We start from the raw sequence: 576,716 nt of genomic DNA, 5'->3' as shown, positions 1-576,716 counted from the left end.
ACAGAAAGCCGAGGACCAACACGACGGTGGCGGTTGGCAAAAAGCTGAGTCTTCTCCTGGGACAACCTCAAATTGTCCACCACCTGCCCCCAGATCTGATGCAATCTCTCCACCACAGCATCCACTCCAGGACAATCCGAAGATTCCACCTGACCAGAGGAAAATCGAGGATGAAACCCCGAATTACAGAAAAACGGGGACACCAAAGTGGCAGAGCTGGCCCGATTATTGAGAGCGAACTCCGCCAATGGCAAAAAAGCAACCCAATCATCCTGGTCAGCAGACACAAAACACCTCAGATATGTCTCCAGGGTCTGATTAATCCGCTCGGTCTGGCCATTCGTCTGAGGATGGAAAGCGGACGAAAAAGATAAATCTATGCCCATCCTAGCACAGAATGCCCGCCAAAATCTAGACACGAATTGGGTCCCTCTGTCAGAAACGATATTCTCAGGAATACCATGCAAACGAACAACATTTTGAAAAAACAGAGGAACCAACTCGGAAGAAGAAGGTAACTTGGGCAGAGGAACCAAATGGACCATCTTAGAAAAACGGTCACACACCACCCAGATGACAGACATCTTCTGAGAAACAGGCAGATCTGAAATAAAATCCATCGAGATGTGCGTCCAAGGCCTCTTAGGAATAGGCAAGGGCAACAATAATCCACTAGCCCGAGAACAACAAGGCTTGGCCCGAGCACAAACGTCACAAGACTGCACAAAACCTCGCACATCTCGTGACAGGGAAGGCCACCAGAAGGACCTTGCCACCAAATCCCTGGTACCAAAAATGCCAGGATGACCTGCCAACGCAGAAGAATGAACCTCAGAGATGACTCTATTGGTCCAATCATCAGGAACAAACAGTTTATCAGGTGGGCAACGATCAGGTCTCTCCGCCTGAAACTCCTGCAAGGCCCGCCGCAGGTCTGGAGAAACGGCTGACAATACCACTCCATCCTTAAGGATACCTGTGGGCTCAGAGTTACCAGGCGAGTCAGGCTCAAAACTCCTAGAAAGGGCATCCGCCTTAACATTCTTAGAACCAGGTAGGTATGACACCACAAAATTAAACCGAGAGAAAAATAATGACCAGCGCGCCTGTCTAGGATTCAGGCGCCTGGCGGTCTCAAGATAAATCAAATTTTTGTGGTCAGTCAATACCACCACCTGATGTCTGGCCCCCTCAAGCCAATGGCGCCACTCCTCAAAAGCCCACTTCATGGCCAAAAGCTCCCGATTCCCAACATCATAATTCCGCTCAGCGGGCGAAAATTTGCGGGAAAAGAAGGCACAAGGCCTCATCACGGAGCAGTCAGAACTTTTCTGCGACAACACTGCCCCAGCTCCGATCTCAGAAGCGTCGACCTCAACCTGAAAAGGTAGAGCAACATCAGGCTGACGCAACACAGGGGCAGAGGAAAAACGGCGCTTAAGCTCCCGAAAGGCCTCCACAGCATCAGGGGACCAATCAGCAACATCAGCACCCTTCTTAGTCAAATCGGTCAATGGCTTAGCAATATCCGAAAAACCAGCAATAAATCGACGATAAAAGTTAGCAAAGCCCAAAAATTTCTGAAGACTCTTAAGAGAAGAGGGCTGCGTCCAATCACAAATAGCTTGAACCTTGACAGGATCCATTTCAATGGAAGAGGGGGAAAAAATATATCCCAAAAAGGAAATCCTCTGTACCCCAAAAACACACTTCGAACCCTTCACACACAAAGAATTAGACCGCAAAACCTGAAAAACCCTCCTGACTTGCTGGACATGAGAGTCCCAGTCATCCGAAAAAATCAGAATATCATCCAGATACACAATCATAAATTTATCCAAATAATCGCGAAAAATATCATGCATAAAGGACTGGAAAACTGACGGAGCATTAGAAAGACCAAAAGGCATCACTAAATACTCAAAGTGGCCCTCGGGCGTATTAAATGCGGTTTTCCACTCATCCCCCTGCCTGATTCGCACCAAATTATACGCCCCACGAAGGTCAATCTTAGAGAACCACTTGGCCCCCTTTATGCGAGCAAACAAATCAGTCAGCAACGGCAATGGGTATTGATATTTAACAGTGATTTTATTCAAAAGCCGATAATCAATACATGGTCTCAAAGAGCCGTCTTTTTTTGACACAAAGAAAAAACCGGCTCCTAAGGGAGATGACGATGGACGAATATGTCCCTTTTCCAAGGACTCCTTTATATATTCTCGCATAGCAGCATGTTCAGGCACAGACAGATTAAATAAACGACCCTTTGGGTATTTACTACCCGGGATTAAATCTATGGCACAATCGCACTCTCGGTGCGGAGGTAACGAACCAAGCTTGGATTCTTCAAAGACGTCACGATAGTCAGACAGGAACTCAGGAATTTCAGAGGGAATGGATGATGAAATGGAAACCACAGGTACATCCCCATGAGCCCCCTTACATCCCCAGCTCAACACAGACATAGCTCTCCAGTCGAGGACTGGGTTGTGAGATTGCAGCCAAGGCAATCCTAGCACCAAATCATCATGTAGATTATACAGCACCAGAAAGCGAATAATCTCCTGGTGATCCGGATTAATACGCATAGTTACTTGTGTCCAGCATTGTGGTTTATTATTAGCCAATGGGGTGGAGTCAATCCCCTTCAGAGGAATAGGAGTCTCCAAAGGCTCTAAATCATACCCACAGCGTTTGGCAAAGGACCAATCCATAAGACTCAAAGCGGCGCCAGAGTCGACATAGGCGTCCGTGGTAATAGATGACAAAGAGCAAATCAGGGTCACAGATAGAATAAATTTAGACGGTAAGGTGCAAATGGAAACAGATTTACCAAGCTTTTTAGTGCGCTTAGAGCATGCTGATATAACATGAGTAGAATCACCACAATAGAAACACAACCCATTTTTCCGTCTAAAATTCTGCCGCTCGATTCGGGACAGAATTCTATCACACTGCATACTCTCTGGCGACTTCTCAGTGGACACCACCAGATGGTGCACTGGTTTGCGCTCCCGCAAACGCCTATCGATCTGAATAGCCATTGTCATGGACTCATTCAGACCCGTAGGCACAGGGAACCCCACCATAACATCCTTAATGGCATCAGAGAGACCCTCTCTGAAAGTCGCCGCCAGGGCGCACTCATTCCACTGAGTAAGCACAGACCATTTACGGAATCTTTGGCAGTAAATTTCCGCTTCATCTTGCCCCTGAGATAGGGACATCAAGGTTTTTTCTGCCTGAAGCTCCAAATGAGGTTCGTCATAAAGCAACCCCAAGGCCAGAAAAAACGCATCCACATTGAGCAACGCAGGATCCCCTGGTGTCAATGAAAAAGCCCAGTCTTGAGGGTCGCCCTGGAGCAAGGAAATCACAATCCTGACCTGCTGTGCAGGGTCTCCGGCAGAGCGAGATTTCAGAGACAAAAATAATTTGCAATTATTTCGAAAATTCTGAAACCCGGATCTATTCCCCGAGAAAAATTCCGGCAAAGGAATTCTCGGCTCAGATACAGGTGCATGACAAACAAAATCTTGCAAATTTTGTACCTTCGTGGCGAGATTATTCAAACCTGCAGTTACACTCTGAAGATCCATTACAAACAGGTGGACACAGAGCCATTCAAGGGTTAAGAGGAGGTAAGAAGCAGCTAGACAGCAATTAAGGGCTAGGCAGCAAAACTCTGAGGGGAAAAAAAAAAAATTTCCCTTCAACACTTCTTTTTCTCCTGCTTCAGCCCAAACAATTAACACTTTGCGGGCCGGTCAAACTGTCATGATCTCAATGGCAAGAGAACATAGCATAAGCATATATAGGAACTAGCTCTTGGAAGATGGGAACTGAGCTGACCATGAACTAAACCTAACGCACAACTAGCAGTGGCCGGGTAGCATGCCTACGTTGATTCTAGATGCCCATCCCAGCCGGAGGACTAAATAAAGCTAGCAGAGGAAAATATTAGTCCTAGCTCACCTCTAGAGAAATACCCCGAAAGGAGACAGAGGCCCCCCACATGTATTGGCGGTGAGTTGAGATGAAATAACAAACGTAGTATGAAAATAGGTTTAGCAAATTTGAGGTCCACTTACTACATAGCAGAAGACAGAAAGGACACTTTCATGGTCAGCTGAAAACCCTATCAAAAACACCATCCAGAAATTACTTTAAAACTCTGGCATTAACTCATAACACCAGAGTGGCAATTCCCGTTCACAAGAGCTTTCCAGACACAGTAACGAAACTACAGCTGTGAACTGGAACAAAATGCAAAAACAAACATGGACAAGAGTCCAACTTATCTAGTAGTTGTCTAGGAGCAGGAACAAGCACAGAGAGGCTTCTGATAACATTGTTGACCGGCAAGCAACTAACAGAGCAGCAAGGTTATATAGCGACTCCCACATCTTGATGGGAACAGGTGAACAGAGAAGATGAAGACACCAGTTCAATTCCACCAGTAGCCACCGGGGGAGCCCAGAATCCAAATTCACAACAGGAGCGGCACACACCGTTAGTAGGCCCCAACCACCAATTTTTACCAACAAATACTTAATGAGAGCCAGAAGGTTGAAGCTCAGCTTTATACAGTGGAGGACAACACCAGGGAGCGGCACACACCGTTAGTAGGGCCCAACCAAAGTTGAAGGCCAAATGCAGTTTAATATCTGCTACTATAGGCCGAAAGCCAAAAGGTTGAAGCTCAGCTTTATACAGTGGAGGACAACACCAGGGAGCGGCAGACACCGTTAGTAGGCCCCAACCACCAATTTTTACCAACAAATACTTAATGAGAGCCAGAAGGTTGAAGCTCAGCTTTATACAGTGGAGGACAACAGCAGGGAGCGGCACACACCGTTAGTAGGGCCCCAACCACCAATTTTTAAAAACAACTACTTAATGAGAGCCTGAAGGTTGAAGCTCAGATTTATACAGTGGAGGACAACACCAGGGAGCGGCACACACCGTTAGTAGGCCCCAACCACCAATTTTTACCAACAAATACTTAATGAGAGCCAGAAGGTTGAAGCTCAGCTTTATACAGTGGAGGACAACACCAGGGAGCGGCACACACTGTTAGTAGGGCCCAACCAAAGTTGAAGGCCAAATGCAGTTTAATATCTGCTACTATAGGCCGAAAGCCAAAAGGTTGAAGCTCAGCTTGATACAGTGGAGGACAACACCAGGGAGCGGCAGACACCGTTAGTAGGCCCCAACCACCAATTTTTACCAACAAATACTTAATGAGAGCCAGAAGGTTGCAGCTCAGACAAGGCAACCTGGAGGAGAACACCAAGGAGGAGGAGAACACCCAGGAGGAGGAGAACACCCAGGAGCGGCAGACACCGTTAGTAGGCCCCAACCACCAATTTTTACCAACAAATACTTAATGAGAGCCAGAAGGTTGAAGCTCAGCTTTATACAGTGGAGGACAACACCAGGGAGCGGCACACACCGTTAATAGGGCTCCAACCACCAATTTTTAAAAACAACTACTTAATGAGAGCCTGAAGGTTGAAGCTCAGATTTATACAGTGGAGGACAACACCAGGGAGCGGCACACACCGTTAGTAGGCCCCAACCACCAATTTTTACCAACAAATACTTAATGAGAGCCAGAAGGTTGAAGCTCAGCTTTATACAGTGGAGGACAACACCAGGGAGCGGCACACACCGTTAGTAGGGCCCAACCAAAGTTGAAGGCCAAATGCAGTTTAATATCTGCTACTATAGGCCGAAAGCCAAAAGGTTGAAGCTCAGCTTTATACAGTGGAGGACAACACCAGGGAGCGGCGGACACCGTTAGTAGGCCCCAACCACCAATTTTTACCAACAAATACTTAATGAGAGCCAGAAGGTTGAAGCTCAGACAAGGCAACCTGGAGGAGAACACCAAGGAGGAGGAGAACACCGTTACTAGGCCCCAACCCAAGTAGTATGGCAACTGTAGTGTTACATTTAAAATTACTTAATGAGAGCCTGAAGGTTGAAGCTCAGACAAGGAAACCTGGAGGAGAACACCAAGGAGGAGGAGAACACCAAGGAGGAGGAGAACACCGTTACTAGGCCCCAACCCAAGTAGTATGGCAACTGTAGTGTTACATTTAAAAATACTTAATGAGAGCCAGAAGGTTGAAGCTCAGACAAGGCAACCTGAAGGAGAACACCAAGGAGGAGGAGAACACCGTTACTAGGCCCCAACCCAAGTAGTATGGCAACTGTAGTGTTACATTTAAAAATACTTAATGAGAGCCTGAAGGTTGAAGCTCAGACAAGGAAACCTGGAGGAGAACACCAAGGAGGAGGAGAACACCAAGGAGGAGGAGAACACCGTTACTAGGCCCCAACCCAAGTAGTATGGCAACTGTAGTGTTACATTTAAAAATACTTAATGAGAGCCTAAAGGTTGAAGCTCAGACAAGGAAACCTGGAGGAGAACACCAAGGAGGAGGAGAACACCGTTACTAGGCCCCAACCCAAGTAGTATGGCAACTGTAGTGTTACATTTAAAAATACTTAATGAGAGCCTGAAGGTTGAAGCTCAGACAAGGAAACCTGGAGGAGAACACCAAGGAGGAGGAGAACACCAAGGAGGAGGAGAACACCGTTACTAGGCCCCAACCCAAGTAGTATGGCAACTGTAGTGTTACATTTAAAAATACTTAATGAGAGCCTGAAGGTTGAAGCTCAGACAAGGAAACCTGGAGGAGAACACCAAGGAGGAGGAGAACACCAAGGAGGAGGAGAACACAGTTACTAGGCCCCAACCCAAGTAGTATGGCAACTGTAGTGTTACATTTAAAAATACTTAATGAGAGCCAGAAGGTTGAAGCTCAGACAAGGCAACCTGGAGGAGAACACCAAGGAGGAGGAGAACACCGTTACTAGGCCCCAACCCAAGTAGTATGGCAACTGTAGTGTTACATTTAAAAATACTTAATGAGAGCCTGAAGGTTGAAGCTCAGACAAGGAAACCTGGAGGAGAACACCAAGGAGGAGGAGAACACCAAGGAGGAGGAAAACACCGTTACTAGGCCCCAACCCAAGTAGTATGGCAACTGTAGTGTTACATTTAAAAATACTTAATGAGAGCCTGAAGGTTGAAGCTCAGACAAGGAAACCTGGAGGAGAACACCAAGGAGGAGGAGAACACCGTTACTAGGCCCCAACCCAAGTAGTATGGCAACTGTAGTGTTACATTTAAAAATACTTAATGAGAGCCTAAAGGTTGAAGCTCAGACAAGGAAACCTGGAGGAGAACACCAAGGAGGAGGAGAACACCGTTACTAGGCCCCAACCCAAGTAGTATGGCAACTGTAGTGTTACATTTAAAAATACTTAATGAGAGCCTGAAGGTTGAAGCTCAGACAAGGAAACCTGGAGGAGAACACCAAGGAGGAGGAGAACACCGTTACTAGGCCCCAACCCAAGTAGTATGGCAACTGTAGTGTTACATTTAAAAATACTTAATGAGAGCCTGAAGGTTGAAGCTCAGACAAGGCAACCTGGAGGAGAACACCAAGGAGGAGGAGAACACCGTTACTAGGCCCCAACCCAAGTAGTATGGCAACTGTAGTGTTACATTTAAAAATACTTAATGAGAGCCTGAAGGTTGAATCTCAGACAAGGAAACCTGGAGGAGAACACCAAGGAGGAGGAGAACACCAAGGAGGAGGAGAACACCGTTACTAGGCCCCAACCCAAGTAGTATGGCAACTGTAGTGTTACATTTAAAAATACTTAATGAGAGCCTGAAGGTTGGAGATCAGACAAGGAAACCTGGAGGAGAACACCAAGGAGGAGGAGAACACCGTTACTAGGCCCCAACCCAAGTAGTATGGCAACTGTAGTGTTACATTTAAAAATACTTAATGAGAGCCTGAAGGTTGAAGCTCAGACAAGGAAACCTGGAGGAGAACACCAAGGAGGAGGAGAACACCGTTACTAGGCCCCAACCCAAGTAGTATGGCAACTGTAGTGTTACATTTAAAAATACTTAATGAGAGCCTGAAGGTTGAAGCTCAGACAAGGAAACCTGGAGGAGAACACCAAGGAGGAGGAGAACACCGTTACTAGGCTCCAACCTAAGTAGTATGGCAACTGTAGTGTTACATTTAAAAATACTTAATGTGAGCCTGAAGGTTGAAGCTCAGACAAGGAAACCTGGAGGAGAACTGTTGTGAATTTGGATTCTGGGCTCCCCCGGTGGCCGCTTGTGGAATTGGACTTGTCATCCTTTTTCCTGTTTCACCTGGTTCCATCAGTAGTGGGTGTCGCTATTTAAGCTCATTTCTCTGGTGGTTTCTTGCCGGTCAACAATGTTATCTGATGCCTCTCAGTGCTTGTTCCTGCTTCTGACAACTACTAGATAAGTTGGACTTTTGTCCATGTTTTGTTTTGCCTATTTGTTCCAGTTCACAGCTGAAGTTTTGTTACTGTGTCTGGAAAGCTCTCGTTGATCAGGGATTGCTACTCTGGCGTTATGAGTTAATGCCAGAGTTTAAGGTAATCTCTGGATGGTGTTTTGTTAGTGTTTTTCTGCTGACCATGAAAGTATACTATCTGTCTTCTGCTATCTAGTAAGCGGACCTCAAATTTGCTAAGACTATTTTCCTGCTGCGTTTGTAGTTTCATCTGAACTCACCGTCATTATATGTGGGGGGCTACTGTCTTCTTTGGAATATTTCTCTAGAGGTGAGCCAGGTCTTATATTTCCCTCTGCTAGCTATTTAGGTCTTAGGCCAGAGCTGGGCATCTAGCGATAAATAGGAAATGCTACCTGGCTATTTCTAGTTGCGCGGCAGGCTTAGTTCATGGTCAGTATAGTTCCATCTTCCGAGAGCTTGTCCCTCTATAGGCTTGCTATGATCTCTGCCTGCAGAGGAAGCGGCACACGTAAACGCGAAACGCGCGTTGGGGTACGGGACCGGGACCCAGCTCAGGACACCTTACCAGAAATGGGTAATTGATACACCTATCTATGTTTACACAATTAGTATGGACATTATTATGTGGCACATGATGGCGGTATATACTGTGGCATTTTGGCCGTGCAAGGACGTTTAATTCTGCCATGTGCTGCTGATTTTGGGCCTTTACTTTTGTTTGCATGAATTGGACTTGCTTGTGTATTAATTTTTAACCTCCCTAATACCTATGTCCTGTCATGTGTCCCGGTTTATGGGTTGCACCTTAATAATCACCGTTTAGCTACCTAGTGAATTTATTCATATTTATGTACCGTATTATATATCTGTTTTAAATGGAATTGATACTAGTCTTATAATAAAGGATATTTTGATTATATCCAGGCTTAATGTGACTCGTTTTTCTCCTGTTTTAATAAAGAGATCATGACAGTTTGACCGGCCAATAAAGTGTTAAAGACCCAGGTTGAGAAAGGAGAGTTATAAGAAGTCTGCTGGAATTTTTTTTTTTTTTTTTTTTCTCCAGTCTGCCTTGCTGCAGTCTTTTTTCTCTCTCTCCTCCTAATCTCTGTATGCTCTGTGTGCACCTGACAATAATGGATCTCCAGAGTGTAACTGCGGGTTTGAATAATCTCATCACGAAAGTACAAAATTTACAAGATTTTGTGGTACATGCTCCGGTATCTGAGCCGAGAATTCCTTTGCCGGAGTTCTTCACAGGGAATAGAGCTAGCTTCCAGAATTTCCGAAATAATTGTAAGCTTTATTTGTCCCTGAAGTCTCGTTCAGCTGGAGACCCTGCTCAGCAGGTTAGGATTGTGATTTCCTTGCTCAGGGGTGACCCTCAAGATTGGGCCTTCTCATTGCCAGCAGGGGATCCTGCGCTACGCGATGTGGATGCGTTTTTTCTGGCCTTGGGCTTGCTTTATGAGGAACCTCATTTGGAACTTCAGGCAGAAAAAACTTTGATGGCACTATCTCAGGGGCAAGACGAAGCTGAAGTTTTCTGCCAAAAATTCCGTAAATGGTCTGTGCTTACTCAGTGGAATGAGTGCGCTTTGGCGGCAACTTTCAGAGAAGGTCTCTCTGATGCCGTTAAGGATGTTATGGTGGGGTTCCCTTTGCCTGCAGGTCTGAATGAGTCCATGACAATGGCTATTCAGATTGATAGGCGTCTGCGGGAGCGCAAACCGGTGCACCATCTGGCGGTGTCTATGGAAAAGACGCCAGAAAGTATGCAGTGTGATAGAATTCTGTCCAGGAGCGAGCGACAGAATTTTAGACGGAAGAATGGATTGTGTTTCTATTGTGGGGATTCTACTCATGTTATATCAGCATGCTCTAGGCGTACAAAGAAGCTTGATAAGTCTGTTTCCATTGGCACCATTCAGTCTAAGTTTATTTTGTCTGTAACCCTGATTTGCTCTTTGTCATCCATTGCCACGGACGCCTATGTTGACTCTGGCGCCGCTCTGAGTCTTATGGATTGGTCCTTTGCCAATCGTTGTGGTTTTAATTTAGAGCCTTTGGAGACTCTTATTCCTCTGAAGGGGATTGACTCCACCCCATTGGCTAATAATAAACCACAATACTGGACACAAGTAACCATGCGTATCAATCCGGATCACCAGGAGATTATTCGTTTCCTGGTGCTGTATAATTTACATGACGATTTGGTACTGGGATTGCCATGGTTGCAGTCTCACAACCCAGTCTTGGACTGGAGAGCAATGTCTGTGTTGAGCTGGGGATGTAAGGGTATTCATGGGGACGTACCTTTGGTTTCTATTTCGTCGTCCATTCCCTCTGAAGTCCCTGAGTTCCTCTCTGATTATCAAGACGTCTTTGACGAACCCAAGCTTGGGTCGTTACCTCCGCACCGTGAGTGCGATTGTGCCATAGATTTGATACCGGGTTGTAAATATCCAAAGGGTCGTTTGTTTAATTTGTCTGTGCCGGAACATGCTGCTATGCGGGAATATATAAAGGAGTCTTTGGAAAAGGGACATATTCGTCCATCTTCTTCTCCCTTGGGAGCTGGGTTTTTCTTTGTCTCAAAAAAAGACGGCTCTTTGAGACCATGTATTGATTATCGGCTTCTGAATAAGATCACTGTTAAGTATCAATACCCATTGCCATTGCTTACTGATTTGTTTGCTCGTATAGAGGGTGCTAAGTGGTTCTCTAAAATTGATCTTCGTGGGGCGTATAATTTGGTGCGGATCAGGCAGGGGGATGAGTGGAAGACCGCATTTAATACGCCCGAGGGCCACTTTGAGTATTTGGTCATGCCTTTTGGTCTTTCTAATGCCCCTTCAGTTTTCCAGTCTTTTATGCATGATATTTTCCGCGATTTTCTGGATAAATTTATGATAATATATCTGGATGATATTCTGATTTTTTCTGATGACTGGGACTCTCATGTCCAGCAGGTCAGGAGAGTTTTTCAGGTTTTGCGGTCTAATTCTTTATGTGTGAAGGGGTCTAAGTGCGTTTTTGGGGTCCAGAAAATTTCCTTTTTGGGGTATATTTTTTCTCCCTCTTCCATTGAGATGGATCCCGTCAAGGTGCAAGCTATTTGTGACTGGACTCAGCCCTCCTCTCTTAAGGGTCTTCAGAGATTTTTGGGCTTTGCCAACTTTTACCGCCGATTTATTGCTGGTTTTTCGGATGTCGTTAAACCACTGACTGATTTGACCAGACAAGGCGCTGATGTTGCTAATTGGTCCCCTCATGCTGTAGAGGCCTTTCAGGAGCTTAAGCGCCGTTTTGCCTCTGCCCCTGTGTTGCGTCAGCCTGATGTGAATCTGCCTTTTCAGGTTGAGGTTGACGCTTCGGAGATCGGAGCTGGGGCAGTGTTGTCGCAGAAAGGTTCCGACTGCTCCGTCATTAGGCCTTGTGCCTTCTTTTCTCGCAAATTTTCGCCCGCAGAGCGGAATTATGATGTTGGGAATCGGGAGCTTTTGGCCATGAAGTGGGCGTTTGAGGAGTGGCGCCATTGGCTCGAGGGGGCTAGGCATCAGGTGGTGGTATTGACTGACCACAAAAATTTGATTTATCTTGAGACTGCCAGACGCCTGAATCCTAGACAGGCGCGCTGGTCTTTATTTTTTTCTCGCTTTAATTTTGTGGTGTCATACCTACCGGGTTCTAAGAATGTTAAGGCAGATGCCCTTTCTAGGAGTTTTGACCCGGACTCTCCTGGTAATTCTGAACCCACAGGTATCCTTAGGGAGGGAGTAATTTTGTCGGCCGTTTCTCCTGATCTGCGGCGGTCCTTGCAAGAGTTTCAGGCGGATAGACCGGATCGTTGTCCGCCTGATAGACTGTTTGTTCCGGATGATTGGACCAGCAGAGTCATCTCTGAGGTACATTCTTCTGCATTGGCAGGTCATCCCGGAATTTTTGGTACCAGGGATTTGGTGGCAAGATCCTTCTGGTGGCCTTCCCTGTCACGAGATGTGCGAGTCTTTGTGCAGTCATGTGACGTTTGTGCTCGGGCCAAGTCTTGTAGTTCTCGGGCTAGCGGACTGCTGTTGCCCTTGCCTATTCCTAAGAGGCCTTGGACACACATCTCGATGGATTTTATTTCAGATCTGCCTGTTTCCCAGAAGATGTCTGTCATCTGGGTGGTCTGTGACCGTTTCTCTAAAATGGTCCATTTGGTTCCTCTGCCCAAGTTGCCTTCTTCTTCTGAGTTGGTTCCTCTGTTTTTTCAGAATGTTGTCCGATTGCACGGTATTCCTGAGAATATTGTTTCTGACAGAGGTACCCAATTTGTGTCTAGATTTTGGCGGGCATTCTGTGCTAGGATGGGCATAGATTTGTCTTTTTCATCTGCTTTTCACCCTCAGACTAATGGCCAGACCGAGCGGACTAATCAGACCCTTGAGACATATCTGAGGTGTTTTGTCTCTGCTGACCAGGATGATTGGGTTGCTTTTTTGCCATTGGCAGAGTTCGCCCTCAATAATCGGGCCAGTTCTTCCACCTTGGTGTCCCCGTTTTTCTGTAATTCGGGGTTTCACCCTCGATTTTCCTCCGGTCAGGTGGAATCCTCGGATTGTCCTGGAGTGGATGCGGTGGTGGAGAGATTGCATCACATCTGGGGGCAGGTTATGGACAATTTGAAGTTGTCCCAGGAGAAGACTCAGCGTTTTGCCAACCGTCATCGTCGTGTTGGTTCTCGGCTTTGTGTTGGAGATTTGGTGTGGTTGTCTTCTCGTTTTGTCCCTATGAGGGTCTCTTCTCCTAAGTTTAAACCTCGGTTCATCGGCCCTTATAGAATATTGGAGATTCTTAATCCTGTTTCTTTCCGTTTGGACCTCCCTGCGTCCTTTTCCATTCATAACGTTTTTCATCGGTCGTTATTGCGCAGGTATGAGGTACCTGTTGTACCTTCAGTTGAGCCTCCTGCTCCGGTGTTGGTTGAGGGTGAGTTGGAGTACGTTGTGGAGAAAATTTTGGACTCTCGTGTTTCCAGACGGAAACTCCAGTATCTGGTCAACTGGAAGGGTTACGGCCAGGAGGATAATTCTTGGGTCAATGCATCTGATGTTCATGCTTCTGATCTTGTTCGTGCCTTCCATAGGGCTCATCCTGGTCGCCCTGGTGGATCTGGTGAGGGTTCGGTGCCCCCTCCTTGAGGGGGGGGTACTGTTGTGAATTTGGATTCTGGGCTCCCCCGGTGGCCGCTTGTGGAATTGGACTTGTCATCCTTTTTCCTGTTTCACCTGGTTCCATCAGTAGTGGGTGTCGCTATTTAAGCTCATTTCTCTGGTGGTTTCTTGCCGGTCAACAATGTTATCTGATGCCTCTCAGTGCTTGTTCCTGCTTCTGACAACTACTAGATAAGTTGGACTTTTGTCCATGTTTTGTTTTGCCTATTTGTTCCAGTTCACAGCTGAAGTTTTGTTACTGTGTCTGGAAAGCTCTCGTTGATCAGGGATTGCTACTCTGGCGTTATGAGTTAATGCCAGAGTTTAAGGTAATCTCTGGATGGTGTTTTGTTAGTGTTTTTCTGCTGACCATGAAAGTATACTATCTGTCTTCTGCTATCTAGTAAGCGGACCTCAAATTTGCTAAGACTATTTTCCTGCTGCGTTTGTAGTTTCATCTGAACTCACCGTCATTATATGTGGGGGGCTACTGTCTTCTTTGGAATATTTCTCTAGAGGTGAGCCAGGTCTTATATTTCCCTCTGCTAGCTATTTAGGTCTTAGGCCAGAGCTGGGCATCTAGCGATAAATAGGAAATGCTACCTGGCTATTTCTAGTTGCGCGGCAGGCTTAGTTCATGGTCAGTATAGTTCCATCTTCCGAGAGCTTGTCCCTCTATAGGCTTGCTATGATCTCTGCCTGCAGAGATCATGACAGAGAACACCAAGGAGGAGGAGAACACCGTTACTAGGCCCCAACCCAAGTATTATGGCAACTGTAGTGTTACATTTAAAAATACTTAATGAGAGCCTGAAGGTTGAAGCTCAGACAAGGAAACCTGGAGGAGAACACCAAGGAGGAGGAGAACACCCAGGAGGAGGAGAACACCCAGGAGCGGCAGACATCACTAGTAGGCCCCAACCAAACTAGTAGCCCAAATGCAGTTTCCTATTTTTTTAAAAAGCCAGAAAACCTGAATTGAGGACAATTTTAATTAGGGACTGCAGACAGACTTAGTAGGCTGTCCCCTGTGGACCATGCATCCACCACATTAACCCATTGCGCCGTAATGGACACGTAACCTTCCGTGGCCATGCCTACAGGTCCATGCGTCTGTTGTCAGGTGCACCTTTGTACTCACAGATTGCCAGAGTGCATGGACAATGCGGTCTTTTACATGCTGGTGGAGGGTTGGGATGGCTTTTCTCGCAAAAGAAGTGTCGACTGGTTAGCTTGTAGCGTGGTACATCGTAGTCCATCATGGCTTTATTAATATTAAATAAAATATATAAATAGGCTCTATGAACTTTTAAAGTTCCAGGGGTACACGGGCAGCATTGGTGTGGTCAGCGGAGGACGATTGCAAGGAGGGACCGCAGACAGGCTTACTGGGCCTAAAATAAATAAAAATAGGCTCTATGCACTTTAAAATAGGTTACATGGGTACACAGGCAGCATTGGTGTGGTCAGCAGAGGACGATTGCGAGGAGGGACCGCAGACAGGCTTACTGGGCCTAAAATAAATAAAAATAGGCTCTATGCAGTTTTAAATAGGTTACATGGGTACACAGGCAGCATTGGTGTGGTCAGCGGAGGACGATTGCAAGGAGTGTCTGACACAGTTAGTACTCCCAAAAAATAAATAGATGTTAATGTCTCGCAAAACAACAAAACAAAAAAACAAAAGTGTGGCATACTTAGGTACAGGGATGGGCTCCTCTGCTGAGTTTCAGACATAGTAATTTGGCACTAAGTATTTACTGGTGTCAATATAGGACACTGACCCAGACTATTTTAACTAGTATCATAGATGTCAACAAATTGGTATTGTCAGTGCCAGGCATTGAATGATGTCAGCGCATAGACTAAACATTGGTGGAGCTGTGAGAGATCATTTTGCACGTGGTAGAGCACAGTTTGAGCTGGGGGGGGGGTGAACTCTCTTGTGGCCGGCGGCACCGTCCCAGGGCCCCTCATGTTACAACGGTGTGTCTGACGTTGGGTGTGCGCCACCACCGCCAGAGACACTTTATTGTACTATGAGGGACCCAGTGGCAGTGCCGTCGACCAAAAGCGGGCACACCCACCTCTTCAGACAAACGGCACTCTAACAGGTGCTTGCGCCAAGTGGCGAGACCACGGCCCCGTGGGGGGAGTTTTCCCATTGAGGGAGGTGTAAACATGTCGTATGCTGGACAAACAGCTGCTGCAAATTAAGAGATTGGAACACTCAGTAAGACCAGTCCACAAGCAAGACCTTTTTATAGGAAAGCTAGGTGTCAGCCGGGAAAGGTGGGGCAAAATAATTTGAAATCCAGGAGTGGTTCATTTTAATGAAGGTTAGATCATCCACATTTTGGGTAGCCAGACGAGTCCTTTTTTCAGTTAATATTGAACCAGCAGCACTGAATACTCTTTCTGATAGCACACTAGCTGCTGGGCAAGCAAGCTCCTGCAATGCATATTCGGCCAATTCAGGCCAGGTGTCTAATTTGGATGCCCAGTAATCAAATGGGAATGATGGTTGAGGGAGAACATCGATAAGGGATGAAAAATAGTTAGTAACCATACTGGACAAATGTTGTCTCCTGTCACTTTGAATAGATGCTGCAGTACCTGTCCTGTCTGCGGTCATTGCGAAATCACTCCACAACCTGGTCAGAAAACCCCTCTGTCCAACGCCACTTCTGATTTGTGCACCTCTAACACCTCTGCCCTGTAGCCCCCTGCAGCTCATGTGAGAACCATCACCGGCGCTGTGTGCTGGGAATGCCTGAATCAAATGGTCTACAAGAGTTGCTTGTTTGGTTGCTAATATTTGTTCGAGGTTCTCATGTGGCATAATATTTTGCAATTTGCCTTTATAGCGAGGGTCAAGGATGCAGGCCAACCAGTAATCGTCATCGGTCATCATTTTAATAATGCGTGGGTCCCTTTTGAGGATACGTAAGGCATAATCCGCCATGTGGGCCGAAGTTCCAGTTGTCAAATCTGCGGTTGTGCTGGTTTGAGGGGCAGTTACAGGCAAATCTACGTCACTTGTCTCCCTTAAAAAACCAGAACCCTGCCTTGCAACGCCACTAATTTCTGTTGGCCCAGGAAAGCTTCCTCATTAAAAAAGTACTCATCCCCATCATCCTCCTCGTCCTCCTCCTCCTCTTCGCCCGCTACCGCGTCCTCTACACGGCCCTGACCAGACAATGGCTGACTGTCATCAAGGCTTTCCTCTGCCTCGGCTGCAGACGCCTGCTCCTTTATGTGCGTCAAACTTTGCATCAGCAGACGCATTAGGGGGATGCTCATGCTTATTATGGCGTTGTCTGCACTAACCAGCCGTGTGCAAGTGCAGCGCCCCAGAGTCCTGGTCGTTGCAGTACTGTGGCTCCGCCACTATGGGGAGCCATGGTGCGTTCGATGGCACTGAAGGAGTTCATCTGATCAGGTATCACAGACACCAATACATTTCACCGCAGGGCCTCCGGGGGGAGCTAAGGGTGCTATTCATTAGGCCACTCCCCACCATAGTGGGTAAACCGGGGGTCAGGCAGGAAGTTAGATGAGAAAGCTGACTGGATTGAACGAAGCAACACCTTGTGGCAGAGGGTGTTGTGGAGGAAGAGACAGTAGGGTCTCTGCCAGGGGTGGGATCCTGGCAGAGGCTTGGCATTGGAAAGAACGTAACGGGACCGTGCCTGCTCAGAATAGCGGCGGTGCCCTAAGAAAGGACTAGAAGCGAGATAGATTGTGCTGAGTGAGAAACGAGATCAAGCAATAGGAGAATTCCAGTAGGGGTCGTGCTGTAAGACCGAAGCAACACCCTACTGAGGCGCACTACCGGTGGCCGGAACGCCGAGGGAGTAGAATAACATTCAGCTTCAAGCAATACTCCAAACAGCGGCAGGACAGTCAGTTTAAGGCGGGCTGTCTAACACATATCACCTATGAAGTCTTGGGAGGCAATTGCGGGAGAGGGGCGTCTCTAGGGTCCCGGAAGAACTCCAGGCCTACCCGACAAACGGGTGCCGTTCTAACCGTAACATCAGGGAGGGACGGACGATTAGAAGAACATCATTTAATCGAGTTGTGAGGGAACTTAAGAAACAGACACAACAGTTGTGGGGTACTTTCCGTAAGCACAGCAGGGGAGGACTACAACACATAGCGCTAAGAAGGAAGGCACCGATTTCCACCTGTGAAGAGAACTCTGGAAGTGCCATTGGACCGGCCGGACTTGCGCAGCCTGGTGAACCGTATTCTGGACTGAGGACTCAGAGATCTCCAGTAAAGAGGTAAAGAGACTGCAACCTGGTGTCCTCGTTATTTACCGCGACCTGCACCCCACAACTGCACCGACATCCACACCGATCATTCACTGTGCGCCCCACGGCAGGGTCACGGACCGGGGCTTAGCCGCCGTGACAACCCCAGAAGCAGAGACTCAGAGGCCCGGTACCGGGTACCCCTCGGCCCTGCGGCAGTGGGGGCGCTACAAACTTGGCGTCACGAACAGGATCTACTTAAGCCTGAAGAACCAGGTCATGTGTGCCTAGAGACTGTGATTTGTTGTGCTTGGACTGTACTTTATTGAGAGGACTGTGTGTTGTGCCATTTGCCGCCAAACTCCGCCGCCATTGTAGCGCTGAGGAGAGCGCAGGAAGAGAAGAGGGGCGTGAAGGGGGCGTAGGCAAGCTGGAGAGCGCGAACAGCAATGGCCGCCCAGTCTAAGTATTTCTGTGTCCTGAGGACGTGCCCGTCAACAGCCGAGGTCCGCCTCCTGATCCTGGTCGGAGGGTGGAGACCATGGGGACGGGGCCGCCCACGAAAGAGACCGCGGGAAGAAGACACCGCAGAAGGAGCAAAGATGGCGACACCAAGAATCCCGCGGGGGACTGATCCGATTCAGCCTGAGGCTGCACCGTCTGACACAGCCTCAGATGCACCAGCGTTGTGGGGACTGACCCTCACGGAGCTACCAATGGGCCGACCCCCCTTGCCACCATCGGAGGAGTGTGTAGCCGCAGCCGAGGCCCGCCAGATAGCGCGCCGCATGGAGGTCGATGCCCGCGTGCTTGCTCGGCTGGGTCGGCCCACGGAAGTCCACCTATCTCCGGTGTCCCCTGCTCCTTCCCACCCGGCCGCGGCTGAAGGTACGCTGCAGGCACCGGGCATGAAGATCCTGCCAGAGGCTGAGCACCTGCGGCGCTTGATGGCTGCATGGCGGAACCGACCACAACCGGCAGCCCAGATCGATTTAACCGCCGTTGCGGAGCCCCCCTTGTCTCATTGGGGTGTGGTGGTCTCTTTCAACCCTCAACATGGACGCGGGGTCATCCAGGAGATTGGGGAGCCGCTGCAAATCCATGTGGAACGGGAAGAAGTGGAGCCCTGCAGCGGAAGATTTCCCCGCGACCTGGAGCCAGGTGATGCGGTGACGTACACCCGATGGAGGAGGGCTACGGGAGAAGCTGGCTGGGTGGCGCGAGGTGTTCAGCGGTGCATCGCCCTTCAGGCTGCTGCTGAAGCACCGGAAGAAGGTGATCCCAAGGGAAAAGCAGCGGAGCCCGGCCCCGCGGAACCACAAGAAACCCGACCCCGCCGTGCCCCGGAGGAACGTGTGCGCCTGCCAGTAAGAAGGGCCTCCCGGCGAGGGATTTTATCACTGCTGGGACCGGAACGGCGTCCTGGCTCACCAGTGCGATCTGTTGGCCTGGTGAGGCCGGATAGGAGACCACCTTCCGCTTCACCACAGTAAGGTTTTACTGTTTCTTTTGAAAATGTAAATAGTTCTCCTTTTAACTGTTTGTTTACTGTTTGCTGCTAAACCCGTCCAGGGTTAACTTTTTATGGATCCCTTAGTTGACCCGGGATCCTTATTGTTTGTTTTTCTACAAGTTTTACAAACTGAGAAATCATGAACAGTGCATGATCCAAACTTTCTTGTAAATAGTTTGCACCTTATTAAAGGCGCTTCCTACTGGTTTTATTTAAAGACTCTTTGCGAAGATACCGTTCTGGAACCTTTGCTGAACAAAGACTGGTAGGCTGAGAAGACGAGCTACCTCAGAAAGACTTGATCCTCTTTTAAAGGGGATGTCCAACAGCGTACTTACGAGAGATACTGTTTTAAGAACAGTAATGCCATGGTAATGTTGGAATGAGAAAAGTTGTATGTGTTTTAACTAGTTAAATGTGAAGAAATGCTGATGATGATGCTCTGGAAGAAATGTAACTGCTTTGCATATAGGAAAGTTATGTGTGTTCAATTTGTTTAAGATGTGAAACCTAGATAATGTTCTTTAAAAGGAAAGATGCAGAAAGCCCGTAGGGGTAGATTTAGAGTTCTGCTTAAGTGAAAGTAAGAAAGTAATAATGAAGGTGAGGATAGAAGGTAAACCCTGAGTCCCCATAGAAAGTTAGAAATGTGTTACTAAGGACAGAAAGTGGACCCGTAGGGGTTAGTGAGTGAGTCCTAATAGGAGCCAAGTAGAGCCGGCTCCATGTTCTCTAATTGAAAGGAATGTTATGTCTATACCATGTATAGTAGAGAAAGGCAGTAGGCCCTGGCTGAACGGGGCGGTCCTGTAAAAGAAAGGAGAGGCAGTAGGTCTGGTGCCATAGGGACAGGCGGCCCTGCAGATTCAAAGTAGGAGAATGTAAAAGTTAAAATACCTTATAATGTGATTATAGGAAGGTCTTTAGCGGATTAAGAGTGTATATCCTTAAAGGCAAAGTTAAATTATTGGTCAATAATGTTTGCACTTAGTAGAATACCCGGTTGGGTAAGAAAAGCTAATTATAGCATGTTGCTATGATATTTAATTATGTTTGTAACGTTAAAGTGTCCTCACCTCCCATAAAGGGAAGCCTGTTCAAGTATACTTATTGTTTTACACTCAACAAAATTGTATGTCTTTTTGCTAACTTGTATTGTTGTTTTCTTCCCAGTCCCGGAGTACTGTGTTTAACCAGGGGGGAGTGCAGCGCCCCAGAGTCCTGGTCGTTGCAGTACTGTGGCTCCGCCACTATGGGGAGCCATGGTGCGTTCGATGGCACTGAAGGAGTTCATCTGATCAGGTATCACAGACACCAATACATTTCACCGCAGGGCCTCCGGGGGGAGCTAAGGGTGCTATTCATTAGGCCACTCCCCACCATAGTGGGTAAACCGGGGGTCAGGCAGGAAGTTAGATGAGAAAGCTGACTGGATTGAACGAAGCAACACCTTGTGGCAGAGGGTGTTGTGGAGGAAGAGACAGTAGGGTCTCTGCCAGGGGTGGGATCCTGGCAGAGGCTTGGCATTGGAAAGAACGTAACGGGACCGTGCCTGCTCAGAATAGCGGCGGTGCCCTAAGAAAGGACTAGAAGCGAGATAGATTGTGCTGAATGAGAAACGAGATCAAGCAATAGGAGAATTCCAGTAGGGGTCGTGCTGTAAGACCGAAGCAACACCCTACTGAGGCGCACTACCGGTGGCCGGAACGCCGAGGGAGTAGAATAACATTCAGCTTCAAGCAATACTCCAAACAGCGGCAGGACAGTCAGTTTAAGGCGGGCTGTCTAACACATATCACCTATGAAGTCTTGGGAGGCAATTGCGGGAGAGGGGCGTCTCTAGGGTCCCGGAAGAACTCCAGGCCTACCCGACAAACGGGTGCCGTTCTAACCGTAACATCAGGGAGGGACGGACGATTAGAAGAACATCATTTAATCGAGTTGTGAGGGAACTTAAGAAACAGACACAACAGTTGTGGGGTACTTTCCGTAAGCACAGCAGGGGAGGACTACAACACATAGCGCTAAGAAGGAAGGCACCGATTTCCACCTGTGAAGAGAACTCTGGAAGTGCCATTGGACCGGCCGGACTTGCGCAGCCTGGTGAACCGTATTCTGGACTGAGGACTCAGAGATCTCCAGTAAAGAGGTAAAGAGACTGCAACCTGGTGTCCTCGTTATTTACCGTGACCTGCACCCCACAACTGCACCGACATCCACACCGATCATTCACTGTGCGCCCCACGGCAGGGTCACGGACCGGGGCTTAGCCGCCGTGACAACCCCAGAAGCAGAGACTCAGAGGCCCGGTACCGGGTACCCCTCGGCCCTGCGGCAGTGGGGGCGCTACACATTCCTCAAAACACTGAAGGACTTGACACAGGTCTTGTAGCTTCGACCACTGCACACCTGACAACTCCATGTCTGCCATCCAACTGCCTGCCCGTGTATCCTCCAACAAATACATAACAGCACGCCTCTGTTCGCACAGTATCTGAAGCATGTGCAGTGTGGAGTTCCACCTTGTTGCAACGTCGATGATTAGGCGATGCTGGGGAAGGTTCAAAGACCGCTGATAGTTCTGCATACGGCTGGAGTGTACGGGCAAACGGCGGATATGCCAGCAAAGTCTGCGCACTTTGAGGAGCAGGTCGGGTAACCCCGGATAACTTTTCAGGAAGAACTGCACCACCAGGTTTAAGGTGTGATCCAGGCAAGGAATGTGTTTCAGTTGGGAAAGGGCTATGGCAGCCATGAAATTCCTTCCGTTATCACTCACTACCTTGCCTGCCTCAAGATGTACAGTGCCCAGCCATGACTGAGTTTCTTTCTGCAAGAACTCGGACAGAACTTCCGCGGTGTGTCTGTTGTCGCCCAAACACTTCATTGCCAATACAGCCTGCTGACGCTTGCCACTAGCTGTCTCATAATGGAACACCTGGTGTGCAACAGTGGCAGCTGCGGATGGAGTGGTTGTGCGACTTCGGTCTGTGGACGAGCTCTCGCTTCTGCAGGAGGATGAGGAAGAGGAGGAGGGGGGGCGAACGCCTACAGCCAACAGTTTCCTTGACCGTGGGCTAGGCAGAACTGTCCCAATATTGCTGTCCCCTGTGGACCCTGCATCCACCACATTCACCCAGTGTGCCGTGATGGACACGTAACGTCCCTAGCCATGCCTACTGGTCCATGCATCTGTTGTCAGGTGCACCTTTGTAGTCACAGACTGCCTGAGTGCATGGACGATGCGGTCTTTAACATGCTGTTGGAGGGCTGGGATGGCTTTTCTAGAAAAGAAGTGTCGACTGGGTAGCTCGTAGCGTGGTACAGCGTAGTCCATCAGCGCTTTGAAAGCTTTGCTTTCAACTAACCGGTAGGGAATCATCTCTAATGAGATTAGTCTAGCAATGTGGGCGTTCAAACCCTGTGTACGCGGATGCGAGGATGAGTACTTCCTTTTCCTAACAAGAGTCTCATGTAGGGTGAGCTGGACTGGAGAGCTGGAGATCGTGGAACTAGCGGTGGTGCCGGTGGACATGGCAGACTGAGAGAGGGTTGGAGATGGTATTCTTGTCGGTGCCCTACATGCAGTGTTTCCTACTACGAACCTGGTGATTCCCTGACTGCTTTGGCCTGGAGACGAAAGCTGCACAGATACTGCAGGTGGTGCGGGAAATGGTGGGCTTACAGTGAGGGAAGGGATGTAGCGTTGCTGACTAGCTTCATTGGCTGAGGGTGCTGCAACCTTTAGGGACGTTTGGTAGTTAGTCCAGGCTTGCAAATGCATGGTGGTTAAATGTCTATGCATGCAACTTGTATTTAGACTTTTAAGATTCTGACCTCTGCTTAAGGTAGTTGAACATTTTTGACAGATGACTTTGCGCTGATCATTTGGATGTTGTTTAAAAAAATGCCAGACTGCACTCTTTCTACTATCGGATACCTTTTCAGGCATTGCAGACTGAGCTTCTTTAACCGGATGGCCACGCTGTCCTCCAACTGGTTTTGGTTTTGCCACGCGATTTTGGCCAGATACGGGCCCGGCAGATGGAACCTGTTGTGATGTTGATGCCTGCTGCGGCTCCTCCTCCTCCTCCTCCACTTCAGAACTACTGCCGCCTGCACCCTGTTCCCCCAATGGCTGCCAATCGGGGTCAACAACTGGGTCATCTATGACCTCCTCTTCTATCTCGTGTGCAACTTCGTCTGTGTCACCGTGTAAGCCGGTGGTATAGCGTTCGTGACGGGGCACCATAGTCTCAGCTGGGTTTGATTCTGGCTCAGTACACTGCGAGGGCAATGTTCTGGTCTGAGTCAAAGGAACAGCATAGTAATCTGGCTGTGGCTGTGCATCAGTGCACTCCATGTCCGATTCAACTTCTAATGGGCATGGCCTGTTAACTGTTTCACTGTCTAACCCAGGAACGGTATGTGTAAAGAGCTCCATGGAGTAACCCGTTGTGTCTCCTGACGCATCCTTCTCTCTTGTTCTGGGTGAAGAAGACAAGGAAGCGACTTGTCCCTGACCGTGAACATCCACTAACGACGCGCTGCTTTTACATTTAGCACTTTCAGAAGAGGAGGCAAAAGAGCTAGAGGCTGAGTCAGCAAGGAAAGCCAAAACTTGTCCTTGCTGCTCCGGCTTTAAAAGCGGTTTTCCTACTCCCAGAAAAGGGAGCGTTCGAGGCCTTGTGTAGCCAGACGACGAACCTGGCTCAACAACTCGAGACTTAGGTGCTGTATTGCTTTTACCACGACCACCTGATGCTCCACCACCACTACCATCATTACCAGCTGACAATGACCGCCCATGGCCACGACCTCTTCCACCAGACTTCCTCATTGTTTGCAAAACGTAACCAAATTAACGGTATCTGTTACTGTAAAACAACTTAAAGGTGAACTCAAACTTCTGTAGGATTTATATATACCTTTATAGGTGGCTGACAATGAAAGGAAAATCAGGCCTAATGTTACACACTAGGTTTTATGTGCCCCAATAATTTGAGACAGATGGCACACACAAGACCGGCACTCAAGCACAAATGCCAATCTTAATCTCCCACTATGTTTTTTTTTTCAGGGAGAATTAAAAAAAAAAAAAAAAATTCCCAGTATGACACACTAGGTTTTATGTGCCCCAATAATTTGAGACAGATGGCACACACAAGACCGGCACTCAAGCACAAATGCCAATCTTAATCTCCCACTATGTTTTTTTTTCAGGGAGAATTAAAAAAATTCCCAGTATGACACACTAGGTTTTATGTGCCCCAATAATTTGAGACAGATGGCACACACAAGACCGGCACTCAAGCACAAATGCCAATCTTAATCTCCCACTATGTTTTTTTTTTCAGGGAGAATTACAAAAATTCCCAGTATGACACACTAGGTTTTATGTGCCCCAATAATTTGAGACAGATGGCACACACAGGACCGGCACTCAAGCACAAATGCCAATCTTAATCTCCCACTATGTTTTTTTTGTCAGGGAGAATTAAAAAAATTCCCAGTATGACACACTAGGTTTTATGTGCCCCAATAATTTGAGACAGATGGCATACACAAGACCGGCACTCAAGCACAAATGCCAATCTTAATCTCCCACTATGTTTTTTTTGTCAGGGAGAATTAAAAAAATTCCCAGTATGACACACTAGGTTTTATGTGCCCCAATAATTTGAGACAGATGGCACACACAAGACCGGCACTCAAGCACAAATGCAAATCTTAATCTCCCACTATGTTTTTTTTTCAGGGAGAATTAAAAAAATTCCCAGTATGACACACTAGGTGGTTTTATGTGCCCCAATAATTTGAGACAGATGGCACACACAGGACCGGCACTCAAGTACAAATGCCAATCTTAATCTCCCACTATGTTTTTTTTGTCAGGGAGAATTTAAACAAAAATAAAAAAATTCCCAGTATGACACACTAGGTTTTATGTGCCCCAATAATTTGAGACAGATGGCACACACAGGACCGGCACTCAAGCACAAATGCAAATCTTAATCTCCCACTATGTTTTTTTTTCAGGGAGAATTAAAAAAATTCCCAGTATGACACACTAGGTGGTTTTATGTGCCCCAATAATTTGAGACAGATGGCACACACAGGACCGGCACTCAAGCACAAATGCCAATCTTAATCTCCCACTATGTTTTTTTTGTCAGGGAGAATTTAAACAAAAACAAAAATTCCCAGTATGACACACTAGGTTTTATGTGCCCCAATAATTTGAGACAGATGGCACACACAAGACCGGCACTCAAGCACAAATGCCAATCTTAATCTCCCACTATGTTTTTTTTTTCAGGGAGAATTAAAAAAATTCCCAGTATGACACACTAGGTTTTATGTGCCCCAATAATTTGAGACAGATGGCACACACAAGACCGGCACTCAAGCACAAATGCCAATCTTAATCTCCCACTATGTTTTTTTTTTTTCAGGGAGAATTTAAAAAAAAAAAAATTCCCAGTATGACACACTAGGTTTTATGTGCCCCAATAATTTGAGACAGATGGCACACACAGGACCGGCACTCAAGCACAAATGCCAATCTTAATCTCCCACTATGTTTTTTTTGTCAGGGAGAATTAAAAAAAAAAAAAAAAGGGACTGTCCTACAATTACTATCTCCCTGCAGTAATCTCAGCAAGGTATGGCAGGCAGCAATAACAAGGAGTGGACAGCTGCACAAAAAAAACAAAAGTGTGGACAAACAAACAAGATAGCTGTGCAGAAAGGGAGGAACAGCAGGATTGGTGCTTTGAAAAAAGCAGTTGGTTTGCACAGCGGCGTACACACACAGCAACGCAGCTATCAGGGTCAGGGAGCCTTCTAGGGCAGCCCAATGAGCTACAGCGCTGAGGAAAAAAAATGTAGCTTCCACTGTCCCTGCAAACAAAAGGTGGTGTTGGACAGTGGAAATCGCTACAGCACAAGCGGTTTTGGGCTTTATGTACCCTGCCTAACACTATCCCTGCTTCTCAAGAAGCGGCAGCAACCTCTCCCTACGCTCAGATCAGCAGCAGTAAGATGGCAGTCGGCAGGAACGCCCCTTTATAGCCCCTGTGACGCCGCAGAAAGCAAGCCAATCACTGCAATGCCCTTCTATAAGATGGTGGGGACTGAGATCTATGTCATCACGCTGCCCACACTCTGCGTCCACCTTCATTGGCTGAGAAATGGCGCTTTTAGCGTCATTGAAACGCGACTTTGGCGCGAAAGTCGCTGTTGTGAATTCCGTTCTTGAACTCCCTCCTGTGGTCATGAATGATACTTCAGCGGGTTCTGTCCGTGGACTCCCTCTGGTGGCTGTGAGTGGAACTGCTGGTTCTGAGGTTGCTTCCTCAGCTGCCCTCGTTTGCGGCTGGGTTGGCTTCTCTATTTATCTCCATTCAGATCGTTACTCCATGCCAGCTGTCAAAGTATTAGCACTGGTTCAGATCTCTCTCGGATCTTTCTGATGACCTGTCTACTCCAGCAGAAGCTAAGTCCCTGCTAGTTCATTTGTTGTTCATTGTGTACGGAATAGATTTCTTAGTACTTGCTAAGTTCTAGTCCAGCTTGCTAACATGATATTGCCTTGCTAGCTGGAAGCTCTGGGTTGCAGAGTGGCACCTCCGCACCGTGAGTTGGTGCGGGGGTCTTTTTGCACACTCTGCGTAGCTTTTTGTAGTTTTTGTGCTGACCACATAGATCTCTTTCCTATCCTCAGTCTATCTAGTAAGTCTGGCCTCCTTTGCTGAAACCTGTTTCATCCCTGTGTTTGTGACTTTCCTCTTAACTCACAGTTAATATATGTGGAGGGCTGCCTTTACCTTTGGGGAATTTTCTCTGATGCAAGGTAAGGCTTATTTTCCTATCTTTAGGGGTAGTTAGCTCTTAGGCTGTGAAGAGGCGCCTAGGGAGAGTTAGGTACGCTCCACAGCTATTTCTAGTGTGTGTGTGTTATAGGATTAGGATTTGCGGTCAGCAGAGTTCCCACTTCCCAGAGCTCGTCCTGTCTTCTAGTTTAACCATCAGGTCATTCCAGGTGCACCTAACCACCAGGTCCATAACAGTACAGCTGGCAAACAAAGTGTTAATGCATCTCAATAGAGGGATAAGAGAAGTTCTGAGACCATTTTTTTTTTCTCTGCAGTGTGTTTTGTCTTTCTTTTCCCCTTAACCTCTGGGTGGTTCAGGACTCAGGTGTAGATATGGACATTCAAGGTCTGTCCTCTTGTGTTGATCACCTCACTGCGAGGGTACAAAGCATTCAAGATTATGTAGTTCAGAATCCTATGTTAGAGCCTAGAATTCCAATTCCTGATTTGTTTTTTGGAGATAGATCAAAATTTCTGAATTTCAAAAATAATTGTAAACTGTTTCTTGCTTTGAAACCCCGCTCCTCTGGTGACCCCATTTAGCAAGTAAAAATTATTATTTCTTTGTTACGTGGCGACCCACAAGACTGGGCATTCTCCCTTGCATTCTCCTGCATTGCTTAATGTAGATGCGTTTTTTCTGGCGCTTGGATTGCTTTATGACGAACCTAACTCTGTGGATCAGGCAGAGAAAATCTTGCTAGCTTTGTGTCAAGGTCAGGATGAAGCGGAGGTATATTGCCAGAAGTTTAGAAAGTGGTCTGTGCTTACTCAATGGAATGAGTGTGCCCTTGCAGCAATTTTCAGAAAAGGTCTTTCTGAAGCCCTTAAGGATGTTATGGTGGGGTTTCCCACGCCTGCTGGTCTGAATGAATCAATGTCCTTGGCCATTCAGATCGATCGGCGCTTGCGTGAACGCAAGATTGTGCGCCATTTGGCGGTGTCCTCTGAGCAGAGGACTGAGCCTATGCAATGTGATAGGACTTTGACCAGAGCTGAACGGCAAGAACACAGACGTCAGAATGGGCTGTGTTTTTACTGTGGTGACCCCACTCATGCTATCTCTGATTGTCCTAAGCGCACTAAGCGGTTCGCTAGGTCCGTCACCATTGGTATTGTACAGCCTAAATTTCTTTTGTCCGTTACTCTGATTTGCTCTTTGTCGTCCTACTCTGTTATGGCATTTGTGGACTCAGGCGCTGCCCTGAATTTGATGGACTTAGAGTTTGCCAGGCGCTGTGGTTTTTTCTTGGAGCCCTTGCAGTATCCTATTCCATTAAGGGGAATTGATGCTACGCCTTTGGCCAAGAATAAGCCTCAGTACTGGACTCAATTGACCATGTGCATGGCTCCTGCACATCAGGAAGATGTTCGCTTTTTGGTGTTGCATAATTTGCATGATGTGGTCGTGTTGGGTTTGCCATGGCTACAGGTCCATAATCCAGTATTGGATTGGAAATCAATGTCTGTGTCCAGTTGGGGTTGTCAAGGGGTACATGGGGATGTCCCATTGTTGTCTATTTGGTCCTCCCATCCTTCTGAAGTCCCTGAGTTCTTGTCAGATTACCGGGATGTATTTGATGAGCCCAAATCCAGTGCCCTACCTCCTCATAGGGATTGTGATTGTGCTATTAATTTGATTCCTGGTAGTAAATTTCCTAAGGGACGACTTTTCAATTTATCTGTGCCGGAACACGCCGCTATGCGGAGTTATATAAAGGAGTCCTTGGAGAAAGGGCATATTCGCCCGTCGTCATCACCGTTGGGAGCAGGGTTCTTTTTTGTGGCCAAGAAGGATGGTTCTCTGAGACCTTGTATAGATTACCGCCTTCTCAATAAAATCACGGTCAAATTTCAGTACCCTTTGCCTCTACTGTCTGATTTGTTTGCTCGGATTAAGGGGGCTAGTTGGTTCACCAAGATAGATCTTCGAGCGGCGTATAATCTGGTGCGTATTAAACAGGGCGATGAATGGAAAACAGCATTTAATACGCCCGAGGGCCATTTTGAGTACCTGGTGATGCCATTCGGGCTTTCTAATGCTCCATCTGTGTTTCAGTCCTTTATGCATGACATCTTCCAAAAGTATTTGGATAGATTCATTATTGTATATTTGGATGATATTTTGGTCTTTTCGGATGATTGGGAGTCTCATGTGAAGCAGGTCAGAATGGTGTTCCAGGTTCTTCGTGCTAATTCTTTGTTTGTGAAGGGGTCTAAATGTATCTTCGGAGTTCAGAAGGTTTCCTTTTTGGGTTTCATTTTTTCCCCTTCTAGTATCGAGATGGATCCTGTTAAAGTTCAGGCCATTTATGATTGGACTCAGCCTACATCTGTGAAGAGCCTTCAGAAATTCTTGGGCTTTGCTAATTTTTACCGTCGCTTCATCGCTAATTTTTCTAGTGTTGTTAAACCGTTGACTGATTTGACCAAGAAAGGTGCTGATGTGGTGAATTGGTCCTCTGCGGCCGTTGAGGCTTTTCGGGAGTTGAAACGTCGTTTCTCTTCGGCCCCTGTGTTGTGTCAGCCAGATGTTTCGCTCCCTTTTCAGGTCGAGGTTGATGCTTCTGAGATTGGAGCAGGGGCTATTTTGTCTCAAAGATCTTCTGATGGCTCTGTGATGAAGCCATGTGCTTTGTTTTCTAGAAAGTTTTCGCCTGCTGAGCGTAATTATGATGTTGGCAATCGGGAGTTGTTGGCCATGAAGTGGGCGTTCGAGGAGTGGCGACATTGGCTTGAGGGAGCCAAGCATCACGTAGTGGTCTTAACGGATCACAAAAATCTGACTTCTCTCGAGTCTGCTAAGCGGTTGAATCCTAGACAGGCTCGATGGTCGCTGTTTTTCTCCCGTTTCAATTTTGTGGTTTCATACCTTCCGGGTTCTAAGAATGTGAAGGCCGATGCCCTTTCAAGGAGTTTTGTGCCTGATTCCCCGGGAGTTCCTGAGCTGGCTGGTATTCTCCAAGAGGGGGTAATTCTGTCTGCCATCTCACCTGATTTGCGGCGGGCGCTGCAGGAGTTTCAGGCTGATAGACCTGACCGTTGTCCAGCAGAAAAACTGTTTGTCCCTGATAGATGGACTAGTAGAGTTATCTCTGAGGTTCATTGTTCGGTGTTTGCTGGTCATCCTGGGATTTTTGGTACCAGAGATTTGGTGGCTAGGTCCTTTTGGTGGCCTTCCTTGTCACGGGATGTGCGTTCTTTTGTGCAGTCTTGTGGGAATTGTGCTCGGGCCAAGCCCTGCTGTTCTCGTGCCAGTGGGTTACTTTTGCCCTTGCCAGTCCAGAAAAGGCCTTGGACGCATGTTTCCATGGATTTTATTTCAGATCTCCCTGTCTCTCAAAGGATGTCGGTCATCTGGGTGGTTTGTGATCGCTTCTCTAAGATGGTCCATTTGGTACCCTTGCCTAAATTACCTTCCTCCTCTGATTTGTTTCCACTATTTTTCCAGCATGTGGTTCGTTTGCATGGCATTCCGGAGAACATCGTGTCGGACAGAGGTTCCCAGTTTGTTTCAAGGTTTTGGCGGTCCTTTTGTGCTAAGATGGGCATTGATTTGTCTTTCTCTTCGGCTTTCCATCCTCAGACAAATGGCCAAACCGAACGAACTAATCAGACTTTGGAGACCTATCTGAGATGCTTTGTTTCTGCTGATCAGGATGATTGGGTGTCCTTCTTGCCATTGGCTGAGTTCGCCCTTAATAATCGGGCCAGTTCGGCTACCTTGGTTTCGCCTTTTTTTTGTAATTCTGGTTTTCATCCTCGTTTTTCTTCAGGGCAGGTTGAGCCTTCGGACTGTCCTGGTGTGGATTCTGTGGTGGACAGGTTGCAGCAAATTTGGACTCATGTAGTGGACAATTTGACATTGTCCCAGGAGAAGACTCAACGTTTCGCCAACCGCCGTCGCTGTGTTGGTCCCCGACTTCGTGTTGGGGATTTGGTTTGGTTGTCGTCTCGTCATGTCCCTATGAAGGTTTCTTCTCCTAAGTTTAAGCCTCGTTTCATTGGTCCTTATAAGATTTCTGAAATTCTCAATCCTGTGTCGTTTCGTTTGGCCCTTCCAGCTTCTTTTGCCATCCATAATGTGTTCCATAGGTCGTTGTTGCGGAGATATGTGGCGCCTATGGTTCCCTCCGTTGACCCTCCTGCTCCGGTGTTGGTCGAGGGGGAGTTGGAGTATGTGGTGGAGAAGATTTTGGATTCTCGTATTTCGAGACGGAAACTTCAGTACCTGGTCAAATGGAAGGGCTATGGTCAGGAGGATAATTCCTGGGTTTTTGCCTCCGATGTCCATGCGGCCGAGTTGGTTCGCGCCTTTCATTTGGCTCGTCCTGATCGGCCTGGGGGCTCTGGTGAGGGTTCGGTGACCCCTCCTCAAGGGGGGGGGGTACTGTTGTGAATTCCATTCTTGAACTCCCTCCTGTGGTCATGAATGATACTTTGGCGGGTTCTGTCCGTGGACTCCCTCTGGTGGCTGTGAGTGGAACTGCTGGTTCTGAGGTTGCTTCCTCAGCTGCCCTCGTTTGCGGCTGGGTTGGCTTCTCTATTTAACTCCACTCAGATCGTTACTCCATGCCAGCTGTCAATGTATTAGCACTGGTTCAGATCTCTCTCGGATCTTTCTGATGACCTGTCTACTCCAGCAGAAGCTAAGTCCCTGCTAGTTCATTTGTTGTTCATTGTGTACGGAATATATTTCTTAGTACTTGCTAAGTTCTAGTCCAGCTTGCTAACATGATATTGCCTTGCTAGCTGGAAGCTCTGGGTTGCAGAGTGGCACCTCCGCACCGTGAGTCGGTGCGGGGGTCTTTTTGCACACTCTGCGTGGCTTTTTGTAGTTTTTTGTGCTGACCACATAGATCTCTTTCCTATCCTCAGTCTATCTAGTAAGTCTGGCCTCCTTTGCTGAAACCTGTTTCATCCCTGTGTTTGTGACTTTCCTCTTAACTCACAGTTAATATATGTGGGGGGCTGCCTTTACCTTTGGGGAATTTTCTCTGAGGCAAGGTAAGGCTTATTTTCAACAAAATGCAAAAAGTCACAAAACGAACAGCACCAGGTAATATTAATCAACTCACATATCTTTGAAGACAGAATTCCTTGCAGGACATGTGTAGTACGTCTGTAACCAGCAATGTGAGAGTGGTGCTCCACTTGATAAAAGTATAGCCAATTGTCCAACAAAATAAAGAGAAAAGAAGTGGCACTCACCCGGGATTTGCTGAACGATACTTGTCCTTTATTGAAAAATCACAACATCACGGACTTTACACGGAGAGGCGGCAGGTAGAGGAAGGGTTGTGGGGAGTGAGGAGAGGACTACGGCCGTTTCGCGCTCGTGCGCTTCCACGGGTCCAGGTGCACAATTAACAACGTCATATCCTTTATAAGGGGGCAGACTTAGTTACGTGAATAAAGTGAAAAAGTGTTACTTTAAAAACGTGCATATATTGACAGCATAACTCTGGAAGTAGCAATAATTATATCACATATTTCTGGATAATTTCATTCTTTAACAATTTAAAGAAATATCGCCATGTCCAATTTGTCATTGAGACCTATGGGTCCCTGCGCACTGGTCTCAATGATCCACCGCGCTTCACGCTGAAGCAGTATTTTATTGCGGTCACCGCCTTGAGGTGGATAATTAACCACCTCAAGACCTGCAAAACGTAGCAGATTTGGATTTGCGTTGTGCTTTTCACGCATATGTTTAATTAAGCGGGGACAGCCTTTCCCAGTGGAAATTGAATTATGATGTTCTCTAAATCTGTTGACAAGCGGGCGGATGGTTTTACCGATGTAAAAAAATAAACACGGACAGAAAACAATATAGACCACAAATTTAGTTTTACACGCGATAAACTGTCGGACTGTGTAATTAATTGCACCAATGCGTATAGGGTTGTTCAAAAATCTGAGATGACAAAAACTGCAGTTTCCACATTTGTGGTTCCCCTGCGGTTGTAATTTTTGTAGCCAATTATTCCTAGCGGGTAAGAGACGATTTTGTACCAAAAGATCTCCCAGGTTTTTAATACGTTTGTACTCAAAACTCGGGTGATTTGTAGTGATTTCTGCCAGATCTTTATCACTTTGAAGCACATGCCAGTTTTTATTAATGGCAGAGTAAATTTCCTTATCTATAGGACTATGTGTGAATGCAAAGACAAATTTTTGGTAACCAATTTCTTGGGAGGGGGGTTGTTTATCTTTTTTACGATTTCTCAACAGATCTTTTTGTTTGAGTTTCTCTACCCTATTCTCCGCTGCTAACAAAATATCTGAAGGATAATTTCTATTTAAAAAATTAGTTTTTAATTCGGCTATTTGTTCTTGAAATATTGCATCATTATTATTAATTTTCCGATAACGCACCATCTGACTATATGGTATACCCTTTTTTGTATGAGCTGGATGTGCACTATTAAAATGCAATAAATTGTTCGTTGCAGTCAATTTTTTATGTACCCGTGTATTCACCTTGCCATCCACAATATCAATTTTTACATCAAGGAAATCCAGCGAATTACCTCCAAAACAGGCAGTAAATTGCATATTTTCATCATTAACATTATTGAGATGAACAACAAATGCATCAAAGTCCTTTTCGGACCCGTCCCAGACAATAAAAATGTCGTCAGCAAATCTTAAAAATATGCGTATATGACTCAAGAAGGGATTCGTTACAGACGTTATATATTTCTCCTCGAAGGCAGCAAGGAAAAGGTTAGCAAAGACACATGCAACGGGCGTACCCATTGCAGTGCCTGTGCATTGCAAAAACCATTTATCCATAAATTTAAATGCATTGTGCGAAAGAACAAATTCCAAACTTTCAGTAATGAATGTAACGAAATCGTGATCTTTATCAGTATTAGACAGGATTGTTCGGATTGCATCAATGCCTTTAGCCTGAGGTATCCTCGTATATAAGCTCACGACATCTATAGATGCCAAAGCAAAAGTTGGTTGCCAATCAAAAAATTGTAATGCAGACAGAAAATCCCCCGAGTCTTTCACAAAGGAAGGAATTTTTTGCAACAGTGGTTTCAGTAGCCAATCGAGGAATTGGGACAAGGGTTCCGTGAGTGATCCAATTCCAGATATAATAGGGCGCCCAGGGGGCTTAGTGGCATTTTTGTGGATCTTGGGTAAACTATACCAATGCGGTGTGGTGGGGAAGTCTGGAAGCAGTTTTTCCGCTTTACTTTTCATTAAAGTGCCTTTAGTCACATATTTATTAAGTAGAGTTCTTAATTTCTCTTTAAACCTATTGGTGGGATTATAGTCAAGAGGAATGTAGGTGGTTCTGTCGTTTAATTGTGACAAAGCTTCATTGATGTAATAGCTTTTTTCCAATATAACTAAATTTCCCCCCTTGTCCGCCTTTCTTATGACTACGTCATTCCACTGTTGCATTTCATGTATTGCTTTCTCTTCCCCAAAAGAAAGATTCTTCTTAGGCTTTCTATATAGAATGGCTTCCACGTCCTTTACAACCAAATCTTGAAAGAGATCAATACAGTTGCCTGGAGAAATGGGGGGCATAAACGTAGACTTTATGCCACCTTTGAAGGGTTCTGGAATACTACTTTCAACCACTTTGATCTCGGTGTCGTCCCTATCAGACGCTTGGTTGCAAATGTTGGCTAATAGCCAGGCGTCCTCAATATCATGTGGATCCGACGGTGGAACAGCCATGAAACCCAGATTTCCTATGGTTGCAGGAATTTCTGAAGAAGCATTACCTGATGTTGGATTATTGACATTCTTTTTGATGTTAGAAAAAAACTTTTTTAAATGCAGTTTTCTCGTGGCTTTAAATAAATCGAACTTAAAATCGGTCAAATTAAATTCAGCTGGAATACAAAAATTTAGACCCATAGAAAGTACTTTAGTTTGCTCATCGGACAAGACTTTATTAGATAAATTAATAATTTGGAGTTGATTTACGTTGTTATCTATCGCCTCCAAGACACTTGCTTGCGCTTCTTTTGCATGTTTGTTTTTACGGCCCCCCCGTCGGGTCCTTTTCCTAAAGGGATATTAGAAGCAGTGGAAGTGGGTGTAGAGGATTCATTACCTGCCACATCATCTATCCCGCTGGAATCTGAGTCTGTCACCCATCCGTCTCTTGAGAATCTGCGTTTGTTTGATTTTTTGAAAAAATAATTTCTTTGGTAGTTTTTTCTTTTATTTTTATTCCAGGAGAAAATTTGTCCTGTGGCAAAATCGTTCTTATCCCTCAGAAACTTTTCTTTTTTCTTTTGATTCGTATCCAATTGGATTATGACAAGTTTTTTCTCCAATTTTTTAAGGAACAACCTATTATACTCATCAGTGACACGTGAAGCTAACTCAATTTTAGCTTTGTCCAGCTGCTCACTTAATACAATATATTCCTTCTCGTTTTGTGCTATGACTAAAGCTAATAAATTTCGTGAGCAGTGCAAATGTATCTCCTCCCATGCTTTCTGAAAAGCAGGGTCATCCATAAATTGGGAAATTTCTTTATATACACGTAGTCCTCTCGGGACACGCTCACAGTCCACATATGATTTTAAGGATTTGATGGTCCAATACAGTCGGATTTCTTTTTCTGCTAATGATTGAATTTTCATTTCCAGAGTTTTTGTACTGATCAAAGTCAATTCCTTTTTATGGTTACAATCCATAAAGAATTCCTCCGCACCCTCTCTACCAGCCATTAAACCAGACTCCATTGACGTACTTTGGTCCGAATCCATGCCGTCTTCCTGAACAATATCCATTACAAGGAAACAGTTCTTTAATATAATACGTTATCTTCACCTGTGCTCAGTTCACAAGTAGTCTCAACAAAATGCAAAAAGTCACAAAACGAACGGCACCAGGTAATATTAATCAACTCACATATCTTTGAAGACAGGATTCCTTGCAGGACATGTGTAGTACGTCTGTAACCAGCAATGTGAGAGTGGTGCTCCACTTGATAAAAGTATAGCCAATTGTCCAACAAAATAAAGAGAAAAGAAGTGGCACTCACCCGGGATTTGCTGAACGATACTTGTCCTTTATTGAAAAATCACAACATCACGGACTTTACACGGAGAGGCGGCAGGTAGAGGAAGGGTTGTGGGGAGTGAGGAGAGGACTACGGCCGTTACGCGCTCGTGCGCTTCCACGGGTCCAGGTGCACAATTAACAACGTCATATCCTTTATAAGGGGGCAGACTTAGTTACGTGAATAAAGTGAAAAAGTGTTACTTTAAAAACGTGCATATATTGACTTTAAACAGCATAACAGGATTTTTGAACAACCCTATACGCATGGGTGCAATTAATTACACAGTCCGACAGTTTATCACGTGTAAAACTAAATTTGTGGTCTATATTGTTTTCTGTCCGTGTTTATTTTTTTACATCGGTAAAACCATCCGCCCGCTTGTCAACAGATTTAGAGAACATCATAATTCAATTTCCACTGGGAAAGGCTGTCCCCGCTTAATTAAACATATGCGTGAAAAGCACAACGCAAATCCAAATCTGCTACGTTTTGCAGGTCTTGAGGTGGTTAATTATCCACCTCAAGGAGGTGACCGCAATAAAATACTGCTTCAGCGTGAAGCGCGGAGGATCATTGAGACCAGTGCGCAGGGACCCATAGGTCTCAATGACAAATTGGACATGGCGATATTTCTTTAAATTGTTAAAAAATGAAATTATCCAGAAATATGTGATATAATTATTGCTACTTCCAGAGTTATGCTGTTTAAAGTCAATATATGCACGTTTTTAAAGTAACACTTTTTCACTTTATTCACGTAACTAAGTCTGCCCCCTTATAAAGGATATGACGTTGTTAATTGTGCACCTGGACCCGTGGAAGCGCACGAGCGCGAAACGGCCGTAGTCCTCTCCTCACTCCCCGCAACCCTTCCTCTACCTGCCGCCTCTCCGTGTATAGTCCGTGATGTTGTGATTTTTCAATAAAGGACAAGTATCGTTCAGCAAATCCCGGGTGAGTGCCACTTCTTAAGGCTTATTTTCCTATCTTTAGGGGTAGTTAGCTCTTAGGCTGTGAAGAGGCGTCTAGGGAGAGTTAGGTACGCTCCACAGCTATTTCTAGTGTGTGTGTTATAGGATTAGGATTTGCGGTCAGCAGAGTTCCCACTTCCCAGAGCTTGTCCTGTCTTCTAGTTTAACCATCAGGTCATTCCAGGTGCACCTAACCACCAGGTCCATAACAAGTCGCGTACCGCATGGCCGACCCCACACAGGGATCGGGTCGGGTTTCATGAGACGCCGACTTTGCCAAAAGTCGACGACTTATGAAAATGACCGATCCGTTTCGCTCAACCCTAGTCTGAACCCCCGGGAGCTCTAGAAAGGGTATCTGTATCTGAGTCTATTCAAAGAGCACAGAGGTAGTTTTCCTTGTAACAATGCAGAACAGAATGGACATGTTTTGGATGGGAATCTACTGTACATAAGGACAAAACACTAAAATGTTGCCAATGTACACTACTACACAAACATAAAGGAGTTTTCGGAAAATACCATTGACAAATTCCTGAAAGATAGCTAGGGCATAACTGAGACCAAATGGTATCACTAGATAATGAAAATGTTCATCACAAGTGTTGAAAGCAGTCTTAGGCTGGTTTCACACTTGCGTTTTGATCTGCAGCGTTTTAAAAAAAACCGCATGTGGTGAAAAAAACGCATGTAAACGCGGCAAAACGCCGCGTTTTTTAGACGCATGCGTTTTTGCATGAAAAAAATGCGGCGTTTTGCCGCGTTTACATGCGTTTTTTCCTGCGTTTGCGTTTTTTAAACGCATGCTGAGAAGTGTGTGACAGCGGTCAATCATCAAAATCAACTAGAAAACCCACTATAAACAGAAATAGCTAGGGTTAGGGTTAGGGTTAGGATCCCTAGTAACCCTAGGGATCCTAACCCTAACCCTAACCCTAGGGATCCTAACCCTAACCCTAACCCTAGGGATCCTAACCCTAACCCTAAGGGTTAGGATCCTAACCCTAACCCTAAGGGTTAGGGTTAGGATCCCTAGGGTTAGGGTTAGGGTTAGGATCCCTAGGGTTACAAGGGATCCTAACCTTAGGGTTAGGGTTAGGATCCCTAGTAACCCTAGGGTTAGGGTTAGGGTTTTCTTGTGTTTAGGGTTAGGGTTAGGGTTAGGGTTTACTTGTTTTTTCTTGTGTTTAGGGTTAGGGTTAGGGTTTTCTTGTTTTTTCTTGTGTTTTCTTGTGTTTTTCTATAAAAACGCATGCGTTTTTAACGCAGGCAAACGCATGTGCTTAAAAACGCATGCGTTTACATAGACAGCAATGCATTTTTTTGCCGCGAATAAACGCATGCGTTTTTTTGCGACAACAAAATGCCGCTAGAAATTACTACAGGTTGCATTTCTGCAACTAAACGCACGCGTCAAAAAACGCATGCGTTGCCGAAAACGCGTCAAAACGCATGCTAAAAAAACGCATGTGTTTTTAATGTTAAGTATAGAAAAAAAACGCATGCGTTTTTTAGCGCTAAAACGCTGCAGATCAAAACGCAAGTGTGAAACCAGCCTAACACTATACTCCCTCACAGATTTGAATCACATTTTATTCTCCTCTATGATTTTGTGAAAACCTTTAACCCCTCTAGTCCTAGCAAATAGTTCATAAATTACAGGAAGCTGGTACTTATTCCTGACAGTGATTCAATTCAGTTGACTTTGTTCAAAGCATTATGAAATCTGAAGATTACCAAAGGATTTTGAGTCACGATTCAACCATTTTTTTTTCTTGGCAAAAAAATGCAACTCCTTCAGAGAAACAGTGTTGAAGATGAATCCACTCTTTAGCTTTAACTAATACAGAAAGATATTGCCTATGCCTTGGAAGGTAATAGGGGGGTTACCCTGTCTTGAAAATCAATAGCACCAGGCAGTAGATCAATGGGCAATCATATGGTTCACGTGGTGGCAAATTTTAAAACATATTTGCTGTATACATCAGCAAAGCTTGGAATATGGTTCAGGCAATTCAGACTAATCTTGTACCTGGGATTGACGAATAAATTAATAAATGCTTAATTAAATTAAATTAAACATGCATGAAACGAGCCTGGCATTGCTTACTGGCCAGAGTTCCAGTCTTTGACTGGTGCATGTTTTTTTTCAATCAGATCCATTTATATTTAAAGATTTTCTGATATTTTTCAGTAACATAGACACAAAATAAAACAACCAAAAGACCACAAAGTAAAATATTAAAGTGTCCCACCCACCAAGTCCATCTAGAGTGAATGTCAAGAGAGAGAGTCCAGTCTTTAGAGATCCAAAAGGAAGATTATATAGAGTAATCCCCAATCAATAGATACAAAGAAGCATTGCAACCTTTGAAAGACTGCTCAAAGAAATTGCCAATATACACCACATAGACTCTGTGATTGAGGTCCTGACATCTAGCCAGGGAAGGAGCACCGTTTGACTTTTTCAATGCAAAATTGGCTGCAATTGAGATAGGACGCTATGTCACTTTTGGAGAGCCCCTGATGTGCTTAACAGTAGAAACCCCCCCACATGTGACACCATTTTGGAAACTAGACCCCCCCAAGGAACTTATCTAGATGTGTGGTGAGCACTTTGAACTCCCAAGTGCTTCACAGAAGTTTATAACGTAGAGCCGTGAAAATAAAAAATCATATTTATGGATTACAGTGTGGGGCAGAACGACCGATAGGTATGGTATATTGTTGTTTTTTTTATTTTTGGTTTATTACAGGAGAACGAGGGCTTCGGTGCAATTAAGCGTTAGGTGAGTATTACTGTGCTTATTATTTTTAAATAAAAAAGTAAAACTTTAGCTTTTCTCTAATAAAAGACTTTATTCCGGCTGTGCCTTTATTTATGGTGTTCACTAAAGGGGTTAACTAGTGGGACAATTTTAGAGGCCGAGTCGTTGCGGACACGGTGATACCAAATATGTGTACTTTTATTGGTTATATTTTTTTCCATTCAAAAATATATTTAGAGATAGAATATATTTTTATTTTTTTTATTATTTATATATACACTATGTTCCAAATTAACATAGTAACATAGTAACATAGTTATTATTATGAAAATGACATTTTTCTCTGATTTTCCTAAATGGTTGGTGCAAATGACAGTCAGTCTAATAAAAGTCATCACCCGTTAGAGTATACATCGAATTTTATTGAATAAACCTCCCAATGATAACAGTATAATCTCCAAAATGAATAAAAACGTAAAATGCACTGTTCCAAATTATTAGGCACAGTAGAATTTCTAAACATTTCATATGTTTTAAAGAACTGAAAATGCTCATTTGTGGAATTTGCAGCATTAGGAGGTCACATTCACTGAACAAAAAGCTATTAACTCCAAAACCTCCTAACAGGCCAAGTTACATGTTAACATAGGACCCTTCATTGATATCACCTTCACAATTCCTGCATCCATTGAGTTTCTGCTTGTATGTCTTTGCATGAAGTCAGAATAGCCTCCCAGAGCTGCTGTTTTGATGTGAACTGCCTCCGACCCTCATAGATCTTTTGCTTGATGAGCCTCCAAAGGTTCTCTACAGGGTTGAGGTCAGAGGAAGATGGTGGCCACACCATGAGTTTATCTCCTTTTATGCCCATAGCAGCCAATGACTCAGAGGGATTCTTTGCAGCATGAGATGGGGCATTGTCAGCATGAAGATTAGTGTTGAGCGATACCTTCCGATACTTGAAAGTATCGGTATCGGATAGTATCGGCCGATACCCGAAAAATATCGGATATCGCCGATACCGATACCCGATACCAATACAAGTCAATGGGACACAAGTATCGGAAGCTATCCTGGATGGTTCCCAGGGTCTGAAGGAGAGGAAACTCTGTCAGCCCTCTGTCGGCTTCCGGAATGATGTGATCATGTTCTATCACAGCATTTCGGGGGTTAAAGTGCCGGGAGTGGTCTGTAACCGCTCATGGCACCTAGTATCAGGTGTCAGCTGTCAGAATCAGTTGACACCCAGTGGCGATCGCCCGCGCACACCCCGTAATATTCCGTCCATGGTCAAATAGGCCCAGGTCACATGGACGGAATATTACCTACGAATGGGAATGCTTTTTTGTGGTTTGTAGTATCTTGATAGTAGGGGTTAGGTTTGAATTTGGGGTCTTGCTTTTCTTCAGAGGCGTAGCTAGGGCTTGGGTTTAGGGGGGGTTGAAACTTCTCAGTGGGCCCGTAACCAGGTAACCTTGATTGCAACTGGGTTATGCACCCTAATAGTGGAGAAGGACCTCAGCAAATGACCGCGCTGTTGCTGAAAATAATCTCTATAAAGACCAATATTGATATTACCGCCATATGGTCAGTGGTAGAAAGTGATACCAGTCCTACAGAACATACAAGAGATCACAGCCCAGTTACATATAATGACTTACCGCTGACGTTCTTTCTGATGGAGTCGTTCACTTTTCATGTCTTTTCCATCTGGCCCAGACAAACATGACAACTTCTTCCAGCCGTGATTCGGCTGCAGAGAATACAACAAAGACACATTTCACTTCTAACATTTGTAGCACTGTCCTCAATGGGACTATTCCAAATGCAAACTTGCATATAAAATTTCCCAGAGAAGCATTGCACGGAGAAAAGCCTCCTTACCTTAAGAAGCCAGAGCAGGTATGTTACTCTCACCAAGGAGAAACTTTACTCCTTAGACTCCAGTCCTGAGCCTCACACCTAGCCAAATTAGATCTCTTACTTTGCACTGACGAGGGCCAATAGCCCGAAACACCATGTCTGCAAATTGATATTCTGGTTTGGCTTTTATCCTAAAGGTACCTTCACACTAAGCGACGCTGCAGCGATACAGACAACGATGCCGATCGCTGCAGCGTCGCTGTTTAGTCGTTGTGTGGTCGCTGGAGAGCTGTCACACAGACAGCTCTCCAGCGACCAACGATGCCGAAGTCCCCTGGTAACCAGGGTAAACATCAGGTTACTAAGCGCAGGGCCGCGCTTAGTAACCCGATGTTTACCCTGGTTACCATTGTAAAAGTAAAAAAAACCCACATACTCACATTCCGGTGCCCGGCATCCGCTTCCCTGCACTCCTCCTGCATCCTGTGTCAGCGCCGAACATCTCCGGCATCTCCCACAGAGCAGAGCGTTGACGTCACCGCTCTGCTTTACGGCCGGCACTTACACAGGATGCAGGAGGAGTGCAGGGAAGCGGACGCCGGGCACCGGAATGTGAGTATGTGTTTTTTTTTTAACTTTTACAATGGTAACCAGGGTAAACATCGGGTTACTAAGCGTGGCCCTGCGCTTAGTAACCCGATGTTTACCCTGGTTACCAGTGAAGACATCGCTGGATCGGTGTCACATACACCGATTCAGCGATGTCAGCGGGAGATCCAGCGACGAAATAAAGTTCTGGACTTTCAGCAACGACCAGCGATCTCACAGCGGGATCCTGATCGCTGCTGCGTGTCAAACACAACGATATCGCTAGCCAGGACGCTGCAACGTCACGGATCGCTATCGTTATCGTTGTAAAGTCGCTTAGTGTGAAGGTACCTTTAGTCTCATTAAATGCAAGACTCGTTAAAGGGTTGATTGTGACTTGTAGGATCGCTATTAACACATTCAGTAATTAGGCAGCGCTTTGGATGCAGCACATGTCCGCTATGTCCAAAGCGCTGCCGGCTTTTGAACGCAGGTGACTCTGCATGTGATCACTGAACCAAGCGGAATCATCCACAAGATAAATTGACATGCTGCGGTCTGGAAACATGCACCGCAAGTCCGTTTACACAGGGTTGCCGGAGGACCAACCCGCAGCGTTTACTGACCGTGGAAACATACCCTTAGACCTCAGCCTCTCACCTAGCCAAATCATATCTCATACTTTGCACTGACGAGTGCCAATAACCTGAAACACCGTGTCTCCAAACAGAGATTCTGATTTTATCTTAAGTCATATTGCAAGACTTGTTAAAGTGTTGATTGTGACTTGAAGGATCGCTACTTCCAACAGGTGGCACTATAGAGTTTAAGTCCTCTTTCTCTCTGAAGAGGCAATTTGTATATATGTCTCACGCTGTGATGGTCTTGAGTAAGGGAGAAGGGCCTCAAACTATGCCTGGAACTGGGACTCTATCCCTGCCCCGGGGGTATTCTTGAAGGTAGAGAGACCAGGGTCTCTGACCTCACTAGGGGTGGGCTGGGCCGGGTGGCAGATAGGTCAATGCCCCCCAGGCCGCTCCCCCAGCAGCTGTACAGGGCTGGATGCACAGCAAATTGTGCGCATCCGTGTCCACTGTACAGTCTGTGACGCGGCCGGCAGCAGGCACAGCTGCCCGCATCACAGTCCTAACATGCTGGGGCCGGGAGCTGTGACTGGCTGTCTAATATTAATGGCTGTGCAGCTCCCACTCCCTCCATGTACAGAGAGTCCTTCCGGGTCAAGTGTCGGGAGTGCACAATGACATCATCGCACACATGCCGACATGTACCGGACGCTTGAAGCAAAGAGGCGCTGCTGGGGAGCGACTGTGAGGTAAGTATGGAAAACTTTTTTTTTAATAAAATGAATTCAGTGGATGAGGGTAACTGCAAGTTATGAAGTGGGGGGTGTATGGGGGGCTGCACATGATCGAGTTTGGTTTGGGGGATAAAGGAGACTGCACATGATGGGGTGGGGGGTAAATGGGGCTGCACATGATGAAGTGCGGAGAGTGGGGCTACGCATGATGAAATGGGGGAGTGTGGAGCTGTACATGATGGAGTGGGGGGAGTGGGGCTGCACATGATGGAGTTGGGATGCACATGATGGAGTGGGGGAGTGGGGCTGCACATGATGGAGTGAGGGAGTGGGGCTGCACATGATGGAGTGGGGCTGCCTGCACATGATGGAGTGGGGCTGCACATGATGGAGTGGGGTTGTACATGATGAAGAGGAGGGAGTTGGGTTGGTCATGATGAAGGGGGAGTGGAGCTGCACATGAAGTTGGGGGTAAAGGGGACTGCACATGATGAAGGGGGAGTGGGCTGCACACGAAGTGGGGGGTAAGGGGGACTGGACATGATGAAGTGGGGGGAGTAAGGGGGATTGCACATGATAAAGTGGGGGAAGTGGGGCTGCACATGATCGAGTGGGGCTGCCTGCAAATGATGGAGTGGGGCTGCACAAGATGGAGGGGGCGGAGTGGGGCTGCACATGATGGAGTGGGGCTGCACATGATGGAGTGGGGCTGCACATGATGGCTTGGGGAGAGTGGGGCTGCACATTATGAAGTGGAGGGAGTAGGGAGTTGCATTGTACATGATAAAAGGGGAGTGGGGCTGTACTTGATGAAGGGGAAGTGGGGCTGCACACGAAGTGGGGGATACGTGGGACTGTACATGATGAAGTGAGGGGAGTAAGGGGGATTGCACATGATAAAGTGGGGGGAGCGGGGCTGCACATGATGAAATGGGTGTAAGGGAGACTGCACATGAAGTGGGGGGTCAGGGAGACTGCACATGAAGAGGGGGTAAGGAGGACTGCACATGAAGTGTGGGTAAGGAGGACTGCACATGATGTGGGGGTAAGGGGCAGTGCACATGATGTGGGGGTAAGAGGCACTGCACATGATAACGGGGGGCAAGGGGGATGGCACATGATGAAGGGGAGTGGGGCACAAGAAAGTGGGAGGTAAGGGGGACTGTGCATGATCAAGTGGGGGGTAAGAGGAACTGCACATGATAAAGTGGGTTAGTAAGGGGGACTGCACATGACAAAATGGGGGAAAGGGACTGCACATGATGAAGTGTCTGAGGGGGTTCTGCACATGATGAAATGGAAGGGGGATAGGGGGCTGCAAATGATGAAGGGGCACTGCAGATGAAGTGAGGGGGTGATTCTGGACTGCAATGGATGAATTCAGTGTGAGTGATGGGGCACAGCAATTTAATTGAAGGTGGGGGTCACGCTGCAGCAATGCAGATATGTGCAGACTCCACGAGGGGGAGTGGGTGAGCATAAAAGAGGTCGCACTTGCCGCACCGCAGCACAATTCAAGCTACACTGCGCCACCAGGTGGCAACAGAGAGTGGTCAAAATGAGCCAAGTCAGTAACGGTTGGTAAGCGTATAGTTTAATGGAGAAAACAGAACTCGTAGTTAAAATACAAGCCGAGGGTCAGAACCAGCCAGGAGCAAAGGTACTGGAGACGTGAGACAGAGAATGGAGTCAGAGTAAGCCAGTAGGTCAAAAGCCACACAGACGTGTGGTAACAAAGACGGGAGACAGGAGACAAAGTCAGAGTTCAAGCCGAGTCAAAAAACGAAGGGGATACACACCAGAGTCACACTAGGTCAAGTATAGGAGACAGGTCAGGCACCGGTAAGGGAGGTCAGAGGCAAAAGGAACACTGGGGCCTAACAGGATCGCCGCCACAGCAAGCCCAATACTATCACTGACACAAGCTGCTAGCAAGAGCACCAAGAAATAGCCACTCCCAAATCAAAGAGAGGCAGAAATAGTTAACCCCATCATGACCAGGCCGGAGTAGGATAAACAGGATAAACAGAAAGCAAACTCCGACCCGGATCATGACAGATAAATTGAAGGTAGGGCTGGGGAGAGCAAATGATCTAGGGGGAGAACAAATAATGAATTTTGAGAGTGGGGGAGTAAGTGATGTATTGAATATGGGGTAGAGCAGTTGATAATGTATAGAGGGTGGGAGAGAAAGACATGACAATGAATTGGGGCGGGAGGGGCATGTAAATATAATGAATCGGTGTTAGGGTTAGAGTGGGAGGTACATAGTGTGGGATGTTGAGGATGAAGTTACTGGTAATGACTTGCGGGAAAGAGTGCTGAATGAAAAAGGAAAGCAAAGATGAAGGACTTCAGCTAGAGACGTCACTGGTGAGTCAGTGTGTTACCTGTACACTGACACTATACACTGTATACTATATACAGAGATCCTGTGTATAATGTCACTGGCAGTGGTGATCACTGTATTACCTGTACACTGACACTATATACAGAGCTCCTGTGTACATTATCATCGGTGATCACTGTATTTCCTGTACACTGACACTTTATACAGAGTTCCTGTGCATAATGCACTGGTGATCACTGTATTACCTGTACACTGACACTACATACAGAGCTCCTGTGTATAATGTCACTGGTTATCACTGTATTACCTGTACACTGACATTATATACAGAGCTCCTATGTATAATGTCACCAGTGATCACTGTATTAAATGTACACTGACAGTAAATACAGAGTTCCTGTACACAATGGCACTTAGTATTGTGTTTTTTGTTATTTTTAATTAATGATCAGTATTGTAGTATTCAGTCACTATGTGGTGGTAATATGTTGTCTGGTCATAGTGTGGCGCTATTTGTTCCTTGTATGTGGTATTAATCAGTCAATATGTGGTGGTAATATGTGGTCTGGCCATAGTGTGGCGGTATTTGTTCCTTGTATGTGGTATTATTTGGTCACTATGTGGTGGTAATATGTGGTCTGGCCAAGGTGTGGTGGTATTTGTTCCTAGTAAGTGGTATTATTTGGTCACTATGTGGTGGTAATATGTGATTTGATCATGGTGTGGCGGTACTTGTTCCTTGTATGTGGTATTATTCAGTCACTATGTGGTGGTAATATGTGGTCTGGTCATGGTGTGACAATATTTGTCCCTTGTATGTGGTATTAATGGTTGTTTAAAAAAATGTAAATGTATGTGATTCATTCCCTTAAAGAAAAATACATAAATATGTTTATTTTTAATAGTTTACAGTAAAGTAGAGCCCGGCCAAAAGAGTCTACTATGTCGTGGTATCAGCTTAAAAGTAATTTTGTCCAGAAGAAAAGCTACTGGTTATGAATGTGATCTGGTGTTTGATGGGAGCTGTTAATTTCTGATCGTTGAGGATGTGGTGGTGAAGTTGAGTTTTTCCCAGAGTGGGTGGTGGGACGGTGGAGGCGAAGCTGGTGTGGAACCTGGGCGGAGTCTCAAAGGAACTCGAAAATTTTGCCAGTATGGGGTCCCGAAATTCCTAGTGGAAGCCCTGATCTGTCTCATAAGCTGCAAACCGCATCTTCCTGAGACTTCAGTGTGCTCACGCAGGTGGCGTGATGACATTATTGTTTCATGCCGCTCTGCGGACCGGAAGAGAAAATGGAGGCTGCAATGCCAGGAATCAGGATGAGGTGAGTATAAACTTAATTATTTTTAATATGGAGAACTGGGGCCATCCTACTATATATATGGGAGAACCGGGGCTATTACACCGGGGCTATATATCTGGATAACTGGGGCCATCATAATATATATATATATCATAATAGATATGTGGAGAGTACTTGGGCCATCATACTATATATATGGTCAGCTGGGGCCATCGCACTATATTTATGGTGGGAACTGGGGCCATCGCACAATATATACTGTATATATATATCCCTTATCGCTATAGTAAGCTCGGTTCTGCTCCCATATCTCTGTGGTAAGCTCTGTTCTGCTCCTATATTTCTGGTCTAAGCTCAGTTCTGCCCCCTTATCTGTAGTAAGCTCGGTTCTACTCCCTTTTCTCTGTAGTAAGCTCGGTTCTGCTCCCTTATCTTTGTACCAAGCTGGTTCTGCTCCCATATCTCTGTAGTAAGTTCGGTTCTGTGTCCATATCTCTGTAGTAAGTTCCGTTCTGCTTCCATATCTTTGGACTATTCTCCATTCTGATCCATATCTCTGGTAAGCTCGGTTCTGCTCCCATATCTTTGAAGTAAGCTTGGTTCTTCTCCCATATCTCAGTAGTAAGCTTGATTCTCCTTCCTTATTTCTGTAGTAAGCTTGGTCCTGCTCCCTTTTCTCTGTAGTAAGCTCGGTTCTGGTCCCATATCTCTGTAGTACCCTCGGTTCTGCTCTCAAATCTCTGGAGTAAACTCCGTTCTGCTCCCAAATCTTTGGAGTAAGCTCTGTTCTGTTCCCATTTCTCTGGAGTAAGCTCTGTTCTGCTGCCATATTTCTGCAGTTAGCTCTGTTCTGCTCCCATATCTCTGGAGTGAGCTCTGTTCTGCTCCCAAGTCTTTGGAGTAAGCTCTGTTCTGGTCCGATATCTGTGTAGTAAGCTCGGCTCTGCTCCCATATCTCTGTAGTAAGCTCTGTTCTGCTACCATATCTCTGGAGTAAGCTCTGTTCTGCTCCCATATTTCTGTGGTAAGCTCTGTTCTGCTCCCATATCTCTGGAGTAAGCTTCGTTCTGCTCCCCCATATCTCTGGCGTAAGCTCAGTTCTGCTCCCATATCTTTGGAGTAAGCTCCGTTCTGCTCCCATATCTCTGGAGTAAGCTCCGTTCTGCTCCCATATCTCTGTAGTAAGCTCCATTCTGCTCCCATTTCTCTGGAGTAAGCCCTGTTCTGCTCTCATATCTCTATAGTAAGCTTGGTTCTGCTCCCATATCTCTGTAGTAAGCTCTGTTCTGCTCCCATATCTCTGGAGTGAGCTCTGTTCTGCTCCCATATCTCTGTAGTAAGCTCGGTTCTGCTCCCATATCTCTGTAGTGAGCTCTGTTCTGTTCCCATATCTCTGGAGGTGAGCTCTGTTCTGCTCCAATATTTCTGTGGTAAGCTCTGTTCTGCTCCCATATCTCTGGAGTAAGCTCAGTTCTGCTCCCATATTCCTAGAGTAAGCTCGGTTCTGCTCCCATGTCTCTGGAGTAAGCTTGATTCTGCTCCCATATCTCTGGAGTAAGCTCTGTTCTGCTCCCATATCTCTGGAGTAAGCTCCATTCTGCTCCCATATCTCTGGAGTAAGCTTGATTCTGCTCCCATATCTCTGGTGTAAGCTCAGTTCTGCTCCCATATCTCTGGAGTAAGCTCCGTTCTGCTCCCATATCTCTGTAGTAAGCTTGGTTCTGCGCCCATATCTCTGGTGTAAGCTCTGTTCTGCTCCCATATCTCTGGAGTAAGCTCCGTTCTGCTCCCATATCTCTGGAGTAAGCTCCGTTCTGCTCCCATATCTCTGGAGTAAGCTTGATTCTGCTCCCATATCTCTGGTGTAAGCTCCGTTCTGCTCCCATATCTCTGGAGTAAGCTCCGTTCTGCTCCCATATCTCTGTAGTAAGCTCTGTTCTGCTCCCATATCTCTGGTGTAAGCTCCGTTCTGCTCCCATATCTCTGGAGTAAGCTTGATTCTGCTCCCATATCTCTGGAGTAAGCTTGGTTCTACTCCCATATCTATGCAGCAAGCTCCTTACTGTTCCCATATCTACGTACCAGCCTGTTATCTCTGCTGCATTAATGCAATGGTCAGAGATAAGCAGGGAAAAGGAGGGCCACCGCAACTTGAGGGCCACCGCCTTGTGATTGCTGAAAAGTGTCAGCCAGCCCCTGGACCTCACTATGCACCTGTAAATCCCTAATGTGTCCCCTCCCCCACTCCATGAGGCATGGATCAGAAATGTAAGGTAAACAAGACACAAAGACAAAACAGGGATAACAGAAAACCAGTATCATGCAAAAGCACTCTCCAAAAATAGGTAGGAGGATAGGTACATGGAGGAATAAACTAAATAGGAACAGGGACCAGGAAATGAACACTCACATACTACAGCAAACAACAGATGACTACAACTACAACTCCAACTCCTACTCCAACTACTCAGCTTAACACAGGAAGAAGAATCATTCACCGGCAAGGAAGAAACACCCAGAGCCAGTATATGTAGAGGGAGTAAATGATAAACAATTGCAGCTGAGAACAACCAGGCTGTATGGTCTCAGCCAGCATGGAAAGAGTCCTTAACCCTTTCAGCACTGAAGGAAAGAAAATCCATTTAAAATAGGACATAAATCACACTGTCCCTAAAGAAGACTGCGATTCATTACCTGAATTGATCTTCTAACTCCAGGTCTTTCAGGTCTATTACCATTACTATTCTGTGCATATGGGAAATGCAATTGGTCTTCTAAACAGACTACTAAACGACCACCAATTGGAAGACGTGTAGCATAGAGAGGGTTCCTTAAAGCTTGAATCGATCAACTGAGTGCAGTCAAACTAGAGTCATACAGACTACATAGCCAGAGTATACTCAGAACAGTCAAGCTTCATTTGGAGAGTGAATCTGAACAAATCTCCAGGAAGACACATGACCCTATCAGCGTTGGAAGATATTTGGATTGGTGAGATTCAACTAAGCAAAAAGGTAAACATTGTTCCCATACTCATCATCATCTTCATTCGATGTATGCTGCTCTCAGGAACAATATGCTAAAAGTAACTAAAGAAGAAAGCAATATGCAAATTGCCTCTTCTGAGAAAAAGAGGACTTAAACTCTATAGCGCCACCTGTTGGAAGTAGCAATCCTACAAGTCACAATCAACCCTTTAACGAGTCGTGCAATATGACTTAGGATAAAAGCCAAATCAGTATCTCAATTCGCAGACACGGTGTTTCGGGCTGTTGGCCCTCGTCAGTGCGAAGCATGAGAACTGATTTGGCTAAGTGAGAGGCTCTGGACTGGGGTCTAAGGGGTAACGTTTCTCCTTATGGAGAGTGACATACCATCAAAGAAGAAAGAAGAAAGATAATTCAGAGCTCAACGTGGACCAGCAAAAACATGCAGCTTTTCTTTTCTGAACATCAACAATTTTATAAAACCTTCATTTCCTTATCAGTTTAAAAAAAAAAGTTTCTTATCATAAGATATCCAAAGTTCCCCATTACTCATGAAGGTGTGTTTACACTGGCCAATAACTGTCAAAACAAACGTTCATATAAACTATTATCTCCACTCATTTCCTGTATAAACAGAGCATTGATCAGCAAACCGGCAAATGCTAGTTTGTCATAATGACTGCTGCATTTAAAACAAGCACTTGACTTCCAACACTATGTACCCACACTTGTTTGGGAAGTTTATCTGTCCCTGAAAAAATACCCCTAGGCATGTTTTGACATACCATTTTTTTACTGTATGTACATTTTTATGCTGTATAAACTTGTAAAACTGAATGCTGTTCAACACAGAGATATTCAAAAAATATTTACACTACTTTGTATGTTTATTATAGTGTTAAAATATGGGCACTATATGCTTCTGTATGCCTCTACTGTTGTTGATGAGAGGTAAACTGAGCAACTACATATTAACTGCATCTCCACAAGAATTTCCAGAAAGACCCTACACAACTACAGGTTCAGTGTGTAAGACTATGGACATGATGCCAATGTTTCTCTATTGAATAAGCAAGTTTCAATGTGACGTGATATGTTATGTGATGCATAATGTAAATTGTGATGTGCATTAGATATGTGTAGTTTGACCATTGGAACAGTTAGAGTTAATGTTTGAGACTAGCCCAGAGTGGGTGGGTTGAGTTACAGCGAAAGTGACAATTTCCTATCACAGAATTAGATAGGGCCTGGAGTGCATAATGAGTGGACCTTATAGCCCAACATGAGCAGTGACGGATTCTGGGGTGACTTTAAATGAAAGAAGACCAAAGAAAAAGGATAGCAAGATCCTGAGAAGAAGTGACTAAGAAACAGAGCGTTTTTAAAATATAGAGTGTGTGTTTATAACATACAGCTCTACATTTCTAGCATGAAGTGTATTTTCAAACATACAATGTGTGTGTAGCAGCCTGTGTGTAACATACAGTTTGTGAGCATGTAATATACATTGTATCTATAGCATTCAGCATTTTGTGTGTAATATGCAGTGTTTGTGTAGTATGGAGTGAGGGTAATATGCAGTAAGTGTGTATCATGAAGTGTGTCTGTTTATGCATCAAACCAACCAAGATTCATCAAAATGTTTTCACCAGAATTTTGAGATAAAACGCTTTGAATAGTAGCAAAATTTTGTGACTTTTGAAGTTTTTCTGCAAATTACGGCCAGATCTGCCAAAGTGGACATGGACAATTTCTATAAAAGTTATACTGCTTTAGTGGTGTAAGTAATGCCAGAAATGTACTCCAGTCCCTGACAAGAGCAACATTTCTGGCAGTGATACGATGCGCCTAATTCATTAAGTGGTGAGCGAATCTTTATTACTCCTGCACACCCTTCATTCCGACTGGCTTACGAAATGCCAGTCTTAATTAATTGGGCCCACAGTGCATGTAAAGGTACCTTCACACTGAACAACTTTCCAACGAGAACGACAACTATCCGTGACGTTGCAGCGTCCTGGATAGCGATATCGTTGTGTTTGACACGCAGCAGCGATCTGGATCCCGCTGTGATATCGTTGGTCGGAGCTATAAGGCCAGCACCTTATTTCGTCATTAGGTCGGTGTGTATCGTTGTGTTTGACAGCAAAAGCAACGATGCCTGCAATGTTTTACAATGGTAACCAGGGTAAATATCGGGTTACTAAGCGCAGGGCCGCGCTTAGTAACCCGATATTTACCCTGTTTACCATTGTAAAAGTAAAAAAAAACACTACATACTCACCTTCTGATGTCTGTCACGTCCCCCGCCGGTGGCTTCCCTGCACTGAATGTGTCAGCGCCGGCCGGCCGTAAAGCAGAGCACAGCGGTGACGTCACCGCTGTTATTTGGTCCTGTCATTCTTTGATAGCCTGTGTAAACAGGCAGATAAACAAGCACCGAACAATTTGAATATAGTTGATCAATGTTTGTTTATCAGCATGAAAACAGATGGGTGTAATTGCACGCTAAATGTTTCTGTGTGATGGTGCAATATGTTAGCATCTGGAGACCCACTTTTAATTGTTCCCAGAGCCACACATTGTCTAAAACCCGCTCTGCTCAGAGGTCTATATTAAAGGACTTTACACAATATATAGTCATGGCCAAAAGCATTGACACCCTTGCAGACGCGTAGCTATTCTGGCACCAATACACGTATGTGAAATGAGTCTGAGGGATGTGAGCACGGATCTCTGTACAGGTAATCACAGATAATGTTACTTGCTACCTTCTCTCATATGCTTGACCAACTGCACATAGTAAATCCGGAAGGACGATGCAGTGATGAATTTTAACAGGTTTTATTCACAGTACCTTGATGAGATGAGGTAAGATGTCAGGGAAGGAGAAAAGATGAAGATGAGGTAGAACATGGAGGGTTGAGGGTAGAAATGACAGGAGAATCCTCTATTCAGTCCTGATACAAATGCTACCAAGATGGCACTGACCAATACAAAGGATTTGAAGAAGATAGGAGATAGAGATATAATATATAATAACAATAGCCAGTAGATGGCAGCAAACTACAGCAAACACTGTAAATAACATTAGGCATATGTCCCTGTAATGGCTGAAAGCCTTTGCAGATGATTAGCTGAACTGCACACTCCCCTTCTGAAATCCTTGGATTTCACTATATCAACTGTCTTGAAGTGGAGGTATTTTCCTGTGTTCACTGAAGGATACCTCAACCTGAAAGACAAAAACATTTCATGCAATACAACAACAACATTAATGTATGAATGAGACAAAGATCAATAACAAGTTCCTGGAATAATCCAACGGATAGTGTTGTGAATTCTGCTCTTGGGCTCCCTCCGGTGGTTGTTAGTGGTAGTGCAGTGGTCTCTGGATTATAGGCCAGGGCAGGTGTTTCTGCTTAATGCAGCTCTATTAGGTATTTAGGTTTGTAGGATCCATCAATCCCTGCCAGTTGTCCATTGTATCTTGGAGGGATTGCATCTCTGTCTGGCTCCACTGCCCTGCTGTCATTTCAGCTAAGATAAGTGCCTTGTTTTGGTTCTCTGTAGCACGCATGCAGTGTGCTTTTATGTGCAGTGCAATCTATTGTGTTTTTGTCCACCTTGACTTGTTTGGATTTTTCTGTCATGCTGGTTTCTCTGGAGATGCAGATATACATCCTATGTCTTTAGTTAGATGTAGTATATAGTATTTTCTGCTGTGGAATTTTCTAGTGTTTTAATACTGACCGCTTAGAACTCTGTCCTATCCTTTCTATCTAGCTAGAAGGGCCTCTTTTGCTAAACTCTGTTTTTTCTGCCTGTGTACGTAATTCCTCTTAAACTCACAGTCAATATTTGTGGGGGGCTGCCTATCCTTTGGGGCTCTGCTCTGAGGCAAGATAGGATTCCCCATTTCCATCTTTAGGGGTATTTAGTCCTCCGGCTGTGTCGAGGTGTCTAGGCCTGGTTAGGTACATCCCACGGCTACTTCTAGTTGCGGTGTCAGTATTAGGATTGCGGTCAGTACAGGTACCACCTACTCCAGAGATGTTCTCATGCGGCTCCAGGGTCACCGGATCATAACAGTACAACTGGCCAACAATGAGTTAAATGCATCTCAAGAAGGGAAGAAAAGTCCTGAGCTATTTTTTTTTCTGCAGACTGTTTTGTCTTTCCTTCCCTCTTTTCCTCTGGGTGGGGAGGAGCTGTGTGCTAGCATGGATGTTCAGGGATTAGCTTCTCGTGTAGACCAACTAGCTGCTAGGGTACAGGGTATTTCCGATTATATTGTTCAGACTCCGGTTTTAGAGCTTAAGATTCCTACTCCTGAGTTATTTTTTGGGGACAGGTCTAAATTTTTGAGTTTTAAAAATAACTGTAAACTGTTTTTTGCTCTGAAACCTCGTTCTTCTGGTGATTCCATTCAGCAGGTTAAAATAGTCATCTCCCTGCTGCGTGGCGATCCTCAGGATTGGGCATTTTCCCTGGAATCTGGGAATCCTGCCTTGCTTAATGTAGAAGCCTTCTTTCAGGCTCTAGGGTTATTATATGATGAACCAAATTCTGTGGATCATGCTGAGAAGACCTTGTTGACCCTGTTTCAGGGTCAAGAAGCGGCAGAATTGTATTGTCAGAAATTTAGAAAATGGTCTGTGCTGACTAAATGGAATGAGGATGCTTTGGCGGCAATTTTCAGAAAGGGTCTTTCTGAATCTGTTAAAGATGTTATGGTGGGGTTTCCCACGCCTATTGGTCTGAGCGATTCTATGTCTCTGGCCATTCAGATTGATCGGCCCCTGCGTGAGCACAGAGTTGTGCGCGCTGTGGCTTTGTCCTCAGAGCAGATACCTGAGCCTATGCAGTGCGATAGGATTCTGTCTGGAGCTGAACGACGGAGATTCAGACGTCAGAATGGGTTGTGTTTTTACTGTGGCGATACTTCTCATGTCATTTCGGTCTGCCCTAAGCGTATTAAGAGAATCGCTAGTTCAGTTACCATTGGTACCGTACAACCTAAATTTCTGTTATCTGTGACATTGATCTGCTCATTGTCGTCATTTTCTGTCATGGCGTTTGTAGATTCTGGCGCCGCTTTGAATTTAATGGACTTTGAATTCGCTAGACGTTGTGGTTTCCCCTTGCAGTCTTTGGAGAACCCTATTCCTTTAAGGGGCATTGATGCTACACCTTTGGCTAAAAATAAACCCCAGTTTTGGACACAGGTGACCATGTGCATGGCGCCAGCCCATCGGGAGGATTGTCGCTTTTTGGTGTTGCATAATTTGCATGATGCTATTGTGCTGGGTTTTCCATGGTTGCAGGTACATAATCCGGTGTTGGATTGGAAATCTATGTCTGTGACTAGTTGGGGTTGTCAGGGAGTTCATGGTGACGTTCCTTTGATGTCAATCTCCTCTTCCCCCCTTCTGAAACTCCAGAGGTCTTGTCTGATTTTCAGGATGTGTTCAATGAGCCCAAGTCCAGTTCCCTTCCACCGCATAGGGACTGTGATTGTGCTATTGACTTGATTCCAGGTTGTAAGTTTCCGAAGGGCCGACTTTTCAACCTGTCGGTGCCTGAACATACCGCTATGCGGAGTTATATTAAGGAGTCTTTGGAGAAAGGGCATATTCGGCCATCTTCTTCACCATTGGGAGCGGGATTTTTTTTTGTTGCCAAGAAGGATGGCTCCTTGAGACCTTGTATTGATTATCGCCTCTTGAATAAGATCACGGTCAAATTTCAATACCCTTTGCCTTTGCTTTCTGATTTGTTTGCTAGGATTAAGGGGGCTAGTTGGTTTACTAAGATTGACCTTCGAGGGGCATATAATCTTATTCGTATTAAGCAGGGTGACGAATGGAAAACTGCGTTTAATACGCCCGAGGGCCATTTTGAATACCTTGTGATGCCCTTCGGGCTCTCTAATGCTCCATCTGTTTTTCAGTCCTTCATGCATGATATCTTCCGGAATTATCTTGATAAATTCATGATTGTATATTTGGATGACATTTTGATTTTTTCCGATGATTGGGAGTCTCATGTGAAACAGGTCAGGATGGTTTTTCAGATCCTTCGTGACAATGCTTTGTTTGTGAAGGGGTCTAAGTGTCTTTTTGGAGTGCAGAAGGTTTTTTGGGGGGGCTTTATTTTTTCTCCCTCATCTATAGAGATGGATCCGGTTAAGGTTCAGGCCATTCATGATTGGATTCAGCCCACGTCCGTGAAGAGTCTCAGAAATTTTTGGGCTTTGCTAATTTTTATCGCCGTTTCATTGCTAACTTCTCCAGTGTGGTTAAACCCCTGACCGATTTGACGAAAAAGGGTGCTGATGTGACGAATTGGTCCTTTGCGGCTGTCTCTGCCTTTCAGGAGCTTAAACGCCGATTTACTTCTGCTCCGGTGTTGCATCAGCCAGATGTTTCTCTTCCATTTCAGGTTGAGGTTGACGCTTCTGAGATTGGGGCAGGGACCGTTTTGTCTCAGAGGAACTCTGATGGTTCCTTGATGAAACCATGTGCCTTCTTTTCCCGAAAGTTTTCGCCTGCTGAACGTAATTATGATGTCGGCAATCGGGAATTGTTGGCTATGAAGTGGGCGTTCGAGGAATGGCGACATTGGCTTGAGGGAGCCAAGCATCGCATTGTGGTTTTGACTGATCATAAAAATCTGATTTACCTCGAGTCTGCCAAGTGGCTGAATCCTAGACAGGCTCGATGGTCTTTGTTTTTCTCCCGTTTTGATTTCGTGGTGTCGTATCTTCCGGGTTCTAAGAATATTAAAGCTGATGCCCTCTCTAGGAGCTTTTTTCCTGATTCTCCTGAGGTCCTTGAACCGGTCGGCATTCTAAAGGAAGGGGTGGTTCTTTCTGCCATCTCCCCTGATCTACGACGGGTCCTTCAGGAATTTCAGGCTGACAAACCTGACCGCTGTCCAGTGGGGAAACTGTTCGTTCCTGATAAATGGACTAGTAGGGTGATTTCGGAGGTTCATTGTTCTGTGTTGGCTGGTCATCCTGGTATTTTTGGTACCAGAGATTTGGTTGGTAGGTCTTTTTGGTGGCCTTCTTTGTCGCGGGATGTGCGTTCTCTTGTGCAGTCCTGTGGGACTTGTGCGCGGGCTAAGCCTTGTTGTTCCCGCTAGCGGGTTGCTTTTGCCTTTGCCGGTCCCTGAGAGGCCTTGGACGCATATTTCTATGGATTTTATTTCAGACCTTCCGGTTTCCCAGAGGATGTCAGTTATCTGGGTGGTTTGTGACCGGTTTTCTAAGATGGTTCATTTGGTGCCTTTGCCTAAGTTGCCTTCCTCTTCTGATTTGGTTCCATTGTTTTTTCAGCATGTGGTTCGTTTGCATGGTATTCCGGAGAATATTGTGTCCGACAGAGGTTCCCAGTTTGTTTCTAGGTTTTGGCGAGCCTTTTGTGCTAGGCTGGGCATTGATTTGTCTTTTTCTTCCGCATTTCATCCTCAGACAAATGGCCAAACCGAGCGAACCAACCAGACTTTGGAAACTTATTTGAGATGCTTCGTGTCTGCTGATCAGGATGAATGGGTGGCTTTCTTGCCATTGGCCCAGTTTGCCCTTAATAATCGGGCTAGTTCGGCTACCTTGGTTTCGCCTTTTTTTTGTAATTTTGGTTTTCATCCTCATTTTTCTTCAGGGCAGGTTGAGCCTTCTGATTGTCCTGGTGTGGATTCTGTGGTGGACAGGTTGCAGCAAATTTGGGCTCATGTGGTGGACAATTTGGTGTTGTCTCAGGAGGAGGCGCAACATTTTGCTAATCGTCGTCGGTGTGTTGGTTCCCGGCTTCGGGTTGGGGATTTGGTCTGGTTGTCTTCCCGTCATGTTCCTATGAAGGTTTCTTCCCCTAAGTTTAAGCCTCGGTTTATTGGTCCTTATAGGATTTCTGAGATTATCAATCCGGTGTCTTTTCGTTTGGCCCTTCCGGCATCTTTTGCTATCCATAATGTTTTCCATAGATCTTTATTGCGGAAATATGTGGTGCCCGTTCTTCCCTCTGTTGATCCTCCGGCTCCTGTGTTGGTTGATGGGGAGTTGGAGTATGTGGTTGAGAAGATTTTGGATTCTCGTTTTTCGAGACGGAAGCTTCAGTACCTTGTCAAATGGAAAGGTTACGGCCAGGAGGATAATTCTTGGGTTTTTGCCTCTGATGTTCATGCTGCTGATTTGGTTCGGGCCTTTCATCTGGCTCGTCCTGATCGGCCTGGGGGCTCTGGTGAGGGTTCGGTGACCCCTCTTCAAGGGGGGGTACTGTTGTGAATTCTGCTCTTGGACTCCCTCCGGTGGTTGTTAGTGGTAGTGCAGTGGTCTCTGGATTATAGGCCAGGGCAGGTGTTTCTGCTTATTGCAGCTCTATTAGGTATTTAGGTTTGTAGGATCCATCAATCCCTGCCAGTTGTCCATTGTATCTTGGAGGGATTGTGTTGTGAATTCTGTTCTCGAGCTCCCTCCTGTGGTTATGAATGGTACTTCGGCGAGTTCTGTTCATGGACTCCCTCTGGTGGCTGTGAGTGGAGCTGCTGGTTCTGAGATTCCTTCTCCAGCTGATCTCATTCAGGTCTTGGCTGGCTGCTCTATTTAACTCCACTCAGATCGTTACTTGATGCCAGGTGTCAATGTCCTAGTACTGGTTCAGTTCTCTTGGATCTTTCAGATGACCTGTCTACTTCAGCAAAAGCTAAGTCCCTGCTAGCTTATTTGTTACCACTGTGTTTTTGTCCAGCTTGCTATTATTATTTTATCTTGTTAGCTGGAAGCTCTGGGATGCAGAGTGGCACCACCGCGCCGTGAGTTGGTGCGGTGGTTTCTTTTGCACACTCTGCATGTTTTTTTTGTTAGTTTTTTATGCTGACCGCAAAGATACCTTTTCTATTCTCAGTCTGTTTAGTTAAGTCTGGCCTCCTATGCTGAAACCTATTTCATTCCTGTGTTTGTGACTTCCATCTTAACTCACAGTCAATATATGTGGGGGCTGCCTATTTCTTTGGGGAATTTCTCTGAGGCAAGGTAGGCTGTATTTTCTATCTTTAGTGGTAGTTAGCTCTTAGGCTGTGAAGAGGCGTCTAGGCAGAGTCAGGAATGCTCCACGGCTATTTCTAGTTGTTGTGATAGGATTAGGGGTTGCGGTCAGCAGAGCTCCCACTTCCCAGAGCTCGTCCTGTATTGCTAGTTTGCTCATCTGGTCATTTCTAGTGCTCCTAACCACCAGCCCAACATAACAGGATTGCATCTCTGTCTGGTTCCACTGCCCTGCTGTCATTTCAGCTAAGATAAGTGCCTTGTTTTGGTTCTCTGTAGCACGCATGCAGTGTGCTTTTATGTGCAGTGCAATCTATTGTGTTTTTGTCCAGCTTGACTTGTTTGGATTTTTCTGTCATGCTGGTTTCCCTGGAGATGCAGATATACATCCTATGTCTTTAGTTAGATGTAGTATATAGTATTTTCTGCTGTGGAATTTTCTAGTGTTTTAATACTGACCGCTTAGAACTCTGTCCTATCCTTTCTATCTAGCTAGAAGGGTGTTGTGAAATTGGATTTTGGGCTCCCCCGGTGGCCACTGGTGGAATTGAACTGGTGTGCATCATCCTCTCTGTTCACCTGTTTCCATCAGGATGTGGGAGTCGCTATTTAGCCTTGCTCCTCTGTCACTTCCATGCCGGTCAACATTGTAATCAGAAGCCTTTCTGTGCATGTTCCTGCTGCTAGACAACTCCCAGCTAAGTTGGACTTAGTCCTTGTTTGTTTTTGCATTTTGCTCCAGTTCACAGCTGTAGTTTCGTTTCTGTGTCTGGAAAGCTCTTGTGATCTGAAATTGCCACTCTGATGTTATGAGTTAATACTAGAGTCTTAAAGTAATTTCAGGATGGTATTTTGATAGGGTTTTCAGCTGACCATGAAAGTGCCCTTTCTGTCTTCCTGCTATCTAGTAAGCGGACCTCAATTTTGCTAAACCTATTTTCATACTACGTTTGTCATTTCATCTAAAATCACCGCCAATATTTGTGGGGGCCTCTGTCTGCCTTTCGGGGAAATTTCTCTAGAGGTGAGCCAGGACTATATTTTCCTCTGCCAGGATTAGTTAGTCCTCCGGCCGGCGCTGGGCGTCTAGGGATAAAACGCAGGCTACGCTACCCGGCTACTGTTAGTTGTGTGGCAGGTTTAGTTCATGGTCAGTTTAGTTTCCATCCTTCCAAGAGCTAGTTTGTATGTTTGCTGGGCTATGTTCTCTTGCCATTGAGAACCATAACAGTTTGACCGGCCTAAAAGGGTTAAATTAATTGACAGAGAAAGGAGAGAAAAGAGAAGTCTGCTGAAGATTTTTTTTTTTTTTTTCTCAGTTCTGAGTGTGCTTGTAATTGTATCTCTTGCAAGTCTGCCTATATTGCAGCCTTTCTCTCTCTCTCTCCTTCTAATCCTGGAATGGCTCTGTGTTCACCTGTTTAAAATGGATATTCAGAGTTTAGCTGCAGGTTTGAATAATCTCACCACGAAAGTTCAAAACTTACAAGATTTTGTTGTTCATGTTCCTATATCTGAACCTAGAATTCCTTTGCCTGAATTTTTCTCGGGGAATAGATCTTGCTTTCAAAATTTCAAAAATAATTGCAAGTTGTTTTTGTCCCTGAAATCTCGCTCTGCTGGAGATCCTGCTCAGCAGGTCAGGATTGTGATTTCTTTGCTCCGGGGCGACCCTCAGGATTGGGCTTTTGCATTGGCTCCAGGGGATCCTGCGTTGCTCAATGTGGATGCGTTTTTTCTGGCCTTGGGGTTGCTTTATGAGGAACCTCAGTTAGAACTTCAGGCGGAAAAGGCCTTGATGTCCCTATCTCAGGGGCAAGACGAAGCTGAAATATACTGCCAGAAATTCCGTAAATGGGCTGTGCTTACTCAGTGGAATGAGTGCGCCCTGGCGGCGAATTTCAGAGAGGGTCTCTCTGATGCCATTAAGGATGTTATGGTGGGGTTCCCTGTGCCTGCGGGTCTGAATGAGTCCATGACAATGGCTATCCAGATCGATAGGCGTCTGCGGGAGCGCAAACCTGTGCACCATTTGGCGGTGTCTACTGAGAAGACGCCAGAGAATATGCAATGTGATAGAATTCTGTCCAGAAGTGAACGGCAGAATTTTAGACGAAAAAATGGGTTGTGCTTCTATTGCGGTGATTCAACTCATGTTATATCAGCATGCTCTAAGCGTACTAAGAAGCTTGATAAGTCTGTTTCAATTGGCACTTTACAGTCTAAGTTTATTCTATCTGTGACCCTGATTTGTTCTTTATCATCTATTACCGCGGATGCCTATGTCGACTCTGGCGCCGCTTTGAGTCTTATGGATTGGTCCTTTGCCAAACGCTGTGGGTATGATTTGGAGCCTCTTGAAACTCCTATACCCCTGAAGGGGATTGACTCCACCCCATTGGCTAGCAATAAACCACAATACTGGACACAAGTAACTATGCGGATTAATCCGGATCACCAGGAGATTATTCACTTTCTTGTGCTGTATAACCTACATGATGTGTTGGTGCTTGGATTGCCATGGCTGCAATCTCATAACCCAGTCCTTGACTGGAAAGCTATGTCTGTGTTAAGCTGGGGATGTAAGGGGACGCATGGGGACGTACCTGTGGTTTCCATTTCATCATCTATTCCCTCTGAGATTCCTGAATTCTTGACTGAATATCGTGACGTTTTTGAAGAACCTAAGCTTGGTTCATTACCTCCGCACCGGGAGTGCGATTGTGCCATAGATTTGATTCCGGGTAGTAAATACCCTAAGGGTCGTTTATTTAATCTGTCTGTGCCTGAACATGCTGCTATGCGAGAATATATAAAGGAGTCCTTGGAAAAGGGACATATTCGTCCTTCGTCATCTCCCTTAGGAGCCGGTTTTTTCTTTGTGGCTAAGAAAGATGGCTCTTTGAGGCCGTGCATTGATTATCGGCTTTTGAATAAAATCACGGTTAAATATCAATATCCGTTGCCACTGCTGACTGATTTGTTTGCTCGCATAAAGGGGGCCAAGTGGTTCTCTAAGATAGATCTTCGTGGGGCGTATAATTTGGTGCGAATTAAGCAGGGGGATGAGTGGAAAACCGCATTTAATACGCCCGAGGGCCACTTTGAGTATTTGGTGATGCCTTTTGGTCTTTCAAATGCCCCTTCAGTCTTTCAGTCCTTTATGCATGACATTTTCCGTGATTATTTGGATAAATTTATGATTGTGTATCTGGATGATATTTTGATTTTTTCGGATGACTGGGACTCTCATGTCCAGCAGGTCAGGAGGGTTTTTCAGGTTTTGCGGTCTAATTCCTTGTGTGTGAAGGGTTCTAAGTGCGTTTTTGGGGTTCAAAAGATTTCCTTTTTGGGATATATTTTTTCCCCCTCTTCCATCGAGATGGATCCTGTCAAGGTTCAGGCTATTTGTGATTGGACGCAACCCTCTTCTCTTAAGAGTCTTCAGAAATTTTTGGGCTTTGCTAACTTTTATCGTCGATTTATTGCTGGTTTTTCTGATGTTGTTAAACCATTGACTGATTTGACTAAGAAGGGTGCTGATGTTGCTGATTGGTCCCCTGCTGCTGTGGAGGCCTTTCGGGAGCTTAAGCGCCGCTTTTCTTCCGCCCCTGTGTTGCGTCAGCCTGATGTTGCTCTTCCTTTTCAGGTTGAGGTCGACGCTTCTGAAATCGGAGCTGGGGCGGTTTTGTCGCAGAGAAGTTCCGATTGCTCCGTGATGAGACCTTGTGCTTTTTTCTCGCGTAAATTTTCGCCCGCCGAGCGGAATTATGATGTTGGGAATCGGGAGCTTTTGGCCATGAAGTGGGCTTTTGAGGAGTGGCGTCATTGGCTTGAGGGGGCTAGACATCAGGTGGTGGTATTGACTGACCACAAAAATCTAATTTATCTTGAGTCCGCCAGACGCCTGAATCCTAGACAGGCGCGCTGGTCGTTGTTTTTCTCTCGGTTTAATTTTGTGGTGTCCTACCTGCCGGGTTCTAAGAATGTTAAGGCGGATGCCCTTTCTAGGAGTTTTGAGCCTGACTCCCCTGGTAATTCTGAACCTACAGGTATCCTTAAGGATGGAGTGATATTGTCTGCCGTTTCTCCAGACCTGCGGCGGGCCTTGCAGGAGTTTCAGGCGGATAGACCTGATCGTTGCCCACCTGGTAGACTGTTTGTTCCTGATGATTGGACCAGTAAAGTCATTTCTGAGGTTCATTCTTCTGCGTTGGCAGGTCATCCTGGAATCTTTGGTACCAGGGATTTGGTGGCAAGGTCCTTCTGGTGGCCTTCCCTGTCTCGAGATGTGCGAGGCTTCGTGCAGTCTTGTGACGTTTGTGCTCGGGCCAAGCCTTGTTGTTCTCGGGCTAGTGGATTGTTGTTGCCCTTGCCTATCCCGAAGAGGCCCTGGACGCACATCTCGATGGATTTTATTTCGGATCTTCCTGTTTCTCAGAAGATGTCTGTCATCTGGGTGGTGTGTGATCGTTTCTCTAAGATGGTCCATTTGGTTCCCCTGCCTAAGTTGCCTTCTTCTTCCGAGTTGGTTCCTCTGTTTTTTCAAAATGTGGTCCGTTTGCATGGTATTCCGGAGAATATCGTTTCTGACAGAGGTACCCAATTCGTGTCTAGATTTTGGCGAGCATTCTGTGCTAGGATGGGCATAGATTTGTCTTTCTCGTCTGCTTTCCATCCTCAGACTAATGGCCAGACCGAGCGGACGAATCAGACCTTGGAGACATATTTGAGGTGTTTTGTGTCTGCAGATCAGGATGATTGGGTTGCTTTTTTGCCTTTAGCGGAGTTTGCCCTCAATAATCGGGCCAGTTCTGCCACCTTGGTGTCTCCCTTTTTCTGTAATTCGGGGTTTCATCCTCGATTTTCTTCTGGTCAGGTGGAATCTTCGGATTGTCCTGGAGTGGATGCTGTGGTGGAGAGGTTGCATCAGATTTGGGGGCAGGTAGTGGACAATTTGAAGTTGTCCCAGGGGAAGACTCAGCTTTTTGCCAACCGCCGGCGTCGGGTTGGTCCTCGGCTTTGTGTTGGGGACTTGGTGTGGTTGTCTTCTCGTTTTGTCCCTATGAGGGTTTCTTCTCCCAAGTTTAAGCCTCGGTTCATCGGCCCATACAAGATATTGGAGATTCTTAACCCTGTGTCCTTCCGTTTGGACCTCCCTGCATCTTTTTCTATTCATAATGTTTTTCATCGGTCATTATTGCGCAGGTATGAGGTACCGGTTGTGCCTTCCGTTGAGCCTCCTGCTCCGGTGTTGGTTGAGGGCGAGTTGGAGTACGTTGTGGAAAAAATCTTGGACTCCCGTGTTTCCAGACGGAAACTCCAGTATCTGGTCAAATGGAAGGGATACGGTCAGGAGGATAATTCTTGGGTGACTGCCTCTGATGTTCATGCCTCCGATTTGGTCCGTGCCTTTCATAGGGCTCATCCTGATCGCCCTGGTGGTTCTGGTGAGGGTTCGGTGCCCCCTCCTTGAGGGGGGGTACTGTTGTGAAATTGGATTTTGGGCTCCCCCGGTGGCCACTGGTGGAATTGAACTGGTGTGCATCATCCTCTCTGTTCACCTGTTTCCATCAGGATGTGGGAGTCGCTATTTAGCCTTGCTCCTCTGTCACTTCCATGCCGGTCAACATTGTAATCAGAAGCCTTTCTGTGCATGTTCCTGCTGCTAGACAACTCCCAGCTAAGTTGGACTTAGTCCTTGTTTGTTTTTGCATTTTGCTCCAGTTCACAGCTGTAGTTTCGTTTCTGTGTCTGGAAAGCTCTTGTGATCTGAAATTGCCACTCTGATGTTATGAGTTAATACTAGAGTCTTAAAGTAATTTCAGGATGGTATTTTGATAGGGTTTTCAGCTGACCATGAAAGTGCCCTTTCTGTCTTCCTGCTATCTAGTAAGCGGACCTCAATTTTGCTAAACCTATTTTCATACTACGTTTGTCATTTCATCTAAAATCACCGCCAATATTTGTGGGGGCCTCTGTCTGCCTTTCGGGGAAATTTCTCTAGAGGTGAGCCAGGACTATATTTTCCTCTGCCAGGATTAGTTAGTCCTCCGGCCGGCGCTGGGCGTCTAGGGATAAAACGCAGGCTACGCTACCCGGCTACTGTTAGTTGTGCAGCAGGTTTAGTTCATGGTCAGTTTAGTTTCCATCCTTCCAAGAGCTAGTTCGTATGTTTGCTGGGCTATGTTCTCTTGCCATTGAGAACCATAACAGAAGGGCCTCTTCTGCTAAACTCTGTTTTTTCTGCCTGTGTACGTAATTCCTCTTAAACTCACAGTCAATATTTGTGGGGGGCTGCCTATCCTTTGGGGCTCTGCTCTGAGGCAAGATAGGATTTCCCATTTCCATCTTTAGGGGTATTTCGTACTCCGGCTGTGTCGAGGTGTCTAGGCCTGTTTAGGTACATCCCACGGCTACTTCTAGTTGCGGTGTCAGTATTAGGATTGCGGTCAGTACAGGTACCACCAACTCCAGAGATGTTCTCATGCGGCTCCAGGGTCACCGGATCATATCAGGATAGCCCATCTTCGAATTGGAGAAGCCGCACTAGACCAAACTGTCTCCAACCCAATTGTAATCCAAAGGTTCAAGTTCCTGGTTGCAATCAGATGAGCATCTTAAATGGTCCAAATGTCCCTTGAAAGTTCCTTCTGGTTGGATGGATAATTCTCAACCGGTATGAGAATAATAACCTTTGAGGTCACCCTGCTTCATGATTGTCACTTCCACTTTGCGTACCTTACCATCTTCACTTGGAAAGGTTTTTAATACAAGACCCATAGGCCATGCATTTCTTTTCACCTTCTGGTCTTTCTTTAGGACGAGATCTCCTACTTGTAAGCTCGGTTTAAGTTGTTGCCATTTCCTTCATCCTTGGAGGAGAGTAAGGTACTTCCACTTCCATCTACTCCAGAAACAGTTAGCCAGATGTTGTACATGTTTCTACCGTCTCTGATATTTGTTACCAGACACAGATACAGAGTCTTCAGGTGGACTAGAAACAATTCCAAATTTCTGAGTAACGAGAGTTGCTGGAGTAAGAAAAGTAGGAGATTCTAGATTCATAGATATGGGAACAAGAGGTCTTGAGTTTACAATAGGAAACACTAAACTGTATATCAGCTAAGAAAGTGGTTAAAGGGCCACTGTCACCCCCCTCCAGCCGTTATAAACTAAAAGAGCCACCTTGTGCAGCAGTAATGCTGCATTCTAACAAGGTGGCTCTTTTAGTTTTAGGTTCAAGTATACCCAAAATAAAGCGTTTTGATACTTAGCCACAATACCGGTCTTTAGCCAGGGAGGCGGGTCCTCACTCCCCAGCTTGAACCGCTACTCTGCCGTCACTCCAATCTTCATGGGCTTTCGGCGCCGCCCCCTCAGCGCTGTTTATGTTTCAAAACCGGCGCCTGCGCTGTGTACTACTGTCCTGCTCAGTAAGCTCTGGCCGTCTGACGTCCCAGCCAGGCTTGCAGACTGCGCCTGTGCGGGCAGTGCGGCCACCCACCTTTGGAATCCCAGCCCCGCACTGTGCATAATGCATAACACAGTGCGGGGCTGGGATTCCAAAGGTGGGTGGCCGCACTGCCCGCACAGGCGCAGTCTGCAAGCCTGGCTGGGACGTCAGACGGCCAGAGCTTACTGCGCCTGCGCAGCACAGTAGTACACAGCGCAGGTGCCGGTTTTGAAATGTAAACAGCGCTGAGGGGGCGGCGCCAAAAGCCCATGAAGATTGGAGTGATGGCAGAGTAGCGGTTCAAGCTGGGGAGTGATTACCCGCCTCCCTGGCTAAAGACCGGTATTGTGGCTAAGTATCAAAACGCTTTATTTTGGGTATACTTGAACCTAAAACTAAAAGCCACCTTGTTAGAATGCAGCATTACTGCTGCACAAGGTGGCTCTTTTAGTTTATAACGGCTGGAGGGGGTGACAGTGGCCCTTTAAGGGCTTGTGAGTGAGTCTTGAAAGGTTGAGTGAATCAACATAGACTCCAGTATCCTTTGAGTGATGCCAATCATTCTTTCCCATGATCCCCCCACATGGGAAGCGTGAGGAGGGTTGAAGACCCACGAACAACCATTTTTTTTTACCAAGAAGTCCTAGACTTGTATTGAATTTAATTGTAGTTCTAGACAGGCACCTACAAAATTTGTTTCACAGTCAGATTTCAATTGCTTTATTGGTCCTCTGATGGCAAGGAATCGTCTAAGGCATTGATGAAACTGGAGGAATCCAAAGATTCCTTTACTTCTATGTGTATCGCTCGTACACTCATTCATGTGAACAAAACTGCCTATTGCTTACTGTTTGCATATACGCAGGTTTTACATGCAGTGACTGCTCATGAGCTAAAGACTTCCAAACCAACATAGGTAAATGGTGGCTCTGTGATGGTTCTATGAGCAGAAAGATCAGACATTTGTTGTTGCAGTTTTCCTCTTGTCTTGCGACACTGATAAATTTGATGGGAAACCTGTTTCTTTGCTTCCACAATCCAAAGGCCTGCAATTCTTCAGTGAAATGTCTGCCTTAATGTTGGATTTTTTCATGGAAATGTCGTATCAGTAGAGTGGTGATATGGTGACGGCCAGGAATAATTAGAGGATTCTTTTCTGCATCCTCCAACTTGGCTTTGTTTAAACGACTACCGACTCTCAGTAAACCCTTATCAATTACTGGATTTAAATCAATTGGACTTATTTTAGGAACATCTTGCTTTATGCGTATACAGTACATTCCATTTCCTTGTGAAAAACATTCCGCTGCACATTACGTATCACAAACAGTTCACTCAAAACAATGTCTTCTGCAGAGAGAGGCTTATGACAGATGTACCAACTGCGACAATCAGCGTTACTGTCCTTATTGCGATAGCATTGTGCAATGTGGACTAACCTTGCAATAACGCAAACAAGCCTTGTCCATCTGGAGAAGTGATTAAATCATCGACAGTTTTAAGCCAAACTTCTCTTCAAATTTGGTGATGAGTATGCTGACATCAGGCTGGATCTCTGGGTGACTGTCCAGCCTATCTTCAATGGCAGTCTCTTCAAACTGGTCACGAAGGAACTACGGTCCTGTTAACCAAGAAGAGTTTGCGAAAACACCAATAGACACTGGCCTAGTAGCAAGGACAGCAGGGTTAAGGTGGAATGGAACATACTGCCATTGCTCAGGTTTAGAAGATTTCCTGATCCTTTCAATGAGGTTACTCACATAGAAGACATAGAAGCATTTTATCTGGTTGTATATATAACCCAGAACAACCTTGCTGTCTGTGTAGAATCTTGTGTCGTCCACATGAATAGCTAGTTCGCTCTGTTTGAAATCTGCAATCTCTACGGCTAGTACAGCCCCACAGAGTTCAAGTATGGGTATGGTGTGCTCAGGTTTAGAAGCTAATTTAGCTTTCCCAAATAGAAATCCAACATGAGCTTCATTATTAGAGTCTATAACCTTCAAATAGGCAACAGCTGCAATAGCTTTAGTAAAGGTGTCAGAGAATATATGGATCTCTTTCCTTTGACTTATAGCAAGGAATGCTGGAGTGTAACATGTAGTATGTGGATCCTATTTAAAGAAAACCTGTCAGCAGGACTTTGCTTAGCAAACTACAGACATTGTCATGTTGCAGCTGTTATACTGATTAAAATGATACCTGGGGTGAAGAAATCCAACTTGCAGTTGTTGTGTAAATAGTGTTAGACGTTTCCGCAAATGATATGACCATGGGACTGTAGTCTTAAGGTACCGTCACATTAAGCGACGCTGCAGCGATATCGACAACGATGCCGATCGCTGCAGCGTCGCTGTGTGGTCGCTGGAGAGCTGTCACACAGACAGCTCTCCAGCGACCAACTATGCGAAGTCCCCTGGTAACCAGGGTAAACATCGGGTTACTAAGCGCAGGGCCGCGCTTAGTAACCCGATGTTTACCCTGGTTACCAGCGTAAACATAAAAAAAACAAACACTACTACATACTTACATTCCGGTGTCTGTCCCCCGGTGCTGTGCTTCTCTGCACTGTGTAAGCGCCAGCCGGAAAGCACAGCGGTGACGTCACCGCTGTAATCTGCTTTCCGGCCAGCCGGCGCTTACACAGTGCAGGGAAGCGGACGCCGGGGGACAGACACCGGAATGTAAGTATGTAGTGTTTGTTTTTTTTACGTTTACGCTGGTAACCAGGGTAAACTTCGGGTTACTAAGCGCGGCCCTGCGCTTAGTAACCCGATGTTTACCCTGGTTTCCAGTGAAGACATCGCTGGAGCGGTCTCACACACGCCGATTCAGCGATGTCTACGGGAGATGCAGCGACGAAATAAAGTTCTGGCCTTTCTGCTCCGACCAACGATGGCACAGCAGGATCCTGATCGCTGCTGCCTGTCAAACTCAACGATATCGCTAGCCAGGACGCTGCAACGTCACAGATCGCTAGCGATATCGTTTAGTGTGAAGGTACCTTTATCTTCCTGCTCTATGCCAGAGAAACCAAGGAAAGACCTGCCCACAAGTCCACCCTGAAGCACAAACAGTCAGGGTGGGCCTGTGGGCAGGTCTTTCCTTGCATGGGCATCTTCTAACTGAAAACTTCTAAGGCCGGCGTCACACTGGCGAGTTTTACGGACGTATGAGCGCAGAAAATACATCCGTAAAATACGCATAACACACGGCACAATGATTCCCTATGTCCCAGCTCCTATCAGCCGTATTTTACTGATCCGTATTATACGGTCCTCTACGGCCGTACAAAATCGCAGCATGCTGCGTTTGTCAGCGTATTGCGCAAATAAATCGCCAATGAAAGTCTATGGGGGCGAGAAAAATACGGATTCCACACGGACCAGCAGTGTGACTTGCGAGAAATACGCAGCGGTGTTAGTGAAAAGTCGGTAATTCAATTGCCGGCTTTTCATTTCTCCTGCCTAAACCCGACATGATATGAGACATAGTTTACATACAGTAAACCATCTCATATCCCCTTTTTTTTGCATATTCCACACTACTAATGTTAGTAGTGTGTATGTGCAAAATTTGGGCACTGTAGCTGCGAAAATAAAGGGTTAAATTGCTGAAAAAATTGGCGTGGGCTCCCGCGCAATTTTCTCCGCCAGAGTGGTAAAGCCAGTGACTGAGGGCAGATATTAATAGCCTAGAGAGGGTCCATGGTTATTGGCCCCCCCTGGCTACAAACATCTGCCCCCAGCCACCCCAGAAAAGGCACATCTGGAAGATGCGCCTATTCTGGCACTTGGCCACTCTCTTCCCACTCCCTGTAGTGGTGGGATATGGGGTAATGAAGGGTTAATGCCACCTTGCTATTGTAAGGTGACATTAAGCCAGATTAATAATGGAGAGGCGTCAATTATGTCACCTATCCATTATTAATCCAATTGTCTGAAAGGGTTAAAAAAACACACACACACATTATTAAAAAGTATTTTAATGAAATAAACACACAGGTTGTTTTAGTATTTTATTGCTCTCTCAATCCAGCTGAATACCCTCGCTTGGCAAAATAATAAACCCACAAGATACATACCCTCAGATGACCTGTCACGTCCCACGAGGTAATCCATCTGAAGGGGTTAACTCAATTTACAGGCAGGAGCTGCGCTAAAGCACTCGCTCGTGCCTGTAACCCCCGGGGAATGAATGAAAGCTGAGTGATCTGTACTTACATTGAGTTGCGGTGAGGCGCCCTCTGGTGGATGAACTCATGAACTGGAGCCTTGGAAAAGTTCCCACGCTCGAGTTCATATGAGTTCATCCACCAGAGGGCGCCTCACCGCAACTCAATGTAAGTACAGATCACTCAGCTTTCATTCATTCCCCGGGGGTTACAGGCACGAGCGAGTGCTTTAGCGCAGCTCCTTCCTGTAAATTGAGTTAACCCCTTCAGATGGATTACCTCGTGGGACGTGACAGGTCATCTGAGGGTATGTATCTTGTGGGTTTATTATTTTGCCAAGCGAGGGTGTTCAGCTGGATTGAGAGAGCAATAAAATACTAAAACAACCTGTGTGTTTATTTCATTAAAATACTTTTTAATAATGTGTGTGTGTGTTATTTAACCCTTTCAGACAATTGGATTAATAATGGATAGGTGACATAATTGATGCCTCTCCATTATTAATCTGGCTTAATGTCACCTTACAATAGCAAGGTGGCATTAACCCTTCATTACCCCATATCCCACCGCTACAGGGAGTGGGAAGAGAGTGGCCAAGTTCCAGAATAGTCGCATCTTCCAGATGTGCCTTTTCTGGGGTGGCTGGGGGCAGATGTTTTTAGCCACAGGGGGGCCAATAAGCGTGGACCCTCTCCTGGCTATTAATATCTGCCCTCAGTCACTGGCTTTACCATTCTGGCGGAGAAAATTGCGCGGGAGCCTGTTGTGAATTTGCTTTTTGCTCCCTCTAGTGGTTACTAGTTTTTTGACTCTGGTTTTTCTGTCATTCCTTTTATCCGCACCTGGGTCGTTAGTTAGGGGTGTTGCTATATAAGCTCCCTGGACCTTCAGTTCTATGCCTGGCAACGTAGTTATCAGAGCTAGTCTGCTGTGCTCTTGTCTACTGATCCTGGTTCCAGTTATATCAGCTAAGTCTGCCTTTTGCTTTTTGCTATTTGTTTTGTTTTTGTATTTTTGTCCAGCTTGTTCCAAATCTATATCCTGACCTTTGCTGGAAGCTCTAGGGGGCTGGTGTTCTCCCCCCGGACCGTTAGACGGTTCGGGGGTTCTTGAATTTCCAGTGTGGATTTTGATAGGGTTTTTGTTGACCATATAAGTTACCTTTCTTTATTCTGCTATCAGTAAGCGGGCCTCTCTGTGCTAAACCTGGTTCATTTCTGTGTTTGTCATTTCCTCTTACCTAACCGTCATTATTTGTGGGGGGCTTCTATCCAGCTTTGGGGTCCCCTTCTCTGGAGGCAAGAAAGGTCTTTGTTTTCCTCTACTAGGGGTAGCTAGATTCTCCGGCTGGCGCGTGTCATCTAGAATCAACGTAGGAATGATCCCCGGCTACTTCTAGTGTTGGCGTTAGGAGTAGATAGATGGTCAACCCAGTTACCACTGCCCTATGAGCTGGATTTTTGTATTCTGCAGACTTCCACGTTCCTCTGAGACCCTCGCCATTGGGGTCATAACAGTTTGCCAGGCCAGTATTAAATGTTTAATGCATTGCAGAACAGGGATTATAAGAAAGAAGATTCTGAGTTTTTTTTTTTTTTTTTTTCTCTTCTTCCCCTTTACCTCAGAGTGGCTATGCTTGCTGCAGACATGAATGTCCAGACCTTGATTACAAGTGTGGACCAGCTGGCTACTCGTGTGCAGGGCATACAAGACTATGTTATCAGAAATCCTAGGTCAGAACCTAAAATACCGATTCCTGAACTGTTTTCCGGAGACAGGTTTAAGTTTAGGAATTTCGTGAATAATTGTAAATTGTTTTTGTCCCTGAGACTCTGTTCATCTGGAGATTCTGCTCAGCAAGTAAAGATTGTTATTTCGTTCTTACGGGGCGACCCTCAGGATTGGGCTTTTTCGCTGGCGCCAGGAGATCCGGCATTGGCTGATCTTGATGCGTTTTTTCTGGCGCTCGGTTTACTTTATGAGGAACCCAATCTTGAGATTCAGGCAGAAAAGGCCTTGCTGGCTATGTCTCAGGGGCAGGACGAGGCTGAAGTGTATTGCCAAAAATTTCGGAAATGGTCCGTGCTGACACATTGGAACGAGTGTGCACTGGCCGCTAATTTTAGAAATGGCCTTTCTGAAGCCATTAAGAATGTTATGGTGGGTTTTCCCATTCCCACAGGTCTGAATGATACTATGGCACTGGCTATTCAAATTGACCGGCGGTTGCGGGAGCGCAAAACCGCAAATTCCCTCATGGTGTTGTCTGAACAGACACCTAATTCGGTGCAATGTGATAGAAAAACCGCAAATTCCCTCATGGTGTTGTCTGAACAGACACCTGATTTAATGCAATGTGATAGAATCCTGACTAGAAATGAGCGGAAAATTCATAGACGCCGGAATGGCTTGTGCTACTACTGTGGTGATTCTACACATGTTATCTCAGCATGCTCTAAACGTATAGCTAAGGTTGTTAGTCCTGTCACCGTTGGTAATTTGCAACCTAAATTTATTCTGTCTGTAACTTTGATTTGCTCACTGTCATCTTATCCTGTCATGGCGTTTGTAGATTCAGGTGCTGCCCTGAGTCTCATGGATCTCTCATTTGCTAAGCGCTGTGGTTTTACTCTTGAACCATTAGAAAATCCTATTCCTCTTAGGGGTATTGATGCTACACCATTGGCAGCAAATAAACCGCAGTATTGGACACAGGTTACCATGTGCATGACTCCTGAACACCGCGAGGTGATACGTTTCCTGGTTTTACATAAAATGCATGATTTGGTTGTTTTAGGACTGCCATGGTTACAGACCCATAATCCAGTCCTGGACTGGAAGGCTATGTCAGTCTCAAGTTGGGGCTGTCGTGGTATTCATGGGGATTCCCTGCCTGTGTCTATTGCTTCTTCTACGCCTTCGGAAGTTCCGGAGTATTTGTCTGATTATCAGGATGTCTTCAGTGAGTCTGAGTCCAGTGCACTGCCTCCTCATAGGGACTGTGACTGTGCTATAGATTTGATCCCAGGCAGTAAATTTCCTAAGGGAAGACTGTTTAATCTGTCGGTACCTGAACATACCGCTATGCGTTCATATATCAAGGAGTCTCTGGAGAAAGGACATATTCGTCCGTCTTCTTCCCCTCTTGGTGCGGGATTCTTTTTTGTGGCAAAAAAGGACGGATCTTTGAGACCTTGTATTGATTATCGGCTTTTAAATAAGATCACTGTCAAATTTCAGTATCCTTTACCGCTGTTGTCTGACTTGTTTGCCCGGATTAAGGGTGCCAAGTGGTTCACCAAGATAGACCTTCGTGGTGCGTACAACCTTGTGCGCATTAAGCAAGGTGATGAATGGAAAACCGCATTCAATACGCCCGAAGGTCATTTTGAGTACTTGGTGATGCCTTTTGGGCTCTCCAATGCGCCTTCAGTTTTTCAGTCCTTTATGCATGACATTTTCCGGAAGTATCTGGATAAATTTTTGATTGTTTATCTGGATGATATTTTGGTTTTTTCTGATAATTGGGATTCGCATGTGGAGCAGGTCAGGTTGGTCTTTAAAATTTTGCGTGAAAATTCTTTGTTTGTCAAGGGCTCAAAGTGTCTCTTTGGTGTACAGAAGGTTCCCTTTTTGGGGTTCATTTTTTCCCCTTCTGCTGTGGAGATGGACCCAGTCAAGGTCCGAGCTATTCTTGATTGGACTCAGCCCTCGTCAGTTAAGAGTCTTCAGAAGTTCTTGGGCTTCGCTAACTTCTACCGTCGTTTTATCGCTAATTTTTCTAGCATTGTGAAACCTTTGACGGATATGACCAAGAAGGGCTCCGATGTAGCTAACTGGGCTCCTGCTGCCGTGGAGGCTTTCCAGGAGTTGAAACGCCGGTTTACTTCGGCGCCGGTTTTGTGCCAGCCTGACGTCTCACTTCCCTTTCAGGTTGAGGTGGATGCTTCGGAGATTGGGGCAGGGGCCGTTTTGTCGCAGAGAGGCCCTGGTTGCTCTGTTATGAAACCTTGTGCCTTTTTCTCTAGGAAGTTTTCGCCTGCCGAGCGAAATTATGATGTGGGCAATCGGGAGTTGTTGGCCATGAAATGGGCATTTGAGGAGTGGCGTCATTGGCTCGAGGGTGCTAAGCATCGTGTGGTGGTCTTGACTGATCACAAAAATCTGATGTATCTCGAGTCTGCTAAACGCCTTAATCCGAGACAGGCCCGCTGGTCATTGTTTTTCTCCCGCTTTGATTTTGTTGTCTCGTATTTACCAGGTTCAAAGAATGTGAAGGCCGATGCTCTTTCTAGGAGCTTTGTGCCTGATGCTCCTGGAGTCGCTGATCCTGTTGGTATTCTTAAAGATGGAGTTATCTTGTCAGCTATTTCTCCGGATCTGCGACGTGTGTTGCAGAGATTTCAGGCTGATAGGCCTGAGTCTTGTCCACCTGACAGACTGTTTGTCCCGGATAAGTGGACCAGCAGAGTCATTTCCGAGGTTCATTCCTCGGTGTTGGCAGGTCACCCGGGAATTTTTGGCACCAGAGATCTGGTGGCCAGGTCCTTTTGGTGGCCTTCCTTGTCAAGGGATGTGCGGTCATTTGTGCAGTCCTGTGGGACTTGTGCTCGAGCTAAGCCTTGCTGTTCTCGTGCCAGCGGTTTGCTCTTGCCCTTGCCTGTCCCGAAGAGACCTTGGACACATATCTCCATGGATTTCATTTCTGATCTTCCGCTATCTCAGGGCATGTCCGTTATCTGGGTGATATGTGATCGCTTCTCCAAGATGGTCCATTTGGTTCCTTTGCCTAAGCTGCCTTCCTCTTCCGATCTGGTTCCTGTGTTTTTCCAGAACGTGGTTCGTTTGCACGGCATCCCTGAGAATATTGTGTCAGACAGAGGATCCCAGTTCGTTTCCAGGTTCTGGCGATCCTTTTGTAGTAGGATGGGCATTGATTTGTCGTTTTCGTCTGCTTTCCATCCTCAGACTAATGGACAGACGGAGCGAACCAATCAGACTTTGGAGGCTTATTTGAGGTGTTTTGTCTCTGCTGATCAGGACGATTGGGTGACATTCTTGCCGTTGGCTGAGTTTGCCCTTAATAATCGGGCTAGTTCCGCCACCTTGGTTTCGCCTTTTTTCTGCAACTCTGGTTTCCATCCTCGCTTTTCTTCGGGTCATGTGGAGCCTTCTGACTGTCCTGGGGTGGATTCTGTGGTGGATAGGTTGCAGCAGATCTGGAATCATGTGGTGGACAACTTGAAGTTGTCACAGGAGAAGGCTCAGCGCTTTGCCAACCGCCGCCGCGGTGTGGGTCCCCGACTACGCGTTGGGGATTTGGTATGGCTTTCTTCCCGCTTTGTTCCTATGAAGGTCTCCTCTCCCAAATTTAAACCTCGTTTTATTGGGCCTTACAAGATATTGGAAATCCTTAATCCTGTATCTTTTCGTCTGGATCTTCCTGTGTCGTTTGCTATTCACAATGTATTTCATAGGTCCTTGTTGCGGCGGTACATTGTGCCTGTAGTTCCTTCTGCTGAGCCTCCTGCTCTGGTGTTGGTTGAGGGCGAGTTGGAGTACGTGGTGGAGAAGATCTTGGATTCTCGCCTCTCCAGGCGGAGGCTTCAGTACCTGGTCAAGTGGAAGGGCTATGGTCAGGAGGATAATTCCTGGGTGGTCGCCTCTGATGTTCATGCGGCCGATTTAGTTCGTGCCTTTCATGCCGCTCATCCTGATCGCCCTGGTGGTCGTGGTGAGGGTTCGGTGACCCCTCACTAAGGGGGGGGTACTGTTGTGAATTTGCTTTTTGCTCCCTCTAGTGGTTACTAGTTTTTTGACTCTGGTTTTTCTGTCATTCCTTTTATCCGCACCTGGGTCGTTAGTTAGGGGTGTTGCTATATAAGCTCCCTGGACCTTCAGTTCTATGCCTGGCAACGTAGTTATCAGAGCTAGTCTGCTGTGCTCTTGTCTACTGATCCTGGTTCCAGTTATATCAGCTAAGTCTGCCTTTTGCTTTTTGCTATTTGTTTTGTTTTTGTATTTTTGTCCAGCTTGTTCCAAATCTATATCCTGACCTTTGCTGGAAGCTCTAGGGGGCTGGTGTTCTCCCCCCGGACCGTTAGACGGTTCGGGGGTTCTTGAATTTCCAGTGTGGATTTTGATAGGGTTTTTGTTGACCATATAAGTTACCTTTCTTTATTCTGCTATCAGTAAGCGGGCCTCTCTGTGCTAAACCTGGTTCATTTCTGTGTTTGTCATTTCCTCTTACCTAACCGTCATTATTTGTGGGGGGCTTCTATCCAGCTTTGGGGTCCCCTTCTCTGGAGGCAAGAAAGGTCTTTGTTTTCCTCTACTAGGGGTAGCTAGATTCTCCGGCTGGCGCATGTCATCTAGAATCAACGTAGGAATGATCCCCGGCTACTTCTAGTGTTGGCGTTAGGAGTAGATAGATGGTCAACCCAGTTACCACTGCCCTATGAGCTGGATTTTTGTATTCTGCAGACTTCCACGTTCCTCTGAGACCCTCGCCATTGGGGTCATAACAGGAGCCCACGCCAATTTTTTCCGCCATTTAACCCTTTATTTTAGCAGCTACAGCGCCCAAATTTTGCACATACACACTACTAACATTAGTAGTGTGGAATATGCAAAAAAATTAGGATATGAGATGGTTTACTGTATGTAAACCATGTCTCATATCCTGTCGGGTTTGTGGGTTTGTGAAGGAGAAATGAAAAGCCGGCAATTGAATTACCGGCTTTTAACATATATCGCGCTGAATTAAATATAAATACAGAATATATATATATGTGTCTCAATGACATATATATATATATATATATATATATATATATATATATATACTGTATATATGTTTTCCCGAACATTTGAGCACATAAATCCATTAGATGTCGGTTTTGCAAGCCTGCGAGAAAATATCGCAGTACGGATGCCATACGGATTACATACGGAGGATGCCATGCGCAAAATACGCTGACACACCCTGCCTACGGATCACTATTTTGGGAACATCTCTCCGTATTATGGCCGTATTACGGCCGTAAAAAACGGACCGTATTGTCTTACGCTGAGTGTGACGCCGGCCTAACACTGATTACACAAGAATTACAAGACGAATTTCTTCACCTCAGATACTTAGCAAAATCCTTCTGACAGGTTCGCTTTAAGGCATAAAGAAATTTCAGATTGGGACCAGTAAGTAAAACGTCGATCAGAGATACACCATGATGCTTAGCGCTTAGTGAATCGAACACCACTTTGATTTGTTTATGCTTTCTTGGATGACAGACTCCAAAGGAAGGTAGATACCAGCATTCTTCTTTCTCTTGTACCGGTGGAGCTGGCTCTGCATGGTCATTGCGAAATATCTTATCCATAAAGGCTACTAAATGGTCCTTCATTTTAGGCTTGTTTCTTATTGTTCTCTGCAGTGAGATGAACCTGGATAAAGCTTGTTCTAAGTTGTTAGGAAACTTGACTGTTTCAGCCTTGAAAGGTAAGGGAGCAACCTAGCAGTCAGATTAGTTCTTGAAGAATCCACTGTCCATTATTTTAATAAACTCTGTATGCATAAATCCATCTTGTTGTCATTTTGCATTGTGCGAAATACTGTTCTCCCTAAATCGTCACCATCAGGAGTAGGAATGGTGTTAGGCTCTTGGATAAAGTTGGAAAACCTTTATTTCACTTCATAGTGATGAGAGCATTGCATAAATTGAGCTGTGCCACCATTTTGGAGAACATAAGTTTTAGCCCATTAACCCCCAAAGCTTTTTTCGGTTTTGCGTTTTCGTTTTTCGCTCCCCTCCTTCCGAGAGCCATAATGTTTTTATTTTTCTGTCAATATGGCCATGTGAGGGCTTATTTTTTGCGGGACGAGTTGTACTTTTGAACGACACCATTGGTTTTACCATGTCATGGACTAGAAAACAGGAAAAAAATTCCAAGTGTGGTGAAACTGCAAAAAAAGTGCAATCCAACACTGTTTTTTTGTTTGGCTTTTTTGCTAGATTCACTAAATGCTAAAACTGACCTGCTATTATGATTTTCCGGGTCATTATGAGTTCATAGACATCAAACAAGTCTAGGTTATTTTTTTATCTAAGTGGTGAAAGAAAATTCTAAACTGCTAAAAAATAAATAAATAAAAAAATTGCGCAATTTTCCGAGACCCGTAGCGTCTCCAATTTTTGTGATCTCGGGTTGGGTGAGGGCTTATTTTTTGCGTGCCGAGCTGACATTTTTAATGATATCTTTGTGCAGATACCTTCTTTTGATCGCCCTTTATTGCATTTTAATGCAATGTCGTGGCGACCAAAAAAAGTTATTCTAGTGTTTTGAATTTTTTTTCTCACTATGCCATTTAGCAATCAGGTTAATTTTTTTTTTTTTATTGATAGATCGGGCGATTCTGAATGCGGCGATACCAAATATGTGTAGGTTTGATTTTTTTTATTGTTTTATTTTGAATGGGGCGAAAGGGGGGTGATTTAAACTTTTATATATTTTTTTCATATTTTTAAAAACTTTTTTTAACTTTTGCCATGCTTCAATAGCCTCCATGGGAGACTAGAAGCTGGCATAGCCTGATTGGCTCTGCTACGTAGGAGTGATGCTCAGATCGCTCCTATGTAGCAGAATTGCAGCATTGCTATGAGCGCCGACTACAGGGTGGCGCTCACAGCAATCTGGCATCAACAACCATAGGGCTCATTTCCACTGGCGAGGAAAACGGACGAGTGCAATCCGATAAAAAATCGGATTGCACTCGGACCAATGTTATTCAATAGGTGTCTTTTCATTTGCGATTTTTTTCTCAGCCGAAATCGGACTGGGAAAAAAATCGCAGCATGCTGCGATTTGCTGCGAGTCTCGGACGAGACTCGCCAATGCAAGTCAATGGGTGCGAGAAAAAAATCGCACAGCACTCGCACCATTCGAGTTCTGTCCGATTTTTACGCACCGGTGTCCTTTGAAAAGCAGGTAATTCAGCGCGGTGTACAGTAAAATCACACTGACAGGTTAGAATAGAGTAGATATATACACATAGAATAGGTATATATACATATATATACGTCAGTGACACACCTATATATGTATATTTATATTTAATGCAGCGCAAGATACCATTAAAGCCGCTAATTCAATTACCGGCTTTTCAAATCTCCTTCCCATACCCGACAGGATATGAGACATGGTTTACATACAGTAAACCATCTCATATCCCCCTTTTTTTTGCATATTCCATACTACTAATGTTAGTAGTGTGTATGTGCAAATTTTCGGCGCTGTAGCTATTAAATTTAAGGGTTAAATCGCGGAAAAAATTGGCGTGGGCTCCCGCGCAATTTTCTCCGCCAGAGTAGTAAAGCCAGTGACCGAGGGCAGATATTAATAGCCAGGAGAGGGTCCATGGTTATTGGCCCCCCCGTGGCTAAAAACATCTGCCCCCAGCCACCCCAGAAAAGGCACATCTGGAAGATGCGCCTATTCTGGCACTTGGCCACTCTCTTCCCACTCCCGTGTAGCGGTGGGATATGGGGTAATGAAGGGTTAATGCCACCTTGCTATTGTAAGGTGACATTAAGCCAGATTAATAATGGAGAGGCGTCAATTATGACACCTATCCATTATTAATCCAATTGTCTGAAAGGGTTAAAAAACACACACACACACGATTTAAAAGTATTTTAATGAAATAAAGACACAGGTTGTTGTAATATTTTATTGCTCTCTCAATCCATGTGATGACCCTCGCTTGGAAAAATAATAAACCAACAATATACATACCTTCAGATGACCTGTCACGTCCCACGAGGTATTCCATCTGAAGGAGTTAAAATATTTTACAAGCAGGAGCCCTGCTATAATGCAGCTGTGCTCGTGCTTGTAAGCCCCGGGGAATGAAGGAAATGTAGGTCAATGACCTATAGTTACCTTCAGTCGCGGTGATGTGCCCCCTGGAGGATGTCCTCATGAACTGCAGTCTGGGAACTTTTTCCCACGCTCGAGGTCATATGAGGACAACCAGCAGGGGGCGCATCACCGCGACTGAAGGTAACTATAGGTCATTGACCTACATTTCCTTCATTCCCCGGGGCTTACAAGCACGAGCACAGCTGCATTATAGCAGGGCTCCTGCTTGTAAAATATTTTAACCCCTTCAGATGGAATACCTCGTGGGACGTGACAGGTCATCTGAAGGTATGTATATTGTTGGTTTATTATTTTTCCAAGCGAGGGTCATCACATGGATTGAGAGAGCAATAAAATATTAAAACAACCTGTGTGTTTATTTCATTAAAATACTTTTTAATCATGTGTGTGTGTTTTTTTAACCCTTTCATACAATTGGATTAATAATGGATAGGTGTCATAATTGACGCCTGTCCATTATTAATCTGGCTTAATGTCACCTTACAATAGCAAGGTGGCATTAACCCTTCATTACCCCATATCCCACTGCTACACGGGAGTGGGAAGAGAGTGGCCAAGTGCCAGAATAGGCGCATCTTCCAGATGTGCCTTTTCTGGGGTGGCTGGGGGCAGATGTTTTTAGCCACGGGGGGCCAATAACCATGGACCCTCTCCTGGCTATTAATATCTGCCCTCAGTCACTGGCTTTACTACTCTGGCGGAGAAAATTGTGCGGGAGCCCACGCCAATTTTTTCCGCAATTTAACCCTTAAATTTAATAGCTACAGCGCCAAAATTTTGCACATACACACTACTAACATTAGTAGTATGGAATATGCAAAAAAAAGGGGGATATGAGATGGTTTACTGTATGTAAACCATGTCTCATATCCTGTCGGGTATGGGAAGGAGAAATGAAAAGCCGGCACTTGAATTAACGGCTTTAATGCTATCTTGCGCTGCATTAAATATAAATATACATATATAGGTGTGTCACTGACATATATATATGTATATATACCTATTCTATGTGTATATATCTACTCTATTCTAACCTGTCAGTGTGATTTTACTGTACACAGCACTGATTTGCCGGCTTTTCAAAGGACACCGGTGCGTACAAATCGGACAGTAATACGGATGTCTTACAGATGATGCGATTAAAAATCGTTACGTTACATCCGTTTTTTCGGTCCAGATTACGGACCGATTTGTCTCTCGCCAGTGGAAATGAGCCCATAGAGGTATTGTTGCATTCTGTGCAAGCCGGGGTGTGGCCTCCCTGTTTCTGAGCTAGATACTATATATAAGGCTTCCCCAGTCTGGTGTTTCACTGGTTGGGCCCAGTCCTTTCTGTCTGCCCTTATTCACACTGAGGTCAACATTGACACATGGTAAGGTTTTAATATTAGACAGTGTAGGACTGTCCCTATCAGAGTTACCTTGACGCGGTGGGATGGCTTTTGTGCTTTTTTTTTTTTTTTAATAAAAAAACAGTATTACAAAAAACTCTGTGTTATTTAAATGCACTTTTGCTTTTTTACTTAGTTACATCAGGGTTTTTGCTTACTTTTTTCTCTTGTAGGTTTTAACCATAGAGGTCTGTAGGAGACCTCTGGTTGTTATGCCAATGCACCGATGACCCCCGATCATGTGACGAGGGTCACCGATGCACGCATATCCGGCCGGATGTCTGGGAGCACTTGTTAAATGCAGCTGTCAGAGTTTGACAGCAGCATTTAACTAGTTAATAGGTGCGGGCAGATCGTGACACCAACATGTCTCGGCTTTGATGCGGGGTCACCGCCGGAGCCCACAACAAAGCGGGGGTTCAGCCATCAGACGCACTATTCCTTCCGATGGCAGAAGGGGTTTAACCCCATTCTGACCTCGGACGGGATAGTACGTCCGAGGTCAGAAGCCCCGCTTTGATGCAGGGCTCCAGCGGTGAGCCCGCATCAAAGCCGGGACATGTCAGCTGTTTTGAACAGCTGACATGTGCCTGTAATAGGCGCGGGCAGAATCGCGATCCGCCCGCGCCTATTAGCTAGTTAAATGCCGCTGTCAAACGCAGACAGCGGCATTTAACCGGCGCATCGCCGACCCCGTCACATGATCGGAGGTCGGTGATGCTTCTACATTGTAACCATAGAGGTCCTTGAGGCCTCTATGGTTACTGATGCACGGTAGCTGTGAGCGCCACCCTGTGGTCGGCGCTCACAGCACACCTGCATTTCTGTTACATAGCAGGGAACATCAGATCGCTGCTATGTAGCAGAGCCAATCGCGTTGTGCCAGCTTCTAGCCTCCCATGGAGGCTATTGAAGCATGGCAAAAGTAAAAAAAAAAAAGTAAAAAAAAATGTGAAAAAAATTAAAAATATATAAAAGTTTGAATCACCCCCCTTTCGCCCCAATCAAAATAAATCAATAAAAAAAAAAAAATCAAACCTACACATATTTGGTATCGCCGCATTCAGAATCGCCCGATCTATCAATAAAAAAAGCATTAACCTGATCGCTAAATGGCGTAGTGAGAAAAAAATTTGAAACGCCAGAATTACGTTTTTTTGGTCGCCGCGACATTGCATTAAAATGCAATAACGGGCGATCAAAAGAACGTATCTGCACCGAAATGGTATCATTAAAAACGCCAGCTCGGCACGCAAAAAATAAGCCCTCAACCGACCCCAGATCATGAAAAAAGGAGACGCTACGAGTATCGGAAAATGGCACAATTTTTTATTTTTTTTTTAGCAAAGTTTGGAATTTTTTTTCACCACTTAGATAAAAAATAACCTAGTCATGTTTGATGTCTATGAACTTATAGTGACCTGAAGAATCATAATGGTAGGTCAGTTTTAGCATTTAGTGAACCTAGCAAAAAAGCCAAACAAAAACAAGTGTGGGACTGCACTTTTTTTGCAATTTCACCGCACTTGGAATTTTTTTCCCATTTTCTAGTACATGACATGGTAAAACCAATGATGTCGTGCAAAAGTACAACTCGTCCCGCAAAAAATAAGCCCTCACATGGCCAAATTGACAGAAAAATAAAAAAGTTATGGCTCTGGGAAAAATGGAAAATCCCAAGGTCGGGAAGGGGTTAAAGGAGTCAACTTCAGGTGCCTTTGGCTCTTATCCAAAACATACATCACATACATCATGGAATTTTTTTTCACCACTTAGATAAAAAATAACCTAGTCATGTTTGATGTCTATGAACTTATAGTGACCTGAAGAATCATAATGGTAGGTCAGTTTTAGCATTTAGTGAACCTAGCAAAAAAGCCAAACAAAAACAAGTGTGGGACTGCACTTTTTTTGCAATTTCACCGCACTTGGATTTTTTTTCCCATTTTCTAGTACATGACATGGTAAAACCAATGATGTCGTGCAAAAGTACAACTCGTCCCGCAAAAAATAAGCCCTCACATGGCCAAATTGACAGAAAAATAAAAAAGTTATGACTCTGGGAAAAATTGAAAATCCCAAGGTCGGGAAGGGGTTAAAGGAGTCAACTTCAGGTGCCTTTGGCTCTTATCCAAAACATACATCACATACATCATGGAATTTTTTTTCACCACTTAGATAAAAAATAACCTAGTCATGTTTGATGTCTATGAACTTATAGTGACCTGAAGAATCATAATGGTAGGTCAGTTTTAGCATTTAGTGAACCTAGCAAAAAAGCCAAACAAAAACAAGTGTGGGACTGCACTTTTTTTGCAATTTCACCGCACTTGGAATTTTTTTCCCATTTTCTAGTACATGACATGGTAAAACCAATGATGTCGTGCAAAAGTACAACTCGTCCCGCAAAAAATAAGCCCTCACATGGCCAAATTGACAGAAAAATAAAAAAGTTATGGCTCTGGGAAAAATGGAAAATCCCAAGGTCGGGAAGGGGTTAAAGGAGTCAACTTCAGGTGCCTTTGGCTCTTATCCAAAACATACATCACCCCCCCCCCCCCCCCCCGATTACCCAGGCCATTGCACTGTTTACACACCTTGTGGACCTTCAGAATGTCCCTCCCGAGTAGGATCAGAATATCAGTATTCATGTTCAGAGGAAGAATTTCTTTAGTTAGGTGCCTCAAGTGGGGATGATGACGCGCGGCTTCTGGAAGGGGAATTTCTTCCCTGTTATCAGGTACACGGTCACATTCATTTAAGGTTGGCAAGGGTATGTGCATATTCCCCTTGATTGAAGAGATGAAGTCCCCAGAGGCTCTCCTGCCAGGAGTCTCAATATGACCATATATTGAAGATATTGAAGCTTTCAAAGAGTTTGGGTTTTGCTAGAGGCTTGTTGCTTTTGCTCATCTATTATGTCATACATTCTGTAGGTCTTGTCGGGTTGTCCTTCTGGATAGACCTTGACCTGACATACATTGGAACAACATTCAGGACCAATCCCTTCTCCACATACTTCAATACATGAGGAAGAAACAGCTGTTGTAGTTGGATCAAGAGCTTGTCACTCCTCACCATGCTTTTGAGCAGGGTTGTATGCTACAGAATTGTGTAGAACTGGTGTGGGATGCATAGACGTAATGTGTTTGTCACTACTGCATTTGATGCACTTAATGAAAGCCTTGCAGTTAAGTGGGTGAGGCATTTTGTGGATAGGGCACATATGGTTTTGGTCCATAACTCTAGAAGCAACAGCACTTGGTTTAGTGAAGGGGGTGAGTAAATGAAATGTCAGTCTTTCCCATGGATTCTGTGCCCCTTAACTCTTTACGTTTGGTGGTAATGTTATCATACCTTGTAGATGATGATGAAGCTGGTGGAGTAGGTTCAGTGAAGTCGAAGCCAGGATCATTCTTCTTCCGAGCTTGATCGCTGACGAACCTGGAAAAATGTGAAAAGAGAGGAAAGGACCAGGGCCGTATTTAGAGTTTCTGCTGCCCTAGGCACTTTTAGTGCTGCCTCCCCCTTTCGTAAGTATGACACTATCGGCAGTGACTTTGGCAAAAATCGCTGATGTGAAAGTAGCCTTTTGCAGCAGATTGGGCAGTTTTTCCCGCATCTGCTGCATAACGGATCACTTATGGCAACACTGCGTTCGGCCTCATTCATTTCCTATGTGATTTGTGGCACTTGCCGCGATCCGGCAAATGCGGTATCATACCTCCCAACTTTTGAAGGGAAAGAGAGATAAAGTTTGCGGTGCTCTACGGCAAATTTTAGGCCACACCTCTGACCACACCAATTTCACAACTAGTCACACCCATATCCATGCCCCAACCACACCCATTTAGTACTGCTGATCACACTGTTTCATAAACAATAATTATAAACAAACAAAAAAATATGGCCACACAGTGCTCCATACTGCATAACGACCCCACATGATACTCAATACTGTATAATGGCAACACATGATGCTCCATACTGTATAATGACCCCAAATAATGCTCCATACTGTATAATGGCCACACATGATGCTCCATACTGTATAATGGCCACACAGTGCTCTATACTGTATAATGGCCATACATGGTGCTTCATACTGTATAATTGCCACACAGTGCTCCATACTGCATAATGGCCCCACATGATGCTCAGTACTGTATAATGGCCACACATGATGCTCCATACTCTATAATGACCCCACATGATGCTCAATACTGTATAATGGCCACAGTGCTCCATACTGTATAATGACCCCACATGATGCTCCATACTGAATAATGGCCACACATAATGCTCAATACTGTATAATGGCCACACATGATGCTCCATACTGTATAATGGCCACATATGATGCTCCATACTGTATAATGGCCACACATGATGCTCCATACTGCATAATGGCCCCCTCCCTTCCATCTTGTATGCATGGCTCATCTCTCCCCCCTCCCATCTTGTATGCATGGCTCATCTCCCCCCTCCCATCTTGTATGCATGGCTCATCTCCCCCCTCCCATCCTGTATGCATGGCTCGGCTCCCCCCTTCCCATCCTGTATGCATGGCTCATCTCCCCCCTCCCATCCTGTATGCATGGCTCATCTCCCCCCTCCCATCCTGTATGCATGGCTCATCTCCCCCCTCCCATCTTGTATGCATGGCTCATCTCCCCCTCCCATCTTGTATGCATGGCTCATCTCCCCCTCCCTTCCTGTATGCATGGCTCATCTTCCCCCTCCCATCCTGTATGCATGGCTCATCTCCCCCCCTCCCATCCTGTATGCATGGTTCATCTCCCCCTCCCATCCTGTATGCATGGCTCATCTCACCCCCCCTCCCATCTTGTATGCATGGCTCATCTCCCCCCTCCCATCTTGTATGCATGGCTCATCTCCCCCTCCCATCTTGTATGCATGGCTCATCTCCCCCTCCCTTCCTGTATGCATGGCTCATCTTCCCCCTCCCATCCTGTATGCATGGCTCATCTCCCCCCTCCCATCCTGTATGCATGGTTCATCTCCCCCTCTCATCCTGTATGCATGGCTCATCTCACCCCCCTCCCATCCTGTATGCATGGTTCATCTCACCCCCCTCCTCCCATCCTGTATGCATGGCTCATCTCCCCCTCCCATCCTGTATGCATGGCTCATCTCCCCCTCCCATCCTGTATGCATGGCTCATCTCCCCCTCCCATCCTGTATGCATGGCTCATCTCCCCCTCCCATCCTGTATGCATGGCTCATCTCCCCCTCCCATCCTGTATGCATGGCTCATCTCCCCCTCCCATCCTGTATGCATGGCTCATCTCCCCCTCCCATCCTGTATGCATGGCTCATCTCACCCCCCCATCCTGTATGCATGGCTCATCTCCCCCTCCCATCCTGTATGCATGGCTCATCTCCCCCTCCCATCCTGTATGCATGGCTCATCTCCCCCTCCCATCCTGTATGTGTGGCTCATCTCCCCCTCCCATCCTGTATGCGTGGCTCATCTCCCCCCCTCCCATCCTGTATGCATGGCTCGGCTCCCCGCTCCCATCTTGCATGGCTTAGCTCCCCGCTCTCCTTCATCCTCCCTCCCATCTTCCCTGGCTGTCATACTCACCTTTCCCACACCGCACCGAACATCCCTCCATCTCTGTCCCGGCACACGGGTGCAGCACCTTCTTCCTTTGTGAGCGGTCATGTGGTACCGTTCATTAAGGTCATGAATATGCATCCATATTCATCACCTTAATGAGCAATACCACGTGACTGCTCACACAGGACGAGCTGCCAGCGCTGAGACCAGGCATCGCCTGGAGTAGGATGAGTATTGGATCGCCCCCAGGGGCAGGGCAGTGGGGTACTCGGTACCGGGTCCTTCTGTCTCGGTTCTGGGGATGTCACGGTGGCCCGACCCGGTCCGTGGCCCTGCTAAGGGGCGCCCAATTAAAAGACGGTGTATTTTGTCAAGTGTTCGTGATGCCACCTGTGGTGTTCGGTCAGGGTGACCGACGCTGCTTAGGTGTCTGCTGGGGTGGTGTTATGGCAGCTAGATGGAATAACTTCCCACAGGTGAAGTATGTCCCCTGGGCTTCCCAGTAAGGTAGATGGTGATGGTGTAGGTCGCAGTAAATAATGAGGACACAGGGTTGCAGTCTCTTTACCTTTTACTGTAGACTTCAGCATCCACAATCCAGAGCACCGCTAACAGGGCTAGCTGAATCCGGCCGGTCCGAAGGCACATCCAGAGTTCCCTTTTCAGGTGGAAATCAGTAGCCTTCCTACTAGCGCCTGTGTGTTGTAGTACTTCCCTGCTGAGCACCACGGGATAGTCCTCACAACTGTTGTGTATGTTTCTGATATTCTCTCTCCGTCCCCCAGATGATATGGATAGGACGACCCGTATGACGGGGTAGGCCTGGAGCTATTTTATAGGGACCCTAGAGACGCCCCTCTCCCACAATTTGCCTCCGTTGTCTTCATTAGGTTAAAGGTTGGGCAGCCAACTTAGAATTAACTGTCCTGCCGTAGTTTGAAGTAATGCGTAGAGCTTATTACTCCCTCGGTGTTCCGGCCACCGGCTACGCGCCTCAGAAGGATGTTGCCGGGCAAGACTCCTCCCGGTTGTCAGGACTCTGAACATTTTTTCCCTTTTGTGCATTAATGCCCTTTTCCAACATGGCGTCTTTGGTCTCATGTGCACTTGTCTTCCTGCTATAAAACTCAACCCCAGCCTTCAGTCTGTGCTAGATTATTCTGCTTTGCATCCAGCTCCTGAGTACTCCCTGGCCTTACACCTGCTCCTGTGAACCTGTGTTGGAGATCCTGCCACTCTGCTCTGAGTTCCTGCTGCATACACCAGTGTTCAGTAATCCTCCTTCATCTGCTGCTCGTGTAACTTCCATCTGCATTTGTTGGACATGTAAGCTGTTTGCTGCTCTGCAAAACCTGAGACTATTAACCAGGCCTCCCTGGTTGAGCTAAGATATGATTTGAACTGCCTTTTAGCATATCTATCTGTGTCTGGACTAAGTCAAGGATCTATTCGTGTCAAGTTTCCTCAAGAATAACTGTGCTTCGTAGACTTTCTGTTTGTTTGCATCTACCTCTGAAGTTTCCTATTGACTGCTAAGCAGCGTTTATTATTTGCACCAAGTGTTGTGGACTTGAGTTTCTCTCTGCACCTGTTTGAATCACCGTGTGATCATATAAACTTTACCACTTATAAAACTGTGTCCTGTTGTCTTGTTCCACGCAAAGAGTCTCCTGAATTATCCCCTATAATTATTACAGGATAACGACCTCCATAAAAAAAAAAGGACACTGCTGGAACAATGACTGCAGAAAGCAGATTAGAGCAGGTGTTTTCCATAATTAGATCACTGCAGAAAGATGTGGAAGGTCTGCAAAAGAAGTTTGGAAGCTTTGAACACAATCAACAAGTGTTTGGACAAACTTTGCAGGACTTAAGCAATCGCATGGCAGCCCAGGAAAACAAACTTGCTGGCATAGAGTCCCAGTATGGACGGGCTTTTCAGGACATAAGCACGCAAATAGCTGCACAAGTGACTTTACCCTCTGGGCAACCGCCACCAGCTAGCCCACCTAAGTTGCCCCCATTCAGATTTACTGGTGATCGCGACAAATTTCGTGGCTTTGTGAATCAATGTATGCTATATTTTGATGTGTATGCTGACCGTTTTCCTACTGATAGATCCAAAGTATTGTGTGTAATAATGCTACTGACCTCACGAGCGCTCGCCTGGGCGAATCCGATGATTGAGTCTCGTGACCCATGGTTAAATGACTTGGATGATTTCTTGGCCGTTATGGCATTAATGTTTGATGACCCTAATCGCCGTGCAACCGCTGAATCTGCTTTGTTGTCTTTACGCCAGGCTAAACGTTCTGTTATTGAGTATGCCACTGAATTCAGGAGATTGGCGGTAGATACCAATTCGGACAGTTATGCACAATTGCCTATTTTTAAAAGGGGTCTGTCTAGTATTATAAAAGATGAACTAGCTCGCTCGGAGTCACCACAAGAACTAGAGACATTTATACAGCATTGTGTGCGCATAGACATTCGCCTTACTGAGCGTAGGCAGGAGAAATTTGCTGCATATAACCGTATTTCTAACTTTTCCCTTCCTTCCAAAGAGCCTGCAGGTAAAACATCTCGAGAAGTGGAGGAGGTGCCCATGCAAATTGATTCCGTTCAGAAACGCGAGATCAATGAGCGCCGGGAGCATCGCCTTCGTGAAAGTCTATGTTTCTACTGCGGCCAGTCTGACCACTTCTTGATCAATTGTCCTAAGTGTCCTAGACGGCCTAACAAGGTGCTAGCAGCAATAGGGGAGTATGACAACTGTGATGATGAATCTGACATCTCTGAATGTAGCCTGCCTTTAAACGCTGTATTCCATTTACTTTCTATGACTTCACCCCCCAAGGAGCTGAAGGAAAAGAACTCTCACTGTTCTCTCCCTATTAAGATCCTGTGTTCAGGACAGTGGATTTCCAGTCCAGCTATGATTGACTCTGGTGCAGGTGGCAATTTCATGGATATTGCATTTGCCAAGGAACATGGTATTAAAATTCAGCAAAGAGCCTCTCCAATTACCATGGAAACAGTGGATGGGTCACCTTTAATCTCTGGGCCTGTGGATCAGGAGACCGCACCCCTTGAAATTTTGTTGGAGCCTAATCATCAGGAGCAACTTTCTTTCTTGCTAATTTCTTCTCCTCATTTTCCTGTGATTTTAGGCATTCCTTGGCTGCGTTCTCAGAACCAAATTATCAACTGGGAGACCAAGGAGATTATCTTTCCAACAAGGAGCAACTCAGCGTTAACAGAAGCTGTCCCTGAGTCCACGGCTACGGAACCACATGTACAGGTATTTTCTTTACCTCCAACATATAAAGAGTTCTCTGACCTCTGTGACAAGAAAAATGCAGATCAGCTTCCTCCACACAGGCATTATGACTGTTCCATTGAGTTGCTTCCTGGGGCAGATATTCCTTTTGGTCACGTATACCCTTTGGCGACACCTGAGCTTCAAGCCTTAAAGGAGTATATTGATGAAAATCTGGCCAAAGGCTTCATACGTCCTTCTTCCTCACCAGCAGGGGCACCCATTTTTTTTGTAAAGAGAAGGATGGGACCCTGAGACCCTGTGTTGACTATCGGGAACTCAATAAGGTAACCGTACGAAATCGTTACCCTTTGCCTCTGATTCCCGAATTACTGGAAAGAGTCCGCCATGCTAAGGTGTTCTCTAAGCTGGATCTTCGTGGGGCTTATAATTTGGTGCGTATTCGTCCAGGGGATGAGTGGAAGACAGCATTCAGATGCCGGTATGGACACTTTGAATCTCTTGTGATGCCCTTCGGGCTTTGTAACGCCCCTGCAGCATTTCAACACCTTGTTAATGACATCTTCAGAGATTTGTTGGACCAGTTTGTGGTGATCTATTTGGACGATATACTAATCTTTTGTGACTCTCTACAGGAACATGAAGAACATGTCAAAACTGTTTTAAGACGTCTGAAAGAGAACCAACTGTATATCAAGTCGGAGAAATGCGAATTCCATCGTTCTGAGATACAGTTCTTGGGTTATATCATCTCTCCCCAGGGGCTGAACATGGAATCTGGTAAGATTCAGGCTATCCTTGACTGTCCGGCACCCAAGAACGTTAAGGAGGTCCAACGTTTTATTGGTTTTGCAAATTTCTACAGACGCTTCATTCGAAATTTTTCTGATATTGTCCGTCCCATTACTTCCTTGACAAAGAAGGAAAAGCCCTTTAAGTGGTCATCACAGGCTCAAGAAGCTTTTGATCGGCTGAAGATCTGTTTCACATCAGCACCGCTGTTGATACACCCAGATCCAACACATCCTTTCATTGTGGAGGTGGACGCTCCTGATAATGCTTTGGGGGCTATTCTCTCCCAAAGAACTGGAGAGAAGGGTCTGCTACATCCTTGTGCTTTCTTTTCCCGTAGACTAACCTCAGCAGAGAAGAATTACGACGTGGGAGACAAGGAATTGCTGGCTATTATTGCGGCTTTCAAAGAATGGAGGCATCATCTGCAAGGAGCTGCACAACAGATCATAGTGCTAACTGACCATCGCAATCTAGAGTTCCTTAGATCCGCTAGATGTCTTTCTCCTCGTCAGGCTCGTTGGAACTTATTCTTAAATCAATTTAACTTTGTTATCTCGTACCGTCCAGGTTCTCGTAATGGGAAGGCTGATGCTTTATCCCGAATCCATGCTGTGGATTCTGTACCTGGAGCCCGGTCCAAGACCATTCTATCTGATGCCAATTTCATCGGAGTTATCCACGATCAGGACTTGTGGAAGGAGTGCAGGAGGCCTATGAAGGTGATGTATTTCTGGCCAACCCACCTGTGGATATTAATCTTGTCTTTAAGGGTGGCATGTGGTTCAGAGATCGACGTATCTACGTCCCCGAGGTTGTCCGTCTGCAGATCCTCAAGTTGGTACATGACTCTAAGTTGGCTGGTCACAGGGGGGTACAGAAGACACAAGAGTTCCTGAGCCGATTCTTCTGGTGGCCAACTTGCCTGAAGGATACCAAGGACTATGTTCTCTCTTGCGAGGTATGTGCCCATTACAAGACTCCTCATGTGGCACCTATGGGTCTTCTACAACCATTACCTGTTCCATCTCGCCCTTGGGGGTCTATATCAATGGACTTTATTGTGGAGCTGCCTACATCGGGGGGCATGAATACAATCATGGTGGTAGTTGATCGCCTGACTAAAGCTGCTCATTTTGTTCCGGGCACCGGCCTCCCCTCAGTTAAAGATACAGTGAACTTGGTTATACAAAATGTCTTTCGGTTGTGTGGGGTGCCGGATGAGATCATCTCTGACCGTGGAGTACAGTTCACTTCAAGATTCTGGAAGGGGTTTTGCTCTGCACTCAATATTAATCTCTCTCTATCTTCTGCTTACCATCCCCAGACAAATAGTCAGACTGAGCGTACCAACCAGACGCTGGAACAATATCTAAGATGCTATGTCAGCCATCTCCAGGGTGATTGGTTGGAGTTGTTGCCATTAGCCGAATTTTCATATAATAATTCTCAGAGCGCCTCCACTAAATTTACACCTTTTTTTGCCAATCTGGGTTATCATCCGTGTATTTTACCTAGGTCTCCAATTAATTCTCCGGTTCCGGCAGTGGAGGAAAGGCTGACTGCGATGAGACAAAATCTGGAGGTTCTGAAGGAATCCCTGACCACAGCTCAAGAACGTTATAAGAGATCGGCTGATAGATTCCGTAAACCTGCACCCATGTTCAAAGTAGGAGATTCCGTGTGGTTAGCAACTAAGAATCTGAAGTTAAACGTTCCTTCACAAAAACTTGGACAGAAATTAATTGGCCCTTTCAAGATCAACGGTATTGTGAGCTCTGTGGCCTGCCGGCTGAAGCTACCTAGGACAATGAAGGTACACCCAGTTTTTCATGTATCTTTACTAAAGCCTGTATCTCCTAATACCTTCCAGGGACGTGTTGTGCCACCTCCGCAGCCTGTGTTGATTGATGGGCAAGAACAATTTGTGGTGGAGGAAATTATTGATTCCAGGATTCGCAGGAATCGGCTCCAATATCTGATAAGATGGCAGGGATATCCCCCTGAGGAAGACTCTTGGGAACCTGTGGAAAACATCAATGCCCAACAGAAGATTTCTCGTTTTCATCAGAGATTCCCTGAGAAACCAGGTCCAGGATCGTCCTGAGGCCACTTCTAAGGAGGGAGTAATGTCAGGACTCTGAACATTTTTTACCTTTTGTGCATTACTGCCCTTTTCCAATATGGCGTCTTTGGTCTCATGTGCACTTGTCTTCCTGCTATAAAACTCCACCCCAGCCTTCAGTCTGTGCTAGATTATTCTGCTTTGCATCCAGCTCCTGATTACTCCCTGGCCTTACACCTGCACCTGCTCCTGTGAACCTGTGTTGGAGATCCTGCCACTCTGCTCTGAGTTCCTGCTGCATACACCAGTGTTCAGTAATCCTCCTTCATCTGCTGCTCGTGTTACTTCCATCTGCATTTGTTGGACATGTAAGCTGTTTGCTGCTCTGCAAAACCTGAGACTATTAACCAGGCCTCCCTGGTTGAGCTAAGATATGATTTGAACTGCCTTTTAGCATATCTATCTGTGTCTGGTCAAAGATCTATTCGTGTCAAGTTTCCTCAAGAATAACTGTGCTTCATAGACTTTCTCTTTGTTTGCATCTACCTCTGAAGTTTCCTATGGACTGCTAAGCTGCATTTATTATTTGCACCAAGTGTTGTGGACTTGAGTTTCTCTCTGCACCTGTTTGAATCACCGTGTGATAATATAAACTTTACCACTTATAAAACTGTGTCCTGTTGTCTTGTTCCACGCAAAGAGTCTCCTGAATTATCCCCTATAATTATTACACCGGTATTATCTCCTTGTGCTGTGATCTCGTTTCTCACTTCTCCACAATATACTCCGCTTCTTGCCCTTTCTTAGGATGCTGCCGCAATCAGGAGCAGGCGCAGCTCCTTAACGTTCTACCTCTTGCTAAGTCTTTGCCAGGATCCCACCCCTGACAGGGACCTCTGTCTGCAGCTCAGATGTTCCTCCTTCTCTCCCTGTCTGCCTGACAGGTCTTTCCTGGGTTGCACCCAGACAGCTTTCTCCCTAACTTCCTATCCACCCCCCAGTTTTACCAGAGTGTGAGGAGTGGCCTAATACATAGGACCTTTTGCTCCCCCTGGCGGACGGAGTGTGAAGTGTAGTGTGTGACACTGATACCTGGTCAGGTGAACTCCTTTAGTGCCATCAGACGTACCATCACTCCCCCTGGTGGAAGAGCGACAATACTGCAACGACCAGGACTCTGGGGGGCTGCACTCCCCCCCCCCATTAAGTCCAGTACTCCCGGACTGGGAAAAGAAGAACAACAATACATGTTAGCAAAAGACATACAAAATTTTTGGAATGCTGTAAACAATTAAATATAACAGTGCTTCCCTTTATGGGAGGTGAGGACACTTGAACGTTACAAACAAGAACATATTTACATTGTGCTTAAGATTTTAAATAACACTTATTAATTAACTAACTATAAATAACTGTTATAACCCATACGGTTATGCTATCTACTATCTACTAAGTGCAAACTTTTCCTTTAAGGGCGTATACCCACTAAAGGCATGCTATAAAATTCTACAGTATTAATCAACATTTTCTTTATTTTTCTCTTTTACTTTCACGTATGCAGGACTATCTGTCTACCCCTCCGGGCCTACTGCACTCTCCCTTTAGTCTAATTCTATGTAACCTAGCAATTACTTTAACTTCAATTTTATTTAAAGAACATTATCAACACTTCTATTCCTTATCACTATCTTTACTAACTACATACTATCACTATATAAAACATTATTACTATCTAGCTATTTAAGGCAACATTATCATGTCTTAGGCTAAGTACAACAAATGTACATTCCCTTTAAGGGGGAACCAAGTCTCTTCTGAGGTAGTGCAAACCATCAATTTGCAAGTCAGTTCAAAGTAAGAACTTTCACGCTGCAATCAGGAACAGTCTCTTCAAAAAGCTCTTCTTTTTGTAAAACCAGTAGGGAGCACCTTTAAGAAGGTGCAAACTATATACAGCAACAGTTTCTGATCATGCGCAGTTCATGATTCTGCAGTTCTTTTAAAATAAACTTTGGCAAACTGGAAACAGTAGGGATCCCGGGTCAACAAAAGGATCCCTTTAAGAAGAATAACCCTAGACGGGTTTTAAAGCAGCAAAAACAGGAAAACAAACAGTTAACTATTTACAAGCCGTGGTTTTGAGGTTTATTGCAGCTCTGGAGGTAGCACTGGTGGAGGTAGCCCGGTTGGATACTGGCGGCTACCAGGTGCTACATAGGGTGCTCCCTCACTCCAGACAAGGGTCTGAGTACCCACAGTGTTCCGTTCAGGGGTAACCTGGGCACCGGTTACCATTGGAGTTGGCTCTGTGGCCACGACAGTTTCAGTATTTGTGACAGTGCACACAGTTGTCTTAGTTAAGGTACAAGTAGGCGTAATAGTCGTAGTGGTAGTAGTGTTGGGACTCGCTAGTTCAGAGACTAGGGGGTTAATGTCGTTAGTCTTAGTTGTGGCAGCAGGTAGCGCTGCTGCAAGATCAGTCACTGGAACGGAGTCAGTAGCGGTGGCACGAGCAGTTGCTGGAGTGGTGTCAGTCATCAGGGCAGGGTCGTTCTTCATACCTGCTTCAGATGCGGTCCCTCCGGTGCCGGTCTGCTCTGTCTCCGCTGGGGTCTGGAACGCTGGTTGCAGGGCCTTGTGCTGCGGCGTTGTCATCTCTGTTGGCAGCATCTCGCTTTCCGGCAGGGCCTTGCTTTCTGGCTTCGGAGCACTGGAACTTCTTTCTTGCTCCGGACCAGACGAGGCTGCCGACAGGTGTCTGGGGAGGCTCCCGACGAAGGTCTTCTTCCACCCGGCCTCAGTGCTCAGCTGCGTCCGCCGGAGTTGGTCGCTGAGCTCGTCCACTCCGGCCTGCAGGAATTCAGCATCAGCGGTGGAGGCCTGGTTACGGTGCCCCTCCGGGTAGCTGGGGGAGTCCTCTGCTCCGACCCCACGGTCCTGCTCCGGGTGGCTGGCCATGGCGTCCTCCACGTGGCTGACTTCTTCTTTGTCCTTTTCCCGCTCTCTCCTTTGTGGGCGGTTTCGTTTTTGTTGTCTCCGCCCACCATTGAGGATCAGGAGGCGGATCTCGGCTGCTGATGGACACGTTCTCAAGGTACACAGATATTTAAATTGGGCGGCCATTATTTTTCGCGCTTCTCAGTTCGTTCACGCCCACAACTCCACGCCTTTCTTCTTCTTCTGCGCTCCTCGTGGCGCTGTAATGGCAGCGGTTTTGGTGGGAATTTTTGGCGGCAAATGGCAATACACAGTCTTTAAGCAAATCACAGTTCAAGCACAATTCTGGCACAGTTCTAAGGCACACATGACCCGATTCTCAGGCTTAAGTAGATCCTGTTCGTGACGCCAAGATTTGGATCGCCCCCAGGCGCAGGGCAGTGGGGTACTCGGTACCAGGTCCTTCTGTCTCAGTTCTGGGGATGTCACGGTGGCCCGACCCGGTCCGTGGCCCTGCTAAGGGGCGCCCAATTAAAAGGCGGTGTAGTTTGTCAAGTGTTCGTGATGCCACCTGTGGTGTTCGGTCAGGGTGACCGACGCGGCTTAGGGGTCCGCTGGGGTGATGTTATGGCAGCTAGATGGAATACCTTCCCACAGGTGAAGTATGTCCCCAGGGCTTCCCAGTAAGGTAGATGGTGATGGTGTAGGTCGCAGTAAATAACGAGGACACGGGGTTGCAGTCTCTTTACCTTTTACTGTAGACTTCAGCGTCCACAATTCAGAGCGCCGTTAACAGGGCTAGCTGAATCCGGCCGGTCCGAAGGCACATCCAGAGTTCCCTTTGCAGGTGGAAATCAGTAGCCTTCCTACTAGCGCCTGTGTGTTGTAGTACTTCCCTGCTGAGCACCATGGGATAGTCCTCACAACTGTTGTGTATGTTTCTGATATTCTCTCTCCGTCCCCCAGATGATATGGATAGGACGACCCGTATGACAGGGTAGGCCTGGAGCTATTTTATAGGGACCCTAGAGACGCCCCTCTTCCACAATTTGCCTCCGTTGTCTTCATTAGGTTAAAGGTTGGACAGCCAACTTGGAATTAACTGTCCTGCCGTAGTTTGAAGTAATGCAAAGAGCCTATTACTCCCTCGATGTTCGGGCCACCGGCTACGCGCCTCAGAAGGATGTTGCCGGTCTTAGGGCAAGACTCCTCCCGGTATTATCTCCTTGTGCTGTGATCTCGTTTCTCACTTCTCCACGATATACTCCGCTTCTTGTCCTTTCTTAGGATGCTGCCACAATCAGGTGCAGGCGCAGCTCCGTAACGTTCTACCTCTTGCTAAGTCTCTGCCAGGATCCCACCCCTGACAGGGACCTCTGTCTGCAGCTCAGATGTTCCTCCTTCTCTCTCTGTCTGCCTGACAGGTCTTTCCTGGGTCGCACCCAGACAGCTTTCTCCCTAACTTCCTATCCAATCCCCAGTTTTACCAGAGTGTGAGGAGTGGCCTAATAGATAGGACCTTTAGCTCCCCCTGGTGGCCGGAGTGTGAAGTGTAGTGTGTGCTGTGATACCTGGTCAGGCGAACTCCTTTAGTGCCATCAGACGTACCATCACTCTCCCTGGTGGAAGAGCGACAATACTGCAACGACCAGGACTCTGGGGCGCTGCACTTATGACGTCATCAAGGAGGCAGGCAGGCGGGGGGGGGGGGCGATCGGTCGGGAGGTGATCCCGGACTTTAATTAAAAAAAAAAACTTGCTCGGGTGCCGCCCCCCGCATCGTCCCGCCCTAGGCACGTGCCTTCAAGTGCCTAGTGGCAAATACGGCCCTGGAAAGGACACTATCTCTTTTTTGTACCTTGAGCTGTGGTCTGCCCAGTTTTCCTGCATATTGTATGGCATCTTGGATACTACTGGATTTAAACCATGAGCAGTGTTAATGTAACTCAATCCTGAAAGACGTGGGTCTAATTTTACCAATTCTATTTCCTTTACAGGTAGCTTAGATCTTGAAGTTTTTGGTTGTCCTTGTTAGTTATCTTTTGGAAGGTTTGCTGTTGTGAATTCTGCTCTTGGGCTCCCTCCGGTGGTTGTAAGTGGTAGCGCTGCTGTCTCTGAATCTCAGCATTTATCAGGTGTGTTCACTTTTTGCAATTCTGACTGGGCTATTTAGTCTTGCCTGACCCTTTAGTCAGTGCCAGTTGTCCATTGTTCCTGGAGGATTCACATCCCTGCCTAGTCTCTCCTGCTTTGCTGTTCATTTCAACAAAGATAAGTTCTGGCCTTGATTTTTGCTGTCCACATGCTGTGACCTTATTGTTCAGTTCTTTTCCATGTTTTTGTCTTGTCCAGCTTGGTCAGTATAAGGATTTGTTTAGCCAAGCTGGTATCTCTGGAGATGCAGATATACCCTCCATATCTTTAGTTAGCTGTGGAGATTTTGTATTTTCTGTGGTGGATATTTTCTAGTGTTTTAATACTGACCGCATAGTACTCTGTCCTATCCTTTCTATTTAGCTAGAAGTGGCCTCCTTTGCTAAATTCTGATTTCAGTCTGTGTATGTTTTTTTCCTCTCCTCTCACAGTCAATATTTGTAGGGGGCTGTCTATCCTTTGGGGATTTTCTCTGAGGCAAGATAGTTTTCCCTTTTCTATCTCTAAGGGTAATTAGTCCTCCGGCTGTGTCGAGATGTCTAGGGAGTGATAGGTACATTCCACGGCAACTTCTAGTTGCGGTGTTAAGTTCAGGGTCTGCGGTCAGTACAGGTTCCACCTTCTCCAGAGTACGTCTCATGCTGCTCTTAGGCCACCAGATCATAACAGTTTGCTGTCCCTTAATTAAGGCACATTCTATGGCTTCTGATTCTGGGCCTAACCAGTTAATAAGCAAATCCAGCTGTTCCTTGGCAATGAGGATAAGGATTACTACTTGAAAGGTCGACTTCCTGGCTCTATAGTTCTCAACACGATCATCAAACTTTGAGAGACTGATGTTTATTAACTCCCTGTGAATCATGTATCTGGCAAAGTCAGACATGTAGAGTGTCTTTTCCTAAAGTGAGATGATCTGGAAGATTGAGATGTGATTTTGGTTGACGTTGTACGATGTGACCTAACCTCTTGGAGGTTTGTGATGAGTTCTGCCTTATTCTGAGCATCTTGTACTAGGACAGTCTTTTCCTTGGGTAGACTCACCCTTTCAGCTAGCTCTGCTGTGGCATCATCCATGTCAGTGCTACTTAGGAATGTGATGTATTTTACAGTCTCTTGTAGTGATTATTGGTGGCAGATAAATGAGCAAGTGATGCTAAATAGTTATTGACTCTACCCCGTAAATCATGTAGGTTGTCACGGAAGTCATCTCAACGTTATCTCTGACCTTTGGTGTTGACTTGGTTACACGTTTGGAACATATGCAATGTTCTGCAGTAAGCGTGGACTCTGCTCTCGGTGTATCTGTGGTGTCAGGAACTTGATGTGCTTCCCTCACAGAGGGATCCAAAGAGCTTTTTGCAGACATGCTTTTGCTAAAATGATGGATGATTATAGACTTGCTAGCAGACAATTCATATGCACACAGACACTGTAGACTTAGGAGTCCTGTTACTATTCTGCCACCGATGCACTTATTTGAGATGTGTCTGAGGGATGTGAGCATGGATCTCTGTACAAGCAATGACAGATAATGTTACTCGTTACCCTTTTCCTCCTATGCTTGACCAGCTGCACGTGGTAAATTCGAGAAGGGCAATGCAGTGAGGACCTTTTACCAGTTTTATTCCCAGTACCTTGATGAGATGAGGTAAGATGTCAGGGAAGATGAAAGGATGAAGGTGAGGTAGAACATGCCGGGTTAAAGGTAGGGGTAATAGGAGAATCCTCTCTTCAGTCTTGATGCATGTGCTGCCAAGAGGGCACTAACCAGCAGAAAGGATGTGAGGAAGTAGATAGGAGAAGATACAGAGAGAGAGAGAGAGGCATTGTGGGAATTACAGCTTCTGAACAATAAAACATATAATAACAATAGCGAGTAGATGGCGGCAAAGTACAACAAACACTGTATATAACATTAGGCATATGTCTCTGTAATAAATCCACATACCACTGATGCATATCAGATATCAGGAGGGAAACACCCTGTAAGGGACATAGAATATAACAGGGCAAGACTCCACTAATGTATATATCCTACAGAGAACTACGGAGTATAGACACCCATCGATTTGTAAAAACAGTAGCAATTTTATTGAAAAACCATATAAACAAATAATAACCAACAATATAAAAGGACAAGGTACACGTTCAAGCACATGTATGGCGGGACAACCACACTGAAAAGTAGCACCTAGGGCTTAGAAGTGACGCGTGCAGATATCACATAGGAGCAAATTGTTCACTCAGTAGCTAGTAACGGTAACTATAAAGTGCATAGTGCTCTATATGAGTGGCAATTATGCCCCAAGGTGAACTGCATCTTGAGTCATAAGTCACACAGCATAATAGAAAAGTCCAGCTCTTCCTGTCATTCTTACCCAAATATCCTGAGGTGCCAGTGTGTGCCCGATGGCCCCGACGCGCGTTTCGCATGAGCTTCCTTGGGGGGACATGAGCTAGAGATTTTATGAAAAGGATGCAAAGCTAATCTGTTCATTTAACCCGTGTGGGGACATAGTACCCAAAATGTTGATCCATCGGCATTCCAATTGTGCGAGTTTTTTCTTTAAATCCCCGCCTCTTATTCCCCCCCTAACATGATCAATTCCAAAGACACTCAGTTCCTTCGGATTACATCTATGATACTGTCTGAAGTGTCTCGGTATTGACTTGAGAACTACATCATCATTTGCCTCTTTAGCAGCCATTATGTCTCTGACATGCTCCCGTGTTCTGACCCTCAGTTCACGTGAGGTCAGACCGACATAGGATAGGTTACATGTACACTTTGCCATGTAGACCACGTAAGTGGTACTACATGAAATGTAATCTGTAATTTTGAACTGTTTCCCGTCCACAGAGGCAAATGATAGTGTTCTTACATGATTGCGACACGCCAGGCAGTCCCCGCATGGGAAAAAGCCCCATTTTCTTTTACCAGCGCCAAAGATAGGAGGAATCTTAGTTACATAATGGCTTTTGACCAGAACATCTCTTAGATTTTTCGCCCTCCTTGCAGTCATGAGGGGTTCTTCCGAGAGATATTCCGCCAAAACCGGCTCTGTTCTTAATATAGGCCAGTGTCTCCTCAGGATATTCCTCATTCTTCCCCACTGGTGGTTAAATGTGGATATGTCCCCACACGGGTTAAATTAACAGATTAGCTTTGCATCCTTTTTATAAAATCTCTAGCTTCGGGTCCGTTATGATTCCCTACTTCTGGATTTTAATTTTGTGTGTCCTTGTTTATTTGTAGTACCTCTGCACGTATTCTTTTCCCTCGTTGGTGTTTGTCTGGGCGTGTTCGTGACATCTGGATGTCTTGTTGGCCGTATCCTCGGACATTTGAAGAATCTGGAAGAACATTGAAATCAGTGACAGAATATGTTATATATGAACGATTTAATGACTAAGATACTGTATGACAGCAACAAAAGGGTGATGTTACATATTGGAGGAATTGCCCCTTTGCATATGCTATAATAATTCATGTTGTATTATTTTCTTTTTTTCTGTTTTTGTCATATATTTTTGTATTTTATTCAGTTTTTTCTCGGATTATCCTTCTTCTGTTTGGAGGATCTTTTGTGTAAGGGGCATAGGCCTTGAGAGGGAGCAGGACTGTGTCAGGGTGAAAATACTGGGGCAATGGACATATCTTCTATTTTCTTACGGGGGTGGAAGGAGTGCCCGAGCTCAGTACTGGGCACCTTTTCGATCATTTGGTGATCATATTTAGATCTTTCACAGTATTTGTTTACATTTGCACTTCTTGCACTTTATTCTACTCACTGTATATATTGGGATGCTTTTTCTCACTTCTTGTTAGATGGATGAGGTGGTTTTGGACATGACTGCCACTGTTTTGTGACAGTTGTACCACCTCATTTCTATTTACAGTATCGATGGCCGAGTATTCGGTAGAATGTCTATTAGGTGACATCATACACAAGCGTCATTGCACTAGCTGCACTTTTTCACTTATATGGGGTATAATGCATTCTGCTGCACATTCTATTTAGTGTTAAGTGGGGGATTTTATATAAATTTATGGGGATAAGAGTGTTCGCCCCATCTGTTCATACCATAGATAGCACTGTCGCTGCTGCCCATAGTTGCTCCCTTGAGGAAAATGGCCGTGAACGTACGCGCGCATGCGCGCCACAGCGGTGCCTGCACATCGCCCTCTTCGGCATACCTTAGCGGTGGAGCAGGAAGTGACATCTTGAGGGCTTTTTCCCTCTGCCTGCTCGCAGCACCGTAGATGCCGGGGATGTGATGTGTGACGCTCCGTAGACGGCGGTGCGCATGCGCCAATTTAAGTGCGCGATGGCCTTTCCAGCTGACAATACACCCATAAATACAGCCCAGCGTGACACACAAACATGTCCCCCCAAGGAAGCTCACGCGAAACGCGCGTCGGGGCCATCGGGCACACACTGGCACCTCAGGATATTTGGGTAAGAATGACAGGAAGAGCTGGACTTTTCTATTATGCTGTTTGACTTATGACTCAAGATGCAGTTCACCTTGGGGCATAATTGCCACTCATATAGAGCACTATGCACTTTATAGTTACCGTTACTAGCTACTGAGTGAACAATTTGCTCCTATGTGATATCTGCACGCGTCACTTCTAAGCCCTAGGTGCTACTTTTCAGTGTGGTTGTCCCGCCATACATGTGCTTGAATGTGTACCTTGTCCTTTTATATTGTTGGTTATTATTTGTTTATATGGTTTTTCAATAAAATTGCTACTGTTTTTACAAATCGATGGGTGTCTATACTCCGTAGTTCTCTGTAGGATATATATGTCTCTGTAATGACTGAAAGCCTTTGCAGATGATTAGTTGAGTGAGGGGGAGCAAAACATCTGAGCGTCGCTAACCAGGTAACCCTGATTACAACTATGGTGGCATACTCTAATCCTGTTGTATAAGGGAACCTCAGCATATGACCGTGCCTTACCTGAAAAAAAAAATCTCCACAAAGCCCACACTGATATTAGTTTTATTTGTGTGACGTTATCAGCATAGCTCAGGCAAAGAGCTGTGCTGCGATTGATCAAACGCCTGCCCCAGCATGTACTGATTTTCAGACAGAGGAGCAGAGTGAGATTGAGTGCTCCCTGCTTCCTTATTCACTGGCTGGAGAATGTGAGTAAACCATGTGCTTGACAAGTTCTCTAGCTAGCACTAACATTAAGTGCCCTCAGGGAGTTAGGGGAGGGCTCATGCAAGTATAGATAGGAGGATATGACTTTCGGAGGGGTGGACCTTTAACTACCAAAGCTTTGCTTTTATAGCGGTGTAGAATTTAACCCCTTTCCGACGTTGGGCGTAATAGTACGCCCACATCAGTCTCCCATTTGAAGCATACAAAAAGTAAAAAAAAATGTTTTTATAAATATTAAAATAATTAAAAAAAAACATTCAAATCAGCCACCTTTTGCCCCATTCAAAATAAAACAATAACAAAAATCAAACATACACATATTTGATATCGCCAAGCTCAGAATTGACAGATCTATCAATATAAATAAAGAATTAACCTGATCGATAAACGGCGTAAGGAGAAAAAAACTAAAAACGCCAGAATTACGTTTTTTTGGTCGCTGTTACATTGTACACCAAAATGGTATTAATAAAACATCAGCTCGGTGCGCACAAAATAAGCTCTCACCCAGCCCCAAATCATGAAAAATAGAGACGCTACAGATCTCAGAAAATGGCACCTTTTTTTAATTTTTTTTAACCAAAGTTTGGATTTTTTTTCACCACTTAAATAAAAAAGAACCTAGGCATGTTTGGTGTCTATGAACTCATAATGACCTGGAGAATCATAATGGTCAGTTTTAGCATCTACTGTGTTGGTAGATATGCAACAGATACAGACTTATTTGTGTGCAGGAGAAGTTTACACTTTTCTGACAGTAGATGGCGATGTTGTTACTGTTATATGCTTAGGTGAATGTAATGCATATACTTGTTGTACTTTGGTTTCATTTTCTCTCTGGTAAAAGGTCTTTCAGACTTCCTGTTATGCTGTATTGAGAAAGCTGATGCATGTACCTCATGTTCTGTGAAGATAAAAGTTGAATTACCCCATATAATCTACTCTCACAAGTTTCTTCTGCAACCAAACTATGCAACATAGTGAACATGGTAAAGACAAACCCCAAAACAAGTGTAGAATTTCACTTTTTTTGCAATTTCACGGCACTTGGAATTTTTTCCAGTTTTTCAGTAAATTATATGTTAAAACCAATCATGTTGTTCAAAAGTACAACTTGTTCTGCAAAAATAAGCTCTCACATGGCCATTTTGGCAGAAAATTTAAAAAGTTATGGCTCTGAGAAGAAGAGGAGCAAAAAAGGAAAACACAAAAACGAAAATACCTCCGGTAGTTGAGGGTTTAAACTCCAAAATAAAATATGGAACAGCATCCAGTCCAGGTGAAAGATTTGAAAAAACTTTATTCCGCCATCATGCAACGTTTTGACCAAATGGTCTTTATGAAAATTGTACATTCACACTGAAGGCATCAAAACTATGAATTAACACGAGGAATTATATACTTCATCATCCTCATCACCACCTGTATCATCTAATCGAGTTGTTTTGTCTACCCACAGGTATGCTGCTCATTCACTCAGCTTTTCCTGCTATGTTTTTCTATATGAAGTGCATATAATTCCCACCTGGTATGCTGCTCATCCACTCAGCTTTTCCTGCTATGTCTTTCTATACGAAGTGCATATAATTCCCACCTGGTATGCTTTGCTTACCCATTATTTTCTATCCATATGTACTTCACTCCTCTTGCTTCTTCCTTGCATACCTGAGTGGCCAATCTACCCCACCCCCTCTTTATGACCTGGCTTAACTGTGAACATGTGCTCTGGACACACATGCACACATCCTCTCTCAGCTGTGAGCCCTTAGGTGCACATAAATTCAAAGCCATGAGTCTGTCCAGACGTGTCTGACCATCTTTGAATTTCCATCTTTTAAATTGCAGATTTTTAATTGCTATGAATTAGACTAGAATTGGACTGGAATTGACTGGAAGGTAAAGGAATAGAAAACCACTATAATGTTTCGGTTTCTTTGAACATTCACCCCCATACTACTTTATTTCTTCCTATCTCCTGTAATCCCTCCACCCAGTAAGGAACTAGTTATTTCTTCCTCCATCCTCCCCAGCCACCTCACCTCCTCCACAGAACTATTCCTCCACATACAATCCTTTCTCTTCAGGCACATACGGCCACATCATGACCTATGCAGCTCACACCTTCTAACGCTCAGTCTGCTGCTCCTCATTGCTGGTGACATATCCCCAAATCCTGGCCCTCCTCATCACACCCCCACACTCATTTCTAATCCCCTGCCACAGTCCTCTACACGTCTTCGCAACCACAGTAACCTCATACCCATTCATCCAGCCCCCACTCCCCCAATTTCCCTATCTGGAGCACTATGGTATGGAACACACGCTCTGTCTGCAATAAACTGTCATTTATCAACAACCTCTTTATCAATAACAAACTCTCCTTCCTCGGCATCACTGAAACCTGGCTCACCCCCTCTGACTCAGCCTCTCCAGCCATGCTTTCCTATAGTGGATTCCACCTCTCTCACACCCCTCGCCCCAGCAGCAAGCATGGCGGAGGAGTTGGTTTAATCCTGTCAGATAACTGCTCCTTCACCCCAATCCCACTTCCACCCTCTGTTACCCTCCCTTCCTTTGAGGTGCACTCTGTGCGCATCTACTCCCCCTCTAACCTCCAACTGGCTGTCATCTACCGTCCCCCAGGGCCAGCCATCACCTTCTTTGACCACTTCACCACCTGGCTACTCCATTTCCTCGCCGCCACTATCATCATGGGCGACTTTAACATCCCCATTGACACTTCCCTCTCAGCTGCCACTAAACTTCTATCTCTCACTTCCTCCTTTGACCTTGCCCAATGGTCTTCTACAGCCACTCACAAAGATGGTCACACACTGGACCTCATCTTCACCCGCCTCTGCTCCCTATCTAACCTCTCTAACTCACCTCTTCCTCTTTCTGAGCACAACCTACTCACATTTTCTTCCCTCTCCACTTCTTGTCTTGTCTACAATCCCCACCCCACAAACTTTCACACCCTCGCAGAAATCTTAAACACCTTGATCTACACTCACTCTCTGAATCCCTCCTCCCTCTCACAGACATAAGCTCCCTACACAATGCGGATGACACTGCTGCTCTATATAACACCACAATAGCTGCAGCTTTGTAATCTCTTGCCCCTCTCACACATACCAAAGCTCGCAAAATCAGCAGACAGCCCTGGCACACCCGCCTGACCAAAGAACTGAGGCGAGCTTCCAGGGCTGCTGAGCGCAGATGGAAAAGATCCCACTCCAACGAGCACTTCATCGCATTCAAACAGTCCCTCACTACTTTCAAGACCACACTCGCCACAGCAAAACAAACCTACTTCTCATCTCTCATATCCTCCCTGTCTCACAACCCCAAACAGTTATTCAACACCTTCAATTCTCTCCTCCGCCCCCCAGCACCTCCTCCCTCCCCACTCATCTCAGCTGAAGACTTTGCCTCATACTTCAAGCAGAAGATTGAGAACATCAGAGACAGTTTTAGTAAACAACCCTTCCTCCCAACTACCCAGCCCTCCACCTCCAAAACCAACTTCTCCACCATTACAGAAGACAGACTCTCCACTCTACTCTCAAGATCATATCTCACCACCTATGCACTTGACCCGATCCCATCCCACTTCATCCCAAACCTCGCCACTGTCCTCATCCCAACCCTAACCCATCTCTTCAACCTATCACTAACAACTGGTGTTTTCCCCTCAAGCTTTAAACATGCCTCAATCACACCTATCATCAAAAAGCCCTCTCTTGACCCATCCTCTGTATCTAGCTATCGCCCTATATCACTTCTCCCCTATACCTCAAAACTACTGGAACAACATGTCCATCTTGAACTGTCCTCCCATCTCTCTTCCTGCTCCCTCTTCGACCGCTTTCAATCAGGCTTCCGGTCACACCACTCCACTGAAACTGCCCTAAGGTCACCAATGACCTATTAACCGCCAAGAGCAAGCGGCACTACTCTATCCTCCTCCTCATGGACCTGTCCTCTGCCTTTGACACAGTGGACCATTCCCTGTTGCTGCGGACCCTCTCATCCCTTGGCATCACAGACTTGGCCCTATCCTGGATCTTGTCATACCTAACTGACCGGACATTCAGCGTCTCCCACTCACACACCACCTCCTCACCTCACCCCCTATCTGTTGGAGTCCCGCAAGGTTCAGTTCTAGGGCCCCTGCTCTTCTCCATTTACCCCTTTGGCCTGGGACAGCTCATAGAATCTCACGGCTTTCAGTATCATCTCTATGCTGACGACACACAGATCTACATCTCTGGACCAGATATCACCACCCTACTAACCAGAATCCCTCAATGTCTATCTGCTATTTCATCCTTCTTCTCCACTAGATTTCTAAAACTTAACATGGACAAAACAGAATTCATCGTCTTTCCCCATCTCACACGACCTCACCAACGAACCCATCCATTACAGTAAACGGCTGCCCACTCTCCCCAGTCCCACAAGCCCGCTGTCTTGGGGTAATCCTTGACACTGATCTCTCCTTCAAACCACATATCCAAACCCTTTCCACTTCCTGCCGCCTCCAACTCAAAAATATTTAACGGATCCGTACATTCTTAAACCAAGAATCTGCAAAAACCCTAGTCCATGCCCTCATCATCTCCCGCCTCGACTACTGTAACCTCCTGCTCTGTGGCCTCCCCTCTAACACTCTCGCACCCCTCCAATCTATTCTAAACTCTGCTGCCCGACTAATCCATCTGTCCTCCCGCTATTCCCCAGCCTCTCCCCTCTGTCAATCCCTGCACTGGCTCCCCATTACCCAGAGACTCCAGTACAAAAGCCTAACCATGACATACAAAGCCATCCACAACCTGTCTCCTCCATACATCTGTGACCTCGTCTCCCAGTACTTTCCTGCACGCAACCTCCAATCCTCACAAGATCTCCTTCTCTACTCACCTGTTATCTCCTTTTCCCACAATCGCATACAAGATTTCTCTCGTGCATCCCCCCTACTCTGGAACTCTCTACCACAACACATCAGACTCTCGCCTACCATCGAAACCTTCAAAAAGAACCTGAAGACCCACCTCTTCCAACAAGCCTACAACCTGCAGTAATCACCGATTGACCAAACCACTGCACGACCAGCTCTACCCTCACCTACTGTATCCTCACCCATCCCTTGTAGATTGTGAGCCCTCGCGGGCAGGGTCCTCTCTCCTCCCATACCAGTTGTGACTTGTATTGTTCAAGATTATTGTACTTGTTTTTATTATACCCCTCCTCACATGTAAAGCACCATGGAATAAATGGCGCTATAATAATAAATAATAATAATAATAATAATAATAATATACTTGACAAAAAATGTGAAACAACTGTAATTATGTCTTATATTCTAGGTTCTTCAAAGTAGCCACCTTTTGCTTTGATAACTGCTTTGCACACTCTTGGCATTCTCTTGATGAGCTTCAAGAGGTAGTCACCGGGAATGGTTTTCACTTCACAGATGTGCCCTGTCAGGTTTAATAAGTGGGATTTCTTGCCTTATAAATGGGGTTGGAACCATCAGTTGTGTTGTGCAGAAGTCTGGTGGATACACAGCTGATAGTCCTACTGAATAGACTGTTAGAATTTGTATTATGGCAAGAAAAAAGCAGCTACGTAAAGAAAAACGAGAGGCCATCATTACTTTAACCCCTTACTGACATCGGACGTACTATACCGTCCGATGTCAGCTCCCCTGCTTTGATGCAGGGCTCCGCGGTGAGCCCGCATCAAAGCCGGGACATGTCAGCTGTTTTGAACAGCTGACATGTGCCCGCAATAGCGGCGGGTGAAATCGCGATTCACCCGCCGCTATTAACTAGTTAAATGCCGCTGTCAAACGCAGACAGCGGCATTTAACTACCGCATCCGGCCGGGCGGCCGGAAATGATGGCATCGCCGACCCCCGTCACATGATCGGAGGTCGGCGATGCTTCTCCATTGTAACCATAGAGGTCCTTGAGACCTCTATGGTTACTGATCGCCGGTAGCTGTGAGCGCCACCCTGTGGTCGGCGCTCACAGCACACCTGCATTTCTGCTGCATAGCAGCGATCTTATGATCGCTGCTATGTAGCAGAGGCGATCGAGTTGTGCCAGCTTCTAGCCTCCCATGGAGGCTATTGAAGGATGGCAAAAGTTAAAAATAAGTTAAAAAAAAATGCGAAAAAAATAAAAAAAATATAAAAGTTTAAATCACCCCCCTTTCGCCCCAATCAAAATAAATCAATAAAAAAAAATTGAATCTACACATATTTGGTATCGCCACGTTCAGAATCGCCCGATCTATCAATAAAAAAAGCATTAACCTGATCGCTAAACGGCGTAACGAAAAAAAAAATCGAAACGCCAGAATTATGTTTTTTTGGTCGCCGCGACATTGCATTAAAATGCAATAACGGGCGATCAAAAGAACGTATCTGCACCGAATTGGAATCATTAAAAACGCCAGCTCAGCACGCAAAAAATAATCCCTCAACCGACCCTAGATCATGAAAAATAGAGACGCTATGAGTATCGGAAAATGGCGCAATTTTTTTTTTTTTTTTTAAGCAAAGTTTGGAATTTTTTTTAACCACTTAGGTAAAAAATAACCTAGTCATGTTAGGTGTCTATGAACTCGTAATGACCAGGAGAATCATGATGGCAGGTCAGTTTTAGCATTTAGTGAACCTAGCAAAAAAGCCAAGCAAAAAACAAGTGTGGGATTGCACTTTTTTTGCAATTTCACCGCACTTGGAATTTTTTTCCCGTTTTCTAGTACACGACATGGTAAATCCAATGATGTTGTTCAAAAGTACAACTCGGCCCGCAAAAAATAAGCCCTCACATGGCCAAATTGACGGAAAAATAAAAAAGTTATGGCTCTGGGAAGGAGGGGAGTGAAAAACGAACACGGAAAAACAAAAAATCCCACGGTCATGAAGGGGTTAAGAAATGATGGTCAGTCAGTCTGAAAAATTGGGAAAACTTTGAAAGTGTCCCCAAGTGCAGTGGCAAAAACCATCAAGCGCTACAAAGAAACTGGCTCACATGAGGACTGCCCCAGGAAAGGAAGACCAAGAGTCACCTCTGCTTCTGAGGATAAGTTTATCCGAATCACCAGCCTCAGAAATCACAGGTTAACAGCAGCTCAGATTAGAGACCAGGTCAATGCCACACAGAGTTCTAGCAGCAGACACATCTCTACAACAACTGTTAAGAGGAGACTTTGTGCAGCAGGCCTTCATGGTAAAATAGCTGCTAGAAAACCACTGCTAAGGACAGGCAACAAGCAGAAGAGACTTGTTTGGGCTAAAGAACACAAGGCATGGACATTAGACCAGTGGAAATCTGTGCTTTGGTCTGATGAGTCCAAATTTGAGATCTTTGGTTCCAACCACCATGTCTTTGTGCGACGCAGAAAAGGTGAACGGATGGACTCTACACGCCTGGCTCCCACCGTGAAGCATGGAGGAGGAGGTGTGATGGTGTGGGGGTGCTTTGCTGGTGACACTGTTGGGGATTTATTCAAAATTGAAGGCATACTGAACCAGCATGGCTACCACAGCATCTTGCAGGGGTATGCTATTCCATCCGGTTTGCGTTTAGCTGGACCATCATTTATTTTTTAACAGGACAATGACCACAAACACACCTCCAGGTTGTGTGAGGGCTATTTGACCAAGATGCAGAGTGATGGGGCGTGTTTTGCTACGGCTCAAAGAATTGTGATGAATAAAATGCTCACACGACAATTGAATAAACTAATATGAGTTTACTTAAGAAAAGATAATAAATATAAACAGTCACTTAAAAATAGCACATAATCAATAAAGTCATAAGTCATACATTACATTAGCATGTTACTCAACACTCGGTCTGACCTAACCAGACAACTGAAACAAAGCGATCCAGAAAAAATAATTTAATTAAAGCTTTATTGAGTACAGTTCATATCACATGCCCAAATGCCCAAAGCACCCTCATAAGGTGGGAGGCTAGATAATGCATATCAAACTCAGTAGTCCGTAATGCAGGAAAATACATGAGGTGGGACGCTGTATCGCAGGTAGATATCACCGTTCTTTTGTCTATATCTGCATTATGTGTATGCTGAGGCAGCGGAAAGTGTATAGGACAGGTTTAAGGGGTATATATGTATTTTCCTGCATTACGGACTACTGAGTTTGATATGCATTATCTAGCCTCCCACCTTATGAGGGTGCTTTGGGAATTTGGGCATGTGATATGAACTGTACACAATAAAGCTTTAATTAAATTATTTTTTCTGGATCGCTTTGTTTCGGTTGTCTGGTTAGGTCAAACCGAGTGTTGAGTAATATGTATTGAGAAGTGCCAGTCACTATAGTTGGACATTTAGTGATTAGATTACATTAGCATGGTAGGAGTTCATCACTGATCATCCAGGAAGCAAGAGCAGCCAAGCACAAAGTGTCCTCTCTCTTCCCTCTGTGTCTCTGTGTCCTGTCTCAGGCATACCTGCCATTTATATGTTAAAAAACTGTCCATTCAATCTTATCTGAAAGCTTTTGATCTATGTCATGGTATGTGTACTGAAGCCTTCAGGCCAAATAGATAAGAACACCACCTAGCATCCCTGGGGGCTTAACAAGTATCTGTCTAATTAACATTTACATGATACCATCTCATGGGAACAAATCCATTCCATTGGTTGTCATCTTTGAAGATAAATGTAAAATGTACCCTAAATGTAAATTCCTTTGTTTAGACTGACCATTTGGACAATTAACATGTGGCTGGACAAGTTTTCAATTAGCTTTCTGTGGACTCCATTGAAAAATGTATATATATATATATATATATATATATATATATATATATATATATATATATATACTAATAACAAAACCAATCAATATCTCTATCATTCATATCAATTAATTGGAGTGTTGAAATCATATTACAAAATATATAACATACTACACATTCCACCCGATTTCAATCACCTTAATTAATTATCCTACCACTAAACTATTCGAATTCTTCATAAACCATTATACATTATTGTTCCCTAATATGTTTATTTGTTTGCTACCAATAGAAAACCACTTTGGTACAAGAAACAATGGACATAAAAATCAAAAACAAAACAATGGACCAAAAAGTACCCGAATAATGAAATGTCTTTGCAGAAATCTTATTTTCTTCTTTAGACCACAAATCTAGATTGGTCTACGCTGCAGGGAAAGCTCGGGGATTATTGTGCCCTCATGCTCTTGCCTAAAGGCCAAGATGACTTCACTGCTTTTCCCTGGTTGGCCAAAGGACAGACTCATAAACATAATCTGTCCATGTCTCTTCAAAGCAACGGGTGAGGGGGGTGCAGGTGTCCATGGCTGAGTCCCTATCTTTTATTGCTGCAGCTGGTCAGGGTCTCACTTTATACACCATTTACATTCAGGCTTCTAGGGTAAGTTCTCCCCTCACCGAAGACCAATGTCTGTCCATATTCACCCAGGCATACAGACATTGGCCTTCGGTAAGTGTTCACATTTGGACAGGGAGGTCAGGGACCCATCAGTTTAATGAGACCACCTTGACGATGGTTGATGGGCTCACACTATTTGATTAAATCAAATTCTGTGCAAAGCATCTCTTAAATATTTTCCTAATGTTCAAAAGTCATTTTGCTATTCAGATTTCATGTATTTCATATTAGACATGCTTTGGCACGATAGAGTGCAACCTTTTTTGTATATTTGTGTATGGAGGTAGCTGCTCCTGGTATGCACCTATTCACACTAGTTTGGATGTGCCAGTCTTTTTTCTGTCATTTCTATGTTAGCTGACTAACTGAGCACTCCTCCCGTCACCATCTGGTTTTTAATTGCATCTCATCACACCTGTTTCCGGCCAACCCATATGTAGGCTTTGCTGACAAAGGTGTCCACATTCACCCAGGCATACAGACTTTGGCCTTCGGTAAGTGTTCACATTTGGACAGGGAGGTCAGGGACCCATCAGTTTAATGAGACCACCTTGACGATGGTTGATGGGCTCACACTATTTGATTAAATCAAATTCTGTGCAAAGCGTCTCTTAAATATTTTCCTAATGTTCAAAAGCCATTTTGCTATTCATATTTCATGTATTTCATATTAGACATGCTTTGGCATGATAGAGTGCAACCTTTTTTGTGTACAATTTTCATAGTCATGAAAATACAGAAAAATCTTTAAATGATTTAAATGAGAAGGTGTGCCCAAACTTTTGGTCTGTACTGTGCATATGTTTATATATTGTCTTTCTTATCTAGGTGTTATGCCTGTAATCTGTTAAATGTATATATTTGCTATTTGGTTTACCTGTTAAATATGGAAAGCGTAGTACTGAAGTTTACCCACTAGATGGAAGACCTTAGAATAGTGTACACAGTACTAGAGTTCCACATAGTTAGTTACTAGTTAATGTAGGAGGGGTCAGTTGCAGCTAAGAGAGGGAGAACTTCCTGATTTGAGTCAGAAGGGCCCGGGCACCCAGGACGATAGCAGTGACCATGCAACGTTCACTAAGGGAGAAGCACAGCCATCCACAGCATCGGGCCTGACCAGCGGTAGTCTAGTACAGCAGCAAGGAGACTAAAGACAGAAATAGTGACAGAATGTGGACTCAGGTAGCTCCAGTATGTGGCAGCTTATAGCATGGGCAGATGCCCTCAGTACTGGGGCAAAGCAGTTGCTGGGGGAGCTCCCAGATGCAGTGAGCTTGGAAAAGGAGGACGCTGGGTCACCACAAAGTACAGTACTTAAGGGCAGGTCGCTCGCCAAGTGGCAACTAGCTTCGGAGTTGGAAATTCTCTTGTCTGGTGCGATACAGACTAAGGAAGGTCTAATCATAGCAGAGCTGAATTGGGAGGACACTGAGGAACCGTGTTGCACAGTCCAACCCTGGTGTGTGCTGTGTGACAGGAAGGAGCAGGGAAAGAAGAGGAGATGTGTAGTTGTAAATGCTGTGAAGAATCTGGATGTGCTACATAAAGATAACAGTAAAGCTGTTTATTTGAAAGTTGAAAAGGACTGTCTCAATCTTTATTACACTGACTGATGGGAATCTACAGTGAAACAGAGGTGACCCTGACGGTGCAGAAAGTGGAGCCACAGGTACGCAAAGTGATGGACAATATTTTCATGTATTGGGAGGCCAGGGCACAGATACATCGGAGTGTTCGGCCATGCCTAGGCCCCAGTCTTGCCCTTTACACATTCAAACCATGACAGAGCAGCATTGCTGGTCATACATTTACCATAGCTCCCAACCGTCCCTCATTGTGTGGGACTGTCCCGGTTTTGAGCCTTTGCCCCGCTGTCCAGCACGGGACGCTCTGCTTCCCGCAGACAGCAGGACCGACACCCCTTGTGTTAAGCCATGCCCCTTACCCTTCCGTATGGCTGCCTGCTTTCTGCGCACAGGACCTGTGATGAGGTCACAGGAGGGGAGGAGTCAGGGGTCACATGATCGGGACCTCCGTGGATTGCAGGACTGAGGACTCGGCTGTGCTGGTTGCCAACTTGCCACATGGTGCTGCAGGATGAGGTAAGTAATGCTTTGTGTGGGGTCAGGAGGTGTACAGTGTGGATGTAGCAGAGCCATGTGTGTACGAGGTGTATGGAGCGCAGCCATGTGTGTATGAGGGTATGGAGCGGAGCCGTGTGTGTATGAGGTGTATGGAGCGGAGCCGTGTGTGTATGAGGTGTATGGAGCGGAGCCGTGTGTACGAGGTGTATGGAGAGGAGCCATGTGTGTATGAGGTGTATGGAGCGGATCCATGTGTGTACGAGGTGTACGGAGCGGAGCTGTGTGTGTACGAGGTGTACGGAGCGTAGCCGTGTGTGTGCGAGGTGTATGGAGCGGAGCCGTGTGTGTATGAGGTGTATGGAGAGGAGCCGTGTGTGTATGAGGTGTATGGAGCGGAGCCGTGTGTGTAGGAGTAGCTATGTGTGGCCATTATATGGTACGAAGTATCATGTGCGGCCAATATACAGTATGGAGCATCATGTGTGGCCAATATACAGTATAGAGCATCATGTGCGGCCAATATACAGTATGGAGCATCATGTGCGGCCATTATACAGTATGGAGCATCATGTGTGGCCGTTATACAGTATGGAGCATCATGTGCGGCCAGTATACAGTATGGAGCATCATGTGCGGCCAGTATACAGTATGGAGCATCATGTGCGCCCATTATACAGTATGGAGCATCATGTGGGGCAATTATACAGTATGGAGAATCATGTGGGGTCATTATACAGTATGGAGCATCATGTGTGGTCATTATACAGTATGGAGCATCATGTGGGGTCATTATACAGTATGGAGCATCATGTGGGGTCATTATACAGTAAGCAGCATCATGTGCGGTCATTATACAGTATAGAGCATCATGTGCGGTCATTATACAGTATGAAGCATCATGTGCAGCCATTATACAGTATGGAGCATCATGTGTGGTCATTATACAGTATGGAGCACTGTGTGGCCATATTTGTTTGTTTATAATTATTTTATATGAAACAGTGTGATCAGCAGTGCTAAATGGGTGTGGCTGGGATGTGGATATGGGTGTGACTAATTATGAATGTGTGTGGTCAGAGGCGTGGCCTAAAGTTTGCCGCGGCGCACAAACTTTGTCCCTCTTTCCCATCTTCAAAAGTTGGGAGGTATGCATTTACAGACAGACAATGTTCATAGTGACAAAATCTTGAGAACTGTTTACTCCCATTGTCTGAAGGTTTTTACCTCACAAATAGTCCTATGCTTGTTGTTTGTTTTTACAAAATATGGAGATGTATTTAACCTCTGTCTGCTGTTGATTTATGCTATCCTTGGGAGCTTTTGAATTGTGTGGGTTTATTGCCTCATTGTCTGATGTTTACCTTGTATCTCCAATTCATTTTATTCTAAAGGCTGGTCATTGGAGGGCAAGGGCGAACCAGACTTACCACATAGTGCAAATCACTATATAAGGCCAGAGAAACATGACTAAGATAGAAGCAGAAGTTGTGTACCTGTACATATACAGTGTTGTAATACCTGCATAAGTTGGGAAGCCCATGCAGTGTTGTGAAATTTCCAGGAGTTCTCTGTCTTGGTGGTTGCTTCGCCGATATTCCAGATGGATGATATTTAAAAAGCTCCTTGGTGATGATGAGTTCTCTGTCTTGGTGGTTGCTTCTCTGATGTTCCAGACAGATGATGTTTAAATACATCCTTGATGATATGAGTATATGTACTTAATCTTTATATGCACTTAACCTCTGTATGTTTAAAATATATAAAAGTGTACGCAATTATACTACTCCTTTCATTTTGTACTTTGAAATAAAATTGTGTTATATTTCAAGTGGTAGTCACATGCCTCTTTAAGAAAAAGGTGTCTGTGAATGAGTCTATTGAGATTCCAGGTTGAGAACAAGCTCTGTATCTTATTTTGGCAACCAAGCAAGTGGTCGCACAGTGTTGGTTTGGGTAAAGCATGGGACAAATTATTAAAGGATGCTGAACCTGTTGATGTGGTTGCATGCTTATGGAAAGTGAAAGTGGAGAAACGTAAAGAGTTGGGTGCTGTTGGTAAGCATTGATGGATCATTTTGCCTGCATATAGAAAACAGCATGAGGAAAGAATACGTATGTTAACAAAAGTACAGGAATTGAAAAAACAGTTGTGTGAGGCCCAGAATGCATTGGTTATACCACAATGTCAGAATAAGTTATTAATGGACAAATGTGATGGATATCAGCATGTTGCAAAAAAGGCTGTCATATTTGTAGCGGAGTATGAATACAGAAAGAGGCAAGGAAAGGTAAAGAAAAAGAAAGTAGCTTTGGCCATAGCCAAAGCAGGAACAGAGTAGAACCCTGATCAGTGATGTTTGGAATTCAAATGACTCCGAAAAGATCACCGATCCCGAGTCTGAGGATGAACATTTCCATGGGAACAGGGAAATTGATCCTCCCCTTAACCCAGTGAAAGTTCATCCTATATCGGAGGATTGTAGAGACAGCTCCAGGTAAACAGGACCAAGAATGCTGAAGAGGATTACAGTCAGCAGGAGCTTAATGACCTTCATGATCATTTTTCTCAAAAGCCAAATGAACCCTGGTAGCTTGGGCAGATTATGGGAGATGAGAGCTCATGGAGTACAGTTGGATGCTGTGGATGGCCCCAAATTTGTCCAACTCAGTCATGAACCTATAGTATGGTATGTACTATGCTTGATGTTGTGGCTATGGCATTGCAGCATACCCATGTGAGGCGAACTGGCCGCCCAGTGAAAAACCAAAGTTTACTTTGAAAGATTGTGCTTAGAGGTTGAAGGAGGAGGTAATGAAAAATGCTATTTCAACAAGCACCTATGATATATGCAAGTTGTTGGAAGTGTATCTGTTAGGAACCATATCATTAGAAATGCCCCTCCAGCTTATAAACATATCATGATGATTCTAATGGGAAATCAGACTGAGAAAACAATCGCCAGTACATTGGAGGCAATTCGACAGGGGATCTGGGAGATTGGGGTCCCAAACAAAAGGGTAATTTTCCCTCTGAAGAACAGTACGATGATGTCAAAAGTAATTAGAAATCTAGATCCTTTAATACCCGGAAAGATATATTTATGGCCTTTAATAAAGGATGGCATCCACAGAGATAAAATAGATGGGATTGGTACTGATGAGATGTGTAAATTCTATCAAAAGAGAGGACGTACTAAAAAGCCAGATGTTTCACATAACAAATAGGTTACAGTAAAATTCTGAATCTCCACAGCGGGTGCGAGACAGGACACGGGGAGAGACAGGGCCCACTCCCTCTTCATCTCCATCAAAGCTCACAGAACCGGGGTTTGAGGATCTTTATACTGAAGTCATATTCTTAGTACAGTAATTCAAAGCCCAACATCATTTTCTCCTACCAAGAAGTCTTCATCGGAAATGGAGGATCGATGGGGAAAAAAGATAAGAGAGATTGACTTGCTGGCCACGCCCCAGAAATGGATAGACGCCCCCACGTAGATTTGGTGATTAACTGGAAAAATAAAAACAAGCAATAAGTTAAAGCTTTGGTAGATATGGGGGCGGAGGCCAGTATGATTTATGGAAATCCAAAACAATTCAGTGGGCGCAAGGTTATAATTACAGGATTAGGTGGCAAGCAAATTGAGGCAGTTCAGACAAAAATATCATTAAAGGTTGGAAATCTTCCTACTACAATGTACCCTGTAATGATTGTTCCCAGTATATATAGCAAAGCATGGGGAAAAGAGTTGTGTGAAGATATCTGGGCAATCGTACAAAGAATTAAAGTGACTGTGTTTCATGTTAATGCTCATTGTGCTTCAGATACACTGGAAAGACTCTTCAACTCAGCAGATGAACATTCCAAAATATCAGTCGCTGAATCCAGTAAAAAGACTGACACCACTGAGGGACTGCTCGGATTGACGCAGTGGGCACACCAGAAATCTGGACACCTGGGAGAAAAAGCTACTTACCAATTGGCACAGACCAGAGGGGTGCCCATGAGGTTAGATTTGATAAAGGAAACCATCATTAAGTGTCCAGTGTACCAACATTCACAACAGAGACCAATTCCTCATGTGGCGAGAGGCCAGATAGCTCGAGGAAAACGTCCTGGGCAAATATGGCAAATGGACTACATTGGCCCTCTTCCAAAGAATGGAGGATGTGTATATGTGTGCATGGCTGTGAATACATATTCTGGGTATACAGTACAGACCAAAAGTTTGGACACACCTCAATTAAAGATTTTTCTGTATTTTCATGACTATGTATATTCACACTGAAGGCATCAAAACTATGTATTAACACATGTGGAATTATATACTTAACAAAAAAGTGTGAAACAACTGAAAGTATGTCTTATATTCTAGGTTCTTCAAAGTAGCCACCTTTTGCTTTGATGACTGCTTTGCACACTCTTGGCATTCTCTTGATGAGCTTCAAGAGGTAGTCACCGGGAATGGTTTTCACTTCACAGGTGTGCCCTGTCAGGTTTAATAAGTGGGATTTCTTGCCTTATAAATGGGGTTGGGACCATCAGTTGTGTTGTGCAGAAGTCTGGTGGATACACAGCTGATAGTCCTACTGAATAGACTGTTAAAATTTGTATTATGGCAAGAAAAAAGCAGCTAAGTAAAGAAAAACGAGTGGCCATCATTACTTTAAGAAATGAAGGCCAGTCTGTCCGAAAAATTGGGAAAACTTTGAAAGTGTCCCCAAGTGCAGTGGCAAAAACCATCCAGCGCTACAAAGAAACTGGCTCACATGAGGACCGCCCCAGGAAAGGAAGACCAAGAGTCACCTCTGCTCCTGAGGATAAGTTTATCCGAGTCACCAGCCTCAGAAATTGCAGGTTAACAGCAGCTCAGATTAGAGACCAGGTCAATGCCACACAGAGTTCTAGCAGCAGACACATCTCTACAACAACTGTTAAGAAGAGACTTTGTGCAGCAGGCCTTCAGATTAGAGACCAGGTCAATGCCACACAGAGTTCTAGCAGCAGACACATCTCTACAACAACTGTTAAGAGACTTTGTGCAGCAGGCCTTCATGGTAAAATAGCTGCTAGAAAACCACTGCTAAGGACAGGCAACAAGCAGAAGAGACTTGTTTGGGCTAAAGAACACAAGGAATGGACATTAGACCAGTGGAAATCTGTGCTTTGGTCTGATGAGTCCAAATTTGAGATCTTTGGTTCCAACCAACGTGTCTTTGTGCGACGCAGAAAAGGTGAACGGATGGACTCTACATGCCTGGTTCCCACCGTGAAGCATGGAGGAGAAGGTGTGATGGTGTGGGGGTGCTTTGCTGGGATTTATTCAAAATTGAAGGCATTCTGAACAAGCATGGCTACCACAGCATCTTGCAGCGGCATGCTATTCCATCCGGTTTGCGTTTAGTTGGACCATCATTTATTTTTCAACAAGACAATGACCCCAAACACACCTCCAGGCTGTGTAAGGGCTATTTGACCAAGAAAGATAGTGATGGGGTGCTACGCTAGATCACCTGGCCTCCACAGTCACCAGACCTGAACCCAATCGAGATGGTTTGGGGTGAGCTGGACCGCAGAGTGAAGGCAAAAGGGCCAACAAGTGCTAAGCATCTCTGGGAACTCCTTCAAGATTGTTGGAAGACCATTCCCGGTGACTACCTCTTGAAGCTCATCAAGAGAATGCCAAAAGTGTGCAAAGCAGTCATCAAAGCAAAAGGTGTCTACTTTGAAGAACCTAGACTATAAGACATATTTTCAGTTGTTCACACTTTTTTGTTAAGTACAGTATATAATTCCACATGTGTTAATTCATAGTTCTGATGCCTTCAGTGTGAATGTACAATTTTCATAGTCATAAAAATACAGAAAAATCTTTAAATGAGGTGTGTCCAAACTTTTGGTCTGGACTGTATGTTGGTTTGTCCCTGGAAAATGTCCAACGCTAACAGTACTATTAAGACTTTGGAAACAATGGTATTGTACTACAGTATCGCAATACTGATTCAAAGTGACAATGGAAGTCACTTCAAAAATAGGAAAGTTGCAGGATTTTCCTGAGAGAATAATATACATTATTCCTATAGATCAAAATCTGGAAATGGTGCATCGTTGCAGCTACCGTGTGCATGGTTCTTTCAACTTTCGTCACTACCCGAGATCTTCAGACCAAAAACCGAGAGACCAACCATGGAAAATGGGGCTTTAAGGAAAAACCAACAGAATCTATGGATTTACTTGGCTCAGTTGGGGAAAACTAGCCATTTTTATATGACAAAGACTACTACTGCTACCAATATATAAGAAACTTGTCTGTTGGCCATACCATCCCATTTACAGTTATGGACAAAGCTGATAGGGGTATGTACTCAAGATGAAGATATATAAGATGTGACCCAAAACTTCACATACAATAGTAAATTTTGCTATAATTTGTGCATGCATTGTTTTGTATTGTTATATACAGTGTACACTTCCATTATTATCGTTATGTCAGTCATCCGCTAAAATCATCTCCTTAGGGTATGGTACGTTGTATAAATAATGCATGGTTCAGAATAGCCATGGGTGGATTGTAGTGTGAATATAAAAATGGATATTTTGAGTCCATATTGAAATTTACAGAATGCATTCAAACCATGACAGAACAGCATTGCTGATGCATGTAGAAAAGTCGCGGAGACAACATCACGTGTTTCTCAACGCAAGCAATGAATAACCAGGTCTTTCACCGGGAAGGAACAACCACGGGAAGGGCAGCTTCCAATAAAGGAAAACCACCTATGCCAAAACATGGTATCCATCCACAGACAGCTGTTTCAGGGTATTTGCCCCTCATCAGTGTGGAGTAGGAAACTGGCTACTATGAGCAGTGCCTAGTGAAAAGGCTATGAACATAAGGATGAATGACCTCGGGGAGATCAAAACATCCAACACCGTGGAGACACCATCACGTGTTTCTCAACGCAGTGATCCAGAACACTGCCCCCATCCCTTATGGGAAATATGCAAATGCATGTAGAAAAGCCGCGGAGACACCATCACGTGTTTCTCAACGCAAGCAATGAATAGCCAGGTCTTTCACCGGGAAGGAACAACCACGGGAAGGGCAGCATCCAATAATGGATGTTTTGATCTCCCCGAGGTCATTCATCCTTATGTTCATAGCCTTTTCACTAGGCACTGCTCCTAGTAGCCAGTTTCCTACTCCACACTGATGAAGGGCAAATACCCCGAAACAGCTGTCTGTGGATGGATATGTAGTTTTCCTTTATTGATGGCTATTCATTTCTTGCGTTGAGAAACACGTGATGGTGTCTCCTCGGCTTTTCTACATGCATTTGCATATTTCCCATAAGGGATGGGGGCAGTGTTCTGGATCACTGCGTTGAGAAACACGTGATGGTGTCTCTGCAGTGTTGGATGTTTTGATCTCCCCGAGGTCATTCATCCTTATGTTCATAGCCTTTTCACTAGGCACTGCTCCTAGTAGCCAGTTTCCTACTCCACACTGATGAGGGGCAAATACCCTGAAACAGCTGTCTGTGGATGGATACCATGTTTTGGCATAGGTGGTTTTCCTTTATTGGATGCTGCCCTTCCCGTGGTTGTTCCTTCCCGATGAAAGACCTGGCTATTCATTGCTTGCGTTGAGAAATACGTGATGGTGTCTCCGCGGCTTTTCTACATGCATTTGCATATTTCCCATAAGGGATGGGGGCAGTGTTCTGGATCACTGCGTTGAGAAACACGTGATGGTGTCTCCGCGGTGTTGGATGTTTTGATCTCCCCGAGGTCATTCATCCTTATGTTCAGAACAGCATTGCTGGTCATACATTTACAGACAGACAATGTTCATAGTGACAAAATTTTGAGAACTGTTTACTCCCATTGTCTGAAGGTTTTTACCTCACAAACAGTCCTATATTTGTTGTTTGTTATTGTAAAATATGGAGAATTATTTAACCTCTGTCTTCTGTTGATTTATGTTATCCTTGGGAGCTTTTGAATTGTTTGGGTTTATTGCCCCGTTGTCTGATGTTTGCCTTGTATCTCTGATTCATCTTATTCCAAAGGCTGGCCAATGGAGGGCAAGGGTGAACCAAACTTATCACATAGTGCAAATCACTATAGGAGGCCAGACATGACTAAGATAGAAGCAGAAGTTGTGTGCCTGTACGTATACATGTACAGTATTGTAATACCTGCATAAGTGGTGACACCCATGCAGTGTTGTGAAATTTCCAGTTCTCTGTCTTGGTGGTTGCTTCTCTGATATTCCAGGTGGATGATGTTTAAATAGCTAATAAAGAAAAAGGTTGCACTAAAGCAAGGTCAATGTGAAATACATGAAGTATGAATAGCATAAGGGCTTTTGAAATTTATGAAAAAACACATAAGATGCTTAGCACAAAATTTGGTCAAAAAATGTGAGCCCATCCAGCAACGTCAAGGTAATCTCATGGATCGGATGCGTCCCTGACCTAACTGCCTAGTGTGAACACTTACTTCTGGCTAATATCTTAGTAAAGCCTATTAGATATTGCCAGAGGTAAGTGTTCACACTAGGCATCCGATCCATGAGATTACCTTGAAGTTGCTGGATGGGCTCACATTTTTTGGCCAAATTTTGTGCTAAGCATCTTATGTGCTTATTCATGAATTTCAAAAGCCATTATGCTATTCACACTTCATGTATTTCACATTGACCTTGCTTTAGTGCAATTTAGTGCAACCTTTTTCTTTATTTGCTATGTGAGTTGTTTTTGGTATGCACTAGTTCAGACTAGTTCTTTGTTCAGTCAGTTTTCCATTACTTACGGATGTTTAAATAGCTCCTTGGTGACACTGTGTATATATGTACTTAATCTTTATATGTACTTAACCATTGTATGTTAAAATATGACAAAGTGTACGCAATCATACTATTCCTTTAATTTTGTACTTTTAAATAAAACTGAGTTAAATGGCATGTAGTAGCCTTCTTTAAAGCCGTATCCGAACCTAAGTGTTAAAAACTTGGCAATACAGTCCTCCACCACTGCCAAGCAGAGTCCCATTCCTTACAAATCACACAAACCGAGTACAATCCGTGACGACCATCCAGTTTCAGGAAACGGTCCTGCGTGCCCGCCATGAGGTCACACTACCCTCGCAGCAGATATTCTATATTCACCATTCTTCTTTCCACAGAATTATCATGGTTAGTTCCAAACTCCCAAATTAACCTATGGCCTTGATGGAAGTTATAGTTAGTGACTAAACCTCAGGATGCCAAGTCTCAGTAGCGCTCAGCCAACGGACTCGTCAGCACATCTTTAGTCCAGGTATCCTGCCTTCCCTCCTCCATCAACCAGCTCAAACAGCTTAGGTCATTAGCAAGCCGCCGGACTCTCTCTTCTCCTCTCAGTCCTTGGAAAACTCCAACATGTAGGCCATATCCTACCTTGGGGCCCCATCTGGAGCCAACCTGCTCTGGGTCCCTGCCATCAGTTTCTGCCTCTTCTGCAAGGGAGCCAGCCAGCTCTATGTCCGCAGCACCTTCTTCCACCATCAGGTGCTTATACCATTCCGCCATGATCATGCACGGCTGTTCGCTCGTCGACATACAACCCATGAATGATATTGTCTCCTCTGCCTCCTGGGGCCTGTTAGTCCCACCTTTCAATGGGTGGAGTCTGTCCGGACTCACCATTCCATTTCTTGAAAGTCCCTGCCTGTTTCCCCAGGTCACACCTTACTGGGTGAATCTTTTCCTTCTACCTTACTCCCGCGCTGTTGGTTGGGCATTCCCCACTGTAGGCATACCTGATGAAGTGCTGGATTCCGTTTTGCGCCCTTTTGCCTCTGTTACACTCACAATTTGCAGTTGTCTCGCCATTTCGCGACACTGAACTCCATCTTGCAGTCCTTGCTCAGCACCATCTTAGTCCATTCCACCATCACCATTTTCCCCAATACTCAAGTCTTCTTCACACTGTGTTTGTTTCTTAGGCCTCTTTCACACTTCCGTTTTTACAATCTGCACAGGATCTGTCAAAATGTTGAAAAGACGGATCCTGTGCTGATTGTAAAAAAGGGATGCAGTGGAGCCGTTTTTTTTGACAGTTCCAGTGCATCCTAGAAGGCTGAGTGCACACGTTGTGTATGCGTCTTCGCCGCGGTTTTTTGCTGTGAAAACGCATACACAACACAACCCATGATAAAAATAATAAAAAATAAATAAGAAAAAATCGTGATATTCTTACCTTCCGGTGTCCCGCACAGCCCCTGCAGCCTTCCCGGTGCTCGCGATGCTGCCGACAGCTCCAGTTCCCAGAGATGCATAGCGAGACAATGACCTGTGATGACATAGCGGTCTCACGAGACCGCTACGTCATAAGGTCATTTTGCTATGCATCACTGGGAACCGGAGCTGCCAGCAGCATCGTGAGCATAGGGGGGGCCCGCAGGAAGGCTGCGGGGGCCGCGCAGGATGACGGAAAGTAAGAATATCACGATTTTTTTTATTATTATTATTTTTAACATTATATCTTTTTGCTATTGATGCTGCATAGGCAGCATCAATAGTAAAAAGAGAGAGAGCGAGCGAGAGAGAATTTCCCTGACGGGAAATTCTTCCGCACATGATCAGTTTGAAAACACGGCATCCGTCGCTGGATTCCTGCTTTTCACAGTCGGCGACGGATCCTGCACCCATAGGCTTCCATTATAGCCGACGGACAGCGCAGCATCCGTCGCTGAGCAATTTTCCGACGTGCAGAAAAAACGTTCCTCTGTACGTTTTCTCCGCCCGACGGACAGCAATTTTACGACTGATCCAGTGCACTACGGATGAAAAGTGTGGTCATCCGTCACAATCCGTCGCTAATACAAGTCTATGAGAAAAAAAACGGATCCAGCAGCACCATTTGCTGGATCCGGTTTTTTTTCACAAAACGACGGATTGTGACGGAAAAAGAAAGACGGAAGTGTGAAAGAAGCCTTAAATGCAATATTTGATCCTGCCAACTACGCCAATTGTAGCCAGGGTAGAGGTACTCATCTCCCTTTACCCCCAGGCGTGCTACATGAAAGAGTGGGTCCTGGCTGGATGCTTGTACTCGTATTTTTACAGCTCAACGTTATAAACTTCTGTGAAGCACTTGGGGGTTCAAGGTGTTCACCACACATCTAAATACATTCCTTCAGGGGTCTACTTTCCAAAATGGGGTAACTTGTGGAGGTTTCCACTGTTTAGGTACATCAGGGGCTCTCCAAACGGGACATGGGATCTGATAAGGATTCCAGGAAATTTCACAATCAAAAAGTCAAATGATGTTCCTTCCCTTCCGACCCCTGCCATGCGCCCAAACAATAATTTTCTCCCTCATATGGAGTATCGGCGTATTCAGGAGAAATTGCACAACAAATTGTATGGTGCAATTTCTCCTGTTACCCTTATGAAAATGCAAAAATTGGGGCTAAAACATATTTGTGGGGAAAATGTGATTTTTTTTTTTTTCATGGCTCAACGTTATAAGCTTCTGTGAAGCACCTAAAGGTTTAATGTGCTCACCATACACTGTGTGCAGAATTATTAGGCAAGTTGTATTTTAGAGGATTATTTTTATTATTGATCAACAACTATGTTCTCAATCAACCCCCCCCCCCAAAAAAAAAAAATCATAAATATCAAAGCTTAATATTTTTGGAAGTTGGAGTGGGATTTTTTAGATTTGGCTATCTTAGGAGGATATCTGTTTGTGCAGGTGACTATTACTGTTCAGAATTATTAGGCAACTTAATAAAAACCAAATATATTGCCATCTCACTTGTTTACTTTCACCAGGTAAACCAATATAAATGCACAAAATTTAGAAATAAACATTTCTGACATGCAAAAACAAAACCCCAAAAAATTAGTGACCAATATAGCCACCTTTCTTTATGATGACACTCAGCAGCCTTCCATCCATAGATTCTGTCAGTTGCTTGATCTGTTTATGATCAACATTGTGTGCAGCAGCCACCACAGCCTCCCAGACACTGTTCCGAGAGGTGTACTGTTTTCCCTCCCTGTAGATCTCACATTTTATGAGGGACCACAGGTTCTCTACGGGGTTCAGATCAGGTGAACAAGGGGGCCATGTCATTATTTTTTCTTCTTTGAGAACTTTCTGGCCAGCCACGCTGTGGAGTAGTTGGAGGCATGTGATGGAGCATTGTCCTGCATGAAAATCATGTTTTTCTTGAACGATACTGACTTCTTCCTGTACCAATGCTTGAAGAAGTTGTCTTCCAGAAACTGGCAGTAGGTCTGGGAGTTGAGCTTCACTCCATCCTCATCCCGAAAAGGTCCCACAAGTTCATCTTTGATTATACCAGCCCATATCAGTACCCCACCTCCACTTTGCTGACGTCTGAGTTGGAGTGGAGTTCTCTGCCCTTTACTGATCCAGCCTCTGGCCCATCAAGAGTCACTCTCATTTCTTCAGTCCACAAAACCTTTGGAAAGTCAGCCTTAAGATATTTCTTGGCCCAGTCTTGACGTTTTATCTTATGTTTCTTGTTCAAAGGTGGTCGCTTTTCAGCCTTTCTTACCTTGGCCATGTCCCTGAGTATTGCACACCTTGTGCTTTTTGTTACTCCAGTAACGTTGCAGCTCTGAAATATGGCAAAACTGGTGGCAAATGGCATCTTGGCAGTTCCACGCTTGATTTTCCTCAATTCATGGACAGTTATTTTGTGCCTTTTTTGCCCGACACGCTTTTTATGACCCTGTTGGCTATTTGCCATGAAACGCTTGATTGTTCAGTGATCACGCTTCAAAAGTTTGGCAGTTTCAAGACTGCTGCATCCCTCTGCAAGACATCTCACAATTTTGGACTTTTCAGAGTCCATCAAATCTCTCTTCTGACCCATTTTGCTAAAGGAAAGGAAGTTGCCTAATAATTAAGCACATGTTATATAGGGTTTTGATGTCATTAGACAACACCCCTCCTCATTACAGAGATGCACATCACCTGATTTACTTAATTGGTAGTTGGCTCTCAAGCCTGAACAGCTTGGAGTAGGACAACATGTATAAAAAGTATCATGTGATCAAAATACAACTTGCCTAATAATTCTGCACACAGTGTACATCTAGATCAGTTCCCTGAGGGGTCTAGTTTCCAAAATGATGTCAATTGTGGGGGATTTTCACTGTTTAGGCACATCAGGGGGCTCTCTAAACACGACATGGCAACCGCTAATTGTTCCAGCAAATTTTGCATTTAAAAAGTTAAATGGCACTCCTTCCCTTCCAAGCCCTGCTGTGTGCCCAAACAGTGGTTTCCCCCAGTTTTCCTGTTGGCATTGTGAAAATTTAAAAAATTGGGTCTAAAGTAATTTTTTTTAAAGAAAAAAGTTAATTTTTTTTTTCCACATTCCAAAAATTCCTGTGGAGCACCTGAAGGGTTAATAAACTTCTTGAATGTGGTTTTGAGCACCTTGAAGGGTGCAGTTTTTAGAATGGTGTAACTTTTTAGTATTTTCTATCATATAGACCCTTCAAAGTTTCTATCATATAGACCCCTTAAAGTCACTTCAAAGGTGAGGTGGTCCCTAAAAAAATGGTTTTGTAAATTTTGTTGGAAAGGAGAAATCACTGGTCAAATTTTAACCCTTATAACTTCCTAACAAAAAAAAAAGTATTTAAAAAATTGTGCTGATGTAAAGTAGACATGTGGGAAATGTTATTTATTAACTATTTTGTGTGACACATCTCTCTGATTTAAGGGCATAAGAATTAAAAGTTTGAAAATTACAAAATTTTCAGCAATTTTGCAAAATTTCCTTTTTTTCACAAATAATCGAAAGTTATATTGAAGAAATTTTACCACTATCATGAAGTACAATATGTCACGAAAAAACTATCTCAGAATCAGTGGGATCCATTGAAGAGTTCCAGAGTTATTACTTCGTAAACTGACACTAGTCAGAATTGTAAACATTGGCTTGTTCATTAACGTGCAAACCACCTTCTGGGTAAAGGGGTTAAAATGTTATATCTGTACCTTTGTAATATACTCACTGTCATTTCCTCCCACCATGATATAAAATGGAGTCGCTCACATGGGGTGTTGCACTATGATTAAGAACCTTTTGGTCTGAAACGAGTAAGGTCTCTCCTATCTACACCCTTCTTTTCCTTGAAATAGATTTTAACATGATTTAACAAAGAAAATATTTTTTTCCATGGAAGTGTTGTTAGATATTACGTCTGTTTCTCCTGCTTCCTACTGACACAGCATTCGGTGCACCACCCAAGAATAACAAAGTGAATTGAATCTAGGTAAGCTGTATTTCTTTTTGTACGATTTGTATAGAGAGAGACTATGTGGGGCTCATACTGTATATAGGTTGACTGTGGGGACTCATATTGTATATATACAATCCCTGACAGTGGCATCTAACATGCGTCGGCATGGGGACGCGTCATTTCATGTGCCCTTCGGCGTCACATGATCACACCACGGTTGCTATTACAGAAGGGGATCTGCTGAAGACCCACTGTGCTTGCCTTACAGAACTTCTTTAAAACCCTGCCTGTGGCCGGGCTTCAAATGAGACCATGATCTATGCTATATACAGCGATGCTGTGGCATCGCTGTATAAAGCACAAGTGTTCAGACAATTGTAGCTTCAAGTCCCCTATGGGGACTATTAAGAACAGTGGAAAGTAAAAAAAAAAAAAAGAGTTTTTAAAAAATATGAAAGAAAAACCCCAAAAACATAAAAGTTCAAATCACCCGCTTTTCCCCAATTAAAAATAAAGATAACAAAAACATCAAAAAACATAAATGGTATCGCTGTGCTTAGAAAAGTTAAACAGCCTAAACGAGAAAAATTTACGAATTCAAAAATTCTGGGGGTTTTTTGTCGATGCAATTCTACATATAATGCTGTAACAAGCTATCAAGACTTCACATCTATATCGATATTGTATCAATAAAAATGCTGTCTTGGTCTGCAAAAGATTAGCTATCGCACATTTCCATCAACCGAAAAAAGAAAATGTTACCAGTCTCAGAAAATAGTGACACTACCCAAAAACATTGTTTTGCAAGTTTCTGATTTTTTTTTCACCACTAAAATAATTTAAAAATTTAACATGTTTGGTATCGCCGTAATCAAACTGATGAGTAGAATCATACTGCAGAGTCATTTTTACCATAAAATGTACGCTATTAAAACAATTCTCAAAAATGTGAATTGTATTTTTGTTCACAATTTTTGCACACTTAAATTTTGTTCCTGCTTTCCAGTATACTATGTGGTAAAATCAGAGGCGTAGCTAGGGTTTTAGCTTGGGGGGGGGGGGGGGGGGGGGGCGAAAAATCTGAGTGGGCTCCTAACCAGGTACCCCTGACTACAGCTACGTGGTGCACTGTTATGACCCCAATGGCGAGGGTCTCAGAGGAACAAGTAAGTCTGCGAAGTACAAAAATCCAGCTCATAGGGCAGTGGTAACTGGGTTGACCATATATCTACTCCTAACACCAACACTAGAAGTAGCCGGGGAACATGCCTACGTTGGTCGCTAGATGTCTCGCGCCACCGGAGGACTAACTACCCCTAGAAGAGGAAAACAAAGACCTCTCTTGCCTCCAGAGAATAGACCCCAAAAGTTGGATACAAGCCCCCCACAAATAATAACGGTGAGGTAAGAGGAAATGACAAACACAGAGATGAACTAGGTTTAGCAAAGAGAGGCCCACTTACTAATAGCAGAATGTAGTAAGATAACTTATATGGTCAACAAAAACCCTATCAAAAATCCACACTGGAAATTCAAGAACCCCCGAACCGTCTAACGGCCCGGGGGGAGAACTCCAGCCTCCCTAGAGCTTCCAGCAAGGTAAGGATACAGATTATGTACAAGCTGGACAAAAATGCAAACAAAAACAAATAGCAAAAAGCAAGAAAGCAGACTTAGCTTAATCTAGCAGGAACCAGGATCAGTAGACAAGAGCACAACAGATTAGCTCTGATTACAACGTTGCCAGGCATTGAACTGAAGGTCCAGGGAGCTTATATAGCAACACCCCTGACCTAACGACCCAGGTGAGCATACAAGGGATGGCAGACATTCCCAGAGTCAAATCACTAGTAACCACTAGAGGGAGCCAAAAAGGTAAATTCACAACAGTACCCCCCCCTTAGTGAGGGGTCACCGAACCCTCACCAAGACCACCAGGGCGATCAGGATGAGCGGTGTGAAAGGCACGAACCAAATCGGTCGCATGCACATCAGAGGCGACCACCCAGGAATTATCCTCCTGACCATAGCCCTTCCACTTGACCAGGTACTGAAGCCTCCGCCTGGAGAGACGAGAATCTAAGATCTTCTCCACCACGTACTCCAACTCGCCCTCAACCAACACCGGAGCAGGAGGCTCAGCAGAAGGGACCACAGGCACAACGTACCGCCGCAACAAGGACCTATGAAATACGTTGTGAATGGCAAACGACACCGGAAGATCCAGGCGAAAGGATACAGGATTAAGGATTTCCAATATCTTGTAAGGACCAATGAAGCGAGGCTTAAATTTGGGAGAGGAGACCTTCATAGGAACAAATCGAGAAGACAGCCATACCAAATCCCCAACGCGAAGTCGGGGACCCACACCGCGGCGGCGGTTGGCAAAACGCTGAGCCTTCTCCTGTGACAACTTCAAGTTGTCCACCACATGACTCCAGATCCGCTGCAACCTATCCACCACAGAATCCACCCCAGGACAGTCAGAAGGCTCCACATGTCTTGAGGAAAAACGAGGATGGAAACCAGAGTTGCAGAAAAATGGCGAAACAAAGGTGGCGGAACTAGCCCGATTATTAAGGGCAAATTCAGCCAACGGCAAGAAGGTCACCCAATCATCCTGATCAGAAGAGACAAAACACCTCAAATAAGCCTCCAGAGTCTGATTAGTTCGCTCCGTTTGTCCGTTAGTCTGGGGATGAAAAGCGGACGAAAACGACAAATCAATGCCCATCCTACCACAAAAGGATCGCCAGAACCTGGAAACAAACTGGGATCCTCTGTCCGACACAATATTCTCAGGAATGCCGTGCAAACGAACCACGTTCTGGAAGAACACAGGAACCAGATCAGAAGAGGAGGGCAGCTTAGGCAAAGGAACCAAATGGACCATCTTGGAGAAACGATCACATATCACCCAGATGACAGACATGCCCTGAGACACCGGAAGATCAGAAATGAAATCCATAGAGATGTGTGTCCAAGGTCTCTTCGGGACAGGCAAGGGCAAGAGCAACCCGCTGGCACGAGAACAGCAAGGCTTAGCTCGAGCACAAGTTCCACAGGACTGCACAAATGACCGCACATCCCTTGACAAGGAAGGCCACCAAAAGGACCTGGCCACCAGATCTCTGGTGCCAAAAATTCCCGGGTGCCCTGCCAACACTGAGGAATGAACCTCGGAAATGACTCTGCTGGTCCATTTAGCAGGCACAAACAATCTGTCAGATGGACAAGAGTCAGGCCTACCAGCCTGAAATCTCTGCAACACACGCCGCAGATCAGGAGAAATAGCTGACAAGATAACTCCTTCCTTAAGAATACCCACAGGTTCAGCGACTCCAGGAGCATCAGGCACAAAGCTCCTAGACAGAGCATCGGCCTTCACATTCTTAGAACCTGGTAAATACGAGACCACAAAGTCAAAACGGGAGAAAAACAATGACCAGCGGGCCTGTCTAGGATTCAGGCGTTTAGCAGACTCGAGATACATCAGATTTTTGTGATCAGTCAAGACCACCACACGATGCTTAGCACCCTCGAGCCAATGACGCCACTCCTCAAATGCCCACTTCATGGCCAACAACTCCCGATTGCCCACATCATAATTTCGCTCTGCCGGCGAAAACTTCCTGGAGAAAAAGGCACAAGGTCTCATAGTAGAGCAACCAGGGCCTCTCTGCGACAAAACGGCCCCTGCCCCAATCTCCGAAGCATCCACCTCCACCTGAAAGGGAAGTGAGTTGTCAGGTTGGCACAAAACAGGCGCCGAAGTAAACCGGCGTTTCAACTCCTGGAAAGCCTCCACGGCAGCAGGAGCCCAGTTAGCTACATCAGAGCCTTTCTTGGTCATATCCGTCAATGGTTTAACAACGCTAGAAAAATTTGCGATAAAACGACGGTAGAAGTTAGCAAAACCCAAGAACTTCTGAAGACTCTTAACTGACGAGGGTTGAGTCCAATCATGAATAGCTCGGACCTTGACTGGGTCCATCTCCACAGCAGAAGGGGAAAAAATGAACCCCAAAAAGGGAACCCTCTGTACACCAAAGAGACACTTTGAGCCTTTAACAAACAAAGAATTTTCACGCAAAATCTTAAAAACCATCCTGACCTGCTCCACATGCGAGTCCCAATCATCAGAAAAAACCAGAATATCATCCAGATAAACAATCAAAAATTTATCCAGATACTTCCGGAAAATGTCATGCATGAAGGACTGAAAAACTGAAGGTGCATTAGAGAGCCCAAATGGCATCACCAAGTACTCAAAATGACCTTCGGGCGTATTGAATGCGGTTTTCCATTCATCGCCTTGCTTAATGCGCACAAGGTTGTACGCACCACGAAGGTCTATCTTGGTGAACCACTTGGCACCTTTAATCCGGGCAAACAAGTCTGACAACAGCGGCAAAGGATACTGAAATTTGACAGTGATCTTGTTTAAAAGCCGATAGTCAATACAAGGCCTCAAAGATCCGTCCTTTTTGGCCACAAAAAAGAATCCCGCACCAAGAGGGGAAGAAGAAGGACGGATATGCCCCTTCTCAAGAGACTCCTTGATATATGAACGCATCGCGGTATGTTCAGGTACCGACAAATTAAACAGTCTCCCCTTAGGAAACTTACTGCCAGGAATCAAATCTATTGCACAGTCACATTCCCTATGAGGAGGCAGTGCACTGGACTTAGACTCGCTGAAGACATCCTGATAATCAGACAAATACGCCGGAACTTCCGAGGGCGTAGAAGAAGCAATAGACAAGGGCAGGGAATCTCCATGAATTCCATGGCAGCCCCAACTTGACACCGACATTGCCTTCCAGTCCAAGACTGGATTATGGGTCTGTAACCATGGCAAACCCAAAACAACCAAATCATGCATCTTATGCAGAACAAGAAAACGTATCACCTCCCGATGTTCGGGAGTCATGCACATGGTAACCTGTGTCCAAAACTGCGGTTTATTTTTTGCCAAAGGCGTAGCATCAATACCCCTAAGAGGGATAGGATTTTCTAATGGCTCCAGAACAAAACCGCAGCGCTTGGCAAATGACAGATCCATCAGACTCAGGGCAGCACCTGAGTCTACAAACGCCATGACAGGATACGATGACAGTGAGCAAATCAAAGTTACAGATAGAATAAATTTAGGTTGCAAATTACCAATGGCGACAGGACTAACAACCCTAGTAAGACATTTAGAGCATGCTGGGATAACATGTGTAGAATCACCACAGTAGTAACACAAGCCATTCTGGCGTCTATGAATTTTCCGCTCATTTCTAGTCAGGATTCTATCACATTGCATTAAATCAGGTGCCTGTTCAGACAACACCATGAGGGAATTTGCGGTTTTGCGCTCCCGCAACCGCCGGTCGATTTGAATTGCCAGGGCCATGGAATCATTCAGACCTGTGGGAATGGGAAAACCCACCATCACATTCTTAATGGCTTCAGAAAGGCCATTTCTGAAATTTGCAGCCAATGCACACTCGTTCCACTGGGTCAGCACGGACCATTTCCGAAATTTTTGGCAATACACTTCAGCCTCGTCCTGGCCCTGAGACATAGCCAGCAAGGCTTTTTCTGCCTGAATCTCAAGATTGGGTTCCTCATAAAGCAAACCGAGCGCCAGAAAAAACGCATCAATATCAGCCAATGCCGGATCTCCTGGCGCCAGCGAGAAGGCCCAATCCTGAGGGTCGCCCCGTAAAAAAGAAATAACAATTTTCACTTGCTGAGCGGAGTCTCCAGATGAACAGGGTCTCAGGGACAAAAACAATTTACAATTATTCCTGAAATTTCTAAATTTAAATCGGTCTCCGGAAAACAGTTCAGGAATCGGTATCTTAGGTTCTGACATAGGATTTCTGATAACATAATCTTGTATGCCCTGCACACGAGCAGTAAGCTGGTCCACACCTGTAATCAAGGTCTGGACATTCATGTCTGCAGCAAACACAAGCCACTCAGAGGTAAAGGGGAAAAGAAAAAAAAATGAGAAAGAGAAAAAAAAACTCAGAATTTTCTTTCTTATAATCCCGCTTCTGCAATGCATTTAACATTTAATACTGGCCTGGCAAACTGTTATGACCCCAATGGCGAGGGTCTCAGAGGAACAAGTAAGTCTGCGAAGTACAAAAATCCAGCTCATAGGGCAGTGGTAACTGGGTTGACCATATATCTACTCCTAACGCCAACACTAGAAGTAGCCGGGGAACATGCCTACGTTGGTCGCTAGATGTCTCGCGCCAGCCGGAGGACTAACTACCCCTAGAAGAGGAAAACAAAGACCTCTCTTGCCTCCAGAGAATAGACCCCAAAAGTTGGATACAAGCCCCCCACAAATAATAACGGTGAGGTAAGAGGAAATGACAAACACAGAGATGAACTAGGTTTAGCAAAGAGAGGCCCACTTACTAATAGCAGAATGTAGTAAGATAACTTATATGGTCAACAAAAACCCTATCAAAAATCCACACTGGAAATTCAAGAACCCCCGAACCGTCTAACGGCCCGGGGGGAGAACTCCAGCCTCCCTAGAGCTTCCAGCAAGGTAAGGATACAGATTATGTACAAGCTGGACAAAAATGCAAACAAAAACAAATAGCAAAAAGCAAGAAAGCAGACTTAGCTTAATCTAGCAGGAACCAGGATCAGTAGACAAGAGCACAACAGATTAGCTCTGATTACAACGTTGCCAGGCATTGAACTGAAGGTCCAGGGAGCTTATATAGCAACACCCCTGACCTAACGACCCAGGTGAGCATACAAGGGATGGCAGACATTCCCAGAGTCAAATCACTAGTAACCACTAGAGGGAGCCAAAAAGGTAAATTCACAACAGTACCCCCCCCTTAGTGAGGGGTCACCGAACCCTCACCAAGACCACCAGGGCGATCAGGATGAGCGGTGTGAAAGGCACGAACCAAATCGGCCGCATGCACATCAGAGGCGACCACCCAGGAATTATCCTCCTGACCATAGCCCTTCCACTTGACCAGGTACTGAAGCCTCCGCCTGGAGAGACGAGAATCTAAGATCTTCTCCACCACGTACTCCAACTCGCCCTCAACCAACACCGGAGCAGGAGGCTCAGCAGAAGGGACCACAGGCACAACGTACCGCCGCAACAAGGACCTATGAAATACGTTGTGAATGGCAAACGACACCGGAAGATCCAGGCGAAAGGATACAGGATTAAGGATTTCCAATATCTTGTAAGGACCAATGAAGCGAGGCTTAAATTTGGGAGAGGAGACCTTCATAGGAACAAATCGAGAAGACAGCCATACCAAATCCCCAACGCGAAGTCGGGGACCCACACCGCGGCGGCGGTTGGCAAAACGCTGAGCCTTCTCCTGTGACAACTTCAAGTTGTCCACCACATGACTCCAGATCCGCTGCAACCTATCCACCACAGAATCCACCCCAGGACAGTCAGAAGGCTCCACATGTCCCGAGGAAAAACGAGGATGGAAACCAGAGTTGCAGAAAAATGGCGAAACCAAGGTGGCGGAACTAGCCCGATTATTAAGGGCAAATTCAGCCAACGGCAAGAAGGTCACCCAATCATCCTGATCAGAAGAGACAAAACACCTCAAATAAGCCTCCAGAGTCTGATTAGTTCGCTCCGTTTGTCCGTTAGTCTGGGGATGAAAAGCGGACGAAAACGACAAATCAATGCCCATCCTACCACAAAAGGATCGCCAGAACCTGGAAACAAACTGGGATCCTCTGTCCGACACAATATTCTCAGGAATGCCGTGCAAACGAACCACGTTCTGGAAGAACACAGGAACCAGATCAGAAGAGGAGGGCAGCTTAGGCAAAGGAACCAAATGGACCATCTTGGAGAAACGATCACATATCACCCAGATGACAGACATGCCCTGAGACACCGGAAGATCAGAAATGAAATCCATAGAGATGTGTGTCCAAGGTCTCTTCGGGACAGGCAAGGGCAAGAGCAACCCGCTGGCACGAGAACAGCAAGGCTTAGCTCGAGCACAAGTTCCACAGGACTGCACAAATGACCGCACATCCCTTGACAAGGAAGGCCACCAAAAGGACCTGGCCACCAGATCTCTGGTGCCAAAAATTCCCGGGTGCCCTGCCAACACTGAGGAATGAACCTCGGAAATGACTCTGCTGGTCCATTTAGCAGGCACAAACAATCTGTCAGATGGACAAGAGTCAGGCCTACCAGCCTGAAATCTCTGCAACACACGCCGCAGATCAGGAGAAATAGCTGACAAGATAACTCCTTCCTTAAGAATACCCACAGGTTCAGCGACTCCAGGAGCATCAGGCACAAAGCTCCTAGACAGAGCATCGGCCTTCACATTCTTAGAACCTGGTAAATACGAGACCACAAAGTCAAAACGGGAGAAAAACAATGACCAGCGGGCCTGTCTAGGATTCAGGCGTTTAGCAGACTCGAGATACATCAGATTTTTGTGATCAGTCAAGACCACCACACGATGCTTAGCACCCTCGAGCCAATGACGCCACTCCTCAAATGCCCACTTCATGGCCAACAACTCCCGATTGCCCACATCATAATTTCGCTCTGCCGGCGAAAACTTCCTGGAGAAAAAGGCACAAGGTCTCATAGTAGAGCAACCAGGGCCTCTCTGCGACAAAACGGCCCCTGCCCCAATCTCCGAAGCATCCACCTCCACCTGAAAGGGAAGTGAGGTGTCAGGTTGGCACAAAACAGGCGCCGAAGTAAACCGGCGTTTCAACTCCTGGAAAGCCTCCACGGCGGCAGGAGCCCAGTTAGCTACATCAGAGCCTTTCTTGGTCATATCCGTCAATGGTTTAACAACGCTAGAAAAATTTGCGATAAAACGACGGTAGAAGTTAGCAAAACCCAAGAACTTCTGAAGACTCTTAACTGACGAGGGTTGAGTCCAATCATGAATAGCTCGGACCTTGACTGGGTCCATCTCCACAGCAGAAGGGGAAAAAATTAACCCCAAAAAGGGAACCCTCTGTACACCAAAGAGACACTTTGAGCCTTTAACAAACAAAGAATTTTCACGCAAAATCTTAAAAACCATCCTGACCTGCTCCACATGCGAGTCCCAATCATCAGAAAAAACCAGAATATCATCCAGATAAACAATCAAAAATTTATCCAGATACTTCCGGAAAATGTCATGCATGAAGGACTGAAAAACTGAAGGTGCATTAGAGAGCCCAAATGGCATCACCAAGTACTCAAAATGACCTTCGGGCGTATTGAATGCGGTTTTCCATTCATCGCCTTGCTTAATGCGCACAAGGTTGTACGCACCACGAAGGTCTATCTTGGTGAACCACTTGGCACCTTTAATCCGGGCAAACAAGTCTGACAACAGCGGCAAAGGATACTGAAATTTGACAGTGATCTTGTTTAAAAGCCGATAGTCAATACAAGGCCTCAAAGATCCGTCCTTTTTGGCCACAAAAAAGAATCCCGCACCAAGAGGGGAAGAAGAAGGACGGATATGCCCCTTCTCAAGAGACTCCTTGATATATGAACGCATCGCGGTATGTTCAGGTACCGACAAATTAAACAGTCTCCCCTTAGGAAACTTACTGCCAGGAATCAAATCTATTGCACAGTCACATTCCCTATGAGGAGGCAGTGCACTGGACTTAGACTCGCTGAAGACATCCTGATAATCAGACAAATACGCCGGAACTTCCGAGGGCGTAGAAGAAGCAATAGACAAGGGCAGGGAATCTCCATGAATTCCATGGCAGCCCCAACTTGACACCGACATTGCCTTCCAGTCCAAGACTGGATTATGGGTCTGTAACCATGGCAAACCCAAAACAACCAAATCATGCATCTTATGCAGAACAAGAAAACGTATCACCTCCCGATGTTCGGGAGTCATGCACATGGTAACCTGTGTCCAAAACTGCGGTTTATTTTTTGCCAAAGGCGTAGCATCAATACCCCTAAGAGGGATAGGATTTTCTAATGGCTCCAGAACAAAACCGCAGCGCTTGGCAAATGACAGATCCATCAGACTCAGGGCAGCACCTGAGTCTACAAACGCCATGACAGGATACGATGACAGTGAGCAAATCAAAGTTACAGATAGAATAAATTTAGGTTGCAAATTACCAATGGCGACAGGACTAACAACCCTAGTAAGACATTTAGAGCATGCTGAGATAACATGTGTAGAATCACCACAGTAGTAACACAAGCCATTCTGGCGTCTATGAATTTTCCGCTCATTTCTAGTCAGGATTCTATCACATTGCATTAAATCAGGTGCCTGTTCAGACAACACCATGAGGGAATTTGCGGTTTTGCGCTCCCGCAACCGCCGGTCGATTTGAATTGCCAGGGCCATGGAATCATTCAGACCTGTGGGAATGGGAAAACCCACCATCACATTCTTAATGGCTTCAGAAAGGCCATTTCTGAAATTTGCAGCCAATGCACACTCGTTCCACTGGGTCAGCACGGACCATTTCTGAAATTTTTGGCAATACACTTCAGCCTCGTCCTGGCCCTGAGACATAGCCAGCAAGGCTTTTTCTGCCTGAATCTCAAGATTGGGTTCCTCATAAAGCAAACCGAGCGCCAGAAAAAACGCATCAATATCAGCCAATGCCGGATCTCCTGGCGCCAGCGAGAAGGCCCAATCCTGAGGGTCGCCCCGTAAAAAAGAAATAACAATTTTCACTTGCTGAGCGGAGTCTCCAGATGAACAGGGTCTCAGGGACAAAAACAATTTACAATTATTCCTGAAATTTCTAAATTTAAATCGGTCTCCGGAAAACAGTTCAGGAATCGGTATCTTAGGTTCTGACATAGGATTTCTGATAACATAATCTTGTATGCCCTGCACACGAGCAGTAAGCTGGTCTACACCTGTAATCAAGGTCTGGACATTCATGTCTGCAGCAAACACAAGCCACTCAGAGGTAAAGGGGAAAAGAAAAAAAAATGAGAAAGAGAAAAAAAAACTCAGAATTTTCTTTCTTATAATCCCGCTTCTGCAATGCATTTAACATTTAATACTGGCCTGGCAAACTGTTATGACCCCAATGGCGAGGGTCTCAGAGGAACAAGTAAGTCTGCGAAGTACAAAAATCCAGCTCATAGGGCAGTGGTAACTGGGTTGACCATATATCTACTCCTAACGCCAACACTAGAAGTAGCCGGGGAACATGCCTACGTTGGTCGCTAGATGTCTCGCGCCAGCCGGAGGACTAACTACCCTAGAAGAGGAAAACAAAGACCTCTCTTGCCTCCAGAGAATAGACCCCAAAAGTTGGATACAAGCCCCCCACAAATAATAACGGTGAGGTAAGAGGAAATGACAAACACAGAGATGAACTAGGTTTAGCAAAGAGAGGCCCACTTACTAATAGCAGAATGTAGTAAGATAACTTATATGGTCAACAAAAACCCTATCAAAAATCCACACTGGAAATTCAAGAACCCCCGAACCGTCTAACGGCCCGGGGGGAGAACTCCAGCCTCCCTAGAGCTTCCAGCAAGGTAAGGATACAGATTATGTACAAGCTGGACAAAAATGCAAACAAAAACAAATAGCAAAAAGCAAGAAAGCAGACTTAGCTTAATCTAGCAGGAACCAGGATCAGTAGACAAGAGCACAACAGATTAGCTCTGATTACAACGTTGCCAGGCATTGAACTGAAGGTCCAGGGAGCTTATATAGCAACACCCCTGACCTAACGACCCAGGTGAGCATACAAGGGATGGCAGACATTCCCAGAGTCAAATCACTAGTAACCACTAGAGGGAGCCAAAAAGGTAAATTCACAACAGTGCACCCTAATTGTGAGCATAGGGGAACATCAGCAGATGACCGCACTCTGACTGAAAAACCATCTATAGACAAAAACGAACACTGATATTACTATATGGAGACCTGTCATGATCTCCATGGCCAGAGAACTAGCATAAGCCTCAATAGGAACAAGCTCTTGGAAGATGTAACTGTACTGACCATGAACTAAACCTACCGCATCATCTAGAAGTAGCCAGGTAGCATGTCCTACTTTTTATCCCTATATGCCCAGCGCCGGCCGGAGAACTAAATAATGCTAGCAGAGGGAAATATAAGACCTGACTCACCTCTAGAGAAATGCCCAAAAAGGAGACAGAAGCCCCCCACATATATTGGCGGTGATATGAGATGAAACAACAAACGCAGCAGGAAAATAGTTTTAGCAAATTTGAGGTCCGCTTTCTAGATAGCAGAAGACAGAAAGCATACTTTCATGGTCAGTAGAAAACCCTAACAAAACACATCCAGAAATTACTTTAGGACTCTGGCATTAACTCATAATACCAGAGTGGCAATTCCTGATCAACAAGAGCTTTCCAGACACAGTAACGAAACTGCAGCTGTGAACTGGAACCAAAATACAAAAACAAAACATGGACGAATGTCCAACTTATCTAGTAGATGTCTGGGAGCAGGAACAAGCACAGAGAGGCTTCTGATAACATTGTTGACCGGCAAGCATCTAACAGAGAAGCCAGGTTATATAGCGACACCCAGATCTAATCAGAACAGGTGAACAGGGAAGATGATGTCACAAGTTCAATTCCACCAGTAGCCACCGGGGGAGCCCAGAATCCAAATTCACAACAGTACCCCCCCCTCAAGGAGGGGGCACCGAACCCTCACCAGAACCACCAGGGCGATCAGGATGGGCCCTATGAAAGGCACGAACCAGATCAGAGGCATGAACATCAGATGCAGTGACCCAAGAATTATCCTCCTGGCCGTATCCCTTCCACTTGACCAGATACTGGAGTCTCCGTCTGGAAACACGGGAGTCTAGGATTTTTTCCACAACGTACTCCAACTCACCCTCAACCAACACCGGAGCAGGAGGCTCAACGGAAGGCACAACCGGTGCCTCATACCTGCGCAATAACGACCGATGAAAAACGTTATGAATAGAAAAGGATGCAGGGAGGTCCAAACGGAAGGAAACAGGGTTAAGAATCTCCAATATTTTATACGGACCGATGAACCGAGGCTTAAACTTAGGAGATGAGACCCTCATAGGGACAAAACGAGAAGACAACCACACCAAATCTCCAACACAAAGCCGAGGACCAACACGACGGTGACGGTTGGCAAAAAGCTGAGTCTTCTCCTGGGACAACTTTAAATTGTCCATCACCTGCCCCCAGATATGATGCAATCTCTCCACCACCGCATCCACTCCAGGACAATCCGAGGATTCCATCTGACCGGAGGAAAATCGAGGGTGGAACCCCGAATTACAGAAAAACGGGGACACCAAAGTGGCAGAGCTGGCCCGATTATTGAGGGCGAACTCCGCCAATGGCAAAAAAGCAACCCAATCATCCTGGTCAGCAGACACAAAACACCTCAGATATGTCTCCAGGGTCTGATTAGTCCGCTCGGTCTGGCCATTAGTCTGAGGGTGAAAAGCAGATGAAAAAGACAAATCTATGCCCATCCTAGCACAGAATGCCCGCCAAAATCTAGACACAAATTGGGTTCCTCTGTCAGAAACGATATTCTCAGGAATACCATGCAAACGAACAACATTTTGAAAAAACAGGGGCACCAACTCGGAAGAAGAAGGCAATTTGGGCAGGGGAACCAAATGGACCATCTTAGAAAAACGGTCACACACCACCCAGATGACAGACATCTTCTGAGAAACAGGCAGATCTGAAATAAAATCCATCGAGATGTGTGTCCAAGGCCTCTTAGGAATAGGCAAGGGCAACAATAATCCACTAGCCCGAGAACAACAAGGCTTGGCCCGAGCACAAACGTCACAAGACTGCACAAAGCCTCGCACATCTCGTGACAGGGAAGGCCACCAGAAGGATCTTGCCACCAAATCCCTGGTACCAAAAATTCCAGGATGACCTGCCAATGCAGAAGAATGTACCTCAGAGATGACTCTACTGGTCCAATCATCAGGAACAAACAACCTATCAGGCGGACAACAATCCGGTCTATCCGCCTGAAACTCCTGCAAGGCCCGCCGCAGGTCTGGAGAAACGGCTGACAAGATAACTCCCTCCTTAAGAATACCTGTGGGGTCAGAGTTGCCGGGTGAATCAGGCTCAAAACTCCTAGAAAGGGCATCCGCCTTAACATTCTTAGAACCCGGTAGGTACGATACCACAAAATTAAACCGAGAGAAAAATAATGACCAGCGCGCCTGTCTAGGATTCAGGCGCCTGGCGGTCTCAAGATAGATCAAATTTTTGTGGTCAGTCAATACCACCACCTGATGTCTGGCCCCCTCGAGCCAATGGCGCCACTCCTCAAACGCCCACTTCATGGCCAAAAGCTCCCGATTCCCAACATCATAATTCCGCTCAGCGGGCGAAAATTTACGGGAAAAGAAGGCACAAGGCCTCATCACGGCGCAGTCAGAACTTTTCTGCGACAACACTGCCCCAGCCCCGATCTCAGAAGCGTCGACCTCAACCTGAAAAGGAAGAGTCACATCAGGCTGACGCAACACAGGGGCAGAAGAAAAACGGCGCTTAAGCTCCTGAAAGGCCTCCACAGCATCAGGGGACCAATTAGCAACATCAGCACCCTGTCTAGTCAAATCGGTCAATGGCTTAACGACATCCGAAAAACCAGAAATAAATCGACGATAAAAGTTGGCAAAGCCCAAAAATTTCTGAAGACTTTTAAGAGAAGAGGGCTGCGTCCAATCACAAATAGCTTGAACCTTGACAGGATCCATCTCAATGGAAGAGGGAGAAAAAATATATCCCAAAAAGGAAATTCTCTGAACCCCAAAAACGCACTTAGAACCCTTGACACACAGAGAATTAGACCGCAAAACCTGAAAAACCCTCTTAACTTGCCGGACATGAGAGTCCCAATCATCCGAAAAAATCAGAATATCATCCAGATACACTATCATAAATTTATCCAAAAAATCGCGGAAAATATCATGCATAAAGGACTGGAAGACTGAAGGGGCATTAGAAAGACCAAAAGGCATCACCAAATACTCAAAGTGGCCCTCGGGCGTATTAAATGCGGTTTTCCACTCATCCCCCTGCCTGATCCGCACCAAATTATACGCCCCACGGAGATCAATCTTAGAGAACCACTTGGCCCCCTTTATGCGAGCAAACAAATCAGTCAGCAACGGCAATGGGTATTGATATTTAACCGTGATTTTATTCAAAAGCCGATAATCAATACATGGTCTCAAAGAGCCGTCTTTTTTTGACACAAAGAAAAAACCGGCTCCTAAGGGAGATGACGATGGACGAATATGTCCCTTTTCCAAGGACTCCTTTATATATTCTCGCATAGCAGTATGTTCAGGCACAGACAGATTAAATAAACGACCCTTTGGGTATTTACTACCCGGAATTAAATCTATAGCACAATCGCACTCACGGTGCGGAGGTAGCGAACCCAGCTTGGGTTCTTCAAAGACGTCACGATAATCAGACAGGAACTCAGGGATTTCAGAGGGAATAGATGATGAAATGGACACCAAAGGTACGTCCCCATGAGTCCCCTTACATCCCCAGCTCAACACAGACATAGCTCTCCAGTCAAGGACTGGGTTGTGAGACTGCAGCCATGGCAATCCTAGCACCAAATCATCATGTAGATTATACAGCACCAGAAAACGAATAGTCTCCTGGTGATCCGGATTAATACACATAGTCACTTGTGTCCAGTATTGTGGTTTATTATTAGCCAATGGGGTGGAGTCAATCCCCTTCAGAGGAATAAGAGTCTCCAAAGGCTCTAAATCATACCCACAACGATTGGCAAAGGACCAATCCATAAGACTCAAAGCGGCGCCAGAGTCGATATAGGCGTCCGTAGTAATAGATGACAAAGAGCAAATCAGGGTCACAGACAAAATAAATTTAGACTGTAAAGTGCCAATGGGAACGGATTTATCAAGCTTTTTAGTACGCTTAGAGCATGCTGATATAACATGAGTAGAATCCCCACAATAGAAACACAACCCATTTTTCCGTCTAAAATTCTGCCGCTCGCTTCTGGACAGAATTCTATCACACTGCATGTTTTCTGGCGTCTTCTCAGTGGACACCGCCAGATGGTGCACTGGTTTGCGCTCCCGCAGACGCCTATCGATCTGAATGGCCATTGTCATGGACTCATTCAGACTTGCAGGCACAGGGAACCCCACCATAACATCCCTAATGGCATCAGAAAGACCCTCTCTGAAAGTAGCCGCCAAGGCACACTCATTCCACTGAGTAAGCACAGACCATTTACGGAATCTTTGGCAGTAAATTTCAGCTTCATCTTGCCCCTGCGATAGGGACATCAAAGTTTTTTCTGCCTGAAGTTCCAAATGAGGTTCCTCATAAAGCAAGCCCAAGGCCAGAAAAAACGCATCCACATTGCGCAACGCAGGATCCCCTGGTGCCAATGCAAAAGCCCAATCTTGAGGGTCGCCGCGGAGCAAGGAAATCACAATCCCAACCTGCTGTGCAGGGTCTCCAGCAGAACGAGATTTCAGGGACAAAAATAACTTACAATTATTTCTAAAATTCTGAAAGCTAGATCTATTCCCTGAGAAGAATTCCGGCAAAGGAATTCTCGGCTCTGATACCGGAGCATGAACAACAAAATCTTGCAAACTTTGTACTTTCGTGGCGAGATTATTCAAACCTGCAGTTACACTCTGTAGATCCATTATAGACAGGTGAACATAGAGCCATTCAAAGATTAGAAGGAGAGAGAAAAAAAAGAAAGACTGCAGCATAGACAGACTGGCAAGTGATCCAATTAAGAGCACACTAACTACTAGAGAAAAAAAAAAAAAAAAATTTTTCAGCAGACTTCTTATTTCTCTCCTTTCTCAGCCAAGGATTTTAACCCTTTAGTGGGCCGGTCAAACTGTCATGATCTCCATGGCCAGAGAACTAGCATAAGCCTCAATAGGAACAAGCTCTTGGAAGATGTAACTGTACTGACCATGAACTAAACCTACCGCATCATCTAGAAGTAGCCAGGTAGCATGTCCTACTTTTTATCCCTATATGCCCAGCGCCGGCCGGAGAACTAAATAATGCTAGCAGAGGGAAATATAAGACCTGACTCACCTCTAGAGAAATGCCCAAAAAGGAGACAGAAGCCCCCCACATATATTGGCGGTGATATGAGATGAAACAACAAACGCAGCAGGAAAATAGTTTTAGCAAATTTGAGGTCCGCTTTCTAGATAGCAGAAGACAGAAAGCATACTTTCATGGTCAGTAGAAAACCCTAACAAAACACATCCAGAAATTACTTTAGGACTCTGGCATTAACTCATAATACCAGAGTGGCAATTCCTGATCAACAAGAGCTTTCCAGACACAGTAACGAAACTGCAGCTGTGAACTGGAACCAAAATACAAAAACAAAACATGGACGAATGTCCAACTTATCTAGTAGATGTCTGGGAGCAGGAACAAGCACAGAGAGGCTTCTGATAACATTGTTGACCGGCAAGCATCTAACAGAGAAGCCAGGTTATATAGCGACACCCAGATCTAATCAGAACAGGTGAACAGGGAAGATGATGTCACAAGTTCAATTCCACCAGTAGCCACCGGGGGAGCCCAGAATCCAAATTCACAACAGAGACCATATAGTGGTAGATACCAGTCCTGCAGACCATATAAGAGATCACTGGACAGTTTTAGATGGTGACTTACAGCTGATGGTCTTTCTTATGGAATCGCTCACTTTTCCCATCTTTTCCATCTGGCCCAGAACAACATGAGAACTTCTCCAGCCACGACTTGTCTGCAGAGAATACAACAAAGACACATCATACGTCTCACATTTCCAGCACCGTCTATATCTATTCCCAACCTGCACAAACTCCTGATTCTGCTGATACCCCAATACTGAGCAGCTGCTGCCGTATGTGTCCCTATTACTGCCCCTGATTCCCCAATACTGAGCCGCTGCTGCCGTATGTGTCCCTATTACTGCATCTGCTGTGTGGTACAATAATGGTGCCGCCCCACATAATAACGCCACCACTGAGCCCCTTACATAGTAATAATGACTCCTTTGTGCTCTCTAGATAATAAAATTCACCCCTAGAAAACATTAATGCCCTGTGCTAGTGCCCTTCACATTTTGTCCCTAAAAAGTAATAATACCACTTATGAAATTTTGATGGTATCAGTACTCTGAGTGCCCCTATAGCAATAATGTTTAAGTGCCCACTTAACATTTAATAGTGTTCCCTAAGTAGCCTTCATGTACAGCTTGACTATACACAGTATGGTGGGACCACAGCTTTCCTATACACCAGAGGTGTCAAACTGCATTCCTCGAGGGACGCCAACAGGTCATGTTTTCAGGATTTCCTTAGCATTCCACAAGGTGCTGGAATCATTCTGTGCAGGTGATTAAATTATCACCTGTGCAATACAAGGAAATCCTGAAAACATGACCTGTTGGCGGCCCTCGAGGAATGCAGTTTGACACCTCTGCTATACACAGTATAATGCCCCCACAGCTCCCCTAGATGGATCGCCCCCGCGCAAGGGCAATGGGGTACTCGGTACCGGGTCCTTCAATTCGGGGGAATGTCACGGTGGCCTGACCCGGCCCGTGGCCCTTTGAGGGGCGTCCAGTAATGACAGGACAAGAGTTTATAGAATGGATGTTCGTGACGCCACCTGTGGTATTCGGTCAGGGTGACCGACGCTGCTTAGGGGTCCGCTGGGGTGATGTTATGGCAGCTTGATGGTATACTTTCCCACAGGTGAAGGGTATCCCCAGGGCTTCCCAGAGTGTAGATGGTAATGGTGTGAGGCGCAGTGAATAATGAGGACACAAGGTTGCAGTCTCTTTACCTTTACTGAAGGCTTCAGTGTCCTCAGTCCAGGGCACCGGATCACAGGGTAGGCAGAGTCCGGCCGGTCTGAAGGCAAATCCAGAGTCTCCTTATCCAGGTGGAATGCAATAGCCTTCCTATGCGCACAGTAACACAGTAGGTCCTCACTTGCTTAAGCTCTAATGAAGTCCTCACTGTTATTACTCTTCTCTCTCTGTTCCCCGTGGTCAGATAGAACAAAACCCGTATGACTGATGGCCTGAGGCTTGTTTATAGGGACCCTAGAGACGCCCCGACCCCCACAAGTTGCCACCGTGTCTTCTTAGGTATTAAGGTCGGGCAGCCAACTTGGAATTGACTGTCCTGCCAGTCTCTGAAGCAATGGCGTAGAGCACTTTACTCCCTCAATATTCTGGCTACCGGAAAGCGCACCAGAAGGATGCAGCTCCTCTCGTCTACTATCCTCTCTGGTATCCACTTGTTGCTATGCCTTCGTTTCTCACTCACTACAACACGCTTCCTTTCAATGTCTCTTTCTTTGGATGCTGCCGCACGTGGGGCAGGCGCAGCTCCGTGGACCCTCGTCCTCCTCAGACCGTACTCTGGATCTGGCTGGAACCCACTCCAGCCAGCTTTTGCCAAACTCAGTCGGGATCTGACTGTCTGTACGAAGCCCAGTCAGCTTCTGTCTCACGTCCTAACCAACCCACCAGTTTTACCTAACTGTGAGGTGTGGCCTAGTAGATAGAATCTTTGCTCCCCCTGGTGGACTGTAGTGTGAAGTGTGTGGTGTGTTTGTGATACCTGGACAGAAGATCTCCTTTATTGCCTTCAGACGTAATATCACTCCCCTGGTGGAAGAATGACACTACTGCAACGACAAGGACTCTGGGGCGCTGCACTCCCCCCCCTGTTAAATCCAGCACTCCCCGGCTGGGAAAAGAAAACACCAATACATTAGCAAAAAGACATACAAAATTTTTGAAATGCTATAAAACAAATTAATTTAACAGTGCTTCCCTTTATGGGAGGTGAGAACACTTGAACGTTACAAACAATAACATATTTACATTGTGCGCGCGACTTTAAATAACAATTATTAATTAACTAACTATGAACGACTATCAGCCCTATGGGTATACTATCTACTAAATGCAAGTATAAAACAGTACTTTTCTTTATTCAAGTGCAAATACCCTCTAAGGGCATACTATAAAACTTCAAAGTGCAAATTAACATTTTCCTTATTCTCACTTCTTCTAATATGAAGGACTATCTGTCAACCCCCACGGGCTCACTGCATTTTCTTTTCCTAAAACCTTAATTTTATTTAAAGTACATCACTAGCATTTTATTCTCAACATTATCAAACATTTTATCATTATCTAACCTTTTAGCTACATACTATCGACTATGTAACATTATTGCTATCTAACTTTTTAAGGCAGCATTATCACTCTTTAGTAAGGTACAACAACTAACATTCCCTTTAAGGGTGAACCCAAGTCTCCTCTGAGGTAGTGCAAACAATCAATTTGCAAGTCAGTTATTAACGGTGAAGCAGCAAGAACTTTCACGCTGTCATCAGGAACAGTCTCTTCGCAAAGCTCTTTCTTGTAAAACCAGTAGAGAGCACCTATAAGAAGGTGCAAACTATATACAGGGACAGTTTGTGAACCATTCACCGTCCATGATTCAAATGTTCTTTTGAAAAAGTAGAAAACTTGTGCAAAACTTGAAACAACAGGGATCCCAGGTAAACAAAGGGATCCCTTTAAGAGTTAACCCAGGACGGGGTTTAGCAGCAAAACAAAGAACAGTTAACATTTACATTTTATGGCCGGTTTATTGGTGAAACTGCATCCAGGGCCTTATACTGTCATGTCGGACGCTGTTCAGACCAGGTCGTTCGACAGACAGCGGTAATTCCGCTTTTGACCACTATGTGCTCATTGGCGTCGGCTAGATTTTATCTAGCTGTTCCGGGGTTAATTTACCTGATGCTCGGATTGGAAGCTGGGCCATGCCCATTGCCTTTAAATAGTTCTCCTGAACATTGGGCGTCGCCGATTAAAGTTTCTGTCTTGTGCGTTGTTATCTCGGTCTGGAGTGGTGAGCTAGTAGTTGGAGTATCGTTGCTGGTGGTGTATTTCCCTTTGTCTTATTTACTCCTTCCTATATTTGTATTTATTTTGCCCTGCGCATTTATAGTGTATTCCTGAGTGACTGCGGCGTGGTGTATATTTTCCGTTATCCTTGTCTGTTCTAACTGTGGGTATTGGTGTATGATTTTTTCACTGGGTGGTGGGCGATGGTTTCAGCCTAGGGTTGAAACAGGAGACAGGGCGAGGGTCGAGGCCTAGATATGCACACCATCAGTGTAAACTCTACATAGAGGGTCAGTCAGTATTTCCCTAGTCTTAGGGAAATTGCAGGGGCCCGGGTTATTAGCTCTTGCCCACCTAGTCTCCCCGTGACATTATAATCGGCCTTTAAAAAAAAAAAAAAAAAAGGGGGTTTCCTTTTTTTTTTTTTTTGTCATGGATCCCATGACTTCCATAACTCGCCAGTTGGAGGCGCTGTCCCTACAGGTCACTGAGTTGAGGGAGGCAGTGCAGCAACAGGGACTAGCAGTATCTAATGTGCAAGCTGGAGCGACAGGTAGAGTTGCTGAGCCTAAGTTTCCTTTGCCTGAAAAATTTGCTGGGGAACGCAGTAAATTTGTTTCTTTTCGTGAAGCTTGCAAACTATATTTCCGTATGCGCCCGATCTCCTCAGGTAATGAGGCTCAGCGTGTGGGCCTGGTGTTGTCATTGTTAAGCGGGGATCCCCAAGCATGGGCGTTTTCTTTGCCATCTGATTCTGCTGCATTTAACTCTGTGGAGAGTTTTTTTTCCTTTCTTTCTCTAGGAGAATCTAAGTTATGCACTATTCGCCAGGGGGAGCGAGTTGCAGAGGATTACTGTTCTGAATTTCGTCGCTGGGCGATCGATACACAGTGGAATGATCCAGCGCTGCGGAGTCAGCTTATTCATGGGGTTTCTGGAAGGGTTAAAAAAGCCCTTCTGATGTACGAGACTCCTACTTCTCTAGATTCCGCTATGAGTCTGGTTGTCCGCATTGATCGCCGTTTGCGTCAGGGGGAGCATGAGACACCGCCTATGGGAGAGGGTTTAGGTTCACCTGTGGTTGCTGCAGGTGAGCCCACGGAGCCTATGCAAATCGCAGGGGTGTCACATGTGAAGAGTCGAGCCCCTTAGCTCAGGAAGCAGGGAGCCTGTTTTTACTGCGGTAAGACTGGTCATTTTATTAACATCTGTCCTCTACTGTCTAAGAAAGACGCAACGGCGGAAAACTTCTAAGCTCAGAGGGTGTGGAGGAGACCAATCTGAGCTTATGTATATCCTCCATGGTGGTTTCTCAATGCATGCTCCCTGCTAAGGTTATAATCGCTGGCAGTGAGCTGCCAATTACTGTGTTTGTGGATAGTGGTTCAGCCACAAATCTCATTGATGAGGAGTTTGCGCGCACAGCAGTTTTTAGGATTGAAAAACTGCCTCATCCTATCCGTGTGGTCACCATCAATGCTGCTCCTCTCTCACAGGGGGAAATTACTGAATTTGTGGCTGAGGTGAAACTCCACATTGGGGTTCTACATTCCGAGCAGGTTACATGTAAGGTACTCAGGAATCTTCCTGCTCAGGTGGTTTTGGGTTTTCCATGGTTGTCTATGCACAACCCGGTAATTGACTGGAAAACTCAAGACATAATTCAGAGGAGCGAATTCTGCCAGGAGAATTGCCTGGCCACATGTGTGTCTGCTGTGACTTCAAGCGTTCCGGAGTCACTTCTGGATTTTGTGGATGTGTTCTCTGAGAAGGGTTGTTCAGAGTTGCCGCCACATCGCCCCTATGACTGTACTATTAGCTTTAAACCAGGGGCCAAATTGCCTAAAGCAAGGATGTTTAACATCTCCGGTCCGGAGAGACAAGCATTAAAGGAATACATTGCTGAAAGTTTGAGCAAAGGGCACATCAGGCCTTCATCCTCGCCTGTGGCAGCAGGGTTCTTCTTCGTGAAGAAGAAAGATGGCGGATTACGCACGTGTTTGGATTTCAGGGAATTGAACCAGATTACGATTCGTGATCCATACCCTATGCCACTAATACCAGATTTGTTCAACCAGGTGGCAGGTGCTAAGTGGTTTACCAAGCTTGACCTCAGGGGGGCGTACAACCTCATAAGAGTCCGTCAAGGTGATGAGTGGAAGACGGCTTTTAATACCCCTGAGGGTCATTTTGAAAATTTGGTGATGCCATTTGGGTTGACTAACGCACCTGCAGTGTTCCAACATTTCATTAATGATGTGTTTTCGCATGTCTTGGGGAAATTCGTTATCGTGTACCTAGATGACATTCTCATATATTCTTGCGACCGTGATACTCATTTAGATCATGTCAGGCAGGTGTTACAGCTTCTCAGAGAGAATAAGCTGTATGCTAAACTTGAGAAATGTGTATTTTCTGTTCAAGAGTTGCCTTTCTTGGGTGATATTGTGTCTGCTTCTGGTTTTAAAATGGACGCCGCTAAGGTGCAAGCGGTGCTGCATTGGGAACGGCCTGATAACCTGAAAGCACTTCAGCGGTTCCTTGGGTTTTTTAACTACTATAGGAAATTTATCAAGGATTTTTCCATCATTGCTAAACCGCTAACTGACATGACTAAAAAGGGTACCAATTTCTCAGTTTGGCCTGAGGCTGCTGTGCGCACATTTGAATTTCTTAAGAACAGTTTTGTTTCGGCCCCCATTCTTGTGCAGCCAGACGTGTCGAAGCCTTTTGTTGTGGAGGTCGATGCGTCTGAGGTTGGTGTGGGGGCGGTGCTGTCACAAGGCTCATCTTTGAGTGATTTGCGTCCATGCGCCTATTTCCCCAAGAAACTGTCGTCCGCCGAACGTAACTACGATATCGGCAACAGGGAGTTGTTGGCAATCAAGTTGGCCTTTGAGGAATGGCGACACTTCTTGGAGGGGTCGGTACATCAGGTTACTGTTATTACCGATCATAAGAATCTGCTGTATTTGGAGTCAGCCAAGCGTCTGTCCCCCAGGCAGGCTCGCTGGGCATTGTTTTTCACGCGGTTCAATTTTGTTGTCACTTACAGACCAGGGTCTAAAAAGACTAAGGCGGATGCTCTATCCAGGTGTTTTCCGGGGGGAGAACCTCGGGAGGATCCAGTACCCATCCTCCAAAAGGGTGTTGTGGTTTCGGCTCTCACTACCGAGGTTGAGGCTGAGATTGCCGAGGCTCAGGAGGAGGTACCATCTGAGCTTCCCATCAACAAATCTTTTGTACCGCTTCATCTCCGCCTAAAGGTTTTGGCGGAGCATTATGATGCTGTCCTGGCTGGCCACCCAGGGGTTAGAGGTACCTTGGAGTTCCGTCTGACATCGTGTCTGATAGGGGTACTCAGTTTGTGGCAAAATTTTGGAAAGCATTTTGCTCACGGCTGGGGATCAAGTTGTCTCATTCTTCGGCGTTTCATCCTCAGTCAAATGGTCAGACTGAGCGTATGAACCAAAATTTGGAACAGTACTTACGCTGCTTTGTCTCTGATAACCAGGAGGAGTGGTCTATGATCCTTCCTTTGGCTGAGCTTGCCATCAATAATCACCGCCAGGAGTCGTCTGGGGAGTCTCCGTTTTTTTGTGTTTACGGGCTACATCCTCAATTTTGTACTTTGAGTCAGGGGGGCTCTTCCGGCGTTCCGGAGGAGGACCAGTTAGGAGCACAATTGTCATCAGTCTGGGGGAGAGTTAAACAGCGCCTGTTGAGTGTGGGTGCTAGGTACAAACATGTGGCTGACAGTAGGCGTGTGCCAGGTCCAGACCTGAGTGTGGATGACTGGGTGTGGTTATCCCCAAAAACCATAAGACTCAAAATACCATCCCTTAAATTGGGTCCACGGTTTATTGGTCCATTTAGGGTCACCGCTGTCATTAACCCAGTAGCGTAAGGATTGGAGCTTCCTACGGTGTATAAGATACACAACGTGTTCCACAGGTCTCTTTTAAAGAAGGTGGTGGGTTCTGTGGACTCGGCGCCTATGCCACCTCCAGTCTTGGTGGATGGTAATTTGGAGTTTGAAGTCTCCAAGGTGGTTGACTCTCGTGTAGTGCGCCGCACTTTACAGTACTTGGTACACTGGCGTGGTTATGGGCCAGAGGAGAGGTCCTGGGTACCAGCCTCGGACATTCATGCGGATCGGCTGGTCAGGTTTTTTCACCGTCCCCATCCGGACAAGCCGGGTCCTATAAGCCGTGAGGGCCCTGGGGTCCCTCGTAGAAGGCGGGGTACTGTCATGTCGGACGCTGTTCAGACCAGGTCGTTCGACAGACAGCGGTAATTCCGCTTTTGACCACTATGTGCTCATTGGCGTCGGCTAGATTTTATCTAGCTGTTCCGGGGTTAATTTACCTGATGCTCGGATTGGAAGCTGGGCCATGCCCATTGCCTTTAAATAGTTCTCCTGAACATTGGGCGTCGCCGATTAAAGTTTCTGTCTTGTGCATTGTTATCTCGGTCTGGAGTGGTGAGCTAGTAGTTGGAGTATCGTTGCTGGTGGTGTATTTCCCTTTGTCTTATTTACTCCTTCCTATATTTGTATTTATTTTGCCCTGCGCATTTATAGTGTATTCCTGAGTGACTGCGGCGTGGTGTATATTTTCCGTTATCCTTGTCTGTTCTAACTGTGGGTATTGGTGTATGATCTTTTCACTGGGTGGTGGGCTGTGGTTTCAGCCTAGGGTTGAAACAGGAGACAGGGCGAGGGTCGAGGCCTAGACATGCACACCATCAGTGTAAACTCTAGGTAGAGGGTCAGTCAGGATTTCCCTAGTCTTAGGGAAATTGCAGGGGCCCGGGTTATTAGCTCTTGCCCACCTAGTCTCCCCGTGACATATACGATATCTGTTAACCTTTGGCCTTGGACGATCCGTGTATATGTCCTCGTCTATGTCGACCCCATGGGTCCGTTGTTCATGCATTGTCAGATCATGGGCTGCAATTGCAGTCTGAGTGGCTTGCGTGCGCATATCAGTTACTGCCACATCCTTGATAGCTGCAGGGGCGGCAGGATCCTTCTGCCTGACGTTAGGCAGCACCATTAGCGGGGTAGCCGGCTTTACTTCCCGGGTATGCCAACCGGCGGCTGTCCAGTAGCGGGTGTAGGTGACTATGTCCCCCCTTCCTGGCTCGTACTCAGTACAGTCTGTTTCAGTGGGAAGCGGTACTTGTTCGGTGGCGAGAGCCCCTATTGGTGGCTCTATCTTCTGGATGTAGCCCTTCCTATTCTGGAGGGGAGAGACCACCAGCACCCCCCATCGCACCGGAAGTGCGGGTGTCGAGTCAGAGCCTGGGTGCTGTACGGCCGCTGGGGTCGGCTTGGTCACCGGGGTGACAGCATTCTCCGTACCTGTACCGGGTATGGTTTCCCCGATGCCGTCCCGCTCCGCGGTCCCAAATACTGGGGTTGGTGGCGGCACGGCCGGTATTTGCGCCTGGGCGTCCTCCTGCCGTAGGATCGGCCTCGCTTTCCCCAGTGCCATAATGCCGTTGTGCCACGACAGTCGACGTAGCTGCTCCACCCATAACTGCACAAAGTCGATTTCCTCTAGCGGTGTCATGCCTGGGCACTCTTCCTCCGGTGACTCGAGATTGCTGTGGATCGGGTCGTCCTCTTTCAGGTACCCGCTGGTCGCCATCGCTGCCTCGGGGTCTGCGACCGCACATGCACACTGCTCCATTTTCTGGGGGCGGAGCTCCTTCTCCACCCGGTTCCCGCCGTTGCAAATCAGGGGGCGGTCCTCCTTGGCTCCTGGGCACATCGTCATCCCATAGCAGTAGTCGGAGGGGCGGTCGTCACTTTTGGCGCCGCTTTGGTAGTCTCCTCCCATGGCACACCCTTCTTCTTCTCCTGTGCTCATCGTGGCGCTATAATGGCGGCAATTTTGGTGGGAATGTTTGGCGGCAAATGGCAAAAACACAGTCCTTAAGCAAATCACAGTTCTTGGGCACACATGACCCGATTCTTCAGGCTTAAGTACATCCTGTTCGTGACGCCAAGATGGATCGCCCCTACGCAAGGGCAAAGGGGTACTCGGTACCGGGTCCTTCGGTTTGGGGGAATGTCACGGTGGCCCGACCCGGCCCGTGGCCCTTTGAGGGGCGTCCAGTAATGACAGGACAAGAGTTTATAGAATGGATGTTCGTGACGCCACCTGTGGTATTCGGTCAGGGTGACCAACGCTGCTTAGGGGTCTGCTGGGTTGATGTTATGGCAGCTTGATGGTATACCTTCCCATAGGTGAAGTGTATCCCCAGGGCTTCCCAGAGTGTAGATGGTAATGGTGTGAGGCGCAGTGAATAACGAGGACACAAGGTTGCAGTCTCTTTACCTTTACTAAAGGCTTCAGTGTCCTCAGTCCAGTGCACCGGATCACAGAGGAAGGCAGAGTCCGGCCGGTCTGAAGGCAAATCCAGAGTCTCCTTATCCAGGTGGAATGCAATAGCCTTCCTATGCGCACAGTAACACAGTAGGTCCTCACTTGCTTAAGCTCTAATGAAGTCCTCACTGTTATTACTCTTCTCTCTCTGTTCCCCGTGGTCAGATAGAACAAAACCCGTATGACTGATGGCCTGAGGCTTGTTTATAGGGACCCTAGAGACGCCCCGACCCCCACAAGTTGCCACCGTGTCTTCTTAGGTATTAAGGTCGGGCAGCCAACTTGGAATTGACTGTCCTGCCAGTCTCTGAAGCAATGGGGTAGAGCACTTTACTTCCTCGGTATTCTGGCTACCGGAAAGCGCACCAGAAGGATGCAGCTCCTCTCGTCTACTATCCTCTCTGGTATCCACTTGTTGCTATGCCTTCGTTTCTCACTCACTACAACACGCTTCCTTTCAATGTCTCTTTCTTTGGATGCTGCCGCACGTGGGGCAGGCGCAGCTCCGTGGACCCTCGTCCTCCTCAGACCGTAGTCTGGATCTGGCTGGAACCCACTCCAGCCAGCTTCTGCCAAACTCAGTCGGGATCTGACTGTCTGTACGAAGCCCAGTCAGCTTCTGTCTCACTTCCTAACCAACCCACCAGTTTTACCTAACTGTGAGGAGTGGCCTAGTCGATAGAACCTTTGCTCCCCCTGGTGGACTGGAGTGTGAAGTGTGTGGTGTGTTTGTGATACCTGGACAGAAGATCTCCTTTATTGCCTTCAGACGTAATATCACTCCCCCTGGTGGAAGAATGACACTACTGCAACGACCAGGACTCTGGGGTGCTGCATATACACAATATGATGATCCCAAAGCTCCCCTATACACAGTATGATGTCCCCACTGCTTCCCTATACACAGTATGATGTCACCACTGCTCCAGTATACACAGTATGATGAGCCCACAGCTCTCCTCTACACAGTATGATGAGCCCACAGCTCCTCTATACACAGTATGAGCCCACAGCTCCCCTATACAGTTTTATGCGAACAGAGCTCCACTATAGAAAGTATAATGCCCCCCAGAGCTCCCAAATATACAGTATAATGGGCCAACAGCTCACCTATGCATGGTATAATGCCTTCATAGCTCCCCTATACATAGTATGATGGGCCCACAACTCCCACTGTACAGTATGATGTCCCCCACAATTCCCCTGTACACAGTATAATGGGCCAATCGCTCCCTTATACACAGTATAATGCCCTCATAGCTCCCTTATACACAGTATGATGGGCCCACAGATCCCGTACATACAGTATGATGTCCATTAGAGTCCCCTTATACATAGAATGATGTCCCCCAAAACACAGTATAATAGTTAATAGTGTTCTGACACCGTGCGTCGCCTGCACTGCGAGTCACACTGCCAGGAGGAAATTAACTTTATTCCACACGGTACGGTACGGTTTAAGTCACAGCAGCTGTAACTGCGCCTCTTAGGGTATGTGGACACGTTGCGGATTCCATTGCGGACTTTTCCGAGCGAATTCTGCAAAATCCACAGGTAAAACACCCTGCGTTTTACCTGCGGTTTCCCCGCGGATTTTGTGCAGTATTTGTGCAGATTTCAACTGCGTTTTTACACCTGCGAATTCCTATTAAGGAACAGGTGTAAAACGCTGCGGAATCCGCACAAAGAATTGACATACTGCGGAAAATACAATGCAGCGTTTCCATGCGGTATATTCTGCAGCATGTGCACAGCGGATTTGGTTTTCCATAGGATTATATGGTACTGTACACTGCATGGAAAACTGCTGCAGATCCGCAGCCAATTTTGCAACGTGTGCACGCTATATAGCCTTACTGCGACTGACAGCCGGCTTAGCAGCCTCTGCCACCCAGTAGATGCGCACTGATGCCCCTATAACAATAATGCTTCTTAAGTGCCCACTTGACATTTAATAATGTCCCATGAGTCCCCCATGTACAGTAACAATGGCCCCAGCATCACTGATGTGAGCAGGCGGTCATGTGACGACTCTTTCGGCTTCTCTCAATTCTCTTCTATTGAAAGAAACCAACCATTTCTAGTTGACACAAGCACATAGTAAACATGTGGTCGCATGACAGCCTGATGACGCCAGTGATATTGGGGGCTCATGACAGCAGGCGCTCCATGTCATGATTTTGCAGTCTGCTTATTATTAAATTATTAAAGCACCACTCTAGCAGGGATTTTTTTCCACTGCTGGACTGGTGCCCCGGTCATATACTCATCCTCCGCCGTATTCGCCGCTTTTTGGCACCACTCCAGTCCCGCGGCTCCATCTTGTTAGCACAGCTTCTGATTGGCCAGAAGTTAGAAGCTGCATCCCAAGTGCTCAATGTAAGTCTATGAGGGCCGGAAAGATGCTCTTATAGACTCACATTGATTAGTGACCTCCGCACCACTCCATGAAACACTGGAGCAGCGGACAGGTCCCAAACTGCACGAGATGGATCTAAGTGGTGCGGTGGCAAAAACAGATGAAAATGCCGGAATGTGAGTTGCGGATTTGTGTGTGGATTTATCCGTGCAGATTTTGAAAAATCCGCAGGTAAAACGCACTGTGTTTTACCTGCGGATTACCTGCGGATTTCCAGCATTTTTTGTGCGGATTTAACCTGCAGTTTTACACCTGCCGATTGCTATTAAGGAACAGGTGTAAAATGCTGCGGAATCCGCACAAAGAATTGACATGCTGCGTAAAATACACCACAGCATTTCTGCGCAGTATTTTCCGCAGCATGTGCACTGCGGATTTTGTTTTCCATAGGTTTACATGGTACTGTAAACCTGATGGAAAACTGCTGCGAATCCACAGCGTTAAATCCACTGCGGATCTGCAACGTGTGCACATAGCCTTAAAGCGCCACTCCAGCGGTGAAATAACAAAAAATGCTGGAGTGATGCTTTAAATGTGATGCAGTTCATGGCTTACCCAGCAAGTAAGTATAATAAGCCCCCTACCTCCCCATCCCAGAAAACAACTATTTCATGTGATGAAGTGCATATAAGGCCTCTTTCACACTTCCTTCTTTCTTTTTCCGTCACAATCCGTCGTTTTGTGAAAAAAACAGATCCAGCAAATGGTGCTGCTGGACCCGTTTTTTTTCTCATAGACTTGGATTAGCGACGGATTGTGACTTATGGCCACACGTTTCATCCGTCATGCACTGGATCCGTCGTAAAATTGCTGTCCGTCGGGCGGAGACAACGCACAGAGGAGCATTTTTTGTGTACGTCGGAAAATCGCTCAGCGACGTATCCTGCGCTGCCCGTCGTTGGCTATAATGGAAGCCTATGGATGCAGGATCCGTCGTTGACTGTGAAAAGCAGGATTCCAGTGACGGATGCCATCTTTTCAAGCAGAGCATGCGCGGAAGAATTTCCTGTCAGGGAAATTTTCTCTCGCTCTCTCTCTCTCATTTTTACTATTGATGCTGCCTATGCAGCATCAATAGTAACAAGATATAATGTTAAAAATAATTTAAAAAAATAAAAAATCGTGATATTCTTACCTTCCGGCGTCCCGCGCAGCCTTCCCGATGCTCGTGGCAGCTCTCGTTCCCAGTGATGCATAGCATCGGGAAGGCTGCGCGGGACGCCGGAAGGTGAGAATATCACGATTTTTTATTTTTTTTAGTATTTTTATCATGCGTTATGTTGTGTATACGTTTTCACAGCTAAAAACCGCGGCGCAGATGCATACACAACGTGTGCACATAGCCTTCTAGGATGCACTGGAACCGTCAAAAAAACGGCTCCAGTGCACCTGTTTTTTACAATCAGCACAGGATCCGTCTTTTCAACATTTTGACGGATTGTGACTGAGGGTAAAAAACGGAAGTGTAAAAGAGGCCTAATCTCGTAACAAAACCGTATAATAATCAGCCCCCAGTGCCATCGCTCCTCACCCACCTCAGCCCTCACAATACCCTTATCTTCTCACATTCACCCCCCCCCGTGCCCTGTCCCCGATCTAAGCCCCCACAACACCCCCATCCTCTCACATTTACCCCCCAGTGACTATGACATGCCTATCAATAATCATTATATCCCCATTTACCAATGAAGTTTGCAGCAGGACCAGGAAGTATCTGAATAAAATGCAGGTGGGCACTAGGACCCAGGGTGCCTGCCCTGGGCCAATCACAGCGTGCACACAGAGGGAAGAAACCTGCAGCCTGGGAGAAGCTCCTGAGGTCGGTCAGCACAATACAGTGCAGGAGGGAGATTTGTAACTGGCCACTATCTGACCAGCGTGCAGAATCTCCTTCAGGCAGGAGAGCAGGCATTTTGCTGCTCTCCTCCTGTGCTGTATTGTGCCTCAGCACGGAAGTGGCAGTGCCAGCTCCCAGTGGGCCCCTTCATGTGACAGTGCCCGGGGCGAAGGCCCCCTCCAGTAGCTAAGCTACTGGGTAAAATAAATGGTCTCATTCAAAAGTACAACTTGTCCTGCAAAAAAAAGCCCTCATATGTCTATGTGGAAAGAAAAATAAAAGAGTTATTGCTCTGGGAAGAAGGGGAGGAAAAAAAATGGCACGTCCCTGCCATAGGGTATAGGAATAGTATGCTAAAGAGTTTATTGATAGTACCCAGTGAAACTGCATGTGTTTTACAATTTTTCCTGTGAATTTCATCTGCGGCTCTCTTCTGTAGGGGGTGTTGAGAAATGTTTTAATAAGAAACTTTGCTATTGAACAATGAAAATGGCTGGGGTTAGTTTGGCAAAGGTCCTTTTGCTCCCACTGGAAGTCACTTATAGTCTTGGTGCCCACACACTAAGTATACATCCTTTGGTAATATGGAGGCAGTGTATATACCTTAAAATTCTCTGTCTTAGGGTATGTGTCCACGTTCAGGATTGCATCAGGATTTGGTCAGGATTTTTTATCAGTATTTGTAAGCCAAAACCAGGAGTGGAACAATTAGAGGAAAAGTATAATAGAAACATATGCTCCATTTTTGCATTTATCACCCACTCCTGGTTTTGGCTTACAAATACTGATGGAAAATCCTGACCAAATCCTGATGCAATCCTGAACGTAGACACATACCCTTAGGGCTTGGTACACCAGATTTTATGACTTTGAGGGTGGACCTCGTTCTTGTGGCATGCACTGTGATGACCTATGACAAAAGGAAACTTGAGTGGGTCAAGATCTGGACAAAGCTATATTCCCTTTGTCAAAAATAATTCACTATTCCTTAACATTTCTTGCCTATTATTCTTAAAGCATTAAAATAGAATCTGCACTTTGCCATTTGTCTGGATGTGGCACCCGTAGTCTAAATTTTAGCCCCTTTTACAGGGACCCCACTTGCAAAAAAATGATGTACCACTGTATAGTACAAACTTGTCTTGTATTGAATCCCAGGCATAAAGTGGGTTAAATAACCTGTCAGATTTATTTGCGACTAACAGTTTTCTACCCACACTGTTATTGGGATTGCACAGCAAACAAATAGAAATCTTTTAGAGAATTAAAGCAAGTAGGTAGTGATGAGGCATTAAATACAGAAAATTAAATAAATTCTGTAAAAGGCAAATCGAGGCAGTAAATATTGAAACAGAGAGACTCATTGCCAGAGAGTAAAAATAATCCCAAAATATTCTTTAACTACATAAATAGTAAGAAACTAAAAATTGATAGTGTTGGTCCCCTTTAAGAATAGTCTGGGTGAAATGGTGGATGAGGAAGAGGAAAAAAGCCAATATGCTAAATGACTTTTTTTAACAGTATTTACACAAGAAAATCCCATGGCAGACAATATGATCAGTGATAACAAAAATTCCCCACTAGATGTCACCTGCTTAACCCAGCAGGAAGTACAGCGGAGTCTAAAAATCACTAAAGTTGACAAATCTTCGGGCCCGGATGGGATACACCCCCCGAGTACTGCAGGAATTAAGTACAGTCATTGATAGACCATTATTTTTAATTTTTAAAGACTCTATAATAACAGGGTCTGTACCACAGGACTGGCGTATAGCAAATGTGGTGCCAATATTCAAAAAGGGGTCAAAAACTGAACTCGGTAATTATAGGCCAGTAAGCTTAACCTCTGCTGTGGGTAAAATCCTGGAGGGCATTCTAAGGGATGCTATGCTGGAGTATCTGAAGAGGAATAACCTCATGACCCAATATCAACATGGGTTTACTAGGGACCGTTCATGTCAGACTAATCTGATAAGCTTCTATGAAGAGGTAGGTTCCGGACTGGACCAAGGAAATGCAGTGGACGTAGTGTATATGGACTTTTCAAAAGCTTTTGGTATGGTGCCACACAAAAGGTTGATACATAAAATGAGAACAATGGGGATAGGGGAAAATATGTGTAAGTGGGTTAAGAACTAGCTCAGGGATAGGAAACAAAGGGTGGTTATTAATGGAGCACACTCGGACTGGGTCACAGTTAACAGTGGGTACCACAGGGACACTAAACTCTGCAGGGTAATCAGTACAGAGGAGGACAATTGTATATTACAGGAATATTTTTGTAAACTAGAGGCTTGGGCTGATAAATGGCAAATGAGCTTTAATGGGGTATGGGGATAAATGTAAGGTCATGTACTTGGGCAGAAGAAATAAGATGTATAATTAATTGTAAAACACTGGGCAAAACTGTCACTGAAAAAGACCTGGCGGTATGGGTGGACGACAAACTCACATTTAGTGGCCAGTATAAGGCAGCTGCTGCAAAGGCAACTGTATACCTGTGTTACAGCTGCCGCTTCTATTTACCTCTCCAGGCGTCGCGCTGTCTCCTCGCTTGCAGCCGTTCCCGCCGCGGGTTCTGCTGCGATGTCTGTCGCTTCACTTCCACCTCGCCACTCTCGTCGCCTCGCTGCCGTCCCCTCCATTGCGGCCGCTGCCACCGCTGTTCCCGAGCTTCCTGTGCTGCTGGCTCCTCCTCGCTCCAGACGTCTCCCTGGTCCTCTGTTCCCTTCTTCTGCCACTAGAGGGCTTCAACATGGTGCTCCTCTTCCTGCATTCTCTCGGTCTGTCTCTGCTCCTTTCAGGTGCTTTAGGGTACGGGCGCGGACTCCTTGTTCTAATGAACCCTTTCTGCTTCCTCCCAGCAGTCCCCGCTTTCCAATCAGATTTTGGCATCAGGTATATCAGGCGTCTCCACCCTACCAGCGACGCCTGATTATCGTGTGCATCCATGCGTGCCTATGGCCCCATATCTGACCCGTCCTTGTTTCTCTGTCTCGTCTTTTGGCTGGATATCTTTGTTGTCTGTATTTTCTCGCTTTCTCTTCTGAGCCGTCCCTCTTGGTTCCAGCAGTTGCGGTATCTGTACCTAAACAGTAGAAACCCCCCACAAGTGACCCCATATTGGAAACTAGACCCCCCAAGGAACTTTTCTAGATGTGTTGTGAGAACTTTGAACCCCCAAGTTTTTCACTACAGTTTGTAACGCAGAGCCGTAAAAATAAAAAATCCTTTTTTTTTCCACAAAAATTATTTTTTAGCCCCCAGTTTTGTATTTTCCCAAGGGTAACAGGAGAAATTGGACCAGAAAAGTTGTTGTCCAATGTGTCCTGAGTACGCTGATACCCCATATGTTGGGGTAAACCCCTGTTTGGTCGCACGGGAGAGCTCGGAAGGGAAGGAGCACTGTTTTACTTTTTCAACGTAGAATTGGCTGGAATTGAGATCGGACGCCATGTCGCGTTTGGAGAGCCCCTGATGTGCCTAAACAGTGAAAAACCCCAATTATAACTGAAACCCTAATCCAAACACATCCCTAACCCTAATCCCAAAGGTAACCCTAACCACACCCCTAACCCTGACACACCCCTAACTCTAATCCCAACCCTAATCCCAACCGTAAATGTAATCCAAACCCTAACCCTAACTTTAGCCCCAACCCTAACTGTAGCCTTAACCCTAGCCCTAACCCTAGCACTAACCCTAACCCTAACCCTAGCCCTAACCCTATCCCTATCCCTATCCCTAACCCTAGCCCTAACCCTAATGGGAAAATGGAAATAAATACATTTTTTTAATTTTTTAATTTTTCGCTAACTAAGGGGGTGATGAAGGGGGGTTTGACTTACTTTTATAGCGGGTTTTTTAGCGGATTTTTATGATTGCCAGTCGTCACACACTGAAAGACTCTTTTTATTGCAAAAAATATTTTTTGCATTACCACATTTTGAGAGCTATAATTTTTTCATATTTTGGTCCACAGAGTCATGTGAGGTCTTGTTTTTCGCGGGATGAGTTGATGTTTTTATTTGTAACATTTTCGGGCACGTGACATTTTTTGATCGCATTTTATTCCGATTTTTGTGAGGCAGAATGACCAAAAACCAGCTATTCATGAATTTCTTTTGGGGGAGGCGTTTATACCGTTCCGCGTTTGGTAAAATGGATAAAGCAGTTTTATTCTTCGGGTCAGTACGATTACAGCGATACCTCATTTATATCATTTTTTTATGTTTTGGTGCTTTTATACGATAAAAACTATTTTATAGAAAAAATAATTATTTTTGCATCGCTTTATTCTGAGGACTATAACTTTTTTCTTTTTTCTTTGATGACGCTGTATGGCGGCTCATTTTTTGCGGGACAAGATGACGTTTTTAGTGGTATCATGGTTATTTATATCCGTCTTTTTGATCGCGTGTTATTCCACTTTTTATTTGGCAGTATGATAATAAAGCGTTGTTTTTTGCAACGTTTTTTTTTTTTTTTTTTTTTACGGTGTTCACTGAAGGGGTTAACTAGTGGGACAGTTTTATAGGGTGGGTCGCTACGGACGCGGCGATACTACACTGTGTTCCAAATTATTATGCAAATTGGATTTAAGTGTCATAAAGATTTAATTGTTTTTTTTTTTTAAATAAACTTGTGGATGGTATTGTGTCTCAGGGCTCAATGAATCACTGAAATCAATCTTAAACACATGTGATAATTAGTTTTCTAGGTGATTCTAATTAAAGGAAAACTACTCAAAAATGATGTTCCACATTATTATGCAGGTCACAGGTTTCAAGCAATATGGGAAATAAAAAGGATCTCTCTGCTGCTGAAAAGCGTTAAATAGTGCAATGCCTTGGACAAGGTATGAAAAAATTAGATATTTCACAAAAACTTAAGAGTGATCATCATACTCTGATGAGATTTGTGACTGAAACAGAGCACAGACAGAGTTCATGCAAATAAAGGCATAATGAGGAAGTTTTCTGCCAGACAAATTCATTGGATTAAGAGAGCAGCTGCCAAAATACCATTACAAAGCAGCAAACAGTTATTTGTAGCTGCTGGTGCCTCTGGAGTCCCTCGAACCTCAAGGTGTATGATCCTTCAAAGGCTTGCTGTGGTGCATAAACCTACTATTCGGCCACTCCTAAACAGTGTTCACAAGCAGAAACGGTTGCAGTGGGCCCAGACATACATGAAGACAAATTTTCAAACAGTCTTGTTTACTGATGAGTGTCGAGCAACCCTGGACGGTCCAGATGGATGGAGTAGTGGATGGTTGGTGGATGGCCACCATGTCCCAACAAGGCTGTGACATCAGGAAGGAGGTGGAGAAGTCATGTTTTGGGCCGGAATGATGGAGAAACAGCTGGTAGGGCCCTTTAAGGTTCCTGAAGGTGTGAAAATGACCTCAGCAAAGTAAATAGAGTTTCTGACTGACAACTTTCTTCCATGGTCTAAAAAGCAGAAACGTGCCTTCAGGAACAAAATCATCCTCATGCATGACAATGAATACCTCTGAGTCATTGGCTGCTATGGGCATAAAAGGAGATAAACTCATGGTGTGGCCACCATCTTCCCCTGAACTCAACCCTATAGAGAACCTTTGGAGGATCATCAAACAAAAGATCTATGAGGGTGGGAGGCAGTTCACATCAAAACAGCAGCTCTGGGAGGCTTTTCTGACTTCATGCAAAGAAATACAAGCAGAAACTCTCCATAAACTCACAAGATCAATGGATGCAAGAATTGTGAAGGTGATATCAAAGAAAGGTTCCTATGTAAACATGTATCTTGGCCTGTTAGGATGTTTTGGAGTTAAATAGCTTTTTTGTTCAGTGAATGTGACCTCCTAAGGCTGCAAATTCCACAAATGAGCATTTTCAGTTCTTTAAAACATATCAAATGTTTAGAAATAGTACTGTGCCTAATAATTTGGAACAGTGCATTTTGAGTTTTTATTCATTTTGGAGATTATACTGTTATCATTGGGAGGTTTCTTCAATAAAATTCGATGTATACTCTAACGGGTGATGACTTTTATTAGACTGACTGTCATTTGCACTGAACATTTAGGAAAATCCGAGAAAAATGTCATTTGCATAATAATTTGGAACATAGTGTAAATATGTGTACTTTTATTTGTTTTATTTAGATAATGAAATGTATTTATAGGAGCAATATATATATTTTTTTTTTTGCATTTTTTTTTTTTTTACACATGTGAAATTTTTTTTTTGCACTATTACATTGCCCCGGGGGGGGGGGCACCATGTTATAGTGTAAGATCGCCGATCTGACACTTTGCTATGCACTGTGTCAGATCAGCGATCTGAGGTGCGCAGATTCAGGCTTCCCGGCGCCTGCGCTGAGCAGGCGCAGTGAAGCCACCTCCCTGCAGGACCCGGATGCCACTGCCATCTTGGATCCGGACCTGCTGGAGGGAGGAGGAGGTAAGAGACCCTGGGAGCAAAGCGATTACATCGCGTTGCTCCGGGGGTCTCAGGGAAGCCCGCAGGGAGCCCCCTCCCTGCGCGATGCTTCCCTATACCGCCACAACACTGCGATCATGTTTGATTGCAGTGTGCCGGGGGTTAATGTGCCGGATATGTCAGCTGCGATAGCTGACACCCGGCCGCGATCGGCCACGCTCCCCCCCCCCCCGTGAACGCGACCGATCGCGCTGGACGTACTATCCCATCGGTGGTCATACTGGCCCACCCCACCTCGACGGGATAGTACATCCGATGTCAGAAAGGGGTTAAGGAACAGGTGTAAAATGCTGCGGAATCCGCACAAGGAATTGACATGCTGCGTAAAATACACCGCAGCATTTCTGCACAGTATTTTCCACAGCATGTGCACTGCGGATTTTGTTTTCCATAGGTTAACATGGTACTGTAAACCTGATGGAAAACTGCTGCGAATCCACAGCGTTAAATCCACTGCGGATCCGCAACGTGTGCACATAGCCTTAAAGCGCCACTCCAGCGGTGAAATAACAAAAAATGCTGGAGTGATGCTTTAAATGTGATGCAGCTCATGGCTTACCCAGCAAGTAAGTATAATAAGCCCCCTGCCTCCCCATCCCAGAAAACAACTATTTCATGTGATGAAATGCATATAAGGCCTCTTTCACACTTCCTTCTTTCTTTTTCCGTCACAATCCGTCGTTTTGTGAAAAAAACAGATCCAGCAAATGGTGCTGCTGGACCCGTTTTTTTCTCATAGACTTGGATTAGCGACGGATTGTGACGTATGGCCACACGTTTCATCCGTCATGCACTGGATCAGTCGTAAAATTGTTGTGTGTCGGGCGGAGACAACGCACAGAGGAGCGTTTTTTGTGTACGTCGGAAAATCGCTCAGCGACGGATCCTGCGCTGCCCGTCGTTGGCTATAATGGAAGCCTATGGATGCAGGATCCGTCGTTGACTGTGAAAAGCAGGAATCCAGTGATGGATGCTATCTTTTCAAACAGTGCACACGTACAAGTTGAAGGTATGCTTCAAGTGGAAATTTATTTACAGGTCCTTCTCAAAAAATTAGCATATAGTGTTAAATTTCATTATTTACCATAATGTAATGATTACAATTAAACTTTCATATATTATAGATTCATTATCCACCAACTGAAATTTGTCAGGTCTTTTATTGTTTTAATACTGATGATTTTGGCATACAACTCCTGATAACCCAAAAAACCTGTCTCAATAAATTAGCATATTTCACCCGTCCAATCAAATAAAAGTGTTTTTTAATACCAAACAAAAAAACCATCAAATAATAATGTTCAGTTATGCACTCAATACTTGGTCGGGAATCCTTTGGCAGAAATGACTGCTTCAATGCGGCGTGGCATGGAGGCAATCAGCCTGTGACACTGCTGAGATGTTATGGAGGCCCAGGATGCTTCAATAGCGGCCTTAAGCTCATCCAGAGTGTTGGGTCTTGCGTCTCTCAACTTTCTCTTCACAATATCCCACAGATTCTCTATGGGGTTCAGGTCAGGAGAGTTGGCAGGCCAATTGAGCACAGTAATACCATGGTCAGTAAACCATTTACCAGTGGTTTTGGCACTGTGAGCAGGTGCCAGGTCGTGCTGAAAAATGAAATCTTCATCTCCATAAAGCATTTCAGCCGATGGAAGCATGAAGTGCTCCAAAATCTCCTGATAGCTAGCTGCATTGACCCTGCCCTTGATGAAACACAGTGGACCAACACCAGCAGCTGACATGGCACCCCACACCATCACTGACTGTGGGTACTTGACACTGGACTTCAGGCATTTTGGCATTTCCTTCTCCCCAGTCTTCCTCCAGACTCTGGCACCTTGATTTCCGAATGACATGCAAAATTTGCTTTCATCAGAAAAAAGTACTTGGGACCACTTAGCAACAGTCCAGTGCTGCTTCTCTGTAGCCCAGGTCAGGCGCTTCTGCCGCTGTTTATGGTTCAAAAGTTGCTTTACCTGGGGAATGCGGCACCTGTAGCCCATTTCCCGCACACGCCTGTGCACGGTGGCTCTGGATGTTTCCACACCAGACTCAGTCCACTGCTTCCTCAGGTTCCCCAAGGTCTGGAATCGGTCCTTCTCCACAATCTTCCTCAGGGTCCGGTCACCTCTTCTCGTTGTACAGCGTTTTCTGCCACATTGTTTCCTTCCAACAGACTTACCATTGAGGTGCCTTGATACAGCACTCTGGGAACAGCCTATTTGTTGAGAAATTTCTTTCTGGGTCTTACCCTCTTGCTTGAGGGTGTCAATGATGGCCTTCTTGACATCTGTCAGGTCGCTAGTCTTAAGGTACCTTCACACGAAGCGACGCTGCAGCGATAGCGACAACGATGCCGATCGCTGCAGCGTCGCTGTTTGATCGCTGGAGAGCTGTCACACAGACCGCTCTCCAGCGACCAACGATGTCGAGGCCCCCGGGTAACCAGGGTAAACATCGGGTTGCTAAGCGCAGGGCCGCGCTTAGTAACCCGATGTTTACCCTGGTTACCAGCGTAAAAGTAAAAAAAACAAACAGTACATGCTCACCTGCGCGTCCCCCAGCCTCTGCTTCCTGACACTGACTGAGCTCCGGCCCTAACAGCACAGCGGTGACGTCACCGCTGTGCTTTCACTTTAGGGCCGGCGCTCAGTAAGTGTCAGGAAGCAGAGGCTGGGGGACGCGCAGGTGAGCATGTACTGTTTGTTTTTTTTACTTTTACGCTGGTAACCAGGGTAAACATCGGGTTACTAAGCGCGGCCCTGCGCTTGGTAACCCGATGTTTACCCTGGTTACCAGTGTAAAACATCGCTGGTATCGTTGCTTTTGCTTTCAAACACAACGATACACAGCGATCGGACGACCAAATAAAGTTTTGGACTTTATTCAGCGACCAGCGACATCACAGCAGGATCCTGATCGCTGCTGTGTGTCAAACGAAACGATATCGCTAGCGAGGACGCTGCAACGTCACGGATCGCTAGCGATGTCGTTTCGTGTGAAGGTACCTTTACCCATGATGGGGGTTTTGAGTAATGAACCAGGCAGGGAGTTTTTAAAAGCCTCAGGTATCTTTTGCATGTGTTTAGAGTTAATTAGTTGATTCAGAAGATTAGGGTAATAGGTCGTTTAGAGAACCTTTTTTTTTTGGGTTATCAGGAGTTGTATGCCAAAATCATCAGTATTAAAACAATAAAAGACCTGACAAATTTCAGTTGGTGGATAATGAATCTATAATATATGAAAGTTTAATTGTAATCATTACATTATGGTAAATAATGAAATTTAACACTATATGCTAATTTTTTGAGAAGGACCTGTATAGTTGTTTTAAGACAAAGCGACTGGTAAGGCTTCTTTCACACTTCAGTTTTTTGGCGTCAGTCACTTCCGACATAATGACGGATCGACGGATCCGTCACAATAGTTGAAAAAACGGATGTAACGGATCCGTTTTTTTGACGGATCCGTTACTCGGGGGTTGTATATACTTTTTGGAGCATGCGCAATTGAAAAAAATTGAAAAAACGGATTGGGGCGACAGATCCGCCGAAATGACGGTCGCGACGGATCCGTCGCCCATAGGTGGCCATTCTATGAAATGACGGACGCGACGGATCCGTCGCAATCCGCCATTTCAACGCAGACAAAAAACGTTGCAATGACCGTCAATGTCTAGATGACGTCCGCCAAAACGACCATCCATCACAATCCGTCGCTAATGCAAGTCTATGGGGAAAAAAACGGATCCGTCGAAAAAAAAAACGGATCCGTTTTTCTGAGGAAAATGGCGGATTTAGACTGACGCCAAACAACTGAAGTGTGAAAGAGGCCTAAGTGTTGACGTTTCGGCTGATACATAGCCATGGTCACAACGTCGCTGGAAAAGATACAAATATTTACAATTAGGTATATACAATGATTGGTGCATACAAATATATCCAAAAATGTACATTATATCCAATATATACAATGTTTCTGAGGTTGTGGTATTCATGTACAGAGTAATAGCTCTGTGTGACCATGTAACGAGATGTCCTAGGATAAACTATATAGATAATGAAGCAATAAGACATATATAATCAGAGAGATTAGTTTAAGGAAATGCATATAGAGATGTATGTACATCGACGTGTGTACTTAGAATAGTGCATATAATACAATATATATTGGTTTCACAAGGCAATGAGGTGGCCTACCAAATATGAAGAGTCTGTCTTGGTTTAGGATAATAATGATGTAGTACTGCAGAATGTTGTATCCTGTCAGAAATTAAATACAAAGCATGTATATATATGTGGATGCCCAAAGGGTCAGATGATGTACGTATACACGTGAAGGGGTAACTAGGACCTACCCTGACGGTATGGTTGGTTGCCGTATGTCGTGGGATGTTCTATGCCTCGTGGGGCAAGATCAATGAAATGGTTAGCAAAAATAAGGATGGAAATCATGTGCCAGAGGCCTGTTGGAAGGCATAATAGTAAGATCACCTAAATATAGTGGAATCAGAATATATAAGAATATATAAGATATGATAAGAACCTACCCTGATGGTGTGTTTAATGGCAATATGCCATGGAGACTTCTATATCTAATGATGTGGGGTCCAGATGCCAGTAGGCGTGTTTCAAGACGCCTACTGGCATCTGGACCCCACATCCTGGCACAGGATTTCCATCCTTATTTTTGCTAACCATTTCATGGATCTTGCCCCACGAGGCATAGAACATCCCACGACATACGGCAACCAACCATACCGTCAGGGTAGGTTCTAGTTACCCCTTCACGTGTATACGTACATCATCTGACCCTTTGGGCATCCACATATATATACATGCTTTGTATTTCATTTCTGACAGGATACAACATTCTGCAGTACTACATCATTATTATCCTAAACCAAGACAGACTCTTCATATTTGGTAGGCCACCTCATTGCCTTGTGAAACCAATATATATTGTATTATATGCACTATTCTAAGTACACACATCGATATACATACATCTCTATATGCATTTCCTTAAACTAATCTCTCTGATTAGATATGTCTTATTGCTTCATTATCTATATAGTTTATCCTAGGACATCTCGTTACATGGTCACACAGAGCTATTACCGTATATACTCGAGTATAAGCCGACCCGAGTATAAGCCGACCCGAGTATAAGCCGACCCCCCTAATTTTGCCACAAAAAACTGGGAAAACTTATTGACTCGAGTATAAGCCTAGGGTGGAAAATGCAGCAGGTACCGGTGAATTTCAAAATTAAAAATAGATGCTCCATACCATTCATTATGGCCCCATAGATGCTCCACATAAAGCTGTGCCATATATATAATGCTCTGCACCGTTGCCCCATAGCTGTGCCATATATATATATAATGCTCTGCACCGTTGCCCCATAGCTGTGCCATATATATAATGCTCTGCTCCGTTGCCCCATAGCTGTGCCATATATATAATGCTCTGCACCGTTGCCCCATAGCTGTGCCATATAGTGCTCTGCACCGTTGCCCCATAGCTGTGCCATATAGTGCTCTGCACCGTTGCCCCATAGCTGTGCCATATAGTGCTCTGCACCGTTGCCCCATAGCTGTGCCATATAGTGCTCTGCACCGTAGCCCCATAGCTGTGCCATATAGTGCTCTGCACCGTTGCCCCATAGCTGTGCCATATAGTGCTCTGCACCGTTGCCCCATAGCTGTGCCATATAGTGCTCTGCACCGTTGCCCCATAGCTGTGCCATATAGTGCTCTGCACCGTTGCCCCATAGCTGTGCCATATAGTGCTCTGCACCGTTGCCCCATAGCTGTGCCATATAGTGCTCTGCACCGTTGCCCCATAGCTGTGCCATATAATGCTCTGCACCGTTGCCCCATAGCTGTGCCATAGTGCTCTGCACCGTTGCCCCATAGCTGTGCCATATAGTGCTCTGCACCGTTGCCCCATAGCTGTGCCATATAGTGCTCTGCACCGTTGCCCCATAGCTGTGCCATATAGTGCTCTGCACCATTGCCCCATAGATAGCTGTGCCATATAGTGCTCTGCACCGTTGCCCCATAGCTCTGCCATATAGTGCTCTGCACCATTGCCCCATAGATGCTCCACATAAATCTGTGCCATTGCTGCTGCTGCTGCTGCTGCAATAAAAAAAAAAAAACACATACTCACCTCTTTTGCTTGCAGCTCCTCGGCGCCATCTTCCTGGCGTCTCCCTGCACTGACTGATCAGGCAGAGGGCGGCGCGCACACTATATGCGTCATCGCGCCCTCTGACCTGCACAGTCAGACGCCGGGAAGATGGCGCGGCGCCCGGCGCGTGTAAATATTTGTATCTTTTCCAGCGACGTTGTGACCAAGGCTATGTATCAGCCGAAACGTCAACACTTACCAGTCGCTTTGTCTTGAAACCACTATAAATAAATTTCCACTTGAAGCATACCTTCAACTTGTACGTGTGCAGTGATCTTCATACCTAGTAGCTTTGGAACCTTGGGTTCCTTTCACTAGCACCGTCACTCCAACTCTTGTTGAGTGCTAGCCATCACAGCCTTCTAGATCTTTTCAAACAGAGCATGCGCGGAAGAATTTCCTGTCAGGGAAATTCTCTCTCGCTCTCTCTCTCTCTCTCATTTTTGAGATGCCTATGCAGCATCAATAGTAACAAGATATAATGTTAAAAATAATTAAAAAAATAAAAAATCGTGATATTCTTACCTTCGGGTGTCCCGCGCAGCCTTCCCGATGCTCACGGCAGCTCTCGTTACCAGTGATGCATAGCAAAATGACCTGATGACGTAGCGGACTCGTGAGACTGCTACGTCATCACAGGTCATTGTCCCGCTATGCATCACTGGGAACGTAGCATCGCGAGCATCGGGAAGGCTGAGTGGGTCGCCAGAAGGTAAGAATATCACGATTTTTAATTTTTTTTTAGTATTTTTATCATGCGTTATGTTGTGTATGCGTTTTCGCAGCTAAAAATGGCGGAGCAGACGCATACACAACGTGTGCACATAGCCTTCTAGGATGCACTGGAACCGTCAAAAAAACAGCTCCAGTGCACCTGTTTTTTACAATCAGCACAGGATCTGTCTTTTCAACATTTTGACGGATTGTGACTGAGGGTAAAAAGCGGAAGTGTGAAAGAGGCCTAATCTCGTAACAAAACCGTATAATAATCAGCCCCCAGTGCCATCGCTCCTCACCCACCTCAGCCCTCACAATACCCTTATCTTCTCACATTCACCCCCCCCCGTGCCCTGTCCCCGACCTAAGCCCCCACAACACCCCCATCCTCTCACATTTACCCCCCAGTGACTATGACATGCCTATCAATAATCATTATATCCCCATTTACCAATGAAGTTTGCAGCAGGACCAGGAAGTATCTGAATAAAATGCAGGTGGGCACTAGGACCCAGGGTGCCTGCCCTGGGCCAAGGCCAATCCCAGCATGCTCCTGAGGTCAGTCAGCACAATACAGTGCAGGAGGGAGATTTGTAACTGGCCACTATCTGACCAGCGTGCAGAATCTCCTTCAGGCAGGAGAGCAGGCATTTTGCTGCTCTCCTCCTGTGCTGTATTGTGCCTCAGCACGGAAGTGGCAGTGCCAGCTCCCAGTGGGCCCCTTCATGTGACAGTGCCCGGGGCGAAGGCCCCCTCCAGTAGCTAAGCTACTGGGTAAAATAAATGGTCTCATTCAAAAGTACAACTTGTCCTGCAAAAAAAAGCCCTCATATGTCTATGTGGAAAGAAAAATAAAAGAGTTATTGCTCTGGGAAGAAGGGGAGGAAAAAAAAAATGGCACGTCCCTGCCATAGGGTATAGGAATAGTATGCTAAAGAGTTTATTGATAGTACCCAGTGAAACTGCATGTGTTTTACCATTTTTCCTGTGAATTTCATCTGCGGCTCTCTTCTGTAGGGGGTGTTGAGAAATGTTTTAATAAGAAACTTTGCTATTGAACAATGAAAATGGCTGGGGTTAGTTTGGCAAAGGTCCTTTTGCTCCCACTGGAAGTCACTTATAGTCTTGGTGCCCACACACTAAGTATACATCCTTTGGTAATATGGAGGCAGTGTATATACCTTAAAATTCTCTGTTTTAGGGCTTGGTACACCAGATTTTATGACTTTGAGGGTGGACCTCGTTCTTGTGGCATGCACTGTGATGACCTATGACAAAAGGAAACTTGAGTGGGTCAAGATCTGGACAAAGCTATATTCCCTTTGTCAAAAATAATTCACTATTCCTTAACATTTCTTGCCTATTATTCTTAAAGCATTAAAATAGAATCTGCACTTTGCAATTTGTCTGGATGTGGCACCCGTAGTCTAAATTTTAGCCCCTTTTACAGGGACACCACTTGCAAAAAAATGATGTACCACTGTATAGTACAAACTTGTCTTGTATTGAATCCCAGTCATAAAGTGGGTTAAATAACCTGTCAGATTTATTTGCAACTAACAGTTTTCTACCCACACTGTTATTGGGATTGCACAGCAAACAAATAGAAATCTTTTAGAGAATTAAAGCAAGTAGGTAGTGATGAGGCATTAAATACAGAAAATTAAATAAATTCTGTAAAAGGCAAATCGAGGCAGTAAATATTGAAACAGAGAGACTCATTGCCAGAGAGAGTAAAAATAATCCCAAAATATTATTTACCTACATATATAGTAAGAAACTAAAAATTGATAGTGTTGGTCCCCTTTAAGAATAGTCTGGGTGAAATGGTGGATGAGGAAGAGGAAAAAAGCCAATATGCTAAATGACTTTTTTTAACAGTATTTACACAAGAAAATCCCATGACAGACAATATGATCAGTGATAACAAAAATTCCCCACTAGATGTCACCTGCTTAACCCAGCAGGAAGTACGGCGGAGTCTAAAAATCACTAAAGTTGACAAATCTCCGGGCTCGGATGGGATACACCCCCGAGTACTACAAGAACTAAGTACAGTCATTGATAGACCATTATTTTTAATCTTTAATGACTTCATAATAACAGGGTCTGTACCACAGGACTGACGTATAGCAAATGTGGTGCCAATATTCAAAAAGGGGACAAAAACTGAACTCGGAAATTATAGGCCAGTAAGCTTAACCTCTACTGTGGGTAAAATCCTGGAGGGTATTTTAAGGGATGCTATGCTGGAGTATCTGAAGAGGAATAACCTCATGACCCAGTATCAGCACGGGTTTACTAGGGACCGTTCGTGTCAGACTAATCTGATAAGCTTCTATGAAGAGGTAGGTTCCGGACTGGACCAAGGAAATGCAGTGGACGTAGTGTATATGGACTTTTCAAAAGCTTTTGGTATGGTGCCACACAAAAGGTTGATACATAAAATGAGGATAATGGGGATAGGGGAAAATATGTGTAAGTGGGTTGAGAGCTGGCTCAGGGATAGGAAACAAAGGGTGGTTATTAATGGAGCACACTCTGACTGGGTCACAGTTAACAGTGGGTACCACAGGGACACTAAACTCTGCAGGGTAATCAATACAGAGGAGGACAATTGTATATTACAGGAAGATTTTTGTAAACTAGAGGCTTGGGCTGATAAATGGCAAATGAGCTTTAATGGGGTATGGGGATAAATGTAAGGTCATGTACTTGGGCAGAAGAAATAAGATGTATAATTAATTGTAAAACACTGGGCAAAACTGTCACTGAAAAAGACCTGGGGGTATGGGTGGATGACAAACTCACATTTAGTGGCCAGTGTCAGGCAGCTGCTGCAAAGGCAAATAAGATAATGGGATGCATTAAAAAAGAGGCATAGATGCTCATGAGTAGAACATAATTTTACCTCTATACAAGTCACTAGTGCGACCACACTTAGAATACTGTATACCTGTGTTACAGCTGCCGCTTCTACTTACCTCTCCAGGCGTCGCGCTGTCTCCTCGCTTGCAGCTGTTCCCACCGCGGGTTCTGCTGCGATGTCTGTCGCTTCACTTGCTCCTCGCCGCTCTCGTCGCCTCGTTGCTGTCCCCTCCATTGCAGCCGCTGCTGTTCCCGAGCTTCCTGTGCTGATGGCTCCTCCTCGCTCCAGACGTCTCCCTGGTCCTCTGTTCCCTTCTTCTGCCACTAGGGGGCTTCAGCATGGTGCTCCTCTTCCTGCATTCTCTCGGTCTGTCTCTGCTCCTTTCAGGTGCTTTAGGGCACGGGCGCGGACTCCTTGTTCTAATTAACCCTTTCTGCTTCCTCCCAGCAGTCCCTGCTTTCCAAGCAGATTTTGGCATCAGGTATATCAGGCGTCTCCACCCTACCAGCGACGCCTGATTATCGTGTGCATTCCATGCATGCTTCTGGCCCCGTATCTGACCAGTCCTTGTTTCTCTGTCTCCCTTTTGGCTGGATTTCTCTGTTGTCTGTATTTTCTCGCTTTCTCTTCTGAGCCGTCCCTCTTGGTTCTAGCAGTTGCGGTATCTGACTCCCTCGGGTCTGCTCCTCATAATCCCTGTATAGGGGTTGGTCTCCCAGGTTCACTCGCCCGTTGGAGCTTCAGTGCCGTGACCCATAGGGTTCACTCTCAGTCCGTTTCTTCCGTCCTTACGGACGCAATAGTATAATCAGGCCATGGACCCCGCTGGTTCCACTACGGCTACACAAAAGGAATTACTTTTTTTGCGTGAGAATCAGTCTCGGATCATGTCCATTATGAAGTCAATGGACACCCGGTTGTCAGCTTTGCAGCCATCGGATCCCGGGAATGCTTCTCTTTTGGCTGGGCTCCAGCAGGAGCTCGCGCAGCAGAGAGATACTCACTCGCATATACTTAATTACATAGCGTCAGTCGACAACTGCCTGCTCTCTCTTCAAGTCTCTGTGACTGCAGCAGCTTCTGTTCCGCCTCTTGATTCTGTGTCCCTTCCGCCGCCACGGTTAGGTAAACCTCCTAGGTATTCAGGAGATCCCAAGTTATGTCGGGGTTTTTTGAACCAGTGCCATTTACACTTTGAGTTATTACCCCAACAATACCCTTCTGATCGAGCCAAAGTGGCTTTTATCGTGTCTCACCTCGAGGGGGAGGCTTTGGCCTGGGTGAACCCCTTATGGGAGCGGGATGATCCTGTGGTCACAAATATTTTAGATTTTCTGGAAACTTTCCATAAGGTCTTCGACGAACCAGGGTGTTTGGCTTCCATTACCGAGTCCCTCTTCAGTCTTCAACAGGGTACTCTTACAGTGGGGCAATACGCCATTCGCTTTCACACTCTATCTTCTGAACTGGGGTGGAATAATGAGGCCCTGGTTGGGGCTTTTTGGAGGGGACTGTCTGGTAAAATTAAGGATGAGCTTGCTGGTCGGGACATTCCTACCTCTCTGGAAGATTTAATATCTCTTGCTACCAGAATCGATTTACGGTTTCAGGAGCGTTCCCGCGAGTTGGGCAGAGAGAGGAGACCACCTAGGCTTTATCGGTCACCAGTTCCTACCTCTACCACTCTTCCCAGTACTTCTGCCTAAGAACCTATGCAAGTTGATTGAACAGCGACGCAGGGATAGGCTGGCGCAGGGTTTGTGTCTCTACTGTGGGGGAGCTAATCATTTTTTGTGCTCATGTCCAGGGAGAGTGGGAAACTCCTCCGCCTAGGCCAGGTAAAAGAGGCTTTCCTAGGTGACCCAAATTCCTCTCTACCATTAACTTTTTCAGTTCTGATTTATTTAGGTCGGGGGCGTAGATCTCGGGAGGCGTATGTGGACTCGGGTGCGGCTGGCAATTTCATTCGCCAAGAGGAGGTGGATAAATTCCATATACTAGATGTCTCTCTAGAAGATCCGCGTATTATCTCGACTGTGGATGGCAAACCGTTATCTGTTCCCGTTACTTCTGTTACGCTCGAATTGGAGATGCAAGTTGGAGCTTTCTATGTTTTGCCTAACTTATCTCACGCCTTGCTCCTAGGCCTGCCCTGGCTCAGGTCGCATGAGCCAGTCGTGGATTGGCGGTCCGGCGAGGTTCTTCGCTGGGGAAACTCCTGTCATGAACATTGTCTCTACTCAGTGGTTCCTTCTACCCTCTCTTCAATATCAAGTAATCTTCCTGGTCTCCCTCTGGCAAATCATATGTTTGCTGATGTTTTTGATAAGAAGGAGGCTGAGTCTCTTCCTCCACATCGGACCTATGATTGCCCCATTGAGCTTCATCCTGGATCCATGCCTCCATGAGGGAGAACATACCCTTTGTCAGCAGTCGAAACATCGGTCATGTCTGAGTACATCAGAGAGAATTTGGCCAAGGGCTTCATCCGGAAGTCTTCCTCTCCGGCAGGGGCCTGATTCTTCTTCGTCCGAAAGAAGGATGGCTCTCTACAGCCCTGCATTGACTACCGGGGTCTGAGTAACATCACGGTCAAGAATAGGTATCCTCTTCCGCTTATTCCTGAGCTCTTTGACCACCTGAGAGGGGCTCGAATCTTTACCAAACTGGATTTGCGGGGGGCCTATAACTTGGTCTGAATACGTGCCGGTGATGAATGGAAGACGGCTTTCAACACACGAGATGGCCATTATGAATATCTGGTCATGACCTTCGGTCTTTGTAATGCTCTGGCAGTCTTCCAAGAATTTGTCAACGAGGTTTTTTGGGATCTTCTGCACTCCTGCCTAGTAGTCTATTTGGACGACATTCTCATTTTTTCTCCCGATCTTGCCTCTCACAGAAAGAGTGTCCGCTTGATCTTGCAACGTCTTCGAGAGAATCGTCTCTACGCCAAAATTGAGAAATATCTTTTTGAACAAACCTCGTTGCCATTCTAGGGCTACATTATTTCTAATTTTGGATTGAAGATGGATCCTGAGAAGTTGTCCGCTGTGCTTAAATGGCCGCGTCCACTTGGGGTAAAAGCCATTCAAAATTTTTTAGGCTTTGCAAATTACTATAGACAATTCGTGCCCCATTTCTCTTCTCTGACTAAGCCGCTCTCCATTCTTACTCGGAAAGGAGCTATGCCTAATTCTTGGCCGCCGGAGGCCGAAGATGCCTTTATCACCCTGAAGCAGGCCTTCGCTTCTGCGTCAGTCCTACATCGGCCAGTGACCAGTAAGCCCTTTGTTCTGGAAGTGGACTCCTTCTCCACGGGAGCCGGGGCGGTTCTTTCTCAAAAGTCATCCTCCGGACGTCTTGTGCGCTGTGGGTTCTTCTCTAAATCTGTTTCTTCCGCAGAATGCAATTATTCCATTGGTGATCGAGAACTCTTGGCCATAAAATTGGCTCTAGAGGAGTGGCGTTATCTTTTGGAAGGAGCCATCTACCCTTTTACAATTTTTACCGACCACAAGAATCTTGCCTACCTTCAATCAGCACAGAGACTCAATTCCCGACAAGCCAGGTGGTATTTGTTCTTTGGTTGCTTTGACTTCAAGCTTCAGTTTCGACCAGGTAGCAAGAATACCAAAGCGGATGCTCTCTCTTAGTCCTTACAACCCAAAGAGGTGGACAAGGCTCCTTCACATATTATTGATCCAGCAAAATTCCTCACGCTAGCCCCTGTGAGTCTTCTTCCTGCTCCGCCTGGTAAGACTTTCGTCCCGCAAGACAAGAGGCTAGAGGTGCTTCGCTGGGGGCATTCTTCAAAGATTTCTGGACACGTCAGAATCAAGAAGACTCTCAATCTTCTCTCTCGCTATTACTGGTGGTCGTCACTTCCTCAAGATGTGCATGACTTTGTGGCCACCTGCGCAACTTGCGCTAGGAATAAACGGGCAAGTGGAGCGTATTAATCAGGTGCTAACATCTTATCTACGCCACTTTACCAATGCCCATCAAGATGACTGGGTAGAGCTTCTTCCCCGGGCAGAGTTCGCCCATAACAACCATCCCAGCGAGTCTTCTACCAAGTCTCCTTTCCTTGTGGTATATGGACGTAACCCTGGTGTGCCTCTTCCTGTGCCTCCGTCTTCCGGCATTCCAGCAGCTGATGTCCTTTCTCATGACTTGTCTCAGGTTTGGCGAGAAACCAAGGATGCTCTTGTTCTTGCTGCTATAAGAATGAAAAGACATGCGGACAAAAGGAGAAGGGATCTGCCACCGTTTCATCCTGGCGACAGAGTGTGGCTGTCTACTAGATACATTCGCTTGAAGATCCCGTCTTACAAGTTGGGACCTCGCTATATTGGTCCTTTGAGATCCTTAAATGCATTAACAACGTGGCCTATAAATTGAGGTTGCCTGCTTCGCTTTTGGGTCCCTAATGCCTTCCATGTCTCGCTCCTTAAACCTGTCATCCTTAATAGGTTTTCTTCTCCTACAGTTTTTCCTTTGCCGATAGGGGATGACAATACTTTTGAAGTGAGAGATATTCTGGCCATGAAGAAAGTTAGAGGGAAGACTTTCTTTCTCGTCGATTGGGAGGGATTCAGTCATGAGGAGAGATCTTGGGAGCCTCGTGAGAATATTAATGCTCCACGTATTTTGAAAAGATTTCTAGTCAGTCATGGGAGAGGGAGTCTTAAGAGGGGGGGTACTGTTACAGCTGCTGCTTCTACTTAGCTCTCCAGGCGGTGCGCTGTCTCCTCCTCGCTTGCAGCCATTCCCGCCGCGGGTTCTGCTGCGATGTCTGTCGCTTCACTTCCTCCTCGCCGCTCTCGTCGCCTCGCTGCCGTCCCCTCCATTGCAGCCGCTGCCGCCGCTGTTCCCGAGCTTCCTGTGCTGATGGCTCCTCCTCGCTCCAGACGTCTCCCTGGTCCTCTGTTCCCTTCTTCTGCCACTAAGGGGCTTCAGCATGGTGCTCCTCTTCCTGTATTCTCTCGGTCTGTCTCTCCTCCTTTCAGGTGCTTTAGGGCACGGGCGCGGACTCCTTGTTCTAATTAACCCTTTCTGCTTCCTCCCAGCAGTCCCTGCTTTCCAGTCAGATTTTGGCATCAGGTATATCAGGCGTCTCCACCCTACCAGCGACGCCTGATTATCAAGTGCATTCCATGCGTGCTTCTGGCCCTGTATCTGACCCGTTCTTGTTTCTCTCTCTCGCCTTTTGGCTGGAATTCTCTGTTGTCTGTATTTTCTCGCTTTCTCTTCTGAGCCGTCCCTCTTGGTTCCAGCAGTTGCGGTATCTGACTCCCTCGGGTCTGCTCCTCACGCTCTCTGTATAGGGGTTGGTCTCCCAGGTTCGCTCGCCCATTGGAGCTTCAGTGCCGTGATCCAGAGGGTCCACTCTCTGTCCGTTTCTTCCATCCTTACAGACGGAATTACCTGTCTGGTGTCCAGTGTATAAGACAGACATAGCTTAACTAGAGCGGGTGCAGAGAAAAGCGACCAAGGTTATTAGAGGATTGGGGGGGTCTGCAATACCAAGATAGGTTATTACACTTGGGGCTATTTAGTTTGGAAAAATGAATGCTAAGGGGTGATCTTATTACAATGTATAAATACGTGATTTCATGATTGGACTGGCGAGTAACCTGGGACCAGGGGCACCTTTCCTGGCCCTAGCACTAGGGGGCACCCTAGCTCGACCTGTTCCCCAGGATACCTCAGATGGCGAGGATGCCGGGGCCTCCACCCTTGCCCTGTCTCCTAGCTGCAGCCCTACATCTGTCCCCCTTCCCCACCCGGGGAAGAGAGGCGCTACCATGTACCTTAGTACACCAACACAACAGACAGGGGAACAAAGACAAGGGTAAAAGAAAATTCCACTCACACAAATATACTTTCACAAATAACAGAGGTATTCACCAGGATGTGAAGGACGGGCGAAGAAAATAAGACAGGTATGGATGAGGAATTTCCAAGTGTACAAACCAAGCAACAGTCGCACTATAAACTCCTCTAGCTCTCCAAACACCAGCTCCTCACTCTCCAGATCTATGTAGACAGTGCTAACTCAGACAAGGACCTGGCCAGAAGGCCTAGCTTTTATAGGAGAGAGGAGTGGCTAACAGAGCACAGCTGAATGCAGGGATTTCCACATGGCCAATTAACCCCTGAAAGAAAACAAACACATTTAATAGTGCTTCTTCTCAGCGGCGAAGCAGGAGCCATCAGACGCTGTGGTCCTCTGGCACTGCTCTGTCGCAGTAACTCCGTGACAGTATCCCCCCTTCTAACAGGGACCTCTGGAACCTCAGGGCCTGGTTTATCTGGGCGTGCCACATGAAAGGCCCGAACCAGTCTGGCCGCATGGATGTCAGGAGCTGGAACCCACGTCCTCTCCTCAGGACCGTACCCCTTCCAATGTACCATGTATTGAAGTGACCGACAAATAAGACAAGAGTCTAAGACATTTGCTATCTGGAACTCCAGATTACCATTGACAACAACAGTAGAAGGTGGCAGAGGTGAAGGTCCTGCAGATGCCACGTACTTCTTGAGAAATGAATGGTAAAAAACTATGGATTTTAAAAGTAGGTGGCAGAGCAAGGCGGAATGCTACCGGATTGACGATGGCCAAGATCTTATAAGGACCAATAAATCTGGGACCCAATTTCCAAGACAGAACCTTCAGCTTAATGTTCTTTGAGGACAGCCATACCAAGTCACCAACACACAGGTCTGGACTCACTAAACGTCTCCGATCAGCCACAGTTTTATATTTGGAACCCATCTTTTGCTAATTATTAATCACCCCCTGCCATATAGTAGAAATAGAAGAAGAAAACCGTTCCTCCTCCGGTAAACCAGAAGGGCGATCACCATTGAACGAACTAAACTGCGGATGGAGCCCATATGCCCCGAAAAACGGGGACTTACCGATTGATTTCTGACAGCGATTATTAACTGCAAGTTCAGCAAACGGTAAGTAGGTCACCCAGTCCTCCTGATTCTCAGACACAAAACATCTAAGATATGTCTCTAAATTCTGTTTAACCCGTTTAGTCTGCCCGTTAGACTGCGGGTGAAAAGCCGAAGAAAAAGACAAATGGATCCCCAGACGGGTGCAAAAACCCCCTCCAGAATTTGGAGATAAACTGCACCCCCCCCCCCCCCCCCCCCGATCAGAAACCATATCGGTAGGAATCCCATGCAGTCTGATTATTTCCCTGACGAAGATTTGCACCAGAGTTTTGGCATTAGGCAAAGCTGGCAAAGCAATAAAATGAGACATTTTACTGAACCTGTCCACCACCACCATGATTATAGTGTTCCCTGCAGACACAGGTAGATCCGTAATAAAATCGACCGACAAATGAGTCCACGGCCTGCTGGGAATTTCCAATGGATGGAGAGCCACTGATGGACGAGTATGAGAGGTTTTAGAACGCGCACAGATATTGAAGGCAGCCACATACTCCCGAACATCCCTATAAGCACGTGGCCACCAAAAACATAGAGTAAGTAGATCCGCAGTGGCCTTATTCCCCGGATGTCCAGCCAGCACTGTATCGTAATGTTCACTGAGGATTCTAAGATGGAGATTGATCGGTACAAACAGTTTACCAAGTGGACAGATAACAGGGGTTTCCCCCTGAGCGTCAGCAACCTCTCTTTCAAGATTGGAGCATACAGACACCATCACTACCCCTTTTTGTAAAATAGGTACCGGTTTGCACTTCTCGCCTCCCTCAGGAAAGCAGCGGGACAAAGCATCTGCCTTACCATTTTTGCTTCCCGGCCTAAAAGTAACAAAGAAGTTAAATCTGGTAAAGAATTATGCCCATCTTGCCTGACGAGGTGTAAGGCCGGTGTCACACTAGCGAGTTTACGGACGTATGAGCGCAGAAAATACGTCCAGAAAATACGTATTGCACACGGCCCAATGATTCTCTATGGGGCAGCTCCTATCTGCCGTGTATTACGCATCCGTAATATACGGCATGTTACGGGCGTAGAAAATCGCAGCATGCTGCGTTTGTCAGCATATTGCGCAAAAAATCCGCAAATGAAAGTCTATGGGGGCGAGAAAATTACGGATTACACACGGACCATGCGTGTGACTTGCGAGAAATACGCACCGGTGTTCTATAGAAAAGCCGGCAATTCAGTGCGGAGTACAGTAAAATCACACTCACAGAATAGAATAGGTAGAATAAATGTGTACACATAGAATGTGTATAAATAAATAAATATATATATATATATATATATATATATATATATATATATATATATATATATGAATATCAAACTTTCCAGATTCATATTTCGTGACTACCATCAGTCACAAACAATATTTACTCCCAGAAGCAGCTAATATGAAAATGAGGAGAACAAAGGGGGAGTTTTTAAACAAATTTAAAAGCAAACTTTATTGACCATATACATGAATAAAAACACACAAGCCACTGTCAGTATGTGGCAGTGCTATAAGCATGCAGAGTGCAAATAAAAAGGACACCGGACATGCAAGTCCACCAACCAAGCGTTGTAGTATAAATAACCAAATTGAGTATATAGTTAAGATACAGGCAGTATGTATATAATATTAGACCATATACCCTAATGACATTAATCCCCTAAGGGTTGATCCCTTTATATAGCCACCAAAAGTATATACACAGGTTGCTAGCATGTGCCAAATGTGATGCAATTGGCTAATGGTTATAGCTGCATGGAGTTGAGATCTCCCTGGGGAGGGAACCAGGAAAAACCTGGCACCCCTTTAAATGCCAAACATATAAGGGATGTAGGGTACAGCATACTTCACCTGTGGGTTGAGAGGACAGATTGCACAAACCCCGACGCGCGTTTCGGGAGTCACTCCCCTTGAGAAAGCACGGCGAAGAGCGGCGAAACGCGCGTCGGGGTTTGTGCAATCTGTCCTCTCAACCCACAGGTGAAGTATGCTGTACCCTACATCCCTTATATGTTTGGCATTTAAAGGGGTGCCAGGTTTTTCCTGGTTCCCTCCCCAGGGAGATCTCAACTCCATGCAGCTATAACCATTAGCCAATTGCATCACATTTGGCACATGCTAGCAACCTGTGTATATACTTTTGGTGGCTATATAAAGGGATCAACCCTTAGGGGATTAATGTCATTAGGGTATATGGTCTAATATTATATACATACTGCCTGTATCTTAACTATATACTCAATTTGGTTATTTATACTACAACGCTTGGTTGGTGGACTTGCATGTCCGGTGTCCTTTTTATTTGCACTCTGCATGCTTATAGCACTGCCACATACTGACAGTGGCTTGTGTGTTTTTATTCATGTATATGGTCAATAAAGTTTGCTTTTAAATTTGTTTAAAAACTCCCCCTTTGTTCTCCTCATTTTCATATATATATATATATATATATATATATATATATATATATATATATATATATATATATATATATATATATATATATATATATATTGTAGCATTTCACCAGCTACGGGTCTAGGGGACACTCGCTTAGGTGCGGCGGATGACACTCAGGAGACACGTTTCCTTAAAAGTTCGCAGGGTTTATTGCTCCATAAACCACATTGCAACAGGAACAACAGGTAAACAGTCTTACATCAGACAGATTAATCCTCAATGTCCATGGTAGAGCTCTGCTCTCTCTCACGTCTGTGGGCACACAGACCGTGCTATGACCAGCACGTAGGCTCTCCAGCCTAAAGATGGTCTCTGTGTGTTGTTCAGGACGTCTGTCCCCATTTGGAACCGTCCAACACAGGCCATTTTCCAGTGTCCAGCCAGGACACCTGGAAGTGTGTCCACCCTGACACACACCCACACACTCACTCCATGTGCTACACACACCTCCTTACATAGGTGTAACCACACCCAGGTACCTGTCACATGGCTAGTCAGGTGAGCGTGACATCACCACAGGTCCTTACACACAAAACCATCTTACGTGTTCAGACACGCCTCTTTGGGAGGGTTTGTAGGTGACTGAACCCACCCATCTCTCCAATCACCTGGAAGCCTTCCCAACGTAAACAAATCCCTCAGCAGTAGATCTGCTTGAGCAAAACATACCCAGGCTTCCATCACAGGGCCACCCACCTCTGCGATACATACCGTCCATCAATCACATGACCAGTCGCTATGCCACATATTCCCCCCCTCTGCCTAAAGCCGTGGGGCTTGGCACTTTCTATCACCCGACCAGAGATCCCTCTCTGTCGTCCCTGACAGTCAAACCGTCTGTCAAAGTCAGGGCCTGTTACTGAACCCTTTCGTTGGCATTCGTCAACCACTTCCGTCACACCCTTTGATAAAGACGACCCCTTGTCATCTCGTCTCAGTCGGATTTGGGCAACATGGTCAATCTGGCGTCGCAATCCCCTTGCACCCATACAACCTGTCTGGACTGACTCTTTGTCAACACGTCCGCTACCAGGTCTCCCATGCAAGTCACTCAGGGTAGCTACCCTCTTAGCTGTGACATCAGCTGTGGACAGCATCACCAACTGATTAGTCTCTGGGGACCAATTCACCCCACATGCCCCCACAGCCTTCCTGAACTCTTCATGCATAGACTCCCTGGAACAGGCCTCTCTCAGGTCCATCTATCATACATCTGAACAAGGAACTCTCCTTCTCTTCAGCTGTCACCAGACACCCATTTTGTTCAGCTTTCAGAGCCAACTTCCTCTGAACATCACCAGCTTCCAGACGTATCCACCATCTCTTGCATGGCATGACCATTCCTTCCAATGACTTTCTTCTATTAGGCTCTCACACGGCACTCAGCAGCCTATCTCCAAAGCTCCTCTTGCTTTAACCGGGTTTCTACTTCAGACCCCACTCCATTGCTGGCCTCTTCTTTACTGTACTCCCTTTTCCTGAGAGTCACAGTCACCCGCATAATCTGTGTCACACCTCATAGAATGGCGAACCCCAAAGTCACACTCTTTCCGGGAGTCAGCTCCACACATTCTATCCATCACACCACTAACAGTCATATTGTGGCACACATTAGGTGACGTCATGTCCTTAAGTTGGGACCCTCCACCATTTTCCTTGGTCATGCCTGACTTAGGACTGTCAACTATAGGGGGTGCATTCTCTGCATTACTGTCACACACAATAATTCATTTGCCCGGGACAACAGTCCGACTGAGTCACGCTTTTGGGATGCTCTGCCCCCTTTTGGGAAACCACCATCCCGCGGGTCTCCACCCCCTTTTGGGCAACTACTACCTTTTGGGTTACCTTCCCCCTTTTGGGACTCCACCCCTTTTTTTTTGGAAACCACCATTCGGCGGAACTCCACCACTTTTTAGACACTGGCGTTCCCCGGGTTACCGCCCCCATTATGGACACCACCCCTTTAGGGTTACCACCCCTTTTTGGGGAATTACTCCCCTTTACGACACCACCCCTGTTCGGGTTACCGCCAAATTTTTGGGACTCCGCCCCCTTTTGGGCAACCAAGCCCGTTTGGGTCACTGCCCACTTTTATGGACACCACCCCTTTTAGGGACACCACCCTTTCCCTGGGGTATACCCAACAGTACTATCAGACCCCAGTTCGCAGTGTACACCAGAATATCTCTGGGCTTGCACTGGCCCTTTAAGAGTCTGCACAACCTGGAGCACAAATAATGTTTTTTTTGTGGTTTTTTTCAATACTTCACCAGCTCCTGCTGGCACTGCTACAGCTCCTGCTACAGACACAAATCTCTGACACCTCCGGGTGCCGATCACAAGCTGCTGCCACCGCCACTGCAGCTCCTGCCGCTGTGGAACCCCTCGCTGCAACCGCGCTGCACGGCTCAACTGCAGACTTCGTGGACCCGCCGATCCACAGCAAGCCGCTTCTCACATTCGTGGACCCACCGATCCACAGCAAACTTCGTAACCCCGCCGAGTTACCGCCAGACGCCTTCAGTCTTCGTGGCCCTGCCGAGCCACAGCAAGTTGATCAAAGAAGAAAAAAAAAAGAAATACATGGACTCGCCGGTCCACAGCAAGCACCTGCACACGTGCTTTATAGAAAAACACAGTCTCTCACTGACCCCGGTCAGAACAACCCAGACTCCGGTCTGTTACACACCCGGCTTTACAGCCCAAACACAATTTCTCACTGATCCCGACCAGCATAATACACGGTTTTCAGACCGTTACCCGTTGGCAACTTTTACGGGTTCCCGGACACCCCTCGGCCTCAGAGGTGCCCAGACGCAATGTCTCTCTCCAATCTGACACCGGGTCAGTACACCACGGATCTCCATCCGTCACCTGTCTTTGCCAAACAGGTTCCCGGATCCCTCTTCTCCTCAGAGGTATCCCATAAACAACAGTTCTCACTGACTCCGGTCAGTATTTACTCACGGTTGTCAAGACCGTCCACTCTTCTGGCTCAGACCAGCCAGCGCTGCAACCTGTGTTCCTTGGATCGTTGCCCGCATTTGAAACACCAATTGTAGCATTTCACCCGCTACGGGTCTAGGGGACACTCGCTTAGGTGCGGCGGATGACACTCAGGAGACACGTTTCCTTAAAAGTTCACAGGGTTTATTGCTCCATAAACCACATTGCAACAGGAACAACAGGTAAACAGTCTTACATCAGACAGATTAATCCTCAATGTCCATAGTAGAGCTCCGCTCTCTCTCACGTCTGTGGGCACACAGACCGTGCTATGACCAGCACGTAGGCTCTCCAGCCTAAAGATGGTCTCTGTGTGTTGTTCAGGACATCTGTCCCCACTTGGAACCGTCCAACACACAGGCCACTTTGCAGTGTCCAGCCAGGACACCTGGAAGTGTGTCCACCCTGACACACCCACACACTCACTCCATGTGCTACACACACCTCCTTACATAGGTGTAACCACACCCAGGTACCTGTCACATGGCTAGTCAGGTGAGCGTGACATCACCACAGGTCCTTACACACAAAACCATCTTACGTGTTCAGACACGCCTCTTTGGGAGAGTTTGTAGGTGACTGAACCCACCCATCTCTCCAATCACCTGGAAGCCTTCCCAACGTAAACAAATCCCTCAGCAGTAGATCTGCTTGAGCAAAACATACCCAGGCTTCCATCACAGGGCCACCCACCTCTGCGATACATACCGTCCATCAATCACATAACCAGTCGCTATGCCACTAATATATATATATATATATATATGTGTCTCACTGATATATATATATATATATATCAGTGAGACACATATATATATATATATATATATATATTTATATTTATTTATATTTAATTCAGCGCTAGATAGCAGAAAAGCCGGTAATTCAATTGCCGGCTTTTGCTATCTCCTTCACAATCCCGACATGATATGAGACATGGTTTACATACAGTAAACCATCTCATATCCCTTCCTTTATTATGAATGGAATGCAGGGGAATGTACTGTAGTTTGTTATGATCCGGTGACCTTGGAGCCGCATGAAACTTTCTCTGGAGTAGGTGGAAACTATACTGACTGCAGATCCTGAACTAACACCGCAACTAGAAGTAGCCGTGGGGTGTGCCTAACAAACCCTAGACACCTCGACACAGCCGGAGGACTAAATACCCCTATAGATGGAAATAGGAATACTACCTTGCCTCAGAGCAGAACCCCAAAGGATAGGCAGCCCTCACGAATATTGACTGTGAGTAGGAGAAGAAAAGACACACGCAGGCAGAAAACAGGATTTAGCAAAAGAGGCCACTCTAGCTAAATAGGAAAGGATAGGACAGAATACTAAGCGGTCAGTATTAAAACCCTTCCAAAAATATCCACAGCAGATAATACAAAAAGTTCCACAATCTAACTAAAGACATGGAATGTATATCTGCCACTCCAGAGAATCCAACAAGACTGAGAAAATACTGACACAATCTAAGCTGGACAAGAAAACACAAAAGAATAGCACTGAATCATGAAGCACACAGCATGTGTGCCACAGAAAAAAAAACAGACACTTATCTTTGCTGATTTGGCAGAAAGGCAGGAGGAACCAGGCAGAGGTCCAACACCCCTCAACAACAATTGACAACTGGCAAGGACTAATGGATCCTGCACACCTAAATACCCCAGTCAGAACTGCAATCAGCAGAAACACCTGACCAGGACTGCAACTCAGGGACAACTGCATTACCACCTACCACCACCGGAGGGAACCCAAAAGCAGAATTCACAACAGTACCCCCCCTTGAGTAGGGGTCAACGAACCCTCACCAGCGCCCCCAGGCCGATCAGGACGAGCCAGATGAAAGGTACGGACCAAATCAGCAGCATGGACATCAGAAGAAAAAACCCAAGAATTATCCTCCTGGCCATAACCCTTCCATTTGACAAGGTACTGAAGCCTCCACCTCGAAAAATGAGAATCCAAAATCTTCTCAACCACATACTCCAACTCCCCATCAACCAACACAGGGGCCGGAGGATCAACAGAGGGAACAACGGGCACCACATATTTCCGCAATAAAGATCTATGGAAGACATTATGGATAGCAAAAGAGGCCGGAAGCGCCAATCGAAAAGACACCGGATTAATAATCCCAGAAATCCTATAAGGACCAATAAACCGAGGCTTAAACTTAGGGGAAGAAACCTTCATAGGAACATGACGGGAAGACAACCAAACCAGATCCCCAACCCGAAGCCGGGAACCAACACACCGACGACGGTTAGCAAAACGTTGAGCCTCCTCCTGAGACAACACCAAATTGTCCACCACATGAGCCCAAATCTGCTGCAACCTGTCAACCACAGAATCCACACGAGGACAGTCAGAAGGCTCAACCTGCCCAGAAGAAAAACGAGGATGAAAACCAAAATTACAAAAGAAAGGCGAAACCAAAGTAGCTGAACTAGCCCGATTATTAAGGGCAAACTTGGCCAATGGCAAAAAGGCCTCCCAATTATCCTGATCAGCAGACACAAAGCATCTCAAATTGGTCTCCAAGGTCTGATTAGTTCGCTCGGTCTGGCCATTTGTCTGAGGATGAAATGCAGAAGAAAAAGACAAATCAATGCCCAGCCTAGCACAAAAGGCCCGCCAAAACCTAGAAACAAACTGGGAACCTCTGTCAGACAAAATATTCTCCGGAATACCATGCAAACGAACCACATGCTGAAAAAACAACGGAACCAACTTTGAAGAGGAAGGCAATTTAGGCAAAGGCACCAAATGAACCATCTTAGAAAACCGGTCACAAACAACCCAGATAACCGACATCCTCTGGGAAACCGGAAGATCAGAAATAAAATCCATAGAAATATGCGTCCAGGGCCTCTCAGGGACCGGCAATGGCAAAAGTAACCCACTAGCACGGGAACAACAAGGATTGGCCCGCGCACAAGTCCCACAGGACTGCACAAAAGAACGCACATCACGCGACAAGGAAGGCCACCAAAAGGACCTACCAACCAAATCTCTGGTACCAAAAATACCAGGATGACCAGCCAACACGGAACAGTGAACCTCAGAAATCACTCTACTAGTCCATCTGTCAGGAACAAACAATTTCCCCACAGGACAGCGGTCAGGTCTGTCAGCCTGAAATTCCTGAAGAACCCGCCGTAAATCAGGGGAAATGGCAGAAAGGACCACTCCTTCTTTCAGAATGCCGACCGGTTCAAGGACCTCAGGAGAATCAGGCAAAAAACTCCTAGAAAGGGCATCAGCCTTAATATTCTTAGAACCCGGAAGATACGAAACCACGAAATCAAAACGGGAAAAAAACAAGGACCATCGAGCCTGTCTAGGACTCAGCCGTTTGGCAGACTCGAGGTAAATCAGATTCTTATGATCAGTCAGGACCACAATACGATGCTTAGCTCCCGCAAGCCAATGTCGCCACTCCTCAAACGCCCTCTTCATAGCCAACAACTCCCGATTGCCGACATCATAATTGCGTTCAGCAGGCGAAAACTTGCGGGAGAAGAAGGCACACGGTTTCATCAAGGAACCCACAGAATCCCTCTGAGACAAAGCGGCCACTGCCCCAATCTCAGAGGCGTCAATCTCAACCTGAAACGGAAGGGAAACATCCGGTTGGCGCAACACCGGAAAAGAAGTAAATCGGCGTTTAAGCTCCTGAAAGGCAGAGACAGCCGCAGAGGACCAATTCGCCACATCAGTGCCTTTCTTCGTTAAATCGGTCAAGGGTTTAACCACGCTGGAGAAATTAGCAATGAAACGGCGATAAAAATTTGCAAAACCCAAAAATTTCTGAAGGCTCTTCACGGATGTGGGTTGAATCTAATCATAAATGGCCTGAACCTTAACCGGATCCATCTCCATAGATGAGGGAGAAAAAATGAAGCCCAAAAAAGAAACCTTCTGCACCCCAAAGAGGCACTTAGACCCCTTCACAAACAAAGCATTGTCACGAAGGATCTGAAATACCATCCTGACCTGTTCCACATGAGACTCCCAATCATCGGAAAAAATCAAAATATCGTCCAAATATACAATCATGAATTTATCAATATAAGTCCGGAAGATATCATGCATGAAGGATTGAAAAACCGATGGAGCATTAGTGAGCCCGAATGGCATCACAAGGTATTCAAAATGGCCTTCGGGCGTATTAAACGCAGTTTTCCATTCATCACCCTGTTTAATACGAACAAGATTATATGCCCCCCGAAGGTCAATCTTAGTAAACCAACTAGCCCCCTTAATCCTAGCAAACAAATCAGAAAGCAAAGGTAAAGGGTATTGAAACTTGACCGTCATCTTATTCAAGAGGCGATAATCAATACAAGGTCTCAAGGAGCCATCCTTCTTAGCAACAAAAAAAAATCCCGCTCCCAACGGTGAAGAAGATGGCCGAATATGCCCTTTCTCCAAAGACTCCTTAACATAACTCCGCATGGCGGTATGTTCAGGCACAGACAGGTTGAAAAGTCGGCCCTTAGGAAACTTACTGCCTGGAATCAAGTCAATCGCACAATCACAGTCCCTGTGCGGTGGAAGGGAACTGGACTTGGGCTCATCAAATACATCCTGATAATCAGACAAAAACTCTGGAATTTCAGAAGAGGAAGAAGAGGAGATTGACATCAAAGAAATATCGTTATGAACCCCCTGACAACCCCAACTAGTCACAGACATAGACTTCCAATCCAACACAGGATTATGTACCTGCAACCACGGAAAACTCAGCATGATAACATCATGCAAATTATGCAACACCAGAAATCGACAATCTTCCTGATGGGCTGGCGCCATGTGCATGGTCACCTGTGTCCAAAACTGAGGCTTATTTTTAGCCAAAGGTGTAGCATCAATCCCCCTTAAAGGAATAGGGTTCTGCAAAGGCTGCAAGGGAAAACCACAATGCCTGGCAAACTCAAAATCCATTAAGTTCAAGGCGGCGCCTGAATCCACAAACGCCATGACAGAAAATTATGACAATGAGCAGATCAAGGACACCGATAACAGAAATTTAGGTTGTACAGTACTCATGGTAAATGAACTAGCGGTCCTTTTTGTCCGCTTAGGGCAGACTGAAATGACATGAGAAGCGTCGCCACAATAATAACACAACCTATTCTGACGTCTGAGTCCTTGTCGTTCTGTCCTAGACAGAATCCTATCACACTGCATTGGCTCAGGAATTGGCTCTGAGGATGACGCCACAGCGCGCACAGTTCTACGCTCCCGCAAACGCCGATCTATCTGAATAGCCAGAGACATAGAATCACTCAGACCGGAAGGCGTGGGAAACCCCACCAGAACATCTTTAATGGATTCAGAAAGACCCTTTCTGAAAATTGCCGCCAAAGCATCATCATTCCAGTTAGTCAACACAGACCATTTTCTAAATTTCTGACAATACAATTCTGCCGCCTCTTGACCCTGAGACAGGGCCAACAAGGTCTTCTCCGCTTGATCCACAGAATTCGGTTCATCATATAATAATCCTAAAGCCTGAAAAAAGGAGTGTACATTAAGCAAAGCAGGATTCCCAAATTCCAGGGAAAATGCCCAATCCTGTGGATCACCATGCAGCAGGGAGATGACGATTTTAACCTGCTGAATGGAATCACCGGAGGATCGAGGTCTCAAAGCAAAAAACAGTTTACAATTGTTTTTAAAACTCAAAAATTTGGACCTATCACCAAAAATCAAATCAGGAGTAGGAATCTTCGGTTCTAAAACAGGAGTCTGAACAATATAATCAGAAATACCCTGTACCCTAGCAGCAAGCTGGTCTACACGAGAAGCTAATTCCTGAACATCCATGCTAGCACAAGACTCCTCAGCCACCCATAGATAAAGAGGGAAAAAAAGACAAAACAGACTGCAGAAAAAAAAATGGCTCAACACCTTTCTTCCCTTCTTCTGAGATGCATGTAGCTCATTATTGGCCAGTTGTACTGTTATGATCCGGTGACCTTGGAGCCGCATGAAACTTTTTCTGGAGTAGGTGGAAACTATACTGACCGCAGATCCTGAACTAACACCGCAACTAGAAGTAGCCGTGGGGTGTGCCTAACAAACCCTAGACACCTCGACACAGCCGGAGGACTAAATACCCCTATAGATGGAAATAGGAATACTACCTTGCCTCAGAGCAGAACCCCAAAGGATAGGCAGCCCCCACGAATATTGACTGTGAGTAGGAGAAGAAAAGACACACGCAGGCAGAAAACAAGATTTAGCAAAAGAGGCCACTCTAGCTAAATAAGAAGGATAGGACAGAAGACTAAGCGGTCAGTATTAAAACCCTTCCAAAAATATCCACAGCAGATAATACAAAAAGTTCCACAATCTAACTAAAGACATGGAATGTATATCTGCCACTCCAGAGAATCCAACAAGACTGAGAAAATACTGACACAATCTAAGCTGGACAAGAAAACACAAAAGAATAGCACTGAATCATGAAGCACACAGCATGTGTGCCACAGAAAAAAAAACAGACACTTATCTTTGCTGATTTGGCAGAAAGGCAGGAGGAACCAGGCAGAGGTCCAACACCTCCCAACAACAATTGACAACTGGCAAGGACTAATGGTTCCTGCACACCTAAATACCCCAGTCAGAACTGCAATCAGCAGAAATAACTGACCAGTACTACAACTCAGGGACAACTGCATTACCACCTACCACCACCGGAGGGAACCCAAAAGCAGAATTCACAACAGTAGTTACCTCGAGTCGCGGTGATGCGCCCTCTGCTGGATGAACTCATATGAACTCGAGCGTGGGAAAATATTCTGAAAAGTTCCCCTGCATTCCATTCATTCACCAAGTTTTACAGGCAGGAGCACAGCTGCATTAGCAGAGCTCCTGGGTGTAAAATGATTTAACCCCTTCAGATGGATTTACAGCGTGGGACAAGACTGAACGACGGAAGGTATGGAATATTGTTGTTTGTTTTGTTTAACTTTATTTCAGGTGACAAGGGTCTTCAGGTGGATTAAGAGTATAATAAAATATTAAAACACCATGTGTCTTTATTTCATTAAAATACTTTTTAATAATGTGTGTGTGTTTTATTAACCATTTCGTACTATTGGATTAATAATGGATAGGTGTCATAATTGACGCCTCTCCATTATTAACCTGGCTTAATGTCACCTTACAATAGCAAGGTGACATTAACCCTTCATTACCCCATATCCCACCGCTACACGGGAGTGGGAAGAGAGAGGCTAATTGCCAGAATAGGCGCATCTTCCAGATGTGCCTTTTCTGGGGTGGCTGGGGGCAGATGTTTTTAGCCAGGGGGGTCCTATAACCATGGTACCTCCCTAGGCTATAAATGTCTGCCCTCTGTCACTGGCTTTCCCACTCTGGCGGAGAAAATTGCACGGGAGCCCACGCCATTTTTTCCGGGATTTAACCCTTTAATTTGATAGCTAGAGACCCCAAATTTTACACAGAGACACTTGTTACATTAGTAAAGATGAATATGTAATAAAAGATGGGATATGAGATGGTTTACTGTATGTAAACCATATCTCATATCATGTCGGGATTGTGAAGGAGGTAGCAAAAGCCGGCAATTGAATTACCGGCTTTTCTGCTATCTAGCACTGAATTAAATATAAATATATATATGTGTCTCACTGACAAGGATAGATAGATATAGATATATATATATATATATATATATATATATATATATATATATATATATATATACTGTATATATGTTTTTAAGAATATTTGAGCCGATGGATCCATGATATGTCCATTTTGCAAGCCTGCGTGAAAAAATCGCCGTACGGATGCCATACGGATAAATTGCTTAAAAATCGCATCCTCGCATTGAATACGGAACAGTGTTTTGGGACAATTACTGCGTATTACGGCCGTAAAAAACGGACCGTATTTCCATATGCTGAGTGTGACGCCGGCCTAAGACGTTTTGCTGACTCTAAGTAAACCAGATTCTTATGATCAGTGATCACCATCACTGGGTGAACCACTCCCTCCAAAAAATGACGCCACTCCTCAAATGCCCATTTGATAGCTAAGAGTTCCCTATTACCAATGTCATAGTTTCTCTCAGCTGGCGAAAGTTTTTTAGAAAAGTATGCGCATGGTTGCCATTTACCAGGAGACGCACCCTGTGACAACACAGCCCCCACTCCCTCCTCGGATGCCTCCATATCCACAATGAAAGGCTGAGTGACATCACGCTGAATAAGAATCGGTGCAGAAGCAAAACACCTTTTTAAGGTGTCAAGTGCCTCCCTGGCAGAACTGGACCACCTGGAGAAGTCCGTCTGCTTTTTTAGTCATATCAGTGAGCGGTTTGGCTACTACTGAAAAGTTTTTTATGAATTTACGGTAGTAATTGGCGAAACAAAGGTAAGGCCTTCAAATCCTCAGGACGATTCCACTCCAATACCGCCCGGACTTTCGCCGGATCCAGGCGAAAACGGATGGCAGATAATACATATCCAAGGAAAGGGATCTCCTCAACCGAGAACATACACTTCTCGGGTCTGACATACTATTTATTGTCATGTAGTATGTGTAGGACTTGTCTGACATGTCGCTGGTGTGACTCAAGGTCAGGTGAATAAACAAGAATATCATCCAGGTAGATAACCACAAACCTGCCTACTAGGTGACTAAAGATGTCTTTAATAAAGTGCTGGAAGACGACAGGCGCGTTCGTCAACCCAATAGGCATCACCATATTCTTGTAGTGTCCTTCTGGTGTATTGAACTCAGTATTTCACTCATCCCCCTGCTTAATGCGGATGAGGTTGTACGCCCCCCTGAAGTCCATCTTAGAGAACCATTTTGCCCCAACAATTTGATTAAAGAGGTCAGGGATCAGAGGTAGCGGATACGGATCACAGACGGTGATCGCATTAAGTTCCCTGAAATTCAGGCAAGGACGTAATCCCTCATCCTTCTTCTTGACAAAAAAAGAACACCCGTAGCAAAGGGAGAAGAGGGTGGTCGGATATGACCCTTAGCCAGACTTTCCATAATATAGTCCTTCTTGGCCTTCCTTTGTGGGCCTGAAATGTTATAGAGTATGCTTTTGGGCAGCTTGGCACCAGGAACCAGATTAATGGCACAATCATAAGGACGATGAGGGGGAAGATTTTGACTCCCCTGCTCAGAAAACATCCTTGAAGTCTAACAGGTAATGGGGCACGGACTGGGTATCCACCCTTGCCAACTGGGTACCCAAACAGTGTCCTTGACAGTAAGTACTCCATTTTACCACTTCCTGTGTCTGCCAATCAATTACCGGGTTGTGCAGAGCGAGCCAAGGAAGTCCCAGTACCACAGGTGAGGGCAGGCCCTCAAGCACATTGCAGTTTAACACCTCAGAGTGTATGTCCCCCACCTGTAGCCACAAGTCACGAACCACCTGCGTGAAGTGCCCCTGTTTTAGAGGGCCGGAAATGATAGCTATAATAGGTATCGGGCTGGACAAGGTATGTGGGACAAGGCCTTGGTCCCATACGAACCTAGCGTCGACTAAATTAAACCCCGCCCCACTGTCCAAGAAGGCGGAAACGTCCATCTTATTTTCACCCACGTATAACATAGCTGGAAGGAAAAAAAGAGTTTTTCCCAACAAGGTTATGAGTACACCTGAGTTGCCAACCTCCCCGCAACCCGAGCGCTCTAGTTTTCCGGCGGGTAGAACATGTGCTCACAAAATGACCCTTCTTGCTACAACAGAAACACACTCCTCCCTTACGCCAGATTAATCCAAGTTTGCTAGGTTGGTATGCCGCACCCACCTGCATGGGTTCCACAGTAGAATCAGTACTGACCATGCTCAAACTTGGACCTCCCGCCCCCAGAGGTAACTCTCTATGTCTCTGGCGAAGATGGCGATCAACCCAGATTGCCAGAGACATGGCCGCCTCAAGGGAGTCAGAAGTCTCATAGAGAGCTAACGCATCCCTTACTCTCACAGAGAGACCCTCACAGAACTGACGGAGGGGCGGGTCATTCCACCTAGTGTCGGTGACCCACCGCCGGAACTTGGAGCAGTATTGCCCTCTACTGTCTGGAGTGACTGTGAGACAGATGGGAAAGAAAATTCCCATGCTTGTGAGTCCCCCTGCAGGAGCGAGATAACAATCCCCACCCGTTGCTCTTCTGTACCAGAGGATACTGGATGCAGCCAGAAATATAGTTTCCAGGCCTCACGGAACACAACAAACTTGTTCCGCCTGCCAGAGAACCTGTCTGGCAGCGCGAACTTGGTCTCCACAATGGTTTGCCTGGAGGCCGTTATCCCCACACCAGATATAACAGGGTGCTGTGAAACCACCGTGCGTAAATCCGCCACCTCCAAACTGAGCTGCTGAAACTGCACGGTCAGCGCTGTGATAGGATCCATCATGAATAAGAAAAAAGGCTTTCGATCTGAGTTAATGTCACGATTGGACTGGCGAGTAAACTGGGACCAGGGGCACCTTTCCTGACCCTAGCACTAGGGGGCGCCCTAGATCACCCTGTTCCCCAGGATACCTCAGATGGCGAGGATGCTGGGGCCTCTGCCCTTGCCCTGTCTCCTAGCTGCAGCACTGCGTCTGTCCCCCTCCCCCTCTCGGGGAAGAGAGGCGCTACCGTGTTCCATAGTACACCATCCGACAAACAGGGGAACAAAGACAAGGGTAAAAGAAAATTCCACTCACACAAAATATACTCTCACAAATATCAGAGGTATTCACCAGGGTCTGAAGGACAGAGGGAGAAAATAAGGCAGGTGTGGATGAGGAATTTCCAAGCATACAAACCAAGCAAATCCTCCAGCTCTCCAAACACCAGCTCCACACTTTCCAGATCTATTTAGCAAGTGCTAACTCAGACCTGGCCAAAAGGCCTAGCTTTTTTATAGGAGACAGGAGTGTCTAACCAAGCGCAGCTGAATGCAGGGATTTCCACATGGCCAATTAACCCCTGTCCTGCTGAAATAAAACCAGATCTCCGCTTTGTGTTTTGGGGTACTGCTCCTCGTCAGTGCAGTGTCTGCAAATTGAGAGTTTGATTTGGCTATTATCCTAAGTCATGTGACAAGGCTCGTTAAAGGGTCGACATTGACTTGTAGGATTGCTACCTTCCAATAGTTGGCACTAGAGTTCTAGTTCTCTTCCTCTCTGAAGAGGCAATTTGCATAATTAGCATATTTCCCAGAGGAGCATTGCGGCTTTGATTCCTCATCTCGGCATGCTTAGCATCAGAGGCATAGCTAGGGTTTTGGTTCAGGGGGGGCGAAACTTCTGAGTGGGCCCCTAACCATGTAACCTTGATTACAACTCGGTGACGCACCCTAATAGTGGAGGAGAACCTCAGCAGACCGCGCTGTTACTGAAGATAAACTCTATATAACGACCAACATGGATATTACCGCCATATGGTCAGTAGATACCAGTCCTACAGAACATATAACAGATCACTGCACAGTTACAGATAATGTCTTACCACTGACGTCCTTTCTGATGGAATCGTTAATTTTTCTCGTCTTTTCCATCTGGCCCAGACCGACATGACAACTTCTTCCAGCTACAACTCGTCTGCAGAGAATACAACAAAGACACATTTACCTTCTCATATTCCAGCCCCATCACCATCTATTCCCAACCTGCACAAACTCCTCATCCTGCTGATACCCCAATACTGAGCCGCTGCTGCCATATGTGTCCCTATTACTGCACCTGATACCCCAATACTGAGCCACTGCTGCCGTATGCGACCCTATTACTACACCTGATACCCCAATACTGAGCCGCTGCTGCCATATGTGCCCCTATTACTGCCCCTGATACCCCAATACTGAGCCGCTGCTGCCATATGTGCCCCTATTACTGCCCCTGATACCCCAATACTGAGCCGCTACTGCCATATGTGCCCCTATTACTGACCCGGATACCCCAATACTGAGCCGCTGCTGCCGTATGTGTCCCTATTAATCCACCTGATACTCCAATACTGAGCCGCTGCTGCCGTATGTGTCCCTATTACTCAACCTGATACCCCAATACTGAGCTGCTGCTGCCGTATGTGTCCCTATTACTCCACCTGATACCCCAATACTGAGCCGCTGCTGCCGTATGTGTCCCTATTACTGCACCTGCTGTGTGGTTCTCTGTGCCCTCTAAATTCTAAAGTACCCCTCTATAATATAGTAATGCCGGGTGCAAGTGCCTTAGAAAACAGTGCCCATATTTTGCCCCCTAGAAAGTAATATTGCCCTGTGTGCCCCTTTGATAGCCACAGTAACCTGAGTTCCCCTATAACAATAAGTGCCCACTTTACATTTAATAATGTCCCGAGTCTCCCCCTGTACAGCTCCCTTATACACAGTATAATGCCCCCTCACTGTATAGTACCACCCACACAGTATACTGACTCCTTAGTAGCCCCCAAACTGTTTGATGGCTCCAACACTGTATGATGACCCCCTCACTGTAATCTCCACACTGTATGATGGCCCCCTCGATAGCCTCCATATAAATTAGCATAATGCACCAAATAGTCCACAATATAGTATAATGCACTCCCCATAGGCAGACTCTATAGCATAAGGCAGCCCCCATAGGCAGACACTGTATAAGGCAGCACCCCCATATAGGCAGACCCTGTAATAAGGCAGTACCCCCATAGGCAGACTCTGTAGTATAAGGCAGCACCCCTATAGGCAGACCCTGTAATAAGGCAGCACACCCATAGTCAGACCCTGCAATAAGGCAGCACCCCATAGTCAGACCCTGTAATAAGGCATCCCCCATAGTCAGACCCTGTAATAAGGCAGCACCCCCATAGGCAGACCCTGTAATAAGGCGGCAGACCCTGTAATAAGGCAGCACCCCCATAGTCAGACCCTGTAATAAGGCAGCCCCCATAGTCAAACCCTGTAATAAGGCAGCACCCCCATAGTCAGACCCTGTAATAAGGCATCCCCTTTAGTCAGACCCTGTAATAAGGCAGCACCCCCATAGTCAGACCCTCTAATAAGGCAGCCCCTATAATGCAGACCCTGTAATAAGGCAGCACCCCAATAGTCAGACCCTGTAATAAGGCAGCCCCATAGTCAGACCCTGTAATAAGGCAGCACCTCTATAGGCAGACCCTGTAATAAAGCAGCACCCCCATAGTCAGACCCTGTAAAGAGGCAGCACCCCCTATAGTCAGACCCTGTAATAAGGCAGCCCCCATAGTCAGACCCTGTAATAAGGCGGCAGACCCTGTAATAAGGCAGCACCCCCATAGTCAGACCCTGTAATAAGGCAGCCCCCATAGTCAGACCCTGTAATAAGGCAGCCCCCATAGTCAGACCCTGTAGTAAGGCAGCCCCATAGGCAGACCCTGTAATAAGGCAGCCCCCCATAGGCAGACCCTGTAATAAGGCAGCCCCCATAGGCAGACCCTGTAATAAGGCAGCACCCATAGTCAGACCATGTAATAAGGCGGCAGACCCTGTAATAAGGCAGCACCCCCATTGTCAGACCCTGTAATAAGGCAGCCCCCATAGTCAGATTCTGTAATAAGGCAGCCCCCATAGTCAGACCCTGTAGTAAGGCAGCCCCCATAGGCAGACCCTGTAATAAGGCAGCCCCCCATAGGCAGACCCTGTAATAAGGCGGCAGATCTCCATAGGCAGACCCTGTAATAAGGCGGCAGATCCCCATAGGCAGACCCTGTAATAAGGCAGCAGCACCCACAAAAAAAAAAAAAATACTCACCTCTCTTCTTCCTGGTTCCTGCGCTGCTTCCGCTGATCTCCTGACAGTGGGCGCCGGGCAGTGACGTCATCGCGCCCGCTGTCAGTGTTGGCGACGTCAGATGCCGACACTGAGAGGGGGATGATGGGAGAAGGAGCATAGCGTTCCTTCTCCGATCAATGCAATCAGCTGTATCGGCTAAATGCCAGTACAGCTGATCTTCCGATGACGGCGGGGGCCCACTGCTGGCACCGGGCCCCCCAGCCTGCTCAGGGGCCCCATAAGGGCCGGGCAGCAGAGCAGGGAGATCGATTCTCCCTGCTCTGCCGCAGAATGTAAGTGCATTTGCGCACTGCACGCGCCGATACAGTTACAGTAGCGTAGCTCCAGGTGGGCCACCTCACAGCACCGGGCCCATGACGCTTGCACCCTCTGCCCCCCCGGTAGCTACGCTGCTGCTTAGCATGTCAATCTCCGCAAGGAGAAACGATACTTCTTGGATATCGGCTGGGCGCCTCTCACACAGCCAAACTAGATTTCCACTTTGCACTGACGAGGGGCAGCACCCCGAAACACAGTGTCTGCAAATTGAGATTCTGGTTTGGCTATTACTCTAAGTCATGTGACAAGGCTCGTTAAAAGGTCGACATTGACTTGTAGGATTGCTGCCTTCCAATAGGTGGCACTAGAGTTCTAGTTCTCTTCCTCTCTGAAAACCACACCAAGGATTACAAACGGTAGCAGATCACATATAATCAAAAGTAAATTTGCTAAAGTGCTCCAAATAAAAATTATAATATATACCTGCCAACCCAACAAGGACTAAAAGGAAACGTGGACCGTCGGAAAGATAAAGAAACCACCAAGAAAACCCTGAAAAGCTGACCGAAAGTCCACACCAGTATATGTTAAATAATACACAATTTTATTAATAAATCAGGTAAAGTATAACAGAACCAAAAGAATGCAACATACAAAGTATACATAATAAGAGGGGCACTTAATCCAGATATATTATTATATCAAGCAATAAAAGTCACAAGTGTGCACAAGATATGTATCTATATATATAATCATCTAAGGTCCACTTCCGTCTGTTTGTCTGTTTTCCACTTCCGTCTGTTTGTCTGTCACGGAAATCCCGCGTCGCTGATTGGTCGGGGCTGACCGGCCGCGACCAATCAGCGACATTGGCTCGGGATTTAAACACAGTGTGCGACCTATCAGTGAAGCGTGGTTCAAATCCCGTGCCAATTCGTGGCCGGACTGCGCCTGTCACATTATATTCTCACCTTCCGGCGTCCGCACCAGCCTTTCCCGCTCCTCGCGATGCTCCGGTCCCAAGAATGCATTGGGGCAATGACCCCAGATGATGATACGTCGCGAGGAGCATCGTTAAAGGCCTGGGCTGGATCCGGGGGCCGCCGGAAGGTGAGTATATAACTATTTTTTTATTTTAATTCTTATTTTAACAGGGATATTGTGCCCACACTGCTATATACTACGTGGCTGTGTTATATACTGCGTGGGCTGTGCTATATACTACGTGGGCTGCGTTATGTACTATGTGGGCTGTGTTATATACTGCGTGGGCTGTGCTATATACTATGTGGGCTGTGCTATATACTGCGTGGGCTGTGCTATATACTATGTGGGCTGTGCTATATACTATGTGGCTGTGCAATATACTACGTGGCTGTGCAATATACTACGTGGCTATGTTATATACTGCGTGGGCTGTGCTATAAACTACATGGGCTGCGCAATATACTATTTGGGCTGTGCTATATACTACGTGGTCGGTGCTATATACTGAGTGGGCTGTGCTATATACTAGGTGGGCTGTGCTATATACTATGTGGCTGTGCAATATACTACATGGCTGTGCAATATACTACGTGGCTGTGTTACATACTACGTGTCTGTTATATACTACATGGGCTGTGTTATATGCTATGTGGCTGTGCTATATACTACGTGGGCTGTGCAATATACTATGTGGCTGTGTTATATGCTACGTGGCTGTGTTATATCCTACGTGGGCGGTGTTATATGCTATGTGGGCTGTGTTATATGCTACGTGGGCTGTGCTACATACTACGTGGCTGTGTTACATACTACGTGGCTGTGCTATATACTACGTGGGCTGTTTTATATGCTATGCAATATACTACGTGGCTGTTTTATATACTATATGGCTGTGTTATATGCTATGTGGCTGTGTTATATGCTACGTGGCTGTGCTATATGCTACGTGGGCTGTGTTATATGCTATGTGGGCATGCTATATGCTACGTGGGCTGTGTTATATACTACGAGCGTGACCAATCAGCGACAGGCGCAGTCCGGATGCGAATTGGCGCTGAATTTGAACCACGCTTCGCTGATTGGTCACGCCCGGCCGGCCGAATCCTGTGTATTCATTGCATTATTCTTAAATCTTCATAAATAAACTACATACATATTCTAGAATACCCGATGCGTTAGAATCGGCCACCATCTAGTTTAGAAATAAATAAAGTGCTTAGTGCTAAGTGTCAGTACAGGCATACATAAGTGGTGAAACGGAGAGGGGATAAAATGCAGTGCAAATATAAGGCCACAATTGAATAGTACTTACAAAGTTACCGCACACTCGGTATCCCGGATGGCACCCTCACCAACGCGCGTTTCGGCATGCTGCCTTCGTCAGGGGGTTCTCTTCCCCTCTGAAGAGACAATTTGCATAATTAGCTGAAATAAAACAAACACATTTAATACACCGGAAAAGTGCTTCTTCTCAGCGGCGAAGCAGGAGCCATGAGACGCTGTGGTCTTCTGGCACTGCTCTGTCACGGTAACTCCGTGACACATGAGGGGACAGTACAAAGACCTTTCTAATGATCTTTTTACTCTCAGACCTGAGACGGGGACAAGGGGGCATCCTCTACGTCTTCAGGAAAGAAGGTTTAAGCATAATAACAGACACGGATTCTTTACTGTAAGAGCAGTGAGACTATGGAACTCCCTGCCGTATGATGTTGTAATGAATGATTCATTACTAAAATTTAAGAAGGGGCTGGATGCCTTTCTTGAAAAGTATAATGTTACAGGTTATATATTCTAGATTCCTTGATAGGGCGTTGATCCAGTGAACTAGTCTGATTGTCATATGTGGAGTCGGGAAGCAATTTTTTTCCCAACGTGGAGCTTACTGTTTGGCACATGCATTTTTATTGCCTTCTTCTGGATCAACATGTAAAAGGCATGTTAGGTTAGGCTATGGGTTGAACTAGATGGACTAATTAGGCTACGTTCACACGATCCTTTTTTCACTGCGGATTTTTCAGGTCCTTTTTTTGGAAAATCCGCTGTGAAATCCGCAGTGCTTTTCACTGCGGTTTTTGATCCTTTTTCTACTGCGGATTCCACTGCGGGTTTCCAACTGCAGTTTCCTATTGGTGCTGTTGGAAACCCGCAGCGGAATCCGCAGAAATAATTGACATGGTACTTCTTATTTCCGCAGGCAAATCCGCGCGGATTTTCCTGCGAAAAAAAGGATCGTCGGCACAGCGGGTTTTGTTTTCCATTGGGTTACATTGTACTGTAACCTGCATGGAAAAAGGATGCGGATCCGCAGCTGCAATTCCGCTGCGGATCCGCACCAAAAACCGCATCGTGTGAACGTAGCCTAAGTGCAGAAAATTCTGCACCACATTTCCTACGTGTGCAAAGTCTTCCTTCAACCTTAAAAACCATGTTACTATGATGAGGCTTTTCTCTCTATGTAGCTGAGCTCCAAGTCTCCTCATGGAAACAGGTATAATTAAAAACTTCATGTGGGTCTGATGGTATGGCTAGATATGGCACGGTTTTGAAGGATAATTGCTAATTTTGTTTGGACTACTATTGTCTCTAAGTAGGACTTGATGGTGTTTTGACCTGTTTATTGCCATAGTCTTCATTCAAAACCTCAATAACGGAGTACATCAATTGCAGCAAACTCAAGAAACAGCTGGGCATATCGCCTCTGAAAGCTGGGCAAAAGGCTGGATTTTTTTGCAGTGGCTTGCATGCACCCATGTTGACTTGCCATCTAGTCATCAGCTGGACCCTTTTACACAGGGCCGGCTCCAAGTGTTTGTGGGCCCCGGGCAAAAGAGTCTCAGTGGGCCCCTTTAACACATACAGCAGAGAAATATAGGTATACAATGCCAAAGATTTCACTTCTTACATTACATGAGTGATATCTATTGTAAATTCTTCAATAGGTCATAAATCAGACTGTATAATCCTCCATACAGTTATTAAGGGCACCACATAATGCTCCATGCAGAATAATGTGCCCCATATATTGCTCCTTACAGTATTATGGGCACCACATAGTGCTCCATACAGAATAAAGTGCCCCATATATTGCTCCATACAGTATTATGGGCACCATATAATGCTCCATACATAATAATGAGCCCCACATATTGCTCCATACAGAATAATGAGCAACATATATTGCTCTATACAGATTAATGGACCCCATGCAATGCTTCATACAGCATAATGAGCCACATATAATGCTCCATACAGTACAATAAGCCAGGTCTTATCACTGGGTGGCGGGTGGAGGTCTCAGCTTAGGACTGAAACAGGACTCAGGGTCAGGCCTGGCGGCCCAGACATGCACACCTTCAGTGTAAACTCTGGGAGAGGGACAGACAGGGTTTCCCTAGTTTGAGGGATATTGCAGGGGCCCGGGTAATCAGCTGTAGTCTACCCAGTACCCCCGTGACATTATAATCAGCCATATTTTTTGTATTCCATGGATCCCATGACTTCCATAACCCGCCAGTTGGAGGCGCTCTCCCTGCAGGTCACTGAGCTGAAGGGGGCAGTTCAGCAACAGGGTCTAGTAGTATCTAATGTGCAAGCTGAATCTGCAGGCAGAGTTGCTGAGCCAAAGTTTCCTTTACCTAAAAGGTTTGCTGTGGAACGCAGTAAATTTGTTACTTTTCATGAATCTTGTAAACTATATTTTCGTATGCGCCCGATCTCCTCAGGTAATGAGGCTCAGCGTGTGGGCCTGGTGTTGTCATTACTGAACGGGGATCCTCAAGCATGGGCGTTTTCTTTACCATCTGATTCTGCTGCATATAACTCAGTGGAGAGTTTTTTTTCTGCTCTTGGACTCATTTATGAGGATCCTGACAGAATGGGTCTAGCAGAATCTAAAATTCGCGCTATCCGCCAGGGGGAGCGTATGGCGGAGGATTACGGTTCTGAATTTCGCCGCTTGGCGGTAGATACACAGTGGAATGATCCCGCGCTGCGGAGTCAGTTTGTTCATGGGGTTTCAGGAAGGGTTAAAAAAGCCCTTCTGATGTACGAGACTCCTGCTTCTCTAGAATAAGCTATGAGTCTTGTTATCCGCATTGATCGCCGTCTGCGTCAGGGGGTGCAAGAGACGCCGCCTATGGGAGAGAGCGCAGGTACACGTGAGGTTGCTGCAGGTGAGCCCACGGACCCTATGCAAATCGCAGGGGTGTCACATGTGAAGCATCGTGCCCCTTTGCTCAGGAAGCAGAGATCCTGTTTTTGCTGTGGTAAAACTGGTCATTATGTTAATACTTGTCCTCTGCTATCTAAGAAAAGCGCAACGGCGGAAAAACTACTAAGCTCAGAGGGTGTGGAGGAGGCCAATCTGAACTTATGCATATCCTCCATTGTGGTTTCTCAATGCATGCTCCCTGCCAAAGTTATGGTCGCTGGCAGAGAGCTGCCAATCACTGTGTTTGTGGATAGTGGTTTTGCCACTAATCTTATTGATGAGGAGTTTGCGCGCACAGCCGGTTTCAGGATCGAAAAACTGCCTCATCCTATCTGGGTGATCACCATCAATGCCGCTCTTCTCCCACAGGGGGAGATTACTGAGTTTGTGGCGGAGGTTAAACTCCTCATTGGGGTCCTACATTCGGAGCAAGTTACATGTAGGGTGCTCAGTAATCTGTCTGCACAAATGGTTCTGGGTTTTCCATGATTGGCTAAGCACAACCCGGTGATTGACTGGAAAACCCAGGACATCCTCCCGTGAAGCGGATTCTGCCAGGAGAATTGCCTGGCCACGTGTGTGTCCACTGTGACTCCTAGTATTCCTGAGTCTCTGCTGGATTTCGCAGATGTGTTTTCTGAGAAGGGTTGTTCAGAATTGCCACCACATCGTCTCTATGACTGCACTATTAGGTTAAAACCAGGGGCCAAATTGCCGAAAGCTAGGATGTTTAACATCTCTGGTCCTGAGAGGCAAGCCTTAAAAGACTACATCGCTGAGAGTCTGAGCAAAGGGCACATCAGAAACACAACTGTCCAACTAGTCAAGGTAGGGGAGTATACCAAGAAACAACTCTCAAAAGAACAAACCTACCCCTAAAAACATTAATCTTTATTAATATTCAATTTTAATACAAAAACAAATCCCTATAAAAACATCCCAGTTTAGGGAACCACAGGTTTCTAGGGTTAGGGACTCCGCTGATCTATCTCCAATATAAGTATCAGAAAAATAACTTAATAGAAAAAATCAGCAAAAATGTGAAAAAAATTCAAAAAAATCAAAAAACATGAAAAAAACATAAAAAATCAAAATACAGTATGCCTATATTGGCCCTCATGTGCCCTAAGGTCTAATGCCCTTCCTTGCAGCGGAGGTTGGCACCCTAAATAGTCGACATGGCGCCCCCGCTCACCGACGGCTGTCCCTTCTTTCCCTGAATGGCCCCTAATAATCTACAAAACCACAGACAAATACAACATAAAATATGGATCAATACAGATCCATATACACACACTAATAGTGATGCACCTGATATCCTGCACCCTCTCAGATAAATCTATAGTGAGCTTAACAATAAACCACAAAATTTGCTATATAACAGATGTGTGTTTTATATAGACATAGAGCTGTACCTAGATTGTTACAGATGGCTTATGTTCAGTCAAAACCTAGTAATGTGGTGGATATGTAATGTAATCCATATAGACAAAATGCCCGTGATTTGTATGAATACTCAATATGCCTCTATCTTATCAGCACCCCTATACCATACATATTTATTCAAGGTGCAGGCTTAAATTATTCGAAAGCTCATACATTATTTAGAAAAAATGTTTTAGATGAAAAAAATGTCCATCATATATCACATAGGGAATAATCATCCACTATACCAAATATATATTAGTTATTTTGGGCACTTCACCTATAGGTGCTGATAAGATAGAGGCATATTGAGTATTCATACAATGGCGGGGGCGCCATGTCGACTATTTAGGGTGCCAACCTCCGCTGCAAGGAAGGGCATTAGACCTTAGGGCACATGAGGGCCAATATAGGCATACTGTATTTTGATTTTTTATGTTTTTTTCATGTTTTTTGATTTTTTTGAATTTTTTTCACATTTTTGCTGATTTTTTCTATTAAGTTATTTTTCTGATACTTATATTGGAGATAGATCAGCGGAGTCCCTAACCCTAGAAACCTGTGGTTCCCTAAACTGGGATGTTTTTATAGGGATTTGTTTTTGTATTAAAATTGAATATTAATAAAGATTAATGTTTTTAGGGGTAGGTTTGTTCTTTTGAGAGTTGTTTTAAGGGCACATCAGGCCTGCATCCTCGCCAGTGGCAGCAGGGTTCTTCTTCGTTATGAAGAAAGATGGCGGTTTACGCCCGTGTCTGGATTTCAGGGAGTTAAACCAGATTACGGTTCGTGACCCATACCCTATGCCGCTGATACCCGATCTGTTCAATCAGGTGGCTGGTGCTAGGTGGTTCTCTAAGCTTGACCTCAGGGGGGCGTACAACCTCATACGAGTCCGTCAAAGGGATGAGTGGAAAACGGCTTTTAATACTCCTGAGGGTCATTTTGAAAATCTGGTGATGCCATTTGGTTTGACAAACGCGCCTGCTGTATTTCAACATTTCATAAACGATGTGTTCTCTCATGTCCTGGGAAAATTCGTTATTGTGTACCTTGATGACATTCTCATCTATTCATGTGACCGTGATACTCATTTAGAGCATGTTAGGCAGGTGTTACAGCTACTCAGAGAGAATAAGCTCTATGCTAAATTGGAGAAATGTGTATTTTCGGTTCAGGAGTTGCCTTTCTTGGGTTATATTGTGTCCGCTTCTGGGTTTAAAATGGACGCCGCTAAGGTGCAAGCGGTGCTGCATTGGGAAAGGCCTGATAACCTAAAAGCGCTCCAGCGGTTCCTTGGGTTTTCTAGCTAGAGCGCCCCCAGACGGAGGGCCGCGGGGTACTCGGTACCGGGCCTCTCTGTCTCGGTCCTGGGGTTGTCACGGTGGCTAGACCCGGTCCGTGACCCTGCTAAGGGGCGTCCAATGAAAGGTGTGATGATGGTGCGTGGTGCAAGTCGCGATGAATAACGAGGACACAGGGTTGCAGTCTCTTTACCTCTTTACTGAAGGCTTCAGGAGCCACAATCCAGAGCACTGCTAACAGGGCTGGCTGAGACCGGCCGGTCCGAAGGCACATCCAGAGTTTCCTTTGCAGGTGGAAATCAGTGCCTACCTTCTAGCGCCTGTGTGTTGTAGTACCTCCCTGCTGAGCACCACGGGATAGTCCTCACAACTGTTGTGTCTGTTTCTGATGTTCTTTCTCACAACTCGTATCTGTTCTGATGTTCTTCCTCCGTCCCCCAGATGATATGGCTAGGACGCACCCGTATGACGGGTAGGCCTGGAGTTCTGGGACCCTAGGGACGCCCCTCTCCCACAATTGCCTCCTATGTCTGCTTAGGTGATTTACGTGAGACAGCCAACCTATAATTAACTGTCCTGCCGCTGTTTGAAGTAATGCTTGGAGCCCAATACTTCCTCGGCGTTCCAGCCACCGGCTACGCACCTCAGTAGGATGTTGCCACGATCTTAAGGCACGACTCCTACTGGTTCTATTCTCCTTTGTGCTGTGATCTCGTTTCTCACTTCTCCAAAATAAACCTCGCTTCGTGTCCTTTCTTAGGATGCCACCGCAACGGGTGCAGGCGAGGCTCCGTAACGTTCTGTCCTTTTCGCTAGGCCGCTGTCAGGATCCCACCCCTGACAGAGACCCCCCTGAATCTTCCCCGCAACACCCTCTGCCACAGGATGTTGCCTGGGTAAAACCCAGTCAGCTTCTGCCTAACTTCCTATCCAACCCCCAGTTTTACCAGATTGTGAGGAGTGGCCTAATACATAGAACCCTTTGCTCCCCCTGGAGGCCAGAGTGTGAAGTGTAATGTGTGACTGTGATACCTGGTCAGGTGAACTCCTTAAGTGCCATCAGACGTACCATCACTCCCCTTAGTGGCAGAGCGTCAGTACTACAACGACCAGGACTCTGGGGCGCTGCATAACTATTATAGAAAGTTTATCAAAAACTTTTCTACCATTGCTAAACCGCTCACTGACATGACAAAAAAAGGTACCGATTTCTCCGCCTGGTCTGAGCCTGCTGTGCGCGCATTCGAGTTTCTGAAGAACAGTTTTGCTTCAGCTCCCATTCTGGTGCAACCGGATGTATCGAAGCCATTTACTGTGGAAGTCGATGCGTCTGAGGTTGGAGTGGGGGCGGTGCTGTCTCAAGGCTCATCCTTGAGCGAGTTGCGTCCATGCGCCTATTTCTCCAAGAAACTGTCGCCCGCCGAACGTAACTACGATATCGGCAACAGGGAGTTGTTGGCTATCAAGTTGGCTTTTGAGGAATAGCGACACTTTTTGGAGGGGTCGGTTCACCAGGTTACTGTTATTACCGACCATAAGAATTTGCTTTATTTGGAGTCAACCAAGCGTCTGTCCCCGAGGCAGGCTCCCTGGGCATTGTTTTTCACGCGGTTCAAATTTTTTGTTACTTACCGACCTGCGTCCTAAGAACACTAAGGCGGATGCTTTGTCCAGGTGTTTTCAGGGGGGGAAAACCTCGGGAAGAACCGGTACCCATCCTCCAGAAAGGTGTAGAGGTCTCGGCTCTCACAACAGAGGTTGAGGCTGAGATTGCCGAGGCTCAGGAGGAAGTACCACCAGAACTTCCCGTTAACAAATCGTTTGTACCGCTCCATCTTCGCCTAAAGATATTGGCAGAGCACCATGATGCTGTCCTGGCTGGTCACCCAGGGGTTAGGGGTACTTTGGAGTTGGTGTTGCGTCGGTTTTGGTGGCCCAAAATCCGACAGGACGTGGTCTCATACGTGTCAGCATGCACCACGTGCGCTAGGGCTAAGACGCCCCGCTCCCGTCCTGCTGGCACACTACTTCCTCTCGAGGTACCCAGTAGGCCATGGACGGAGATCTCCATGGATTTTATCACGGACTTGCCCTCCTCAGCTGGGAACACGGTCATCTTGGTGATTGTTGATCGGTTCTCAAAAATGTCGCACTTTGTGCCTTTGCCTTCGTTGCCTATCGCTAAGACTGGCTCAGGTATTTGTGCAGGAGGTGTTCAGACTTCACGGGGTCCCGTCTGACATCGTGTCTGATAGGGGTACTCAGTTTGTGGCAAAATTTTGGAAAGCATTTTGCTCACGGCTGGGGATCAAGTTGTCGCATTCTTCGGCATTTCATCCTCAGTCAAATGGTCAGACCGAGCGTATGAACCAAAATTTGGAGTAGTACTTATGCTGTTTTGTTTCTGACAACCAGGAGGAGTGGTCGACGTTCCTTCCTTTGGCTGAGTTTGCCATAAATAATCACCGCCAGGAATCTTCTGGGGAGTCTCCGTTCTTTTGTGTTTACGGGCACCATCCTCAATTTTGTACTTTGAGTCAGGGAGGCTCTTCCGGCGTCCCGGAGGAGGACCTGTTAGAAGCACAACTGTCTTCCGTCTGGAGGAAAGTGAAACAGCACCTGTTGAGCGTGGGTGCAAGGTACAAACGTGTGGCTGACAGTAGACGTGTGCCAGGTCCGGACCTGAGTGTGGGTGACTGGGTGTGGTTGTCCACAAAAAAACAGAAGACTCAAAATACCATCCCTTAAATTGGGTCCTAGGTTTATTGGTCCGTTTAGGGTCGCCGCCATCATTAACCCAGTTGCCTACCGATTGGAGCTCCCTACGGTATATAAGATTCACAACGTGTTCCACAGATTGTTATTAAAAAAGGTGGTGGGTTCTGTGGATGCGGCGCCGATGCCTCCTCCAGTCTTGGTGGATGGCAGTTTAGAGTTTGAAGTCTCCAAGGTGGTTGACTCTCGAGTGGTGCGCCGCACGTTACAGTACCTGGTACACTGGCGTGGTTATGGGCCGGAGGAGAGGTCTTGGGTACCAGCCTCGGATATACATGTGGACCGGCTGGTCAGTATGTTTCACCGCCGCCATCCGGACAAGCTGGGTCCTATAAGTCGTGAGGGCCCTGGGGTCCCTCGTAGAAGGCGGTTTACTGTCATGTCGGACGCTGTTCACACTAGTGCGTCCGACAGACAGCGGTAATTCCTCATTCGTCCACTATATGCTCAGTGGCGCTAGATTGATCCAGTTTGTCCGGGGTTGATCTGGCTGGTACTCGGGTTGGAGGCTTAGTCACGCCCATTGCCTTTAAATAGTTTTGCTGGGCTTTGGGCGTCGCCGATTATAGCTTGTGTCTTGTGCCTGGTGATCTCGGTCTGGAGTGGCGGTCTAGGAGAGGAAATATCGTATCTGGTGGTGTATTATCCTTCGTTATATTTCTCCTTCCTATATTTGTATTGTTTTGCCCTGTGCACATTACAGTGTTTTCCTGTGTGTCTGCGGCGTGGTGCGTTTTTAGTTTTCCCTGTCTGTGCTCTCTGTAGGGGTTGGTGTGAGGTCTTATCACTGGGTGGCGGGTGGAGGTTTCAGCTTAGTACTGAAACAGGACTCAGGGTCAGGCCTGGCGGCCCAGACATGCACACCTTCAGTGTAAACTCTGGGAGAGGGACAGACAGGGTTTCCCTAGTTTGAGGGATATTGCAGGGGCCCGGGTAATCAGCTGTAGTCTACCCAGTACCCCCGTGACAAATAGACCTCATATAGTGCTCCATACAGTATAATGAGCCACATATATTGCTCCATACAGAATAATGAGCCCCATATATTGCTCCGTACAGTATATAATAGGCCCCATATATTGCTCCATACAGTATAATGAGCCCCATGTATTACTTCGTACTGTACAATGGGCCTCACATATTGCTCCATACATAATGGGTCCCACATAATGTTCCATACAGTATATGATGGGCTCCATATAGTGCTCCAGTATATGATGGGCCCCATATATTGCTCCATATATAGCAGGCCCCATATAATGCTCCATACAGTATAGGATGTGCCCCATAGAGTATAATAAGCACTATATATTGCTCCGTACAGTATAATGAGTCCCAAATAATGGTCCATGTAGTATAATAAGCCTCACATAATGCTCCATACAGTATATTATGGGCCCCATATAATGATCCATATAGAATAGTTCCCATATAATGTTCTATATATAATGGGCCCCGTGTATAATGCTCCAGTGTATGGTGTGCCCATATCATGCTCCATATATAATTGGCCCCATATATGATGCTCCAGAGTATGGTGGGCCCATATATGATGCTCCAGTGTATAATGGGTTCCATATATGATGCTCCAGTGTATGATGGTCCCCATATATAATGCTCCAAACATAAAAAAAAATTAAATACTCACCTCTCATTGCTGGCTGCTGCTCTGCTCCGGACTCCTTGGTGGCATCTTCCAGCTCTCTGAACTGTGACTGCTCAGGCAGAGGGCGCACAGACGTGACGTCATCGCGCCCTCTGACCTGAACGTCACAGTCATCAAACGCCGCAGTGGTGGAGCTGGGAGAGGCAAGTATCACAAGTGCCGTGACCCTGATCAAGTGGAGGGGCCCACTCGCGGGTGTCTGCACTAGCACAGACACCAGGCCCCCATAGTGCGCAGGTGTCCCCGACGGCGAGTGGCCCTTCCGCCTGCTCAGGGCCTGGCACTTGTCCGAGTACGCCGGGTGCTGACGCCGGCCCTGCTTTTACAGTAGTTTGAATTGAGGCTCCAGACTTTTTTTTTGCCGTGTTTTTTAACGACGACACAATTAGCAGTCTGTAAGGAATGAGTTCATTCTTTTGAATCAAGATCTGAGTTGGAGGAAAAAACACACCTATGAGTGCTAGTGCTGCAACAAGGTCACAGAATGAGGAAAAAGAAGGGAGGCAGACAGGGAGAGAGGGAGAACAAACTTCTAAAAGGCAAACCTTTTTGCATAGCAACACAACAGTAACAATACTAAATGATTCCCAAATTGTGAAACATGACAATCACCCTATTTTAAATCTCATGCTGTTTGTTTCACTCAATAACTGTTTCAACTTACATTTCCATCATCTATTTATTATAATTAGTTACCCGTAAAAGTTACTATAATGCTACAATTTACCTATATAAGCGTACCTAGGAGTACTTTATAAGCACGCACGCATACGTCATACTTGCTCAATGTACTAAGACTTCATCAATATCTTTGCAGCTGTCAAGTACTATAGCCAGGATTACACAGTAGAACAGTTAAAATAAGTATATATTTATGGAGAGAGCCCGAGAGCTTCTCCTTGTGTATTTACTGAGCCTCCATTGCCATTTTCCTGGCGAAAGAATATTAAGTTTTGTCTAAATAAAATAAACTAATAAGTCCATAAGTAACTAATGAGCTGCTTTTTTATGCTATAGCCAACGCCAAAAAAATTAATAAAAATATGTGCATAAAGCTCAATATTAACATTATACCAAATGTTTATTCACAAAGTACAGTACATAAAGTGTGTAGTTGTGATATCACAAAAGAACATGTGCGACATCTACTGGTCGAAGTGGAGATTTACATATGCATACAGAGTTATGGCCAGGGTGGCCAACTTGAGTTTTTACTTTATTTGGACAAATGATCAAAAAATAACAGACAAATAATATTTTTTTACAGAAACATTGCAAAACCCTAATAAATAATTGTTATAAGTGATAAATATGAAGAAAATAAGAATTTGATACTCTGACGATTTTGCAAGTTTTCCCACCTACGAAGAATGGAGAGGTCTGTAATTTTTATCGTAGGTACACTTCAACTGTGAGAGACAGAATCTAAAAAAAAAAAAAAGAAAAAAAAAAAGAAAATCACATTGTATGATTTTTACATAATTAATTTGACTGAAGACTGGCTAGGCCACTACAGGACCTTGAAATGCTTCTTATGGACCCACTCCTTAGTTCCCCTGGCTGTGTTTTTTGGGTCATTCACATGCTGGAAGACCCAGTTATGATCCATCTTCAATACTCTAAGGCCGGCGTCACACTTGGCGTAAGACAATACGCCACGTATTATACGTCCGTACTACGGCCGTAATACGGAGAAATGTTCCCAAAATAGTGATCCGTAGTCAGGGTGTGTCAGCGTATTTTGCGCATGGCATCCTCCGTATGTAATCCGTATGGCATCCGTACTGCGAGATTTTCGCGCAGGCTTGCAAAACCGACATCTAATGGATTTATGTGCTCAAATGTTCGGGAAAACATATATACAGTATATATATATATATATATATATATATATATATATATATATATATATATATATGTCATTGTGACACATATATATATATTCTGTATTTAGATTTCAATCAGCGCGATATCTGTGAACAGCCGGTAATTCAATTGCCGGCTTTTCATTTCTCCTGCACAAACCCGACAGGATATGAGACATGGTTTACATACAGTAAACCATCTCATATCCCCCTTTTTTTTGCATATTCCACACTACTAATGTTAGTAGTGTGTATGTGCAAAATTTCAGCGCTGTAGCTGCTGAAATAAAGGGTTAAATGGCGGAAAAAATTGGCGTGGGCTCCCGCGCAATTTTCTCCGCCAGAATGGTAAAGCCAGTGACTGAGGGCAGATATTAATAGCCAGGAGAGGGTCCATGGTTATTGGCCCCCCCGTGGCTAAAAACATCTGCCCCCAGCCACCCCAGAAAAGGCACATCTGGAAGATGCGCCTATTCTGGCACTTGGCCACTCTCTTCCCACTCCCTGTAGCGGTGGGATATGGGGTAATGAAGGGTTAATGCCACCTTGCTATTGGAAGGTGACATTAAGCCAGATTAATGATGGAGAGGCGTCCATTATGACACCTATCCATTATTAATCCAATTGTAGGAAAGGGTTAAAAAACACACACACACATGATTGAAAAGTATTTTAATGAAATAAACACAGCGGTTGTTGTAATAATTTATTGTTCTCTCAAATCCATTTGCAGTCCCTCGCTTGGCAACATAATAAACGCACAAGATACATACCTTCTGATGTACTGTCAGGTCCAACGATGTAATCCATCTGAAGGGGTTAACTAATATTACAGGCAGGAGCCCTGCTATAATGCAGCTGTGCTCCGTGCTTGTAATTCCCCTGCGAATGAATGAAATGTAGGTCATTGACCTACATTTCATTCATTCGCGGTGAGGCGCCCTCTGGTGGATGTTCTCATGAACTGCAGCCTGGGAACTTTTTCCCACGCTCCAGGTCATATGAGGACATCCACCAGGGGGCGCATCACCGCGACTGAAGGAAATGTAGGTCAATGACCTACATTTCATTCATTCGCAGGGGGATTACAGGCACGGAGCACAGCTGCATTATAGCAGGGCTCCTGCCTGTAATATTAGTTAACCCCTTCAGATGGATTACATCGTTGGACCTGACAGTACATCAGAAGGTATGTATCTTGTGCGTTTATTATGTTGCCAAGCGAGGGACTGCAAATGGATTTGAGAGAACAATAAATTATTACAACAACCGCTGTGTTTATTTCATTAAAATACTTTTCAATCATGTGTGTGTGTGTTTTTTAACCCTTTCCTACAATTGGATTAATAATGGATAGGTGTCATAATTGACGCCTCTCCATTATTAATCTGGCTTAATGTCACCTTACAATAGCAAGGTGGCATTAACCCTTCATTACCCCATATCCCACCGCTACAGGGAGTGGGAAGAGAGTGGCCAAGTGCCAGAATAGGCGCATCTTCCAGATGTGCCTTTTCTGGGGTGGCTGGGGGCAGATGTTTTTAGCCACGGGGGGGCCAATATCCATGGACCCTCTCCTGGCTATTAATATCTGCCCTCAGTCACTGGCTTTACCACTCTGGCGGAGAAAATTGCGCGGGAGCCCACGCCAATTTTTTCCGCCATTTAACCCTTTATTTTAGCAGCTACAGCGCTGAAATTTTGCACATACACACTACTAACATTAGTAGTGTGGAATTTGCAAAAAAAAGGGGGATATGAGATGGTTTACTGTATGAAAACCATGTCTCATATCCTGTCGGGTTTGTGCAGGAGAAATGAAAAGCCGGCAATTGAATTACCGACTTTTCACTAACACCGCTGCGTATTTCTCGCAAGTCACACTGCTGGTCCGTGTGGAATCCGTATTTTTCTCGCCCCCATAGACTTTCATTGGCGATTTTTTTGCGCAGTACGCTGACAAACGCAGCATGCTGCGATTTTGTACGGCCGTAGAAAGCCGTATAATACTGAACCGTAATATACGGCTAATAGGAGCAGCCCCATTGAGAATAATTGTGCCGTATGTTATGCGAGTTTTACGGACGTAGTTTCTGCGCTCTTACGTCCGTAAAACTCGCCAGTGTGACGCCGGCCTTACTGAGGGAAGGTAGTTGTTGGCTAAATTCTCTCTATACATGACCCCATCCATCTTCCCTTCAATATGGTGCAGTCGTCCTGTCCCCTTTGCAGAAAAGCACCCCCAAAGTATGATGTTTCCCCCACCATGCTTTACGGTTGGAACGGTGTTCTTGGGGTTGTACTCATCCTTCTTCCTCCAAAAACGGCGAGTAGAGTTGTTCATCCAGATGGTCATTGGCGAACTTCAAACAAGCCGGATATGTGCTGGTGTGAGCAGGGGAGCCTTGCGTGCCCTGCAGTATTTTAAAACATGACGGCGTAGTGTGTTACGAACAGTAATGCTTGAGACTGTGGTCCCAGCAATCTACAGGTCATTGACCAGATCCTAACGTGTAGTTCTGGGCTAATTCCTGACCTTTCTCAGAATCATCCTTACCCCACGAGGCGAGATTTTGCATGGACCCCCAGACTGAGGAAGACTTACAATCATCTTGTGTTTCTAATAATTGTGCCAACAGTTGTTGCCTTCTCACCAAGCTGCTTGCCTATTGTCCTGTAGCCCATCCTAGACTTGTGCAGGTCTACAATTTTGGCCCTGATGTCTTTATGCTGCTTTCACACATCAGTTTTTTGCCATCAGTCACAATCCGTCGAATGTTGAAAAAAAAAAACGGATCCGTCGCAGATTGTGAAAAACTGATGTGACGGATCAATTTTTTTGCCGGATCCGAATAGCTGATCCAGCTAATTGGATCCTAAAAAAATCAGAACGTGCTCAGTTAAAAAAAAAACAGAATCCATCGCCGGATTCCGTCATTTGACGGATCCAGCGCCATAGGCTTCCTTTCTAGCAAACGACGGTCGGCGACTGATCCATCGATGTCAGTTTTTTCGATGGAAACAAAAAATGTTACTATGTCCGTTTTCTCCGGCCGCCGGATAAACAATTTTCGACGGATCCGGCGAACGACGGATGAAACGTGAGGCAATCCGTAGCTAATACAAGTCTATGAGAAAAAAACGGATCAGACGACAACATTCGCCAGATCCGTTTTTTTCAAAATTTGCCGGATTGAGACTGATGGCAAAAGACTGATGTGTGAAAGGGGCCTTAGACAGCTGTTTGGTTTTGGCCATGGTGGAGAGGTTGGCGTGTGATTGATTGAGTGTGTGGACAGGTGTCTTTTATACAGGTAACAAGTTCAAACAGGTACAATTAATACAGGTAATGATTGCAGAGTAGGAGGGCTTCTTACAGAAAAACTAACAGGTCTGTGAGAGAGAATTCTTGCCGGTTGGCCAGTGATCAAATGTTATTTCATGCAATAAAATGCGATTTAATTATTTAAAAATCATAGAATGCGATTTTCTGGTTTTAATTTTTAGATAAAATTACAGGCCTCAACAATCTTTGTAGGTGGGAAAACTTGCAAAATGGGCAGTGTATCAAATACTTATTTTCCCCACTGTGTATCTACGTCACATAATTTTGATATGAAGACATTGGCTGCATCCACCCATGGGGAACTGTACTGATGATAATTAGGTATGGCACACGTTAAGTATTTGATGCATTTAGGCTATGTGCACACGTTGCGGAATGGTGTGTGGAATTTTCTGCACTGTTTTTGCAAAATCCGCTGGTAAACCGCGCTGCGGATTACCCGCGGATTTGCCACGGATTTACCGTGGATTTCTTGCATTTTTTGTGCGGATTCCACCTGCGATTTTACACCTGCAGATTCCTATAGAGGAGCAGGTGTAAGCCGCTGCGGAATCCGCGCAAAGAATTGACATGCTGTGGAAAATACAACGCTGCATTTCCGTGCGTTTTTTTTCCTGCAGCATGTGCACTGCGGATTTTGTTTTCCCATACGTTTACATGGTACTGTACAACGCATGGAAAACTGCTGCAGATCTGCAGCGTCAAATCCGCTGCAAAATCTGCAGGAAAAATGCAGCAGCAAAAATGTGCGTTTCTGGTGCAGATTTTTCCCTACTCATTAACATGGGTGAAAATCTGCAGAAACACTGCTGAAAGAATTAACATGCTGCAGATTTATATCTGCACTAAATCTACAATTCACAAATAAGCAACGTGTGCATGAGACCTCAGGATTTTCACTCACTTTGCTGGCATCAGGAAACCCTTTAGGTTTTGTGACAAATCTGCACTAAAAACATGAACGAAAAATGCAACGCAGCCTAACAGACAAAATCATTTGTAGTTTCTTCAGCATAAAAAAAAGAAAAAAAAAAAAAGAAAAAAAATCATGGATGCCTTAAAAAATTTCTGGACATTTGGCAACTAGTGATGAGTGAGAGTGCCCAGATGAGGCGTTATGCGAGCACGTTCGGGGGCTAACAGAGCATCTTCTGCATGCTCTAAGGGTATGTGAACACGTTGCGGATTTGCCTCTGGAAATTTTTGTGCAGATTCTGCATCTCTTGGCCGAAAATGCAGGTGCGGATTTGATGCGTTTTTTATGCGGATTTTGGGCGGATTTCATGCGTTTTTACCCCTGCGGATTTCTATTATGGGATGGGTACAAAAACACTGCAGATCAATTTTCTTTTCGGCGGCGTATTATTAATAGTTAATGTAGTTAATGTTACATAATAGGTGATTTATAAGAATCCAGTGATTCAACATGCACAGTTTGTTATTCTTGTAATATTTTAGATATGATGAAGCATTGCAACTATCTGTATTTCACACTGTAATTGATAATAACGAATGCAAACGTGTATTGTATAGTATATTCTGGAATTAATAAATGAATTTAAACATAAAAAAAAACGCTGCAGATCCGCACAAAATAATTGACATGGTCCTTCTTTTAATCCGCAGCTTTTCTGTGCCGACACTGACAGCGGGCGCGATGACGTCACTGCCCGGCGCCCACTGTCAGGAGATCAGCGGGAGCAGCGCAAGAACCAGGAAGAAGAGAGGTGAGTTGTTTTTTTTTGTGGGATCTTCCGCCTTATTACAGGGTCTGCCTATGGGGGTGTTGCCTTATTACAGGGTCTGACTATGGGGGCTGCCTTATTACAAAGTCTGACTATGGGGGTACTGCCTTATTACAGGGTCTGCCGCTTTATTACAGGGTCTGCCTATGGGGGTGCTGCCTTACTACAGGGTCTGCCTATGGCGGTGCTGCCTTATTACAGGGTCTGCCTATGGGGGTGCTGCCTTATTACAGGGTCTGCCTATGGGGGTGCAGCCTTATACTACAGAGTCTGCCTATGTGGGTGCTGCTTTATTACAGTGTCTGCCTATGGGGGCTGCCATAAGCTATAGAGTCTGCATATGGGGAGTGCATTATACTATATTGTGGACTATTTGGTGCATTATGCTACTGTATATGGAGGCTATTGAGGGGGCCATCATACAGTGTTGGAGCCATCAAACAGTTTGGGGGCTACTAAGGAGTCAGTATACTGTGTGGGTGGTACTATACAGTGAGGGGGCATTATACTGTGTATAAGGGAGCTGTACAGGGGGAGACTCGGGACATTATTAAATGTAAAGTGGGCACTTATTGTTATAGGGGAACTCAGGTTACTGTGACTATCAAAGGGGCACACAGGGCAATATTACTTTCTAGGGGGCAAAATATGGGCACTGTTTTCTAGGGCACTTGCACCCGGCATTACTATATTATAGAGGGGTGCTTTAGAATTAAGAGGGCACAGAGAACCACACAGCAGATACAGTAATAGTGACACATACAGCAGCTACGGCTCAGTATCGGGGTATCAGGTGCAGTAATAGGGTCACATACGGCAGCAGCGGCTCAGTATGGGGGTATCAGATGCAGCAATAGGGTCACATACGTCAGCAGCGGCTCAGTATTGGGGTATCAGGGGCAGTAATAGGGACTCATACGGCAGCAGCGGCTCAGTATTGGGGTATCAGGTGCAGTAATAGGGACACATTCGGCAGCTGCAGCTCAGTATTGGGGTATCAGGTGCAGTAATAGGGACACATATGGCAGCAGAGGCTCAGTATTGGGGTATCAGGTGCAGTAATAGGGACACATACGGCAGCCTTGGCTCAGTATTGGGGTATCAGGGGCAGTAATAAGGACACATACGGCAGCAGCGGCTAAGTATTGGGGTATCAGGTGCAGTAATAGAGACACATACGGCAGCTGCAGCTCAGTATTGGGGTATCAGGTGCAATAATAGGGACACATACGGCAGCAGAGGCTCAGTATTGGGGTATCAGGTGCAGTAATAGGGACACATACGGCAGCAGCGGCTCAGTATTGGGGTATCAGGTGCAGTAATAGGGACACATACGGCAGCAGCGGCTCAGTATTGGAGTATCAGGTGCAGTAATAGGGACACATACGGCAGCAGGGACTCAGTATTGGAGTATCAGGGGCAGTAATAGGGACACATACGGCAGCAGCGGCTCAGTATTGGGGTATCAGGTGCAGTAATAGGGACACATACGGCAGCTGCAGCTCAGTATTGGGGTATCAGGTGCAGTAATAGGGACACATACGGCAGCAGCGGCTCAGTATTGGAGTATCAGGGGCAGTAATAGGGACACATACGGCAGCAGCGGCTCAGTATTGGGGTATCAGGTGCAGTAATAGGGACACATACGGCAGCAGCGGCTCAGTATTGGGGTATCAGGTGCAGTAATAGGGTCACATACGTCAGCAGTGGCTCAGTATCGGGGTATCAGGGGCAGTGATAAGGACACATACGGCAGCAGAGGCTCAGTATCGGGGTATCAGGTGCAGTAATAGGGTCACATACGGCAGCAGCGGCTCAGTATTGGGGTATCAGGGGCAGTAATAGGGACACATACGGCAGCAGCGGCTCAGTATTGGGGTATCAGCGGCAGTAATAGGGACACATACGGCAGCAGCGGCTCAGTATTGGGGTATCAGCGGCTGTAATAAGGACACATACGGCAGCAGCGGCTCAGTATTGGGGTATCAGGGGCAGTAATAAACACACATACGGCAGCAGCGGCTCAGTATTTGGGGTATCAGCAGGATGAGGAGTTTGTGCAGGTTGGGAATAGATGATGATGGGGTTGGAATATGAGAAGTGAAACGTGTCTTTGTTGTAATCTCTGCAGACGAGTTGTAGCTGGAAGAAGTTGTCATGTCGGTCTGGGCCAGATGGAAAAGACGGGAAAAATGAACAATTCCATCAGAAAGGATGTCAGTGGTAAGACATTATCTGTAACTGTGCTGTGATCTCTTATATGTTCTGTAGGGCTGGTATCTACCACTGACCATATGGCGGTAATATCCATGTTGGTCGTTCTATAGAGATTATCTTTAGTAATAGCGCGGTCATCTGCTGAGGTTTTCCTCCACTATTAGGGCGCGTCACCGATTTGTAATCAAGGTTACCCGGTTAGGGGCCCACTCAGAAGTTTTGCCCCCCCTAAACCAAAACCCTAGCTACACCTCTCCCTACACCCACTATTGGGGTGCGTCACCCAGTTATAATCAAGGTTACCTGGTTAGGGGCCCACTCAGAAGTTTTGCCCCCCTGAGCCAAAACCCTAGCTGAGCAAAGTATTGTAGTGCAGCAGGTCTCACTGTCTTTTCCCAGTGCCTGTGCACTGTAGTACTTTGCTTCCCCTCAACAGGGCAGATAAGTACGCCTGCACAGGAGCTCGATGTCGGGGAGACTGTGTGGATGACGTAGGGATGCCTCATGCAAATGAAACAAGGAGGGCGGCATTGCATGAAGAAGGGAGGCACCGGAGCAGGAACAGCGACACCCCTCGGACCGGACAGCCCTGCAGGGAAGTATAATAAAAGCTCTTTTTCTTCTTACAGGTCGGGTTGGGGGTAGATATACAGCATTATAGAATTTTGTATATCAGCCCTGAAAGGTGATGGCCGTATCGCTTATTGGCCAAAACTGGTGACAGGTTCACTTTAAAGTGACCTGGGATCTGCGGTCTACAGAAAGAAGACTAGTAGTAGGCTGGGGTCAAACTTGCGAGTGTGATAGAAATACATGAAGCCGCACACTCCGGTCCTGAGTGTTGGCGGCAGTGCTGGGTATTGATGTGCGAGTTTCTTGCATCACACTCCCAAGTCTGACCCCGGCCTTACAGGGAGATCATGCCCCCTGTACTACCGCAGAGCTGAACTGGTGTGAATCGGAAAAAGAGCACTTGTAACTGGCAGTGGGGGTCAGTGGTTACGGAGTTTAAGGCTGCTGACACACTAGTGTATCACATGCGGTAAACTATTGACACTCGGCTCCAGCTCTGCTGCTAGAATATAATGACAGATGTGAATTGCTCCATAGGTTAACATCGGGCAGAGTGCAATCGGATTGTGCGAGTCTAATCACATCACAAGTGTGAGCCCGAAATAGAAGACCACCCTGCACAGGGCTCACGGAAAGGACAAATCTGAAGTTAGGAGTTCACCCCAAAGCTCTCTGACTGAGCACCAGAAGTCCCAGGTATTAAACAGCACTGCCACTGTGCCCCCAACAGAGGCCTGGTCCCACCCAGTGATTAGAAACAGATAAGATGGGTGCTGGCCTGGGTGTTACTGCGGTGCCCCAGGATCCTGGTCATCGCAGTAGTGTCGCTTTCCTCCGGGGGAGAGTGATGCTACGTTTGGAGGCAAGGAAGGATAACTGCATCCAGGTACCACAAACATGCAACACTTCACACTCCAGGCCACCAGAGGGAGCTTCTGATCCTATTTACTAGCTGACTCCCCACATATACATATAACTGGTAGTCTGTAGGGAAAGTTAGAAAGTTCCAGACATCCGTCTGAGGAGGACAGAGGGTCCACGGAGCTGTGCATGCCCACAGAGCTGCAGCTCCCAGAAAGAGACATTTGAAGGCCGAATTGTTTGCAGCGAGTGTGCAGGAGAGGAAGCACAGGAGAGGATACCAGAAGGGGACAAGCCCCGAGCAGGATGCCTCCTTCTGAGGCGCAGTGACCGGTAGCCAAAACATCGAGGTTGTAAGGACCTCTATGACTTATATCAGTGACCATCAGCAGCGTCGGATAGGAGCATCTTGGGCCCACCAGAGAAAATCATTCTTGGGGCCCACTATGTAGCTACATAGAAATAGATACAAGACCATCAATTTAGCGGTAAAAAGCGCTAATATCAGGGTATAATATAAGGTAGTACACGTCTTAATTATGTAGCAAGGGTTGGGGTAGCCCCTCACAGAATATAATGTAGCCCCCTCATAAAATATAATGCAGTCCCCTCTCATAGAATATAATGCAGCACACCACAAAATATAATGCAACCCCCTCAGGTATAAAGCAGTCCCGCACCATAGAATATAATGTAGCACCCTCATAGGGTATAATGCAGCCCACCACAGAATATAATGTAGTCCCCTGAGAGAATGCAGCCCCACCACAGAATATAATGCAGCCCCCCATAGAGTATACTGTAGCCCCCTCATATAGTATGATGTAGCCCCCATGATATAATGTAGTGTAGTCCCCTGAGAATAATGCAGTCCCCCCACAGAATATAATGTAGCCCTCTCATAAAGTATAATGCAGCCCCTCTCCAACCCCATCATTGCCCTCATCACCACCTCCATCATTGCCTTCTCCCCCTCCACCCCTATCATTCTCCCCCACCACCTCCATCACTGCCCATTCCACCACCTGCATCATTGCCTCCTCCCCCACCATCATTGTCCATTTCATCACCTCCATCATTGCCTGCCCCCACCACCATAATTGCCCATCACCTTCATCATTGCCTCCCCCCACCACCATCATTGCCCATTTCATCACCTCCATCATTGCCTCCCACCACCATTGCTCATCACCTCCATCATTGCCTCCCCCACTACCATCATTGCCCATCACCTCCATCAGTGCCTCCCCACCATCATTGCCTATCACTTCCATTGCCTATCACCTCCACCATTGCCCATCACCACCATCATTGCCTTATCATCACCATCATTGCCCATCACCTCCATCATTGCCTTCCCACCATCATTGCCTATCACCTCCATCATTGCCCATCACCTCCATCATTGCCTCCCCCACCACCATCACTGCCCATCACCTCCATCATGCCTCCCCACCATCATTTTCCATCACCTCCATCATTGCCTATCACCTCCATTGCCTATCACCTCCATCATTGCCTCCCCACCATCATTGCCTGTCACCTCCATTGCCTGTCACCTCCATCATTGCCTATCACCTCCATCATTGCCCATCACCTCCATTATTGTCTTCCCCCACCACCATCATTGCCCATCACCTCCATCATTGCCCATCACCTCCATCATTATTGCCCATCACCTCCATCATTGTCTCCCCCCACCACCATCATTGCCCATCACTTCCATCATTGTCTCCCCCCCACCACCATCATTGCCCATCCCCTCCCCCCACCAATATCATTGTCCTTCACCACCTCACACACACACCTCACCGCAGCTCATCACATACACACAGGCACACAGACACACTCACACACGCAGGCACACACACAGGCATGCACAGACACACACGCAGGCACACAGACACGCTCTCACACACGCAGGCACACAGACACACACACATGCAGGCACAGACACACACACGCAGGCACACAGCAGAGCTCACCTCCCCGCAGCACCAGCTCATCCCAGCAGCCTCTTCCTCGCTGGAAGCTTTCTGACTGAGTCAACATGCTAGATGATGACGTCATCCAACTGGGCTGTCTCAGACAGGAAGCAGGATGCCGGGAGGTGAGCTGAGCTGCTCTGTGAGTCTGTGTGCCTGCGTGTGTGTATGTGTGCGGTGTGGTGCTGTGTGTGTGTGCGGTGCTTTGTGAGTGTGTATGTGTGGTGCGGCTTTACATGCGGGCAGTGTTAGCTGCAGCCTGCGGCTAACGCTGCCTGCTATTAAAGAAAAATGGTATTCACGCCTCTCCACACCCATAGGGGCATGGGGAAGCGTGAATATTCATTTTACTTTAGCAGCGGGGACAGGATCCTGTCTCCAGCTGCTGCTACTGGCACAGGGCGGGCCCCCTTGACTCAGGGGCCCCATAGCCACTGGCTGGGGGCCCCTGGAGCAGTGGGGCCCTAGGCAGCTGCTGGCCAGTATGCCAGGAGGTGTCAGTGTCTGGGCCCACCGGAGAATCCTCCGGTTCTCCGGTGGGCCAGTCCGAGCCTGACCAGCAGGACAGCTAATTGCACGTTACCTGTCCGACTTAACACCCAGGAGGCACGGTGACAACCTTAGAGGCCGGGGCGTGCTAGAGTCCCTATAAACCGCCTCAAGTCACCATACGGGTTTGTCCTATCCAATCCGGGGGACAGAGAGAGATAACATCTGTGAGGACGTTATGAGAAGCTTAGCAGTAAGGGACTACACCACCACGGCGCTAGAGGAAGGCTTTTATTCTCCACCTGAATAAGGGGACTCTGGACTTGCCTCCAAACCGGCCGGACTCTGCCTGCCCTGTGGTCTGGTGTTCTGGACTGTGGATGCTGAAGTCTTCAGTAAAGGTAAAGAGACTGCAACCTTGTGTCCTCGTTCTTCACTGCGACTCTCACCATCTACACACTGGGAAGCCCTGGGGACATACTACACCTGTGGGAAGGTATACCATCTAGCTGCCATAACATCCCCCTTAGAGCAGCGTCGGTCACCCTGACCGAATACCACAGGTGGCGTCACGAACACAAACCTTATCCCTTTAACCCATTTCTGACATTAGACGTATTATCCCGTCGAGGTGGGGTGGGCACGTATGCCCACTGATGGGATAGTACGTCATAGCTCATGGGGGGAGCGCGGCCGGATGTCAGCTATCGCAGCTGACATCCGGCACTATGTGCCAGGATCGGTCACGTACCGCCCGCGGCACATTAACCCCCGGCACACTGCGATTAAACATGATCGCAGTGTTCTAGCGGTATAGGGAAGCATTGCGCAGGGAGGGGGCTCCCTGCGTGCTTCCCTGAGACCCCCGGAGCAACGCGATGTGATCGCGTTGCTCCGAGGGTCTCCTACCTCCTCCTTCCTGCAGGCCCCGGATCCAAAATGGCCGCGGGGCTGCTTCCGGGTCCTGCAGGGAGGTGGCTTCACAGCACCTGCTCAGAGCAAGAGCTGGTAAGCCTGCAGGAGTGCACGTCAGATCGCTGATCTGACACAGTGCACAGCAAAGTGTCAGATCAGCGATCTTACACTATAACATGATGCCCCCCCGCGGCAATGTTGTTGTGTAAAAAAAAAAAAATTCACATGTGTAAAGAAAAAAAAAAAAATTCCTAAAATGAAAAAAATTTTTTTATATATATATATATACATCCATACACTGTTCCCATAAATACATTTCTTTGTCTAAATAAAAAAAAACAATAAAAGTATACATATTTAGTATCGCCGCGTCCGTAACGACCCGACCTATAAAACTGTCCCACTAGTTAACCCCTTCAGTTAACACCGTTAAAAAAAAAAACGAGGCAAAAAACAACGCTTTATTATCACACCGCCAAACAAAAAGTGGAATAACACGCGATCAAAAAGACGGATATAAATAACCATGGTACCGCTGAAAACATCATCTTGTCCCGCAAAAACGAACTGCCATACAGCATCATCAGCGAAAAAATAAAAAAGTTATAGTGCTCAGAATAAAGCGATGCAAAAATAATTATTTTTTCTATAAAATAGTTTTTATCGTATAAAAGCATAAAAAATGATATAAATTAGGTATCGCTGTAATCGTACTGACCCGAAGAATAAAACTGCTTTATCCATTTTACCAAACGCGGAATGATATAAACAACCCCCCCCCAAAAGAAATTTATGAATAGCTGGGGGCTATTGGTCATTCTGCCTCACAAAAATCGAAATAAAAAGCGATCAAAAAATGTTACCAATAAAAACATCAACTCGTCCCGCAAAAAACAAGACCTCACATGACTCTGGGGACCAAAATATGGAAAAATTATAGCTCTCAAAATGTGGTAACGCCAAAAATATTTTTTGCAATAAAAAGCGTCTAAGGCTACGTTCACATTTGCGTTGTGCGCCGCAGCGCACAACGCAAACAAAAACGCAGCAAAACGCATGCACAACGCTGCGTTTTGCGCCGCATGCGTCCTTTTTTTAATTGATTTTGGATGAAGCAAAAATGCAACTTGCTGCGTCCTCTGCGCCCGGACGCGGGCGCCGCAGCGACGCATGCGGCGCAAAACGCAAGTGCGACGCATGTCCATGCGCCCCCATGTTAAATATAGGGGCGCATGACGCATGCGGCGCCGCTGCGGCGCCCGCCGCTAATGTGAACGTAGCCTTAGTGTGTGACGGCTGCCAATCATAATAATCCGCTAAAAAACTCACTATAAAAGTAAACCAAAACCCCCTTCATCACCCCCTTAGTTAGGGAAAAATTAAAAAAATGTATTTATTTCCATTTTCCCATTAGGGTTAGGGCTAGGGTTAGTTTTAGTGCTAGGGCTAGGGCTGGGTTAGGGTTGGGGCTAGGGTTAAGGCTACAGTTAGGGTTGGGGCTAAAGTTAGTGTTAGGGTTGGGGCTAAAGTTAGTGTTTGGAGTACATTTACGGTTGGGATTAGGGTTAGGGGTGTGTCAGGGTTAGGGGTGTGGTTAGGGTTACCGCTGGGATTAGGGTTAGGGGTGTGTTTGGATTAGGGTTTCAGTTATAATTGGGGGGTTTCCACTGTTTAGGCACATCAGGGGCACTCCAAACGCGACATGGCGTCCGATCTCAATTACAGCCAATTCTGCGTTGAAAAAGTAAAACAGTGCTCCTTCCCTTCCGAGCTCTCCCGTGCGCCCAAACAGGGGTTTACCCCAACATATGGGGTATCAGCGTACTCAGGACACATTGGACAACAACTTTTGGGGTCCAATTTCTCCTGTTACCCTTGGGAAAATACAAAACTGGGGGGCTAAAAAATAATTTTTGTGGAAAAAAAAAAGATTTTTTATTTTCACGGCTCTGCGTTATAAACTGTAGTGAAACACTTGGGGGTTCAAAGTTCTCACAACACATCTAGATAAGCTCCTTAGGGGGTCCAGTTTCCAATATGGGGTCACTTGTGGGGGGTTTCAATGTTTAGGCACATCAGGGGCTCTCCAAACGCAACATGGCGTCCCATCTCAATTCCAGTCAATTTTGCATTGAAAAGTCAAATGGCGCTCCTTCCCTTCCGAGCTCTGCCATGTGCCCAAACAGTGGTTTACCCCCACATATGGGGTATCAGCATACTCAGGACAAATTGTACAACAACTTTTGGGGTCCAATTTCTTCTCTTACCCTTGAGAAAATAAAAAATTGGGGGCGAAAAAATCATTTTTGTGAAAAAATATGATTTTTTATTTTTACGGCTCTGCATTATAAACTTCTGTGAATTACTTAATAGGTCAAAGTGCTCACCACACATCTAGATAAGTTCCTTAGGGGGTCTTCTTTCTAAAATGGTGTCACTTGTGGGGGGTTTCAATGTTTAGGCACATCAGGGGCTCTCCAAACGCAACATGGCGTCCCATCTCAATTCCTGTCAATTTTGCATTGAAAAGTCAAATGGCGCTCCTTCGCTTCCGAGCTCTGTCATGCGCCCAAACAGTGGTTTACCCCCACATATGGGGTATCAGCGTACTCAGGACAAATTGTACAACAACTTTTGGGGTCCATTTTCTCCTGTTACCCTTGGTAAAATAAAACAAATTGGAGCTGAAATAAATTTTGTGTGAAAAAAAGTTAAATGTTCATTTTTATTTAAACATTCCAAAAATTCCTGTGAAACACCTGAAGGGTTAATAAACTTATTGAATGTGGTTTTGAGCACCTTGAGGGGTGCAGTTTTTAGAATGGTGTCACACATGGGTATTTTCTATCATATAGACCCCTCAAAATGACTTCAAATGAGATGTGGTCCCTAAAAAAAAAAATGGTGTTGTAAAAATGAGAAATTGCTGGTCAACTTTTAACCCTTATAACTCCCTAAGAAAAAAAAAATTTGGTTCCAAAATTGTGCTGATGTAAAGTAGACATGTGGGAAATGTTACTTACTAAGTATTTTGTGTGACATATCTCTGTGATTTAATTGCATAAAAATTTAAAGTTGGAAAATTGTGAAATTTTCTAAATTTTCGCCAAATTTCTGTTTTTTTCACAAATAAACGCAGGTAATATCAAAGAAATTTTACCACTATCATGAAGTACAATATGTCATGAGAAAACAATGTCAGAAACACTGGGATCCGTTGAAGCGTTCCAGAGTTATAACCTCATAAATGGACAGTGGTCAGAATTGTAAAAATTGGCCCGGTCATTAACGTGCAAGCCACCCTTGGGGGTAAAGGGGTTAAGGACCAGGAGATTTTTCATTTTAACACCTTAGTTTTTTCCTCCCCTTATTCTAAGAGCCTTAATTTAGTTTTATTTTTCTGTCCGTGAAGGAATGTGAGGGGTTGTTTTTTGTGGGACGAGTTGTACTTTTGTTTAACACCATCCATTTTATCATGTGTTTTTATTGGAAAGCGGGGAAATGGTATATTGGAAAGTGTGGCAAAATAGCAAAGGGGTAAAGGGGTTAAAGACCTTCCCCTTTTACATGGGCGCCCAGGGTCACGGACCGGGTCGCAGCCACCGTGACATCCCCCTGTGAACACCGGACCCGGTACCGAGTACCCCACGGCCCTGACGGGAGACTCATTACAGTCGGGACTCGCCGTCCCTGACTGCACCTATCGCCGGGATCCTGTCGAGGATGCATTTCTTGGGGGGCAATTAGCTATGGTCCCCGAGTTCTATGTACCCCCGAACACACTCAGCCAGTATAATCAGGGCCGGCGGCAGCACCCGGCCTACCAGGGCAAGTGCCGGGGCCCTGAGGAGACAGGGGGGCCCACTTACACAGTCATAGAGCCATCTGGCTGCTTTAACCCTTTCTACCCTTTCAATTTGCGCTGGCACAAGCATCTTCTCACTGTCAGTGCAGGGCCAGGCACACATAGGGGTTAACTGGACACAGCCAGCGTGACATTGTGGGCGGAGAGTTCTCCTGCTCTGAATTTCCTGGCTGTGTGCACTGCTGAACTTATCAAGGAGACCGAGCTCCTACCAGCACCTGAGTGAGTGCAATGCTATATTGCTGTATGTTCTGACAGTCTGGGACTGGGTGACCTGGGGCGGCCATGGGCTGGGCGGCTGCAGCTGATATATATATATATATATATATAGATACTACAGCAGCCGCCCAGCACAGCCTGTATAGATACAGTGTATATAATATATATACAGGACAGGTGCTGGGGGCCTGGGCTGGGCGGCTGTTGAAGTATATACACTGCACAGTACCACTCCTCCTGTATATATACACTGTACAGTACCACTCCTCCTGTATATATACACTGTACAGTACCACTCCTCCTGTATATATACACTGCACAGTACCACTCCTCCTGTATATATACACTGTACAGTACCACTCCTCCTGTATATATACACTGCACAGTACCACTCCTCCTGTATATATACACTGCACAGTACCACTCCTCCTGTATATATACACTGCACAGTACCACTCCTCCTGTATATATACACTGCAGAGTACCACTCCTCCTGTCCTGTATATATACACTGTACAGTACCACTCCTCCTGTATATATACACTGTACAGTACCACTCCTGTATATATACACTGTACAGTACCGCTCCTCCTGTCCTGTATATACCGTATACACTGCACAGTACCACTCCTCCTGTATATATACACTGCACAGTACCTCTCCCCTGTATATATACACTGCACAGTACCTCTCCCCTGTATATATACTGCACAGTACCTCTCCCCTGTATATATACTGTACAGTACCACTCCTCCTGTATATATACACTGTACAGTACCACTCCTCCTGTATATATACACTGCACAGTACCACTCCTCCTGTATATTTACACTGCACAGTACCGCTCCTCCTGTATATATACACTGCACAGTACCACTCCTCCTGTATATATACACTGCACAGTACCATCACTCCCCTGTATATATACACTGTACAGTACCACTCCTCCTGTCCTGTATATATACACTGCACAGTACCACTCCTCCTGTCCTGTATATATACACTGCACAGTACCACTCCTCCTGTCCTGTATATATACACTGCACAGTACCACTTCTCCTGTATATATACACTGCACAGTACCACTCCTCCTGTCCTGTATATATACACTGCACAGTACCACTCCTCCTGTCCTGTATATATACACTGCACAGTACCACTCCTCCTGTCCTGTATATATACACTGCACAGTACCACTCCTCCTGTCCTGTATATATACACTGCACAGTACCACTCCTCCTGTCCTGTATATATACACTGCACAGTACCACTCCTCCTGTCCTGTATATATACACTGCACAGTGCCACTCCTCCTGTATATATACACTGCACAGTACCACTCCTCCTGTATATATACACCGCACAGTACCACTCCTCCTGTTCTGTATATATACACTGCAGAATTTACAATAGCTTTCACTCATGTAAGAAGTGAAATCTGGCATTGTACTATACCTATATTTCTCTGCTGTATCTGGGCATCATGAATCGTGGTATGTGTTAAAGGGGGGGGGGCCCACTGAGACTCTTTCGCCCGGGGCCCTCAAAAACCTGGAGCCGGCCCTGAGTATAATGATGGCTGGCCATATACAACGAGCACTTTTCACCTTTTGTGCCCCCTAGTCCCTCAGAGAGTAAGCTAGTGAGCAGACCCCTCACCACTCGTCTCATTGATGAATGATGGAGGAGGCGATGTATAAATATTAATCATCTAGCAGATTTCTGAACGTTCATGTAGCAGGTTCAGGAGACAGGCTATGCGCCTTCCACATACAGCAGCGTTGTACATTACCGGACACGGTCGTGGCGCTGTGCTAGGGCCGAGCACAGGATGCAGCACAACCTGCAGGATTCCGTGCACACACCAGAGCGGTACACGGCTACGTCTGCAGGAGCCAATCAGAAGTGGAAGCATCACATACGCCCGCCCACATACCTTCCAGGAGACTGGCAGGTTTATCCACCAATGGGCTCTGACGAAGGCGTGGTTCGGCTTATCAAGCAGATGCAACTATATGGCGATGGATGTGGTGGGGGCGGGACCTAGAAAGACGGCCGACAAATGAGAGCGACGTGTGGGAATAGCGGCTCGGGTGGTTGCCCAGGGAGAGGGGAGGGGTGATGATGCGGCACCTGAGGGGGCAGCGGGAGTCCAGAGGCCTGTACTTGTCGCCAGGTGAGGCAGCACTCTGTCATAGTGGGCAGCAGCTGAGCCAGTGCGGGGAGGGGCGTGTGCAGGTGAGCCGGGGGTGGAGGAGGCTGCGGAGGGGGGTTGGTTGTGGTTTTATTCTTTTTATTATACTACATGAGGCATTTGTGGAAGTGTTGCCTTAGTGCACAAAATATGCCACTACTGTGTGTGTAGATAGACACGATGGAAAGACGAGTGTGTGTGTATATATATATATATATATATATATATATATATATATATATATATATATAATTTCTATGACTAGATTAGGTCCTGGGCTGTATCTGTACGCGGGTTGCTGTATTCACACTGTGCGGCTGTATCTGTACCCAGGCTGCTGTATTGCCTGTATTCACACTGTACGGCTGTATCTGTACGCGGGCTGCTGTATTGCCTGTATTCACACTGTACGGCTGTATCTGTACCCAGGCTGCTGTATTGCCTGTATTCACACTGTACGGCTGTATCTGTACGCGGGCTGCTGTATTGCCTGTATTCACACTGTACGGCTGTATCTGTACGCGGGCTGCTGTATTGCCTGTATTCACACTGTACGGCTGTATCTGTACCCAGGCTGCTGTATTGCCTGTATTCACACTGTACGGCTGTATCTGTACGCGGGCTGCTGTATTGCCTGTATTCACACTGTACGGCTGTATCTGTACCCGGGCTGCTGTATTGCCTGTATTCACACTGTACGGCTGTATCTGTACGCGGGCTGCTGTATTGCCTGTATTCACACTGTACGGCTGTATCTGTACCCGGGCTGCTGTATTGCCTGTATTCACACTGTAGGCTGTATCTGTACCCGGGCTGCTGTATTGCCTGTATTCACACTGTACGGCTGTATCTGTACCCAGGCTGCTGTATTGCCTGTATTCACACTGTACGGCTGTATCTGTACCCAGGCTGCTGTATTGCCTGTATTCACACTGTACGGCTGTATCTGTACCCAGGCTGCTGTATTGCCTGTATTCACACTGTACGGCTGTATCTGTACGTGGGCTGCTGTATTGCCTGTATTCACACTGTACGGCTGTATCTGTACGCGGGCTGCTGTATTGCCTGTAGTCACACTGTGCGGCTGTATCTGTACGCGGGCTGCTGTATTGCCTGTAGTCACACTGTGCGGCTGTATCTGTACCCGGGCTGCTGTATTGCCTGTATTCACACTGTACGGCTGTATCTGTACGTGGGCTGCTGTATTGCCTGTATTCACACTGTACGGCTGTATCTGTACCCGGGCTGCTGTATTGCCTGTATTCACACTGTACGGCTGTATCTGTACGCGGGCTGCTGTATTGCCTGTATTCACACTGTACGGCTGTATCTGTACCCGGGCTGCTGTATTGCCTGTATTCACACTGTACGGCTGTATCTGTACGCGGGCTGCTGTATTGCCTGTATTCACACTGTACGGCTGTATCTGTACGTGGGCTGCTGTATTGCCTGTATTCACACTGTACGGCTGTATCTGTACGTGGGCTGCTGTATTGCCTGTATTCACACTGTACGGCTGTATCTGTACGCGGGCTGCTGTATTGCCTGTATTCACACTGTACGGCTGTATCTGTACCCGGGCTGCTGTATTGCCTGTATTCACACTGTACGGCTGTATCTGTACCCGGGCTGCTGTATTGCCTGTATTCACACTGTGCGGCTGTATCTGTACCCGGGCTGCTGTATTGCCTGTATTCACACTGTACGGCTGTATCTGTACCCGGGCTGCTGTATTGCCTGTATTCACACTGTACGGCTGTATCTGTACGCGGGCTGCTGTATTGCCTGTATTCACACTGTACGGCTGTATCTGTGTGCGGGCTGCTGTATTGCCTGTATTCACACTGTAGGCTGTATCTGTACCCGGGCTGCTGTATTGCCTGTATTCACACTGTACGGCTGTATCTGTACGCGGGCTGCTGTATTGCCTGTATTCACACTGTAGGCTGTATCTGTACCCGGGCTGCTGTATTGCCTGTATTCACACTGTAGGCTGTATCTGTACCCGGGCTGCTGTATTGCCTGTATTCACACTGTACGGCTGTATCTGTACGCGGGCTGCTGTATTGCCTGTATTCACACTGTAGGCTGTATCTGTACCCGGGCTGCTGTATTGCCTGTATTCACACTGTAGGCTGTATCTGTACCCGGGCTGCTGTATTGCCTGTATTCACACTGTACGGCTGTATCTGTACCCAGGCTGCTGTATTGCCTGTATTCACACTGTACGGCTGTATCTGTACCCGGGCTGCTGTATTGCCTGTATTCACACTGTACGGCTGTATCTGTACCCAGGCTGCTGTATTGCCTGTATTCACACTGTGCGGCTGTATCTGTACCCGGGCTGCTGTATTGCCTGTATTCACACTGTATGGCTGTATCTGTACACGGGCTGCTGTATTGCCTGTAGTGTCACTGTATGGGTGTATCTGTACGAAGGCTACTGTGCCTGTATTCACACTGTACGGCTGTATCTATGCAGGCTGCTGTATTCACACTGTACACATACCCGGCAATGACTTCTCGTGGCAGTAACTGGCATGTCCTGTAATGCTATGTACTTAGCCATGTGATTACTCACGCAGCAGGCACAGTGTAGGCAGCGTTGATGCCAGCCTCCCCCTCTCAGGCAAGCACAGAAGACTGAGGGCTGTTCTTCCCTGTAGTCTGCACCGTCTCTCCAGGTGAGTGCATGTGATGTATACATGGATTTCGCTTGGTGATGTGTTGTGCCTGTGACTCCGTGATGCCCGTGGGTGATGCACGCCTGGCGTATGGTGAGTTCAGTGCGATGGGCCGGTGCTAGCCACATCATGATCAGTCATAACTGCTAGAACCAAACACTGACATGGAAATTGAGCAAACATGCCAGTTCTGATCAGGGCGCTTATGTGATTGTATGAATGGTGTCTGGTCTGAGCCATGGGGAAATGGCCATTTCCAGTCGGCTCCATCTTCTAGCTGTAGCTGATGTAGTGAGCTGGAACCCCTAAGGCTATGTGCACATGTCAGGATTTCTTGCAGAAATTTCCTGAACAAAACCGGACATTTTCTGCAAGAAATCCGCATGTGTTTTTTTGTTTTTTTTTCGCTTTTTTTGTGCGGATTTTTCCGGAGGTTCCCAATGCAATATTATAGTGGGAAATCTGCAAAAAATCTGCAAAATTAATGAACATGCTGCGTTTTTTACCACGGTGCGTTTTTTTTTGTGGAAAAAAACTCAACATATGCACAAAAATTGCGGAATGCATTCTAAATGATGGGATGCATATGTATGTGTTTTTTATGCATTTTTATCGCGTTTTTATAGCGAAAAAAAAAGCGAAAAATCCAGAATGTGTGCACACAGCCTTAATGTTCACACAGTGGGTGGCAGCGGGGAGATACTGCTGCCACGTTGTATTGGAGAACAAAGGGGGGCAATGGGTAAACCTAGAATTGGCTGGCTACTAATGGTGTGTTTTACCACCAGGGTCCTAGGTTTACATGGTTTATGTTCATGTGGATTTTCTTTTGGAACGTCCTGTATTCCCCAAAATTAAAAAAACAACAACAAATGACTAGGAGACCAATGAAAATGAGCCAGATAGTGAGATTGTAGGCTGGACCACGATGGAGGTCCCACAGCCAAAGATGTCAGCATGCTATTGCTAGTGTAATGCAGGAGAATGAAGCCGCGTTGTGACAAGTCACTAAAGTTTGCTTTTTGTTGCAGGAGGGCGCTGGTCACAATGAGGCCCCAGGCACTTGTGCCACCCTGCAATGTAGCGTTGCATATGATGAGCACTGGACGTGTTTTGCAGCACAGTTGCCATGTGGCCCCAGCCTAATTCTGCCCATGGTTTGGGATAAGATATTTGATTATAAAGCCCATTGAATAATCGGACTGATGTGGGTGAATTCTGTATCAAATATGTTGTCACAATATAAATGTGATTTGCCATAAATCTAGTATGGGTGATGAATGATGAATTCCCCTTTGCCTTGTCATATGATAGACGGTAATTCGGGAGACACCCCATAACTTAGGACCATCACCAATACGGGAACTGAATGAGTTGATTTCTTTAGCACGTAGTCTCATTGCTCGGCTACAGAAACCACGCACTTCTGATGAGATGTCTGCTTTCCACCTTGTGCATTGCTGCCTACAAGCAAATCGCCCCTGCCTGTCGGAACTAGTAGTACAAATGTGTTCTGCTGAATGTTTGTGCTTTTTCTCCATAAATGTAAATATCCATATGTGATACCTGCGGTGCTGCAGGGGTCCTGCTTGGATGGGACATAACCATGATGATGGGGCCAATAAGTGGGCTTTTCCTCTTATATGTCAGACTGAGTGTGCTACTAGACTGCAATGTAATGCGTGAAATCTAAGCCCTTGGTGTCTTCTTGCAGTAATCATTCCTCCTTCTCAGAGGATGTTGAGGAGGGAGCGACACGGACACCTGCGCACGGTGAGTAGCACTACAGTACCTCGGCCTGGAGGCGGGTGCTCTGTCCTTCGCAGCCTTATCATAGCTCAACCTTCGTTTCCGTTCTTAACCCACAGTCTGTGTGAGCTTCCTGTTTTGCCTAATTGTCTTTTTTTTTGGCTTTTAAAGTGAACCTGTCAGCAGGATTGTACACAGTAACCTCCACACAGTGTCAGGTTTGTGCCATTATACTGGATAAAATGATACCTTGGTTGATGAAATCAGTCCTGTGGCTGTTGTTTAATCTTTATTTTCAGTTAATGATATGCTCGTGCTCTGGGGCGGCCTGTGGGGGGTGCTCTGATTAGGTATTCATAATACAGACTGCTGACAGATCACTGATCCCTCACTGGCCTGCCCCCTAATTTACATAAGGAATATCTGTACAGGCTTAAAAAAAAAAAAAAATACCCTTCTGCAGCCATGGCAGCTGCGTGGCAGCATAATCGCATGCTTCATGTCCCAATAATACATGTTCTTGATGTTATTCATCTAGAAAAAAAAAATCAGTTTGAACATGGCGCCCGTGCAGTAGCTGGTATCGGTGTCCATAGCTGTGATCCGAGAGCTGCTACTGCACAGGCGGTGCCATCTTGCTAGAGAAGAGAAAACAAATCCGCCTCCAAGATGGTGCCGCCTGCGCAGTAGCAGCTCTGAGCTATCTACGAGAGTCTGCATTATGAATGCCTAATCAGAGCACCACATGAAGACCCCCCCACCGTCCCACCCTGAAGCACGAGCATATCATTAAGTCAAAACTGAAAAAGCAGATTAAACAAGAACCACAAGACGGATTTCATCACCCAGGTATCATTACAATCAGTATAGCGGTCTGTAGGTTACTGTGCACAATTCTGCAGACAGGGGCACTTTAAATATGTTTTTGTTCACGTTGCGGACACTAAATTGAAGTTTATACATTAATCTACAGAAAAAGTTGACAGGCTTGTCTGCAGGACAAATTATGCAAATAAGCTAATTTGCCAAAAGAGCAAAATAGTCCTATCATCTTTATATAGACAAGGGAAATTGGCTTATATGGATTTAAAGGAACCATTTCTTTTCCATAGGACTGGCCGATGTGACTTTAACATAACAAAATATCTTTTCTACAATTTGTTTTTTTTTTCAAACTCGTGGTATCTTCATGCACACCATATTCTTCATATGTACACACTTCCAGAGTTGTATCCTTTACAAATGATCACACAAAATGAAGGAACATCCTGTTAATCGATACGTATTGAAGGGAATTTGTCATTAGATTTTTGCCACTAAATTATGCTGCTCTGAGACCCTGAGTCCAGCGACGTGTCACTTCGATAAAACCACTTTTCTCTGCTGCAGATCTACCAGTTCTATGTATAATTCTGCCCGTATCACCGATTGACGGTTTTGGTTTATTATTTATTATGCTTTTGCTTATATAGCGCGATCTTATTCCGCGGCGCTTTATAGACATTATCATCTCTGTCCCCATTGGGGCCCACAATCTAGATCCCGATCAGTCTGGCTTTGGAGTGTGGCTTTGGAGTGTGGGAGGAAACCAGAGAATCCAGAGGAAATCCACACAAACACAGGGAGAACATACAAACTCCTTTTTGGAAGTGCATTAGAACAGCAAGGTGGCTTGTTGTTGAAGGGAAATAGAGGAAAAAAAAAAAAAAAAATCTTCAGCATAGCGAGTGTGACCTGAGCGTAAGTGTGGACGGCGGTAAGTGTGACTTGTGACTCAGTGAAGAGGTATTTGGAAGGCCTTTAACAAATACCTGTGTGAATTTGTGTGAGTTGTTGAATTGGGAGTAGCTATATTCACAAGGGGTTAACTTGGGGTGGGCGGTCATAATCAAGGGTTTATAAGGGGCAGCTGTTTGGGGCTCAAGTCCTTTTTGGAAGTGCATTAGAACAGCAAGGTGGCTTGTTGTTGAAGGGAAATAGAGGGAAAAAAAAAATCTTTAAATCTTCAGCACAGCGAGTGTGAGCGAGCTGAGTGTGACCTGAGTGTAAGTGTGAACGGCGGTAAGTGTGACTTGTGACTCAGTGACTTTGGAATCAGGGAGTTTCCAAGGGAGGAATTGCTGTTCCAAGTGTTAATTAATACTTTGTATTTATTTTTATTTAACGTTTCTGTGTGGTGCAATCCCCATTAGGAAATGTGCTCCACAATTGTTAATGCCATCCAGTGCACATCTTGCCACATGTAGGCAGTCCTTGATCAGCCGGTCGAGGGTGCATACTGCTGTGCGAGATGTGAGCACATTGTGCATTTGGAAACCCAGATACTGGATCTAAATGTGCAGCTGGCAACACTGAGATCCATAGACAATATGGAGAGGAGTCTTCTGCTCACAGAGCAGACGCTCAATGGGATAGATGAGGAGGGGGATGGTAGGATGGAGCTGCAGGACAGTGTGGCAGTTAGCTGGGTGACAGATAGAAGGCGGGGTAGAGGGAAGAGTGCCAGGGAGGCTAGTCCTGATCTGGCACACCCCAATAAGTTTGCTAAGTTGGCAGATGAGGGGGGTGCCAGTACAGGGGTAGCACTGCTGCAGCCAGGCATGTCCTCTGAAAGCCGGAGGAGTGACTGCTCCAGTAAGGAGGGAAATAGGAGGGCAGGGCAGGCCAGACAGGTGCTGGTACTGGGGGACTCAATTATTAGGGGAACAGATAGGGCAATCTGTCACAAAGACAGGGATCGTCGAATGGTGTGCTGCCTACCTGGTGCTCGAGTCCGACACATCGCTGATCGGGTGGACAGATTACTGGGAGGGGCTGGTGAGGACCCAGCGGTCATGGTGCACATTGGCACAAATGACAAAGTTAGAGGTAGGTGGAAGGTCCTTAAAGATGATTTCAGGGAATTAGGCTGCAAGCTGAAAGCAAGGACCTCCAACGTGGTATTTTCCGAAATACTGCCTGTACCACGTGCCACGCCAGAGAGGCAACGGGAGATTAGGGAGGTTAATAAGTGGCTCAAGAATTGGTGTAGGAAGGAGGGGTTTGGGTTCCTGCAGAACTGGGCCGACTTCTCAGTTGGCTACAGGCTCTACGCTAGGGACGGGCTGCACCTCAATGGGGAAGGTGCAGCTGTGCTGGGGGAGAAAATGGTTAGAAGGTTGGAGGAGTGTTTAAACTAGGGATTGGGGGGGAGGGTATTCATTTTATAGGTGGGGAAGATAGTGCAGATAGAGACCTGGGCACAAATAAGGAAGTTGGGGGTGGCGGAGGCATGGGGGGTGGGGTTAGAACAGTTAGTAATTTAAGAAAGAATAGAGGTACAGAGAGGAACATCAAGTGCATGTATACTAATGCCAGAAGCCTCGCCAACAAAATGGACGAATTAGAACTAATGTTGTTGGAACATAATTATGACATGGTGGGGATATCTGAAACATGGCTGGATGAGAGCCATGACTGGGCTGTTAACTTGCAGGGCTATAGCCTTTTCAGAAATGACCGTACAGATAAGCGAGGGGGTGGGGTGTGTCTGTTTGTAAAATCGACCTTAAAACCCATCCTGCGTGATAATATAGGTGAATCTAATGAAAATGTAGAGTCCCTGTGGGTGGAGATAAGGGGAGGGGGAAAAAATAATAAATTACTGATAGGGGTTTGTTATAAATCTCCAAAAATAATGGAAGCAATGGAGAATATCCTTGTAAAGCAAATAGATGAAGCTGCGACTCAAGGAGAAGTCATTATTATGGGGGACTCCAACTACCCTGAAATAGATTGGGGAACAGAAACCTGCAGTTCCAGTAAAGGTAATCGGTTTTTGACAACTATGAGAGACAATTACCTTTCACAACTGGTTCAGGACCCAACAAGAAGGGGGGCACTGCTAGACCTAATATTAACCCCTTCCTGACATCCGACGTACTATCCCGTCGAGGTGGGGTGGGCCCCCATGACCGCCGACGGGATAGTACGTCATAGCCGATCGGCCGCGCTCACGGGGGGAGCGCGGCCGATCGCGGCCGGGTGTCGGCTGCATATCGCAGCTGACATCCGGCACTATGTGCCAGGAGCGGTCACGGACCGCTCCCGGCACATTAACCCCCGGCACACCGCGATCAAACATGATCGCGATGTGCCGGCGGTGCAGGGAAGCATCGCGCAGGGAGGGGGCTCCCTGCGGGCTTCCCTGAGCCCCCCGCAGCAACGCGATGTGATCGCGTTGCTGCGAGGGTCTTACCTCCCTCCCTGCCTGCTCCAGACCCGGATCCAAGATGGCCGCGGATCCGGGTCCTGCAGGGAGGGAGGTGGCTTCACAGACGCCTGCTCAGAGCAGGCACTGTGAAGCAGCCTGCACTTCTCTCAGATCGGTGATCTGTCAGAGTGCTATGCAAACTGACAGATCACCGATCTGTATTGTCCCCCCCTGGGGCAAAGTAAAAAAGTAAAAAAAAAAATTTCCAAATGTGTAAAAAAAAATTAAAAAAAATATTCCAAAATAATGAAAAAAAAAATAAATATATTATTCCCATAAATACATTTCTTTATCTAAATAAAAAACAAAACAATAAAAGTACACATGTTTAGTATCGCCGCGTCCGTAACGACCCCACCTATAAAACTGCCCCACTAGTTAACCCCTTCAGTAAACGCCGTAAGGAAAAAAAAAAAAAACGAGGCAAAAAACAACGCTTTATTACCATACCGCCGAACAAAAAGTGGAATAACACGCGATCAAAAAGACATATATAAATAACCATGGTACCACTGAAAACGTCATCTTGTCCTGCAAAAAACAAGCCGCCACACAGCATCATCAGCAAAAAAATAAAAAAGTTATAGTCCTGAGAATAAAGCGATACCAAAATAATTATTTTTTCTATAAAATAGTTTTTATCGTATAAAAGCGCCAAAACATAAAAAAATGATATAAATGAGATATCGCTGTAATCGTACTGACCCGAAGAATAAAACTGCTTTATCAATTTTACCAAACGCGGAACGGTATAAACGCCTCTCCCAAAAGAAATTCAGGAATTGCTGGTTTTTGGTCATTCTGCCTCACAAAAATCGGAATAAAAAGCGATCAAAAACGGTCACGTGTCCGAAAATGTTACCAATAAAAACGTCAACTCGTCCCGCAAAAAACAAGACCTCACATGACTCTGTGGAGCAAAATGTGGAAAAATTATAGCTCTCAAAATGTGGAGACGCAAAAACTTTTTTGCTATAAAAAGCGTCGCTGGTTTCACACTTGCGTTTTTGTCTGCAGCGTTTTTTGCACAAAAAACCGCATGCGTTTTTTCCCTATATTTAACATTGAAAACGCATGCGTTTTTTTTGTACGCGTTTGGTCGCGTTTTCAAACGCATGCGGTTTTTTTCTGCATGCGTTAATTTTCAGAAATACAACCTGCAGTATTTTCTTGCGTTTTTAAGCACATGCGTTTGTTTGCGTTAAAAACGCATGCATTTTTATCGAAAAAAAAACAGAAAACACACTGAAAAGCCACCCACCACAATCATTGTGATAAAGGGATCCAAACCCTAACCCTAACTCTACCCCTAACCTCACCCCTAACCGTTTAATGAACATTTTCTGACAGTCATAGTGCCACGTATTTCAGTGCCACGTATTTCAGTGCCATGTATTTCAGTGCCATGTATTTCAGGGCAACGTATCACATATTTCCAGGTCATCCACCTGACAGCACCATGGAGGTTGTCTTCTTATCCACAGTGGGACAGGAAACCACGAGCATAAAAGGACCCTCCCCTTACCAATCATCAGTGTTTTTCCTGTCCCACTTTGGATAGGAACTACGAGGATTCCGGCAGCTCCGTTTGGGGGAGTGTGGATCGGGGGGTCTCGGCCCTTATTACCCTTCCCACTACAAGTCCCCGTAAGCCGAAACCCGACACAGGGTCCCTCAGCTCACCCGGTGCAGCGCTGCTCCTGGGATTGCCGGTCGTTTCCTCCTGGAGAGGCTCTCGACCGAGCACGCCGCCGAGCGTTTCCGGGTCTGCCTTTGGAACAGAGCAGACAGCCTGGACGCTCACCGCAGCTCTGTCTCCCTGGAACGCCGCACGCTGAGCCCGGCATAGCACTTCCGGGTCGCGGTCGACAGGGGGCGGGGGCGGCGTCCCCATCTCTCTATGGGGAAGATGCAGCACTTCCGGGGCATGCCGGCGAGCGCGAACGCTCCAACGCCAGGAGGACAAGCATATAAGGTAAAAGCCGTAGTTAGACCTCTATCCTGCAATATCCGAGATGGAGGATTCCGCCAGGATAGAGGGTGATAGCCAGGCTCACGTAAGTCCCCTTGCAGAGGGCAACTGTTAAATGCCTACCTCCCGGGTGTTTCTACCTCCTTCTAAAACAGGGCCACTTCTATTATTATAGGTAGCCTCCACCGCCGCAGCTAAGAAAGGGAGATGTAAGAAGTGCCCGTTATGCTCCGCTAAACTAAAGGACACATGGCAGAAACCCCTGTGTGAGCCCTGCACTAACCGCATACTGGGCGAAGAGCAGGCCTCTCTCATGTCTAACATGCGGACTATGATCAGGGAGGAGGTACAGGCATCAGTCTCGGGCTTAATGACCCCTCAACCCTCACAGCCAGATAAGAAGAGAATGAGGGATTCGGACTCTTCATCTGAAGGGGCCTTGTCCGATTCAGAGCTGGAGAACGAGGAGTTTAAAGACCCTCCCGGCAGGTGAGGGGGCTCCGCACTGTGCACGGCCGGTGTCCGGCGGGATTGACACTTATGTCTGCTGTTTTTCCACAGGGGGAAAAAATACTTATTTTCCTCTGCGGACACCGACGAGCTCCTGGGCGCAGTAAGGCACACCATGCAAATTGAAGAGCCGCCAGCCTCTTGTTCAATCCAAGATGAAATGTTTGGCGGATTACGAGCCCAGACCTCAAAAGTCTTCCCCGTCAACGCTCATATTCGTGGAATGATTCTGGAGGAATGGGAGGAGGCGGAAAAACGCCTAATCATTCCTAAAGACTTTAAGCTACGCCTCCCTTTTGATCCAGCGGAGGTCAAAGACTGGGAGGATGTCCCTAAAATAGACGTTCCCTTAGCCAGAGTCTCCAAAAGAACTGCAATACCCTTTGAGGACTCATCTAATTTAAAGGAGGCTATGGATAGGAAGGCAGACAGTCTCCTAAAACGAGCCTGGGAGAGCTCAGCAGCTGTAATGCGTGCGAACATAGCAGCAACTTCAGTAGCACGGTCTATGCACCTATGGGTGGACGACCTAGCGGACCAGCTTTCCTCTAAAACCCCTAGAGAAACAATATTAAAATCCCTTCCCCTCCTTAAAATGGGTACAGATTTCTTAGCAGATGCGTCGGCGGAAACAGTAAGGTTTACGGCTAGGAATCAATCCCTATCAAACGCGGCCAGAAGAGCCATCTGGCTCAAGAACTGGTCCGGGGACGTTCATTCCAAAAATAAGCTCTGCGCCATACCATTTTCAGGGGGAAGAGTATTCGGTCCGGTACTAGATGACATCTTAGAGAAAGCGTCAGATGATAAAAAGGGGTTCCCAGAGGACAAACGTAAAAAATTTCAGCCCTTTCGGAGACCACGTTATAATCAAAAAAGTGATTATAGGGGGAAAGGGAAACAAGGCAGGTGGAGTTACCCAAAGGGCGGAGAATCCAGAACCAAGAATAAGGAATCCACCTTTTCAGGTTCAACACCGAGCTACCATAGAAAATGACGCCACCAGAGTGGGGGGGCGTTTAACCAGATTTTCAGGAGGCTGGCAAAAGATCACTACAAGCCCATGGGTGTTACAACTAGTTGCTCAGGGCTACAGAATCGAGTTCTCTTCTCCTCCCCCACAAAAATTCCTGATCTCCAGCCCCCATCTCACCACAACATCGCCCATGTGGGTAGATATTCAGGATCTGCTAAAAACAGCTGCGATTGTCCCGGTACCTCCCCAAGAGATAGGACAGGGATTTTACTCAAGCCTATTCTCTATAATAAAACCTTCGGGAGAGTCAAGAACTATCATAAATCTCAAACACCTAAATTCTTGGGTAGTATACAAACGATTCAAAATGGAATCGATAAAATCTACGATTCCCCTCCTGGACAGGGAAGTGGTTATGTGCACTCTAGACTTAAAGAGTGCGTATTACCACGTTCCTATCTGCCTAAACCACCAAAAATATCTGAGGTTTGCAGTAGAAAAAGGAGGAAAAGTCCTTCATTACCAGTTTCGTTGTCTGCCGTTCGGTCTAGCTTCAGCGCCAAGAGTTTTTACAAAGATTATGATAGAGGTAGTAGCCTACCTAAGAAATCGAGATATCTTAGTCATCCCGTATCTGGACGACTTCCTAGTGGTAGCAGACACGGTAAATCAACTCAGGACCGACTGTCAGTTCGTAATCTCCACACTGCAGAATTTGGGGTGGATCATAAACTGGAAAAAATCCGATCTAGTACCCAAACGGAGGATAAAATTCCTCGGGGTCATGTTAGACTCAGATGTCAGGATGTCCTTTTTGCCGGAGGAAAAACTCCGAGGCATAATAAGCAAGATTCATCTCTTCGCGAAAAACAGAGTTTCCATCAGGGATGCTATGAAAATCCTAGGAATGATGACGGCATGCATACCTTGCGTAAATTGGTGTCAGTTTCACTCCCGACAGCTTCAACAGGCGATTCTCTCATCCTGGGACAGAAGACAGGGGTCCTTGGACAAGGTGATACAGTTGCCAAACCAGGTGAAAACCTCGTTGCGTTGGTGGACAGATCCCAAAAACCTCAAGCAGGGAGTACCCTGGAGTCATACTCCCGAAGTAATAATTACCACGGACGCAAGTCAGCAAGGCTGGGGAGGCCACATCCAGGGAAGGTATTACCAAGGTCTGTGGACCCGAGAAAACAGCATGCGGTCCTCAAACTTCAGAGAGCTGCTCGCAGTCTGGAAGGTCCTATCTTCAGCGCAAGCCTTGGTGAAGAACAGGCACGTGAAGGTGCTCTCGGACAACACGACAGCAGTGGCGTTCCTTCGACATCAGGGTGGCCCGAGACACAGAGCTCTACAGCAGTTGGCGGAACGAATCTTCAGGTGGGCAGAAGTGACGGTACTCTCGATCTCCGCAGTTCACCTGGAAGGTTCCAGCAACCAAGTAGCAGACTTCCTGAGCAGGAGGACGGTGCTATCTACGGAATGGGAGCTAAACAACGTGGTTTTCAGAGACCTGTGTCGTCATTGGGGGTATCCGGAGATAGACCTCTTTGCAACCAGACAGAACGCAAAGACCAGCATCTTCTATTCACTAAACCCTCAGGAAAACCCAGCTGGAGTCGATGCCTTCTCCCAATCATGGGACAGAGGCCTGTTGTACGCGTTCCCACCGCTTGCCCTAATCCCAAGAACTCTCAGGAAGATCGCAGAAGATGGAGCCAAAGTCCTTCTTGTAGTACCGTACTGGCCGAAGAGGAGTTGGTTTACCTTACTGAACAAGATGTCAAAGGGGAAACCAGTTATTCTTCCACAAAGAAGGGATCTCCTCTTTCAAGGTCCCGTTCTACACCAGAATCCGGAATCCCTCCGTCTATCAGCCTGGATCCTGAGCGGCAAGTCCTAAGAGCAAAGGGTTTATCGGACGAGGTGATCTCTACGTTAAAAGCAAGCAGGAAGCCAGTAACCTCTTCTATCTACTTAAAAATCTGGAAAAAATTCTGCAGCCACTGTGGAGAAACTGCAGTCGATACTGACCGGCCTAATGTTCCCAAAATCCTTGATTTTCTCCAGGCAGGGTTTAATGCAGGTCTCAGACCCAGTACCTTACGGGTACAAATCGCGGCCCTTAGTGTTTTCTACGACTGTACTTTATCAGCTCACCCATGGATAAGTCGATTTTCCAGAGCAGTTGCAAGACTAAAACCTCTATTAAGGAAGACTATCCCACCATGGGATTTAAATCTGGTTCTTAACGAATTATGTAAAATTCAGTTTAATTTGGACGATAACCCAGACATAGGTAAATTGTCCCTAAAAACGGCCTTCCTTGTAGCCATTACTTCCGCTAAGAGACTGGGAGAGCTTCAGGCCCTCTCTATTCAAGATCCGTACTTACAGATTTTTCATGACAGGCTGGTTCTGAGACTGGACCCAGCTTTCCTTCCGAAGGTGGTCTCCGATTCAAATATTAATCAGGAAGTCATACTCCCTTCTTTCTTTCAGTCTCCCAGAAATCAAAAAGAGTCTCTTTATCATAGTCTGGACGTTAAAGAATCGGTTCTTAAATACCTAGAAATTACAGCACCCTGGAGGGTAGATAATAACCTTTTTGTTCAATTTAGAGGCCCGAATAAGGGTAAGAAGGCATCTAAATCCACAATTGCGAGATGGATTAGATCCGCAATAATCTCGGCCTATAAAGCCCGGGGGAGGGATCCACCGGGTTATATCAGAGCACATTCGTCTAGGTCAATGGCAGCCTCATGGGCAGAAAAAGGGGGGGCTTCAGCAGATCAAATTTGTAACGCCGCTTCCTGGTCTAACCTTAGTACTTTTTCCAAACATTACAAACTAGACGTGATGTCAACACAATTAAGTTTTGGCAGGAGGGTACTCCAGGCAGTATTCCCACCCTAGGAAGTAGTCTGCTTTGGTACTTCTCCATGGTGCTGTCAGGTGGATGACCTGGAAAACGGTAATTAGTCTTACCGGTAATAGTATTTCCAGGAATCCATCCTGACAGCACTGCTAGTTTCCCTTCCCATGCTAATTTACTAAGATCTGATGTGACGTAAACATTTGTATCTTGTTTGTGTTTAAATAAAATATTCTTTTTTGGCATCCATCCAGATGTGGTACTTTGAAAATCACTGATGATTGGTAAGGGGAGGGTCCTTTTATGCTCGTGGTTTCCTGTCCCACTGTGGATAAGAAGACAACCTCCATGGTGCTGTCAGGATGGATTCCTGGAAATACTATTACCGGTAAGACTAATTACCGTTTTCAGTGCCACGTGTTTCAGTGCCACGTATTTCAGTGCCACGTATCACGTATTTCAGTGCCACATATTTTAGTACCACGTATTTCAGTTGCACGTGTTTCAGTGCCACGTATTTCAGTGCCACGTATTTCAGTGCCACGTATTTCAGTGCCACGTATTTCAGTGCCACGTATTTCAGTGCCATGTATCACGTATTTCAGTGCCACGTGTTTCAGTGCCACGTATTTAAGTGCCACGTATCACATATTTCAGTGCCACGTATTTCAGTGCCACGTATTTCAGTGCCACGTATTTCAGTGCCACGTATTTCAGTGCCACGTATTTAAGTGCCACGTATCACATATTTCAGTGCCACGTATTTCAGTGCCACGTATTTCAGTGCCACGTATTTCAGTGCCACGTATTTCAGTGCCACGTATCACGTATTTCAGTGCCACGTGTTTCAGTGCCACGTGTTTCAGTGCCACGTGTTTCAGTGCCACGTATTTAAGTGCCACGTATCACATATTTCAGTGCCACGTATTTAAGTGCCACGTATTTCAGTGCCACGTATTTCAGTGCCACGTATTTCAGTGCCACGTATTTCAGTGCCACGTATTTCAGTGCCACGTATTTCAGTGCCACGTATTTCAGTGCCACGTATTTCAGTGCCACGTATTTCAGTGCCACGTATTTCAGTGCCACGTATTTCAGTGCCACGTATTTCAGTGCCACGTATTTCAGTGCCACGTATTTAAGTGCCACGTATTTAAGTGCCACGTATTTAAGTGCCACGTATTTAAGTGCCACGTATTTAAGTGCCACGTATTTAAGTGCCACGTATTTAAGTGCCACGTATTTAAGTGCCACGTATTTAAGTGCCACGTATTTAAGTGCCACGTATTTCAGGCACGGTTAGGGGTAGGGTTAGGGTTAGGGCTAGGGTTGGAGGTAAAGTTAGGGTTGGGGCTAAAGTTAGGGTTGGGGCTAAAGTTAGGGTTGGGGCTAAAGTTAGGGTTGGGGCTAAAGTTAGGGTTGGGGCTAAAGTTAGGGTTAGGGTTTGGATTACATTTACGTTTGGATTAGGGTTGGGATTAGAATTATGGGTGTGTCAGGGCTAGGGGTGTGGTTAGGGTTACCGTTGGGATTAGGGTTAGGGGTGTGTTTGGGTTAGGGTTTCAGGTAGAATTGGGGAGTTTCCACTGTCCAGGCACATCAGGGGCTCTCCAAGCGCGACATGGCGTCCAATCTCAATTCCAGCCAATTCTGCGTTGAAAAAGTAAAACAGTGCTCCTTCCCTTCCGAGCTCTCCCGTGCGCCCAAAAAGGGGTTTACCCCAACATATGTGTTATCAGCGTACTCGGGACAAATTGAACAACAACTTCTGGGGTCCAAGCTCTCTTGTTATCCTTAGGAAAATAAAAATTTGGGGGGCTAAAAATCATTTTTGTGGGAAAAAAAAGATGTTTTATTTTCACGGCTCTGCGTTATAAACTGTAGTGAAACACTTGGGGGTTCAAAGTTCTCACAACACATCTAGATAAGTTCCTTGGGAGGTCTAGTTTCCAATATGGGGTCACTTGTGGGGGGTTTGTACTGTTTGGGTACATCAGGGGCTCTGCAAATGCAACGTGACGCCTGCAGACCAATCCATTTAAGGCTGCATTCCAAATGGTGCTCCTTCCCTTCCGAGCTCTGTCATGCACCCAAACAGTGGTTCCCCCCCACATATGGGGTATCAGCGTACTCAGGACAAATTGGACAACAACTTTTGGGGTCCAATTTATCCTGTTACCCTTGTGAAAATACAAAACTGGGGGCTAAAAAAATCATTTTTGTGAAAAAAAAAAAAGAATTTTTATTTTCACGGATTTGCGCTATAAACTTTAGTGAAACACTTGGGGGTTCAAAGTTCTCAAAACACATCTAGATAAGTTCCTTGGGAGGTCTAGTTTCCAATATGGGGTCACTTGTGGGGGGTTTGTACTGTTTGGGTACATCAGGGGCTCTGCAAATGCAACGTGACGGCTGCTGACCAATCCATTTAAGTCTGCATTCCAAATGGCGCTCCTTCCCTTCCGAGCTCTGTCATGCGCCCAAACAGTGGTTCCCCCCCACATATGGGGTATCAGCGTACTCAGGACAAATTGGAAAACAAATTTTGGGGTCCAATTTATTCTGTTACCCTTGTAAAAATACAAAGCTGGGGGCTAAAAAATCATTTTTGAGTAAAAAAAAAAATATATATTTTCACGGCTCTGCGTTATAATCTGTAGTGAAACACTTGGGGGTTCAAAGCTCTCAAAACACATCTAGATAAGTTCCTTAGGGGGTCTACTTTCCAAAATGGTGTCACTTGTAGGGAGTTTCAATGTTTAGGCACATCAGGGGCTCTCCAAACGCAACATGGCGTCCCATCTCAATTCCAGTCAATTTTGCATTGAAAAGTCAAATGGCGCTCCTTCCCTTCCAAGCTCTGCCATGCGCCCAAACAATGGTTTACACCCACATATGGGGTATCAGCGTACTCAGGACAAATTATACAACAACTTTGGGGGTCCATTTTCTCCTGTTACCCTTGGTAAAATAAAACAAATTGGAGCTGAAATAAATTTTGTGTGAAAAAAAGTTAAATGTTCATTTTTATTTAAACATTCCAAAAATTCCTGTGAAACACCTGAAGGGTTAATAAACTTCTTGAATGTGGTTTTGAGCACCTTGAGGGGTGCAGTTTTTAGAATGGTGTCACACTTGAGTATTTTCTATCATATAGACCCCTCAAAATGACTTCAAATGAGATGTGGTCCCTAAAAAAAAATGGTGTTGTAAAAATGAGAAATTGCTGGTCAACTTTTAACCCTTATAACTCCGTCACAAAAAAAAATTTTGGTTCCAAAATTGTACTGATGTAAAGTAGACATGTGGGAAATGTTACTTATTAAGTATTTTGCGTGACATATGTCTGTGATTTAAGGGCATAAAAATTCAAAGTTGGAAAATTGCAAAATTTTCATAATTTTCGCCAAATTTCCATTTTTTTCACAAATAAACGCAAGTTATATCGAATAAATTTTACCACTAACATGAAGTACAATATGTCACGAGAAAACAATGTCAGAATCGCCAAGATCCGTCAAAGCGTTCCAGAGTTATAGCCTCATAAATGGACAGTGGTCAGAATTGTAAAAATTGGCCCGGTCATTAACGTGCAAACCACCCTTGGGGGTGAAGGGGTTAACCAACAGGCCAGACCGCATATCAAATATAAGGGTTGGGGGTCACTTGGGGAATAGTGATCACAAAATAATAAGTTTTCATGTCTCCTTTAATAAGATGTGTAGTAGAGGGGTGACAAGGACACTAAACTTCAGGAGTGCAAATTTCCAACGGATGAGAGAGGATCTTGGTGCAATTAACTGGGACGATATCCTGAGACATAAAAGTACACAAAGAAAATGGGAGACATTTATTAGCATCCTGGATAGGACCTGTGCACAGTATATACCGTATGGGAATAAACATACTAGAAATAGGAGGAAACCAATACGGCTAAATAGAGCTGTAAGGGACATAAAGAAAGCATTTAGAGAATTAAAGGAAGTAGGTAGTGAGGAGGCATTAAATAAATACAAAAAATTAAATAAATTATGTAAAAAGCAAATCAAGGCAGCAAAGATTGAGACAGAGAGACTCATTGCTAGAGAGAGCAAAAATAACCCCAAAATATTCTTTAACTACATAAATAGTAAGAAACTAAAAAATGATAGTGTTGGCCCCCTTAAAAATAGTCTGGGTGAAATGGTGGATGAGGATGAGGAAAAAGCCAATATGCTAAATGACTTTTTTTCATCAGTATTTACAAAAGAAAATCCCTTGGCAGCCAATATGACTAGTGATAATAATTCCCAATTTAATGTTACCTGCTTAACCCAGCAGGAAGTACGGCGGCGTCTAAAAATCACAAAAATTGACAAATCTCCGGGCCCGGATGGGATACACCCCCAAGTACTGCAGGAATTAAGTACAGTCATTGATAGACCATTATTTTTAATCTTTAAAGAGTCCATAATAACAGGGTCTGTACCACAGGACTGGCGTATAGCAAATGTGGTGCCAATATTCAAAAAGGGGACAAAAACTGAACTCGGAAATTATAGGCCAGTAAGTTTAACCTCTACTGTGGGTAAAATCCTGGAGGGCATTCTAAGGGATGCTATACTGGAGTATCTGAAGAGGAATAACCTCATGACCCAGTATCAGCACGGGTTTACTAGGGACCGATCATGTCAGACTAATTTGATCAGCTTCTATGAAGAGGTAAGTTCCGGTCTGGACCAAGGGAACCCAGTAGATGTAGTGTATATGGACTTTTCAAAAGCTTTTGATACGGTGCCACACAAAAGGTTGATACATAAAATGAGAATAATGGGGATAGGGGAAAATATGTGCAAGTGGGTTGAGAGTTGGCTCAGGGATAGGAAACAAAGGGTGGTTATTAATGGAGCACACTCGGACTGGGTCACGGTTAGTAGTGGGGTACCACAGGGGTCAGTATTGGGCCCTCTTCTTTTTAACATATTTATTAATGACCTTGTAGGGGGCATTCAGAGTAGAATTTCAATATTTGCAGATGACACTAAACTCTGCAGGGTAATCAATACAGGGGAGGACAATTTTATATTACAGGCTGATTTATGTAAACTAGAAGCTTGGGCTGATAAATGGCAAATGAGCTTTAATGGGGATAAATGTAAGGTCATGCACTTGGGTAGAAGTAATAAGATGTATAACTATGTGCTTAATTCTAAAACTCTGGGCAAAACCGTCAATGAAAAAGACCTGGGTGTATGGGTGGATGACAAACTCATATTCAGTGGCCAGTGTCAGGCAGCTGCTACAAAGGCAAATAAAATAATGGGATGCATTAAAAGAGGCATAGATGCTCATGAGGAGAACATAATTTTACCTCTATACAAGTCACTAGTTCGACCACACTTAGAATACTGTGCACAGTTCTGGTCTCCGGTGTATAAGAAAGACATAGCTGAACTAGAGCGGGTGCAGAGAAGAGCGACCAAGGTTATTAGAGGACTGGGAGGTCTGCCATACCAAGATAGGTTATTACACTTGGGGCTATTTAGTTTGGAAAAACGAAGACTAAGGGGTGATCTTATGTTAATGTTTAAATATATGAGGGGACAGTACAAAGACCTTTCTGATGATCTTTTTAATCATAGACATGAGACAGGGACAAGGGGGCATCCTCTACGTCTGGAGGAAAAAAGGTTTAAGCATAATAACAGATGCGGATTCTTTACTGTAAGAGCAGTGAGACTATGGAACTCTCTGCCGTATGATGTTGTAATGAGTGACTCATTGCTTCAATTTAAGAGGGGACTGGATGCCTTTCTGGAAAAGTATAATATTACAGGGTATATATATTAGATTCCTTGATAAGGCGTTGATCCAGGGAACTAGTCTGATTGCCGTATGTGGAGTCGGGAAGGAATTTTTTTCCCCATGATGGAGCTTACTCTTACCACATGGGTTTTTTTTGCCTTCCCCTTGATCAACATGTTAGGGCATGCTAGGCTATGGGTTGAACTAGATGGACTTAAAGTCTTCCTTCAACCTTAATAACTGTGTATGTACTATGTATGTAAACTCCTTGCAGATGTATTTTAATTGTATAAAGCAGACACGTTGTGTGCTAATCTACTTTACATAAGTATTTTCATGGAAACTTATGATTTTGGTATATAGTAAGGTCTAAATGCAATCAAAAATGGTGACTGTGCTTTGGGCAACAAATGTATTTTGCACAGATTAGTGTCTGTAGATACTGACATCTACAGATGCCTCTAAATGAATCAGGAGCGTCTGACTCCAGCACGTCCCATCATCAAGACTGGCCAGAACAACACTGGTCTTGATGAAAACCAATAGGTCTGCTTAGTAGCTCAGCACTAGAAATGGTAGGGTGTTTTTCCATGGGATTATAGATATTTACAAAAGTGCTCATCAGCCTTAAACCGAAGGAACAGACTTCTCTTCTATCCGAGACTGTAGACTAAAGTTGCCCATACACTTGGCTGTCTAGTGAACACCTGTCTGGCTGCCAGCTATTCCATCCATTTGATTGGTCAGGGGTACATGTATTTTTTTTATTTTTATTTTTTCCAAGCAAGAGAAAATACATCATTGCAGACAATCACTGAGCTCAGCAGCCCTGCCCATATAGATGGTAGGGGGAGCTCAGAGCTAAGGAGGCTAAGTAAAGCTCAGTTTGTTTGTTTTTAAACAATGAACTGCATATAGGGGCAATCTCCTCCCGAAATTATTTTATAGTTACATTTCTTAACACACTATAAGATCTGAGCTGAAATCATTCCAGCTTTGAAAGCAGCCAGTCGTTGCGCCCTTGGTGTGTCGTTGCGCCCTTGGTGTGTCGTTGCGCCCTTGGTGTGTCGTTGCGCCCTTGGTGTGTCGTTGCGCCCTTGGTGTGTCGTTGCGCCCTTGGTGTGTCGTTGCGCCCTTGGTGTGTCGTTGCGCCCTTGGTGTGTCGTTGCGCCCTTGGTGTGTCGAGACCATTCCCGCTTACGTACTTGTTTTCCATCTTTGATCACCTTTCCTTAATCGACAACACTGGCTTTACGGAAGACAAAGCAGGGTGGAGATTGATGGGAGAACAATTAGGTGGGAATGTGCACTGAACTGCTCGGCCGCATAAAGCGGTCACTGAGCCCGTGCCTGTTATATACGGTAGTCATTTTGTACAGCTCTGGCTGCTTTCAACTTCTGAATGAGTATAGGTCAAATCTTAGATGGTAAGAAACTGGACTATATTGTAAGTAGCCAGTCCCAGTACGGGAACAAATAATTTTGATTTTGCTTTACTAACATTTCAAAGTATCTTTACTTATTTATTGGCTATTTTTTTTTCTCTCTTTTTACAGCTACTGTTGTTTTTTTCCTACTTTTTTTTTTTTGTTGCGCTTGACTGCGAATAGATTGAAAACTGTATGCTTTCACTTCTTGTTTTAGTAGATAAATGCACAGTTTTGTTTAATCTGTCAGTAGACCACATCCTGGGGATCTTCTGTCTTTTAAATCTAGAGCTAGGCGTCTACAGGTTTTTTTTTTTTTTTTTTTTTTTTTTTCTTTCTTTCTCTCTCCCACCCAGGCTAATTTTATGCCATCTTCTAGTAATATCACTGAATAGGCTTGAACACCATAGGAAATTAATGGTTTAATATAGCCAGTAACCATGGTTAAAGATTCTCTAAAGCAGTATTGAAAAATGGCGGAGACACAATCTGGTGCTTTTTACAGAAATTCAAAATATATGTGAGCAATATGTTCAAGTACCTACCGTAAATATAAAATCTGAGCAATTATACCAGCTTGTATTAAATGAAAGAAAAAAAAATGTAATAATCAAGTTCCAACTAAGAAATACAGTATCAGTAATCTGGGGAAAATTCCCAATGGTATGCGCACACATCAGGTATCTGGTGCAGAAATTTCTGCAGCTATTGGCAGGGAAAATGCTATGTAAAATGTGTTTTTGGTGCATTAGTATGGGTGGATTCTGCATTGAAAACGCTGCGAGAATTGACATGTTGCAGCGTTATATCTGTCTGCACCAAATCTTTAAGTCACAAATAAGCAACGTGTGCATGACACTTCAGGGTTCCCATTCACTTTGGCATTAGGCAACCCTTCACGTTTTGTGGCAAAACTGCAAAGTGTGCACAGACCCAGTATTCAGTAGTTTATTATTATTTTAAAGTACACAGCTACCAGTTATAAAAGCTAAGGAAGGAAATTTTTTTTTATATATTTTTTTTACCTGTGGTAGATCTGAGCACTTTTTAAAAAGGTGTGCTCCATTTGTGGTACGCGAGCTTAGTCATGAACAGGAGTGCATGTATTCAGTCTGTGGGACTGATTACTGGAAGTGATGAGCTGCTGTCATGTAGCACCACTTATCTCTGTGTAATTGGCGGCTTCTGGTATTCCAGTGTGATGATACATTCCTTATCTTTTGCTGCTGTCACGTTACCTGTCTTGTCTTTGGATTCCTATTAAACACATGAATCACTGTAAATGAATTAATTTACAGTGTCTAAAAATAACAAAATCGACCTCCTCTGCTGCTCCGGCACTGTCTCCACGCTGCTGCCCCCAATCTTTGTTGACATGGCTGCAGTGGTAACATCCTATCTACAGCATGTAACCGCAGCAGTGGAAAACTGGGCTCAGCGGTAGAGCCCAGTGATTGGCTGCAGTGGTCGTGTGCTCCAGGTAGGACTTCATTGCTGCCGCCATGTCCAAGACCAGGGGCTGGAGCAGCAGGGGATAAATTTGGCCAATTTTGTTCTTTATAGACCAAGCAAGTCTGTGGATGAATAAAATGTAAATGTTGTCTACATGCAAAATGCACAAAGAAATGACATGTATTTAAAAAGCAAAAAAAAACAAAAACCCTCTAACCAGAAAAGGGTCACAAACGCTCCCATTAAGGACCCTGTCTAATGTGCCTAAGACTAAGCGATTGCTGTTCAGTACTGTTAGAAAAAATCCTTGAGCAAAGTTGCATGCGGTTGCTATTTTGGACACTGGTGTTAACTGGGACCAAGAAAAAGTCAGTATTCCTGGAATGTGAGTGGCTGTCATTCCTCTAGCGCAGGATGTAAAATGAGCGCAGTACACTTCTCTGTTGTCTGAGTTTATATTTTTTCTTTGCCACTTTGCATTGTGATCTCTCTATGGTAAATCATGATTGTCTGTCTGTTTGGGACACCCTCCCGAGAGTCCCTCCTTCCCATATGAATGGCTTGGCCTAGGTACGGTAACTTTTTATTTTTTTACCGTTCTCACATCTTCCTTCCTAGTATCTACTCTCCTCCGCTCCTTTAATACTTTTTTTTTCTCCTCCTGTATTCCCTCCCTTTCTTTTGTGTATGAATTACCATGCCGTTCTGCTGTCATTCCAGCTCGCTCACTGACCTGCTCTGACCACAAAGGCTGCTTGCTCACCCCAGTTGCTTGCTCACAAGATGTCTTATTTCGGGGACCATTTTTGGGTATGTAATCCTGATGATGTGTTAGATTTTTTCCTCTGTGCATATCCCAGCATATTATTGTTTTTCACCTGTGTAGGTATGTATAATATGTGTATTATGCCTGTGTAGTATACTTTCGTTAGTTCCTGTAGCATATATACAAACATAAATCATTCTCTCCTACACGATTACTCATAGATGTATGTATGTTATTTATATACCTCCCTCAGACGCCTTCGTAATCTCGTGTCAAGTAGCGGGGGTGACCGTATGAGGGAGGGGGGCAGCAAGCTGTTTCTTTCTGCTGTGTAACAGATTGGGATGGATGCTAAAAAGATATCATCAGTAGAAACTGGGAATGTAAAGGTTCACGATGATGGTTTTATTTTTAATATAGTGAATAGAAATTAAAGATGAGCCCTTTTTTAAAAGGCATAGACCAGTATGGTAAATATGCAATTTATCTGTCGCCAAGTTCACACTTGATGTTTAGATTTGTCACAAAACCGCAAACCCGAATTTGTGTGCAGGCAGTTTTGCAGTGCTTGCTTCTTTCTAAAGAAGCCGTTTTAAAGAGAACCTGTCACCCCCAAAATCGAAGGTGAGCTAAGACCACCACCATCAGGGGCTTATCTACAGCATTCTGTAATGCTGTAGATAAGCCCCCGATGTATCCTGAAAGATGAGAAAAAGAGGTTAGATTATACTCACCCAGGGGCGGTCCCGGTTCGGTGGGTGTCGCGGTCCGGTCCGGCGCCTCCCATCTTCTTACGATGACGTCCTCTTCTTCTCTTCACGCTGTGGCTCTGGCGCAGGTATACTTTATCTGCGCTGTTGAGGGCAGAGCAAAGTACTGCAGTTCACAGGCGCCGGGAAAGATCAGAGAGGCGCCTGCGCACTGCAGTACTTTGCTCTGCCCTCAACAGGGCAAAGTACGCCTGTACCGGAGCCGCAGCCTGAAGACAAGAGGACATCATAGTAAGAAGATGGGAGGCGCTGGACCGGACCCCAACGCCCATCGTATCGGGACCGCCCATGGGTGAGTATAATCTAACCTCTTTTTCTCATCTTTCAGGATACATCGGGGGCTTATCTACAGCATTACAGAATGCTGTAGATAAGCCCCTGATGCTGGTGGGCTTAGCTCACCTTCGATTTTGAGGGTGACAGGTTCCCTTTAAGGTATGTGCACGTGACATCTTTTGCAAGTGGAAAATTGCTATGCACGTGTTCTTCCTTATGTCATTTCTTCTAACTGCTTCATTGTTAAAAGCTTTTGACCTAAACATTCTTCAGGCAGCTTCTACTTGGAAGCCCCCCAGTCTTTATACTTACTAGCATCGAATATTGCCTTCGAAACCGCATTGGGGTATGTTTCCATGATCAGGAAGCCTTCAGGATTTGCTGCGGATTGGACACTGCGTACAGCCGCAGCGTCCAATCCACAGCGTTCAGATGTTACAGCATAATCGAGGGGATTTTATGAAATCCCATCTCCACTATGCGTGCAGGGCCGTATACGGCGGCCCTGCGTATCCGGACATGTGGCCCGTCTTCCTAGACTGCAGCATGTCTATTTATCTTGCTCCGTCTCCGCAAGATAAATAACACAGTCTATGAATACGATGCCATGATTCCGCATGTGTTCAATGAACACATCCAGAATCACCGCGCGTACAACGGGGGCGGCCCTGTGGTTGGAGCTGGGTATCCGCTGTGTTCAAAGCGCTGCCAATAAGCCCCATGGAAACATACCCTTAGGAAAACGACCACCAACGTTTTCCTGAAGTGTCTTCACCCGGGAAATCTTGGTGGCTGCGCCGTCAACTAAAAGATGCTATGTGCTCAGTCTTAGTAAGAAGTATTTCTAGAACTATTACACTCCCAGGGCATGCCTTTTTAAAAGCGAAGCAATCACACAAATTGGAGAGACCTGTCAATCAACTGGAATGGGGTAGGGAGACGGGTATTTCCCCTGACTAGTCAGGTCTCTTCTATAGTTCCTGACCGGCTGTTCAATATATATTTTTTTTTTTTTCTGAAACCTCACAGGGTTTCACAGTAAAACTTACCTGGCAGAAATTGTGCAGCTAGTCTCTGATTCACGCTACCTCTGGCTCAGGCAGCATTAATCTAATGACCACTTCCTTTTAAAACCTAAATTCACAAAAGCATATTAAAAAAAAAAAAAAAAAAAAAAAAAAAAAAGTCCACTTTTCATCCAGGAAAAAAACAACTTTTTTCATCTGTACGATTATCTGTATACGATACATCAGCAGTGAGTAAAATTGACAAGACCAACAACTATTTCCTATGTTAATTATACAGTCATGTCCGTAAGTGTTTGCACCCTTGAAATTGTTCCAGAAAATGAAGTATTTCTCTCAAAATTATTGCAATTGCATGTTTTGTTACACAAATGTGTATTTCCTTTGTCTGTATTGGAACAAAGGGCAAATTGGACATCATTTCACAAACAGCCCACAAAGTAGTCAAGACAAAATGGTTGGCACCTTTCCGAAATTGTGGGTAAATAACTGTTTGAAGCATGTGATGCTATTTCAAACTCTCCTTTGGCAAGTAACATGCATGGGCAATATGAAAATCATACCTAAAACCTGATAAAAAGGGGAGACGTTGTGTGTCTGTGTGTGCCACACTAAGCATGGAGAACAGTGTGCAACATACACTGTGTTCCAAATTATTATGCACAAAGAGTTTAGGAGTGATAAGGTTAGAATTTTTTTGTTTGTCATTTAAACTCATTGATGGTGATGTGTGTCAGGGCTCTTTATATCACTGAAAGCAATTGCAGATACCTGTGCAAATTATTTTGGCAGGTGTGTCCAAATAAAGGCAAGACTACTTAAGAAGGCTGTTCCATATTATTAAGCAGCCTACATTTTTTGCCAAAATGGGAAAGAAAAAGGATGTGTCGGCTGCTGAGAAGCAACAAATTGTGGAGTATTTAGGTCAAGGCATGACTACAATCAACATTGCCAAGACACTTCATCATGATCATCGCACAATCAAGAAGTATGTAGCTGATTCCCAGCACACACGTGTGCGTGCTGAGAAGGAAAAATTGAGGACTCTTTCCAACAGGCAATTGCGTAAGGTTAAAAGAGCAGCTGCAAAAATGCCTTGTCATAGCAGCAGACAGCTGCTGGTGCCTCCAATGTCCCCAGAACAACAAGATGCAGGGTCTTTCAGAGGTGAGCAAGCCATCCTCTATCCACTGCACACAAGCAGAAATGGCTCCAGTGGGCCAAACGATACATGAAGACTGACTTCCAAACTGTTTTGTTCACCGATGAGTGCCGTGCAACGCTCGATGGTCCAGATGGATGGAGTGGAGGATGGCTGGTTGATGGACACCCCATGAAAACACGGCTAAGGCGCCAACAAGGAGGAGGTGGAGTAATGTTTTGGGCTGGAATCATGGGGAGAGAGATTGTCGGACCGTTTATGATCCCTGAAGGGGTAAAGATGAACTCCATAATCTATATGGAGTTTCTAAAAACACTTCCTGCCATGGTTCAAGAGGAAGAACCGTGCTTTCCGCAGCAAGATCATTTTCATGCATGATAATGCACCGTCTCATGCTGCAAAAAACACATCTGCATTTCTGGCTGCTATGGGCATAAAAGAGGACAAACTTATGGTGTAGCCACCATCTTCCCCTGACCTCAACCCCATTGAGAACCTCTGAAGCATCATCAAAAGGAGTGTATATGATGGCGGGAGGCAGTTCACATCTAAGCAACAGCTCTGGGAGGGTATTCTGTCCACATGCAAAACAATTGAAGCAGAAACCATCCAAAAACTGACAAATTCAATGGACGAGAGAGTTCAGAAGCTTCTTTCGAACAAGGGGTCCTATGTGCAAATGTAACATCACCTAGAATAAAGTTTTCACTTGAAAACTGTTTGATTTCATTTTGTAATAAGCTAATAATGCTTATAACTTTACAATTGACCATTTTTTTGTTCAAAATAAAAAAAAAAAAAGGTTGAAAACTCTGCTGTGCATAATAATTTGGAACATGCATTTTGAGTGTTTATTTTTTTTTTTAAAAGATACTGTTTTCATAGGCAGTTTGTTCCAAAACATTGCAATTATACTAGAATAGTAGATGACTGGAAAATAACACTGACTGCAATTCAGATAGGTAATTTAAAGGAAATATTATTTGCATAATAATTTGGAACACAGTGTAATCAAGAAGTTTGCAACCCACAGCGCTGTAGCTAATCTCCATGGCTGTAGACAGCAGAGAAAAATTAATGAAATGTTGCAACGCAAGATAGTTTGGAAGTTGGATAAGCAGTTCCAAAGAAATTCAAGCTGTCCTGCAGGCACAGGGTACATCATTGTTAGTGCAAACTCTTTGACATTTTGAATTAAATGAAACTCTATGGCAGGAGATCCAAGAGGACCCCATTGATAACACAGAGACATAAAAAAAGTTTGCCTACAGTTTGCCTAAATCCTTCTGGGACATGTCCTGTGGACAGATGAAACCTAGATAGAGCTTTTTGGAAAAGCACATAATTCTGTTTACCGAATTAGGCCTAAGAAGAAAAGAACACCGTACCTTCAGTCAAATATGGTGGAGGTTCACTCTCACTGGGTGCCTTAATGGTGTGCAATGATATAGGATAAACTTGGCAGACTCCTGTGGGTCTGATGCAAAAAGGTGTTTATTATAATACATACAGTATTCACAATGTTCACAAACGTTTCGGTCAACAAAGGACCTTCATCAGTGTGCTCTAGAAATAAACAAATAAAGTGCATAGACATAATATAAAGAAAATTACCAAAATAAATAAAGTATATACAGGTAAATACATATGGTCATATATTATAAATCGGTGGAAAACGGAAGCGACCTTCCAAACAATATAGCTTACATGCACCGTTTGTAAGGTACATAAAAAATAGAATACAAGAGAAATCCATGAGAAAAAAGTACATGGACTATATACTAGAAAAGGACTAGAGTGTTGGTGAGTACATGGACAGAAAAAGGACTGAGGTATATAGGGTGCTGGTAAGTCACCGAATAAATAAGGGGTACATACCTATAAAAAGCGAGAAAAGGGTATATGGCACAGACCCTTAAGAGAGAATATTGCATCTGCAGTGAGACAAAAATATATATAAGTATGCATGTGCATCCACATATACGTGTGGATTGACTTGGTAGCTAGGTGGTGTACAAGTGGACGTACCAAAAAACGTGGAATGAGCAGGAAATCCTGAAGATAGAGGGCTATAAACCAGCCGATCTATGGGAGATTAATTTCGTTAGGATAGCGCCAGAAAGTCCATGTGGCGTATGGGCGCTCATATAGATCGCCCTTACCAAGCCATAAATGAAGCTGGAGAGGAGGAGACAGACGCGGTATCCGCCGCGGGTCTGATGGCAGTGGTACATTGTCAGGAGTGTCAGGTTTATGAAGCCCAGTGCGCACGCTACGACTGGGGAGTACACCGGAAGTGACGCGCGCAGTGCACGTAAAGTGAAATTGCTGATGCTGCGTGCATTCCACAGAGAAGGGGGTGGTAGCTAGTGCGTTCCAGGAGGGGTGGCTCCTGCGCATAGAGAAGGATGGAGTGAAGTGGAGGAATGACGCACACTATTTCAATAAGGACGGCTCTGTGGATAGAAATAGAAGATTAGTGACAAATACATCATGATGTGGTGATTAAAAAGAATTGGAGAAGAACATAAGGGGAAAATGAAAGGAGGAAACAAACTAATAGATATGGTGCCTCCTAAAATAACATGCATTTATACAGGCAGACTACTTTGATATACCCAAAAGGGGACAAAATACCTTACACCACATAATGGGGTCCATCACAGTGATCAACATGAACCAATAGGAAAAATCTATTGTTGCCGAGTACTGGCCGGCAGATCTTGGCTGGTGCACTGTGCATGCGCCTGACATTTTTCTTTCAAGAAGATGACGTGGAGGGCTAGAGGACAGAGCAGAAGGTTTCGTGCATGGCGGACGTACCGTGGAGGAGGGGTAACCGAGGGACCCCATTTCTCTCTCCTCTGGTATGCTAGATCATATCAGAGGAGAGAGAAATTAACAAAAAGACGGACTTTTATTTTTTTGTGATCGCTGTTTGGCGAATAATGGCGATCACGTGACAGGACTGTACAAACCAAACCTGAATCATTTTCCAACGCTGGTGGGTATTATACACTTTCTTTTTTTTTTTTTCTCAGCGCTGTTAAAAAGTGGCGCTGAGGAAGAAGTACCCTTAACTGCTGCCGTTAAAAGGTGTATCGGCGGTCGTTAAGCGGTTAAGAAGCTTGTTGATGTTTACAGGAAGCAATTGATTGCAGGTATTTATTCTAAAAGGTGTGGAACCAAATATTAAGTTGAGAATGCCAACAGTGTTGTCCTGCCCATTTTGGGGGGGATTGAGTGAAATGATGTCCAATTTATTTATTTATTTTTTAAAATCTTTTTCCCTGTTGTTCCAACACACACATGATATGTCATTGTAATTGCAATAATTTTCTGAGACAAATACTTAATTTTCTGGAGCAATTTCAAGTGTACCAACACTATCAGCCATGAATGTATTTGTAAAAACTGGATACTCTACGGTTGACCTGTATGGGATGAGCTAATTTTTTATTTATCAGTTTTACACCCCCCCCCCCACCCCCCTATGGATAGCACTTGTACCAAGGATATAGTTGTGTGAACATAACCATAGGGAGGCCAAAAAAAAAGTGAATTTTAGAAAATGCTGCCTATGTCATAGCGTATGCCTGCACATGGTGGATAAACTCAGTTTTGTTGCAGATTTCAAACTTCTAGTGTGAAAATATGCATATTAGGGTATGTTCCCATGTGTCATTTCATTGTGATTTTCTACACATTTCACCCTTTGCATTGTGGGAAATACGCACTGACATTCAAATACTCTGTGCTGGTCAATTTACTCTTTCACAGTCCTGCTACCGTAATACAGTAGGAATTCTTTCTTAACCTCTTTCCACCTCGGTAAATATATTTTTATTCTTTTTGTTTTTTAGATTTCTTATAAGAGTTAGAACGTTTGTTTGTTCCATCAACATAGCCGTATGAGGGTTTCTGTCTTGTGGGATGAGTTGTAGTTTTTGAATGTGTAAATGTAGACGTGGGAAACAGAGCGCCCAATAGGGCGATACCCTATGGAGGGAGAGTGCCGGTTAGGTGGCGTTGTGACAGGCAGAACTATAGGCATTTTTTTTCCTATTGTGGAGATTGTGTGTGTGTGTGTGTGTGTGTGTGTGTGTGTGTGTTATTTCCTCCTTAGTGAATATTTTTCTTTCTACTCTTTATTGCCACAGTATAATATATAATTGTTTAATTTTTTTTTCCATTTTCAGTCTCCCTAGTGACCTTTTTTTATATCCTGCAATCAATCAGCTGTCTTGAAGTACCGTATTTTTCGCTTTGCAAGACGCTCCGGATTATAAGACGCACCCCAGATTTTGAGGAGAAAAATAGGAAAAAAAAACTTAATAAATTGGTGGGGCTTCTTAGAATCCATGCGTCTTATTGCTTACCGGGGGTTGTGGCTGCGGTGGATCAGGGTCGCTGCTGAAGGAGGCAGGAGAGGAGCGTTGCTGCAGGCTGGGATGAGGGGGTATGCAGGTGTCCTGTGCTGCAGGGGGGCTCCTGGGCTGCAGGGGGGCTGCGGAGGTGTCTCCGGTGATGTGGGGATGTCTCCAGTGCTGTGGGGGGCTCTCCCGACATTTTGTGAAAGGCCAGAGCCCCCTGGCAGTTCGTCCATGCTTTCCTGTGTGGTGGACTTTAGGAAAATGGTCGCCGGGAAGCGGCGCATGCGCAGATGGAGATCTTGGGACCAAGATCTCGAGAGATGACATCTCAGCGCTGAAATCTCATCTCCTGAGATTCCGGCGACCATTTTCATGGAGTCCATCACATAGTAAAGCATGGACGAACTGCCAGGGGGCTCTGTCCTTTCACACAATGTCGCCAGAGCCCCCCGCAGCACCCGGAGACTCCAGCATAACCATGGGCAGCAGCGGACAACCGCGGCAGCAGCGGCGGACACCCCTTCATCTCAGCCTGTAACGGTAAGCAGTATATCCACTTTGTAAGATGCACCCCCATTTCCCCCCTCAAATTTGAGGGAAATAAAGTGTCTTTCAAAGCGAAAAATACGGTATATAGGGAAAATCACGTAACCCATTCGCATCCCTCGATCGTGCCGCAGGGGGCTTTTAGGCACCTAGAACAACAAGCCCTCAGGACTGCAAAATGCTGCGGTCAGAGATTGGCAGCAGCATTTAAGGAACTCTGCTCTGAACGTTGCCGTTTTTTTTAAATCAAATAATTTTGTATTAAAGCATATGACACGCAGTAACAGTCTGATACATTTTCCAGACAGGTACAACGAATACAAAACCTATTAATACATTTTCATTTTACGAAAACCGGTCCTTTACCCATTATCCAATACAACCATCTGACAACATCACCTGTTAAAAATTGTCCGACAGTACATGTAAAAGTCCCTCCAGAAGTAACTAAACGACCCCCATTCTACTCTGCAAAAACTCACCAGACGCCACACCTGGGTAATCCATCCATCCACCCCACACATTTTCAAATTTTGTATTCTGACCTCTCTTGATGTAGATATTCCTTTCCATAAGGAAAATAAAATTAATGTTATTAATAAATTCCTTTTTTCCCTGGTGGTTTTTCATCCAACCAGTAAATCGCAATAAGCTTTCTCGCAGCATACAACAATCTTGCAGTAATCAACTTTCCACATTCATCCGTAGCAATATCATCCATACAACCCAGAAGGCAAGTCAGCGGGTTACGCACCTCATCTACTCCTGTCACCTCCTGGATCAAGATCAAAAAATCTTACTGAGAGCTTTGGATTCGGGGGTCATTGACAAAAAAGTTTTTGAGGGCCTCAGTGTCAAATTCCCAAAGATACCTACCTTTTACTTACTCCCAAAGGTGCACAAGGACGCCGTCAATCCTCCGGGACGTCCGATCGTGTCAGGAATAGGTGGTCTGTGTGACCCCATTTGTAAATTTGTTGATTATTATTTAAAAACAATTGTAGAGACCTTACCTTCTTATGTTAAGGACACGACGGATGTCCTCACGAGGGTTGACGGTGCCTTTGTGGGTCATGATATTATTCTAGTAACAGCTGATGTAGAAACCTTGTATACCTGCATTAACCATGATGATGGTATTCGGGCGGTCCGCTTCTTCCTCGGGACCTCCAACTTGGACGGCCCCCTGTGTGAGCTCATTCTTGAGCTGCTGCACTTTGTCCTCACGCACAACTTCTTCACCTTTAAAGATCAGTTTTATCAACAAAAGCGCGGCGCAGCCATGGGCGCGGCCTGTGCCCCGGCGTACGCTAACCTCTTTTTGGGTTTCTGGGAGAGGTTGGTTTTCGGTGACGCCGGGTCGGGGGCCGCGGACCATGTGCTGTGCTGGTTACGCTATATTGATGACATCTTGATGTTTTGGCGGGGGACAGTGCAGCAGCTGGAGGAGTTCATGGCGGATCTGAATAGAAATGATTATAACATCAAGTTGACATACAAATATAACAGGACCAAAATTGACTTTCTGGACATTAGCCTGGAGGTGGACCACACATCCACCATCCAGACTGATGTCTTTCGCAAAGAAACGTCTGTCAACTCACTGATTCACGCCACGACTGCGCACAACCAGTCTACAGTAAGGGCCGTCCCGGTTGGACAGTTCCTGAGGATGCGGCGGATCTGCTCGACAGACCAGAGATTCGAAATGCAGGCTTCAGACTTGAGAGAACGGTTTCAACATCGAGGTTATAGTCGGAGGTGCATTAAGCACGGGTATAATAAGGCCAAGTCAGTGTCCCGCACCTCTCTGTTGTATCAAAAAAAGTATAAGAAAAAGGATGACAACATACGATTTATTTCGACATATAACCATGAGTGGGACAGCATGAGAGACATATTGACTAGATACTGGCCTGTGCTTGGGGCGGAATCCTCCCTGAGACCCTTTCTGTCAGACAGACCTCTTATGACTTCCCGACGTGCAAAAAATCTTGGAGACCTATTGGTCAGGAGCCACTATGTGGCCCCAACTAAAAAGTATTTTGGCAACACACAACCCAGAAAAGGATTTTTCAAATGTGGTCACTGTCTGGCATGCAGTAATACATGCCAAACGTCATCTTTTGCGTCAGTGGATCATAAAGAGTACAAAATAGGGGAGTATATCTCGTGTAGTACACAGAATGTAATTTACTACGCTACTTGTGGTTGCCCTCTTATATATATCGGGTTAACATCTAGGGAGTTAAGAGTACGCATTAGAGAGCACGTGCGTGACATTGAGGCTGCGGCAACAGTAGAAGATGTGTCATCCCTCAAAACAATACCGAGGCACTTCCGTATGGTACATAATTGCAATCCCAAAAATTTTTTTGTAAGAGGTATAGATGTCATACACACTGGCATTAGAGGGGGGGATGTTAAAAAGCTGTTAGCGCAACATGAATTGCGATGGATTGTAACATTGGGAACTATGAAACCGGCTGGGCTAAATGAATCCCTGAATTTCGCTGCATTTTTGTAGAATTATCTCCCCATCCAATATAGTATTGTTTTTCCCCTTTACCATCCTGTATTTTATTTGTATGTGTTTTTGTGTCTGGTTTTAATCACACTTTTTTTATTTGTTGTTGTTTCACATGATGCAGGTTTTTCCATAGTGAGCAGTGAATATAGCAATATGATTAAGTTCCGCATATGCTACAAGCAGCATAAGATCTATATGGTCACTTGAGAACATAAGATTGGACAATACCATCATATTAGAGAACAATTGCAAAAGTCTGGACCCCCTGTCGCATGGGAGAGCCTCCATCGTATACTTATGTGCCACATATGGATACATTTTTTAGTTCTACATGATGCAGGTGTCTTCCATAGTGAGCAGTGAATACTGCAATATGACTTAGTCCCGTATATGCTACAAGCAGCAAAAGATCTATATGGTTATTTGGAACACAAGATCGGACAATACCAATATATTGGGAGAATTCTTGCAAAAGTTTGGACCCCCTGCTATATGGGAGAACCTCTATCGTTTATTTATGTGTCACACATATATTTTTTAGTTTTTATCTAGTATATGGTCACCTTATATATACCCTGGCCGTGGTGCGCACTAACAGTGTTACTGGGGTCGGTCACCCGCTCTCGTCCGGCGGCGCCCATCTGCGCATGGGATCGGGACCTATCGGTGCCTGCTCCTATGTGTGGCTGGGCAGGTCCGGGCGGGGGCGGGGAGATGACTGCAGTGATGTGGGCGTGCGCCGTTCAACACGGCCGGGGGGTGGTTACCATCACATGATGGTCACATGACCGTTGTCAGGACGATATAAGGTCCTGAAAACCATTCTCAATCCACACTATTCCCCTTGATAAAGCAAGTACTTACAGGTAGCGAAACGTGCGTCGGGGTGTGTGCTGGAGCGTCCGCATACCAGGTGAGACCAGCCTCCCATGTGTTCAATATGATAACCGTTTTTTCAGGACCACTAGCGTTTCCAGGGTCCACAAGGTTTTTGTGTCTAGGACCTTAGGGTGCACATAACGCATGGTCTATAGCTCTTTCACCACTCGTGTCCATATGGCATAGGACACACAGAGGGTGATAGACATAGTATTTTATTCATAGTTACACATGGAGATTTTGGCTTGGTAGCACCTTAGTTATGGTCCACATTAAGAACATGTACAGCTAATGGTTTATGTGGTACGCTCCTCTATTAATCCTGGTGTCTTTCTTTACACTCTTGTGTTCTGTACACGGGTATTTACAGATAACGTGTTCATGTGTTTTTGTATCATGTCTATTTTATTGGTCTTTTTTGTATGAGTGTTTTTTGTAACTAATAAATTTATCGCTTTTATATATTTGAGAAAGCTTCCTTTGTTCTCTTCTATTAACTATGATCTATAAGGAGGATGTTTATGGTTTTTTGTGACATATGGGGGTCACAATGATGTTTCTGGAAAATTGGTTAATCACCTCCTGGATCAAGTTAAGAACCTTCACCAAAAAGGGTTGGAGGCGAGCACACGATCATATGTATCAAATCTGCATCATCCTCAATGCACTTGGACACTTTGAGTCACCTCTCAGTCCTGCCTTCCTCATCCATGCCGGGGTCCTGTATACCCTATACACCAGGTATCACTCCGACACCCTCTTAGCCTCACTCAGGGACGCCCTGGGAATGTATTGAAGTATAGATTCCCACTGGGACTCCGACAAAGGACCCACGTCCGCCACCCACTTTTCCTTTATCCTTAACAGATGTTTCATTAAAAAGGTATCCATCAGACCCCTGTACATCAAGGTAATGAACCCCCTCGTACTCCTCCGAGGCCCAATAAGAGTCAACATCTGTCGGACTGCAGAATGCAGAATCACGCGCGACCCCTCCTTTTGACAATTTAGGGCGTGTCTCAACTGCAAATATTGAAAGAACATCTTTTGGGACAAAGGAAACTCAGTCCTAAGTGTCTCAGATGTTTTGATAACATCCCCATCAAGCAACTGAGACACGAACCAAATGCCAATGCACCTCCACTGACCCAACCCCGCCATCTCATGAGCTCTGCCAACCTAGGCTCAAACCAAATCGGCGTATATCTCGTACATTGTTGCACCCTCCATTGCTTAATTTTCTGCCAGACTTTCCCCACCATAGCTATTGTTGGGAATTTTTGGGGGATTAATTCTGAATCTGCCTGCTTCCAGACTGGCTAACAATGGGCCCTTCCCTACCGCGCGTTCAATGATTATCCCCGCTTAAGCACTCTGTTCCGGTTCCCCTCAAACTACCATATGCTGACATTGGGATGCTATATAGTAAATCCATGGATTGGGGACCATCAGACCACCCTCATCCTTCGCCCTTTGCAGATGTTCCAATTTGATGCGCGCCCGTCCACCCTTCCAAATTAAGTCCCTAAATAGAGTATTGATCCTATAAAATTTACTCTGAGGCAGCCACGCTGGAGTATTGGGCAATATGTAGAGGAGCTGAGGCATAACTATCATTTTGATCAAATTTACTCTTCCTGCAACCGACAAATAGCTTCTTCCAAGACCCAATCTTCTGCTGGAACTTCCCAAGCAAAGGAGTCAGGTTGAGCCGCACATGGCCCTCCTTTTTTTTTTTATCCGAAACCACAATGCCCAGATATTTAAACTTGCGTACCACCCTTAAGGGAACCCCAGGGTCTAGTGTCAGAGGAGCCGCCGCATCCATGGGCAACAACAGACTTATCCCAATTAATAGATAATCCGGAAAGAGACCCAAATTTTTTAATGCTGTTCATAACGGCCCCCAAAGACGCCTGCGCCTCTTCCAAGAACAGTAACATGTCGTCCGCAGGCAGGGCAATCTTTTTTTCATAGTTTCAGCATCTAAATCCCTTTATGTACCTATCCCTCCGTATCGCCGCCGCCAAGGGCTCAACAGCCTGAACGTTGCCGTTTCCTGCAGAGGCTGGCTGTGTTATACATATTATGGTGCAGGCTCCACTCTGTACACCTGTACTCAGCATGTGGAGTACATCTCATGTTGTGAAGGATTACAATTCCAACCCCTGTGTCAATTTCCAGTTGGAAAGCTGTGGTTTTTTTTTCTTCTTTTTTTACGCTGTTTAATTTGGGGGGGGGGGGATGTTTCTGCTTTTAAACTATTTAAAAAAAGAAAAAAAATATATAGAACTTTTTTTTTTTTTTATTACAAATCCCACATTGGAGCACTATTATGCCTGCAGGTGCCAGGACACCCATTGTGTTGCGGATGGCAGTTGTGTAACAGAGGGCCCATTAAAAGCCTGTGTCTAAAGATGACTCTTGGCCATGACTTGTATTATGTCTGCTAATGCAGTGCTTGCTGACTCTAATGATAATCCATGCAAAGGTGACTTATTTTAGGCATATCCCAACACACAGTAGGAAAAAAAATATATATGACAAACGTTACCAAAAAGTGCAAGTTATCTGAATATTGTAGTGCATAACCCAACTAAGACTCAACCTTGGCATTAAGGTAATAGAAAATGGCAAGGAAGGAATTGGTTAGAAGTGTGTTTTTTTGGTTTTTTTTTTTCCCTAGGACTAGTATTAGAAAAAAGAAAAGGGAACAGCACAGAAATACTTATCTTCGGGTGCAAAGCCCCAGATAATCAGTCCAACGATCATCCAAGTTTTCATAGAAGTTCAAAGAAGAGGCAGCACTCTGTTATTCAGTGTAAAAACGTGCAGGGTTTAATTTACCCACATGTTCAGGCAACGTTTCAGCTCACAATGAGCTTTTCTCAGAAAAGCTTATTGTGAGCTGAAACGTTGCCTGAACATGTGGGTAAATTAAACCCTGCACGTTTTTACACTGAATAACGGAGTGCTGCCTCTTCTTTGAACTTCTAGGACTAGTATTAGTTATACGCACGTAACATACTTTACTTTTCTAATGTATCCGAACACCCTTTGACGATTGATCTCGTCTTATCTTCCTGAGCTCAGCGCTTCCCAGCCTCTGGGCTTCCTGCTTGCCAGGAAGCAGCACACTTACTGTGGTTGACAGTTCAGACCAGCATCATAGCTCCGACGCTGGCCTAAACTATGTACTCTCCCATTCTTCACAGGCAGCTATGTCTCTTCTGCTTTAACTGAGTACAGGGGCCATGAGTATGTTACTCGCTGATTTAGCACCATTAATTTCCACAGCACTTTACAGTTATGGAGCTCACACTTGCTTCATTCTGTTAGGAGGTGCTGATCAATGTGTTTGTTTTTTTTTGTTTTGTTTTTTTTTGTGGTGGAAAATCTGATGGTCACTTTATAAAAACCTCTTCCTGACACACTAACCCCATTCATCAAAATAATGTATGCCTTTAAATTGCTTTAAAAAGTTACAATTTTTTTTGTGCAATGCAGAGCTGTTAAAAAAATGTTTCTGCTTTTGCAGGTTTCACACCAGGTTTGCCCAGCTCCACCAAAATGGGCAGGTCTGGGATGTGACACTGTGGCATTCCTTATGCCAGGAATCTTGCTGCATTTCCTGTGCATATCTCTTAATGAACTTGAGTGTCTGACTCCATTATGCCCCCTCATGGACATCACTAGTCCTAATGAATCGGGCCGTTCTAGTAGCACTGTAGGCGCGCGCGCACAAAAGGCCATGCTGTTAAACCGCCGTGATCATTAGGTAGGATTTTCTCTCCAACGAAGGCTATTACCCGCTATTAGCCTAGCGATTGTGTGTGCAGATATCAGCACTTTAGTGTTAACCTACTGTTGATAATCTGGTCTCTCGAAATAGAGGCAACTCTGTGAGGTTGAGGATTTGTAGCTGTCCATCTTAGTCTTTTGACACTATTGCTATTCTGACATATTAGCTAGCGACTGTTGATTAACAAATAAGTGTGAGAGGGGCAGCCTTTCTATCCAAGATGGCACCGAGTCTTCTATATTTCAAGAGATGGCATTATCAGCAGGAAGTCAAACACCAAATTGCGCAAATTGTTTAAAGGGTTTATCCAAGACTGTAATTTTTTTTTTTTTCAACTGTGTGCCTAAAACCCAACAGGCAGAAGAGAGATTGCCTGCCCTGCTTGTTCTGCCCAGCGCAGATCTGTGCCGGCAGAGTCTACGGCTTCCGCTGATGCCACGTCAGCAGAAAAGTGGCTTCACTTCCACTCAGTTAGGCCATGACAACCAATTTCACTCCGGCAGCTCCCCTCTGTATAACTGTGGGAAGCCGGCCATCAATCAGCATGATCTCTGCAGTCGCACCATGTCAGCAGAGCAGCCTGGAAGAAGAGCTGCTCTGGTGTGGAACAGCTGGATCGCCAGCAGGAGCTGTCAGTGACCACTTTGAGCCGGCGCTGGATGGAACAACTAGTTAGCAACTACCTGCCTGTTTAGTTTTTTGGCTAGTAAAAAAAAAAAAAAAAATTAGTACTGAACACTTCTTGACCAAGCGATGTGTGCCTCTTCACCCTGGTGTTGTGTGTACCACAAGTTGAGAAATTCTCCTATAGCAAAGCCTCTAAGGAAAAGCCTGTAGATCAGAGATTAAAAAGCCCCACTTGGCACATGCTGCATGTGAAAAACAGAGATGTTAATCAAGCACTGGAGTGAGATAAAACACTTACTAGCGGTTGCAGCATGGTCTGTTTGTCTCTGCTCCTATCCCCTTTCTCTGTTCTTTATAGACTTCAATGGGCAACTGTGATTTGACACCTCAGTGAGCTGGTAGGCTGTCTTATATTGAGCAAGATGGATTTTTGGCAGTATTTTGAGTGAATCATTATGAATTCAGGTGTTGCAAAAGATTAATCTTTTAGGATATTTAACAAAGTTTAGTCTATGCTCTTATGTCCATCTAAAAAGACACCCCATTGAAAAGGAGGCCAAATTGACTCCGGAGTTGTTTACATTAGACACTGCAGCTTTATACTTAAATATTTATTCTCAAGTTATGTTGGTATAGGTTTTTAAGTTCTCAATTGACTTGCTTCTAAATATCTGCAGTAGTTCTTCTATGTTCTTTTCTTTCATGGTTTGTAGCTCGTTGCCAAGGCGAGCGGACACCAGAACTGTGGCTGAACATTTACAGTAGCTACATCAAGGCTAGGAACTGAAGAGCTAACTCTTGAGATCTCAGCCATCCCTATTCATTTCCACAGAGGAGTGCTACACTGCTTGCAGCTCACCCTTTTTCTCTACTTTTTCACTTGCAGCTGTTTTCAGTCCTGTAACATCACAAGTTAACCCCCCCAGCCCTCATCTTTTGGCTCCTGAGTCATTCTTTGTGTTCAATGGCACTGTTTTTGCTTTATATAAATGTAGTGATAGCTATACAGACTCTAAAACAAGCACACCGCTCAACAGCTTGCTCCATGAAGGAAATCTGTCAGCAGAATGTCATGACCCCACTAATTGAAAGAGCCACATGCACATACATAAAGACAAGCCCAGCAATACATTTACTAGACCAGTCCATTTCTCTTTTACTGAGGCTGTAGATCTGAAGCCTTCATTACCCAGCACTGCCTCCTACTTGACTGAAGGTCCCCTTGCCTGAAATCACATAACATAGCTGTCACTGGGCAGGTACTATAGCTGGATTGATGGACTTGGGGTCTACTATAATTTTTCAGCAACAGAGAAGGGGACTAGCCATGTAAAGGCATTGCTGGACCTGTCTTTGAAAGAGCTACATAAGCATGTAAACAGTTGAGTGTAAAACTATGCTGACCGATTCCGCTTTTAAACGGCTATTCTCAAGTTGTCTCGTTAAATCACTTAACCAAACTGCGGTTTCCTTAGGGTACGTTCCTACGGTCAGGATTTGCTGCGGTTTTGACTCTGCGTATTCCTAGAAATCCCATGTCCATTGTGCGTCTATATGCACCTAAGGATCACCTGCGGAAACTGACATGCCAACTTCTCTTGCGGATACACACGCGGATTTTCCCCATAGACTTGCATTAATGTGGAAAATCTGCATGTGTGTTTAAAAAAAGTAACTGTGTTTCAGGTAATGCATAATGCTTCATAACCGCAGCAGATCCTGAATGTGGGAATGTGCCCTTACTGCTTGGAATTTGACAGGATGGGCACTCTTCCTTGAGTGACATTTCTTGTAAGTAACAGAACAATAGCATTATTAGAACTATAAAGCTCAGCACAAGTTCTGCTGTAACATATTCAGCTATCATTGATTTTGCTCTGGAGTATTCACTGTTCATATATGTACACACAGAGATGGCCAGGCATCTGAACAAGCACACGGCTCCAGACAGAGCTATGGTTCAGAGACCTGGTCTGAAAACAGCCGATGCTAGGGACCTGTTGATTTTGCAGGATTTATAACAGCAACTTGACATGAGCTGAAAGAGGGAGAAGTGAGCAGATGACTACTAATAAAAATCAATAGGCTGCATAGAGGTGGTTGGAATGTTAGGAGTTGAACCTTCTCCTGGAATGTATCTTTTGCACACACTCAGCCAGTGGTTGGGCAGGTTCTGGCATGGAAACAAGCTGTACACTGTGCAAGATAAAAGATCTCACAGCAGGAGACTGACAGCATATTTAAAAGCAAGTTAGTAGCAAATGTGCCTATTGTCATGCTGTCTAACTAACTTAAAGCAATTTAATAAATTGAGACTACCCCTTTTAAACAGTCACATCAGCCAGCAGAACTAAACCGAACTGCCGCTCAAGGAGGAGCACTCGCCACCAAGCATCAAGGAAGGTGGAAGGATTTTAAAGCAAAAAGTTGCATGTTCGGTAGTGATGAGCGAGTGAACTCGTTGCTCGAGATTTCCGCAGCTGAATGATTTACATCTGTTAGCCAGCATAAGTACATGTGGGGGTTGCCTGGTTGCTAGGGAGCCCCCACATGTAATCAAGCTGTATAACAAATGTAAATCATTCAGCTGCAGCACTGAAAACTAAACCTCCGAGCACTAAAAAGTACTCGGAGGACCCCCGAGCATGCTCGAGAAATCTCGAATAACGAGCATACTCGCTCATCACTAATGTTCAGCTAAAATGTTAATTTTTATACTTTTTTTTTTTTAATTTTCAATTGGAGACCCAAAACGCGCCCATAATAGTGATCTTTTAATTTGTGATTATTATTTTTTTAAATAATCTGGCACAGCTCATAAACAGGCAAAAGACCCCTACCCATAAATGCAATCTATTTCAGGCCAATTGCATATGGCCATGTTTTAGTCAGTATTTTTGCTATACTGAGAGCGAGGGGCTTGTGGATGTTTCATGGTAAGATATTGTAATCCTCCGGCTTCATGAAAAGGCCCTAAGTAATGGTTCCTGTAATAAGACCCTCCACCACGGTGACTAGCTAATCTGCTCATTTCTCTTCCCTGCTGGTGCCGCTCCATAACATGCCAGACCCCTGCTAATTAGATTTTCTACTTCCTGCGTATGAAGTTGTCTCCGGAGCGTAATGATCCCCGGGCTCACAAGCTAGTTCCAGAATTCGCCCATAACCATATTTCCTTGTTAATCCTTTCTAAACAACGTACGTGTTTGTTTTCCTTTTTTGCAAAATGTAGCATTAGCGCATGATACCTGATGCTTACATGGCTTTCCCTGACCCTAAAGGAATGCTGTACGTGTCCTTGAGTTGACCTCTATTTGACAACCCGAATTGCCACTACACATGGGTTGTCCCCCTGCTTCCCCAGCACCCTGATTATGGACGTAGTGTATTATTTCTATAGTATCGCTTGCAGGGCTGCCGTTTGTGGCCAGCAATGGTTAAATCCCCCAAACCCAGCAATAAAATGTCTGCTGTCTGGTAGTGCTGGAGTCCATCCTGCTTGGTAGGGGTTATCTCGGAGTAATGTGGGCGTCTGCTTGGGCCTTGTTGACATTCAGAGGGAAGATCTAGTAACTATGAGCAACCGATCTCCCTTGACGACCAGGCCTGCAGCTTCAGCCTGGCACACAAGCCCATTCTGTGCCATAGAGCTGCACACAGACTGGCATTGTCCCCAGCTAGAGGCCATCGCTGTCATCTGCCACCCTGGCGCATTGTGCCTCTCTGCAGGTGTCCCATGCATGCACATCTGGGCTTCTCGCTGGCTTATAAGTTCCTTCCTCCGTGTCTCCTTTCTCTTCCGTGCTTTCTCTGTAAGGCAGCAGGCAGACTGTACAAATGGATGTACTGTACAGATCAGTTTACTTTTTCCTAAAAGTGCATGTTTTATATTCCCCTTTTTTTCCTTTCTATTCTATTTGCTGTCTGGATTATATGTCTATTGAAAATCCGCTTTCTCTCCCACATTAATCTATAGTAATGGAAGTGTCCTATTCCCGGACTCTTGTCTCCTTATTTTCTGCTTATTGTAAATCAGTACTGCTATTGGTATCCTGTCATTTTGATGTTGGCTCTTTTTTTATTTTCAGGGAGATAAAAATTCCGGTTTTGCAGTGCTATACCACAATATGAAGCATGGGCAGCTTTCCATCAAGGAATTGGCCGAGTTTGTGCGAGAAAGGTAAGACTTCTGCACAGTAGTGATTAGTATTTTTTAGCTCGCTGTGCATTGGGGAAGAAATGCTGACGTTGTCTCGCACACTTGTTTTCTGGTCTTTAGAATTTTAAAGTGCTACATTTCTATATTGTCCAGGACATTGCATCCTAAAACTGCTACACTCTAGATGGATCACAATGATGTGAGCCGTCAGTAACTGATTACATTTGGCTTGCAGGTAAAAAATGAAATTGTTTCTATAATTTGCAGCCAGCTTCCTTCTACTGCATGCTAGATGTAATTCTGCATGTCATTTATAGGCTTAGATAGATGCTCTACCCATAGATTGTCCCGGCTCATCTAGATAGGATTTGTGCCAATCACTTGGTCTTCTGTAAAACAACCTTTTGGTAATTAGTAATGCAGGTTTTGTTTTTATATTTGTCCAACAAAGTGGCCCCAAAGGAGGCAAAAGCTATGAGGCTGGATTGTTGTGTAGATATATAGAGAGATATAGATATATATATATATCTCTATATATCTATATATATATCTCTATATATCTATATACCTCTCTATATATCTATATATCTCTCTATATATCTATATATCTCTCTATATATCTATATATCTATATATCTCTCTATATATCTATATATCTCTCTATATATCTATATATCTCTCTATATATCTACATATCTCTCTCTCTATATATATATATATATATATATATATATATATATATATATATATATATATATATATATATATATATATATATATATGTATGTGTGTATATATAATATGCATCTATTCCAAGGTCAGATGAAGCGTTATTAGACCTTAGACGGCCAGTCTCTCTGGTGGCACGGCGGATGTGTAGCCGGTAGTCTAGTTGTGTCCAGACCCGTGCCAGCATATCCGCTGATATAGACTCCACTGTTTCAGCTTCTTTCTGTGGGGGGCTACATTAAGGACTCTGTCCATCTCTCCCCCAGCCTCAGGATCTGATCAAACATAGACTACTGCTATAACCCGTGACACAAGATGGAACATATGTACACACTTTGAAATTGCTGTGCATTATCCTTATTTTAATGGGCGCTTTATCAGACAGAATCCACCTGAAATAAATGCCATGTGTGCATGCCCCTAGGTAGGGTGTACACTGCTTTATAGGCTTTTACCGGAGCCCCATACAGTGGTAATCTAGAGAAATCTAGAATTGTGTAATGGACTTTCCTCTTTAGTTTTTAGAAGACAATTATGTTTTCGTTAATCTTTGTTAGGTGCGATTTGACCCATAGCAACCTATTGGATAACGACTTCCAACTTTTATTCTTCTCTATCGATACATTTCTGTTGTCGCCGTTCTATAACCAAGACTCCTTGTCAAACTTACCATTTTTCCAGCACTCTGCCCGCATATAGAGCGAGTGAGAAACTGGTAGCACATAAACAGTATGGTGCAAAAAAGGCGGAGGTGTCGTCATAGCAACTGATTACATGATTTTCCGAATGTAGCGAGAATGGGATTCATGTATATAATACTTGCAGAGTGCTGTTGTGCATGGTTTGTATTTGTTTTTACTGAAGCATATTTGCACCTGCGTATTCATGTAACATTAGTGCGTGCCAATTTCTATGTACTGTGCATTGTAGGATGGTAGGCTATGCACCCTTTCATCCACCCATCTTTCCCAGACTTTTTTTTATTAGAGCTAAGTATAGCTGGATCCTATTCTTCCCCAGTTCATGTGAAGATTAGTGAAGAGCGAATTTGTTTGAAAAAATGATTGCCAAACATAAATTCGGATTTGTGATCGGAAACACAAGCGAAATTTTATAAAATCGGGAAAAATCGGAAACATTCAGTAAAAAGTGCGGGGCAATATTTGCATTGCCACTAAAGTGTTTTCAGCATTTTGGCTACGATAATGGTGGTGTAAAATGAGCGTGGGACACGTGTATGAGGGGGGGGGGGGTAGTGAGAGCCCAGAGGCGTTCTTGTAAACTTTTTTTTTTTTTCTTTCTTCCTAACTTTGAGTGCACATTGCGGCTAGCCAATCAGGGCGCAGGAAACACCCACAATGTCCTGACACAACGGCTTGTGTCATGGGCTGCTAAAATCACATGTCCCTCTCCATACACATAGCGGACATCTTATTTTAGCGCCATTTTGACACTGTAAGGGTAAGTTCACACAGGGCATTTTTGCTGCTTTTTTATGCTAATTTTCAGCTGCTTTTTACAGTACCAGCAAAGCCTATGAGATTTCCGAAATCTCTTGCACACACATTGGGTTTTTGTGTGATCAGTATTTTGTGCTTTACAGCGTTTTTTGGACATAGAGCATGTCACTTCTTTCAGCGTTTTCCACCCATTGACTTGAATGGATGGTGAAAAAAACGCTGCAAATACGCAAGGTTGACTCTTCTTGCAGCGTATTTGCTGCAGAAAACTCAAGGAGATCCGGATGTGACACTCTGCTTTGCTACATCTACGTAGATGGCAGGCTGCATGATGCGTACATACAGCCTGTCAGAGAGCCGCGCTTCCCACTCTGTCAGGAGACAACGGGAGCGCTCAGCTGTAATCGGAGGTATAAACTTTATCGCCGATCACTGGTGTCAGCTGATGGGACTACTGATCCCATCATCTGACACCTACAGCCGCTAATTACAGTGGCGGATGGGAGTTTTCATCTGCCGCTTCTGCGCAATAAGTAAATTAAAAAAAAAAAAAAAAACGGTGTGGGTTCCCCCTAATTTTGATAACCAGCCAGACAAAACTCACAGCTGGGGGCTGCAAGTCAGCTTCATCAAGGCTAGTTATCAAGAATAGAAGGATCCTCAACCTTTTTTTTTTTTCTTTTATTAAAATAAATAATTAAAAAAAACGTTGTGGGGTCCCCCCATTTTTGACAACCAACCTTGCTAAAGCTCACGGCTGGGGGCTGGTATTCTCAGGCTAGTAAGGGGCCATTGATTTAGGCCCCCCCAGCCTCAAAATAGCAGCCCGCAGCTGCCCAGAAAAGGCGCATCTTTTGGATGCGCCAATTCTGGCGCTTTGCACGACTCTTCCCACTTGCCCTGTAGCTGTGGCAAGTGGGGTAATGAGGGGTTAATGTCACCTTGTTGTTGTAAGGTGACATTAAGCCGGCTTAGTAATGGAGAGGTGTCAATAAGACCACATATCCATTACTAATTCTATAGCAGTTAAAGGGTTAAATAAACACACACATGCAGAAAAAAAGTCTACTACCCACAGAAGAGAGTCAACTACCCATGCTACTATCCTTACATTTTTCTGACAATGGTAGTCTACGAAACTTGTGCCACCTGAGTGTGGCTGAGCATGAAAGCAGGTAAAGGTGTTGCATGTGATATCAGGGCTCCCAGCACAGAGGGCCTACACCGATCCCTCACCTACCTCGTCTTACAGTGATGTTCAATTCAAAGCTGTAAATGCTGTCCCAGACCCCGATACCTCATGCCTGGCTGATTGCTGCAGTTCTGTGCTGCAATTTGTACTGTGGGTGAATTGAGACCACTTTTCTCCCCCTAATTTGATGTGTTTTGGTAGCTTTTGGGGCCATTTGAAGGTGTTGTGTATGCGTTTGCTTTTGCCTCTCATTGACTTGAATGGTGTACACCTATGTTCGGCGAATATTCGATGAATAAATCGGCGAATGTTGCAAATTTAGCAATCGTAATCTGAACCGAACATTGAAATATTCGCTCATCTCTATTGACGATATGAGACGTTTGTAAAGGATCCCACCTTAGGTTATAGGTTGAACTTGATGGACCTGTGTGTTTCTTTGAGCCCCTTTATAAGTTTTTAAAGGTTGACTGTGTTGTTGGTAGCTGGGCACATACACAACTATCAACATTTGCTCAGAGTACCTATCGATTTTGTGTCACAATAGTGGATTTCATGTATGTTCTGTCTGTGGAGCACTGTTGAAGAGCGTGTTTGTGGCGTAGGCTCAGAAACTGAGTTCTTTAACCACTTAAATGTCGCTTTCAATCTATTAAAGCGACAGGTGGTGTGATCAGTAACAAGGATCCGTTCTGATGTCAATCAGTCCGCTCTGACATAGTATAGGGGTGCTGAATGGTTGCCATGGCAGCAGTGGGCCTACTGCAGGCCCCCCATTAACACCAGTTTTGTACTTCTGTGAAGCCAAACCTGTTGCTTGTGCTTACTGTCTTTCATAGCCGATGGGTAATTTCATTACAATGCAGTACTCAAGTATTCCAGCATATAGTACAAACTATAACATTAATAAGGTCAATATCGGGGACAAAAAAAATGAATAAAAGTATAAAGGAAAAAGTTTAAAAAGAATAAAATGCACATGCTTGGCCACTGCTCCCACACCAGTGGTCTCCGGTCCACTTGGGAAGTAAGCAATAAGCTGGGGGGGGAAAAAAAAAAAAGAAGAACAAAGACAGATGGAAATAGTAAGTAAATTGAGTACTTGCTTAATTTCTCAATGTCTCAAGTTCACTTCCTATTTTTAATATGAGAATAACACTTTAGAGCAATGTCTTTAGGAGATGGTATCTCTGTAATACGGCACATGATGCCACATACCTCCAATCCTTCATGTCTATAAATTAAGTTGTTTTTACAATGAGAATTGACAAAGGGGAAAAAAGTATTTGACACATGAAGAAAGAGACCATCTGAAATCTACCAGTAATTAGAAGGCAATCCTGCCACTTGATGAAAATTTTCAGTTGGTTAAACTGAAGACCTGTTAAAAGGTGTCTCAATATAAAGGTGCCACACAAGAAACATGATGATGGGTAAAACGATGAGCTTTCTCTATACCTTCACAACCTTATTGTTGCAAAACATACTGATGGCACTGTTTACAGAAGAACTTCTACTGAAGGTTCCAGTGAGCAATATTTGGGCCTTAATCTAGAAGTGAAAAGAACATCATTTCACCATAAACTATCCACGACCAGGCGCTCCCCACAAGATTTCAGACAGTGGCATGAAAAAAATTAGCCTAAGAGTTGTCCAAGAGTCAAGGACCTCCTGTGGAGAGATACAAAAATACTTAGAATCAGCAGGTGCAATTGTTTCGTAGAAAACAATAGGTAATGGACTCAGACTCCATGGCCTGTATGCACGCTCACCACACAAGACTCCATTGCTGAACAAAAAGCATGTTCAAGCGCGTTTACAGTTTGCTCAACATTTAGACAAGCAGGTGAAATACTGGGAGAATATATTCTTGTCAGATGACGCAAATTGAACTCTATGGATGCCATAAAACCCACCATGTTTGGAGACCAAAAGGAACTGCATATGACCCCTAAAACACCATACCAACAGTGAAGTTTGGAGGTGGGAACATCATGGTGTGGAACTGTGCATATGGCACTGGCAAACTTCATATAATTGAAGGAAGGATGAATGGACAAATGTACTTGATCAAAATCTGCTGCCATCTACCATGATGATGAAGATGAAACAACGGTGGACATTTCAGCAAGACCATGATCCCAAACACACAGCCAAGAAAACTCTCTCAATTGGTTTCGGAGGATAAAATAATTCTCATATTTACAGTTTGTAGCATATCCAAAGAGCTTGTTTGTACCAAAATTAGTCTTAACATTAACATTTTATCAAACAAAATCACTTTTAAAGTGCGACACCATGGAAAACCTGCTTTTTTGCAGGCACTCGGGATGCACTGCAAGAAGAAATGTAGGATTTATATGGCAGCCATTCATGCATTACAATGGCGCCTTGAGTCCACCAAGAAAAAAAAAAAAAAGGGTTTTGCTCATGCAGATCAGCTCTTCGTTCATGCCTCATAAATGAGGGAATGTTTATGAAGTCAATATGTCCTAGTATAGGTGTTGTCTTCATAATACCATCCCGTTAAAGCTGGAGTCACACTAGTGGTGAGCATTGGATGCGATATGCTAATGACCCTCGGATCCTGCTCTGCTGTGAGTGTGATCCGAGTGTCCGTGCTCCAATCCTCTTACATGGGAGATCACAACACACGAGCAGAGGAGATGGAGAAAGTAATTTCTCCATCACCCCCGCTTCTGACATCGGCGTATATCGCACTGTACTCAGGTTATATCTGACTGCAGGGCGATGTTTGTCTTGCACCCATAGATTTGTCTAGGTGTGAGTGAGCCGAGTCTCTCTGCGATTGTTCTCTCATGCGAATCAGCAAGAGAAAATGATGGCAGATCCGAGCTGCCCCGTAGTATAACACTAGGCAGAGGGCTATCCGATGTTTTATCACATAGCACTCAGCCGTGTTATACAGTAGTGTGATTCCGGCCTAAAGGTCAACAATTGGTTACATGTTTGTGGTTCTATTATTCTGACCAGCAGTGATGTAGCTGCAGGCTGTTTCCCCGGGATGCATGTCTGTATATAATGCAAACTTCACACTTGTGTTCCACTGGGAAAGCTCCTGGTGCATACGTCATATACAAATCTTATTCTCACATTTCCCCAATGGGGGGCTAAAATTGTGTTCATTTGCAGCATTTGTTTGGTAAACTTTCTAACATTCACTGCGAATGTAGTACATTTTTGTCTCATTTCAGAAAGGGGGCTCCGTTCGTTGTGGGGGAAAAAAAAACAAATTGCACTTTAACTACCTTATCCTGATCCACTGCCAGGTCCAAGAAATGTGTTTAAAGCGCTGCACAATCTCTGGCTGCAGTGGTTACTGCCGGCCCGGGACGACTGAGAAGCCGGGACGGGCCAGGATGGGGTGAGTATGACAGGGGAAGGGTGAGCCATGCTATATTCACCTGTCCCCATTCCACCACCGTGTTGTCTTCCGCATTCTCTGGCTGTGACGTTCCGTCAGAGGGCGCGATGACGTGATTAGTGCGCGTCCTCTGACTGAACAGTCACAGCGAGAGGACCCGGAAGACACAGCGGCGCGTGGCAGTGGAACGGGGACAGGTGAATATTGCAAATGCCAGGGGCCTGAGCCAGCGGCGACACCGGCACTTGACCCCATAGCGCGCCGATGTCCCCTCCTGCTCAGGCCCCCGGCACCTCTTCCCCAGCGATGAAAGGTGAGTATGTCATTTTTTTTTTTTTTATCGCAGCAGCAGCAGCATACTATGCTAGTACTATGCATACTAGCATATTATGCTATGGAGCATCTTATGGGGCCATCAACCTTTATGGAGCAGCATACGGGACATATTATGCTATGGAGCATCTTATGGGGCCATCAACTTTTATGGAGGAGCGTATGGGGCATATTATGCTATGGAGCATCTTATGGGGCCATCAACCTTTATGGAGCAGCATACGGGACATATTATGCTATGGAGCATCTTATGGGGCCATCAACCTTTATGGAGCAGCATATGGGACATATTATGCTATGGAGCATCTTATGGGGCCATCAACCTTTATGGAGCAGCATACGGGACATATTATGCTATGGAGCATCTTATGGGGCCATCAACCTTTATGGAGGAGCGTATGGGGCATATTATGCTATGGAGCCAGCATCTTATGGGGCCATCAACCTTTATGGAGCAGCATATGGGGCTTATTATTCTATGGATCATCTTATGGGGCCATCAGTAACCTTTGTGCAGCATTATATGGGGCATATTTTAATATGGAGCATCTTATGGGGCCATTATTAACCTTTGTGCAGCATTATATGGGGCATATTTTTGTATGGAGCATCTTATGAGGCCCATCATGAACTTTATGGAGCAACTTATGGGGCTCCTGATTCAATATGGATTTTCAAAAACATTTAACCAACTGATGTCTCAGTGAATTTCACTTTTATTGGTATCTATTTTTATTTTTGAAATTTACCTGTATCTGCTGCATTTCCCACCCTAGGCTTATACTCGAGTCAATAAGTTTTCCCATTTTTTTAGTGGCAAAATTAGGGGTCTCGGCTTATACTCGAGTATATACTGTACCTATCCGGTTTTTCTGCGGGGTCTCTTCGGGCCGGGACATGAATCCTCCGTCCGAAATGGCTCATGCATATAGCGCACTTCAGGCGCCATTTTGTAAGTTATGCATCCAGGGATGAGGATTGTGGCCCCGGAATCGTCGCCTGTGCAGTCTGCGCTTTCTGGCGCCATTTTTATATACTGAATCTATATATAAAATACGTCAGCGCAGCAAGCCAGTGACTTTTTACTGCACATGACAGAATGGGGGCACAGGATGGGAGCAGCACATATCAGAATGGGGGTGCAGGATGGGAGCAGCACATGACAGGATGGGGGCGCAGGATGAGAGCAGCACATGATAGGATGGGGGCGCAGGATGAGAGCACCACATGACAGGATGGGGAAGCAGGATGAGAGCACCACATGACAGGATGGGGACGCAGGATGAGAGCACCACATGACAGGATGGGGCGCAGAATTGGAGTAGCACATGACAGCATGGGGGTGCAGGATGGAAGCACCACATGACAGCATGGGGACGCAGGATGGGAGCACCACATGACAGAATGGGGGTGCAGGATGGGAGCACCACATGACAGGATGGGGCGCAGAATTGGAGTAGCACATGACAGTATGTGGGCGCAGGATGCGAGCAGCACATGACAGCATAGGGGTGCAGGATGGAAGCACCACATGACAGGATGGGGGCGCAGGGTGGGAGCACATGACAGGATGAGGGCACAGGAAGAAAGTAGCACATGACAAGATGGAGGCGCACAAAACAGGATGAGGGCGCAGGATGGGGGCTGCACATGACAGGAAGAGGGCGCAGGATGGGAGCAGCATATGACAGGATGGGGGCGCAAGATGGTAGCAGCACATGACAATTATATACGGTACCTATCCGGTATTGCCACAGGGTCTCTTCGGGCCGGAGGCCGGGACATGAATCCTCCGTTGGAAATGGCGCATGTGTATAGCGTACTTCAGGCGCCATTTTGTAAGTTACGCATCCAGGGATGAGGATTGTAGCCCAGGAGGGTTGTGGCGCCAGAATCGGCACCTGCGCAGTCCGCCCTTTCCGGCTCCAATTTTATATACTGAATCTGTATATAAAATACGTCAGTGGAGCAATCCAGCCACTTTCTACTGAATATATATATATATATATATATATAGAAAATATACGTCAGCACAGCAAGCCAGTGACTTTTTACTGCACATGACAGAATGGGGGCACAGGATGGGAGCAGCACATTACAGAATGGGGCGCAGGATGGGAGCAGCACATGACAGAATGGGGGCGCAGGATGGGAGCAGCACATGACAGAATGGGGGCTCAGGATGGGAGCAGCACGACAGAATGGGAGCAGCACATTACAGAATGGGGGCTCAGGATGGGAGCAGCACATTACAGAATTTGGGCTCAGGATGGGAGCAGCACATGACAGAATGGGGGAGCAGGATGGGAGCAGCACATTACTGAATTGGGGCAGGTTGGGAGCAGTATGTGATAGGATGGGGGGGGGCGCAAGATGGTGGCAGCAGCACATGACAAGATTAGGGCGCAGGATGGAAGCAGCACATACCAGGATGGAGACCATATACTAATATAAATGCTTACCAACTGGGCATAGAACGGGTTCAATAGCTAGTTGTGTATAAGTTGCAGCAGTAATGCATTGAGCTTAGCAGTGTAGATCTTGACAGCACGCGCCGCCGAGTTCAGTGTTTGGCTGCAGCACTGTCAGCATAACCACTGTAGCCAAACAGAGATTGTGCAGTGCTTTAAACACATTTCTTGGACCTGGGAAAGTATCTGAAGTGCAGGTTTCTGGTCCTTTTTTTATTTATTAATTTTCGTTCTTTCTCAATGAGGTGAGCCAACAGGCGAAATGGGACAGTTCCTTTAATTGACCTGAAGATAGAATATATTTACCAGGGAAAGGGGAGAGTGAATCTGACTATTTCTCACCACTCTGAAGGTTTTAGAAAGAATTTTGCTGGTGCCTGACACACAAAGGGCTATTACAGCAAAATCTAGATCACCGCACAGGCCTGAAATATCTTTTTTTCAGCCAACTGCTGAGTCCGATCTTTTTAAGTCTGGAAGGGTTAGCACTGTTCTACACACTAAAATCCATGGTACAGACTGCCCTGCTGAAGAGAATCTGAGATATTTATACCTGTAACTACTCCATTGCTTTTCTGCACTTTCTAATATGTATTACCATGTAAAGAAATATACGGTCAAAAGAAAACTAAACCTGTATTGAAATGTAACCAGTCTATAAAGCCCATGCAATGTATTTCTCCATTCTATCTGGCTGAAATGTTCTCTGCACACATTACTGCAAATGACACCTGGAAACCTTTGTTTTCGAGTGATTTACTGCAGGGTGACAATGGGGGATTTTTTTTTTAGACAATTGTCAGCTTGTAATAACTGAAGGAGGTTAAGAAAAAAAACAACATAAAGGCAGCAGTCACCAAAGAGAAAAATTTGATCCTTTTTTTTTTTTTTTTTTTGCACTCAAAAACTCAAGAAATCTATGTTTTAAAAGGTACGGGACTATCTCTTAATTTCTGTGCCTATTCATTGGCTCTTACCTGTGTGTTTTTATGGTTGACTTTTAGGGCAGCAGTGGAGGAGGCATATTCAAAATCTATGCAGAAATTGTCCAAGATGGTCAGCAGTGGGAGCCACCTGGGGTAACACTTCATTTCTTGAACAAAAACATGGATTTGGGTTTTGTAATGCACTTCTCATAATTTTTTATGTTCTTTCTGTGCAGAACCTTCGCCCCAATGTGGGAAATGTTTCGAGTGTCTTCAGACAAGCTGGCCCTCTGTCATTTAGAACTAAGCAAGAAGTTGAATGACTTAATAAAGGACATCAACAAATATGGAGATGAGCAAGTGAAGGTTCATAAAAAAGTAAGCTTGGGTGTTCATGTTAATCTGAAGACCTATTGTGAATGCTGTTGTCATACATGTATCTATTCCCAGCCCGTTTTCCTGCAATGTATATGGCACATTGTCCACTGAAATCTGAGTTATAAAAGGAGAATGGGAGAGTCAATTGTCATTGCAAGATAGTAGTATTAAAATAATAATAATAAACAAACCAATTCCTAAACAAATGTATGCTGACACAGATAAGATGCCCCATAGTATAGAGTCATTGACTTCTAGTCCTCAGGTAAAATGGCTTGTAATTAATGGAGAAAATGTTCCATCCTGTGATGTGAGCAAATGGGAACTTTGCTATGAAATTCCCCATAATTCCAATAAGGAGGATTTATAGAAGGGAAAATCAAGGCAAAGGTTGGTGTAGATGGGGGTTTAGTTTTTATTACTCTTGGAGAAGGTCTAGGAGCATTTAGACTGAGTGGCTAAACAGGGCTGGTAGGCCAAACCTCCGACTCCTCAATTTCCATGACACCGACTCCACCAAAATGGGCTCTTACTCCACTGCCCTGTGGCTAAATAGCAATGTCTAAATTACCTCTTGTCTCTTTAATGATTAAGTCCCCAACTTTATAATTGAGCCACATCACCAATGCAATAGTTTCATACAGACTTTCATGTAGCACCTAGCCTCAGTTTTTTTTGGGGGGAAAAAAATAAATAAATAAAAATATATATATATATATATATATATATATATATATATATATATATATATATATATATATATATATATATATATATATATATATATATATATATATATATTATACTCCGTAACAGATGCCAGTGATCTTATCCTGCCACTCTGCTTTTATTATTTGTTGTTTTTTTTTTTTTTCCCCCTTTCATCTTGTCTTAAGGCCAAGGAAGAGATGTCTGGTACTTTAGAGGTTATTCAGCTGCTGCAATGTAGCTCTCAGCTTCTGCAGAAAACCAGGGACAACTACTGTAGCCGATTTGCTGAGCAGGAACGTCTCCGGAAGGAAGGAGCCCCGCAGAAGGAGATGGATAAGGTAACTGGTGGCTAGAAAGATTTCTCTAATCATATGCCCGTCTTTCAGTCTAAAGATGTGTTCATGTGTTTCTCCATGTCGTCTAATCTATTAGGCAGAGCAGAAAACCCAAAAAGCAGCAGAGTCTCTTCGTGGCTCAGTGGAAAAATACAACTCTGTACGTAAGGAATTTGAGGAAAAGATGCTGCAGTCTGCTCAGGTTTGTGACTGTTTTGTTTGAAAAACATAAGCAAAAAGTTTTGTTTTGTTTTTTTAGAAATGACAGTCAGTTAAGAGTCACCATTTTTTTCCTTTTTAATCTTAATGAATGAAAGCTAAGCGAGAAACTTTTATAGTTCCCAGAAAAAAAGACAAAAATTATGATTCTTTCTAGGCTATAATTTGTGTGATTGTAACAAGTGTGTGATGACAAGTTAGTGTTGTCACCCAACCAATGTAACCAGCCCAAGGAGGTTTTTGGTTAGTTTGAAAAACGGGGGGAGAAATGGTAAGAAAATGCTGGCATAGTTTCAGAGAATCTGACAGGACTTGGTTCACCTTCACATGTACATGTGGCATACGTTTACACACGTACCGGAGACACATATCCTCACCTACCCATTATAACATATGGGGCTGTGCAAATATCCGTGTTTTCACATGGACTGTGTATCCGTGTGACCCACAAGTAGACATACCCATTTTTTTCCAGCAGCAGGGATGACAAGGGCCAATAAGTCTATAGGTCCGTGTGAACACGTACAGCACACGGATGACATCCGTGTGATGCGTACCGGAATAGAAATGGCTGATTTTTATGTGTTTTAAATATGTACAAAGATATGAATAGATATATATGGCATAAATAGATATCCGTAAGATATGGAATTTCTGCCTTGCAGGTGCAGATTACTGTACATGTATTAATAAATAAAAGAAAAAAGCGACTTTGAAGGGGGGGCACCATTTTGATAATCAGCAAAGGTAAAACGGACATCTGAGGGCTGACATTATCAAGCTGTAAAGGTCCCTGGTTATTGGGCCCTTCCCAGCCTAAAAATACCAGCCTGCAGCCACCCCAGAAGTGGAGCATCACTTTGACTTGGCTCTTCCCGATGCCCTGGTGTGTTGGGGATCGGAGTAATGGGGCTTGGGGGTTGATGTCAGTTGTGAATTGTCAGAAAACACAGTTGACATCAAGCCCTGGTATTAATAATGGAGAGATGTCTATCAGACATTTCCATTACTAACTTGGGGGGAGGGAAAAAACTCAGAAATATTTAAATACAAACTCCCTAGCACTTTCACCACTTTATTTAAAAAAAAAAAACACCCAGGTCCGATGTAATCCAGCAAATGGAAACCAAGTAAAGACAGATTCCCTCGTTCGCTGGATTTGCTCGGACTACGTCAAGTGGTGAAGTCCATCAAATCCTCTGTGCAAAGCCTATAGAGGCTTGTTCTGACACTCCATAGTCTTTGCATATAGCCACTTCCGGGTCACACAGTGCTGTGCTAGACCCAGCGACTCTTATTAGCGGTAACTTTACTGATGTCACCGCTCTTCAGAGTTGCTGGGTGCAGCACAGCACTGTGTGACCCAGAAGTGGCTGTTTGCAAAGACTATGGAGTGTCATAACAAGCCTCTAAAGGCTTTGCACAGAGAATTCAATTGACCTCTCTGAATTTATTTGGACTACGTCAGACCTGCGTGGGAACTTTTATTTTTTTGCAAAGTTGTGAATGAGGGAAAGTGTCTTTGTTTATTTCTCGGTGTTGTGTGCATGTTCTTTTCAGATTTCCATTCGCTGTACTACATCGAACCTACGTGGTATCTTTTTTTTCAAATTCAGACTTTATTAAGAACTTGCTGCATAACAAATGGAAACAGAAATCATTACAAAAATTATAACTTCAAGGCCATTAAAAAAGTAATAGACCTACCTAAGTTTTATTTATTTATACAATTCAGGAATATAAACATCCTCCCATCTCCATTTATAATGCTATATAGCAACAATATTAGTATCCAAAGTTAGGACTGAAAGAAGGGGCCGTGTACAGTCATCGCCCTCGCATGGGATGGATTAAAGGCCTAGAGAGAATAGGAAGGAATGGATGAAGGAATGGGAAAAACATACCAGTTAAGAGATGAAGATAGACAGACAAGCGTTGTTGTTAAAGGGGGTTCATAAGCGGCTATGAGATCTGATGCAAAATTATGAAGAAAACAAGGTGAAAATGGTTTAAATTGAAGGTGTATTAACATAAATGGTCCTATACAAAGGCAAAGCGAGAAAGGCATCCCAGTGAAGCCTCTTGGGTCACGATTTTACTCATTTCCTCCTTGGAATGGGTAATCAACATCTCCAAGCCCTGGGTCGCAGCAATTTATGTAAATCTTTCCTCTAGGGAAGGAACTTCTGGGGACATCCAGTGACTGGGGATTACTGTTTCAGTTGCTTGTAAAAGGTGTCTCAGGAGCGATTTTATTTATTTTTAAAGTAATTCATGACATAGGGAATATGAAATAGTATGGATGCTTCAGGTTTCTTGGGGAATGCTATTCTAGTGACCTCTTGTATTACTTTAACCCCTTAACGACTGCCGATAAGCCTTTTAACGGTGGCAGTTAAGGATACTTATGCCTAAGCGCCGCTTTTTAATGGCACTGAGGAATAAGGGTATAGCGCCTCCCAGAGTCAGAATTTCTCTGGGTCTCGGCTACTGGGGGTAGATGAAACCCCAGAGAACATGATTCAGGTCAGTTTTTACTGACCCCGGTGTTTTGATTGCCGTTATTAACGGTATAACGGCGATCACAAAAGTCCGATTTTCCATTTAGTTTCTCTCTGCTCTGATGTGATCAAACATCAGAGGAGAGAAATGGGGTCCCCCCCGATACCCCCTCCTCTCCAGAGTCCCTGCATACCCCTGTGACCCCTGTGAATGCCGCCGGCGTCATCTTCCGGAAAGAAAATGGCAGGAGCATGTGCAGTACGCCTGCTGAGATCTGCCAGCTGGTACCTGGAAACAATAGGAAAATGTTCCTTTTGGTTCATTTTGATCACTGTGATAGGGTCTAAATCAAAATAAATAAAAAAAAGTAAATAAAACCCCCCTTTATCACCCCCTTAGTTAGGGAAAAATAATGAAAAAATATATATATTTATTTCCATTTTTCCATTAGGGTTAGAATTGGGCTAAAGTGAGGGTTGGGGTTAGGGGTGTGTTGGAGTTAGAATTGGGGGATTTCCACTATTTAGATACATCAGGGGGTCTCCAGACGTGATGGCGCATGCCATTGATTCCAGCCAATTTTGCGTTCAAAAAGTCAAGCAGTGCTCCCTCCCTTCTGAGCCCTGCCATGCGCCCAAACGGTAGATTTCCCCCACATATGGGGGATTGGCGTACTCTGGAGAAATTGCACAACAAATTTTGTGGTCCATTTTCTCCTGATACCCTTGTGAAATAAAAAAAAAAAGTGGTTTCAAAGTAAATTTTTTGTGAAAAAAGTAAAATTTTCATTTTTTTTTCTTTCCACATTGCTTTACTCCTCGTGAAGCACCTGAAGGGTTCATAAACATTTTGATTGTGGTTTTGCGCACCTTGAGGGGGGCAGTTTTAGGAATGGTGTCATTTTTGGGTATTTTCTGTTATATTGACCCCTCCCAAACTCACTTCAAATGTGAGATGGTCCCTAAAAAAATGGTTTTGTAAATTTTGTTGGAAAAATGAGAAATCGCTGGTCAACTTTTAACTCTGATAATGTCCTAACAAAAAAAATTGTTTCCAAAATTGTGCTGATGTAAAGTAGACATGTGGGAAATGTTGTTTATTAACTATTTTGTGTGACACCGTTCTCTGATTTAAGGGCATGAAAATTTCAAAATTTTCCTCATATTTCAATTTTTTCCTTAAATAAAAGCAAGTCATATTGAAGAAATGTTACCACTGTCATGAAGTACAGTGACATGAAAAAACAGTCTCAATCAGTGGGCTAAGTTGAAGCGTTCGAGAGTTATAACCTCAGAAAGTGACAGAGGTCGGAATTGTAAAAATTGGCCTGGTCATTAAGCCCAAAATTTGCTCTCACTAAGGGGTTAACTTGACTTTGTGGAATATTTTGCCCTTGATGGTTAGGGTTTTCATATCCAATGCTATAAAATTGTTAGACTATATTTTGATCTGAGGAATATATGAAATGTGCCTCCTTCTTTCAGTTATTTCAAGACACAGAGGCAGCTCACCTCACACAAATGAAGCGGCTTGTCGCAGCGTATTCGCATTCGATTGAGGATACTCATGTACAGATTGGACAGGTAAGTTTCCTTTTTGATGTTAAAAAAAAAAAAACCTTGTGTAATTTCTATTAACCAGTCCCTCATACAATAGAAGATAATCCACTGGAGGCAATGTGATTGAACGGGATGTATAAAATGTGCCACTCTTGCCCCTGAGCTATGTTTGACATTGCAGCTAGTCCCTATTCACTAGGCCTTGAAGCAACAAACTGATTATTTCTCTTTTTTGTCACACTGTTGTAAAACGTGAGGGCAGGACATGAAATGTGTCGGGTTTGGATGGCCGCTCTGCCGTGTTATCACACGGGATATTGGCTTCAGATTGTCTCCAATGTTACTGTCTATTCAGGTTCAGGAAGAGTTCAAACACAACATGGAGAATGTGGCCATAGAAAAGCTGATCAGGAAGTTTGCCGAGAGTAACGGGACAGGAACGGAGCGGCCTGGTAAGCACATTGTGCAGACAGACAATGGGGTCGCTTCCATATCTGGGGGATGGTCTTCAGATCTTTATTTTTTTGTTTTTCACTTTCTGCGGTCTTTCTTTCAGAGGCTGTGGAATTTGAAGGTTTCCGCTTTCCAACATCTTTAGAAGGTATATTTATGTTTGCTATCAAAAAAATAAGACAAAATGCTTTAAGGTTGTACTGAATTGTATGCGTAGTGTACCACTATGTAATGATTAGTCGGTTTTATGCATGTAGCTAAGGGGTTCTCCACTTCTGGACAACCTCGGCTTAATCCGTTCAGAACCTTAAAAACAAACAGTCTATGATCTCTTCATGACTCGGAGCCCTTCCAGCAATTTTGGCTTTGCTATTCCCGGTGAGTGACTTGTGTCACATCCAGGCTGCAGCCAATCAGCGACTGCACTTGGGTGCTAGTCAATGAAATTCAGCCTGGGCATAAGTCTTCTCTGAGATGGTAAAGGCTGCAGCCTGCACATGACACAACAAGCCGCTGCACAAAGTGAGTATAGATTGATTTTATTTTAATTCTGTTTTAAAAATACACAACTTTACAATTTGCCTCTTATTAAAAAAATCTGTTTCTCAAGAACAGAGACATTTTTAATTTTGATTTACTTTACATTGCCTAGATAACCGACCACCTCTGCAGTGTGTCAGCGATGGTCTGTTTTCCAGGAAAAGCTCTTTAGTATTGAGCTTGCAATGCTGCTCTGAAACTGTCCGGATCAGTGAATCGAGCCATCTTCAGTTTCACTGTGCTCCTCAGATGTGGCAGCAGTAAAGCTGCCTTTGTGTGTGCAGCATCAGCGCGAGCACAGCTTTAATCAGTAGCTCAGACATACTGCTGGTCCAAGCTGTCAGTCAACGTGTGCTTCTCCCGCTGGCCAGTAGGAAGTTGGGATGCACAACAGTATGTTCCCGAAGTAAGAAGATGCTACAACCCCTTACGCCATGTTCACATGGTCAGTATTTTGTATCAGTATTTATAACCCAAAACCAGGAGTGGAACAATCAGAGGGAAAGTATAATAGAAACACGTCACCACTTCTGTATTTATCACCCACTCCTGGTTTTGGCTGAGAAATACTCATGTAAAATACTGAACGCGTGAACATGGGATTTAAAGGGAACCTGTGTCACACTCAGGAACGGGTAAAGCCCCCGTCTCACTAAGCGAGATCGCTAGCGAGATCGCTGCTGAGTCACAAGTTTTGTGACGCAACAGCGACCTCAGTAGCGATCTCGCTATGTGTGACACGTAGCAGCGACCAGGCCCCTGCTGTGAGATCGCTGGTCGTGTCGGAATGGCCTGGACCTTTTTTTGATCGTTGAGGTCCCGCTGGGTAGCACACATCGCTGTGTTTGACACCTTACTAACGACTCGTTGACGACTCAGACACTGAATCGTCATAATAGCTCCCATGTGACATCGTTGTACAGGTCGCTACAGGTCGCTGGTGAGATGTCAAACAGTGAGATCGCAGCAGCGATCGTTGGAAGATCTCACTGTTTGACATCTCACCAGCGACCACATAGCGACGCAGCAACGATCCCTGACAGGTCGTATCGTTGTCGGGATCGCTTTAGCGTCGCTAAGTGAGACGGGGCCTTAAGTCCAGCAGACGACACAGCTTACACCAAAAGGGGGAAAAAAAAACATTTTAAATTATAGCAGAACCAGAACTGGAATAAATCCAAAAATGAATCATGACAACCTGTCATCAGATCAAAAAAATGCTACTAACATGCAGATATGGGTTTAATCTGCAAGGTGATAGCGCAATATTGTTGGCTGGTGCCTGCACATAGCCGAACGCTGTTGGGAGAAAATTAACTTTATTCTCTGCAGCAGCCTTCCAGTTTCAGTCATAACACCGGCGCCAGCACTGGTTCAGTCACCGCTCTGCGAATTCAGCGCAGCGGCTGTAACCTCGTCCCCGGCCCTGACTAACATCTGAGCCCCAATTCTGGTTGTGCGGTGACAGCTGCTGCTCTGTATACTTAGAGCGGTGACTGAATCCGTGCCCCCAGCCCTGACTGGCAGTCGGCCCCAAGGCAGAGCCAATGTCAGTCAGGGCCGAGGGCGCGGATTCAGTCACAGGGGCAGTGCCAGCGCAAGTTAAGTCATTGCTCTGAGAATACAGAGCTGCCCAGGCATTGGGGCCGGCTTTCAGTGAGGGCCTGGGGCTGGCTTTCAGTGAGGGCCTGGGGCGCGGTTACAGCAGCTGCTCTCTCTATACTCAGCGGTGACTGAACCAGCGCCGGTGCTGCCCCGTGACTAAAATGGGAACACTGTTAGAGGGGAGAAAATTAACTTTTAATACCCCAATGTTCATCCATGTGCAGGCGCCAGCCAGCATTATAATGCTATTAACCCCATATCTGCAGGTTGTGTTTTTTTTGTTATGACAGGTTCCCTTTAAAGGAGACTAGTTGTTTATAGACTTTCATTGTCAATGCTCCATGTGGGGGGGGGGGATGTTTGCAAATATTTTTTTCTTCTGGAAAGCGACAATCTTGCAAGGGCCACTAATTGGAGGAAGTTAACCTATATGTCAGTCTGACCATTCGAAATGACATGGGATGTTGGCACAGGCACTATACTACTACTGTGGTGTACTTAACCTCATCAACGTGAATAATTTTTTCCCATGGATCAACAAGACTGCATGCTGAGCCAGTCATCCTAAAGCCAGGGTCACATGACTGTATGAAAGAAAATCAACGTTTCATCCAGAAAGGTTTTTTTTTTCTCACTTGTCATCCGTGTACAAACCGATGATTTTTTTTTTTTTTTTTTTTAAACGGCATCTATTAATCATTTATAGGGTCACTTACATTCCAATTCTGTAAACTAGGAAACTATCTGTAAGAGCTGGATGCTATACTGTGGCTCCGTATCCAATTTTTATTTTTATTTTTTGCAGATTCAGTCAGTGGAAAGGAAAAAAATAAAATAAAAATAAATAAAAAGGTCCATCTGCACTGCTCCATTGAATAACATCATTCTGAGTGTGATCCGTTTTTTAATGGATGGCACTTGGTCCAAAAATGCAGTTGTCTGCACAAGCCCTAAGGGGAAACCATCCTCAGAAAATCCATCAGGTTTTTGTGTTTTAAAAAAAAATGACAAAGCCTTTTGATTTTTTTTTTTTTCCATATTACAATCTAAAATAAAAAACCAAAAAAAACCAAAAGTAATCCTGCTCTTTTTAGTGACTATGTTTTTGGAGTGACAACCTTTTTAGAGTGTTAACTTCCTGTCCATTCAGTAAGAGTTTTCCCCAGGCTTCTTATCAGAGGTGGGCTTACAATGAAGTGACGTCACTGCGCCCTCTGCCCTGAGACGTCAGGAAATGCGGAAGACATTGGAGCTGTGGAGAAACAGGGAGAGGTAAGTATTGTAAGTGGGGGGCCCACTCGCAGATGCTGGCACTAGGCTCCCCTCAACTCATAGAACCCATAGTGTGCCGGTGTCCCTGACAGAGAGCGAGTCCACCCACCTGCTCAGGGCCCCTGCACTGTTTTAGTTTTGTATCCCAAACTGTGCCTGGGGACCAAAATTTTCTGAAAGAAGACCACCCATTTAACTTTCAGGAAAGCTGATTCCACTAGGTAGCACTTGCGAGTTCTGGAAAGCCTGTAGTCGCCATTAAAATGAACTTGTACAGCTCCCATTGAAAGGAGTAATCAATATGCAGTAAGCATGTACACTCAACCTTTTCGCTGCTGCTGGCAACCATAGTTATATCACACAGCGTTATGTAAAAGGAGATTTGGCGCTTTGTGTCAGTAAAAAATTACCTTTCACAATATAGAGGTTTAATCTATCAGTATAAAATATCAAGGTTGTATGAACACTTGAAAACTTCTCTAGATCTCTCTTATGGTAGGTCTCCCATAAGCACCTTGGCATTATCTTATTTTCAAGTGTAACCTCAAACCTCCTTGCTCATTTTTAGAGTTTAGAAATGTTTCTGGTGGAAATCTGAAAAGCAGGTTACTGATTTCTCCGGGTCTCCTTGTGTAACAAAAGGCAACAATTCTGTGGCCATTTTACGTTATTTTTGGGGAGCAGACATGAACACGCACACCGACTGATGTATATCCGCTTCTGAAGAATGTGACCCCTTCTGTTGGGATCATTTATCAAGGATATTTGTATTGTGTGTTCACGCCTGTATTTTTAGCTTTAATACAGGAACAGAAAACAGTAAGAGGTGAAAACTTCCTTTTGGAAATTTACGTTCTCCTGCTGTGATCTGTTTCTTTTTTTAGCATTAAAATATGGAAAGTAATAAGGCGATGTGCTGGGAACTGTAAGTGTAACATATTCCTATCATCGCAGATGGAGTAAGGTCTGTGTATGTGTTTTTTGTTTTTTTTTTGCCTTTTGTTCCTTTTTACATTAAAATCTTTACATGAAGATCTTCCTTTCACACACAGGTGTAAAGCGAACATGGTCGAAGCCTTTTCGTATCCGGGGCTTAAGTAGAAGGGAGAAGGACACACACCCTGTGTAAGAGTCAGCTGTTACTTTTTACAGCGAAATATTTGTAGCTGCTATTTTCTTTGATTTACTTCTATTTATTTGTTTTCTTCTGTTTTGTTTTTTTTCCTGCAGTGAACATACAGAGCCAGATTGTTTGGTAAGATAGCAAAGCATAAAATGTTTAGTCCATGTGTATCACTTTAACACATTAACCCCTTTCTGCCATTGGACGTACTATTCCGTCCATGTGGGGTGGGCCCTACTTCCCAAGGACGGAATAGTACATCCAGAGCAATCGCAGCTGACATCCGGCACTATGTGCCAGGAGCGGTCACGGACCGCCCCCGGCACATTAACCCTCGACATGATCGCAGTGTTCCGGCGGTATAGGGAAGCATCGCGCAGGGAGGGGGCTCCCTGCGTGCTTCCCTGAGACGATCGGTACAAGGCGATGTGCTCACCTTGTACCGAGCGTCTCCTCCCTGCAAGCCCCGGATCCAAAATGGCCGCGGGGCTGCATCCAGGTCCTGCAGGGAGGTGGCTTCACAGCGCCTGCTCAGAACAGGTGTCGGGAAGCCTCCAGCAGTGCACGTCAGATCGCTGATCTGACACTTTGCTGTGCACGGTGTCAGATCAGCGATCTAAGTGTCAGATCAGCGATATGTCACTTTACTGTGATGCCCCCCCCTGGGGCAAAGTAAAAAAGTAAAAAAAAAAAATTTACATGTGTAAAAAAAAATAAAAATAAATCTAATATATAAAGCTGAATGTGTGTATGTGTGTGTGTATGTATGTATGTCCGGGATTGGCATCTGAACCGTCGCAGCTACAGCCACAAATTTTTGCACAGTCACACGTCTGGACCCCGAGAGCGTCATAGGCTATGTAGTGAGGTGAAATTTTAACCCCGCGCTTTCCAATACACCAAACAATTTTGCCCCTATCTACATAATGGGGAAAAAGTGAAAGGAAAAGTGTTGGAGGCGTCGCAGCTACAGGCACAAAATTTTGCACAGTCACACGTCTGGACCCTGAGAGCGTCAAAGCTATGTTGTGAGGTGAAATTTTAACCCCGCGCTTTTCAATTCACCAAACAATTTTGCCCCTATCTACATAATGGGGAAAAAATGAAAGGAAAAGTGTTGGAGGCAAATTAACAGCTGCCAGATGTGAACAAGGGGGACTTAAAGAATGACAGCGATGGCGCCAAAGAGTATATACTGTACAGTTGCTAAGGTGGGGCCCCAACATGGGATAATCACCACACCACCATGGGGATATGAACACACACACAAAATGCGCCACACACTACCACGTGCTCGAACACATATACCACCCTCAGCGCACATTTCACCACACATACACCAACCTCGCCACATAAAAGTAGAAACACAAAAGTCGCCGCTCAAAACTCGCCACGCGCAAAACTCTCCACATGCAAAACTCGCCACACGTGCAAAACTCACCTCATGGAAAACTCGCCACACGCAAAACTTGCACACGCAGAAAAATTGCCACATGCACAAAAGTTGCAACACATGCAAAAGTTGCCTCACACAAAACTTGCACATACTCAAAAGGCACCACACATAAAACTCGCCACGCGCAAAACTCGCCATGCGCAAAACTTGCTGCACACAACTTGCTACACTAACCTGTCACATGCAACTTGACACACAAAAAGTTGCTATACGCATGTCGCCACACAAAACTCATCTCACAAAAGTCGCTACATGCATGTCGCCACACGCAACTTGACACACGAAACTCGCCCTAAAACACACACAAGTCTGGTATTATCCTTCAAAAATAAAAATCTGATTAATAAGCAGACAAACTACAAGAGCAACAAATGTACCATATAGGAATCCGGCAGCTGTCAGTCACATGACCAGTCTATTATGTGTATGTGTGAGCTAATATATACTGCCAGGGGGTGGGCTTCCTGTTGGCTGGGGATTTATCAGGCTGCCATTTTAGCTTACAAATACTGAGGTAAAAATACTGACCAAATAACGTGTGAACGAGGGCTAATACAGGAGGAGATGACATACAGATATATACTATATACAGGAGGAGATGACACACAGGTATATACTATTTACAGGGGAGATGACACAGGTATATACTATATACAGGAGGAGATGACACACAGGTATATACTATATACAGGAGCAGATTACCTACAGGTATATAGTATATACAGGAGGAGATGACATACAGGTATATGCTATGTATAGGAGGAGATGACATACAGGTATATACTATATAGAGGAGGAGATGACATACAGGTACATACTACATACAGGAGGAGATGACATACAGGTATATACTATATACAGGAGGAGATGACACACAGGTATATACTATATACAGGAGCAGATTACCTACAGGTATATAGTATATACAGGAGGAGATGACATACAGGTATATGCTATGTATAGGAGGAGATGACATACAGGTATATACTATATACAGGAGGAGATGACACACAGATATATACTATATATAGGTGAGATGACACACAGGTATATACTATATACAGGAGGAGATGACACACAGATATATACTATATTTAGGTGAGATGACACACAGGTATATACTATATACAGGAGATTACATACAGGTATATCTAATATATAAAGCTGAATGTGTGTATGTATGTATGTGTGTATGTCCAGGATTGGCATCTGCACCGTCGCAGCTACAGCCACAAAATTTTGCACAGTCACACGTCTGGACCCCGAGAGCGTCATAGGCTATGTTGTGAGGTGAAATTTTAACCCCGCGCGTTCCAATTCACCAAACAATTTTGCCCCTATCTACATAATGGGGAAAAAGTGAAGGGAAAAGTGTTGGAGGAAAATTGACAGCTGCCAGATGTGAACAATGAGGACTTAAAGAATGAGAGCGATGGCGCCAAAGAGTATATACCGTACAGTTGCTAAGGTGGGGCCCCGACATGGGATACTCACCACACACGGGGATATGAACACAAAATGCGCCACACACTACCACGTGCTTGAACACATATACGACCCTCAGCACACATTTCACCACACACACACCAACCTCGCCACATAAAAGTCGAAACACAAAAGTCACCACTCAAAACTCGCAACGCGCAAAACTCGCTACATGCAAAACTCGCCATATGCAAAACTAGGCTCACGCAAAACTCGCCACACGTGCAAAACTCACCTCATGGAAAACTCACCTCATGCAAAACTTGCACACACAGAAAAATTGCCACATGTACAAAAGTTGCACCACATGCAAGAGTTGCCTCACACAAAACTTGCACATACTCAAAACGCACCACACATAAAACTCGCCACGCGCAAAACTCGCCATGCACAAATCTTGCTGCACACAACTTGCTACACTAACCTGTCACATGCAACTCGACACACAAAATGTTGCTACACGCATGTCGCCACACAAAACTCATCTCACAAAAGTCGCTACATGCATGTCGCCACACGCAACTCAACACACACAACTTGACACATGAAACTTGCCCTAAAACACACACAAGTCTGGTATTATCCTTCAAAAATAAAAATCTGATTAATAAGCAGACAAACTACAAGAGCAACAAATGTACCATATAGGAAATACGGCAGCTGTCAGTCACATGACCTGTCTATTATGTGTATGTGTGAGCTAATATATACTGCCAGGGGGGAGGGCTTCCTGTTGGCTGGGGATTTATCAGGCTGCCAATAGCAACCAATCACAGCTCAGCTTCTATTTTGCTACAGTTAATTAACCTGAGCTCTGATTGGTTAATATAGGCAACAAAGACATTCTCAGTATAACAAAGCTAATATATGTTGTGAAATTCTTCTATTAGCTTAGTTTTTGCCTTTTAATAATTACATTTCTATTTGTTTTGTGGTTTTTGTGTGCAGAATAAATTTTTGTTAACACATTCTATTTTGCTAACAGCAGTCATTAACCCGGGCGAAGCCGGGTAGTACAGCTAGTAAAAAATAAAAATAAAATAAAAAATTCCTAAATAATAATAATAAAAAATATTGTTCCAATAAATACATTCCTTTATCTAAATTAAAAAAAAACAATAAAAGTGCACATATTTAGTATCGCCGCGTCCGTAACGACCCGACCTATAAAACTGTCCCACTAGTTAACCCCTTCAGTGAACACTGTAAAAAAAAAAAAAAGAAGCAAAAAACGCTTTATTATCATACCGCCGAACAAAAAGTGGAATAGCACACAATCAAAAAGACGGAAATAAATGGTACCGCTGAAAACGTCATCTTGTCCCGCAAAAAACGAGCCGCCATACAGCATCATCAGCAAAAAAATTAAAAAAGTTTAGTCCTCAGAATAAAGCGATGCAAGAATAATTATTTTTTCTATAAAATAGTTTTTATCGTATAAAAGCGCCAAAACATAAAAAAATGATATAAATGAGGTATCGCTGTAATTGTACTGACCTGAAGAATAAAACTGCTTTATCCATTTTACCAAACGCGGAACGGTATAAACGCCCCCACACCCCACCCCCCCCCCTGTTGTGGATTCTGTTTGTGGCTCCCTCTGGTGGTTACTGCTGGTACTGGGTGACTTTGGTGGGTTGCGGCCTTTGGTTTCCACCTGTCCATCAGAGGCTGGGTGGTTCCTATTTTACCTGGCCTTTCTGTCATTCCCTTGCCGGCTATCAATGTATTCAGATGTGCTCTGTTTGGTTCCTGCCTACCTGCTCCCAGATCTTTCAGGATAAGCTAAGTGCTGATTTTCAGTTGTTGGTTTTTTTGTCCAGCTTGCTTATTATGTCTCTATGCTAGCTGGTAGCTCTAGTGGACTGAGGTTCTCTCCATGTGCCATGAGTTGGCACATGGGTTCTTGTAATCTCAGGATGGTTTTTTTTGATTAGGGTTTTTTGCTGACCGCTCAGACCCCTTTTGTATCGTTCTGCTTTCTAGTTTACAGCGGGCCTCAATTTGCTGAACCTATATATATCATCTCTATGTGTGTGCCTTCCTCTCATTTCACCGTCAATACATGTGGGGGGCAACTATACCTTTTGGGGTTCAGTCCTCTGGAGGCAAGTGAGGTCTTTATTTTCTCTGCAGTACTAGTTAGCTCTTAGGCTGGTGCGTGGCGTCTAGAACCAACGTAGGCACGCTCCCTGGCTATCTCTAGTTGCGTTTGTCAGGCATAGGGCAGCGGTCAGCCCAGGTTCCATCACCCTAGAGCTCGTCCGATATTTTGTATTACTTTGCTTGTCCCTTGCTATCCCTAGCCATTGGGATTCATGACAGTATAGCCGGCCCACAAAGTGTTAATTGTTTGGGCTGAAGCAGGAGAAAAAGAAGTGTTTAAGGGAAATTTTTTTTTTTTCCTTCAGAGTTTTGCTGCCTAGCCCTTAATTGCTGTCTAGCTGCTTCTTACCTCCTCTTAACCCTTGAATGGCTCTGATATTAGCTGTTTAACATGGATGTCCAGAGTTTGGCTTCCAGCCTGAGTAATCTCGCGGCAAAAGTTCAAAACATACAGGATTTTGTTGTTCACACTTCCATGTCTGAACCTAGAATTCCTATTCCAGAGTTCTTTTCTGGAGATAGATCTACCTTCCTGAATTTCAGGAACAATTGTAAATTGTTTCTTTCTTTAAAATCTCGCTCCTCTGGAGACCCTGCTCAACAGGTTAAGATTGTAATATCTTTCCTGCGGGGCGACCCTCAGAATTGGGCATTTGCATTGGCACCAGGGGATCCTGCATTGCTCAATGTGGATGCGTTTTTTCTGGCATTGGGATTGCTCTATGAGGAACCCAACCTGGAGATTCAGGCTGAAAAGGCTTTATTAGCCCTCTCTCAGGGGCATGATGAAGCGGAAATATATTGTCAAAAATTTCGGAAATGGTCGGTGCTTACTCAGTGGAATGAGTGCGCCCTGGCTGCAAACTTCAGAAATGGTCTTTCCGAGGCCATTAAGGATATTATGGTGGGGTTCCCTACGCCTACAGGTCTGAATGAGTCGATGGCTATGGCCATTCAGATTGATCGGCGTTTACGGGAGCGCAAACCCGTGCACCACTTGGCGGTGTCTACTGAACAGGCACCTGAGACTATGCAATGTGATAGAATTCAGTCCAGAAGTGAACGGCAAAATTATAGGCGGAAAAATGGATTGTGTTTTTATTGTGGTGATTCAGCTCATGTTATATCAGCATGCTCTAAACGCACAAAAAGGGTTGATAAATCTTTTGCCATTGGTACTCTGCAGCCTAAGTTCATTTTGTCTGTGACTCTGATTTTTTCACTGTCTTCCATTTCCGTCGATGCCTATGTGGATTCAGGCGCTGCCCTGAGTCTTATGGATTGGTCATTTGCTAAACGCTGCGGTTTTAGTCTGGAGCCTCTGGAAGTTCCTATCCCTCTGACGGGAATTGACTCTACACCATTGGCTATGAATAAGCCGCAGTATTGGACACAAGTGACCATGCGCATGACTCCCGTTCATCAGGAGGTGATTCGCTTCCTTGTACTGTATAATTTACATGATGTACTAGTGCTTGGTCTGCCATGGTTACAAACTCATAATCCTGTCCTGGACTGGAAAACAATGTCTGTGTTAAGCTGGGGATGTCAGGGGGTTCATGATGATGCACCTCCGATTTCAATCGCTTCATCTACTCCTTCTGAGATCCCTGCGTTTTTGTCTGACTATAGGGATGTTTTTGAGGAGCCTAAGCTCAATTCGCTCCCTCCTCATAGAGAGTGTGACTGTGCTATAGAATTGATTCCTGGCAGTAAGTTCCCTAAGGGTCGTTTATTTAATCTGTCACTGCCAGAGCATACTGCTATGCGGAATTATATTAAGGAGTCCTTGGAAAAGGGACATATTCGTCCATCTTCGTCCCCTCTGGGAGCAGGTTTTTTTTTCGTGGCCAAAAAAGATGGTTCCCTGAGGCCTTGTATAGATTATCACCTTCTGAATAAGATTACAGTCAAATATCAGTATCCACTGCCATTATTGACTGATTTGTTTGCTCGCATTAAGGGGGCTAGGTGGTTCACTAAGATAGATCTTCGCGGTGCGTATAATCTGGTGCGGATAAAACAGGGTGACGAGTGGAAAACCGCATTTAATACGCCTGAGGGCCATTTTGAGTATTTGGTAATGCCTTTTGGACTCTCCAATGCTCCGTCAGTCTTTCAGTCCTTTATGCACAATATTTTCCGTGAATATCTGGATAAGTTTATGATTGTGTATTTGGATGATATTTTGGTGTTTTCTGATGACTGGGAGTCTCATATTTTACAGGTCAGGAAGGTGTTTCAGGTTCTGCGGGCCAATTCTCTGTTTGTGAAGGGCTCAAAGTGTCTCTTCGGAGTCCAGAAGATTTCTTTTTTGGGGTACATTTTTTCTCCTTCTACTATTGAGATGGATCCCGTCAAGGTTCAGGCGATTTGTGACTGGACACAACCTACATCTGTTAAGAGCCTTCAGAAGTTCTTGGGGTTTGCTAATTTTTATCGTCGGTTCATTGCTAATTTTTCCAGTATTGTTAAACCTTTGACTGATTTGACTAAAAAGGGTGCTGATGTTGCTGATTGGTCTCCTGCGGCCGTGGAGGCCTTTCGGGAACTTAAGCGCCGGTTTTCTTCTGCTCCTGTGTTGTCAACCAGATGTTTCACTTCCTTTTCAGGTTGAGGTTGATGCTTCCGAGATTGGAGCGGGGGCGGTTTTGTCACAGAGAAGTTCTAATGGCTCGGTGATGAAGCCATGTGCATTCTTCTCTAGAAAATTCTCGCCCGCCGAGCGCAATTATGATGTGGGTAATCGGGAGCTTTTGGCCATGAAGTGGGCATTTGAGGAGTGGCGTCATTGGCTTGAGGGTGCTAAACATCGTGTGGTGGTCTTGACTGATCACAAGAATCTCATTTACCTTGAGTCTGCCAGGCGTTTGAATCCTAGACAGGCTCGTTGGTCGTTGTTTTTTTCTCGTTTCAATTTCGTGGTTTCATACCTGCCAGGTTCTAAGAATGTGAAGGCAGATGCTCTTTCCAGGAGTTTTGTGCCTGACTCTCCTGGAGACTCTGGGCCTACTGGTATCCTTAGGGATGGGGTAATATTGTCCGCCGTATCCCCAGACTTGCGACGTGCATTGCAGGAGTTTCAGGTGGATAAACCGGATCGTTGTCCGCCAGAAAGACTGTTTGTTCCGGATGATTGGACCAGTAGAGTCATCTCCGAGGTCCATTCTTCTGTGTTGGCTGGTCATCCTGGAATATTTGGTACTAGAGACTTGGTGGCCAGGTCTTTTTGGTGGCCTTCCTTGTCTAGGGATGTGCGTACCTTTGTGCAGTCTTGTGAAGTGTGTGCTCGAGCTAAGCCTTGCTGTTCTCGGGCCAGTGGGTTGTTGTTATCCTTGCCCATCCCGAAGAGGCCTTGGACGCACATTTCCATGGATTTTATTTCTGATCTCCCGGTTTCACAGAAAATGTCCGTTATCTGGGTTGTGTGTGACCGCTTTTCTAAGATGGTTCATTTGGTGCCCTTGCCTAAGTTGCCTTCCTCCTCTGAGTTGGTCCCTTTATTTTTTCAGAACGTGGTTCGTTTGCATGGGATTCCGGAGAATATCGTTTCTGACAGGGGATCCCAGTTTGTGTCTAGATTTTGGCGGACGTTTTGTGCCAAGATGGGCATTGATTTGTCTTTCTCGTCTGCATTCCATCCTCAGACGAATGGCCAGACGGAGCGAACTAATCAGACCTTGGAAACTTATTTGAGGTGTTTTGTTTCTGCTGATCAAGATGACTGGGTTGCTTTTTTGCCACTGGCCGAATTTGCTCTTAATAATCGGGCTAGTTCTGCCACGTTGGTCTCTCCTTTTTTTTGTAATTCGGGGTTTCATCCTCGTTTTTCCTCTGGTCAGGTGGAGTCTTCGGATTGTCCTGGAGTGGACGTGGTGGTGGACAGGCTACATCAGATTTGGAATCAGGTGGTGGACAATTTGAAGTTATCTCAGGAGAAGAGTCAGCAGTTTGCTAATCGCCGTCGCCGCGTGGGTCCCCGACTTCTTGTTGGGGATTTGGTGTGGTTGTCTTCTCGTTTTGTCCCTATGAAGGTCTCTTCTCCTAAGTTCAAGCCTCGGTTCATCGGTCCTTATAGGATCTCGGAGATTCTTAACCCTGTATCTTTTCGTTTGGATCTCCCAGCATCGTTTGCTATTCATAATGTGTTCCATCGGTCGTTGTTGCGGAGGTATGAGGTGCCCGTTGTTCCTTCGGTTGAGCCTCCTGCTCCGGTGCTGGTGGAGGGAGAATTGGAGTATGTTGTTGAGAAGATCTTGGATTCTCGTGTTTCCAGACGCAAACTCCAGTATTTGGTTAAGTGGAAGGGTTATGGTCAGGAGGATAATTCCTGGGTGGTCGCCTCCGATGTTCATGCGACTGATTTGGTCCGCGCCTTCCATAGAGCTCACCCTGATCGCCCTGGGGGTTCTCGTGAGGGTTCGGTGACCCCTCCTCAAGGGGGGGTACTGTTGTGGATTCTGTTTGTGGGCTCCCTCTGGTGGTTACTGCTGGTACTGGGTGACTTTGGTGGGTTGCGGCCTTTGGTTTCCACCTGTCCATCAGAGGCTGGGTGGTTCCTATTTTACCTGGCCTTTCTGTCATTCCCTTGCCGGCTATCAATGTATTCAGATGTGCTCTGTTTGGTTCCTGCCTACCTGCTCCCAGATCTTTCAGGATAAGCTAAGTGCTGATTTTCAGTTGTTGGTTTTTTTGTCCAGCTTGCTTATTATGTCTCTATGCTAGCTGGTAGCTCTAGTGGACTGAGGTTCTCCCCATGTGCCATGAGTTGGCACATGGGTTCTTGTAATCTCAGGATGGTTTTTTTTGATTAGGGTTTTTTGCTGACCGCTCAGACCCCTTTTGTATCGTTCTGCTTTCTAGTTTACAGCGGGCCTCAATTTGCTGAACCTATATATATCATCTCTATGTGTGTGCCTTCCTCTCATTTCACCGTCAATACATGTGGGGGGCAACTATACCTTTTGGGGTTCAGTCCTCTGGAGGCAAGTGAGGTCTTTATTTTCTCTGCAGTACTAGTTAGCTCTTAGGCTGGTGCGTGGCGTCTAGAACCAACGTAGGCACGCTCCCTGGCTATCTCTAGTTGCGTTTGTCAGGCGTAGGGCAGCGGTCAGCCCAGGTTCCATCACCCTAGAGCTCGTCCGATATTTTGTATTACTTTGCTTGTCCCTTGCTATCCCTAGCCATTGGGATTCATGACACCCCCCCCAAAGAAATTCATGAATAGCTGTTTTTTTTGTCATTCTGCCTCACAAAAATCGGAATTAAAAAGCGATCAAAAAATGTCACGTGCCCGAAAATGTTACCAATAAAAACCTCAACTCGTCCCGCAAAAAACAAGACCTCACATGACTCTGTGGACCAAAATATGGAAAAATTATAGCTCTCAAAATGTGGTAACGCAAAAACATTTTTTGCAATAAAAAGCGTCTTTTGGTGTGTGACGGCTGCCAATCAAAAATCCGCTAGAAAACCCGCTATAAATAGTAAATCACACCCCCTTAGTTAGGTAAAAATTAAAAAATTAATTTTTTTAATTTATTTCCATTTTCCCATTAGGGCTAGGGTTAGGGCTAGACTTAAGGCTACAGTTAGGGTTGGGGCTAAAGTTAGGGTTAGGGTTGGGGCTAAAGTTAGGGTTGGGGCTAAAGTTAGGGTTAGGGTTTGGATTACATTTACGGTTGGGAATAGGGTTGGGATTAGGGTTAGGGGTGTGTCAGGACTAGGGGTGTGGTTAGGGTTACCGTTGAGATTCGGGTTAGGGGTGTGTCAGGGTTAGGGGTGTGGTTAGGGTTACCTTTGATATTCGGGTTAGGCGTGTGTCAGGGTTAGGGGTGTGGTTAGGGTTACCGTTGAGATTAGGGTTAGGGGTGTGTTTGGATTAAGGTTTTGGTTATAATTGGGGGTTTTTCCACTGTTTAGGCACATCAGGGGTTCTCCAAACACGACATGGCGTCTAATCTCAATTCCAGCCAATTCTGCGTTGAAAAAGTAAAACAGGTCTCCTTCCCTTCCGAGCTCTCCCGTGCGTCCAAACAGGGGTTTACCCCAACATATGGGGGTATCCGCGTACTCAGGACACATTGGACAACAACTTTTGGGGTCCAATTTCTCCTGTTACCCATGGGAAAATACAAAACTGGGGGCAAAAAAATAATTTTTGTAAAAAAAAAAAAAAAAAAAAAGATTTTTTATTTTCACGGCTCTGTGTTATAACCTGTAGTGAAACCCTTGGGGGTTAAAAGTTCTCACAACACATCTAGATAAGTTCCTTGGGGGGTCTAGTTTCCAATATGGGGTCACTTGTGGGGGGTTTCTACTGTTTAGTTACATCAGGGGCTCTGCAAATGCAATGTGACGCCTGCAGACCAATCCATCTAAGTCTGCATTCCAAATGGCGCTTTTTCCCTTCCGAGCTCTCCCATGCGCCCAAACGGTGGTTCCCCTCCACATATGGGGTATCAGCGTACTCAGGAGAAATTGCAACCCAAAATTTGTTGTCCAATTTGTCCTGTTACCCTTGGGAAAACACAAAACTGGGGGCTAAAAAATAATTTTTGAGGGAATAAAAAGAATTTTTATTTTCACGGCTCTGCGTTATAAACTGTAGTGAAACACTTGGGGGTTCAAAGCTCTCACAACACATCTAGATGAGTTCCTAAGGGGGTCTACTTTCCAAAATGGTGTCACTTGTGAGGGATTTCAATGTTTAGGCACATCAGGGGCTCTCCAAACGCAACATGGCGTCCCATCTCAATTCCAGTCAATTTTGCATTGAAAAGTCAAACGGCGCTCCTTCCCTTTCGAGCTCTCCCTTGCGCCCAAACAGTGGTTTACCCCCACATATGGGGTATCAGCGTACTCGGAACAAATTGTACAACAACTTTTGGAGACCAATTTCTTCTCTTACCCTTGGGAAAATAAAAAATTGGGGGCGAAAAGATCATTTTTGTGAAAAAATATGATTTTTTATTTTTACGGCTCTGCATTATAAACTTCTGTGAATCACTTAATGGGTCAAAGTGCTCACCACACATCTAGATAAGTTCCTTAGGGGGTCTACTTTCCAAAATGGTGTTACTTATGGGGGATTTCAATGTTTAGGCACATCAGGGGCTCTCCAAACGCAACATGGCGTCCCATCTCAATTCCAGTCAATTTTGCATTGAAAAGTCAAATGGCGCTCCTTCGCTTCCGAGCTCTGCCATGCGCCCAAACAGTGGTTTACCCCCACATATGGGGTATCGGCGTAGTCAGGACAAATTGTACAACAACTTTTGGGGTCCATTTTCTCCTGTTACCCTTGGTAAAATAAAATAAATTGGAGCTGAAGTAAATTTTTTGTGTAAAAATGTTAAATGTTCATTTTTATTTAAACATTCCAAAAGTTCCTGTGAAACACCTGAAGGGTTAATAAACTTCTTGAATGTGGTTTTGTGCACCTTGAGGGGTGCAAATTTTAGAATAGTGTCACACTTGGGTATTTTCTATCATCTAGACCCCTCAAAATGACTTCAAATGAGATGTGGTCCCTAAAAAAAAAATGGTGGTGTAAAAATCAGAAATTGCTGGTCAACTTTTAACCCTTGTAACTCCCCAACAAAAAAAATGTGGTTCCAAAATTGTGCTGATGTATAGTAGACATGTGGCAAATGTTACTTATTAAGTATTTTGTGTGACATATCTCTGTGATTTAATTGTATAAAAATTCAAAGTTCGAAAATTGCGAAATTTTCAAAATTTTTGCCAAATTTCCGTTTTTTTTTTTTCACAAATAAACGCAGGTAATATCAAAGAAATTTTACTACTATCATGAAGTACAATATGTCATGAGAAAAGAATATCATAATCACCGGGATCCGTTGAAGCGTTCCAGAGTTATAACCTCATAAAGGGACAGTGGTCAGAATTGTAAAAATTGGCCCGGTCATTAACGTGCAAACCACCCTTGGGGGTAAAGGGGTTAAGGACCAGGAGATTTTTCATTTTAACACCTTAGTTTTTTCCTCCCCTTATTCTAAGAGCCTTAATTTAGTTTTATTTTTCTGTCCGTGAAGGAATGTGAGGGGTTGTTTTTTGTGGGACGAGTTGTACTTTTGTTTAACACCATCCATTTTATCATGTGTTTTTATTGGAAAGCGGGGAAATGGTATATTGGAAAGTGTGGCAAAATAGCAAAGCACAATTCAGCATTTTTTATTTTTTTATTTTTTTTTATTTGCAACCTTGACATGGCAATATGATTCTCCAGGTCAGTACGATTACAGTGATACCAAACATGCACAGTATTTTGTTTTTTATTTAAGTGGTGAAAAAGAATTTTGTCAAGAAAAAAAAAAAATTTGCTTGGGACACCTTTTTCCAAGACTTGTAACGTCTTAAATTTTGGGGATATGGAGCTGTGTTAGGGCTTGTTTTTTGCACCCTGAGCCGACTTTTCCATCTCTATCATTTTGAAGTGGAGACAATGTTTTGGTTGCCTGCGGGCAAAAGAAACACAATTTTGGCGTTTTTGATTTTTATTCTCGCTATGCTGTTTACCAATCGGATTAATTTATTGTATTTAAAAAAAAAAAAAAAAAGTGTATATATGTATGTATGTATCTATGTATGTATGTATGTATGTATGTATATATATAGTACAGACCAAAGGTTTGGACACACCTCATTTAAAGATTTTTCTGTGTTTTCATGACTATGAAAATTGTACATTCATACTGGAGGCATCAAAACTATGAATTAACACATGTGGAATTATATACTTAACAAAAAAGTGTGAAACAGCTGATATTATGTCTGATATTCTAGGTTCTTCAAAGTAGACACCTTTTGCTTTGATGACTGCTTTGCACACTCTTGGCATTCTCTTGATGAGCTTCAAGAGGTAGTCACTGGGAATGGTTTTCACTTCACAGGTGTGCCCTGTCAGGTTTAATAAGTGGGATTTCTTGCCTTATAAATGGGGTTGGGACCATCAGTTGTGTTGTGCAGAAGTCTGGTGGATACACAGCTGATAGTCCTACTGAATAAACTGTTAGAATTTGTATTATGGCAAAAAAAGCAGCTAAGTAAAGACAAACGAGTGGCCATCATTACTTTAAGAAATGAAGGTCAGTCAGTCCGAAAAATTGGGAAAACTTTGAAAGTGTCCCCAATTGCAGTTGCAAAAACCATCAAGCGCTAGAAAGAAACTGGCTCACATGAGGACCGCCCCAGGAAAGTAAGACCAAGAGTCACCTCTGCTTCTGAGGATAAGTTTATCCGAGTCGCCAGCCTCAGAAATCACAGGTTAACAGTAGCTCAGATTAGAGACCAGGTCAATGCCACACAGAGATCTAGCAGCAGACACATCTCTACAACAACTGTTAAGAGGAGACTTTGTGCAGCAGGCCTTCATGGTAAAATAGCTGCTAGGAAACCACTGCTAAGGACAGGCAACAAGCAGAAGAGACTTGTTTGGGCTAAAGAACACAAGGAATGGACATTAGACCTGTGGAAATCTGTGCTTTGGTCTGATGAGTCCAAATTTGAGATCTTTGGTTCCAACCACCGTGTCTTTGTACGATGCAGAAAAGGTGAACGGATGTACTCTACATGCCTGGTTCCCACCGTGAAGCATGGAGGAAGAGGGGTGATGGTGTGGGGGTGCTTTGCTGGTGACACTGTTGCATTTAGTTGGACCATCATTTATTTGTCAACAGGACAATGACCCCAAACACACATCCAAGCTGTGTAAGGGCTATTTGACCAAGAAGGAGAGTGATGGGGTGCTACTCCAGATGACCTGGCCTCCAAAAAATCTTTAAATGAGGTGTGTCCAAATTTTTGGTCTGTACTGTGTGATATATATATATATATATATCACCAGCTGTTTCCAGCCAGCTAACGCTCGGCACGCTCATTGTTATCTAATTAACGCTGCTGGTGATTATGCAATTAAATGTACGTTTACCTTGGCTGAAGTGGTTGAATTACATAGAAAGGAAGTGAGTGCTGCGTGTGGTTATGTGTGGGGACGGAGCCTCGTGTGGTAATGTGTGGGGACGCAGCCTCTTGTGGTAATGTGGGGGGGCGGGATTATGTGTGGTGATGTGGTGGGGGGCGGGATTATGTGTGGTGATGTGGTGGGGGGGCGGGATTATGTGTGGTGATGTGGTGGGGGGCGGGGATTATGTGTGGTGATGTGGTGGGGGGGCGGGATTATGTGTGGTGATGTGGGGGGGCAGGATTATGTGTGGTGATGTGATGGGGGGGCGGGATTATGTGTGGTGATGTGGTGGGGGGGCGGGATTATGTGTGGTGATGTGGGGGGGCGGGATTGTGTGGTGGGGGTGCGGGATTTTGTGTGGTAATGTGGTGGGGGGGCGGGATTACCTGTGGTGATGTGGTGGAGTGTGGGATTATGTGTGGTGATTTGATGGAGGGGTGGGATTATGTGTGATGGTGTGGTGGGGGGCGGTATTATGTGTGGTGGGGGGCGGTATTATGTGTGGTGATGTGGTGGGCGGGATTATGTGTGGTGACGTGGTGGGGGGCGGGATTATGTGTTGTAATGTGGTGGGGGGGCGGGATTACCTGTGGTGATGTGGTGGAGTGTGGGATTATGTGTGGTGATGTGGGGGGCGGGATTGTGTGTGGTAATGTGGTGGAGGGGCGCAATTGTGTGTGGTAATGTGGGGGCGGGATCGTGTGTGGTAATGGGGTGGGGGGCGGTATTATGTGTGGTGAGGGTGGAGCTACTGTGCAGGGAGCGGGATTAGCGAGTGGTGTGGGGGCGGGATTATGTGTGGTGATGTGTTGGGGGGCGGGATTATGTGTGGTGATGTGGGGGCGGGATTATATGTGGTAATGTGGTGGGGGGGCGGGATTATGTGTGGTGATGTGGTGGGGGGGCGGGATTGTGTGTGGTGATGTGGTGGGGGGGCGGGATTGTGTGTGGTGATGTGGGGGGGCGGAATTGTGTGTGGTAATGTGGGGGTGGGATTGTGTGTGGTAATGGGGTGGGGGGCGGGATTGTGTGTGGTAATGGGGTGGGGGGCGGGATTATGTGTGGTGAGGGTGGAGCTACTGTGCAGGGAGCGGGATTAGCAAGTGATGTGGGGGCGGGATTGTGTGTGGTAATGGGGTGGGGGGGCGGGATTATGTGTGGTAATGTGGTGGGGGGCGGGATTGTGTGGTAATGTGGGGGGCGGGATTGTGTGGTGGGGGGCGGGATTGTGTGGTGGGGGGCGGGATTGTGTGGTGGGGGGCGGGATTATGTGTGGTGATGTGGTGGGGGGCGGGATTGTTTGGTGGGGGGCGGGATTATGTGTGGTGATGGGGTGGGGGGCGGGATTATGTGTGGTGATGTGGTTGGGGTGGGATTGTGTGTGGTAATGGGGTGGGGGGTGGGGGGGCGGGATTGTGTGTGGTGATGTGGTGGGGGCGGGATTGTGTGTGGTGATGTGGTGGGGGCGGGATTGTGTGTGGTGATGTGGTGGGGGGCGGGATTATGTGTGGTGATGTGGTGGGGGGCGGGATTATGTGTGGTGGGGGGCGGGATTATGTGTGGTGATGTGGTGGGGGGCGGGATTGTGTATGGTGATGTGGGGGGGCGGGATTATGTGTGGTGATGGCGGGATTATGTGTGGTAATGTGGGGGGCGGGATTGTGTGGTGGGGGGTGGGATTATTTGTGGTGATGTGGTGGGGGGCGGGATTGTTGTGGTGATGTGGGGGGCGATATGTTTGGTGGATCTGGGATTATGTGTGGTGATGGGGTGGGATTGTGTGGTGATGTGGTTGGGGCGGGATTGTGTGTGGTGATGTGGTTGGGGCGGGATTGTGTGTGGTAATGGGGTGGGGGGCGGGATTCTGTGTGGTGATGAGGTGGGGGCGGAGCTACTGTGCAGGTGGCGGGATTAGCGAGTAATCCCGATGCTATATATAATATATATATATATGTGTATATTAGGATATAGCACTCTTGTGTATAGCGAAAATCAGGCTATGAACTCCTTCCAGCCACGGTCTGGCTTTTACTGGAGTACTATGATGTCAGGCACAGTCGTCTTCAGTAGACTCCTGGCTCTCACGGCAACCCATCTGCTTCCTGCAGGTGTGCTGATGAGCAGTCACAACAGTAACCCCCCTCCTTGCCAGCACAAGTTAACAGCCATGGAAGGAACGCTGCTCCACCCGCGGCTGTTATGGGCAGATGATGGCTGAATATCAAAGCCATCTTCTGCCGGGAAAGATGTGAGCCCGCATCAGAGACAGGGAGATAAAGACACGAAGGGCTAGGTTTTTCATATATTAAGGGTTTAAATTTATTTTATTACAGGTGTTATCCACTACTTGCACAGTCCCTTACTAAATGCCAGAGTTCCCCGGAGTTAAATAAGAAAAGTTTATTCTCACTGTCGATACAGCATCCGTGAGGGAAATAAACCCCTGCCACTTGCGTGACTTTTTTATGTCACATGAGTGCTGCAGGCAATGGCCTTCTGCTGCTTTAACTGTTTCTTCAGAGCAGATATATGCTCTGAGGAATATATTGAGCAGCATCCGATCGGCAACCACTGATTTGGCTATGGTGCTTACTTGACATTACAATGTCCCTTCTTATTTTACTCAAGCATTTAAAAAGGGGGTTGTCCAAGCAGCAAACAACCCCATTTAAAGCATTTTTTATAACCTGTTTAGAAATGGAATTGTTCATATTTATTTGAAATAAAGTAAGAAATCTGTAGATTACATTCAATTTAAATATGCATTTGGTCTAAAGGATTTTTTATTTTGTTCTAGGATCTTCCAGATGTTGATGAAGAAGGGTTTACAAGGCGCCCTGATGATCATGTAACCAGTATCTTTTTATTAGGTCCACAAATTGTGAACTTAAAGGGAATCTGTCACCCCAAAAATCGTATGAGATAAGGCCACCGGCATCAGGGGCTTATCTACAGCATTCTGTAATAATAATAAAAGAAATGCATAATAAAAAATTATATTGAATTTACGAAACGATTGAATTAGAAAGATAATTATGACACAAAGAAAAAGCCATCATCTAAGAACGAGATGATCCCTGATCCCTTTTCTTAACTAGAAATGCGGAGTTGGCCTAGGTTCTCTTTGAGAACACCACGCAGTGTTAATGAAAGTGCTTTTTTTTCTTCTGGAGAGTAAATTTTACAAATAATTGTTTCCACTTTAAGAGAAATTTACCTGCTTGCGATTCCTTATTACTGACTTTAATGATCACTGTTGGTAGCTTTCTTATTTAATTATTATTAGGGCCTGTTGAACCTCTTTGCATATTATCAGAGTACAGTTTATGATGATCCAGAATGTCACTATTTGTGTTCCATACTTGGTTGTCAAGATTTACAGACCATCAAGGACAGGTTTTTTTTAAGAACTTTATTCAAATTTTAGGAAACTGTACAAAAGCAGTAGTTTTTTGCTTTTCCAAATTATTTATATTTGTAAAGACCAAGTGTAGCCCAATTAAGGTGATTTTTTTTGTTCTTTCTCTGAATTTAGCATTTTGCACTTTGAGGCTGTGTGCACACGTTGCAGATTTTTCGTGTTTTTTCGCTATAAAAACGCGAAAAAAAGCATACATTATGCATCCCATCATTTAGAATGCATTCCGCAATTTTTGTGCACATGATGTGTTTTTTTTCCGTGAAAAAAACGCATCGTGGTAAAAAATGCAGCATGTTCATTAATTTTGCGGATTTTTTTCGGATTTCCCACTATATTATTGCATTGGGAACCTCCGGAAAAATCCGCAAAAAAAAGCACCAAAAACACGGAAAAAACCGCATACGGATTTCTTGCAGAAAATGTCCGGTTTTGTTCAGGAAATTTCTGCAAGAAATCCTGAACGTGTGTACATAGCCTGAAGGTTGTAATCATACAGGATAACAGGGGCCTACTTACTGTGTGGCAATAAGATACAGTTACTGAGGTTGGTGACCGGGGTCACACTTTTCAGGTGGCTTGATCTGCGTTAAAAAGGCTACACCAGGGAGCACAAGAGTGGTGGTTGTTATGCATCTTCTCTTCATGTGACCGAGATTCCATTTAATTTATTCATTGACTATATCCTCATCCCAGGAAAGTATTTTGTGATGCCAACCTGGGATGTGCCCTGTAATCGTCTAGTCTGGTGAACAATGAAGTGATTTTGTGTTTTACCCTAACTGAAACCCCTCCAGGAGAATCCTCGGTTGCCTGTTGTTCCTCTAGTGATTCTGATTTTGACGACGATGATGAGGATGAACCACGGCGATACAGAATACAGATAAAACCCCCGCAGAGTGCAGAAAGAGTGGAGGATGAGGAAACTAAAATGAAAAGGCTACGGGAGACGGTGGGATCCATGATTCAGCCCCCTGCAGCGGTGGTAAAGCTTATCTTGCTAATCTTATGGTTTGGCAATTCTTTTTGTTACAGTTCTACTAGTGACATTTCTTCTCCTTTTTCACTTGTCCATGTGCAGGTTTCTGTGAGGCGCCAGACAATTCGTGAGTATAGATTGCCTCGCTGCAGTTGTATGGGTTTTTTTGTGTCTTATGCTGTTGCTGAATTTGTGGTTTTGTTTTTTTTTGTTACCTGGAATTCAGGCACTGTGTCTAATTCTGGAACTACCTCTGCAGAAATGAATTGTCATACGGGTAGGCTTTGTAAAAGCTCATGAATTGACTTCAGCATTTGTATTGCATATTATAAGACTTGTTATACATATATTCACACAGATAAACCTAATCTGGGCTTTACCAACACTTCACCATCGTCTGGAACCAACAGGTATACTACTTATAAGCGATATTTGTCTTTCTTGGAGATATATAGATAGATAGATATATAGATATAGACATACACATACACATACACACACACATATACATCTCCGGCAAAAATTAGGAGACCACTGCAAAATGTTCAGTTTGTCTGATTTTTCTTTTTTTTTTTTTCTATTTTTGAGTAAAATGTAAATTATTTTCTTTCTCGCCTCATTGGGGGACACAGGTAACCATGGGTGTATGCTGCTGTCACTAGGAGGCTGACACTATGCAAATAAAGAAGAAGTAGCTCCTCCCCGGCAGTATACACCCTCCGACAGGCACCAGGCAACTCAGTTTTTGCTTAGTGTCTGTAGGAGGCGGACCTGGATCTAACCCCAGATCCATATTTCTTTTACAGGGATTGTTGTTTGTTATTAACCATTTCTCCTTTCTTTTTCAGATATTTGCTTCAGGGTAACAGAGTGCAGTTTTCTCACCCTGTTTTCCCCAATTTTAGCGACCGAGAGAGCAGTGTGGTATCACCCACATCGCACCCTCTCGGACCCGCTGGGCAGGACTTTGTCCCCTCTCACCCATTTGGGTGTTCAGGGTGACCTCTTCTCGGTGGCCAGTCCTGCCCGTTTCCCCTCCTCATCCCTCTCCTCGGAGTGGGCTGAGAGGAAGACGGCAGTCACTTCCTGTGACCCTCTCCCCCTGTTCAGGGGTCGACGCCGTCTTCTGCGCTGGAGTTTCGTGGCGCGGGAAGGAGGACTTCATTCCAGGACCCTCTTCTCTGGCAAGGGATCCTGATGCATTCCTCAACATCGGGTAGGGAACCTTCAAGCAACATGTAGCAGGCAGCGCAGGATGATCACCAAACTCCCTCCCCCCCCCCCCCCCCCCCCGCCCTGCAAGCGATCTTTTAAAGGGCCCTGCCGGGGCACATTATATGGAAGGGGGTAATAGCCCTGCGGGCGCGACAGCCGCAGGGATAATAGTAAAGAAGGGGCCCTTTTTTCTTTGTCGCCACATGGCAGATCTTTGAATCTCTCTTATTCAAACCTGCGCGCGCCTGCCATTTTTTTCCGCAGCCTTCTTCGGCGCCCGTCCGACCACGCCCCCTTGCGGCGCCCTGCATTCCGGCGGCCAGGAGTCCAGCGCTCTCAGGGGCGTTCCTTCTCTCCTATTCGGCGCTTGTACGCGCCCACCTCGTCGCGTGGTTCCCGCCCTCCACAGCGACTTCCTCTTCCGGCCAGCATCTCCTGCACACCGTGTGGGTCACCAATAGCTCGGGGGGTACACAGGCACAGACTCCTGCGGCTACCGCTGTCGCTGTCCTTCAGCAGGCTCAGCGCTACTGCCCTCCCGGGCTCCACTCCTCCCGGCAGTACTTCTCCGCTCCTGGACAAGGTAATATCTCTACCTATGTCTGACCCCACTCCGGCCTTTGCCACTGCGGCCATCCATTACGCCTGCGCTCACTGTAAGAAAAAGTGGGCCTCAGGTCAGCCTTCTCCTTTCTGCCCATCCTGCGTTCCTCCCACCATGTCCGTCCCTCAGGAAGCTCCTAGGTCCCAGGATGAGTGCACCCCTCCTCCCCCGGAGTGGGCTGTTGCAATGTCTCAATCAGTGTCTGACTTGACTAAGGTATCTCAGTCCCTGGTCCAGGCACTTGAACGTATCCCGCTTCTCTCTAATGCCACCAGTGCCACGAACGCCTCACATGGTGATTCGCTCTCACCTGTCCAAGACCCTCACAGAGGCAGACCGGACAAAATAGACAGAAAAAGGGCCTTATCTAGATCTTCCTCCAGTTCCCCGGACCACATCGGGATTCCCCTATCTGCCCGTTCCCCTTCCTCACAGGCGGACCTCGGGTCTGACCTATCCTCTCAGTCGGAATCTGACTCGGATGCAGATCAGACTTCCGGAACACAGGATATGGTCAATAGCCTTATTTCGGCTATCATTCAGACGCTTGATCTTAAGGAGGATGAGACAAGCTCTCACGACGTCTCCGTTACATTTAAACGGATTAAACGTCCCTCTAGGGTTTTCCCTAATCACAAGGAGTTTGACAACACTACCTCCACTCACTGGGAAAACCCTGGTAAGCGTTTCCCTGGCAGGAAACGGCTAGACGTGTTATACCCTTTTCACTCCGACCTGGTCGCCAAATGGTCCGAGTCTCCTAAGGTCGACCCGCCCGTGTCCAGGCTATCCTCACAGACAGTTCTGTCTATCCCGGATGCGGCTTCCCTTAAGGACCCCACGGACAGACAGATCGAGGCGCTAGCAAAATTGGCATTTGAGGCCTCCGGAGCCTCTCTTTGCCCTAGTTTCGCCTCGTCATGTGTAGCCAAGGCTGTATCAGCCTGGGCCAAGACCCTGCGCAGGGGCATTTTGGCCTTTGCTCCTGCTGAGGAACTGTCTGATTTGGCGGATCAGATTTATCTTGCTGGAAAATACCTCATGAATGCCTCCCTTGATGCAGCGGCCTGCTCCACCAGGGCTAACGGCAACATTGTGGCCATTCGCCGGATTCTCTGGCTAAAGGCGTGGAATGCTGACCCCGCCTCTAAGAAATCGCTCACTGGTCTGCCCTTCCAGGGTTCCAGACTCTTCGGCACGCAGCTAGATCAAATGATCTCAGACGCTACGTGTGGTAAGAGTACCTCCTTACCCCAGTCCAAGCCGAAACGTCCCTTCAACAGGAGGGGCCCTCAGTCCTTTCGTCCCTTTCGGTCCTTTGCCTCCTCAGGAAACCCCAACCAAGCCCATTCCTCCTCACAAGGGGACCGAATAAAACCTTCTTTCAGGCCTCCGCCACGCTGGAGAGCTAAGAGCCACCCCGCAAAACCATCTGGATCTCGGGGCCACAGGTTTTCTAATAAATGACGGGTCGCCCCCACCTGGAAAATCCTTCCAGGGTGGGAGGCCGCCTTCTCTTGTCGTCAGAGGTTTGGCTATCAGTAGTTGACGACACCTGGGTCAGGGAGATTCACGTCAGGCTACAAAATAGAATTTTCTTCGCCCCCAGGAAGTCGTTTCCTCCTCTCTCGTCTGCCCAAACAGCCCTCTCATCTCACAGGGCTTATCCAGGCCGTCGATTCGCTCCTCGCCTCAGGAGTCGTAGTGCCGATGCCTTATCGCGAGCGGTTTTCGGCTCTCTCCGTCCGATTTTGGATCTCAAGCGATTGAACCGCCATCTTCGGATTCGGCACTTCAGAATGGAATCTCTGCGCTCGGTGATCGCGTCCATGGAACCGGGAGAGTTTCTGTGCTCTGGACATTCGGGATGCGTACCTTCACGTTCCGATTTGCGTACGGCATCAGAGGTTCCTCCGGTTCGCGATCCAAGAGCATCATTACCAGTTCACCGCACTCCCTTTCGGGCTGGCGTCTGCTCCCAGGGTCTTTACGAAGGTCATGGCAGCTGTCATGGCCATTCTGCGCTCAAAGGGGATTTTGATAATCCCATACCTCAACGACCTCTTGATCAAGGGCTCATCCCGTCAGGAATGCAGCCAGAGCCTCCAGCTTACTCTGGACACACTGGTTCGCCTCGGCTGGATAATCAACTACCAGAAGTCTTCCTTGATTCCAACCTTCCTAAGCATGGAATTCGACACCCTTTGGGCTCAGGTCTTTCTCCCCAAGGAGAAGTTTCTTTCTCTTCGTCGGGGTGTCAGAGCGCTAAAGGGCCCAAACCCTCTGTCCCTCCGCCTCACCATGAGGTTTCTGGGGACAATGGTCACTTCTATGGAAGCGGTCCCCTATGCTCAGTTCCACTCTTGTCCCCTCCAGCTGGCCCTTCTGTCTGCCTGGGACAGGAACCCGCTTTCCCTGGACCGTCCGTTTCGCCTCTCTTCCAACGTGAAGCAGTTTCTCTCTTGGTGGACGCTGTCCACCTCCATTCTGCGCGGGAGATCATTTCTCCCTCCCCGCTGGCAGGTGATCACCACCGACGCCAATCTCCAGGGTTGGGGAGCGGTCTTTCTCCACCTCACAGCCCAGGGCCGCTGGACTGCTCAGGAGGCGTGCCTACCTATCAACCTCTTGGAAATCAGAGCCATCTTCCTAGCCCTCATCCGCTGGGAGTCCCTCCTCTAAGGAAAGCCTGTCCGCATTCGGTCGGACAACGCCACAGCCGTGGCATACATAAACCACCAGGGAGGGACTTGCAGCAGGCAGGTCATGAAGGAAGTGGCAAAAATTCTCCGTTGGGCGGAGGGTCACGTTCCTTCTCTGTCAGCCGTCCACATCCCAGGGGTGGACAATTGGGAGGCCGACTTTCTAAGTCGCCAAGGCATCGTGGCGGGCGAGTGGTCTCTTCTTCCCGCAATCTTCAGGCAGATTTGTCAGCGGTGAGGCGTTCCAGACGTTGACTTGATGGCCTCCCGGGCAAACCACAAGATCCCCCAGTACGTTTCCAGATCTCGGGATCCGATGGCCGTCGGATGCGACGCTCTCGTGATCTCGTGGGCCCAGTTCCAGATGCCTTATCTGTTCCCGCCCCTCCCCTTGATCCCAAGGGTCGTAAAAAAGATCAAGACAGAAGGGGTCCCCGTTCTCTTGGTAGCTCCGGATTGGCCTCGCAGGGCCTGGTATGCGGAGCTGGTGAACATGCTATCGGACGTTCCATGGAGGCTTCCGGATCTTCCGGACCTTGTTTCGCAGGGGCCCCTCTTCCACCCGAATTCTCGGTCTCTGAATTTAACGTTATGGCCGTTGAGGCCGCAGTCCTGAAGAACGCAGGTTTTTCTCATAGCGTCATCCAGACTATGATAAGAGCGAGAAAACCGGCTTCTTCACGTATTTACCACAGATGTTGGAAGGCCTTTTTCCGGTGGTGTCAGGACAACAATCTGTTTCCTATGACTTTTTCCCTTTCTTCCATTCTCAGCTTCCTTCAAACGGGTCTAGATTCAGGTCTCTCTCTTAGCACCTTGAAGGGTCAGATCTCCGCTCTATCCATTCTTTTTCAAAGAGACCTGGCTTCCCTGCCTCAGGTGAAGACCTTCATCCAGGGGGTCGCTCATATAGCTCCCACTTATCGTTCTCCTGTTGAGCCTTGGGATCTCAACCTCGTCTTAGATGCCCTCCAGCGTGCGCTCTTTGAACCGATTCAGGACGTTTCCTTCTCACTTCTATCCTGGAAGGTAGCCTTTTTGGTCGCCATCACCTCCATTAGAAGGGTGTCGGAGCTGGCGGCATTATCCTGTCGTTCTCCCTTTCTAGTCCTGCATCAGGACAAGGTGGTTCATCGTCCGGTTCCTTCCTTCTTACCGAAGGTAGTCTCATCCTTTCACATCAATGAGGACATTGTCCTCCCTTCCTTTTGCCCTCCCCCAGTTCATCCCTTGGAGAAATCTCTTCACAAGTTGGATGTGGTCAGGGCTATCCGGATTTACCTCGCCAGAACTGCCTCTTTTCGTCAGGCCGATCCTCTGTTCGTCGTCTCGGATGGGCGTCGAAAGGGTCTCCCCGCCTCCAAGTCCACAATTGCTCGTTGGATCCGTTCGGCGGTTCTGGAGGCATACCGTGTCCAAGACAAACGGCCTCCTTCGGGGGTGAAAGCTCACTATACCCGGACTGTGGGAGCTTCCTGGGCAGTTCGTCACCAAGCTTCGGCCTCGCAGGTTTGCAAGGCCGCTACGTGGTCATCCATTCACACCTTTGTCAAATTCTACAAGGTGCATACTCAGGCTTCCACGGACGCAAGCCTGGGTAGGAGGATACTGCAGGCAGTGGTTTCTCACCGGCCGACGTAACTCCTCTTTTTCCGCAGAGTACCCGCCCTAGGACTGCTTTTGGACGTCCCATGGAGAGGGATTATTGGTTCTTACCGTAAAATCTTTCTTGGAGCCTTCATTGGTGAAAACACAGCACCCTCCCTTGAAGTTGTACCGTGTTGGCTAATGTGCCGTTGTTGTGGGTTGGTACATAGGTTGAGTTTTATATTCCCTGTTCCTACTACTGCTTTTGCACTAACTGAGTTGCCTGGTGCCTGTCGGAGGGTGTATACTGCCGGGGAGGAGCTACTTCTTCTTTATTTGCATAGTGTCAGCCTGCTAGTGACAGCAGCATACACCCATGGTTACCTGTGTCCCCCAATGAAGGCTCCAAGAAAGAGATTTTATGGTAAGAACCAAAAATCCCTCTTTATTCTATAAACTTCTGACAACATGTCTCCGAATTTCCAAGCAATACATTTGTTTGTTTTTTTTCTGAAAAGGAGAAATGGTCAAAATAAAAAAATAAAAAACCCAATGCTTTCAGACCTCAAATAATGCAAAGAAAACAAGTTCATAATGATTTGGAAACCACAATACTAATGTTTTAACTGAGGAAGAGTTCAGAAATCAATATTTTGTGGAATAACCATGATTTTTAATCACAGCTTTCCACCAGTCTTTCACACTGCTTCTGGAGCAAAAATGTATGCAGTTCTTCTTTGTTTGATGGCTTGTGACTATCCATCATCCTCTTGATTACATTCCAGATGTTTTCAGTGGGGTTCAGGTCTGGAGATTGGGCTGCCCATGACGGGGTTTTAATGTGGTGGTCTCTTAATTTTTGCCAGAGCTGTATATATGAAAATTCTATTTTCTTAATTTATTAGCTTATTAAATATCCTAATTTATGAGTTTACTAATTGCATTGGGATTTATGCAGACCAGTAGATGTTCTCTATGAGAAACCGAATTTAGCTTTATTGGTCTGACTTTAAGCAGATTGGCTGCACTGGGCGATACTTTTGATTTCTGTCTACACATGAAGCACATGGATATTGGCGAAACAAAAATGTCTGTCCTGTTTAATGCAAAATGAATCTGACAGCTTATGAAAGGGGTTTTCCACTTTTAGAAAGTCCCTTTTGTACAAGTGCAGCTTGTTTTGAAAAAAAAAAACTAAGATGCAAAAATGTGCTTTACTCACATCCTGGGTCCAGTGCGGAGTCTCTGCCTCTGCTTCCTTTGTCTGTTATTATCTGCAGCGCTGCAGCCAATCCGAGAGCTCAGCAGTTCTTGTTGTCAACTTGGACAGCGTCGCTGAGCTCACTTATTGACTAATAAGAGATACAGGGAGCAGCGGCGGAGACTCCGTGCTGGACCCAGCAAGGGAGGGTAAAGAACAATTTGTTTTAAACAAGCTGCACCTGTGAAAGGTTTTTTTTTTTCTGAAAGTAGAAACCACTTTAAATATAGAAATTCCTCTGCAGTTTCTTTTCTCAAAAATCTTTTTTTTTTTTTTTTCTCTCCTGCTAATGAATTTCTTTGCAGGTTTAGGGACAGTTTGACAATTTTAAGATTGAGATCAGAGTACATAATTATATGAAATCCAGGCAAAACCTACTACATTCCCCAATGAGGAAGTGCCCTAATATAGCTAATGATTTTTGTGTAGCGTCATGTACATACTTTGTCCCGTCAACAAATTGTATTTTTCAAGGATTATTCCTGTCATAAGCGTTTATTACCTATCCATTGACTAGGTGATAGATTGTAGACCAGTGAAGGGTAGTGGGGTGCAATCCTTTGTCCTACTAACACATAAGCATGTATCACCTTTCCAGGGCTAGAATACCACTTTAACTGGAAATGCTGAACACAATCATAAACTAAAAGCCACCTCTTAAAAAAACAACAACAAAAAAAACAAACTAAGATTTCACTAAGTGCCTTTATTTTTTAATGTGTTTTAGTGTATACTTTGCCTTCTTAATTTTTGCATTCTGTTTAATACAGCAGTGATTCCAATTCTGTTTGTGGGTCTCATCCTGGCCATTGTTCATTTGGAGATTTCCAGGAAACCGGTTTTGAACCCGATGATTTTCCAGGTATTTTTTGTATGTAAGCATGACTAGGTATGTAAGCCTGACTGACTAGGTATGTAAGCCCGACTGACTAGGAAGGTAAGCCCGACTGACTAGGAAGGTAAGCCTGACTGACTAGGTAGGTAAGCCTGACTGACTAGGTAGGTAAGCCCGACTGACTAGGAAGGTAAGCCCGACTGACTAGGAAGGTAAGCCTGACTGACTAGGTAGGTAAGCTTGACTGACTAGGTAGGTAAGCTTGACTGACTAGGTAGGTAAGCTTGACTGACTAGGTAGGTAAGCCTGACTGACTAGGTAGGTAAGCCTGACTGACTAGGTAGGTAAGCCTGACTGACTAAGTAGGTAAGCCTGACTGACTAGGTAGGTAAGCCTGACTGACTAGGTAGGTAAGCCTGACTGACTAGGTAGGTAAGCCTGACTGACTAGGTAGGTAAGCCTGACTGACTAGGTAGGTAAGCCTGACTGACTAGGTAGGTAAGCCTGACTGACTAGGTAGGTAAGCCTGACTGACTAGGTAGGTAAGCCTGACTGACTAGGTAGGTAAGCATGACTAGTATGTACAACCTACTTTTGTAACGGACTGTCTGTAAGACATCAATATGAAGTAGTATGTGATCTGAAGGCTGCTGTAATTATTACGGTTGCCATTGTAAATTTGGTTTTATAATGCACGTGCCCACATGAATGCCTTATTGTTTTCTGAATTTAGTTTGCAGAACATATAATCTTGCCTCCAGCCCATCTCCATTCTCTACATCTTCACCCGAAAATGTGGAAGACTCTGGTTTGGATTCACCATTCCATCCGTTTTCTGGCCCTTCGCCGGATTCTAGGCCATGGACTCCTCGAGATGACTGTTCCACTGGGGACTCTGTTTTAGTAACCCCCTCCTTTGCTGACTCTCCGTCTGATCTGACCACATCACATTCTGCAGGGCAGCAGCTCTCTGAAAGAAGAGATACCTGGGAACACAAAGTAACAGCTCCTAGCCCTCCCCTGTCCAGCTGCACAACCGGGGCTACAGAGCTGTTCTCTCCCAACCATGGTTTGTAATGACACTACTACTGTATGTTTTACAGAACAGTATTATAATTGCTTGTAAACTTTAGAGTTGGGTTGTGGGGTTCTTGTTCTTTTATCTGGTAGCAGGAAAGTGTTAAACATGTTTTCTTATTTTCTTTCAAATAAAGGTAGTCTGGTAATTTTATGTCCAGTCTGAAGTTTAGCAGCTTTTTTAATTTCTACTTTACCAAACACAGACTGCACAATGAAATATAAAGCCACGTTCACACTTTGCGGAGTCCTCTGCGGGTTCTCCCACAGCGGAATTGATAAATCTGCAGGGCAAAACCGCTGCGGTTATCCCTGCAGATTTATCGCGGTTTGTTTTGCGATTTCCGCTGCGGGATTACTCCTATACTATTGATGCTGCATATGCAGCAATATGCAGCATCAATAGTAATGTTAAAAATAATAAAAATTGGTTAAATATTCGCCCTCTGATGTCCGGATCTCCTCGGCACTCCGATTCCAAAGATGCTGTGCCGAGAAGGACCTTCGTGACGTCACGGTCATGTGACCACGACATCATCTCAGGCCCTGCTCGCACAGCAACTGAGACCGGACGGCCGCGTGCAGCGCTGAGAGGTGAGTATAGCATCATTTTTAATTCTTTTTTTTACACTATTTATGCTTCCCAGGGCCTGGAGGAGAGTCTCCTCTCCTCCACCCCGGGTAGCAACCGCACATTATCCGCTTACTTCCCGCATCGTGGGCACAGCCCCATGCGGGAAGTAAGCGGATCAATGCATTTCTATGGGTGCAGAATCGCTACAATTCTGCACAAAGAAGTGACATGCTGCGGGTTGTAAACCGCTGCGTTTCTGCGCGGTTTTTCCCGCAGCATGTGCACAGCGGATTGCGGTTTCCATAGGGTTTACATGTTAATGTAAACGCTATGGAAACTGCTGCGGACCCGCAGCATCAAAATCGCCGCGGGTCCGCGGTAAAACCCGCAAAGTGTGAACATGGCCTAAAGGTGCTTTCGCACACAGTTTTTTTTGTTTTGTTTTTTCTCCACTTCAAAAGCCATAACTTTTTCATTTCTGCATCTACATAGCCATATGACGGCTTATTTTTTTTGTTGGACAAGTTGTACCTTTGAATGACGTAATTCATTTTATCATGTGATCCACTGGAAAGCGGGGAAAAAACTCCAACTGTGTTGAAATTGCAAAAAAGTGCACTATACAATAAAGCTGAACGGACAATATAATTCTCAGCGAAACTGTTAACACTTTAAATTTTCGGGATTTAATGCTGTTTGATGGCTTATTTTTTGCTCCCTGAGTCAATGTTTTTCTTTATTTTAAATATTTTTATTGGGTTTTAAGAACATTGATATGAAAACAGAACATTCCAATTACGTTCATTTATAACCATAAAAAAGTGATGGTGGTTAATATTCAGTTAACTTTAAATATTAGACTATAAGTATAACCAGCTTGATGAGGTTTTAATATAAATTCTTGCATGAATCAAATAATTGAGTGTGCTAAAGAAATGCAAGGCTGTGTGCACACGTTGCGGATTTTTTGCGTTTTTTTCGTGTTTTTTCGCTATAAAAACGCATGAAAAATGCATATATTCCGCATCCCATCATTTAGAATGCATTCCGCAATTTTTGTGCACGTGATGCGATTTTTTTTCCCGCAAAAAAAACGCATCGCGGTAAACGCATCATGTTCATTAATGGACTGAGGGGGGTTAATCAGCTAGGTTGAATGAACAGCTGTAGAGTGGGTGGTGTCCAGAGGATAAATACACAGCCTTCTGGCTCATTTGATGTGTCTGGAGGTTCAAGCTCCAGAGATTTTCATGATGAGGAAAGCTGAATTTTTTTTCTTTGTCCCTGCAGCAACACAGACTGTTACATACGTTATGTTTTTATTTTTCTATTCGGCCAGAAAGGCCCTGTTTCTTTTGCTAACGTTGCACTGGTTTATGCAGTACCTTTTAATAAACCAGCGGAAGATTTAAAAGACAGTGGGCCTGTGTCAAGGACCTACTTGATTAAGGTTTCAAACGGAGTGAATTCATCCTTTATACTAGTCAGACATATAGGTGCTTCTCACAAAATTTGGATGATATTCTAAAGTTACCGTATATACTCGAGTATAAGCCGACCCGAGTATAAGCCGACCCCCCTAATTTTGCCACAAAAAATTGGGAAAACTTATTGACTCGAGTATAAGCCTAGGGTGGAAAATGCAGCAGGTACCGGTGAATTTCAAAATTAAAAATAGATACTCCATACCGTTCATTATGGCCCCATAGATGCTCCACATAAAGCTGTGCCATATATACAATGCTCTGCACCATTGCCCCATAGATACTCCACATAAAGCTGTGCCATATATACAATGCTCTGCACCGTTGCCCCATAGCTGTGCCATATAGTGCTCTGCACCGTTGCCCCATAGCTGTGCCATATAGTGCTCTGCACCGTTGCCCCATAGCTGTGCCATATAGTGCTCTGCACCGTTGCCCCATAGCTGTGCCATATAGTGCTCTGCACCATTGCCCCATAGCTGTGCCATATAGTGCTCTGCACCATTGCCCCATAGCTGTGCCATATAATGCTCTGCACCGTTGCCCCATAGCTGTGCCATATAGTGCTCTGCACCATTGCCCCATAGCTGTGCCATATAGTGCTCTGCACCGTTGCCCCATAGCTGTGCCATATAGTGCTCTGCACCGTTGCCCCATAGCTGTGCCATATAGTGCTCTGCACCGTTGCCCCATAGCCGTGCCATATAGTGCTCTGCACCGTTGCCCCATAGCTGTGCCATATAGTGCTCTGCACCGTTGCCCCATAGCTGTGCCATATAGTGCTCTGCACCATTGCCCCATAGCTGTGCCATATAGTGCTCTGCGCCGTTGCCCCATAGCTGTGCCATATAGTGCTCTGCACCGTCCATTATTGCCCCATAGCTGTGCTGCTGCTGCAATAAAAAAAAAAACACACATACTCACCTGTCTTGCTTGCAGCTCCTCGGCGCCATCTTCCCGGCGTCTCTCCGAACTGACTGATCAGGCAGAGGGCGGCGCGCACACTATATGCGTCATCGCGCCCTCTGCCTGAACAGTCAGAGCGGAGAGACGCCGGGAAGATGGCGCGACGCCCGGCGTGTGGAACGAGGAGAGGTGAATATGACATACTTACCTGCTCCCGGCGTCCCGCTCCTTCCCCCGGCCTGTCTTCGGTGCCGCAGCCTCTTCCTCTGTCAGCGGTCACCGGCACCGCTTCATTAGAGAAATGAATAGGCGGCTCCGCCCCTATGGGAGGTGGAGCAGCCTATTCATTTCTCTAATGAGCGGTCCCACGTGACCGCTCAGGGGAAGAGCTGCGGCACCGAAGACAGTGTGACAGGCAGGGGGAGCGACAGGAACGCCGGGACTAGGTGAGTATATGACAGTGCTCCCCCGCCGACCCCACCACCGATCATGACTCGAGTATAAGCCGAGAGGGCACTTTCAGCCCAAAAATTTGGGCTGAAAATCTCGGCTTATACTCGAGTATATACGGTAATTTATTTCAGTTCTTCAATACAAAAAAGTTAAACTCCTATATTATAGAGAGTCATTACAAACAGAATTATCTATTTCAAGTGTTTATTTCTGTTAATGTTGATGATTATGGCATACAGCCAACAAAAACCCAAAAGTCATTATCTCAGTAAATTAGAATACTTTATAACACCAGCTTGAAAAAATGATTTTAAAATCCGAAATGTTGGCCTACTGAAATGTATATTCAGTAAATGCACCTGTACTTGGTCGGGGCTCCTTTTCATTCAATTACTACATCTGGCACTGCTGGGGTGTTATGGAAACCCAGGTTTTCACAATCAGTGATGCTTTGGGCAGCCATGTCATCTGCTGGTATAGGTACATGGTGTTTTATCAAGACCAAAGTCAGCACAGCCATCTACCAGGAAATTTTAGAGCACTTCATGCTTCCCTCTGCTGACAAGCTTTTTGGAGATGGAAATTTCATTCTCCAGCAGGACTTGGCACCTATCCACACTGCCAAAAGTACCAATACCTGGTTTAAAAACCACAGTATCACTGTGCTTGATTGGCCAGCAAACTTGCCTGACCTTAACCCCATAGATTCTCTACGGGGTACTGTAAAGAGGAAGAAGAGAGAAACCATACCCAACAATACAGAGGAGCTGATGGTTGCTATCAAAGCAACCTGGGCTTCCATAACACCTCAGCAGTGCAACAGACTGATCGCCTCCATGCAACGCCGCATTGATGTAGTAATTGATGCCAAAGGCGCCCCGACCAAGTATTGAGTGTATTTACTGAATATACATTTCAGTAGGCCAACATTTTTGATTTAAAAATACTTTTTTTTTTTTTTTTAAAGCTGGTGTTATAATGTGTTCTGATTTTACTGAGACAATAACTTTTGAGGTTTTTTTCATTGGCTGTAAGCCATAATCATCAACATTAACAGAAATAAACACTTGAAATAGATCACTCTGTTTTGTAATGACTATATAATTTATGAGATGCACTTTTTGTATTGAAGAACTGAAATAAATTAACTTTTTGATGATATTCTAATTTTGTGAGATGCACCTGTATATGAGAGTTTATAAATGGCCTGATCTGGAAATATGCCAGCCAGGATAGACACCTACCTGGACAAGAGCCACCGAGTTCTGTAATGGAAGGAAAAGAGCCTGATCCCTTGAGAAAGTGTCAATCTAACCCCAGCTGATCTGTCCCAGACTAGAAATGAGTCCACACCTGAAGCAGGGGCAAAATCTGGGTTGTCAAACAAGAGCATTAATGGACCCAACTTGTGTGATTCTGGATGATGATGTTTGCAAAAAGTGACGAGTGAGTATTCGCAATTGTTTACTTTGTACATACCGGTACATTTTTTTCAACCCAAGGTAGAGATGTGAATGTCTAGGGAGAGAAGTCCCCTTCCAGTTTCACCCATTAACTGAATCAGTCCACTACTCTCATAAGAAGTGCAGACTGATTCTATTTTTTTTTCTTTTTTAGATCAGGCAGGCTAGTACCTTTTTGTTCCATATTAAAAGTATCCTAGGCCTCGACGTTCTCCATACAGACTTGCCAATAGCCAGTGGCGTAACTAGAGTCTGTTGCCTAACCCCCCCCCCCCCCCCCATGCCCCCGACGCACATCCTGGTGAAGTATTGCTGGCCTCACCCGACGAGCCCTGCAGCCTCAGTAGAAACGACCCTGCCAATATCCTTGTTGTGACGGGAGAAAAAGGTGTGAGGAACGCTACGGGAACGGTCTAGAATATATAAAGAAGTTCTGGCAAAATGTTAATTTTGATCGCATTAATACGACCAAACCAGATCTGTGTTTTTATTGATATCATTTTGAGCTAGATACAATGTTTTGATCGCCTCTTATTGCAAAAAGAAAACGTAATTCTGACAGTCTCCTATGAAAGCCAGCTAAACTCTGGCTTTCACTGGAGAATCTTTGACAAGCACAGAGGTCTTCAGCACACTTCGGGCTGTCATGGCAACCCATCAACATCGCTCCATCCATGGCTGTTAAAGGCACATGATGGCTAATTTAAATCGGGCACGTCAGGGATACGACATATCATGTGAATGTACATCTTATGTCATAATTGGGTTAAAATGAATAGGAAATATACAAGGATTTCTACTTAATGTATTTTTAACTTTGGCTTAAAAAAAAGTTTTTTCCCCAAAATTTTCTGTACTTAACTTTCATATTTTGTGTTTGCAGATTCCTGGGGCATTTCTTCAGGACTCCATAATAGCGTGTGTTTACGTAGTGAATCTTCTTATGCAACTTCCCGTATACTAAGAAGCAATAATTTTGTAAGTATTTAATGGGTACAATTTGTCCAAAAGTAGCATCCCCTCATTTGCTTTTAACTAATTTAATCCAGAACTATAAACATTACTAACCCAAAACTTGAAAATTGCTTTTAAAGGGAACCTGTCACTAAACTAATTAAAGGGAACCTGTCACCCCCAAAATCGAAGGTGAGCTAAGCCCACCGGCATCAGGGGCTTATCTACAGCATTCTGTAATGCTGTAGATAAGCCCCCGATGTATCCTGAAAGATGAGAAAAAGAGGTCAGATTATACTCACCCAGGGGTGGTCCCGGTCCGGTTCTGGTCCGATGGGCGTCGCGGTTCAGTCCAGGGCCTCCCATCTTCATAGGATGACATACTCTTTTTGTCTTCACGCTGCGGCTCTGGCGCAGGCGTACTTTGTCTGCCCTGTTGGGGGCAGAGCAAAGTACTGCAGTGCGCAGGCGCCAGGAAATGTCAGAGAGGCCCAGCGCCTGCGCACTGTAGTACTTTGCGCGGACCGGGACCGCCCCTAGGTGAGTGTAATATAACCTCTTTTACTCCTCTTTCAGGATACATCGGGGGCTTATCTACAGCATTCCAGCCTGATGCTGGTGGGCTTAGATCATATACGATTTTGGGGGTGACAGGTTCCCTTTAAATTTATTGCTGAGTTACCGTATTTTTCCGACTATAAGACGCACTTTTTCCCAAAAAAAATTGTGAGGAAAATGGGGGGTGCGTCTTATAGTTGTAAAGTAGGCTTACCGGCATTGTCGCGGCGACAGAGGTGTGGGGATGATGTGGCGCGGTGACCGGTATGGCGTGAGCAGGGTCCCGTCCACATTTGAGGTGAATCCGCGGCCCGGTATTGAAGGAGAGCAGCAGAGCTGGGTGAGTTATGGTTTTCCCGGTGGCGGCGGCCATCTTCCTGAGGCCGTGCGTGCGCAGATTGAGTTTTCTGCTTCCTGGGGCTTCAGGAAATTGGCCGCGGGAGGCTGCGCGTGCGCAGATGGAGATCGCGGCGGCCATTTTCCTGAAGCCGAGTTCACAGATTGAGATCTCGGCTTCAGGAAAATGGCTGCCGCGATCTCCGTCTGCGCACGCGTGGCCTCCCGCGGCCATTTTCCTGAAGCCCTGGGAAGCAGAGTACTGAATCTGCGCACGCGCGGCCTCAGAAAGATGGCCGCTGCCACCGGGAAAACTTTAACTCACCCAGCTCTGCTGCTCTCCTTCAATACCGGGCCGCGGATTCACCTCAAATGTGGACGGGACCCTACTCACGCCATACCGGTCACCGCGCCACATCATCCCCGCACCTCTGTCGCCGCCACAATGCCGGTAAGCCCGCCGCCACCGGGAAAACCGTGACTCACCCAGCTCTGCTGCTCTCCTTCAATACTGCCGTGGCGTCACCTCAAATGTGGAAGGGACCCTGGCCGCCGCCACCTGAGGAAGTGACCGCACATCTGCCGCCGCCACAGCACTGCCGCAACCAGAGGTGTATCTAGCCCTTCCTGCACCCGGGGCAAAGGATCAGTTTGGCGCCCCCCCCAAACCTCCCCCATTTGAACCTTAACTCTATTGAAACTGTATGACCAAGCCAAGGTACATTCCTGAATCCCCATAATGTTAAAATAGATACCAATAAAAGTAAAATTAATTGAGACATCAGTAGGTTAAGTGTTTTTGAATATCCATATTGAATTAGGAGCCCCATATAATCCTGCATAAAGGTTAATAATGGCCCCATAAGATGCTCCATAGACACATTTGCCCAATATAGTGCTGCAGAAACGTTGATTATGGCCCCATAAGATGCTCCATAAAGATATTTGCCCCATATAGTGCTGCAGAAACGTTATGGCCCCATAGAGACACTTGCCCCATTATAGTGCTGCACAAACGTTATGGCCCCATAAGATGCTCTGTACAGATACTTGCCCCATATAGTGCTGCACAAACGTTATGACCCCCATATAGTGCTGCACAAACATTATGGCCCCCATATAGTGCTGCACAAACGTTATGGCCCCATAAGATGCCCCATACAGATATTTGCCCCATTTGCTGTTGCTGCGATAAGAAAAAAAAAATCACATACTCACCTCTCCTTCGCTCAGGCCCCCGGCACATTCAATATTTACCTGCTCCTCGTTCCAGCCGCCGCTCCATCTTCCGCCTCCTCTGCACTGACGTTCTGGCAGAGGGCGCGCACTAACTACGTCATCTCGCCCTCTCGCCTCAGCGTCACTGCAGAAGACGGACCAGCGGATGGAACGAGGAGCAGGTGAATATCGCGCAGCGCTCCCCTACCCGTTATACTCACCTGCTCCTGGCGCGGTGCAGTCCCTGCTTCCCCGACGCCGCTGCTTTCTGTACTGAGCGGTCACCGTTACCGCTCATTACAGTAATGAATATGCGGCTCCACCCCTATGGGAGGTGGAGCCGCATATTCATTACTGTAATAAGCGGTACCATGTGACCGCTCAGTACAGAAAGCAGCCAGGGACCTGCAGGGACCGCGCCAGGAGTAGGTGAGTATAATTAGACAGCCCCCGCTCCCTGGCCCTGCCAACCCTCTCCTTGGACCGCCGCATCAACAGGCAGCCCGCTGGCTCCCCCCTGTCGGCTGCGCCCGGGGCACATGCCCCGGCTGCCCCCCCCCCCCTGGATGGGACCCTGCTCAGGTGCACGCCGTTCCGCCCACCGCACCTCAGCATCACCTCACCTCTGCCACCACCATGCCTCCTGTAACCCTGCTCTGCCACTGCCTGCCCTCAGGTAAAAGATCTTAAATTCGGACAATAAGACGGACCCCCATCTTATAAAAAATCTTTTTTTCTGCAATTTTCACCCCAAATTTGGGGTGCGTCTTATGGTTCGGTGCGTCTTATAGTCCGGAAAATACGGTAGGTAGTAAAAGTTGAGCTCAAGCAGGGGTAAGAATATGAGGAAGCCACACTCAAGATTCATTCATTACTTCTTGCCCCAATTTACAGGTTCCCCTTAAATGTTTTTTTGCCTTTTTTGTTTATAATAGTGTCGTTTTAAGTCCACTTTGGAGTTTTGGTTTTAAATATGTGAATTTATTGGCTATCCATTTTTTGATTGATTATAGTTTATGGATTTATTGTTTTGGGTTATCAGGATTAAGTTTTGGTTTGATTCCCTGCATTTTTTGCTGTGCATACACTGATCTACATACTGGTACTTATTTACAATATACAGTATAGGCACACATTTTGTCTACGGTTATTTACTGCTGATTTTCTTTATCCATTTTTAAGGATTTAGTATTCTCTTTTTGCCACTACCATTATATATACATTTTCATTGTGACACATTTTGTTTTTTTTGGTTCACTGTTAATTATTAAATTAAGAGTGAATTGTTAATTGGCTGGGATCCAGTTTGTCACAATGTTACCTATTGGCTTTTTAAATTGTTTTAACTTTTTGCTTTGATTTGTCCTTGTACTATAATAAAGATAACTTTTTTTATTTGGGAATGCCAGTATTTTTGCATACTACTAACCTTTTTCCTGTATGGTATTTAAAGGGGTTTTCCCACGAACAAAACTCATTCTAATCAATAGATATTCGAATAATAAAAAGTTCCACAATTGGTGGATGTGTTTAACCCCTTCATGATGGCGCTCTTTTTTGTGTTTCTGTTTTTCACTCCCCTTCTTCCCAGAGTCATAACTTTTTTTTTTTTTTTTTTCCCCTCAATATGTCCATGTGAGGGGTTGTTTTTCGCAGAACAAGTTGTACTTTTAAACTGCACCATTGGTTTTACCATATTGTGTACTCAAAAACAGGAAAAAAATTTCAAGTGCGGTGAAATTCCAAAAAAATGCAATTCCACAACTGTTTTTTGGGGATTTTTTTTTTTTTTTACCATGTTCACCAAATGCAAAAACTGACCTGCCAATATGATTATCCGGTCACTATGAGTTCATAGACACCAAACATGTCTAGGTTCTTTTTTTTTTATTTAAGTGGTGAAAGAAAATAAAGCTTTTTTTTTTTTTTTTTAAACAAACTTTGAATTTTTTCTGAGACTCGTAGCGTCTCCATTTTTTCGTGATCTCGGGTTGGGTGAGGGCTTATTTTTTGTTTGCCAAGCTGATGATTTTATGATACCATTTTGGTGCAGATACGATCTTTTGGTCACCCATTATTGCATTTTAATGCAATGTTGCGGCGACTGAAAAAAACGTAATTCTGGCGTTTGTTTGTTTTTTTTCTCATTGCCCTGTTTAGCGGTCTGGTTGACTCTTTTTTTTTTATATTGATAGAGCGGGCGATTCTGAATGCAGCGATACCAAATATGTGTATGTTTGTTTGATTTTTTTTTTATTATTATTGTTTATTTCGAATGGGGAGAAAGGGAGGTGATTTGAACTGTTATATTTTTTTAATATTTTTAAAAACTTTTTTTTTTAAACTTTAGGCATACTTCAATAGTCTCCATGTGAGACTGGAAGCTGCCCTAACCTGATCGACTCTGCTACATACAGTTGATGATCAGTTTGCCTGTGTGTAGCAGAATTGCTGACTTGCTATGAGAGCCGGTTGGTTGGCTCTCATAGTAATCCGGCAGTGACTGCAGGAGACCTCTGGTTGTCATGCCGACCCGCAATCACATGACGAGGTCACCGATGGGTGGGATTTCCGGCGCGATTGCTGGATGCGCGCATGTCAGTTTGACAGCGGCATTTAACGGGTTAACAGCGGCGGGTGAATCGCGATTACACCTGCTTCATTCTTGGCACGTCAGCTGTTCAAAACCACAGACGGCGGCGATACGCCATGCACGGCACTACCATATGGAAGATCCCCAGGGGGGACTTCTCTCAGTCCACCTGAATATTTTTCCTCTACTTCTAAGTGAGGTTTGACAAAGACCCGGGTAGGGTCGAAACATTACCTTGCTTCCAGTTATTGTCGTTTCCTGTGGTGATTTATTCTGTTCACGTAAAAGACAGACACTTTTTTGGCAACTTGACAAAATTTATTGAGTGCGGCTGTTCCCTTTCTTGGCTACTGTATTGGACTTGGTCCACGGTCGGCCTGCACCTCCAACACAGCAGAGTGCACATCATTTATCTTCCTACCACAATTATTACTGAACGTGGCAATACCCCATATGTGGCTGTACAGTATTGCTTAGCCATATGGAGAGACTCAGGAGGAACAGAACTCTATTTGCCTCTTGGAGCGCCAAATTTCCTAGAAAAGTTTGCGGGCTCCATATATATAGAGCCCCTAATTGCTAGAAGAGCAGAATCCCCCCTCAAGTGACCCCATTTGGGAAACTATACCCCTTGAAGAATTTATCTACAGGTGTAGTGACTATTTTGACTCCATGGGTATTTTCCAGAAACAAGCAGCAATGAATGTTGCCGAGTGAAAATTGGAAACTGCCGTTGTAGTGACCAGTTCGCTGTAATGACCAGTATGTTGCAGTCACCAGTACATTATGCCCAGCCCGTGCTTCTGGAGACATGCACCTGTGAGTTAGGCGGGCTCTCATCACTACAGAAATGCCAAACGTGGACACAGTATGAGGTTTAGGTACACTGTGGGACTTAGAAGGGAGGGGGGCATTTGGATTTGAGAATGCAGAATTTGCTGAATTTCTTTTGGCCAGTGAGGAGCCATTTTGCTTTTCCAGAGCCTTTCTACTACCAGTAACGTGGAAGCCCCCCTATATTTCCATTAACAGATGACAGATCTGAGTGGGGACTTGCTTTTTTTTGTGTGGATTGAGTCGAACCTTTTAATGGGAACATTTTGTATAATGTTTGGGATCACATTTATCCGGCGCTCTACGCTGACCACGTACTTTGGGGTTTTCATCTAAATCTCTAAGTGACATGATTTAACCCCTTCCCGACCTGTGACGCCACGTAGGCGTCATGAAAGTCGGTGCCAATCCGACCTGCGACGCCTATGTGGCGTCATGGAGGGATCGCGTCCCTGCAGATCGGGTGAAAGGGTTAACTCTAATTACACCCAATCTGCAGGGACAGGGGGAGTGGTACTTCAGCCCAGGGGGGGTGGCTTCACCCCCCCCATCGCTACGATCGCTCTGATTGGCTGTTTCACTTTCAACAGCCAATCAGAGCGATTTGTAATATTTCACCTATGAAAACTGGTGAAATATTACACTCCAGCCATGGCCGATGCTGCAATATCATCGGTCATGGCTGGAAACCCTGATCTGCCCCCCCACCACCACCACCGATCTCCTCCCCAGTCCTCCGTCCTGTGCTCCGCTCCCCTCCGTCCTCCTGTCTGCTCCCCCGTGCTCCGATCCCTCCCCCGTGCTCCGATCTCCCCTTCTCATACTTACCGAGCCTCCCGGTGTCCATCCGTCGTCTCCATGGGCGCCGCCATCTTCCAAAATGGCAGGCGCATGCGCAGTGCACCCGCCGAATCCGCCGGCCGGCAAATTCGTTCCAGGTAGGTTTTATCACAGTGATCAACATAAAAAAAATAGTAAATGACCCCCCCCCCCCCCCTTTATCACCCCCATAGGTAGGGACAATAATAAAATTAAGAAAATATATTTACTTTTATTTTTCCATTAGGGTTAGGGCTAGGGTTAGAACTAGGGCTAGGGTTAGAATTAGGCTTATGTGCACATGGTGCGGATTTGGCTGCGGATCCGCAGCGGATTGGCCGCTGCGGATTCATAGCAGTTTTCCATCACGTTTACAGTACCATGTAAACCTATGGAAAACCAAATCTGCTGTGCCCATGGTGCGGAAACTACCGTGCCGAAATGCTGTGTTGTATTTTCCGCAGCATGTCAATTCTTTGTGCGGATTCCACAGCGTTTTACACCTGTTCCTCAATAGGAATCCGAAGGTGAAATCCACACAAAAAACACTGTAAATCCGCATGTAAAACGCAGTGCCTTTTACCTGCGGATTTTTCAAAAATGGCATACTCAGGACAAACTAGGCAACAACTATTGGGGTACAATTTCTCCGGTTACCCTTGTGAAAAAAAATTAAAAATTGCTTTCTAAAACATAATTTTTGAGGAAAGAAAAATGATTTTTTATTTTCACGTCTCAGCGTTATAAACTTCTGTGAAGCACTTGGGGGTTCAAAGTGCTCACCACACATCTAGATAAGTTCCTTTGGGGGTCTAGTTTCCAAAATGGGGTCACTTGTGGGGGGTTTCTACTGTTTAGGCACATCAGGGGCTCTCCAAACTCGACATGGTGTCCACTAACGATTGGAGCTGATTTTTCATTCAAAAAATCAAATGGCGCTCCTTCCCTTCCGAGCCTTGCCGTGTGCCCAAACAGTGGTTTACCCCCACATGTGAGGTATCCGTGTACTCAGGAGAAACTGCCCAATAAATTTTAGGATCCATTTTATCCTGCTGCCCATGTCGAATAGAACAAATTGAGGCTAAAAGAAATTTTATGTGAAAAAAAAAAAAAAAAGTACTTTTTCATTTTTACGGATCAATTTGTGAAGCACCTGGGGGTTCAAAGTGCTCACTATGCATCTAAATAAGCTCCTTGGGGGGTCTAGTTTCCAAAATGGGGTCACTTGTGGGGGAGCTCCAATGTTTAGGCACACAGGGGCTCTCCAAACGCAATATGGTGTCCGCTAAAGATTGGAGCCAATTTTTCATTGAAAAAGTCAAATGGCGCTCCTTCCCTTCTGAGTCCTGTCGTGCGCCCAAACAGTGGTTACCCCCACATATGGGGTATCGGCGTACTCAGGACAAATTGTACAATAACTTTTGGGGTCCAGTTTCTCTTTTTACCCTTGGGAAAATATAAAAAATTGTTGCTAAAAGATCATTTTTGTGACTAAAAAGTTAATTGTTAATTTTTTCCTTCCATGTTGCTTCTGCTGTTGTGAAGCACCTGAAGGGTTAATAAACTTTTTGAATGTGGTTTTGAGCACCTTGAGGGGTGCAGTTTTTAGAATGGTGTCACTTTTGGGTATTTTCAGCCATTTAGACCCCTCAAACTGACTTCAAATGTGAGATGGTGCCTAAAAAAAAATGGTGTTGTAAAAATGAGAAATCGCTGGTCAAATTTTAACCCTTATAACTTCCTAGCAAAAAAATTTTGTTTCCAAAATTGTCCTGATGTAAAGTAGACATGTGGGTAATGTTATTTATTAACTATTTTGTGTCACATAACTCTCTCGTTTAACAGAATAAAAATTCTAAATGTTAAAATAGCGAAATTTTCAAAATTTTAGCCAAATTTCCATTTTTTTCACAAATAAACGCAAAAATTATCGACCTAAATTTACCACTACCATGAAGCCCAAAATGTCACGAAAAAACAGTCTCAGAACCGCTAGGATCCATTGAAGCATTCCTGAGTTATTACCTCATAAAGGGACACTGGTCAGAATTGCAAAAAAACGGCCAGGTCATTAAGGTCAAAATAGGCTGGGTCATGAAGGGGTTAAATGCTACCCCCGAGGGATACATTCATTATAATGAGGCAGCAGAGTTACTCTGGACTCCATCTGGCCTCTGTTCAGCGATGTCCTTCTTTTCAGAAGTACACAAAACTGGCCGAGGGCATTTTAATGGAATCTTATGCAAATTGTCTCTTCAGAGAGGAAGAGAACTAGAACTCTAGTGCCACCTATTGGAAGTAGCAATCCTAACAGTCAATGTCGACCCTTTAACGAGCCTTGTCACGTGACTTAGGATAATAGCCAAACCAGAATCTCAATTTGCAGACACTGTGTTTCGGGGTACTGCCCCTCGTCAGTACAAAGTGGAGATCTGGTTTTGCTGATTGAGAGGCGTCTGATCGGGATCCAAGAAGTATCGTTTCTCGTTGCGGAGAGTGACATGATAAGCATGTCGAGGTGAGGAGACTTGAAGCCGCAATGCTTCTCTGGGAAATATGCAAATTGTCTCTTCAGAGAGGAAGAGGACTAGAATTTCCCAGAGGAGCATTGCGGCTTTAAGTCTCCTCACCTCGACATGCTTATCATGTCACTCTCCACAAGGAGAAACGATACTTCTTGGATAATGGAATCTTAAAAAGACGGACACCGCAGGGTCAGAGGTCAGATGGCATTCACAGTGCCACCATCTGCCTCATTATAGGCAATCTTCTGCCAGAGCTTCCCTCTGAATCACCTATTTCAAAGATTTACGTGCAGGATAAATGTTCGCTGACCATTACTGCGATCTTTGGGAGGCAGAATGAAAAAAATCAACAGCAGGTGAAGAATTGGTTTTATTTTTGCTGCCGTTCCTCATGCAGTATAAGTGATTAGGTGACTTTATTCTTCCGGTCGGTGCAATTATAGCGATACCAAATTTATATCGGGTTTTTATGTTTGGCTGCTGTCACACACTTTATTGCAAAAGTTTATGAATCACCATATTTTGAGAGCTATAATGTTTTCCATATTTTGGCCCACAGAGTTATGTAAGGGCTTTTTTTTGCGGGACGAGTTGACGTTTTTATTGGTACCTTTTTCGGGCACATGACATTTTTTTTTTTTTTATCGCTGTGTATTCTGATTTTAGGAGGCTGAATGAACAAAAACCAGCCATTACGGATTTTTTTTGGGGGGTGAGGAAGGGTTATGCAGTTCTGTGTGTGGTAAAATTGATAAGGCAGTTTTATTCTTCGGGTCAGTACAATTACAGCGATACCCCACTTATATCTTTTTTTTATGTTTTGGTGCTAATTATTTTTGCATCGCTTTATTCTGAGGGTTATAACTTTCTAATTCTTTTGCTGATGGCGCTGTATTGCAGCTTGTTTTTTGCGGGACTAGATGAAGTTTTCAGCGGTACCATATTTATATTCTTCTTTTTGATCACTTTTTATTCCACTTTGGCGGTATGCTGATAAAGCATTGGTTTTTGCCTTGTTTTTTATTTATTTTTTGTGGTGTTCACTAAAGGGGTTAACTAGTTGGACAGTTTTATAGGTCAGGTCGTTGCGGACGCGTCGATACCAAATATGTGTACTTTTATTGTTTATATTTTTTTTTTTCATTCAAATATTTATATATACAGTATCTTCTGTTTTGTTTTTTTTTTACTTAATTTTTCTTTTAATATTTTTACAATTATTTAAAAAAACCTTTTTTTTTTTTTTTTTTTTTTTTTAACTTTGTCCCACTATGGGACTATCATTTTTTTGCAGGCTGTTCGCTTCTATAGCATGGAGATGCAGCGGCATCCCCATGCTGTAGAAACTGTCAGCTCTGCACTGACAGAGAAGCTTGCTGATCATGCACTGCTCATGATCAGCATGTTTTCCTAGCTCTGGTGACCCGGAGGTCACCATGGCAACGATCTTCTATCCAAAGGCAAAAGGGCTGTCAGCCCTCTGCCGGCTCCTGGAATGCTACAATCTCTCGTTCGATCTCAGCATTTCAGGAGTTAAAGTGCTGGGAGCTGTCCGCTCCTGGCAATTATTGACAGGTGTCAGCTGTCCGAATCAGCTGACACCCAGCGGCGATTGCCCGCACACCACCCATATGCGCTGGCGATCGTACAGACGGAATAATCCGTCCCTGGTCAGGCAGAACTAGGTAACGTGGATGGATTATTATGTCTAATGTCGAAAAGGGTTAAAAATGGGCAGTGAAATGTTTTACCTGACAAAGCGAATCAGCTGTGATCCCCGATCTGCCCTGTCTGAATACTCTTTTGTGCCCCCCTGCCCAGGAGCTGTGCTGTGATCAGATCATGTCCCAGTATGGTCAGACACGGCCATTTCACAGTACACAGCAGGGGCACATTTATAAGATTATCTCAGCACAGGGACATTTTTTTTTTTTTCTACACATCCAATTGTGGAAGTTATTATTGATCCAAGATTTATTGTCTAAAATTAACTTTAAAGTTAACTTTGTTGGTGGGAAAACCCCTTTAAGTTTGCTCTTGGCTGATCCTGATTTAGTAAGTAGTGTCCTTAGATTTCTCTTCTAATGTAATTAGTTAACAAGTGTGCATACCCTAAGAGTGTACATGTAAAGATGTGCTCCAATAGGCTTAAATGTTAGTTAACCCCTGTCTAGTATTCTCTAGCTGTTGGTTTGATGGAACTGTACAAAGCATGTTAGCAACCTGACAGTATACATGAAGCTTCAATCTCCACATTTGTTTCCCAGACAGCCTCTTTCAATCAGTCATTCAATCAGTCTCTCCTGATTCCTGGTCCTCCATCTAGTACGACCAGCGATCGTGGATTCTTCTCTCCTCCAACTTTAAGTGCTGGACTTTCTGTTGGTAAGAGTGCTGGAAAAATGTAATTTCTGTGCATTATTATATATCAAAATAGCTTTTTCTTTACTTACTATATTCCACTTGTCTATTGTGTTAAAACGGTCAATTCTACAAAAGTAACATGAGCTTGAGCTGTTAAGGCTATGTGCACACACTGCGGAATGGTGTGCGGATTTTTCCGCACTGATTTTGGTAAATCCGCAGGGCAAAAACACTGCGTTTTTCCTGCGGATTTATCGTGGATTTACCGCGGTTTTTGTGCGGATTCTACTGCGGTTTTCTATTATGGAGCGTAAGTGTAAAACCGCTGCGGAATCTGCACAAAGAATTAACATGCTGCGGAAAATAAATCGCTGCGTTTTTGCGAGTTTTTTTCCGCAGCATGTGCACAGAGGTTTTTATTTTCCATAGGTTAACATGGTACTGTACACCGCATGGAAAACTGCTGCGGATCCGCAACGTCAAAAATGCTGCGGATCCGCAGTAAAAACCGCAACGTGTGCATATGGCCTAATACGTTTTTTTCTGGTTTAGGAAATCATTTAAAGAATTTCTCAATTTTAGATGAAGGCTCCCAGCTTAGTATTCTTATCTATAAACTAGAGCTAAAAATGTTGCTTTGTGCTTGAAGACTAGTAATGTCCATACATTACATGAACGGATAGATTATTGTACTATTATTTGTGTAATACTTCAGTTCTTCCTGCAACTCCACCACAAGAGAAATGAACATTTGGGGCTGGGTTGCATTGAGAATTACAGCTGATTGTTGGGAGTCCCCTTGGTGATCAGCTGCAGCCGCAGTAGAGGGAAAATATTAATATCTCTGAGAAATAAGTCTTTCGCTGTAGTGCCAGCTCCAGACTTACTAATATGTTGTCATTTTTAAATCATTAAATGTTAATTTTTCTAAAATTTAATTTGCATTGTTTATATATTGCAATTTAATTTTGTTTTATTTTGATCTTGTATGTTTAAGCCACACTGAACTCTGCATAATTTTCATTCTTAAAAGGGGGTCTTGTGTTTTTTTTGTTCGTTTTTTTTTTTTTTTTTCTTTCTTTCAATCTGTCTGTCCCTGTAATGAGTCACCAAAACCTAGTTTCTTGTAGACTACATTTCTCAGGAGGCAGTGCACTCTGGCTGCTTTACCAGAGCTGTATCTGTCGCACAGCTCATACTCGCCCTGTGCTCTTCCACACCACCTACAAAGCACCCTCCTGAGACCTTCTATACAGTCTCAAGATGAATAAAGCACTACCCATACAGGTTCTCTTATCCTAACATTCACCTAGTGCTGTCCTGAGACTCTCCTGCAGTCCATAATGGTTACTGCTGCTGACACTGGCACCACACCACCACTATACTGTGAGGGGAGCAGTGAGTCCTATAATATAGTAATCCAGCAGTTTGGAATGCTAGATTGCTGGGATCATCACCTCTGGTCACTAGTTGATAAAACTACCATTCCTTGGAGTCTGCACTGCTTCAGTTCTATATCTTCCCCCTCCCTGTACTCCTAATTGCTCACTCTCCACTTGTCAAGGATCACTGGCTGTGTAACCCTTCCCTCCTCAGAAATGATAGCCAGCAATGTGCTCTGAAAGTGAAGTCCTGCCTTCTGCATATATGGCTGTGTTTGAGCAAAATTTTAATTGCAAGCAAATTATGAAGTTTATTGTGTTCTCACAGACTTCACAATGATTTAATAATCTGGTGTGTCCCTAAAACTTATTTTTAACCACTTCACCCCCCTCCTTCCAGCCTGAACAGGCAAAGTTGTACAATTCTGAACACTGTCACTTTATGGTAATAAGTCTGAAACGCTTCAATATATTCCAGTGATACTGAGATTATCTTTTTTTTTTTTTTTTTCTTTTTTTCTAACACCTTGTACTTCATGTTAGTGTACAATTTATTTTTTTTTATTCAATATCATTTGCATTTATTTTTCGAAAATATTGAAAATTTGACAAAAAAAATTGAAAGTCTAGCAATTTTCAAACTTTTAATTGTTATGCCCTTAAACCAGATAGTTATACCACACAAAATAGTTTATAAATAACAACATTTCCCACATGTCTATGTTACATCAGCATCATTTTTTAAACATTATAATTTTTTTTTAGAATGTTTAAAAGATGGTGTCGCTTGTTGGGGGTTCCCAGTGTTTATGCACACCAGGGGCTCTCCAAACGCGACATGGCATTCGTTAATTATTCCAGCAAATTTTGCATTCAAAAAGTCACATGGCGCTCCTTCCCTTCCAAACCTTGCCGTGCGCCCAAACAGTAGTTTTCCGCCACATATGGGGTATCAGCGTACTCAGGAAAAATTCCACAACAAATAGTATGGTGCAATTTCTCCTATTACCCATGTGAAATTTTGGGTCTAAAAAGGATTTTTTGTGTGTGTGTGGAGGGAATTTTTTTTTCTTTCCACATTCCATTAATTCCTGTGACGCACCTGAAGGGTTAATAAACTTCTTGAGTTGTTTTGAGCACCTTGAGGGTATGTGCACACGCTGCGGATTGGCCGCTGCGGATTCGCAGCAGTTTTCCATGCGTTGTACAGTACCATGTAAACCTATGGAAAACCAAATCCGCAGTGCACATGCTGCAGAAAAAAACGTGCAAAAATACTGCGTTGTTTATTCCGCAGCTTGTCAGTTCTTTGTGCGGATTCCGCAGCGGTTTACGCCTGCTCCATAATAGGAATCCGCAGGTGTAAAGCCACAGGTGGAATCCGCACAAAAACCGCGGTAAATCCGCAGTGTGGATTTCCTGTGGATTTACCAAAATCAGTAAGGAAAAATCCGCACACCTTTCCGCAACGTGTGCACATACCCTCAGGGGATCAGTTTTTAGAATGGTGGGTATTTTCTGTCATATAGACCCGCTCAAAGTCACTTCAAATGATGTGGTCACGAAAAAAATGGTTTTGTAAATTTTGGGAAAATGAGAAATCGCTGGACAACTTTTAACCCTTAAGAAGGTATAACAAAGAAAGCTGTTTCAAAAATTTTGCTGATGTAAAGTAGACATGTGGGAAATGTTATCTATTAACTATGTTGTGTTACATAACTCTCTGATTTAAGTGGAATAAATAAAAGTTTGAAAATTGCCAAATTTTTATAATTTTCAGCAAATTTCCTATTTTTTTTCACAAACGCAAGTCATATCGAAGAAATGTTACCACTATCATGAAGTACAATGTCACGAAAAAACAGTCTCAGAATCGGTGGGATCTGTTGAAGTGTTTCAGAGTTATTTCCTACTAAAGGGACAGTGGTCAGAATTGAAAAAATTGGCCTGGTGAGGAAGGTAAAAACAGGCTTGAGGGTGAAGGGGTTAATGCTTTGAGGAAAGAAAAAAAAATGACAATTTTAAATTTTCCCACAAATATTGCTTAAGCCCCAAATTTGTTATTTTGACAAGGGTAACAGGAGAAAATGGACCTTAAAATCTGTTGTGCAATTCTCCGGAGTACACTGATATCCCATATGTGGGGGGGAAAGTACCGTTTGGGTGCACGGCAGGGCTTGGAAGGGAAGGCGAATCATTTGACATTTGGTGTGCAAAATTGGTGGAATAGTGGACACCTTGTCTCTTTTGCAGAGCCCCTGATGTGCCTAAACTCCAGAAATGACCTCATTTTAAAAACTGCAATCCTCAATTAATTCATCTATGGGTGCAGTGAGCATATTGGCACCATAGGTGTGTCACATCATTTTATTCCATTGGGCAGGGAAGAAAGAATAATTAAATTTTTACCACTAAAATATTGTTTTGGCCCCAAGTTTTTAATTTTTACAAGGGCAATAGGAAAAAATGGACCTCATGGTTTATGTAATTTCTCGTGAGTGCGCCAATACCATACATGTAATCGGGAAATACTTTTCAGGCACAGTGCAAAGCTCAGAAGGGAAGGAGCACCTTATTATAGTGCAGATTTAGCTGGAATGGTTTGCGGGTGCAATGTCACATTGGCAGAACTCCTTCCCACCCAGAAGTGACTTCATTTTACTGCACGTCTCAATAAATTAATCTAGGGGTGCTGTAATCATATTGACACCACAGGTCACAGAACCTTGAGCGGTGGAGAAAAAATAATTACCGGTACATTTTTCCACAAATTTTGTGATCGGTCAAAATTTAACATTTTCCCACAGGAAAATGAGGAAAAATTTACATTGAGCTTTTTGATCCCGTTTTATTCCACATTTTTTGCGGTATGCAGAAAAAGCATAGTTTTTTTAAATTCACTTAAGTGGTTAACTAGTCTCAGTTGTATAGATAGGGTTGTTCTGGACGTGAACATACCAAATATGTACGGTTTTTATTTTCACATAAAAATTATTACCGGTATATTATATCAATAAATACGTATATTTCCTTTTTTTTGCATTTTTTTTTTTGCATTTTTTTTTTTTTTACTTTTATTACTCTGATCACTGGTATAATGCATTACACCTGTCAATGATACACTGCCAAAACGATTTTTAGATCATGCTCCTGGCATGGTCTAACAGGCTACCGTAGCTGGCAGACCAGAAGGTCATTATTTGACCACCTGCTGCCATGGCAACTATTGGGCCACGAAGGTGCCGATCGGGTGAGAGAGGGAGCCCCCTCCATCTCCTAGTCCTCTAAATGCTGTGAGTGCTATTGATCACACTATTAAGAGGGTTAAACAGCTTGACAACCCCTGGGGTGACAGTCAAAGCTTGGCTATCACTTAAGCCCAGCTCTCGGCGGTGATCGTTCAGGCACAGCTCCAATGCCTGTTTAATCACCATGACTTACTAGTACCTCATGTGTCTGCAAAACACTGCCAAATGTGACATATCGGTACGTCATATGTCGGGAAGGGGTTACGTTTCCTATGAGATTTGGAGACTTTGAAGCTGCATATTTTCGCTGGCCAAAAAAAAAGCATCTTACAGGTTTGTAGAAATCTCATACCCACTGTAGAAAATCTTCAACACCAAAATCTCTCCAAATACTCATTGTGGGAATGTAGCCTGATTCAACTAATTTTCTTCCAGGATTATCTCGTGGACCTAGTCCTGTTATTCTTGGATCTCAGGAGTCCCTACCTGTAGCAGCTGCTTTCACTGAGTATGTCCATGCTGTGTTTGAAGAAAGTGGACTAGAGGGGTAAGATTGCTGACATGCAATTAGGATTTTCTTTTTTTTTCCTGTTTTAATGTTTTGTTTTTCTTGTAATTTCCTGGAATTATTCTGTTTTTTGCAGTTCGGGAGTACGTGTGTCAGGAGAGCTTACAATGTCCTTTCCAGGAGGCATTCTTCGCGTGTTTGGTGGAGCCACTCCACCTCCTGTATTAAGCTTTCGGCTGATCCACACATCTGATGTTGAGCAGTTCATTCCAAATCCTGACCTTCTGTATAGGTAAGGGGATGGTTACGTGTAATGTTATTTAATTTGGGCTGCTGTCAGATTCTCAATCGTAGCCTGTGAAGCTGCTAATGATTTGGCAATCAGCTTTGGGCAAATTTGAGCAATATATCATTCCTTTTAAGGATCAAGTAGAATTTAGTAGTAGCCTTCAATGACTTTCATTGTTCTGTCTCAATGAAAAGTGTGTTTTCCTTTGTGTTGCATCACCTCTGAAAAATTACATATTCGGTCAGTATTTGTAAGAACCAGAAGTAACTTCAAAATATAGAACAACTTGAGATTTTTTTTTTCCATTATATTAGTTCTCTCTGCAAGTTTTCTTCCTGATTTTGGGTTACAAATGCTGATCATAATACCTGCCATGTGAATAAGGCCAGGCCTATGGCTGATTGGTATTCACAATGTACACGTTAAAATATAAACCTTTTAATGAATACCCCACCATGTTTCACTATGAAGACAAAAATGTTATCAGCCTACATTGTAGAGCAAGCTGATGGAAAAGGATCCTGTCTATGTGGATGATGGGGAGCGTGTTCAATGGTGAACAATTGTAAAAGTGTGCTACCATCTTTCTGTAACCCAGTGGCGTATCCAGGGGTGGGCAGCCGGGGCATGTGCCCCAGGCGCAGCCGACAGGGGGGTGCCAGCGGGCCGCCTGATCATGCGGCGGTCCAAGGAGGCTCCTCGTCAAGTCATACCCAGGGGTTGGCAGGGCCAGGGAGGGGGAGCGGCAGCTGTCTAATTATACTCCACCTCCCATAGGGGTGGAGCCGCATATTCATTACTGTAATGAGCGGTAACGGTGACCGCTCAGTACAGGAAGCTGCGGTGCCAGGAAGCAGGGACTGCACCGCACCAGGAGCAGGTGAGTATAACGGGGAGGGGAGTGCAGCGCTATATTCACCTGCTCCTCGTTCCGGCGGAGCTCCATCTTCAGCGTCTTCTGCAGTGATGCTGAGGTCAGAGGGCGCGGTGAAGTAGTTAGTGCGCACCCTCTGCCTGAAAGTCAGTGCAGAAGACTCTGAAGAAGATGGAGCGGCGGCTGGAACGAGGAGCAGGTGAATATTGAAAGTGCCACGGGCCTGAGCGACGGAGAGGTGAGTATGTGATTTTTTATTTATTTTTTTTATCGCAGCAACAGCAAATGGGTCAAGTGTCTGTATGGAGCATCTATGGGGCCATAACATTTGTGCAGTACTATATGGGGCAAGTGTCTGTATGGAGCATCTTATGGGGCCATAATTAACGTTTGTGCAGCACTATATTGGGCAAATGTGTCTATGGAGCATGTTATGGGGCCATTATTAACCTTTATGCAGGATTATATGGGGCTCCTGATTCAATATGGATATTCAAAAACACTTAACCTACTGATGTCTCAATTAATTTTACTTTTATTGGTATCTATTTTAACATAATGGGGATTCAGGAATGTACCTTGGCTTGGTCATACAGATTCAATAGCGTTAAGGTTCAAATGGGGGAGGTTTGGGGGGGCGCCAAACTGATCCTTTGCCCCGGGTGCAGGAAAGGCTAGATACACCTCTGCTGTAACCAAAATTCTGCCCATGCCCCTGCTAATATGCTTCTACGAAGCTTAAAGCTTTTTCCTTTCTATACCTTTAATTGATTCACCTTTGCTTTGAATAAATCGCCTAAACTTTTTCCCAGTGACTTGTCTCAGAGTGACCCTAACTGCAAAGACTTCTGGCTAAACATGCAGCGGCTGAATACTCACCTGCAGAATATGGCCGAACAGCACACAGCTCCGTATTACAATGTTGTCCTACTCAAGTATCAGGTACTTTGTCTCTTCAGTCTTTCTTTTTTTTCTGTATTTTAAGTAATTCTTACAAAGAATTCTCATGCCAATTTTCCTTCGATTTAAGGTTTTTAAGCCTGGCATGTCCGCTGCTCCTTTGCATCTTTCATCTTCGTGGAATTGCTGTTCCACATCCACAGAATTCCGCCTGGAGTATAAACATAACCTGCCGTCTTTGTGTGACATGTACATTCTTCTTCCCCTTGATGAACCTTTATCCAACTTGCAGTTTGATCCTCCAGCTCGCTGGTAAGAGTCCTTTCTGACACAACTGATGGCGTATTGCAGGCTTACATAATGCTGTGTATCACTATGCAGTTTTTGTATTTGCACACAAGCGGCTGTAGTACCAGTATTGTGGATGAGATTGGGCTAAATTCCATGGACACGCTGGGTAGAAAATCTGCAGCTCTAATTGACCTGGTCTGCAAATTTTAAATCCACAATATGTCAGTATGTGCTGTGGATTTTCATTACAGATATTGCAGATACATAAATAGTAGTAGTCATATGCAGAAAGAAAACCGAGGTCATTGCAACACATCACCCTAATATGGTTTGTAAGATCTATGTAAGTGAATGCCTTTTTGTTACAAAAGACTAAAGTATTCTAGGAGTGATTATCTTTAGTACCGCCTTATAATTCTGTGAGTTTCCGGAAATCTGACTGCACTCTGATGGCATCTGAGTGCAGTCCAATGTTTTCCGCTCATCCATAGACTTATCAAAGTGAAATGTCAGCATGCTGCAATGCAGATCACCGCTCCATGCTGGGATGTCACTCTCCACCAAGCAGAAACATTGCCCCTCCGACCTCAGTCCAGAGCCTCTCACTTAGCCAAATCAGTTCTCATACTTTGCACCGAAGAGGGGAAATATCCTGAAACACTGTGTCTGCAAATTGAGATTCTGATTTGGCTTTTATCCTAAGCCATATTGCAAGGCTCATAAAGGGTCGATAATCACCGGTCTACAAAAAAATATTTTTTGTAATCATCGCAGGTGACTTTATACATTTTTGAAATCAGGACAAAAAGATGATTCAGAAAAGTACATAGTTTTTCTGTAGCACGTATAGTTTCCATGGACTAGCATCATTATTATAAGATATAGGGAAGATACTGGCGACATTAAGAAAACAGTAATCTACATATCAGAAAAAAATGCTTCACCTTACAAAACGGTTTTTATTGAACCAAAATAATTTCACATGCAAAATAGAAACCAAAATATGAGCAGAAATTAAAAGTGCTTGACATTAGATGATCGTTGACACGATTTTTCAGGGTTGTCCCTATATAACATCCAACGGTAATCTGCCATCACTGAGTCATTCCAAAAACCCTGGTAGCGGTGTTCCATTACTTTAATGTCCTGGTGAAACTGCTCGCCTTGTTCATCGCTTACATCCCCAAGATTTTAAGGGAAGAAATCTAAATGTGAATGCAAAAAGTTCATTTTCAGAGACATGTGACATCCAAGACACTGGTATGCATTTAGCAGTTTTACAACACCTTCAACATATTCTGGAGATTTTTTTTCTTCCTAAGAATTTTTCACAGATCCACTTGAAGCTTTTCCAAAATCTCAATTCCTTATCATTTAGGGTAAGTTCACACAGGACGTTTTTGCTGCGTATTTTTTTTCTGCAGCAAAACCTGATCATCTTGGCAGGAAAGAAGCTGCGTCAAAAACGCAGGTTTAGGTGTGGTTTTTGGTGCGTTTTTTGTCACGTACTTGGTGCTTTTTTGGTGCCTTTTTTTTTCTTTGTCCAGGCTAATGTCCTTGGATTTTCAGCAGCAAAAACACAGCAAATAATGATACCTGCGTTTTTGCTGCTTTTTTTTCAATACCCATTCAAGTCAATGGGTGAAAAAACGCAGCAAAAATGCTGAAAGAAGTGACATGCTCTATGTCAAATTAAACGCAGCAAAGCACAAAATACTGCTCAAAAAAAAAAACCAATGTGTGTACATGAGATTTCTGAAATCTCATAGGCTTTGCTGGTACTGTAAAAAGCAGCTGAAAATTAGCATAAAAAAACGCAGCAAAGACATCCTGTGTGAACTTACCCTTAAGGTACCTTCACACGAAACGACATTATAACGATATCGCTAGCAATCCGTGACGTTGCAGCGTCCTCGCTAGCGATATCGTTTCGTTTGACACGCAGCAGCGATCAGGATCCTGCTGTGATGTCGCTGGTCGCTGAATAAAGTCCAGAACTTTATTTGGTCGTCCGATCGCTGTGTATTGTTGTGTTTGAAAGCAAAAGCAACGATACCAGCGATGTTTTACACTGGTAACCAGGGTAAACATCGGGTTACTAAGCGCAGGGCCGCGCTTAGTTACCCGATGTTTACCCTGGTTACTAGCGTAAAATGTAAAAAAAACAAACAGCACATACTCACATTGCGTCCCCTGCAGTCTGCTTCCTCCTCTGACTCAGCGCCGCAAAGTGAAAGTGAAAGCAGCACAGCGGTGACGTCACCGCTCTGCTCTCACTGTACGGCGCTCAGTCAGTCAGGAAGTGGACGCAGGGGGACGTGAATGTAAGTATGTGCTGTTTGTTTTTTTTAGATTTTACGCTGGTAACCAGGGTAAACATCGGGTTACTAAGCGCGGCCCTGCGCTTAGTTACCCGATGTTTACCCTGGTTACCCGGGGACCTCGGCATCGTTGGTCGCTGGAGAGCGGTCTGTGTGACAGCTCTCCAGCGACCAAACAGCGACGCTGCAGCGATCGACATCGTTGTCGCTATCGCTGCAGCGTCGCTTCGTGTGAAGGTACCTTTAGAGTTCCTTCAAACACATCATCTCTCATAAGCTTTCTGATCTGAGGACCAACAAATACCTGTGAAATTTCTGTGAAATGTACTGGAACCCTTGTGAATTTGTCTTTGCTATGGCTTTTACAAAGTTTTTACTCAATCCCAACTTTATATGTAGTGGAGGAAGAAAGATTTTTGTTGGAGCAACTAAAAGATTATGCTGAACATTGTTTTTACCTGGAGCATAGATGTTTCTGTCCCCAATCACGATGAACATAATGCTCTACTGTATTTCTACCGTCCCATGAACACAAGAAGCAACAATATTTTGTGAAACCTCCTTGCATTGCCATTAGCAGACCAATCACTTTCAAATCTCCACAGATATTCCATTGATGATGCTTAATCAGAGGCGTAGCTAGGGTTGTGGTTCAGGGGGGGCGAAACTTCTGAGCGGGCCCCTAACCAGGTAACCTTGATTACAATTCGGTGACGCGCCCTAATAGTGGAGGAGAACCTCAGCAGATGACCGCGCTGTTACTGAAGATAATCTCTATATAAAGCCCAACATGGATATTACCACCATATGGTCAGTGGTAGATACCAGCCCTACAGAGCATATAAGAGATCACTGCACAGTTTGATGGTGACTTACCGCTGACATCCTTTCTGATGGAATCGTTCATTTTTCTCCTACACCTCATTGGGGGACACCGGACCATGGGTGTTATGCTGCTGCCACTAAGAGGACACTAAGTAAACACAAAGAATAGCTCCTCCCCTGCAGTATACACCCTCCTGCTGGCTCTCAGTGAACCAGTTCTTGCTTAAGGTACCGTCACACTAAACGATATCGCTAGCGATCCGTGACGTTGCAGCGTCCTGGCTAGCGATATCGTTGTGTTTGACAGGCAGCAGCGATCAGGATCCTGCTGTGATATCGCTGGTCGTTGATTAAAGTTCAGAACTTTATTTGGTCGTCAGATCGCCGTGTATCGTTGTCTTTGACAGCAAAAGCAACGATACCAGCGATGTTTTACAATGGTAACCAGGGTAAATATCGGGTTACTAAGCGCAGGGCCGTGCTTAGTAACCCGATGTTTACCCTGGTTACCAGTGTAAAATGTAAAAAAACAAACAGTACATACTCACCTTCTGATGTCTGTCACACGTCCCTCGCTGTCCGCTTCCTGCACTGACTGACTGCCGGCCGTAAGTGAAAGCACAGCACAGCGGTGACGTCACCGCTCTGCTGTTAGGGCCGGCGCTCAGTCAGTGCAGGAAGCGGACGGCGAGGGACGTGAATGTAAGTATGTAGTGTTTGTTTTTTTACATTTTACACTGGTAACCAGGGTAAACATCGGGTTACTAAGCGCGGCCCTGCGCTTAGCAACCCGATGTTTACCCTGGTTACCCAGGGACCTCGGCATCGTTGGTCGCTGGAGAGCGGTCTGTGTGACAGCTCTCCAGCGACCAAACAGCGACGCTGCAGCGATCGGCATCGTTGTCTGTATCGCTGCAGCGTCGCTTAGTGTGACGGTACCTTTAGTGTCTGTAGGAGGCACTTGGGTCTGTTTCAGAAGCCACCGTTTTTATTTTAATTTTTGATTTTTTGTTCTATTTTTTCCTTTAACGGAGCAAATGGGGGCGACTGATCCTTTCTAGGCTTCGATCTCCCCCGAACCATCAACAGGCAAGTACGTAGACCGTCCCTCCCGTATCCTTTCCTGCAACGTTGGATGCCAGCCCTGAGGTCATCTTGCGGGCGACAGTTCCTTCGCGTTCCGATCTCCCCCCCCCCCCCTCCATAGCAGGCGATCACATGGGGTAGCCCTCTATCTACCTCTCCTGGAGCCAGGTGCATAGCCGGACATGATATATATGGCGTCCGTGCAGCCCCCCCTCTGCATCACCACTGATATAGCGGATGACGCATGGTGGCAGAAGCTCTCCACCCCCTCCCTGACTATGGCGACGGTGGATTGAGCACCGGCCCACCGCATCTACCGTGAGTACACTGCGGGGGCCAAGGCGCTTGGGGGATCCTGGTCCCCGGGGTATGGGAGGTCCGCACCTTAACGCCCGGGTCCGTGGGTGGTCTCCAGTGCGGCAATCCTTCAGAGAGTGTGGCTGAAGAATGGCGCTAATAGCGGTCGCAGCGCTGCAGGCCGCAACCGCAGGTTTAAAATTTAGCCCCCGGCTTTTCCCTTTCATACAGGCCGGAGTTTTGGCCACGCCCACCGGCAGTTACCGCCGCCCCCTCTTTCTGGCACTTCTCATTCCCTGAGATACAGTCTCACTTCCTGATCTCGGCGGCCATTTTGGTACACCCACAGGGCTGATGCTGCAGCGCTGCTCCAGCCTTTTCAATCACAGCCTTCAGGATTAGCGATTCCTGTGCATAACTCCCGTGGCATCACACTGCGGACCTCCCCTGGGGACTCAAGACACAGGACCATGGGTAAGCTCCAGAAACATAGCTTAACCCTTCCCCTGCTAGTAAGCGCTTTCCTCCAGGCTTTACTATGTCTCAACCAAAGCCTCACAATAGGTCTGGGAAAACCCACACTGTATTTTTCGCTGCATGTACCTCTTGTAAGGTATCATTACCCCGGGGTCACAATACTGCATTATGCACAGCTTGTGAACCGATGACGGCTCAGGAACCACCTGTTGCTGATACTGAACCCAGCGAGCCTAGTCCCCCTGAGTGGGCTACCTCCCTTTCCTGGTCTATGGCATCCCTGGCAAAAGCGTTAGACTCGTTCCGAGACCCTTCCTCTAACCAGGGCACTAATACGGACGACACTTCCGATGGTCAGAACCCCTCGTACTCCAGGGGTCGTACCTTGCCAAGGAGTTCTCACTCCTCCAGGAAAAGGGCTCAAGCCATATCCCCAGACCATCACCGGTTTTCGGGTTCTGAGAGCTCCATTTCTCGCTCCCCTTCCATTGGGGCTAGTAGAGAACCTGTTTCAGAGGACGATTCTGACACGTCCCTAGATCAGGAATTCCATCACAATCAGGAGACTTTCGACTCTCTAATTGAGTCAGTGAAAAAGGCTTTGAGACTTGAGGAGGAACCCTTATCTAAAACGGATCATGCCGTGTCCTTTAAGAGGACCAAACGAGCTCACAGAGTGTTCGCCACTCATCCCGAGTTTAAGCAAATTGTTGAATCTGACAGGATCCGTCCAGATAAACGATTCACAGGGCAGAAGCCCATGGAGTCCAAATATCCCTTTGCCCAGGATCTAAGAAAAGATTGGTCACAATCTCCCCCAGTAGAGCCTCCGGTATCGCGCCTGGCTACGAAATCTGTTTTATCCTCCTCGGAGGGCGCCTCTATTAAAAATCCAACCGATCGTCAGATCGACAATATGGCGCTTTCAGCTTTTGAAGCCTCAGCGGCCGCACTCTTTCCATCTATTGCCGCTACGTGGGTGGCTGAGGCTATGACCCACTGGGCTGAGGTCTTGTCTTCAGCAGTACTGGATACCAATATTCCCCCCGAGATAGCAGACCTCGCTACTCAGATAGCCAGAGCTGGAGATTTTGTAGTCACCGTGTCCCTGGATGCCGCTGACTGACTGCGCTTCTCAAGCAGCAGCAAATGCCATCACCATCCGGTGGTCCTTATGGCTCAGGGACTGGCGTGAGGATTCTACTTCCAAAAAGTCATTGACTTCTCTCCCATATCAGAGCGGTCGCCTTTTTGGCGAAAAGCTCGACCAGTTAATTTCTAACGCCACTGGAGGGAAGAGTAAATTTCGTCCACAACAGAGACCCTCTCGGCCCTTTCGGAACCTGCAACCACAGGCTCGGTCCCGATTTTTTTTTTTTTTTCTCCTTACAACTCAAACTGGTCCTCTACTTCCACATCTCCTGGTTCCGGCCGGGCACAATGTGGAGACAGAGGTTCACAGGCCTCTTTTAAGCCTTCCCCTTCATGGAGAGGCAGGCCACGGCAGCTGGGATCCAGAGGCGCCAGAACGGGCAGACCTTCCGCACAATGACTCCCTGCGGTATCCGGGGGACACCCTCAAAGTAGGCGGCCGCCTGCTTTCCTTCAGTGCCGCGTGGCTCTCGGTCGCTCACGACGACTGGGTCCGCGATCTAGTGTCCTCTGTATACAAGATAGATCTCTTATCTCGTCCTCCAAACCGTTTTTTCCTGTCTTCTCCTCCCAGGGCAAAAGCATCAGAGTTCTTCAAAGCTATAAGCTCTCTGAGAAAAGACGGAGTTATTATTCCGGTCCCTCAAAGCGAAAGGTTTCAAGGTTTTTATTCAAACCTCTTCATTGTTCCAAAGAAGGACGGTACAGTACGGCCCATACTGGACCTAAAACTGCTGAACAAGTTCGTCAGGGTGTGACGGTTCCGGAGGGAATCGCTTCGTTCTGTCATCGCCTCCATGGAAAAAGGCGAGTTCCTAGCGTCTATAGACATCCAGGACGCATACCTCCACATTCCTATTTTACCTTCTCACCAAAGGTTTCTTCGCTTCGCAGTTCAGGAAGATCACTTCCAATTCGTTGCTCTGCCCTTCGGCCTCGCCACCGCTCCCAGGGTATTCACCAAGGTCATGGTGGCTGCCGTGGCCATACTCTACACCCGAGGAGTGGTGGCGCTCCCGTATTTAGACGATATCCTCATCAAAGGCCCCTCTTTCCTCTCCTGCAAGGAAGCCGTGGCCATCACAATAGATACCCTTTCTCGCCTGGGTTGGAAGATAAACTTCAAAAAATCTTCCTCAGTACCGGCTCAGCGAATTTCCTTTCTAGGAATGATACTCGACTCGTCCCGGGGGTTGGTTCTTCTTCCCCCGGAAAAGATCTGTCTTACAGCGGGAAGCTCAGAAGCTCTCTCAGCCTCGCTCTCACTCTCTGCGCTTCAGTATGAGAGTCCTCGGCAGGATGGTAGCCGCTATGGAGGCGGTTCCATTTGTCCAACTACACCTCCGTCCCCTACAGCATGCCCTCCTGGCTGTTTTGGACAGGAACCCGTTCTCCCTAGACCGTCGGTTCCTCCTTCCCCAGCAAGTCTGACAGTCTCTCAGGTGGTGGACATTGAAATCCTCCCTAAATCAAGGGAAGTCTTTTCTTCCAGTACACTGGCTGGTTGTGACGACAGACACCAGTCTTCTAGGCTGGGGAGCGGTATTCCTTCTTCACACTGCTTGCTCAGGGCCGCTGGTCCTCCCAGGAATCACGCTTTCCAATCAACATCTTGGAAATCCGGGCGATCAGGCTGGCACTTTTCCAGTTCAATCCCTTCCTAGCAGGTCGCCCAATCAGGATTCAGTCCGACAACGCCACTGCAGTGGCATACATCAACCGCCATGGGGGAACCTGCAGCAGGGCGGCCATGACAGAGGTAGGCCACATCCTCCGATGGGCCGAGGAAAACCGCTCAATGATCTCTGCGGTTCACATCCCGGGAGTGGACAATTGGGAGGCAGACTTCCTCAGTCGGCAATGCCTCGACTCCGGGGAGTGTTCTCTCCATCCGGAGATCTTCCACCAGATCTGCTGTCGTTGGGGAACCCCGGACGTGGATATGATGGCCTCACGGCTGAATTCCACGGTTCCCGACTTCATGGCTCGGTCCCATGATCCGGCAGCCATCGGGGCAGACGCTCTTGTACTCCCGTGGCCTCATTTTCGGCTTCCGTACATATTTTCCCCACTTCCTCTCCTGCTGAGAGTCATCAAGAAAATCAGAGCAGAGAGGGTACCGGTAATCCTGATTGCGCCAGATTGGCCGCGCCGAGCGTGGTACGCAGAACTAGTTCAAGTAGTTGTCGACGATCCCTGGCGATTACCGAATCACGCAGATCTGCTATCTCAAGGCCCCTTTTACCACCAGAACTCAGAGGCCCTGTGTTTGACGGCATGGCCGTTGAGTCCTGGGTCCTAACCCAGGCAGGTTTCTCTCCAGATGTTATAGCTACCATGATCAGCGCTAGAAAGCCTATGTCTATGCGTATATATCATCGCACTTGGAAGACTTTCTTTTCATGGTGTAGCGACCGAGGACGTTCTCCTCTACATTTTTCCATCCCTTCCATTCTCGAGTTCTTACAAACGGGTTTGGACTTGGGTCTCGCCCTTAGTTCTCTCAAGGGGCAGATCTCAGCCCTGTCCGTTCTCTTCCAACGCAGGATTGCCAACATATTACAGGTCAAGAAGTTTATTCAGGGAGTCTCCCATCGGGCGCCCCCCTATAGAATGCCGTTGGAACCATGGGATCTTAATCTGGTCCTCGGAGTTTTACAACAGGCTCCTTTCGAACCTCTACAGGAGGTTTCCCTGTCTCTTCTTTCATGGAAAGTTGCTTTTCTAGTTGCGGTCACCTCTATTAGACGAGTCTCCGAGCTGGCAGCTCTGTCCTCTCAAGTTCCGTTCCTGAATTTTCATCAGGATAAGGTGGTTTTGAGGACATCCCCCTCTTTTCTACCGAAAGTTGTATCCTCTTTTCATCTCAATGAGGAGCTTGTCTTACCGTCACTCTGTCCGGCACCAGTCCATCGCATCAAGAAGGCCCTTCACACACTGGATTTAGTGAGAGCTCTTAGGAGATACATCTCACGGACAGTGTCTTTCCGCAGGTCAGATGCCCTATTTGTGCTCCCGGAAGGACTGAGGAAAGGGTTTCCCGCTTCCAAGGCGACAATAGCCAAATGGATCCGTTCAGCTATTCAAGAGTCCTACCTAGTCAGAGGTCTTCCTGTCTCAGCAGGGATTAAGGCTCACTCCACTCGATCAGTGGGTGCGTCTTGGGCCATCCGGCACCAAGCTTCGGCAGCACAAGTTTGTAAGGCTGCGACTTCGTCCAGCCTGCATACCTTTACGAAACATTACCATATTCACTCTCAGGCCTCGGCAGATGCGACCGTCGGCAGACGAATTTTGCTGGCGGCTGTGGCGCATCTGTAACTTGTGGGTGCAATCAGCAATTGCAGTTAATTGTTTCCCACCCAGGGACTGCTTTAGGACATCCCATGGTCCTGTGTCCCCCAATGAGGCGTAGGAGAAAAGGAGATTTTTGTGTACTCACCGTAAAATCCTTTTCTCCGAGCCAATCATTGGGGGACACAGCACCCACCCTGTTAGCCTATTGGCTTTGGGTTTTTTAAGTTAACTTGGTTTTGACATAGTTCATCCTTGTTAAATATTAAGCTCCTACTGCTTTGTTACCGAACTGGTTCACTGAGAGCCAGCAGGAGGGTGTATACTGCAGGGGAGGAGCTATTCTTTCTGTGTTTACTTAGTGTCCTCCTAGTGGCAGCAGCAGAACACCCATGGTCCTGTGTCCCCCAATGATTGGCTCGGAGAAAAGGATTTTACGGTGAGTACACAAAAATCTCCTTTTCCCGTCTTTTCCATCTGGCCCAGACCAACATGACAACTTCTTCCAGCTACAACTCGTCTGCAGAGAATACAACAAAGACACATTTCACTTGTCATATTCCAGCCCCATCACCATCTATTACCAACCTGCACAAACTCCTTATCCTGCCGATACCCCAATACTGAGCCGCTGCTGCCGTATGTGTCCCTATTACTGCCCCTGCTACCCCAATACTGAGCCGCTGCTGCCGTGTGTCCCTATTAGTGCCCCTGCTACCCCAATACTGAGCCGCTGCTGCTGTATGTGTCCCTATTACTGCCCCTGATACCCCAATACTGAGCTGCTGCTGCCGTATGTGTCCCTATTACTGCCCCTGCTACCCCAATACTGAGCCGCTGCTGCCGTGTGTCCCTATTAGTGCCCCTGCTACCCCAATACTGAGCCGCTGCTGCTGTATGTGTCCCTATTACTGCCCCTGCTACCCCAATACTGAGCCGCTGCTGCCGTATGTGTCCCTATTACTGCCCCTGCTACCCCAATAATGAGCCACTCCTGCCGTATGTGTCCCTATTACTGCCCCTGATACCACAATACTGAGCCACTGCTGCCGTATGTTCCTATTACTGCCCCTGCTGTGTGGTTCTCTGTGCCCTCTAAATTCTAAAGCACCTCTCTATAATATAGTAATGCCGGGTGCAAGTGCCCTAGAAAACAGTGCCAATATTTTGCCCCCTAGAAAGTAATAATGGCCTGTGTGCCCCTTTGATAGCTACAGTAACCCGAGTTCCCCTATAACAATAAGTGCCCACTTTACATTTAATAATGTCCCAAGTCTCCCCCCTGTACAGCTCCCCTATACACAGTATGATGCTCTCTTATACACAGTATAATGCCCCCTCACTGTATAGTATCACCCACACAGTATACTGACTCCTTAGTAGCCTCCAAACTGTTTGATGGCTCCAACAATGCATAATGACCCCCACACTGTAATCTCCACACTGTATGATGACCCCCTAGATAGCCTCCATATACAGTAGCATAATGCACCAAATAGTCCACAATATAGTATAATGCACTCCCCATAGGCAGACTCTATAGCATAAGGCAGCCCCCATAGTCAGACCCTGTAATAAGGCAGCCCCCATAGTCAGACCCTGTAATAAGGCAGCCCCCATAGTCAGACCCTGTAATAAGGCAGTACCCCTATAGGCAGACCCTGTAATAAGGAAGACCCTATAGGCAGACCCTGTAATAAGGCAGCCCCCATAGTCAGACCCTCTAATAAGGCAGCCCCCATAGACCCTGTAATAAGGCAGCACCCCCATAGTCAGACCCTGTAATAAGGCGGCAGATACCCATAGGCAGACCCTGTAATAAGGCAGCAGCACCCATATAAAATAAATAAATACTCGCTCCCGCTGTCAGTGTCGGCGACGTCCGACACTGACAGGGGGATGATGGGAGAAAGCGCAGCGATCCTTCTCCCATCAATGCGAGCAGCTGTATCGGCTTAATGCCGGTGCAGATAATCTTCCGATGACGGCGGGGGGGGCCCACTGCTGACATCGGGCCTCCCCGCCTGCTCAGGGGCCCCATAGCGGCAGAGCAGGGAGATCGATTCTCCCTGCTCTGCCGCAGAATGTAACTGTATCGGCGCGCTGCGAGCATCTTGGAGTGCTCATATATTATATTCGAGTCTCTGATGCTGCATGATTTGCAGCTGTTAGACAGCCTCAACACATGTGGGGATTCCCTAACAAATCATGCGGCCGACAGGGACTATAACATAATATAGGAGCTCTGCCAGATGCTCAGATAACACCCGAGCATGCTCGGATAAGAAGTTATCCGAGCACGTTAGTTCATCACTGTTCAAGTCCTCTTCCCCTATGAAGAGGTAATTTGCATATTAAATTGCCCAGAGGAGCACTGCACGCGAATAGGCCTCCTCACCTTGGCATACCAGAGCCGGTATGTTACTCTCCACAAGGAGATACATTACCCCTTTGCATAGTACTGACACTGAATTTTATGGTGAGGACACAGGTGAGGTTTTCTTCTGATGACTTTTCCATGAAAGCCATATTTGTGCAGATGTCTCTTTACAGTAGAATAATGTACCATAACTCCAGTGTCTTCTAAATTTTTCTAAAGATCTTTTGCTGTCAAACAGGGTTTCATATTTGCCGCTATAGCAATCCTATGAGTATCTCTTACTGAAATATTGGTTGGTCTTCCAGACCTTATCTTGACCTCCACTGTTCCTGTTAGAGGGACTCTGTCACCTCAATTTGGCGGGATATTAAAGTGAGTTGTTACCGGTCAGATGGGCGACGTATCCTCGTAATTTCTCCACCCCGCCCGTCCCTTTTTTCCGCAATAGTTTAGTGCATAAGAGTATGCGTGCGCCATAGTTGGCACGTGCGCCTGCAGTCTTCGGTGGCGCACGCGCAGTATGCTTTGCCCTACTGCGGACAAAGCCTAAAACATTACTGCGCATGCGCCCGTGCACTATGTTCCGGAAGTATTTTGCTGTGTTCCGGGACATAGTACGCGGGCGCATGCGCAGTAATGTTTTCGGCTTTGCCCGCAGTAGGGCAAAGCATACTGCGCGTGCGCCACCGAAGACTGCAGGCGCACGTGCCAACTATGGCGCACGCATACTCTTATGCACTAAACTATTGCGGAAAAAAGGGACGGACGGGGTGGAGAATTTACGAGGATACGCCGCCCATCTGACCGGTAACAACTCACTTTAATATCCTGCCAAATTGAGGTGACAGAGTCTCTTTAACTGCCATTTCTTAATTGCCCTTTCCTCAGTTTGAAATGTAACTTGAAAACGCTTTGCTATCTTCTAATGGCCTTCTCCTGCTTTGTGGGCCTCCACCATTTTCCTTTTCAGAGTGCTAGGCAGGTGCTTAGAAGAACCCATGGCTGCTTTTTAGTAATAAGCGAGCGTGCTCGGGTAAGGTGTTATCGGAGCATGCTCGAGTGCTGAAAGAGCATCTTCTGTGTGCTGTAATACTATGTGTCGCCGTGACTGTTCGACAGCCGCAGCACATGCAGGGATTTCCTGTTGGACAATCCTTGCATGTGTTGCCTCTGTCGAACAGCCGCGTGCCGTGCAGCCACTGCGACTCAAACATGGTATTAGAGCACACAGAAGATGCTCTTTCAGCACTTGAGCATGCTCTGAAAACGCCTTACCTGAGCATGCTCGCTCATCTCTATTGCTGTTTTTTGGCACAAGGTTAGAGGAGGTTGGGTTTTTATAAAGCTGGGAAATTTGCATCACCTGGCCTTTCCTAATGATGATAGTGAACAAGCCATAACCCTAACGGGCTAATTAAGGTCTGAAACTTGGGTCAAAGTTATCTGAACACTAATGATGAGTGAACATGCTCAGATAACCTCTTATCTGAGCATGCTCTGGTGTCATCAGAGCATATGGGCGTGCTCATATATTATGTTCAAGTCTCTGTGGCTGCATGATTTGCAGCTCTTCGACAGCCTCCACACATGTGGGGATTGTGAAACAAACAGGCAATCCTCACGTGTTGTGGCTGTGTAATCTCCTAAGGGTGCCCAAGTTTTGCATTGGCCCATTTTCCTTTTTGTAAATTTCAAAATGTAAAAAATGACAATATATGTATTTTTGCCTAAAATACACTAATTATGCAAATTGTCTCTTCAGAGAGGAAGAGAGCTAGAACTCTAGTGCCACCTATTGGAAGGTAGCAATCCTACAAGTCAATGTTGACCCTTTAACGAGCCTTGTCACATGCCTAAAATACAAATGAAATGTCATCTTTAACTCTTTTAGAGATCATTTCATCTTCAGCTTGCTTAACAGTTCACAATAACAGTGCGGTAATACAGCGTACAGATAAAAATAGGTTTGTCAGCCTGGGTGGAGAAAAAATTCTGTGTTTAAAAAAAAAAAAAAATAATAATAATAAATAAATAAATAAATCGTGTTAATAATAATTAAAGAAAGTGTTTCCTCCAGAAAACTAGCCCAAATCTGGACCAAAAGTCACAAGATTCTTGGGCATCTCAGAGTTGTCCCAAAACTTTGCGACATTTGACATATTCACACTACAGGTAGCTCAGGCAAAATGAGCGAAGCTGGGTTTGGGGTTTGGCAGTTTTATACCAGAAATGTTGCTACGGTCCCTGACAAGGGGCACGTCACTGATGAAATGCAGTGAATTTATTAAGTTGTGTGCATTTCTTAGTTTGGCACCTCTTATTCCTGCACACTCAATTAATAACTGTTAGTAAATCTGGGCCATTGAAAGGTGCAGAGGTCTAAATCTGCATCAGTGTCCTGGTAAAGTAATGTAACATGTATCTGGCAACAAACAAATTAGTTTTCTTTGTTTTCCCAGCTCGGAGAGAAGACTGCTGTGGCAAATACCCAACCCGTCACCTGGCAAGGAAAAAGATGGTAAAGGGATATTAAACAGACAATACGTAAAATAATGGGGCATTTGGGTAACTTTTATACAGTTATCCGCTCTGCTAGTTTGCAGTGAACATGTGTATTTTTTGTAAAATACTACCTGAAAAAACCTGTATATGGTACGTGTGTGTGTGTGTGTGTGTGTGTTGACCTTGCTCAATCTTCCAGGCTACGGGAAGCTGTATGCCCGCTGGCAGCCTCATCGTAGTTGCAGCACTCCCTCTCCGGCTGCGGCACAGTTCACATGTGAGGGTCGCACACTGTCTGGGGTGGACATAGAGCTTGTTGGATCAGGTTATAGGATGTCGCTGGTCAAGAAAAGGTTTGCAGCAGGTAATGATTTTTTTCAGCATTTTGCACTTTGAAGTTTGCTAAAATCTCTTCTTGATTTCGTGCACTAAATAGTTAACAAAGAATATAGATATGATTGCTGTTATATTCTATGCTACCTAAGAAGGTGTATACGGAATATTCCATCCTCAATATATAGAAAAAATGCTGCAGGCCAACATATGGCTAGCTCCTAATTTATTAGCTGACCCAGATAAAAACATTTGTATGAAGTTCAGGAGAAGCTCATGGCAACAGAAAAGGATGCAATGTATTTTGTATGGGCTACTCCTATTTTTCCTTACATCTTTACTTTTATACATTTTATTTTATTATATTTTTTTTTTTACATTTTATGACTTTCCTCATATTACTCAAGCACAAAAAACTGGATTGTTAGATGTTGTACACTGTGTGTATACAGAATGTAAGGTGGACAGAGGTGTATGCCGAAGATAACCTTGTAAACGGACGACCATTTCTAATAACGTTATCCAGTTATGACCAGCCAGGAGTCTCTTTTACATGCAGTGGCTAGCTTCATGGGCAATTGTTTTTCCATTACAATTCTAAACCAATTGGCTTCTATAATATGTTTCACAGTACATAGCTGGCTGCAGAATGGGTTAACTCTGCATCAGTCAGTGAGCTCATTCTGACATAAGTTTGTAACTCTTGTCTTATATCTACAGAGCTCCTCTATCTCATATCAATACATCAAAAGTGAGCTTAATGGCCACTCACCTGAGAGGAATCTCACCTTTGGCTTCTCTGTGGGCTTATAAAAAATGGCCAGCAATAGAGAAACTATGGTTAGCGCCTATTCATCCAAACTCCTATTAATTGTCTGGCCGATAACTTATGATGTCTACTCGGCTTCTGGGACCAATGCAGGTTACTAGAGATATCTGGCTCGCCTACAGAAGATGTTTTAATCTTTCATCTATGAATTTCCCTATGGCATCATTCATCTACCAACCCTTATTACCAAATAGCTTAGAATTCTCAATGGTTCCCCTGTGGATTTCAGCCAGTCTATTAGGTTTGCGGATATGGTCGATGGGAACTCATTGGCGATTGACACATTTCAACATATGAAACCTCATTTCGCTGTTACCAACCGTGAATTTTTCCCATACATACAGATCAATCATTTATTAACATCTATCTTTGGCTCCTTTTAAAGTTTCATCCCCAACTGAGTTTGAACGGATATACAGGAGAGGCCCGTCCACTAAGAGGTTGAGATCTGATATTTCTAGGATAATGAACTTATCTCAAGGGGCCTCATTTGTCAAACATTCCTATATGACTAGATGGCAGTCCTCCTTGGGTAGAGAATTTGGACTAAAGCCACTATAACTTTAATGTGTACCTTATGTAAAGAAAACCAATATAATATTCCCATGTCATGGTACCACTCCTTCATAACTTCTTAATAAGAGGAATCCCCAAATTTTGGGTACCTGCTGGGTCTTCAGTGGGTTCTCTATTACATGACCAGAAGATGTTTAATTGTCTTCATTTTGGGTGATAGTCAAGTCAGATTTCAGGCGGTGTTATTAAGTGGTTCCCTTAGGCCCATCGGTCTATCTCCTCAACATTTCTCTTAGACGCATGGGTAGAATTTCGTTCATCCTTCTCTTGCATTTATTAATGGCTGCCAGGTGTTTGATAGTTTGTTACTGGAAGCAGGTATTCCCTCCCTCTCGCCAAGAGATCTCGGAAGAATTTGCAATATTTTCACATGGAACACAACTTGCATATTGAATGCATTTGAGACAATTTGGGCACCTTGGGACCATTTGTGGGCACAACAAGACTTCTTGTTCGTTTTTTTTTTTTTTACTACCTCCCTCCCAGTCCTCTTGTGTCTTGGTCCTTTGTATTGTGTACTGTTAGCAGTGTATGTCAATACCAAACAAAATTGAAGTGGAGTAGCTCCTTTTATAGGAGACCATACGGTGCGAGGGGCAAAGTAAAGAGAGGAAGCCAGGGAGAAAGTAGTTTAGGATGGATGCGATGTGGATTGTATATTTTATTATAATGAACAAAGAAGGCTTTAAACTCAAGGTGTCCATATTTTAAGGAACTGGATTGGTGTGAAAAACCCACTGAGAGGGCTATATCAAATGAATATTATTTATCCAAGAGTTTCACTGCTGGGCATGCACATAAAGTGCAGCACAGATTCATCTCGGCTAAAAGCCGAGATCCTCAGATCCAGAACAGAACAAACATTTATAGGACACTTCATATTTCATACAGGTATAAAGTCCCTCTGCTTGCTGTCTCCTGCAACATATTCAAATGCTGCAACTTCCTACCTCTGATTGCTGTCTCATCTGCTGCTATAGACTCTAATGGTATAAAGTCCCTCTGCTTGCTGTCTCCTGCAACATATTCAAATGGTGCAACTTCCTACCTCTGATTGCTGTCTCATCTGCTGCTATAGACTCTAATGGTATAAAGTCCCTCTGCTTGCTGTCTCCTGCAACATATTCAAATGGTGCAACTTCCTACCTCTGATTGCTGTCTCATCTGCTGCTATAGACTCTAATGGTATACACTTCATCTGCTTTCTGTCTGCTGTCTGTCATCTGCCACTCTACCATCTAGCAACATATTTTAGGGTACTGTCACACAGTGGCACTTTGGTCGCTACAACGGCACGATGCGTGACGTTCCAGCGATATAGTTACGATATCGCTGTGTCTGACACGCTACTGCGATCAGGGACCCCGCTGAGAATCGTACGTCGTAGCAGATCGTTTGAAACTTTATTTCGTCGTCAAGTGTCCTGCTGTGGCGGCATGATCGCAGCGTGTAACAAAGGTGTGCATGATATTCCCAATGTCCCGTATGACTTCTACATCGCAACTACGTCATGAAATTATCGCTCCAGCGCCGTGCATTGCAAAGTGTGACCGCAGTCTACGACGCTGGAGCGATAATCAAGCGACGCTGCAACGTCACGGATCGTGCCATCGGAGCGATCAAAGTGCCACTGTGTGAGAGTACCCTTAATGTGCCTGCTTAATGATTGAGTAAATCGTACAATGCAACAAATTATACCAGTTTGATGTATATCCATTACTGTAGCCACTCTAGATACTATCAGGTGAAGGTGTTATAGCATGTTGCCAGCCACAATGTGTTTGATCATTTAACCACCCCCTGGAGTGCTGGCCCCAGCTGCCAAATTATCCCCACCCTGGTCCCACAATCCATCTCTTCTGACCCAGCAGTCTGGACTATAAATTTAGAACCATCCTTAGGGGTGCACGCAAGCGTCCCAGAAGGAATGCGTCACGAAGATAAGCGTCGTGATACAGCAGTTACTCCATGGCAGTTAGTCAGGGCAGGAGTCAGGTAACCCACACTCTGCTCTCCCTTCTATCAATGTGCTTTATTCCTATCCTCCTATGTTCCCTTGCAATCCACTTTCACCGCCCAATCCCCCCTCCATCACGACTCATATACATCAGCTCCTCTCTCATTCCCTCTCCCATGTACAGCTCCAATGCACTTCTCACCTTCCTGGAAAACCTCAGCCCATCTTGCCCAAACACACTGCACAAAAAAACTTCATACACTTCCAAAAACTACTTGCTTTGTATCTTCTTACTCCTACTGATTTTTGGGGGACATCTCCCCCAACCCCAGTCCCCTAACCTCAAGCGCTACCCTACCTCATATCAAAACCATACTAACCTTATTAATATTTCTTGCACTCCCTCACCTCTCTCTTTCAATTGTGCCCTTTGGAATCCACGGTCTGTATGTAACAAGCTTCCTTTCCTGCACAACTACTTTGTGAACAACTCTCTGAATCTGTTGGCCCTCACTGAAACCTGGATCCAGGACTCTGACACTGTCTCCCCCGCTGCCATTTCTCATGGTGGCTTACAATTCTCCCCTTCCCCGAGACCCACAAACAGACAAACAGACCTGGTGGTGGAGTCGGCATACTCCTGTCCCCACTATGCACGTTTCAGATTATACCCCCAGTTCCATCACTCTCATTCCCTTCTTTTAAGGTCCACACCATCAGGCTCTTTCGTCCCCTCTCCCTTAGAGTAGCAGTCATATACCGGCCCCCTGGCTCACCCACCCACTTCCTGGACCACTTCTCAGCCTGGCTGCCGCACTTCATGTCCTCAGAACTTCCAACCCTTATCCTGGGAGACTTCAGCATCCCCATTAACAGCCCCACTTCCACATCTGCATCCCAGCTTTTATCACTAACCACTTCTCTAGGCCTCTCACAGCTCTCAACCTCTGAAACACACAAAGACAGTAATACCCTGGACATGGTCTTTGTCCGGCTCTGTTCAATCTCCTACCTAGATAACTCACCTCTTCCTCTCTCTGACCACAACATTCTATCCTTCACACTCACAATTACTCCCCCACCCCAGCACTCTCCTACCTACAACACATTTAGAAATCTACATGCCATTAACCCTCATACACTTTCAGACTCCCTACACTCATCATTGTCCCCAATCTCTTCTTTTTCATGTCCTGATCTGGCTGTACATCACTACAACGACACTCTTAGAAGCACCCTTGAACAAGTAGCTCCCTTCACCCTCAGAACCTCCAAACACAGAGTGAAACAGCTCTGGCTCACATCGCAAACCCGATTTCTCCAGCGATGCTCTAGGAGTGCTGAACGCTTATGGAGGAAAACACGCACAGCAGAAGACTTCACACACTTCAGATTTATGTTAAGAACCTATAACTCTGCCCTTCACCTCGCCAAACAGACCTACTACACCACCCTGATCTCCTCACTATCCAGCAACCCCAAGAAACTTTTTAACACCTTTCACTCCCTCCTCAGGCCAAAAGCACAAGATCCTATCACAGACATTTGTGCTGATGACCTGGGCTCCCACTTTATAGAGAAAAAAGACAATATCCGTCAGGAAATCCGCTCCCAGACACCAAGTGCAATGACTCCCATCCCTCCCTGCATCTCCCCTGGCTCACTCTCACATTCGATCCCATCACAGAAGAAGTCTCCAAGCTCATCTCCTCTTCTCGTCCGACTACATGCACTACCGACCCCATTCCCTCACACCTCCTCCAGGTCTCTCTCCAGTTGTCACAACTCACCTAACTACAATCTTTAATCTCTCCCTCTCCTCTGTCATTTTCCTCTCCTCCTTCAAACACACTATCATTACTCCATTGCTAAAAAAAACCGCCCTCGACCCATCCTGCACAAACAACTACAGACCAGTCTCCAATCTCCCCTTCATCTCTAAACTCTTGGAGCGCCTGATCTACTCCCGCCTTACCCGTTACCTCTCCACTCATTCCCTCCTAGACCCTTCACAGTCTGGTTTCCGCCCCCTACATTCGACAGAAACTGCACTCATCAAGGTGACCAATGACCTTCTGACAGCAAAATGTAACTGTGACCACTCTCTGCTCATTCTTCTCGACCTTTCTGCAGCTTTCGACACTGTTGACCACCCTCTCCTACTCTCTAGGCTCCAGTCACTAGGCATTAAGGACACTGCTCTCTCCTGGTTCTCCTCCTATCTTTCTGACCGCTCCTTCAGTGTTCTGTTCTCTGGTTCCACTTCATCTCCTCTTCCTCTCACTGTTGGGGTACCTCAGGTCTCAGTCCTTGGCCCCCTTCTCTTCTCCCTTGCCCCAATTGGACAGACCATCAGCGGATTTGGCTTTCAGTACCATCTTTATGCTGATGACACACAACTATACACGTCATCCCCTGACCTTACCCCCGCTGCACTATAGAACGCCACTGAGTGTCTGTCTACAGTCTCCAACATCATGTCCGCTCTCTATCTGAAACTCAACCTCTCCAAAACTGAACTCCTTCTGCTCCCGCCATCTACTAACCTCCCTAAATCTGACATTTCCCTCTCTGTGGGTGGCACCATAATAACACCCCGGCAGCAGGCGCGCTGTCTGGGTGGCTTACACCTAAAGAACCTCTCTAGAATCCACCCTTTTCTTACCATGGAGACAACAAAAACCCTCACTGTTGCCCTGATCCATTCCCGCCTTGACTATTGCAATGCTCTATTAATTGGCCTCCCCCTCACTCGACTTTCCCCTCTCCAGTCCATCCTTAATGCAGCAGCCAGGGTCATCCAGCTGACTAATCGTTACTCAGATGCATCCGCTCTTCGCCAGTCATTACACTGGCTGCCCATTCATTACAGGATACAATTCAAAGTTCTTGTTCTCACCCACAAAGCTCTCCACAGTGCGGCACCCCCATACATCTCCTCCCTCATTTCGGTCTATCGGCCTAGCCGACTGCTGCCCTCTGCAAATGACTTTCGACTAACCTCGGCACTAATCCGTACCGCCCACTCCCGACTCCAAGACTTCTCCCGTGCTGCGCCAATCCTCTGGAATGCTCTACCACAAGATATTAGGACCATCCACAACTTGCATAGTTTTAGGCGCTCCCTCAAAACACATTTGTTCAGAGCTGCCTACCACATTAACTAATCAAAGTCATTTTATGTTTGTGTGTGTGTGTGTGTGTAGCCCTTTCACTATCTCCATCTATCCCCCACCCCCTGAAGATGGCTGGACCATCATTGTAAATACATCGTTGTAAATACACACCTCTACTTTGTATCTCCCCCACCTCATTGTAGATTGTAAGCTCTCACGAGCAGGGTCGTCTTATTTTGCTTTATTATTGTATTGTTAACATTGTTACCTATGATTGTTGTTTGAAACTGTTAAACTATAAAGCGCTGCGGAATATGTTGGCGCTATATAAATAAAGATTATTATTATTATTATTATTATTATTATTATTATTATAACTTTTCCAAATTACTATGAAAAAATATTCAGCACTTACTGCATTGTGTGACTGTACCCAATTTATTATATATTTTAAGAGTCTGCGTCTATCCATCTTATACCGACTGCACCAAAATGGGCACCGACTCCCGATTTCACAGCACTGGTGCATAGCTAGATCAGCTCTGGCAGTGATGCACAGCAAAGGGGCTGTTTTCCCTTGTAACTGTGGCTCCTGTGGATGCCCCAATTAGGCTACGTGCCCACAATCAGGAATGGTAGCGTTTTGAACTACACGTGTTTTTGCTATGTCCAAAACGCTGTGTTCTAATTACCGCTCTTGTTTGATACTACATGCAGATTTACTGCATGTAATGACATTCTATTGGTCAAAATACACAGCAAAGACTACCATTTCCGCTACAGAAATTGACACCCTGCGGCTCACAAACCCGCATCGTGAGTGTGTTTACGCAGCATTAAATAGACTCGGCGCAAATGCATTGCGTCTAACACGCTACTATTCCTGATTGTGGGAACACAGCTTTACAGTTGGAAACGAGTACAACAAAGAAAAAAATGTTCACTAGACATCTTTAAGGTATAATATGATTATTGAAATTAAAACACCAAAAAGGAAAAGTCATGGAATTATAGAAATTACAGGATGAATAGACATGGTAATGATAAGCAAATCACGAAAACAAATGGAAATAACCTTTTTAAAACATCTCAATTCATTCAGAAATGAGTATGATCACCATGCTCAGAAGCACACGCGCTTGCACACATCTTGGCATGCTATCAATGAGGTTTTTAAATGGTTGCCTGAGGATTTTACCAGCAGCGGATCTTCATAATTTGCCTGCCCAAGTACATTCAGCGTGGCAGTAGATTCCTCACACAATGATTAATGCCCTCGTTGATTAGCAAAATTAGGATTATTTAGTCTGCAAAAAAGACTGAGGGGCGATCTAATAAATAACCATGTATAAGTATATAAGGGGACAATACAAATATAAATTTCCGAGGATCTGTTTATACCAAGGAAGGTGACCGTCACAAGGGGGCATTCTCTGCGTCTGGAGGAGAGAAGGTTTTCCACCGACATAGAAGAGGATTCTTTACTGTTAGGGCAGTGAGAATCTGGAATTCCTTGCCTGAGGAGATGGTGATGGCAAACTCAGTCGAGGGGATCAAGAGTGGCCTGGATGTCTTCCTGGAGCGTAACAATATTCCATCTTACAGTTATTAGGTTCTTTAGAAGGACGTAGATCTGGGGCTTTATTCTGATGGAATATAGGCTGAACTGGATGGACAAATGTCTTTTTTCGGCCTTGCTATGTTACTATGATAGTATGCCAAGGTGTGTAAATGCATGTGCTTCTTAATGTGGCGCATCTTTTCATGGGGTAACACTGAAGATGACCCTTTCATGCAAAGTAGTCAATGTACAACTGTTAAAATTTTGTGTGTCCTCTAAGTAACTCCGCACACAGCCATTAATGACTAAACTACCTCTAAGTGACAATGGCCAAATTGTGCCCAAAGTGTCAATACTTTGTGTGGCCACCATTATTTTCAAGCACTGCCTTAACTCTCTTGGGCATGGAGGTCACTAGAACTTCACAGGTTGCCACTGGAATCCTCTTCCACTCCTCTATGGTGACATTATGGAGCTGGTGGATGTTAGAGACCTTGCGCTCCTCCACCTTCCATTTGAGGATGCACCACAGATGCTCTATAAGTCTATAGGGTTTAGGTTTGGAGACATGCTTGCCTAGTCCAGTGCCTTTACCCTCAGTCTCTTTCGCAAGGTAGTGGTCGTCTTGGAGGTATGTTTGGGGTCGTTATCATGTTGGAATACTGTCCTGCGGCCCAGTTTACAAAGTGAGGGGATCATGCTCTGCTTCAGTATGTCATGCTACATGTTGGCATTCGTGGTCCCCTTAATGAACTGTAGCAGAAGGATTGGTGAAGAGCATTCTAAAATGAGCTGATCATTATTGGGGGAGTCATGTATGGTGTGTGTGCATTTTCAGAGGTGACAAATTATTTTTTCTTATTACTGAGTTATATTTCTGTGTTTTATTTTAGGTAAATATCTTGTTTGCTGAGACCAGATCAAGTTTACTTGGGAAACTGCAGTTTCCAGTCTGGAGAGTGGCTGTGCTCAGAAGAGGGTGGAAGATTCACATAAAGGGATGTTGCCTGTAAACGTAGTATGGATTGTACAAGCACTTTAGAATTTTTAAGGAGATTGTTGGATATTTTTGTGGCATTTGGCACTGGTGTGAGCAGTTCTACTCGGACTGCACAAGAGAGCATTCCAGGGCACTTCTGAAATCATCATTTAATTAGTATTTGCAGTTTGATCATTTTCATAAGAGGTTTAGTAGTCCCCTAGTTCAGTTACAGGGGTTATACAGTATTTTCTTATGTCTGCTGAAGCTAATGCATTGTGTATGTGAGAATGATGCCTAGAAACTCTACATTTATAAGAATACATTGCACATGCGCACTGTATGTACATATTTGTACTGGTTCCACCATTTAGTTTTGTCTTTCTGAAAGGTTATGTATTAGAAAAAATATATTATAAAGGTATATATATTGTGTGTACATATCCAATAAAAATGATGGCTGTCAAGATGAAGAAGTGGTGCTGGTTTGTTCGAGATCTAAGCGAAAGTGAATGGTGCTTCTTGGTGTATGTAACTTTTTTCCTTTTTTAAAATTTAAAAACAAAATAAAAAAAAATTAAACCAATAAATGTATACAGTATAGTTATGTAATAGAAAAAATAAATGCAGTACACATTTGGTATCGCTGCTTCAGGAACGACGCAACCTATAAAACTGTCATATTAGTTAACCACTTCAGTAAATACCGTTAAAAAAAATAAATGTGGCAAAAAAAATTCGTTTTCATCATACCGCTGAACAAAAAGTGGAATAGAATGTGATCAAAAAGTCAAATGGAAATAAAAATGGTATGGCTGAGATTCTCCTCTTGTCCCACAAAAAACAAGCTGCCATACAGCTCCATCAGCGGCAAAATAAGTTAGAGAGCTCCAGAATAAAGAAAAATCCTGCAGGACATGCAAGGTCCCCCTGCTTATGCCAGCACATGTCAAGCCCATTTGAAGTTCGCTAATGACCATCTGGATGATCCAGAGGAGGCATGGGAGAAGGGTCGTGGTCAGGTGAAACCAAAATAGAACTTTTTGGTATCAACTCCACTCGCCCTGTTTGGAGGAAGGAGGAGGATGAATACAACCCTAAAAACATTGTCCAAACCGTGAAGCATGGTGGGGGAAGCATCCTACTTTGGGGGTGCTTTTATGCAAAGGGGACAAACAGTCTGCACCATATTGAAGGGAGGATGGATGGGGTCATGTATTGCGAGATTTGGGCCAACAACCTCCCTCCCTCAGTAGCAGCTCTGAAGATTGGTCGTGGCTGAGTCTTCCAGCATGACAAAGCCCGGAAATACACAGCCAGGACAACTAAGGAGTGGCTCCATAAGAAGCATTTCAAAGTCCTGGAGTGGCCTAGTCAGTCTCAAGACCTGAACCCAATAGAAAATCTTTGGAGGAAGCTAAAACAGTTTCCCAGAGACAGCCCCAAAACCTGAACGATTTGGAGAGGATCTGTATGGAGGAGTGGGCCAAAATTCCTGCTGCAGTGTGTGCAAACTTAAAAATACTCACTACTCTCCTACATTAATTCCTTGAGAGATGTGGTTTCCAAAATGGGGTCACTTGTGCGTGCCTCTGCTATTTTGGCATGTCAGGGGCTTTTCAAATGTGACATGGTGTCGGCAACCTATTCCATCTAAAATAGTGTTCCTTCCCTTCTGAGCCCTGCCGTGCACTCAAACAGTAGTTTTCCACCACATATGGGGTATCTGCGTGCTCAGGAGAAATGGCACAACAAATTGTATGGTCCATTTTCATCTGTTACCCTTTACAAAATTAAAAATGTGCGGCTAAAACATTTTTGTGGGGAAAAGTAGGGGTTTTTTTTGTTTGTTTGTTTTTTTTTTTTAAGACTCAACGATACGAGCATCTATGAACTCAAGTTGCTCAAAATCACTTCGGGTTGTAAGGTAATTTTCTTTAAATGATATGGTTTTAAATATAGCACTAAAATCAGATACAGTATTTTACGTTTACATTTTTCTCTCTCCTGCCTCTTCACGTTTTTTTTCCGCTAAAAGTATTCACATTAAACCTAATAAAACCATAAATCTAATAAAACCATCAACCCTATCAGTCTGTCTACATTATTTCAAATTACATTGTTTAAAAATGTTGAAATACAGGGATATTCTTGAGCAAAACCTCTCGTTCTTGGTCAAAAAAGATTGCTGTTCACCAGGGGAAACCATCTTACATGACGGAGCTGAGCAGTTTTGCCTTGAGGAATGGGCAAAAATCCCAGTGTCGAGATGTGGAAAGCTCAGAGACTTATCAATAGGAACTTGCAGCTGTAATTGCCGCAAAAGGAGGCTCTACAAAGTACTGACTTTAGGGGGGGGGGGTGAATAGTTATGCACACTGCAGTTTTCAGTTATTTTGTCCTATTTTTTGTTTGCTTCACAATAAACAGAAAACCAAATGTTCACAGTTGTAGGTGGCACGTTCTTTACATGAACTGAACCCTCCAAAACAAAAAAACAGTGAAATTCCAGGTTGTGAGGTTGTAGAACACAAAAAAGGCCAAGGAGGGTGAATAGTTTTGCAATCTACTGTAAGTCATAATTGTGACTGAGTATGATCTAGATATCTTGTATGGAGAGATAGATGCACAATTATGTGAAGTGCACCATGCCAGCTTACAGTATATTGCTGAACGCTCTTTCATTTGTCACGTGGGCTGATTAGCACCTAGGTATCACACTTATTTATTATGCTTTGCTTATAAGGCGTCATTACATTCTGCAGCGATTTACAAATATGATCCCCATTGAGGCTCACAATCTAAATTCCATTCTCGTTGTGTGAGGAAACCAGAGAACCCGGTGGAAACCCACGCAAACACGGGGAGAACATACAAACTCCTTGCAGATGTTGGTGGGATTTGGACCCAAGACCCCAGCGCTGCAAAGCAACAGTACTGCCCCCTGAGCAGGAATTTGCCGGTTTCTGAGCTAGGACCGGAAGGTATGTATGAGTTAGGGCTTGCTCACATCTGTGTATACATATGGCGAGTGCAATGCGAGAAAACATCTCATTGCTCTCTGACCAATGTTAGTAAATGAGTCAGTGCTCATCTGCAAGATTTTTCTCAGCTCGAATAGGACTGAGAAAAAATAAATCAGCATGGTGCGATTATCTGTGAGAATGCGATCACACACGCCAATGCAAGTCAATGGGTGTGAGAAAAAATTTGGACTGCACACATACCATGCGTATGCTGTCGGATTTTTTCCAAATTTCTAAGCAAACCTGTCATTTCATCAGCCAAGTACACTAAATTCATAGCCCAAACTGATAGAATAGATAGATAGAAATAGGTCAATGAGATATATAATTAGTGGTGTGTGTCTGTGAGTGTAGTTTTCTAAGCTTGTATTTAGGTCATAAAGAAATCAATTTAAAAAATGGCATGGGGTGCCCCTTATTTTTAACCCCTTTCTGACCTCGGACGGGATAGTACGTCCGAGGTCAGATACCCCACTTTGATGCAGGGCTCCGGCGGTGAGCCCGCATCAAAGCCGGGACATGTCAGCTGTTTTGAACAGCTGACATGTGCCCGCAATAGCGGCGGGTGAAATCGCGATCCACCCGCCGCTATTAACTAGTTAAATGCCGCTGTCAAACGCTGACCGCGGCATTTAACCGGCGCTTCCGGCCGGGCGGCCGGAAATGATCGCATCGCTGACCCCTGTCACATGATCGGGGGTCAGCGATGCTTCTGCACAGTAACCATAGAGGTCCTTGAGACCTCTATGGTTACTGATCCCGGATAGCTGTGAGCGCCACCCTGTGGTCGGCGCTCATAGCACACCTGCAATTCTGCTGCATAGCAGCTATCTGATGATCGCTGCTATGTAGCAGAGCCGATCGCGTTGTGCCAGCTTCTAGCCTCCCATGGAGGCTATTGAAACATGGCAAAAGTACAAAAAAAAAGTGAAAAAAAAGTGAAAAAAATAAAAACAAATATAAAAGTTTAAATCGCCCCCCTTTCGCCCCATTCAAAATAAATCAATAAAAAAAAAAATCAAACCTACACATATTTGGTATCGCCGCGTTCAGAATCGCCCGATCTATCAATAAAAAAAAAGCATTAACCTGAACGCTAAACAGCGTAGCGAGAAAAAAAATAGAAACGCCAGAATTAAGTTTTTTTGGTCGCCGCGACATTGCATTAAAATGCAATAACGGGCGATCAAAAGAACGTATCTGCACCAAAATGGTATCATTAAAAACGCCAGCCCAGATCATGAAAAATGGAGACGCTACGGGTATCGGAAAATGGCGCAATTTTTTTTTTTTTTTTTTTAGCAAAGTTTGGAATTTTTTTTCACCACTTAGATAAAAAATAACCTAGTCATTTAGTGAACCTAGCAAAAAAGCCAAACAAAAAACTAGTGTGGGATTGCACTTTTTTTGCAATTTCACCGCACTTGGAATTTTTTTCCCGTTTTCCAGTACACGACATGGTAAAACCAATGATGTTGTTCAAAAGTACAACTTGTTTCGCAAAAAATAAGCCCTCACATGGCCATATTGACGTAAAAATAAAAAAGTTATGGCTCTGGGAAGGAGGGGAGCGAAAAACAAACACGGAAAAACGGAAAATCCCAAGGTCATGAAGGGGTTAATAACCAACTACAATACGGAGGGGGGTGGGAGTTGCTAACGGTGTTCTGAGAATGCTGTTTTTGTAATCTCTTCATTTTATTGTACGCTTTGAAATGTTATTGATAATTGTAAAGAGTTGTAGTTCTGATGGCTGCGGGAGGCAGAGGGAGAAGGTAACCTAGGTGAGAGTGTCTCTAATGGGCAGAGGAGCCCCACTCTCCATGAGAGGAAAAACCTTTACAGGTGGGAGTTTAAAGGGTGTGGGAGAGGGGTTAGACAGCTCTGGCTAGGGATTAAGGATTCTTGGAAGACTGTTTGAGCGATTTGTGATGGGGGACCATATTAAAATACTAAGTTGGAATGTAAGAGGCCTAGCGGATAAGACCAGATGAGCGGCGGTTCTACAATATGCTCGAGATCAAAGGGCCTCATTGATATGTCTGCTAGAGACGCACTTGGTACGTGAGAGGGTCGATGTCTTACGTAGGCGCTGGTTACAGAAAACGTATCATTCTACCTTCTCTATGTACTCAAGGGGAGTGTTGGTATTGGTCCCAACAGGTGTGCGTTATGATGAGGTGAAAGTGTATGTTGATGTGGATGGGCAATACGTGGTAGTGAAATGTAGACTGCTTGGGGGTTTGATGTGTGTGGTGGCTATGTATATATTCCCCCTCCTTATTCCAGCAAAAAAATTAGAGAAGTGTTGGAATTGATGGGATGGGGAAATCCGATGCAGCTTTTAATTATTGGAGACCTCAATAACTTCTGTGTGTTTTTGTTTCTATCCCAGAAATCATCACATAACAGGTCGGAAGGCCATACTACGGCGTTTGGAACATATGTCCGAGAGATTGGTATGATTGATTTGTGGAGAGTGCCACATGTTGGGGAGAGGGCGGTATTCTTGCTACTCGCCGGCTCATGATACCCTATCTAGAATAGACATGGTGCTCGGAAATGACATGAATGATACTATGGTGGGGGATGTGAGGTATTTGTCACAGGCATTCTCGGATCATAATCTGATTGAGGTGGAGTTACGGCCAATGGGGACACAAGCCCGGCGCAGGGGAGAGTGGAAAATCCATCCTAATTGGTTGCATAGTGTGAGTTTGGAGAACATACAGCGGGAGGTAGAGGAGTTTTTTTAGATTAATGAGGACAGTGCGGATATACCCACTATTTGGGAAACTATGAAAGCATATCTGAGAGGTTTGCTGTTTAGAGATATCAGTAGATGTAAGCAGCGGTCAAAGCAGGCGGAGAATGCTGCAAAGGGAAATGTTGAGTTGCTGAAGATGAGTTGGTCACACGGGTACCCCTGAGGCTGGGAAACGGCTAAAGAAGCCCAGACTAATATGGATAAAATTCTTTTGGAGAGGGCAGGGAGGAGGAGAGAGTTCCAACGACTAGCTTTTTACCAGGAAGGGGAGGTGGTGGGGCACATGCTGTCATTGGTGGCTTCTGCCCAGAGGGGTGCATCATTCGTACATTCATTGGAACTTGACAACGGTACAAAAGTCTTAAAGGTCTTTATGGACTTCTACGCGGACCTGTACTCCTCTGGGGTGGTCCCATCAGTGGGAGACAATATGGCACTTTTAGAGGGTCTTGTCTTACCTAGGCTGAGTGAGGAGGATAGGGAAAGTTTGGAGGCCCCTATTACAGATGAAGAACTGAGCCGTGCATTAAGGGCAAGGGGTAAGGCGCCAGGATGGACTACCAGCCGAAATCTATAAAGAGATGGAGGGGGTGTTGTTGCCCAGACTAAGAGTGGTTTTGGAGGAGGCTAAGAATAGGGGAATTCTTCCAGCTTCCATGAGGGAAGCAATAATAGTAGTAATCACGAAGGAGGATAAAGATCTACGACTGCCTGAATCGTATCGCCCAACCTCTTTGCTCACTACGGATGTTAAGCTTCTGGCCGGGGTGTTAGCGACCCGAATGACGGGTGTTATTTCTAAGTTAATACATCCAGATCAGTCCGGCTTTATGCCGGACAGGTTTACGGCAGTTAATCTACGAAGGCTTTTTCTGCATGTACAATTGGGGGCTGATGACGGTGGTCATAGTTATCGCATCCCTAGACGGCCATAAGGCATTTGACAGTGTGGAATGGGGGTACTTGTGGCAGGTCTTGCACTGTTTTGGCTTTGGCTCACAATTCGTGTCTTGGGTTCAGCTGCTGTATGCGCAACCATCAGCTAAAGTTAGAGTGAATGGGGATTTTTCTCATACGATAAAGCTACATAGAGGGACGAGACAGGGGTGTCCACTCTCCCCTCTTTTGTTTGCTTTTGCCGTGGAGCTGCTGGCCGCTAAAATTCGACAGTCTGCTGAGGTCTCTGGGTTTAAGTATGGACCGATAGAAGAAAAGATAGCGCTATATGCGGACGATATACTGCTATTCTTGAGCGACTCACATGACTCATTGAGTAATGCTATTTGGCTCATTGAGGGATTTGGTGCTTTGTCGGGGCTAAAGATAACTTGGAATAAATCAGCTCTACTCAAGGTGGATGATACCGGGGAAGAGCTGGGAGATTCCACGGATGGGGGTAGACTTAGGCCATGTGCACACGTTCAGGATTGTTAGCGTTTTTTTCGCGTTTTTTCGCTATAAAAACGTGATAAAAACGCGAAAAAAAACGCTTACATAAGCCTCCTATTATTTACAGGGTATTCCGCATTTTTGGTGCAAATGTTGCGATTTTTTCCGCGAAAAAATCGCATAGCGGAAAAAAAAGCAACATGTTCATTAAAAATGCGGAATTGCAGGGATTCCGCACACCTAGGGGTCCATTGATCTGCTTACTTCCCGCACGGGGCTGTGCACACCATGCGGGAAGTAAGCAGATTATATGCGGTTGGTACCCAGGGTGGAGGAGAGGAGACTCTCCTCCACGCACTGGGCACCATATAAGTGGTCAAAAAATAAGAAATAAAATAATAAACAGTCCTATACTCACCCTCGATGTCTTGCCGCCTCCTCGCACGCTGCCGTTCGGTTTCTGTACCTGGTGTGCGCTGAAGGACCTCGCCGAATGACGTCACTGTCCTGTGATTGGTCGTGAGCGGTCATGTGACCGCTCACGTGACCGTGACGTCACGGGAGGTCCTGTGCGCACAGACCAGCTATACGGAACGGACGCCGGTGAGATGTCTGGGTGAGTATAAGCATTTTTTTATTTTTTTTATTATTTTTAAACATTCTATCTTTTACTATAGATGCTGCATAGGCAGCATCTATAGTAACAAGTTGGTCACACTTGTCAAACGCTATGTTTGACAAGTGTGACCAACCTGTCAGTCAGTTTTCCAAGCGATGCTACAGATCGCAGGGAAAACTTTAGCATTCTGCAAGCTAATTACGCTTGCAGAATGCTAAAAAAACGCGAAAAAAACGGAAAAAAAACGCAAAAAAAAAATGCGGATTTCTTGCAGAAAATTTCCGGTTTTCTTCAGGAATTTTCTGCAAGAAATCCGCAACGTGTGCACATACCCTTAAAATAGCAGACCAATTTACGTATTTGGGGATACTGATCTCTTTGCTGATTACGAACCATTTGCATAAGAATCCGACACCGGTGTTGGGAGTTCTTAAGGCAAAGGTAGGGGCTTGGTCTAAATTGCACTTGTCAGTTGTAGGCCGAGTTAATCTTATTAAAATGATTCTGATGCCTAAGATATTGTATGTTATCCATAACTCCCCTATCTGGATACCGCGAGGGAAATTCAAACTGATTTACTCCTTATTTAGAAGTTTGGTGTGGGGGAAACAGCACCCCCGTATCAGGTTGGAGACGCTTCACCGACCTAAGGATGCGGGAGGTTTGCCTAATCCCGAAATATACTTTTTAGCGGCCCAATGTCAGCATTTAAAGGGCTGGGAGCATGGGACGTCTACCAATGTGGTACAACTATTGATAGAGAGGGTGACAAAAAGAAGTCCGGTGGTACAGTGTTTAGAAGATGGTTCCCTGGGGACGCTTGGGAAAATGTATCCAACATTGTTTCTGATATATAAAATATGGGGGGAGAGTTAAACAAATTTGTGGGGTTACCTGTCTTACCAGGTTTTCTCCGCTGTGGTTTAAATCTACCGAAGTTTTTGGCAATGGACTGTATATCAGGATGGCAAGCTAGGGGGATTCGATACGTATATCAGATTCTAGATCGGTGGGAATTGAAATCCTTTTCCCAGCTGCAGTTTGAGTATGATATTAGGACATCCGGGGGATATCAATATGCACAAGTACGACATGCGTTTTTGGCTCAGAATAAGGGGGATTGTCTCAAAATCCAATGTGACCTAGTATTGGAATACGTATGTGGAGTGGGGACAATGATGGGAGTTATCTCCTCCCTGTACAAAGATTAAAGATTTACTTCATACCCACTTATTGGGATATCCGATTGGTGCGAGGGCTAAATGGGAAAGAGAGTTGGGTCACTTAGAAGATGAAACGTGGGAATCTGTACTAGAATGGATACCAAAATTATCACTGAATGAGCTGTATAGACATTCCCAGCTTTATATCATACAGAGTGTATAGGTCTCCGGATGTCTTGTATAGAGCTGGATTGAGATCTGATTCGGAATGCCCTAGATGTAGGAATGATAATGCTGGATTGTTTCACATGCTTTGGACGTGTCCGAGGTTAGCTGCTTTTTGGTTGGTGGTTCTCAGCCAGATAGAGGGGGCTTACAGATGCGTAATCCCAAGGGAACCAGTGGTGTGCTTGTTGGGATATGTAGAGGAGATAATTGTGGATAACAAGTTGAAAATGGCAATCGCTAGATTACTTTACATGGCTCGGAAGGTTATAGCAAGAAATTGGATAAAAGAGGAGCCTCCTTCGAGGGGAGAATACATTAAATATGTTGGGCAGGTTATTGCCCTGGAAAAGGGAGTGTATCAGAAAAGAGGGAAAATGGTCTTGTAAGACAAATTGTGGACGCCTTGGCTGGAATTGGGTTAGGAGGAGGTTAAGGGATGATAGGCCTGGGGAGGTTTTGCCTATAAAATAATGGTCTATATTTTTATAATGGAAGACACTATATAATGCTAACATATGTACTGTTACAAGACATGTTACGAGAAGAGCGTGAGCTGCCTAATTGGTAAGGGGGGGTTATTGTTGGGGAAATTCGAAAATACATGTATTAATGTCAAATATTTTATTGAAATTTTATACTTAATAAAAACCTATTTGAGTTAAAAAAATAAATAAATAACTACGAGAAAGCAGACGTAAATATTGGACCCTTCCCAGCCTAATAAGATGAGCCCTCAGCCACCCCAAAAATGGCACATCCATTAGATGAGCCAATTCTGGCACTTGGACTCGACTCTTCCCGACTGCCCGGGTGCGTTGGCAATTGGGGTAATGGTTTTGGGGATGATGCCAGCTGTGTAATGTTCACCCAGAAGTTAGTAATGGAGAGGTGTCGGTTAGACACCCTTATTACTAACCCCGTAGTCAAAATAAATAAACATACACACAGAAAAGTACGTTAATGGTGAAAATCACTCCCAGACTCTTACCTATTGATTACCATAATTAAAAAAATCCACAGGGTCCACCGTAATTCAAATGGGGGTCTCATGACTATCCCGTCTACTTCGTCCAGTGTATGGAGCCCTGTTCCGAGAATAAAGTTCCATAAACTGGAGCTTCAGCCACTGCTTGTTCTCATGCTGCGTAGCGCGAGAACCCGGCTGCAGTGACGTCAGTAAGGTGATCGCAGTTCAAAGCCGCTGAACTAGGGTAACCTTACTGAGGTCACCACTCGCAGAGTGAGAACTTACTGTCAGTTCTCACCTTCACAGAATGCATTTAATGCCTATGCTAATAGAAGGGCACAAGACTGCAAAGGAAAAAAAATAAAATGGTAAGGTGCACATGAGACTTCCTCTCAAGCGGGTGACGTCACAGAGACAGAGTGATGATGATGGGTGGTGAGATATATGCAGATGAAGTGTGAAGGAAGAGTTATCTTCCAGGCAACATTCTCATCATAGCATATCATTTAAAAGTTTAAAAATATTGTTGTAATCCGATTTGTGTGTGATGCATCAGCACTAGAGATGGGCGGACCCCTGGATGTTCGGTTCCGGCGGGTTCAGCTGAACAGTTAAAAAAAGAAAAAAAAAAAAAAAGTTTGCGTACCAGAACAGTACCCAGACCCCATTCACTTGAATGGGGAGCCCGAACATGCAGTGTTTGCTACGCTGTCATATGTATGACAGCGCGGCAAACCCTGCTTCTGATCGGTGGTAAAATCATCACTGCTGGTCAGAGAGCCGTGGTTCGCACGCTGTCAAATGATAGCGGGAGCCTGCAGCTGTGATTGGAGGTATAAAATTTACAACTGGTCACTAGTGCAGGCTGATGGGACTATTGCTCCTATTAGCCTATGCCTGCTGACACTAATAACAGCGAGAGCAAGTGGCGGCTAACGGGAGTGTTTATCTGCCTGCACTCTAAATAAATAAAAAAACAGCATGGATTCCCCTATAATTTTGATAACCAGCCAGACAAAACTGACAGCTGGGGGCTGCAGCCATCGGCGTTAGCAAGGCTTGTTATCAAAAAGAGGGATCCCAAAGATGTTTTTTTTCTAATTATTTAAATAAAAAAAGTGCCCATTTTTGACAACAAGCCTTGCTAAAGCAGACAGCTGGGGGCTGGCATTCTCAGGCTGGTAAGGGGCCATAGATATTGACCCCCACCCCAGCCAAAAAATAGCAGCCCGCAGCCGCCCAGAAAAGACACATCTATTAGATGCGCTGATTCTGGTGCTCTGCCCAACTCTTCCCACTTGCCCTGTAGCGGTAGCAAGTGGGGCTGATGTCACCTGTGTATTATCCGGTGACAACAAGACCACGGATTAGTAATGGAGAGGCGTCTATAAGACACCTATCCATTACTAATCCTATAATTACATTGTCAATAAAGACACAGCCAGAATAAATTATTTTATTTGAAATAAAAACAAAACATATTTTTTTATTTTTTTATTTAACCCCTTAATGACCACCGATACACTTTCTAAGTCCGGCGTCACACTCAGCGTAGGGAAATACGGTCCGTATTTTACAGGCGTAATACGCAGAAATGTTTCCAAAATAGTGATCCGTATGTCATCCGTAGGCAGGGTGTGGATGCTTATTTTGTGCATGTAAACCTCCGTATGGCATCCGTACTGTGATATTTTCTTGCAGGCTTGCAAAATGGACATAGAATGGATCCATGGGCTCAAATATTCGTTAAAACATATACACAGTGTGTGTGTGTATATGTATGTGTGTATATATATATATATATATATATATATATATATATATATATATATATATATATATATATATATATATATATTCTCACAAAAAATTGCCCTAAATAGAATACCCCTTAACCGGGGAAACAAGTACCGCTAGTTAACAAATATATGAATCACATTTTTTTGGTAATTATACTATATAGTAAATCCCAAAACAGGTGGTGCTTTCTAGATAAAATGTCATTTATTGAACATTAATTAAAACATGAATAAACATACAATAACAAAAAAAATAAAAAAAAAGTGCAAAATCCATTAACCCCTTCATGACCCAGCCTATTTTGACCTTAATGACCTGGCCGTTTTTTGAAATTCTGACCAGTGTCCCTTTATGAGGTAATAATTCAGGAACGCTTCAACGGATCCTAGCGGTTCTGAGATTGTTTTTTTCGTGACATATTGGGCTTCACGTTAGTGGTAAATTTAGGTCGATAATTTTTGCGTTTATTTGTGAAAAAAATGGAAATTTGGCTAAAATTTTGAAAATTTTGCAATTTTCAAATTTTGAATTTTTATTCTGTTAAATGAGAGAGTTATGTGACACAAAATAGTTAATAAATAACATTTCCCACATGTCTACTTTACATCAGCACAATTTTGGAAACAAAATTTTTTTTTGCTAGGAAGTTATAAGGGTTCAAATTTGACCAGCGATTTCTCATTTTTACTACGAAATTTACAAAACCATTTTTTTTAGGGACCATCTCACATTTGAAGTCAGTTTGAGGGGTCTATATGGCTGAAAATACCCAAAAGTGACATCATTCTAAAAACTGCACCCCTCAAGGTGCTCAAAACCACATTCAAGAAGTTTATTAACCCTTCAGGTGCTTCACAGCAGCAGAAGCAACAAGGAAAAAATGAACATTTAACTTTTTAGTCACAAAAATGATGTTTTAGCAACAATTTTTTATTTTCCCAAGGGCAAAAAGAGAAACTGGACCCCAAAAGTTATTGTACAATTTGTCCTGAGTACGCTGATACCCCATATGTGGGGGGGAACCACTGTTTGGGCGCACGACAGGGCTCGGAAGGGAAGGAGCGCCATTTGACTTTTTCAATGAAAAATTGGCTCCAATCTTTAGCGGACACCATGTCACGTTTGGAGAGCCCCTGTGTGCCTAAACATTGGAGCTCCCCCACAAGTGACCCCATTTTGGAAACTAGACCCCCGAAGGAGCTTACCTAGATGCATAGTGAGCACTTTGAACCCCCAGGTGCTTCACAAATTGATCCATAAAAAGAAAAAGTACTTTTTTTTCACAAAAAAATTCTTTTAACCTCAATTTTTTCATTTTCACATGGGCAACAGGATGAAATGGATCCTAAAATTTGTTGGGCAATTTCTCCTGAGTACACCGATGCCTCATATGTGGTCACAAACCACGGTTTGTGCACACGGCAAGGCTCGGAAAGGAAGGAGCACCATTTGACTTTTGAATGAAAAATTAGCTCCAATCGTTAGCGGACACCATGTCGCGTTTGGAGAGCCCCTGTGTGCCTAAGCATTGGAGTTCCCCCACAAGTGACCCCATTTTGGAAACTAGACCCCCCAAGGAACTTATCTAGATGCATAGTGAGCACTTTGAACCCCAAGGTGCTTCACAAATTGATCCGTAAAAATGAAAAAGTACTTTTTTTTCACAAAAAAATTCTTTTAGCCTCAATTTGTTCATTTTCACATGGGCAACAGGATAAAATGGATCCTAAAATTTATTGGGAAATTTCTCCTGAGAGCACTGATACCTCACATGTGGGGGTAAACCACTGTTTGGGCACACGGCAGGGCTCGGAAGGGAAGGAGCGCCATTTGACTTTTTGAATGAAAAATTAGCTCCAATCGTTAGCGGACACCATGTCGCGTTTGGAGAGCCCCTGTGTGCCTAAACATTGGAGCTTCCCCACTTGTGACCCCATTTTGGAAACTAGACCTCCCATGGAACTAATATAGATGTGCGGTGACCACTTTAAACCCCCAAGTGCTTCACAGAAGTTTATAACGCAGAGCTGTGAAAATAAAAATAATTATTTCCTCAAAAATTATCTTTTAGCCTGCAATTTTTTATTTTCACAAGGGTAACAGGAGAAATTGGACCCCAATAGTTGTTGCCCAGTTTGTCCTGAGTACACAGATACCCCTTATGTGGGGGTAAACAACTGTTTGGGCACACGTCGGGCCTCTGAAGGGAAGTAGTGACTTTTGAAATGCAGACTTTGATGAAATGGTCTGCGTGCGTCACGTTGAGTTTGCAGAGCCCCTGATGTGCCTAAACAGTAGAAACCCCCCACACGTGACCCCATTTTGGAAACTAGACCCCCCAAGGAACTTATCTAGATATGTGGTGAGCACTTTGAACCCCCAAGTGCTTCACAGAAGTTTACAACGCAGAGCCATGAAAATAAAAAATCATTTTTCTTTCCTCAAAAATTGTTTTAGCAAGCAATTTTTTATTTTCACAAGGGTAGCAGGAGAAATTGGACCCCAATAATTGTTGCCCAGTTTGTCCTGAGCATGCTGTTACCCCATATGTGGGGGTAAACCACTATTTTGGGCGCACGTCGGTGCTCGGAAGGGAGGGAGCACCAATTGACTTTTTGAATACAAGATTGACTGGAATCAATAGTGGCACCATGTTGCGTTTGGAGACCCCTGATGTGCCTAAACAGTGGAAACCCCTCAATTCTAATGACAACACTAACCCCAACACAATCCTAACCCCAACTCTAGCCATAAGCCTAATCACAACCCTAACCCCAACACACCCCTAACCACAACCCCAACCCCAACACACCCCTAATCCTAACCCAACCCTATCCCCAACACACCCCTGACCCTAACCATAACCCTAACCACAGCCTAATCTTAACCCTATTTCCAACCCTAGCCCTAATTCCAACCCTAACCCTAAGGCTATGTGCCCACGTTGCGGATTCGTGTGAGATTTTCCCCACCATTTTTGAAAAATCCGCAGGAAAAAGGCACTGCGTTTTACCTGCGGATTTACCGCGGATTTCCAGTGTTTTTTGTGTGGATTTCACATGCGGATTCCTATTGAGGAACAGGTGTAAAACACTGCGGAATCCGCATAAAGAATTGACACGCTGCGGAAAATACAGCACAACGTTTCTGCGCGGTATTTTTCGCACCATGGGCACAGCGGATTTGATTTGCCATAGGTTTACATGGTACTGTAAACCTGATGGGAAACTGCTACACATCCGCAGCAGCCAATCCGCTGCGGATCCGCAGCCAAATCCGCACCGTGTGCACATACCCTAATTCTAACCCTAACCCTAGTTCTAGCCCTAACCCTAGCCCTAGCTCTATCCCTAGCCCTAGCCCTAGACCTAGTATAAAAAAAAAATATTTTCTTTATTTTATTATTGTCCCTACCTATGGGGGTGATAAAGGGGGGGGGTTATTTATTATTTTTTATTTTGATTGCTGTGATAGAACGTATCACAGCGATCAAAATGTACCTGTAACGAATCTGCCGGCCGGCAGATTCGGCGGGCGCACTGCGCATGCGCCCGCCATTTTGGAAGATGGCGGCGCCCATGGAGCACACGGACGGACACCGGGAGGGACACCGGAGGTCAGTATGTATGAAGGGGGGGTATCGGACAGCGGGGGGAGGGATCGGACTGCGGGGGGAGCGGACAGGAGGACGGAGGGGAGCGGAGGACAGCAATTACCCTGGGCTCAAGTACCACTCCTTCTGTCCCTGCAGGTCGGGTGAAATTACAGTTAACCCTTTCACCCGGCCTGCAGGAGCGCGATCCGACCATGACGCATATGCTGCGTCACAGGTCGGATTGGCACAGGTTTTCATGACGCATACGCTGCGTCAAAGGTCGGGAAGGGGTTAAAAGAGGGACAAAATAACCATAGGAAAAAAACACCAGTTTCCTTTAACACTATGGTATAACTATGTGCAAAATGCAAAAAGAGCTAAATACCACACCAAATGACCTCATGCTGGGTCCGGTGGAAAAAATGCCATAGCCTGTACTGACCATGTAATTTACTGATGTCTAAAACTTGGACTATCATATATTGAGGCAGTTACGGCGTGTGGTAAAGTATATAGACAAACCTTTGTAATCAAAGTGGTTGTTATAAGAATAAAGCTCCATAAGATAAACAATGGCACATTACCAGAGAAGTATGATGTGGTTTTCCTCGGCGTCCCTTTGCCCCGACGCGCGTTTCACTGACCGCTTCTTCAGGAGGCGTGTCTAGGCAGGGGGAAAGCTGGTTTATATACACAGTAAGCCTGTGCTGATAGGAGGTAATAAGCCCGGAGGTGGAACTGGAATGTAGTCACTTCCGTCCACAGTGTTGCTATGGATATTCCAATACGTATGTGTGTAAGTACTACACAGATCAAAAGGGGAGCATTGCGGCAGCGCGGTAGTCGAAAATGAATCAGATGTGAGTAGGTTCCCTATGCATCTTATTAACAAGTCACATAAGTTTCCCCCGCTTGCCTCAGTGCCAGTGGTAGAAACCTTCACTAAAATGGTGGCAGCGGACATTCGAGAAATAACTTAACGATAGCAGAGAGAAAAGCACTTGTTGAATTAACAATATGGGATGATGTCGTTTTCAAGGTGGCCGACAAAGGAGGAAATATTGTAATTTGGCCCAATTCACAGTATGAAATCCAGGCCAATAAAGTGTATTCTTTAACATTGTTTAACAAACAGCTTACTTACAACCCCACCACAAAATACAAATCGGAATTGGTGGACATCCTCACAGAGGCCTTTGAAAACGGCATCATCCCCAAAAAACTGGTTGAAATACATCAAAAATTAGATCCTAGATTAGCTACATTATATTTGGTTCCAAAGGTGCATAAAAACCAGTTTGATCCGCCGGGTAGGCCCATCATAGCAGCTAACGAAGGTTTGTGTGAAATTATTTGCAATGTCATCGAGTACTTTCTCCAACCTCTGGTCACACAATTGCCATCTTATGTCAAAGACACAACTGCAGTCCTAGGACATCTGGAAAATATCCAATTAACGGAGAATATGGTCTTAGTGACTGCAGATGTGGAGGCCCTTTACTCCTCTATTAGGCACACTGATGGACTAAGAGCCATTAGTAGATATCTTACACATAGCAACATCAATAAGGATATGGCCACCCTGGTACTAACATTGCTTGAATTTGTCCTTACACATAATGTGTTCACTTTCAATGGAAAAGTGTTCTTGCAATTACAAGGCACGGCAATGGGGGCGACTTGTGCCCCCTCATATGCCAATCTATTCATGGGAGCCTGGGAGTGGTCAATTTTTCAGGGGGAAGAAATTCCGGGTGCTGAACGAATCCATCATTGGGTTCGTTATATTGATGACATCATGTTCATCTGGGAGGGTCCATCAAGTGATTTAGAAATTATGATGCAGGAACTTAATTTGATGTTTTGGTCATTATTATTAACATATAAATCTGGGCATCAAATAGAATTTTTGGACCTTTCAATTACAGTTCAATCTAATGGACGTCTTTCCACCACGGTTTTTCGAAAGCCGACAGCCACCAATTCACTACTCCATGCGTCCTCTTCACATCTTAAGTCCACCATTAATGGAATACCGATAGGACAGTTTCTTCGTGTTAAGAGAATATGTTCTGAACAATCTGATTTTGAAATCCAATCAGAAGCTCTGAAACGAAGATTTCAAGACCGCGGTTACAACAAAAAGACTATTGAAAAAGGATATAGGAGAGCCAGGGACACTCCAAGAGGAAAACTGTTGCATAAAAACCAACCGATTCCCATCGGCGATAAGTATGACCACCAGGTAAGATTCATTACAAATTATAGTGATGGATGGTATGATTTAAAAGCAGCCATTTTAAAACACTGGCAAATTTTACGAACAGATACCACTCTTAATAAGATCTTACCTGAATGCCCCTCATTTGTGGCAAAAAGGGCTCCAAATGTACGCAACATTTTAGTACATAGTACTTATGATCCTAAAAGACAGGACATCAACAAGAAATTGGGGGAACGCAAAGGTTTTACCCCTGCGGACTGTGTAAAGGGTGTGCTAACATGCATAAAAGTCTTTCTTTTTTCAATCATGACGGTACTAGAAAATTTGAAATCAGGACCAACATCAAATGTACCACAAAAGGGGTGATCTATTATGTACAGTGTCCCTGTAAGAAAATATACATTGGCATGACTAGTCGGGAATTAAAAATAAGAGTACGAGAACATTGTCTTGATATTGAGAAGGCCAAAACAAACAAAGATGACAGCATGCTCAAAACCCTTCCGAGACACTTCAAGAGATTCCATCAAAGTAACTCTAGATTACTTCGGATAAAGGGTATAGATTCCATTGATTTGGGATCCAGAGGGGGGGGATCTCATAAAGAGGCTAGCCAAAAAGGAGTGACGTGGTTGGAGATTGGGGACGGACTACCGCGCTGCCGCAGGCACATCTATCAGCACTGATGATGAGCCTGTGATACCGCCAGTCTGCGATCCATCACCACCTTTTTAACCAGTCTGCCATTGGCGCATGCGCCGATTCATTCTCTTGGTCTTCAATTCTCATCTTAGGCGGGTCATTCTTCTTAGCTTTTTGGATTGTAACACTTTCCGTCCTAATGTTCAGAGTTTGGGACATGCGCGTTAGCAATCCCGCTGTTGTTCATTGCGCATGCGTGGGTTATCCCGTTCCCCCATACAGGAATGGAACCGGTAACTTTTTCCTTTCATTTCCATGCTTGCGCAATGCTCCCCTTTTGATCTGTGTAGTACTTACACACATACGTATTGGAATATCCATAGCAACACTGTGGACGGAAGTGACTACATTCCAGTTCCACCTCCGGGCTTATTACCTCCTATCAGCACAGGCTTACTGTGTATATAAACCGGCTTTCCCCCTGCCTAGACACGCCTCCTGAAGAAGCGGTCAGTGAAACGCGCGTCGGGGCAGAGGGACGCCGAGGAAAACCACATCATACTTCTCTGGTAATGTGCCATTGTTTATCTTATGGAGCTTTATTCTTATAACAACCACTTTGATTACAAAGGTTTGTCTATATACTTTACCACACGCCGTAACTGCCTCAATATATGATAGTCCAAGTTTTAGACATCAGTAAATTACATGGTCAGTACAGGCTATGGCATTTTTTCCACCGGACCCAGCATGAGGTCATTTGGTGTGGTATTTAGCTCTTTTTGCATTTTGCACATAGTTATACCATAGTGTTACAGGAAACTGGTGTTTTTTTCCTATGGTTGTTTTGTCCCTCTTTTAATGGATTTTGCACTTTTTTTTGTTTGTTAATTTTTTTGTTATTGTATGTTTATTCATGTTTTAATTAATGTTCAATAAATGACATTTTATCTAGAAAGCACCACCTGTTTTGGGATTTACTATATAGTATAATTACCAAAAAAATGTGATATATATATATATATATATATATATCTCCTTCCCAAGCCCGACATGATATGAGGCATGGTTTACATACAGTTTTTTGCATATTCCTCACCATTAATGTTAGTAGAGTGTGTGTGCAAATTTTGGGGGCTCTAGCTGTTAAAATAAACGGTTAACTCGGAAAAAAACTGGCGTGGGCTCCCGCGCAATTTTCTCTGCCAGAGTGGGAAAGCCAGCGACTGAAGGCAGATATTAATAGCCTAGAGAGGGACCATGGATATTGCCCCCCCCCTCCCCTGGCTGAAAAAAAATCTGCCCCCGGCCACCCCAGAAAAGGCACATCTGTAAGATGCGCCTATTCTGGCACTTAGCCTCTCTCTTCCCACTCCCCTGTAGTGGTGGGATATGGGATAATAAAGGGTTAATGCCACCTTGTTATTGTAAGGTGACATTAAGCCTGGTTAATAATGGAGAGGTGTCAATAAGACACCTATCCATTATTAATCCAATAGTAATAAATGGTTAATTAAACACACACACATTAAGAATAAAGTATTTTATTGAAATTTGTCTATTTTCTCACGCCAGAGTTCATATGAGGTTATGCCAGCAGGGGGCGCAGCACCGCAAGTCTAGGTAGCTACGTTCCCCTGCTTTCCATTCATTCCCCAGATTTTACAGCCAGGAGCACAGCTGCATTAGCAGGCTCCTGGCTGTAAAATGATTTAACTCCTTCAGATGGATTTACATCGTGGGACGTGACTGAGCGCCGGAAAGGTATAGGATATTGTTTTTTTATTTTTCCTTTTTTACAGAACGAGGGTCGTCATTTGGATTGAGTATAATAAACTATTACAACACCGTGTCTTTATTTCATTAAAATACTTTTTTCCTAATGTGTGTGTTTATTTAACCATTTACTACTATTGGATTAATAATGGATAGGTGTCTTATTGACACCTCTCCATTATTAACAAGGCTTAATGTCACCTTACAATAGCAAGGTGGCATTAACCCTTTATTACACCATATTCCACTGCTACAGGGGAGTGGGAAGAGAGAGGCTAAGTGCCAGAATAGGCGGATCTTATAGATGTGCCTTTTCTGGGGTGGACGGGGGCAGATTTTTTTTAGCCAAGGGGGGGGGACAATATCCATGGTCCCTCTCTAGGCTATTAATATCTGCCCTCAGTCACTGGCTTTCCCATTCTGCTGGAGAAAATTGCGCGGGAGCCCACGCCAGTTTTTTCCGCGATATAACCCTTTATTTTAACAGCTAGAGCCCCCAAATTGTGCACACACACACTCTACTAACATTAGTAGTGAGGAATATGCAAAAAAAAAAAGAGATATGAAATGGTTTACTGTATGTAAACCATGTCTCATATCATGTCGGGTTTGGGAAGGAGATAGCAAAAGCCGGTAATTGAATTACCGGCTTTTCTGCTATCTTGTGCTCTATGAAATATATATATATATATATTATTCCCATACTATGTGTAGACATTTATTTTATCTATTCTAACCTGTCAGTGTGATTTTACTGTACACCGCACTGAATTGCTGGCTTTTCTATAGAACACCGCTGCGTATTTCTCGCAAGTCACACTGATGGTCCGTGTGTAATCCGTATTTTTCTCGCCCCCATAGACTTTCATTGGCGTATTTTTTGCGCAATACGCTAACGCAGCATGCTGCGATTTTGTACGGCCGTAATATACAGATGCGTAATATACGCCAGATAGGAGCTGCCCCATAGAGAATCATTGGTCCGTGTGCAATGCGTAGTTTTTGCGCCTCTCATACGTCCGTAAAACTCTCTAGTGTGACACCGGCCTAACGGCTGCAGTTAAGGGTACTTATTCCTCGGCATCACTTTTTAACGGTGCTGAGAAATAAGGTTATAGTGCCACCCAGTGTCAGAAATTCTCTGGAGTGTCAGCTACGGGGGTAGCTGCTGAGACTCTGGAGAACATGATTCAGGTTGGTTTTTACCGACCCCAGTGTTGCAATCACAGTTATTCACGGAATAACAGCGACCGCAAAAAAAAGTCTGATTCTCCATTTAGTTTCTCTTTCCTATGAGAAGAGGCACATCAGAGAGATCTAGCACATCAGAGGAGAGAGAAACGGGGTCCCGCGAGCCCACCCGGTACCTCTGATGTCCCTGGATCTGCCTGCATCCCCCCTATCCTGTCACCCAGCCGTTGGGCTTCTTCTTCCGGGAAGAAAATGGTGGGCGCATGCGCAGTGTGTCTGCCGAGATCTGCCAGCCGGCACCTGGCAACAATAAGAAATTTTGCCTACTAGTTAATTTTGATCATGATGATAGGGTCTATCACAGTGATCAAAATAAAAAAAATAGCAAGTCAAACTCCCCTTTATCACCCCCTTGGTGAGGTAACAATAATAAAATAAAAAAAATTTTTATTTCCATGTTTTACATTAGGGTTGGGGCTAGAGCTACGGTTAGGGTTGGGCCTAGGGTTAGGGTTGGGGTTAGGGTTGGGATTAGGGTTAGGGTTGGGGTTAGAATTGGGGGGTTCCACTCTTTAGGTACATCAGGGGGTCTCCAAGTGTGACATGGCACCAACCATTGATTCCAGACAATTTTGCATTCAAAAAGTCAAACTGTGCTCCCTCCCTTCTGAGCCCCGCCATGCACCCAGTGGCTTTCCCCCACAAGCGGAGTATTGATGTACTCAGGAGAAATTGCACAACAAATTTTGTGGTCTATTTTCTCCTGTAAGGCTAGGTTCACATTGCGCTAGGTGAGTCTGTCTAACGGACACGTTTTTAAGTAGTGAAAACGCAATATAACGCACATACTAACGTGCCCATAGACTTGCATTGTCTGACGCCTCATGACGCATGCCAAATTTGGCATGCGTTAGTCACATAACGTTTTTTTCTGACGGACCTTGGAACGCGGCTTGCAGCGTTTTTGGGTCCGGCCAAGCTAACGCAATACTAACGGAAGCGTTAATTCTGACATTGATGTCTATGGCAAACGCAGCCAGACGCAAATCTTGATAAATTTCCAAAAAGAACCATACGTTTTAATAGCGTTTGAGGGAGGTCCATGTGGTCATGTGACAGGAAACAGGATTTCGGCCATTAACTATCCCCAGCGCACATCCTGAGGCCTGCTCCACACCAGAGAAAAAGTGTCTTGCAAAAGATCACAGGAAATGTAAGTACATTTGTATATATATATATATATATATATATATATATATATATATATATATATATATATATATATATATATATATATACTAGATGGTGGCCCGATAACGCATCGTGTATTCTAGAATATGCATGTCCACGTAGTATATTGCCCAGCCATATAGTATGTAGTATATTGCCCAGCCACGTAGTATATTGCCCAGCCATGTAGTATGTAGTATATTGCCCAGCGACGTAGTATACATCACAGAGCCACGTAGTGTATTGCACAGTGAAGTAGTATACAGCACCCAGCGAAGTAGTATACAGAACCCAGCGACGTAGTATACAGAACCCAGTCACGTAATATATTGCACAGCGACGTTTGTCACAGTACCCTGTGTGAGCGGTGAGCAGAGGGGTGTATGCGGGCGCCGGGCAGTGAGTGCGGGGCGGCCCTTTTTTTTCTGACTGTGCGCGTCGCTGACTGGTCGCGGCAGCCATGACAGGCAGCTGCCGAGACCAATCAGCGAATTAATACCGTGACAGAAGGACAGAAAGACGGAAGTACCCTAGACAATTATATAGTAGATATCTCTGTATACATCATGGGAGTCTGTATTGTACGACGGATGTGTGTGTACTAAAAATGTATTGCTTTGTTGCAGATGTCGGATAGTGAGGGAAGCAGCAGCAGCGTGTCTGCGGTTTTTTCTTCTCAGTCGGTAGGCTTGCACTTTAAAAAACCACTAAAATTTGTGTGAAAATTCAGTGTATTAAGCTACGCATGTGTATAATCATGTTTCTATTGCAAATAGGAGTCTTCGGAGCCCGAGGCTGCTAGGCCCCCCCAAAAAAAACAGGCAAAACCAACAAAGGTACATGGCAGACATTTTTAAGTTTTGCAAACATAAATTTATTGATCAAAGAAATGTAATTTTTTTTTCCCATTTACATACACAATAGGTTGTGGCACACGGAGGACACAAGAGGAAGAAGGTTCCTCGCCGTCTGTCGTCTCCACAACTGCCAGTGGTAAATATAAAACTAGAAATTTTCTATCCAATATTTATCTACAATCTATCTATTCACTTTCTATCTGCTATATCTATAAACTATCTATCCACTATCTATCTATCTCTCTCTCTCTCTATCTTTCGCTGTATCTATCTATCTATGTATCTATCTATGTATCTATCTATCTATGTATCTATGTATCTATCTATCTATGTATCTATCTATCTATGTATCTATGTATCTATCTATCTATGTATCTATCTATCTATGTATCTATCTATGTATCTAACATAGACAGATAGATAGATACATAGATAGATACATAGATAGATAGATTCTATCTATCTATCTATGTATCTATCTATCTATGTATCTATATCTATCTATGTATCTATCTATGTATCTATCTATGTATCTATCTATGTATCTATCTATGTATCTATCTATCTATCTATGTATCTATCTATCTATCTATGTATCTATCTATGTATCTATCTATCTATGTATCTATCTATCTATGTATCTATCTATCTATGTATCTATCTATCTATCTATGTATCTATATCTATCTATGTATCTATCTATGTATCTATGTATCTATCTATGTATCTATGTATCTATCTATGTATCTATGTATCTATCTATGTATCTATCTATTAGTCTACCAATAAACTGAAATTGAACCTTTCAACATAACGTTTTGTGTTTACATAGTCCAAGTCAGCGAGCCAAAAAAAAAAAGGATTGTGGTTGACGAAGAGCCGTTGACCATTCACAACGAGACACTGATCAACCTTGTGGAAGCCAACCCCTCAATATGGGACCAAAGCGACAGCTCCCACCATGACATAGTAAAGAACCGCAAGTTGTGGGATCAAATTATCTCACACTTCGATCCCCGATACATGGAGAAGTCGTCAACCTCAAAGAAAAAAATTGGTAAATATTGGTGATGTTAAATTGTCTACTATCTATCTCTGAACTATCAACTACCTATACACCAAACTATTTCTCTATCATCTATAATAATTACTATCTATCAACTATCTATCTTCTAGCTATATATCAACTATCTTAACTAACTATACACAATTTTTAAACTATCAATATAAGAACTGTCTACTAATATATATATATATTTTTTTTAACCTTTTTTTAAAACTTACAGCGGATGCGGTCCATACCCGCTGGAAATCAATAAGGGACCGCTTTGTCCGTGACTACCGGAATAGTCAAAATGTACCAAGCGGAGCAGGTGCAAAACGGGTGACCCCGTATGTGCATTACGAGCAATTGCTCTTTCTTCAAAAACATTGTCTCAGCGCTCGTAAGTACAAATTGGTCTGTGTGCGAGACAAAATTGTTTAAAAATTAAAGCAAAATTATATATATTTTTTTTGGTTACAGCACGATATGCAGTACCGCCGCGCCTAGACAGGCAGAAGAACTGGAGCCATCTCCTCTGGAACCAAGTCAGCAGATGGGCGCTGAAGACGTCTCTGTCATCAGCGAGCCACGATCTGGGGAGAGAAGCACTGTGGCTTCAGGTGTGAGTGCCCGGTTGCAATCAGTGCGTGGACGCAAGCGAGCTTCACAAAAAGATGAAGCTGATGCCATTATTGTTGATGGACTTCAGCGGGTTGAGGACATGTGTCGGAGTGAACTGAAAGACCTGAGGCGGGAAATTACCGACTTGCAATCTCGCGAGTCTGTATATTCTGCAAATGAATGGAAGCTACTTTTTTTGTCCTATGTTCCTGTAGCACAAAATATTCCGGCACACAGAAACCTTTTGTTTTGGCAAAGACTGAATGACCTTCTTGAGGAATTTGTGGGACCCCAGGAACCAGCTCCATCGACAACCAGAAGAATAGACATGCCAGCCTACAACCCTCAATATAGAGCCCAGTGTGAACCGAGCATGGAACATCAGAGACAAAGTAGCAGTCCATCATACACCTGGGCAGACAATACGCCCGCGCAATACCAGGTTCTATAGTACAGCTCACTGTCCCCAGCCAGGTGCAAACTGTGTTTCACGTTTTTTGGTTCATTGCTTTTTTTCCCACCCAATTTCGTGTGTGTTTTTTTACATCCCTATGGGATATCATATGTAACAAGTTCACAACTGTTCTTTCATAAAAATTTGGAAACTTAAGTAAACTGTTTAAAATCTGATTCTTGTATGACTGTGAACACAACATAACAGTAATGTAACATTTTACAAGACATATTTTACAAGACATATGGGAAATAAAAAAAACCAAAAAAACAAAAACATCAGGACACAGCTTCAGACTTGAAATAAATTTTACACGTGTCTGTCTTGCCATGGAACATGCCCCTCATGTATGAAGTACTGTGCAAATTGGTCACGAATCCTCATTATTTGTGCTGTAGACCGAACAGCAGTAGATTCAATGCTCATGAGGTTCGACTCACAATTATCTGGGTCAACCACCTGGGGTTCATGTCTGGCCACAAAATTATGCAGACAGATGCATGCCTTCACAACACGGTCCACATTTTCTGGTTGCAGTTGCATGCACGTTAGTAGAATTCGCCATTTTAATGTCAAAATACCAAAGGTGCACTCCACATAACGTCTTGCCCGGCTCAAGCGATAATTAAAAATGCGCTTGGTGGAGTTCAGACTGCGGCTTGAGTACGGTTTGAGGAGATTTTGCCCAAGTTGGAACGCCTCATCACCAACTAAAACAAAGGGCAAACTTGGGTCTTCGGTCCCCGGTAGAGGTCGTGATGAGGGTAAGTTAAAATTGTTGCTGTACAAACATCTCCCCATGTTGGAGTCTCTGAAGACTCTGGAATCGTTAGTACGGCCATACGCACCAATATCCACAGCTACAAACCGGTATCTTGCATCCGCAATAGCCATCAAGATTATCGAGAAGTATTTTTTATAATTATAGTACAGGGACCCACTATGCGCTGGTTTCTGAATCCGTATGTGCTTGCCGTCCACGGCACCAATACAATTGGGGAAATTAGCCACATCCTCGAACTGTTGGAAAATCGCTAGCCACATTTCTGATGTTGGGGTTGGTAGCACAAGTGGTTGCAAGTTGTTCCAAATGGCATCACAAGTTTCCCGAACCAGTTGGCAAATTGTTGACTTCCCCAGTCTAAATTGGTAATGCAGTGACGCAAAAGATTCTCCAGTAGCCAGATATCTGTTGGCATTTAAAAAGAAAAAAAAAAGGAAATTGTTTAGGATTTTAAAGGACAACTAAAAGGCTACATACAATAGAATATACAATTGCTAAATGAACATTATGCCCCACGATGCCTAGATCTAGTCTTTGTCAATAGAATGAGAAAAAAATTTATAATTACCTCACAGTCACTACTAAACGTTCCTCCGCACAGATGCTTTCACGGAATGTGCTGCGATGATGATGTATCTCATCCTTCACATGTGAAAGCAGAACATCAAAGGTCTCAATGGACATCCGTAGATAGCGTTGGAATTTTGAAGGGTGATCCCGAAGCTGAAGATACAGGGTGTGAAAGGCACCATAAGTACTCCGCAAGAAATTAACTTCGTGGATCCAATATCTCCTTTGCGAACTACGCTTTCTCTGCCGAAGTCGCAACCGCATCAAGCGAAATCGAACCAGCTCAGACACAAACATCTTACTAGCAGAAGTTCACTCAATGCTTTCAAAATGGAGAATGAGTCTGCACCCACACCCCGACGAGGACAAAAGGAGAAAAAAAAAAAACAACTTTATTGACAGTGACAAACGCAGACAAACGGATACATCGCGAACGGACATCAAAATGAGAAAAACGCTGTCAAAAGCGTTAACGTGAAGCCGATTTTTCGACAAATTGGCTCCTTTTCTGTACATGTGTTTAACGGATCCGTTTAACGCCATGTACTTGACGCAATGTGAACCTAGCCTTACCCTTGTGAAAATAAGAAAAAATATTTGGTTCCAAAGTAAAAAATTTTGTGAAAAAAGTTAAATGTTTTTCCTTCCACAATGCTTTAGTTCTCATGAAGCACCTGAAGGGTTAATAAACTTCTTGAATGTGGTTTTGCGCACCTTAATGGGTGCAGTTTTTAGAATGGTGTCACTTTTGGGTATTTTCTGCTATATTGACCCCCCCAAACTCACTTCAAATGTGAGGTGGTCCATAAAAAAAAAATGGTTTTGTAAATTTCATGGCATGGGACAGAATGAGGGATATGGTTGCTTTTATTTTTGTTTTATTACAGGAGATGAGGGGTTCAATTGAATGGACGTTTGGTCATTATAACTGTGTGTTTTATTTTTAAATCAAAAAGGAAAAGTGTGTTTAGTCTTATTTCTAATAAAGGACTTTATTCTGGCTGTGTCTTTATCATATAACTATAGGATTAGTAATGGATAGGTGTATTGTAGACGCCTCTCCATTACTAAGCTGTAGGCTTGATGTCACTGGACACTACAACCATACAGACATCAGCCCCACCGCTACAGGGCAAGTGGGAAGAGCCGGGCAAAGTGCCAGGATTGGCGCATCTAATAGATGTGCCTTTCCTGGGCAGCTACGGGCTATTTTGAGGCTGGGGGGGCTAATATCCATGGCCCCTTACCAGCCTGAGAATACCAGCCCCCAGCTGTCTGCTTTAGCAAGGTTTTTGTCAAAAATGGGGAGGACCCCACTACGGGTTTTAATTTTGTTTAACCCTTTCATGACCGTGGGTATTTTCGGTTTCGTTTTTTGCTCCCCTTCTTCCCAGAGCCATAAGGCTATGTGCACACGTTGCGGAATGGTGTGTGGATTTTTCCGCACTGATTTTGGTAAATTTGCAGGAAATCCGCACTGCGGATTCCACCTGCGGTTTTACACCTGTGGATTTCTATTATGGAGCAGGTGTAAACTGCTGCGGAATCTGCACAAAAAATTGACATGCTGCGGAATAAACAAGGCAGCGTTTCCGTGCGGTTTCTTCTGCAGCATGTGCACTGCGGATTTTATTTTCCATACGTTTACATGGTACTGTACAGCGCATGGAAAACTGCCAATCCGCTGCAGATCCACAGCAAAATCCGCAGCGTGTGCACATACCCTACCTTTTTTTATTTTTGGTCAAAATGGCCATGTGACTGCTTGATTTTTTGCGGGACAAGTTGCACTTTTGAAAGACACCGTTGGTTTTAACATATCATGTACTGGAAAACGGGGGGAAAAAAATTCCAAGTGCGGTGAAATTGCAAAAAAAGTGCATTTCCACAGTTGTTTTTGGGTTTAGTTTTACCATGTTCACTAAATGCTAAAACTGACCTGCCATTATGATTCTCCAGGGCATTATAAGGTCACACACACCAGAAACATTTGCTGGATCCGTTTTATTTCAAAAAACGACGCATTGTGACGGAAAAAGGAAAGACGGAAGTGTGAAAGAGGCCTTAACTAAAAAATATCCTAGACGTGTTTGGTGGCTATGAACTCTTACTGGCCTGGAAAGTCAGTTTTAACATTTGGTGACGATGGTAAAAAAAAAAAATTGTAGAATTCCATTGCTTTTTGCAATTTCACCACACTGATGTTTGAGGCACAGGTGCTGCTGACCTTTTCTCTGCTATCATCAGTTCTCCAAACTAAGTACAGTCAGACACCAATGCGGCTAAAGTCGCTCTCAGATACATCTATACTGTAATGTCGCATAAAAGCCCATTCGCCGACATGGTAACCATGTACCCTGCTTCACCCGTGACGTGACGTGACGTGACGTCGGCTGGAGAGACGCAAGCTGCGAAGTGGATGAAATCACGTGAGCTCTGCTAAATGCCGCCTCCTCCAACATGGCCGCCTCCGCAGGCCATGACGTGGCTTTCTACTTCCGGTACAGCTCACGGCTATGGCGAAGTCCAGGCTGGAGCTGAATTTTGTGCGTCTTCTGTCTCGCTGCGAGAGTATGGCGTCTGAGCGCAGGGAGCAGGGGGAGTGGAGGCTGGAGAAGGTGAGAGGGCGGTGCGGGGATATGCTGCAGTGTCACCTTGTCCCTCTCCCCTCCGTCCTGAGGGGGCGGCAAGCAGTGCTGCGACCTCCTGCCACATGGTGGCTTCTCCACACTGCTGCCAAGAAAGCGGCTCGGTCTTACTGAGAAAAGTACTTCACAATGCACTGCTGGAAATCGCCTTATTGTATGATCTCTGCTGTCTTATGGAGGATGCACCTTACACGTCAGGACAACTGTGTCACCCGTGGGTGTAACCCTGACTGACCTTAAGCATCACTTGTGGTAGGAATGTCATTAATCACAAAGTGGAAGCCTTCCTGTCCCCCCGCGTGGACTTCCCCAGAACCCCGTCCGCGGTACAAGCCCCTGTCCCCTCGCCACGGACCCCCCTGTCCTTGGTGCAAGCCCCTGTCCCCTCGCCACGGACCCCCCTGTCCTCGGTGCAAGCCCCTGTCCCCTCGCCACGGACCCCCCTGTCCTCGGTGCAAGCCCCTGTCCCCTCGCCACGGACCCCCCTGTCCTCGGTGCAAGCCCCTGTCCCCTCGCCACGGACCCCCCTGTCCTCGGTGCAAGCCCCTGTCCCCCGCGCGGCCATGTTAAAGGGAACCTGTCACCCCCAAAATCGAAGGTGAGCTAAGCCCATTGGCATCAAGGGCTTATCTACACCATTCTGGAATGCTCTAGATAAGCCCCCGATGTATCCTGAAAGATGAGAATAAGAGGTTAGATTATACTCACCCAGGGGCGGTCCGATGGGCGTCGCAGTCCGGGGCCTCCCATCTTCTTACAATGACGTCCTCTTCTTGTCTTCACGCTGTGCCTCCGGCACAGGCTTACTTTGTCTACCCTGTTGAGGGCAGAGCAAAGTACTGCAGTGCGCAGGCGCCGGGAAAGGTCAGAGAGGCCCGACATGTTGGGGGTAGGTGTACACAGTCCAGAGTTGCCGCGGGTTAAACGCAGTGTACTTGTGCAGCGTCCAACCTGCAGCGTCCAGATATTACAGCGTAGTGGATGGGATTCCTAGAAATCCCATAACCACTATGTGTTCAGAGACACCACGGCTCACCCATGGAGACGGACATGCAGTGCGTCTTTCCAGACTGCAGCACGTCAATTTCTCTTGGGGAGATGCGATCCTCCACATGAGAAATGTCACCAATAGAATGTATTGGACGCGGTGACTCCGCACGGTTCAGTGAGTACACACAGATTTACCTGCATCCAAAACGCTGCTAGTTCCGGATGGTGAGCACCCGGCTTTAGGCAGTTATCTTCCTACCACCCCTTGGTTGGCTTACTGTACACCTTTATTTTGTGCCAAAGTAATAGCGCACACCATTAAAGGGATGTTCCAAAGCCATAGGTGATTTTCATACTAAGTAATGTAGTAATTTCACTTTTCTAATAAACTTCAATTAAAGATTCCCTACTGTTCCCTCTCTGCCCCGGTGCGTACTGGGATATTTTCATCAGGATGTCATTAGGGAGCTGGCGTGGTTCCTGCACCAGCTGCTGTCGCCACCCTGAAATGAAGCGTCATCAGTGACATATGTTTCATGGTCTGGGCTAGTCAGCGGCGGAGTTATCCTTGGTACAACCTGTGCGGCTCACAGGGGCCCACTTCTACCTCCAAAGCAGGTGCAGTTTTCCATTTTTAGGAGCTCTTGGGCTGTAAAGTGCCCACCATGGACCCTTTTTGTGTTCACCAATGGGCTAGTCCTTGCTCTACTGAACATGTGCTGGTTGTCAGTCCCTGCTGTCTATCCCGTTGAATCCGCGCTGACCTTGCGCTCCCTTGCTGGCGCTAAAGTGACGTGTGATGGGCCAGCAAGTGAGCTCCCCTTCCTTCTCAGGGTAGTGACATCTGTTTTGGGCCATGTTAAAGGGAACCTGTCACCCCCAAAATCAACGGTGAGCTAAGCCCATCGGCATCAAGGGCTTATCTACAGCATTCTGTAATGTTGTAGGTAAGCCCCCGATGTAACCTGAAAGATGAGAAAAAGAGGTTAGATTATACTCACCCAGGGGCGGTCCGATGGGCAGTTCTCTCTTCTTGCCACATTCTCTTTTTTTCAGGGCGTAGTGTCAGTGTGCTTTCTTGATGGCTTGTCACGAGACACAGCGAGGGAGCACAGTGTCTGCCCATTCTGGAATATAGCACAAGGTGAGCTTGTGTTACAGGTGACAACCTGCACATGTTCAGTAGAGCAGGGACAAGCCCAGACCTAGAAATGGACGTCACTGATGATGCCTCATTTTCAGGGTGGGAACAGCTACTGCGGCAGTGACCGTAGCCTCTTTCCGCAGATGACGTCCCATTTGCGCAATGTAGAATGTACTGGGGATTCTTAAAGGAAATGTTATCGGAAAAAGAAAACGGAAGTTAAGGTAGAGTGGGAACAGTACAGTAGGAGATTTTTAATGTATATGTATTAGAAAAGTGGTTAGAATATTACATTAATTAGGCATTTACTGTTAACATCACCTTTGGTTTCGGACGACTCTTAACCCCTTTCTGCTCCATGATATAATAGTAGTCATAGGGAAATATATCCCTTCTTGACATTGCCTATTTCCGCTTTCAGTTTTTCTCCATCTTGTTCAAAGACCCATAACTTTTTTTTTTTTTACTTTTCTGTCCACATAGACATATGAGGATGAGCATTTAATGTTTTTGATGCTTCCTGGTATTGTTCTTCAGATATACTATGGTGCGGAAAACATGCGTTATGTTTTTCCATTGTGCAAACACAATAAAAACGCATGTGTGTATTTTTTACCTGCGGATTTCCGCATCTAATAAGTCTATTGGGAAATTTTTTCTGAAGTCAAAACCTGCCCTCTTGGCTGTAAAAAAAAAAAAAAAAAAAAACTTGCCTCAAAAAAGCCGGTTTTGCTTAGTTTTTTTCCTGAGTTTTTTCAGGGTACATTTCTCTCTTGTGCATGCTGATAGTTTAATGCAAAAAAAACAAACATCTGCCTGTACTTCATTAGGTTTTGGCGCAAAAAATGATACCTGTGTTTTTTCAGCATTTTTTGCACCACCCATTGCTTTCATTGGGTGAAAAACACTGAAAGATGCTGCATTCTGCAAAAAAGGTTTTGCACAAAATACAGAGGACAAAAAAATAAGCTATGTGTATGAGATTTCTGAAATATCGTACGCTTTGCTGGTACTGTAAAACACAGGTAAAAATTTGCATTAAAAAATGCAGCATGTGAGCATAGCTTAAGAGTCAGGTGCTGGCTGTAGCGCGCAGCCATTGCCTGCCAGGTATGGGGCGAACTTACCCCATGAGCCCGCTCCATACACCCACTACCTACTGGCACTGTACATACAGTTAGGTCCATATATATTTGACACAGACAACATTATTCTAATTTTGGTTCTAGACATTACCACAATACATTTTAAACAAAACGATTCAGATGCAGTTGAAGTTCAGACTTCCAGCTTTCATTTGACGGTATCCACATTAAAATTGGATGAAGGGTTTAGGAGTTTCAGCTCCTTAATATGTGCCACCCTGTTTTTAAAGGGACCAAAAGTAATTGGACAGATTAAATAATTGTAAATAAAATGTTCATTTCTAGTACTTGGTTGAAAACCTTTGTTGGCAATGACTGCCTGAAGTCTTGAACTCATGGACATCACCAGACGCTGTGTTTCCTCCTTTTTGATGCTCTGCCAGGCCTTCACTGCGGTGGTTTTCAGTTGCTGTTTGTTTATGGGCCTTTCTGTCTGAAGTTTAGTCTATAACAAGTGAAATGCATGCTCAATTGGGTTCAGATCAGGTGACTGACTTGGCCATTCAAGAATATTCCACTTCTTTGCTTTAATAAACTCCTGAGTTGCTTTGGCTTCATGTTTTGGGTCATTGTCCATCTGTAGTATGAAACGACGGCCAATCAGTTTGGCTGCATTTGGCTGGATCTGAGCACACAGTATGTCTCTGAATACCTCAGAATTCATTCGGCTGCTTCTGTCCTGTGTCACATCATCAATAAACACTAGTGACCCAGTGCCACTGGCAGCCATGCATGCCCAAGCCATCACACTGCCTCCGCCGGGTTTTACAGATGATGTGGTATGCTTTGGATCATGAGCTGTACCACGCCTTCACCATACTTTTCTCTTTCCATCATTCTGGTAGAGGTTGATCTTGGTTTCATCTGTCCAAAGAATGTTCTTCCAGAACTGTGCTGGCTTTTTTAGATGTTTTTTTAGCAAAGTCCAGTATAGCCTTTTTATTCTTGATGCTTATGAGTGGCTTGCACCGTGCAGTGAACCCTCTGTATTTACTTTCATGCAGTCTTCTCTTTATGGTAGATTTGGATATTGATACGCCGACCTCCAGGAGAGTGCTGTTCACTTGGTTGGCTGTTGTGAAGGGGTTTCTCTTCACCATGGAGATTATTCTGCGATCATCCACCGCTGTTGTCTTCCGTGGGCACCCAGGTCTTTTTGCATTGATGAGTTCACCAGTGCTTTCTTTCTTTCTCAGGATGTACCAAACTGTAGATTTTGCCACTCCTAATATTGTAGCAATTTCTCGGATGGGTTTTTTCTGTTTTCGCAGCTTAAGGATGGCTTGTTTCACCTGCATGGAGAGCTCCTTTGACCGCATGTTTACTTCACAGCAAAACCTTCCAAATGCAAGCACCACACCTCAAATCAACTCCAGGCCTTTTATCTGCTTAATTGAGAATGACATAACGAAGGGATTGCCCACACCTGTTCATGAAATAGCCTTGGAGTCAATTGTCCAATTACTTTTGGTCCCTTTAAAAACAGGGTGGCACTTGTTAAGGAGCTGAAACTCCTAAACTCTTCATCCAATTTTAATGTGGATACCCTCAAATGAAAGCTGAAAGTCTGAACTTCAACTGCATCTGAATTGTTTTGTTTAAAATTCATTGTGGTAATGTCTATAACCAAAATTAGAAAAAGGTTGTCTCTGTCCAAATATATATGGACCTAACTGTATATGGCAGATGTCGGTAACACTTTTTGAGCACAGAACTTTCTTATTTTGTGCCTTTGATTTCCCCTCCCTTTCTTCAGAGAGCCATAAGTTGGTTTTATTTCCAGGTCACCACCTGACAGCACACTGGAGTACGTCCTTCTTATCCATGATGGGACAGGAAACACGAGAGGTTAAAAGGACCCTCCCCCTACCACCCTTCAGTGTTTTTCCTGTCCCATTATGGATAGGAACGGCGAGAGGAAGCTACCGTTCTGTGCGGGGGGGTTGTGGATCGGGGGGGCTTTGCCTCACCCTTCCCTCCATGAGGCACCCGCTGGCTGACACCCGCCCGAGGGTCCCTCTGCCTACCAGTGTAGCGCTGCTCCTGGTATGAGGATCGCTTCCCCCTGCCGGGGGCTCTCGATCCTTCCGTCACGCCCCCTGGTGCATGCGATCCCGCCGGTGGCCTCTGCGGATGTTGGCGTCTCCATGCGGCCGGCATGGGGAAGGAAATCCGCGCTGCACCATCCTCTCTTTCCGGCCGCGCGTCACTTCCGGTTTGCGGCTGAGGGGGGCGGGCGGCGTCTCCGAAACAGGAAGCGGTAGTGAGCGCAGGAGCGCTGTACAGATGAACAGACGAGCAGAAATATAAGGTATGTGCAGTAAGCGATCTCCGGTGCATCATGGAGGACGCAGCTAGAGAAAGGCAGGAGTCCACGGCGCTAGTAAGTAGGCAGGGGGCCGGTACCATAGATACTAAAAAAAAAAAAAAAAATGGGGCATTATCCTAGAGTTTGTTATTTTTCTATAGGCGGCCTCATTACCAGAAAAATCGCTAAAGAAGCTGGGCAAAAGCAAAAAGTGTCCTATTTGTGCAGCCAAGCTGAAAGATACCTGGTAGAAACCCCTATGTGAAGCGTGCACCTGCAGAATCATAGGAGAGGAGCAGGCTTCTCTTATGTCAAATATGAGAGCCATGATAAGAGAGGAGGTCCAGGCTTCTGTATCAGGTCTGGTGCTACCCCAAGCCTCACCTTCGGAGAGACCGAGCAAAAGACAGAGGGTCGATTACTCTTCAGGAGACTCGTTATCTGCTGTATCGGATATAGAGGAGGAAGAGGAGAGCAGAGACCCTCCAGAGAGAGGGAGAAAATACTTATTCTCCGCAGCAGACACAGGAGAATTATTGGAGGCGGTGAGGCATACTATGCAAATTGAGGATCCACAACCATCTTGTTCGGTTCAAGATGAAATGTTTGGTGGCCTGCGCTCACAGACTGCGAAGGTGTTTCCAGTAAATTCCCATATCAGATCCATGATTTTGGAGGAATGGGAAGAGGCGGAGAAGAGATTGACTATCCCTAAAGATTTCCGACTCCGCTTGCCGTTTGACCCGGATGAAGTTAAAGAATGGGTCGATATTCCTAAAATAGACATTCCATTGGCTAAAGTGTCCAAAAGAACCTCAATCCCTTTTGAGGACTCTTCCAATTTAAAAGAGCCCATGGACAGAAAGGCAGATGGACTTTTAAAACGGGCCTGGGAGAGTTCTTCGGCGGTTATCGGAGCTAATATTGCAGCTACATCAGTGGCTCGCTCCATGGACCTGTGGCTAAATGATCTTCAGGATCAATTAATAGCCAAAACTCCTAGAGATACTATCCTGAAATCTCTGCCTCTGTTAAAATTGGCAACCACATTTTTGGCAGACGCGTCCGCGGAGACTGTTAGATTTGCGGCTAGAGGTCAATCTCTCTCTAATGCAGCCCGAAGAGCTATCTGGCTCAAAAGCTGGTCGGGTGATATGCACTCCAAAAATAAACTATGTTCCATACCCTTCTCTGGGGGCAGGGTCTTCGGACCGGTCCTCGACGATATCTTAGAGAAAGCCTCAGATGTAAAAAAGGGGTTCCCCGAAGAAAAGCCTAAAAGATTCCAGCCCTTTCGGAGACCCCGCTATAATCAGAAACAGGATTACAGGGGTAAAGGGAAGCAAGGTAGATGGAGCTACCAGAAAGGGGGAGACAGTAGACCCAAAACCAAAGACTCGAGTTACTCAGGTCAGAGGTCTAGCTACCATAGAAAATGACGCCATCAGAGTAGGGGGTCGTCTAGCCGGATTCCTAGAAGGTTGGAGGGAAATAACGAGTCCTTGGGTGTTACAGGTGGTGTCCCAGGGGTACAAAATCGAATTTTCCTCCCTTCCGCCCGAAAGATTTCTGGTGTCCAGCACACATCTAAAATCATCTTCCCCCATGTGGTCGGATATACAGGACCTCCTAAAAATGGCGGCAATTGTTCCGGTCCCCTCTCAAGAAGAGTACAGAGGTCATTACTCGAATCTCTTCTCGATAACAAAACCATCGGGAGAGTCGAGAACGATAATAAATCTGAAGCACCTAAACAACTAGGTGGTATACAAAAGATTCAAAATGGAGTCAATTCGATTGACCATTCCTCTGTTGGGAAGGGGTATGGTGATGTGCACTCTAGATCTAAAGAGTGCATATTACCATGTTCCCATTTACTTAAACCACCAAAAGTTCCTGCGGTTCGCGGTAAACATGGAAGGGAAGATCTATCACTTTCAATTTCGCTGTCTCCCCTTCGGCCTGGCGTCGGCTCCCAGGGTTTTTACAAAACTTATGGTAGAGGTAGTCGCATATCTGAGAAATCAGGATTTGATGGTAATCCCTTATCTAGACGACTTTTTGGTAGCGGCAGAGTCAGTAAACCAGCTCAGGATCAACTGTCAGTTCCTCATCTCCACACTAGAGAGTCTCGGATGGATCATAAATTGGAAGAAATCAGATCTAATACCGAAATCCAGAATAAAATTCCTAGGAGTCATGCTCGACTCAGAAACAAGAATGTCCTACCTTCCGGAAGACAGGCTAAAGGGTATAGTAAAAAAGGTCCATCATTTCTCCCGAGGCCGAAATACGATCAGAGACGGGATGATAATACTGGGGCTAATGATGGCTTGCATCCCTTGCGTGAGATGGAGCCAGTTTCATTCCCGACAGCTTCAGCAGGGAGTTCTGAGGAGCTGGAACAGAAGACAAAACTCTCTAAATCAAAGACTGAATCTTTCTTTTCAGATCAAGAGATCTCTGGTGTGGTGGACTCTCTCCAGGAATCTCCGGCTGGGAGTACCATGGCTTCAAACCCCGAGTGTGTCAGTCACGACAGATGCAAGTCAGGAAGGTTGGGGAGGTCATGTCCTGGGAAGATATTTCCAAGGTCGTTGGGAAAGAAAGGACAGCAAGAAGTCATCAAACCACAGGGAGTTGCATGCGGTTTGGAAGGTCTTAACGGCGGCACAACATTTGCTGAAGAACAAGCATGTAAAAATCTTCTCGGACAATACGACGACCGTAGCCTTCCTTCGACATCAGGGGGGCCCAAGACATCTGGCATTACAGGATCTGGCGGAACAGATCTTCAAGTGGGCAGAGAAGTCGGTGCGGTCAATCTCGGCTGTACATCTGGAGGGATCCAAGAACCAGTTGGCGGATTTCTTGAGCAGGAAAAGTGTATCCCCTACAGAGTGGGAACTAAACAGCGAAGTGTTCAGAGATCTTTGTCATCGTTGGGGGAAGCCGACTGTGGATCTATTTGCTACAAAGCAAAACGCAAAAGTCAAAACCTTTTACTCCCTAAACCCCTGGGAAAGCCCAGCTGCGATCGATGCCCTGTCACAACCCTGGAACGACGGTCTTCTGTATGCGTTTCCACCTCTGACATTGATTCCAAGAACACTCAGGAAAATCTGCGAGGACGGAGCCAAAGTCATCCTCATAGCTCCTCACTGGCCGAAACGAAGTTGGTTTCCATTGTTAAAAAAACTATCGGTGGAAGAACCCCTCCTGTTACCAGAGAGAGAGGATCTTCTTCTACAAGGTCCAGTTCTACACCAGAACCCAGGAGCACTTCAGTTGGCAGCCTGGATCCTGAACGGAAGGTCTTGAGGGCAAAAGGTCTTTCAGATGACGTCATTTCTACCCTTCAAGCCAGCAGAAAGCCGGTGACATCTGCCATCTACACAAAAATATGGAAAACATTCTGTGGGAAGATGACAGTTGATACTGACCATCCAGATATCCCAAAAATTCTTGACTTCTTGCAGTCAGGATTTCAAAAAGGTCTTAGACCAAGTACATTAAGGGTCCAAATAGCGGCCCTAAGTGTATTTTTTGATTTTTCTCTATCTACCCACCCCTGGATTAGTCGATTCTCTAGAGCAGTCCAGAGGCTAAGGCCATTCATTAGGAAATCAGTCCCGCCGTGGGATCTTAATCTGGTCCTGAATTTTCTGTGTGTTCAGTCCTGGGATATAACGGGAGACATAGACATTAACAAACTCTCTCTTAAAACCGCATTTTTAGTTGCGATCACATCGGCAAAAAGATTGGGGGAACTACAGCCTCTTTCGGTACAGAACCCGTATTTACAGATCTTTGATGATAAAATAGTACTAAGGCTAGATCCGGCTTTTCTCCCTAAGGTCGTTTCTGATACTAATATGAATCAGGAGATTATTTTACCGTCTTTTTGCCAATTCCCTAAAAATCAAAAAGAAAGATTTTTTTCATAACCTTGATGTAAGAGAGTCAGTACTCAGGTACCTTGATTTATCTAGACCCTGGAGACAGGACAATAACTTGTTCGTTCAGTTCAGGGGTTCAAATAAGGGGAAAAAGCGTCTAAAGCGACTATTGCACGGTGGATAAAATCTACAATTGATTTAGCCTACAAAGCTAAAGGTCTAAATTCCCCGGTTAATCTTAAAGCCCACTCATCTAGGGCCATGGCCACATCATGGGCGGAGAAAGGGGGGGCTACGGCAGACCAGATCTGTAGAGCTGCATCATGGTCTAATCTTAGTACCTTTTCTAAACACTATAAGTTAGATGTAGTTTCGCCTCAGTTGGCCTTTGGTAGAAAGGTACTTCAAGCAGTGGTCCCACCCTAAATACCATTCTCCTTTGGTATTTCTCCAGTGTGCTGTCAGGTGGTGACCTGGAAAACAGTAATTAGACTTACTGGTAATTGTATTTCCAGGAATCCATCCTGACAGCACTGTTAGTTCCCTCCCTATTGTTTGATCTTTATACTTATGTGATGTAACATTTGTATGATTGATTATTTAGTTGTAATAAAACTTGTTTTTGCATCCATCCAGATGTGTTACTTTGGAAAAACACTGAAGGGTGGTAGGGGGAGGGTCCTTTTAACCTCTCGTGTTTCCTGTCCCATCATGGATAAGAAGGACGTCCTCCAGTGTGCTGTAAGGATGGATTCCTGGAAATACAATTACCAGTAAGTCTAATTACTGTTTTTTCTATTAGCATAGTCATATGAGGGCTTATTTTTTTTAAATGTATTTACACTGGAAACATACAGAAATTGTTACATCTCTCCAGCCCTAAATCTGCCGCCTGTCTTTACTGCAGCCACCACTAGGAGGGGCTCCGTGCATATTCATTTATGTGGTTACTCTTGAACACAATGGAAACTTTAAAGCACCACTCTGCTTTTTTTTATTTTAGCATTGTAGTGCTGCTAGTAATAGAAGTTCACTGCACAGAGTCTTATACTCACCAGCCACCATCTTTAGATCTTACCGGGTTCCACTCCAGTCCCACACCACCATGTTGTAGCCGCAAAATCTGACCGAACAGAAGGCAGAGGTAACGGTCACAAGCTCTCAGTGTAAGTCTAGGAGAACCTTGTTTTGGCTCTCATAGACTTATATTGGGTAGTGACTTCCAGACCGCCCAGTAAGCACTGTAGTGATAACAGATGAAGATGGCATCTGGTAGGTATAATACTAGGGGCAGGGAACTTAAATTAGTAACACCACATCAGTGCTGCAATAAATAAAAGCAGGAGTGGGGCTTTAAAACATTTTTATTGTTTATTTTTACAGGAATTAGAACTCCTCCATTCTGCCAAGATATAGGGCCCCAATGATGATCAATGTTCAATGTCCATATGTAACACTCCCTACAGGGCTACCCCAGCTCTTCTTCCTGACAGTGAAAGCACATGTGAGCAGCTACCGGGCACTCTAAAGAACATCAGTGACCAGATGGTTGAGGACTGCAGCGCCATGGCTTGTGGCTCCCGGCCCGCCGCGGCTTGTGGCTCCCGGCCCGCCGCGGCTTGTGGCTCCCGGCCCGCCGCGGCTTGTGGCTCCCGGCCCGCCGCGGCTTGTGGCTCCCGGCCCGCCGCGGCTTGTGCACCATAGCTCTAAATCAAGAAACCTGAGCGTTTTAGAGCCAGATCAACTTATTTATATGTGCCCCATAGCAGTTGCATGATTTGTCTTTGTGTATAAATGCTACTTTTATTTGCATGGGTCCTTATATGAGTTTCATTGTGTTGTCAACAGAGAATCTTAAAAATGAGACGAGCCAAATATAATAATCTATTTCACCTTATCTCACTGCTTCTTCCCTTCAGTTTGTTGGAGCTCTAGAAGAAATGCTTACTTCAATTAAAAAGGACTCCAGGTATGTGCGGCCTCTAATCTACGGACCATTCTCTTCCATGACCGGCGTTGTTCCCAAATGCTGTTCCTGATGGCACAATCTGTATTCATATGCCCCAGCAGCGCAAGCTGCTGTCGAAGAGGGCTTGTTGCTCTATTAGAGAAAATGGCAAGGATCTGCATCTCCCGAGGTGCTTGATGGGACTGTACATTACACTAGTGAATTGTGATGTTACATTTCTGGACAAATCCATTAAATGGCACAGGTACAGATCCGAAAATGTATGCCACACATGTTTTCCAAGCGGCAGTAAAATTGGATAGGTTTTTTTTTTTTTTTTTTTTGGCATGTGATGCAGATCTCTGGAATGTTTTTTACATCAATATTAGGTTACATGCCAACACAACTTTAAGTTAGATCTATCAGAATATTGTGGTTAAGTAGAGTATACTGGCACATTTCTTACAAGTAGGCTATACATGACTTATCTTTAATTACAAGCAAAGTATTAACTTGCGTTTAAGGAAGGTTGTTTTGGGAGGATTATTTTTTTTTTTTTTTTCTTATCCCTCTTTAGTTGAACAATACATATTCCATGTCCACAATAGTTCCCATGCCACTGCTAAATACATTTTTGGTTTCTTTTACTAATATTAAATGGGTTATCTAGAACTATAACATTGATCACTTATCCTATCGGTAGGGGTCCATCACCTGGAATCCCCACAATCCGCTGTTATCGGCTCTGGCGGCAGCTGGATATAGAGCTGATGGGGCAGGTTCTTGGTACTGAACTTTGATAGTTTTCATATTCCATAGCGCCTTACATATATATTATAATCACTGTCTCCATTGAGTCTCATAATACGAATTCCCTATCAATATGTCTCTAGAGTATGTGAAGAATCCGGAGGAAACCCACGCAAACAAAAAGAACATACAAACTCCTTTTAGATGTCCTTAGTGGGATTTGAACCCAGGACCACAGCGATGCAAAGCTGCTGACCACTGAGCCACCATACTATTCATATAAACCTTGGTAAAAGTTGCTAAGTTTTCTAAAGCTGGCACATTAAAAGGGGATTTGCAAGCCAACCGCTGGTCTCTTGTCCTGAACTATCAGCCTCACATACCTCTGCCTATGAGGCCATTAGTTCTGGTCAGGACTGTGAAATGAAGGTGAAACAGGAGAGTACTGCTCTCAGCTGAGAAGTGGATACGATCGTGTATCCAGTCTATACAATCTTCTGTGTGGTGAATGTATCAGTAGCAGCTCCAGCCAACTCTAGTGGTTTCCTGTATGTTTGATTCTGCAGTGCTGATTGTGAAAACTAAATCTGTCTCTAGGTTTTTACTACCTTGTTTGAGAGTAGCATGATGAAGGGACAGAGACCCTGATTCCAGCGATATGTCACTTACTGGGCTGCATGTTGTCATCTTGATACAATCACTGTTTTACCTGCTGCAGATCTAGCAACCCCGCCCACACCACTGATTGGTAGCTTTTTGCATGTACTGCGCATAGTCAGAAAGCTGTCAATCAATTATTTTGCGGGGATATGTGGAGCTTATGAATATGGAAGATAACAGCAGGTTTATTGATCTAATGACAATCTCCTTCTGTTAAAACATTGACTTTATCAAAACTACAGCAAGCAACACAGTAAGCGATAAATCACAGGAATCAGGGTTTCTGTCACTATATTGTGCTGCTCTCAGGTTAGGTGAGGAAAACCTGGTGACAATTTCCCTTTAACTCTAAGGCTGCCGTCACACCATCATTATTTGGTCAGTATTTTACATCAGTATTTGTAAGCCAAAACCAGGAGTGGAACAATTAGAGGAAAAGTATAATAGAAACATATGCACCACTTCTGCATTTATCACCCACTCCTGGTTTTGGCTTACAAATACTGATGGAAAATACTGACCAAATACTGCTAGTGTGATGGCAGCCTAAGGGTATGTGCACACGTCAGGATTTCTTGCAGAAATTTTCCTGACAAAAACCGGACATTTCTGCCAGAAATCCGCATGCGTTTTTTTTCACGTTTTTGACGCGTTTTTTGTGCGGGTTTTTTTGCGGTTTTTCCCAATGCATAGAACAGCGGGAAAAACGCAGAAAATCTGCAAAATTAATGAACATGCTGCTTTTTTTTTTTTTTGTGCACAAAAATTGCAGAATGCATTCTAAATGATAGGATGCATAATGTATGCGTTTTTAATGAGTTTTTATAGCGTTTTTATCGCGAAAAAACCTGAACGTGTGAACATACCCTAAGAGTGAGACCAAACAGTGTGACTGGTTGCGCTGTCGATATAATATTGTTAAACACAGGGTGCACCCTTGCCAGAAAATAAAAAGAAAAGAAAGGGTGCAAGGCCAAGTCCACTGAATGAATAGCACAGAAAACAAAGAAAAAAGAATGGACTAAAACAGGCCTGCACAACCATGTACAAAAAATATCAAAACAAGTTTATTGGACACCACAAAAACAACATTAAAACCATCTAAAATTACAACCATGTGTAAAACACCCAAATATGTCCTGATGTATAAACAGGTTGCGCTGTCGAGACCTCGCCAACTTGGGAAGCCCAGCGGCCACATGACTTTGAAGCAAAATTGTGCATCCCTTGGCCGCCACAGGGCACGGAGTTTCTGCCGTCTTGGGCTGTGTGCACACATCGTGATTTTGCCTCTTGGATTTGTCACCAAACCGGAGTGATTTCCTGATGCCAGCAAAGTGAATAAGAATCCTGAAGTGTCATTGCTTATTTGTGACTTGCAGATTGGGTGCAGATTCAAACCTGCAGCATGTCAATTCTTTCAGAGTTTTTGCAGTGTTTTTTCACCCATTGAATTTAATGAAGTGAGTTAAAAAGACTATAAAAATGCTGGTCTAAAAATGATTGTGAATTTGCTGCTTTTTTTTGTGGTGTTTTCATGTGAATTCTATAGATAGATATAGACAGACATATAATTTCACATCCCTTCAAACATATTATAAAATTGCACCCTTTAGAGAGCGTATTGGACAGCTTTTTGTGGTTAAATGAATGAAAAAAAGATGTGCAGTCCCCCTTATTTTTTTGTAACCAGTGAAGGTAAAGCAGACAGTTGTGAGCTGATATTAACATACTGGGAAGGTGCCTGGTTATTGGGCCTTTCCCAGCCTAAAAATACCAGCCCGCAGCCGCCCCAGACGTCACGCATCACATTAGATTGCCTTGGTAATCAGGGTAATGGGACTTGGGGTTGATGTTAGCTGTGTAGTGTTCAAAAACACAGCTGCCATCAAGCCCTGGTGTTAGTACTGGAGAGGTGTCTATCATATGAGTATGATATCAGTATATTAGTTCAAATGGAACTCAGTGCTTCAAACTATATAGCAATTTTTATAATGTCCATAAAAATATTCAGTGAACAAAGAGGAGATTTATGTCATAATAAAACACTGAAAGGTTCATTAGAGAATTATATTAAAAAACAAAGGGATAAATGTCTAACAGCAGGTAATATCTCAAGGTACCTAAGCATACCCCCATTAATAGCCTAGTAACAAAAAAGCTGTTTTGTACAGCTGACATGTGCGCGCAATAGCGGCGGGTGAAATCGCAATTCACCCGCCGCTATTAACCTGTTAAATGCCGCTGTCAAAATCTGACGGCGGCATTTAACTACCGCATCCTTTTGCCCCATCCTAAATAAAACAATAAAAGAAAATCAAACCTACACATATTTGGTATCGCCGCGCTCAGAATCGCCCGATCTATCAATAAAAAAAAAGCATTAACCTGATCGCTAAACAGCATAGCGAGAAAAAAAATTTGAAACGCCAGAATTACGTTTTTTTTGGTCTCTGCGACATTGCATTAAAATGCAATAAGGGGCGATTAAAAGAACGTATCTGTACCAATGTGGTATTATTAACCCCTTTCTGACCTCGGACGGGATAGTACGTCCGAGGTCAGAAGCCCCGCTTTGATGCGGGCTCCGGCGGTGAGCCCGCATCAAAGCCCGGGACATGTCACCTGTTTTGAACAGCTGACATGTGCCCGTAATAGGCGCGGGCAGAATCGCGATCTGCCCGTGCCTATTAACTAGTTAAATGCCGCTGTCAAATGCAGAAAGCGGTATTTAACCAGCGCTTCCGGGCGGCCGGAAATGATCGCATCGCCGCCCCCGTCACATGATAGGAGGTCGGCGATGCTTCTACATTGTAACCATAGAGGTCCTTGAGACCTCTATGGTTACTGATCCACGGTAGCTGTGAGCGCCACCCTGTGGTCGGCGCTCACAGCACACCTGCTTTTCTGCTACATAGCAGTGAACATCAGATCACTGCTATGTAGCAGAGCCGATCGCGTTGTGCCAGCTTCTAGCCTCCCATGAAGGCTATTGAAGCATGGCAAAAGTAAAAAAAAAGTGAAAAAAATATAAGTTTGAATCACCCCCCTTTCGCCCCAATCAAAATAAATCAATAAAAAAAAATCAAACCTACACATATTTGATATCGCCGCATTAAGAATCGCCCGATCTATCAATAAAAAAAAGCATTAACCTGGTCCCTAAACGGCGTAGCGAGAAAAAAAAATTTTTTGGTCGCCGCGACATTGCATTAAAATGCAATAACGGGCGACCAAAAGAACGTATCTGCACCGAAATGGTATCATTAAAAACGCCAGCTCGGCACGCAAAAAATAAGCCCTCAACTGACCCCAGATCATGAAAAATGGAGACGCTACGAGTATCAGAAAATGGCGCAATTTTTTTTTTTTTTTTTTTTTTTTTTTTTTTTAGCAAAGTTTGGAATTTTTTTTCACCACTTAGATAAAAAATAACCTAGACATGTTAGGTGTCTATGAACTCGTACTGACCTGGAGAATCATAATGGCAGGTCAGTTTTAGCATTTAGTGAACCTAGCAAAAAAGCCAACCAAAAAACAAGTGTTGGATTGCACTTTTTTTGCAATTTCACCACACTTGGAATTTTTTTCCCGTTTTCTAGTACAAGACATGGTAAAACCAAAGGTGTCGTTCAAAAGTACAACTCGTCCTGCAAAAAATAAGCCCTCATATGGCCATATTGACGGAAAAATAAAAAAGTTAGGGCTCTGGAAAGGAGGGGAGCGAAAAACGAAAACGCAAAACCGAAAAAGGGCTGCATCTTGAAGAGGTTAAGAAAGACTTGCATTGCTGAAAATAATAGTAGCCCATGTGAAATGAACGATCTAATACATTTACTGTGCATCTTAAGCTTTTGAGAATTACAGTTCACACGAGGAAACCATCTAACATTAAGTAGCTGGAGCAGTTTTACCTTGAGGAATGGGCAAATGTTCCAGTGGCGAGATGTGGAAAGCTCATAGAGACTTATCCAAAGCGACTTGTGGCTGTAATTGCCACAAAAGGAGATAATCAGTGGTAGGGGCTGGTTTACACAGAGCGGGAGGACTACATTGGCACAAGACAACTACATTATTTCTCTAGTGATAATCTCCTTCTGATAAAAGTGATTTTATTAAAACTACAGCAAGCAGCCCAATAAGTGACACATCGCTGAAATCGAGATCTCTGCCCCTACATCATGCTGCTCTAAGACAGTGTCATGCGTCTAATCTTTCTCAATAGCAAAAGTGATCTAATGGTATTTTTTTTTTCTTAGATTTTAACATTTTTATTCCAAAATACATAATTAGCCATTGTGTGTAAAAGTGAGAATGTGTTGTTTATCGCGGTTTTAATGGACAACACATTTAATAAAGTTGCTTCAGTTTGCTCTTTTATTAAAAAAAAAAAAGTGAATAAAATGCCTGCCCTGATAAATCTGCCCCATTTTTGCAAAATTCTGTTTTTACATATAATCAGGTTTCCAGAGATGTTTTTAAAATAACAATCATAGACCTCTATGAAACCATTTTTAGTTCTTTCCATGCCTCAGGGAATCACTCGGACATATCTTAACCCCTTAATAAGCCCTCTGTTCAGGATCTGAGCGTCTCTGGATAAGGTAACAGCCGCTGAGTCATGCAGTCTTCCCTGAATGAGAGGATTTCACCTACTCTCACAATACTTTATCTGTGTTTTCATCTGATTTCCGTGCTTTGTACTGAAGAAAGAACGTGTTGTCGTAATTACAGGAACACAGGCAGACTCAAATAACAATTCCCCACGCACCTCATGAGCCGCTTCCGAAATGTTGTTATACTATTCCCTTATAGCGTTTTAATTTTATTACCCATAGAATTGCTCAATTTAGTAATCAAAACCTTAAATAGAACATTTTCCAACATTTGCCCTTTAGGTTCCTCATTGGAATAATTGATGTTCACGTTAAAGTAGAAAACTAAAGTAATTAAAATTAAGCAAGACCGCTAGCGTTGTCATTTTTGAATGGACTTCTCAGGACCTGTGATTTCTTGCCGTAAATCATACATTTCTGAGAAATAACTTCTAGTAAAACAACTAATATGGATGTTCTTTTGTCAAAATTGGTGCCTAACTGAATAAAAAAAAGTCAGTAATAACATTACTCTGGAATTTTTAGCTCTGGCTTCTGATTTACTAATGTGTGATGATTATTTAAAGGGAATCTGTCAGCAGATTTGTGCTTCGTAATCTGAGAGCACTATGTTGTAGTAAAAGATACCCAGTTTCCAGCAATGTGACACATACTAAACTGTTTTTTGCATTTTCTATACAATCTGTGTTTTGTCAACAGGAGATTATCGCTACAGGACAACTTGGCACATGCCTCCTAGTCCAACCACGCCCCAGCAATGATTAGCCGCTGTCACTATACAATGTACACAGACAGCTGTGGTGTGGGCGGGGTTATACACAGCTCAACATCTGAGCTCTGCTGGGTCTGCAGCATGGAAGCGTGTGGTTCTATAAAAAGTATACTAAGTGATATATTCTAGCTATTCATATGTACAGAGCGGGTGAAGTACACTATCGTTCAAAAGTTTAGGTTCACCCAGACAATTTTGTGTTTTCTATGAAAACTCATACTTTTATTAATCAAATGAGTTGCCAAATGAATTTAAAATCTAGTCCAGACATTGAAAAGGTTCGAAAAAAAGATTATTTGAAATAATAATTTTCTCCTTCAAACTTTGCTTTCGTCAAATAATGCTCCCTTTGCAGAAATTACAGCATTGCAGACCTTTGGCATTCTAGCAGTTAAAGGGACTCTGTCACCCCCTCCAGCCGTTATAAACTAAAAGAGCCACCTTGTGCAGCAGTAATGCTGCATTCTGATAAGGTGGCTCTTTTAGTTATTGGTGCAGTCAAAGCAGAAATAAAGCGTTTTATAATTTCGCAAAAATACCTGTCTTTAGCCCTGGAGGCAGGTCTTAACCCCCCTGCTGCACACGCCACACTGCCGTCACTCAAGGCTTCTTCGGCGCCGCCCCCTCCGCGCTGTTTTTAAATCAAATCCGGCGCCTGCGCTGTTTTGTTCTGCCTGGGGCAGGCACAGTGAACGCTGCCCGTCTGACCTCAGATGCAGTCTCGCAGACTGCGCCTGTGCGGCCACCCAGCTTGTGAATCCCAGCCCCGCAGTGTGTTATTCATTATGCACAGTGCGGGGCTGGGATTCACAAGCTGGGTGGCCGCACAGGCGCAGTCTGCGAGACTGCATCTGAGGTCAGACGGGCAGCGTTCACTGTGCCTGCCCCAGGCAGAACAAAACAGCGCAGGCGCCGGATTTGATTTGAAAACAGCGCGCAGGGCGCGGCGCCAGGCGCCGAAGAAGCCTTGAGTGACAGCAGTGTGGCGTGTGCAGCAGGGGGGTTAAGACCTGCCTCCAGGGCTAAAGACAGGTATTTTTGCGAAATTATAAAACGCTTTATTTCTGCTTTGACTGCACCAATAACTAAAAGAGCCACCTTGTTAGAATGCAGCATTACTGCTGCACAAGGTGGCTCTTTTAGTTTATAAAGGCTGAAGGGGGTGACAGTGGCCCTTTAAGTTCTCTGCTTGTAATTTTTTAGTCACTGTAAATGGGTGCTCTAGCAATTTTTCCAGCTCAGTCACCTGATTCCACTGACTTTCATTTAGTGTCAGTTGAGGGTTAGCCATGTCTACAAGAAAGGTTTTCAGTTCAACCAAGCGCTGAATCATTAAGTAAGTACTGCCCCATCGTGTGGCTTGATCAATAATTGCCCCTTTTCCAGCACGTCTCTTCAAAATTGAGTCAACTTTAGGGGTTCTGGCAACAGTAGTCAATTTTCTCACCTTGCCAATCAGTGCAGCAGCATGTCCTTCTTGCAGCCAGCTATAGCGTATGCACAACACAGCGCATGTGATGAATGAAAGAACGTATTGACACAGTTTCAACAAGATCATCTAAACTATCATGTTGCTGGTCATCTGAAGCAACTTCAGTTTGCTCCTCAGTTACAATACTGTGTTCCTCTATTTCAAACATTTTTGTGTCTGTGGACCCAGAATGTTCTTCTAGCTGCTGGTCACCATCATTATTCTCATTCATTAGCTTAATAGTACTTATCATATTTGAAGCATTGTCAGTTATGACAGAAAGAACTTGCTCTTTTTTAAGTTCATAGTCTTGCAGAAGCTTTTCCACCAAGACCTGGAGAAACTCACTGGTGTGATGAGCTTTGGTGTCTTTTACTGCCAATGTCTTGGTAACTATTTCATTTTTGTCACAAACAAATCGGACATTGATGGCAAAATAGTTCACTCTGTGACGTGTGCAGGCATCCATTTTGAGAAACAGAAAGCGTCCCTTGAGAGTTTTTTTAAGTTCTTCCTTTTGTTTAAAAGCTTCTTCGATTACTAATTTTCTAATTCTCTCTCTCTCTCTCTCTCTCTCTCTCTCTCTCTCTCTCTCTCTCTCTCTCTCTCTCTCTCTCTCGAAACACCAAGCTTGCGGGCCATTTCCCCATTCAGACACATAAAAGCTGGTCGTGAAAATAATGAAATAGGCACACTATCCTTTACAACAAGCTCTATGATCTGTTTTTTAAATGTATCTACTGTCATTGTCACAGTAACTTTGTCACTGACAAAATATCTTGCAACTGATGGCTGCAAAGTTCTCTGCTCCTTTGGCTGGAAGAGCTGAGCACTGGTACATTGGTTTGGATGCAGTCTTTCTCATCCACTGCTTTCAGTACTTCTGGATGAAAGCGCTGTAAATGTCTCTTTAGATTAGAAGCTCTGGTAGGAGCATTTTTATCTTTGCTTAAATTCACTGATCTTGGCTTCACAGCATTTGTTTTCATCTGGATCATTTGTCATACACTGACAGACATAACGTTTTCTATCTTGAGTGATGGTGAAATGTTCAAATACAGCTGATTTAATGTGACGCTTCTTTGACATTCTCAGGTTTTTAATTCTGCATTCACAATCCAAATGACAATTGTTTTTCCTAAAAACAATTGTACAAAATTATTGCCAGGTCGTACAACTGATAGTGGTCAGTAATACTGTTAGTCCTCATGTACTCACAGTTAACTGATGCAAAGTTTGTTGAAAGGATAATACTTCTTACAGTCTTCCTCTTCTGAGTAGCAGCTGTGAGATGCTTGGAAGACGCACACCTAGTAAACATCTAGTCTAGAGGAGGAGTTTTACTACTAAGAATTTGCAACACATTTTCACTTTCAGTTTCATACATTGTAACTAGAGGGGGTTGGGGCAGGGCACCATGAGGTTAACCAAGTATAAGATTAGATAAGGGCAGTGGAGAACAGTGACACACAAGAAGTAAGAAATGTCTCTATCTCCAGCAGAACTGCTTATCACTGTTGTTCATAGTTTGATAGAACATATATATTTGAGTAACATTTATAAAATTCATATGAAAGTTCAATTATGAAATATTAATACATTTTTTTAAAAGCTGGAGTCTGAGTCAGTACATTTCTACCGACTCCGACTCCAACCAAAACTAACTCCGACTCCACAGCCCTGATCCAAACACCTCAAACTTGGATTCGTCTGTCCATGGCACTTTTTTCCAATCTTACTTTGTCCAATGTCTGTGTTCTTTTGCCCATATTAATGTTTTCCTTTTATTAGCTAGTCTCAGATATGGCTTTTTCTTTGCCACTCTACCCTGAAGGCCAGCATCCCGGAGTCACCTCTTCACCTTAGACATTGACACTGGCGTTTTGCATGTACTATTTAATGCAGCTGCCAGTTGAGGACCTGTGAGGTGTCGATTTCTCAAACTACAGACTCTAATGTACTTGTCTTTTTGCTTAATTGCTTATTGCTTATTCTCGCATGGAATAGCCTTCATTTCTAAGAATAAGAATAGACTGTCGAGTTTCACATGAAAGTTCTTTTTTTTTCTAGCCATTTTGAGAGTTTAATGGAACCAACAAATGTAAGGCTCCAGATTCTCAACTAGCTTAAAGGGCCACTGTCACCCCCCTCCAGCCGTTATAAACTAAAAGAGCCACCTTGTGCAGCAGTAATGCTGCATTCTAACAAGGTGGCTCTTTTAGTTTTAGGTTCAAGTATACCCCAAAAAAAGCGATTTGATACTTAGCCATAATTGGTGTCTCTAGCCACGTAGGCTGGTCCTCCCTCCCCAGCTCGAAACACTCCTCTGCCGTCACTTACATCATCTTGGTCTTTCTGCGCCGCCCCCTCAGCGCTGTTTACGTTTTCAAACCGGCGCCTGCGCTGTGTAGTACTGTTCTACGTAGGCGCAGTGTGAAAGCCTGGCTTGGACGGCAGACGGCCAGAGCTTACTGCGCCTGCGCAGAACAGTACTACACAGCGCAGGCGCCGGTTTGAAAACGTAAACAGCGCTGAGGGGGCGGCGCAGAAAGACCAAGAAGATGTGAGTGACGGCAGAGGAGCGTTTCGAGCTGGGGAGGGAGGACCAGCCTACGTGGCTAGAGACACCAATTATGGCTAAGTATCAAATCGCTTTTTTTGGGGTATACTTGAACCTAACCTTGTTAGAATGCAGCATTACTGCTGCACAAGGTGGCTCTTTTAGTTTATAACGGCTGGAGGGGGTGACAGTGGCCCTTTAAAGGAAGGTCAGGTTTATAGGTTCTCTAATCAGCCAAACTGTTTTCAGCTGTGCTAACATACTTGCACAAGGGTATTCTAACCATCCATTAGCCTTCTTACACAGTTAACAAACACAAAGTACCATAAGAACACTGGAGTGATGGTTGTTGGAAATGAGCCTCTATACACCTACCGATATTACATTACTAAGCCAGAGGTTTGCAGCTAGAATAGTCATTTACCACATTAACGATGTATAGTGTATTTCTGAATCATTTAGTGTTAGCTTCATTGGAAAAAACTGCATTTCTTTCAAAAGTAAGGACATTTCTAAGTGACCCTAAACTTTTGAACGGTAGTGTAAGCATTGAACACATCACCAATTTTCTATGTAAATATATTTCTAAAGGTGCTATTGACACGAAATTCTCACCAGATGCCTGTGACAACCCATCCAATCCACAATGGCAGTGAAATCAAGACGTTGATGTCCAGAAATTGTGTAACATTGAGAAATTACATAGGGAAAAAGTACTGAACACATGAAGAGAGGTGCAAAAAATCTATGGAAAGTCATGACACCAGCTGAAATCTTATCAGTAATTAGAAAGCAATCCTGCCACTTAGTGAAAAATATCAGCTCGTTCAACTGTCTCATTACCAAGGTGCCTCACAAGAAACATCTCAAGATGAATAAAACCAGTGAGCCGACTCAAGACCTTCACAACCTTATTGCGGCAAAACATACTGGTGGTATTGGCTACAGAGGATTTTTCCCTTCACTCATGACGGCACACCTGAGAGAGGGATCTGCCTACCCAGGAGAGGAAACCTACTTAAATAAAAGGGCGGCACCTCCCCCCCCCCCCCCCACGCATCAGTTGGCAGTTGGTTTCCTGTCCTTGATGGGAACCTTGTGCTGAAATCCACGGTGAAGAATGGAAATGAAGCTTCTTGCCTGGCCCTTTCCCAGTGTCTGGATCCCTTCAGGGTCCTGGAAGCCCCGTTCGCGGGTCCAGAGGGGGCTTTGATGCACATGCGGGAGCGGGCAGCAGAGATGGAAATGTGTGCCATGTCTCGGCCCTCCCCCCTAACCACTCTGTGCTGCATGCTGAGGCAGCGGGGATGCACTACTGACAACGGCGTGCTCCACTGACATCATGGGGGCAAGGCACGTTGGGAATGGGCTTGTGTTGGCAACCGGGGCGTGCCGTGCGAATGGCACATCCTGGTTGGTTCTTGCAGGAGGGGGCAGTCATTTGGAGGGACCAGAGGAGGTGGACCTGGAAGCAGCGCTGTGGGTCCCACATAAGAAGAGGGAGAGACCACAAGGAAAAGTGCTTATGCTCCAGCTTAAGCTCACCTCCCTGGGTACCCTGGAGGGTCAGATAAAACAGCAGCACTGCCTGTATTGACCAATTCTCTACCTGGCTTCACTTTCTATCTGCTGACATTCCCACCATCATCATGGGTGACTTCAACATCCCCATTGACACACGCCAGTCTGCAGCCTCCAAACTCCTGTCCCTTACTTCATCTTTTGGACTTACTCAGTGGTCCTACTCAGCCACCCACACAGACGGTCTCACATTAGACCTGGTCTTTACCCATTTCTGCTCCCTATATAACTTCACAACTGCCCCTCTCCCTCTATCTGACCACCATCTACTCACTTTCTCATCACTGTCCTCCACACCTGTCACCCATGTCCAGCAACATGCGCACCCCATGCGCAGAAACCTCGCACATCTAGACACTCACACAGACACTGCCACTAGTTTCTACAGTGCCACTCTGGCATCAGCCATCGACTTGGTCGCCCCTGTCATGCATAGCAGAGTGCGACGAATCAATAGACAAACCTTGGCACAATCACATCACTAAAAAGCTTCGGCAAGTATCCAGAATTGCAGAACGGTGTTGGAAGAAAACGAATTCCCAAGAAGATTTCTCTGCACTCAAACAAGCAACACTCGCATTCAAATCAGCTCTCACCTCTGCTAAACAGGCCTATTTTACATCCCTCGTATCTTCTTTATCCCACAACCCCAAACGGTTGTTCAAGACTTTTAACTCACTCCTCTGCCCAACACTGCCCCCTCTGACTTCCCTAATCTCTGCTGAGGACTTTGCCACCCACTTCAAATAGAAGATAGACCAAACAAGGCAAGTCTTTGTTGTCCGACCACCACAACCCCTTTGTATGCCAGAAAATGCCCTAACCCCATAACTTCCCTCTCCAAAATCACTGAAGGACAGCTTGCTCATCTTCTCTCCAAATCACACCTCACCACTTGTGCACTTAACCCCATCCCACCTACTACCCAACCTCACTACTACACTTATCCCATCCCTAACGCATCTCTTCAACCTATCACTAACTTCTGGTACCTTCCCCTCTGCTTTCAAACATGCCACAATCACACCTATCCTCAAAAAGCCTTCCCTTGACCCAAGCGTTATGTCCAGCTATCGCCCCATATCTTTGCTCCCTTTTGCTTCCAAACTCCTTGAGCAGCACGTCCACACTGAACTTTCCTCTCACCTTGCATCTAACTCGCTCTTCGATAACCTACAATCTGGTGCTAAATAATAACAGCTGCAACCAGCTAACCATCAGCAGCGTGAAGTCAGCAATTCTGCTACATACAGGTGATCTGATCATCGCCTGTATGTAGCAGAGCCAATCGGATTATGGCAGCTTCTAGTCTCCCATGAAGACTCTTGAAGCATTCCAAAAGTAAAAAAAAGTTTTAAAAAATATTAAAATAATTTTAAAAAGTTTAAATCGCCTCCCTTTCTCCCCATTTAAAATAAAACAATAAAAAAATCAAACATTCAAATATTTGGGCGATTCTGAACGCAGCGATACCAATCTATCAATATAAAAAAATAATTAACCCGATTGCTAAATGGCGTCACGAGAAAGAAAAGTCAAAATGAAAAAATTACGTTTTTTTTTTGGTCGCCACAACATTGCATTAAAATGTAATAAGGCAATAAAAAGATCGTTTCTGCATTAAAATGGTATCATTAAAGACGACAGCTTGCACTCAGAAAAATAAGGCCTCTTCAGATCACGAAAAATGGAGACGCTACGGGTCTCGGAAAATGACGCTTTTTTAAAAATAAAATACTTTGGATTTTTTTTTCTTCACCACTTACCGTACAGTTATATGAAAAAGTTTGGGTACCCCTATTAATCTTAAGCTTAATGTTTTATAAAAATTGTTTTTTTTTTGCAACAGCTAATTCAGTTTCATATATCTAATAACTGTTGGACACAGTAATGTTTCTGCCTTGAAATGAGGTTTATTGTACTAACAGAAAATGTGCAATCTGCATTCAAACAAAATTTGACAGGTGCATAAGTATGGGCACTCTTATCATTTTCTTGTTTTACATACTCCTACCTACTTTTTACTGACTTACTAAAGCACTTTTTTTGGTTTTGTAACCTCATTGAGCTTTGAACTTCATAGCCAGGTGTATGCAATCATGAGAAAAGCTACTTAAAGTGGCCACTTGCAAGTTGTTCTCCTGTTTGAATCTCCTCTGAAGAGTGGCATCATGGGCTCCTCAAAACAACTGTCAAATGATCTGAAAACAAAGATTATTCAACATAGTTGTTCAGGGGAAGGATACAAAAAGCTGTCTCAGAGATTTAACCTGTCAATTTCCACTGTGAGGAACATAGTAAGGAAAGGGAAGAACACAGGTACAGTTCTTGTTAAGGCCAGAAGTGGCAGGCTAAGAAAAACATCAGAAAGGCAGAGAAGAAGAATGGTGAGATCAGTCAAGGACAATCCTCAGACCACCTCCAGAGAGCTGCAGCATCAACTTGCTGCAGATGGTGTCACTGTGCATCGGTCAACTATACAACGCACTTTGCACAAGGAGAAGCTGTATGGGAGAGTGATGCGAAAGAAACCGTTTCTGCAAGCACGCCACAAACAGAGTCGGCTGAGGTATGCAAAAGGACATTTGGAGAAGCCAATTTCTTTTTGGAAGAAGGTCCTGTGGACTGATGAAACGAAGATTGAGTTGTTTGGTCATACAAAAAGGCGTTATGCATGGCGGCAAAAAAACACAGCATTCCAAGAAAAACACGTGCTACCCACAGTAAATTTGGTGGAGGTTCCATCATGCTTTGGGGCTGTGTGGCCAATGCCGGCACCGGGAATCTTGTTAAAGTTGAGGGACGCATGGATTCCTCTCAGTGTCAGCAGATTCTTGACAATAATGTTCATGATTCAGTGACAAAGTTGAAGTTACGCAGGGGATGGATCTTTCAGCAAGACAATGATCCAAAACACCGCTCCAAATCTACTCAGGCATTCATGCAGAGGAACAATTACACTGTTCTAGAATGGCCATCCCAGTCCCCAGACCTGAAAATCATTGAACATCTGTGGGATCATTTGAAGAGGGCTGTCCATGCTCAGCGACCATCAAACTTAACTGAACTGGAATTGTTTTGTAAAGAGGAATGGTCAAAAATACCTTCATCCAGGATCCAGGAACTCATTAAAAGCTACAGGAAGCGACTAGAGGCTGTTATTTTTGCAAAAGGAGGATCTACTAAATATTAATGTCACTTTTCTGGTGAGGTGCCCATACTTATGCATCTGTCAAATTTTGTTTGAATGCAGATTGCACATTTTCTGTTAGTACAATAAACCTCATTTCAAGGCAGAAACATTACTGTGTCCAACAGTTATTAGATATATGAAACTGAAATAGCTGTTGCAAAAAACATTAAGCTTAAGATTAATAGGGGTGCCCAAACTTTTTCATATAACTGTATATACTCAAGTTTAAGCTGAGATTTTCAGCCCATTTTTTGGGGCTGAAAGTCCCCCTCTCGGCTTATACTCGAGTCATACCCAGGGGTCGGTAGGGGAGGGGGAGCGGGGTCTGTCTAATTATACTCACCTGCTCCTGGCGCGGTCCCTGCAGGTCCCTGGCTCCCTAGCTTCTTCCTGTACTGAGTGGTCACATGGTACCGCTCATTACAGTAATGAATATGTTGCTCTACCTCCCATAGAGATGGAGCCACATATTCATTGCTGTAATGAGCGGTAACGGTGACCGCTCAGTACAGGAAGAAGCAGCAGTGCCGGGGAAGCAGGGACTGCACCGCGCCAGGAGCAGGTGAGTATAACAGGGAGGGGAGCGCTGCACGATATTCACCTGCTCCCCGTTCCGGCGCCGCTCCGTCTTCAGTGTCTTCTGCAGTGAAGCTCAGGTCAGAGGGCGCGGTGATGTAGTTAGTGTGCGCCCTCTGCCTGAACGTCAGTGCAGAAGATGCTGAAGATGGAGCGGCACCGGAATGAAGTCAGGTGAATATTAAAAGTGTCAGGGGCCTGAGCGACGGAGAGGTGAGTATGAGATTTTTTTTTTTTTTTATCGCAGCAACAGCAAATGGGGCAAGTGTCTGTATGGAGGATCTATGGGGCCATAACATTTGTGCAGCATTATATGGGGCAAGTGTCTGTATGGGGCCATAATCAACGTTTGTGCAGCACTATATGGGGCAAGTGTCTGTATGGAGCATCTTATGGGGCCATAATCAACGTTTGTGCAGCACTATATGGGGCAAATGTCTGTATGGAGCATTTTATGCGGCCATAATCAACGTTTGTGCAGCACTATATGATGCAAATATCTTTATGGAGCATCTTATGGGGCCATAATTAACGTTTGTGGAGCATTACGGTATATAGGACAAGTGTCTGTAAGGAGCATCTTATGGGGCCATAATCAAGGTTTGTGCAGCACTATATGGGGCCAATTATCTTTTATGGAGCATCTTATGGGGCCATTATTAACCTTTATACAGGATTATATGGGGCATATTTTAATATGGTGCATCTTATGGGGCCATCATAAACTTTATGGAACATTATATGGGGCTCCTGATTCAATATGGATATTCAAAAACACTTAACCTACTGATGTCTCAATTAATTTTACTTTTATTGGTATCTATTTTTATTTTTGACATTTACCGGTAGCTGCTGCATTTCCCACCCTAGGCTTATTAAACTCGAGTCATTAAGTTTTCCCAGTTTTTTGTGGCAAAATTAGGGGGTCGGCTTATACTCGGGTCGGCTTATACTCGAGTATATACGGTAAATAAAAAAGAAACTAGACATGTTTGGTGTCTATGTACTTGCAATGACCTGGAGACTCATAATGGCAGGTCAGTTTTAGCATGTAAAGAATAAAGAAAAAAATGGTAAAGAGAAAAATCCAAACAGTTGTGGAATAACGGAAAAATAAAAAAGTTATGTCTCTGGGAAGAAGGGGAGCGAAAAACAAACACAAAAATGAAAAAGGGCTCAGTCATGAAGGGGTAAAAGCCTTTAGAACAGCAATGGGCTTAAAATAAGAGAAGATGGCTAAATACCTAGAAAACTTGATTTTCAGAGGGTTGGAGCAGAGAAAGTACCTCACCTTTCCAGTTAATAAGATCCAGGCACTCATTGACAAAGAGTAGAGAAAATCGGTGCCTTGCCCTCATCTTCAAAAAAGAGAGATCCATTTGAGAAAAAGGACTCTGAGATATGGGATAAGGTCTCTAGGATTGATGGGGTGGTATTAAAATCATCAAAGAGGTCAGCCTTACCATTTGATGATTCTGGAGTACTTAGAGATCCGTTAGATAAAAAAGCGGATGGATATCTAAAGCATACATGGGAAGCAACAGCAGGAAGCGATTGCCGGAACCTGTACTGGCCGTTCCCTTATGATTTGGCTGCAACAAGTGGAGGATCAGCTCAGAGATAAAACCCCAAGGAATAAAATTTTGGTCAGCCTACCTCTGTTACAGGGTGCCGCAGCATTTCTGGCAGACACATCTGCAGGCTCGGTGAGACTAACTGCTAGATCTGCGGAGTTATGGAATCCAGCAAGACGAGCCTTGTGGCTCAAAGGCTGTCCAGAAGATCTTCAATCTAAAAATAAACTGTGATCTATACCATGTGATGGCCAGTTTTTGTTTGGGAAGAAATTGGATGACATCTTAGAAAAGGCAGGTGGCAAGACGAAAAGCTTTCCCGGGTTCACTAGTCATATGAGGAAGAATTCCTTTTGGAGGAAAAAAATGTAATGGGAGACGAAGAGAGAAGGAAGTTGGAGTTTAAAAGTCTGAAAGATCCCAGATTTATGTTTGGGCTACAGCATCCAAAAAATCCCATCAATGACTCCAGTCTACAAGTAGGGGGAAGGCTTTCTCTGGGAGAATATATGTTACAGCAGCTGGATTCTGGACATAGAAAGGGAAGGCCTGAAAATGGAATTTTATCATATGCTGCATCAAACCATTGTAGTGACCCCCCTCCCCCCCCCAGGAAGTCATTGGAAGAACAGTCCTAGAGACTGAGATCTTAGGCTTGATTAAAAAAAAAAAAAAGCAGGTTCTGTGCGAAGGTCCAGAGAAGGAAAGGCAGGGGGATTTTATTCCTCTTTTTAATTTAAAAAAAAAACAAAAACAAAAAACTAAATGGTTTATTCAACACCATCATCAATCTGGTTTAACCGGTGGATAAAAAAAAATAAATCACATCTTCAAGATGGAATCAGTGAGCACGGCCTTAACATTTCTCCATCACAATTGTTTCATGGCGGCTATCGATAATAAACTGTGCTTATTACCACATCCTGATTCAGAGGTGCCTGAGAGTAGCCCTGTATGGATAGGGGGAAATCAACCATTACCAATTCAGAGCCCTTCCATTCGGGTTGTCGGTGACTCTGAGGATCTTCACCAAGATAATAGCCGGAATGACTTGCTACCTTCGCATCTGGAACACCTTTATCGTACCTTACCTAGACGACTTTCTGATAGTGGGGAAACTAAAGACCACTGCGCAGTACAGCTGAGAGATGTGAATCATCTCAGAAAATCTTGCATGGATGGTGAGCACTCACAAATTAAGGAAAAAGAGTACAGTCTTTCCTGGGCCTTGTTCTAAATTCGGAACTTCAAACTTGTCTCTTGCCCGAAGACAGAGTGGACAAGGTAGTAAACCTTGCCTCAGCAGCGATAGCTCTTTCAAAAATGACACTAAGGAAAGCAGTGTCCCTGCTAGGAACCCTGACATCCTGTATCCCAGCGGTGAGATGGACCCATGGTGCACACAAGGACGCTTAGGGGGAAAATTCTGTGCACAGAGGTTGCTAAAAAGACATTTAGAAGGGAAGGTGTAACTTTCTTTAATAGTCTGAAACTCCTTCTCGTGGTGTGCTGACCGGACAAATCGAACATCGGGGGTCCAGTGAGTAAAGCCAGTAAACGACAGTCACAACGGATGCAAGCATCTCTGGCTGGGGGGCACACCTGAGTGATCATACAATTCAGAGGTCTTGGCTAAACCACTAGACCCATCAAAAATTCAAGGGGCACAGAAAACCAAACTTATATAATCAATCACAAAGAGGGAACCGGTATAAAGTGCCAGTATATACTGGAAAATATTTTATTAAATAATCCACATAAGAATAAACAAAACAAAACAACAATACATGCAAGGTTGCTACTATGAAGCAGGGACAGCCACAACCAATTGAAGATGTTAATATTACCACCACACCTATGCCTGTATATATATACCCATACACATCAACTCCATATACTACATAATGTAGGGGTAAACCACCCTGTTAAAATACATAATGGTGATGTGCTGGGAAAAGATATAAAAGTAAATAGCGGCACTTACGTAGATTGGTGTGGATACTAAGTGGCGTCCCTGCCGCCCCAACGCACGTTTCGCTTCTTCGTCAGGAGGCGTGTGACGAAGAAGCGAAACGTTTCCAGTATATACTGGCACTTTATACCGGTTCTCTCTTTGTGATTAATTCAGAGGTCTTGGTCTCTTTTCGAGAGAGGTCCGTCATCAAACCTAAAGGAACTGTGCGCCTCCTTCTCTTCCTCCTGAGTTGCCACATCATGTCGGACAACTGTGCTACAGTGGCGTATATCACCCACCAGGGGGGGGGGAACAAGGTCCCACTCCCTAATGGAAGCGGCAGGCAGACTCTTCCAGCTGGCAGCACAACATCTCTTGTCTCTAACCACACTGCACATGAGGGGGGGAGGGCGAAGAACACCAAGGCAGATTTCTTAAGCCGTTACAGCCTAAAACAAGGGGAATGGACCCTGAGCTCCTAGGCGTTTCAGCGTATAGTACTCTCATGGGGGTTGTCAGAAGTAGAGAGAACAGAACAAGAAGGTAAAAAAAGTTCTGTTCGCTAAACCTAAAGGAGGGCACATATGCAGTAATGTCCTTCAGATCCTCTGGAGATTTAGGATGGCTTATGCCTTCCCTCCGATAGCGATAATTCCAGCACTCGTGAAAAAGATCATGGAGGATCAGGCGAGAGTGATTCTGATTGCCACATTTTGGCCAAAAAGACCAGGGTTTTCCCTATTGAGGGCAATATCAGTGTGAGATCCATGGATCCTGCCAGGGATCCCGGACCTTCTTGCTCGGGGTCCAGTATTCCACTCTCAAGTGAAAGGCTTCCATCTGACAGCGTGGAATTTGAAAGGGCAGTGCTAAGTCGGAAAGTTTTTTTTTTTCTCCACAGTTAGTCTCCACCTTGTTAACCCCTTTCCGACATTTGCAGTAATAATACGTCCACGCGCCCTGGTCCTTATTGATGAGTGATATAGACTGTGCATGAGTGATCACCGCCAGGTGTCAGCTGATTCTAACAGCTGACACCCAGCACTAAGTGCCAGGAGCAGTCCCACACCGCTCCTGGCACTTTCACCCCTAAATGCTGCGATCAAACTCAATCATAGCATTCCGGGAGCTGACAGAGGGATTACAGCCCCTATGCCCTTGGATCACAGATCCCTTGTCTTGACGAGGGGTCCCGATCGTTGCTTTGGGTACCCGATTTCGTCTTAACGACATTCACCAGAGCTAGGAAAGTTGCTAAATCATGTTCGGAGCATGATGCTGATGCATCCCCATGCTATGCAAGCGATCAGCCTGCAAAAAATTAGTCCTATATACAGCTCAACGTTTGCAATGAAGGACAGCATCAAATCCAGGTGAAGTATACAAAACGAAATTCCTTTATTATGCCATTTAAAATGCGACGTTTCGACCAAATAGGTCTTTTTCACGACCTATTTGGTCGAAACGTCGCATTTTATATGGCATAATAAAGGAATTTCGTTTTGGATACTTCACCTGGATTTGATGCTGTCCTTCATTGCAAACGTTGGTATGTACACTTCCCACGTGGTCCAGTGGGGTTAGGACTTGCATCACCATATCTGATGTGCTGTCAGCATTTCTTTAAAGTTTTGGACTATATACAGCTCAATCAGCAGAAAAATAAACGTTATAGCTCAGATGCAAAATGAATGTTTTTTTCTATAAACTCTACCCCCCAAAAAAAAAAAAAAAAAAAAAAATCCTGAGTTGATGGTTTTTGTTCATTCTGCCTCCCAAAAATCGGAATCGAAAGCGATCAAAACATGTCATGTGTCTGAAAATGGTACCAATAAAAACGTCAACTCGTCCTGCAAAAATAAAAAAGCATCACATGACTATGTAGGACAAAATACGGAAAAAATTATGGCTCTCAAAATAAGGCGATGCAAAACACTAGTTTTTGTAATAAAAAGCATCTTTTAGTGTGTGACAGCAGCCAAACATAACCAGATATAAATCTGATATCACTGTAATCGCACCGACCTGAAGAATAAAGTCACCTAATCACTTATATCGCACGAGGAACGACGTAAAAAATAAATAAAACCAATTCTTCACCTGCTCTTGATTTTTTAGTTCTTCCTTGCAAAGATCGCAGAAAGGCTTGGCGCACGCAAGACAAAATTAACCTCAGTTTGTTATAAAATAAAAAAAATTCCATTTAGCCCTTAGAAAAATTAAAAACTGGGGGCTAAAGCAACATTTTAGTGGTAAAAATGTACTTTATTCTTCTCTGCTCAATGGTAAACAAAATTCTGTGAGGCACCTGGTGTCAATATGATAACTGCATCCCTAGATGAATTCATCAGGGAGTGTAGTTTGTACAATTAGTTCACATTTGGGGGTTTCTGTTGTTCTGGCACCTCAGGGGCTCTGCCAATGTGACATGGCACCCTCAAACCATTCCAGCAAATTCTGAACTCCAATATGGCGCCTCTTCCCTTCTGAGCTTTGCACTGTGCCTCAAATGTAGTATTCCCCTACATATGGGGTATCGGCGTACTGAGGATAAATTGCATTACAAATTTTATGGTGCAGTTTCTCCTGTTACCCTTATGAAATAACATTTTTGTGGGGAAAATGTGATTTTTATTATTTTCACGGCTCAATGTTATAAACTTCTGTGAAGCAAGGTGCTCCTCACAAATATATTCCTTGAGGGATCTAGATTCCAAAACAGGGTTACTTGTGGGGGGTTTCCACTGTTTAGGCACATCAGGGCCTCTCCCAATGGGAAATGATGTCCGCTAATGATTCCTGGAAATTTAACACTCAAAAAGTCAAATGATGCTCCTTCCAAGCCTTGCCGTGCTCCCAAACAGTAGTTTTCTCCCTCATATGGGATATCGGCGTACTCAGGAGAAAGTGCATAGCACAGCAAATTGTGTGGTGCAATTTCTCCTGTTACCCTTTGGAGCTAAAAACATATTTGTGGGGAAAATATTGTTGTTGGTTTTTGTTTTTTCACGGCTCAATGTTATAAACTTCTGTGAAGAACCTGAGGGTTCAATGTGCTCACCACACATCTAGATCAGTTCCCCGAGGGGTTTAGTTCCCAACATAGTGTCACTTTTGGCGGATTTTTACTGTTTAGGCACATCAGGGGCTCTCCAAATGCGACATGGTGTCCGCCAATTGTTCCTGCAAGTTTTGCATTCAAAAAGTCAAATGGCGCTCCTTCCCTTTCGAGCTCTGCCGTGCGCCCAAACAGTGGTTTTCTCCCTCATGTGGGGTATCGGCATGCTCAGGAGAAATTACACAACACATTTTGGGGTCCATTCTTTCCTATTACCCTTGTGAAAATGAGAAAAAAAAAATGGATCCGCATTAAAAAATGTTGTGAAAAAAATTTAATGTTCATTTTTTTTTCCCACATTCTAAAAATTCCTGATAATCATCTGAAGGTTTAATAAACTTCTTGAATGTGGTTTCGAGCACCTTGAGGGGTGCAGTTTTTAGAATAGTGTATTTTGGGTATCTTCTATTATATAGACCCCTCCAAGTGACTTCGAATGTGAGGTGGTCTAAAAAAAAAAACGATTTTGTTAAAAAAGTGAAAAATCGCTGGTCAACTTTTAATCCTTATGACTTCCTAGCAAAAAATGTGCTGATGTAAAGTAGACATGTGGGAAATGTTATTTATTAACTATTTGGTGTGACATATCTCTGTGATTTAAGGGCATGAAAATTAAAAGTTTGAAAATTACAAAATTTTTGCCAAATTTCAGGTTTTTTTGCAAATAAACGCAAGTCATATCGAAGAAATTTTAACACTATCATGAAGTACAATATGTAACAAAAAAACAAACTCAGAATTACCGGGATCCGTGGAAGCCTTCTGGAGTTATAACCACATAAAGTGACAGTGGTCAGAATTGTAAAAATTGGCCCTGTCATTAGCGTGCAAACCACCTTTGGGAGTACAGGAGTTAAAGGCAACCTGTCAGCATAATTGTGCTGAGTAACCTACCGACACTGTCAGGTTGACGCGTTATACCAAATAAAATGATACCCTTGTTCATGAAATCCGTCTTGTGGTTGTTGGATCTTTATTTTAAAGGGAACCTGTCACCCCCAAAATCGAGGGTGAACTAAGCCCACCGGCATCAGGGGCTTATCTACAGCATTCTGTAATGCTGTGGATAAGCCCCCCGATGTATCCTAAAAGATGAGAAAAAGAGGTTAGATTATACTCATGTGGGCGGTCCGATCCGGTGGGCATCCCGGTCCGGGGACTCCCATCTTCATAGGATGACGTCCTCTTCTGGTCTTCACGCTGTGGCTCCGGCGCAGGCGTACTTTGTCTGCCCTGTTGAGGGCAAAGTACTGCAGTGCGCAGGTGCCGGAAATGGTCAGAGAGGCCAGGTACCTGCGTACTGCAGTACTTTGCTCTGCCCTCAACAGGGCAGACATAGTACGCCGCAGCCGCAGCGTGAAGACCAGAAAAGGACGTCATCTGATGAAGATGGGAGGCCCCGGACTGCAACACCCATCGGATCTGACCGGAACCACTCCTGGGTGAGTATAATCTAACCTCTTTTTCTTATCTTTTAGGATACATTGGGGGCTTACCTACAGCATTCCAGAATGCTGTAGATAAGCCCCTGATGCTGGTGGGCTTAGCTCACCCTCGCTTTTGGGGGTGACAGGTTGCCTTTAAGTTTTACATTAATGATATGCTTATGCTCTGGGTTGAGGGGGTCTTCATGTGGTGCCCTGCTTAGGTATTCAGACTGATGGCTTCTAACAGGTCACTGATTCCTCAGTGACCTGCCCCCAGTTTTAAATACTGAATGTCATATGTAATAACAAAAATTAAATAAAATTGCCTTTAGCAGCAGTTGTCACCACTGCTGCATGATTACATGTATAATGTGCATTTAACTATTTTATTATTAGTATAAATTTTGAAAAAAAAAATTCTGTCAAAATGGCGGCGGCCGCTTCTACACAGTAGCATCTACTGGATCGCTTATGGATGCTACTTCGCAGGCACAGGCCAGCACCATTTTGAGACAGAATTTTTTGTTTGAATTCTTTATTTGTGGGATAGAGAATATCTTACGGAGAGTCTGGGGGGGGGAGGGGAGACCATCACTGTACGAATGGAGCAGAGGTGCGCATACTCGACCTCCACTCCCCTTATCTGTAGGACTGTAAGAGAAAACAAAGTGCATATCTTGGTAAACTTCCAGGTATGGAGCGAAGGTTGAGCATACTCACTGGAACTTTCTTCAGACGGAGCACTTCAGATCCTCCTTCTGAAGATCATTGGATTACGTAATGCGGGTAGTAGATCGCTTTCAAGTTGTTAGAATACCCCTTTAAAGGGAACCTGTTACGGCCACCCCCTTTCAGGGCTGATATACAGCATTCTATAATGATCTTGATCAGGCGCCTCCAATCTTCTTGCGAATCTGCCCTCCTGTTTGCTTTGTGTGGATGACGTGCCTCCTCGGCACCGCGCTCCGGCGCAGGCGTACTTCTCTAGCTTGTTGAAGGCAGAGCGAAGTACTGCAGTGCGCAGGCTCCAGAAAAGGTCAAAGACCCCCATAGTGGACATAGCTTGGAAGTTGCAGTTATCAATAGTGGCAGCTGTGTGGTGGGGGAAATATTTCACCGCTGGCTGCTAGAAGTGGAAGGTGGCGTTACATGGCAGCCATGCCTGGCTAATTGCTGCACTTTTGATATTTGCTCTCTAACCTGTTGTTTACTGCTTGTTATTGAATTTGGGACAGAGGTCCAGTTATTCTCTGCCCAGAGTGTATTCCATGAAAGTGTCCTTGTAAATAGTGGTGTTGTGTATCTTTCCTAGATACAGCACACATAAGGCCACTATTGTCCAGCTTTATTTATGTGGAAATAAAACCCTTGTTTTGGTGTAATAATTCATGTTTCCAAGAGCCATAGGCCAAGTTTTTGTATGGACAACAGGATGAATGGTAAAAATAGAACAAATAATGATTTCCTGAGCAACAGGGGGGGAATATACAGCACTGATATTGACGTATTCAGATGCCTTTATAACAGTTCCTGCTTCCTGCTGCTAACGCAAATCGTTGGGAGGGTGGAGTATGAAGATTGGGGTCACTGATTAGCTGCCCATTAAGACCATGTTAGTGTGCATGCAGTGAAAATTATAAGGAGAAGGTTTTATTTCAGGTTTTCATCTTAAAATTAAGTGAACAGATGTACCAATTTATAGAGGTCTGTGAAATCCGGAAACCTTCCTGGAAAGAAGTGATGGCTCAAAGGTTATCACAAGTGGAAACTGGATATGTGCAAGAGTGTTCTAGTAAATCTGATTACTGCAGTCTTCTCCGAAATGGTGTTTAAATAACTTATGACCTCACAGATTGTCCTAGAACAGGATTTCCCTTTATTGGTATATTCTCATAGAAGGGTGTAAAAGTTACTAGTATAAGTCCAGCAGAGATTCCCAGGCTTTACCGTGAGAGCTACATTCCGTTACGAGAGAGGGTCACAAGCCACATCCAGAGGCCTCAAAACCAGTATGACAGGCACAGCTTCCCTACAGAAATCACATCTAGGGGTTCCCACCTTACCCATTATATCAAGCACTCCCACCACACGATCATATCAAGCTGCAAGCAGTATCATCTTATCTCCAGCTTACCAGATTTGCTCTTCTGTGAAGGGCTACTCACAATTGTCACCATCTGGAGACCCACTCTTCACAGCTTTGTTAGCTTGGTGCATGAGCACCAGGTCTGGCACATAGCCGCCAGTGATACATAATGGGCTCCCGAGTCACAGATTACAGTGTATCACAGCTTGTTACTTATGGGGCTGCAAAACTACATTGGTAGACTATTGATAGTGTCCATGCTGAGCCGTGCATACAGCTGGCACCTGAACAGCAGAACTGGACAGTGTCCCCAGAATACACTATGGGAAGAAGGCAAGATGATGGAACCAGTTTATTGCTTTAAAGGGGTTTTCCCATAAACAATGTACATTTTAATTAACCCCTTCACGACCTTTGACGCATACGCTGCGTCATGAAAGTCGGTGCCAATGCGACCTATGACGCAGCGTATGCGTCATGGAATGATCGCGTCCCTGCAGATCGGGTGAAAGGGTTAACTCCGATTTTACCCGATCTGCAGAGACAGGGGGAGTGGTGCTTCAGCCCAGGGGGGGTGGCTTGACCCCCCCGTGGCTACGATCGCTCTGATTGGCTGTTGAAAGTGAAACTGCCAATCAGAGCGATTTGTAATATTTCACCTAAAAAACTGGTGAAATGTTACAATCCAGCCATGGCCGATGCTGCAATGTCATCGGCCATGGCTGGAAATACTCAAGTGCCCCCCACACCCACCGATCGCCCCCCCAGTCCTCCGTTATGGGGTCCGGTCCCCTCCGTCCGCCTGCCGGCTCCCCCGTCCTCCTGTCCGCTCCCTCCTGGCTCAGATCCCCCCCCCCCTGTGCTCCGATCACCCCCCCTGTGCTCCGATCCACCACCCCTTCATACTTACCGATCCTCCCGGTGTCCGGCCGTCTCCTCGCTGGGCGCCGCCATCTTGGAAAATGGCGGGCGCATGCTCAGTGCGCCCGCCGAATCTGCCAGTCGGCAGATTCCTTACAAGTACATTTTGATCGCTGTGGTAGGTTCTATCACAGCGATCAAAATAAAAAAAATAATAAATAACCCCCCCCCCCCTTTATCACCCCCATAGGGACAATAATAAAATAAAGAAAATTTTTTTTTTCTTTTTCCACTAGGGTTAGGGTTAGAACTAGGGTTAGAACTAGGGGTAGGGGTAGGGTTAGGGGTAGGGTTATGGCATGTGCACACAGAGCGGATCGGCAGCGGATACGCAGCGGATCGGCCGCGGATCCGCAGCGGATCCGCAGCGGATCGGCAGCGGATCCGCAGCGGATCGGCCGCGGATCCGCAGCGGATTGGCCGCTGCGAATTCGAAGCAGTTTTCCATCAGGTTTACAGTACCATGTACACCTAAGGAAAACCAAATCCGCTGTGCCCATGGTGCGGAAAATTCCGTGCAGAAACGCTGCGTTGTATTTTCCGCAGCATGTCAATTCTTTGTGCGGATTCCGCAGCGTTTTACACCTGTTCCTCAATAGGAATCCGCAGGTGAAATCCGCACAAAAAAACACTGGAAATCTGCTGTAAATCTGCAGGTAAAACGCAGTGCCTTTTACCTGCAGATTTTTCAAAAATCGTGCGGAAAAATCTCACACGAATCCGCAACGTGGGCACATAGCCTTAGGGTTAGGGTTGGAATTAGAGTTAGGGTTGGAATTAGGGCTAGGGTTTGAAATAGGGTTAAGATTAGGCTTGTGGTTAGGGTTACGGATAGGGTTAGGGGTGTGTTGGGGTTACAGTTGTGGTTAGGGTTGGGATTAGGGTTACGGTTGGGATTAGGGTTGGAATTAGGGTTACGGGTGTGTTGCGGTTAGGGTTGTGGTTAGGGGTGTGTTGGGGTTAGGGTTGTGATTAGGGTTATGGCTACAGTTGGGATTAGGATTAGGGGTGTGTTGGGGTTAGTGTTGAAGTTAGAATTGAGGGGTTTCCACTATTTAGGCACATCAGGGGTCTCCAAACGCAACATGGCGCCACCATTGATTCCAGCCAATCTTGCGTTCAAAAAGTCAAATGGTGCTCCCGCCCTTCCAAGCCCCGACGTGCGCCCAAACAGTGGTTTACCCCCACATTTGGGGTACCGGCGTACTCAGGACAAACTGGGCAACAAACATTGGGGTCCAAATTCTCCTGTTACCCTTGTGAAAATAAAAAATTGCTTGCTAAAACATCTTTTTTGAGGAAAGAAAAATGATTTTTTATTTTCACGGCTCTGCGTTGTAAACTTCTGTGAAGCACTTGGGGATTGAAAGTGCTCACCACACATCTAGATTAGTTCCTTGGGGGGTCTAGTTTCCAAAATGGGGTCACTTGTGGGGGGTTTCTACTGTTTAGGCATATCAGGGGCTCTGCAAACGTAACATGATGCCCGCAGACCATTCCATCAAAGTCTGCATTCCAAAACGTCACTACTTCCCTTCCGAGCCCTGACGTGTGCCCAAACAGTGGTTTACCCCCACATATGGGGTATCAGCGTACTCACAACAAACTGGGCAACAAATATTGGGGTCCAAATTCTCCTGTTACCCTTGTGAAAATAAAAAAATTGCTTGCTAAAACATCTTTTTTGAGGAAAGAAAAATGATTTTTTATTTTCACGGCTCTGCGTTGTAAACTTCTGTGAAGCACTTGGGGATTGAAAGTGCTCACCACACATCTAGATTAGTTCCTTGGGGGGTCTAGTTTCCAAAATGGGGTCACTTGTGGGGGGTTTCTACTGTTTAGGCATATCAGGGGCTCTGCAAACGTAACATGATGCCCGCAGAGCATTCCATCAAAGTCTGCATTTCAAAACGTCACTACTTCCCTTCCGAACCCCGACGTGTGCCAAAACAATGGTTTACCCCCACATATGGGGTATCAGCGTACTCAGGAGAAACTGGACAACAACTTTTGGGGTCCAATTTCTCCTGTTACCCTTGGGAAAATAAAAAATTGTGGGCTAAAAAATCATTTTTGAGAAAAGAAAAATTATTTTTTATTTTCATGGCTCTGCGTTATAAACTTCTGTGAAGCACTTGGGGGTTCAAAGTGCTCACCACACATCTAGATTAGTTCCTTTGGAGGTCTAGTTTCCAAAATGGGGTCACTTGTGCTGGAGCTCCAATGTTTAGGCACACAGGGGCTCTCCAAACGCGACATGGTGTCCGCTAATGATTGGAGCTAATTTTCCATTCAAAAAGCCAAATGGTGTGCCTTCCCTTCCGAGCCCTGCCGTGCGCCCAAACAGTGGTTTACCCCCACATATGAGGTATCATCGTACTCAGGACAAACTGGACAACAACATTTGGGGTCCAATTTCTCCTATTATCCTTGGGAAAATAAAAAATTCTGGGCTAAAAATCATTTTTGAGGAAAGAAAAATTATTTTTTTATTTTCACGGCTCTGCGTTATAAACTTCTGTGAAGCACCTGGGGGTTATAAGTGCTCACTATGCATCTAGATAAGTTCCTTGGGGGGTCTAGTTTCCAAAATGGGGTCACTTGTAGGGGAGCTCCAATGTTTAGGCACACAGGGGCTCTCCAAACGCGACATGGTGTCCGCTAACGATTGGAGCTAATTTTCCATTCAAAAAGTCAAATGGCACGCCTCCCCTTCCGAGCCTTGCCGTGCACCCAAACAGTGGTTTACCCCCACATATGAGGTATCGGCATACTCAGGAGAAATTGCCCAACAAATTTTAGGATCCATTTTATCCTGTTGCCCATGTGAAAATGAAAGAATTGAGGCTAAAAGAAATTTTGTGTGAAAAAAAAGTACTTTTTCATTTTTGCTGATCAATTTGTGAAGCACCTGGGGGTTTAAAGTGCTCACTATGCTTCTAGATAAGTTCCTTGGGGGGTCTAGTTTCCAAAATGGGGTCACTTGTGGGGGAGCTCCAATGTTTAGGCACACGGGGGCTCTCCAAACGCGACATGGTGTCCGCTAACGATGGAGATAATTTTTCATTCAAAAAGTCAAATGGCGCTCCTTCCCTTCCGAGCCTTACCATGTGCCCAAACAGTGGTTTACCCCCACATGTGAGGTATTGGTGTACTCAGGAGAAATTGCCCAACAAAATTTAGGATCCATTTTATCCTGTTGCCCATGTGAAAATGAAAAAATTGAGGCTAAAATAATTTTTTTGTGAAAAAAAAGTACTTTTTCATTTTTACGGATCAATTTGTGAAGCACCTGGGGGATTAAAGTGCTCACTATGCTTCTAGATAAGTTCCTTGGGGGGTCTAGTTTCCAAAATGGGGTCACTTGTGGGGGAGCTCCAATGTTTAGGCACACGGGGGCTCTCCAAACGTGACATGGTGTCCGCTAAAGATTGGAGCCAATTTTTCATTCAAAAAGTCAAATGGCGCTCCTTCCCTTCCGAGCCCTGCCGTGCGCCCAAACAGTGGTTTACCCCCACATATGAGGTATCAGCGTGCTCAGGACAAATTGGACAACAACGTCCGTGGTCCAGTTTCTCCTTATACCGCTGGGAAAATAAAAAAATTGTTGCTAAAAGATCATTTTTGTGACCAAAAAGTTAAATGTTCATTTTTTACTTCCATGTTGCTTCTGCTGCTGTGAAACACCTGAAGGGTTAATAAACTTCTTGAATGTGGTTTTGAGCACCTTGAGGGGTGCAGTTTTTAGAATGGTGTCACTTTTGGGTATTTTCAGCCATATAGAACCCTCAAAATGACTTCAAATGTGAGGTGGTCCCTAAAAAAAATGGTTTTGTAAATTTTGTTGTAAAAATGAGAAATCACTGGTCAAATTTTAACCCTTATAACTTCCTAGCAAAAAAAAAAATTGTTTCCAAAATTGTGCTGATGTAAAGTAGACATGTGGGAAACGTTATTTATTAACTATTTTGTGTCACATAACTCTCTGGTTTAACAGAATAAAAATTCAAAATGTGAAAATTGCAAAATTTTCAAATTTTTTGCCAAATTTCCATTTTTTTCACAAATAAACTCAGAAATTATCGACCTAAATTTACCACTAACATGAAGCCCAATATGTCACGAAAAAACAATCTCAGAATCGCTAGGATCCGTTGAAGCGTTCCGGAGTTATTACCTCCTAAAGGGACACTGGTCAGAATTGCAAAAAACGGCAAGGTCATTAAGGCCAAAATAGGCTGGGTCATGAAGGGGTTAACTAGATCTTGAAATTAATTTAATTTCCATAATTGGTTGTGTTAAAAAAATGTTCTTGTTCTGAGATAAGCTTATATATGTGCCCCTGCTGTGTACTGTGTAATGGCTGTGTCTGATCGTGCAGGGACATGGTCTGATTATACCACAGGTCCTGTGCAAGGGAGGGAAGCAAAAGAGCGTATACAGACAGGACAGCACAAGATCACAGCTGATTCTTTCTGTGAGGTAAAACATTTCACTGCCTGTTTTTAAGCAATATTTCATCTGACAAACAGAATCAGTTGTGATCCCATGTTGCTCTGTCTGTATACTCTCTTTTGCTTCCCCTACCCAGGAGCTGTGGTATGATCAGACCATGTTCCTGTACGGTCAGACACAGCCATTACACAGTACACAGCAGGGACACATTTATAAGATTATATCAGCACAGGAACATTTTATTTAAACACATCCAATTGTGGAAATTATTATTATTCAAAGATCTACTGAATAAAATGTAGTTACTTTGTGTGACAACCCCTTTAACCCCTTCCCGACCTGTGACACAGCGTATGCGTCATGAAAGTCGGTGCCAATCCGACCTGTGACGCATATGCTGTGTCACAGAATGATCGCGTCCCTGCAGATCGGGTGAAAGGGTTAACTCCAATTTCACCCGATCTGCAGGGACAGGGGGAGTGGTACTTCAGCCCAGGGGGGGTGGCTTCACCCCCCCGTGGCTACGATCGCTCTGATTGGCTGTTGAAAGTGAAACTGCCAATCAGAGCGATTTGTAATATTTCACCTATGAAAATGGTGAAATATTACAATCCAGCCATGGCCGATGCTGCAATAGCATCTGCCATGGCTGGAGACCCCGATCTGCCCCCACCCCACCGATCGCCTCCCCAGTCGTCCTTTTTGCCCCGATCTCCGTTCCGCTCCCCTCCTCCCTCCTGTCGGCTCCCCCGGTCCTCCTGTCCGCTCCCCAGGTCCTCCAGCCGGCAGATTCGTTCCTGCACATTTTGGTCGCTGTGATAAGTTCTATCACAGCGATCAAAATAAAAAAAAAATAGTAAATAAACCCCCCCTTTATCACCCCCATAGGTAGGGACAATAATAAAATACAGAAAATATGATTATTTTTGTTTTTCCATTAGGGTTAGGGGTACGGTTAGGGGTAGGGTTAGGGGTAGGGTTGCACTTAGGGTTGCACTTAGGGTTGCACTTAGGGTTGCACTTAGGGTTGCACTTAGGGTTAGGGTTGCACTTAGGGCTAGGGTTGCACTTAGGGTTGCACTTAGGGCTAGGGTTGCACTTAGGGTTGCACTTAGGGCTAGGGTTGCACTTAGGGTTGCACTTAGGGCTAGGGTTGCACTTAGGGTTGCACTTAGGGCTAGGGTTGCACTTAGGGTTGCACTTAGGGCTAGGGTTGCACTTAGGGTTGCACTTAGGGCTAGGGTTGCACTTAGGGTTGCACTTAGGGTTGCACTTAGGGCTAGGGTTGCACTTAGGGTTGCACTTAGGGCTAGGGTTGCACTTAGGGTTGCACTTAGGGCTAGGGTTGCACTTAGGGTTGCACTTAGGGTTGCACTTAGGGTTGCACTTAGGGTTAGGGTTGCACTTAGGGCTAGGGTTGCACTTAGGGTTGCACTTAGGGCTAGGGTTGCACTTAGGGTTGCACTTAGGGCTAGGGTTGCACTTAGGGTTGCACTTAGGGCTAGGGTTGCACTTAGGGTTGCACTTAGGGCTAGGGTTGCACTTAGGGTTGCACTTAGGGCTAGGGTTGCACTTAGGGTTGCACTTAGGGCTAGGGTTGCACTTAGGGTTGCACTTAGGGTTGCACTTAGGGTTGCACTTAGGGTTGCACTTAGGGCTAGGGTTGCACTTAGGGTTGCACTTAGGGCTAGGGTTGCACTTAGGGTTGCACTTAGGGTTGCACTTAGGGTTGCACTTAGGGTTGCACTTAGGGCTAGGGTTGCACTTAGGGCTAGGGTTGCACTTAGGGCTAGGGTTGCACTTAGGGCTAGGGTTAGAATTAGGGTTAGGGTTGGAATTAGGGTTAGAATTAGGCTATGTGCACACGGTGCGGATTTGGCTGTGAATCCGCAGCGGATTGGTCGCTGCGGATTCGTATCAGTTTTCCATCACGTTTACAGTACCACGTAAACCTATGGAAAACCAAATCTGCTGTGCCCATGGTGCAGAAAATACAGCGCGGAAACGCTGCGTTGTATTTTCCGCAGCATGTCAATTCTTTGTGCAATTCCGCAGCGTTTTACACCTGCTCCATAATAGGAATCCGCAAGTGAAATCCACACAAAAAACACTGGAAATCTGCGGTAAATCCGCAGGTAAAGCGCAGTGCATTTTACCTGCAGATTTTTCAAAAACTGCGGAAAAATCCACACAAATCCGCAACGTGAGCACATAGCCTTAGGGTTAGGGTTGGAATTAGGGGTAAGACTAGGGTTAGGGGTGTGTTGGGGTTAGGGTTGTGGTTAGGGTTGGGATTAGAGTTAGGGGTGTGTTGGGGTTAGTGTTGGAGTTAGAATTGAGGGGATTCCACTTTTTAGGCACATCAGGGGGTCTCCAAACGCGACATGGCGCCACCATTGATTCCAGCCAATCTTGCGTTGAAAAAGTAAAATGGTGCTCTCTCCCTTCCGAGCCCCGACGTGTGCCCAAACAGTGGTTTACCCTCACATATGGGGTACCAGCGTACTCAGGAGAAACTGATCAACAACTTTTGGGGTCCAATTTCTCCTGTAACCCTTGGGAAAATAAAAAATTGCGGGCTAAAAAATTATTTTTGAGGAAAGAAAAATGATTTTTTATTTTCACGGCTCTGCGTTATAAACTTCTGTGAAGCACTTGGGGGTTCAAAGTGCTCACCACACATCTAGATAAGTTCCCTTGGGGGTTTAGTTTCCAAAATGGGGTCACTTGTGGGGGGTTTCTACAGTTTAGGAATATCAGGGGCTCTGCAAACGCAACGTGATGCCCGCAGAGCATTCCATCAAAGTCTGCATTTCAAAACGTCACTACTTCACTTCCGAGCTCCGGCATGTGCCCAAACAGTGGTTTACCCCCACATATGGGGTATCACCGTACTCAGGAGAAACTGGACAACAACTCTTGCGGTCAAATTTCTCCTGTTACCCTTGGGAAAATAAAAAAAATCAGGGCTAAAAAAATTTTTTTGAGGAAAGAAAACGTATTTATTATTTTCACGGCTCTGCGTTATAAACTTCTGTGAAGCACTTAGGGGTTCAAAGTGCTCACCACACATCTAGATAAGTTCCTTTGGGGGTCTAGTTTCCAAAATGGGGTCACTTGTGGGGGGTTTCTACTGTTTAGGCACATCAGGGGCTCTGCAAACGCAACGTGACGCCCGCAGAGCATTCCATCAAAGTCTGCATTTCAAAACGTCACTACTTCCCTTCCGAACCCCGACGTGTGCCCAAACAGTGGTTTACCCCCACATATGGGGTATCAGCGTACTCAGGAGAAACTGGACAACAACTATTGGGGTCAAATTTCCCCTGTTACCCTTGGGAAAATAAAAAATTCAGGGCTAAAAAAAAATTTTTGAGAAAAGAAAAATAATTTTTTATTTTCATGGCTCTGCGTTATAAACTTCTGTGAAGCACTTGGGTTCAAAGTGCTCACCACACATCTAGATTAGTTCCTTGGGAGGTCTAGTTTCCAAAATGGGGTCACTTATGGGGAAGCTCCAATGTTTAGGCACACAGGGGCTCTCCAAACGCGACATGGTTTCCGCTAATGATTGGAGCTAATTTTCCATTCAAAAAGCCAAATGGCGTTCCTTCCCTTCCAAGCCCTGCCGTGCACCCAAACAGTGGTTTACCCCCACATATGGGGTATCATCGTACTCAGGACAAACTGGACAACAACATTTGGGGTCCAATTTCTCCTGTTACCCTTGGGAAAATAAAAAATTCTGGGCTAAAAATCATTTTTGAGGAAAGAATTATTTTTTATTTTCACGGCTCTGCGTTATAAACTTCTGTGAAGAACTTGTTGGTTTAAAGTGCTCACTATGCATCTAGATAAGTTCCTTGGGGGGTCTAGTTTCCAAAATGGGGTCACTTGTGGGGGAGCTCCAATGTGGCGTACTCAGGAGAAATTGCCCAACAAATTTTAGGATCCATTTTATCCTGTCGCCCATGTGAAAATTAAAAAATTGAGGCTAAAAGAATTTTTTTGTGAAAAAAAAGTACTTTTTCATTTTTACGGATCAATTTGTGAAGCACCTGGGGGTTTAAAGTTTTCACTATGCATCTAGATAAGTTCCTTGGGGCATCTAGTTTCCAAAATGGGGTCACTTGTGGGGGAGCTCCAATGTTTAGGCACACGGGGGCTCTCCAAACGCGACATGGTGTCCGCTAAAGATTGGAGCCAATTTTTCATTGAAAAAGTCAAATGGCGCTCCTTCCCTTCCGAGTTCTGCCGTGCGCCCAAACAGTGGTTTATCCCCACATATGAGGTATCAGCGTACTCAGAACAAATTGGAGAACAACTTTCGTGGTCCAGTTTCTCCTTTTACCCTTGGGAAAATAAAAAAATTGTTGCTAAAAGATCATTTTTGGGACTAAAAAGTAAAATGTTCATTTTTTCCTTCCATGTTGCTTCTGCTGCTGTGAAACACCTGAAGGGTTAATAAACTTCTTGAATGTGGTTTTGAGCACCTTGAGGGGTGCAGTTTTTAGAATGGTGTCACTTTTGGGTATTTTCAGCCATATAGAACCCTCAAATTGACTTCAAATGTGAGGTGGTCCCTAAAAAAAATGGTTTTGTAAATTTTGTTGTAAAAATGAGAAATCACTGGTCAAATTTTAACCCTTATAACTTCCTAGCAAAAAAAAATGTTGTTTCCAAAATTGTGCTGATGTAAAGTAGACATGTGTGAAATGTTATTTATTAACTATTTTGTGTCACATAACTCTCTGGTTTAACAGAATAAAAATTCAAAATGTGAAAATTGCAAAATTTTCGCCAAATTTCCATTTTTTTCACAAATAAACTCAGAAATTATCGACCTAAATTTACCACTAACATGAAGCCCAATATGTCACGAAAAAACAATCTCAGAATCGCTAGGATCCGTTGAAGCGTTCCTGAGTTATTACCTCATAAAGGGACACTGGTCAGAATTGCAAAAAACGGCAAGGTCATTAAGGCCAAAATAGGCTGGGTCATGAAGGGGTTAAGTTTTGTTCTGCTGGGGCACCTTGGCTATTGGCATTTATCTGGGTGTTAGGCTGGGTTCATGTTGTATTTGATTCCCACATCGGTGGTTCTATTTGGGCTTGCTTCTGAAGCCCTGGAAAACTTAGAATCGAGCTTATGCGCTGATGGGGCCATTGACTGTAATGATGCAGATGGAGTCAGTGTGTGCTCTGATAGACATCATTTTTAGCTGTATTGCCCTTTTAAGGAAGGCACCAAAATATGGTCGACTATTTTCGTGCCTGCCTAAAATACAGATACAGATGAAAATTATATCTGACAGGTCACAAAGTGACTTCTGTCTGCATCAGTAGTCAATGACCCATTCAGCAGACACTTCTGACTGACATTTTCCAGAACTTCAGACGGAGCAACTAACATGGGGATCAAATGTGAAATGTCCATACAAGTGCTTCTCACTAAATTAGAATATTATTATCCACGTGTTAATTTATTTCAGTTCTTCAATTCAAAAAGTGAAACTCATATTATATATAGTCCTTACGACCAGAGTGATCTATTTCAAGTGTTTATTTCTGTGAATGTTGATGATTATGGCTTACAGCCAATGAAAACCCAAAAGTCATTATCTCAGTAATGGGGAACCAGTCTAATTGCTGAATGTGGAGTCTATAAGGAATTTTTCCCCTAACATGAGGCAATTAGCATCTGCCTCATGGTGTGTTTGTCTTCTTCTGGATTAATATGTTAGGCTATATGTTGAACTTGATGGACTTCAGTCTACGTTCAGTCTGGTTTAAAAACAACACTATCGCTGTGCTTGATTGGCCATCAAACTCGCCTGACCTTAACCCCATAGAAAATCTATGTGGTATTGTCAGAGGAAGATCAGACACCAGACCCAACAATGCAGATGAGCTGAAGGATGCTATCAAAGCAACCTGGGCTTCCATAACCCCTCAGCAGTGCCACAGTCTGATCACCTCCATGCCAGGCCACATTGATGCAGTAATTGATGCAAAAGTAGCTGCGACCAAGTATTGAGTGCATTTACTGAACATACATTTCAGTAGGCCAACATTTCGGATTTTAAAATCATTTTTCAAGCTGGTGTTACAAAGTATTCTAATTTACTGATATAATGACTTATGGGTTTTGATTGGCTGTAAGCCATAATCATCAACATTAACAGAAATAAACACTTGAAATAGATCACTGTTTGTAATGACTCTATATAATATGAGTTTCACTTTTTGTATTGAAGAACTGAAATAAATTAACTTTTTGATGATATTCTAATTTAGCGAGAAGCACTTGTAGATTATTTGTGTCAAATTAGGGCTGTCTAAAGATTGTTGCAGGGCACGTCAGTTAATGTCAGTGGTATTTTTAAGTAGGGTATTCAGGGATCGTTTGAAGATGAACATGACAAAGTGTATAAGGTGTCAACTTCTTCAGGTCTGTTATTTAATTTGATGTATGATCTGCTGAAAAAAGTCCAATCCATAGAGACCCCAGTTCACGACTTTCAGGCCTAAGGCTATGTGCACACGTTGTGGATTAGGCTTAGGAATTTTTGGTGCGGATTCTGCATCTCTTGGCAGAAAACGCAGGTGCGAATTTGACGCGTTTTTGTGCGGATTCTGCATCTCTTGTCAGAAAATGCAGGTGCGGATTTACTGCGTTTTTTACCACTGCTGATTTCTATAATGGAATGGGTACAAAAACGCTGCAGATCAGCAAAAAAGAAGTGACATGCTCCTTCTTTTAATCCGCAGCGTTTCCGCACGGAATTTTCTGCACCATTAGCACAGCGTGTTTTTTTTTCTCATTGATTTACATTGTACTGTTTGTATTGTACTTTTCTGCGCGGAAAAAAACGCTGCGGATCCGCAGGAAATCCGCAACGTGTGCACATACCCTTACAGCTTTGGACACTTGTGACTTTTTTGGGGGTATTTTTTTTTAAATGCATGTATTTTTTTGCTAAAACATAGTTTTGTAGTTTTTAAAGGTGAATGTATACTGAAGTCTATCAAGTTCAACATGTAGCCTAACATGTTAATCCAGAAGAAGACAAACACACAAGGCAGATGCTAATTGTTAGGGGAAAAATTCCTTATCGACTGTACATTCAGCAATAAGTCTGGTTTCCCATCACAGAATTTAGTACCCATAACCTGTAACATATTTTTAAAGACTAACATCCTGGTCCTCCTTGTACTTTTGTAGTGAATCGACCATTACTACATCATGTGGCAGATAGTTCTATAATCTCACTGCTCTTACAGTAAAGAATCGCCTCCTGTGATTGTGATTAAATCTCGTTTCCCCTAGATTTAGAGGATGCCCCCTTGTCCCTGTCGCAAATCTAGGTGTAAAAAGGTCATTAGAAAGATCTCTTCTATCCCCTTATATATTTGTACATTATAATAAGATCGCCCCTAAGCCTTCGTTTCTCCGAACTGAATAACCTCATGTTTGATAACCTGTCTTTGTATTATAGTTCTCCCATTCCCTTAATCACTTTGGTCACTCTTCTCTGCACCCGCTCTAGTTCAGTGATGTCCTTGTGAGGCCACGTTCAGACGTTCAGTATTTGGTCAGTATTTTATATCTCTGTGTAAGCTAAAACCAGGAGTAGAACAGTCAGAGGAAAGTATAATAGAAACCCGTGACCACTTCTGGGTTTATCACCCACTCCTGGTTTTGGCTTACACATACTGATGTAAACTCTCCAAATACTGGAAGTGTGAACATGGCCTTACACACCGGAGATCAAAATTTTTGACCATTTTGCCTCTATGCAAAAGTCACTAGTTTTGCCCCACTTGGAATACTATGTTCCTGTCATAACACCACTAATGTAGCACTAGAACAATAATGTGTTGGTTTTGAAAGGGGACGGGTGTGCATATGGTTACCTGAGCCTGCTTTATTTTTTTTCATTCACAATTTTAAATGTGAAATATTTTTTTCTCTTTTTCAACAGTAAGCCTTCTCCAGAGCTACTAATTGAATACTGCAGAAAAGTGGATTTTTTGAAGGGTCTGCTAGAAGCTGAAAAATTGGTAAGATCTGGGATTGGAGACTGTATGAAATTTCCAAACAGAAATCGCAGCATACATGTGACACAGCAAATCACATCACTTTCTAAGAACATCAGCGCCCACGTTATAGTGATCATTGTTTTTAGCTGAATTGGGATCCTGAATTGCTGTTGTCCTTCTTTCAGTTCTGTTGTACTTGCACTCACCATACACACACACCGCACACTGTCTAGCTGCTGGCTAGATGGAAGATAAGAGGTAAGTATAGTGTGTGTGTGTGTGTGTGTGTGTGTGTGTGTGTGTGTGTGTGTCTGCATTATAGTGTGTATGTGTCTGTGCATTATAGTGTGTGTGTTGCACGATAGTGTATGTGGGGGTACTACACTATACTGTGTGTGTGAGGGTACTGCACTATACTGTGTATGTGGGGGGCTGCATTGTACTGTGGGGGGCTGCACTATGCTGTGTGTGGGAGGGCTGCATTATACTGTGTGGGGGGGCTACATTATACTGTGTTTGTGTGGGGCTGCACTATACTGTGTGTGTTCGTGGGGGGACTGCATTATACTGTGTGTAGGGCTACATTATACTCTGGGGGTCTGCATTATACTCTTAGGCTATGTGCACACGTTGTGGATTTACTACGGATCCGCAGCATTTTTTTTCTCGCAGAAACACTGCAGATCCGCAAAGTGATTTACAGTACAATGTAAATCAATAGGAAAAAAAAAATGCTGTGCTAATGGTGCGGAAAATTCCTCATGGAAAACGCAGCGGATTGAAAGAAGGAGCATGTCACTTCTTTTGTGCGGATTTGCAGCCTTTCTGCACCCTTCCATTATAGAAATCCGCAGGGGTAAAAAACGCATAAAATCCACAAGAAAAATGCATTAAATCTGCACCTGTGTTTTCTGCCAGGAGATGCAGATTTTGTGCAGAAAATTCTGCACCCAAATCTGCAACGTGTGCACATAGCCTTAGGGATCTGAAATATATAGGGTATGTTCACACGTTCCTGATTTCAATCCTTTTTTTTGAGGACTAAAACCGCAGCTCTTGGCAGAAAACGCAGGTGCGTTTTTGGTTCGTTTTTGGTGCGTTTTTTGATGCGGTTTTTTATGCGTTTTTTTATGCAGTTTTCTCTGCAGATTGTCTGTGTTTGACACAAATAAAGCTTTAACTGCAGTGGGGGGGAAAAAAAAAAGAAATGATGTAATTTCCTTGTCCAACCCTTTTCTTCTTCCATCCTCCATTTTGGGACTAAACACCAAAATGAGTTGGACGTGTTTTGAATGACAGCGCTCCGCAGAGTGCTGAGCGTAGGCCAGATCACAGCCCGCGGATCCAGCTCTATCCAGCTATTTAAGTCTACGTTCACATTTGCGGTCTGCGCCGCAGCGTCGGGCGCCGCAGCGTCGCCGCATGCGTCATGCGCCCCTATATTTAACATGGGGGCGCATGGACATGCGTCGCACTTGCGTTTTGCGCCGCATGCGTCACTGCAGCGCACGCATCCGGGCGCAGAGGACGCAGCAAGTTGCATTTTTGCTGCGTCCAAAATCAATCAAAAAAAGGACGCATGCGGCGCAAAACGCAGCGTTGTGCATGCGTTTTGCTGCGTTTTTGTTTGCGTTGTGTGTTGCGGCGCCGACGCTGCGGCGCACAACGCAAATGTGAACATAGCCTAAGTGCCACGTATTTCAGTGCCACGTATTTCAGTGCCACGTATTTCAGTGCCACGTATTTCAGTGCCACGTATTTCAGTGCCACGTATTTCAGTGCCACGTATTTCAGTGCCACGTATTTCAGTGCCACGTATTTCAGTGCCACGTATTTCAGTGCCACGTATTTCAGTGCCACGTATTTCAGTGCCACGTATTTCAGTGCCACGTATTTCAGTGCCACGTATTTCAGTGCCACGTATCACGTATTTAAGTGCCACGTATCACATATTTAAGTGCCACGTATCACGTATTTAAGTGCCACGTATCACGTATTTCAGTGCCACGTATTTAAGTGCCACGTATCACGTGCCACGTATCACACATATATATAACGTATAACACACTGACAGGAGCCATAGTTCCTGTCGGTGTGTCACTGCGCATGCGCGAGCGAGTTTACCGGCGGTCATTGACCCCGGCACTCTCGCTTAACGGCAGTGCTGCGTGGGAAAGTTCAACGCAGCTGTACTGCCGTTAACTGAGACGCCGGAGCCATTGAACTCCGGAACAGTACGCGATACACTGCTAGGAGCTTCGCTCCTGGCAGTGTATCGCCGGAGAGCAGCCGATCGGCGTGGGACACTCGTTTTATGGATTCTGCGGACAGGGAGTATGGATTTGATTTTTTATTTTGGGATTTTATCTAGGGGATCGAGGGCTTCGCCTACAAGTGTGCTGTTGGTGAGTATATACTCTGTTATGTGTTGTATGTACTGTGTGTCATGTATGTGTATTGTGTGTGTTTTGTGTAACTTTACAACTGTGCTAATTCGCCGGACACAGGGACAACTCTCCCATCCTAATACCGGATGGGAGTAGTAGTCCCATACGGCGACTTAGCACAATGGTGGCACTAGCGTCGCATGGGGACACACACACACACACACACACACACACACACACACACACACACACATACCAAATCAATTAAACGGCCGACACGATCCCCATGCGACGGTACGCCTCCATGTCTCTCCGCCCAAGCACTTCCGCCCACGCACTTCCGGCCGCTTCCCCACACTTCCTGCTGCAGCGGTTCTGCACCACAAACCGCAATAAAACCCGCAGATATATTTTTGATCTGCGGGTTTTACTGCGGGTTTGACCTCACAATGGAGGTCTATGGGTGCAGAACCGCTGCTGTTCTGCACAAAGAAGTGACATGCTCCTTCTTTTTTCCCGCAGCTATTCAGCGTGGCTTTTTTTTGGAAATTCAGGATCGTGTGCACAGTGGTTCCCGTTTTCCATAGGGTACATTGTACTGTACCCTGCATGGAAAAAAGCGGCGGAACCGCAGCGGCAAAACCGCTGCGGTTCCGCGGTAAAAAACGCACTGTGTGAACATGGCCTTATTGTGTGGTAGGCTGCACTATACTGTGTGCAGGGCTGCGTTATACTGTGTGTGTGTGTGGGGGGGGCTACATTATACTGCGTCGCTAATTCAAGACAATGGAGAAAAAACCCATCCTGCGGGCAACTTAGCAGGATGCGTTTTTTCTCCAAAATGACGCATTACGATGTGCAGCAAGCAACGCTAGTGTGAAAGTAGCCTTATACTGTGTTGTGGGGGGCTGCATTTCACTGTGTGTGAAGAGGGCTGCACTACACTGTGTGTGTTTGTGGGGGTGGGTCCTGCATTATACTCTCGGGGTTGCAGTATACTGTATGAGGGGTGCTTCAGTATACTCTACCAAGGACCATGGGGAGTGCATTTTACTATATGTACTATATGGGACCTGCATTATACTGTATCGAGGACTATCTGTTTCAATCATTCTTCCTCAGCTGGAGTAAGAGTTGGGGCACATGGTCAGTAAACGATGCAGGATTGGACGTTGCGTACTTGTGCAGTGTCCAGATGTTTCAGCATAGTGGATGGTATTTCAAGAAATCCTATGCCCACTATGCGTGCACAGACGCCCGCAGCTTACCTGCTGAGATAGACATGCGGCGCGTCTTTCAAGACCGCAGCATGTCATTTTATCTTTATTTGTCTCCGCAAGATACATTTCACCTGTACAATGTATTGGTCGCAGTGAATCTGCACTGTTCAATTAACACATGCGGATTCACCTGCGTTCAATAGCTCGCAGCGCTTTGGATGCACTGGACTCAGAGCCCCGACCAAGTATTGAGTGCCTTTACTGAGCATACATTTCAGTAGGCCAACATTTCAGATTTTAAAATCAATTTTCAAGTTGGTGTTATAAAGTACTCTAATTTAATGAGCTAATGACTTTTGGATTTTCATTGGCTGTAAGCCATAATCATCAAAATTAACAGAAATAAACACTTGAAATAGATCACTCTATTTGTAATGGCTCTATATAATATAGGAGTTTCACTTTTTTGTATTGGAGAACTGAAATAAATTAACTTTTTGATGATGTTCTAATTTTGTGAGAAGTACTTGTATATCATTGGATTCGGGCTCTTTTATTCCATATTATGATGCTCTCAGATTACATGGCAAAAACCTTTGGCGGATTCCCTTTAATACCATCAGTTTGCATTTTGCAGATGTGTGTGCAGAATGATACCATATAGATTTGATGTAGGGGAAATTCATTAAACATCTGTTAATCATGTGACAGATCTGGAAAGCTATATATTTAACCCCTTAGTGACGGAGCCAAATTTTTAAAATCTGACCAGTGTCACTTTATGTGGTAATAACTCTGCAACGCTTCAACAAATCCCAGTGATTTTGAGATTGTTTTTTCGTGACACATTATATTTTATGATAATGGTAAATTTAGGTCAATATGTTTTGTGTTTATTTATAAAAAAATATCAAACATTTGAGAAAAATGTTAAAAAATTTGCAATTTCCAAAATTTGAATGATTATTCCTTTAATCCAGATGGCCATACTACAGCAAACCATTAATAAATAAAATTTCCCTCATGTCAGCTTTACATCAGCACCATTTGTAAAATGTTATTTTATTTTGCTAGCATTTTAGGAGGATTAAAAATGTAGCAGCAATTTTTCATTTTTTCAAGGAAATTTACAAAATTTATTTTTTTAGAGACTTATCCATGTTTGAAGTGACTTTAGGGGTCTCATATATTGGGAAACCCCCAAATGTGATACCATTTTTAAATCAGCACCCCGTGACGTATTGAAAATTGCAGTCAGGTAGTTTATTAACTCTTCAGGTGCTTTACAGGAATTAATGCAAAGTGGCATGACAGAAATGAAAATGTGTATTTTTATCACCTAAATGTCCCTAACTTCTGAACAGGTTACAACAGCCATTAGATTCTTAGGCCACTATTTGGTCGTGAATTGCCATGACAAACATCAGGACCACAAAATCATGATCTGAGGGCACCAATTTGGATAAAGAGGAAGCCCCCACACTCTGTTAACCATTTATAATGATGTAGTCACTATTGACAGCAGCATCTAAGGGGTTAAATAGATATGGATGGTGCAAACACTGATCGTGGCTGATGCAGCAAGTTGTCAGCTACAGTGTACAGCTGACAGCTGCTGGATTGTCACCTGTATGGGGAGGCTATTCTCTTATATCTCAGGTCAGTTAAAAGACGTATTGGCTGTCATTAAGGGGTTAAATATCTTAAAATTTGTCCATATTCACTGTAAATGTAGATGGAATTGTGAAAAAGCCCACATTTTTAGGTAGAAGTTATTTTCAGTATGGAGTATTTCAACATTGACAATATATTCCCATTTCACAATGTGTGAACCTTATTCACTCCTGTATTTAATGAAGCTTTGATTTTTGCATAAATGTCTGGGGAAGTTGCTTCCTGTATATTTCAAGATTTCCTGTTCTCACAGTAGATGTGATCCTTTGTTCTATAGTTCATTCCTGAATTTAAATCTGCTTATTTTTCATTATGTTGTGCAGCGTAAGCTTTTATTAAAGAACCTGATACATGCTGCCCAATCCATGGGCTGCATGCATCCGTCACTGGCTGTGTGATCTTGGCCAGATATATTTTACTTTTAACGGCTGCTGCGTGTCATAGAAAAACATTCTTTTATTACCCGCCAGGGACCGAGCAGCACCGCAGACTAGTCAGCCAGGCGGGTACCTGGCAGCTTCTTCCCACTCGCTGCCAGTGATTGACAGGTCTCTGCCTAAACGTAATAAAACAAACCCAAGAAGAAAAATAACCATCCACTGTCCCTCCACATGCTCACAACCCCAGTGGGGGAGCCTCAAGATATGGGGGACACGAATAATTGATAAAGGACACTCCTACTACAAAGAGAACCAAAAATAATTGGAGTACATGTCCATAAATTGTATCAAATTTTATTAAGTTACATAGATAACAAAAACACATGTATCAAAACCTTTTAAGACATATATAGAAAATGTCAGGTGAGTTAGGTAGCACAGACCAAACTAATGGTGCTGTCCATCACCGACGCCATATTATACAACAATCAAATGCAATATGCAAGAATTAAGTAGTAAAATTGGCACAGAGTCAGGGAGAAAGTAGGGTCGTCTAAAGGAACGCAGTATAGCCCTGTACACAGGCTAATACCTCAGTAACTATATTTCCACACCCATCCCCGTGCTCTTACCACAATGCTGGCGTCAGACCTGGACAGCACCGTTGCCCCAACGCGCGTTTCGCGTCAGCTTCGTCAGGGGGCGGTGCTGTCAGGTGTCTGGTGCTGCTATTTATCATCACCCCAATCTACAGATACCGGTCCACCTGTAGCGGCGCATGTTCAATCATCGCCCGGCCGGGAACCGCACGGCGAACGGCCTCCAAGATGGCGCCGCGGTTCAGAGCACCGTCGCGATGACGTCACTGAACCGCAGGCGTCATCACACGGCGCCGCCCACAGTGCCCCGGGACCAGAACGACGACGGGCATGCGCACAGTGGACCCGGCTGAAATAGACATATCTATCAGGACACCATTAACGATCACACATATTCCCAAATGGGCCTGCAAAACGGAAAAGAAAAAACAAAGGGGACAAACAAGGTAAAATATCAATGGACATCTTAATACTAATAATCAACCCCGGACTAAAAAATCGCCGCCATTATTGCTAGAGCAAAACATTGTTAATCAGAAAGGAAGAAAGAAAAAAAGAGACACGTGTATAATATAGTATATGAAAAATGTTAAAATGTGTATACATTAAAAAGCCAATGCAGCAATTATTAAGAAAACCAAATCTAATCAGTGGCTGCATAAAAACACACCACCATATAAGGCAGATCGTGCCACCGTGATGAATTTTATAGAAACGAACACTAAAAACAAAACAATGCAGCCAGTGAGCTGTGAATACAAAATGGCAATATACCTTGTTATCATACAATAGTGCTCGAAAAAATCAATAATATAAAACACACACAAGAAAAATGTCAATACACACATTAATTATGGCTGAAGGGGTAAATATATTACCACAATATAAGTGCCTTCATCGTCCAGGTCTGACGCCAGCATTGTGGTAAGAGCACGGGGATGGGTGTGGAAATATAGTTACTGAGGTATTAGCCTGTGTACAGGGCTATACTGCGTTCCTTTAGACGACCCTACTTTCTCCCTGACTCTGTGCCAATTTTACTACTTAATTCTTGCATATTGCATTTGATTGTTGTATAATATGGCGTCGGTGATGGACAGCACCGTTCGTTTGGTCTGTGCTACCTAACTCACCTGACATTTTCTATATATGTCTTAAAAGGTTTTGATACATGTGTTTTTGTTATCTATGTAACTTAATAAAATTTGATACAATTTATGGACATGTACTCCAATTATTTTTGGTTCTCTCTGCCTAAACGTGCACCAATGTTCAGGTTGGCTCAGCGGGGAGAGTGAATCTGTGGCTGTGATTTACATCCCAGAAGAATAAAAGAATAGTACTCGGAATTTCAATTCAATCTGCTTGATCTTTATCTCTCCCGGCAACTTTTACCAACTCTCCCCTGGCAATATCTGTCAGAGGTCACCATACACATTAAGTGATTAACTAGTCTCACTAAAATGGTCAGCCTGTTTAATGTGTATGGGGGGCCTTTAGTCTGTGTTTATAAAGTTTTGCCCAGGTATCATTGTTTTTACCTTGTTGTTAACTTTTAATTTCAGGATAAGTTAATGAATTAGATGGCTTTAAAGATAAAGTTGTGACATACTAAGCCAGGCATGAAGAATGTCTGGTTAAAGCATTTGAAGATGAGAAGATAGCAACAATTATTAACAGATTATGTATCTTTATGGAAAAATACAATATATGTTAGTACAATGAATAATTTTGTGTTGCATTGTGTTTGTAATGGAATGCTTCTTCATATTCCTTTGTTAACCTAGAGGAGCAGTTTCAGTACTGGGGGCTTGTTAGTAAAATGATATGTAATTTATCAATATCTGATGTGAAATGTACTTCTGATCTCAAATTTGGAAAACTATAAAGGGAAACTTTCTGTAGCACTTCAAGGGTCAGACACATGCTGTAATGTATAAGCCAGTGTTCAACAACACTTATATTATCTCGATCCTTTGCTTAATTGCAGAGAAATCCATATTTATATCCATCTGTAAATAAGACTGTAAGTGCACTTTCATTCCATGGCTCATCTTCCGTTATTCACACCAAGCTCAAGTGATTGATTGGCAGCATAGAACGAGGCTGTTATCTGTGATGGGGAGCACTGAAAGTAAGCTGTTGACCACAAGTGCACTTGCAGTACTCAGTTCACTTGCAGTAAAGTTTACACATGGTTAACAGTACAGATTCTCTAAGATGAAACAACTAATCTAACGTTTCACCAGATTTTTATGTTGAACTGGGAACATGATGTAATGGTGGCTGTTTTTTTATTTCACCTCTATGTTGTAGAGATAATAGCAATCAAAGTATTGGGCACCTAATGAGTTCATTTTCTGTAAGGGTACCGTCACACAGTGCCATTTTCATCGCTACGACGGCACGATTCGTGACGTTGCAGCGTCGTATAAGTATCGCTCCAGCGTCGTATACTGCGGTCACACGTTGCAATACACGGCGCTGGAGCGATAATTTCATGACGTATTTGCGATGTAGAAGCCGTTGGTTACTGTGCGCACATCGTATACAACCTGTGTCACACAATGCAATCATGCCGCCACAGCAGGACACTAGACGACGAAAGAAAGTTTCAAACGATCTGCTACGACGTACGATTCTCAGCGGGGATCCGGATCGCAGTAGCGTGTCAGACACAGCGATATCGTAAATGCATCGCTGGAACGTCACGAATCGTGCCGTTGTAGCGATCAAAATTGCACTGTGTGTGACGGTACCCTAAGTCCCATGTGAGTTTTATCTGATAGTTCAATGGGGTGGGGTGTGTACTTCTTCTCCCTGTATGATACTGACCAATCCTAAGCAGGCAACAACACTCCCACAATAGCTTAGAGCAAGCTATATAGAGTGTGAGATGTAAGGATACAGCTCTGATCTCCTGGTCTATCCTCATGTATAAGTCAGTGTGGGTGAAGGGGCAGGACAGCTGAGTTCAACTGTGTCACAATACAAACCCTGCTATCAATTCTCTTCCTTTAATAACACTGTCAGTACTGCTGTACTGCCCCTTCTCCCAAACTAGCTCACGCAGGAGGTTAGACCTGGAGATCAGAGCTGCTTCATTACATCTCAAACACTGAGAAACTTGCTCTAAGCTATTGTGGGGACAAGTTATTCTTTCCTTTGAGTTTTGCTTCCTGCTTATAATTGGTCAGTGTCATATAAGGTGTTCATGCTCCTAGTGAAAACTTTCACTTAATCATAAAAAAACAAATGTATTTAACAGTGTTACTTCAGGTTATTTTTTTTTGTAGTTCAGAATGTTAAGTGTTTACTGTCTTTTCAAAATACCTGGGCCCCAATTTACTAGTTTTTTCCAAGATTCTGGAGTAAAATGGGTTGAAATGTTGCAAAAATCTCTAAGCATTTTAATGCCAGTTGTGGCCAGCACCACCAACTGTTTGGAAAGTGGGTAGAGCTTCGAGGGGGCATCATTTTTTATGCTACAAAAGTGGTGTAAATTAAGACAGAAGTGTACTCACGTTGCTGACTGGAGTATGTTTCTTACGTCAGTGCACGGCTGCTTTCACATGCACCAAATTCATTAGGAGGAACACACCTTTTCATTCATCTTTCACCATACCTGGCGTACTCTTCATCTTGACTGGCCTACAAATCACCAGTCCTGATGAATCGAGGCCTTGGGCTTTTCTAATAGGCAGTGCCGTAACTAAAAGAAATTGCATAGTTCTTTATTTACCCAGATTAGTTTTCCAGTGTCTTCCTTGTCTACCTTTCTGTCTAGTGCCTGCTGTCAAGTGTAATCTGTTCCTAGCAGCAGAGACATGAAGATGCAGATGAGTCTTTGTGTCTCTGCTGCTGTTCTTTTAAAACTGCATACAAGCATTACCTAGAGGTGGGTTTTCAATGTCTACAGCATATTCTCTAAACTATTAGAAGAAATACATTGTGCACTGTTTTATTAGATTTAGGCCTCACTTAGCTGCTGTCATTTGTCTGCAGTCCTCACCTACTGAAAAAGCCTTGGCTAATCAGTTTCTTGCTCCGGGGCGCACACCTACAATCAGCAAGGAGCGTACACCAGTGACCAAGACTGTCCATCTTCAGACTCAAGCACGTTACACTGGGGAGATGAGGAACGAGCTGTTGGAAAAGGTAAGTGCTGGGAGGCTAATGGCAATGGCTGATCACAGGAAGCGTCTTGTAAGCACGCAGCAGCAATACAGAGTGTTTAGCCCGCAACACCTATAATTACCTGTGTGTGCTGTGCCATCCATCTGGATAATCTCGCTCTAATCTCATGTCTTGGTGTGATGTCTTTTTACTTCATCAACTTAGCACTATGAACACAGACTCATTAGATTAGCATGTTCACCTGCAGTCACATTTTGCAAGCTTGGCCTTAGTCTGCACAGACGCCAAGTGCCAAGGCGCTTCATTCGCAGCACGTTGGCATAGTAAATGGGTGTATGTTTACCTCCATTATTATTTCACATCTTATTCCATGGCAGCAGTCCTACTATTCCCTTCTGTGTTGTGGGGGTAAATCACAAAGCTGTGACAATATGCACCACATTTTTAAAGTATTGAAGTACAACTTTGTTTACCCCTTAAAGGTGTCCCATTTTAGGACCTTAGGACTATGGGGTTTTTTCACACCTCATTCCAAGAGTTAAATATTCCCTTCCCCCCAGTCATTCATCAACATATATTGTATTTTTCGGATTCTAAGACGCACTTTTTTTTCCCCAAAATTTTTTGGGGAAAATGTGGATGCGTCTTATAATGCGGATATACCTTACCGGCCACGGTGGAGCAGGGTTCCAGAGTCGCTGCTGGAGGAGGCAAAAGTGGAGCGTTGCTGCAGGCTGGGATGAGGGGGTGTTCGGTGGTGCGGGGGCTCTGTCGACATTTTGTGGCAGCCCAGAGCCCCCGCACTTACATGGTTTACTATGTGGTGGACTTGGGGAAAATGGCTGCCGTGGGCGGCGCATGCGCAGATGGAGATCTCTGCACCCAGATCTCGGAAGGTGAGATTTCAGCGCCAAGATCTCCATCTGCGCATGTGCCACCCTCAGCAGCCATTTTCCCGGAGTCCACCACATAGTAAACCATGTAAGTGCGGGGAATCTGGGCTGTCACAAAATGTAGACAGAGCCCCCGCAGTGGTGCGCCGCACACCTGAACACCCCCTTATCCCAGTCTGCAGCCTGTAGCAACGCTCCACTCCTGCGACCCTGGACCCCGCTTCACCGCAGTCACCACCCTATGTAAGCAATAAGACGCACCACCATTTTATTGAAAAAATAAAAATAAAAAACTCCTATTTTTCTCCTCGGTTCCTATTTACAGCGACTATTTTGATACATGCCTTATCTCATGTGTGCACAGCATTGCATCATTTTATTTAGTCTCAGGAAACCAATAATAAGATAGTTGTTTTGAGAATGATTCCACGTCGTCGTTCTCTGAGTAATCAAGGTCAAGATAGCTGTTGTTTGCTAACAGAAATTAATTGAAAAGTCTCTTTTCCCATGACTAAACACATTTTTGTAACACTACTGCTATACAGCCTTGAACAGCAGGCAAGGTCTTGTTGTTCTTGCCTTGGCAATGCTTGTAGACTTCCCACAATATGTGCAGCATCTGAAAAAGTTTATAATTCTAGAAAAAGCACATTGGGCCTTGTGAAAAAAATAAAAGAAAAATCTTGTTGCCCATACCAACCAATAATATCACAAATATAGATTTTTGACACTTTTTTTTTTTTTTCTCTTTTTAAAGGAAATCGATCAGCCGGTTTCTGCTATGTAATATGAGAACAGCATGGTGTAGAGGCTGAGATCCTGATTCCAGTGATGTTTCACTTATTATGCTTTGTGCTGTTGTTTCAATCCTATCCGTGTTTTATCAGCAGGATATCACTACAGGACTAGTTGTCTTGTGCTGTGTAACCTACTGCGAGAGACCTTTAAAGTCACCCCGCAATATGGTAGATCAATCGCTAATACTCATTCACATAGATGTGCCTTTTGAAATACAAGGCTATGGGTACGTCCATATGTGGTGGAAGACCCTTTGAAGATTCTGTCACTGATCCCCAGTAAAATCTATATGTATTACATGCAGATTTCACACTATGCACTGCAAGGGGTTACATGTATGCTGTAAATCCATAGAACTGACATACTGAGGATTTTTATATCACTCCTGCATATTGGTTTGCACAAGGACATTTTTTCATCAAACATGGTGGTAAAATGTCTGTGTGAACAAACCGTAGCAAATCCAAATAGATCTCACAGCAATTACAGGTTAGTAGAAGAATATGACAGACGTACTGCTGTAAGTAAACCGTTTCATACACATAATATTAATATTAGCCTACACTAATGTGTATGGCGTATCAGTCTACTGATTGACGGAGGAGATGTCAATTGGACATGTCCAATTTCAGACGGACAATTTTTTCTTTGTCCCGGAGATAATCCACCGTCAAGCATCTCTCTCGGTAGCTTTCTCAAAGGGAATGCATGCGAGTTTGACCGATGGCGCACTCCTGTGTTTTGGAGAGATGACCAAGGTGACTGTTAACCAAACGATCAGGCGAAGCATCCCTCGACCGACAGCTATCTAATGTGCATAAATCTGAAAAGGATTGATATATTATCCCTTATATATTATCCCTTATATAAATATATTCATGTTTTTTCCACTTTTTTTTTTTTTCTGTCCTTGTAGAATTGACATTTTTTAGGCAATTTTCTGATTCTTTTTTTTTTTCTCCCTTGCAGACTACATCACCGTCAAACGGTAAGTTGTCTTTTATTTTTTAATCACTGCAATTTTCTTGTGGGGATATATATACAACCAGCACTCCTAATGCATGCTGCAAACTGTATAATATAGATAAAAAGAACACAGCAGCACATGTACATGAATCTAGGCCATGTGAAAACACAGACAAATATCCAATATGAATCTTATTTCTCAAAAATATTTTTTCACAAATTTAAAAAAAAAAAAATTTTTTCATAAAACTTACAGTAATAGATGAATTGAAGATTCTTAGCGCATAAATTGGCCAATTCATGTGTGCCCACACACACTAGCTATTAAACCCGTTCTACGCCCGGGTGGCGAGCATTTATATTGGTATATTATGGTCTCCATCCTGCGCCCTAATCTTGTCTTGTGCTGCTACCATCTTGCTCCCCCATCCTGTTTTGTGCGCCATGTTGTCATGTGCTACTCTCTTTCTGAGCCCTAATCCTGTCATGTGTTCCCATCCTGCGTCCCCATCCTGTCATGTGGTGCTCCATCCTGCTCACCATCCTGTCATGGTGCTCCCATCCTGCGCCCCCATCCTGTCGTGGTGCTCCCATCCTGCGCCCCCATCCTGTCATGTGGTGCTCCCATCCTGCGACCCCATCCTGTCATGTGGTGCTCCCATCCTGTGCTCCCATCCTGTCATGTGGTGCTCCCATCCTGCGCCCCCATCCTGTCATGTGCTGCTCCCATCCTGCGCCCCCATCCTGTCATTGTGCTGCTCCCATCCTGCGCCCCATCCTGTCATGTGCTGCTCCCATCCTGCGCCCCCATCCTGTCATGTGCTGCTCCCATCCATATGCCCCGTACGCTGCTCCATAAAGGTTGATGGCCCCATAAGATGCTCCATAAAGGTTGATGGCCCCATAAGATGCTCCATAAAGGTTGATGGCCCCATAAGATGCTCCATAAAGGTTGATGGCCCCATAAGATGCTCCATAAAAAGTTGATGGCCCCATAAGTTGCTCCATAGTATTATATGCCCAGTACGCTGCTGCGATTTAAAAAAAAAAAATGACATACTCACCTCTTGTCGCTGGGCGCCGGGGGCCAGAGCAGGCAGGGGTACCGGCGCGCTATGGGGGTCAGGTGCCAGAGTCACCGCTGGCTCAGGCCCCCGGCACTTGCTATATTCACCTTTCCCCGTTCCACCCCTGCGCTGCGCTCTGTTTTCCGGGTCATGTGGCTGTGACTGTTCAGGCGCGCACTATTCACGTCATCGCGCCCTCTGACCTGAACGTCACAGGCAGAAGACACGGAAGACAGACCGGCGCGCAGCGGTGGAACCGGGACAGGTGAATATAGCATATACTCGCCCTCCTGGCACGTCCCTGGTTCTCCGTCGGAGATCGCGGTATCTGTTCAGTGCTTATGCTTATGCGTCACCGGTAAGCGCAGACTGCACAGGCGCTGATTGCCGCAACGTCATGAGAGGGCGGGATCGTGACGCAAAAATCGGCACCTGCGCAGTCCGCGCTTTCCGGTGCCATTTTCTTGAAGACACACTGCAGTGTCTCTGCAGGAGGACATTGATTCCAGGAGCAGGGGGAAATTTGTGCAGCGGAATTGGGGGGAGTTATCGTGACGCCGAAATCGGTACCAGGGCAGTCGGCGCTTTCCGGCGCCATTTTTCTTTAACGAACTCTGTGGCTATAATGTAACGCTGGGAGCGTCTGTGCAGGCGCTTGCGCCGTCTATAAAGTGGTGGGACAGAGTGATGCTCCCAGCATTATATTATAGTTATATATGAGAGAGGTCCAGCACATCCAAGCTAGTCTGAGCAGTTGGCAACCAAAAAAAGCATATAACTTGATGTGGCGACGATAAAGGTTGCACCATGATTTGCTAAGAATGATTACTCTAGAGAACATTGAAACTTCATTACTGCCATAGAAAATGGGGGAAAAAAAGCGCTACATAATGTATATATGAAATATTCATCTACAAAATTATACAAAATATAGTAAAAAAGAACGTACTCAGTGCATAGATTGGCCGATATATGTGAGCCCAACAGCCTTGTCAAGGCGTCCTTCAAAAGTTGGGTCCCTGTCTTGATATGTCGCCTCTCCTGGGCAAAAAAGCCTACAATTTATGGGGCAGGAATGGACCAGCTAACTACTTAACATCACCTGTGACTGATGGCAGTGGGAGTGCAAATAGAGAAAAGGTTAAGTTTTAATAATGCTTTTAAGTGTATTTTATTGGGATTTTATGTGACATACCAACACAAAGTGGCAAGTTTTATGAAGTGCAAAGGAATTGATGCATGGTTCTCTAAATTTTTAAAAAATGTAAATCTGAAAATATTTAAAAAAATGTAAATCTGAAAATATTTTAAAAAAATGTAAATCTGAAAATAGTAACGTGCATTTCTATTCAGCCCCCTTAGTCAATACTTTGTAGGACCAGCTTTTGCTGCAATTATTGCAACAAGTCTTTTGGGATCTGTCTCTACCAGCTTTGCACACCTAGAGGCTGAAATTTTTGCCCCTTCAACTAGCTCTAGCTCACTAATTGGATGGAGAAAGTTTGTAACAGCTTGAAGTCTTGCCACAGATTCTCAATGGGATTTGTGTCTGAACTGTGACTGGAAGGTGAACCTATACTACAGCCTCAAGTCTTTTGCAGCCTCTGGCCGGTTTTTCTACAGGATTGCTATGCATTTAGCTTCATCCATCTTCCCATCAACCTTGACCATCTTCCCTTTCCCTGCTGAAAAAAAGCATCCCCACGGCATGACGCTACTACCATCACCATATTTGACGGTGGGAATGTTGTTTTCAGGGTGATGTGCAGTATTGGTTTTCCACACACGTAGTGTTTTGCACTTAATAGATGTCCTGTGGACACATTCTCCCACATGAGCTTGTGGGTCTCTGCAGCCTCTACAGAATGACAGTGGGCCTCTTGGCTGTTTCTCTAATTAGTGCTCCCCTTTCTTGGGATGTCAGATTAGGTGGACGGCCATTTCATGGTAAGTTAGCTTAGCAATACTCCTTCCTTGGACAATGCATTGAACAGTGATCCCTGAGATGTTCATAGCTTGGGCTATTTATTTTTATAACCTTACCCTGCTTATTTTTCGGGATGCGTCTTATAGTCCGAAAAATACAGTAAATCCTAAATCACATTGCCTTGTATTAAATATCTGAGCTAAACATCATCTGGATCAGCACTGTATGGGCGATCTGTTTACAGCTGATATTATGCATAGGTATATTACATTTTTCTGTACATTAATATAGAAGAGACCATAACTTCTCTACAGAATCCTCTGTACAGATTTGGCTCTGGTCCTCTTGATCTAAGTTAAGGTGCCAGGATGAGGGTATTGAATTTCAAGGTTATAGCCCATATGGTAAAAAGTAAACCTCTCAGGCTGCAATTGCAATTGATTGTAAGTGTAATATTTCAATTTAGAAAAATGGCCATCGTCTATGATTAGTTAATACATTCTGCAATTTATTTAAAGTAATTTCAAGCATCTTTTATATTTGCTAGGTTCGGTGGAAGTATATCCAAGAAAAAGGAAGTAAGTAACGGCAATAGCGTTAAGTAAACTCTTATTACTTGAAAAAAAAATTGCAAAACCTTGAAGATAAGCCTCACAAACCATTGACTCATTGGTAAAGTGAAGCAAGACTCGGTGAGGTTGAGAATTGGTTGTATTTATTAGTGTATGCTCTTACACAGCGGTAGTGGCCATTTTTATGAGGGCGTGCTGCTATATTTTAACCAACAACTGCAGTCTTACCATTCTACCACCAACACCCAATGGGTAAAACATTTCTTTACAGGCTTGTATTTTTCCTTTTTGTTTACATCAGGGCAGTGTTTCTTCTGTAATGCTACATTCCCAGAATGAGCTTTTGGTGCGTTTTTGATGCTGCGTAGAAAAAAGTATCTTACAGTTCCAGCATAGTAGATGAGATTTATAGAAATCTCCTGCCATCTGTTCTTCTTTTTAACAAAGCTTAAAGTCACCTACAGTGTGTGTTTAAATCTGCAGCAATCCGTAGCGGGTACGCCGAGTTCTCTGTGGGAAACTTCCCCATAGACTTGCATTATGTGCGGAAATTCTGCATTCTAAGGCTGGTTTCACACTTGCGTTTTGATCTGCAGCATTTGTAAAAAAAAACTCAGGTGGTGAAAAAACGCATGTAAACGCGTGCAAACGCTGTGTTTTTTAGACGCATGCCTTTTTGCATGCAGTAAAAAAAACGCGGCGTTTTGACGCGTTTACATGCGTTTTTTCCTGCGTTTGCGTTTTTGAAACGCATGCTGAGAAGTGTGTGACAGCTGCCAATCATCAAAATCAACTAGAAAACCCACTATTAATAGAATTAGCTAGGGATAGGGTTAGGGTTAGGATCCCTAGGGTTAGGGGTAGGGTTAGGGTTTGGATCTCTAGGGTTAGGGGTAGCTTTTTATTAGAAGAATGTCCTGGTCACCAGGTCACTGATAAGCCACCCCCCACCATCAAGGTGATAAAGGGATCCAAACCCTAACCCTAACCCTAGGGATCCAAACCCTAACCCTAACCCTAGGGATCCTAACCCTAACCCTAACCCTAGGGATCCTAACCCTAACCCTAGGGATCCAAACCCTAACCCTAACCCTAGGGATCCATAGGGATTGGCTATTATGTTGACCTGGAGACCAGGACATTCTTCTAATAAAAAGCTTTGTTCAATGTGGACACCCCAAGATATACGGTATTGCTATAGAGTACTAAAAATATAAACTCGGAGAGTATTCACTGTCGTATTGTTAAGGTTAAGGGTAGGGTTAGGGTTCGGGGTAGGGTTAAGGTTAGGGTTTGGATCCCTAGGGTTAGGGTTAGGGGTAGGATCCCTTTATCACCCTGATGGTGGGGGGTGGCTTATCAGGGTGTATTCTTGTTTTTTTCTATAAAAACGCATGCGTTTAAAACGCAAGCAAACGCATGTACGCAAAAACGCATGCGTTTCCATAGACATCAATGTATTTTTTGCCGCAAATCAAACGCAAATGAACGCATGCGTTTTTTTGCGGAAAAAAAAGCCTCTGAAAATTACTACATGTTGCATTTCTGCAAAAGAACGCATGCAGCAAAAAACGCATGCGTCGTTAAACGCGGCAAAACGCGTACAAAAAAACGCATGCGTTTTTAATGTTAAACATAGGGGAAAAAACGCATGCGGTTTTTTTGGTAAAAACTCTGCAGATCAAAACGCAAGTGTGAAACCAGCCTAAGAAAACGCACATGTGTTTTAAGTGCGTTTCTGCAGCGGAAACACATTAAAATGTATGTGAGCTGCACCTTTAGTATATAAATAAAGTTGTCAAAGCCAAATACCAGGAAGTATCAAAAACAAAGCTGTGTTATTTAACCCCTTTCTGCCATCTGACGTACTATCCTGTCAAGGTGACCTGGAACTTAATTCCCAGGGACGGGATAGTACGTCATAGGCGATCAGCCGCACTCACGGGGGGAACGTGGCTGATCTCGGCTGGGTGTCAGCTGATTATTACAGCTGACATCCGTCACTATGTGCCAGGAGCGGTCACGGACCAAACATGATCGCAGCATTCCGGTGGCATATGGAAGCATCGCGCAAGGAGGGGGCTCCCTGCGTGCTTCCCTGAGACCCTCGGAACAACGCAATGTGATTGCATTGTTCCGAGCGTCTCCTCGTCCTCCTCCCTGCAGGCCCCGGATCCAAGATGGCCGCGGGGATCCTTCCGGGTCCTGCAGGGAAGTGGCTTGCAATCACCTGATGAGAGCAGGCGCCGGCAAGCCTCCTTGCACTGCCTGTCAGATCGCTGAACTGACACAGTGCTTTTCAAAGTGTCAGATCAGCGATCTGACACTATACAGTGATGTCCCAGCCTGGGACAATGTAAAAAAAAAAAAAAAAAAAATTAACGTGTTAAAAAAAAAAAAAAATCTAAATAAAGAAAAAAAAGTATATATTGTTCCAATAAATACATTTCTTTATGTAAATAAAAAAAAAAATAATAAAAATACACATTTAGTATCGCTGCATCTGTAACGACCCGACCCATAAAACTGTCCCACTAGTTAACCCCTTCAGTGAACACCGTAAAAATAAAAAAAAGGCAAAAAACAATGCTTTATCATCATACCGCCAAACAAAAAGTGGAATAACACGCGATCAAAAAGACGGATATAAATAAACTTGATACCGCTGAAAACGTCATCTTGTCCCGCAAAAAACGAGCCGCCATACAGCATCATCAGTGAAAAAAATAAAAGTTATAGCTATCAGAATAAAGCGATGCAAAAATTTTTTCTATAAAAGTTTTTATTGTATAAAAGCGGCAAAACCTAAAAAAATGATATAAATGAGGTATTGCTGTAATCATACTGACCCGAAGAATACAACTGCTTTATCAATTTTACCAAACGCGGAACAGTATAAACGCGCAACCCAAAAAAAAAAAAAAAAATCATGAATTGGTCAAAAAAAGTCATGTGCCCAAAAATGGTACCAATAAACACGTCACTCTGTGGACCAAAATATGGAAAAATTATAGCTCTCAAAATGTGGTAACGCAAAAACTATTTTTTGCAATAAAAAGTCTGTGTGTGACAGCTGCCAAACATAAAAACACGCTATAAAAAGACACTGTAAATAGTAAATCAAACCCCCTTTTATCACCGCCCTAGTTAGGGAAAAATAATAAAATTAAAAAAATGTATTTTTCTATTTTCCCGTTAGGGTTAGGGCTACAGTTAGGGTTGGGGCTAAAGTTAGGGTTTGGATTACATTTACGGTTGGGATTAGGGTTAGGGTGTGTTTGGGTTAGGGTTGGGATTAGGGTTAGGGGTGTGTTGATGTTAGGGTTGGGATTGGGGTTAGGGGTGTGTTGATGTTAGGGTTGGGATTAGGGTTAGGGGTGTGTTGGAATTAGGGTTGGGATTAGGGTTAGGGGTGTGTTCGAGTTAGGGTTGGGATAAGGGTTAGGGGTGTGCTGGAGTTAGGGTTGGGGTTATGGTTGGAGTTAGAATTGGGGGTTTCCACTGTTTAGGCACATTAGGGGCTCTCCAAATGCGACATGGCGTCCGATCTCAATTCCAGCCAATTCTGAGTTGAAAAAGTAAAACCGTGCTCCTTCCTTTCCAAGCTCTCCCGTACGCCCAAACAGGGGTTAACCCCAACATATGGGGTATCAATGTACTCAGGACAAATTGGACAACAACTTTTGGGGTCCAATTTCTCTTGATACCCTTGGGAAAATAAAAATTTGGGTGCTAAAATATCATTTTTGTGGGGAAAAGAAGATTTTTTATTTTCACGTCTCTGCGTTATAAACTGTAGTGAAACACTTGGGGATTCAAAGTTCTCACAGCGCATCTAGATAAGTTCCTTGGGGAGTCTAGTTTCCAATATGGTGCCAATTGTGGGGGGTTTCCACTGTTTAGGCACATCAGGGGCTCTCCAAACGCAACATGGCGTCCTATCTGAATTCCAGTCAATTTTGCATTGAAAAATTAAACAGCGCTCCTTCCCTTCCGAGCTCTGCCATGCGCCCAAACAGTGGTTTACCCCCACATATGGGGTATCTGCTTACTCAGGACAAATTGAACAACAACTTTTGGGGTCCATTTTCTCCTGTTACCCGTTGTAAAATAAAACAAATTGGATCTGAAGTAAATTTTTTGGGGAAAAAAGTTAAATGTTCATTTAAAAAAAAAACAAAAAAAAAACCATTCCAAAAATCCTGTGAAACACCTGAAGGGTTAATAAACTTCTTGACTGTGATTTTGAGCACCTTGAGGGGTGCAGTTTTTAGAATGGTGTCACACTTGGGTATTTTCTATCATATAGACCCCTCAAAATGACTTCAAATGTGATGTGGTCCCTAAAAAAAAAAAATGGTGTTGTAAAAATGAGAAATTGCTGGTCGACTTTTAACCCTTATAACTCCCTAACAAAAACAAAATTTGGTCCCAAAATTGTGCTGATGTAAAGTAGACATGTGGGAAATGTTACTTATTAAGTATTTTGTGTGACATATCCTCTGTGATTTAAGGGCATGAAAATTCAAAGTTGGAAAATAGCTAAATTTTCAAAATATTCGCCAAATTTCCGTTTTTTTCACAAATAAACGCAAGTAATGTCATGGAAATGTTACCACTAACATGAAGTACAATATGTCACGAGAAAACAATGTCAGAATCACCGGGATCCATGCAAGCGTTCCAGAGTTACAATATAACCTCATAAAGGGACAGTGGTCAGAATTGTAAAAATTGGCCCGGTCATTAACAAGCCAACCACCCTTGGGGGTTAATGGGTTAAGAGTATGTGCACACGTTGAGTATTTGGATGCAGAAATTTCTGCGTCTCATGGCGTGAAAAACCCAGCTGACAATACGCGCATTTTGGAATTGCGTTTTTAATGTGCTTTTGTTCAATGATTGCTATTTGTAGCTTATACGGCTAGTTGGAGAAAAAAAAGCAAGCTTATATAAAGACTAGGTGGTAGCCTGATTCTAACGCATCAGGTATTCTAGAATATGTATGTAGTTTATTTATGAAGATTTTAGAATAATACATTGAATACACAGGACTGTGCCTGTCGCTGATTGCGGCCGGCATGTAGTATATAACAGCCCACGTAGTATATAGCACAGCCACGTAGTATATGGCACAGCCACGTAGTATATGGCACAGCCACGTAGTATATGGCACAGCCACGTAGTATATAGCACAGCCCACGGAGTATATAGCACAGCCACGTAGTATATAGCACAGCCCACATAGCATATAACACAGCCACGTAGTGTATAACAGCCCACGCACGCAGTATATAACACAGCCCACGTAGTGTATAACAGCCCACGCACGCAGTATATAACACAGCCCACGTAGTGTATAACACAGCCCACGCACGCAGTATATAACACAGCCCACGTAGTGTATAACACAGCCCACGTAGTGTATAACACAGCCCACGCAGTGTATAGCGCAGCCCACGCAGTGTATAGCGCAGCCCACGCAGTGTATAGCGCAGCCCACGCAGTGTATAGCGCAGCCCACGCAGTGTATAGCGCAGCCCACGCAGTGTATAGCGCAGCCCACGCAGTATATTGCATATATTTATATGTGGGCATCATATCCCTGATAAAAAATAGTTATATAGTCACCTTCCGTTGGCCCCGGATCCAGGCGACGCGGTTACCGACTCTCCTCGCGCGCTCTGGTCCCAAGAGTGCATTGCGGTGACAGTGACTGCAGACTCATCAGTTTGGACCGGACAACCCCTTTAACATTCACAGGTTAGGTAGGATACAGTTTTAATTAAAAACTGCTTCGGACTGATGGGAGGAGTAAAAATGGAGAAAAAACAAATGATAAAGTCAAATGTACTCTAAAACTGTACCAATAAAAACTTGAAGAAACCCTGAAGGAATTAATTTTCTACAAATAGATAAAAGCATTAACGTTTATTGAATCATCCAGATAAAAAAGAACCATTAAAAACAGGATATCCTTGAAAATATAACAATGTCTAATTATCGGGAAATGATAATTGTGCAGTATAATTCCTCCATAAGAGCTTTTGAACGATGATTAGTGCATGTCATCATGGTTACTAAATAAAACAAATCTGCCACCTTTTTTTTTGCATTTTAAATTTTTTTTTATTAACTGCTCCATAAATAAGATGTTTTCGTGATCAGTATAAATATGGCAGTAGCGATTTATAAAGTTGTATTACTTTTGTACTATTATTAGTTATTATTATTATTATTATTATTATTATTAAAAAAATAAATCACTTGATTTTTGGACGCCAAATTCTTAGAGACATAAGTTTCACAATATTCCGCCAATGGAGCGGTATAAGGGCTTATTTTTTGAATGACAGTTGTAGTTTTCATTGATGCCATTCTGTGTTAGATGTAACTTCTTGATCACGTTTTATTAACTCTATGGGAGTCAAACATGAACCAAAAAAAAAAAAAAGTCAAAACTTTTTTTTTTCGTTTTTTTTTTTTTTTAACAATATTCACTGTACGGGATGAAAAATATAGTTTATAGTATGGGTTGTTACGAACATTAATACCAAATGTGTTGTTTTTTGCATGGGGCTGTTCTTATCAAATCACTTATTATTAAAACTGTTATTTTCTTAATTTTTTTGTTTTTCATAACACTTAACATTATTTTCTTTTTACCATATTTGAGTCCTATTAGGGGTTTTGATCCTCTGATTGCATTGATAATGCATGCAGTGTGTGTTGTACAGGGCATTATCTAACTGCTCAGTGTTTCACTGACAGCTTATGAAACCCCACTTCCAATGGGAGTGATGATATCTGATAAACTGAAGGATATGGCAGACGTGGAGGCCATTGTCAGGTCTTAGGTTACCATAGCTGCCCACGATCATATTGTAGGGGAGCCAATGGGCTGACAGAGAGCGATCTCTCTTTGACAGACTAAACAGGTGCCACTGTCACTATTGACAATGGCATTTGAGGGGTTGAAGTGCTGGGATCACCAATATGCCCAGTTTGAGCACACACTGCAAGACCTTATTTGCGTAGAACAGCTGGCTCATGCTGCAGATAGCACAGGCACAACTCCATCCATCAGACGTAACTGTACAGCCATGTGCAGAAACCATGGCTGCTTAAATAAAGTAATAATTAAAAAAATATATATCCACTGGAATGCGATAGTAAAGCAATGAGTAAAGAAAAAAGCTTGTTACAAGTCTGGCAGCAAGAGGTTAACATGTCAAAGTATTAATGAATTGTTTACTTCTTGCAGGGGTTCAATTTCAGATGACAAACAGTCCTCGGCAGAGCTTGATGCAGTGCTACAGCATCACCACAACATGCAGGAGAAGTTGGCCGAGGAGATGTTACGTCTTACTCAGAATCTTAAGAATAACACCTTAGCAGCACAGAATGTCATCAAACAGGACAACCAGGTAAAATGCTTGTTGCAGGCAGCAAATATTGCATTTGCGTAAACCTGGACACATACTTGGAGATGGGAATGTAAAAAGCACTGCTTTTATGTATCTCTCTATTCATCTAGACACTTACCCAATCTTTGAAACTGGCAGACCAGAACTTTGAGAAGCTGAAGACTGAATCAGACCGTCTGGAGCAGCATGCAAAGAAATCGGTCAACTGGCTCTTATGGCTCATGCTCATCTTTGTCTGCTGCACCTTTATCAGCATGATACTCTTTATCAGACTATTTCCCCGGCTGCGGTGACAACCCTAGCTGGGCAGTCATGTTCTCCCTACGTGATCTGTAATATCCTGAAACTTGTGTATAGGATATGTATACCGTTTGCACACTTATCTCCTGGCTTGTCACTCCAGTCTTGTACAGTTAGCTCCTTTACTTTCATGGTTTTTCACAACATAATAACTTGTGTTCTTTATACAATTACCAGACATACAGTTCACAAAGGCATTGACCATAGAATCTGCATTTTTTGGTGGACTTTTATGGATGACCCAGAACCAAGCATTATTTAACTGAAATATGTGACAATTCCTTCCCATCGATTTGGCTACAATGAGAGTACATCTTGAAGAGCTCCAGGAACAAATATGGCAATGTCTTCTGAAATCTACAATTGCAGATTATTCCACTTTGTAGAGAGTCCATGGAAAGGCGAAATATCTGCAAACTGCCATTTTCCTATTAAAATTACATGATGGTAAAGTGTTTGTGTGGGGGTGAACTCTTAAAATGAGATCTCGGTGATTGCCTGTCCCTGACCTGATAAATATGAGCCAAGTGCATGCATAGAGCAATTACATCGGACACGGAAGTCAGATATGTGCTCCTCTCTCAGCGAAAGCTGGCACACAACTGTTTTTTTTATTAGTACAGAGAAAAGATCATGTAACAGGCAAAAAGAGGGCATCGCACAACTTCTGAGCAACTATCATGTCTGTGATTGGTCCATGTTAGGTCTTCCATATATAGTCTTCGGTGTTATCTACTTCACATTCCGAGGATTTTTTCCAGGGCGTTGTTCCAGGATGCAGACGCCATCTTGCCATGCCACATCTGAGCTAGCTTATGTAAGGTTAATAATTGATTTCATTAGCCATTCTCTCCTTCACATTTCTTTGTTAGTCTTTACACCCCAATATTTGTTACACTATTGGTTTAAGATATTTTACCTTGTGGAACTATTTTCATGTTTTGTGTTCCTTTTACTATTTTCAAGTAACTTTCATTTGTAATTGAATCAGTGTAAAAAGTGAAGCTGCAAGGAGTGCACTAACCAATCAAATTCTTCTAATGTAGTTTAGCATACGAACGGCCTCTTGTTTGTCCAGTCAGATACTAATTCTCACTTTAACAGGACTTGACAGGGGTAGGACCCCTAAAGAGTATTATTCATCAGAAGTCCAGTAAAACAGCGAAATGATAATCGGGAGACTTTCAGTGTAACTGCTTTCACTCTACATATGCAATATGGGTCAAGGAAACTCCCAGCATATGTCAACTGTTTCATTTTAATAATAATTTGTATTTCTTTAATGCCAATATGTTTTATAGCACTTTACAAAGCAGAAGGGACATGTACAAACATAGTTTTTAAGGTTGAAGGTAGACTTAAGTCCCTGGAGATCAACCTATAGCCTAATGTGGGAAGGCAAAAACCCCATGAGGCAAAAACGAATTACCCCACATTGTGGGAAAATTCCTTCCCAACTCCCCATACAGCAATCAGACTAGTTCTTTGGATCAAAGTCTCATCTCAGAATCTAGTGCCCTTAACCTGTATAATTATATTTTTTAACAATGGCATCCAAGCCTTGCTTGCATTTTTTTTTTAAATCAGATTTTTTTTTATTAAAGATTTTCAAAAGTAACAACATTACAAACAGTGTCACATACCCCAATCCCCAAGCCCTTCCCCTCAATAGAGTACACCACAGTAGGTCAAGTACAGTAGTAAATATCACAATACAGAAACGGAAAATTTTACACTGAAGAATAACCTTCCAATTGTTGGTTCATACTATAGGTACGCATAACTAGCTACACTTAACATGGAGAGCCTGCCATAGCTCTTAAGACCAGTACATAAGCATCTATTTCTAGCGATCTGAAGACACCCAAGCAATACCTCTGTAGTTCTCTTGATGCCAGACCCGATCTACCAATCCATGAGGTCAAAATTTTTGAAACTTAGAAATACGATTCCATTTCTGATAAATACCTTTTTCAAATGTAATAACCAGTACGATAATAGTACGGTAATACGAAATCCAATATTGGGCTATTACTTTTCTGTCCATAAACAACATGTGGGACATTGCATCTTGCCTTACTCATTAGATAAGAAGAGATTTCAACAAGAACGAATATAAAAACATACTATTTATAAACCTAAAAACAATAAATATAAAAATACAAAATGGAGGGGAAATAGACACAGCATAAACGTGTAAAAAAAAAAAAAAAAAAGACCAGTGGGATTATCAAGATATAAAGCCAATGGAACGTACTATACAATGTGCAATAATCGACATGTGTATAATAGAGAAAGTTCCCGAGGCACCTGACACCCCCCCAGAAGAAGAGGGAGGCGAAACGGCGCCTGTTGGGTGTGAGGGGAGCACCACTTGTCCAACAGTCTCCTCACGCATTCTAACTTCAGGTGATACAACCTTGCTATGTTTAGCAAGTTTGGTATATGTGCAGTAGGTCATTGGACTCTAGTGGGATTGTGATGCCAAGGGAAGCCCTCATATGTATGACCACTAAGTGTCCAGAACAGGCAATGGCACCTCTGTTATGTCATGCTCTTCACTCTGCTTCTCTCCTTGGTAGCCTATGAAAGAGGATAGAAATTCCTTGTGTACATTTACCTTCTTCCATTTATTAACCTGTCTTTAGCGTGCCTCAGGATCTTTTCCTATTATAAGGGTATGTGCACATGTTGCAGATATCCTGCGGATCAGCAGCGTTTTTTCTGCACAGAAATGCTGCAGATCCGCAAGTGATTTACAGTACAATGTACATCAATGATCTGCTGCGTTTTTGCACCCATTCCATAATGGAAATCCGCAGGGGTAAAAAAAAGGAAGAAATCCGCAGCAAATCTGCAAATAAAAGCACAAAAAAGCGCAGATTCTGACCTGCGTTTTCTGCCAAGAAATGCAGAATCTTCACAGAAAATTCCACAGTCAAATCCACAACATGTGCATCAAGCCTAAACCTCTGTGTAGGTTACTGCTCTTTTCGTTGGTTATTGCACACCGTATAGTATTTATCATTGGCGTTATATCCCTGGTCTTTTTTACATATTTATGCTGTTTTTCCCCTCCCTTTTTGGAGATCTTTGCCCTGTCTTTTTAGATTACTTTTATGTTTATAAATTAATAAAATGTATGTACAGTTGAAACTAGAAGTTTACATACACTATATAAAAAGACACATATGCATGTTTTTCTCAATACCTGACATGAAATCAGAATAAACCTTTCCCGTTTTAGGTCAATTAGGATTACCATAAATATTAATATTTGCCAAATGCCAGAATAATGAGAGAGAGAATGTTTCAAGGCATTTTTATTACTTACAGCAAAGTCAAAAGTTTACATACATTTCATTAGTATTTGGTAACATTGCCCTTAAAGGGAATCTGGCGGGATATGTAAATGCCTTTTTTCTGGTCCAGTGGGCAGCGTTTCATCTTAATTTCTCCACCCCACCCATCCCTGTTGTCCGCAATATGATCGAGAATTAGAGTACTTGTCCTACTTAGTTCGCACGTGCACAATGCAATCTTCGCGCCCAACTGCGGGCAAAGCCGAAAAGCATTACTGCGCATTCGCCCGCGCTCTATGTCCCAGAACACAGCTAAATACTTCTGGGACACAGTGCGCGGGCACATGCGCAGTAATGTTTTTTGGCTTTGCCTGCAGTTGGGCAAAGCATACTGCACATACGCGAGCGAAGATTGCATTGCGCACGCGCGAACTATGGAGGACAAGTACTCTAATTCTTGAACATACAAAATGCCGCATATCGGACTGGAAAAAAGGCATTTACATATCCCGCCAATTTGAGGTGACAGATTCCCTTTAAACTAAATGACTCGGTTCAAACGTTTGGGATATCCGTCCACATGCTTTTCATAATAGTTGGTCGGAATTTGGGCCCATTCCTTCTGACAAAACTGGTGTAACTGATCCAGGTTTGTAGGTCGCCTTGCTCGCACCTGCCTTTCCAGCTTTGCCCATAAATTTTCAATAGGATTGAGATCAGGGCTTTGTAATGGCCACTCCAAAACATTGACTTTATCCTTAAAGGGAACCTGTCACCCCCAAAATCGACGGTGAGCTAAGCCCACCGGCATCAGGGGCTTATCTACAGCATTCTGTAATGCTGTAGATAAGCCCCCGATGTAACCTAAAAGATGAGGAAAAGAGGTTATATTAAACTCACGTGGGCGGTCCGAACGGATGCGCGTCGCGGACCGGGGCCTCCCATCTTCATAGGATGGTGTCCTCTTCTGGTCTTCACGCTGCGGTTCCGGCGCAGGCGTACTTTGTCTGCCCTGTTGAGGGCAGAGCAAAGTACTGCAGTGCACAGGGAAAGGTCAGAGAGGCCCCTGCGCACTGCTGTACTTTGCTCTGCCCTCAACAGGGCAGACAAAGTGCGCCGGAGCCGCAGCGTGAAGACCAGAAGAGGACGTCATCTGATGAAGATAGGAGGCACCGGACAACAACACCCATCAGACCGGGACCGCCCCTGGGTGAGTATAATCTCATCTTTTAGGATACATCGGGGGCTTATCTACAGCATTACAGAATGCTGTAGATAAGCTCTTGATGCTGGTGGGCTTACCTCACCCTCGATTTTGGTAGTGACAGGTTCCCTTTAAGCCAGTTTACCATTTTGGCAGTACAGTTAGGTCCATATATATTTGGATAGAGACAACATTTTTCTAATTTTGGTTATAGACATTGCCACAATGAATTTTAAACAACACAATTCAGATGCAGTTGAGGTTCAGACTTTTAGCTTTCATTTGAGGGTATCCACATTAAAATTGGATGAAGAGTTTAGGAGTTTCAGCTCCTTAACATGTGGCACCCTGTTTTTAAAGGGACCAAAAGTAATTGGACAGATTCAATAAGTTTAAATAAAATGTTCATTTTTAGTACTTGGTTGAAAACCCTTTGTTGGCAATGACTGCCTGAAGTCTTGAACTCATGGACATCACCAGACGCTGTGTTTCCTCCTTTTTGATGCTCTGCCAGGCCTCCACTGCGGTGGTTTTCATTTGCTGTTTGTTTGTGGGCCTTTCTGTCTGAAGTTTAGTCTTTAACAAGTGAAATGCATGCTCAATTGGGTTGAGAGCAGGTGACTGACTTGGCCATTCAAGAATATTCCACTTCTTTGCTTTAATAAACTCCTGGGTTGCTTTGGCTTTATGTTTTGGGTCATTGTCCATCTGTAGTATGAAACGACGACCAATCAGTTTGGCTACATTTGGCTGGATCTGAGCACACAGTATGTCTCTGAATACCTCAGAATTCATTCGGCTGCTTCTGTCCTGTGTCACATCATCAATAAACACTAGTAACCCAGTGCCACTGGCAGCCATGCATGCCCAAGCCATCACACTGCCTCTGCCGTGTTTTACAGATGACGTGGTATGCTTTGGATCATGAGCTGTACGACGCCTTCACCATACTTTTCTCTTTCCATCATTCTGGTAGAGGTTGATCTTGGTTTCATTTGTCCAAAGAATGTCATTCCAGAACTATGCTGGCTTTTTTAGATTTTTTTAGCAAAGTCCAGTCTAGCCTTTTTATTCTTGATGCTTACGAGTGGCTTGCACCGTGCAGTGAACCCTCTGTATTTACTTTCATGCAGTCTTCTCTTTATGGTAGATTTGGATATTGATACGCCTACCTCCTGGAGAGTGTTGCTCACTTTGTTGGCTGTTGTGAAGGGGTTTCTCTTCACCATGGAGATTATTCTGCGATCATCCACCATTGTTGTCTTCAGTGGGCGCCCAGGCCTTTTTGCATTGATGAGTTCACCAGTGCTTTCTTTCTTTCTCAGGATGTACCAAACTTTAGATTTCACTCCTTATATTGTAGCAATTTCTTGGATGGGTTTTTTCTGTTTTCACAGCTTAAGGATGGCTTGTTTCACCTGCATGGAGAGCTCCTTTGACCACATATTTACTTCACAGCTAAACCTTCCAAATGCAAGCACCACACCTCAAATCAACTCCTGGCCTTTTAACTGCTTAATTGAGAATGACATAACGAAGGGATTGCCCACACCTGTCCATGAAATAGCCTTGGAGTCAATTGTCCAATTACTTTTGGTCCCTTTAAAAACAGGGTGCCACATGTTAAGGAGCTGAAACTCCTAAACTCTTCATCCAATTTTAATGTGGATACCCTCAAATGAAAGCTAAAAGTCTGAACTTCAACTGCATCTGAATTGTTTTGTTTAAAATTCATTGTGGTAATGTCTATAACCAAAATTAGAAAAATGTATCTGTCCAAATATATATGGACCTAATTTTATGCTTTGAGTCATCGTCCATTTGGAAGCTCCATTTCCGCCCAAGCTTTAATTTCCTGGCTGATGTCTTGAGATGTTGCTTCAAGTTAGATGGCACGTCACTCCTTAGAATATAATGGTGCTTGTATAAGGGTTGCCAATCCCTTAATCATATAAATTCAAAAAATCCGGCACTCAGAGTTAATGCTGACCAAAAATATTTTATTGGAAAACATACCGTATATACTCGAGCAGAAGCCGAGATTTTCAGCCCATTTTTTTAGGCTGAAAGTGCCCCTCTCTGCTTATACTCGAGTCATTGTCCCTGGGGGTCGGAGGGGGAGCGGCGGCTGTGACATACTCACCTGCTCCTGGCGCAGTCCCTGCATCTCCGATGGTCTCTCGGGTGCGGCAGCTCTTCCAGCTTTGAGTGGTCACATGGTACCGCTCATTACAGTAATGAATATGGACGCGACTCCACTCCCATAGGGGTGGAGCTGCATATTTATTACTGTAATGAGGGGTACCAATGACTACTCAAAGCTGGAAGAGCTACCGCGCCCGGAGAGTCCATCAGAGAAGCTGCCAGGGACCGCGCCGGGAGCAGGTGAGTATAATGGGGAGGGTGAGCACGGAGATATTCACCTCTCCTCGTTCCACCGCCAGGCTCCGTCTTCTGCGTCATCTGCCTGTGACGCTCAGGTCAGAGGGCGCGCCCTCTGCCTGAGTGGCAGTGGCAGTGCGGAGAACGGGGAAGACACAGCGGCGCCTGGCGGTGGAACGGGGAAAGGTGACTAGAGCAAGTGCCGGGGGCCTGAGCGACGAGAGGTGAGTATGTCATTTTTTTTATCGCAGCAACAGCATATGAGGCATAAGAGTCTATGGAGCATCTTATGGGGCCATAATCAGCATTTGTGCAGCATTATATGGGGCATAATAGTCTATGGAGCATCTTATAGGACCATAATCAACATTTGTGGAGCATTATATGGGGCATATTTTAATATGGAGCATCGTATGGGGCCCATCATAAACTTTCTGGAGCATTATATGGGGCGTATTTTGTATGGAGCATCTTATGGGGCCCATCATGAACTGTATGGAGCATTATATGGGGCTCCTGATTCAATATGGATATTGAAAAAACTTAACCTACTGTTACCTCAATTAATTTTACTTTTATTGGTATCTTTATATTTGAAGTTTACCGGTAGCTGCTGCATTTTTCACCGTAGGCTTATACTCGAGTCATTAAGTTTTCCCAGTTTTTTGTGGCAATATTAGGGGTCTCTGCTTATACTCGGGTCGGCTTATGCTCAAGTATATACTGTTATCCAAAAATGTAACGTTTCAGTCCTTTCATTGACCTTCATCAGACAGGAATACACAAACAAATATAATAGAATATTACAATCAGTATCTGTCATAAGTAGAATCAAATACAAAAGTATAATAATATACAGAGAAACATAGGAAAACATAAGTAATGAACACTAATCTCAAAAGTGATTGGGAAGAAATAATGAAATATGTACATGGTGACATGTCAAAAAACTAGCTTCATACTAAGTTACACAACAACACTGTAACCATAGCAGAGATAACACATAAATGTAGACAAATTGTCATGAAAGTAGTAAATGTCTAATCTCTTAAAGAAAGGGAAAAGAAACTAACTCGCTTACCGAATTATGATAATGGGACATAATCATGGAGTGATCTGAAAATAATAATAATGGACCGCCTCTGTGATTATCACATACTAGTTATAATAGGTGTCTCATATTAATCATAATGGTGACGGTGAGTCTCGGTATCGCATGAGAGTTCAAATTAAGCTTCTTACCATTGGTGTGTTAGAAAGACAATTCCAGAGGTCAAGCACTGTATGAAACAGGAGCCGGTAGAATTGCGCAAACAAGTTAGATAGGTAAATATCAGAAATTTAAAAAAAAAAAACATGACCTGACCTAGGAGACATTAAAACGAATTATATTAAATACAGTACATTTTAAAATAAGGCATAATAATAATTACATAAGACAAACAGAAATAAATAGAAAAAAATGTCTATGTTGAAACAAGAGACAAAGTACTAGAGTATATATTAAAGATGAATACACTAAAGGGAATATATTTCTTAGGGCTCATACTCGCCGACGGCACTTGGGAGCGGAGCGTGCAGCTCCATGTATTGCTATGCGGCCGCACGCTCCGCTCTGGAGTGCCGGCGGCAGAGCCGGGTTTTAACATGAGACGCATGTGAGTATGAGCCCTTACTAATATATTGGATATATTACTAACTGCTAAGCTGTATAAATTAATTTAAATTCTTTGAGGTTAAACATTATAAATCTACAGAGCAGTTAGTAAGATATATATTCCCTTTAGTGTATTCATCTTTAATATGCGCTCTAGTACTCTAGTCCCGATGACGCACTTCCGGTGAGCCGGCTCACATGCGTTCCACTTGCGCTCCACAACTATGTTATGAGCTATTTCTGGCGCTTTACTTCCGAAATTGCCACTATTTTAGAACACACTTGTGCACTGATCCCTTGAGAGCGCAATTCTACCTGCTCCTATCCGTTTCATACAGCGCTTGACCTCTGGGATTGTCTTTCTAATGACTGCTCTGGGTTTAAAATTACGTAGTAAAAAAGTTCACTGATTAGAGAACAGATAACAGCTATTCTAGAAAGAGCATTGAATGCACATATTATAGATAACAAAACAAGGGACTTTTTGACTAGGGATGATCCACTGATCCCAATATTTTATGTATTACGCAAAATCCATAAGACTAGATAAACTCCCAGGAAGACCTATTGTTGCATTGACATATTCGATTCTCTATCCCCTATCGATACTGTTAGAAAAAAATTTAACACCCCTTATTAAAGATTCTCCCTCTCTTATTCTAGATACAAGGTCATTTTTACAATTAATTCGGGGATTTGGCAAACTACCGGAGGGTACCTTATTGGCTGCTTTTGATGTGAATGATCTATATACATCGATTTAACATCAGAAAGGCGTGGGAGCAACTAAAAGATTACTGGAGAGATCCTCTATGAATTCTGCTGTTGTTACATTTCTTATGGAACTTTTGGAAATTGTCCTCACTAAGAATTTTTTTATGTTTGAGGACTAATTTTATCTTCAAGTTCAGGGCACCATGATGGGGTCCAATGAGGCCCCACCATATGCAAATTGCTTCATGTCTCATTTTGAGTTGGATCACATTTATCCCAACAAATTATGCAAGACTCACTGCCTATTATGGTGTCGTTATATTGATGATGTCTTCTGTCTATGGCAAGGCACGAGTATTAGTCTGCAACAGGTTTTTGATGAAATTAATCAAATTTGACCTGAGTTGACTTTCACACTTAATTATGATAAACATGAGATCAATTTTTTGGACACAAAAGAGTTGCAAGATGGGGAGGGCAAGTTAACATTAGATCTTTATGTTAAAGATACCGACCGTAATAATCTATTACTTTACCAGAGTTGTCATCCTAGGGTGGTAAAAAAATCTGTTCCACTCTTTCAATTTGAGAGAGTGTGAAGAATAGTTAGTGAACCCCAAGTACAGTACAGACCAAAAATTTGGACACACCATGACTATGAAAATTGTACATTCACATTGAAGGCATCAAAACTATGAATTACATAGTTACATAGTTATTAAGGTTGAAGGAAGACTGTAAATCCATCTAGTTCAACCCATAGCCTAACCTAATATGCCCTAACATGTTGATCCAGAGGAAGGCAAAAAAAAACCATGTGGCAAAGAGTAACTCCACCATGGGGAAAAAAATTCCTTCCCGACTCCACATACGGCAATCAGACTAGTTCCCTGGATCAACGCCTTATCAAGGAATCTAGTGTATATACCCTGTAACATTATACTTTTCCAGAAAGGTATCCAGTCCCCTCTTAAATTTAATTAATGAATCACTCATTACAACATCATACGGCAGAGAGTTCCATAGTCTCACTGCTCTTACAGTAAAGAATCCGCGTCTGTTATTATGCTTAAACCTTCTTTCCTCCAGACGTAGAGGATGCCCCCTTGTCCCTGTCTCAGGTCTATGATTAAAAAGATCAGCAGAAAGGTCTTTGTACTGTCCCCTCATATATTTATACATTAAAATAAGATCACCCCTTAGTCTTCGTTTTTCCAAACTAAATAGCCCCAAGTGTAATAACCTATCTTGGTATTGCAGACCCCCCAGTCCTCTAATAACCTTGGTCGCTCTTCTCTGCACCCGCTCCAGTTCAGCTATGTCTTTCTTATACACCGGAGACCAGAACTGTGCACAGTATTCTAAGTGTGGTCGAACTAGTGACTTGTATAGAGGTAAAATTATGTTCTCCTCATGAGCATCTATGCCTCTTTTAATACATCCCATTATTTTATTTGCCTTTGTAGCAGCTGCCTGACACTGGCCACTGAATATGAGTTTGTCATCCACCCATATACCCAGATCTTTTTCATTGACGGTTTTGCCCAGAGTTTTAGAATTAAGCACATAGTTATACATCTTATTACTCCTACCCAAGTGCATGACCTTACATTTATCCCCATTAAAGCTCATTTGCCATTTATCAGCCCAAGCTTCTAGTTTACATAAATCATCCTGTAATATAAAATTGTCCTCCCCTGTATTGATTACCCTGCAGAGTTTAGTGTCATCTGCAAATATTGAAATTCTACTCTGAATGCCCCCTACAAGGTCATTAATAAATATGTTAAAAAGAAGAGGGCCCAATACTGACCCCTGTGGTACCCCACTGCTAACCGCAACCCAGTCCGAGTGTGCTCCATTAATAACCACCCTTTGTTTCCTATCCCTGAGCCAGCTCTCAACCCACTTACACATATTTTCCCCTATCCGCATTACTCTCATTTTATGTAACAACCTTTTGTGTGGCACCGTATCAAAAGCTTTGGAAAAGTCCATATACACTACGTCCACTGGGTTCCCTCGGTCCAGTCCGGAACTTACCTCTTCATAGAAGCTGATCAAATTAGTCTGACATGAACGGTCCCTAGTAAACCCGTGCTGATACTGGGTCATAAGGTTATTCCTCTTCAGATACTCCAGTATAGTATCCCTTAGAATGCCCTCCAGGATTTTACCCACAGTAGAGGTTAAGCTTACTGGCCTATAATTACCGAGTTCAGTTTTTGCCCCTTTTTTGAATATTGGCACCACATTTGCTATACGCCAGTCCTGTGGTACAGACCCTGTTATTATGGAGTCTTTAAAGATTAAAAATAATGGTCTATCGATGACTGTACTTAATTCCTGCAGTACTCGGGGGTGTATCCCATCCGGGCCCGGAGATTTGTCAATTTTAGTTATTTTTAGACGCCGCTGTACTTCCTGCTGGGTTAAGCAGGTGACATTTAATGGGGAATTTTTATCACTAGTCATTTTGTCTGCCATGTGATTTTCTTTTGTAAATACTGATGAAAAAAAGTCATTTAGCATATTGGCTTTTTCCTCATCCTCATCCATTATTTCCCCCAGATTATTTTTAAGGGGGCCAACACTGTCATTTTTTAGTTTCTTACTATTTATATAGTTAAAGAATATTTGGGGATTATTTTTACTCTCTCTGGCAATGAGTCTCTCTGTCTCAATCTTTGCTGCCTTGATTTGCTTTTTACAGAATTTATTTAATTTTCTGTATTTATTTAATGCCTCCTCACTACCTACTTCCTTTAATTCTCTAAATGCTTTCTTTTTGTCCCTTATTGTGCCCCTTACAGCTCTATTTAGCCATATTGGTTTCCTCCTATTTCTAGTATGTTTATTCCCATACGGTATATACTGTGCACAGGTCCTATCCAGGATGCTAATAAACGTCTCCCATTTTCTTTGTGTATTTTTGTGTCTCAGGATATCGTCCCAGTTAATTGCACCAAGATCCTCTCTCATCCGTTGGAAATTTGCCCTCCTGAAGTTTAGTGTCCTTGTCACCCCCCTACTACCCATCTTATTAAAGGTTACATGAAAACTTATTATTTTGTGATCACTATTCCCCAAGTGACCCCCAACCCTTATATTTGATATGCGGTCTGGCCTGTTGGTTAATATTAGGTCTAGCAGTGCCCCCCTCCTTGTTGGGTCCTGAACCAGTTGTGAAAGGTAATTGTCTCTCATAGTTGTCAAAAACCGATTACCTTTGCTGGAACTGCAGGTTTCTGTTCCCCAATCTATTTCAGGGTAGTTGAAGTCCCCCATAATAATGACTTCTCCTTGAGTCGCAGCTTCATCTATTTGCTTTACGAGGATATTCTCCATTGCTTCCATTATTTTTGGAGATTTATAACAAATCCCTATCAGTAATTTATTATTTTTTCCCCCTCCCCTTATCTCCACCCACAGGGACTCTACATTTTCATTAAATTCACCTATATTATCACGCAGGATGGGTTTTAATTGACACATGTGGAATTATATACTTAACAAAAAAGTGTGAAACAACTTTTCTGTTAGCAACCAGGCAACCCCCACATGTACTTATGCTGGCTAACAGATGTAAATCATTCAGCTGCGGCAAGAAAAACTAGAACTCCGAGCACTAAAAAATACTCGGAGGACCCCTGAGCATTCTTATAATTAAGAATTTTAACCCCCCCTCCCGCACCATCTTCTTCCTGTTTGCGTTCCACTCTAGCGTTTCACAGAGCACTTCTGCCTTAGAGTCCCGATGACGCACTTCCGGTGAGCCGGCTCACATGCGTTCCACTTGCTCTCCACAACTGTGTTGTGAGCTATTTCCGGCGCTTTACTTCCGGAATCGCCACTATTTTAGAACGCACTCGTGCACTTATCCCTTGAGAGCGCAATTCTAACGGCTCCTATCCGTTTCATACAGCGCTTGATCTCTGGGATTGTCTTTCTAACACATCAATGGTGGTAAGAAGCTTAATTTGAACTTTCATGCGATACCGAGACTCACCATTATAACTAGTATGTGACAATCACACAGGCGGTCCATTATTATTATTTTCAGATCACTCCATGATTATGTGCTACTGTCATAATCCAGTAAGCAAGTTAGTTCTCTTTCCCTTCTTTTCCCTTTCTTTACGAGATTAGACATTTACTACTTTCATGACAATTTGTTTAAATTTATGTGTTATCTCTGCTATGGTTACAGTGTTGTTGTGTAACTTAGTATGAAGCTAGTTTTTTGACATGTCATCACCATGTACATATTAATTCATTATTTGTTCCCAATCACTTTTGAGATTAGTGTTCATTACTTATATGTTTTCCTATATATCTCTGTATATTATTATACTTTTGTTTCTACTTATGACAGATACTGATTCTGTTATTCTTGTTTGTGTATTCCTGTCTGATGAAGGTCAATGAAAGGACCGAAACGTTATATTTTTGGATTATGTTTCCCAATAAAATATTTTTGGTCAGCATTAACTCTTCGAGTGCCGGATTTTTTTTAATTTATATTGAGATGTTGCTTCAGTATTGCCACATAATCTTCTTTACTCATGATGCAATCTATTTTGTGAAGTGCACCAATCCCTCCTGCAGCAAAACAACCATACAGCATGATGCTTCCACACCATGTTTCACAGTTGGGATGGTGGTCTTCTTAGGCTTCCAAGCTTCTTCCTTTTTCCTCCAAATGTAACGATGGTCATTATACCCAAAAAGTTAAATTTTAGTTTCATCAGACCACAGGAAATGTCTCCCAAAAATGTGTTCCTGTGTGCATTTGCAAACATTAATGTGGCTTTTTTATGTTTCTTTGGAAGTAATGACTTCTTCCTGGCAGAGTGGACTTTCAGCCCATGTTGATACAGTACTTGTCTCACTGTGGATATTGACACAATCTTACCAGCTTCTGCCATCAACTTCACAAGGTCTTTTGCTTTTGTCCTTGAGTTGATATGCACATGATGGATCAAAGCACTTTCATCTCTGGGACACAGAACCCGTCTCCTTCCTGAGCGGTATGATTGCTGGACATTTCCATCTTATTTGTACTTGTAATTGTTTGTACAAATGAATAAGGCACCTTCAGGTATCTTGAAATTGTACCCAAGGATGGGCCAGAATTGTGCAAGTCCACAATTCTCTTCCTCATATCTTGGCTGATTTCTTTAGACTTTCCCACGATGCTGCACAAAGAAGTAGTGTGTTTCAGATGTGCATGAAAATACATCCACAGTTGTGTCTCTAACTAACTCAGATGTTTAAACCAATATGAAGAAACCTTCACTAAAAGACCAAGAAATAATTGAAAAAATGTACTAAATTTTATTAAAGACAAAACATACATAAATATAAAATAGTGATAATGGCCACCAGTGCAGAAAGAATGGTGGGACAACACGGGTCTAAGTACAGTAATAATGTATACAAAAGGTTTAATATTATTGCACAGTCAGGATACTAAACACATAGTGTGTCATAAATTAACAGAGCCACAAAAGGAACATATAGATAAAGATAATAAAGTGCAATAGTGCAATTGTGTTGTATACTTTTAAGCTATATTAGTGCAACAGTACAAAATACGAGGCTAAATAGTGCCAAGACCTGAGCTAAAATATGAAACACAGGAACCAATAGAATGTATACATTACAGGCATAAGTATGCAAACCATGTAAGGTATAGTTACCACAAGAATAGACCCGGAGACCCACCACACCCGACGCGCGTTTCGCACAGGAAATGCTTCGTCCAGGGGTGGTTGGGTACTGGCCAGAAGGGGGTTTTATATCGGTCATGACCAATGGCGGAGCGAGAAATCAAAAGAAAAGAACCGGCACCTGAGATAGAAGTGACACGCTGCGTTGAAAGTGAAACCGGAAGAAGCAGCCGGAAATAGGGACCGGAGTAGTGTACAAGAGCGCAGGCGCAAGAACTAGCGGCAACAGTTGCTACAACAATGGATTACGTATATAGAGCCAAACAATAGTATAAGTAACATGCCAGGAGCACATCGTATAGCCCGGGCAGCCCATAATAAGACAAAGTCCGCAAAAATAAATGTAAAAAGAGACGTGTTAGACAAAATGCACAGTACGCATGAGCAGAAGGAACTAGGCGCCTGTAATAATGGCAGTGTGCAGCCACAGGGGTGCGCAGGCGCAGAAACACATGGCAACAGTTGCCTCATACATATCCGCCTGGCGTATGCGCAGACAAAAGCCGGTGCCAGCGATAAGGTAAAGTGTAATGCAATAAGAGCACGGCGAGAATTCTGCCAATGAGTGTAGCAAAAGATAAAAGATGATGGTAGATAGCATATAAGGCCAGTGCAACAGTGTGCACTAATTGAAATCAGGCAGAAAATACGCACCGTGCTAAACCAGGCTTATCAGAAAGATGTGTAGAAAAACAAAAACTAGACTAATGAATGGCCATGTGCTACATGGCAGCATATATAAGAGAATAAAGAAACAGAATAATATAATCCCCAATAAAACTTTGGAAAAACACCAACATGAAAAAAATAAAATATGGTGCAATAATGTGGCCAATGCACCTAATACAAAAAACCGCCATATTTGACGGCATTAGTTGCCAAGAGTGACCTAATGTGAAAAAAGAATTGTCAATGAAGGAAATAAATAAACATAGTACTCCAATGTGGAAGTATGTACAAGACACGCAGCTAAATATGACATATAATATTATTAAATTGGTGACTAATAATGAATAATAAAAACATCACATAGTAGGTAAAATAGCAACAAGAACCAATAACAATAAGATAGAACAAGATATAGTATTCAATATATCCATGACATGAGGATGAAAAGCCTGCAGAGTAAACATATACAATGGTGCAAGAAAGGTAAAAATTCCAACGTAAGTGATCATAACATAAGGTGACGCAGCCATTGAAGGAGACCCCCTAAAAACAACAAAATAAAAACAGAGTCAGAAAACACAAGAATAAAATAACTTTAATAAAAACAGCCAGAATAAAAACAATCAGAAGACAGTAAATAGCTCTATGTTGGTAAGAATGGAACAAAACTGTTATGGTCATTCAGACCATGTGGTGAGATGGTATCCAATCTGTATATCCATTTTGATTCTTTTTGGGCTAAAAGCCTCTTCCAGTTACCACCACGAGGTCCAATGACGCCTTAAAATGGCGTGGTATGGGTTTGAGTTTCTGAAGGTCCTTTTCCGTAGAGGCATTCTCAATATCTAGTACGTGTTCGCGTACTCTGCGGCGGAGTTCCCGTGATGTCATACCTACATATATCAAGCCACATGGGCACGTGGCGTGATAAACAACCGCCTTGGTGGTGCATGTGATGGTGTGAGTAATTTTGTAGGTTCTGTCATTATTACTATTAGGGAACTCTGTGGCTTCACAGATATTTGGACACGCCACACACTTGCCACATCTAGTACACCCCCATTTTGGTCCTTTTGAGCCAAAGATGTACTTTTGGCATGGGCCCTTATGGTAGCTGTGCACCAGTTGGTCTCTTAAGTTCTGGGACCGTCTGAATGTTACCGCTGGTGTATTGCCAATGAATTTTGAGATTGTGTCATCCAGCTGCAGGATATGCCAATATTTGGCTATAATCCGCTTAATGTCCCCACTCCTGGAATGATAATCTAGGACACACCGTACCTGATCCTGCTGTTCATAATCCTTCCTTTGCTGTAGAAGTTCCGTCCTCTGGCTTAAGGATGCCCGTTGATATGAACGGCAAATGGCCTTTTTTCCATATCATCGATCCTGGAATCGTTTAGAAAGATCGGATGCCTGTTTTTCGAAAAAGGAATCATTAGAGCAAATTCTTCTGGCACGTAAGTATTGCCCTGTTGGTATATTTCTGATAAGATGTGGGGGATGTTGAGAAGAGGCATGCAATAATGAATTAACCGAAGTACTTTTTCGAAACAGGTCTGTTTGTATAAATCCATCCTTGTCCACAGATATCAAAATATCCAAAAATTCAATTGAGCTGGTACTATGTTTGTATGTTAATTTGATGTTTTTACAGTTGTTATTAAGGACAGCAAAGAAAGAATCAAGCTCAGTCTGGGTGCCCTGCCAGATCATAAGTACATCATCAATGTACCTCCACCAAGATATCACCTTGGCATTAAGTGGATGAGAGGATGTTTGGAAAATCTCACGCTCCCATAATCCAAGAAACAGGTTCGCATATGAGGGCGCACAAGACGCCCCCATAGCGGTACCCTGTACTTGGAGAAAAAAGGAGTCGCGGAACATGAAAAAATTGTGGGTCAAAACAAAACGTAAAGCTTTAATGAGAAAAATACACAGATCGACGTGAAGGCCACTATTGTTTAGGTAGAAGGATGTTGCTTCAAGGCCATCTTCATGGTGGATAGATGTATATAGCGACTCAACGTCGCAGGTCACAATTATCATGTTGGGTTCGAATTGAATCCCATCTAGCTTCCTCAAGGTGTCAGTGGTGTCTTTAAGAAAAGAAGGTAAAATTTCCACCAGTGGTTTCAAGTGGAAATCAATCAGCTTGGAGATGGGATCAGATATGTTATTGATCCCAGACACAATGGGCCTACCTGGAGGGTTGAGCGGGTCCTTGTGGATTTTGGGAAGCAAGTAAATACTCGGTATTATGGGATCTTGAATCCAGAGGCCTTCCATTTGTTTGACTGATAGAACACCGTGATCAACCGCCTCTTGTAGAAGGTCACGTAATTCATTCCTATACTTAGATAAAGGGTTAAAAGTTAATTTTTGGTAGCAGGATGTGTTCCTAAGTTGTCTCATCATTTCTTTTTCATAGGCTGAAGTTGCCCACACCACTACATTCCCTCCTTTATCTGATGGTTTAATGGTAACCTCATGTAGTTTTTTCAACTCTTTTAATGCATTCCTTTCTTCCCTGTTCAAGTTGTCACCACTGATGGTTTCTGGGACCTCACTCACCTCTTTCATGACAGATCGTATAAATAAATCCAGGACAGGTACGGTGTTGATCTGGGGAAACTTCTTAGATTTCGGAAGAAGATGTTTAGGGAAATTCCTCAGAGTACCACCATCTGCCTCCTATTTAATGCCTCCTCACTACCTACTTCCTTTAATTCTCTAAATGCTTTCTTTTTGTCCCTTATTGCGCCCCTTACAGCTCTATTTAGCCATATTGGTTTCCTCCTATTTCTAGTATGTTTATTCCCATACGGTATATACTGTGCACAGGTCCTATCCAGGATGCTAATAAACGTCTCCCATTTTCTTTGTGTATTTTTGTGTCTCAGGATATCGTCCCAGTTAATTGCACCAAGATCCTCTCTCATCCGTTGGAAATTTGCCCTCCTGAAGTTTAGTGTCCTTGTCACCCCCCTACTACCCATCTTATTAAAGGTTACATGAAAACTTATTATTTTGTGATCACTATTCCCCAAGTGACCCCCAACCCTTATATTTGATATGCGGTCTGGCCTGTTGGTTAATATTAGGTCTAGCAGTGCCCCCCTCCTTGTTGGGTCCTGAACCAGTTGTGAAAGGTAATTGTCTCTCATAGTTGTCAAAAACCGATTACCTTTGCTGGAACTGCAGGTTTCTGTTCCCCAATCTATTTCAGGGTAGTTGAAGTCCCCCATAATAATGACTTCTCCTTGAGTCGCAGCTTCATCTATTTGCTTTACGAGGATATTCTCCATTGCTTCCATTAGTTTTGGAGATTTATAACAAACCCCTATCAGTAATTTATTATTTTTTCCCCCTCCCCTTATCTCCACCCACAGGGACTCTACATTTTCATTAAATTCACCTATATTATCACGCAGGATGGGTTTTAATTGACACATGTGGAATTATATACTTAACAAAAAAGTGTGAAACAACTTTTCTGTTAAGCCCCCGTCTCACATAGCGAGATCGCTAGCGAGATCGCTGCTGAGTCACAAGTTTTGTGACGCAACAGCGACCTCCATAGCGATCTCGCTATGTGTGACACGTACCAGCGATCAGGCCCCTGCTGCGAGATCGCTGGTCGTGTCGGAATGGCCTGGACCTTTTTTTGGTCGTTGAGGCCCCGCTGACATTGCTGAATCGGTGTGTGTGACACCGATCCAGCGATGTCTTCACTGGTAACCAGGGTAAACATCGGGTTACTAAGCGCAGGGCCGCGCTTAGTAACCCGATGTTTACCCTGGTTACCAGCGTAAATGTAAAAAAAAACAAACAGTACATACTCGCCTTTCGGTGTCCAGGTCCCTTGCCGTCTGCTTCCTGCTCTCACTGATTGCCGCCGTACAGTGAGAAGTGAGAGCACAGCAGTGACGTTACCGCTGCGCTCTGCTCTCGCTGTACGGCCGGATCTCAGTCAGAGCAGGAAGCAGACGGCAAGGGACCTGGACACCGAAAGGCGAGTATGTACTGTTTGTTTTTTTTTACATTTACGCTGGTAACCAGGGTAAACATCGGGTTACTAAGCGCGGCCCTGCGCTTAGTAACCCGATGTTTACCCTGGTTACCCGGGTGCTGCAGGGGGACTTCGGCATCGTTGAAGACAGTTTCAACGATGCCGAAGTCGTTCCCCTGATCGTTGGTCGCTGGGGAGAGCGGTCTGTGTGACAGCTCCCCAGCGACCACACAGCGACTTACCAACGATCACGGCCAGGTCATATCGCTGGTCGTGATCGTTGGTAAATCGCTTAGTGAGACGGGGCCTTTAGCAACCAGGCAACCCCCACATGTACTTATGCTGGCTAACAGATGTAAATCATTCAGCTGCTGCAAGAAAAACTAGAACTCCGAGCACTAAAAAATACTCGGAGGACCCCTGAGCATTCTTATAATTAAGAATTTTAACCCCTTTTCTTTAGACTTTCCCACGATGCTGCACAAAGAAGTAGTGTGTTTCAGATGTGCATTAAAATACATCCACAGTTGTGTCTCTAACTAACTCAGATGTTGCCAAAATCAGTAGCTTCCAAACACATGGCATCATCATATGGGTAGTCCAGAATTGTTTAAAGGCATAGTAATCTTAGTGTATGTAAAGTTTGACTTTGTGGTAAGTAATAAAAATGCTTTAAAACATTCTCTCATTATTCTGGCATTTGGCAAATATTAATAAATATGGTAATCCTAATTGACCTAAAACGGGAAAGGTTTATTCTGATTTCATGTCAGATATTGAAAAGGCATGCATATGTGTCTTTTTATATAGCATATGTAAAATTCTGGTTTCAACTGTATACCCCTTTTCACATATAAGGTGCCATGTTATACCTATGAAGGTACTAGAATGGTAGCAACTTCAGCTCAAAGCAGGCCCAGCTGCCATGGTAACCCATTGGTATCTAGTGATCAAATCGCATGGAGGAGATAAAAGCTGGGGTTCGCAATCACTGGCAATTAATCCATTTAAATGCTGCCGTAATAGACTGACAGTGGCATTTCAATGCTTAGCAGCATTGATCGGAGCTCAGCTGCATTTGCTGTTAAGAGACAGATACCGGCTATGTAATTTTTCTCACATCTACCATGTTTGTAGTGAGCTTAGCTCCTGAAACCCCTCCACACTCTGACCCCAGGACTGATGTAGATGTACATAATTTTGCACTGAGGAGTTAATGGCTATGTGCATTTCATCATCCAGTACAAGGCTGCTGTGTGCTACAGTATGAAATGCCTTTGCAAAGTCCAGATATATCACATCAGTCACATAACCCACTTTCAGATTTGCACTTACCTTGACGTAACCCACCATTTTGGTTAGACATGACTTCTCTTTCATGAACACATGCTGGTAAAATGTGCAAATTGCTTCTTCAGAGAGGAAGCGGATGTAACGAGGTCTACCAAGCTGGGGTACCTCTTTCAGTACCACCCCGTGTTTCAGGAGGTCCACTTTGCATTGGCTGGAGTCTGAATGAAGGACGCTGGCTGGAATTCCTTGATTACATGAGAGCATATAAAAGCTGACTGCTTCTCCACGTATTTCCAGTCTCACAACACTTTATTCACAGAACACAGAATATATGTAACAACAGATACAGAGGGCAGGTCCATTCAAAAGTGGCAGGCCAGACATACATTACAATAGCCGCAGGGGGCCGGAGCCTGCTGATATTTACTGTGGGAATTACAAAGGTGGGGGAGGTCAGAAGGGGGATATCTTGTCTCCTCTGCCCAGGGGCGCAGCCTTTGGGCTGATGCATTAGGGACATATATCTCACATGGAACCTATTATATATACAAATAACTGCATAACATATTCTTGGGTGCTGGGGGGTTCTGTATCAGCGGACTTGAACTGTCGCGCCACCTATTAGAAGCAGCAATCCTATAAGTCAATATAGACAGGAATCTCAATTTGCAGACATGGTGTTTTGGGGTACGAAACGCAATGTCTGCAAATTGAGAATCTGGTTTGTCTCTTATCCTAACTCATATAGCAAGGCTGGTTAAAGGGTCGATATTGACCTTTATGCTATTTCCAATTGGTTCCACTAGAATTCAATTCCTCTTCTTTTGTAAAGAGGCAATTTGCATATTTATTTTCCCAGAGGAGCATGGGATGGCTTATAAGCCTCTTTACACTGTCACTCTTCAGGAAAAGAAGGAAAAATGTAAACCCCTTAGATCTATGTTTGTTATCAGTTGCTATATTATTATCTGCAATATATTTTTGCAGGTTCTCTTATATATAACCTACAAGACCCAAAACTGGTCAAAGGCAATAATAAATAAAATATTAAGTTTTGAGTACACTTGACATAAAATTTAGCAAGAGGAAAAATAGGACAGTAAAATTAAAAAATATATACATATGGTCACAGGATAATGGTTATTCAGTAAATCAATATCCAAGAAGTATCGTTTCTCCTTGCGGAGATCGACATGCTAAGCATGCCGAGATGAGGAGACTTAAAGCCGCAATGCTCCTCTAGGTAATATGCTAATTATGCAAATTGTCTCTTCTGAGAGGAAGAGAGCTAGAACTCTAGTGCCACCTACTGGAAGGTAGCAATCCTACAAGTTTATGTTGACCCTTTAATGAGCCTTGTCACTTGACTTAGGATAATAGCCAATCCAGAATCTCAATTTGTAGACACTGTGTTTCGGGGTACTGCCCCTCGTCAGTGCCAAGCGGAGATCTGGTTTGGCTGTGTGAGAGGCGTCAGACCGTTATCCAAGAAGTATCGTTTCTCCTTGCAGAGATCGACATGCTAAGCATGCTGAGATGAGGAGACTTAAAGCCGCAATGCTCCTCTGGGTAATATGCTAATTATGCAAATTGTGTCTTCAGTATAAGAGAGCTAGAACTCTAGTGCCACCTATTGGAAGGTAGCAATACTACAAGTCAATCTTGACCCTTGTCACTTGACTTAGGATAATATAATTCCAGCCAATTTTGTGTTAATAAAGTCAAATGAGGCTCCTTCCCTTCCGATCCCTGACAGCAATTTAGGGTGTCGGCATACTCGGGAGAAATTACACAACAAAAATTATTGTGCATTTTCTCTTTGTGGGAAAAAGTGACGTTTTCATTTTTTCCTTCCACGTTGATTTAGTTCCCATGAAGCCCTTAAATGGTTAAACTTCTTGCATGGAGTTTGAGGGGTGCAGTTTTTAGAATCGTGTCACTTTTTGGTATTTTCCATCACATAAGGCCCTCAAAGTCACTTTAAATGTGATGTGATCCCTAAAAAAGTTGTTTTTGGAAATTTTGTTGAAACAATTAGAAATTTCTGATCAAGTTTAACCCTTCTAACAAATATTTTGTTTAAAAAATTGTGTGGATGTAAAATAGACATGTGGTATAACTCTTGTTCAGGTTTCCTCCACACATCCTGGTAATTTCTGTACAGGAAAAAACAGTCCTGGTGATATCCGTGGTCTGTGTGCCATCTGTATGTATGTATGTGACATACAGTTGTGCTCAAAAGTTTACAGGGTATGTGAACTTTTCATCAGGGTCATTTGGGTGTTTTGGGTTGTCCTGATTTAAAAAGAGAAAACACTTCTAGTTTGACAATAAATGGCTTCACCCAACCACTAACCATGAGTGGAGAAAACGTTTTGGTGTTATCATTCATATTCTTTGAAAAAAAAGGCCAAGAAAGCAAAAATTCTTCCGGGGTATGGAAACTTTTGATCACAACTGGAAGTGTGACATCTGTGTGTCCGTTTGCTGTGTGTGTGTGTGTGTGTGTGTGTGTGTGTGTGTGTGTGCAGTCCGTGACAATTACCAGCACCTGGTAAAAGCAGTACAGTTCGCGCTGATCCCAGGCGCCGGCTTCTTCGGTTGCTGAATGCAGCTCTCATCATTGTCGCTTTGTCTCCCTGAGATTAGCACACGCTCAGTCGACAATGATGGGAGCTGTATTCAGCAGGAACAGCTTAATCTTCCATGCTACCGGGGTTGCTTTCTGACCCAATATAATCCTGTTAAGGGAGCGGGCTTATATCTAATGAGGAACTGGTGACACACCTATCGGGTTGACCAGGCGCTGTTTCACTGGTGCTAGTGAAAAGGGGCCTCTCAGCCTGTCAGGGTTGTGGGCAAGTGCGGTGCCTTGTCAGTGACTGTGTGGGCCACATCCTCTCACTCCCCATGCCTCTGTCATGGGTGTGTCAGAGGCTGAAGACAGTCGCACTGCATCTGGCTGCAGAAGGTCTCAGCGGTTGGCCTTGCAGACTAGTGGCCACCTCCCCTGGCCTTACTGGTGTCACCTGGATTTGGGTGTTTATAACTCCCAACTTCCTGTTGGGAGTTGCTTGTGCTATTTTCTATTTGCACTTCCCTGTTGAGGCCTGGAGCTGCAGGATTCAGCTTGCGTCCTCTTTGGAGTTTGAAGGATGACAGTGTTTCTCTCTGAGCCTACTCAAACTAAGTTTCCCCTTGTTTTGTGTATCCTAGCTGTCTTTAGTGTTAGAGGGATTTGACCACCGTTCACCCCTTCCTTCCCTAAGTAGGGATTACCGCTAGGGTTTCACAGGGACTAGATATCCTGTTCAGTGATAGGTGCGGAACCTATTTAGGGTCTATTAGGGCAGACAGGGTGATGTTATATCTGCCTAGGGGTCTCCACTCCCTGCTTCCCTAGTGTTGGGCCCCCCTTCCCCTTATCCCTTTGTGTTGCACTTAGTCTGTCCTACACTGTGCGTGACAGCCTCCCTGTGCCCATGTGGACAGGGGGTGTCTACATAGAACTGTACCAATCTGACCTTAATGTCCCCAAGGGGTGCAGAATGTCACGCTGGTGAAAGTGGGGAAACCACATTACTTGAACCTTCTGACATAATTGTGACGTCAGGCAATGTGGCGAGATGCAGGTCGCTCACAGGTGGCAGCAGTGGGATTCTGCATGATCTCTCTGGTGCGATCCTTCACACAGTGTGTTGATTTTTATTTCAAATAAAGGATTTTATTCTTGTTGTGTGTTCCTGATGTGCCTACTTACTATAGGGTTAGTAATCGGGCATCTTAAAGTCACCTCTCCATTACTAACCTCTGGGCTTGATGTCACTTGACAATACAAAGGTGACATTAACTCCAATCCTTTTACCCCACTTGCCACCGCCACAGGGCAAATGGGAAGAGTGAGACTAAGAGCTAGATTTAGCGCATCTTATGGATGCACCATTTCTGGGGAGACTGAGGGCTGAAGTTGGTAGCCTTGGAGGGGGAAATATCCATGACTCCTTCCCAGGCTATTAATATCAACTCACAGCTGTCTGTTTAGCATTTGCTGGTTTGAATTTATAGGGGACCCTACGTCATTATTTTTCTGGTGTCCTTCGTAAATTCATCAGGCAAGACTAAGCAAATAGCTGTGAGCTTTTATTAATAGCTTGGGAACCTTGTGGTATATTGTCCCTTTTCCCAGATAATATTGTGAAAATTGCACAAGAGCCCATGCCATTTTAATTCCTTATTTTACACAGGAATTACACAGTTGCTGCTGAATGCAACTCTCATAATTTTTCCTAGTCACGCTGATCTCAGCATGAGCAGGAGACAATGATGAGAGCTGCCTTCAACTGTTGGCGCCTGGAAACAGCATGAGCTGTACCTCTTCTTCCCAAGCCCTGGTGCATGTCACACTGATGACACATGGATGTCATCCATGTGCCATAAGTGTTCATGTGTGCAGCATGCATTTTGTCCTTGCTGCACAAAAAACCTGACGTGTGCGGGTTTTCACATGGACATGTGGTCCATGAAAAAAACTTGACATATGCGCACCACCATTGAATACAATAGATGTATGTGTGTCCATATCTGCAGCCCTTAAAAAACAGACATGTGAAGAAGGCCTTATGGGCGCAAATAATAAAAGTTTGAAAATTGCCAAATTTCCAATATTTTCACAAATAAACGCAAGTCATATCGAATAAATATTACCACTGTCCTGAAGTATAATATGTCTGGAAAAAGCAATCTCAGAATCACTAACATATGTTGAAGCTTTCCAGAGTTATTACTTCATAAAGTAACTTTGGTCAGAATTGAAAAATTTGGCCTGGTCATGAAAGTGAAAACAGGCTAGGGGGTGAAATGGTTAGTAATAGACAACCCCGTTAATAACCTTGGTCGTTCTTCTCTGCACCCGCTTTAATTCAGTTATGTTCTTGTTATACACTGAGGCTCAAAATTGTATACAGTAGTCTGTGTGGCCATGCTAGTGACTTGTATGTAGGCAAAACTTAGTTCTTATCATAAGCAACTATGACTCTTTTAATGTGTCTCATGATTTTATTTGCCTCAGCAAAACTGCCTGTCACTAATCACTAAGATTGAGTTTGCTGTCCACCAATACACCCCAGGCTTTCTAACTGAAAGTTTTACTCAGTGTTTTACTATATAGCTCATAATTGTACATTTTGTTATTTTTTTTATACATAATAGTATATTTTGGACATTACATTTATCGGGGGTAAAGCTTTGCCATTGCTTGGCCTAAGTCTCAAGGTTACCTTAATCCCTCTGTAATATTAATTTATCTTTCTTTGTTGATTGCCTTTCAGAGCTTAGTATCATCTGTACATATGAAAATTTTACTTTTTATGTCCATTAATATGCTAATATTAAACATAGTGTCTATTAATATTACAAAAAGAAGAGGGCCCAATACTGACCTCTGTGGTACCCCACTGCTAACTGTGACACAATCAGTGAGCCAGTTGTTGTTGTTGACCCATTGACATATATTTTTCCCTTGTCGTATTGTTCTAAACTTTTGCTATTTTTTTGTCAATTACTAAGCCTCTAGCAAATCTATTTAGCCATAGTGGTTTTCTCACATTTCTAATTTGTTTATTCTCATAGGATATAAATTGTGTACCAGACCTATTCAGGATTATCAAAAATTATAGTTGAAGTCTGCCATTATAATTTCTTTGCCTTGGTTTGCTGCTTAATATTTTTACTTTATGAGAATATTTTCTGTTATCTTCAATACACTGGGAGACTTACAGTATAACAAAGCTCAATCAGAATTTTAATATTCTTTCTCTCTCCCCTAATTTCCACCCATAAGGACTGTAGATTTTCATTGGCTTTACATATATTGTCTCGCAATATGTGATTTAAGTAAGATTTTACAGACAAGCAAACCCCTGCCCTTCACTAAACAGACTATAGCCTTGTAAATTAACAATTCTTTCATACCTGTCAGCCAGTTATATCTCTGTTAATCCCACTATACCATAATTCGCTTCCACTATTATTAATTATAATTATTCAGTCTTGTTATTGAGGGTTCTGGCATAAGTATACATGCCCACTGTCATGCTCACGCCCACGCCCACGCCCTGACTGATGGGCATGAGCCAAGGGGGTTTGTGGCCCCACTGTGCCACGAACCAGACTACCCTGGAAGGGGCATGACTATGACAGCTGCCTTGTTCTTCTCTGGAGCCTCTGATGGTGAGGTCAGACTTGTGCGACAGGCAGCTGCCAGGTGCTACTCCAGTGTGGTGTCTGGCTGTGGCTGCTGATCCCACTTGGAGAACAGGAACACTAGGAAGGTGCAGATATCAGGCAGGACAGGCAGAAGAGCACGGCTGAAACTCAGACGAGTAGGCTGGCACGTCTGAGACACAGGGCTGGCAGAGACACAGGGCTGGCATGTAGAGCAGATATGGCAGGCAGGTACGGCAGAGACACAGGGCTGGCAGGTACAGCAGAGACCCAGGGTTGGCAGGTACGGCAGAGACACCGGGCTGGCAGGTACGGCAGAGACACAGGGCTGGTTGGTGTGGGGTAAGAAGGAGCAGGTAGGGGCCTGTTCACACAGGAAGTGCAAATACGGATATGAAGTATGAAGGAACAGGTTGGGACCTATTCACACAGGAAGAGAACTGCAAGGCTGCGGATAGGAGCGGTACAGCAGCAAGAGATAGAGCAGCAACAGAAGCTAAGCAGAGTGGAACCGCAAGGAATGTGGAGAGGAGCTGCAGCAAGAGATTTCTGCAGCAGCAGAAGCTAAGCAGAGCGGAACCGCAAGGAATGCAGAGAAGAGCTGCAGAAAGAGATCTCTGCAGCAGAGAAGAGCTGCAGAAAGAGATCTCTGCAGCAGAGCAGAGTAGAACGGAGCAGAACCGCAGGAGTGCGGAGCAGAGGTAAAGCCGCAAGAGTGCGGAGCATAAGTAAACAGAGGACACAAGGAAAGACACAGCAGGGAAAGAAGCCACAGACAAGGAGACAGAGGTAGGACAAAGTTCAAACAAGGTAATGGAACAAGACAAGGTACAAGAACAAAGTTTCAGGGACCAGGATATTCTGCCTCCTGGAAGGCGGACAACAAGATCAAGGCAAGGCTAGAACAGAAACACTGAGACCAGGATATACTGCCTCCTGGAGGGCAGACAGACAAGATCAAGGCAAAGCTAGGAGTAGAACCTCCAGAGAAGAAGGAGCACAGAGCAAGGCCTGGAAGCTCAGAAGCTAGACACTAACTGAGTTTAGACATTGCACAGGCCCAGTCCACAGGGTGGAGCTGCCCTAAATACTGGAGGCCTCTTGGTAATTGGTCAGGAACACATTAGACAGGTGCGCCCTGATTCTATAAGAACCAGAAACTTCTGGCGCCGCCCCCCTATGCACACAGCCAGGAAGCATGCAGAGAGCAGGCAGAAAGCAAGAGACACAGCATGGAGCCGGCAGCAGACAGAGACCACAACATGACCTGGAGCAGTGGGTAAGATGGTGTGTGAGAGATGAGAGGCCATGCCGTGATGCCAGCAGAGTTGTTACACCCTTTATAGGTCCACTTAATCAAGACCGGTTTCTCACGGTTGTTAATTAACCCCTTAGAGACCTTGCCCTTTTTCTTTTTTGCGTTTGTTTTTCGCTCCCCTTCTTCCCAGAGCTATAATTTTTTTATTTTTCCGTCAATATGGTCATGTGAGGGCTTGTTTTTGCTGGACAAGTTGTACTTTTGAACGACACCATTGATTTTACCATATCGTGTACTAAAAAAATGGGAAAAAAATTCCAAGTGTCGTGAAATTGCACAAAAAGTGTGGCATTTAACGAGTTAACGGCTGTCCTGGCACATGTCAGCTGTGTAAAACAGTTAACATGTACCGGGAAAGATGTGGGCTCACCGTCGGAGCCCACATCAAAGGGAGGGAAGCGGCGTGCTCAGTACTAGAACGGCGGAGATTGCAAAGTGGTTAATCGGGCTCTATGTATTTTTCTATATTTTGTTTCTTCCTCTTTGAGTTACGTAACTGTTCTAACCACTACCTTATTCCACCCCCCATTTTCATTACTTAAAGGAGTTGTCCCATGAACAAAGTACATGTGAATCAGCGGCTGTATGATAGTCACAACACATGCATGAATAGCCTGTTTGTTGGGCCCTCCATTAATGTGTTGTGACAGTGAAACAGCCGCGACACATGCAGCTGTAGCCCAGGCGGCTGATCAATAGTTGTGATCCTGGTATCTGGGTTCCCTCTACATCTTATTCCGTAAGGACTATAGCTTGCCGAATAAGGAATGACCTGAACAGATTTAGAGAATTAAAGCAAGTAGGTAGTGATGAGGCATTAAATAAATACAGAAAATAAATAAATTCTGTAAAAAGCAAATCAAGGCAGCAAAGATTGAGACAGAGAGACTCATTGCCAGAGAGAGTAAAAATAGTCCCAAAATATTGTTTAACTACATAGAGAGAAACTAAAAAATGATAGTGTTCCCCATTAAATGTCACCTGCTTAACCCAGCAGGAAGTACCGCTGTGTCTAAAAATCTCCGGGCCCAGATGGGATACACCCCCGAGTACTGCAAGAATTAAGTACAGTCATTGATAGACCATTATTTTTAATCTTTAAAGATTCCATAATAAAAGGGTCTGTATCACAGGACAGGTGTATAGCAAATGTGGTGACAATATTCAAAAAGGGGACAAAAACTGAACTTAGAAATTATAGGCCAGTAAGCTTAACCTCTACTGTGGGTATTCAAAGAGATATTATACAAGAGTATCTGAAGAGGAATATCCTCATGACCCAATATCAACATGGGTTTACTAGAGACCGTTCCTGTCAGACTGATCAGTTTCTATGAAGAGGTAAGTTCCGGACTGGCCCAAGGAAATGCAGTGGACGTAGTGTATATGGACTTCAAACGCTTTTGATACAGTGCCACACAAAAGGTTGCTACATAAAATGAGAACAATGGGGATAGGGGAAAATATGTGTAAGTGGGTTAAGAGCTGGCTCAGGGATAGGAAACAAAGGGTGGTAATTAATGTAGCACACTCGGACTGGGTCGCGGTTAGCAGTGGGGTACCACAGGGGTCAGCATTGGGCCCTCTTTTTAACATTTATTAATGACCTTGTAGGGGTCATACAGAGTAGAATTTTAATATTTGCAGATGACACTAAACTCTGCAGAGTAAAGCCTCTTTCACACTTCCATCGTTCTTTTTCCGCCACAATGCGTCGTTTGGTGAAAAAAGACGGATCCAGCAAATGTTTCTGCTGGATCGTTTTTTTTTCTCAGACTTGTATTAACGACGGATTGTGATGGATGGCCTTCTGTTTCGTCCGTCTTGCCCTGGATCCGTTGTAATATTGCTGTCCTTCGGGCGGAAACAACGCACAGAGGAACGTTTTTTCTGTAAGTCGGAAAATCGCTGAGCGACAGATCCTGCGCTGTCCATCGTTGGCTATAATGGAAGCCTATGGACGCAGGATCCGTCGCTGACTGTTAAAAGTAAGAATCCAGCGACGGATGCCGTCTTTTGAAACTAAGCATGCCTGGAAGAATTTCCAGTCAGGGAAATTCTCTCGCTCTCTCTCTTTTTACTATTGATGCTGCCTATGCAGCATCAATAGTAAAGAGATATAAAGTTAAAAATAACACAGGTCAACAAAAAAAAATTTTTTTTCTGGTGTCCAAAATATTTTAATGAATTTGGGGTATTTTTGGGGTGCTGATTCTGAATATGTCATCAGTTTTGCCAGATTGGCTCAAGTTTTTGACATTTTTGGTATCTTATTTATAGCACTTGTTGGTAAATGCGACGCATCATCTCATTAATTTCTTTGGATTAGTACTTGAACTGAGCAGTTCTCAATATAGTTTTGTGTTAATTAGTGTTCTAAAAGTTTGTTCATAGCTTGATTTTTGCACTAACTTTATGTTGTTGTCTGTTTTCCAGTGAAAAGCATGAACTCATCAAGAAGAAGTTGTCTTAACGATCCAGACTCATTCTGTTACATTTGTGGTGAATACACACTGCCAAAACATAGAAGAAACATAACAGACTTCGTAAAAAAAAGTGTATTTTGCCTATTTTGGGGTTATGATTGGGGACCAAGACAAGTTTTGGGCACCACACATAGTGTGCAAAGCATGTATCGAATTATTACGAAAATGGAGCAAAGGACAAAGAAAAAGCTTCAAATTTGGTGTTCCAATGGTGTGGAGAGAGCCAAAAAATCATCATGATGACTGTTATTTCTGTGCAGTGCAAGTGCAAGGATTCAATAAGCATAAGAAACGAAAATGGGAGTAACATGGAATCTGCAAGAAGGCCTGTCCCTCATTGTGAAGATGTGCGTGTACCTGTGTTTACCATAAATAACAGTCATCATGATGATTTTTTGGCTCTCTCCACACCATTGGAACACCAAATTTGAAGCTTTTTCTTTGTCCTTTGCTCCATTTTCGTAATAATTCGATACATGCTTTGCACACTATGTGTGGTGCCCAAAACTTGTCTTGGTCCCCAAGCATAACCCCAAAATAGGCAAAATACACTTTTTTTACGAAGTCTGTTATGTTTCTTCTATGTTTTGGCAGTGTGTATTCACCACAAATGTAACAGAATGAGTCTGGATCGTTAAGACAACTTCTTCTTGATGAGTTCATGCTTTTCACTGGAAAACAGACAACAACATAAAGTTAGTGCAAAAATCAAGCTATGAACAAACTTTTAGAACACTAATTAACACAAAACTATATTGAGAACTGCTCAGTTCAAGTACTAATCCAAAGTAATTAATGAGATGATGCGTCGCATTTACCAACAAGTGCTATAAATAAGATACCAAAAATCTCAAAAACTTGAGCCAATCTGGCAAAACTGATGACATATTCAGAATCAGCACCCCAAAAATACCCTAAATTCGATGAAATATCTTTGGCACCAAAAATGCTGTTGACCAGTGTAATAAAAAAATTAAAAAATTTGATATTCTTACCTTCCGGTGTCCTCCGTAGCCTTCCCGATGCTTGCAATGCTCCCGGCAGCTCCCGTTCCCAGTGACTGCTTTGTCATCATAGGTCATTGTCTCACAAGGCATCACTGGGAATGGGAGCTGCTGGGAGCATCGCGAGCATCAGGAAGGGTGCGGGGGACACCGGAAGGTAAAAATATCACGATTTTAAATTTTTTTTTTAATTATTTATAACATGGGTTGTGTTGTGTATGAGTTTTCACAGCAAAAAAATGCGGCGAAGAAGCATACACAACGTGTGCACATAGCCTTAATTTCTGCCAACAACTGCACAGGATCCGTCTTTTCAACATTTGACGGATTGTGACTGTAAAAAACGGAAGTGTGAAAGAGGCCTTATTAGTCTAGTGATGAGCGAGTGTACTCGTTGCTCGGGTTTTCCCGAGCACGCTCGGGTGACCTCCGAGTATTTATGACTGCTCGGAGATTTAGTTTTCAACGCAGCAGCTGAATGATTTACATCTCTTAGGCAGCTTGATTACATGTGGGGATTCCCTAGCAACCAGGCAACCACCACATGTACTCTGGCTGGCTAGTAGCTGTAAATCATTCAGCTGCCGTGATGAAAACTAAATCTCCGAGCCGTTATAAATACTCCGAGACCACCCGAGCGTGCTCGGGAAAACCCGTGCAACGAGTACACTTGCTCATCACTAGTTATTACACTTGGGGTTATTTAGTTTGGACAAACGAAGGCTAAGAGGTGATCTTATTTGAATGTATAAATATATGAGGGGACATTACAGAGACCTTTTCAATGACCTTTTTACTCATAGACCTGAGACGGGGACAAGGGGGCATCCTCCACATCTGGAGGAAAGAAGGTTTAAGCATAATAACAGACGCGGATTCTTTACTGTAAGAGCAGTGAGACTATGGAACTCTCTGCCGTATGATGTTGTAATGAGTGATTCATTACTAAAATTTAAGAGGGGACTGGATACCTTTCTTGAAAAGTATAATGTTACAGGTTATATGCATTAGTTTCCTTGATAGGGTATTGATCCAGGGAACTAGTCTGATTGCCGTATGTGGAGTCGGGAAGGAATTTTTTTTCCCCAATGTGGAGCTTACTCTTTGCCACATGGTTTTTTTTTGCCTTCCTCTGGATCAACCTGTTAGGGCATGTTAGGTTAGGCTATGGGGTGAACTAGATGGACTTAAAGTCTTCCTTCAACCTTAATAACTATGCTACTATGATTCGCCATCTCTAGTCTTGAACTTAAAAACTTGAATGTATAAAAATCTGAAATGTGACGACATACACAATGGTTTGTTTCCTTCATAAAATACTTCATTGGTCTGAAGTTGTTTATAATACAGTATGCCTTCCTGTTTACATTGTACCAGAAAAAATATCATACTCGAGGACTTTTTTTTAGAAAGGAGGGTTTCCCTGGGAAAACATTTAATTATGCTTCTCTGGGAGGCAAAAGGAAAGAAAGTCATGGTAGTTTATATGACAGCAATTTACAGATGGATTTATTTAGAAGAAACTGGTATCTTTGCTGAAAAAGATTATTAATAAATGGAAAAATGTCTGAAAAACTCTCCACTTGCACAGAGCCTGTGGCATCTGAACTATGAAACAGATCAGTAGGACTATAATATGCTTTTGCGGAAAGGCTGCCATAGATGTGCATACATTTTCTCAAACCTTTAACATCCAGAAAAAAAAACAAATTAAATTTTATATATAATATAGACACACTTACATACAATGAGGAAAATAAATATTTGATACACTGCTGATTTTGCAAGTTTTCCCACCTACAAAGAATAGACAGGTCTAATTTTTTATCATATGTACACTTCACCTGTGAGAGACAAAATCTAAAAATAAAAACCAAAAGATCACATTGTATGATTTTTATATAATTAACTCCTTTTAGTGACAGAGCTAATTTGCTGCTTAGTGACCAATCCAATTTTTACAATTCTGACCACTGTCGCTTTATGTAGTTATAACTCTGGAACGCTTCAATGGATCCCACTGATTCTGAGACTGTTTGTTCGTGACATATTGTACTTCATGTTAGTTTTAAAACTTCTTCAATATGACTTACGTTTATTTATGACAAAAAGCGGAAATATGGCGAAAATTTTTAACATTTTGCAATTTTCAAACTTTGAATTTTTATGCCCTTAAATCAGAGAGCGGTGTCACACAAAATACTTAATAAATAACATTTCCCACATGTCTACTTTACATCAGCACAATATTGGAAACAAACATTTTTTTGGTTAGGAAGATACACTACCATTCAAAACTTTAGGGTTTCTTAGAAATTTCCTTATTTTTGAAAGGAAAGCACAGCTTTTTCCAATGAAGCTAACATTAAAATGATTCAGAAATACACTCTATAAATTGTTAATGTGGTAACTGACTATTCTAGCTGCAAACGTCTGGTTTTGTAATGCAATATCTTCATAGGTGTATAGGGGCCCATTTCAAACAACCATCACTCCACTGTTCTTTTGGTACTTTGTGTTTGTTAATCGTGTAAGAAGCTAATGGATGTTTAGAATACCCTTGAAAACCCTTGTGCAAGTAAGTTAGCACAGCTGAAAACAGTTTGGCTGATTAGAGAACCTATAAACCTGACCTTTCATTGACCTAGCTGAGAATCTGGAGCACTACATTTGTTGGTTCCATTAAATCCCCCAGGTAGGCCCATAGTCTCATATGCTATTTGAAAAACCTTGTACCTACTTGGATTTCTTCTTGCAACCCATGGCTATGGCTCTAAAATCATATATAAGGGACTCAACTCATTTAATTCAACTTCTTAGCGATTTTTGTATACCACCTTGCACACTTATAGTTACGCTTGATGTTGAGTCCCTTTATACAAGCATCAATCATAGTGTGGGTTTGGAGGTGGTCTCTTTTTTCCTGGAGACCAACACTACAGGGGATAGAGATCATGATTTATTCCGGCTTGACTTATTGCATTTTGTCCTTGACAAAAACTTCTTCCTTTTCAGTAGAATTTTTTATAGACAAACTACAGGCACTGCCATGGGAGCGCCGCTAGGCCGCTCCAGGACCTTGAAATGCTACATACGGAACCACTTCTTAGTTGTCCTGGCTGTGGGCTTCAGGTCGTTGTCATGCTGGAAGACCCAGCCACGACCCATCTTCAATGCTTTACTGAGGGAAGGAGTTTGTTGGCCAAAATCTTGCGATGCATAACCCCATCCATCCTCCCTTCAACACTGTGCAGACATCCTGTCCCCTTTGCGGAAATGTATGATGCGTTCCCCAACATGCTTCATGGTTGAGACAGTGCTCCTGGGGTTGTACTTATCCTTTTCTTCCTCCAAACACGGCAAGTGGAGTGATGCCAAAAAGTTATATTTTGGTCTCATCTGACCACATTACCTCCTTCCATACCTTCTCTGGATCATCCAGATGGTTACTGGTCATCTTCAAACGGGCCTGGACATATGCTGACGTGAGCAGGGGGACCTTGCATACCCTGAATGATTTTAATTCATGACTGAGTAGTGCATTACTAACAGTAATATTTGAGACTGTGGTCCCAAATCTCTTCAGGTCATTAACCAGGTCCCTGCATATAGTCCTGGGCTGATACCGGACCTTTCTCAGAACCAGTCTTACCCCATGATGCGAGATCTTGCTTGGAGCCCCAGAATGAGGAAGATTGACAATCATCTTGTGTTTCTTCCATTTTCTAATAAGTGTGCCAACAGTTGTTGCCTTCTCACCAAGCTGCTTGCCTATTGTCCTATAGCCCATCCCAGCCTTGTGCAAGTCTACAATTTTGTCCCTGATGTCCTTAGAAAGCTTTTGGTCTTGGCCATTGTGGAGAGGTTGGAGTGTAATTGATTGAGTGCGTGGACAGGTGTCTTTTATACAGGTAACAAGTTCAAACAGGTGCAATTAATACACTGAGTGCAGAGTAGGAAGTTTTTCTTTAAGAAGCCCAACATGTCTGAGAGCCAGAATTCTTGATGGTTGGTAGGTGATCAAATACTTATTTAATGCAATCAAATGCAATTTAATTATTTAAAAATCAACCAATGTGATTTTCTGTTTTTTTTAATTTTAGATTCTGTCTCTTACATTTGAAGTGCACCTTTGATAAAAATTACAGATCTTTCGATTCTTTGTAGGTGGGAAAAATTGCAAAATTGGCAGTGTATCAAATACTTATTTTCCCTAGTGTATATGCTGCTCACCAGATTGCTGTAGAATACTGGTAAGAAATGCTGAGGTGAGTGCTGGAGAAAAACAACCATAGTCACTATTGGTGGAGCACTACCAAGTCCTCTGTGTCTGTCTATTTGTATACACCTGCTCTGAATGTGATCAAAGGTGCCATCATGGCATTACTGCCCTTACTGTTGTATGGGGCCCAGTGAACAGAAGTAAAGAGCGGGGGGCTCGGACCCAGTCCAGGACCCCCCTCTGGTGCTTCTGTTCACCAGGCCCCATGGTATTGAGCACTGGCACACTGCCACCAAAGACGTACATCCTGGAGCACGACCTTGCAGCTCCTCCTCTTACAGCCTCCTCTGTAATGCGCTGCTGATGGCGCGTACACGATGACATAATCGCATACGTGCTGTCATGTAAAGAGCAATAGAATTCAAGTCCAGAGGTGCAGCAGTTTGTATAAGAGGTAATTATGGAAAATGTTTTTTAATAGAATTAATTATCTGGTCTTGGAGGACAGAAAGTGAGGAATTGGAAGTTGGGGTGGGGAGAGTAAATTACGAATTGGGAGTGGGGAGAGCAAATAATGACTTGGGAGTGGGGGATGAGGAGAGCAAATAATGAATTGGGAGTGGGGGAGAGAGCAAAGTATGAAATGAGAGTGGGGAACAGAAAGTGATAATTTGGGTGTGGGGGTAAGGAGAGCAAATGACGAATTGGGAGTATGGGATGGGGAGAGCAAATGACGATTCGGTAGTGAGGAGAGCAAATCAGGAATTGGGAGTGAGGAGAGAAAATGATGATTGGGTGTGCAGGTGAGGAGAGAAAATAATGAATTGGGAGTGAGGAGAGTAAATGATGAATTGGGAGTGGAGGGAGAGCAAATGATGAATTGGGAGTGGGGGTAGGGAGAGCAAATTATGAATTGGGAGTAGGGGGAGCAAATGAATGGGGAGTGGAGGGTGGGGAGAGCAAATGATGAATTGGTTGCGGGAGTTGGGGAGAGCAAATGATGAATTGAGAGTGGGGGTTGAGGATAGCAAATGATGAATTGAGAGTGGGGGTTGAGGATAGCAAATGATGAATTGGTAGTGGGGGTAGGGAGAGCAAATGATGAATTGGGAGTGGGAGGTGGAGTGAGTAACTGATGAACCAGGAATGAAGGGTGGGGAGAGAAAATGATGAATTGAGGGTGGGAGACAGCAAATGATGAATTGAAGGTGGGGATTGAGGAGAGCAAATGATGACTTGAGGGTGGAGGGGTAGATCAAATGATAATGAATTTAGGGTGGAAGAGAGTAAATGATGATGAATAGAGGCTGAGGGTGGGAGAGAGAGAGAGAGGACGTGACATAATGAATTGGGGCAGAGGGGCATGTAAATATAATGAATCGGGGGCCGGAAGATACAGAGTGGGGTGTTGAGGATGACTGAGTGTGACTGGTAATGAATGAATTAATTTATATATTTATTGGTTGGGGAAAGTGGCTATGCAAAGTTAGTGGGGGCACAGTGGCAGATTACAATTTATATTTGGAATGATGGGTTGTATAATAACTAATTATAGATTAATGGAGGGTGCACGTCTGTATTCAGCTGTGAAGTTGAGAAGTTGGAGAATGTGCTTTGGAAGCGGTGCTCTAGATAACTCTGTTATTTTATGTAAAGACGATGGAAAAAAGGATTGGTCGTCTGCGCTGGATGAGTAACAAAAGCAAAGATAAAGGACTCAAACTAGAGACGTCACCAGTGAGTCAGTGTGTTACCTGGACACTGACACTATACACTATATACAAAGCTCATGTGTATATTCTAAATGGTGATCACTGTATTACCTGTACACTATACACAGAGCTCTTGTGTATAATGTCACTGGTAATCACTGTATTACCAGTACACTTACATTATATACACTATACTACAGTGGGGGAAATAATTATTTGATCCCTTGCTGATTTTGTAAGTTTGCTCATTGACAAAGACATGAGCAGTCTATCATTTTAAGGGTAGGTTAATTTTAACATTGAGAGATAGAATATCAAAAATAAAATCCAGAAAATCACATTGTATAAATTTTATAAATGTATTTGCATTTTGCAGTGAGAAATAAGTATTTGATCCCCTACCAACCATTAAGCGTTCTGGCTCCTACAGACCAGTTAAGGTACCTTCACACGAAGCGACGCTGCAGCGATAGCGACAACGATGCCGATCGCTGCAGCGTCGCTGTTTGATCGCTGGGGAGCTGTCACACAGACCGCTCTCCAGCGACCAACGATGCCGAGGTCCCCGGGTAACCAGGGTAAACATCGGGTTGCTAAGCGCAGGGCCGCGCTTAGTAACCCGATGTTTACCCTGGTTACCAGCGTAAAAGTAAAAAAAACAAACAGTACATGCTCACCTGCGCGTCCCCCAGCGTCTGCTTCCTGACACTGACTGAGCTCCGGCCCTAACAGCACAGCGGTGACGTCACCGCTGTGCTTTCACTTTCACTTTAGGGCCGGCGCTCAGTAAGTGAGCATGTACTGTTTGTTTTTTTTACTTTTACGCTGGTAACCAGGGTAAACATCGGGTTACTAAGCGCGGCCCTGCGCTTGGTAACCCGATGTTTACCCTGGTTACCAGTGTAAAACATCGCTGGTATCGTTGCTTTTGCTTTCAAACACAACGATACACGGCGATCAGACGACCAAATAAAGTTCTGGACTTTATTCAGCGACCAGCGACATCACAGCAGGATCCTGATCGCTGCTGCGTGTCAAACTAAACGATATCGCTAGCGAGGACGCTGCAACGTCACGGATCGCTAGCGATATCGTTACAAAGTCGTTTCGTGTGAAGGTACCTTTAGACGCTCCTAATCAACTCGTTACCTGCATTAAAGACAGCTGTCTTACATAGTCACCTTTATAAAAGACTCCTGTCCACAGACTCAATTAATCAGTCAGACCCTAACTTCTACAGCATGGGCAAGACCGAAGAGCTTTATAAGGATGTCAGGGACAAGATCATAGACCTGCATAAAGCTGGGTAAGACACTGGGTGAGAAGGAGACTACACTTGGTGCAATAGTAAGAAAATGGAAGAAATACAAAATTACTTTCTTTTCCAATATTTTTTATTAACATTTTTAAAACATACACTGCTCAAAAAAATAAAGGGAACACTTAAAAAAACCAGAATATAACTCCATTTAAATCAAACTTCTGTGAAATCAAACTGTCCACTTAGGAAGCAACACTGTTTGACAATCAATTTTACACGCTGTTGTGCAAATGGAATAGACAACAGATGGAAATTAATGGCAATTATCAAGACACACTCAATAAAGGAGTGGCTCTGCTGCAGGTGGGGACCACAGACCACATCTCAGTACCAATGCTTTCTGGCTGATGTTTTGGTCACTTGAATGTTGGTTGTGCTTTCACACTCGTGGTAGCATGAGACGGACTCTACAACCCACACAATTGGCTCAGGTAGCGCAGTTCATCCAGGATGGCACATCAATGCGAACTGTGGCAAGAAGGTTTGCTGTGTCTGTCAGTGTAGTGTCCAGGCTGGACGCGCTACCAGGAGACAAGCCAGTACACCAGGAGACATGGAGGGGGCCGGAGGGCAACAACCCAGTAGCAGGACCGCTACCTCAGCCTTTTTGCAAAGAGGAACAGGACGAGCACTGCCAGAGCCCTGCAAAATGACCTCCAGCAGACCACAAATGTGCATGTGTCTGCACAAACGGTTAGAAACCGACTCCATGAGGATGTCAGAGTGCCCGACGTCCACAGATGGGGGTTGTCACAACACCAGGATTGACTAATTCGCCACAGGCGCCCTGTGCTCTTCACAGATGAAAGCAGGTTCACACTGAGCACATGTGACAATCTGGAGACGCCGTGGAGAGTGATCTGCTACCTGCAACATCCTTCAGCAAGGCCGGTTTGGCAGTGGGTCAGTAATGGTGTGGGGTGGCATTTCTTTGGAGGGCTGCACAACCTTCCATGTGCTCACCAGGGGTAGCCTGACTGCCATTAGGTACCGAGATGAGATCGTCAGACCCCTTGTGAGACCTTATGCTGGTGCGGTTGGCCCTGGGTTCCTCCTAATGCAGGACAATGCCATACCTCATGTGGCTGGAGCGTGTCAGCAGTTCCTGCAAGATGAAGGCATTGAAGCTATGGACTGGCCCGCCCGTTCCCCAGACCTGAATTGGATTGAACACACACGTCTCGCACCATCCACCAACGTCGCGTTGCACCACAGACTGTCTAGGAGATGGTGGATGCTTTAATCATGGTCTGGGAGGAGATCCCTCAGGAGACCATCCGCCACCTCATCAGGAGCATGGCCATGCATTGTAGGGAGGTCATACAGGCATGTGGAGGCCACACACACTACGGATGCTTTAGTCATGGTCTGGGAGGAGATCCCTCAGGAGACCATCCGCCACCTCATCAGGAGCATGGCCATGCATTGTAGGGAGGTCATACAGGCACGTGGAGGCCACACACACTACTGAGCATCATTTCCTTGTCTAGAGGCATTTCCACTTAAGTTGGATCAGCCTGTAACTTAATTTTCCACTTTGATTTTGAGCATCATTCCAACTCCAGATCTCCGTAGGATATTAGTTGTGATTTACGTTGATAGTTTTTAGGTTTTATTGTTCTCAACACATTCCACTATATAATGAATAAAGATTTACAACTGAAATATTTCATTCATTGATATCTAGGATGTGGGATTTTAGTGTTTCCTTTATTTTTTTGAGCAGTGTACAAAATTGGGGAGGGGAAAGTGAATTATAAAGGGGAAGAGGTAGGGAAAACTAGGAAAACGAGAATGATAAAATAATGATGGAGAACTCAGTAATAAAAGAAGGGGTAATGATCACTGAAATACAAGGTGTTACAATAAAATTTGGAAAACAGATAATATACAGAAATTACTATAAATGAGAAGACTAAGATATTACATAAACCCATATGACAAATAAAACAAAGAGATACATATACCTAAGCATTAGATCAAGGATGAATTTCAGACCGACAAGCCCATTTTTTTAGAATATTTAATGAAACAATCATTGGAAATGGCGAATCTATGTTCGTATGTTTTGTGGAGAATAACTATTTCCATAATACTGTATCTGGGAATTTAGGTGGGTCTGACTTTTTCCAATGAAATGCAATCGCGTTTTTTAACAACAAGGAAGGTATGGATTAAAATAGGTCTGACTGAGGATTTTATATCTTCCATACCTAAAGATAGTAAAGCCATTTGAGGAGTAATTATAATGTTACTGCTGGATAATTTCTTAATAAGGTCAACGGTTTTGGCCCATAAAGATTGAATTTTGGGGCAATTCCAAAAAATGTGAAGGAGGTTTCCATATAGGCCACAATTCCTCCAACACATTGGCAGATTATTTGAGTTAATGAGATATAGTCTGGAAGGGGTATAATACCACCTAGAGAGTAGTTTATAGAATGACTAGCTGTTTCCAGCCAGCTAACGCTCGGCATGCTCAATGCTATCTAATTAACGCTGCTAGTGATTAAACTAAAGTAAATAATGACAACATTCAATAGCGCTTACGCAGGTGGTAAATTAACTTAATATGAAGTTAATAACAATAATAATTAAAAATCACAATAATACTAATACATTTTATTCACAGTGTAAAATCAAAAGCAAACTGGATTCGTGTGGTAATGTGGGGGGACGGAGCCTCGTGTGGTAATGTGGAGGGACGGAGCCTCATGTGGTAATGTGTGAGGACGGAGCCCCGTATGGTAATGTGTGGGGACGGAGCCTCGTGTGGTAATGTGTGGGGACAGAGTCTCGTGTGGTAATGTGTGGGGACGGAGCCTCGTGTGGTAATGTGTGAGGACGCAGCCTCGTGTGGTAATGTGTGGGTACGGAGGCTCGTGTGGTAATGTGGGGGGACGGAGCCTCGTGTGGTAATGTGTGGGACGGAGCCTCGTGTGGTAATGTGGGGGGGCGGGATTATGTGTGGTAATATGGTGAGGGGGCGGGATTGTGTGTGGTAATGTGGTGGAGGGGCGGGATTGTGTGTGGTAATGTGATGGGGGGTGGGATTATGTGTGGTAATGTGGTGGGGGGCGGGACTATGTGTGGTAATGTGGTGGGAGGTGGGATTATGTGTGGTAATGTGGTGGGGGCGGGATTATGTGTGGTAATGTGGGGGGGTGGAATTATGTGTGGTAATGTGGTGGGGGGGCAGGATTGTGTGCGGTAATGTGGTGGGGGGGCAGGATTGTGTGTGGTAATGTGGTGGGGGGGCGGGATTGTGTGTGGTAATGTGGTGGGGGCGGGATTGTGTGTGGTAATGTGGTGGGGGGGCGGGATTGTGTGTGGTAATGTGGTGGGGGGGCGGGATTGTGTGTGGTAATGTGGTGGGGGGGCGGGATTGTGTGTGGTAATGTGGTGGGGGGGCGGGATTGTGTGTGGTAATGTGGTGGGGGGGCGAGATTGTGTGTGGTAATGTGGGGGGCGGGATTGTGTGTGGTAATGTGGTGGGGGGGCGGGATTATGTGGTAATGTGGGGGGCGGGATTGTGTGTGGTAATGTGGTGGGGGGCAGGATTGTGTGTAGTAATGTGGTCGGGGGCGGGATTATGTGTGGTAATGTGGTGGGGGCGGGATTGTGTGTGGTAATGTGGTGGGGGGGCGGGATTGTGTGTGGTAATATGGTGGGGGGCGGGATTATGTGTGGTAATGTGGGGGCAGGATTGTGTGGTAATGTGGTGGGGAGGGCGGGATTGTGTGTGGTAATGTGGGGGGGGGGCGGGATTATGTGTGGTAATGTGGGGGCAGGATTGTGTGTGGTAATGTGGTGGGGGGGATTGTGTGTGGTAATATGGTGGGGGGCGGGATTATGTGTGGTAATGTGGTGGGGGCAGTATTGTGTGGTAATGTGGTGGGGGGCGGGATTATGTGTGGTAATGTGGTGGGGGGAAGGATTATGTGTGGTAATGAGGTGGGTGGGCAGGATTGTGTGCGGTAATGTGGTGGCGGCAGGATTGTGTGCGGTAATGTGGTGGGGGGCGGGATTGTGTGTGGTAATGTGGGGGGCGGGATTGTGTGTGGTAATGTGGTGGGTGGCGGGATTATGTGTGGTAATGTGGTGGGGGGCGGGATTATGTGTGGTAATGTGGTGGGGGGCGGGATTGTGTGCGGTAATGTGGGGGGTGGGATTATGTGCGGTAATGTGGTGGGGGCAGGATTCTGTGGTAATGTGGTGGGGGGCGGGATTATGTGCGGTAATGTGGTGGGGGGGCGTGATTATGTGTGGTAATGTGGGGGGCAGGATTATGTGTGCTAATGTGGTGGGGGGCAGGATTGTGTGCGGTAATGTGGTGGGGGCGGGATTGTGTGTGGTAATGTGGTGGGGGGGCAGGATTGTGTGTGGTAATGTGGTGGGGGGAGGGATTGTGTGTGGTAATGTGGTGGGGGGCGGGATTATGTGTAGTAATGGGATGGGGGGCGGGATTGTGTGTGGTAATGTGGTGGGGTGCGGGATTATCTGTGGTAATGTGGTGGGTGGGCAGGATTGTGTGTGGTAATGTGGTGGGGGTGGGATTGTGTGTGGTAATGTGGTGGGGGCGGGATTGTGTGTGGTAATGTGGTGGGGGGCGGGATTGTGTGTGGTAATGAGGTGGGGGCAGGATTGTGTGTGGTAATGTGGTGGAGGGGCGGGATTATGTGTGGTAATGTGGGGGGCAGGATTATGTGTGCTAATGTGGTGGGGGGCAGGATTGTGTGCGGTAATGTGGTGGGGGCGTGATTATGTGTGGTAATGTGGTGGGGGCAGGATTGTGTGTGGTAATGTGGTGGAGGGGCGGGATTATGTGTGGTAATGTGGGGGGCAGGATTATGTGTGCTAATGTGGTGGGGGGCAGGATTGTGTGCGGTAATGTGGTGGGGGCGGGATTGTGTGTGGTAATGTGGTGGGGGGGCAGGATTGTGTGTGGTAATGTGGTGGGGGGAGGGATTGTGTGTGGTAATGTGGTGGGGGGCGGGATTATGTGTAGTAATGTGATGGGGGGCGGGATTGTGTGTGGTAATGTGGTGGGGTGCGGGATTATCTGTGGTAATGTGGTGGGTGGGCAGGATTGTGTGTGGTAATGTGGTGGGGGTGGGATTGTGTGTGGTAATGTGGTGGGGACGGGATTGTGTGTGGTAATGTGGTGGGGGGCGGGATTGTGTGTGGTAATGAGGTGGGGGCGGGATTATGTGTGGTAATGTGGTGGGGGGCGGGATTGTGTGTGGTAATGTGGTGGGTGGGCAGGATTGTGTGGTAATGTGGTGGGGGTGGGATTGTGTGTGGTAATGTGGTGGGGGGCAGGATTATGTGTGGTAATGTGGTGGGGGCGGGATTGTGTGTGGTAATGTGGTGGGGGGCGGGATTGTGTGTGGTAATGAGGTGGGGGCGGGATTATGTGTGGTAATATGTGGGGGACGGAGCTACTGTGCAGGAGCGGGATTAGCGAGTAGTCACGATGCCTCTTATATATATAGATTTGTGGAGTGACATACAGATGTGAGATGCATATGAGTATGTTAATGCGTTTTCCCAGTTTTCAGGTTGAAAATACAGTTTCAGGTCTGATTCCCATCTGACCATACATGTAATTTTAACTAATTCAGTGTCATTATTAAACCAGTTATACAGTAGATACTTTTGCACTTCCAAAATATTTTGTGATTTACGTTACATAAAAGGTTAACTGTTGCCTCAGAAAGTAAGGGTTTCTTAGGCTACTTTCACACTAGCGTCGTGCACTGCACGTCGCTATGCGTTGCTTTGCAGAAAAAACGCATCCTGCAAAAGTGCATTGACTTGCATTAGCGACGCAGTGCGACGCATTGCCACACGTCACAACCGTCGTGCGACGGTTGCGTCGTGTTGCGTTGGACCGTCACCACCAAAAAGCGTTGCTTGTAACATTTTTTGGTGCGTTGTTCCCGTCTTTTCTGACCGCGCATGTGCGGCTGGAACTCCGCCCCCGCCTCCCCGCACCTCACAATGGGGCAGCGGATGCGTTGGAAAACAGAATCCGCTGCCCCCGTTGTGCGGCGCTTCCACAACTAGCGTCGGTGCGCCGCCACGTCGCATAGCGACGTGCAGCGCACGACGCTAGTGTGAAAGTAGCCTAAAGGAGAAAATTATGAATGTGATCTTTTAGAATCATATAATACAAAAAAAACTGTTGTGGGAAGATTACATTTGTTTTTTAGGTCTCTAAATGGAGAGAAATTTTTCCCGTCATGAATATCTTTTAATTTAGTTATTCCATGTTCTGACCAAAATTAAGTAATTATGTAATTGTGTAGCGAGGAAATGAAGGATAATTGAAGATTTTTTAGGAAGCTGAATTTATCTACTCCTCTTTAGGTTTGGATAGCTTCTTCCATGCATAAATAGATGCATGAAAAATGGGATGAGTAGAAACGTTAGAACGTTTTTTAAACAGATGTTTGTAAAGCAGGTTGCATGGAAAACTATTGGGGTGTGTTTCCACGGTCAGGTAACGCTGCGTGTTTCATGAAATCCCGTCTCCACTATGTGGCAGACCCGCGTAAACGGACATGCGGCGCATATTTTCAGAACATAGCATGCCTGTTTACAATGCAGCGACGCTCCGTAAATTTCCTATAGATAATCATTAGATGCAGTAAAATCGCATCTAATGATTAGTCACATGCGTAGTAACTGCGTAAAGGCAGCTTATTATGCATATCTCCTAAATGAAATAAGCTCTTACCTGTCCCGCCGCCGGAAGTCCAGCGTCCACTGCAGTTCTCGCGGTAAGCTAAGTTCTTGCGATAACTTGGCTTTCCGCGAGAACTGCAGTGCACGTGACCAGGGGTTATCTCCTGTCACTAGTATGGTTCTCACGGTCAGCTGATTGTGAGAACGCTGCAGTGTAGGTGATCGCTGGAGAGTAGCAGAGCTGGACTCGTCGTGGGACACTCGTTATTAAGGACTACGTCGGACTCAGGGAGTATACTGTTGGTTTATTATTTTTCTTTTTTTCTAGGAGACAAGGGCTTCGCTTGGATTACCCGTACAATAAAAATATGGTCAAAACTGTGTAGTGTTTGTTTCATTAAAATACTTTATTCTGCATGTGTGTGTTTTATTAACCCTTTCACAAGTATAGGATTAGTAATGGTAGGTGTCTTACTGACGCCTCTCCATTACTAAGCCGGTTTAATGTCACCTTACAAAGGTGACATTAACCCCTTATTACCTCATATCCCACTGCTACAGGGGAGTGAGAAGAGAGAGGCTAAGCACCGGAATTGGCGCATCTTACAGATGCGCCATTTCTGGGGCCGCTGGGGGCTGGTATTTGTAGCTGGGGGGGCCAATATCCATGGCCCTTTCTAGGCTATGAATATCATCCTGCAGCTGTCTGCGTAGCCTTTCTGGCTATAAATTATAGGGGAACCCCACGTCATTTTTTGGGGGGGGTCCCCCTATTTTTATAGCCAGTAAAGGCTAAATATACAGCTGCGGGATGATATTCATAGCCTGGGAAGATCCATGGGTATTAACCCCATCCCAGGCTACAAACATTGGTCCCCCAGTCGCTGGCTTACTACCCTCTCTGGCACAGAAAATTGTGCGGGAGCCCACGCCATTTAAAAAAAAAAAAATTTAAAATTAAACATATTGCTTTTAAGGCCGAGGTCACATGAGTCTCTCGCCTCAATACCCGGCACTGCCGCCGGCACTCAGACCGGAGTGTTCAGCTACATAGAAATACATGCAGCCGCACACTCCGGTCCCGCGTGCCAGTGGCAGTGCCGGGTATTGAGGTGGGAGACTCCTGCGAGTTTCTTGCAAGTGTGACCCCGGCCTAACGCAGATTTCGTATGTGTCTTTATTTAAGGCCGGTAAACCACTATAAGACAGAGGGCACCATCAACAATAATATTCTATGTGCTCAACCCGCTGCATGTCAAACATAGACCATACAAAGAAGAAATAGAAACATGCACAAACGCAGGGATCAACAAGAAAAAGTAACAAATTTTATTCAATGTCTTTTTGAACACACAACTTGAATTTAAAAACATTTAAAACCGCAAATAGCACAAAAGAATATACCCAAGAAAGCAATAAGGGAAGACAAAGAAAGTACACATGGGGGAACAGTTCCTGATCAAATCTCCTCACAAGAATATTAAATCTAGACCATAAACAACCCTATTTTCGTGGATTGGTACCCAATATAGGCAAAAAAAGGTGCAAAGTGCATTGTCTATAATAACCTGATAAACAGGAAGAATAACAATAAATATACAAAGCCTAAATGCACAAATGACATTTTAGTACCATACCCATATGGGCATTTCAATGGAGAACCAACATAGTTGAGCAAAATGGATTAATCAGACAAAAATGCATAGAATAAGCTCCTACTAGACATGCTCACACTCTGTAAATGGCTGAGGAAAATGAGATGGAGAAACGGAACCTGCTCCCATGTAGCCCACCCAACGCGTATCGTCACCTAAGTGACTTCATCAGGGGTAGAGTAGTGTGATAGCTTGCAGACAAAAGTACATATATAGCACTTACAAATTGAGAGATTCATTGCAGCTGTGACACGAGTCACTCCAGAGTACAGGCACTGGCATGTTGTTTCCTTAGCGTCCCGGAAATGGGTAGTGCGCATGCCCAGGAATCCCCATAGAGATGCGGCGGCGCCAGCCCTATTGCGCAGGCGCGGTCATCTTAGTTACCGCTGAAATATGAATCAGCACAGAGTTGCCGTATCCCGGGAAGCGCTAGTGCGCATGACCAAGGATCCCCTTGAAAATAAGACGACGCCAACCCTATTGCGCAGGTGCAGTAGCCAGGGTGACAACAGTAGCCCAGGTCAGCACTAGCTCGCTACCTAGCCAATCAGATAGCTCCATAATGTGCACGAACTGGAGTAACCATGGAGGCAAATATACAACAGCTGTATTCGCGCAGGCACAGTAAATTGTGAAACACATTATTTATCGAGCGCAATCATATAGAAATAATTGCCCAAGGGCCTATATTTATAATGGTATACTGAACTCTTAAGTATTCAAAGTCGAAAACAATGTCATTTAGCCGAGCTCCACCCATTATACGCACGCATATAAATACATAAACATATATTCTACTAGATGATTAAAGTCAATTATATGAATCTACAGTCCCCATCCCGCAAAAATACTAATCTGGGCGACATAAAAAATGTCGGCTGGCCAGAAATCGCCGCATGATGTATTTAATACCAAAATGAGGCATAAGAGATAGAATTTGCCAAAATAAAGAGGGTGCATAAACATACGCAGGTGATATGTCAACACAAGCACAGGTAGTCACAAAGCACAGATGACACATTAACGTGGACTGCTAGACCTAATGTTTAAAGTCTGGAAGACTGTCTCAACCTGAGAGGATTCTTCAAAAAACAGAACTCAAAATGTGAGCTCAAAAAGGGGAGCCTCCGCTATATTGGGTACCAATCACCACCTAGACTTAGAAACCTAATGACAGAGAAAATACCAACAAAAGTCATGTTACCGTACCCTATTTAATTTATTATTTTTTGCCCTACTTATGCAAAGAGTGCCAACAAAAAAGGAAGTTGCCAAGACCCATTTGTTATGTTTTATCCTACCCTACTCATAGAAAATGGATCTTACAGGGAGATCAAGAGATTATAATTATCTCACTACACAGGGTACCAATCCAAAAATAGTAAACCTAGCAAGAACTCAATTGCTTAGTCCAATTAGTACATACACCCTAAAGTTGCTTATAGTAGCCAGTGAACAATAGTTCTTCGTTGAGTCCAACCGGTGTGAGGCTCCTCAATTTATATATCCATTTGGACTCGCATCTCAGTAGTTGGTTGGTTATGTTGCCACCCCTAATGGTCACATTTATGCCCTCCAGTCCCATGATTCTTAGGCCTCTGATGCTGCTACCGTTTGCATCAGAAAAATGTGCCGCCACAAAAGTGATCGTCTTCCCCTTTTCCCGATCCTGTTTGGCTGTATTGATGTTAGAGATGTGTTGTTGACTTCTCCTCAGTTCCTGAGAAGTTTGGCCCACATAAAGTTTAGGGCAATCACACAGGATCACATATATGAGATTTCTTGACCTGCAGTTAAAATAAGATTCAGATTTAATTGGAAAGGGTAATATAGTGACAAAAACCTCCTCCTGTGCAACCATAAATTGACACACGTTGCAGCCCCCACAAGGGTAAGTACCACGAGTGCTTCTACCCGCTCCAAGTTTCCTTCTAGGCCGTTGATAATGGCTGTGACACAACTGGTCCTTTAAGTTGGAAGCTCTTCTTGCCACTATCTTAGGAGTTGGTGTAATATTCACATAACAAAATATTCCAATTTTTGTTTAGAATTTTATACACGTCCGACCACTGGTTGTTATACGTGGTGATAAGTGAAAGAGGACAACCTGACTCACGCACCTGTTTATTGAAGAGACTCCGTCTATCCCTTTGTCTTGCTTCCTGAAATGCCTTTGACACTATTCTTTGTGGATATTGTCTGTTGGTAAACCGGGTAGTTAAGTCCTTTGCTAACACTTGAAAGTCAACTGATGAAATGCAATTTCTATGGAGTCTCAAGAACTGACCTTTTGGTATCCCGTTCTTTATATGTGCCAGATGGAAACTGGAATAATGTAAAAGATTTTGTTGCTGTCGATTTGCGGTAGAGGCAGGAGGAGATGCGATTTTCTTTCACAGTTAGCTTGATGTCCAAGAAGTCCACTGTGGATTCAGAGATACTTGAGGTAAGTTTGATGTTCAGAGAGTTACAATTAAGATCTTCGATGAAGCTCCTGCATTCATCTAAGGATACTATCCACAAAAAAGGACGTCATCAATGTATCGTCGCCAGGTAACAATTTTCTTGGAAAACATCTCATGTTTATACACCACAGTCTCCTCCCACCACCCCAAAAACAGGTTTGCATATGAGGGCGCACACCGCAACTCATAGCAGTCCCGGAAACCTGCCTATAGAACTTCCTGTCAAAAATAAAGTAATTTTTGTCAATGACAAAGTGAAGTAATTCCAACAGAAATAAGTTGTGCTCACCGTCACCATGTTGTCTATCCAGAAATAAGGAGACCGCCTGGATTCCTTGATCATGAGCTATGCTCGTACACAGATTTCACATCAAGGCTAATCAACATCGTTCCCTCCGGGACTTGCAGCTCTTCAAGATGTGTCATCAGGTGTACTGAGTCTCTTATATAGGAGTCCAAAGAGAGAGCTAGAGGTTGAAGAAAATGATCCAAATATAGACATGGCCGCTCCATGATGCCTCCAATACAGGAAACTATCAGCCTCCCCGGAGGCTTGGCGAGTGACTTATGCACTTTAGGCCAGATGTAAAATGTAGGGACTACAGGATGATGAGTTACCAAAAAGTCAGCCTCTTTTCTTATTCAAGGTGCCCTCAAAAGTTGCATTCCTTATCAGACGGTCCAATTTGTCCTTGAATACCCACGTGGGGTCTGAGGGAAGAACATGGTAGTTGTTAGTGTTGTTCAGTTGGCGTAATGCCTCCGCAACATACATCTCGTGTAGCCAAAGGACCACATTCCCTCCTTTGTCTGCTTCCCGAATTAGAAACTCCCCATTATTACGTAGCCCTTGTAGGTCTGCTTCTCATTCTCCGGAAAGGAGTCGACTAAAGATGGTTTATGATATAATAGTTTGAATTTCATCTATCGACAAAATAAATATAAATCTTTAATGAGAATAAATTTGTCCAAGATATTTGTGGGCGAAAAAGAGAGGCCCCTCTTTAATACTGATTTTTCAAGGTCTGACAGAACATGTGTAGATAAATTTATCACTTGTAATTCTGCAGATATAAGTTGTGTTGACATATCTGCACAATGCAAATAAATGTAAATAATTTATACAATGCGATTTTCTGGATTTTATTTTTGATATTCCATTTCTCAATGTTAAAATTTACCTACCCTTCAAATTATAGACTGTTCATGTCAGTTGGCAAACTTACAAAATCAGCATGGGATCAAATACTAATTTCCCCCACTGTATATACAGCACTACTATGTATAATGGCACTTATGGTAATATTAGTATTGTGGGTTTTTTTAATTAATGATCAGTATTGTAGTATTCGGTCACTATGTGATGGTAATATGTGATCTGGTCATGGTGTGTATCGGTATTTCTCTCTTGTGTGTGGTATTAATCAGTCACTGTGTAATGGTAATTTTTAGTCTGATCATGGTGTGGTAGCATTTGTCCTCTGTATGTGGTATTATTCATTCACTATGTTGTGGTAATATGTAATCTGGTCATGTTGTGACGTTATTTGTCCCTTGTATGTGATATTATTGGTCATTTTTAAAAATGAATGTGACATATTCCCTTAAAGAAAAATAAAAAATATATATCTAAAAAGAGTACAGGATATTTTAAGAAATATTTAATAGGTTAGAGTAGAGTAGGGCCTGGCCAAAAAAGTCTAACTTGTCGTGGTGTTTGCTTAAAAAATCTTTCTGCCAAAACAAAAGCTGCTGTCTATGTGTGTCATCTGGTGTTTGATGGGAACTGATAATGTGTGATTGGTGAGGACATGGTGCAGAAGTGGAGTTTTTCCAAGAAAGGGCATTGGGACTGTGAAAGGCTAGAGGGGTGCAGGCGGAGATGGGGTGGAGTCTCAAGGGTGCCCGAAAATTTTGCAGTGTGAGGCCCTGAAATTCCTAGTGGCAGCCTTGGATGTGATTAATGCCTATAGAGCAGGAAGATTTTTTTTCTTCCAAAGAGAAGTGACTAGTAGTGAAAGTTATCTGGTTATGTACACTATAGTAGACACTGTTGAAACTTGAAAGACAACTTGATGTCCTCCATATAGCTCTGATAGTAAAATTATTCAAATAAAGTGGTATTGCCATCTTAGACATTTATAGCATATCCAAAATACATCATGTTCCAAATTATTATGCAAATGACATTTTTCTCGGATTTTCCTGAAAGGACGGTGCAAATGACAGTCAGTCTAATAAAAGTCATCACCTGTTAGAGTATACATCAAATTTTATTGAAAAAACCTCCCAATGATAACAGTATAATCTCCAAAAATGAATAAAAACTCAAAATGCACTGTTCCAAATTATTAGGAACAGTAGAATTTCTAAACATTTCATATGTTTTAAAGAACTGAAAATGCTCATTTGTGGAATTTGCAGCATTAGGAGATCACATTCACTGAACAAAAAAGCTACTTAACGCCAAAATCCTAACAGGCCAAGTTACATGTTAACATTGGAACCCTTCATTGATATCACCTTCACAATTCTTGCATCCATTGAACTTGTGAGTTTTTGGAGAGTTTCTGCTTGTATTTCTTTGCATGAAGTCAGAATAGCCTCCCAAAGCTGCTATTTTGATGTGAACTGCCTCACACCTTCATAGATCTTTTGCTTGATGATACTCCAAAGGTTCTCTATAGGGTTGACGTCAGGGGAAGATGGTGGCCACACCATGAGTTTATCTCCCTTTATGCCCATAGCAGCCAATGACTCAGAGGTATTCTTTGCAGCATGAGATGGTACATTGTCATGCATGAAGATGATTTTGCTCCTGCTTTTTATACCATGGAAGAAAGTTGTCAGTCAGAAACTCTATATACTTTGCAGAGGTCATTTTCACACCTTCAGGAACCTTAAAGGGCCCTACCAGCTGTTTCCCCATGATTCTGGCCCAAAACATGACTCCTCCACCTCATTGCTGACGTCGCAGCCTTGTTGGGACATGGGGGCCATCCACCAACCACCCACTACTCCACCCATCTGGACCATCCAGGGTTGCTTGACACTCATCAGTAAACAAGACTGTTTGAAAATTAGTCTTCATATATGTCTGGGCTCACTGCAACCGTTTCTGCTTGTGATCACTGTTTAGGGGTGGCCGAATAGTAGGTTTATGCACCACAGCAAGCCTTTGAAGGATCATACACCTTGAGGTTCGAGGGACTCCAGAGGCACCAGCAGCTACAAATAACTGTTTGCTGCTTTGTAATGGTATTTTGGCAGCTGCTGTCTTAATCCAATGACAGGCAGAAACCTTCCTCATTATGCCTTTATCTGCATGAACTCTGTCTGTGCTCTGTTTCAGTCACAAATCTTGTCACAGTATGATGATCACTTAAGTTTTCATGAAATAACTAATGTTTTCATACCTTGTCCAAGGCATTGCACTATTTAATGCTTTTCAGCAGCAGAGAGATCCTTTTTATTTCCCATATTGCTTGAAATCTGTGGCCTGCTTAATAATGTGGAACATCATTTTTAAGTAGTTTTCCTTTAATTAGAATCACCTGGAAAACTAATTGTCACATGTGTTTAAGATTGATTTCAGCGATCCATTGAGCCCTGAGACATAATATAATCCACAAGTTTATTTGAAAAACAAAACAATTAAATCTTTCTGACACTCAAATCCAGTTTGCATAATAATTTGGAACGCAATGTATGTATGTGTAAGTGTGCCGAGGTGTGTATGATGTATGTATGTGTAAATGTGCTGAGGTGTGTGTATGATATATGCAGTGTCGGACTGGGATGCCAAGGGCCCACCAGTAACATTGATTTTTGGTGGGGCCCACTTTTCACCTTAATACAAATATTACACTGCCATCATTCACAAATTTACCTATATCTCTATAGAATAATAAACTGTAGTTTAGTTAATGAATGATGTGGTACTGCATTTTTCTGTACAGAGTGAATCAAGTGAAATAAGCCAAGAACTGCCCATAAAGTGGGGTTGGGGGCCCAAATCTTCCCAGGGGCCCACTGGGGGATTCCCCTGTTACCCTATGGGCCAGTCCGAGCCTGGATGTAATGACACACGGTGTGTGTAACCAGGGGAGCCTAGGTGGCACTAGCAGGGAGCCCAGAACCGAGCGCAGGGAGTGTGAGAGTTAAAGCACATAGTGTGCACAGGACCTGACACTAAACAGTCACGTGATCGTAGGGGGCGGAGCTCCCGAGTGTGAGGACTGGGAAGCAGCAGAGAGAGAAGAATACGGGGCACAAAACATAAACGTAGTCAAATGGAAAGCCAAGGGTAAAAGCCAAACAAGAGCGAGGTAGCTAGGGATGAGTTAGCGAGAGAACCGAGATGAGCCAAGGGGTCAGAGAACCAGGAAGGACAGGGCAGTACAGAGCAGAACACAGAAGCAGAAGTCAGGGGATGAACCAGGTCATACACAGAAAAGCTCACACACACAGAGGCACAACGATTACAGATGAGTAACCTGGGTCAACAATCCCTAGCTGAGTAAACAGAAGTATCACCGATACTGGACCCAGGAACTACAAGCATTAAATAGCCGCCCCAGATCCAAAGAGAGGCGATCTATCTTAACCCTGACCAGGATGGAGCCAGAACCACCCTGTCCAGAGTCATGACAGTACCCCCTCTCAACGGGGTCCACCGGATACCCAGGTTTCCCAAGAAATCAGGCATGGAAGGACCGCAGCAGACGATCGGCATGAACCGATCGGGCAGGAACCCAGGATCGGTCCTCCGGACCATACCCTTTCCAGTGCACAAGATACTGGAGGGTACAATGGACCATCTGGGAGTCCACAATGCGCTCCAACTCATACTCCTCCTGACCATCCACCAAAACAGGTGGCGAGGGACCCAAAGACTGTTAGAATCTGTTTTGTTTTTGACCATCCGCCATCTTGTTGTGGTTTTCTGGCTGCTGGTCTTTTTCCCCTGGTGCTCAGTTGTCATAGGTCAGGTGATTGTATCACCCTTTATTATCCAGCACCTGCCTCCCAGTCCTTGCTGGACAACAGTGTTAATCCGCTAGAGTTTTGGCTAGGTGCTTTGATAGCTTTCTGTGTTTGATATTGTGCAGTTCTGGGACTCCCAGTTCGGCTATCCTTAGTTTCTGTTTTCTGTTGGTTTCTGCAGCCTTTTCTTTATTTTCTATTAGGAGGTGACCTGTTTTTATACCCAGTCCTTAGATCTTTTAGGCACCTCCTTCCCCCTATCTATAGGTCTTCGCTTGAGATTAAACTAGGATCATCAGTGGGTCTATTCGCAAGGAATGGGTCACCCACTCCATCGTAGGGTATCAGCCTAGTCTCAGTGCAGGGTCAGTTTTCCCCCTTCTATCCAAGTTCTGTGCTGCAGTTCCGTAACAATGACCCGTCTTCGACAGCCCCAAAAGGTTTCAGCAAGGCCCTATGAAATAGATTGGGGATCTTAAAAGAGATGCAACCAAAATGCCACTGGGTTAACTACTTCGGTGATCTCATAGGGGCCAATACACTTAGGCCTCAATTACCCCAAAGGAACCTTAAGCTTAATGTTCCTCATAGACAGCCAAACTTTATCTCCAACCCAGAGAGCCAGTTTCACAGCCCGTCTCCTGTCTTCAAAAACCTTAAACTTCCTCTGAGCCTCCCCAATATTCCTTTGGACCTCCTGCCACAAATCCCTCAACTGCTGTACAGCTACATCAGGCCCAGGGCAACCGGAGTCCAAACGGGAAAACTCCCCAAAGTGTGGATTGAACCCGTAGTTGCAGAAGAAAGGGGAGGTACCTGTGGAGTGATTTACATGGTTATTGAATGCAAACTCAGCTAAGGGGAAGGCATCACACCAATCATCCTGTCTAGAGGTGGAAAGACAGCGCAAAATTTGCTCTAATGACTGGTTGGTGCGCTCAGTCTGACCATTGGTCTCTGGATGATATGCATATGAAAAAGATAACACAACATCAAACCTTTGGCAAAATGCCCTCCAAAACCTGGACACAAATTGCACTCAATGGTCAGACACCACACTCAAGGGCAAACCATGCAATTGCATCACATGCTAAACGAACAACCTAGACAAAGTCTCCGCAGAGGGCAACGCTACCAAGGGTACAAAGTGTGCTTGTTTTGAAACCTGTCAACCACCACCCATATGACCATATTACCCTTGGAAGGGGGAAGATTGGTGGTAAAATCCATGGACAAATGTGCCCATGGTCTCTCAGGAACTGGCAAAGGCACCAATTCCCCGGCTGGCCGGTTATGAGAGCTCTTAACGTGGGCACACACTTCACAGGCAGATACAAACTTCTTCAATCAGACGTGAGCGAGGGCAACCAAAAACCCCTCGCAATGACCCCATGAGTACCCGAGATCCCAGAATGTCCACTCAAAGCTGAGTTATGGAACTCCCGGAGAACCCCGAGTTGAAATTGAATAGGCACAAACAGTTTATCAACCGGTTTGGACGGTGGAGCTTGAGACTGAGCTTCTCGAATCTCCCATTCCAGCCCTGATGACAGATCAGCCACCACCACCCCAGGTTGAAGAATAGAGGATGGAGGTTTGGAGGGAGTCACTGGATCAAAACTCCAGGACAAGGCATCGGCCTTTACATTCTTGGATCCCGGACGAAAAGTGATTGAGAACAGGAACCGGGAAAAAAAAGTGACCACCTAGCCTGCCTAGGGGTAACCCTTTTAGCTGACTCAATATACGCCAAATTCTTATGATCAGTCACCACGGTAATGGGATGAGCCGTGCCCTCCAAAAAATGCCTCCATTCCTCAAAAGCCAACTTAACAGCCAGAAGTTCTCGATTGACCACATCATAGTTCCTTTCTTCCAGGGAGAACTTCTTAGAAAAGAAGACACATGGTCTCAGATTGGTCAATGTGGCAGGCCCCTGGGACAACATTGCCCCCGCCCCCACCTCCAAGGCATTCACCTCTACAACAAAGGGCTCAGATGAATCAGGTTGAACCAAAACCGGCAGTCATGAAGCATTTTTTTAAGGACAAAAACACCAAAACGGCTGGAACTGACCAGTTCTTAACAGCAGCCCCCTTCTGTGTTAAATCAGTGAGGGGCTTAACTACATGTGAGAACCCTTTAATAAACCTCCGGTAATGATTAGCGAATCCCAAGAAGCATTGCAGACCTTTCAGATCCCGAGGCTAGACCCAGTCCACAATGGCTTGAACCCCTCTTGGGATCCATGCGAAACCCCTCACAGGACACAAAGAACCCAAAAAAAGACAGTTCCTGAACAAAGAACTAAAATTTTTCTAATTTGGCAAACAGCTGATTCACCTGGAGCCTCTGGAGAACCGTTCGCAGATGACCAATATGACCCTGCTTATCAGATGAAAAAAATCAGAGTATCATCTAAATATATGACCACAAACCACCCAATCAAATCAAAGAACACATAATTAATGAAATCCTGAAAGACCGCAGGAGTATTTGTCAACCCAAAAGGCATAACAAGGTTCTCGAACAATCCTTCAGATGTGAGAAACGCTGACTTCCACTCATCCCCCTCTCGTATTCAAATCAAGTTATATGCCCCCTGCAAGTCCAGCTTCGAAATCCATTTAGCCCCAGATAATTGGTTACACAAATCAGGAATGAGTGGAAGCAGTAAGTATTTCTTACCGTGATCTTATTAAGCTCCTGAAAGTGGAGGCTTGGGCGGAGACCACCGTCTTTTTTCTTGACTAAAAAGAACACTGCCACCACAGGAGAAAGAGAAGGGCGAATGTGCCCCTTACAAAGACCCTCGGGAATGTAATCTTTCATGGCGACCTGCTCAGGACCAGAAAGATTGCACAGAAGTGCCTTGGGCAATTTCGCACCCGGAATCAGGTCAATGACACAATCAAAAGGCCGATGCGGTGGTAAAACCTCAGCGTCGCTTTCAGAGAACACATCTTCGAAGTCCTTCAGGCAGTCCAGAATACCCTCCAGACCGACAGATGAGACAGATGCAAATATTAGGCATTTATTAACACAATTTGGACCACAATTAACAATCTCACGAGACTCCCAGTTGATGACTGGATTATGACATTGCAACCTAGGGAACCTCAACACCAACCCCGCAGGCAAGTTGTCCAGAACAAAACAGGTGAGGCGTTCAGTGTGTACAACGAACTCCTCTGACACAGAGCAGATCCCGTTTTTGGTGAGGGGTGTAGAATCGATAGCCACCACTTTTATGGGAGTAGCCAAGCTAGCTGTCCCTATCCTACACTGGGCCGCCAACCTGGAGTCAATCAAATTCACAGTGGACCCACAATCCACAAAAGCCGCAGCTGGGAAAAAAAACAGTTGTTTACACCAAGTTCAACTTTAAGCAATAACTTGGAAACCAAGGAAAAATGTACCTGGAAGTCTGAGTAACCTCCTTGACAGTTACCCAGACTTAGGCGTTTCCCGACACCTTGGAAAACGTAGGGCAGGAAGGGCAGTCTTTTCTCCAATGTCCCGCGAACCCACAGTAGAAACAGAGCTTATTCTCTCTGCGACATCTCCTCTAATTCACGGAGACAGATCCTAACTCCATGGGCTCGACAGACGATGTGGGTTCAGATTTGGAAGAAAATAAGTGAGTCTCACGTTGTACGACTTCTCTTTCATGAAGCCGGCGATCTATTCGAACGGCCTGCATCATGGCCTCCTCCAAAGAGTCGGGTGGTGGATGCAGAGCCAACGCATCTTTAAGGTGGTCGGACAACCCTTTTCGGAACAACCTTCTGAGTGCGGAGTCATTCCAAATTACCTCCAGAGCCCAACATTGATACTCAGATCAAGACCATTTGGCTGAGAGGTTTCCCTGAGAGAGACTCATAATTGTGTCCTCAGCCAATGTCACACGATCCGGTTCATCATAAATCAGACCCAAAGCCTCGAAGAACCGACCAACAGACATTCTCACAGGAGCGGTGGGAGACAGGGAAAAAGCCCAGGACTGCGGACCCTCCCTCAAAAGAGAAATGGCAATACCCACAATTTGGCTCTCTTCGCCTGAAGACTGAGGGCGCAAAGAAAACAGTAGTTTGCATCCCTCATTAAACACCTGTAATTTACTCTTGTCCCCAGAAAAGGTGTCTGGAAGTTTGACAGAGGGTTCAGAGGAAGTTAAAGAAACATCAGACACACCCCCATCCTTACGGCCAGAAACTAAAGAAGCACTCCAAAAGGATTTAACAGTCTCAGCCAGTGCTCTCCGCACGTGTTAGTCAGATGCCACTAAGAACCTTTGCTCCACAGACAGATTTTGCATCATCTGAGTCAGATTAGTTACCTGCTCAGACAACGAATGCAGTGGATCCATATACACAGACAAAAAGTGCCCCCAAACAAATTTTGAAAGTGGGTCAGTGATAATGTAATGACACACGGTGTGTGTCACCAGGGGAGCCTAGGGTACGCTAGCAGGGAGCCTGGAACAGAGCGCAGGGAGTGTGAGTGTGCACAGGACCTGACACTAAACAGTCACGTGAATGCGGGGGGGCGGAGCTACCACATGTAATGACGGAGAAGCAGCAGAGAGCATAGAATAATAGAATACGTGGCACAAAATGTAAACATAGTCAAATGGAGAGCCAAGAGTCAAAGCCAAACGAGAGCGAGGTACCTAGGGATGAGACAGAGAGAGACCCGAGACGAACCAAAGGGTCAGAGAACCAGGAAGGCAGGGCAGTACAGAGCAGAACACAGAAGCAGAAGTCAGGGGACGAACCGGGTCATACACAGAAAAGCTCACACGCACAGAGGCACAACAATTACAGACGAGTAACCTGGGTCAGCAATCCCTAGCCGAGTAAACAGAAGCATCACTAACACTGGACCCAGGAACTACAAGCATTAAATAGCCATCCCATAACCAAAGAGAGGCGAACTATCTTAACCCTGACCTGACCAGGACTGAGCCAGAACCACCCTGTCCAGAGTCATGACACTGGATGTATGTATGTGTGCATGTGCCGAGGTGTGTGTATGATGTTCCACGGTGTACTGTATGACTATTAAAATGTATCACTGTGTGTGAGTGTTCAGATAACAGTGTACATTTGTTACAGCACCACTCCAGGGGAGGGTTTAGTGTAGTGCTGGAGTGGTGCTAGTATTGTACCAGCCGCTGCCTTTATCCTTTATCCACAGCTTTCTGGTTGGTCTCCAGCTGTTTGTGACCTGCGAGATTGCTCCAGAGTTTGCTGGACAAGCCGAAGGTCACTTTTCACTATTTTGTTATTTATATTGGTGTAATAAGTTGGTTCTGTGACCAGATCACATTTTTATTTATGTAGTGTTAGGGTTTGTGAAGACGCTGTATTATCGGTCCGAGTGTAATCCGCCAGATAAAAACATTGGATCTCACTCGAACCAATGTTAGTGTAGGGGCCCTGAACATGTTCACCATTTTCCTCAGATAGACAAAGCCAGTCTGAGGAAGCCAATGCTGCATGTCCGAGTCTGATCTGATATTCCAATTACACTCCTTAATGCAAATCAATGAGTGTGTGGAAAACTTTGGACTGCACTCCGATGACATAGTGGAGAAGATTTTGTTATCCTTTTGTTTTCCTCAGTGTTCTCGGATTCTCTCATCCTATAGAATCGGACCTCACTAAGCTGAAACTCGGATCAGAGCTTGACCCAAGTGTGAGTTGTATAATTGGCCTGATTCTCTCAGATGAGAGAATATATGGCCGTCTGCACCTGCCCTTAGAGTGATTCTTGTATTCAGAGTTTGCATGGTGCTGTAGCCTAGTGTTCGTATCTAACGTATGTGCGCACAATGTTTTATTTCAGGTGGCACAGCAGCTTTAGGAAAGCATCTCAAGTCTTTTTCCTGAAAGCGCCATGTTTTTTTTGCCAACTGCGTCTTTTCTCGATACTTTCGATTAGTAGCAGTGACAGAATGTGCTACTTATTTTAATGGCCTCAGTTTCCGAACACTGAAGCAGTAAAAAAAAGTAACGAAAGACGGATCGTGTACCGCAATGTTGTTTTACATTGCTGTGCACCAAGTTCAAGTTTGCGGCAGGTTGGTGACACTTTTTCAAGTAGGGGATGCCTGCCACAATCTGTCTGAAAAAGACATGTGCACATACCCTTACCTTGTTCTGCAGCCACAAAATAAATGCATCCTAACATGAAAACGATATGTCCTGTCTTGTTTTTTAAAAGTTGCCTTGTTTTTTAAAAGACAAGGCAGCGAAATGTGGTTAATGGTGCACTACACATGGGCCAATGATGTTTGCTTGCCCCCCAGACTGAAACTTGCCAGCCAGCCACTGGTTTTTACCATCAGTATTTCATTAGTGATTTTCACGTATGAAAAAAATAAATTAGTTACAAAGCTTCTCCTATACATTGCAATGTTATTCACGGACCATGCAGATTGTGCACTGGTGCTATGCATTATTGTCACAGGTTCATAGACTTGTATAGGTGATTTTGTCTGTTATGCCGATAAAAAATAAAAATATCTCTGATTTTTATTTGGGGAGACACAGTCTGCAAAAACATATGGGCCTATGAACAGCACCATAGACTATAATGGAAAAAAAATGAAAACCACAGATAGAACATGTACGTGACAAACGGACGTCTGAATGAGACTTTACTGTCATTACTGTGCTATAACATGTACATGACCACCGATCAGCTATATACAGTCAGCATCCTTTACGGCCTATTCGTACAGGAGGACTGCACGTTTCTGTGCACCCAGCGATTGTTAATATGTTTTGTGCATGTAGAATGTCCTGTTCTCAGGAGCGCATGTCCTGTTTACCAGGAGCAATGTGCTTACAAGAACATTGATTTTTAAGCCAGCTAAAAATCATTGCATGTGACTGCAGCGCCCCAGAGTCCTGGTCGTTGCAGTACTGTGGCTCCGCCACTATGGGGAGCTATGGTACGTCTGATGGCACTGAAGGAGTTCATCTGATCAGGTATCACAGACACCAATACATTTCACAGTCGGGCCTCCGGGGGGAGCTAAGGGTTCTATTCATTAGGCCACTCCCCACCATAGTGGGTAAACTGGGGGTCAGGCAGGAAGTTAGATCAGAAAGCTGACTGGGTTGGAACCAGGCAACACCTTGTGGCAGAGGGTGTTGTGGGGGAAGATAGAGTAGGGTCTCTGTCAGGGGTGGGATCCTGACAGAGGCTTGGCAACTCGAACGAACGTAACGGGACCGCGCCTGCTCCGGGTAGCGGCGGTGCCCAAGGAAGGAATAGAAGCGAGATAGATTGTGCTGAGTGAGAAACGAGATCACGCAAAAGGAGTAATACCAGTAGGAGTCGTGCTGTAAGACCGAAGCAACATCCTACTGAGGCGCACTACCGGTGGCCGGAACGCCGAGGGAGTATCATAACATTCAGCTTCAAGCAATACTCCAAACAGCGGCAGGACAGTCAGTCTAAGGCGGGCTGTCTAACTTATATCACCTATGCAGTCTTGGGGGGCAACTTGTGGAGAGGGGCGACTCTAGGGTCCCGGAAGAGCTCCGAGCCTACCCGTCAAACGGGTGCCGTCCCAACCAGAACACCAGGGAGGGACGGAGGATTAGCAGAACATCATCTAATCGAGTTGTGAGGGAACTTAAGAAACAGACACAACAGTTGTGGGGGACTTTCTGTAAGCACAGCAGGGAAGGACCACAACACATAGCGCTAGAAGGAAGGCACCGATTTCCACCTGTGAAGAGAACTCTGGAGGTGCCATTGGACCGGCCGGACTTGCGCAGCCTGGTGAACCATGCTCTGGACTGAGGACCCAGAAATCTTCAGTAAAGAGGTAAAGAGACTGCAACCTGGTGTCCTCGTTATTTACTGCACCGCACCACCACAGCCTCACTACTACAACATCACTATCATCGTCTATCCACATCTTTTACTGTGCGCCCCTCGGCAGGGTCACGGACCGGGGCCTAGCCACCGTGACGATCCCAGAGCAGAGACTCAGAGGCCCGGTACCGGGTACCCCTCGGCCCTGCGGCAGTGGGGGCGCTCCATGACTAATAATCATTTTGCTCTTACATCAGGGGATTACTAACCTATTTAAATGAGCCAATAATCAGGAAGACGCACCAACACACATTTCATGATTATTGGCCCATATAAATTGGCCATAATTCAGTGGCTGTTAGCTATGTAGGTCCGCAACACAAACCGTTTTGATTGTATGCTGCTGACCTGTGATCTAGAGCGCAAGATTACAGAAGTTAAAAGAGGGGGACCTGTGTTCTTAAAAATGCAAGGGCTGAATTTCAGTCCCAGTCTGGCCCTGCCAATGGTGATATTTAAAAAAAAAAAAAAAACCACACAGAATAAAGTCCATTAATTTAAATAATGTCACCGACTCCTTTATTGAATCTAAATTAAGCCATATTCCATGAACGCCTAATCCGCTGAAGCCAATGTCTCCTGTAACAAAAAATAAAATAATAAACCACAATATTCCTCACCTGTCTGCCAAGAACATAATAATCCATAATGTCCCATGACGATCTTGATGACTTTGAGAACAGTCACTGATGTAATTGTTCTCAAAGTAAAAAACAGTAAGGTTGCACCATAATTTACCAAGAATTATTACTTTAGAACATTGAAACTGCATCACTGCCATAGAAAATAGTAAAAAAAAAAAAGTATATAATGTTTATATGAAATCTGCAAAAATTGCTATTAAAAAAAGGAAGGTGCTTAGCGAATAGATTGGCCAATATATGAGAGGCCAATTGCCACATCAAGGCGTCCCTCGGAAATTGGGTCCCTGTCCTGATATGTCACCTCTCCTGGTGCAGCCTTACTGTTTTAAATCGGCGAATATTGCAAATTCGTCGATCGTGATCCAAACCGAATGTTGAAATATTTGTTCATCTCTACTTATAAGCCTCCCTGAGATCTATTAAGAAAACTATTTGGCTCCCCACAATCTAATTAAGGAGGTCCGGGATAAAAGGGAGAGAGTATGGATCCCGGACCGTGATCAGATTGTGCTTGCGAAAGTCTAAGCAAGTATCACTCTGTGACGGTCTTCGGTAAGGAAGGGGGGCCTCAAACTTTCCCTGGAACTAGGACCCTAACTATGTCTGTCCCGGGGGTACTCTTAAAGGTAGAGAGAGCCCTGAGTCTCTGACCGTACTATTCTCCAGTTAACCAAAATGGGAATTGGATAATGGAAAAAGTATGCACCAAAAAAGAGCAAACAATCTCCATCAGCAACCGTAAACTCAGTAATACACCATGTTCCAAATTATTATGCAAATTATATTTTTCTCGGATTTTCCTAAATGGTTGGTGCAAATGACAGTCAGTCTAAAAAAGGTCATCATCACCCGTTAGAGTATTCATGGAATTTTATTAAAGAAACCTCCCAATGATAACAGTATAATCTCCAAAATGAATAAAAACTCAAAATGCACTGTTCCAAATTATTAGGCACAGCAGAATTTCTAAACATTTTATATGTTTTAAAGAACTGAAAATGCTCATTTGTGGTATTTGCAGCAATAGGAGGTCACATTCACTGAACAAAAAAGCTATTTAACTCCAAAACATCCTAACAGGCCAAGTTACTTGTTAACATAGGGACCCTTCTTTGATATCACCTTCACAATTCTTGCATCCATTGAACTTGTGAGTTTTTGGAGAGTTTCTGCTTGTATTTCTTTGCATGAAGTCAGAATAGCCTCCCAAAGCTGCTGTTTTGATGTGAACTGCCTCACACCTTCATAGATCTTTTGCTTGATGATACTCCAAAGGTTCTCTATAGGGTTGACGTCAGGGGAAGATGGTGGCCACACCATGAGTTTATCTCCCTTTATGCCCATAGCAGCCAATGACTCAGAGGTATTCTTTGCAGCATGAGATGGTACATTGTCATGCATGAAGATGATTTTGCTCCTGCTTTTTATACCATGGAAGAAAGTTGTCAGTCAGAAACTCTATATACTTTGCAGAGGTCATTTTCACACCTTCAGGAACCTTAAAGGGCCCTACCAGCTGTTTCCCCATGATTCTGGCCCAAAACATGACTCCTCCACCTCATTGCTGACGTCGCAGCCTTGTTGGGACATGGGGGCCATCCACCAACCACCCACTACTCCACCCATCTGGACCATCCAGGGTTGCTTGACACTCATCAGTAAACAAGACTGTTTGAAAATTAGTCTTCATATATGTCTGGGCCCACTGCAACCGTTTCTGCTTGTGATCACTGTTTAGGGGTGGCCGAATAGTAGGTTTATGCACCACAGCAAGCCTTTGAAGGATCATACACCTTGAGGTTCGAGGGACTCCAGAGGCACCAGCAGCTACAAATAACTGTTTGCTGCTTTGTAATGGTATTTTGGCAGCTGCTGTCTTAATCCAATGACAGGCAGAAACCTTCCTCATTATGCCTTTATCTGCATGAACTCTGTCTGTGCTCTGTTTCAGTCACAAATCTTGTCACAGTATGATGATCACTTAAGTTTTCATGAAATAACTAATGTTTTCATACCTTGTCCAAGGCATTGCACTATTTAATGCTTTTCAGCAGCAGAGAGATCCTTTTTATTTCCCATATTGCTTGAAATCTGTGGCCTGCTTAATAATGTGGAACATCATTTTTAAGTAGTTTTCCTTTAATTAGAATCACCTGGAAAACTAATTGTCACATGTGTTTAAGATTGATTTCAGCGATCCATTGAGCCCTGAGACATAATATAATCCACAAGTTTATTTGAAAAACAAAACAATTAAATCTTTATGACACTCAAATCCAGTTTGCATAATAATTTGGAACGCAATGTATGTATGTGTAAGTGTGCCGAGGTGTGTATGATGTATGTATGTGTAAATGTGCTGAGGTGTGTGTATGATATATGCAGTGTCGGACTGGGATGCCAAGGGCCCACCAGTAACATTGATTTTTGGTGGGGCCCACTTTTCACCTTAATACAAATATTACACTGCCATCATTCACAAATTTACCTATATCTCTATAGAATAATAAACTGTAGTTTAGTTAATGAATGATGTGGTACTGCATTTTTCTGTACAGAGTGAATCAAGTGAAATAAGCCAAGAACTGCCCATAAAGTGGGGTTGGGGGCCCAAATCTTCCCAGGGGCCCACTGGGGGATTCCCCTGTTACCCTATGGGCCAGTCCGAGCCTGGATGTAATGACACACGGTGTGTGTAACCAGGGGAGCCTAGGTGGCACTAGCAGGGAGCCCAGAACCGAGCGCAGGGAGTGTGAGAGTTAAAGCACATAGTGTGCACAGGACCTGACACTAAACAGTCACGTGATCGTAGGGGGCGGAGCTCCCGAGTGTGAGGACTGGGAAGCAGCAGAGAGAGAAGAATACGGGGCACAAAACATAAACGTAGTCAAATGGAGAGCCAAGGGTAAAAGCCAAACAAGAGCGAGGTAGCTAGGGATGAGTTAGCGAGAGAACCGAGATGAGCCAAGGGGTCAGAGAACCAGGAAGGACAGGGCAGTACAGAGCAGAACACAGAAGCAGAAGTCAGGGGACGAACCAGGTCATACACAGAAAAGCTCACACACACAGAGGCACAACGATTACAGATGAGTAACCTGGGTCAACAATCCCTAGCTGAGTAAACAGAAGTATCACCGATACTGGACCCAGGAACTACAAGCATTAAATAGCCGCCCCAGATCCAAAGAGAGGCGATCTATCTTAACCCTGACCAGGATGGAGCCAGAACCACCCTGTCCAGAGTCATGACAGTACCCCCTCTCAACGGGGTCCACCGGATACCCAGGTTTCCCAAGAAATCAGGCATGGAAGGACCGCAGCAGACGATCGGCATGAACCGATCGGGCAGGAACCCAGGATCGGTCCTCCGGACCATACCCTTTCCAGTGCACAAGATACTGGAGGGTACAATGGACCATCTGGGAGTCCACAATGCGCTCCAACTCATACTCCTCCTGACCATCCACCAAAACAGGTGGCGAGGGACCCAAAGACTGTTAGAATCTGTTTTGTTTTTGACCATCCGCCATCTTGTTGTGGTTTTCTGGCTGCTGGTCTTTTTCCCCTGGTGCTCAGTTGTCATAGGTCAGGTGATTGTATCACCCTTTATTATCCAGCACCTGCCTCCCAGTCCTTGCTGGACAACAGTGTTAATCCGCTAGAGTTTTGGCTAGGTGCTTTGATAGCTTTCTGTGTTTGATATTGTGCAGTTCTGGGACTCCCAGTTCGGCTATCCTTAGTTTCTGTTTTCTGTTGGTTTCTGCAGCCTTTTCTTTATTTTCTATTAGGAGGTGACCTGTTTTTATACCCAGTCCTTAGATCTTTTAGGCACCTCCTTCCCCCTATCTATAGGTCTTCGCTTGAGATTAAACTAGGATCATCAGTGGGTCTATTCGCAAGGAATGGGTCACCCACTCCATCGTAGGGTATCAGCCTAGTCTCAGTGCAGGGTCAGTTTTCCCCCTTCTATCCAAGTTCTGTGCTGCAGTTCCGTAACAATGACCCGTCTTCGACAGCCCCAAAAGGTTTCAGCAAGGCCCTATGAAATAGATTGGGGATCTTAAAAGAGATGCAACCAAAATGCCACTGGGTTAACTACTTCGGTGATCTCATAGGGGCCAATACACTTAGGCCTCAATTACGCCAAAGGAACCTTAAGCTTAATGTTCCTCATAGACAGCCAAACTTTATCTCCAACCCAGAGAGCCAGTTTCACAGTCCGTCTCCTGTCTTCAAAAACCTTAAACTTCCTCTGAGCCTCCCCAATATTCCTTTGGACCTCCTGCCACAAATCCCTCAACTGCTGTACAGCTACATCAGGCCCAGGGCAACCGGAGTCCAAACGGGAAAACTCCCCAAAGTGTGGATTGAACCCGTAGTTGCAGAAGAAAGGGGAGGTACCTGTGGAGTGATTTACATGGTTATTGAATGCAAACTCAGCTAAGGGGAAGGCATCACACCAATCATCCTGTCTAGAGGTGGAAAGACAGCGCAAAATTTGCTCTAATGACTGGTTGGTGCGCTCAGTCTGACCATTGGTCTCTGGATGATATGCATATGAAAAGGATAACACAACACCAAACCTTTGGCAAAATGCCCTCCAAAACCTGGACACAAATTGCACTCAATGGTCAGACACCACACTCAAGGGCAAACCATGCAATTGCATCACATGCTAAACGAACAACCTAGACAAAGTCTCCGCAGAGGGCAACGCTACCAAGGGTACAAAGTGTGCTTGTTTTGAAACCTGTCAACCACCACCCATATGACCATATTACCCTTGGAAGGGGGAAGATTGGTGGTAAAATCCATGGACAAATGTGTCCATGGTCTCTCAGGAACTGGCAAAGGCACCAATTCCCCGGCTGGCCGGTTATGAGAGCTCTTAACGTGGGCACACACTTCACAGGCAGATACAAACTTCTTCAATCAGACGTGAGCGAGGGCAACCAAAAACCCCTCGCAATGACCCCATGAGTACCCGAGATCCCAGAATGTCCACTCAAAGCTGAGTTATGGAACTCACGGAGAACCCCGAGTTGAAATTGAATAGGCACAAACAGTTTATCAACCGGCTTGGACGGTGGAGCTTGAGACTGAGCTTCTCGAATCTCCCATTCCAGCCCTGATGACAGATCAGCCACCACCACCCCAGGTTGAAGAATAGAGGATGGAGGTTTGGAGGGAGTCACTGGATCAAAACTCCAGGACAAGGCATCGGCCTTTACATTCTTGGATCCCGGACGAAAAGTGATTGAGAACAGGAACCGGGAAAAAAAAGTGACCACCTAGCCTGCCTAGGGGTAACCCTTTTAGCTGACTCAATATACGCCAAATTCTTATGATCAGTCACCACGGTAATGGGATGAGCCGTGCCCTCCAAAAAATGCCTCCATTCCTCAAAAGCCAACTTAACAGCCAGAAGTTCTCGATTGACCACATCATAGTTCCTTTCTTCCAGGGAGAACTTCTTAGAAAAGAAGACACATGGTCTCAGATTGGTCAATGTGGCAGGCCCCTGGGACAACATTGCCCCCGCCCCCACCTCCAAGGCATTCACCTCTACAACAAAGGGCTCAGATGAATCAGGTTGAACCAAAACCGGCAGTCATGAAGCATTTTTTTAAGGACAAAAACACCAAAACGGCTGGAACTGACCAGTTCTTAACAGCAGCCCCCTTCTGTGTTAAATCAGTGAGGGGCTTAACTACATGTGAGAACCCTTTAATAAACCTCCGGTAATGATTAGCGAATCCCAAGAAGCATTGCAGACCTTTCAGATCCCGAGGCTAGACCCAGTCCACAATGGCTTGAACCCCTCTTGGGATCCATGCGAAACCCCTCACAGGACACAAAGAACCCAAAAAAAGACAGTTCCTGAACAAAGAACTAAAATTTTTCTAATTTGGCAAACAGCTGATTCACCTGGAGCCTCTGGAGAACCGTTCGCAGATGACCAATATGACCCTGCTTATCAGATGAAAAAAATCAGAGTATCATCTAAATATATGACCACAAACCACCCAATCAAATCAAAGAACACATAATTAATGAAATCCTGAAAGACCGCAGGAGTATTTGTCAACCCAAAAGGCATAACAAGGTTCTCGAACAATCCTTCAGATGTGAGAAACGCTGACTTCCACTCATCCCCCTCTCGTATTCAAATCAAGTTATATGCCCCCTGCAAGTCCAGCTTCGAAATCCATTTAGCCCCAGATAATTGGTTACACAAATCAGGAATGAGTGGAAGCAGTAAGTATTTCTTACCGTGATCTTATTAAGCTCCTGAAAGTGGAGGCTTGGGCGGAGACCACCGTCTTTTTTCTTGACTAAAAAGAACACTGCCACCACAGGAGAAAGAGAAGGGCGAATGTGCCCCTTACAAAGACCCTCGGGAATGTAATCTTTCATGGCGACCTGCTCAGGACCAGAAAGATTGCACAGAAGTGCCTTGGGCAATTTCGCACCCGGAATCAGGTCAATGACACAATCAAAAGGCCGATGCGGTGGTAAAACCTCAGCGTCGCTTTCAGAGAACACATCTTCGAAGTCCTTCAGGCAGTCCAGAATACCCTCCAGACCGACAGATGAGACAGATGCAAATATTAGGCATTTATTAACACAATTTGGACCACAATTAACAATCTCACGAGACTCCCAGTTGATGACTGGATTATGACATTGCAACCTAGGGAACCTCAACACCAACCCCACAGGCAAGTTGTCCAGAACAAAACAGGTGAGGCGTTCAGTGTGTACAACGAACTCCTCTGACACAGAGCAGATCCCGTTTTTGGTGAGGGGTGTAGAATCGATAGCCACCACTTTTATGGGAGTAGCCAAGCTAGCTGTCCCTATCCTACACTGGGCCGCCAACCTGGAGTCAATCAAATTCACAGTGGACCCACAATCCACAAAAGCCGCAGCTGGGAAAAAAAACAGTTGTTTACACCAAGTTCAACTTTAAGCAATAACTTGGAAACCAAGGAAAAATGTACCTGGAAGTCTGAGTAACCTCCTTGACAGTTACCCAGACTTAGGCGTTTCCCGACACCTTGGAAAACGTAGGGCAGGAAGGGCAGTCTTTTCTCCAATGTCCCGCGAACCCACAGTAGAAACAGAGCTTATTCTCTCTGCGACATCTCCTCTAATTCACGGAGACAGATCCTAACTCCATGGGCTCGACAGACGATGTGGGTTCAGATTTGGTAGAAAATAAGTGAGTCTCACGTTGTACGACTTCTCTTTCATGAAGCCGGCGATCTATTCGAACGGCCTGCATCATGGCCTCCTCCAAAGAGTCGGGTGGTGGATGCAGAGCCAACGCATCTTTAAGGTGGTCGGACAACCCTTTTCGGAACAACCTTCTGAGTGCGGAGTCATTCCAAATTACCTCCAGAGCCCAACATTGATACTCAGATCAAGACCATTTGGCTGAGAGGTTTCCCTGAGAGAGACTCATAATTGTGTCCTCAGCCAATGTCACACGATCCGGTTCATCATAAATCAGACCCAAAGCCTCGAAGAACCGACCAACAGACATTCTCACAGGAGCGGTGGGAGACAGGGAAAAAGCCCAGGACTGCGGACCCTCCCTCAAAAGAGAAATGGCAATACCCACAATTTGGCTCTCTTCGCCTGAAGACTGAGGGCGCAAAGAAAACAGTAGTTTGCATCCCTCATTAAACACCTGTAATTTACTCTTGTCCCCAGAAAAGGTGTCTGGAAGTTTGACAGAGGGTTCAGAGGAAGTTAAAGAAACATCAGACACACCCCCATCCTTACGGCCAGAAACTAAAGAAGCACTCCAAAAGGATTTAACAGTCCCAGCCAGTGCTCTCCGCACGTGTTAGTCAGATGCCACTAAGGACCTTTGCTCCACAGACAGATTTTGCATCATCTGAGTCAGATTAGTTACCTGCTCAGACAACGAATGCAGTGGATCCATATACACAGACAAAAAGTGCCCCCAAACAAATTTTGAAAGTGGGTCAGTGATAATGTAATGACACACGGTGTGTGTCACCAGGGGAGCCTAGGGTACGCTAGCAGGGAGCCTGGAACAGAGCGCAGGGAGTGTGAGTGTGCACAGGACCTGACACTAAACAGTCACGTGAATGCGGGGGGGCGGAGCTACCACATGTAATGACGGAGAAGCAGCAGAGAGCATAGAATAATAGAATACGTGGCACAAAATGTAAACATAGTCAAATGGAGAGCCAAGAGTCAAAGCCAAACGAGAGCGAGGTACCTAGGGATGAGACAGAGAGAGACCCGAGACGAACCAAAGGGTCAGAGAACCAGGAAGGCAGGGCAGTACAGAGCAGAACACAGAAGCAGAAGTCAGGGGACGAACCGGGTCATACACAGAAAAGCTCACACGCACAGAGGCACAACAATTACAGACGAGTAACCTGGGTCAGCAATCCCTAGCCGAGTAAACAGAAGCATCACTAACACTGGACCCAGGAACTACAAGCATTAAATAGCCATCCCATAACCAAAGAGAGGCGAACTATCTTAACCCTGACCTGACCAGGACTGAGCCAGAACCACCCTGTCCAGAGTCATGACACTGGATGTATGTATGTGTGCATGTGCCGAGGTGTGTGTATGATGTTCCACGGTGTACTGTATGACTATTAAAATGTATCACTGTGTGTGAGTGTTCAGATAACAGTGTACATTTGTTACAGCACCACTCCAGGGGAGGGTTTAGTGTAGTGCTGGAGTGGTGCTAGTATTGTACCAGCCGCTGCCTTTATCCTTTATCCACAGCTTTCTGGTTGGTCTCCAGCTGTTTGTGACCTGCGAGATTGCTCCAGAGTTTGCTGGACAAGCCGAAGGTCACTTTTCACTATTTTGTTATTTATATTGGTGTAATAAGTTGGTTCTGTGACCAGATCACATTTTTATTTATGTAGTGTTAGGGTTTGTGAAGACGCTGTATTATCGGTCCGAGTGTAATCCGCCAGATAAAAACATTGGATCTCACTCGAACCAATGTTAGTGTAGGGGCCCTGAACATGTTCACTATTTTCCTCAGATAGACAAAGCCAGTCTGAGGAAGCCAATGCTGCATGTCCGAGTCTGATCTGATATTCCAATTACACTCCTTAATGCAAATCAATGAGTGTGTGGAAAACTTTGGACTGCACTCCGATGACATAGTGGAGAAGATTTTGTTATCCTTTTGTTTTCCTCAGTGTTCTCGGATTCTCTCATCCTATAGAATCGGACCTCACTAAGCTGAAACTCGGATCAGAGCTTGACCCAAGTGTGAGTTGTATAATTGGCCTGATTCTCTCAGATGAGAGAATATATGGCCGTCTGCACCTGCCCTTAGAGTGATTCTTGTATTCAGAGTTTGCATGGTGCTGTAGCCTAGTGTTCGTATCTAACGTATGTGCGCACAATGTTTTATTTCAGGTGGCACAGCAGCTTTAGGAAAGCATCTCAAGTCTTTTTCCTGAAAGCGCCATGTTTTTTTTGCCAACTGCGTCTTTTCTCGATACTTTCGATTAGTAGCAGTGACAGAATGTGCTACTTATTTTAATGGCCTCAGTTTCCGAACACTGAAGCAGTAAAAAAAAGTAACGAAAGACGGATCGTGTACCGCAATGTTGTTTTACATTGCTGTGCACCAAGTTCAAGTTTGCGGCAGGTTGGTGACACTTTTTCAAGTAGGGGATGCCTGCCACAATCTGTCTGAAAAAGACATGTGCACATACCCTTACCTTGTTCTGCAGCCACAAAATAAATGCATCCTAACATGAAAACGATATGTCCTGTCTTGTTTTTTAAAAGTTGCCTTGTTTTTTAAAAGACAAGGCAGCGAAATGTGGTTAATGGTGCACTACACATGGGCCAATGATGTTTGCTTGCCCCCCAGACTGAAACTTGCCAGCCAGCCACTGGTTTTTACCATCAGTATTTCATTAGTGATTTTCACGTATGAAAAAAATAAATTAGTTACAAAGCTTCTCCTATACATTGCAATGTTATTCACGGACCATGCAGATTGTGCACTGGTGCTATGCATTATTGTCACAGGTTCATAGACTTGTATAGGTGATTTTGTCTGTTATGCCGATAAAAAATAAAAATATCTCTGATTTTTATTTGGGGAGACACAGTCTGCAAAAACATATGGGCCTATGAACAGCACCATAGACTATAATGGAAACAAAATGAAAACCACAGATAGAACATGTACGTGACAAACGGACGTCTGAATGAGACTTTACTGTCATTACTGTGCTATAACATGTACATGACCACCGATCAGCTATATACAGTCAGCATCCTTTACGGCCTATTCGTACAGGAGGACTGCACGTTTCTGTGCACCCAGCGATTGTTAATATGTTTTGTGCATGTAGAATGTCCTGTTCTCAGGAGCGCATGTCCTGTTTACCAGGAGCAATGTGCTTACAAGAACATTGATTTTTAAGCCAGCTAAAAATCATTGCATGTGACTGCAGCGCCCCAGAGTCCTGGTCGTTGCAGTACTGTGGCTCCGCCACTATGGGGAGCTATGGTACGTCTGATGGCACTGAAGGAGTTCATCTGATCAGGTATCACAGACACCAATACATTTCACAGTCGGGCCTCCGGGGGGAGCTAAGGGTTCTATTCATTAGGCCACTCCCCACCATAGTGGGTAAACTGGGGGTCAGGCAGGAAGTTAGATCAGAAAGCTGACTGGGTTGGAACCAGGCAACACCTTGTGGCAGAGGGTGTTGTGGGGGAAGATAGAGTAGGGTCTCTGTCAGGGGTGGGATCCTGACAGAGGCTTGGCAACTCGAACGAACGTAACGGGACCGCGCCTGCTCCGGGTAGCGGCGGTGCCCAAGGAAGGAATAGAAGCGAGATAGATTGTGCTGAGTGAGAAACGAGATCACGCAAAAGGAGTAATACCAGTAGGAGTCGTGCTGTAAGACCGAAGCAACATCCTACTGAGGCGCACTACCGGTGGCCGGAACGCCGAGGGAGTATCATAACATTCAGCTTCAAGCAATACTCCAAACAGCGGCAGGACAGTCAGTCTAAGGCGGGCTGTCTAACTTATATCACCTATGCAGTCTTGGGGGGCAACTTGTGGAGAGGGGCGACTCTAGGGTCCCGGAAGAGCTCCGAGCCTACCCGTCAAACGGGTGCCGTCCCAACCAGAACACCAGGGAGGGACGGAGGATTAGCAGAACATCATCTAATCGAGTTGTGAGGGAACTTAAGAAACAGACACAACAGTTGTGGGGGACTTTCTGTAAGCACAGCAGGGAAGGACCACAACACATAGCGCTAGAAGGAAGGCACCGATTTCCACCTGTGAAGAGAACTCTGGAGGTGCCATTGGACCGGCCGGACTTGCGCAGCCTGGTGAACCATGCTCTGGACTGAGGACCCAGAAATCTTCAGTAAAGAGGTAAAGAGACTGCAACCTGGTGTCCTCGTTATTTACTGCACCGCACCACCACAGCCTCACTACTACAACATCACTATCATCGTCTATCCACATCTTTTACTGTGCGCCCCTCGGCAGGGTCACGGACCGGGGCCTAGCCACCGTGACGATCCCAGAGCAGAGACTCAGAGGCCCGGTACCGGGTACCCCTCGGCCCTGCGGCAGTGGGGGCGCTCCATGACTAATAATCATTTTGCTCTTACATCAGGGGATTACTAACCTATTTAAATGAGCCAATAATCAGGAAGACGCACCAACACACATTTCATGATTATTGGCCCATATAAATTGGCCATAATTCAGTGGCTGTTAGCTATGTAGGTCCGCAACACAAACCGTTTTGATTGTATGCTGCTGACCTGTGATCTAGAGCGCAAGATTACAGAAGTTAAAAGAGGGGGACCTGTGTTCTTAAAAATGCAAGGGCTGAATTTCAGTCCCAGTCTGGCCCTGCCAATGGTGATATTTAAAAAAAAAAAAAAAACCACACAGAATAAAGTCCATTAATTTAAATAATGTCACCGACTCCTTTATTGAATCTAAATTAAGCCATATTCCATGAACGCCTAATCCGCTGAAGCCAATGTCTCCTGTAACAAAAAATAAAATAATAAACCACAATATTCCTCACCTGTCTGCCAAGAACATAATAATCCATAATGTCCCATGACGATCTTGATGACTTTGAGAACAGTCACTGATGTAATTGTTCTCAAAGTAAAAAACAGTAAGGTTGCACCATAATTTACCAAGAATTATTACTTTAGAACATTGAAACTGCATCGCTGCCATAGAAAATAGTAAAAAAAAAAAAGTATATAATGTTTATATGAAATCTGCAAAAATTGCTATTAAAAAAAGGAAGGTGCTTAGCGAATAGATTGGCCAATATATGAGAGGCCAATTGCCACATCAAGGCGTCCCTCAGAAATTGGGTCCCTGTCCTGATATGTCACCTCTCCTGGTGCAGCCTTACTGTTTTAAATCGGCGAATATTGCAAATTCGTCGATCGTGATCCAAACCGAATGTTGAAATATTTGTTCATCTCTACTTATAAGCCTCCCTGAGATCTATTAAGAAAACTATTTGGCTCCCCACAATCTAATTAAGGAGGTCCGGGATAAAAGGGAGAGAGTATGGATCCCGGACCGTGATCAGATTGTGCTTGCGAAAGTCTAAGCAAGTATCACTCTGTGACGGTCTTCGGTAAGGAAGGGGGGCCTCAAACTTTCCCTGGAACTAGGACCCTAACTATGTCTGTCCCGGGGGTACTCTTAAAGGTAGAGAGAGCCCTGAGTCTCTGACCGTACTATTCTCCAGTTAACCAAAATGGGAATTGGATAATGGAAAAAGTATGCACCAAAAAAGAGCAAACAATCTCCATCAGCAACCGTAAACTCAGTAATACACCATGTTCCAAATTATTATGCAAATTATATTTTTCTCGGATTTTCCTAAATGGTTGGTGCAAATGACAGTCAGTCTAAAAAAGGTCATCATCACCCGTTAGAGTATTCATGGAATTTTATTAAAGAAACCTCCCAATGATAACAGTATAATCTCCAAAATGAATAAAAACTCAAAATGCACTGTTCCAAATTATTAGGCACAGCAGAATTTCTAAACATTTTATATGTTTTAAAGAACTGAAAATGCTCATTTGTGGTATTTGCAGCAATAGGAGGTCACATTCACTGAACAAAAAAGCTATTTAACTCCAAAACATCCTAACAGGCCAAGTTACTTGTTAACATAGGGACCCTTCTTTGATATCACCTTCACAATTCTTGCATCCATTGAACTTGTGAGTTTTTGGAGAGTTTCTGCTTGTATTTCTTTGCATGAAGTCAGAATAGCCTCCCAAAGCTGCTGTTTTGATGTGAACTGCCTCACACCTTCATAGATCTTTTGCTTGATGATACTCCAAAGGTTCTCTATAGGGTTGACGTCAGGGGAAGATGGTGGCCACACCATGAGTTTATCTCCCTTTATGCCCATAGCAGCCAATGACTCAGAGGTATTCTTTGCAGCATGAGATGGTACATTGTCATGCATGAAGATGATTTTGCTCCTGCTTTTTATACCATGGAAGAAAGTTGTCAGTCAGAAACTCTATATACTTTGCAGAGGTCATTTTCACACCTTCAGGAACCTTAAAGGGCCCTACCAGCTGTTTCCCCATGATTCTGGCCCAAAACATGACTCCTCCACCTCATTGCTGACGTCGCAGCCTTGTTGGGACATGGGGGCCATCCACCAACCACCCACTACTCCACCCATCTGGACCATCCAGGGTTGCTTGACACTCATCAGTAAACAAGACTGTTTGAAAATTAGTCTTCATATATGTCTGGGCCCACTGCAACCGTTTCTGCTTGTGATCACTGTTTAGGGGTGGCCGAATAGTAGGTTTATGCACCACAGCAAGCCTTTGAAGGATCATACACCTTGAGGTTCGAGGGACTCCAGAGGCACCAGCAGCTACAAATAACTGTTTGCTGCTTTGTAATGGTATTTTGGCAGCTGCTGTCTTAATCCAATGACAGGCAGAAACCTTCCTCATTATGCCTTTATCTGCATGAACTCTGTCTGTGCTCTGTTTCAGTCACAAATCTTGTCACAGTATGATGATCACTTAAGTTTTCATGAAATAACTAATGTTTTCATACCTTGTCCAAGGCATTGCACTATTTAATGCTTTTCAGCAGCAGAGAGATCCTTTTTATTTCCCATATTGCTTGAAATCTGTGGCCTGCTTAATAATGTGGAACATCATTTTTAAGTAGTTTTCCTTTAATTAGAATCACCTGGAAAACTAATTGTCACATGTGTTTAAGATTGATTTCAGCGATCCATTGAGCCCTGAGACATAATATAATCCACAAGTTTATTTGAAAAACAAAACAATTAAATCTTTATGACACTCAAATCCACTTTGCATAATAATTTGGAACGCAATGTATGTATGTGTAAGTGTGCCGAGGTGTGTATGATGTATGTATGTGTAAATGTGCTGAGGTGTGTGTATGATATATGCAGTGTCGGACTGGGATGCCAAGGGCCCACCAGTAACATTGATTTTTGGTGGGGCCCACTTTTCACCTTAATACAAATATTACACTGCCATCATTCACAAATTTACCTATATCTCTATAGAATAATAAACTGTAGTTTAGTTAATGAATGATGTGGTACTGCATTTTTCTGTACAGAGTGAATCAAGTGAAATAAGCCAAGAACTGCCCATAAAGTGGGGTTGGGGGCCCAAATCTTCCCAGGGGCCCACTGGGGGATTCCCCTGTTACCCTATGGGCCAGTCCGAGCCTGGATGTAATGACACACGGTGTGTGTAACCAGGGGAGCCTAGGTGGCACTAGCAGGGAGCCCAGAACCGAGCGCAGGGAGTGTGAGAGTTAAAGCACATAGTGTGCACAGGACCTGACACTAAACAGTCACGTGATCGTAGGGGGCGGAGCTCCCGAGTGTGAGGACTGGGAAGCAGCAGAGAGAGAAGAATACGGGGCACAAAACATAAACGTAGTCAAATGGAGAGCCAAGGGTAAAAGCCAAACAAGAGCGAGGTAGCTAGGGATGAGTTAGCGAGAGAACCGAGATGAGCCAAGGGGTCAGAGAACCAGGAAGGACAGCGCAGTACAGAGCAGAACACAGAAGCAGAAGTCAGGGGACGAACCAGGTCATACACAGAAAAGCTCACACACACAGAGGCACAACGATTACAGATGAGTAACCTGGGTCAACAATCCCTAGCTGAGTAAACAGAAGTATCACCGATACTGGACCCAGGAACTACAAGCATTAAATAGCCGCCCCAGATCCAAAGAGAGGCGATCTATCTTAACCCTGACCAGGATGGAGCCAGAACCACCCTGTCCAGAGTCATGACAGTACCCCCTCTCAACGGGGTCCACCGGATACGGATACCTCCTTCCCCCTATCTATAGGTCTTCGCTTGAGATTAAACTAGGATCATCAGTGGGTCTATTCGCAAGGAATGGGTCACCCACTCCATCGTAGGGTATCAGCCTAGTCTCAGTGCAGGGTCAGTTTTCCCCCTTCTATCCAAGTTCTGTGCTGCAGTTCCGTAATAATGACCCGTCTTCGACAGCCCCAAAAGGTTTCAGCAAGGCCCTATGAAATAGATTGGGGATCTTAAAAGAGATGCAACCAAAATGCCACTGGGTTAACTACTTCGGTGATCTCATAGGGGCCAATACACTTAGGCCTCAATTACGCCAAAGGAACCTTAAGCTTAATGTTCCTCATAGACAGCCAAACTTTATCTCCAACCCAGAGAGCCAGTTTCACAGTCCGTCTCCTGTCTTCAAAAACCTTAAACTTCCTCTGAGCCTCCCCAATATTCCTTTGGACCTCCTGCCACAAATCCCTCAACTGCTGTACAGCTACATCAGGCCCAGGGCAACCGGAGTCCAAACGGGAAAACTCCCCAAAGTGTGGATTGAACCCGTAGTTGCAGAAGAAAGGGGAGGTACCTGTGGAGTGATTTACATGGTTATTGAATGCAAACTCAGCTAAGGGGAAGGCATCACACCAATCATCCTGTCTAGAGGTGGAAAGACAGCGCAAAATTTGCTCTAATGACTGGTTGGTGCGCTCAGTCTGACCATTGGTCTCTGGATGATATGCATATGAAAAGGATAACACAACACCAAACCTTTGGCAAAATGCCCTCCAAAACCTGGACACAAATTGCACTCAATGGTCAGACACCACACTCAAGGGCAAACCATGCAATTGCATCACATGCTAAACGAACAACCTAGACAAAGTCTCCGCAGAGGGCAACGCTACCAAGGGTACAAAGTGTGCTTGTTTTGAAACCTGTCAACCACCACCCATATGACCATATTACCCTTGGAAGGGGGAAGATTGGTGGTAAAATCCATGGACAAATGTGTCCATGGTCTCTCAGGAACTGGCAAAGGCACCAATTCCCCGGCTGGCCGGTTATGAGAGCTCTTAACGTGGGCACACACTTCACAGGCAGATACAAACTTCTTCAATCAGACGTGAGCGAGGGCAACCAAAAACCCCTCGCAATGACCCCATGAGTACCCGAGATCCAAGAATGTCCACTCAAAGCTGAGTTATGGAACTCACGGAGAACCCCGAGTTGAAATTTAATAGGCACAAACAGTTTATCAACCGGTTTGGACGGTGGAGCTTGAGACTGAGCTTCTCGAATCTCCCATTCCAGCCCTGATGACAGATCAGCCACCACCACCCCAGGTTGAAGAATAGAGGATGGAGGTTTGGAGGGAGTCACTGGATCAAAACTCCAGGACAAGGCATCGGCCTTTACATTCTTGGATCCCGGACGAAAAGTGATTGAGAACAGGAACCGGGAAAAAAAAGTGACCACCTAGCCTGCCTAGGGGTAACCCTTTTAGCTGACTCAATATACGCCAAATTCTTATGATCAGTCACCACGGTAATGGGATGAGCCGTGCCCTCCAAAAAATGCCTCCATTCCTCAAAAGCCAACTTAACAGCCAGAAGTTCTCGATTGACCACATCATAGTTCCTTTCTTCCAGGGAGAACTTCTTAGAAAAGAAGACACATGGTCTCAGATTGGTCAATGTGGCAGGCCCCTGGGACAATATTGCCCCCGCCCCCACCTCCAAGGCATTCACCTCTACAACAAAGGGCTCAGATGAATCAGGTTGAACCAAAACCGGCAGTCATGAAGCATTTTTTTAAGGACAAAAACACCAAAACGGCTGGAACTGACCAGTTCTTAACAGCAGCCCCCTTCTGTGTTAAATCAGTGAGGGGCTTAACTACATGTGAGAACCCTTTAATAAACCTCCGGTAATGATTAGCGAATCCCAAGAAGCATTGCAGACCTTTCAGATCCCGAGGCTAGACCCAGTCCACAGACAGTTCCTGAACAAAGAACGAAAATTTTTCTAATTTGGCAAACAGCTGATTCACCTGGAGCCTCTGGAGAACCGTTCGCAGATGACCAATATGACCCTGCTTATCAGATGAAAAAAATCAGAGTATCATCTAAATATATGACCACAAACCACCCAATCAAATCAAAGAACACATAATTAATGAAATCCTGAAAGACCGCAGGAGTATTTGTCAACCCAAAAGGCATAACAAGGTTCTCGAACAATCCTTCAGATGTGAGAAACGCTGACTTCCACTCATCCCCCTCTCGTATTCAAATCAAGTTATATGCCCCCTGCAAGTCCAGCTTCGAAATCCATTTAGCCCCAGATAATTGGTTACACAAATCAGGAATGAGTGGAAGCAGTAAGTATTTCTTACCGTGATCTTATTAAGCTCCTGAAAGTGGAGGCTTGGGCGGAGACCACCGTCTTTTTTCTTGACTAAAAAGAACACTGCCACCACAGGAGAAAGAGAAGGGCGAATGTGCCCCTTACAAAGACCCTCGGGAATGTAATCTTTCATGGCGACCCGCTCAGGACCAGAAAGATTGCACAGAAGTGCCTTGGGCAATTTCGCACCCGGAATCAGGTCAATGACACAATCAAAAGGCCGATGCGGTGGTAAAACCTCAGCGTCGCTTTCAGAGAACACATATTCGAAGTCCTTCAGGCAGTCCAGAATACCCTCCAGACCGACAGATGAGACAGATGCAAATATTAGGCATTTATTAACACAATTTGGACCACAATTAACAATCTCACGAGACTCCCAGTTGATGACTGGATTATGACATTGCAACCTAGGGAACCTCAACACCAACCCCGCAGGCAAGTTGTCCAGAACAAAACAGGTGAGGCGTTCAGTGTGTACAACGAACTCCTCTGACACAGAGCAGATCCCGTTTTTGGTGAGGGGTGTAGAATCGATAGCCACCACTTTTATGGGAGTAGCCAAGCTAGCTGTCCCTATCCTACACTGGGCCGCCAACCTGGAGTCAATCAAATTCACAGTGGACCCACAATCCACAAAAGCCGCAGCTGGGAAAAAAAAACAGTTGTTTACACCAAGTTCAACTTTAAGCAATAACTTGGAAACCAAGGAAAAATGTACCTGGAAGTCTGAGTAACCTCCTTGACAGTTACCCAGACTTAGGCGTTTCCCGACACCTTGGAAAACGTAGGGCAGGAAGGGCAGTCTTTTCTCCAATGTCCCGCGAACCCACAGTAGAAACAGAGCTTATTCTCTCTGCGACATCTCCTCTAATTCACGGAGACAGATCCTAACTCCATGGGCTCGACAGACGATGTGGGTTCAGATTTGGTAGAAAATAAGTGAGTCTCACGTTGTACGACTTCTCTTTCATGAAGCCGGCGATCTATTCGAACGGCCTGCATCATGGCCTCCTCCAAAGAGTCGGGTGGTGGATGCAGAGCCAACGCATCTTTAAGGTGGTCGGACAACCCTTTTCGGAACAACCTTCTGAGTGCGGAGTCATTCCAAATTACCTCCAGAGCCCAACATTGATACTCAGATCAAGACCATTTGGCTGAGAGGTTTCCCTGAGAGAGACTCATAATTGTGTCCTCAGCCAATGTCACACGATCCGGTTCATCATAAATCAGACCCAAAGCCTCGAAGAACCGATCAACAGACATTCTCACAGGAGCGGTGGGAGACAGGGAAAAAGCCCAGGACTGCGGACCCTCCCTCAAAAGAGAAATGGCAATACCCACAATTTGGCTCTCTTCGCCTGAAGACTGAGGGCGCAAAGAAAACAGTAGTTTGCATACCTCATTAAACACCTGTAATTTACTCTTGTCCCCAGAAAAGGTGTCTGGAAGTTTGACAGAGGGTTCAGAGGAAGTTAAAGAAACATCAGACACACCCCCATCCTTACGGCCAGAAACTAAAGAAGCACTCCAAAAGGATTTAACAGTCTCAGCCAGTGCTCTCCGCACGTGTTAGTCAGATGTCACTAAGGACCTTTGCTCCACAGACAGATTTTGCATCATCTGAGTCAGATTAGTTACCTGCTCAGACAACGAATGCAGTGGATCCATATACACAGACAAAAAGTGCCCCCAAACAAATTTTGAAAGTGGGTCAGTGATAATGTAATGACACACGGTGTGTGTCACCAGGGGAGCCTAGGGTACGCTAGCAGGGAGCCTGGAACAGAGCGCAGGGAGTGTGAGTGTGCACAGGACCTGACACTAAACAGTCACATGAATGCGGGGGGGCGGAGCTACCACATGTAATGACGGAGAAGCAGCAGAGAGCATAGAATAATAGAATACGTGGCACAAAATGTAAACATAGTCAAATGGAGAGCCAAGAGTCAAAGCCAAACGAGAACGAGGTACCTAGGGATGAGACAGAGAGAGACCCGAGACGAACCAAAGGGTCAGAGAACCAGGAAGGCAGGGCAGTACAGAGCAGAACACAGAAGCAGAAGTCAGGGGACGAACCGGGTCATACACAGAAAAGCTCACACGCACAGAGGCACAACAATTACAGACGAGTAACCTGGGTCAGCAATCCCTAGCCGAGTAAACAGAAGCATCACTAACACTGGACCCAGGAACTACAAGCATTAAATAGCCATCCCATAACCAAAGAGAGGCGAACTATCTTAACCCTGACCTGACCAGGACTGAGCCAGAACCACCCTGTCCAGAGTCATGACACTGGATGTATGTATGTGTGCATGTGCCGAGGTGTGTGTATGATGTTCCACGGTGTACTGTATGACTATTAAAATGTATCACTGTGTGTGAGTGTTCAGATAACAGTGTACATTTGTTACAGCACCACTCCAGGGGAGGGTTTAGTGTAGTGCTGGAGTGGTGCTAGTATTGTACCAGCCGCTGCCTTTATCCTTTATCCACAGCTTTCTGGTTGGTCTCCAGCTGTTTGTGACCTGCGAGATTGCTCCAGAGTTTGCTGGACAAGCCGAAGGTCACTTTTCACTATTTTGTTATTTATATTGGTGTAATAAGTTGGTTCTGTGACCAGATCACATTTTTATTTATGTAGTGTTAGGGTTTGTGAAGACGCTGTATTATCGGTCCGAGTGTAATCCGCCAGATAAAAACATTGGATCTCACTCGAACCAATGTTAGTGTAGGGGCCCTGAACATGTTCACTATTTTCCTCAGATAGACAAAGCCAGTCTGAGGAAGCCAATGCTGCATGTCCGAGTCTGATCTGATATTCCAATTACACTCCTTAATGCAAATCAATGAGTGTGTGGAAAACTTTGGACTGCACTCCGATGACATAGTGGAGAAGATTTTGTTATCCTTTTGTTTTCCTCAGTGTTCTCGGATTCTCTCATCCTATAGAATCGGACCTCACTAAGCTGAAACTCGGATCAGAGCTTGACCCAAGTGTGAGTTGTATAATTGGCCCGATTCTCTCAGATGAGAGAATATATGGCCGTCTGCACCTGCCCTTAGAGTGATTCTTGTATTCAGAGTTTGCATGGTGCTGTAGCCTAGTGTTCGTATCTAACGTATGTGCGCACAATGTTTTATTTCAGGTGGCACAGCAGCTTTAGGAAAGCATCTCAAGTCTTTTTCCTGAAAGCGCCATGTTTTTTTTGCCAACTGCGTCTTTTCTCGATACTTTCGATTAGTAGCAGTGACAGAATGTGCTACTTATTTTAATGGCCTCAGTTTCCGAACACTGAAGCAGTAAAAAAAAGTAACGAAAGACGGATCGTGTACCGCAATGTTGTTTTACATTGCTGTGCACCAAGTTCAAGTTTGCGGCAGGTTGGTGACACTTTTTCAAGTAGGGGATGCCTGCCACAATCTGTCTGAAAAAGACATGTGCACATACCCTTACCTTGTTCTGCAGCCACAAAATAAATGCATCCTAACATGAAAACGATATGTCCTGTCTTGTTTTTTAAAAGTTGCCTTGTTTTTTAAAAGACAAGGCAGCGAAATGTGGTTAATGGTGCACTACACATGGGCCAATGATGTTTGCTTGCCCCCCAGACTGAAACTTGCCAGCCAGCCACTGGTTTTTACCATCAGTATTTCATTAGTGATTTTCACGTATGAAAAAAATAAATTAGTTACAAAGCTTCTCCTATACATTGCAATGTTATTCACGGACCATGCAGATTGTGCACTGGTGCTATGCATTATTGTCACAGGTTCATAGACTTGTATAGGTGATTTTGTCTGTTATGCCGATAAAAAATAAAAATATCTCTGATTTTTATTTGGGGAGACACAGTCTGCAAAAACATATGGGCCTATGAACAGCACCATAGACTATAATGGAAACAAAATGAAAACCACAGATAGAACATGTACGTGACAAACGGACGTCTGAATGAGACTTTACTGTCATTACTGTGCTATAACATGTACATGACCACCGATCAGCTATATACAGTCAGCATCCTTTACGGCCTATTCGTACAGGAGGACTGCACGTTTCTGTGCACCCAGCGATTGTTAATATGTTTTGTGCATGTAGAATGTCCTGTTCTCAGGAGCGCATGTCCTGTTTACCAGGAGCAATGTGCTTACAAGAACATTGATTTTTAAGCCAGCTAAAAATCATTGCATGTGACTGCAGCGCCCCAGAGTCCTGGTCGTTGCAGTACTGTGGCTCCGCCACTATGGGGAGCTATGGTACGTCTGATGGCACTGAAGGAGTTCATCTGATCAGGTATCACAGACACCAATACATTTCACAGTCGGGCCTCCGGGGGGAGCTAAGGGTTCTATTCATTAGGCCACTCCCCACCATAGTGGGTAAACTGGGGGTCAGGCAGGAAGTTAGATCAGAAAGCTGACTGGGTTGGAACCAGGCAACACCTTGTGGCAGAGGGTGTTGTGGGGGAAGATAGAGTAGGGTCTCTGTCAGGGGTGGGATCCTGACAGAGGCTTGGCAACTCGAACGAACGTAACGGGACCGCGCCTGCTCCGGGTAGCGGCGGTGCCCAAGGAAGGAATAGAAGCGAGATAGATTGTGCTGAGTGAGAAACGAGATCACGCAAAAGGAGTAATACCAGTAGGAGTCGTGCTGTAAGACCGAAGCAACATCCTACTGAGGCGCACTACCGGTGGCCGGAACGCCGAGGGAGTATCATAACATTCAGCTTCAAGCAATACTCCAAACAGCGGCAGGACAGTCAGTCTAAGGCGGGCTGTCTAACTTATATCACCTATGCAGTCTTGGGGGGCAACTTGTGGAGAGGGGCGACTCTAGGGTCCCGGAAGAGCTCCGAGCCTACCCGTCAAACGGGTGCCGTCCCAACCAGAACACCAGGGAGGGACGGAGGATTAGCAGAACATCATCTAATCGAGTTGTGAGGGAACTTAAGAAACAGACACAACAGTTGTGGGGGACTTTCTGTAAGCACAGCAGGGAAGGACCACAACACATAGCGCTAGAAGGAAGGCACCGATTTCCACCTGTGAAGAGAACTCTGGAGGTGCCATTGGACCGGCCGGACTTGCGCAGCCTGGTGAACCATGCTCTGGACTGAGGACCCAGAAATCTTCAGTAAAGAGGTAAAGAGACTGCAACCTGGTGTCCTCGTTATTTACTGCACCGCACCACCACAGCCTCACTACTACAACATCACTATCATCGTCTATCCACATCTTTTACTGTGCGCCCCTCGGCAGGGTCACGGACCGGGGCCTAGCCACCGTGATGATCCCAGAGCAGAGACTCAGAGGCCTGGTACCGGGTACCCCTCGGCCCTGCGGCAGTGGGGGCGCTCCATGACTAATAATCATTTTGCTCTTACATGAGGGGATTACTAACCTATTTAAATGAGCCAATAATCAGGAAGACGCACCAACACACATTTCATGATTATTGGCCCATATAAATTGGCCATAATTCAGTGGCTGTTAGCTATGTAGGTCCGCAACACAAACCGTTTTGATTGTATGCTGCTGACCTGTGATCTAGAGCGCAAGATTACAGAAGTTAAAAGAGGGGGACCTGTGTTCTTAAAAATGCAAGGGCTGAATTTCAGTCCCATTCTGGCCCTGCCAATGGTGATATTTAAAAAAAAAAAAAAAACACACAGAATAAAGTCCATTAATTGAAATAATGTCACCGACTCCTTTATTGAATCTAAATTAAGCCATATTCCATGAACGCCTAATCCGCTGAAGCCAATGTCTCCTGTAACAAAAAATAAAATAATAAACCACAATATTCCTCACCTGTCTGCCAAGAACATAATAATCCATAATGTCCCATGACGATCTTGATGACTTTGAGAACAGTCACTGATGTAATTGTTCTCAAAGTAAAAAACAGTAAGGTTGCACCATAATTTACCAAGAATTATTACTTTAGAACATTGAAACTGCATCGCTGCCATAGAAAATAGTAAAAAAAAAAAAGTATATAATGTTTATATGAAATCTGCAAAAATTGCTATTAAAAAAAGGAAGGTGCTTAGCGAATAGATTGGCCAATATATGAGAGGCCAATTGCCACATCAAGGCGTCCCTCGGAAATTGGGTCCCTGTCCTGATATGTCACCTCTCCTGGTGCAGCCTTACTGTTTTAAATCGGCGAATATTGCAAATTCGTCGATCGTGATCCAAACCGAATGTTGAAATATTTGTTCATCTCTACTTATAAGCCTCCCTGAGATCTATTAAGAAAACTATTTGGCTCCCCACAATCTAATTAAGGAGGTCCGGGATAAAAGGGAGAGAGTATGGATCCCGGACCGTGATCAGATTGTGCTTGCGAAAGTCTAAGCAAGTATCACTCTGTGACGGTCTTCGGTAAGGAAGGGGGGCCTCAAACTTTCCCTGGAACTAGGACCCTAACTATGTCTGTCCCGGGGGTACTCTTAAAGGTAGAGAGAGCCCTGAGTCTCTGACTGTACTATTCTCCAGTTAACCAAAATGGGAATTGGATAATGGAAAAAGTATGCACCAAAAAAGAGCAAACAATCTCCATCAGCAACCGTAAACTCAGTAATACACCATGTTCCAAATTATTATGCAAATTATATTTTTCTCGGATTTTCCTAAATGGTTGGTGCAAATGACAGTCAGTCTAAAAAAGGTCATCATCACCCGTTAGAGTATTCATGGAATTTTATTAAAGAAACCTCCCAATGATAACAGTATAATCTCCAAAATGAATAAAAACTCAAAATGCACTGTTCCAAATTATTAGGCACAGCAGAATTTCTAAACATTTTATATGTTTTAAAGAACTGAAAATGCTCATTTGTGGTATTTGCAGCAATAGGAGGTCACATTCACTGAACAAAAAAGCTATTTAACTCCAAAACATCCTAACAGGCCAAGTTACTTGTTAACATAGGGACCCTTCTTTGATATCACCTTCACAATTCTTGCATCCATTGAACTTGTGAGTTTTTGGAGAGTTTCTGCTTGTATTTCTTTGCATGAAGTCAGAATAGCCTCCCAGAGCTGCTGTTTTGATGTGAACTGCCTCCCACCCTCATAGATGTTTTGCTTGATGATACGCCAAAGGTTCTCTATAGGGTTGAGGTCAGGGGAAGATGGTGGCCACACCATGAGTTTTTCTCCTTTTATGCCCATAGCAGCCAATGACTCAGAGGTATTCTTTGCAGCATGAGATGGTGCATTGTCATGCATGAAGATGATTTTGCTCCGAAGGCACGTTTCTGCTTTTTATACAATGGAAGAAAGTTGTCAGTCGGACAATCTATATACTTTGCAGAGGTCATTTTCACACCTTCAGGAACCTTAAAGGGCCCTAACAGCTGTTTCCCTATGATTCCGGCCCAACACATGACTCCTCCACCTCCTTGCTGACGTCGCAGCCTTGTTGGGACATGGTGGCCATCCACCAACGATCCACTGCTCCATCCATCTGGACCATCCAGGGTTGCTCGACACTCATCAGTAAACAAGACTGTTTGAAAATTAGTCTTCATGTATGTCTGGGCCCATTGCAACCATTTCTGCTTGTGAACACTGTTTAGGGGTGGCCGAATAGTAGGTTTATGAAACAAAACAAGCCTTTGAAGGATCCTATACCTTGAGGTTTGAGGGACTCCAGAGGCACCAGCAGCTTGAAATATCTGTTTGCTGGTTTGTAATGGCTTTTTAGCAGCTGCTGTCTTAATCCGATGAACTTGCCTGGCAGAAACCTTCCTCATTATGCCTTTATCAGCACGAACACGTCTGTGCTCAGATTCAGCCACAAATCTCTTAACAGTACAATGATCATGCCTAAGTTTTCGGGAAATATCTAATGTTTTCATCCCTTGACCAAGGCATTGCACTATTTGATGCTTTTCTGAGAGATCCTTTTCCATTCCCATGTTACTTTAAAACTGTGACCTGCTTTATAATGTGGAACATCATTTTTAAGTAGTTTTCCTTTAATTAGAATCACCTGGAAATCTAATTGTCACATGTGTTTAAGATTGATTTCAGCGATCCATTGAGCCCTAAGACACAATACCATCCATGAGTTTATTTGAAAAACAAAACAATTAAATCTTTATGACACTTAAATCCAATTTGAATAATAATTTGGAACACGGTGTAGTCATGTAAACCTACTCTACCAAGTAAATATACTTTTTCCTGGCTGGAAATCCAGAAATTAGAAAGAAAAAGTTTACACTTTATGGTTGTGATACACAGAGGTAATTAACCTATAAAGCCTAAAAACTATGACCAGCTTATATAGAGATGTATGTATTTTTACACTTTCAGATTTCTAGATTTTAGTGTATATACATACATGCCATTATTGCCCTGTTACTGTAAACTTCCTGTAATGGGAGTGAGTTCTACGAATTTTGACTCTTTCTGTGCAGATCATAAACTGAGCTAGTTTCTGCAGCAACTAGATAGGGGACACAGGATGGGACAACGCCTGCATTCCTAGAATTTACCTTCACAAACACTATAGTTCATTGCATGAATGTAAATGGCTCTTTTTCTGAATGCATTTTGAAATGACTACTTGATTTGAACTTAAAGGACAACAAAGGTACTATAATAAGTAAGATCAGCAGAAAAACACTCCGATGATTACTATTATTCGTGTACTGCAAATATAGCCTTTATAGAAGAGTGGCAAAAAAGGACATTTTTGAAAGCAAACCATAAGTAGAACTTTTCAAGCTAAATGCAAAAACGTTATCTATAAAGGACAACTAATACTGCACATCACCCTGAAAATACTATCCCCATTGTCAAATATGGTGGCAGTCTCATGCTGTAGGGATGTTTTTCTTCAGCATAGACAGGGAAGTTGGTCAGGGTTGATAGCAAGATGGATGGAGCTAAATACAGGGCAATCCTGGAAGAAAACCTGTTGATGCTGCAAAAGACTTGAGATTGAGGCGTAGGTTCACCCTCCAGCAGGACAATGACAGTAAACATATTGCCAGAGCTACAATGGAATGGATTAGATCAAAGCATATTGATGTTTGAATGGACCAGCCAAATCCCATGGAGAATCTGTGGCAAGACATGAAAATAGCAGTTTACAGATGCTCTCCATCCAATGTCATTGAGCTATCTCCATCCAATGTCATTGAGCTAGAGCTAGTTTGCAAAGAAGAATGGGCAAAACTTTCAACCTCTAGATATGCAAAGCTGGTAGAGACATAACCCAAAAGACTTACAGCAGTAATTGCAGCAAAATGTGGTCCTCCAAAGTATCGAATACAAATGCACATCACAATTTTCAGATTTATATTTTTGCAATATTTAGAAGACCATGCATCGATTCCTTTACATTTCACAAATGCTTGCTACTTAGTGTTACTATATGACATAAAGCCCCAATAAAATATATTTAAGTTTGTGAATGTAACGTGAGCAAATTTGGAAAAGTTCATGGGGTATGAATGCTTTTTCAGGGCACTGTGTATAAGGTCATGCCACTTAATTGCTGCTGTCAGTGTTTGACAGTGACAGCCATTACCAGTTTAGTATCGCCAATGGTGGCAGGCCACATAGCTGCTATGGGGCCCATGAGCCGGGGGTCCAGTGCCAGCTCCGACTTGGTTTGGCACATGGAGAGGTAGGACATATAGTGGTTAGAGACATCTGTCATGGTTAGGACAAGGTTATGTCTTGTACTCTCAGGGTTAATGTTCTTAGCCTCTCTTTCAAGATGGGAGGGCTATTTATACTCGCTTCTAACCTGGTATGCTTGTCAGCTATAGGTTTTTCTGCAGTCTGTATGCTTGACCTCTGAAGTGTGTGCTGGCTTGCTTTGTGTTTTGCTGTCACCTGCTTTATTCATTTTCCTGGATTGCTGACTTCTGGCTTGGCTTCTGACTATTCCCTGACTCTCCCTGTTGGTATCTTGTAATCTCCTGGCTACGACCTCTGTTTGCGTCACTATTCTTTTATGCTTGTCCCTTCTCTGTTTCCCCGGCGTCTGGTTCCGCCCCCTCACCGCCTCCCACTCTGTCACATGATCGTAGGTCTTTTTGCTTTACCTGATCACTCTGTCTCATGTGGAAGGTCCCGTTGGTGTTCATG

The 576,716-nt window shown here is 44.6% G+C and overlaps 3 protein-coding genes and 2 long non-coding RNA genes across 17 annotated transcripts; 4 read left to right on the top strand and 1 right to left on the bottom strand.

Annotated features, from left to right (window-relative positions):
* Nucleotides 1-119,038: 119,038 nt before the first annotated feature.
* LOC143782739 (uncharacterized) lies at nucleotides 119,039-237,045 on the bottom strand. 2 transcript variants are annotated; one of them, XR_013217038.1, is made up of 3 exons: nucleotides 236,901-237,045; nucleotides 206,958-207,070; nucleotides 119,039-119,491 (listed from the first exon to the last, which is right to left on the bottom strand). It is a non-coding gene; the product is annotated as an uncharacterized LOC143782739 (long non-coding RNA). The 2 variants fall into 2 exon arrangements; XR_013217042.1 differs by lacking the exons at nucleotides 206,958-207,070; nucleotides 236,901-237,045 and adding exons at nucleotides 147,970-148,060; nucleotides 236,768-236,892.
* A 103-nt stretch (nucleotides 237,046-237,148) lies between these two features.
* Nucleotides 237,149-380,532, top strand: FCHO1 (FCH and mu domain containing endocytic adaptor 1). 10 transcript variants are annotated; one of them, XM_077270474.1, is made up of 30 exons: nucleotides 237,157-237,284; nucleotides 239,888-239,986; nucleotides 241,701-241,759; nucleotides 261,707-261,796; nucleotides 281,831-281,922; nucleotides 292,476-292,550; nucleotides 292,634-292,775; nucleotides 293,672-293,824; nucleotides 293,919-294,023; nucleotides 298,027-298,125; nucleotides 298,457-298,553; nucleotides 298,658-298,702; nucleotides 303,024-303,096; nucleotides 303,202-303,226; nucleotides 320,927-320,984; nucleotides 322,345-322,532; nucleotides 322,629-322,653; nucleotides 322,753-322,803; nucleotides 322,885-322,936; nucleotides 330,666-330,757; nucleotides 331,464-331,799; nucleotides 337,571-337,665; nucleotides 348,792-348,909; nucleotides 353,954-354,065; nucleotides 354,163-354,318; nucleotides 356,002-356,131; nucleotides 356,220-356,401; nucleotides 370,672-370,730; nucleotides 370,914-371,078; nucleotides 379,980-380,532. In XM_077270474.1, the coding sequence occupies exons 4-30, from the start codon at nucleotides 261,770-261,772 to the stop codon at nucleotides 379,997-379,999; spliced, it is 2,772 nt and encodes a 923-aa protein (XP_077126589.1). In that variant the 5' UTR covers nucleotides 237,157-237,284; nucleotides 239,888-239,986; nucleotides 241,701-241,759; nucleotides 261,707-261,769; the 3' UTR covers nucleotides 380,000-380,532. The 10 variants fall into 10 exon arrangements, with proteins under 10 accessions (XP_077126608.1, XP_077126589.1, XP_077126552.1 ...); XM_077270484.1 differs by having other exon boundaries at nucleotides 237,211-237,346; XM_077270493.1 differs by lacking the exon at nucleotides 239,888-239,986 and having other exon boundaries at nucleotides 237,149-237,284.
* On the top strand, nucleotides 247,509-252,727 carry LOC143782679 (lamina-associated polypeptide 2, isoforms alpha/zeta-like). Of its 2 annotated transcripts, none has more exons than XM_077270416.1 (2): nucleotides 247,509-248,448; nucleotides 248,521-249,532. In XM_077270416.1, the coding sequence occupies exons 1-2, from the start codon at nucleotides 248,273-248,275 to the stop codon at nucleotides 249,464-249,466; spliced, it is 1,122 nt and encodes a 373-aa protein (XP_077126531.1). In that variant the 5' UTR covers nucleotides 247,509-248,272; the 3' UTR covers nucleotides 249,467-249,532. The 2 variants fall into 2 exon arrangements, with proteins under 2 accessions (XP_077126531.1, XP_077126523.1); XM_077270408.1 differs by having other exon boundaries at nucleotides 247,521-248,448; nucleotides 248,521-252,727.
* A 22,776-nt stretch (nucleotides 380,533-403,308) lies between the features above and the next one.
* LOC143765336 (uncharacterized) lies at nucleotides 403,309-404,925 on the top strand. The gene is made up of 5 exons (XR_013213373.1): nucleotides 403,309-403,365; nucleotides 403,459-403,518; nucleotides 403,607-403,675; nucleotides 404,372-404,596; nucleotides 404,826-404,925. It is a non-coding gene; the product is annotated as an uncharacterized LOC143765336 (long non-coding RNA).
* A 4,529-nt stretch (nucleotides 404,926-409,454) lies between these two features.
* Nucleotides 409,455-487,399, top strand: USE1 (unconventional SNARE in the ER 1). 2 transcript variants are annotated; one of them, XM_077270523.1, is made up of 8 exons: nucleotides 409,455-409,631; nucleotides 421,067-421,116; nucleotides 460,797-460,875; nucleotides 471,120-471,272; nucleotides 473,912-473,930; nucleotides 477,450-477,480; nucleotides 484,739-484,901; nucleotides 485,012-487,399. In XM_077270523.1, the coding sequence occupies exons 1-8, from the start codon at nucleotides 409,530-409,532 to the stop codon at nucleotides 485,192-485,194; spliced, it is 780 nt and encodes a 259-aa protein (XP_077126638.1). In that variant the 5' UTR covers nucleotides 409,455-409,529; the 3' UTR covers nucleotides 485,195-487,399. The 2 variants fall into 2 exon arrangements, with proteins under 2 accessions (XP_077126638.1, XP_077126647.1); XM_077270532.1 differs by lacking the exon at nucleotides 409,455-409,631 and adding an exon at nucleotides 409,634-409,913 and having other exon boundaries at nucleotides 485,012-485,650.
* The last annotated feature ends 89,317 nt before the right edge of the window (nucleotides 487,400-576,716 follow it).

Source organism: Ranitomeya variabilis, chromosome 1, assembly GCF_051348905.1.
Source record: "Ranitomeya variabilis isolate aRanVar5 chromosome 1, aRanVar5.hap1, whole genome shotgun sequence".
Classification (NCBI taxonomy): domain Eukaryota; kingdom Metazoa; phylum Chordata; class Amphibia; order Anura; family Dendrobatidae; genus Ranitomeya; species Ranitomeya variabilis.
This window is presented reverse-complemented; position numbering and strand designations above follow the sequence as displayed.

Coding starts and splice junctions, on each gene's coding strand:
- FCHO1 (XM_077270427.1), top strand. CDS start 237,230: ATGATGCGGCACCTGAGGGGGCAGCGGGAGTCCAGAGGCCTGTACTTG. Junction 337,666..348,791: donor TACTAAGAAGCAATAATTTT/GTAAGTATTTAA, acceptor TTTGTTTCCCAG/ACAGCCTCTTTCAATCAGTC. Junction 356,402..370,671: donor TTTGATCCTCCAGCTCGCTG/GTAAGAGTCCTT, acceptor TTGTTTTCCCAG/CTCGGAGAGAAGACTGCTGT.
- LOC143782679 (XM_077270408.1), top strand. CDS start 249,533: ATGGGTGTTACAACTAGTTGCTCAGGGCTACAGAATCGAGTTCTCTTC.
- USE1 (XM_077270523.1), top strand. CDS start 409,530: ATGGCGAAGTCCAGGCTGGAGCTGAATTTTGTGCGTCTTCTGTCTCGC. Junction 460,876..471,119: donor TGCTAGAAGCTGAAAAATTG/GTAAGATCTGGG, acceptor ATTTGTCTGCAG/TCCTCACCTACTGAAAAAGC. Junction 477,481..484,738: donor GTATATCCAAGAAAAAGGAA/GTAAGTAACGGC, acceptor TACTTCTTGCAG/GGGTTCAATTTCAGATGACA.